At 32.2% G+C, this 576,716-nt stretch overlaps 3 protein-coding genes and 1 non-coding gene across 10 annotated transcripts in view; 2 read left to right on the top strand and 2 right to left on the bottom strand.

Annotated features, from left to right (window-relative positions):
- LOC118188103 (PH and SEC7 domain-containing protein 3-like) overlaps window positions 1-180,759 on the top strand; it is a 306,258-nt gene extending 125,499 nt beyond the window's left edge. The window contains exons 1-15 of one of the 7 annotated variants that reach the window (XM_085820859.1): window positions 18,875-19,207; window positions 118,246-118,312; window positions 121,342-121,395; window positions 123,748-124,137; window positions 128,923-129,805; window positions 134,187-134,380; window positions 134,756-134,814; window positions 136,423-136,556; window positions 141,670-141,760; window positions 142,963-143,044; window positions 147,873-147,943; window positions 152,416-152,597; window positions 155,374-155,521; window positions 158,206-158,349; window positions 169,198-180,759. In XM_085820859.1, coding sequence (XP_085676985.1) covers window positions 123,780-124,137; window positions 128,923-129,805; window positions 134,187-134,380; window positions 134,756-134,814; window positions 136,423-136,556; window positions 141,670-141,760; window positions 142,963-143,044; window positions 147,873-147,943; window positions 152,416-152,597; window positions 155,374-155,521; window positions 158,206-158,349; window positions 169,198-169,446 — 2,595 coding nt within the window. In that variant the 5' untranslated portion in view covers window positions 18,875-19,207; window positions 118,246-118,312; window positions 121,342-121,395; window positions 123,748-123,779 and the 3' untranslated portion in view covers window positions 169,447-180,759. Of the gene's footprint in view, window positions 1-18,874; window positions 19,208-101,262; window positions 101,603-104,260; window positions 104,323-109,249; window positions 109,416-118,245; window positions 118,313-121,341; window positions 121,396-123,747; window positions 124,138-128,922; window positions 129,806-134,186; window positions 134,381-134,755; window positions 134,815-136,422; window positions 136,557-141,669; window positions 141,761-142,962; window positions 143,045-147,872; window positions 147,944-152,415; window positions 152,598-155,373; window positions 155,522-158,205; window positions 158,350-169,197 lie in introns of those variants that run through there. The other 6 variants (XM_035358460.2, XM_035358461.2, XM_035358459.2 and 3 more) reach the window with 6 other exon arrangements.
- Window positions 180,760-208,784: 28,025 nt separating this feature from the next.
- LOC118188104 (putative G protein-coupled receptor CG31760) lies at window positions 208,785-576,467 on the bottom strand. The gene is made up of 14 exons (XM_085820854.1): window positions 576,137-576,467; window positions 364,682-364,874; window positions 339,038-339,245; window positions 317,567-317,912; window positions 288,216-288,360; window positions 284,734-284,876; window positions 278,531-278,632; window positions 270,828-270,981; window positions 268,166-268,275; window positions 263,026-263,240; window positions 254,330-254,468; window positions 248,222-248,327; window positions 234,187-234,330; window positions 208,785-217,709 (listed from the first exon to the last, which is right to left on the bottom strand). Exons 2-14 carry the CDS (start codon window positions 364,838-364,840, stop codon window positions 217,491-217,493), a joined length of 2,190 nt encoding a protein of 729 aa, XP_085676980.1. The 5' UTR covers window positions 364,841-364,874; window positions 576,137-576,467; the 3' UTR covers window positions 208,785-217,490.
- TRNAT-GGU (transfer RNA threonine (anticodon GGU)) lies at window positions 307,446-307,519 on the bottom strand. Its single transcript has one exon. It is a non-coding gene; the product is annotated as a tRNA-Thr (tRNA).
- Window positions 445,063-459,298, top strand: LOC118192681 (uncharacterized). The gene is made up of 3 exons (XM_035363678.1): window positions 445,063-445,138; window positions 448,409-448,768; window positions 459,032-459,298. The coding sequence occupies exons 2-3, from the start codon at window positions 448,424-448,426 to the stop codon at window positions 459,281-459,283; spliced, it is 597 nt and encodes a 198-aa protein (XP_035219569.1). The 5' UTR covers window positions 445,063-445,138; window positions 448,409-448,423; the 3' UTR covers window positions 459,284-459,298.
- Window positions 576,468-576,716: the final 249 nt, after the last annotated feature.

Genomic DNA, 576,716 nt, shown 5'->3' with positions numbered 1-576,716 from the left:
GACACACTACTGAGTTTGAATTAACTTGTTTGTAGTTAATTGATTCATGCAGTTTTTGTCTTGCTGGCTATATAAACTGTTCATTCTTCGAATGGTCTGGCTGTAAGGAAGTTTTGGTGGATTTTCCTGTTTATAACGGATGCAAGCCAATTTCCCTTAACTCTTTGAAGACCTTATCGGTCCAAACGGCCGAAATTTCGATGTTATTTTCTTCCCTCCCCTAAGGTATACAGTAATCCCCAAATGCATTGTATCAGTTTATTGCAGAAAGCTTGCCCTAGAAGGATTTATCTGTGTTTTCTTATCTCTATTTGTTAAAAGTAGGAAGGGTATGATTTGAAATCTTCACTCTTCTTTGTGCGTTAATGGATGGGGAGGTGGGTGCCGCCTGAGATAACCACTGACCTGACTTTGTTGTAAAAGTCTTACAGTGTTAATAGTCATCCTGGCAGAAGGGAATATTCCTTTCGTGTAAAAATATAGGTATAAATATTACATGAGCATACAAGGCCTGTGTATAAGCATAGATATGTTGATTACAGTAATTGTCTTGTACAAGTTACATATGATAGATACATAAAATCATGACAGCTATGTGTACATTTAAACATTATATGAATTCATATTTACAATACTTTTACTGAGATAATCAAATTAAACTTGTAATTCATTTACACATTGACTGGATTTTCAATATCATTTAAACTGCTTTACAATATTATTTTTATTAAGTACATACAAACTGGATAGTAATATGCTTATATTACAGTAGTTTTGCTCTTACAGTCCTGTTAATTCTTACTGGGTGCATGGAATTTTTTGCAACAGACTGTATATGTTACGGTGAAACACCGAAATCTGGAGAATGTCGACTTTCGCCGGTGAATGTCAACATTCACATATTCTCTTGGTGTATGTCCGAAATATTTTCCAAATACTCTTATTTCTGACTTACACCGGTCAATGTCGACATTCACCGTGTACTAATGGCGAATGTTGAACATTTAACAATATTATATTTTCTTCTCCGTAATTCAGTCGCGAATAAAACGCACTTGAGACTTGAAATAAGAACTTAAGAACATGAGAACCTAAAACACACAATACATTCAAAATGAGAAAGGAAAATAATAGAAGTTAAAAACTTAATTATACAGTACGTTTTAAATGAGAAAATAAAATAACAGTAATAAAAAACTTACTAAATTATGTGATTCAAATCTTATTTATTGCAACAACTTAAACTATTATTGCACTTTATGACCTCTCTTTTCGACTTTCACCAGAGCATATCTGTGATTGTCGACATACACCGGTGAGGGTCCGAATATACAAGAATGTAGTGAAATATTCGGTCTTTCACCGTCGTATTTGGTGAATGTTGATATTCTCCGGTGAAAGTCGACATTCTCCAATTTCGGTCTTTCACGGTAACATATATACAAACTGAAAAGATTACTTTTAAAATGCTCATGAATTTTATGTGCTTTATGTATGATAATCACAGCAAAACTTTTAATGAATTATGTGATTTTTTTTTATTTGGATAATTACGATCCTCAGTCAGCCTAGGTTTCTCTCTACAATAATTTTCACCGCAGTGATAATTCATACAACCGCTTAACATATAACTTCGATATAGTTTTCGAAAAGGCTAAGATGTGTAATAAACATTCTCTGCATTTGATTCAGCCTGATGCGCATTTCCAGAAGCATTTTCAAGCAAATGGGATTCCTAATTTTCTTCTCCGACGTTGTTTGTATAGGAGTTGTAGCCTTCTGGCGCAGTGTCCCTTTGTCTTCTTATTTAGCAGTATTTCGATTTATTTACACCTAGGATCTTAAGGACAAATCGTAATGAGGAATATGGAGTTTATTTGTGTATATATTGCTGTTTAGTACTCAAATTCATCCATTTTCACGTATTGTGGATTGTAGACATGCCAATGTTATCAGGAATTTACAGTCAATACAAGTGTAAAGCATCGCAAATCATTCTGTAGTCCGTGAAGTTTAGCCTTCCAGTTTCAGAAGCTGATGAAAGCGTGAGTTCTATATTTGCTGTTTGTATATAGATGATGCGATGTACCACAGTTTGATTCTGAAGTGTTCCAAACTTTTCCTTTGACATTTGAATTGAGATGCTCTTAAGCAGAAGGGAAAAAAAAAATTTTTTTCCCCTTCTCCCTACTTAAATTAGTATTGCATTATTTATTTAAAATAATTTAAGACTTAATAGTGCTTCTGATATGTTCTTGTATTGCGATAATACATGATTTTAAACTCTGTGACCGCAAAGCAACATAAAAATAGATTTCATTCACTGTATAAGGTATTTTCTGTATATGAGTTTTAAAAAGATACAGTTTTTCTAATAGAATTAAGATTTAATTGCAAGGACAAGTAGCAAACAGGTAAATTTGATTTTCTGAAATAGTGTATAAGGTATTTTTTCTCTCCTTACCGCGTGCCTTTGTAACATTAATGAACAGCAAATCCGGTTAGCAATCGGGAGGTCGGGTTTTCGAATGCCGGCGAGGGCATTGCACATATTTTATATCTCCTGCATCGATATAACTTAATGACTCTATAAAGTATTTCTCCCGCTTTCCTAGCGTCCCTTCGTGATGTAGTGGTTCTACACCCTGGGCCGGTATTCTAGAGGTCCGTGGTTCGATTCCCGGCGAAGGCGTTGCTAATTTTTCATCTTGCCTGCTTCCAAAAAAATGCCTAATGTCTCTACAGCTCTACAACTATGAGTGAAAGTATTTTAAAATACGAAAAACTCCTATATGGGTGTGGGGTTTACACGTTATAAGTTGTTTTAATAAGTTCAAAAATAATGACTGCATATTAAAATAGGCTCACCGATGACCAAGTGGTTAAGTCTTAACATTGATAGTTCGGCTTGAGGCCCACCAGCGGCCGAGCGGTAAAGGCGTTGAAACTATTAGTTAGGTCCGAGGTTCGAATCCCGCGAACGAGCTGGCTGCATGGGTGTTTTCGTGATTTTCCCCATATGTAACGTGTATACGAGCCAGCTTCCCTTACAAAGTTCTTCACGAAGGCATCCGTTCAAGCAGATATCTCTCGAGGCGTTACTTCAATGAAATAAACCAAACCAAACCAGTTGGACTTGACTTTAAGTCTCAGTTGAACGGGCTAGCTGCGTAATTATTTTCGTGGTTTTTTTTTTATGCGTAATATGAATACGAACCGCTTTAAGTTCTTTACGATGGTGTCCCTCCTTTTAGACAGGTTGGTCCAGAATTTCGCCGTTTGATTGTACAGATGCAGTCACACAGCTATAGCTCTACAATTTGGTCTTAGTTTTGATGGAGAGACCTCGGTGGACGGATCCTAAGATCTATTCCTCATCCCCAACCACCAAACCTCTCGTGAGAACTTCCGGCTCGCTAATATTTTAAGTGTTCCCATATCGCAAAGACACTCTACGTTTACCATCATCCATACGTTCTTCGGATTTTGAACCCGGGTTCATTAGTATGGCAACCAACCAACGTTCCTAATAACTATACCGAGTCTACTCATTTGCTACAATTCTCTTACCTCTCCTGTTCGGTGATGACGACCTACATTACGAACATTAATAAGGATCTCTACGAAGGATCCATTTTTAAGTATCAAGCTATAGTTCCTAGTGGATAAGACCGCTAAACATCGGTAATTCGATAAGCTTTCAGATCCCGGGGATTAGGCTGAATTAATGTGCGTTTTCGTGGTTTCCTGAGTGTAACTTGAATACCAGTCCGGTTCTTTAAAAAGTCCTCCATTAAGCTGCTCTCTTCCTAAAGCAGATAATTCTTTCATACTTCGCCATCATTAAGGTATCTTTGTACAGAATTTGGGAATATGTGATACAAGGATCGGAGGAATCGGATGTAAGATTACTTTCACATGGAACCATCGTACATTCGGGACAGTATGTAAAATAATGTAGCAGTCGCTTGAACCTAAACTAGATTATAGATAGCCTACTGCGAAAACGTTTCGTGAACATCGGTGTTTTGGCATCTGCAGCAAATAAAAAGTAAATATATATTAAGAAGCCGTAATACAGAATTTTATATATTTTTTAGCATTGTATATTTTTTGCCGTTGACAAATACAGATGGTTGTCTGAATTTGCAGTCCTTTTATTAAAGATCTGCGCGACGTTTATAGGAAGATTGGGAGTTAATATCTAATTTAATTTCTTCTAAGGCAAGAAAATGGAATTGTTTCATTCGACAAACAGAAAAATAAAAGAAGAGAGAACCTTGGAAGAACTGTATCAGTTGGCCAAGGTCATTCTGAGTTGAAATCACGCGAACGCTTTTTTGGAGAGGGATTGTAAGATTTTCTGAATGTTGTTTTGAATGGAAAGGAATAAAAATGTTTATTAAAAAAATGATTTTTTTGAGTGGTGGGGTAGGTACTGGGTTTGGTTTTTACTTGTATTTAATAGTTCACATGAAAACAACAATACCTGTGTTGTTGTTCTGGATTATATTATAATTTTACTGACATAACCTGTATGCCGTGTTTCAGGCTCATGAAGTTTCATAATAAAATAGATTAACCAAAGTTCCCTTGAAACTTCATTTCTTTCCGAAATCACATGATGTCATTTCGCGGTCGACGTCCTCGACACAGCCAACAATCAGAATAAAAGGGGCATAAAGTGACGTCATTGACATGATGGATTGTTGACTTCATTCGTACTGATGATGAAAATGTATTCTTTATAATGCCTTTTTAAACTTCTTTCTCATAATGAAACATATTCGAGCAAACATTTTCGATTTCTGTTGAATTATCGAGCAAAGTAAAGCTTTCGTCAAGATTTCAGGACAATAATTTCCCGTATGTGGTTGTTAAAATAGTTGGGAAGTCGTAACATTTGCAAAAAATTATAACCTATATTTTTCATTCGTTTAATTCAAGTGACAGCAAATAAGTTATAAGTTCCTGCATAGATTGTAATCATATTTAATTGCATAACATTAGCTGTGAAAATAATTAAATAATTGTTCATGATTTTGTTACTAATTCTTCTGATCTTAACCAGATTAAGTCCACGAATCGCAACAGTAGTCCTTTATAAGCGACCCTAGGAGTTGCTCTTTTCCGTTACAGTTTTGCTCGAGAATGTACGGATCTCTCATCTTCTCTTCCCGTACCATTAACTACTCGATAGGATATTGGGCTCGACAAATTTTAAGTGCCTGTTCCATGCTTAAAAGGCAGTATTAGAAACTTAACAGACATCCTTGCCTTCTTTTTGGTTTTACCCCAGGCACAACAATTTGGCAGCCGGCCTCCCTAACACCATGCCAGATGAATCCTGATAATAATTTATTCCCAAATTCTCAGTCCTTTTTTTTTCCTTCCTTTTTTTCCCTTCTTTCTTTTTATAATGAAAGGTAAATAGGTTTATGACGTGTTATAGGATAGTTTAGGGTCTCTTAAAAACGTGGGACACTAGGTCCGAGTCTTCTTAGGTGACTTCACCAGTGACCGAAAGGTTAGACGGTGTAAATCTATAATGTTTGATACGTGTTTAAAATCGATTTACGCAGTGTAATCGAATCATCATAAAGCGATATAAAATACTGCAAGGCCAATAATATTAATTCTTGGCAAGAGGAATTCTTACAATAGTCCCGCGTTTCTAAAGCTTCGAAATAGCGCAAAGGAAATAAGAAAAGAAAGCGATAAAATATCCAGCTTATTTAGTTGGTTATGTGATCTTTTATAATCCGTTCATGTGAGTGATGGGCACGAACATTTGCCGTATTATGCGAAACCGGTTCGTCCTAAATCCGAAAATCCGATATCCGAAATGCTCCAGAATCGAGCACCGCTATGATGCTGGTGAAATATTGCTGCTGTTCCTTGTCGATGCTGTCACTGAACATAGACTACCTAGTGATCTAATAATTATTATTAGTGTACTAGTTAGTTGGAGTACATTATGCATATATATATTCCCCGTAGATCATTAATAAATCGCGTTTTTTACCATTTACAGCACTTACGTGTGAATGAGTGTACGGAAGCGAGGCATCATTTATGTTCAAGGCTGTATTAGATTATGTGCTACTCTTCTGTTATCAGGGCCAGATTAAAAAATATATGTATGTATGGATGTATGCATGTATTCATATGTATATTTGTGTACATATACGCACATACATACATATACAGAAGCACACGTACGTACATTTCTGAATCCGACCCCGATTACTAAAGTGTACCGACTATACTATTATATGGCAAAGGACTCCAAGGCTTTTTGCCTAAGCTACATTCCTACTTTTGGTCAAGAATTCTGTGGTGGTTGGAGCGAGTACGAAGGTTTCGTGTCTCTCTTTCCATAACACCACAAAAATGTCTGTCTGATTGCAGGTGCTCTCATGCCAAATAGACACTGCAGTTGAGAAATTCGATGCCTAATGGACATTCGAACCCGAAACTATCAGCGTAAGAGTCAGCTTCGGCTGATTATGTTAACGGCAGCTGTCTGGAAATGCTTTGGCTGTCACAAAGGAATACTTCACAAAGGACCTATTAGTCGTCTAAGTTTGTGACTCGTTTTTAATAAGGAAGTGCTTTATTTTCGCAATTACCTCTCTATTAACTACTTGTCTAATTTTTCATCCGGTATGGAATCTGTCCGAAAAGGGGATTGTGGAATTTCTTTCTTTGAATAACGATTTCGAGCATGCGTATTTCAAATAACAAAGTTTTTAAAAGTAAGGTTGCCCACATGTAGCTGAGCAGATAAGATCGCTGAGCACCGGTAATTCGACACTTCAAATCTTGATGAACGAACTGGCTCAACATCCCTAGAACTTAACTCATATTCATTCTAGAGTGTACTGACTGGCTGCGGTGTTTTCCCCCTCGTGTGTAATATTAATATGAGCAGGTTTCCCTTAGAATGATATACACAAAGTATCCCTTTTAGGTTAAACAGTCCTTGATTAGAATGATATACACAAAGTATCCCTTTTAGGTTAAACAGTCCTTGTGTGCTTTACCAATGATTTTGTAATTAACTTTGTGTCGTCTTCAAACAAAATGTATTGTTAGCTCTGGGGGGAATATTCATGAACCAGTTTCTTCATTCCTAGATAAGAATCCTTCGAGTAGCAGTGCAATGACAACATTTGCCTCGCTTATGATGAAAAGGCTTGCCTAACTGGGACCAGGAGTTGGTAAACCTTTAGGAGAGTACTACATGATAAGCCTTTGGGAGAAGAGTTTATGAAGTTCTTAAATTTGGGCTCAGTATTTTTGTCAAAATTTTTTCTTCTTCTCTTCTTATAATTTTATTTTTTCATAACGAATATGAAACTTTCTCAAATTAAAAATTAGATTTCGTTATTTGTCGAAAATTATTTGCCAGAACATAAATATTTTCATCATTTAAAACACTTCTGTAGTAGATGAGTACGACCGACCGTTCGAAAATAAAGTAAGGACTTTCCATCCGGGTAAGGGGTGGGAGTATGTGGGTATGTATGTAAAATATAATAAAATACGATGGCTATGCATCCAAATAACTCGCAACCTCAAAATTGACTATTCTAAATTTGTGTTTTCCCCCCTAAGTTCATCTGTTCTCTCAAATTCGTGACCTTTTTACGTTACATAACAACCTACAATTAAAGTGAACTTACCAATCATATTAAAATTTTATAATATATTTTGGATTATTTATGCTTTGTTATTATTATTGCTCCAGATCGATTTCTTAAGAGGGATATATACGTTTAGTGCTGCTGATTGCAGTAAAAAAAAAAAAAAAAAAAAATGTGCACATCTAGATGTTATAGCAGTCCCATATACAAAATTTCAACGCTTTTACGGTTAATCGTTTTTGAGTTATGTGAGATACGTACATGTGTACGTATGTACGGATGTCACAAAAAATCCATTTTGCAATCTATTTTGAAAAAAAAAGTCGTTTGTTCTGTGCATACGTACAGTCGTCTCGGAAAAAAAAATTCCAAGTAGATTCGGAAATGTTAAAAATGTATATTTTTTTAAAATATGATACCCGAAATATTTCTCATTTAAAATACTTCCTTTACTTCATAATAAGGAAGTAAATATAGATATAGTTATTATTTACTTATATTTAGAATACCGTTTCATCGCCGAAGTTGAATTTATTTTCGTCAAGTTCTCTATCTAAATTCAAGGAACTTTTATTTGGAATCATATCTAGGATCAGAATGTAAGAAAATAATAGTGTAGTTTTTTTCGAATAATTTATGTAAATTGTCATATGCCTGCATCAATTTCGACCATATTTTGCACAGCAGTCTTAATACTTTGTTTCATGTAGCAGCAGTCATAAAAAAATCGCTTTGGTGTAAAAAGTGGTTGCATCATGCTTTAAGACATATATGAAAATAAATAGGTTTAAATTCATTATTAATTTTAATAATGATGGTAAGTTCACTTTAATTTTAGGTTGTTGTTTTACCAAGATTTTTTTTATTAAGTGTATGCCCTAAAAATTAATGTTTTTAGTCACTGTTTATATATTTGTGTATTCTGTTTCTTTGCATAAACTATTTTCATATTTTTTATTTTCAATAAATTATTTCCATTATGAAAAAAGATTTAAAAAATATTTTAGAATTAATGTCGTTTTTGATAAGTTTTCGCATGTGTTGCCATAATCGAATATACAAACAAAGACTAGATTTAGAATTACTGCATATTTTTATAGAAATATATGAAATTTTCTTTCTATGTAGAAAATCAATAATCTTTTCAGCATTTTTAATAACACGTCATTATGATTAAAGTATACGAAACGTAGTCCATTTCCTTTCTTATTAAGACAGTTCCAAACATAGGTCTTGAAATTAATTTTCAGGTATTTACCCAGTAATTTCCTATGCTCAGAATTATTAGATTCCCTATCCCGGGGAAATTAAAGAATGGCGAAGCGCATACAATTAGGAATTCTTTGTGTGGCAGCACTGGTTCGCAGACTATTATTTCCGGAGCAAAGTTTCTTCTCTTAAATTTCCATTCTTTTTGTTGCATGTTTATCTGAGGAACAAAGGAGAGGAAAAAAGGAAATGTTTGCACCAACAAACATAGCAAATAAGTCATTATAGTGCTATTTTTAGATTCGCAGAGTGTATGGGTGGGAAAAAAGTGTTTCCTCCCTCCCTTTCAGCAGTTGCATGTGTATTTGCGTTTTGACCAACTGCGCTTAGAATGAAATTTTGTTATGGTTATCCCTCCTTTTAACTATGTACACATATAGCTTCATGTGTGCAGTAGTAATGGTAAAAAAAATGAATGTATTTAAAATCGGAATATTATGTTCCATAAAGCATTTATATAATTTAAATAATACTCTTTTTTACACTGCTGGAAATTAAGTTGGCATTTAAAATTACATAAGTAGGGGCCCATTTGCGTATATGTGAAGAGGAATTATAATTTAAGATTCTTGAACTTGTATTAAATCAAATTAAATTATCAACTATTTTTTATGTCAATAAAATATATGGAAGCTAGATAATTTTATCTGAAATTTTAAATTATGAAAAATCAATCCTTAATCTTCCATCATTGGTTACTGCTAGTCCCTTAATCACTTTTTTTTGGTCCTGCTAAAATTTCTCTCCCCCCCCCCCCAATTTTTTTTCCAGTTAATGCAGTAGAGTTATTATTTTTTTATTATCTATTATTAATTATCAGCTATTTTTATGTGCTTTATGTATTTGTTTCGAGAGTTTTTATAATTTCTTCTTACGATAGTAATGTAATGTGGGTATTTCTTTAATGCATGTACATTTGAAATTTAACCAAATTTAACCTGATGGTAGTTGTACACTTTATCTGGAATTAGGGGGTTTTGCAGGACTTGACGGGCTGATAAGCATATCGCAATCATCTTCAAGGGACAATATATTTTGTGTCTTTTTTCTGGAAATATGTGAATTAAATAGGGAAAGTGAAAAATTTCCGGAAACTTTCTCTCAATGAGGATATGGAATAATCAGTCATTTAAAAATATATGTGTTATTCTGATTCTTTCACAGCTGGATTTTGGACTTATGTGATGAGTGTGCAGCTTGAAAATAGCGTCAGAACTGCAAAATTCGTCCTAGGATCCGCCTTCACACGTTCGCATTTGTTAATTGCGTGTTACATTTGGTTGGCTCAATGTTGTATCGTTCAGCGTTTTAACATTAACATTTTTTCAATAACTGAGAAAAAAATTTCGGAGAAATTTTACCAAGGAAGGGGAGAAAAGAAAAGAAAAAGAGATTGGCAGTAATCAATGATGGGAGGTTAATGATTGGTTTTCCATAATTTAAAATTTCAGATAAAAATACCTGTCTTTCATGCATTTTCGCAACTTAAAGTGAGATGCTAACTGTGTGCTTATAGAGATTTTATTTTCAGCGGCATTAGTATCGAATGCTTGAATGTGCAAAGATACTTACTGTATACACATATATTTGTTAGCTGTATTTCTTAATTTTTTGTTTCTTCTGTTTGAATGGATTATGGTAAAGGCCACATGTGCTATCTGCCTAAAGGGATAAATGTTTTCGTGAATGATTTTATTAGCGATCTTGGCTTGTGTATTCACATTATACATACATAGCTTTTGTGTGGAGTGACTTTAAGGTTTGCCGTTATATTTAAGAAGCACAGGAAAAAGAAATCATTGGTAGTGTGTTATATATATCAAAGCGGTAGTAAGTAATGAATTTTGAATCCAGTTCGGCTATATCACATAAACAAAACAAAAAATTTTAGAATAGCTTGCAAAATTCGATATTTAAAAAATAAAAAGATGTGAGGAATGGAAAAAAAATTAAGGATTCTTAAAGTAAGTTTATACTTTTTATTATTAACAGTCTCGAACTATCAAATATAATTTTAACGTTCTAATCCATAATAATATTTCTTATAACATTCTAATATTGATGTTAATGTAGAAATTTTAAGCAAAATAAATTTCTAATGCACGAGATCAAACATCAAAACAAATTGCTCAGAAAATTTACTATTGGAAACAAGAAAAGTATTTTACTTAGAAACTTTGATGTAGTAGTATCTCAGTTCTTCTTCATACAATTAAATTAACAGGATATAAATACTTACACTAAATTTAAAGGTGATGTTAAATTTACATTATAATTAATAGATTGTAAAGTATCTTTTTGTTTTTTGTTCATATAAACTAAATTCAGTGGCATAACAGCCCTAATAGGCCAAGGCCTGCAGTGCCCGAAATCTGCTTTCTTGACCGTGGGCCCCGAGGTGCGTAAGTGGTCAGCTTGTCGCAGGACCCCCAGTGTTTAGTCCCCAAACGAACTTGGTACTCATTTTATCGACCCAAGTGATGGAAATCAAGGGATGAAAGGATTGCCCACCAGCGGCCAAGCGGTAAAGACGCTGAACACTGGTAGTTCGGTCTGAGGTTCGAATCCCGCGAACGGGCTGGCTGCATGGGCGTTTTCGTGGTTTTCCCCATGTGTAACGTGTATACGATCCAGTTTCCCTTAGAAAGTCCTCCACGAAAGGCATCCCTCCCTTTAGGCAGATAGCCCTCGTGTGCTTTGCCATAACTGAATAATCCAATCCAATCCAATCAAGGGATGAAAGGCTGAGTCGACCTTGCCCAGCCCGGGAATCAAACCCTGGACCTGTGGTGACGTGATGAGCTAGCCACTGCGCCACCGGGCCTTTTCTTTCTTTTATATACAATCGCAGATTGATTAAAATTTAAACTTCTCTTTGTTTTCAATGCAGTCGAGTCTATTCGCTGCTTAAATGTTACAACAATGTTAAATGATCTTAAAATCCCTGGAAATAAATAGTTTTGTACAGAATTATAAAAATTACTCATTAATTCGTGGCTTTTAATCATTTTCGCAACATGATTTTTCTGAGAACCTTAAGAAACTTCATCATTAGGTCCGAGACTATATATTTTTTTGTAGTAAAAAATGATAGTGTCAATATAAAATAATTTGCTACATTAGATTTTTTTTTCTGACTGGTATTGGAGTACTTTCCAGTTCCATTTAAATTGGAAAACTGTGGCTTTCTAGTTTCTGTTCAGTTTTATAACCTACAGGACTCGTGGTAATAAAGCTTTATTGGACGATTGCAAAATTTCATAACCGAATTTCACAGGTGAAAGAAACACAACCGCAGGACATATTGGTACTTATTTTCATGGTCATAAGGTATACCATTGGATAGATAAGAGCATGATGAGTCATTTCAGAGGTAGGCATCGTTGACTGAAGTTGATCTAAACGTGAGAAGACTATCAAAATAAAGAATGAAAAATTACATTTGTAACTTTTCTGGTAAGTTTCAGAAAAAAGCAGGGTTAGGAGACATACAAAACACATGTGAGACGTATACACTGGCAACACATTGCTTTTAGATGGTGCATTTTATTAATAGATATTATACTGATTAAATGTAAAGGAAAATTACACTTTGCGGAATTGAGAATTCATTATGCACGAAGCTACGTGGACGATTAATTAGTCTCATGATTCGAGCACTAGCAACACTAACCGTAGGCTGCTTCTGCATCTTTCGCGTGTACACAGAAAGAGAAAAACGCTATCCCAAAATTAGGTGAAACAATAACCTTATTTTGGCATAGATTTTGAGGAAAACTCTATCGATTTCGAGGGCGGTGAAAAACGTGTCTCTCATCTTCAAGTGAGAGGAGGGGGGGAGTTGTTCTTTTTATTTGTCAGTACGTATTTTATTTTCCAGGATATGACTTTATATATTGATCGAAAACAATACACTTGACTTCGAAAGTTTAATCATGTTTTTTTATGAAAAACATTTAGTTGTGCTTATGTACAGTGAACCTTGATATATGTCATTAATCCGTTCCAGATCCTGGGACAAATACCAAACAAACGTTTTTAGTAACAATTAAAGAGAAAATAATTAAGCTGGTCTTATAAAAATCCTGTTGTTGTTATTATTATAACACTGTTTAATACTAAAATACAAATGCAGTTCATGAAATGTGTACTGTACATAAATGAGGCAATCAATGCCCATGATATTCTGCGTCAATTTCTTTTGCCATTCAGATTCCAAGCAATTTATCAACAGGATATAAAGTGTAAGGATTATCCTAAGTTTTTAACAGTTATTTTTAGTTAAAGCCACTTTCCTGTCCCTTCTAATCTCAGCTTACAAGTTTCCCGCCAGAGTGTGTTTTTAGAATCGCGGTTAATGCAAGTGAAGGAAAAGCAGTATTTAAGTCGAAGTTCCACTGACTTCGTTAGAGAGCCAGAGATTCTGACTAGAGCGCGTTTGCCTTTTGGCTAGACTCTGTCTAAGCTATTACTACGCTTGGACGTATTTCAGGCCCTTGCTAGCTTCATCGTTTAGTTAGCATTTAGGGGCCAACTCCTTTAGAATTTTGATAGCTTCGGCTATATCTTTTTAGTTAAGCTTGAGTTAAGTTTGATTTCCTAGTAAAGCTCATGCGAAGGCTTTTCTGTACGTTCTAAGACAATAGCCGTCTGTAAATTCTTATTTTGAGAAATAAAGGGTAATTAACCCGTCTTGAGTTTTACGTTTCTGTTTCCTGAGCGATTATTCGCTTACCAGTTCGTTCTACACACATAGCTATAATCTCTTATAGCTATGTGTGTTAGCTATTAGAGGTTGGAGACCTATAAGGTAATTACATAAATTAATTTTTTTTAACTGCTATATGTAATATTGTTTCAAAAGAGGTAAACAAGTGTAGTGCGGGCTCTCGTGAATCGTCGAATTCGAATCGTCATGTACCAGAGAAAATTTTCGTGTCGGAAAAGGACGTATTCCAAATTTTACATATTTCAAAGCGGACGTATAGCGAAGCTGACGTAAAGATGCTATTATGTATGGAATGTGCTAATATGTACCAGTGTGAAATATGTTAATATGTGCCACTATATGTGGAATATGGTAACATGTTCAAAAAGGACGGATTCCGAATTTTACATTTTTCAAAGCGGTCATATAGCGGAGCGGACGTTAAGTTACCACCACATGTCAGATGTTCTAATATGTTTTTTCTCTTAGTGTAGAAAAATTGGTCTGACAATTCCGAAACAGTAACTTTTAAATTGTGTGATAAACCTTACTTGAGGCAATCTTCCGGTTGGTTACGTGAAACCTGTATTGCACTTCATTCCGCCATTTGCCATATTTACAAACTGTACTAAAATTTTTATATCATAAATAAAAATTAACAAAAATTGCACGTTTCCAAAATTTTAATCATATTTTTATGACTGTTATTTAATCCTGTGTCAGTTTTTTGTTTTGTTTTTTGTCAATATGATCTATATCGAGGTTGTGCTGTGTGAATATGTTTGCGGGTTGTAAAATAATAGGAAAATACTGTTTATAAAATTGCTATGGATTTTACTTTCAAATAAACGAAATCTTTGCATGTATTTTGTTCATTTATATTGTATAAACGTATATTTTATTAAAAGTTCTTTTTTTCCTTTTCAGGTAAGAAATTTGATCTTTTTGTGGTGGTATAGAAATATGAAGATGTTTAAGTTTTCCTTTTTCCTTTCTGAAAGTAATGTATAAAATTTCTATCCAAAATGTGAATATTCATATGCAACATCCTTTTAAAAGTGATTGATGTTCAGGACATAAATATCCAAATGTTAACAATTCTTATCTGAATGAAAATGCATTAATACAATCCAACGTCCTTTTACGGTCACTTGTCATTTACGAACAATTCCTGAATCCCCGCATCTTCAAAATAGGAAGTCAGCGTGTTTCCATTTAAAGGACATTGCCAGAAGCCTTCATAGTGTGAATTTGTGCGCACGTGGGGTCCATTGAATTGGGGGTCGGGCTTTGCGTATTTTTCGTTACTGTTTAGTTTTTGTAAGCTGTCAAATGTGGGAAAACTAAAATCTTTGAATTAAAAAGGAACCTTTACTTTGCAGGGAATAAATGCAATATTTTTGGGGAAAAAAAAAAAAAAAATTAACTTATGAGTAATTAAACGGAACAACTTAGACAAAATTAATACATTGATTAAGAGTCTTATGAACCTATGAATATAACGGGTGTAGGAATAAACTAAACTGCAGCTGTATTGGTTGAAATGTAAAATGTGTGGAAATATGTGGTATAAGATACAAAGCATTTTCTAACTTGTACGATACAATAACTCTATCCTTGCCGACGAAAATTAGGTGTTCAAATTTGAGGGATTATGGAAAACAAACATTCAAACATGAGTAAATGTTGTAAATCAGTTCGTAAATAACAGGAAAATGAGATTATTATTTTAAAATATATCTATCTTAAAATTTTACCTTTTATATTATAAGGTATTTCTCTCGCCTTCCTAGCGTGCCTTCGTGGTGTAGTGGTTCTGCACCCTGGGCCGGTATTCTAGAGGTTCGTGGTTCGATTCCCGGCGAAGGCGTTTGCTCATTTTTCATCTTTCCTGCTTCCAAAAAATACCTAATGTCACTACAGTGGCGCCCGAACTAAAAAGGGCGTTGGATGATGATTCTCCTCATCCCGGATTTGGCGATTGGGTTCCCTAAAACCCCAGTCACCCTTTAAAAGGGGGAGTATATAAGGTATTTCTCCCACCTTCTTCGCGTGCCTTCGTGGTGTAGTGGTTCTACACGCTGCGCCGGTATTCCAGAGGTCCCTGGTTCGATTCTCCGCGAATGCATTTGCTCATTTTTCATCTTTCCTGCTTCCAAAAATACCTAATGTCTCTACAATATTATAAATGTAAAACTGATACTATTTTTTAAGTATATACAGTGGTGCCTCGATATACAACTATTGTGAAATACATCCAACTTCGTATACCTCCTGTTTGGACGCGAAACGTTTTGTTTGATATACGGTGTTTTGGAATATGACTCTAGTTCCATGAGTCACGCCTGTATGCATTATACTTGTTTACCTCTTCCGAGACAATGCTACGACTGCCTCTGAGCCAGTTACTACTGTCCAGTACGTTGCCCGCGGTATAAGGCTGAATTTTCAATTATCTTCTGTTTTTTTCGCTTAAAGGTTTTGTTAATTCATTAACAATAAGGTTTACGAAAGTTAATGAAGAAAGTCAAGCAACGAAGAAAATGGTTAGGCTCACCTTGGAGGTGAAAAAGAGATCGTTGAAATATATATATAAAGATGGCTTGCGTATCCTGGACTTGGCTATTGCATGCCGTATACCTAGCATGATCTTGTCTACTATTGTGAAAAACAAAGACGCTATTAATTCAGCTAACATTGTGAAAGTGGTGAAATTGGTTACCAAACAAAGATCAGAGACTTTGAAAAATTGCTTTTGATCTGGATAGCAGAAAAGTATTTATGTACAGAAGTAAAGTATTTCTAACTATTAAATTCAAAAATTAAAACCTCAACATCATGGTTTGAGTTTTTTCTCTAACACTCGTAAATTTATGTGATCTGAGCTTTGTTCAAAAGTGGTGATGGTAGTATTACTTTGTAGTGGTAGTACTAAATGTTTTCAATTTTTGTTTAGGTGGTACGCGTTAGTCAAAAAAGGTTCAGAACCGCTGATGTACAGTGTTTCATTTATATACTGTATATATTTCGCTCACTGCAAATGTGTTTTAGTATTAAATAGTATTATAATCGAGTCTTTTTATAAGATCGGATTAATTGTTTTCTCTTCGTTTCTGACTGGAAAAGTTCATTTGGTGAAAGTGCAACGGGTTAAATGATGTATACCCGAGGTACCACTACATATATATGTGTTTAACTACATCGGGGCTTATTTTTTAATATGAATTGTACTTAACATTAATTATGTGTTTAAACAACTGATTTTTAATTACGCATTTATACAATAAGATTGGAGGCTTCTTTACGCGTGGACGGGATTTTGTCGTATTTCCATTCATTATAACCAAACATGTATTTATGTAACATAAAAATTTTATTTCTTAAAAATCTCTTTGGTTCTAAATTTTTCCAAGAATTTCCCTTTTCCTTATTATATAGTAGTTATTTATATAAATTGTTTTTTTAATTACTTGTTTTCAAATTTTTTTACGTATCGGTTGGTAAGACTGCTGAATACTGGTACCCGGGTTAGTATCAAGGTGAAGAGATAAAATTATTAGAATATGGTAAAGCATACCAGGGCTATCTACCTAAAGGAAAGGATGCTATCGAGGAGGGCTTACTAAATGAAAGTGACTCGTATTCACGTTACTTCAAGGTAAAAACTACTAAAACTAGCATGTAGCCAGCCCGTTCGCCTGGGATCGAACCCAAGTAAAATTACAAGCGTTCAGCGGTTTTTAATCACGAGCATTTTTAATCACGAGCCAATTTGGTGTAAAGGATAGTCCAGGAAGGCATCTATTAAATTCAAAAGGGCAGAGAGCACTTGTGTGCTCTGTCGCAATCCATATAGTCTATTCCGAATTAATTAAATGAAAAAAAAATTTTTTTTTTTGGAAGTTTCAGTGTTGTTTAATTTGGTTATGCTCATCATCAGTCAAGGTATGTCATCAGTCAAGGAACAAAGCTCCATGGATCTTTGTTCTGTCTTTTTACGGAACATCAGTTGACTTTGTCTTCTTTTTCACTTCAACTCTTTTATCGAAATCTTTAAAAGCAATAGTTGTTAAGTAAAATTTTTATTCTCTAACAACAGAAAATTCATGAAACGATCTCTCCCTTTAGGCAGATAGTGTTCAACTGCTTTGCCATAAATAATTAACAATCAGTAACTATGTACTAATATCAACATAATATGAGAATTAAACAAACGTTCTTGGTTAAATAGGGTGTTTCTAAACTTCTAAGAACTAAGCTCTAATTCAAGTTTTAGAACTTAAGGCAACGATATCCATCAGACACAAGTCGTAACGTGTTTTTGCAGTTATCCTGTGCAATACTGTTTAGTCCTGTCGTTCAGTTGTTTAACTGATGCAGGCACATTTTTGTGTCACTATTTTTGCAATCATGGAAAATGTCAAGGTTAATCATTTTCTTTTTATGCAAAGAGTGTTTGAAAACTTTAGAAACTGTACATCGTCTGCAGGTTTTTTGTTTCCATATCTGTTCCTATATTTTGGGGAGGGGGGGGGGAACACTTTTGACGAGTCTTTCGATTTGAAAGTTTAACAATGCCATAAAGAGGTGGATTGAGGAGACACCGAAAAAGTTTTTTGAGAACGGCTTCAAAAAATTAAGTTTAGAGTTAGTTAAAAAAGTAAGTTTAGGTGAGTGTATTTATTTAAATGGGGATTATGATGAAAAACTGCATTGTAATAATGATGAAAATTGACGAAATAGAAACATTATGCCTAAATTTCTAGAACTTTGAGAACAGTCTTTGTACTAATGTATTACCATAATATAACAGGTAAAAAAAATGTAGTTCTTGATTAAATACTTAGCAGATAAAAGTTGAAAGAAAAACCAAAACAATCTTGTTTTTTTGATTTTAAAAAAATCAACTTTCTTATACTACTTTATTGTCGTAGTTTTTTTTATACACGCTACTTTTTCTTTATCAGTTGGAATGTTAAAATGAATAAATAATCGAAAAAACTACCCGGTTTTCTATCGCGTTATCGAATTCTAAATTTCCCACAATTGCGCAAACTAGTTTGCATTTTTGTTTTTCTCTTTTTTTTTTTTTTTTTTTTTCCCACCAAGAATGACCTTTTTCCTGACGTCAGCTCCCGATCGTGACGTCGCCGCTTTCCTTGGCGAGGTCCCCATGTTCGATTTGTGGCAACCCTGAACCTCGGCGGAGTTGAGATCTGTCGGTCTGCTCCTTCCCCGACCTAGTGCTGTCCCATCGTTGGGAAAACGCGCGTTTGACCTTTAACAACCAGCCGTACCACTTTGTTTTGTAAACTTTACCCTGCGTGACTTCACTCCTGATTCCTTCAACCGATTAAAATTTTCAAGGATGTCGTTGAGTAAAAGAATTGTTATTACCTTTGCTCCTGGATAGCTGGCTTTCTCGCCTTCTTCGTGCGGGCATTGGCCCCTGTAGAATTTAGTGAAACTGAGTACTAAGTCCTGTGAATACGTGAACCAAAGATTGTTATATATTTTGTAGTGTGTCTGTTGTGAAGCGGTGTCATTCGGAGCTGGTTACTTTTCGTTCATTTGCTTCCAGGTATGCAAATAATTAATGTATTTAATTTATTGTATATAATTTTTATCATGAGCTGTGGAAAGTAATGGAGAACTCTTACGTAATGTTCAATTCCAAGTGTGCGAATGTGTGTATTCAGTAGCGTTTGAATAACGACTCAGAAAACGTCATAAAAAAAAAAAAAACCTGTTTTTGGTGAGTTTGCCATGTTCATTTTTCCAAGTTTATTCTTTATATTGTTAATTCAAAGGGAGCGTTATTTTTAGCAAAATTTCCAGTGTGATTTGAAATTATTTTACTGCATTAATATGTGAATCGAGTAAAAATATTGGGAATTTGATCTGCAGTTTAGCTTATATAAGAAATATCTGAGAACTTTTATGTGAGCTGTGTTTAAATTTTTAAAATACAATGTAAGTATCCTTTTTTACTGGAAAGATATTTAAATAAAATAGATATTATATAATAAGGGTAATTTAAAAAATTCAGTGGAAAAGTTAAAAAAAATTGAAAGATTTTTGAAGTAAAGTATGTGTTGAGAACTGTTGAGATAAATTTTATTATTTATTTTTGAGACAAATTTCATTTATTTTTATTAAATGTTATTATTTATAAAATTTATTACTGTAAACTGATATTCATTTCTAATTGCTAAACTTCGTGTATAAAATATTTTCATGCCTTGGAAAATTTATTGCATTTGAAAGCACAGCCCTAAATTTACGGAATTTAAAGATTAAAATTGGAAAGAGTTTGCTGTTTTTGGCCTTTTACTTCTTGTAATTTAATATTTTGCTAATTCAGACAAGTTAAATGTAAAATGTTATATTTCATTTGTTTTGTAAATATTTTTAATTTTGTAACTTAAAGAATTTGTTTTTAGTTTTGGTAAGAAATGGTGTTTCGCAGAATAGCATGCGTTTCACAAATTATTTTTGATGTTTGAAAAGATTTAGCAATCTTTTATCGCGTTTTAACAAACTAGGAAAAGATTTGTTTCATTTTTCCAATCTGATCATCATACGTTGATTATTTTTAAAGTTTAAAAAATATTTTTTGGACAAATTTACAAACATTTTATCACGCAAAAGAGAATATATTTTTAATATTCTACTCAACTAACCCGTCAAAATGTGAAGCGAAGACAGGTGCAACAGAACTTTTGCTCTCCAAATGTGAGTACTTTTTTTAAAAACGAGAAAAAAATAGTATCTAAAAATTCCATGTGTGGCGTTATTTATTCAATTTACTGACATAATTTTATTACCAGCTTCCAATTAAATTTAATGAATTTTCTAAGCTAAGTAATTTTAAGGGATATTTGTTTTGGTAATATTTCTCTGTTATTTAATATGACACACTTTATCGCATTCAGAAGTAAAACATTTTCGAAGAGAAGTTCACGTGAATATAAAATCTAAATAAATTTATGCGATATTGAATAGTTATTTCCCCCTCCCCTTATCTCTTTCTCTTTTGTTTTGTTTTGTTTACAGTTTTTATGCACGACGGATATTTCAAATTTTTCAGGCAAGAACAGCGAGTTTTTATAAATAGAAGCACACAGACATTTTCAGCTCCATTACATCGCTTTGACGAAATGTGTTCTTTTTGGATACGAGTATATGTTTACTTTCTGCTTTGTAATTGCAATACTGAACCAAAAATACATTACCGGTCGGCGCTTATTGTTTTCCCGTGGAGTTGCACGCCCTAATATTGTATCTCTGTTTAATTGCTTTCGTTTGCTCTCACTGAAGCGCATTTTATTTTGTTATTTTTGTGGCGACTAATTGATTTCCAGCAGTTAGAAAGTCGTTAATCTTCACACTTTTTTTGAATGAATATTAGAAATAAGAATAAATCCCCTTCCGTATTTGGGAGGTTCAAATCCCGCGAACGGGCTGGCAGCATGGGCGTTTTCGTAGTTTTCCCCACGTGTAACGTATATACGAGCCAGTTTTCCTTAGAAAGTCCTCCACGAAGGCATCCCTCCCTTTAGGCAGGTAGCCCTGGTGTGCTTTGCCATAATTGAATAACTCTAACCCCCTTTCTGTATTTGGCTTCTTTAGATGAAGTGATTTTTCTCAACGGGAAGGGAAAAAGGTAAATTTTTTTATGGGGGTAGCTAAAAGAATTCTCATGAAGATTTCTTACTTCCCCATAAAGATTTCTTATGGGATGGTGTGCTGTTAAATAAATTTGACATACGAGAATTCTTTGTATTGGTGCGGTATGAATAAAATCTTTTTGGAGTTGACCTATCCAGCTGCAGACTTATGTGTGGCCCTCGTGTGCACCTAAATAAAACCGTGGTTCATTAGAGATTGCAGTATGATACCACTCAACGATGTTCAATGCACCATTGCAGTAGCAAATTACTGAGGTGTTAAAAATAACCAAAGAGCGACTGATGATTCCGCATTAAGGAACGTATTACATGTTTACGTACAGTGGCTGATGACAGTGGCGAATGTGTTACCTTTTGACATTGTTGCACCAAAACTCTTGATGACGCAGGAAGCTCAGGCAAAGACATGCTGAAGAAATGAGGATCCCTTTCGGTGTTGTCTGTGTCCCAAACTCGACTTCTTCGAACCAATCTCTGTAAACTCTTTCAACTACAAGAACACTTCTCATCTATTTTCTGGCAATGCCATTAAACGAAAATCGAGTTCTCCATACAAATAATACGTTCTACGACAACTTCGCTGATGTGATAATAGAGTTATCTAATTGGGTTATCACATCTAACGACGCTTGAGCTAGAAGAAAATTTTCCGAAAAAATACCTTGTCCGTCTCCTGTCATTGGAGAATTCATAGCCGAAAGATGTTTCTTTGAAATCTGTGTCCTGCCTAGTTACTTTCTGAAAACTGATCTGAAAATGTTTTGTTTGAAGCTCTGTCTCTCGTACAGTTTCTGCAAAGAACTGGCTTTCGTTTAAGACGACCGATCAGATATCCCGAAAACAAAAATTCTGGGAAATGTCTTTTTCGACGCACTGGTGAGAGTAGCTTGTAGAAGTGATACTTTTACTCGGCGTAGAGTCTTCCTTGTGTGTTGCTGAATAACGAAACTGAACTTCCTATTCAGCCGCGACTTAAAATCAGCGCTAATTTATATTCTGGATACGTCTTTAACTGCCATTTACATAGCTTTGAATTTACGGAATAGGGAAGCTGAAATACAAATCATTTGTTCTACGTCTCCTACTCGACAGATCTGGAGGAGCAGAAGTTATAACAGTACTCTTTCTCTGTTTTCTTTCTTTTTTCAGAGCAATAGTGTCGCAGATTGTTTATTTAAGCGCTTGAATACCTTTACAGATAAAAAAACGAGATAAAAATCAAATATTTTATCTAATCAAATAAAGTCAAACCCCGCTGTAGCGAACCAGGGGTATAACGAAACTTCAGATATAAAGAACAAACTTTTTGATCTCGTCCAGTTACCTGTATGTATTTTATACGGCTAGGAAACATCTAAATGTACAAAAATTTGATGTAACTAACTTTATGGACATCTGAACTCAAAATAACTAAATTAAATCATCCTTGTTAAGTAAATAAATATTCTTAAAATCATCCTTGTTTAGGCTATTAGAAAACCGAAATACACTTTTAGGTTAGTGTTCTTTCATCTTCACCTTCATCTTTTTCTGTGTTCTGAGAAAAAGTCTATGCGAGGCTGGTGTGGCATTCCATTTTCCGAAAAGCAGCGTCTCTCACTGAGCGATTAAATCATTGAGACGAAGAGCTTGAATCGAATATCTGATTTATTCGTATTCTCTAGCTGAACTTTCAGACAGCGCTCTGTTAAAGGCTGATGTTTATTCATAGTTGTAAATGCGTATTTTAGAAGAAAATGTGTTTTTGGAACAGGTATAAACTATTTAAAGTAATTTTTCTTGCAAAATTATTAACGTATGATGAAACTGAAAAACAACGGAAAAGAAATTTAATAATTGCCGTAATATTAAGTGTAATTTATTTTTTAGGATATATGACAGTGCTAATCACTTTCACTGTGTGATGACTCATCGATCAATTTTCTCACTACTTTGTGGGATGATGCACTTTTTTCTTTTTTGGTCACCAAATCGGATATGTCGAACCATTGAATGTAGCAAACCAAACTTTTTCTCTTGTGGAGTTCTTTATAGTGGGGTTCAACCATATGTCTAAAATTAGATACGCACTGATTTATTGAAACATGTGATTGCATTATTCTTCACAAGCGCTGCATATTCTAATACTGGGAGCACTCTTAATAGAAAATGTTTTACCTTATACTGATTTGGCCATTATTATTATTATTATTTTGGTACGTTTGATCTACGTTTGTAGGTGACGAATTTTGTGGCGTTCTGAGATTTCATTTTAATGAATATTTTTGTCCTGATTTCAATTTGTCTTTTATGATAATGCATTCCAGTATGCTTTATCCGAAACAAATAACGTAACTCTAAGCCTAAAAAAATTATAAAATGGCATTTCAAACGATTATTTGAGGAATTTATAAAAGATTTTTTGAGATACGAAAAGATAGCGAAATCATATTTTCGAGAGTTATTAAGAGCTTTACGAATGCTTCTCATGTGAAAAGAGAAAAGTCACAGAGTATTGCACTTTTCACATGAACAATAAGAGCGTCAAGTATTTTCAGTCTGAGTGCAAATTGATAATGCTTTTAGTTGAAAACGAGAGTTTACATCAAAAAGTGATGAAGTCGTATAAATATTTTATGAATCTGGCAACAGCATTTTAGGAAATTCGACAAAAACTTCAAGTATAACATTCTCTTAAAGTAAAAGAAAAGGAAATACCATACTATTTTTGTCCGGATTTTCTCTAAAGAAGAATTATTTATATAAAATTTCGATTTGTTAGAAATAAAATAAAGAGGACAATATATGAATTCAAGTATGTGGGAGAAGTGCATGTTTTAGTTATAGAGTATTTGTGAAAGATGGCAAAACTTAAAAGTACTACTTGAAATAATGCAATAATGTTATAAATTCTAAATAAATATCTGGAAATGGAAATTTATTTGTTTTCTCTTTTGAGTTCTTCACATAATTATCATTTTTTAATAAATAACGTGATTCAAAATGCATTAATTATTATTTTTGTACGAATAGAGTTGTATGAGGAATGTTATTTTATATATGTTGTTATTATTCTAAATATTAGTCAAACATACGTAACAAAATTAACGAAAAGTATTTGCGTGATTTTTTAAAGTGAAAAATGAGATACGAATTAAGTGTTTTATTATAGCAAAGTGTGGAAGGAACAATTTATTTGCTTCGGGAAGTTTGCCTGCATGGAGCAGTTGCTGAGCTCAACTGCTTTACATTTATGTTGCACATCCAGTGGTTACAAAATCACATGTACGACTTGCTCTTTTTTCTGGATATTGCCCTGGGTCGAAACATGGAATTACCTATCCTACCCTAAACTATTAAAAAAGAAAAGGGAAAAAAAAAAAAAACTGGTTAAATGTAAATGACTTGACTTTCCCCAAATTTATAGTATCCCTGATATTTGTTATGTGTAAATTTATTTATCGAGAGAAATGCGGCAGTTACTCTTTAAACCCAATTAATATGTAAATTGGTGTATAAATCAGTTTACATATATTACATACACATAAAACGATGAATCTATTAATCGTTTGCTTTGTTGCCAAATAGTAATTTCATAGTTTTATGTACATTAATGCAAGAAAATATTAGATCATAGTATCGTTTTCGGGCAGTTACAGAATTGATGAAGTTCGTAATAAAAAATTAAATATAAAATATCTTGTTCGAATGTATATAGTTTCATAAAAACTAATTCTCTTAGTGCTGTATTTTTTACAGTTTTTTTGTCTATTAGTGCGTAAAGTTTTATAGTAAAATTTTATTTTGTCTCGTATAGCTGCAAATTTCGGTATCTGCCATGCTTATATAGACAATCTTCTGAAAACTGAACAGTCGAGGTTGTTAAAATTCTGATTAGTTCTGCTTTACTTGCAATGTGCTTGATCGAAAAAAAAAAATGTATTACATTCTCGGAGACTTATCAGGAGGCTTATTTACTGATCACTGTGGCATTATTATTATTATTTTGTTTAATTGGAGTCAATAAAGATAAAAGATTCAACAATGGTTTGCATACAGTGTTTAACAATTATTAGATTGTTGCCTATTAAATTTTGGGACTAAATGACTTTTATAACATAAAAAAAACTTTTTCTTATTGTTGAAAATTTAGATATACTTTTTTGCGAGTTCTTGAATTATATTTATTGGACTGTAAAATCATGGACATGAGGTAAAAATATATAGTTTTTCATTCTGAGTTTAATTTTTGGCACACCGCTGCGGTTTCAGCCAGAAGTATTCTCATAATGTTTGGAGTTGACACCGTTACACAAGAATCTTAGGGCGGTATCTAGAAAAACTTCTTGTAATATGATCGTTGAAAGTAAACAGCATGGATACTTAGCAGCTGCCATCAACAATGATGAAATGCGAACATTAGTGAAGTCTGAACTTTGGCAGACTTAAGGAACACGATAAAGAAACTGAAGCTGCACTCTTCGGGAGTTTCCGATCACTTGCAAGGACTTTGGAATGACAAAAAGTTTAATAAATAAATGGATTCTTCACAGAGTCACTGGGGGGTGGGACTTGTAGTTCGGTAGTTTCTACTGCTCGGTTTTTCTGGATACAAATTTTCCACTCTGCATGATAACATTGAATATGTGGTGAAAAATGAATGTTATATGGGAATCATTGCCTATCTCACCAGTACCTAGATGCTGATAAGATTCCAAAACACAAACTTAAATAAAAGTTTTTTCTTTGATGAAGAGAATAGTGACTGTTTGATGATGTCTTTATTCCTTCTTAAAATATAGTGAAGCAATTAATGCTGAGATGTAGTAAACGCACTCCGCCTTAAGTGGACTGGATTCCCCCATCAGCAGAGGTAGTATACTTGCGTTAACTCCCAACAACAGTCCACAAACGCACTGCCTAGCGGTTTGAGACTTTTCCCCATTCACTGTACGTACCAGAACTGATCAAGCCCTTATTGCTGTTTTAAACATTTGATAGCGATTCAGTCATGATGCGATTGTAAGAAATGCTTTGAAGTGGGTTTTTCGAATCCAGAGCATTGATGAATCCATGAAATCTGATGAATCCATGAAATCATCCATGAAACTGGCATGAATCGATCCATTGGTCGAAGTGTATTTTTATTGGTGCATAACAGTGTAACCATTGTTTGAAGTTTTTCTATGTGATCCGTCATTTCAATGCAGCAAGTTGATATTGCGCAGGCAAACGAAACTGTACAAAGAATTTGTATATTGCTTAAAATTAATTCTTAAGTCTTTTTGCAATTACTATAAACGAGGAAATTTCTTCTAAATTAAGAAATTGCTGTTATCATTTGAAAGAAGGAAGATAAATAGGAGACTTGTTTTCGTAATTTATGTTCCGCGTTTGTCGCCGTAATCTCGAATGGCATTGGGGGGGGGGGAATCGTTGCATGTAAAGGGTGTTTCTCTGCGCCCGTACCAGTTATGCAGTGAAACAAAACGCTAAGGCAGGCTCTCAAGAAAATGAATTGCGAATTAAGTGTCAATGTAATCAATGGTCTTCATGATTTTTGATGTATTTAATGCTTATAATTCATTTATATAATGTAAAACTAATCTATTGGACAAAAAATTGTGTTTTCCGAAAGCTCAGACAAATTAGTTTCTGGATAAAATATACTTAAAACACATAGCCTAAATTAGCATGTATTTTAAAACAATGTTTATGTCACAAAGTTATAAAAATTAATAAATGGTTACGTTATGATTTTATTCTGCAGTGTGTTCAAACTATTAATAATTTACAAGATTTATCTACTTTATAGATGCGTACTTAAAAGGGTTAATGTATATTTTATTTTGCATACATATATGAATATTGTTATAGCATTTTATGCATTATTTAACAAAATTAATTCCAAGTGAAAGTAAGTTACGAATTTCTTCATTTTGTTTCGTAGAATATCATAGCGTAACAAATTGTATTAGCGGCGAGATACATTTCGAAAGACAAAAAGAGAAATAATGACTTTGTGTGTTTAGCTATGCATAAGTCACGTGATCTGTAAGGTATATCATTGGTGAGAATAGCGTACCGAGTTGTGAAAAATTTTGAAATCTTCTTTTTAATATTATTATTCTGATCCTCATGAAAAGAATAAAACTTTTGCTTTAAAGTGTCCACGCTCACTTCCATCAATAATATAGTAGGTACGGATATATCAGCGTATCTGCCATAGTAAAATGGGGAGGGGGTGACAGATTATTAGTTTACGTTTTTATAACTAGTGTTTAAAAACATTTGAAAAATATTGTTCTGTTTAAGTGAGTAATCGTTGGTCCTGTTTTGAAAATTTTGCAGACAGTGCCCTCTTGTACTAAAGGTAGCTGTAGCTTCTGGCTGTATTAATTTTAGTTTGTTTTCAAAATGTTATCCATTCCATGAAGTTGGTAGGAATCTTCGGTGATTCTTTATATATTTTGTTTTGGGGAAGAGATTTATAAAATTATTATTTTTGCCACACTTTTATTAGATAAGGCAATAAACCATTTAACATAAGCATGTAAAACTGTGTTTTCATCCAAAGTTTCGAATGAAAATGGGTTAAAATGCTTCAAGTTTTATTCGATAGTAAAAGGAGAGACTGGTTATAGCTTTCAAAATTAGTTACGAAGTAATGTGAATTGAATGGAGTCGGATGATTTTTATGAAATATTGTCTTTGTGAATTATATCTAAAATTACTGAGACTGGATTTCACTGCAAAATAATTTAATAGCTGGTAGAATTCTCTTTTATATCATTCGTGAAGTTAAAAAATTCAATGCATTTTGAGGAAAGAAAAATTTCTCGATCAATTTTGTCTGGCGTTTCGTAAATTATCGCCGCAGAATGGGCTATGAATAAAAGAAATTACGTCATTTTCTTTTGAATTTTATTGAATAAAATTAAAGTTCATCTGCGTTTATCATTGCAAGCAATTTTGTGCTTGTGCTGAGAATTGAACGCTAATCATACACGCCATTTTGTTCAGTCTTCTGTTGCAAGATTCTATTTAGTTCACTTATAGTGTTTTCCATTGGTACAAAATTTGCCATCAATTTTTAAACCTACTTCCTGACAAGCTATATAGTTCAAAATTTGTGCACATTTGTTTGTGGGTGATTGAAGCGATTTTATAAAAATTCAATTTAAGTTATTTTTTTAAAATTTAATGTTTAAGTGATTTTTTACACATATATTGGTTTAACGAATAAATTAAAATGCCAAATAAAAATACCAGAATTTTACTGTTTTCACCATCGAGTAATGCGGAAAAAAGTGTTTGAAATGAAATTTATAAGAAAACTGTAAGATAATTTCTAAAGTTTAGGCGAGTTTTTGAAAATCTCTCGAAATTTTCAATTATTTTATGTGCATTTTTCGATTATTTTACGTACGATTTTTAAGATTTCAACATCTTAAAATGTTCATGTAGAGTTTTGAAATTTTCGCAAATTATATAACAAATTCTTCGCTTTCTTTTAAATATATTGCAGTTTGAAGAAGGGGGAAATCTGTTCTTTCTTGCCTTTATAACTTCGAGGTTATGACGCAATTGTATCATACTGTTCTTTTTACTAATTCCTGATAAGATACTGAATTAAAACTTTATGTACGCATTGTTTGTGGATGACAAATACAATGTAGTGAAGCGATTTTTTTCAGAATTCGATTTGCATTTTTTAAAAATTTAACCTCCAAACGAGTTATTTTCCATTAGTGAACAAACCATTAGTGATCTAAGAATTTTAACTGTTTGAAACATCCAACAGGGCGGGAAAAAAGTCTTTTAATGAAATTTATACTAGACATAACATAATTTCTGATTTTTTTTCCTCTTAATTTCAAAGGCGCAATTTGCCCAGAAGGGTTATGAAATTCATTTTGGCATTTTGCGTAGATTTACCATAAATGGCGAATCACTTTTTAAATTGTTGCCACAAAATATTAGATCCCTGTATTATATTTAAAGAAATTAAATAATGAAGAATTTGCATAAATATATGTATGTTTCTCGCATTGTGAGAAAACAACGGTACCTAGAGCCATCAAATTTTGAATAACGTAATCTTCCACCGAATATGGGCATCTGGAAGCCCAAATTTGGAATTTGTTTTATTGTCTATTTCATATTTTGTAAAGCATTTATGAGTTTTTGATTAAGAAACTCAACGATTTCAAAGCGAGCAATGGCAACAGTGTACGGGGTGAGAGTTTTTATCTCCAGCGTCGCGAGACTGTGTATCAGAAATTCTAAAGGTACGCTCTTTTAAATATTTTATGATATTGCTGTTGAATTGAATTGTATGGTTTAAGTGCGAAGAACATGATATTTAATAAATAAAAGTAACACACAAAACGTTAAAAGATGCCCCTTTAAGGCGTTATATAAAATCTGAAAGCTTTCAGATTTTTTTTTTTCCCCAAAATAACTGGATTTTCCTATCATTCCACGTAGCGGAATTATTAGAAGTAAAAAAGGTATTATTTATAGTTGAAAAATTATTTTAAAGAGCATGTGTTATCGAGACTAAAAGGAAATGAAAATAAGAAATATGCAAAAAATTTATAAAATAAACTTTTATTTAAAAAAAATTAAATAACTAAAATTACAAAAAATCATTTTTTATTTTACAGTTTAAGAACAAAAGGGTTGTGTAATTCTCTTTACAAGATTTATCTACAATTTTAGATTACGAATAATAAAAGCGTGATGCACTTTTGCTAAATTTATAAAGTTAAAGCTAAATTTATAAATTTATAAAGTTTATCTTTAACAATGTAATTTCACTATTAGATTTTGTTATTTAGGTGCCCAAAGCTTCATATTTCTATTTTTCGTATGTTAGTTTTTTTTTAAATAAAAATGTATTTTATAAAAACCTTTTATTAATTTTTTTTAATTTGACAATCATAAGATATTTAAATCATAAAATTCTTTTTAGAAGCAAACAACAAATCTTTTCGAAAATTCTGACAAACTCGTTTCAGAACTAGTAGTAAATCCCTTGAAAACTAGATGCAAACGAAATACCCTTTTCTAATACTTGTCAATTTTTAAAATGAATGTTATTTAGCGTTTGGCAACGCTCCAATCTCTTCTCCTTTATTCCACAAACCCCGAGGCTAATAAAAAAATAATGTATCTGTCTTTTAATCCTCCTAAAAGAAAACAGATTGCAGCGGTGGCTTAATAGCACGATACTGTTTATCTTTCTGTTGGAGATGCCTGAATACTTGATTTCGGGAACGAGACGCGAGAATATCAAGTGATTTAGGTAGTGCAGCTCATGGAGATTCCTTTTAAGAATGGTGGACACCTTTTCACATCTCCAAGTGTGTGAGCACGTCGGGAAGTTCTTTTTTGGAGGCTATATTCTTTCTGTCTTTGTTTCCCAAAGTATTTTATTCATAAATAGAATTAAATAATGTTATATAAACGTGACATAAATGTATTTCAGTGGCATTTAATATCATGTCCATTAAAATCATATCTCCCCTTTTTGTCAGCTAATTCCATACCATTCCCCTACAAAACATCCCCTCTGCAAAGCAGATACCCAGTCTCACATTAAACTGAATAGATAATTTCTTACATATTGCACATATTTATGTTATTAAATCTGAATAATGCCCACTGCGAAGAAGAAGAAGGAAAAAAGAAGACAGTTCTGTATCTCCCTTTCTACTGGGCCAATTGACGAAATTCAAATTGCGTTACATAACTATTTTGACACAAAATCGGACTTTTTCTAAAATGACATGCCAGTTTTTTTCATATTTCGATTTTACGACTCAATGCCTAAATATTACATTTTTTAAAATTTGGTGTAAAAATTACGGAGAAACTCAAAATTTTATTTTGTTGCATTTTTTTTTTTTTTTTTTCAGTTTTCGCCAGGAATAATTTACTTGGCAAACTTCTTAATTTACAGTAACGTATTTTCCTTTTCTTTTTTTCATTGTAGACGAGCGGCAAAAAAGCCACCGTTCATTCTTTCAAACAATTTTTCACAAAGTGCGTAATTATTATCGCGTATAATAAATACGCCAAATTTAAAAACACGCTAAAATATAAATTCACGTATATCTTAGGAATTTTTGAATAAAAAATGAATTCTAATTTTGAATAATAAATTTTATGCAGGTATGCTTAGAAATACATCTACTTTTAGATAATAGTAAAAATTGTATAGGTTATAATTCAAAATTTATAAAAAATATTTAAAAATACAGATTTTAAAAGTAAATCATAAAAATGGGCGAATGTTGTTTAGAATGAAACTAAATTTCGAAATATGAAAGGAAGACCGGATTTTTCCGGATTATAGATCATCAATTTAAATCTGGTAAGATGGCATGCAGAAATTATAAAATTAAAAATATGAAACCGTAATTTATGAAATAAAGAGCAATTGTGATCTAAAGAGTATCAAAATTTACAAAAAAAAAAAAAAAAAAAAAAAAAAAAAACCTTAATATTATTTGTTTACTTTATTAAACATTTCTTTCAATATAAATTGTTTAAGTTGCTTCTTTTTATGTGCTAATGCTTGCTCTTTAATTCTATAAACAGACATAATTTCTTGTTCAGTTACAAAGTCCTGTAATTGCTGTGTCGAGAATACCGACTAAATTGTCGATCGAAATTTTTTCGTTTTCACTAACCTCTCTGTCATTTTCTTCATGCCTTTATCCATTTTTTGCAGCAATTCCACTTTTTGTTTGATTGACATCGAAACATGCTTCCGCTTTGTAGATCCTTTGGCAGCTCCAGAATCGAGAACTCTTTTTGACATAATCGAAAGTTCAAGCTTACTTTTTATAAAATTGCTGTAACAGTCTGCAAAAAAAAAATAAGCCAGATCCAATTAGAAGATTAAGGAACGCAATCTGCAACATTAACTGAAATAGATAATTAGATAATTTAATTAATTAAACGTATTATGCGCGTGCGTAAATGGTACGCATGCGCAGAAAGTTTGTAGCTTTGAGGTCCGGATTTTAGATCATTCCGGATTGTGGACGTCCGGATTAAAGACTTTGTACTGTATTTCTTTTTTTCTTTAGGAAAGCTCGAGCTATATTATGTTGTATTATCTCAGGAGATTATCTTTCAAAGAACTTATGAAATCTTCCCGCTTCCATATCGATGCAGAGTTATGCTTGTATGTAGTAATATATACGGTCCTCAGGTTTTTAAGATTTACTGGTCTTCTCGCAAATACAGGAAAAGAGGGCGCCTCACAGATTTTTCTATAATGTAGTAACTAAAAGAGATTTAAATATTTAGAACTGTTGTTTCTTTTTAATAATTTTCCCTCATGACTGTTATGAAATCGGAATTTAGCCATTAGTTTGATATTTTTGGCAAACATGATAAGAACAGTACCATTTTTGGCAAGTTTGAATTAGAATTTTTGACTTTTGCTTCATATCGTTAGTTGGCTGCAGTACTGGCACATCTCGGAAAATGAAGTTTTGTGATAAACGTACTTTAAGCTTTCTTTGGGCTTTAAATGCATGAATTAGGCGCTTAAATGCTAGATTAAAGAATACGTATTCAATGGCTTCTAAGGAGTTTTGTTAATAAAAATAATTAAAAATGTTATAAAATTGATATGTTGTTTTAGATTCTGTTGCATTGTAACCTAGAGACAAGAAATGAATTTTTATTAATAAGATTATTTCTCCCGCCTTCTTTGCATGCCTTCGTGTTGTAGTGGTGTGCACTTTGGGTGCGTATTCCAGAGGTCCGTGGTTCCATTCTCAGCGAAGGCGTTGCGCAGTTTTCATCTTTCCTGCTTCCAAAATACCTGACGTCTCTACAGTGGTGCCCGAACTAAAAGGATGATGGATGATGATTTTTCACACCCAGGATTTGGCGATTGAGTCCCCTAAAATCTCCAGACTTTTGTGGTGTGGTTCGAGCGTATTGCTCCAACACACCACACGTTGCTCATTTTTCATCATTCCTGCTTCCAAAATACCTAATGTCTCTACAAGGTTACCAGGTTATGTCGTACAAAAATATCAAATGGCATTCTTAATGTTTTCGTGCAGCATCGTCAATTGAAATACAAAAGAAAGTGACCAATTTCCCGAGAATAACCTACATTTACAGAAGTTTCAAAATTGAACCTATTTTTAGATTGCTGTAAAATATTGAATAACAGCTGGGTATTGAATTCCTCCGAAGCAACTTTGTACATCGTTAAATTTCTTTTCAGGTGCTTTTCAGTTTTTTTAAATGTTGCTCTCTAGAAGGACAATTGAACCTATTTTTATAGTTTAAATATTAGATTGCTGTAAAATATTGAAGAACAGCTTGGTATTGTATTCTTAGCGAATAAACTCAAATTTCTTTTCAGGTGCTGCGAGATGTTTTCTCTAAGTTCTGTAAGATTTTTTCAATGTTGCTGCCTAGAAAGACTGCAAACATTCCTGCGTCTGGAGGCTTTAGCATTAACAGATTTAAAATCCGCTTCTTTAAAAAAGAATCTGTTTCCTTACAGAAAAAAGTGATCCAATGATTGTTTTCCTACTTTCAGTGCAAAAATATCATTGAAGTGTACAGTGTCATTTTTAGTATTTTCAATAAAATTTTAACATGTCTGATCCGCGAGTCCTGTGCATCCAGTACAGTCGTCAGTATATATCAATGTGAATGTGAATCAGCATCAGTATCAGTGTGAATCATCAGTATTTCTAAATTTTTTTTATTATACATATATATATATGCAACAGCAACATACATTCCCTGAAAGGTCCTGAAAAGTGAGTAGTACCTCAGTTTAATTAGGTAACTGTTTTAATCTAAGGAGGGAACTAAGATACTTTTATCGCCTGGTGTTCCTAATGCACCGTGATAAGGTGAGCTATCATCTGTGCAAGAGGATCCGTATATATTCTGTTAGCTCGAATTTTGTGGAAGCTAAAAAAAAGCGTAAATTACAAAGTGGTAGCAAGTTATCAGCTTGTGCAAAATGCTCTACTGCAAGGGGGGTCAGAAGTAAGAAATTTTAAATTATTGAAAATATAAAACTGTAAGATATTAAAATAATTACAATCTATAACGTATTAAAAAACCCATTAAAAATCTAAACGGTTTTTACATTACTTTTTATCGCAGTTGTTTCCATCTCGAGATACCACAAGGATACTGGTGTGTTGTATCTTCAGCGTTTAGTTCAAGAAGAATTTTAAAAAATTTTACTCTCATGTTTGGAGGATGCGCATAATAGAAATGTTTGATCAGTGGTCAGTGAATGTCGGTATCACAGATTTATTTCCTGAAATACAGTTATGTGACATCTATCACATTTTAGTATGCAGGTAATAAATATCGGATTTCAACAAGTGAAATTGCGGCGTTAATTTACACTTTTTCCCGTAGCATCTCCCGGTCGCTTCAATTCAGTAATGAAGCACTAAGCATTTGAAAGTTAGATTGATGATTTTCGATATTTCTATGTGCTCTTAAAGCTATACTTGAAACCCTTTTTCATATTTAAGATGAAAAAAAAAGTGCGCCCCGAAGATATAATTTTGAAAAAATTAGTTTGTTCGGATACCTATAATGTATTTAATTTATTTAAATATGTAAAGTTACATAAAATATTAATTAAAAAATATAATGATTAATATTAAATATCAATATATTGAAATTATATAAAAGTGCTTTTAGCCTTTCATACTAAATGACACTCTTACCAGTGAATTAAATATCGTTTTCATAGGCTGTAAAGTCGTCTGTGTCATAGCAAAATACGGATTCTAACTTGTTACAGCTTAAGACACAATAACACGCCGAATAAATACTCAGAAGTCAAACAACAAAAATCAGCGTTATACGTACAAAATTACAGCTTACTTCTCTGGAAAGTGCTTAGTGATGATTTGAAAAAGCGTTTGTATCTACGTCAGGCTTTTCTGATGTACTGGAATCATTTACTTCGTACAGAGCGTTTGCAATGCATCAAAGTTTTAATGCCAGTTTTGGTCAAACGTTTTGGTCTTGGGTTACAAAAAGAACTTTTACGCAATTCAAATGAATCCTCTGGTTTTGCAAGTCCTGCTAAGAAAACTGGAAGTGAAATATTTGACGAGCGGACTTTTGTACCCTCGGTTTCTTATTTTATCTCAATTTTTTTAAATCGTACGAGTTATGTGCAATTAAAAATACTGATGTGTTATATATATATATATGAATTTTATATATCTGCTTTTATCGGAAAATAATAACATAAACATATTAGAAAATCAGATGTTGTTGTGTCCATATTACATAGAATAATGGTTGCCAGAGCCTATTTTTAAAATTAATTAATGATTACTGTGAATTAATTAAAAGTAATGAAGTAATTCATCAGCTAATTAATAAAATAAACCTTGATTATTTTGTTAGATTTTTAACTATAATGTATTTAAAAACTTCGCAATGTTTATTTCGGATTTTTCCTTCGTTACCAACGATTTAACTTTAGAGACATTAGGTATGTACCTTTTATCGGGTATTCGTTTGTAGTCTTCTTTCCATGTAGAAGTAATGATTGACGGTTTTTCCTTTTCCGACTAATAATGTTGCTTATTTTGCACTTAAAAATTTTAATACCATAGGAATATCTCACTTCGGAAAGCGCAAAAACATATCCTTCCCACAGCTTGTTTACATGTACATTTTCAGAGGTGAATAAATTTTAAAGTAGCAGACGATATTTCTCATTTCAAATAATAATCTGGTGCCAGAAATTTTTATTCAAAACATATGCCCTTTTTTTTTTTTTTTTTTTTTTTTTTTTTGAAGTTCTTTGCGAAAATTATTCTAAAAGCGCGCCTTCTGTGCTTCTGCGCTCTTCTCTAAACATTCTGTGCTTTTCAAAATACGTGGCTAATCAATGTGAAAAGTGTAGCCATCTAAAAAATAAAACAGACAATTTATAATAATATTATCAACGTTTTGGGTAATCTTATAAATAATGAAGCATATTTCTAATGTATTATATTTTGTACTTCTATAATAAAAATCTGATGTGGCCACCACATGACTTCCCTGTATGGCTTATTAAATTGAACATTTTTTTTCCTGCATTTTTATTTTAGCTTATTTCCTAGAATTTCATTGAAGATATATTTCTTATTCAATTAAATCAATTCTCACTTCGCGGCAAAGCAAAAATTCATAAAAACTCAAAACATCTTCATTAAAAATTGCAGATGCAGAAAAACATAAAACACCAAATACAGTTAAAATAGTTATTATTGTTATTTTTTTACAATTTAAATTAGAGTTTAAGAAGGCAGATTTTTCGGTGCACAAAACTGAACCTTTACTTTTGGTCTCACTCGGCAAAAAGACATTGAATGCGCGGCAACTAACTTTGAAATTGTTGATAATTCTACTAATATTGCATGCAGATTAACTAAAGGCATAAAAACCTTAACCGGAACATAAAAAAAAATTCATTCATTTTTAATGCCAATGCTCAATTTACCAACATATAAGAATACAGAAACTAAGCTAACCGAGCCAAGTAAGTGGGAGTATATATATGTACGATTGGTGTAGCCGTTTGCAACGGAGAAAAGAGATGCACAACTACATGTTATAGCAGCCCCATCTATAATATTCACCAAAAGTATATTGGCTGATTTCAACCAATATACTTTTGGTGATGCTGATTGCAAACAAAAAGGAAGGGCATAGCTACACGTTATAGGAGTCCCTATCTACAAACGTTTAACGTTCTGAGGCTACTCGTTCCCGAGTTATGCGAGATATATTCATACGTACGTACAGACGTCAAGGGGAAAAAATCTCTTCTGAATCCATTTTAAATTTATTTTACAATCCGTTTTGGCAAAAACAGTCCTGCATTCTGTCCGTACATACAGGTATTACGCAAAAACATCGTTTAAATGGTTTCGAGAGCGGTTGAAATGGATATTTTCGTTTAAAATATGATATTTCAAATTTTTCACGATTACAGTACTTCCTTTACTTCACACCAGGAATTAAAAATTGAGCTTTAGAGTTCGAGTGAGGTGTGAACTGGCAATAAATTATGATTAATTTTGCTAGAAATAATGTCATACGAAACGTAAATTGTATTACCATTGCTAAGTGAAGTTTTTATCTAAATCTTTGCGTTTTTCGATGTGTAACCTGTATACGAATTACACCAAACCATTGTTTTGCGATATTAGTTGCATTTTCCCCTTTCTTTCTTTCTTTCTTCGTTTTTTTTTTTTTTTTCTTGTTAATACCAGAAGAGATATTAGTCTGGAAACTAATTTTTTTGTCCGAATAACGTTTCAGATTGTTGTCACCAAATGTTATCGCGGTATTTTATTTAAAAAAAAGATATTAGTCTGAAAACAAATTTTTTTTCCGAATAACGTTTCAGATTGTTGTCACCAAATGTTATCGCGATATTTTATTTAAAAAAGTAAATAATGAAGAATATCTATGTATCTATTGAATATGATGTACGCATGTATGTTCATTGCATTGTGGAAAAACGACTCCTCAGTATTTTACATACGCGTAGTCTCCCCTCCAAACATGACCTTTTCAAAGCCTGAGTGTCCAATTTGTTTTTGATTTATTTCATATTTTGTGCAAATTTAACGAACTCGGTGAGACTCAGAGCGACAGACAACATTTTTCGAAGTAAAACCTTTTTACTCCAGTGCTCCAGACTCTCGTTATTCGGCGAAGTGCATCTCCCAGTTTTAATTCGCAAATTCGATTATTTAAAAGCAATGTGTTGCCAATGCCTCGAATAGAATACTTATTACATGCACGCATTAGCGTGCAGCCTTTCAATAAAGTGCCAGATATTTTAATTTCAGATTTAATCTTTCTATAGATGACAAGCAAACCAAGTGATTGAAAAGGAATAAACGCAGGTCTGAGAAATATTTTTGTGTCTTTTAATCTGATTCAATTTCAGTAAAAATGCACTTAAATCATAAGATATAGCTAATTAGAAATATTAAATATTTTTATGAAACGACACTAGCTGGGCCCTTAAAATTACTTTATTTTTTTATGATATCTCTTTTAAGCGGCTAATTTACAAAGAAATATTGTATCAGGTATACTTAAAAAATGTATAGCAACCCCTAGCACTTTATCGGGAATTCTAAAGTTATGCTGTTTTTAAATATTTTGTGATTTTGCTTTTGAATGTGGCATCAGTGTTTAATAATAAAGCTAAAAAGACAAATAAAATCGTGTTAGAAAGAGTGAGTCCAAGAGCAGACGGTAACCTGCGATGCGCAACGAGAACATAAAAAAGTTTGACAAATACTCAGGTGTGACATTAAAATCTGAATCGTTTCAAATTTTCTTTTCTTCTTTTTTATCTTAAAGAACTTTATAATAAGAGCAATATCAGATGAACGAAGTGAGTTAAACACAATAAGCTATTAAAATATCTTTTATATTCGAAAGTTTCTATGGAAATGCTAACTTGTCTTTGATTTTTATTGTACCTGACAGTCAACTCCATTGAGAGCAAAGATAAAAATAATCAACAGTTTAACTCTTTTTCAGCTCACGATAAATCTTCCCGTTTCAGAGCAAAAATGGTCTATGAAACTTGGATAACTTCATTTGGACGCCAAACGGCGTATCTACTTTTTAATTATACTATCTAAAGAAATTATTTTTTTTCAACGTAACAAATTTATGGAAAATATCTCCAGGTTTGCTAGAATAATAAATAATAATAGTAATTATATATTTTTGAATGTGTTTTTTAAAGTTTATTTTTGGGCAGCTTATTCTTTATGTGGTTTTTCTTTCCAGTGCAGTTGCCTAACGCTTGGCGAACGCAAATAAGTCAAATGTGTGTATATACGCCTTATCTTAATTGTTGCTATTTAATTTTCCCGTTATGAATTTATGTATCCTTTTGATATGCTCGTATGAATTGCCTATGAATGTCACTCACTCAATGTTCATTTATCAATATTGAGTGCGTCCTTGCATCAGCTCTAGCTAGAAGTTATCAGAAATTTTAAAGAACTTCCGTCGATTGCAAGTGAAGGCAAAGAAATTGTATAAATTGCAAAAGCAATTGGCTGTGAAGGATTTTCAGATATGGAAGAAGGATGAGTGAAAGACTTTATCAAAAATTGACGGATGAAGAATTGGTTATTTTTTACATTAACCTAAAAGAAGAATATAAAATGTCTTCATTGTTAAATCAAAAAAGGGCACAAGAACGATCTGATTTTATATAGAGATTTAACCCAAATGAAGGAAAAAGACCGCATTTTATGAGCGACATTGGAAAAATTCTGTGTTCTGTACCGCCAAATTCTTATTGAGCTGCGTCAGTCATTGTCCCACACAAAAATCACAAATTAAAATAATAATAATAAAAAGTCTGGAAAAAATCTGAAAGCTTTCAGATTTTATATTACGGTCAAACGGGCGTTTTTTTTTTTTTTTTTTTTTTTTTTTTTTTCCCATTTACAGACACATACACGTTTGGAGAGCATTTGGGATAACGCCACATTAGGCTAAAAGTACTTTTAAACAGCTTATCTCTAAAATTTCCGATAGACAGTCTCGCGCGCTGAGGATAAAACTGTTTTATTCCTTACAGTGTTGCCACTTGTCGCTTTGAAATTGCTGAATTTTTTAATCAAAAATTCATTAAAGTTTTACAAAATATGAAACAGACAATAAAACAAATTTCAAATTCGCGTTTCCAGGTGCACATGTTCGGGTGAAGGACTGTTATTCTAAATTTGATGACTGTAGGTACCGTTTTTCACATTGCGAGAAACATTCATGTAGATTCTTCATTATTTAGTTTCTTTAAATATAATACAGGACGGTAATATTTGGGAGCAACAATTTGAAAAGTGATTCGACGCAAAATGTCGTTTCGAGACCTTCTGCGTTAATGGGCCCGACGGAAGTCTTTTAACTACTTTATTTTAACTTAACACGCATTTGGGTTAAGAAAAGTAGTTTTATGTATTTACTAAGCAGTAAAAGAAATCCTTCCAATTAACATTCGTTTCTTCCCCTCCTTTTAATTGCAATAATACTTAGGTTTGCTGAAATTCTGCATAATTTTAAGTCGTATTTATACGCAACACAATTTCTTCCCGTAGAAAGTTAACTTTGCAGAACGCGATTTTGCCGTACGCGCAATGTGTTAATGATGTAAACTGCAAGCAGTTAAATACCTGCACCAACAAGCAATTTATATTCATGAGACGTTCACCTGTTTGTCATTTTGGTTTTGGTAAGGGACTTGCTTGTATTAGTGTTTAAACCCAAAAGGTGCGGATAATTAGAGCGGTGTAATTTAGAAAATGAATTAATTTTTTGTATTGTACATATTTAAGCATCTGTGTTCCTAAGACCTCACTAATAGCGGTGAGTAAGTTTTTAAACTTTTAGTTATAATAATAAGAAGTTTATTGATGACAGTCCTTTAGTTAAAGGCGCTACTAGTGGTAAAGTGGTAAAAAACTACTGAATACTGTTAGTTTGACTTGAGTTCGAATCTAGGCGAGACGGGTTGACTACAGGGCGGGTTTCGTGGTTTTTCCCATGTGTAATGTGAATACAAACCAGTTTTCTTTAGAGAATCTTCCACGAAGGCGTCCAGTTGGTAGCTCTCGTGTGCTTTGAGATATTCAAATAATCATAGCCATAACCATTAATTAAGTTTATTCTAGATGAATACGGAAACAGGAATTTGTCATCGGCACATAACGGTTAAGCAGGTTGTAAAATTTGCATAAATTCAGAATCAAACTATTGAAGCTGAAATCACCCGACAGACTTTTGTATAGGGATTGTATAGGAAATTCTAAAGGATATGCTCAGTTTAAAATGATTTTGCGATATTGCTCTTGAACTGAATTTTATGGTTTAAGTGTGAAGAACATGATATTTAATAAATAAAGGAAACACACAAAATGTTAAAAAAACGCCCCTTTGGGCATAATTTAAAAATCTACCTTTCAGATTTTTTTTCCCCTTAAAGTTTTATTTCATTCGACACCGGAGAAAAATAATTAAGTATAAAATGATAGACGATTAGCTTGCCATCTTGACTATCCACATATCGAAAAATGCTACGGTGAGATTTGTCTGTAATAATACGCAATTTATACATTTTCGGAGATCTTAGGCATTTTTCTACTGATATAGCCCATATAGCTACTAATATGTTAATAAGGCTATGAAAACTAGAGAATGTCTTTTGAAGTGTAACTGCAGTCTGCCGTTATCAGTTGAATTCTGAATCCATTGGAATTGGGCTGAGTTATCTCATGTGAATGAGGCTGTCTTCTTCTTAAGGGTTTTAGTTCTCTAAGAGCTGAAACATGCAAACAAACTTACCTAATAAATTTGCAGAATATAATATACAAATTTCTGAATATTTATAAAATGGCATTTTTGTTTCTTTTGATGACTTTTAAATTATTTACTTTAAGTTTTCCTTTTTAATAATTATTCTTAACCTTGAGGTCGTTGAGAAGTTCTACTGTTGCCATCTGTTAAAATAAAATCTTTACTATTTAATTATTTTTAGGAAACATATAATTGTTGTGTTTATATTTATTAAATAATTTTATTTTTATGAGGATTGTTGTTAATGCAGACAGAATTATACTCTGGTAGAAGAATAACAGATAAAGGATGATGCTAAGACACATAATATACAAGAAACACCTTTAATTAGTTAAAATAATGGTGCTTTTAATGGTAATTAAACACGTAGTACATCTTTAATTAAGTAAACTAGTGGTGCTGTAAATGGTAATTAAAGGGATGATATATCGTTGGTTATTTAAGCTAACGGTTATTTTTATTATTTCGTTTGAAAATAATAATGCTGTTGTTGTGTAGAAGCCGCGGTTGCAGTAGCAAATATTCTACTAATAATATTATTTGCATTAAAAATAGAAAATATCTAAAAGTAAACTTTGTTTTTGAATATCAAGATCCCTCCCCTCATAACTGATGACCATTATATTGTTAGAATTTGGTAGACAAATGAAAAGCCGTATAGCCGTTTGATTGACGGTCCCTTTCTTTTCACCATTTTTTTTTTTTTTTTTTTTAAGATGAAAGGGTTTTGTTTATTTGCTAAAAAGAAAAGCATCTCTTTCAGTTATTAATAATTAAGTACAGTGTGACTACCTTTCTGTATTTGAAACTAAAACAAAACTCCAGTTAACTGTTGACAAAAAGTGCAGTTTTTATTGTAGTCAGTCACATTAGTAAATTTGTTATATGAAGAAACAAAGATTTATAAAAAAATAGCGAATTATGTTAGCGAGTAATCTCAATATGCCTTCTCATTAATCACGTTGTGTTGCTCATTTTCGTGGCGCAAATCATTTATTTAATCCATTCTTTTTTATATGTTTTCCTTCATGGTGGGTTTCCTCGAATGATCGATCCTATCTTACTCTCTGTTCTTATTCGAAGGAATGCTGCTGAAATTTCTCCATTGTGAAGGGAAAGTACATGTGAGTTTCGGAAGTTTTTTTTTTGTTGTGTCGATGTTTATCTACTCATCTAGTGATTGATGCTAACGTTATGTTTTGTTTGATGATTAAGTTTCATGACAACTGTGAGAGCATTTTTAATACATCGATATCGTGTATAGCCTTATCTGTATATTTTGTCTTATTCAACGTGCTGGCTCGTGAAATGTATTGTGCGACTTGGCATAATGGACGGTTTGAAATTTATTATTGCTAAAATTTTTCATATTAATACAGTTATATAATTATGACAATTCTTGTATTATGTGTCAAACTAAAGGTGCTTTTCGTGGAAGATTTTCTAAGAAATTTGTGCACGTGTTTTGTTATGCATGAGAAGTTCTTGTAAAATTAAATTTAAAAAGCCGTTTATGAGGGAAAGAGTTTGAATATTTAACATATTTAATCATTCAACCTCTAAGATTATATTACTAATATATGTACTGTGTAATTAAAAAATATCTGCCAAAAATGTAATGGCAGGTACAGGTAGAAGTTAGGCCAACACCTCTGTAATACCATAAGTGATATATGTATTGCTGTAGAAAACTGTTAAGCTTCCACCGTATTTTTGAGGGAGAACATCCTAGGAGGCTGTCCTAGGATTTTTCTTCCCTCTTTCCCTACAGGAGAAAAGGCCGACAGAAAGACTGTCGGCCTGAAGTACACGGCGAGCCGACAGTCTTTCGGGCTTGCCCTTGCCGCAGAGACACTATACGCTTGCAAACATCCAGGCCTTCTCCGGGATTCGAACCCGGGCCTCTCGGTACGGCAGTAGCGTTACTAAGCATTGTACCGGCTGGTCGGCAAAATGTAATGGCAAGTGGAGGAGACCGAAATAAGCAGATTTAGTTGTGCAATTGTGTGCGGAAATGGGTCGACGCGGTAATACAAAGCGCTGTTGAGCGCATAATAAAAAAGTTATGCTATTAGAAATCGTCATTCTTTTCGAGAATTTCGAGCGTTATGCACTGTTACATGAACACATAGCCCACCAGTACGCATTTAATTAATGGGTTGTGGACGAAAACGGAGCAGCTGCTGAAAGAAAGTACTAGGGAATCGTTTTCTGTGCCACCTTTGAGTAGCTGCTCTATTTTATCCACACCCCCATGTTTAAAATACATGATGGTGACTTCCGCGTTCGTATAGCGTTGGATGGATTAAAATTCCCTCCTGGAATGAAGACTTACGCTTTTACCTAGCATTCTGTACCATCCAAACACGCCATTTGTACACACATATTGCATTATAAGATCTGCTCTGTTAGGTGTTCCGTCTAGCTTTACATTTTTGCCAGAAATTTCTCAATAACCTATGTGTTTAATTGAAGCTGCTTATCTCAGAAGAAAGCTTGCTAAAAATATGTGAACACGCAGCGAGTGTATCCCGTCGATGTATGAATCAATATGAATTTTAATACAGAGCAGCTGCTTCATGAAGGTAAAAAGATCAAGAAGTAGGGTAAAGCTGCACATTTTTCAAGTGAATGTCTTACGGTCATTTCAAGCGTAATAATATATTTTTGAAAGTTATTTAGCTTTAAGCTTACAATGGTAGACATAGTGCAATGTTTGCCAGAGAAACCTGAAGATTTACGCGTTTTTGTTTTAGTTTGCTAAAATATGGAACTGCCTAACCGTTGTTGTGGTATTAGTGCACATTTTGAATTGAAGATGGTCACCAAAATTTAAAATATATTAGAAATTAAAGGAAAACGAAAATAAACAACAAAACTAGCGAAAATTCAAATAAATAAGTAAATAAATAAAAGACCCGACATTTCAAATTTGCTGAACATTTGAGAGAGGATTAAGGAGTGTATAAAGCTACTGTTATTGTTTTAGACAGCAGTGCTTTATATGATACTCCTCAGATCTTTTGTATTGTGATTCATTCTTGATATGTGTTCAAGTACTGTCGTGACTAGCAAAATGTAGGAGTTTGTACCTATTGCCTACGATCTCATTAAATTAGGGATGTAACAAGTTTAGTATTATTGCTAAAATTTTTCATTTCCTTTCGAGGTTATTAATTCCTCAGAACGTACATGTGTATGACGTAGACTGTAAACAATGCCCATAGAATGTAAACACATTGCATTCCGCAATGCTGCTTTCATTAACGATCGCGCCACTGCGATCATTGAGGCTCGATTTTATTTCATTCATCTGCTGAATATTGTTATGATTGTAAACTAAATATATTTATAGTTACACACCCCATTTAATTTTCTGTCGCTAGGCCGTCTATTGCAGTTTCGATACCGAGTATAGTATTTATAGTATTGAACTTTGCTGTGTGAAAAATTCAGATTGTAAACATAAAGAGACATAACCATGATTCTGAGATCTTTAAGAAAATTCCTCCTTAAAAAAAAAAAAAAAAAAAACCCGAAAGGTTTCAGTTTTAAATTACAAAGGAGCGTTTTTTTTAACGTTTTGTGTGTTACCTTTATTTATGAAATATCATGTTCTACGTGAAAGAGTCTGACGCGCTGGAGATAACAATGTTTTTTTTCGTACAGTGTTACCATTGCTCGCTTTGAAATCGTCTAGTTTTTTAAATCAAAAATTCGTTGAAGTGTTACAAAATCTGAAATCGATAATAAAACGAATTTCGAATTCAAATTAGGGCTTCCACATGCCCATATTCTATGGAAGATTATGTTATTCAAATTTTGATGGCTCTAGGTACCATTGTGTGTTATTACAATGCTCTAGGTGTGTTATTACAATGCGAGAAACATACATACATTTATGCAGATTCGTCATTTTTTAGTTTCTTTAAATGTAAGACAGGGCAATAATATATAGTGGCAACGATTTGAAAAGTGATACAGCCTTTTAAAGTTTTCGACACAAAATGCCAAAACGAAATAAATAGTCCTTCAGGGTAAATTGCCCTTTTGGATTTAAAAAAAAAAAAAAAAAAAAAAAGATTTTGTTCTTAGATAGGTAATTTTAGTAGAATTATAAGTAAAATTGATGAATTTTTCTGTGTAATGTAGCGCAAAATAAATTTTTATGAGAAAGCTATGCCGAAAAAGTAAGAATACTGGGGAAGTGCATTTAACATTGAAGTAAATGGGTATCTCGGTAATTTCGCGAGAAATCGCTAAAAGTCGCCAAATTTGGCGGCATTTTTCCGATTCCTGTATCACCGTAATATGCATTGAAATGGAATAAATGTAATTGACCACTGTGTTAGTTGTATCCGTAATCCCAAACTCTTATTGCTTTCCAGGAATTTCGAGAAGAAGGAAGTGCTAGAACTCTCTCAGCGGCAGGTTTAAAACTATAAAAGGCCAAAGAGAGAGTAGCTACTTTCAATTGCTTGGTTATTGTTGTTGCAAGTTGCTGTTTCCGTGGGAACTGAGATATCCGAGTTAGCTTTCTCTTTTTCTTTGCATTGCCCTGTGTTTAACGTTTTTAGTAGTTCGATATGTAACTACTGATTATACTGTGAACACTTATACGAATATTTCTGTGGAAAATTCGAGAATTCTGAAATATTTCTCTTGATAAAAATAAATTTTTATTAACCTATTATCGAACTTGTGCATTCAGTCTATTATAAACTCGTATGCACGCAACAATATTTACAGTTACGCATACCATTTAATTCTTTGTCGCTAAGCCATCTGTTGCAGTTTCAATTCCGAATATAGAATTTAAACTTTGTTGTGTGTAAAGATTGTAAGCATACAGAGGCATGATCGTGATTCTGAGGTCTTTCAAGAAATTGGTCTTTTTCAAGAAAATTCTCCTTTTCTTAAATTTGAATTGCCTGTGATCTTAATCTTTAATTTTACATTCATATTTAATATTGCTATTTTTTGAGCAAAGGAATTCTTATATTTTATTCTTTACTTACTTTATTTTACTGTGTTTTCGTTAAATATACATGAACACTTTTCAAGAATGATCGATCTCAGAATCTCTAAATTTCTTTTGTTTCTAACTTATTGAATTTCTAACTTATTGGAGCCTAAATTAACATAGTTTGTGTTTACGTAATACAGAAGCTATAGTTCAAAATGTTTTTCATCACAGGAATATTTTTTTCCGTTCGAGTAAGGGAATCTTATCATTCATTTTCTAGCATTATAAGCTATTACTGCTTGCATCTTTGTAAGTTTTTTTATGTATTATATAATGCACTTTCTTTTTTAATTCTGTCTTTTCCTGGAATGTACTGGTAGGAAATTAAAATTATCATATTAATGGAAACATTTTAAACTTCAAATGAAGATTTTTTTTATTAAGTTTCAGATTTCGAGTAAAAATTAAATTTCCCTTAGAATTTGCTTTCTGCTTAAATGTAAATTATAGGTTGTAAGTATTCATTTTTTCGATTATTCTGTTGCTTTAATTTGAATGCTTTTAAATGAATAAAAGGAAACATTTTCAATAAAATTTAAGCTGGCAGTAATTTTTTACAGAAAACGTTTTTTAATGTATTTCATAATTTTTTTTCACTTGCATGAAGTTTCAATTTTTTTTTTAATATTGGAATAGTTTTTTTAGTTTATTTAGCAAGGTGATTTGAAAATAAAGTTGATATGTTGCTTATTTATATGATTATTGCGAATTAAAACTTATTAAATGTTTTAGTCATACGAAAACTAGAATTTCCAACTTTTTATTAGTTAATATGTAAAACTGATAAAAATTTTATTTCTTAGCTCTTAGTTACTATTTATAATTAAGTAGTATTTAAAACTTGCTGATCTTCTTACGAGTTGTGATTTATTCTTCATTAAACATGCTACGAATTTTTACATGTTTAAATCTAGCCCAAAGATGGAATATTTTTAAAAAATATTTTCAGTTTTTGGGTATATGCCCGTACTTAAACCAGCCAAGTATTGTATTAAAATTATTTTTATATTTTATAATTTGTATCGAGTTTTAGAAGTCCGTGAATCTCTAAGTATCGAATTTTAAAAGTGCTTTTTTGAATATGCGGTAATACAATTTAAAGGCCTTTTTAATAGGTGCTGTGTCATTTAAGATGTCTTAGAAGCTTAAATTTAATAAACTTCCTCTTATTTCGCTAATGGAATTTGGCAACGTTTTTTTTTTTTTGGAGGTTGACTAAATTCTACGAAATCTCTTGAAATCAAAGTAGCAAGAATGCCCCGAAGTATATTTGATTTCATACATCATATACTCTGGTTTAAAATTAAAATATCCAAAAGGAGTTTTTTAAATCTAAAAATATTCAAAGGCTGTTTCAGGTTAATACGCGAGATAATATTTTCAGAAGTTGTGGTATTAACAGCTTTCTAACTTTAATGAATAAATACACAGGAAATTCTAGAATTCTTTCATTTGAAGTTAGTTTAATTCCCAAAGAAAGACAGTTTTATTAAATATTCTGTTATGGTAAAAATGATATGTATATTGGAAAGCAGAATACAAATTGAATAAATGTTTGGTACGAGTGGTATTGAAATAAAATATGGGAATAAAAGCTTAATTTACTGCGAAAAATATCGATCTGTTTCCTTAAGGATTTAAAGTTGTATAATTTTCTGCGCATTTCGGGACAATTTATTTGTCGGATTTAACATGAATTTATGAGAAAATGTAAGTAGGGCAAATATTAGCTTATGTTCTCCAGGAATCTTACAAGGAAGTCGCACGCATGATAAAGTTACTAAAAAATTCCGGCTATACATCTTCAACGTATGCCTTATTGATTTAAATCGTAAATTCTGTATTAGAGCTTTTTAATACGTGTGACGTTATAATTACCAATAATTAATTAAACTTATGGTACTGTCTCATAGAATGTTTACTTATAAACATCTGTGTTAGCTATAAATATTATTGATCTATATGTTTTAATTATGAATTCTTGAAAAGTCCAATTTATGGCGACTAACGGCCCGGCTAATTAGGGTTTTTATTCTTTTTTTCTTATGTAACATGAATCTAGGCCATTCGAACAGATTTTGTATGTACTACCATGCACCAATATGTGTGGTAGAGTTATTGTGTAATAAACTTCCAAAACCTGTGTGTGTGTGTAGGAGGGAGAATTAGCTTTATCAACAGCGCCTAATCAACAGACTCTGGGCAGCCAGATTCCTCGCTTGAAATACATAAAAAATGTCCAAAGAACTGTACCCTGTATGATCCATAATTTCCGAGATAAGTACGAAAAAAAAGGTGCATCATATCCGGTGCAAGGAAAAAAAACTATTGGAAACATGAACATCGTTATTTGCATAGGTTTACATAAGATATTAATGGGCTATACCTATTTCGTTACACAACCGTGCAAGGTCTACATCCAAATCACTTTCAGCGGTGCACTGACTTTTATGAATGACTATTGCAACAACATAAAACCGATAATGCTTTTACTCCACATACCTTGTGGATGGATGAAGCATACTTCACACATGATGCGATCTTAACAGTCACAACAGTCTTACGTGGTCAGAATCTAATTCTCATCCACAGAGACATCAGTTCCGCTGGTTAGGAAATGTGTAGGCTGGCATACTAAGCAGCAACCGCGTGATTGGACCATAGCTGCTTGTCTGAACGGCTCACGGAACGTTCGTACTTGGGATATCTCCGTGAACATTAACCGATTAGAGGTAATATATGGCCTATGCTTTCAGCATGATGGAGCTTCGGCGCATTTCAGCGCTTCTGTACGTGATTGGCTGAGTATGGAATACTCAGATAGTTGGGTTGGACACGGGAATCCGGTTTTATGGCGCCGTGATCGCCAGATCTGTAACCTTTGGATTTCTTCCTATGGACCATCTGAAAAAATTGGTCTTGAGACCAATTTTTTCAGATGGTCCATAGGAAGAAAATACTGGGTAGATAGAAGGAAATAATAGGAAGATAGGAAGAAAATACTGGTCCATAGATGGTCCATAGGAAGAATTTATACTACAGGTTGGTACAAGTAAAAGTATGGGGAACACCAGCGATGTAACATAGGTCAACAGGTAAAGCCTTCCCAATCTAGCTAACCCTGAAAAAATTGCAAGCTTTGTAAAGAAAGGTTGAGGAAATTAGCAACTGAAGCTTTCCTAGAGTTTACCTATTGTGGTACATTGTGCATTTCCACCGTACACCTCGCATCCATTATGTATAAAAAAATAATGATTTAGGACATAAAGGCAATACAATACAGTTTCAATACGCTTTGAAATTCACAAATTAAATTGAAAACATCTGCTTTGATTTAACAAAAATAACAGATAAACATAATAAGTATAATATTATACTTGTTGTTGAGTTGAGTGTAATAAGTACTGGGAACGCAAAATTTAATGAACTGTAGTAATAATACTAAAGAGGTGTCCACGGGGTAAAACCATTAGAGAATAGTATCAAAAATAACTATGAGTAAGAATCTGAGAACTCGGGATAAAATGCAAAAATTAGGAATACAGAAAATAACTTAATTACAATAAATAAAATAAACAATAAAATAAAATAATATATTAATAATAATAAATAACTAAAATAAATAATAAATAACAGAAAATAACTTAATTATAATAATAATAAAGAAACCAACACAATCAAAAAATACTTGAAATGATATGCTGGAGCAGACTTACTTAAAATGCAATACTTAAAATGATATGGTGGAGTTTCTGAAGTTCACAAGTGAATTTTTGTTCTTGTTTATTTGTTTCGTTTTGTTTTGTGGAAAGAGGGTGTGAAAACGTCTGAAATTGTTCAACGTCTGCGAGGAGTATTTTACTCCCACATTTGAAACACCTTAACGGGGTGTTCGATTTGAGAGTGCAACCATGCGATAGCTATTTATGGATTTAGAAGACGCTAGAGAAGTTCTTTGAGGAGGGCTCAAAAAATTAGTTTATCTTTGGGATAAATATATTAAATTAAATGGGGATTATGTGGAAAAAATGCATTGTAATGTTGATGAAAATTGGGGGAATAAAATATATATATATGCGACTTATTTCCCAGAACTTTAGATACATCCCTTTTATAAAAACTAAATTCCTAGCAGCTGATAAAGTACAAGAAACAGAAAATAATTTTATACTTCGTTCGATTTTTGGTAGAATTTAGTGAATGATACATAGAGTTTCTTACGTTTTTGTAAGTGTATGCTTTTAATTCCTCTAACATAGGTATCCACGGACAGAATCACCCTAAATGAAATATTCCTTTTTTCCTTTTGCTATCGATGAGAAAATCAACTAATGGACAATTTATTAACGGCCATCCTATTTGCATGCCAGTAGGAGAACAGACTTCCATGGTCTTAGTTCAAGTTCGAATCCCGAGACGCATGCATATTTTGTTTGTGTTTATTCCTCTTCTGAGAAGGGAACTGTAGTTTCGTTTTACTTATTCTGCTGCACCTAGGGAATGCTCTCGTTGATGAAATGGCTAAATGATAGATCGGTTCGACCAATGCTGACAAGAGCTTGTATGGCAAGTGTCCGCCCATTTTTGGTTGAGAACAATTCTTTTAGCCAAATTGTGTTTGGTTGAGAACACTTTTTTAAAAATTATTTTATCGTTATAAATGGAAAGTGAAAAGTGATTTATTAGCGTAAAGGGCTTTAGCCCAAAAGGGCTATTAATTTCGTTTTTGCATTTCGCGTCGATTCACTTTTTGCATTGATTCACTTTTTAAACTGTTGCCACCAAATATTACGGTCTTATATTTAAAGAAATATAATAATGAAGAATCTGAATAAATGTATGTATGTTTCTCGCATTGTAATAAAGCAACGTTACCCAGAACCATCAAAATTTGAATAATGTAATCAATCCTCCAGCGAATATGGGCATATGGAAGCCCTAATTTAGAATTTATTTTATTATCTTCTTCATATTTTGTTAGACGTTAAAGAATTTTTGATTAACAAACTCAACGACTTCAAAGCGAGAAAATGGCAACACTGTACAAAAAATAAAACATTTTTATCTCCTGCACGAGAGACTGCATATCGGAAATTCTAAAGTATGCTCATTTTAAAATTATTTTGTGATATTACTGTTGTACTGAATTTTATCGTTTAAGTGCGAAGAACATGATAGTTAATAAAGAAAGGTAACACAAAAAACGTTAAAAAATTCCCCTTTGGGCGTAATGTAAAATCGGAAAGGTTTTCAGATATTTTTTGTTTTGTTTTAGTCTTTATTAAATTTTTCCCGAAACATATTAATTCTGCTCTGAAAAAAAAAAAAATGCTGTACATATACATTTTCTTCTTAACGACCGAAATGTTCTACAACGGAGAAATATATATTCTGCCATTACATGACTATATACCATACTTTTCTCACTTCTCGACACATTTTACTTATTTTCTTGATTCTGTCTTCAGAGAACTGTGTTATCTCATTTTTTCATTCTCACTATCTTGTCTGCACGCTATTTCATGATTACGCTATTCTATGGCCTCGGAGTATCATTTTACGCTAATATTAAGTTTCATTTATAAAATGGATGCTAAATTTTATATTAAATTATCTCGCTATCTCAATTTTTTAAAAAATTAGTTTTTCAGCATTATAAAAATGTATTAGCTTAAATTTTATTTTTTGTAAATTTGGAAATGCTACACTGATTGGAACAAGAATTTTTAATTTCCGAAATGTGAGAATTATACTACGCGTTTTATCTATTATAGATCGGTATTTGCTCCAGTTGATTCATGAATTTAATTGTATGCAAGAATTAATTTCTGAATTATATAGAAAAGTGCGCTGAAGTTGTACGTAGAAGCGAGTAAGCAATAGTTATGACTTGTGAAAGAATTTCTCAGGAAAGCTGGCTTATCTTATATTAGAAGACTTGAAAAAGATCACGGGAATCTCAAGCAAAGCCAGCCTGTGAGGTTACTCTGTTAGCATCACTAACAAAAAAGCATTTTTTTTAATTGCTGTGCATTACGTTTTTACGAAACATTTTGCATAAAAATTAAGAATAAATATTGAATGGATAGAAAATAATATTAAAAATCATTAATGCGTTTTCGGATATATGAGTAAACATTTCCAAAGATGGTAAAAAAATGAAAAATATTTGTACTATAGGGTAATGAGTATTTTCAGTGTTGCAAGCGTCTTTAAGCATCGTTCTTCCAAATTTTACATTACTTTACGCTTTGCTGTTAAGTTATGCTATCAGGTTCAATGTTCCGTCTTACTTTCTTCGGGAACATGCAAGGACCTGACTCGGAACAGAGAGCTTACTAAAGCTATGTTCAATAACTGTGGGAAGTAGACAGGATACACAAGAAGGGTATACAAAACCCTTTATTTTTCTCTATTTACAATAACTTCCGTACTTCAGAATACAAAGACCCACTACTTGTGGTCTAAACGTAAAAATATAAAAATAAAACTAAACTCTAATTTAACTTTAAAATAATAAACGTGGAAGATTGGCCTTATATTAACAGGAAGCCGTATGTAGTACAGAGAACTGTGAACACTACAATACGTTTAAAGTTATCAAGAGGATTAAACCTCTGGCCTGGAAGGCAACCAGTAACTGAGTAAAACTTCTAAGGTAAGCGGCCTGCTTCGACTAACTGCTTCCTCTCTCTCGCTTGGCAAAAAGCCACAACTTAAGTACTTGGCGTTCGCCAGACAAATTTTGCATAAATAAGTTAACGCTTTTAATTCTGGCCGGAAGTAGAAAATAAGAAGTGATAGTAAAGATTTAAAATAAAATAAACGTTAGTAAAACTTAAGATCCTTACATACTTCCCGCCAGAGTTAATTAGTTTGAAACTGAGGTCTAAAACGATCTTGTTGAAAACTTTTAGCTCTAGAATCTAACGCGAGGCCAATCTTTTACAAACATTTCTGACTAGAAACTAGAAATTTAAAAAAAAAAAGAAATTTGTTTTTACAATAGCAGCTCCAAGGACACGCAATTTTTCATCTGTACTGCATCTAAACAGGAGCTTTTATTCAAATCTGGTTCCTTCCAGAGATCTGGAAGGAAAACTAGTTTAATGAAATGTTACACAATGAAATGGCAGGTAACATACATATTTATATTTCTCTTAACATTCTTATTTCATTCATGACTATTTTAATTATCTCTCCCCGTGCTCTCTGACATGTGTTGTAAAAGAACACCAAACACGAATGTGTTTATGTATACGTGTTCAACACTTCCTCCTACAATCAAAACAGTAACGTGTTAAAATTCAACATACCAAGACCTCGTAACACACCCTAACTTCAACTCCAAACCCTGAGGTACTATTCTGAAAGTGGCTAACTCTGAAGTGTAGCGTCAGAGAGCCTAACTACATTCATTCAACCTTTAGCACATATTCACCATGATTCGGTCTTTTTACAGTCACACGAATAAAAAAAAATTTTTAACATTACTTTCACTTTTACCATATCACGGTATTTCTTAACATTTAAAATAACAGTTCACATTGTATATAAGAACATATTAACATGCCGTTAATTTTATCCATTTGAAAACATACATTAGTAGTACATTGTTAACTTCTATTCTTTTCTAAGCAAGTGCCAATTCTTCTACATTGAAATAATACATTTCAAAAAGTCTTTCAGACTAAAACTTCTTTCTTGCCAGAATGTTTTAAATAAAATTTATACAATAACTTTTACAATATTTAAGTATTTACACATTGCTATTATACATCAACTTTAGTTTTACGCGCGAGTAATTGAAAAACATAATACCAAAATCGGTAACAACTCATTTCTCGCCCTTTTGGCGATAAAGGTAGACCTCACATGAGGTAAAACTTCTTGAAATCTGCCACTTGCAGTAAGAATGAAAGATTAACTTAAGTTTGCAAAGTAACATAAAATTTTACTTATCTTTGTGATATTCGGACATTCTTTTCTGAGCCCAGTCTTGGAAGGTAGCACAGATTCTCGTTTGATTTATCCTCCTTCTTGTGCGGGCTCGCCCTTCAGTGCCTTCCTCTAGAAGCTTTCTTTTTCTCCAGTTCGGTCACCCTTGAATACCTTCTTTTTCGCCTCTGCCTGTGGTCTTGGCCGTTTGATGGCAGCTGGTCTTGGCGGAACCGGGAAATTTCTTTCGCGTTCCTGCTTGGACCTCGTTGCTGGCCGTTCAAATTTTCCTTGTAACTTTTCCTCCGCCGCTGGTGGCCCTTCCGCAGTTCGGCGACATTTGCTGCGGAGAGTCCTGTCGGATGAGTAGATCTTCCGTTTTAGAGCCGGGTTATAGTTGCCGTCATTTCTCCTGGCTCTCTTTGCATACGTCGTCCTTCTCCCTTCTTCATTCTGGGGGTGTTCGTTAGCTCTCTTTTCTGGACGGTGGAACGGCTTCTTTTTCTTGTTACCTTCAATTTTCCCGCGGGGAAACTTTCTTTTCACTTGCTCCTGCCTCTTAATGGCTTGCCCTTGTACTTGTCGTTGTTCCAACTCTGGAGCTTGTGCCTGCCGTGTCTGCCGTGCCGGATCCTGCAAAAGATCTTTGAAAATTTGCATTTTATTACGATCATAGTAGGGTTTGATTTGATCAATGTTTGCGGAGCAGGTTTCCCCATTCCTGGCTTTTAACACTACTACAGCGTGAGTTATTTTTTCTATGACATATGGTCCTTCAAATCGTGGAAAAAATTTGGCAGTTTTATCTTCTGGTGCTGAAGAAAGTGAATGCTTAATTTTTAAAACTTCATCCCCTACTTTATAAGTTACTCCCCGTCGTTTCATATCATAATAGAGCTTCTGTTTTCTTTGTGCTACTTCGGGGTTCTTTTTTGCTTCTTTAATTAATTTTTCTATATCGCCCATTTTAAATTCTGGGGCTCTTTGTTGAACATAAAATAATTTATCTAACGGCGTTATAATCTTTCTGCCTAAAAATAACTCAGCAGGAGTTTTGCCCGTTGTATCATGTTTTGCGGTCCTAAGGGCGAAAGCAAATTCATTGACATAGTTACCCCAGCTTTTATGAAAATTTTTAACATAACTACGGATAATTTTCACTATATTTCTATTGACCCGTTCCGCTATATTTGATTGCGGCCGATACGGGACCATTTTTAAATGACGTATGCCCAGTTTTTGGCACATGTCTTCAAATACATTACTTACAAATTGAGGACCATTATCCGATATAACTTTTAGGGGCGCCCCGTATTTTAAAATATATTTATTTAGAATAGAATCAGTAACTAATTTCGCGGAGGCTCGTTTTAAGGGAACAATTTCGGTCCACTTACTAAAATGATCAACTATAACAAGGAGATAGCGACTTTTGTTTAACTGACTTTTTGGGAAAGGGCCCAATAAATCGATGCCGATTATTTCATTTGGAAATTCGGATTTAATACTATTTAGAAACCCGGCCGGGCGGAAATTAATATAATTAACTGCTTGACATGTTGGGCAGGACTGGACATACGCCCTTGTTAACTTTTGCAGTTCAGGAAAATAGACTGCCTCGCGTACGCGTTGGATAGTTTTTCGAATACCAGCACGAGAAGCTAAAGGGCTGTCATATGGAGCTCCTGCAGGATATTTAATCTAAGACTAGCTGGGATAACAGGTCGAAATTCGTTGTTGGAATTCGTAGTTTTTGTATAGAATAATAGACCATCTATTAGTTCGTAATGGGCCGCCCTATTTCTTATCGCCACAATATCTTGGTGGCTAAAATTTTCAGGATCCTTTAAATACTCATAAATGCTTCCAAACTCAGGATCCTTACCCAGTTCGGTTATTACAGTTTCTCGGGAATTTATTGTACATGCTGTGAGCATTGGCACCTTTACGGTATTACCTTCTTCATCTATTTTAATTCTGGATAGGGCATCTGCTACGATAATTTGCTTTCCGTGGGTATGCTTGATTACCAGATTATATTCTTGTAGCTTGAGTGCCCATCTTATTAACCTTGGGGATAAGTTTTTTCCTGAGTACAATCTAGTTACCGCCGCATGATCAGAGTACACTGTTATTGGCGCCTTTCCAAAATAGACTCGGAACTTTTGCACTGCTAACAGAACTGCAAGTGCCTCTCTCTCGGTCGCGGAATAGTTTCTTTGTGTTTGATTTAAAGTTCGGCTAAAAAATGCCACGGGCTGCTGATTTTGCGAAAGTACCGCTCCTACCGCATAATCCGAAGCATCCGCTGAAATTTCTAAATTCTCATCCTTTTCAGGAAATTTCAACACAGGGGCTTGCGTTAATGCTTGTTTTAATTTTTCGAAAGCACTATTGGCTTCGGCCGTCCACGAGAATCTTGCCTTTTTCCTTTTTAATTTTAACAATGGCTCAACAATAGCTGTAAAATCTTTTATAAAGGACCTATAATATGAATAAAGTCCTAGAAAAGAAGAGAGCTTCTTTGCCGTGTTCGGAGTCGGATACTTTTGTACAGCGATTATTTTTGATTCGTCTGTCTCGATTCCTTTCTGAGATATTTTGTAACCTAAATATTTTAATTCAGGGGCTGGAAATTTGCACTTTTCGACATTAACTTTTAGACCGGCCTCATTTAATAAAGCAAACACCTGTCTTAAATCCTGTACATGTTGGTCGAGATTATCACTAGTAATAATGATATCGTCTAAATAGATAAATGTGGACTTTCCAAGAACAGGCCTTAACACAATGTCCATACATCGCTGAAATGTTGCCGGTGCCCCTAAAAGGCCAAACGGCATACGCAAAAATGCATAAGTGCCAGACTTGGTTATAAAAGCAGTCTTAGGCACGTCCTCAGGCCTAACCCCTATTTGAAAATAACCAGTCGTTAAGTCTAAAGTCGTCATATATTTGGTGGATGTTATGTTCCTTAGAATTTCTTCAATAATAGGTAACGGATATACCGGATATTTAGTTATGGAGTTTAATTTACGGTAGTCAATTGCGAATCTCCACCTTTTTGGATGTGTCAAAGGATAGTCATTATTTTTCTTACATAAAACCACGGGGCTAGCATAACTACTTGAGATGGGCGTTATGATCTTTTTACGTAGCATATCGGTGATATGCCATTCTATAATTTTTTCCTTATTCTTATCATACCGGTATGCTTTGTGGAGAACTGGCATTGAATCTCCGGTGTCAATACTATGGTTAGTAACCTGAGTAAATCCTGGAATATCACTAAATAACGAAGCAAATTCACTTACCATTTGTCGGATTCTTCGTTGCTCGTCATTAGGCAGGTGGTCAAGATTTAACATCGGCGGTTCAGCCTTTTCTCCACGAACTGGTTTCATCGTGAGCTTAAGGGACGCTTCATTAAAATCCAGCGTTGCTTGTGCCTCTGAAAGAAAATCTATTCCTAAAATAATATGTGCTTGCAGATTCTTTACTATGAAAAACATAACCTTTACTTGTTCGTCCTTGATACGGACATACAGCGGTAATTTACCTATACACTTACATTTTTCTCCTTGCGCCGCTAACACTGTCTTATTATCCGAATTATATATGCGGTATTTCCGAAAATACTTCCTAAAAAAATCTTCTGCCACACAGGAACACTGCGCGCCTGTATCCAGGAGTGCGGTGGCTGGGATATTATTCACCAACACTTCAATCTTCGGAAGAGTCAAATTTTTCACCATTACTGTATTTAACTTGAAGGAAGAGGGGTTTTCGTGGCCTTCGGATTTCTGCACCCTCCCGTCAGCAGAAATCCGTTTTAGTTTAAATTATTTTTCATTTCCGTGCTTTCCTTCTTTTTCCACTGGCCTTGAGACTTTTTTCCTGGATTGCTATTGAACTGTCGACGTTCGCCGGCTGTTTTTGAATGCTCGGGTTTCCTTGCCCACTGATTCGCTTTGCTTCCGTAGCCGTGTGCTTGAGTTTGCTGTAGTCTTGGCGCACCAAATTGGTTTCGCTGTTGATATTGGCGTCTTCTTTCAATGTCCGCCGTTCTTCTACTTTCAAACTGGATTGCTAGCTCAAATAACTTTTCCAGTGTAGTCGGATTTCTTAATTCAATAAAGTCTTGCACTTGGGGCAGTAACCTCGGCAAAATCACTTGAATTATCTCAGGATCCGGACGGTTTCCATACAAGAGTTTGAAGACGTGAATTTTTCTTAAAATAAAGCTTGAGAGATTTTCGATTCTTTGCTGATATATACTAAAAAGTTCCGTTTCTAATTTCGCACGATCCCTTACAACAGGGAAGGCTTTTACTAGGGTCTTGAAATTCTCGTAAGTATAGGTGGGACTTCCTGCTTGACCCAAGAGACTTCTGCCTATACACTTGAACCAGTTAAGCGCTTGGCCCCTCAAAGCGCTGGTAGTTAAGGTAACTTTTTGAAATTCGTGCACGGGGTAGAGCATGAAGTGGTCATCCAAGTTTTCCAAAAAACTGGTTACCGGTGAGTTTCCATTAAATGTTGCTTCTGGTTTCATCGAAGCGCGCATGGTCTGGACGATGTAACCAAATCCTTCCAGGGCGGCAGCTGGCATTTCTGGATTCTGAGCCGCTTCTGCAGGCAGCACAGGTTCTTCTTGAAACTCGGCCATGGTTATTCTTCTTCGTTGGGCGCCACTATCAGGTTCAATGTTCCGTCTTACTTTCTTCGGGAACATGCAAGGACCTGACTCGGAACAGAGAGCTTACTAAAGCTATGTTCAATAACTGTGGGAAGTAGACAGGATACACAAGAAGGGTATACAAAACCCTTTATTTTTCTCTATTTACAATAACTTCCGTACTTCGGAATACAAAGACCCACTACTTGTGGTCTAAACGTAAAAATATAAAAATAAAACTAACTCTAATTTAACTTTAAAATAATAAACGTGGAAGATTGGCCTTATATTAACAGGAAGCCGTATGTAGTACAGAGAACTGCGAACACTACAATACGTTTAAAGTTATCAAGAGGATTAAACCTCTGGCCTGAAAGGCAACCAGCAACTGAGTAAAACTTCTAAGGTAAGCGGCTTCGACTAACTGCTTCCTCTCTCTCGCTTGGCAAAAAGCCACAACTTAAGTACTTGGCGTTCGCCAGACAAATTTTGCATAAATAAGTTAACGCTTTTTATTCTGGCCGGAAGTAGAAAATAAGAAGTGATAGTAAAGATTTAAAATAAAATAAACGTTAGTAAAACTTAAGATCCTTACAGTGCAACCACGTATACTGTATCATCCACTGACTTTATTAAGTGTTATCACTGCGCTAAATGTAAAAATCTGTAATTTATATGTTCCACACTTCCTCTCACGTCTGTTTTCTCACAACTGGCATTTGGCAAAACGTAAAATGTTTCATTTTCAAATTTAGGTCGATATATAATTGATTCAAATTTAGTGATTTGTAAGCTTTAAATGCCCTTCTTAGTAATTTTAATTTTTATTTCGCTTTTTAGTAATAAATTTTATCGATATGAATTAAAGCGCATTTAATTTATAAATCATTGAGCAGGAAATTTTTAATAGCATTTCCAACTTTACTATAATTAAGACATATATTACCAGTGCCATGTATTAATAATGTAAAAGAACACCTTTTGTCTTCTTATTTCCTTGTATGAAGTTAAGGATGTATTGTAGTCGCGAAAAATTTCGGGTGTCATATTTCAAAGGAAATATTCATTTTTACCATTCCCGAATCCATTTGGAAGATTCGTGTGTGTGATGCCTGTACGTACGGACAGCATAAAGTACAGTTTTTTCCAAAGCGGATTGCAAATTGTATTTAAAAATGGATTTTTTCGTGACGTTTATACGTACGTTTGTATCTGTTATAACGCAAAAACGCTTAGCCATAAGAACGTAAAAAGTTTATACTTGGTATTGCTATAACATCTAATTGCTAAAACTTCTTATCGCGTCCTACAGCTCTTTTGTTGTGGACTTTTGTTGATATTAACTATTTGAGGAAAGAACTTTTAGCTCTATGTATGTGCTGTCAGATGTTTCGTAGTGCGCTCGCATATTTTGTAGTGGGTTTCGGAAGTATGTCGAAAAAGTAAGTCCTGTTTTTGAAAATCTATCAGCAACCTTCCTCCTGCTCTCCTGGCTCCCGTTGACCTTTTGTGGCATTGGTTTGGCGAGGAATCGATTTTCCGCTTTGGCGACTTCCCGCCCTCACGTTCCGCATCCCTCTTCGCCCATAATCGATGACTTTTCTTCACTTGCGGCGATGAAGCGTTGATTTAGACGATGATCATGTTAATGAAATGATGACTAGGAGAGTTTTCGGGGGTATCTCTGATGGATACTGTCGATATGCCGTTTGCTGGTGTTTTAGTTTTTGTTCTCGAACAGCAACGTTTGATGGCGGTGTGTTGAAATCTCTGAATGTCACTTCACGTGGAAGCGTAAAAGATTGCTTCTACTTATGCAAGACATTAATTTAACATGCTGTGTTATGTGTTTGCACCGTGCCCATAAAAGTCACTACCCAGCCTTTATTTTCGCAACCGTTGGTTTTAGACATACACTTTCAGTTGCAAAAATATTTTAAACGATGCAAAGATTCACATTTTGTTATTTTGAAATTTAAAGAAATATTTTTTTTTTTTTTTAAATGAGGAAATCTAAAGTTTGACTCCCGTACCAAATTGACCGAGATAAATAATTTCAAAATTCGAAATATTTCATGTCATTTATAATTTGCGTTGAAAGGTTGGTTAATAGTAAGTTAGAATAATGTGAAACTGTTTTCGTCTCCATAAAATGCCCACCAGCGGCCGAGCGGTAAAGTCGCTGAACACTGGTAGCTCGGTCCGAGGTTCGAATCCCGCGAACGGGCTGGCTGCATGGGTGTTTTCGTGGTTTTCCCCATGTGTAACGTGTATACGAGCCAGTTTCCCTTAGAAAGTCCTCCACGAAAGGCATCCCTCCCCTTTGGCAGATAGCCCTAGTGTGCTTTGCCGTAATTAAATACACCACCACACCACGTCTCCATAAAATACTTCAGTAATATTCTTTTGTGATTTATTAACGTCTTCCTTTATAACATACATTTAATATGGCGGATTGAATTTCATAGAAATAATTTATACATTTTCAAAGTTAAAATACATTATTAATATTATTATTTATGGTTTGAATATAATAATTATGAAGTTTTATTATTTTGGAATGACAATCTGGTAATCCTTAAAGCTTTCAGTAACGTCCACATATTTTCCGTTTTTAATAAATGGAAATAATTTTACGAGTTGGCTACATGCCAATGTGTTGTCGTCAGTGTTTTCCAGATAACGAATTCTCTAAGATTATGCAAATTTGATTTCCGTTTTGAGAAAAATGTATATTGATCAATATTGTTCACAATAATTTACATAGAAGGACTTGTAACTTAATCTCTTAACATCAGAAACTTTTTTCTAAACGATATTTTACTTTCAATTACGTATAAATGCAAACATTTCGCTGTTCAATTTGTGTACGGTCTTTGAATATGATTTCTGATTTTAATATAAAGTATTTCGGTCAGTTTTTATTGTTATAGGTATCAAACGTTTTTTGCTTTACCTTTTGCATTGCAAAATTAGCATGTATATAAGTTTAGGGATTAAAGGAAGTTTTCAGTTAGATTCATTTTGATATCGTAGTTTTTACAAAATGTGTTTCTTTATATTTAAAAAAACCAAAATGTCTGGTAAAGACTTAAGATATGATGTGTATGCATTAATGTAACTAGTTTCTTTTGTTCTGTTCATTGAAAAATGCAGTTGTAATATTGATGTTATTTTGGATGTCTTTCTGTGTAATTCTGAAATTAGAATTTCACAGATTTCGACAAATTTTGTAGCATTTGTGCCACTCAGTCATTCTGTTATAATTTCATTATCTCCACCACTCTTTTTCCTAAATTGAAACGAAATTTCTTCCGACTAACCTAAGCGCCATTCATTAGGTTTCTGGTGTTCTGCATTTGTTCTCAACTAGATTTTTATAAATTTTGAAATTGTATTTTAAGTTTATGTTTCTTTCTAAAAATTTCGTAATTCGGTTATTTGATAGATAACTGCCTTTTTTTTTGTCACAGAGATTTTTTCCTTATATAATGATTTTAATATATTTAAAAACTTTCTTTATGTAATAATTTTCTTAACAAATATATTTTGTAATATGTTAGCTGAGCAAAGGAAATTTTCTGTTTGTTTTAAATCAAGTTGCATTTGCATTTATAAAACAGCTACTTATTAATCACTTGCTTTGCTTTTAAATTCAAATTTGTTTATAAGAGGTCAATTTAATTGGAGCATAGATCAGAATATTCTCAGCTGAGTTTCTGGTTAACCAGCTGACTGCATAGATGCTTCTCCGTGTATAATGTGGATATTAAACAGTTTCGTTTAGATAGCCATCTGGACTACGCATGCTTTATTGTATGGGAGCATTTTCACGCTGGTCTAGTCGTCATTATTGCCATAGTACTAAAGCAGCTATTAAATCAGCTCACACCTTTCAAAGAGGCTCTCAGCCGTAGCCGATCAAGGAAGATAATGTTGCGCATGCGTAAATGTGTAGCTGATTCAGCGACATTGTCGACCCAATATCAGCTTGTGTTTGCGTCAGTGTGATTGGTTGCTTTTTAAGTAGGTTATCATAAAATAGAAGAGTTGGAAGTTTTAGGCAAAATCCTTATACCAGTTTCTGAGACACGGCAAGTTCTGGTTGCCTAGCAACGAAGTTTTATGTCGCTGATGACCACAAAGCCCTCCTATGAAGTATGACACGGGAATAAGCAAACAAATGCGTGCTTTGCGCAGCGGATGACGAAGTGACGAAGAGCATCTCCTGCTATTGAAACGGCTGAGCACGCTTCTGCCTTGATGAACCAGAGTAGTTTAGTTAAAAAAAAATAATACGAATCAAAAAATAATAAAAAATCTGAAAGCTCTCAGATTTTATATTACACCAAAGGGTCGTTTTTTTGACGTTTTGTGTATTACCTTTATTTATTAAATATCATGTTCTTCGCACTCAAACCACACAAAATTCAATTCAACAGCAATGTCACTAAATATTTAAAAACAGCATATTTTTAGAATTTCCGATACACAATCTTGCGTGCTGAAGATAATAATCTTTTTTTTTTTTTTTTTTTTTTTTTCCGTAACAATGTTGCCATTGCTCGCTTTGAAACCGTTGAGTTTGTTAATCAAAAAATCGTTAAAGTTTTACAGAATATGAAATAGATATAAAAACAAATTCCGAATTAGGGCTTCCAGGTGCCCATGTTCGATAGGAAGATTACGTTATTGAAAATTTGATGATCCTAGGTACCGTAGTTTTTGCACAATACGAAAAACATACACACATTCATACAGATTCTTCATTATGTAATTTCTTTAAATATAATACAGGACAATAGTATTTGGTGGCAACTTCCTTTTTGGTAGTCTGATCTCGAGAATCTTGAAATTTGCGTGTTATTTTTATGTAAAGAATTTTTTAGAAAAGAAACTTCGCAAATGATTCAAAATTTGATGTGTCTTTTACTTGGATTCAACTTTTATTTTCTTTTACCTCTTTTACCCTTCAGTTGATATTTGAAAGTTCAGAATCGAAGTAGAAAAGTTTTAAATCTCCTTTCCAATTTGCAGTTAAATTTGAGTAAAAAAATTCTAAAAGTTGAGTAAAATGATATTTCTCTTCTTTTACCACGTAAAACAAAAATTGTCGGCTCTATATTGACTATCTACCTCAGTAACATAAAATCGTACGTTTTATTTTACAACTTATTACTATTAAACAAACATTTTGTTTTACCTTGTTTCAAAAAATAAACACTCCGACTTCTTCATCCTTGCTCTTTTCTTGTTTACTTCTTTCTCATTTCCGCACGTGATTCATTCCTTAAGTGTCTTTACAGCTTGGGTTTTGTATGTGTTTTCTTTCTTTCGCTGGAATGATTTGGAAGAGCTTTCGTGCTGCCTCATTTGTTGAAAGGGAATGTCATAATGCCTTTCTAAAGTTTGGAAAAAACTTCGCTTTCAGTATAAATATAATCGTGTTTTTGAAACATGCTCACGGAAGGGTGAATTTTCTGAAATAGTTTAACTTATTTTTGTTTTTTTCTTGCTTAAAGGAAGTTCATTTGTATTTCTTCTCTAAAGTTATTCGTATAATTGAGTTGTCTTTTATTACAAATCGTTGTTGTTTTCAAACATCAAGATGTGTGTTGGCTTAGATGATTTTCGGCCTTCGCAACGTAATATTTTTCATTCAGAAAAACTGTTTTTTTCCCTCCTGCTAAAGCGATATCTCTATAAAGAAATAATGTAAACTTCCGTCTCAGATTACAAAATGTGCAATGTAAAAGTGCTTTGATGTTACGGAGGAATTCCTTTACCAGTAACAGAGAGGGCAAGGGGAGGGAGATACAGTTTGCAAGGACATTATGTCCAGTTTTTCTTGCTGCTAAATTTTTTAAAATGCTAAAATTACAGTTCGTTCTCTGGCTTATTTATGCATTTTAGGGTAGTTGTTGTGTTATGGCTTCTCTACTGGTGCTGAATAGGTTAGTTTTTTTGGGTTCAGTTTTTAATACTTCAAGTCATTTTTCATTCATGCGGTTTTCACGAAGCGAAACTCGCTAAATGAAAACGAAATGGGGAAGAAACAATTAAGAGACTCGAGCGACTGCTGAGGCTATCGTTACCATGGTTATGAAGCAAGGACAAGGAAAAATGACTCTAAAGATCTTTATTGTCGAACTGCATATTATTATAAATGTTCAATGAATTATTATTAAAGAAATAGATTTTTCTTTGGTTTTAAATCCGAAAAGTCTTTCATTAGAATAAGAAAAGGGGTGACAGTTACCTACTTTTCTAATTACTAAATTATGAAAGAAAAATATTGCTTTTTTCCCCGAGGGGGGGGGCGCAAATTCGATAGTAGTCGCTCAAGTAACAACAACATTAAAGCGTTTATCCTCCATCTAGTAATCTAAAACTGGAAAGTGCTAAATATATATATTACTTTTACATGCAAAATACACTTGGGTTTCAGTTATATTATTATTGTTGAAATTTCTTTCTCTAGTCGATTTGATAGAGCGCATAAAGTTCCCTAATTTTTTTTTCAGACTTTATAAGGGATAGTATGCTTTTCTACAGGGTGATTTGCTACCAGACCGACCAACTTGCAGATTGTGTAGGAGGTGCAAGACGACTCGGAATCACATAGAAATGCTTAGTCACAAATGCCGTAGTTGCGAGCTGTGGTGCAAAGAACAATAACAGCAACGCATTAATGGGACAGAAAATATTTTATTGCAAGGTTGTACTACAACAGATGTTCGAAAATACGACCAGAAGTCGTTTGGTAGGCCTGACAGCGGCGCTGCTTGGAAATCCTTACGTTCTGGAAGATTCCTGCCTTGTAAAATATTCTCCCGGCAGATATTCGAGCGACGAGGTCTTCAATTGAAGGAAAGGGCGTCTCGTACACCAAACTCTTCACGTGATCGCAGAGAAGAACTCCATGCATGGGTCCGAGAATCTGGCAGGCCAATGAACCGGGCCACCATGGCCTATCCAGCCCTGTCCAAAGGTTACGTCGATGTGTCGGTGGACGTCAATCGTATAATGTACTGTTATTAGGTGGAGCGGCGCAACTACGAACATTGCTGCGTCAAGAAGTTCGGACAGGATTTGTTGCATGAAGATCAGGTATGTCCCACCGTCCAAAGGACTGGACAGAAAGTGCGGTCCAATAAGGTAGTCTCTAAGAATGTCAGCCCAAAGATTGGCCGAGAAACGCTGTTCAGTTGCACGTGATTGCGCATGATGAGGGTTATCCAAAGCACACACATGGGCGTTATGCTGAATGAAGGCACCTTGATGTGTGAAGTATGGATAATTCTCAGGCTGTAATAATTGGACGCCATGAATATGGTATGCGCTCATTTGGTTTGCTGCGAGTATCCTCCAGACAATTGATTGAGATAAACTCACTTGTTGGGCTATCGCTCGAGTACTCGTACTTGGACTGTCTTCTGCCAGACGGAAGAAGACACGCCAGACGGAAGAAGACTTCTCATTGCCAAGTGTTCTTGTCGTTCGTTGTCGATTAATTGTAGCTCTCGATAAACAACCAGTCTCATGTAGAATTCTGTTTACACCTTGAACACTTCATGTCCAAACTGTTACACTCAAGGTCGTGTGATGTGGAGCAAGAATAAACTTAAGAATAAACTGAAGCAGAACAAGAAATAATTTTCATTATAAGAGTATTAGATTGACAAAAGTAAAGAACATAATCTCACAATTAGCAATTTTTTATAGATAAGGTCATGCAGTTACGTAGCTTCCTTTTTCTAAACTTTTTTAGATTATACTTTTAATGAAAAATTACCAGTAAAAACTTCATAAAAAATGATTTATTAATGACCTTTGATAGTTAACTATGTCAGTTTAAAATTCTGTTAAGTGCTATAAAGTTGCCTTAATATTGTATGCTTAAATTTCCTTCTTACGTTTTCAGCAAAAATTTATTATAGTTAATAAAAAATATGAAAATAAAGATTATTCTTCTTTCCATCTTGCGCTCACAAATCATTATGGAAATCTCCATTTACAATTATTAAAGCCTGAAAAAAGCGTGTTTGCGATGTTATCGTCATGCGATGATTTGTAGATACTTTATTTTTACCAAGATATTTTCGACGACAATGTTGTTAAACTGCGAAATTTTTGAACCGCTTTATTTTGGACGACGATATTTTGTATCACGATGTTTTAGAACTGCGATGTTTTGTATCATGACGTTTTCGCCTTGCATTGTTTTCTCCGTGACGTTTTCGTCCACGATATTTTTGCCGCGATGTTTTCGGCTTCACGCAACCTTCCGTTCAGCGCCATCTACCACAAGACTGTCGGGAGGAATCTTCCCGAGCGTAAGGAATTAATTCCATGCAGCGCCGCTGTCAGGTCTGCCTGATGATTTCTGGTCGTAATTTCGAGCACCTGTTGTAGTGATAACCTTGCAATAAAATGTTTTCTGTCTCATTAATGTGTTGCAGTTTCTGTTTGTAAGGATTATGTTAATTTTATTAACAGTTAAATTTTAAGTGAAACTTCTTTCCTATCAAATTCCTAACTTCAACTTACTACTTCCGGTCAGAACGTAGTTTTCGAATCACGTCTGAATATATAATGAGGAGGACCGGTATTTAACCGCGAAGTTCTACTTCTGTGTTAGAGAGAATCAGAGTTTCTGATTAGCGCGCGTCCGCCCTTTTGGCTACTCTTTCTCAAAGCTGTTATAACGCTCGGCCGTACTCAGACCCTTGATAGCTTCGCAGTCATCGCGTGTTTAAGGGGCCAACTCCATTAAAACTTTGATAGCTTCGGCTGTATCTCTTTAGTTTAGATTAGTTTTAGTTTACTTCTTAGCCTCTTAATTCAAGCGCAAGTATCGGCTTTTATTGTACACTCCAAGACAGAGTTCTGTTAAATCTTATTTGAATAATAAAGGATCAACAAGTGGGTTTATTGTAAATAACGTGTTCGTACGTAACGTTCGTAACTTAAATGATGTGTTCGTTAACGGAAATAATACTTGTTTATAACGTAAATGATGTGTAAACAAATCGTTCAAGCATTAAATTAAAAAAATAATCTAAATCGAACTTTAAAAAGTCACTTCCAGCTTGTTGTTTCTTGTCACACAAAATTATTCGCTTATCAGTTCTTAAGGTTCTTCATGTTCAACAATAACTTAGCATTTACAAAGTGAGGAACTCTACATGTTCTTTCTCTCTGCTTCTTTGCACCATAGCTCGCAACTACGGCATTTGCGACTTTGCATTCCTTTGCGATTACGAGTCGCCTCTGTACTCCCAACACAGACTGCAAGTTTGTCAGTCTGGTAGCGAATGACCCTGTATAGTATTTTCTAAGGTATTATATTCAAATAGCGCTTGGAAAAATCTATGAAAATTTATGTAAGACAGATCACACGCCAGGATTAATTAAATAAGACATTTGATGTGGACACCGCATGACTTCCCTGTAGGCCTATTAAATAACACAATTTTTTTGTTGCACTTTACTTTTTTCCTCAATTTATTCGAAGTTAAGTAACCGATCCCTCAAGATAAGTTGAAAATGACATCAAAAGTTGCAGATTTTAAAATTAAACATCCCGGTCAATTTCTTCGTTCGAGAGTCAAACTTCTTGATTTTTTTTTTTTTTTTTTTTTTTTTTTTTTTTTATAACGACTATGAAACTTTCCCGAATATAAGTATAGGAGCCAGGAGACGGCGTGTAAAGTTGGATTCCTTTTTTGTCCAAAGTTGTTATTATTTTTTAATTTCAAAATACCAAAACATGAATATTTTGGACACTTAAAACACTTCTGTAATTGGAAATTTTTGTCTGCGACCAACGAGTGAAAACTCAGGCCGGATAAGGGCTTTTAAGCAGGGTAATGGGATATATATTCAATTTTTAAAAAAAAAAAAAATCTGAAATGTTTCAGATTTTAAATTACGTCCACAGGGGCGTTTTTTAACATTTTGTGTGTTACCTTTCTTTATTAAATATCATGTTCCTCGCACTTAAACCATAAGATCCAGTGCAAGAGCAATATCGCAAAATAGTTTTAAAACGAGCATATCTTTAGAATTTCCGATACAGAGACTCACGCGCTGGAGATAAAAATGTTTTTTCTGCACAATGTTGCCATTGCTCGCTTTGAAATCCTTGAGTTTGTTAATCAAAAATTCGTCAAAGTTTTAAAAAATAGGAAATCGATCATAAAACAAATTTCAAATTTCAAATTTGGTCTTCCACATGCTCATATTCGTTGGAGGATTACGTTATTCAAAATTCGATGACTCTATGTACCGTTATTTTATGACAATGTGAGAAATATACATACATTTACGCAGATTTTCATTATTTAATTTCTTCAAATATAATGCAGGACTCTAACATTTTATGGCAACAGTTTGAAAAGTGAACCGACATTTATCCTTCCGACGCAAAATGCCAAAACGAAACTAATAGTCCTTTGGGATTCAAATCTCTTTGGACAAATGGTGTGCAACTAGGTCTCATAGAAGTCCCATATACAAAATTTCAATGTTCTTCGGCTAATTGTTGTGAGTCAAAGAAGATTGTTTTTGAGTTAATGTTATTTTGAGTTATCCGAGATATATACTTACATAGGTACGTACAGACATCACGAATAAATCCATTTTGAAATCAGTTTTGGAATAAAGAATCCTTTATTCTGTCTTTACAGACGTCACGCAAAAAATGGTCAAAATATGTATTTCCGTTGAAATCTGAAAAGCGAAATTTTTCACTATTACAGTACTTCCATTAATTTGCACATGGAAGTAAAAATCAGATCAAACCATGCAAGATAAAAACTTAGAATCCTTTCTCTGTACGGTTTGGAAGGAGGGAGAACAATAACAAACATAATAATCTCTGAAGAGTCCGAAATGAACAATTTCAAATATATAATATTCGTTAGCACTTTTGTGAATAAAATAAGATCGTAGCTCCCGATTTATTTAAATATTAGTACTATAACCTGTGTCTATGACTCTGGCAGTCTAAAATTAGAGGATTTCGTTGTCCTTTCACAGAGAAAAAATTCTATCGTTGTTGAAACATGAATACACAAACATGAATACAATTCTATTCCATTTTAACATTCTTGTGTTGTTTCGTTCCATCCAAAATTACTGAACCATATCTATTTTTATACCTCCTTATCAGTTACTTCTTCGTTTCAGCATTTTTTGACTGCTTCATAAATGTGGTTGGTGGTTTTTTGCGACATAAAACCGTTTTATCGTTCTCTCAAATCTATGCTTTTATCATACTCGTTGAAAAGAATGATCTTTCAAACTATTTTTCTTTGGAAATCGTTTTGCGTTTTCCATCTATAGTCGTAGAGCCATGTCGTCAGTAAACTGCTGAATGCTATATAAACTGAAGTAATTTTATTTTGAAATGTATTCTAAAGCAGTTTCAAGATCTTCAAATTTATTTTACTACAACCGCCACAACCGAAAATATTTTGTAAACTTTCTTTGATTCTAATGGCTTTATTTCTTTCCAGAAGTTTAAATTGTTATGGCTGCATTATTATTAGCTCTTTATTTGCCTAGTATTCCTTTGCATTTCTTCGATGAAAATGAAAAGAGAAAACGTAATTGCATTTATCACTCCCCTTCTTGTCCTATGAAGTCTAATATATAGAGATTTTTTTTCTTCCAATTTTTTGCTAAATTTCAGAAATTTTTAGGTGTTTTCCAATAAATAAATTAAATTAAACTGCGGAAGAGTTTTTTCCTCTTAATTCTTTTATTTATAAGTGTATCTGTACTGTGTTTACCGCTGATGTTATAATGTTGCATTTATACTCAGATTTTTCTAAATTATGTGTTGTTTCCTCATGATTCTAAACGTTAATCACAGCATAAACATATAAAATTATTGATGGATTTTCTAAAGAGAGTTATTTAATCTCTTGTTCCTGTGAAACTATGTGATAAATTATTTTTTATCTTTTAATTCATTAAGTATTTAAATTATGTATTGTTTTCTCATGGTTTTAGACGTTAACCGCATTTTAAACATGTAAAATTGTGGATGGATTTTTTAAAGAGAATTATTTAATCTTTTGTTAATATGAAACTATGTGATAAATTATTTTTCATCTTTTGATTCATTAATTTTGTTATGAATTTTAATAAAAGCTTATTTTATAACTTTTTACCTTATTTTATTTTTGTCTTTTTAGTCACAATGACACATTTCCAATTAAATTATTCTGTTGAAAAATCGTTTTTAACAATAACAAATCACTGTTTTACTACATACAAGCATTCTGTTGCATCAAATGGTCGATAAAATCGAGCAATTTCGGAAAATTTTTCCAAAAAATTAGAAAACACGGTCAAAATTGATATAAATATTATTTAAATTTTTTTCCTCGTTAACGTAATTCGTAAATAATTTTTCGTACGTAACTTTCGTAACTTAAATAATGTGTTCGTTAACGTAAAAAATACCTTTTTAACGTAAATGATGTGTTAAACAAATCTTTCAAGCATTAAATTAAAAAGATAATCTAAATCGAATTTAAAAAAAAGTCACTTCACAACACTGGTCATCTCCAAACAGCGTGTGTATAAAATTTGAATTCGATAGCTTATCAGTTAAAAATCAGTCAATCGAATAAAGTGTGATTCTTGGAATAATATGAGAAAACTTCTTTGAACTAAGAAGAAACAAATGATAGCTACTGAAAAAGGCGTTTTATCTGATAAAAAATGAGCAGAATCAGAGTCAAACAAATAAATATACGTTCGTCATTGTTTAAAAATAAAATAAATTCTGACACTGATAATATAATTCCCTTCCTTTTACACTTTAGATCCGACGCAAAATAAGTAAAAAAAAAAAAAAAAAAAAAAAAAAAACTCAACATTGAGATTTAGGAAGGAGATTGAATAGGAGTTCTAAGTAACAACAATGGGGATGGGGAAGAATTTTAAATATAGTTTTATCTATCTTCATTAACTGATTGATCCTATCATTTTAACTACGCTCATGCAGTTGCTTTTTTATTCATTCAACCTTCTAAAAACTTTTATTGTTAAATATTTCGCAGGAGTAGCTTATAACTCTGTTTCGAGCTTAAGGAAGATTAATTGCTGCTTCCTTAATGTTCACTGATTAATTAAAAATAAAAATCGCAAAGTGTAGTTATAGTTTAATGTAGCTCAAATAATTTTCATTTTATACCACTTTCGAAATTCCTATTATTAGTTTTCTTCCTCCCCCCTCGCAAACTTCATTAGATAAAAACTATGGTCTGTGATATATATTAGCTTAAGTTTTAAGAGCTTAAATTTATTTATAAAGCATAACTTTAGAGGATGTGCCCTCGCGCATTAAAAACATTTTTAATGCAGCTTGTAATGGAGTTATATTTTAGGTAGCATCCTTGTTAACGCCGATAGAGTTTTTCTTTTTTGAAGGTTAATTTAGTCTGGTGTATAATTAATGGAATGAGTTCTGTAGACAGGGGATGTATATGCTTAAAATCAAAGTGCTGTTTCTGTGTAAAATTTATTTAAAAATACCCATTTATGTATGGGTATTTTTAAATAAAGCTTGGGCACTTGAAAATTGTTAATCATGAACTTATTTTGGAATCATTGACTCATTAAGTTCTCCAAATAAAATTCTTATATAAAATTGTTAAATAAATAAATTTTATATTTATAATTATTGTTAAATAAGTATTATGTCGTATAAATATGTTGTTAAATGAAACTGTCATTAAATAAAATATCATTATGTATAGTTATTAAATGAAGTTCAATATGGTCATTATTGTGCCTTGTCATTTGTTTTGCTTTTGAGTTAGTTCCTTATTTGGACTCGAGAAAAAAGTGTAATTATTAATAATCGTTTATTTTAACGTTATTGTGAATTTATGTTTTTGATGTGCAAATAAGTTTTTAGTGTCGTGTTCTCTTTGCTATCATAAAATGTACTCGATGAACACTGTTTGGTGAATTATCACCAAATCCTTTAAAGTACTACAAAGTCAGGAGAATGATGTAAAGGATGTAATACTTTATTAACTCAAATAAAGTTTACATCTGCACAAACTAAGTACGAGTTGGGCCGACTGTAAACGAACACTTTTGGCTTAACTCAAAAGGTAATGAATAACTTAAAAATTAATGAAGTTCAGCTTCACAAGGAAACTATCGCGGAAGCTGTCTCTGATTCTAATCGCTAGAGACTCAAAGTTAGCAACGTGGCCTTCAAGCAGGCAGAAGAGGCCCTGAGTTCACTTTCGAAAACCTTCCTTTTAATACTATCTTCCTTCTACCTAATTTGAATATCGCACATGCTGCAGATTTGCATTCTGGTAGTGAATTAAAAGAGACTTGAAAGGAAAGATACTTAATATAACGGGGTTAGAAAATTAAACGATGCTCTACAAATTTATTTCCGAAGTCAGTCAGTTGCAACAACCTAATTGCTATCATTCATCGATCAAAATACTGGCATCAGTAAATCTGGTTGTCGATGGTTCTGTTGATCTGGAATGTTGTCATAAGCTCTATTGAACTGGAGTGCTGTTATCATTGATATGCAGCTCTTTGATGGATTTCTGTTTATGCAATTTTACGTTTGTCGATGACTCGCCAAATTATTTCAACTGCATTGATTTGCAATCCTGATAGAGACTAGCAAGTTATAAGTTGTGATTGATGTATGGAGATTAACTATTCAACTTGATTACCAGCCGTCAGTTGTGTGAGTCAGATACCTTCTACGTAAAGTTATAAGATGTGATTGATGTATGAAGATCAATTACTCGACTTAATTGCCAGCCGTCAGTTCTGTGAATCAAATACCTTCTATTTAAAATGTTTTTGTTGCTTCAACTAAATTTATTTTATGTGAATTATTCAGTTGAATTCACGAAACTGATGTATACGCGTTTAAAATACCTATTATTCTGCTTTCAGATATTTTGCCGACTTTTTATTTGTAATAATGTTTTTTATGTTTTATTTACAAATTTGTAGGCATTGACTATTTGCTTAGCTTCAATTTCGGGAAAACTTATTTTCGCTTCATACTTACGGACTATAATAACAGATCACCATCTTATTAATAGTTGCCAGTTTGATGAACTTGTCACCGTGAATAGCTACGATTAAGAAGTCAGCAGCTATCAAATTAGAAATTATTTTATGGACATTGAATGTGCTTTCCATTATTGACTTTCAAATATGTGTTTGGATCTTAGTTTTAAAGTTACTGGGCGCAAAAGTCAGAAGCACACATTGGCATCGCTACCAAGGGAGGACTTCCAGAGTTGACCAATGAGCTCTCAGCAGATGTTCTTGTTGTACCATGTGACTTTTGCCGCTTTTCGTGAAATCGTGAAATTTTACCGTCCAATTTTTTCTCTACAAAGTAATTAAAACATTGTGGGTTTCTTGCGAAAATTTCATATCCGAAATTAGGTCAGATATAAATTATTTTAAAATCTGGTTGAAAAATTAAAAAAAAAAAAAAATACAAACATATGCACCATACTGCGAAACAGATGCGAAATAAAATGTGAACAACATTTTTGAAAGATTCAACATGACAAAAACAGTAAAAGACCATTGGCCCTAACTTGCAGTCGCTCCCTTGGTGGGATACTAATGTGCATTTAAGATTAATGAGAATTAACTTTAAAGAGTTCTTTTTGTTCTTCATTCCGAAAACTATGTAACTATTTGTAGGGTGGTCTCTCATTTGGTTGCTACCGCATGAATCGACCTATGATAATAATTTCTTCAAGGTCCTTTGAGTAGCTTTCAGTTTGACTGAAAACGTTTCGCCATCAAACTGCAAATAGAATGGTATGCATTTAATTTTGAAAATTAAGTTATCAGTATTTAATTAACAGCTTTAAATTGGCAAATGACTAGTAGTTTTATAACTGCAATTTAGTTAATGTTGAAGACAAATGGTAGATAGACTGAATTTTGATGTTAATTTTTTGTGGTAGAAGTGCTGTAAAAGATCATTGCTACAGGAAAAAAGAACTGTCGATAATGTAATATGTTTTATTATTTATTTGCGTATCATGAAAAAAACCTTGTGATTGACTTTTTTGAAGGAAAGGGCGGCATCATAATGAAACTCTTGGCTACCCCCTCCCTTCCGATATTAACTACTCCGAGATTTTTGTCAGCTGAATTCCAGACTGTGTAAGGCAAGGTTTCTCAAAATATGGTACATGTACCCCTAATGGTACATAACATTATTTTTGGCGATGCAATGTTTACACGAAAATTTTAAATGTAAACGGCTCCGCTTTTGGTAAATGATGGTAAGTGATTGTGCGTATATTTTGGATCCATTCTTAAGTGGTAAAATATTTGAAATATAACCTTTGCTATAAGGAATTATCGGTTTCTCCTATGCGTGCTGTCGTGGTGTAACTGTTAGCACGTCCAGTTAACAATTGGAAGATCCGAAGCTCGAATCCTGGAAATTGAAGAATTCGTTTCTAACTGTTCTGTGGCTGCTCATATTTATCTGTACAGTGGCGTACATTAGCGGCTGACTAAGATAAGGTAGACGGTAATTCGTTATCTTATCACATACATTTGTCAGACTACGTTTCGTTCCTCTATCCCAGACGACATTTAAGTGGAGGAAATATAAAGAATTACCCTTTACCCTCATTCATGCTGTCGTGGTGTGATTGTTAGACCGTGCAAGTAGCAGTTGAAAGATTCGTGGCTCAAACCCCGGGAAAACCACAGCTGATTTTCTCACGTTTCTCGCTTTGAAAATTCTAATGTTTTTAAGATACTGGTGCTATTAAAGGCACCGATGGCTTTTTTGAATCTATCGTGAAGCATACAAAGCCACAGCTTTAAAGAATTAACTGAAACTGTTGTTTTATTTTGCAGTCACTTACCTAACTTATTTTTCTACCTTTGTATTTTTATTTTAAACTTTTGAAAGAAGAAATTATCACCTGTATGTTCTGAAGAATTAAATAAAATAATTTTCCAGACATCTCTATAACTGTGTATAATAATAGCCATCTGCTAATTTCTAAATCAAATTACAGTATCATTTCGACATTTTGAACTCGTACTAAAAGCCTCTTCGATTTCTTTAAATTAAGTTAGGAGAAAAATAGGAGACTTGTGTTAGTATATTTTGATGTGTAACTATAGCTAAAGCTGAGTCGTGATGAAGTAATAAACGAAATTAATGTAAGAAAGAAAAAATATTTTAAGCTAAGCGAAATACTAATGAATATTTTGAAATTCTAATCATAATTCTAATTAACTATTGCATCTGAAGCGAACCTAATAAACTAGGACAGATAATTTTTAAATTACTTTCCTCTCTTGATATGCACATCACATTAAAAAATACGGAAAATTATATAAATTGCAGTAATCCTTATTGTAATGAACACATCTCATTTCCCTGTCGATGCTTATCAAATTTTTTCAATCGAAAAATGTAAACTGCTTTTTAGTATATAAAGCCAAAGAAAATTGCTCTGCATAATTGATGAACAGAATTAATTAAATGTGGAGAACAAGTAACGTTATTTCAGAAGTGATAATATTTTATGATTATTTATTTTATTTTAGTCCTAGAAAATGCTTTTGATGTTATACCCTCTGGATACTGTTACAAATTAGATTAAAAAATGCATTATTAACTATAATATGTTTTAAAAGATTCATAGGATTAAAATATTAGAAGTTTTTCTTCTTTTTGCAAGTTGAGTCTGGGTCACGGGGAGTTATTTCATCTGAAGGGAGTAAATAAAATTGACTTCAATGAACAGCGCCTGTAGAGACATTAAGCTTTTTTTTTGAAGCAGGAGACATGAAAAATGAGCAATGTCCTCGCCGGGACTCGACCCTGGACCTCTCGAATACGCACTGATACCGTTACACCACGAAGGCATGCAGAAAGGAGGGAGACAGAGAAAAATACTCTAGGGAAGACGTAGGAATTACCAGCCTCATCTTTGATTGTTTCCTTGCAAGTAAAATGCATTGACTAATGCATTGATGATGTGATGTTCTTTTGCTACATTGACGAAGCTATCTTCTCTGAAGAATGTGTTTTTCGCTGACGATTGTATACGAGGTATTACCTAACGTTTTCTGTAGGTGGGTAAATTGAAAACACTGAATGAATGTATAGTAGAATCGGGTGCTCCTTCGATTAGCGACAAATTTATTTAAGTTTTGGCAATGAAACCACATTTCTAGTTATCATGATAGTTATGACTTAAGACAGTGCGAAAAGTCTAGTTTGTGCAATCCTCTGATGTTTTTTTATTTTTTTAAGTGAAAATAGATCGATGTGTACATGGACATCGAGTTTGTGCAATTCTTCGACTTTTGTATAGCAGCCATCTTGAAATTATGCTTTCCTAGCCCCAATCTTGACGTCAAAAAAGAATCTCCAAAACACAAGGGGCACACAATTGGAAACTTTTACTCGAATGTATGTACTTATTTATCTACGGGCAATGAATTGACTTTAGCTTATATAGGTGTAAAGCCGTCTTAATCTGTATAGTTGCCGTATCTTCGGTCTCGGGTTTGAATCCCGTTAAATGTTTGGATGTTTGTGAATATGTAGTTATCTGCTTAGCATGGGGGCACTTAAAATGCTGCTTAAATGAAAGCTTTCTCGAAGTTTGATTTTAGGAAAAAGAGATGGTAGATTCTGAGATCTGTTCTTCGGTGTGTTCTGCCTCAAAACTGGGACGGAGATTTCTCGTGCGTGAAAATCCATTGCCACCTTGGGCAACGTTCTTGGTTATGAGACAGCTAATGACGATTGGCTGTTGGCCATACCTGACGAATATATTAAGTTGCAAGTCATTTAAAAAAGAGAACACTGTTGTTTTATTATGCTCTAAAATTAAACAAGGTTTTCTTTTTCGACTTATAAAACATGCATAGTTAAATGTTTCCAATTTATTTAGCTCTCCAAGCTCATTTAGCTCATTGATGTAAAATATTAACAATAATCTATATCAAAATAAAAACAATGTCATGTATATTTTCTAAACTAGTTTAATGGTTCTTCTAAGAGAAACATACTGTATTTCATTGTCTTTTTATTATATTTAATAATCATAAAATTAAAAAATTATTAATTCAGTAATAAACTTAATTATTTTTGTCTTGGAACGAAACACAAACTATTCGGATAATGTACTGGGTTTCCGGATATCGGAACTTAAATAACTGGAGTTTGATTTTACTTTATTTTCAGGTTTTTTGAAAATGTGTTAAATTACTGAAAATGTATTTCTGTATTTTTCACTTTTTTCTTAATTTCGTATTTGAATTTATACTACTGCCCAAATAACTTATGTCCACTTTCCTTTTATCATATCGAAATCCATCATTATGTGTAATTCCTTTTAGTGTATCGAAATCCATCATTATGATGCGCCTATGTATTTAGAAAGGTGTGCCAGCTGCTATCTAGGCGGTGGAATGAAAAAAAAAAAAAAAAAAAAATCCTAATAATTCTTTTCTTTGGTTCTCTGTCGTTTATTTTTAATAGATAATTATCCAACCCATACGATTTGAAAGAAGAAATAGTGCTCCATCCTTTTAAAACTGTAGTAGCACTTGTTTATCGAAAATCCACTGAAATCTAAATACTCTAATTGCGACAACTTTCTATTGAATTGGGTTATCGGTCTCGAGAAAAAATCAGCTTAAAGTCTTCGATTCATTTGTTCCTATCGTTTCCAGATACTATACAAAATCTGTACTGAAGAAAAAGAATCTTTACATCCATGATAAACTTTGGATTGCGGTCATTTCTGTTTTGTATTCTTGTAGAGGAACTTGAATGCAACATGCAATGAATGTTTTTCTGCATTGATAGAAATGATGCACGAAAACGAGTTTTACAGGAGTTTAGATTTGACAAAAGTGTCTCACGTCTGAATATACTTAGGTGAATGTCAAAGAAATTCGTATTGTATATTTTATCGAAACTAGTATTTATTACAAAATCCTCTCGAAATTACTCCTTTTTAATGACTTACAGTTTCTACTTCTTTCAAATTATGTGTTAAATATTGCTTGTCTGTCTTCGGTTTGAATATTGTCCATAAATTACATGATGGCTGGTTTTTTTATATGACTCAAACTTCTGTTCCCGAATATCTTAAGTAGCTTTTATAAATAATGGGAAAGAACATAGAATGAAATCTGAATTTTTACGAAGACGCTCAACATTGGTTATACTCGAAATCGGTTATGCTCTTCGGGTTCTTCAAATGTATTCTTGAAGAATTGTGAAATCTATGACACAACCCTTTTCATTTTATATGATTTAACCCCAAATAGAAGCAATCTGGGGATCTTATAAAACTGAAATTTTTCAATACAAAAAAGTTGAATTTTTGTGTTTTCACAAATGATAATTTGAAACCACAGTCGAACCCCACTATAACGAATTTGAAGGGATGGAAAGCTTGGTTCGCTATATCCGATCTAATGAGAAAGAAATGGATCATGTCATCAACGAGTGATTGAGAAATGACGCAGAAAATGCGGTGTTGTCACATGTCCCAAATTATGTTAATAATAACATTAGCTTTCAAAAGGCATGTCGAAGGTTTATTAAAATTATTATTACGAGCACCTACTAAATTTCTTCTTCGTTCACCAATTTCAGTTTCACCATACTTTAATAATTTTACCAGAAAAATTGCTAAGTACAAAATATATAATTTAGACCCCGTCCTTTAATTACAGATTTCCAACTAAATTACGCATTTACAATTATGAATTAGCATTAGAGTTGAACAGAGTGCTGTAGAACTTGAATGGAATCAAAGAACCGATTCAACTCTTTGTCTAAATGGGTCAATGTTCCTTTGGCTGTATGCGTATCATAATAGGATCTGCTAAAGCTATGTTTATTATTGAGTGCTACACGTATCTCGCATAACATTATTATTATTTTTTTTAAAGAACGCAAGGAAAGGTGGAGGTGAAAATGAAAAAAGAGTTGAATAAGATTAATTTAAAGGCCAGTAATTTTTCAGTTGAAAGTTTCAGAAATTCCGAACCCTCTCCCCCGAAAAAAAAAAAAAAAACTTTCACATTTTATATTACGCCCAAAGGGACTTTTTTTCCTTTCTCTCCCCCCATTTGCACGCACATGCCCATCTCGAGAGCATTTGGGCTTAAAATATTAAAAAAGACATCTTTAGAATTTCTGATGGAGTCTCGTGCCGCTTGAGCTAAAAATGGTTTTTTTCCTTTCTTTTTTTTTCTTTTCCCCATGCATTGTTGCCATTGCTCGCTTTGAAATCGTTGAGTTTGTTAATCAAAAATACGTTAAATTTTACAAAATACGAAATGGGCAGTAAAACAGATTCCAAATTCGGGCAAATATTAAGGTTGAGGACTACGTTATTCGGAATTTGATGGCTGTAGGTGCCCGTTATTTTTTCACTATGCGAGAAACATAACCATACCTTCAAGCAGATTCTTCATTATTTAATTTCTTTAACCGTAATACAGGAGAGTGATATTTAGTAGCAACAATTTGAAAAGTGAAACGGCCGTTTATAGTGAACTGACGCAAAATGCTGTTTCGAGATTAATAGCCTTTCTGGGCTAATGTCGCTTTGGCCTTTAAATAAAAAAGGGTTCAACATATCGACAAGCTTTGTTATATCCGATTTTTATGAATTTGAAAGTTCCACATAGCTGTATAAAATAATATTAAGCGTATAAGAAGCTATGTGGGACGAAAACGTTTTTTCATTATAAACAGGGTTCGTTGTAGCGGGTTTTGAGTGTAATGCTTTTAAATTAATATTTTTCATGCGCAGAAATTATATTTGCGCACGTTCATAACTGAACGTACGCAAATATCTCTAGTAGTTAGTGGCTAAGTGAAAATCAGCGGCAGGGGTTAATAAAATCCATTATACTTTATGGGATCGCCCTTACCACTAATTAGCACAGTTTGACAGGGAATTGTGCCATCTGTGCATATCGTAGTTCTTTTGCATCTGTAATATATGTGGAATGAAATTATTTATCTTTTTGATGTGAATGTCACCCGCCTTTTGGCTATTAGGTATGTAATGTTAATCTTAATTCACAAGTATTGTGTGTGTTCAAATATGCTGTATAATCGTGCTGTTTCATCTATTTCCGCTAAAATATGTAAATAAAAGGGATTTTAAGTAGGAGTACAAGTCTAAGTGAAAAGAATAAATTTTGCCATCTCTAGTGGCTTTAAAGCAATTTCTCTTTCTACCTAAATGCATGCAGTAATTCTCTCAGCTAGTGAGCTTCGCGTTTGCTATTTGTTGCATATTAGGTAATAAGTTCGTGAAAATTCCGTAGCGAGGTGCTAATGGGAACTTAACCTGCGAACTGTATGTAATTTTCATATTGTTTGTTATTTCCGGGAGAAGAGGAAATAAATTTGTATTCATCAGTTTTAGTTTCACATTTCAAGTTGAAAGCGCAAATAAATTTTAATTGTCACTTTCTGCTGTAATCAGTTAATGTTTTAAAACGATTGCAAAAGCCAGAACGAAAATCTTTTTTTAGGCTCTAAGGCGTGAATACGAACTCGTTTTAGTCTAAGGAAAAGCGTGTTAAACCATATACATAATGCGTGACACATTTTTGTAGCGTAAGAAATAAACAACTCTCCGAGTATGTATGTGAGCTAATTCTTTTGAAAACGCTCGAATTGTTTCATGTCTGTCCCTTATGTTGATGTGATGATCATTTAGGAAATAAAAATAAATACACGTAATGTTATTTATAAATAATAAAGAAACCGTTGTTCAAACGATGATCAAAATAATATTAATAAGAGTACTGTCTTGCAATTTTACTAAACGTCGTGTTATTAGTTTGAAAGATTCAAAGATACTTGGTAGTTTGCAGTGAATTAAAGCTATCAGATGCCAAATAAAGCTACCATGCCGATTTTAAGTATTTTACATATACATAAGATATAACTATCTTTCCTTCCGCCGATAGCCTAACAGCTGGATCCGCCGAAGCAGTTAGCATATCGGCTAGGTACCCCGCTGACGGAACTATCTTTGCTTCAAAACTGCTTGGATTGTTAAGGCCGCCCCTGAGCTGTTTTTGGTGAAAAGGCAAATAGACTGATGTGTTCCGGTTCTTTTCAAAAGTCGAAGCTCGAAGGAGGCATTAAAAGTTCTGAACGAATGAGTGTTTGAAGGATGAATGAAGGATTGTTATGAAGTACAGATGAAGAGAACATTTGCTGTTTCTACATTTTGTTGGGCTGTCGCTCACAGGTTGCGTGAGCAACACTGGAACTAAAGATGGACTGAAAAAGCTGAAATATTTTTAATGGGCCTCCACAACGTGAACGACTATTAGTTCAATAGATATACATACAAAATACATTTACGAGGTGTGACCAGTAGCATGAATAGGCATAGCATAATCAGTTAAATAGTACAAAATTAAGTCATTAATAGTAAATTAAGCGTGTTAATAAGTAGTTAGCAGAGTTACTGATAAAAAATTAAATATTACATTAAGTAAAGCAATAATTTGAAACTAACTGAAAATACACATAATTTAAAAAAATCTGTAAAAATCTAAAGTACATTAATTTGAACGAAATACAGTTATTGCAAATTCTTAGATCAATATGAGAATGTAAGGTGTGTACAGGACATACAGGTGATGTGATGTAGCAATATTTGGTGCAAACTGATTGTTATTCTAGCCTTCTTAATGTCATGTGTGATACTGATATAATCGCATATACGCTTCAGAACAAAATAATCTTTCAAAGTGTTTTCAATCCATACACGTTCACTGGTAGCTGGCGAAGGTGATTTTTCCAGTCAATCTGTAATTGAACAGATAGTGATTCGGGTTCCCTGACACCCCGCATGAGCATTGATCATTTTCATGTCGTCTAAAGCGATGAAAATTAACTCATGAAGAACCCCTACCATTTTAAATACTGAGTAAGGCGAGGCAAGCTGAGCTGCGCCATTTCTTAGAACTCCTATTTTGAGAGAAGTTGTATAGACTTTCTACTTGTAATCTGTTTCCCATAGATGATGCCAAAGTTTTAGTAATTCTATCTTGAGCTCACCTTTTAAGATCGAACCCGGGAAGGGCATTTCAAGTACGCGTACATGGGATTTAGCCTTAGGCCTCTTGACACTTGCCTCTGGCTTGTTATCCAGTATTTCGGTGGGAGTAGGTACTCATTGGAGGTTGAGTCCAAGGTTACTGTACTAAAAATTTTGCTTTTTCCTGCGCAGAAATCTTTGACGTCACGTTTTATGGCTCATCGTTTACCCCAAAACTGTGTTCTCATTTCTCCCACTTCTGTAAGTGAAGTGACGTCACTGAACTCCAGAGTTGGGAAGAGCCTAACCTTGTCTTTTAGTGACTTTGGTTTGACCTATGGTTATTCATTGGGCTAATCTAAAGTTTTCATACGCTTCTGACGAGTAAATTTGTGCAGTTAATGCCTTAGATTGCCTAAAGGCTAGAGGCATAAACTGTATCTATGATGAGATACACGTTAGCCAAGGCATAGGCAAGTGCAGTTTTTAATGCAACTAACTCAGCCTGTAGGACTAAGTTGTGTTGCCTAAGCTTTCATTTCCAGGTCATTATGATCTAGCATCCACTTAATATGCAGTATCTACTGCCAATGCTCTTTTTGACCCATCACTGTAGATTGTGGTAGGCGTTGAACCGCGCCGACGAGTTACAGCTAGTCAAAATATTGGATTGATATCATTACTGGTCACTTTCAGAGATGGATCTTTTCGAGGGGTTGGGGGGAAGAGAAGAAGGAGAAGCAAAGGGAATTTAGACTAATGTAACAAAATGATCAATTTATATTGTATTTTTTTCCTTAAAAACGCAATTATATTTTTACACTGAAGTTCCATTTTTCTTCTTCAAAAATAGCATCAGACAATCTCTGTACTCAGCTTTCGGTGGTGCTTGAGTTTTGCATTGCTATAATTGCATTTGCATTGTTATTTGTCATTACTTGCTTGTTATGATGAAGAAAATTGGTTAAAATATTCGAACCTCTTTTACCTTTTAAATTAACTGCAAAGTAAAATAAATTTCAAGGTATTCTAATATTTTTCTTAAGCGGATAGATATTTTATTAAAGTTAGTTTAAATTTATTTTTCATATATATATATATAGATTAAACGTATTTGGTTTCTATCCCTTTGGTTTGGAAAACAATCCAGTAAACAAGTAGATTGAAACTGTCCTTAATGTAGGCTGAATGGAAGCATAGGTAATAATTTTCATTAAATTTTCTTCCAAAAATAACATAAGTGAAACATCATTCAGATGATTACGTAAACTTTGAAAACTGTGTAATGGGAAAATTAATCAATACGCATTAGTCTTGTAAAATAAACTTTTACCATCATGCGTTATTATTCTAACTTTTAAATTGTTTCGTTGGTTATAAACCGTTGCATGAAATGAACACGCTATTATTTTTCTGTCTCTTTCATCATAAATAATTTTTGTATAATGCAGCCAATTGGATAAAGAAGCAGTAAGAGATAACGGTCTGAAAAAAACGATGCCAGATTGCAAATTCACATAAATAGTCTGTATCAAAAAGTCAGGAAAATAAGGAAATTAAATGAAATCCGAAATGATTCAGAAAGTAATTTAATACCAGAAATATTATAATGCACTTTCTTTATTTCACTTGAAAAATGCTATGATCTAACGATATGTATCTTATCAAGGAAATGAAAAATGATTTTTCAAGTTTCTTTTTAAATCGGAAATGGGAGAGGAATTGTTTCCGCTGCATTGAATCAATTGACGGTATGAATTGTAATAACTGTCTAATAAAAAATCTTTACTAATCTATTTCTGTATCTTTTCTATACTTGGCAAGAGCTATAAAGTGCAGGGAAATGTGCCTGCTTCATTAAGACGAATGACTTTTTTTTTTTCTTGCTGGCTTTTTATGCTTTTAGCTGCTTCTGCAGATTTCTTTGTTCGGAGGTTGGGTACAAAGCTGAACGTGTGGGATGTGACCAATGCCTGAAGTCATGATTAGAATCTGAAAAGAAGTTTGATTTGGTATTCGTTATAGTTTGTAGAGTTTCTGTTTGTTGAACTCTAGGAAAGCTTTCATGATAATATTTATTCTGAACTCTTATATTCTCTTTTAATATTAAGAAGTATTTTTATTGCACTTCTTATTTGTAATGCGAAAGCTTTTTTTATTTGAATGAAAATTCGTTCATACGTTGTCACTTCAAAAATGAATTATTTTATTAATTAAAATTTAGACTTAAAGATTTAAATCGTCATCAATTCATAATCTTACGGATTAAATTTCTCATTTTATAGCTAACATACCCATATATTAGAACTAGATACACTTTAACCCCTTCAGCTCTGGATTTTTCAGACGCGGGGAAATAAAAAAATTTAAAAAATATATAATAATAATAATAATAATAATCCAAATTCAGATATTATATTACGCCTAAAGGTGGTTTTTTCCCCATTTACATCACATGCATGTTTCGAAAATATCTGGGCTAATGTTCCTAAATTAAAAAGAGTCTGAATACTAAAATAATGACTAAAATACTTAAAAATAACGTTTCTTTAGAATTTCTGATAGACAGTCTCGTGCGCTGGAGATAGAAATGCTATCTATATATATTCCTGGAAAAGGAGATCTTGTTCACAGAATCTTATAGAATTCTTGTTTAGTATTGTCTCGTAATATTATTTGCATTAATAAAAATTAAAAAATTTGTATTTAATGAATTTTTTATGATTAATGATCCTTTGATAAAGCTTCATGATAATTAACAATGTAACTTTAAAAACTTAAGAATTTCTTGTGTGAAATATAAATTGAAAATATCAGAAATAGATCAGATTTTGAAATTAAATATCTGGATCAGTTTTTCTTTTCCCTCACGGTAGTTAAACCTTTTGTGTGTGTGTGTGTGTTTTGATAAAGAGTACAAAATTTTCCTAATATAAGTATAAGAACCCGGAGGTTATTTATAAAAAGTTGAATTTTGTAATATTTACAAAATTGATTTTTGCAAGTGTAAAAATGCCAAAACCTAACCTTTGTGTCATTTAAGATACTTTGATAATTAGGAGTATATGTTTACGATCACTGGAAAAAAATTTGGTAGTTAGGAAAGATATTTTGTGGGCACGGTGTGTATTTTTAACAGGGGAAAGCATTTTCTGTTTTTATAGCTGGAGTAAATATGACTTCGATGAAGCCGTTATGTTGATTACAGAGCAGAATTTCAGACATAGGGAATGAAGACATCGGGTAGGAAAAGTGTAGCAGTACTTACACGGACATAAACTGCCAAAATATATTTATATAGAAACGAGTTGGAAAAAAAATGTATTTTCAAAGTAAAAAAAATAAAGATAAAAATTCCTTGTGACAGCTGATCAGGCTTTGTAGTGGGAAAGGTCGGCGTACGAGGTGGATAATTGTGAAGAGAGATACTCTGTTCTGGCAACTCTGTTCGCCTTGTTGTTGAAGGCTGAGGGTTGTCCGGGCCGTTTGATTACCACATTATTGTGAGCGGCAGCTCTCAAACATTTTTACAATAGACTGTGAGATTATACGCCTTTATTGTCGTAGTTAGCCTTGTTGTAACACATATCGAAATTAATACGTCTGCTTCACATTTTCAAACTGTAGCATAATGCATGGGAGATTAAAAGCCTCGTTTAAACTCTTTGTTGAAAATGTTTTCACGTCTTAAACTGGCGGGACAATCGACGTAGTATTTTCAGTTTCTTAAGGGTAAATAAACATTGAACAATAAAAGTGATAAACAAATGGCTAACCATAACGCACGTCGTGTATAAGACGAATTATTTGCCGAATCCTTTTTTCTAATTAGTTGGTTTCAGCGTAAATCTTACTCATTTTGCGCACTAAAACCGGTATCGCATCTACAACTTACCTCCAACAGCGTGTCGAAAGAAACATTTTCGTAATTTTTCATTTTGGGGATATCTGTTTGGTTGACTGTTTGTTTGAAAACCAGCTCTATGGGGTAAAAGCTACTAGTATACAGTTTTAAACTAGACACTTTCATCACTTTTGTAAAAATGTCCCGCGTAACTAGCTGGGATTATCGGTTCCTGTGTAATTTGTTTCTTTTAGGAATCCTGCAATGGTAGCTCCAATGGTTTCTCCTAGCTTCCTTCGTCGTTAAATCTGATTACTCCTTTACGTAACTGCGAATTTAAGTCGTGTCTTACGTAAATCGGAGTTGGTTGCTGTATTCCTGTAGATCGTTCTTAAGAATTTGTTTTTGTGCCTTGATATTTACAGTATTGATGAAGGATAATGGAAAACAAGCAAGAACATTTGTTTTTAAAACTGAGCTTAAAAGTTACTTATATGTTAAAAACATTATGTTTTAATTATGTTCCGCTTTTGCCAATAATTCCATTGAATAATGGCTAGTTATAAATATTACGGGAAAATCTGTTTGAACGTATTATTTCTGTTCCATTTTTAGCTTGTAGGGGTTTATTTAAATTTTATAATAGTTATTTTTAATTTTAAAACAACTTTTCTATATTATCTCATTTCCCCGCCAAGGTGAGTTTTCAGAAATCGTTTTATGTAAATGAGGTAGAACCAGTATTTAATGAACCAGATCAGCCACTTCCACAGAAGAGCTCAGAAGTTTTCAGTAGAGCGTGTTCTGCCTTGTGAGCACGTCGTCACTTTAAGCCAATCCTACTACGTTCGGCCGTATCCTGACGTGCCTGTTTAGTATTCGCCGGTGAGGTTTAATAAAGGGTCAACTCGTTTAATTATTTCTGTACAGTTTCGACTAAATTTTAGTTACAATTAGTTTATTTGCTTATTTTCTATCTTGAGTTAAAGCCCAAATGGAGGCTTTCTTGTAAATATTTTTGAGCTAAATAAAAGGGTATTTTAATCCTTATTGGGACTTTGTTTCTGCAGTTGTAAGAACAGCGAAGAGTCGTTATACTCTTCTGGAGTTTTAGTTGCCAAGGACATATAATTTAACTAGAACCATTAATTAATTAACCAAGCTAATTCAGTGTACAAATCTTAGGTATACTATTTGCATTTTGTGATTAATGTATGTAAAAGAGGTAATTTAAGCAGAAAATCAATCAAAATTCAAATCAGTGAGTTAATTGTCTAAAAAAAATAATAAAGGAGACAACCAAGACAAAATTTCAAAAATGTGTAATAAAATCTATAAATACCGATATGTATAATAAGTTTTTCTAAATCTTCATTTCTTATAGCCATAGCTTATAAATTTATATAATTCTTCATTTAGCAATGAAAATATACGGCTGAGATAAAGGCAAACGTGTTTAGATATATTTCTTCTTCTAATATCAAGTACACATTTTTAAGTTAGAAGGCGTTACTTTTTTTCAGCCGTTTAAATCTTTCTTTTCCTTATGTACCGGGAATTATTCAGTATAGTTTAGCTGGCGGGCAGTAAAGGTTGACATAATTGTTGTAGACTGGAAGAAAACTTTCGTAAACCTTTTTTCTAGCTTTTTAGAAATACTTTTATATCATTTTATACTTTTCATGACCTGTTCACTTTCTTTTGCGCTAATCCGCATTCCCGGCGGAGTTATGGCAGGAATTTACAACGGAATGTGGCGTCCAACATAACCGATGAGTTCGTCAACCGACTGCCCTTTAGATTAAGGAAGAGGCAGAGAGTATTGCGTTGCAAGGACGTATGTTGTAGTTTCCTCTTTTCCTCCTCAGCTTACTTATGCCCTCTTGTCCTTATCGATCCCCTTGCATTCTTTCTGTTTAATCAAAAAGTTGGGCTGCCTATAGCTTGCATAAAATGCCGCCAAGTTTTGGCGGTGCTGGCGAAATCGATTAATTTTAAATCAGGTATTACGTAACTATAATGTAATTGTTGCTGCAATAAATTGTAGTAGTGACTTGCTTGTAGCCAACAGTAACAAAAGTGATGTGAATTTCTAGAGACTTTGCAGGTATTCTAAGTTTGAAGTCATCTTTCTGTGTCATCTAATAATTTTAATCGAATTAATTTACTAATTCAGTGCATCTGTAGTGTGATTAAATGACACGAAAAACTTGTTTTGCTAGTGTAATCTCTGTTGTTAAGTAAAGAAGAATCCGTGTGTATATATGTACGTATGTATTTATGTATCTTCTCGCATTGTGCAAAAATGGCGGCCCCTAAATCCAGCACCTTCCCTGTGGAACGGTGCTTGCAACAACAGGGGTGCCTGAGCCTAGGCTCTACCCCTTGTAAAATATTTGGCTGTTTAGAAAGTTGATATGAGGTTAACCAATCAATTAAGGATATAATTATTTTTATTTTTATTATTATTATTAATTTAAAATTTGTTAATGATAATAATTAATGATTGTTAATATTAATGATTAAAGAATCTAACTTAAATATGATCAAATGCGAATTAAATACTAGCAGATACGCAGAATGAAGCTGGGATATTGATAAGCAGTTAATTAGGTAAGGTACAGATGCGGTCGAGCTGATGAGACTGAATGAAATTACGTGGTAAATAAACACAAGTACTAATAGCCTGAATCTATAGAAAAGAAAGCACAAGCATGCAAGCACACACAGTTACAAGGTGAATTAAAGCGAATGAATATTAAGATTACATATATACAAACACAGTTACATGCGTATAATACAAGGGTATATAAGAGTGATAGTACTTAGCAGCTGTGGGAAAGGGAAAAAGTAAGGTTTACATTATCATAGTATTTTAACTGGGCTACAGGCATATCCATATTATTTAAATCATTATAATCGTAGTTACAAATTTTAATACTGAAGTTGTCAATGAGTTGTTGCCTTGCATGAAAGCTTTTAGCCAGTTTGTAGTAATATGATTTGAGCAACTCCATACCAAGTTCCTCATGGATCCTATTATTTCTTATATACCATTCTGCGTTCATTATTTGCCTTAGAACATTATTCTGACATACTTGCAGTTTTTGCGTGTTAGTTTTTCGTGTATGGGCCCAAATTGAACTTGCATAACACAAGAATGGCCTGAGAATGAATGAACTTGTAAATAAATAACTTACTATCTATAGATAGTACACTGTTCCGAGCAGTTAAGGGGTAGAGTTGCGCCCTTACGCTAGAAATTTTAGACATGTGAAACTGAGGAAGTAATTTCTTGTACATATGCATTAGGCTTAAACGCTATAGAATGTTTCTTGCTCCACTTTTGTGTTTGGTTCTTAATCGTGTCATTGTAATGGCCAAGGTTTCGGGAAGAGTGCCAGAAAAGTTCGATTTCCATTTTAGAGAAGAAAGGAATGTTTCACTTCTAAAATAAGAATTTATGTTTTATATTATTAATGGCGTTTAGATTATATAATTTCGTAACTTTTTGAACGTTTTTTATTACAGAATATTTTTTTTAGTTTTATGTAGAAAGCAGGTTTTATGAATCTTACAAATACAATTGAAACAAACAAGTTTAGACAGCGTTTCAATTGAGTCGTATCTTCCGGTCCCATTCCTCGTTCGGTTCTTTTCACTATTTGCTGCACCGCTGATGATTTACTTATGATTCCCGATCTTATTCATCAAGACTGCTGTTAATGAGCTGTGAATCGTAAAAAAGAGCCGATTCAGATTAGTAATCTTTGAAAGGCTTTGATCTGATCTTATAAAAGAGCGTTAATCTAGCTAGTTATGTCTAGCCGATCTCTGTCTAGTTCCTTTCCAGCTGTAGTCTGTCCACCCGAGAAGAGACTTGGCCATGGCTACATCATGTGTAATCGGACGATCCCATTATTTTACTTTAGGTAAACTGGAACTAATTGCCCGTGCTCTATGACAGTGGAGTTCGAATTTACTCATTTGCAACCTCGGATGACTTCTCTGCGCCTCTTCAGCAGTGATACGAACTCCCCGACTAACAGGCAAGGCCAGGTCTCTTCTTATAGTGGACGGACTACAGCAATTTTAGGATCCATGTTTCGAGTTCCCGCAAGGATGTAGCTGATATTTTACATTTGTGATTTCTAATATTGCTTGCAGTGGCACCTGACTTATAAAAATGTTGTAAACGATAACTCGCCACTACTCTCGGAATTGGTCGACCATCTCCTGCCTCTTCGTACTTGAATTTTAAGTGCGGGGGAATTGTACGAAATTTTCTCATTCCTTTATGTGTATGCTATCTGGGTGTAAGTTATAGTTGTTAACTTTTCAGTTTTTTGTTACAACTTCCGATCTCCGCGGAGATCGCTGAATCTCTCGACTTTTAGTTTTTTTTTAGTCTTTACGGAAAATATTTCCCAGCAATAAATACAATTTATTGAAAATTAAGCTGTGCAAATTTCATTCCCCAACTCCTAATAGTTTTCAGCGTAATTTTCGGTATTAAATTTTAATTTTGATTTGAAATGTCTTAATTTCACTTTTGGTATCGGAACTTTTAATGATGATTCAGCAAATGTTGAATCGGTTAATATTTGTGTTTACATCAATAATGCTACATTCGAGACAGTGATATGTAAATCAATTATTAATTTTATTTCCATCTTAATTAAAAAGAAACGTGTGCATGAAATCTTCACAAAAGAATGAAAAAAATATTCAAATGTTTTGCTCGAAGTTTTTGTTATTATGAAAACTCTTGAGAATTATTTAATTAGGAAATGTGTACTATTACTATTATGAAATATATACGTATTAAGGTAAGAAATAATTTATATCATTTACCAATCCCCACCTTTCTTTTTCTTTCCCTTTGTTTTTGTAATTTTATCACAGGGACTCTATATTGTGCTACATTTGTTTATGATATCTTTACATATTTTAGGTCTATTTAAATAGTAATTGCTTTTCATACATATTCTTATTACTTAAGTGGCAATTCTATCACTCTTGTAATTCTTAGAAATGCTGTTGTCATTTGTTTGCTCTAATTTCTGTTCTAAAATTTTTCTTATTTATATTATTATTATTTATTATATTAACAGCATTATTGTAGTTAAAGAAGATACAATGAAAATTTAAAACAAATTAGGAACGAAGATCTTCTTTAGTGGCAGAACAGTTTGAAGAAACGAGTGATTACGGATTTGAGACCAAGGTGTAGAAATTAATTACACTGTATCTGGTAATTATATCTGATAACAGGCATTAGTGTTCAAAGAAAAGTAAAAATTAAATTAATAATATTTCATCTATTAGCTAAATAGAATTGCAGTATGTTGTGTGTGCTTCATGTAACGTGTGTCGGTAAGTTTCAATGAACATCTCTGACTCTTCCTGGGATTTTTAAATTAGGCAACGTGTTAGTCTGCACCGTAGTTTGGCAGTAATTTCAAATGAAACTGCATGCATTTGAAGGGATAACTTTACGGTCTCCTTTTATTAGGCGCAAGAGTCTGTCAATTTTACCACCAATGTTTTTAGAGTTTAATCTTTATATCGTGTGATTTAATGTTTATATACGAGTATTTATTGAATGATAAAACAAAATTGTTTAAACAGTGTAGAATGCACTTTCTTTAGGATTTTAAGTTTTACGAGTAAAATCATTGATTGCAATATGTGTGTGCGTTCAAAAAAAAAAAAAAAAATGACGTTAGCAGTCCGACTAGAATTGGGATTAGCTGAAACTAAATTACGTCAGATTATAAGCAGTTCAAGTTTCAAGACTCAAAGTGGTGCCCTCTAGTGAGGAGAAAAAAGATGAAATATTTTTTTTTATGTTAAAAGCATAACATGCATTTATTTCTCAATATATAAGAACACATACAATTTTTTAAGGTAAAAGATATATTTCTTAGAAGTTTTAGTAACTTAACTGCTATGTTTAAAAGGCGAAAATATTTGTAGAGATATTTATAAATTACAAAATTACAATTGATAATAATAATAATAATAATAATAATAATAATAATAAAACCTACTTCATTAAAAATAATGTTAAAAACAGTACTTTACGTTACGTGTTAAATTATTGGGCAGTATGAGATTATTTATCAATCACGTGGTGTTTACAAACCACTGAGAAGTATTGCGAGTCTATTTAGCATAAGATCTTTAGTTTATCTATCAACTTTCTTAACACGTTCGTTGCCGTGCAACGTTTTCAAAAACTGTTCCACCACGCCAACAAATTTTAATTAATTCATTTTAAAATAAAAATATAAAACGCGTATTTATGGGAAAGATATTGAATTTAGATAATTTTTGATTGCTTTATTAATTATACGAGTTATATCGTAGTCGGTTTTTGCGATAAAATGTTTTATGAAAACGCCAACTACGAGTGTACTCACAACGAGTATATTCGTAGTTGGCTGTTGCTTATAACAAAGATTGATTATTTTTACAACAATTATTAGAAAAAAGGTTATTATAAACTGCTTGATTATTTTTACAGTTCCTGTGTTATATTAATTACAATAAATCTCTTGAATTGCGCCAAATTGTGTTTTTTTCTAATCCCCAAATACCGTCAAAGAACATGAAAATACTACGAGTTTGATCGTATGTGATGTAAGTAAAACAAAATCGTTCTACAAATTAACTCGTAGCTGGCGCCTAAACATAAACTTCGACTTACGAAATAACTCGTGGTTGGAAGTGAACGTGTTAACTAATTAACTGATTCAAAAGTGTTATGTACTTTTTAGTACCTTATTTTGTCATCTTGCAGTACTGGCGTCTGGACTGAGACAAAATGATCCAGAAGTTTGTAGAAAATTTTATGTTTCAGAGACCCATCAAATATATGTATATATCTATATCTATATATATATATTAGTAGCACAATTTTTTATTAGAAAACGAAACTATCCCAAGTTATTTCCGCGCAATTTTATTTTACGAATTTATAGGAAAGTTTGAAATTTACTGGTATTGATTCTTCTTCTTTTACTAGTACTCAATCTCACTTCTTTCGGGTCTTTGTTGAATTGGTTCAGATTTCTTACTTTTAGTCTATACTGATTTATGCATACCACATTTACTCGCACATTCACCCCCCCCACACACACACATGTTTCAGCTTATAAACTTCTGATTTATGAATAATAGCAATGTAAAATGTATGCACGAATTTTGGTTGCGTAAAATAGCATTACTGAAATTGTTAAGTCTTTTGAAAGACATTGTATAGTTTCAGTATATTAATTTGTCTTTATGTATGCTTTTTGATGTGCTGTGTTTATCATTAAAGGCGTCTCTTCAGAAATGGCATAAAACGCATATTTTCCTGTTCCGTTTTTCAGGCGGTAAAATTAGCCGGAAAAGGAGGAAAAATACGCAAGCAAATACGGTATATAAAACATTTTTACATGAAGTATGAGAGTAGGCTACTGGTACAAAAAGAATAAAAGCCAAGTAAGGTTATAAGTATAGTTTTTATGTATGTTTATTTAAAACACATACATATACAATTTTAGAAGAACTTTATTCCACCCGCGGCAACACAAGTCTTGCATGGATCAGTGATCATCTTCAAAAATACCAGGACCACCGTCTTTTACGATGAGGTCTTAGTAACGGAATACTGTCGGGCTTTATTTTTGTATTCATCAGCTTAACAGCCAATAATCATCTTCGGTCGCCGGCAGAGCAGTATTGGTCACAACGTACAGAAAAACTCTTTCAAAGTGCCAAGATTCGAAGGAAGTGGAAATTGTCAACTATCGTGCGGTACAGTATACCTCAGTCAACAGAACGAATATAATTGCAATATAATAGAATGGAATAGGCAATATAATGTAGTACCTTATGAGCTCAAAATGTATGAGGACTATTTGTAAAGTAAGGGACTTCTATTAAAAACTTCATATGGACTTTTAAACTTCATATGGCATTTAAACTTCATATGGACAAAATGTCTAGTCGCACATGTATACGAACTGCTGCTTATTTAGGGGAAAAAAAAAAAAAAAAAAAGGAATAAATGCATGCATAATTCCCTGACGCTTCTCCTATGGACTTTTGCGCTTTTGGTTTGTTAAATCAAAGCTTAACAAACAGCCTTTTTTTTTTTTTTTTTTTTTTTTTTTTTTGCAAGAAAGCCTAAACAACCTTTTTATTTCAAACTAATCTAGGAAAACGATACCCTAAAACACAGAACGGATTTTGGAAAATAACTGCAAAGGAGTGAGATAAAATTGACATGACGATGCTAAGAAAAATTTGCTTTCATGGAAAATTTGAGCTTCAGTTAAGAATCAAGACTCTAGCAGATCACAGCAAGAAACACGCATTTTATGCATAAAAGGCAAACGACCGTCTATATAATATTTTTTTCTATTTCTGTATTTAATGAAACAAATCGATCTAAAATTATTTAAAGAAATAATCAAGTTTTAGAATTAAAGTATCTTTTGTAAAATTGTCTTATTCATTGCAGCTGTTCATAATTCTTCTTCTTTATTCGATGCTTAGAGCTTCCACCACTTCCATTAAAATATTTCCGTCTGCGCCACCTTAATTCAAGCAACTAAATTAACAAGCGACGAAAATTATGAAGAAGCGCGGAAATTAGCGCGTAATCGTTTTGGAATGGAAACGGAAAGTGCTACAGCTACCGTGGATAAATAATTAATTCAAATTGCTTTAAATTGAGAATCATCTAACGGTTGGAGAGAAGTTTTAGGCACTTATGTCAAATTAGTATTTAGTTATTTCAGAAATTCGCAAGGAGCCTTTAAGTGGGTGGATTGCAGTATTTTAATTTATCTCCCGTTTAGAAAAGTAGATTCTGAAATTTTTCTTTGGTATACATTGTTTTAACCTTTCAGGAAGTTCTATTCCTTTCTCGAGAATGGAATGTCAATGTTGGTAATGTTAAATTTAAATAATTAGCGTTATCGTTAGAATATATCTCTTTAAAAATGTCCCCGCCAGTGATACAGTGCATAAGTAAAAGCATCTTTCGAACATTTGGTGCAATGTTTGAGCAAAATGTGTTTGAGAAAAGAAGCTTGATATTCTCGTTTAGAAACAGATCCCTGTTGGGACATCATTATTTTATTAATCAAATTTCTGTATTCCGCATCCCAATGTTATGAAGATATATTTTTTTTTTTTTTAATTCAATCTGCTTACAACGGTACATCAACAAACATTTCACCAATGCTTCCAAAAAACATCAGGTGTTGTAGTAAGTGTTTGGTCCGAAAACAGTTTACTTTCAATGCTCCTTTCGAATAAACGCAAAAACCTTTAAAACATATCTCAACACTTCGTGAAACTGCATAGTCGAATAAAACGCGTATTATCTCTCCTTTCCTCACAGTCCAAGCATTACCACCTTCAACTATTATGCAGATTATTAGGTGATTATGAAGATTGTAGGCGACAAATTTCATCTGCTGATCATTACTTTAGTAGCTGTGCATGAAGTGACAATGTACGAAGGGTTGCATAAAATGGCCGTATTTATTTTTAAGCAATTATATTATATTAACTTATATATTTTAGCTTTTTCAGAGTGTTCCCTACCACCGTTGTTACTCTTTTTTCCAATGTTTTTCCCACTGTTGGAAACTTGGAAATAATTCTGAAACTCTTAACACAAAACGCTATTCAAAGCAAGCAATATATTTTATTGCATCTTATCCATACGTCTGAAAGATTATATGTAGAAATAGAAAAAAGTCCTTTTGAACAAAAAGAACAACAGTTCAGTAGCGTCAGTGAAACAAAAGTACCATATTGATCGTCACAAAAAGTTATCGAATAGGGAAAAGTTTCTCCAGAAATCTGACATTCTGCATTAGTAGTCTTTTCTCAGTGTTTTCCGCATTTCCATTCGTCAGTGTATAACGAAGTCAGCAGTCTATATTTGACTTAACGCTATTTTTTAGTATGAAAAATCATTTGTACACATATGATTTAATCAGAACATCATCTTTAGAGGCTTGCCAGAGCATAACAACGTTCTCAGCTGCATTTCTCCTTAATGAAAAATAAAATTTCACTCATACTATTTGTTCTTTATAGTCGCACATTGTCAAAATTCCAGAACATTGCAAGCAAGACCACGCACCAGTCAGCATCGAGAACGAACCTCTGTACTCAGTTTAGTGCAACTTAGCAGATAGGAGCGGGAAAAGCTAGGCTAACAAGGCAAGTGACGCGGTCCATAATTATAAAATGCACTATAGTCATTCCGGTTATTTTTGGGTATCGCTACGTGTTAGTGTTAATGTACCATATTTAATTGAATAGCTAGAATTATGTAGTTTAAAATACTTCCAATCAGTGACAAACAAGAAGTTACCCATTTTAGGTTCTGTTATAAGGTATTTTCTCCCTCCTCTCTGCATGCCTTCGTGGTGTAATGGTTAGCACACTCGGTGCGTATTCGAGAGGTCCACGTTCTAGCCCCGGCGAGGACATTACTCATTTTTCATATCTCTTTCTTCAAAATTAACCTAATAACTTTATACCAGTGGTACGCATAACACTCTTGTTAACTTTTGGCTGAATCGAAAAAATAATTTAAAGGAATTTCAAATAAAGCCATTAAATTTTTATTGCTTTTTTGCAAAACCTGTTCGTGTGAACAGGTATTTTCTTTCATGTTATATTTGAAAAATAAATACAGAACAAAATTTAAAATGCATCCTAATTTACGTTTAAAGCTAAGTGAAAAAGACCGGATATAAAGAAACTGATCTCTTTTAAATTGATCTTAGGCCCACATTTCATACTAAATTTTAGAATTAAAGTATTATAACAAATTTTTCTAATCAAAATGGAAACCAGTTTTTAATCAAATATTTATGGGTGCGTATTTATTTATATTATTATTATGTGTATTTAATACAAATAGCCAATAGGTTGCTCAAATGGCAAAATATATATTTTTTTAATATTTCTGTTGAGAAATTGAAAAGTAATCATTGTAAAATGTAGTGGCGGTACTAAAGTTTTTCAATTTTTGTTTAGGTTTAAGTGGTGCGCGTTAGTCAAAAGGTTGAGAACCAGTGCTGTACGCTGTAACCCTACTCAAAGTCACGTATGATTCTACGAAAAATTTCTTTTTGGATTTTGTCAATTGAAGCTTTTTAAACATTTAAAAATTAAAAATTAAACTTTTTAAAAATTAACCAATGGTAATGTGTATAAAACCGGCTGAGTGAATATTTTGTAACGTGCAAATTTGTTTCCTCAAATTTTGGTTTTTTAAACTGGAAATTCACATGCAGTACTAGAGACAATTTTTGCTTGGATAACCAGCGAAAGAGGGTCTGGTAAATAAATGTAAATCATCCAGGTTCTTTTTACGCATTTTTACATTTCCTTTTTATGGTCATTTGAAATGTGAATAACGTAGTTTTGAGAATGGAAGACACTTCTAATATAAAAATGTGAAATCGTTACGCGGCAACTTTGCATCTTACCCCTTGTTGCACAAGTATTGCGAATTAGAGAAGTAAGATTACTGAGCTTTCTTCTTCTGAAGACATTTTCTTCTGCATACGTCCTTTATTGCTGCTGCTTATGTTGTAGCATTTTCTGGTTGAGCTCTAGTAATTTCTTCATGTCTCCATTGTGAACTTTGTACCCTTGCTTAATCTTAGAGATTCAGTGTCATGGATTAATTTTTTGTTCAGATAATTTGTTCTTGAAGTAAGGAGTTCGTGATCCGAAATTCCTCTGTTGACGGGTTGCAATTCTGTGTTCTAAAAGAAATGTACTTCCAATAGGAAAACTATTCATATCATGGGAAAATGTTTTTTTTTATATACGTTTCTGAAACATAAATTTTACTCGTATTCTTATCTCACCGCAGTGTGACTTTATTTTTTAGATCCGTTTGTGACACAGTACACTTTAAATGATTCATTACCTTCCAAAACTCTTTATACTGATTTTTCCATTTCCTGGCTGCGCTGACTAATATGATAGATTGCTGACGAGAGTTACCGACGTCAATAAAAGATTGATTTCAAGAACATTTGTAACGTTGACGAGCTGAGTCTTTGTTATCGCTCCTAATAAATCAATGACATTCAAAGTTCAGATGCGGATAGCATAAAGAAGTAAAACAGAGGGTTGTGTCGTAGTCACTGTTTTAAGGGGGGATGCTGCTACTAATAAAAATGCATTGCAGCCGGGAAGTTTAATAAATATCAATGTGTCTTAAGCTGATATTACAATGGTACATAGGCAAAAATCCTGGATGACGGGTTAATTTTTCTGTAAATGCTTGGTTGTAGTTAAGGAAATAACACGATATTTAATCTACTTAAACTGTTGTAGAAGAAAGTGGACTACCAAAGGTCAGAAAAAATTTAATCAACATTTGCAATTCTACTTTTTTAAGCTCACAGCCTTTCGTGCTCAAAATATATTTTTTCTTTCTTTGTTTATACATTTCCGTATCATTATATGAACAAAAAGAAAGGAAATATTAAGAAAGGAGCATTTCTTCTTCAAAATGTAATTAAAATCCCATTTTTCTATCTGAAATTTGTATCATTAACAACGCCTTTAATATCCTTTTAAATTGTATGATATTTAATGGGAAGAAGGTGAGGTTAGGTTATATGGATACGACAAAGTCGCTCCTTAGAGGAGAGATGCCTTCGTGGAGGATTTTAATGGGGAGGAAGAGATTTGATATTAACTACTGATATATCCTGTAGAACTTCTTTTCTTTTTGGGGGGGGGGCGAGAGGAAGACTGTAAAGCAATGTGTTCGAAACAGGCAACATGTTTGATGGTCAGAAACACGGAATATCTAATTTCAGTGTAAATGCAGAATACAACAACATAAGAAGATAGGAATGAGAATTCTAAGGACTTTTTATTTTGCTTGTTAATATTTGCATGAATATCATAGCTTGGTAAAAGGCTTCTTTTAAAAAATAATATGTGATTGTTACCAAGATTTTATGGATGGCTACTTTTCATTTGTTATGTTCTTACTGCAACCGCGTTCTTCGAAATTTAAATTACTCGCATAATTTTTCTATTAATTAGTAAATAAAAGGGGGGAAATAAGGGAAGAAATATAGTAATAGCAAAGGAGTTCGTAAGAAATAATCTAAGAAAAGAATAAGTCTTTGGGCCATTATTTAAATTTGAAGAGATGTAAATGGATGCAATTACATGGAAATGCCACTTCTTTCAGTTCCAAGTGTTGCTTGCAAAGCCAAGAAATAAGTCTTAATTTGTTTCTTCCTTAGATGACTGTACGTGCATGTCTATGTCCTATATTGCATTGTTTGGAAAAGGATGCTTAGCTTATTTAGAACATGAACTTACATTTGGCTAGCAAATGTATTAAAACTCTTATTCCGTATGTCTTTCTGGTATAATAGCCAGTACCCATAGCTAATTTTATTCCCTTTTCGATTCTGGACTATAGCAAATTATTTTTGTGCTAACCAATCGTCTTCTCTCCATAGTTTTTTTTTTTTTATAAAGGGAGGGGGGGTTGTAGACGGTTTCACGCACTTCGAATTTTGAGTAACGTTATTTGACAATGCACGTTTAATAGGCCTCGAGATAGTGATTACAGGTTTGCAATAATGGCAATAAAAAGAAGGTGTTTTCCCTCTTTCTTTTCATTTCCTGCCACATTTTCCTGGTTTGCCTCTATTATCTTTTCGCTCGGACACCCACGCGGAGATTTTAATTACTTTGGCTTTCCGCCAGAACTCTTCCTTTTGCACGTCAGAGTAATTGTTACGCCCGGTCTCTGCGTAATAACAACACCGTAATAATTGCATTAATAAACTTAGCAGACTGATTTCGTTATTTAAATGTCGGCCCTTCAGGATGAGGGTGCCTTTAGACTGCCTGATTTTACCCGTTTGCTCACTTAGCAACAGGTTTTTAATGTTATCTACTCAGTCATTCCTCACTCCACGACAAGCGGTTGCAGTTACGATGCTTCTTACGAGTGATAGATTTACTTCTTTTTTATTTGTATTTGTCTTTTTAAATAGAACGAATATTATTTTCGGATGTAGCTAGTTTCGGTTGTGACTATCCTCGTTATCGCTTATGGTCAATAATCGAATGCAAAAAAAAGCTGTTAAAAATTTAGAAAGATGAATTCGATGAGAGGTGCACGAAGTTCCGCTGTCTTCTGAGCATTACGTAATCGTTCAGCATCCATGCGAAATTTCTGACATTTAGCTGGGAAAACTGGTAAGTTTTTCAGTGTGTTGTATCAATATCCCATGCGTTTGATTATACAGTCAACTTATCGTCAACTGGGTCTAAATTTTTTTTATTACTAAACGGTGAAAAATTCCTGTCACAAACCGTTGAAAGTAAAATAAAATTATCATTAGGTTATTTTGAAGCACGAGATGTGAGAAATAAGCAATGCCCTCGCCGGGACTCAAACCACGGACCTCTCGAATACGCGTCGAGTGTGCTGACCACTACACCACGAAGGCATGCTAAGAAGGCGGGAGAAATACTTTATATGCATTATTCGAGTATTCTTTAATAATAATTTAATAATATTATTAAAGAATATTATAATAATATAATAGATAATTGTAATAGATAATAATTATTTTCTATTATAATAGATAATAATATAATATTTGTAATTTAGATTCTTCATTTCTAATGTTGTTTATTCTTCCATAATATATCCCCCCTTTTTGCTTTTTGTCCCTTCTGAATTCTAATTTTATTTATTGGTGAAAATGAACTTATTCTCTACATTAAGCTATAAATATAAATTTTCTGTAAAACTGCAAGTAAAATGTTTATAGCTGTTTTCTGTGAATTACATAGGTTATTCTCCACCCCCCCCGTGATTTTTGAGTTAATCGGGAACTTTGTACCCGGCATTATTACGGTTAATCGGTTATTGGTTGTAGATTCATTTAAATTATTTTTAAGATTGCGAAAAAGCTCTTTACTTGGCTTTTAAATTTTAAATACATGTTTTCATCATATGGGAAGAAACTTCAGGTTTAACACAGCTGACTGGTCAGGTTTCAACTTTATCACTGAACTTTATTTATATTTTCCACTTTTACGTAATTGAAGTATCACTGTTATCCTTCATATATAAAGTAAATGTTACTATAATTTCGGTATTGTTGGTACAACGAGTCTATAACACACTAAGCGTTTTTACTCGTACGTGCCGGAGGCCACTGGTAATGTTAACAATAAAGCACGAGGATGCGCCGACCGTAGGCGTGGAGTGGAAAGCTGAACTCTGAGCGAGTGTAGATATTCAGAGAGTGAATCTTAAAAACAGGGTCCTAAAATAAAGGAAGCAAAGTCCGGTTTTTACAGATAAAAAATAAATAAAGTGAGAATCCGGAAAATAGTCAAGTGTAAATACGAGGACGACTAGCATTTGGCATTATAATGCATCATTCTTAGTCTGTTGACAATGCAGTCTATTGCAGGATCATGCTTTGCAATTGCAGCGATTTCAGGATAGAGGGAGGTGGGCATATTATCACAGAATAGTGAAACCCCATTAAAATATAATCACCAGTATTTGGTACATTGATGTCCTGGTGGATAACAGAATTTCCAATAAACCAAAGAGCCTTCACCATAGTGCCTAGTATTTTATTCTATGTGTTACTATAATAGTACTCGTAAGCGACCGCAAAAAGGGTTGTAAGTGGTTTAAATTAAGAAGCAATGATGTTAACAAGTACTGACTTGTTTGCAGAACGGGTTACATATAAGTTCTAGTTTCGAAAGTTAAGATACCTGTTCAGTAACTGCAGAGATAAAAATGCTCATGTGTATTCGTGTCGTGAAATGTGTTATTAGCTAATATTTCCATTAGAAAATATATGTGTGTGTAACATATTATATGGCAAATATCGATTTCAGCTGCATATTTCTTGGCTAGAAAGTATAGGGAATAGTACAATTTTAACGGGAGTTTGTCTACTGCTCTAATTTGCCGCGTTCTTTCACAAATGTATCGCTTTTATGTTAACTAAAAACATGGTAAATTAATACTTTTCTATTTATCTTATCAAAAGCCTCGTAAATTAAAGGAAAAGACTTGCGTTCAAACGACCCAGTCCTCTTAGATTACTGGTGAAAAAAGACTCTGATGATGGAAAATCTATAAATGCTAAAATGTGTTAAGTTTCGAATGAGTATTTTCATTCTGTTTCACCACAATTAAAAATATGACAGGAAGTATTACGGAAAAGTTAATCATCACTCTTAAAATATATAGACACACATATATTTTATATATGATTTACAGTAATTTTTGAAGTGGTGATATTTAGTTATAAAAGCAAATAAAATTATTTCTGATATGGAACTTTAATTTTAAAACACTCGGAAATAGTGAAGTGTTTGTCTTGCGGCTTATAATAGCTATACAAAAATGGAAAAGGACTTCCCTGATTAAATTTTCTATTTATTTTAGTTTTAAAGTAGGTGATTTGCGTGAAGAGTGTTAAAAAAATTAAAACTGTTTTAAGTGTGAAATAACCTATTTTAAAAAAGAAATTTATCTTTGAACTGTATACACACAATGAAGGATATAGTTTTTATTTAAAAATTAGAAGAAAGTGTGTAATTATTGTTTTTTGAAATACGCAGAGCCTGTTAATTTGACATTTCTTTTGAGTTTTGTCTGCTTTTAAAATTCGAAATTGTTATTGAAATTTGTGAAAAAGGGTTAAGAAATGTATTATCTCCTTAGACTTTTGTTAAAACGTTTATCATATTCTCACATAACTTCATACAGCATTAAATCTACCTTACTTTCATATTCACCCACTTCAGTTTTAGATTAGATAAAACGGTAAAGCGGATATAATCTGTCTCTCCTTGCTTTAGATAAGAACTGAATTAGACTTCGTTGCAACGTTTTTACTGTTTAAATAGAACTATCATCTTTTCAGCATGTAACGGTCTGTATATAATTATTTTTAATACATGAACAAAACTCAAAATGAAGTTTTTTTTTATTTAGTAATATCTTTGAAAAAGTACATCTTGATTTTTTTACGGGACGGAACTATTATATGATCAGCAATAGGCTTCTGAGAATTGTTTTGAAAAGTTTTGTGTTATCAGTAAAGCGACCATATTTAAAACATTTGAAGCATTTTAAAGCTATATGGGATTTGTTGTTTATTACTGGAATCATAAATTTAACTTTTTGCGAAATATTTTGGGAATTTTCTTGTAGCATTTTATTATAATTATGACATGGCTGAAGAAAAAAAGTATTAAATAAATTTCTTTAATATTTGTAGTCATTCAGATTGTATTTGAAGCAGCAAGTTGGAGCCTTTTAAGAATTTGAGAAGCGCAAAATGTCTGTGCGTATTTTGTCTTTATATTACTTTTTTTTTTAATTTGATAGTCCGGTCCATAACTCATTTAGATTAATGAAACTGTTATTTGTTTAAACTTTGTATTTATTTTCCATTCAAATTATTAATCCTTGAATGGAGAATAATTTAACTGATTTTTTTAAGGATTTAAAATGTGTAGTTTTCGAATTATAGGCCATTTTTGGCACTAGCCATGAAAAGTAAAGTAATTTGTTTTTGTGACAAAGCATTGTTTTACGATTTCTTTTAATTTCCCTCCTTTCCCCGAGGGGAGGCCAAAGATTGTTAACTTTCCTCAGTGTAAGAATTAGAATTAGAATTTTCATAGAAATTTAATGATTGTTTATTTGATTAAGACCCAGCATGCGAAAACTCTTTTTCATAAAGATATAACTTTCAATAATATTATATATAATGAAAGTTTTTTTCATAATGCCGGTGATTTAGTTGTTACAATTAATAAAAGAGTCACTCGGTAAAAATGTGTTATAAATTTAATTAAAGGATGCATAAACTGCAGCAACAGCTGGTTTCATGATATTCCTGTGAAAGTTAACAAAGAACGACTCTAATGGAATGGAACTTTTCATAAATATAGAAAATAACTTGAGTAATATTACATACATAAAGATGGACTGAAAAAGCACTTTCTTTTTCTTTCGCGATACTCCGGAAAAAATGCCTATCGCCTAGATGAGCAAAAGGAAAATAATAATAATTTTCAAATGAAACTATATCTTCCGTTCGTGCATCGCACTGAAAGTTGTGAAATTTTGATGTTTTCCGCCAAATTCTTATGTACCAAACTCGCTATTATCGAAACGCTGTAGTCCTAATGTGAATTTTGGGACACAAGGACCACGAAAAATTCAAAACCTGTAATTTCAAATTGCGTATTATTTGTGCGAATAACTCAAACGGCACGAGTTTTTGTTAAAATAACAACATTTCGCAAATTTTGCTACACACCATTTTCAGTGGTGACTATAATTAACTGTTATGTAACTATAATTATGTAATTGTAAATATTGTGTATTTTGTCAATATTATGTAACTCTGTATGTGATACGCCACCGGCTAAAGTCGCTGAACACTGATAGTACGGTCTAGAGTTCGAATTCCGGTGAACGGGCTTCTTCGTGGGTTTCTGTACGCGTAGCGTGTATACGAGCCAGTTCCTCTTCCACGAAGGCATCCCTCCCGTTAGGCAAATAGCCCTGGAAAGCTTTGTCGTAAATGTGATAATTGATTCATACAATTCTCATATCACTGACAAAAACAAAATGAAAAGAGGAAAAACTCGTGATAACACTAACAGTTGGCAGAATCAATTTATTAGGGAAATACTACGTGGTTTGATTGAAGATAAGACGACGCAATGGTAATTAAAAAAAATTAATTCAAAGCGTTTTCGAAGAACTAAAAAATGAAGACCGTTTATTTCCTCATAAAAAAACCAGGATCAGAAGATACCAGCCATGCTTCTCCCTCTCCTGGACTTGATAAATGTAAAGCTTTTACCACATTTTCTCTTTTGACTATTGACATATATATGAGATTTCCTTTAAAGAACTTGATTTGATAGGGAGCGATGAAACTGTAATTAACACTGGTTGGAAAAATGGTGTTATCCACCCGATCGAATTACGTGTTGAGAGATTACTGCAGGGGGCTATATGTCTCTTACACTTCAGTGAACTGTAGTTCAGTTCCCTGTTTCATCACTTGGATGGTGTTACCACAGGGCCCAAATCCTTCATTGATGCGATCGGGAAAAAACTCTTTGGCTGTGAAAAACTACCACTGATTCTCTTTGTAATTTGTTGAATTTTCCATTCAAGTTGACTGAAAACTGTTGAGCTAGGATCAGTTATATTTACTTGATATTTCTGCTGCCGTAAAGTTAGATGTAGTTTTACAGGATTTAGCAGCTCATGATTCTGGTCCGCTTTCACACTCAAGACGACAGCAAATCGAGTGCTCTGTTATGTGAATCCTCAGTTCTAGTTACGGAAGTTAAAAAAACGTACTGATGAAATTAAGCAGCTGATAAATTTTCCTTTGCATTGTTTTATGCTTCTCTCTTCAAAATCAAAACCAATAAAATTTTCACAGAACACGTCCACAGAGGTACTGTTTGAAACCATATCAGAACATCACGATGTCTAACTCGAAATTTACTGCAAGTCATTATTAACCCATTAGTTCAGCGGAATGTTTTCTTTGTGCATCCCGAAAATTTTATCTTTGCAGTGATTATGAACGAAAGAGGACTTGAAGACGTATTAGAGAACTTGAGCTGCATCGATTGTTGAAACCTGAATCACTTTCCAAGGGAAAGACTATTCGAAACTTCACTCCGCCGAAACTCAACGAAGCAAGATACTATTTCATCATGATTTGGTCGGAAAACTGCAATATCTCTTCTTCTCCGCTATTAAGGAACATTGTAGATGAGGACATGAAAATCCTATTAAAGGTTGTGGATTTCCCGTGTCACACAAGGCTGTAGAACGGTGTGTAAAACCTGTGACCCAAACAGTTAGAAAGGTGTATGGCACTTACGGAAGAGACGACCTTGATCACCAGGACCTCCTATCAAAATGAATTATGTCAGAATTTTCACAAAAAAACTAACTTGAAGGTGCACTCTTTTGAATAAATTAAAAATGATAAATATATTCACCGTTTGTTTCCTAAAAATCAAAAACAAAATTATCAAAAATCATGAAATATTGCAATTTTTACAAAAAATTAATTTTGAACATTTTTGCTCAAACAATAATTTGTAATTACAGGTTTTAAACATTTTTTCATGTTCTTCTTACCCTTGATCAACATTAGGAACAATTACATTTCGTTAGTAGTGAGCTTAATAATTTTTAAAAAGTGACGAAAAACAACAAAATTTGTGCGGTGCTCGAAAGGAAGTTAGTTATATTTTTATATAAAAACTTTTTTTTTCTTTTTCATTTTGCGTAGTTAGGCGATAGGCAACTTTTCTGGGGTATAGCGACAGAAGAAAAAAAAAAAAAAAAAAAAAAAAAAAACTTTTTTTCGGCTCACCTTAGTATATGTACATAAAACACACATATACCTGTACTACTACAAATAATAATAACATGTGACAATTCAGTTGCAATTTATGCTATTATCTTCAAAAACTGTTTGGGGTAAGATGGAGATGAGTTTTTCCCATGCAGAACGGATTTCTATAATTGAGCATTACTTCGCAACGCATAAATTTGATTGCGATGCCATTTTTTCCTGGTGATTGCAACATTTTAGTCCCCTTTTTGTCCACTTCTCCCAAACTCTAAAGAAACGGGCTCCCACTTCATTTCATATAGTGAACGCTTCCAGTTTTTCGAAGTCAGGTTACCAAGCGGAAAATATTGTCTTGTTAGGTTTACGAATATTTGAAAAGCCTCTTTAAGTGTTTCAAGAATTTACTCTGAGAATGCTTTGCGAAATAATTTAGTCATAAAAATTGTTTCAAAAAACTCATTCCATATTGTATCAAAAAACGTTTTTTTTTTTTTTTTTTTTTTTTAATTTAACACAATTTATTGCAACTGAAATTTCAAGTGATGTATTACGTGTAACAGTGTACAGATGTCGCCCATTTAAATCATTTCCTATTAACCACTTTACCTTTTTCCCGAGACAGATTCGTTGATTTGAAAAGTGTGCTCTGGGGTCAGCAACAGAACAAACTCGTCGGGGTTAAGTATGGGTTTGATCGTTACCACACATAGAAACTGGTCACTTCGTATTTTCCATCCACTCAGAATGCAGTGAAAATGAAACCATATAAGATTGGTGTCTCAATAAGTCAATTCTCTCCAAAGCGGATTTGTTGCAGCATCATACAAATGAAACCCTACATAAAAAGAATATGGAAAATGGGAAATAGGAATGCACTTCTGAAAGACGGTTGGTGAAAGGGGAAAAGAAACATTTCTACGTCCATTTTCAGATGCAAAAAATATACCTTTGGAGGGGGGGGGGGAAACAAATATTTAAGCTTTCTATGACGGTGAAATAGAATATCCATTTTAGAATTCTACAGGTTTTGAAAGTTAGATGGGCGCAAGCTTTGTACCATACGGCATATATATTTTAGTACTATTATATATATAATATATATAATATATATATATATAATTGAATATATATATATATATATATATATATAATTATTTTGTATGGAAAACTCATTTAATTAAACTTTAGTAGATTAAATTACTCATTTTTTCTTTCTGTCTCTACGTTTTGATAAGTTTATTATGTTTGTGAAAACTATCATCTGATAATATCATTACAAACGTCATAATGGATGGAGAAATATATATTTCAACAGTTTCCTGATATTTTTAATCTCTGCAGCTGGCAGTTTCGGTTATTTATATTTTGATAAAGATACTACTGAGACATATCAGGTACTAGGGAAAATCCGCTCTTTCTTTACTTCTTGCGTTTCATGATATTGATATTTTAGTTTCGAGATATATGATATAATATTGTATGAGGAAAATCGCATATTCGTGGCTAAATTAAATGATGTATAACGGCATCACGTTGATGGGATATGAAACAATATTGGACGAGTTGGATGTCCGTGCTGGGAATTGTAACTTAACTGATTTTTTTAGCCTTTTTCGGTAAGAGTGTTGTTTTTTATATTTACCGTGAGAATATTTGTTTGAAAATAGTTTTGCATTTATCTGAATCATAAATTGATAAATCTAGACCAGTGTTTCCCAAATTGTGTTCTCTGGAACACAGTTGTGTTCTACAAGTAGTCTGTTAAGTGTTCCGTGAACAATTATGAAAGCGAGGTTAGAGAACAATGAAACGCATTTGCTTTTATGTATTTAATATAAAATTTAAAACAGCTCTTGAAAGAAATTTTAAAAGTAAACATAAAAAAAAGGGTTTAAATCCCGCACGTAATAAATTTAGTAATGCAAAACGATTTTAGATGGTTTACGTTGCCAACGAAATACATGCTGCTTGAATTTATGTAAATATTCCTGTTCTATTGGAATCGCTGAATTACGAATTATATATAACGAAAGCTGATGTTCTGAATTTCTTCATTAGAATGGAATAAATTTAACTATTTTCGTACCTTAGATGACGTTTTAAATGAATGAAGTTTATAAAATAAATAGTAAAGTTTGCAATGCAAAATTACAACATTTGCATGACTCCCTGGTCAACCAGTATCTCCCACAATGCTAGAAAGACAGTTCTTGAACTCGAAATCCTTTGTTGACGACAGCTAAACCGGCAAGTTTTCCTGCAGCTGATTTCAAAAAATTAATTGATGTCACAACTCATTCCTGTATGAAACAAAACGAACTGTCTTTAAACGAATTTTCGACAGGTCTGGCAGAAAAATATCCGAACTTATCGAAAAGAGCTACTTATATTTCACTTTTGCGATTTTCCTCTGATGTTAAGATTTTTATTTTTTATTACCATCTGTTCAGAACTTATTTATCTGACGAAGCCGTGTGCTCACCCTCCATGTGGTCTAAAGCTGACGCTGTATCACATGATATCAATGTCGCACCTTTTATTTTTATGAAATCATTATTAGTCCAAAGAGGCTTTGTCCCTGAGGGATAATTGTTTTCGTTTCGCCATTTTGCGTCGAACCACTCTGAATGTTTCTTTCACTTTTCAAACTGTTGCCACCAAATGTTATCGCCCTGTATTATATTTGAAGAAATTAAATAATGAAGAATCTGCATAAATGTATGTATGTTTCTCGCATCGTGATAAAACAGCGGTAGCTAGAGCCATCGACTACTGAATGACATAAATCCTGCTTCGAATATGGGCATCTGGAAGCCCAAATTTGGAATTTCTTTTATTATCGATTTCATATTTTGTAAAACTTTAATGAATTTTTGATTAACACACTCAATTTCAAAGCGTATATACTAAACAAACCTTTCTAGTAAGAAATAAACGGAAAATAATTAACCCATTCTTATGAAAAAATTCTATTGTTATTATTCTAACACTGTTCAGTATTAAAATACGAATCCAGTGGATGAAATATGTACTATACATAGATCATTTCCTGCTATCTAGATCAAAAGAAATTTATCAACATGCTCTAAGTCTCTGATCTTTGTTTTGTTTGGTAATCTGTTTCACCACCTTCGCAACGTTTCGCGTGCTGTATGCAATAGCCAAGTCCCTGATAGGCATGCCATCTTCCATTCTTTTCACCGGTCTCTTTCTTCATGTTCATGGTGATGCTAATAATTTTCTTCGTTACATGAATCTTCTCATTAACTTTACTAACATTTATTGATGGCAAATTTACAAAACATTTATGTGAAGAAACGTAAAATTCAAAGTTATAATTCGTTTGTTTACTGAATAATAGCAAAAGGCATACGGACGCTCGGGCATACGTGGGGGGGGGATAAATTTATTTTGCTAGCATTTAATAACTGATATTTGCAGATAAAACTGGAGAACATAAATGTTCTAAAACAACTGTGAGCCACTTTATGTATATTCTAAGCATACAGATATTTTAGATTTGAACTATAATGTGTTAGTATTGCTATATACTAATAAATTCTATAATGTATTGATCTTCGAACTTTTGCAGTATTGTATTCTTAATCCATCATAAATTCAGTTTCGTACCTTTTTTTTAAGAATAAAATATTTGAAAATTCATTTTTAATTCATCTCTTAAGAACATTATTTGCTAGATACAAATTATATGTTTTATCTTATTTTTATTGTTACTTCACGTTTAATTAACAATATTTTCGCAAGTTGAATATTTTAAAACAATAGGTGAGTATTCATTTTAAATCTTCTATCTATTGTAATTCAAAATCCAGTTTACGCAGTAAGAAATTCCAATAAATTTTGTTTCAAGAATGATCATAGAAGAATAAATTAAACAAAAGTCTTCAGAAGTTTTTGGTTATTTAAGAAGTAATTTCCAATATTCTCATTTATTAAAATTGTGATAAAAATTAGTCCGTTTAATGAAGTAATATCATATTCCTGTGCCTTGTGTTTATTTGCGAAAGAAGCTCCGATATCGCATTCCATTTATTCTGCCAAAATTATTGAACCTGCGTTCAAAATCTCATTGTATTCGAAATGGAAATAGCAGACGATAGGATATTTTCTTGTTGGGGAATTGTTCCATTTCAGCTTACGAATTGGATTTTCTCAGTCGAATACAATTTCCTGAATGTGTCTGCTTATTCAGTAGTTGTACGATTTGTTGATGAAATTGCATTTATTGCATTTCATGTTATTTACGTACTAATAAGACTGAATATGCGTTGCTTTTATATATAGAAATGTGATTAATAATGGTTGGAAACAATTTTCTGTCACTGCTCGAAATCCTTCATGATGATGCCCATTGTGTTTGTCGTTAGAATGGAATTATGCAATTAAAGTCATTAACTGGGAATTACTTTTTTTCTTTTTATTGTTACAATATTAGAAACTAAGCATGTTTTGTTCTGTTCAATTGTGAATCATTGTAGAGTATGTTATGATCTTCGGATATGTTCTGCGATGACGAATATACTTAAACAAAGTTTGAAGTATTTAAAATAATGAGTAAATAAGGAAAATACGAACAAAAATTTTACATTTCATGTTTTCAGTTACTTAATGAATCCCTTGCATTATGAAGTTACGGCTTGTGAAACAGCATTAGTTTTTTTTCTTCAGATTCTTGAGTCACCTCCCGTGACGTAGTATGAATACTGAACCCTTCTTAGGTCTTTTACTATTAAGTTATGAAATACCATTCTCACCATAACTGCTAGCTGGACAGTGTCTGATATATCTGTAGACTGGCAAATTGTAGTGAGATCCAGTGACATATTTCCGAATCTGACAGCTGCATGTCTATAATTGCTGACAATTATTTTACGTTTATTAGAAAATCCTTCAAATAAGCGATCGTCAGCAAATTGCAAATGCTTTTGTTTTACAGTTCACCGTTCTGAAAAAGTTCTTTCCTCTTTGCGAGCATGTGCGAAATTTTGAAAGAAGCTCTACAGCTTCTTCTTTCTTGGCATTTTTACAGTTTACCACAGGCTTCATTGACTATTCGGTAAACAGGTTTGATTTTTGCTAATATGTTTTCTTCTTTCTAACTTTAGATTTTAAGTAAGTAGGTCATTTTAAAAGTGGCATGAATTGTCTGAAAGTGATGTTCAACATTGTGTTTTATCGGCACTGCAATATTTCTACCTCAAACCAAACAAGCATGTTTATCTTTAACATTAATGAAACAATATGATTCTTCCCAGTCATTTTTAAAATTACACGTCATTTGTCTTTTACTTGAGTCGCTCATTTTGGGATTAAAATAACAAAGTATATAAACAATATGAAGTAGAAGACTTCAACAACAAAATTGAAGACAGTGTACATTAAAAATATGAGCATATAACTTGTAATAAATATAACATAGCATTTAGGAGAATACTCATTAAAAGCGGATTCCGTTTCGTACAGAACATACAGTGCAACCCCCCCACACACACACACAGTGCAGAACATATTACTCGCTGCGTATGACGCTACTACGAGCAATTTATACAGCACAGTAGTAGAGGGAAGCATAAAAAAATGTTTTTTAATAGACTGACCGACACCATACCTTCAAACTATGACAATCCTGGTCAAACAGGGGTGTTCGACAAGTTCATTAAAAATTATAAACATATCATGATAAACAAAACATTTTTCAAATAAGTAAAGCTTATATTCTTCTAATTAAAAATTAAATATAAAACATTTTACATATAATTTGAAAAACAAAATATTTTTTATCGTGGTCGCACAGCAGCGGGCATATGTAAAACTGTCGGCGCAGCAATGCCTCCGGGCATAAGGTTCAGGGATTCTGGGTTAATGTATCCAAGTATAGTCTGTTATTTTAAAATAGGCATTTCAAGGCCATTGTCAGCCCTTCCTCCCGATTTGGATTTTAAATCGTGACATCATCACCGCACAGCAATTAGTTTCTCCACATCATTTGAGAATGTAGTTCAAGTCAGCTTTAATTCGCGTACTTTTCATGAGCAGAACACGCTAAATGGAACTGAAGTGGAAGAAAAAATTTAGCGAATTGACCTTTTTTGTGCAGCTGTTGTTATCATGGTTATAAGTTCAAATCGGGCGCCGAAAAATAACCTTGAATTTCCTGTTCTAAAATAACAAACAATGGGAATTGTAAGATCCCTGGTTTGATTCTCAGCAAGAATGCTACTGATTCTTCACAATTCCTGTTCCAAATACAATCTGTTGTACAATCCTGTACAATTTCTTGCAATTAAAAAAAAAAAAAAAAAAAAAAAAAAAAAAACTGAAAATGAGGCGTATGAAAGTCACTCTTGTACTAGAACAAGATTGGTAAACTTGTAATAGCTTTTCTATCTTATAAAATTTTTGGATCCAATAGATTATTTTCTTTTCAAATTAGTAGATAGTTAGGTAGAAGATACTAGAAATTCACGATTGATATAGTACCGCAGTACTAACTGTTTAGCTCCAATTTTGATGGAGGTAAAGGATGTCCCACTCCTCTTCTCCGATCACCACCTTTCGAGAGGACTTTCGGCTCTCCGTGTATTACCTCTTTGCCACTTAGAATTATATGCACTTACAAACATCCATCCATGCAGGGCCGGATAAAGATTTTTAGAGACCCCAAGCATTTAAAAGATTTGAAATGCCATGTTTACGCCAGTTTTTTCTTAATTCCTTTTCTCTCTTTCGGTTATGGTTTAGCTTTACCGTGCGTTCCACGTTAAAACCGGCATTGGAAATTTTTTGGATCCCCCTTTCCTGTGAAGCCCTAAGCACATGCTTATATTGCCCTTAATAGTTAATTCAGCCCTGCATCCATGCCTTCTCCGTATTCGAACCTGGCCCATCGGCCCGGCAGTCAGGGTCACTGACCATACCCGCTGGGCTGCAGTATGTAAGGCACATAATCATTTTTTTTAATCAATGATATTAGTATTTTAGATCGAATAGTTTCATATAGTGCATCAATATAGTCATCAATACATTCATATAGTGTCAAAAAACAAATGTGGCACCTTCCAAAAAGTATCGCTATATAAATTTATTTTATTTCTGAATAAATATTTTGATTGCCATCTTAAATTGAAATAATTTCTTGAATCATTTGCTTCATTAACGTAGAGAACAGGAAAATTAAAATTATTATTTGCGTGCTCGGTAGAGAAGTTAGAAAATAACTTCTCTACCGAGCACGCAACTATTTAAATCTGTTGACATGAGTTCTGTATTATTGCTAACTCATTTTGCATTTCGGAATCGATATTAAATCTTTATCGAAATTCATACGATGGATGGGCCTTTGTTTTTTTTAGTTATTCGATATCATTAAATTAATTGCTAACGTACCAAAATACAAAATTGCGTTGCGCGGATCAACATTCAAATGTTTTGCGTATTTCACGTTCTTCTTACATAATGTTGTTTATTTGCTAATGTTTAAAAATTCATCTTTTCTGGCTGTAGCAGTAATATTTATGATGAGACGTCATTGTAGATGCGATAGTGGTAGGCACGTTGCTCTTCATCATGATAAGGGAAAAAGAAATTGTGTTCGCGCTGCTCAAAAGCTGATTGTATATATTCAAAACACGAAAAGCAATTTCTGACTTTAAGTGCTTCTGCCCCTCCCCCGTTAAGAGGAAAAAGTGCTTTCCTTGTCCTTTGAAGAACATATCGATTGCCTTGCCTAAGGTAGTGCTGTTTTCCATTCTCAAATCATCAGACTTTTTAAGGAATTTCCTTCGTAGTGTGTTTAAATATAGTAGTAATGAAATTGGATTGTATTTTTATGCAGCTTATAACGTTACCATATTTCAATTTCTAAGTTTATTAGAATGCCATTTGGATGATAAGCTGCTATCTCATCTATGCAAAAAGTGGAAAAGAGCTTCTTTCTTCCATCCTTTTTTTTCTCTTTAGAAGATCACAGTGGAGGAAAAAATGAAACTATGAATGTTGCTACAATTTTTTGAAAATCGAATGCTTATTTTGTCTTTCTTAAGATTATGTGTATTTAGTGGTATTTTTCATCACTCAATTCCTGTGTAATAAGGTAAATATTTTTTTTATTTAGTTATTAGTTGTGTTTGAGCTTTATTGCCATAAATTTACTCAGTATTATTATTCAGAATCAGAGCAAATAAAGAGCTTCTTAATGACGATGCATTTTGCCTTAAATTGGACATAAATTAGATGTTATCATGATTAAATCTCGCTAGTTAATAAAACTGCTTCTTCTAGGTTATTTGCTCCTTTTTTGCTCTAAAAGTTTAGTTAATTTTCAGATAAGATATAGGGCTAGCCTTTAGCTATATCTGGAATTAATCCTAGTATGCGGTACACACGGGATTTGGCGGCTTTTGCTGACACTATGATGAGTAGTAAACGCGGTATTTATAATGAGCAGTAAATGAGTTATTTTTATGTCGGCGACAATTTTCAAAATCGCGCTAAGGCCGTACCGTATACTAGGATTTTACCAATACCTAGACTTCTAGTTCTTTCCTTTTTCTTTGGGAGGGGGATGGACAGAGGAGATACATCTTTTTAGTCCAAAGGGGCTTTGTCCCTGAAGGACTATTTGTTTTGCGATTTTGCATCGAATTACTCTGAATGTGCGTTTCACTTTTCAAACTCTTGCCACCAAATATTATCGCCCTCTATTATATTTGAAGAAATTAAATAATGAAGAATCTGCATAAATGTATATATGTTTCTCGCATTTTGATGAAACAACGGTACCTAGAGTCGTCAAATTTTGAATGATGTAATCCTACTGCGAATATGGGCATGTGGAAGCACAAAGTTGAAATTTGGAATTTGTTTTATTATCGATTTCATATTTTGTAAATCTTTAACGAATTTTTTGATTAACAAACTCAAGGATTTCGAAGCGAACTATGGCAACGTTGTACAGACAAAACATTTTTATATCTAGCGCGTGGGACTGTTTATCGGAAATTCTAAAGGTACACTCAATTTAAAATTATTTTGCGATATTGCTTTTGAATGAATTTTATGGTTTAAGTGTGAAGAACATGTATTTAATAAATAAAGGTAACACACAAAATGTTAAAAAAAAAAAAAAAAAAAAAAACGGCCCCTTTAAACGTAATTTAAAATCTGAAAACTTTAAAAACTTAACTAATAAAATTTGTTCGAAAAATTTATAAAAAATATTTAAAAATTCAAATTTTAAAAATAAATCATAAAAAATGCGCGAATTATATTTGGATTAAGCCTAAATTTTGATTTCTGGAAGAAGAAATCAAGTAAGTTTATTAAAAAAACAGAGATTAATAAATATATATCAAATTCAATTAACAATGAGGAACTAAAATTTTGAGAGCTAATTTTTTATTAACTACTCGTGCGATTTTTATACTCGTGCGAGTCGTAGAATCGAAATGTGGGAAAAAATTAGCATGTCATTTCAGAAAAAGTTCTATTTTGTGACAAAATACCTATGTTAGAATGACGCTATATGTAAATCTGATATATATCCTAAGTCGCGCTTTCGAGACATGAAAAGAGCAAGTTGAATTTCGTCAATCGGGCCTGTTTCCCTTTTTTTCTTTTTTGCGCAGTGTAGTGCGCAATGGAATAGGAATAGTAGTATGAGAATATCAAACTGTCTTTTTTTTTTATTTTTTTTCCCCCGCAGTGTACATTAATTATTAATTTAGTTCTCATCGTATTTAAAAGTAGTGTAAGCGAAAGATTTCTAATCCTAATCCTAATAGTCTCTGGTATACTGGTACTCAATCACATTAGGATTTTAACCAGTTCGGTATTCATATGCTTGAGGCCAATTGCGTGTGCAAATAAATCAAGGTGCGAACGCACCCACCCGAAGGCAAAGATACTGCGGCCGTGGAAAGGGGAGTCAGGGTTTTGTGAAAATAATTTAAGTTGTATGAGTTGAAAGCTTTCATTTATACAACTTTTTATACTGTATGGTGACAGAATTCTGTCTCCACACAGTATAAAAGTATGAGAAAATGACGAAATGAAATTAACCGAAGAGCATAAAATTTAGAATATCTAATTAAATATTAATATATTTTGCATCAAAATCATATTATAAATGGTTTAATAACTTGAATTTTGCATTATAAAGTCGATTTAAATCAATTTAGATTTCTTTAAAAATTGCGTTGCCGCCCCTTTCGCTTTTTGGTACTTTAGGTTTGGCAGCTAGTATACAGTTTGATCAGACTGTCAATACTAAACTAGCTAAACTGTCAGCTGTGGAACTACTAGTCTTAACCACTCAATCTCTAACGGGACATTGTATATCCTATTCAATTAACTGTCTTGTATATTTTAAAATGACTTCTGTGCAAAAAATTCCTTAAATTTAATGAGCTTTTTTTTCTTTTTCAGTTAGAAGCCGGTGATGTTATTTTGGAAGTCAATGATAAAAAAGTCGTCTCTTTGACAACAAAAGAAGGTATGAAATGCATTCAAAAAATTGATCTGTATAATTTCCTATACCATATTTTTCATTAATATTAAGAGAATGAATTTCATAATATAAATTTTATGACTGTTATCTTTTAACACTTGAGCAAAAATTAATTTCGTGACAAAGCTGAGATGTTTCATGTAATTCAGATAAAAATCCATATTTTAGGGAACTTTGATATTTGAGTGTAGAGTTGATAAGTGGCTTAAGGAGAAAATGTGATATACTTTTCGGTTATCAGAACTGTATTCAGAAATGTATATAAGTATGCATGTGTGTGTGTGTGTATACACATACATTCATACATTTCTGAATTCAGCCGTGCTAACAGAAAAGTATCGAAAATATTTTCAGTCAAGATACTTACATATTTTTTATTTATGAGCAATATATAGTACAAGAAAAAAATTGCATGCTGATCTGATTTTATTTTCATTCATTTTTTTACTTTTCATTGAAATTTTCTTTTTATTAATGCATGAATTAAGTTTTTATTAACAATAAATATATGCTTGCACTTTCTCATCTTTGTTGCTATTAATCTCTATCTAGTATTGTTCAATTTACATCTTTTTCTAGAGTTTGATTTTCAGAAATTGCATTAATTTTCTATTCTATATTTTCCAACATCATCTTACACTTTTTAGCTGCTGTGGATTTTTAAAATTCTTTCTGTAGACTACTTATTATCTCCTTTTTATCTTTATCGCCTTAACTCTTTTTACATCTCTTTTGTATGTGCTTTTCTCTTTTTATATCCATTTTTGGTTATGCTGTTTCAAAGGTTCTGTTCATGTAATATATCATGTATCTATTGATAAAAGTGTCATCTGTTATAAAATTAGAGAAGTATTAGCTCAAAATATTTATTTTAAAACTTATTTGAAGATGTAGCAGATTAATAACTATTTGAATGCATCATATGCTTTAATATTTTTAGAAATAGAAAATACAAGATTCATTTGAACTAAGAAAAATAGAGAGTCTGAGATGTTCTAGTTCACAAGAATAACCCTTATTTAAGTAAAACTGATAGATTTAAATTCATTTAAACTTGCATTAATATGTAAGTAATTAAAATTTTAAACATTTCAGGCAGAAACAGATTTTAATTAGTAATGCTATTGATAAAAAATTATTCATTTATTCATATTTATTATGAATATCCAATTTTATTTGTATTTACTTTGTTTCTTATATTGTAACAATCCTGCTATTCAACAAATTTTGTATTTGAATATTGCTTTTCATTTTAAAATTTGTTACATTGACTACAAGTATAAAAAATAATGAGCAGTATTTTTTCTATGATAGAACTCTTTCTTAGTTTATACATTTGTCATTTGATAAATCAAAAATTTAAATCTGTTTCTTTTCCTATATACTAATCTCTTGCAGTTCATAGACAATTGCATTTGACTGTTGATTAGTTATGTTTAGTGGTCAGTTCAACATAAGGAACTCATGTCAAGCTTTGGAAAAAAATTTAAATGCATATTAATAACTAATAGGAAATACAGTAATAGTTTTTTATGTGTAATTGTTTCTATTCCTTTAAAGTTTAAAAAACATAAATTTCAATCATATGATTGATCTCTTGCTGTCTGGTGATAAATTTTTTTTTTAAAGCTGTGATGTGAAATCAAGCTAATTTTTAAACTGTTATGTAAATTATTAAATTACATGACCGACCAGAAGATTAAATGTTTGGAAGATTTTGTGAGGACCTCCATTTGATATAGCTAATATAGACTGGACAGAAATATCTTCTTTATATCAGTTATTTAGTCTGATAAACCTGTTTAAATATATATGTATTAATGCATACTGCAATCTTCATATATCTGACTACTGAATCCTGCATCACAAAAATTGCTAGTATTGTAGTCGGTTATACACATTATGTACAGGAGGTATTTTCTACAATAAATCAACTCATCGAAATCAAAAACATTTGCTTAATGTATTTTAGATCACTCGAAAATACTGTTTTTTTCTTTAACTAGAGTTGTCTGTTTTAATGCTCCCAGAGTTACCTCTAAGTGATTTACCAACTATTATATTTCTTTAATAAATTTTCCTTTTTCATAATTCTTTTCACTTTAGAAGTTCCTAATTATTTGACCATTGGCTTACATGTAGAGTAAAACATGAGTCAAATTTTCTTATGTCACTGTATGATATATTTATCCTAAAAATTCGTTGTTGTGGCTAATCTTATTTGGCATACCTGATCAGAACAGGCCCATTAATTTTATCATGCTGTAAGACTGCCTCTGTTGTTGGCATGAGCCTTGAATATCATGTAAGTGACAGTGGGATTTTCCCCAGTTCCATCTGAATTCTAAAGGAGACACCCCAGGTATGAACCCGAGGGTATCCCACTCCTCTTTCTGAGCCACCAAACCACTTGAGAAGTCTATCGACTTGCCATATATTTTAAGTGCTGCCATGTCACACAGACACTCTACATTTACAAGCATTCATGCCTTATCTGAGATTTGAACCCAGGCCTGTTTGATAATCACATTTTTTATGCTAGCAAATACATTAATTATATTTTAAATTATGTATTTGTAAAATTTTATCAAATCCTTTTTAGTGTCTTCTATTTTTCTTCTGGTTCCTGAAACTGAGTAGAATTTTAATTTGACTGGAATTTAGTGCACTAAATTAGGGTTTTTATAAAATGATGCAGCTATGAAATTTTTTTGACATCTCCAAATTTTATAGCGGGTTTTTTTTTTTTTTTTTTTTTTTTTTTTTTTTAAATATTAAGAGATTATTTGTATTCTGAATACTTTTTGTGAGAAATCATGGTTTATTTTTTTCACACATGGTGCTCCATTTGGATTATAAATGTATTTTAAAGATCAGTGCTTCATTTTCTTTTGACTTATTTTCATGCATGCATTTTTATTTTTATTTTTATTCTGTTTTCAATCTTTTTTTTAAATATGTGTGAGCTTTTAATTACATATTATTTTTTGTTTAATAATTCATATACATTTTAGTGCTCAAGTGCCTGAGGTTATCCAATGATGTAGTGACACTGAAGGTGAAGAAAGGTATGATTTTACTGGAGTGCAACATTTTATTGCATCCTTTTATGAGATTTACTTTATTTACCTTTGTATCCACACATATTCTTTATCAAAGTAATGTTTCACTTTCTTTCATTTTAATACAGTTTTTTTTCTTATTTTACTTATGATTATAGTACTTTATATGCATTAATTTTTTGTTTGATATTTTATAACCAAATAGTTAAAAAAGATCAAATTATGTTTTCAGCAGTTTCATTGATGTACATTCTTAAGTCATGCTCTTTATAACTAAATAATTTTTCTTGCAGTTATGATGCTTTTAAATTCTCTTTGCTCAAAGAGTGTGTTATTATGTGAGAAATAAAAAATATATTGTATAGTCATTAAATTTACTCCATTTCTTTCTTTTTTCTTATAGTTTTCTCCCAGTTAATAAATAATTAGTGTATCATGATACAGTAATAGTCTATTTTAAAGTAATTAGTTAACGTAACATCACTTATGAAATTTAGTCTATTCTTTAACAGTTCAAAGTAAAGTTTAATCTGTTATAACTAGCTGTTTTTCTATATAGTTACTTATTCTCAATATTTGAAGATCTATATATCACATAAAATTTTATACAGAGTTGTTTTTCAACACGGAGAACAAATAATTTCACTATAAGAAAATTTATAAGGAATTTTTAAGAAGTCTGAGATCTCGTACTCGTCGGGATTTGGCAATTCCAAATATTAGATCATCAGTTTAAATCTGGTAAGATGACATGTAAAAATTATAAGATTAAAAACATGAAATAGTGGCATATAAAATAAAAAAAAGCATTTATGACCTTACAGATTTCACCCCCTCCCAAAAAAAATCAACATTTGTGTCTTTCATTAACTATTTCTTTAATTATAGGACATTTTAAGGTGCTCTGGGCTAATACTCTTTCTTTAATGTTATAGACAGACATAATTTTGTGTTCAGCTACAGAATTGCATCGTTCAAGTCCTGTAATTTTGTCTAAAATTCCCTCTAAATTATTGATCGAATTTTTTTTGTTCTCAACACCACTCTGTCACTCTCTTCACTATCAGTAGCGATACTTTATATCTGTAGAACCATATTTCGCTGTCTGTTAGTTGATTGATAATCAGGGCATTGCCATCTCAGTGGAAAATATTTTGTTATATCATCTTCATTTATTAAAACTTCTCCACAAATTCATTACTTGCAAAATTTATTAGCATTTGTTTTCTGTATTTGAAAAAATTCAGAATCTTGGCTGTCATCTTAAAGCTTAGCTAGTGTCTGCTATACACTATTGGCAATATTGTATAAGAGATTGGTGACTAAAGAAATGTTTTTCTTCTAAATTTTGACTTCCTTCTATGTCACGCTGACGAAGTTAAGCCTGAATTATATTAGTCCAGTTATTTATTTTACCTACGCCTATCTACCACACATGCTTAAGAATTATATGAGTTCTAAATAAATAAATTTTCCTAAATACTTATCCTATGTCGGTAGTAGACATTTTGTGACTTGGTGCAGTCTCTGCAGATCCTAAATCTGCTGCCAAGCACTTCCCTAATTTAGATTAAAATTTTTGCTGCCTGTAAATCTTGCATCTCAGTCCCTTCCCTAGTTTCTAAAGATTTTGCCACCCTTAATTTTGTTGCTTGGTATTTCTCTAAATTTTGCTACTCTGCATGGCCGTACCAGCTCTGGCGCTGATCCCTGCCTCATCTGAATAACAAATCAGCTGTTTAAATTCAGAATGATTCAGAATTCAAACAGAACTGCACAATTTTTTGTCTTGTGAGTATCATTTACAAATTTATTTTTCTGAATATGGAATGAAATTTCTGTTTAATTTCTTCTCAACACATTCGAAATTTCATGATGCAATTAACTGAAGTAGTCTGTAATTAATGCCAAGTGTAATGCCAACATAGAAAGATACCATGTTGTTTGGTATTCAATTACAAATGTTTAAAAAAATATTAAGCCATGTTTCAATGTAGGATGTTTCAATCTGAGATGTGTGCCAAACAAAAAGATGGCTACATAGCCGAATTATTAATTTTTCAGATTTTTGCAAATAAATTATAGTTTCTTCAATATGGAGGTAGTTTATTTGGTGTTGAAGTGAAATTAAGAATCGAGATTTTCCACATATTTTACTATGAAAGACTATTAAATGCACGTGGCTAAAAACGTACAAAAAAATCTGAAAAAAAAGGGCTAATAGTCTGGATTTTGGATAATTTCGGATTTGACTTTGTACTGTAGAAGATTAGTTTATAATTTCCATCTTAAAAAATTTATATATTTTAAATTAAAAAAATTTTTTTTTTCATTTTAATGTTAATATATTTTTTCTAGACGCCTCAATCAAAGAGCGGGTTCACAATCACATGGCGGCATCGAGTGAACTGGAAGCATTGAGAAGATCCTATGTCAAAGAAAATTCTAATTCTTCCAGCAACGGTCACATAGATGCACAACACAAGCTCAATTCCTGTGAAAAGTTTGAATCAAATGGTGATACGAGAGAAAATGGTGAGAACATTCCCCCATCCCCCACACAGCCCACAAAGTCTCATGTGAGACAACCGCCTCAGCCAAAATTTGAAACTTTTATGATGACAGGTGATCTCATCATTAAAACTAAAAGCAGTAATGCAGGACTTATTTTACCAAAAAATAATATCAAGCAACCTGAAGGACTTATACAATATGCACAAGAAACCATTTGTTCAAATCATGAAAATGGTAAGCAAATGTATTACATTAATTTGGATTTGAAGTAATGGTATGACTAGCTATCGGTTCAAGTATTAATGGAGCATGTAATTTTTTTAACAAATCCTTTTAGTGACAATGATAATTATTGTTTGTTTATTTTTATTTAAGGCCATATAATAATACAAAATGGTTTTAAAAGTTTAAATAACACACTGCATATAATTACAAATTTTGAAACATTGATTTTGCAATCTTCTAAATAAGCACTTGGGCTCTTTCTAAGTGGTGGAAAATGTCTCGTTCTTAAAAGATTTTGTAATATATGTAAATCATTAAATATGAATATAAATTTATGTTTTATATATGTTTAAATAAAATTTTGAATGAAAGGAACATGAAGGCAGTGGCTGTCTAAATTTTGCTGCGTAATTTTCACTATCTTATTTTATTAGTGGTTACTTAAATTTTATATTTGATGCAGACAGCAATTACAGTGAAGTCCTGTAGACTTGTGTAAAATATCACATTAGAAACCATATTTTGTCAGTCATACTTAAAACGTGGCTAATAAAATATGAAGCCATATGTCATTGAGACACGTATGTCATTTTATAAACAGCTTATTTTGTTACTTTTATAAATAAGGCATTATTTTAGACTGGGAAGATAAATGAAAGATTTAAGAAGTTTTATCTGTATTTTTTGGCAGTAGTTTTTTAACTAATTCTGAAACATATTTTGTGCAGAATTAAAACATTTGCACTTAGAAGGTTCCCACACTCTCATAAAAATGTTTATTTGCATTAACTTATGCCAGACAAGCTTGAAATAATATAGATATTTGAGAAATCAATAATTAGCATAGGATATTTAACCTTTTGAGGCCGGGGCTTTGGTAGCAGTAAAAGCTACCAAAGGACAGGGAATCCTGAACCAAATGCTTTCCACCCTTTAAGAACTCACCTCCTATTTGCAACAAAGATTCTTGCGTGTAGTTTAATGGATTCTCAGAGGGGTGCATCTATGTCGCAAAAGGAAGACCTTTGAAAGAGATAAGTGGTTAAAACCCTAGGAACGTCAAATTTGACATCTCACCCCACCTTTCAGCCTGGAAAATGGGGGAAAAAGACATGGCCACTAAAGTGGACAACCCCATCTTTTCAAAGAGAGAACTCTATGGCCACTATAATGGCCATCATGTCTTCAAAAGGTTAATGCAATTTTTTATTATCATACTTGTTTGCTAGTTGTATGAACTACGGTGTAGTATCGTTTATAAAGTTCTGTCAAGGCAATTGAAACAAAAACTGGAAAAATGTATAATTTAAGTTAAACCATAGAAAAGGCAGTAAATAATATTTCTAAATAAAAACATATGGGGATAAACAAGTAAGAAAGTTGTTGCCATTCAAGAAGAGTGTTTAATTTTTTATTCACGTACTTTCATATTTATAAATTTCTCAGAATCTATAATGCAAGAATTATTTATTTTAAAAAAAACTATGACTTTAATCACAATATGAACAAAATTATATTTAATATCTTAGCTAATTATTTTTAAAAACTGAAATAATTTATACATTTATTGCTTTTCAGATAGTTTATGTTAGTTTCTTGGAGTTTTCTTGAGTGTACAGATTTTGATTTTCATTAGTATTAGGACTATCAGTTGTGTTCTTATTCAAATTCTTCATTATTAAACATCATGTTACAGTGTTTAAGACTAATGTCATTAAAAATGAACTGCAACTCTAATTTTTTTTTTTAATTAAGCGTTTCCAATTTTTTTTTCAACCCCACATTGTTTTATCTGCATTTAATAGTAATGATGTGAAGTGATATAAATCTTTTTGTACATGTTTTTCATGCATGGCCACTTCATCGTATGATTCAAAATTCATTCAGCAGTAACAGAATCAAAAATAGCAGTGTTACTATGAGAAGTTACTCATTTAAACTGAGAAACATATTGCATGTTCAAAATTTCTAATAATTTCAAGTAACACCCTTTACTATGAAATTCATAGCTTGTAAAATATTAGCTTTTATTCTTCGTTTGTCCCTGATATAGATTATTGTGCATAAAATAATGTTGACAGCTGTGTTGATTTTACCAGAGGTTCTTGGTTTTTCACACATCTTTCACTCTCCTTGTATATCATCAAATCTCCCGGTCTTTTATTTTGAGATTCTGCTGAAGAAAATAACTAAAGAAAATGTTCCCTACAATAAATAAAATTTATTGAATTAATGAAACTTAATTTACTTTACATCACAATCATGTTATAAATAGTTCAATAACCTGAATCGTATATTTTGAATTTAAGTCTATTTGGAGTTCTTTTGAAATGCTGCTGCTGGGTATCAGTAAATCTCTTAGGAAATTCTTGGTTTTCATGCACGGATTTCATGTTTGAGATTTTGTATTTTCATATTTAAAGGGTGGTACTATGCATAATAACTACAGTAAATGTTTCATGTAAAATTCTTTCATGTTCATTATTTTAGCTAATTCTAACAGCTGTAATGTACTTGTAAAATCTGCAGGAAAGAAACTGATTCATATATTTTGAAAGAATTTCAGTTTCAGGAGGGTGATCTGGACACTTGTTAATAAACAGTGGTGTGCTTGTTTTTTTATCATCTATATTTTATCTAAGTTTTACCCTGCCAAAAAATAAGGTATAGTCAACTTGCCCTAACCATTTTGAAAGATGGTTAAAAAGTGCAATATATGGCTTCATGCAGTTGATTTTTGATAAATTATTACCCTTCTAAGATTTGATTCTAAGAAAACAGTGCACAATTTCCATCAGACAAAATGGCGAATCTGCTAGGAGATGGAATTTTTTTTCTCTTTTACCCAAGCATGAAAAATGCACGTTGAGTTGGTTTTAATAGTATATAATTGAAACTATTTTCAATTGTAGCATCTCAGAGATTTAGAAATAAGTTATAATTAAGACACATATGAATCGTATTCTGCTGTGTTTGCTTTTATGATTAATAACTGAAATCTTGCTGCAGTATAATGCACCTGTTAGTGTAACAAGATATTAAAAAAGTGTAAAGAAGTGAAGTATTTAAAGAATATATAATTCCCATAAATTATAGTTTAATTAAAATAAAGAACATTTCAAGTTCTGTAATTTAATAAGATTTATTTAGTTATTATGCAAATATTATTATATTCTTCATTAGTTTTTCAAATTGTGTATTATAAGTTTTACTACTGTAATATTATTATTTTTAGCTGTGGTTGTTTGCTGTAGTTTGATGATGCTTTAAAGAATGCTCTATTTAACTTGACACTTCTTAATTCAAATTTATATATATATATTGACTAGATATTATTTCATTTAATTTTTTAAGAGGTGATTGAATTTGTGAATAATTCTTTTCATCTTTTATCTTCAGATACATTATAGAATTAAACAGTGAAACAAAGAACTTTTGATTTTATATTTAATTCAGTGTATTATTATTATTATTATTGGGAAGACAATTATTATTTAACTATTGCTTTTTTAATCTTGTTTATTGTGAATATTTATATCATAAGATTATGTTATAGTTTATATTAATTTGTTAAATTTTTCTTGAAAATATCTGACTTGTATTTGTAAAGTTTTATTTGTTAGATTATTCTTAATATTGTACAATAAGTGTATGCATTATTTAACGTCTTTTTAGAAAATGTTATTATGCATTACAAAAAAGTTTTTATTTAAAAATGTGTAGAGATTTTATGATATTGTGAATCAGTGAAATATTAGTGATATATAAGGTTTGAAACATAGTTCATGTTTTGATCAAATTTTTTGTTTTGCAAGTATATAAATGTCATTATTTTTTAGACAGCAAATAATTGTTAATCTGAGCTAACTCCCCCCACCCATAATACCATAGGAATATATTAATTTTATCCTGGTTAAACCTAAAAACATTTGACCAAAATTACAGAAATTACAAGTAGTGTATTTAAACATATTTTAATAGAAAGATTTAGTGTCTAAAAATTGTTTAAAAACTGTTTGTAGATGAAAGAAAAAATTTTGTGGGTAAAGCAATGCATAAACGTCTGAGTTAATTCATGTGGGGATTTAAAACAGAGTCCAAAAATAAGTTTATTTTTGAAGCTGATTCATTTCCTGGTTAATCTGGAGGGGTCACTGTTTTACTTTTTCTTTATAAACTCAAATTTTTCTCTTAAATTTTAAATGATAAACTCTTCTGTTAACAAAACAGCTGTCTAATTTTGCTTTGTTGATCCATTTAAGCTGAAGCAAAGTGTAAAAATGATGTATTCATATGGCATGTGGATTAATACTTTCTAACTACAAATAACTGGGAAAAATTTAGTTGGTTTTAAAATGATAAACAAAATGTGCTGCAAGTTTTATGCTAAAAGAATACAGCAATTAAATGCAATACATCATTTTCTATAAAACGTCTTTACTGTGGAGAAATACATGCAGAGAAAATGCAAATCAATTGCTCCATCTCTCTTGGTGGTTTCATCTAACTTTATTTTGACTATAATTATTTGTAGGTAAATTAAATGATATTTGATAGTATTAAAATCATAGCATGTAATTTAAAGAAAGGAAAAGATAAAGATTCCTGAAGTAATATTTTTCCCCTGTTGATGGTATAATATTATTAAAACTTAGTATCCACTTAAGTATCCATGAAACCATATGCAAATATGTTTACCTATTTCATTCTTAGATGTTACTTTATATCATTTTAATTAGTCTAAAGTGTTTGTTATTATTTATTATTAGATCTAATTTCAATGTATCATTTTAGTTGAAAGTGATTTAAATAATAGAGGAAAGACAACAAAAAGAGAAGCTTCTGACTCTCACAGTCCTGTTGTAGAAAAAAAAGGTAGTTTTAGTTACGGTGGAAATTTTGTTCGGACTTCTCGAAGTGAAGATTTCCTTCAAAAATCCTCAGTAGCTACTGTGAACATTGATATTGAGGATGACATAGCCACATCACTCAATAATTTATTAGACGCAAATAAAGAAAATACTTCATCTGATCGTATTGTTTGGACTTACAATGCTCCTGTAAGTGCAACTGGCTCTAAGTCTGTTACTAGTCCATCCCCAAACAGTGACAGCTCAGAAAATTTACCAAGACATGAAATAAGAGATGAAAGGACTGGGCAGTTCATACAGATTTCTGGTATGAACACTGTAGAGCAGAACTTTAATGCTAATGGTGAAAAACTAGTCAATGATAATATAAAGAACATGATTGCTACATCAAATCGACAGCGGTATGCTCCGCGTAGCATTCAGCCAAAGCAAGATGGTATTACCAATATCATGATTGATGAAAACAAAATTTATGTGAAAGTGCTGCCTGATCAGACTAAATCAAATGAACATGCCATATCTTTGTCAACAAATAATAAAGGACATCTTAATTCCACAAGCAATTCACCAAAAAATTTGAAACATTCAGAAAATGTTGAAGAGTCTCGTAATGATGAGAACTCTAACACCGGTGATGAACATAAACGTTCTTACTCACCGGAAGATGAGTCAGATGTAGAAAGTCTAAGCAGTTTTCATTATAGTCCTAAAGCTATTGATATGCCTTCAGCTTCCAGGCTTGCAAAACGTCTCTTTCACCTAGAAGGTTTTAAAAAATCAGATGTGTCTAGGCATCTTTGTAAAAAGTAAGTAGCACTTCTTTTTATCTATTACTTATCTTACTAGAAAATTAATATTCAGTTATTCTGTATTTACTCACTTAATTTTCTTTCCAGACATTTTAGTATATGAATTAAAAACTTTTGCTTTAGTGATTTTAAGCTTTCTCCCTGGATTCAACAAATGGCCACTTTGTTTGTTCTGCATTTAATAAGTTCATTGTTATAGGCCTTAATCAGAGCCTCCAAATTTTAGCAATGCAGGTGAATGAAACATTTTATTGATAGTGCATGTAGTTTACATTTAGGTAGTAGTATACTAATGTAAGCAGAATTGCAGACAACTTAAGTAATGTGAAAAGAATTGAAGGTAATAACTGTACCTTTAAAAGTTCTTTAAAATGTCCAGTGAAGTACCAAAATAATCTGTATGCCAGCCTAATGGTTAATATGTTTTTCATGGAAGAACTCAGATTAGTGTTTTACTCATAACTTGGTCTCTCCTATTTTTGTGACTGCAACCTATTAGAAGAGGTTTGTTTATTCCTATTAGAAGAGGTCTATTGGAAGTTTGTTTGCATAATGTGTATTTGAAGCATTCTTAGAGGTTTCAGAAGTTCTACTGAAACATCAGCTAAACAAACCCTATGCCATTAGGGTGCCACCACAGCCTGAACAGTCTTTTGTTGAAATGTGAAATCTATTTATTTGTGGAATTTTCTCTGCCTTCCATTCTTTCATTTGCAAGGAATAGTGGGAAATGAAACTTGCCAGAACGGACTACTTATATTCACTCATCAAGTGTCCAGTACCCAAATTGTGAAGCCCAGCTCAGCTATATAGTTTTGTGCATCCACCACAGTTTCTCGAATTAGTTCTTTTTAACCCAAGAGGGTGCAGTTTGTCCAGAAGGGCTATTAATTTCATTGTGGCATTTTGCATTGGTTCACTATAAATGGCATATCACTTTTCAAATTGTTGCTGCCAAATATTAGAGCCCAGCATTATATTTAAAGAAATTAAAATAATGAAGAATTTGCATGAATGTATGCTTGTTTGACACACTGTGAAAAACAGCAGTACCTAGGCACATCAAATTTTTAATAACTTGGTCCTCCAGTCAAATATGAGCATCTAGAAACCCAAATTTGGAATCTGTTTAATTAATTTATTATTATTATTCATTAAACTCCATATAATGAAGGAAACATTCCGCAGTCTTCATGCTGTTGTTTGTTGAGGCTACAATATGAATGTTGTGCTTCTCCAAACAAAAAGTATATCCATAATGTTTTGGCCCATCTGGTAAGCTCTAACTATTAGATTAAAAATTACTTAAATATTAAAAACCTTGCCATTCTAAGGAAGAAAACATTTCTAGAAGGTTTCATAGATATCTATCATTTTGTATGTATACTGGTAGGTTGAAGCTGTAATTTGCATGGGTAGTTTTACTAAATATTCTGCATATAGTCACTTATGCATAATACATAGATTTTTTTTGAATTTAATGTATATAGTAATATTAGTATACATACTTCTCAATCTTTTTTTTTTTTAATCTGCTGAATTTTTCCTCTAGATCCTTTTCTGAGAAATGGTATAAATGTATATTTTTTGTGCTTCATATTTCATAAGTATATTGTATTAAAGGCTGGATGATAATGTAATGTAATAAAATAATTCTTTTTTAGGTTTTTATTTAAGTAATAAATATTATATTCTGCCTGTAACCTGTAAAAGCTAAACAATTAAATTCCAGTTATTTAAATAACTTGTTGTTCTTTTTAGGCTAAGTAAAATTAGGCTTCGTGTTAATACCTATTTTTTACTTCTTAAAATTTTTCTTTGATATAGTAATGCAAAAAGAAAACAAATTTCAGTAAATATATTATATTACAAGAAGCTATGAAATTACTTGAGTGTGTATAATTAATGGATTGACATACAATGTTTGTCAAATTTGTATTGTATAATTATGTAACAATAGTATTCTTCTGAGGCAGAATGAACTGATGTACACTGATATGAGCTATGTGCACAGGCTTGTTTTTCTTTATTTACTACTTTCTTTATTTATCAGTTCTTTGCTCAAGTACAAGATCACAGACTATTTAGCTCATTAGTAACTAAATGGTTAAAAAAAATTGGAAAAATACTGGTAGTTTATTTTGTGTTATATTCCGCTTAGTTAAATATGATTTCATTTTCCCATATATGGCACAAGAGAATTATTTAAATTTAATTTAACTTTACTATTTATTCTTTTGAAACTACTTGTATAATATGTATGCAACTCAGTTTCCTTTTCAGAGTCTTCTGTGAAGTTATCTTTTCTTTTTTTAGGCAGATAGTTGTCATAAGCTTTGCTGTAATCCTATATTAATTCAATTCAGGAACTTAGCCATTACATTGTCAAGCCATGGCAAATGCTTGTATTCTCAAAATAAGCTTAACAAATGTGGTATTTAGATCAGCTTCCTTTTCATATAATCAATTAATTTTCTTATTCATATTATAATTAATGTGCATAGAAAATATCTTGGGAAAATGTAAACATATTTTCTATTGGAAGTGTGCCCCAAAGGCATTTTGAAGTGCTAAAGGACACTGTTGAGTGGGAGCTAAAAGCATTCTCCTATAAATTGTCACTTTGTATACAAATATTCAGTGGTATGCATTGTTATCTGAAAGTGGAGCTCCCCCACATGCCTTTTATCTGTAGAGCTGCAGATAGAACTGGAATAGGTGCTCAAAGTAAGTAAATGGGAATAGTCATTTTTATCTCTTTTTAATAGCTGCTGTGTTTTAATCATAATTCCAGAGATGAAATGCATGTCGGTGAGCTCTGTGTTCACGTAGCTTTACATACCATTAAAATCTGCATGGAGAATAATAATTTGTGCCATTTGAAAGCTTTTATCTTCTGCTTAATAGCCACACTCTACCACCTCAGTGCATCATTTTGGCATGCACATTCCATTATGAAATCTTGTTCAGTCTATTATGTTTCTCTTTATATTTTTGCTAGATAGTTCCCAAGCACCCTGTATATGTTGCTTATAGAAAAGAACAGGGAAGGGTGTGGGGAGGAAATGTACTTTCATTTGGTCTTTCCAGACACTGGAAGAGATTGATTTTTGTAAGTTTAGATATTTGGAATTGTACTATTTTTAATGAGAAATTTTAATTTCTCATCTATAAGGCTAACCATGCCAGCTAAATTGCCATGTTTATCCTGTCTTCCTTTTTACATATTAAGTTACTCAGCCATGAAAGTGGGGATTGCAAAATTCTGAAATAATTAAATGTTTTTACCTATAATTATCATTTCCTTTGATTAATATCACTATGTGGTTAGTGTATGTTTAATGTCAGTACAGTCTTCTGTAGCTGTCATAATGTAGTTGACATGTATAATTTCAGATTCTGTAACTTAGGTTGTAAGTTAAGAAAGTTTCATAAACTATAGCAGTATGTTATCATTTTATGTTTGTGTGCAACTTTTCAGTGTTCGAGTTTGATACGTATTATATATCTTTTTCTTTTCCATTTGCAGACGTTTCTGTAGCTTTTGTTTGTTATCTTTTTCCCCCTTGCCCCCCCCCAAATGGTGGGCCTTTAGCCGACTTCAGTTTGGCCACTCTTAAGGCCAGAAGTGGTGGTCATTTTATTATGGAGGCACCTAATAGGTGGACCACCTTTGCCTTCTATGCAGGGATGGATAGTTATGACCATGCCTTTCCGGGATTTGAATCCAGGTACCGCAGTCGACTCCCCTAACCACTATACCATCTGAGCTGCTTGTTATCTTTAATGATCTGTAATCTACATTATATAGCTTGCCATTATTTTGTTAAATATTTAAAAAAGAAATACAGTAAATTTGATACTTTTCTATATCAGGACTGGATTTAGAAATGTATGTATACGTGCATGTAAGTAATTTCTGTATCGGGTCCCAATAACAGAAAAGCGCAGTAATTTTTATAAGTATCATAAATTTTTCATAATTTAAATAAAAAATGAAAAGAATAACAGGTAATAAAAATGCATTATTTTAGTGAAAATACCCAGAATTCCAATCATGTTATTTCTAATTTATTCAGCATTATGCAATTATTAAATCTTATCGTTTTTATGTTATTTAGAATGTGTAAATTATTTTTTAATAGCTAAGGCTTATATGCATATATTTATTATGTAATGTTAAATTTTTAATTATTAAATGTTTTCTTGGCTATGGTACTCTTAAATCATGTAAAAAAGAATGTGTTTTAAATTTCTGATATTTAATCTTAATAAATTATTAATTAATGAGTATTTTTGCAAATTTCATTCTTTTTCAATTGGCTGCCAGATATATTTGGTATTCCTGAGACATTTTTATCATCCCCTTTTTTAACAGTAATGATTTTAGTAGAGTGGTAGCGGAAGAGTACTTGAAATTCTTTGATTTCCACGGAGAGACATTGGATGTTGCTTTACGGAAGTTCTTAAAGCAGTTTTGCCTTATTGGAGAAACACAGGAAAGAGAACGTGTTTTAGTTCATTTTTCAAAACGATATCTTGATTGCAACCCTGGAGCTTTTAAGTCACAAGGTAAGCATTCTGTTTCTGTTTTCAAGTTAAAAGTATTATGTTACTTGCATTTCTGAATAACATTTTAGTTTCTTCCTTCAGGAAGTGTTTTTAATTTTTGGTCATAAGAATGTTTTATCATAGTAAATCTTAGTTTGCATCTATTGCTTAATTTTTGAGCCACCATTTAACATGAAAAGGCCATTATTTTTCTGTTTCTTTTTCTGTTGATATTTACATCAATTTATAAGTATTTCTTTTTATTAGTTGCATTATTTTTCAGTTTTTAACAAAATATAAAAATTTATTCTTTCTCTTTTTTTTGGGGGGGGGGCTGACTTAATTAATTAATGTAAAAGAAATAAAAGTGAAGCTGAATTCTGTATTTTATTTTAGATGCTGTTCACACTCTTACTTGTGCCCTAATGCTCCTAAATACTGACTTGCATGGAGAAGTAAGCTTTAGATACTATAATTGAGTTTCTTTGTATTTTAATAAAAATATTTGTCAGCTCTAATTTTATATCTAATGTAAAGAAGCAAACAAGCACTTGCTCAATTATGAAAATTGTGTTTATAGTTTAATAAGTTAGTTAATTTGCATACAAGTGATTTGCATAATTAAGTTAGACTAATTAATTTGCATACACACATCATTTCTGTTTGGCAGATAAAAAATTCAAAACCATTTTAAGAAGTACATGTATATAAAATTAGGGGGGAAGAGGTTTTTGTGCTTTTATCATGGTATGGATAATATGTTTTTTGGAAAAGGTCATTTTTCATGATTTAATGCATTTTGCACAGCAAGAAATTTAATAAATGTGTATATTTCTTGCATTAATCAGCTATAAATATTTATGACATGGAAATGATTTGCCTGTTTTATGTTTTGCTATAGTTTAAGTACAGACAATATTGAATAGTAATTGTTTTTTACAAATTGGTATATAATATTTAAGAGTAATGAAATGTAGTTATTTTTAATGAAGTCATTAATTCTAAATGTGAAAATATTTCTGAGGTGTAGTAGTGAACAGAGTTATTGTAAAATCTGAGTTCCATAGCTGTGGTTGGTGAAAAATATGTTCCAAAGCATTATATTTTTTGATACTTTCTGATTATCCACATCCCTACAAAAAGTCATCAACTGATTTTGGCAAGAAACATTTGTTTGGGTATTTTTACATCTATTTCAATGATGTATTCAATGCTACTTTTTTAGATTGACTGTAATAAGTGTGTTATGAAGTACAAATTTGGTTTTTTAAATTTTAATATTTCATATTTAATTTATTAATTTATGTGTTTCTTCATATAGTTTATCCTCTATCCCAATTAAACTGAAGCTCTAGACAGTCAAAATTCGTAAATTTTTGCTATAAAACAATTTATCGATGCAAATGCGATGCAATTATTTTTTTCTTAATCTCTTCATTCATGATGTTAAGATTTTAGGAATAATTTAGCTGGATTATCATAACCTTTACAAACTTAAGACTTTTCTTTATATATGTCTTGCCTTGTTTATTAGCTATATTTTTTATATATTTCTCTTATATTTTTTATATATTTTAAAGACATTTCAAATTAAATGAATCCTAAATACAATTTTTTAGTATTATTATTTTAAGAAAACAAGTACTTATGTTTTTAAATAAAAATAGAAAAAGTCTGTAAACATTGTTATTATTACTCTGTTCAGGTTAGTGGTTAGTTGCGTTGAAGTTAGGCTTGCATTTTAATCTTGGAGGAAACATAAATATTTGTAATTGTCTGCGCCTTAGCCATGGGCATATATTGATCTGTCCCCTAATGTGTGCCACACAGTGTGTTCGGATTAAATGACCATTAAGTTCTGCCATTCTGAACAAATGTTTAACTGGCAAATGTCTAGCCTTTCAGAAAAATGTGCATAAAACTGTTCAGTTTATTAATATGAAACTAAAAAATTATGTTAACTAATCTAAATAATATAGAAATGAAAGTATACTAACAAAGTTTCTACATGTGGTTTGTATAGAAATTATGTATGTAATTAATTTTATTTATTTATTTTGTAGAATGTCGGAAGGCGAATGACATGTGCTGAGTTTATTGAGAATTTAGCAGAATTAAATGAAGGAGAAAATTTCTCTAAAGAAGTTCTGAAAGCACTGTATCATTCCATTAAAACAGCTGCTTTAGAGTGGGCAGTGTAAGAAAATATTTCTTTTTATTTTGAATTGAATAATTCATATTACTTATTAATAAAAGTTAATTTAGGGGAATTTCTCACATATTAAATTGTATTTCAAATTTTATCCTTTGTTTCAAAAGGTTTAAATGTGATAATATTTTAATGAAATAATATTTTATAAAACTTTTAAATTATCCTTGACTAATTATAATTTTATTTTTATCTTTGTGTTAGGGCCAATCTCTAGTAATGAATGTTCACAGGTATTATTCCTGAATGATATACGAGGGCTATCCAGAAAGTAGATTACGTTTTGGAATAAAAAAATAAACAAAGTATAGGAAACAAATTTTATTATATACAGATGAAAGCCACACTCAAATACTACTTTTCTACATAGTCACCATACAAATTAAGGCATTTATCGTAGAGATGTACGAGCTTGGAAATTCCTTCGTCGAAAAATTCGGCCGCCTGCGCCTTCAACCATTTCGTTACCTCTTCTTGCAGCTGTGCGTCGTCATCAAAACGCTGCATAGCCAGACACTTCTTCATTGCTGGGAATAGGTGGAAGTCGCTCGGTGCCAGGTCGGGACTGTACGGCGGATGAGGAAACAACTCCCACTTAAAAGATTCAAGAACTTTACGAGTGACATTTGCCGTGTGGGGCCGGGCGTTGTCGTGAATCAACAAGATCTTAGAGCTCAACATTCCTCTGCGCTTGTTTTGAATTGCTCTTCTGAGTTTTTGGAGAGTTTGGCAATACCTTTGAGAGTTTATTGTAGTGCCTCTTTCCAGGAAGTCCACCAAAATTACACCTTTTCTGTCCCAAAAAACAGTCGCCATCATCTTCCTTGCCGACATTGTTTGCATGCATTTCTTGGGTTTTTGGGGAGAACTTGTGTGCCCCCACTGCATTGATTGCAATTTCGTTTCACAGTTCACATGTTTCACCCATGTTTCGTCACCAGTAACGATGCGATCGAGTAAAGAGTCACCATCCTTATGGTAAGCGTCCAAAAAGTTCAACGCTGCAGCCATTCGCTGATTTTTGTGGTCCTCTGTCAAGATTTTTGGAATCCATCTTGCACAAAACTTGTGGTAACCAAGCTTTTCGCTGATGATTTCGTGCAACAAACTTCGCGAAATTTGTGGAAAACTCAAAGAAAGTTCCATTATTGTGAAATTTCGATTTTCACGGACTTTAGCATCGACTTTTTCGAGAAGTTCGGCGGTCACTATGCTGGGTCTCCCACTTCGATCTTCGTTGTGAACATTGGTTCGGCCATTTTGAAATCTTATGACCCACTGACGCACTCCACCTTCAGTGATAATGTTGTCCCCATACACTTCACGAAGCTGCCGATAGATTTCTATCGGTTTACAGTTTTTTGCAGTCAGAAACCTTATTACTGAGCGCACCTCGCAGCTCGCGGGATTTTCAATTAACGCAGACATTTCAAACCGTCACAGTATCTGAACGGAGCACAGCACGAACCTCTCACTAGCACGGCTAGATGCAGACTGAGCTGCGTAACGCTCTGACCCCAAGATGGCCGCGCTAGCCCCGCCCCTAGCGGACACAGACGGAAACGTAATCTACTTCCTGGATGGCCCTCGTATAAATTTAGAAAAGAAAAAAAATATAATCTTATGTTTTTTTAATGATTTCTTTCTTTTCTCTTTTTTTTTTTTTTTTTTTCTTAAATGGATAAAACATTAATCAAAAGATGTGATAAGGATGCCTTATTTTGCTTAAAAAAATCAGTATAATTTTCTTGAACTCTTTTTATAACTTTTGATTGAGGGCTTGCAGTTGTCTTGTAGTGGACTATTAATTAATCATGCTATCTTCATTGTGTTCCTTTACATTATGCTGTATTTCTTATCTCAGTTATTAAATATTTTTAGTATGTAAGAAACATTCGTTAAATTCCGCAGGGTCTCTTTTTAATTTAGAAGGAAATTACAACCTGTAAATTTCTGTTATGGCAGTTGATGTGTTTAAGCATTTTGTTGAATGTTTATCAATTTAAAGCTACATATTGCAAACTACAATAGGAGCTTAAATGTTATTTTTCTATAAAATCCAAGGAAAGTATTCAAATAAAAAGATAATTTTTTATAAAAAATTTACTTTTCTAAATTAAATAAAAAAATCAGTGAATATGTTAATGAAATGGAAGATTTGATTGTTTGGCAATGAAGATGCATACCAGACGAATGGAATTACTAGGATACAGCAGTTATTAATTAAGTTCCTATTTCATCCTTCTCTTGCCTTTTTAAGCCTTATCAATTATTGAGTGATTACTGGCAGTTATTTCATCTTGGATTTGAATTTGTGAGCAGCCTGTTCCACAGGGTTTTTGTGGATTTTTCCATCTATAATATGGATTCCTGTCAGATTCCCTAAAGAAGTCATCCCTACCCATAGGCAAATAGCCTGATGTGCATTGTCATCATCGGCTAACCAATAAACCTCTGTATTTTATAGTTTTACACTGCAAAAGACAATAGTAAGTTTCATTTCTTTGAAATTTATAGTTATAAATTTTTTATAACAATTTTCGCTTGATGCAAAAATAATCTTTTATATAAAACAGGGCTTTATTTGTCTGTACACATATCTTCATAGACATATTCAGCTGGTAAATTGCAAGTAGTGTGTTCTGAAAATTGCTTCTAAAATAAAATAAATATAACAGTTCCCTGGTCCGTATGTAACATATTGCAAGGCTTACCACAAATATGCAAAACTATGAATAATTATTATTGCTGTATAAAGCAAGATATTCCTGTAACATACATGATTAAATTTTGGAAAAGATTGGGAATTAGGTATGAATCAAGAACATACTGAGGATGGAATGGAGAGTAGAAAAAATCAAGCAAGCAGTGGGATAAGGAACTGTTAGAAAGATAGATTGAAGTGCAAAAAGAATGGAACAAGCAATGGGTGTAGAAGAATCAATTAAATCAAACATTAAGTCTCTGGATTGATTTTTTTTCACCTGTTATTCTGAAATCTTCTTTCTGCATAAAATTAACATTAAATTGGGAAATGATAAAATTTAAAATCCCTTTTAATAGAGGATAAAAGACTCCTTTTTTTTTTTTTTTTTTCCCCCCACTCCCTAAAATGGAAATCAAAATTTCCTAGCATACAAGAGAGCTTTGTGGGTGAACTCTAAAGAGCTAGTACTCTTTTTTTCATGAATTAGATATTTGCTCACTCAGAGATAAAAAAGTAATCAGCCTTTTTAATCATCAGTTCATAAATTCATTGCACATATCACGGTAAGGAATTCTTACGTTTTCATTTAATCCACAAAAAGATGAGAAGAAATATAATGTTTTATAGCCTATTATATTATTTCAAGGGAGGGAGAAATAAGCATTATTCATTTTCTTAATATTAATAGCACATTAGCAGTTTCTAAACACTTTTCACATAACTGATGTTTTGGGCCCCAATTGTGAGCAAAACTATATTATTAATAATGGTATAATATTTTATTAATGTGAATTTCACATGTCTGATTTTAATTATATGTATATTAACACAGAAAGCGGTTTTTCATGGGATTGAAACTTATATTAACGAGCAAAAATTAATATAATATTTGACCATCTTAATAGCCAAACAGTCTTTTTTAATTCTTCGCTCTTTTTCTTTTTTTAAATTTCACGCATTGTCTGCAAGAAAATAATGTTAATCTCAGTATTGCTGTTGCCACACAGATACTATATATATTTGAAGAACTGCAATTTCCACATTAATTAGAATAAGGTGAATGTTAGAAGCAGGAGTGGAAGGTAGTTCAAAAACAGAAGTATGGGTTTGAAAATCAAGATAAGTTAAATACTGTCTGCCCACTAATAGTTGAGATTTCCTGCCAGCATTTTGGGATATGAGCTTAGAGTTTAAAGAATTCCCTGTGACATGAGAATTTTATATAAAGCATTTTCAAAATTAGTTTTATTCACCCCAGATAACTATGTTAGAAGACTATATTGGATGTGTCTCTCATCTACTTGTCTTTTGAAACTTACACTATCCAAAACTTGAGGCAGTTTTTTCCCATTTCTGTGCCATTCTGAACCAAAGGTATTGGAATACAACTCTCGTGGCTCCAAGGCAGGAATTTTTTAGTTCTGATTATTTCCTTTGAGATGATGAAGGTAGTGTCCCCATATTCTTTATTTGATAAATATTGTTCATATATTTTTAATCTGTTAAAACTGTGTGTCTGTCTAATGCCATGTAAATGAGGAAAATGTATTTTTTAATGAATTAAGCTATGAACATAATAATTTACTTTACTTTTCCAAAATTTTCTAAAATTATAACAATTATCTGCAAGGGACGATAAAAGAAGAATGAACTTAATCTTATATAAATTGCAACAAAATCAAATTTGTTTGCAGCATTATTTCAACTTTCTTACATATCAACTTGAAATCATTTTGAAAATATTTTATTATCTGCAACTGTAATAAATGCATATTTATGTTTTATTAGTTTTTACTTATGTCTTCTGTTTACAGTTTATGGTATTAGTTTCTTTAATTTCGCTTACGTTAACAAAATTTCTCTTCATGTTTTTGGTGCAATTTACTGTGAGTATATATGAACATTGTTGTAAGATTTATAGTCTAAATTTCTGTATAGGTTAAGTAAGTTTAAAATTATGTCTCTTAAATTTTTAATTAATTTGATTTTTATATGATTTTCTTATATCAATTCACACTTTCCTATATTAATTATGCTAAATGAGTATTTTTTCCTATATAAACAGTAAGAATTTGTTTTTTTTTTTATGAAGTAAAATATAATTATTTCAGTTTAAAAAAAAATGTATAAATTTTCAGATTGATCTTGACGTTTATAAGCTGTATAATGTTTTTACAATCAACATAAGTAAATACTATTAACTGCATGCATTAGGTTTTTAATTTTTCTCAAAATTATTGTAAATTATCTTAAATATATGTATGAACTGGTAAGTACTAATAAATTGCTACAAGTGAAGAAAAACTTCCTTCAACAAGTAAATTCTAATTAGATATATTTATTATATCCATTATTATTTAATTTCATGTTCTAATTTAACTTCTTCTTATGTAGGGATGATGAAGAAGAAGTATTAACAACTGATGACCATACACCTAATACAGATCAAAGACAAAGTTTTATTGGGCATAACCCATTTCTTGAGGTGAGTAGACTATCTGAAAATGTTAAGTAAAATGTATTATTTTCTTTCATCTGTCTGTATAAATGTGAGTGTAGTTTCTGTTAAAAGTTATGTTTGTGAGGATTACTTTTAATTAGTCAAAATAACTATATATTTATCCATTTCTCAAGTTAATATGTGGATGAAGTATAAAAATCCATGTGCCTAATTTAATATTATAGGAAAACTTGAATTAAACTGCCAAAATAAAAATACTTCTATATATGGTTTAAAATTTATGTATTAAATTATCCTGCAAGATATCCTGTAATTAATATTTGGTTTTTCTCTGTGGCTTTGTTGAGTAATATAATTGTTATTGTTTTAAATAGGATTATCAATGGATGATTACAAAAAGTATTGGACAGTGATATTTTATAGAGTTTAATTTTCCACAACAAAATAGGCTAACTTCATGTGTGTTTAGTGGTTTTTATGTATGGCACAGTTATGCTCAAAATATCTCACAGAAACAGATAATCTTGTGTTGCTTTGCTGTAACTAAACAACTACTACTTGTGTGTTTTCATAAATAGCAATCAATTTTTGAGTCAAAAATAGATTTAATTCAGCTAGGTGTTAAATAAATGTTGCATCTTTTATCTGCATGCAGAGGTCAAAGCACAAAGGCCTTCGCTTGCAAATAAAACATCCATGACTTCTTGACTGAAATCAACCTAAAATTTGGGCGGAGTTATACGAAGTACCGTATCATTTTAAGATATTTTGAAACATTTTGGACAGCTTTGTTTGTGTAAAAAAAAAAGAAGTATATTAGGAGAAGTGGAAAACAGTGAAATGAATGTATATTTAAAAAGAAAGGAGAAACAACAAAAGTTTGAAAGGAGCAATTTTTTTAAAGGGAAATGTCAATTATATAACTTTGTAGGGCACTTTTTATCTCTGGCTATCAAGGGGATCATAAAATTTATTGCCTGCTTTCTTAAAATGTATGAAATTTCTTAAAATGTATGAATGTAAATGTAATGTAATGTATAATTTATGTATTAAAATGTATGAATGTATAAATTCTTAAATGTATGAAATTTAATGTTTACTAAATTTACTCCGTTCTGAGGGAAAACAATGACTGTGTATTTCTATATATGTTATGTAGTAGTAATTTTTATTTAAATAATAAAACTGGTTCATTCAGTGTTACTTTTTTTGATTGCATTATACAGGTGCCAAATCCTAACTTTGCCACTGAATACAAAAAGGGCTATGTAATGAGGAAGTGCTGTGTTGATCCAAATGGAAAGAAAAGTATGCTATTTACTTTTGATATTACACAACTGTAATGGTATTTGGGATTTTTTATGCAAAAAATAAATTAAGTTTTTTTTTAATTAAAAAAAATTTAAAACATATCTTTTGATTAAAATCAATATATTCTTAAAAGAATGTAACTACTACTTACCTTTTATCTGTTATTAAATCTAATTTTGCTACACATAATTGAATATAATATCATATGGATTGCATTAATTTTACATTTTTGCATAATTTAGCATTTTCAAATCTCCATCCCAGTTGCCTTTTTCTCATTTTTTTTTTTAAAGTGAAAGTTAAGTAGATGTTAATGTAGTGTTAAGTGTGCATTTTTGCTTAAAACTCTGTACATGTTTGTATGTAACTGGATGGATAGGATATGCGTAAAAAATCTGTGAATGTGAAAGTTTCTTAATTTTTCATGATTCTTAAATGGTAATAAAATGGACAAAATTTGGCTATATAGTCATACTAACATTAATAAATCACTGTACATTTTCAAAAAGTGTCTTGCATCAAATTCTGAAAAATGTGCATGTGGTTTTTAAATAAATATTACCAGTCTAAAGATAAATTTTGCGTTATTTTAAAGTTTATTTGCATCTTTACATTTATTATTCTTTAGTAATATGTATGCTATTGGACAAATATTAATGTACATATTTTTTAATCTCAAAATTCTTTCAAGACTAAGAATTTTCTTTTAGATGTTTTATTGTTTTAATCTGGATGAATTATTAGGGCATTCTCTAAGATCTATGCCTAAAATGAGCTAAAATATTTTTCAATTTGACATTGGATTCTACTGCTGCACCATATGGAAAAAAATTATATGTAAATTTTTTAAAGCATTTAGAAATGTCTCAAAGATTATACTTTGATTGAAAAATTTCATTGATCTGTGCATGATAATTCTTCTGAAGTTGGTTACTCTTTCTCCTAAAAATGTTGCAGAAAATTTTATTTCTTGAGTATGATTGATCAGGTTACCAAAATAGTAGCTATTTAAGTTGTAGAGCTGGCAAGAAAGACTGTTATATATTTTTTGCATTAAGAAACATTAATTGTAATATTTGTTTAATCAGTTATCTACTTATATTGGAGTTCCAGTATATGTTATTCAATGATTCTAAATATCATTTGGTATTAAGAAATCTTTGTGCTTCTTGTAAAACATAACAAAGTGATGATCCTAATTTGGAAATTAAACTCTTGCTGGTATGTTTGTATGAATATATAGCTAGCAGGAGGAAAATGTTATATTTCCTAAAGTCATTTATGTTTTTACACCCAATTATTTGATAGTAGACCATTTGAGTAGAATTTTGGCTCTGATATGATAAACATAGTATTGTAATGTGAAGGATGCTTATGATTTAGCTTGAAGAATTGTAAGTTCTTAATTGAACACGCATAAAACTGCTATTGTGAAACATTGCATTAAGCAGAATTCCCTCTTACCTGTAAAATCAGGGAAATGAAAAAGTAATTATGAAACATATAACCTTTGTCTCAAAATGTCAGGGTTACAATTTGTAAAAAATTATTAAGGAGGCTTTAAAAAAGGTATATATGAGTCTATTAAAATAAAAAAAAAAGTTCATCTTTTAATACAGTGCTGGCCATTAAAATTGCGACACCATGAAGGAAAGCAAGTACAAAAAAGATATTTATTGCACGTAAGCAGTATGGCAAGAGGACAAAATGATTAAATTTGTAAAAATTTTGAAGGTTTACAGGGGTGTGAAATTAATAAAAACAGCTGTCACCCCTGGCATCTAAAATGACCCTTTAGGACACAACCGCTGGTCATAAGATGTAAAAAATCTGTGTTCAAATTACCGTCGATTCAAACTAGAAATGTGCATGCCATATATCCAATGGCTGCTCAAACTATCACACCAGGTGAAGGGCCCCCTATGCCAATATTGAATTCAAGCAAGTGATGTGAGGTCTCTTCGGACACTCCAGACACGTAAACGCTATCAGAATACTGCATGTAGAACCGGGACTTGTTTGAAAAGGTGACATTGTGCCATTCCTGTACCCAGCTTTGTTATTTGCCACACCAGAGTCACTGTCTCTTCCTATGCTGTATTGTTAAGAGAAGCTGAAGTAATGGTCAGTTCATGCTTCTGCAAACGTCAATGCACTTTACGAGCTGGCCCATTTCCTGACTAATGGTTCATGATGTGGTCATGCAGTTTTGCAGAGCTGACTTCATAACATGCCTGTCCTTTCTGGCATTAGTCATGGGAGGGTGTTGAAATGATCCTGTATGCCATTCGGTATGACCCTCAGCAATCCATTAATTCCATATTCGCATGACAGTGCTTGGATGTCGACCAGTGCAACTGGCAATATCACAGAACGATAATCTACACTTTTGATACATGGCAACTTTCATGCCTCTATTGAATTTCAAAACTTGCTGGTAAGCATTTACTCTTCTTATTCGAGGTATTGAGAAATCCACTAGGTAACTTTTCTTTTATGCAGTGCTTCAGATGTTGTTCCTCCTTTCTGCATCATCTAAATGTGCTGAAATACTAATCATTTGCATATCCCAACTTCTTCTTTCTGTCATGTGATTTTGATGTTATTCAGATCATTCCTTCCTGCTTTTGCAATTTTAATAGTATAAACCACCAAACAAAATTTGCCTTTCTTAAAAATAAAGCAAAACCCACTGTGGTAATTGATAAAAAAATGCCATTTTTTAAAACTTAAGAGCAATTATTTGGAGAAGAAAAGCCCACAATAAAGTGTGTATTCTAGAACTCATCATATTATTATATGTTACAACAAATAACTATTTCAAACGCTTTTCAATTCCATGTAAATTTTAGTTCATATTAAAACACCGCAGGAATGATAATTATTATGAATGATTTACTTTCATAAATTTCTTTTATGGAATGAATAATTTTATCTCAATTTGAAATTTCTTTTTAAGAACCTTATTTTTCTTTAATTTATCTTTTTACTGCTTTTTCTGAACGATTTAATACATGTTTTCTGTATGCATTTTATTCATTTGCTTCACAATAATGAATGAATAAATTAAATTTTTATAACATTTAATTCTTTCATTGCATTTTGTAGTAGTGAAGTTCTTCAGTAACTTAAAATGAATTTGTGTAAAAGTTCATTCTACTTTATCAAGGAAATTCTTTAGTTTAGTAGGGAAAAATTAGAATTAAGATTTAAATTTCCAGGGGAATTCTGCTACAAAAATTTTATGTCCCATTCATTGGTTGTTATGAAAGAAATCCATATTACATTCTTAAACTCTTTTAAATATAACATAAATAAATGTAAATAAATAAATAAATAAATGTTTCATAAATGCAAATACCAAAGATGCTGTTCAAAATGGTCATCAGCTGTTTGTTATCAAATCTGTGGCATCTTGCAGCTTTTATGCCTCTGTATCCATATTCTGTTGTAGTTTGTTATAGATAGCCTGCTTAAAAAAAAAAAAAAAATCTGTAAGATTTCAGATTTTAAATTACATCCAAAGGGGTGTTTTTCAAGCATTTTGTGTGTTACCGTATTTATTAAATATCGTATTCTACATACTCAAACTATAAAATTCATTTCAATGGCAATATCGCAAATTACTTTTAAAATGAGCATGTCTTTAGAATTTCCGTTACAGAGTCTTGCATGCTGGAAATAAAAAATGTTTTTTTTTCGTACAGTGTTGCAATTGCTCACTTTGAAATCATTTATTTTTTTAAACAAAAATTCATTGAATTGTTACAAAATATAAAATCAATAATAAAACAAATTCCAAATTCAAATTAGGGGCTTCCACATGCCCATATTCTATGGAAGATTACATTATTCAAATTTGATGGCTCTAGTTACCGTTGTTTTATCACAGTGTGAGAAACATACATACATTTATACAGATTCTTCATTATTTAATTTCTTTAAATATAAAACAGGGCAATAATATATGGGGACAACAATTTGAAAAGTGATACAGCCTTTTAAAGTTTTCGGCGCAAAATGCCAAAATGAAATTAATAGTCCTTCAGGGCAAATTGTCCCTTTGGACTAAAAAAAAAAAACGTGCAACAATCATAACACTATTGAAAATTTATAGGAGTTGGAATATGGTAGTTAGGAAATCTATTGGAAGTCAACAAAATTTGTATTTTAACTCTAAAACTCTCTTCTCTATTATTTTTATATCATATTGGTGAAAATTTGTTAATGCAAAAATCCTGATTTTATGCCAAAATTCTGTAACATATAAGTGCTGATATTAAGTTTGTGTTGCTTGATTACTGATGTTATATTTAAAGTTCTATAATAAGTGTTGCTGTTATATTTGAATTCATTTTTTTAAGTACAGTACAAAGTCTGTAATCTGGACGTCCATTATCCGGAATGATCTATAATCTGGACCTCAAAGCCACAAACTTTTTTTTGTATGCTTTACGCATGCCCGTTTAATGCTATGCATGTGTGTTTAATGTTTATGCATGCCCGTTTATCACAAAAAAACAAAGTAACTTAAACAACTTACATTAAAAGAAATGTTTAATAAAGTAAACCAATAAATATTAAGCTTTTTTTTGTAAATTTTGAGACCCTTTATATCATAATTGCTCTTTATTTCATAAATTATGGTTTCATATTTTTAATTGTATAATTTCTGCATGCCATCTTACCAGATTTAAATTGATGGTTTATAATCCGGAATTGCCGAGTCCTGACGAGTCCGGATTACAGACTTTGTGCTGTATTGTTGTTGTATGAATTCATTTTAATACTTTTTTTAATAAATTGCTTCATTTTTGTAATTTAGCTCCGATTGGAAAGCGTGGCTGGAAAATGTTTTATGCCGATTTGCGAGATTTGGTTTTATATCTTCACAAAGTAAGAATTCATTTATGCTTTTGATGAGATTATTGATCAATATGATTATTTCTTAGAAATAAGAAATCAAAGTGTTAGAATTTGGTATTACTCTTGCAATGATTAAGGTTGTCTAAATAATAATTGAAAAAAACTATACTTTAAAAATGTGCACAGTATTTAAATTTTAGGTTATCATTTATGTCTCTAAAAACCCAATTTTGCAATTCAGTGAATTAATATGCATTTGTAGGTTATCCTGTATGTGTGGAGAATGAAAATTCATTTTCTGGCAGATATAGTTTAACATGTATTTTTAGTTCACATAAATAATTAAATTTGATAAATATGATATTAATTAGAATAGAAATGATATGAAAATGTAAGCCATTTTCTGTCAAAGTTTCTATGCATATCTTTGAATAACCCCTTGAGCGGTGCAGATTTTTGGATCTGTCATGAAGACCTGTATTTAAACAGCGTTTATTGCCTAAATTTGCAATTTAGTCTCTATTTTCATAAACTTACACTCACTAAGATCACATTTACAGTATTATAAAGAAAATAAAACAGTAAAATATCTTAAATTATAAGCTAATATATGCCAAGTGACAAAAAAGCTTGTGCCCAGATAAATCCAGTCATGGTGTTCAGAGGGCTAATATTGTGTGCTGTGTAATTTAAGAATAATAATGTCATGAACAATGTTTGATGTTAAAATAAAATTGAGACTATTCTATATATCAAATATAAATTTTTATTGCATAGCTTAGAAAACTTAAAATTATGTGGTTACGTTACAGTTCATGTAGATAACATAATATTTCCCCACTTCATTCATTCTGTACAAATTCTGTTGTAATCGTAAGCACTTTCTAAAATAGTCACAGCAGATAGGGAGAATATAGGCAAGTAAACAAGTCATTTTACTATTTTATGCATTACCCAGGTTTGGTTGATTCTCTATTTTTGAACTGAAGTTTATTTTCATTTACTCAAGTTGGAATATGATTCAAGTTTTATTACTAATGATCTCACTTGTGTATAATTTTGAAATAAATAATATTACTCATACTGCTTTCAATTTAGTCTCTATTTTCAGTAATTTCAGTAATTTACAGTAATTTACAGCATTTACAGAGATATGTAGGTGGTTTTAAACTATGTGAAGACTATCTGAAAATATTGTTGATTTCTCTCTCATAACAAAAGAATTCTCTTAAAATAGTTTCTATAAATCCCATAGATACAAAAAAATTGTTGCTTGAAATGCTCGCTTTTTTTAATGAACTCTTTAGATTTACAAATGAATCTTGTATAACATGAGAGCATTATATTTTCAACATCAGATTAATTTTTGTTTATTTTTAAACTATTTTCTTTAAGTTCAGTGTGCAAAAATGAGAGTGACATAGGTCTTCACATGTATCACTGCATAGCATTATTCCAAACTGTTTCTAAGCATGCCATAACATTTTTTAGATTTAAGACTATTGGAAATGTGAAACATTGACTAAGAAAGGAATCTAAAGGATGCTAGGAATTTTTATTCAGAAATGAGTTCCAAACACAAGAAGACATAACTGATACTTGATCACTTGCGCTAAAAAGACATACCACACACGTCAAGATGCTTTTGTCTCAAACCACGAGCGACATGAACACTACGTCGATAGGCATTTATCGCAAAAATGAAAATAACGGGGTGCACACGTCGCCTAAGAACAAGATTGTTTATGTCTCGAGTTACAGCTTTGGATTGCATTCACAGACGCGGAGCGGCGTAAATGAGACAGCGGTAGCTTGTTATATTGTAGTGCACTGCACCACAACCGTGAAGTTTAGTCGTAGCGCAAGAGGTTAACAAGCAGCAGTCATGAAACTAGTCCTCAGTTTCCAAAAACATCCAATAGGAGTTCGATTGGATTTAGCAGTTGAATACTGTGATCCGTGGGAGGTCACGCAGCCAGTCCATGCAGTAAATATTTTTACTTTCCAAAGAGCTTAGCAGCAGTTCCTGTACAAAGATGTGTAATGTCGTATATAACTCACAAAAAGAAAGTTAAGGCCAACAGCACCTCAGGAATTCACTAAAGTAAGAAAGAATGCATTAAAGTAAGGAAAAGAAGCATTTCTACAAAAATCATTAAACTGAGGATAAGATTGCCCTTAGAAACAAAGTTTATTCTAAAAATGACACACTTTTAAATTCTATTTTAATATTAATTTGAATTTTCAGTTTTGACTTTTGCATTCATTTTTTCCTCCAGTTTCGAGTAGCTTTAATGCTCTTAATATGCTTTGAATTACTTATACATCATTATTAAATTTGTGCTTTGAATTAAATCGATATCCAGAACTTTAAGTACATTTCATCTCAGAATCAAAGGATATTCTACTAATCAAAAGATACTGTCACTTACTAAAAAATAATTAAAAACAATTTATACAAAAGCATTATTTAACATATGTTTGCCAGTTTATTAATCTCAAAATTTTGCACTTAAATGCATTTATGGAAATTTAGAAATTATAAAAAAAATTATATCCCCTGTTTACAACAAATTATTCTTTTATATGGTATACAGTCACCTTTAACAGAAATGTGAACCGTAGATCTTGATTTTATAGAATTTACAGCTTTTCATCAAGTCTTGTAGATCTGCACATCACGTTTCTGAAAATGCACTTTTCAGATCTCTGAAGGTCTGAGAAGACATTTGATGCATTGCAAATTGGCTGCCTGAATCATCCTATACATACTGAATTGGGTTCAAGGTCTGGTGTGTAACTGCCGATTCCATTCAAGAGATATCTTTCAGATATTTTGACATCAGAAATGCTTGGTTGACAAGCACTATCATCCATTATCAAGAAATATGTGCCAACAGTGCTGCCCAGACAATATAGTGATTAAGGGAGAGCCTATTGCGGTACTGAAGGGCAGGTCCCCCCCAGAGTGCTCTGCATCAAAATTGGGTTCAGAACTGAGCTAAATCAAACTCTCATTTGAATGGTGCTCAAGGCTGTTGCCAACGGCAGGAATAATCAAGCGCTCCTTGCCATGAGGAATTTCATGGGCTTGGGCTGATTATGTCAGACAAGGGAGCATAAGCAACAACAACAACAGAGCAAGAGTTTGAATCCTGGAGAAGGCATTGATGTTTGTAAATGTAATAGTGTCTTTGCAACATGGAGGCACTCTAAATACATGGCGAGCCAAAAGCCTTCTTATGTGGGTCATGTGGAGAGAGGGGTGAGAGACCCCCGACCCCCCGCCAGGGTGCTCTCCCACAAAATAAGTTGGAAAATAGAAGTCCAATGTCCTTGAGGCTCTGGCAAGCATTCTTCCATGAAATTACATAGACAACTACAGCATGTGCCAACAGTAATTCAGAAAGCCTCATATGACCTCCAAGACTTTGACCGTATATTTCTTACTTGCTACAGAACCTCCATCAAAAATACACAGATCAGTGTAGCCATTTTTAATGATTAGTCCCCCCAAACCAGGAAACTGCTTTTGTGGAAATAGGATCTTTCATTAATAACAGAAGGGCAAGTCATGTGTTCCATGCTCCCTCCAGAACAAAACTCACCTAAAATCAAAGTAAAACTATATCTTGACTCATCTGTAAAGAGTACATGGTCACATTCTGGGTTCTCTAGAACAAGATGATGACAACATGTTAAAGGGACCAGTCTGGACCAGTCCGGAAGTTGAAGTGAGTAGGACACAAGCCATTGATTTTTTTTCTTATGGCATTCAACCTTGTGAAGTTTTCATGCAGTTATAGAACGTCCAGTTCAAGCTCTGGCGGGAGCCAGAAGGTCTAAAACTAACTTTCTTGTACTCGCTTCATGGTTTCTTCTAACTGAGAACTCAGGCCCAATGATATGGCAAACAGCATTGCTAGCACTATACCGATCAGAGTGGAGTCTTTGGATTTAGTTGGTTCTCATAGTTGCCTTTTACCAAGCTGTCTGCTAACTCATTCATTGCTTAAAGTGTGGTTCCAAGTTGTTGATGAAAGGATATTTAGATCTTGGGCAAATTTCATTTATATTCCCTCCCTTGAATCCACCAGTCAACCATCACTTTTGCCCCTTGCTTAAATGGTGCCTTTGAATCACAGCTGATGAATATTTGTTACTCCGTGAAAGTGCATTAAATAATTCTACACAGGTGAAGTCCAAACATATATGTCCATTGCATAACCCATTGTCAGTCAACTAATTTGCATATTTCCTGCACTAACCTATGTGCCGAAGTCTAGTTTTGTTTTCAGTTGCAGATAATTAATATAAATAATTACACCATTGGGCACTTGTTGAAAACTTAAGTTATTGAATTTATTTTTACAAATCATTCATTAATTTTGATGCACAGTCTAGTACAATAAAGTAGTTAATCATTTTATATCTACTTGATGTTTAGCAATGAATATTTATTGTGATAGTCACTCATTCTTTTAATTGTATATATTTTTCAGGATGAAAATGGATTTAGAAAGAACCAGTTGTATGATAGTCTTCATAATTCTATTCGCATTCATCATGCATTAGCAACCAGAGCCACTGACTATACTAAAAAACAGCATGTGTTCCGACTCCAGACTGCAGATCAAGCTGTATATCTCTTTCAAACAAGGTACCATAAGGATTCTAACCAAGAGTACGTTTTTTTAATGATGAGCAATGAAGTAATGGTGGAGGTGGTGAAGTAACTTGAGAGTATTTTCCAAATATTATACAGCAAATCATAGCTTTTTGTTTTGTTTGGTTCTGTACTTTATTAATGTAATTACCATTCTAATTAGTATAAATATTAAGATACACCTATTGAGTTCATATTATCAAATTATGCAGAGATTCTTGTTTTGTTTTTCTAATTAAGGGTTATTATATTTCTATAATTTCATAATTTCACTTTGTTTTATTTTTATTTAAATCAATAAAATAATCTTTTAATAGATGTGTTCCCCCTTTTTTTCTCTTATAAAACAAAATTCTTTAAATAAAAATTTGAATGTTGATAGCACATAGACAAAGAATGACATGTTGAGTAAAACTGGTGCTAAGTTTAGTGTTATTATTGTGGGTTTTCTTAGTGTCCATTAGATAGTGAAAGTTAGAAATAAAAATAATTGCAACATTGTAGACCTGTATGTCTGTAGCAAATTATTGACTTGACTAAAACTTGTTTTGACTGGGTAAGAATAATTGATGTTGATTTAGTAACAAGTTTAATTTTGGGATATTTCACTTCCAAAACTTAGCATACCCATGTGTTTTGAATAAGACTTGTGCTTGAGCATCTTTATTCAATGAAATCAATTCATCCAGCATAATAGTTTTAATAAATTTTTGCATATTTATTTATTTTATGTGATTTCTTTCTTACTGTATTAAGTTAATATCAATAATTAATTATCAACATATTTAACTCTTGAGTCCTTGATTATCATTAATCTCCTTTAAAACTGCATTAATCCCCAGACAGTCAATACCATCCCTGTTCAGGATCTCTGAGCTGAATGATTAAATCCATACTGTGTGCACAGAGCATAAGTTTAAACAACCAAGTTAAATTCAGACACTGTATCTTGCAGAAAAGTTCTGTGAAACTGAAGTATCTGGCACTTACAGTTTTTATGAAAGTATATTTTTAATACCCACAGTATTCATGTATGGATCTGATGGATCTGTGTCAATCTGTACACTGCTTGGCAGCATTCCTACTTGTTCCCACTAAATACATAGGTAGTCATCATTCAGCTTGTATCTTTTATTGGAACATCTCGATGGGAAAACATACTTTATTTTCCTTTAACAGTTCTTGCTGAGTTGATTGTCCATTAAAGTTTGTCTATTAGTTTTGAAAAACTCTGTGTTTATTATATTATGGAAACATTTATGGGCCATATGTGTCCTTGAATTGGTGTGGTATTAAATTCTGATATTTAGAAAAACATCTCCTTATTACATACATTTTTTAGTATAATGATTAATGCAAATCTAATGTTAACACATTTTGTCATCCTTAATTTGGAAGCAAATTTATTAATTGGGTAGCAAAAATATAAGGAGTAACTTTATTTCATCATAAATAAATATGTGAATGAAAATAAATAAAATATGTGTGTCTAATTGCAGTATTAAAAACAGTATTATTCAATATTATGCAAATGGTAAAATTACTGTCAGTTTTAAGTTTAAATGATTATGTTTTTGACATATAATTAAATTTTTGTGAAAGAAATAATACCATAGTACCTCTTGTTTTTATTTATATTGACTGCATCTATGTATTTTCGGATTATCTCAAAAAAGTGTATGAAATTGTTTGCTTATTTGAAAATTTACTTTCTTGATTCAGAAATGTAGTTAACGCCTTTCCAAACAAATATGTTTTATTAAATTATCTCATTCAAAACATTTAATATAAAACTTCTTTCTGAGAATCACATTTATAATTATTTGAGTATAAATTTTATGTAAATAACACTTTATTTAAAATCCATTTTGAAGTTATTAATGCATATTCAATTTTAAGTGTGTAAAAATTTATATAGCTAAATAACTAAGTTTTGTTGTGTGCTGTTTTTAATATCTTGCCAAAATATATGCTAATCAAGATTTTAAAGTTTTTTATTGAGATAATCCTTTTTATAAACAAATTAGAGTAATAAAAAATACCTGTTTTATTACTGAAAGGAATTTTTAATCCATATTTTTATTTTCCTTGTGCATTTTTCTTTTAAATAAAATAACATATAAACCTATGAAAATACATTGTTAGATATTTGATGAAACTGCCAAATTAATGATTTTTTATAAATTAAATTAAAATATTTATTGAACGAAGTATCATGTTCAACATAAGTTGATAAGTATAAATTGTCAGCATCAATTTTAAACAAAGTTTAAAATTTATTTAAATTAAAAAACATTCTGTCCCATTGATTTTGATTTGACTTCTGACTTGAAATCAGTTAGTCATTATTTTAAGTATTCCCCCCTTTATTATTTCTCTTTTAATATTAGTGAAGTGCTTCAACTCTTTGTGTCGTTCAGACTATTTCTTTATTAAAAAGAAATGGAAAACTCTGAATAAAGTACAGAATAATTATGAACATTTTATCTTGGAAGAAATGTATTTATTATGTTTGCACATTTTTGCTCATGCTCTTTCATTCGCTATCATTTAATATTGCAATATATTATGATGATTAAAAATATAGTTATAAAATTAGTTAAAAACATTCATGTTTTTGCAATGTGGATCAAACAATTGTATTCTTATAATGTATTTTAAGAACTGGAAAGGCTATAAGGCATCATTTGCTTACTTAACATTTTTGGGTATTTATTTTTTTGTGGTTTAAATTCATGCTTTGTATTTAAATACTCTGATATTTGTATGTGTGATAAATATTAAATTATTACAGTGATTCAAAGGAGCTGCAAAGTTGGATTGATACCATAAATTATGTTGCTGCATGCCTTTCCGCCCCTTCCCTTTCAGGAGCAGTGGGTTCTTCACAAAAGAAATTTCAGAGGCCATTGTTACCTGTTGCGCCTACAAAGTTGAATTTTGTAAGTTTGTCTATAAAACAGTATTGAAAGAGTTTGAGTCAGTTGTGCAGAAAAGAGGTTTACAATATATTTTATTGTTCTTGTAAATGGATTTAAATTTACGTTAATGAGATAACTTTAAGGAAAGTTTCAATTCTTAAATAGTTTTAAAAATAAGAGTACTTAAAAAAGAAGAAGTTTTTAAAAGATTTTCGAAGTTTTGTGTCATTTACAAAATCAATGACTAGATGCTTCAAGAAAAAATAAATGCAACTCGTATAAATCTTACATCTTGCTCAGATTTTGTTTCTACAGAAATCTTATCTTGTGGTATACAGAACTCTATGTAGGAGTTACATCAGTGATTTTAAATTTTAATTTCCAGCATTATATAAAAGTCATATGATAGCTATTAATTTTGAAATGATGCAGTTTAAAGAGATTCATTATAAGGAGTTACTGTAGAGTCCCTCCAACTCCCAATATCTCAACATTCTGTATAACTCGACAGTTTTTTAAGATCTTTTATAGATATCTCTAGGCCAAACAGAGCAAATGTTACATTGAGTACATATAATTATTATTTATGCATATGTCTTTCCTATTCTTTTCAAAGATTTGAGTGTTTTTTTTTTTTCTGTAATTTTTGTCGTTTTTGCATAGTGTCATTAATCCTTGAAACAGCCTAACAAATTTCAAGATATGTTGTAATATTATGTAAGTTTTGTGCCTGCATCTTATTGCAAACTAGTTCATTGCAGGTTTTGTTCATCAATTCACATCCATGCATATAAGTGTTAATGTATTTTTGGAAACTTTTGATTTTGATTTTTTGTTAAGTGAAAATGCTATTAAAAAAGAAAAGAAAACAAACTAATGCCTTAAAGAGACTGGACAAAGGGGAAAGCGTAAACAAAATTACCATGGATTTAGGTGTTGGACGGACTACTTTGATAGGGTGGAAAAAGAAGAGGTCCAAAATCGTGTCTTGGGGTGTGAAAAGAGCATGTATGGATAGTTTAAAGGGGGGAAAAAAGTATGAAAGGTGGTGAATATGAAAAAGTGAGTGAGGCACTTTTTTTGTGGTTCAGACAGCAAAGGGAACCTCTTTTTCAGGACCAGTTTTACCAGAGGAAACTAATTTTGTGATGGATTTCAAGAATGAGAACCTAGATTTACTGTTAGTGTTGGCTGGCTCGACAAATGGGAAAAGCGGTATGTCATCAGGCAGTTAAACATTTGTGGGGAAAAGCTATTTGCTAACTTCGAAAATGCTGCAATATTCAAGAATAATTTCTGCAAACTAATTGAAAAGGAGGCTATATCTGGAGATAAGTTTATAACTGTGATGAGACTGGTTTGAATTCATGAATGCTACCTTTGAAAACGCTGGCGTCCAGGGGAGAACAATTGGCACCTGGATACAAAAGAAGCAAGGAGAAAGTCACAATTTTGGCATGCAGCAAGCAGCCATAAGCTCAAACCAGCGCTTATAGGTAAATCAAAAATTCCCCGCATATTTAAAAATGTAAAAAAGTTCAGTAATGGGACCGAAACCAACTATGATCTTCCTGTTTGGTGCCAGAATCAGTCAAATGCATGGATGATTTTAGCAATATTTAATGACTGATTTCATCAGCAAACTGGTGGAAAAGTTTTTAATATAAAAAAATCTACTAAGGAAGGCGATTGTCATTCCGAACAATGCCTCATCCCATCCTGATGCAGAACAGTTACAAGACAGATATAAGAGCAATCTTTCTCCCTCCTAACATAACTTCATTGTGTCAGCCGATGGACCAGGGCGTTTTAGAGGCATTGAAGAAAACATACAGTCATAAACTTCTTTAATTTTTTGTCCTAGTCGTGGAGGAAGGGTGTGATGTGATCGAGAAACTGAAGAAAATAGATACGTTGGATGTTGTTGGATTGATAGCTTATTCTTGGAGTGAAATCAAGCAGATAAGCCTCAGTCTTTCCTGGAGAAAGTTGCTTGATCATTCAGGAAATGATTTCATGAAAGCAGAGAAGAGACAGAAAGTTGTGAAATTGATGACTTATTTAAAAAAATTCCAGTCTGCAAAGAAGTTATTGAGGGTGATGTTGAAGAATGAATGGGATAAGATGAAAATTGTGAAATTTTAGAACATGCAGAAACAGTTGTACCGGTGAAAGATAGTGTGGATAAAAATGAAAAGATTGAAGACAGTGGAAAAGCTAAAATGGTGGCCCATAGTGAAGGACTGAAGGCCGCTGAAGGAATGTTCCTTTGTGTGGAGGAGCAAGGTGCATCTGGTATGGACATTTTGTTCCTCCGTCATGTACGGGATCAAGCTGCACGATGACTCCTGTTTTGCTAGACTGTGACATAAAAAATCAACATTAATTTAGTTATATGCTGTACATTTCCTTGTCCAATATTGTACTGCAAATGTGTAGAGTAATTTACAGTTAAATATTGAGAGTTCTGAAAAACCCACCCCTTACTCCATAAAACTCGACTTTCCAGAAACTCGACAGTCTCTTAGTCCACATTGGGTCAAGTTTGTGGAACTGTGCTGTTCTATTTTTAAAACAGAAGGAAATTTCAAAATAAAAATGCAAATTAAAGTTAGAATTTTGTATTGTATGATTTTTATTTTATATATTCATTTTTCTGAATGAGTTATATGAATAAATTTGATATTTAAATTTCTTTTCTATAGCGTGAGCAGCTATTAGAACTAGAAAGCAAAGTCATGAAATTAGAGAAAGAGATAGAAGAACATTTATCACATCCTCCTGACCGAAGTGCCAAATCTAGATTTGTTAACGAGTATGTGGAGAAAGAGCAGTTCTTGCAGTATGAGGTAGGTAAATCAACTGTTCGTATTAAATAAATATTGGCATTAAATAATTGATCCTTAAATAATTAATCATTTAATTTTTCTTTACATGTATCATTAAATAACATTTTTTATTTTCCTTCTTTTTGTAATTTTATTTTATTTATTAAAATTTACTGCATCTGTTAGTAAAAATATACAAAATTTAATAATTTTTGTTTTAGAGAATTATCTTAGAATGAATATTTATGCATTGGTTACATTTATGTAAATGTATAAATTTTTACATTTTTATTTTTCTAATTTCTTTTACAGTTGAAGAAAGAGTTGACTATACATAGAAAATATAAATCTCATTACATTATACTGTGCTAGATAAATGTCTTAATGAGTCATGTTTGGATATGCTCAAATAATTCAAAACTTTGAGATGTAGGATTCATGCATTATTAACTATAGAAGGAAATATTAATAATTATGGGTGGCTGAGTGTTTAATAATAGCTAAATGTAGATATCATTTAACTATTTGATTAGTATATTAATTATCTATTAGAAAATTCTGACTGAAGGCAAAATTTAAAATGGTAGTTGAAAGTAGGCTAATGGCTAATTTGTTGTATCAATATAATTAATTGGGTGCAGATATGTTTTCAGAATAATTTGTAGTATTAAACTTTATTTATCTGAATTATATTTTTTCTTATTACATTTCATTGATCTTTGGCTTATTAAATTTCATTTCATCTTAGTTAAATATATCAACTAGGGATATTTGCAGATATTTTATGAAGATTCAAACAATGTTTAATCAGTTAATAGTTGTGCTTAATCTTTTTACTTCAGTATATGGTACATCACTAAGTTTATCTACACAAATACTATTAATACATTAATTATTAATTTTATATTCGTCATATTTGAAAGTGCTTTCATAAACAAAAGCTTTTCCTCACTACTCAAGCTTCTCAGTGTAAAAGTATAAGAAAATTAAAAAATGAAATTGGGCAAAGAACATAAAATTTAGAATATCCAGTTAGTAAATGCTAATATATTTTACATCAAAATTGAATCACTAACAATTAGTTAATCTGAACCAGGTATTATAAAGTGAATTAAAATTAGTTTGGTGTTCCTTTGAAATGGCATTGCTACACAACATGAAAGACCTTTCAGTGTAACACAAAAAAGGCAATCCTTTTAAAAATCTGGCCAACCAGTGGCCTAGTGGTAAAAGTTGCTGAACACTGATAGTTCTTACCTGCATTTGATTCAGGGCGAATGGATTGGCTGCATGGGTGTTTTTATGGTGCTCACCATGTGTAATGTGTATATGAGCCAGCTTCCCTTAAAAAGTCTTCCATGAAAGCATCCCTTCCCTTAGGCAGATACCCCTTGTGTGCTTTGCCACAATTAACCTGTTAACTGGGGAATAAGCTTTCAGTAAAATCGTTTCACAATGGGGACTTTTCCCCTTGCAGTAATTTCAGCACATCGCAAGAAATAAATAAAAGAAAATCATTTTAAAATATTTAATGATATTAAATATTAAAATTAAACATTTTTAATCTGGAAAAACAAATTAATTGAACGAATTTAAACAATTATTTCATATGATATTCCCTAAAGGAATGCGGCATACACAAAACAACACTGCAGTCGGGACACCAAAATCTCGATTCTTTCCCAAGACCTTTGGAATAGCATAGTTTGCATCTCCTCATTACATTTACTCTTGAAGAGTTGGATGGTATATAGTCTGCAAAATGTCTTTCAAAAAGTCAAAGTTTTGGTGTCAAAGATGATCGTCCTGTACTAGTAGATGGCAACTGCGATCCGTCTCTATATTTTTCAACACCTTTTTCTACACTTTCGATAAGGAAATGAAACCTATCTAGGTGACCGCCATCTTTCTTGTATAAAAGATATGCATTCAAACACACCATGTCTAGTGCATGTTAAAATATCTTATAGTAATATTTTTTTACTTGGTTTCTAGCGATTTCATAAGTTTTCATTTGTCCGTCAGCAAGATCAACTCTTCCCATATTTTTGTTGTAGTCAGCGATAACTTCCGGTTTTGATATCGTTTTCCGTCGTTTTTCTATTTCTACAAATTTATTGTCGTGGATAGTACACAATATAATTACATTCTTTTTGTCTTTCCACTTCATAATCATTATTTTGTCTCTGTACCTAGCAGATGTTCATCTTTTTTCAAAACACAATTTTTGATATCAGATGGTATTCCCTTTCTATTTTTTCGCATAGTTCCTACAACATCGGTTTTTCTTCTGCACATCTTCTCAGCTAGATCAGTATTAGTATACCAATTATTGAGATATAGCGTATATCCCTTATCCAATAAATCGTGGCACAATTCAAGAACAATAAGATTTGGTCCCTGTTCTTCTGGATAGTTCGAACCATACTGCGTGTCTTTACCTGTGTATATAATGAAATCACTTATGTATCCGGATTTACTTTCACGTATTTTATACAATTTAACACCAAATCGACTTCTTTTCAGTGGAATGTACTGTTTCCAAGACAGTCTTCCTTTCCATAGCAAAAGAGACTCATCTACAGATATTTCCTTATCTGGTACATATAACACCTTGAATTTGTTTCTCAAATAGCTCAAAATGGAATTGATTTTGTAGGTTTTTTTGTTGCACACTTTTAGATTGAAAGCATTGTTATCACTAAAATGTAAAAATTTTACTAACAGTTAAAATCTTTTCTCTGATATAATTTTATAAAAAAATGGAGTCTCCAGACTTTCTCGCTTTGTGAAATAAAGCTAAGAAGGTTTTCCTATTATTCCTTGCAAAATTGGTAAAAAAATAAATACTCTCATCTCTCGGTCATCTGTGTCAACCCACGAGAGACATCTTGAACGCGGTTTCATGGAAGTATTTTTTTCAAAAAACTGTCCAGCATATTTGTTTGATTGTTCCACAATAAGTTCTGCAAAATTCTCATTGATAAATTTCTTGAAATAAAAAAGGCAATCCTTTTCTTCAGGTCCTTCAAATGTAAGTCTAGATTGAGATAAAAACGGGAAAGGCGATCGCAATATTCTTTCACATTTCCATTCAGCTGATGTCGGTATTGAGTATTTTGGCCTATAACATCATCATCCTTTGATTCAATGTTCGGACCATCAGTAAAGAAGTCGTTATCGCTTTCTTCCGAATTGGTACTTATTCTTAGAATTCGACGTCGTTTACCAAACCTCCTGGGCAATATTTCATCGTCACTTTCAGACAATTCAAAAATATTTTCTGCTTCACAATAATTTTTAGCCATATTTATAAAAAACTAACAATTACTCAAATCAACAAGTTATTACTAATATGTAAAATACTGAAATGCAGACTAAAATGAAATTAAGTTGTGCAAATTAGGAGTGTTATCACAATTCATGAGCGGACAAGTGTTTCCATTGATCGATTTTTCTTGAACAACGGTCAAGTGACAGATTGCAAAAAAATGTAAGAAAAATTTCGTCATGCCCATTGAAATAGTCTTCCCAGCATGACAAAAAATTTCATCGTACCCAGTTAACAGATTAAATAAACCAAGCTTTGTTGCAAAAATCTCCCAATTTTGAAGACTTCAAGATTGACACCTATGGTGTATGTATCTTTACATATAATAAAAGAAAGAATCTGTCTGTGTGTGTGTGTCTGTGTGTCTTTCGTTCGCGCTGCGCGTAAGCTAATAGACCCACGGATACGAAATTTGGTACATGCATCTAGACAAGAGCCAGTGTACCTCGAAGCGATTTGTTTCGAAATTCGAATTCGAATTTTTTTTATTTTATGTTTTGTGATGAAATCGTGTCATTTTGAGACATAATGGGCTATAGGAAAGCGAGATTTTACTCTACACACTCCATTTTCACATCGTCGTGAAACGTAGGCACTTAGCTATTTTACGAACGTAAAATAAATTTTGTGTTTCAATAAATTGATTAAATATGAATTTATTTAACAAAGTGAGCTTAACACCTTTTCAACGGGATTTTTTCTAAAAACGTTTATTTTGTAAAATATACAGTTTATTTTTATTTGATTTTGGACACGTTAAACTTTCATCCTTGTGACTGCTTTTACAAAAAGAATTTTGGAAAAATGATAATATTTTGTATTTAAAAAATTTTTTTTTAAATGAAGCTTCCGAGTACACTTCTTACATCTCACATCTTTAAAAATGTGATTTTGGCAACGATTTTCCTTTCTTATTGTTGTTGATAGATTTTTTGTTGAAATTGCATCATTTTGAATAGTTTCTCTTAGAAATATGTGTTTGGCAACAATTTTTCATCATATTTCTTATGTCACTGTTTTTAAGAGATTGGCATATTTCATTGTCATTTTTTATGTATATAATACATTTTTATTGATTTTGTTTGATAAAGTTATTCTGCAGAGTAAAATTCTGCACGGATTTTTTTTTTGTTTTTTGAGTTTCTTTCATGTTATTTTTTGCTTCACTGTTTGTAAGATATTGAAAAGTTTTGCATGATTTTGTTTCTTTCAACGGAAAGTTGGTTAATTTTTTTATTAAATGTTCTGTTATGTTAAATTGCTGCGATGTGACTGCTGACACATTTTCTCAGAAGATTTCTAAATTATCATAACATTTCAATATTTCAGAAAAAGAATCATTCAAACTATCGAGTAAGAAACTGTTTAAAAAATTTTAATTTTATTGTAGATTTTTGATATAATTTTTATGTAGTTATGGTGGTGGTTAAGAACAGGGTATAAATTATGCTTTAACAAATGTTTAGTGCACATCTCATGCAATCAATTTGCTCAAAATTCAAGATGTATATGTTTTTCTGAAGATACATCAAGGCCGTATGCAAGGGAGGGTTGGAATCTTAACAAAGAGAAAAAAGTTGGAAGAACTTACGCGGCCATTGGTCCCAGGTGTGTCTTTTAAGCATTTTTCCGGTACGTTTAAAAGCCAGACGAAGGCTGGCCGCATAGCGACTAGTATATATATTAAATGTGTGTGTGTGTGTGTAAGGTATAAAAGTTTAATGGAAAAATTATTGACAAATTAAATTTAATTGGAACAAATTTCTATCTTATTGGCAATAGCCCATTTAAATATAGATGCATTCCTCATCAAGCATAGGTATTGCACCATTTGTGTCATCATTTTTCTCTGCAAAGTGAAAGCTCTTGCCTATATCAGATTATTATATTATTTATCTGATATAGGCAAAAGTATTGCTCAGAGTTAAAACAAAGTACAGTAAGACCCCGCTTAACGCGGGGGATACGTTCCATCAAAGTAGAGCGTAATGCGAAACAGCGCTAAACGAGGCTATCTTTACATGTAAATATTGGGATTAGGGGAAGATGGCTAGGAAATTGGTTAGGTATTAAATTTAAAAAGTATGTTTTTTTAATAAAAATAAAACCAAACATTTATTTTTTATAGCCCAAATTAATACCCCATTATTATTTCTTGCAAAAATAAAAACAAAATATAAATAACAAAACGAATATTCTTAAAATAAAAACAAATAAAATTCTCAGTCAGTCATATTTAGTTAGCCTTCCGCGTTTTCAGTGTTCTGCCTTTTTGTGACAAAAGCATCCAATGTTGTTTGCCTTTTTCTTTTGCATTGTTCTCTTAAAAGTTCTTCATAAACGGATAGAGCATCTCTAACACCACGCCTTATTTTTGAGCTCCTGTCAAAATTCGGATCATTTTCAATGAATTGATCTATTATTTCAGTTATGGTAGACAAACTCCTTTTTACAAACGCCATCGAAAGTTCTTTTTGCTCTTCTTCTGAATCACTGCTGTCAACATTTTTGTTTTCTTCTTGTTCAGTTAATTCCTTGAGCTCATCATTAGAAAGACTAGCCGTTGCTTCTTGAATTATTTCTTCGACATCTTCCACATTTACCCCTTCAAAATATGTCTGTACAATACCGCACCAAACAAGAAATACAAGTACACTCTTTCGGATATGTATTTGAAACCTATTGCTGCATAATATTTCGGGGAATCCCCGTATGCTGCGAGCAATTTCGTGGAATCCCCGGGTTGAAATAAAAGAGCGCTAAACCGAAACAGCGCTAACCGAAACAGCGTTAAGCGGGGTCTTACTGTAATTAACCTTATTTATGAGCCCTCGTACTTCGTATATTTTTACTTTCTCCCCTGTTCGTGCCAGATGAGCATGTAACTGACCACTCTGCAAACTTTTATCACTGCTAACAATGTAATGTGTGTATATAAAATTGTAGGGTGCAAATTGCGCTCATTGTGTCGAGTAAATTTTACAGTATGCTGCTAAAGTATTATTCATGTTCAGAAATAAAATGTGTTCAACAATCAAACTAGTTTTGATTTTTCCTTTAATCATCTACTATAAGGCAGTTTCTAGCTATATGCTATCACCATCCTTGCCATTGCAGCCATGATTGTTGGTTAATGGGTATTCTTCTGTTATCATACCATCAAAATTATTACATATGTATATATATAATATATTTATATATAGTTATATATATATGTAATAATATATTATATTATTTATTTTATAATATATTACTATATTTGTGCTTATTGAAGAACATTTACATTTTTGGTACTGTTGTGATAGGAAGAAAAGCAGCATGCCAACATCTTAAACATACACAAAAATGCACAGTTATCCAACATGGAAACTCACAAAGAGAAAGGTTTCAGTTTTCAAAATTTTGAGATCCAAGTTCTGAATTATTTACGTCATCAGCATTATGCAAGTCATATGATATGGATTGATATATAAATTATGAGCAAATGCTTTTATTTGTAAATGTATTTTTAATCTCAAAGATAATTTAGGGAAATCTAATAATGATTAAATATCACTTTTATAGATATGCAGTCATTTGGTTTGTGGTGACAGGTTAAGTTACCAAACAAAGCAGCAATGATTGCGTGTTCCTAGATTTTTAGAAGTGGGACATCTGTAGAGACATTACAGCTATAGAAAGACAGTAGTTGATAGAATTCTAAAATGCCTATTCTTGAATTTAAGCCCACCAGCGGCCGATCAATAAAGTCTCTGAACAGTGGTAGTTCAGTCCGAGGCTCAAATCCCACAAACTGGCTGGCTGCATGAGTATTTTCATGGTTTTCCCCATGTGTCACGTGCATACAAGCCAGTTTCCCTTAGAGAGTCCTCCACAAAGGCATCTCTTCCCTTAGGCAGGTAGCTCGAGGCTTTGTCAAAACCACAAAAACCAACCGTTTGGAATTTAAAGTATTTTTATGTCTCTTTTCCAGATGAATTTAATCTTTCTCTGATAATGAAGAGTTTGTCTTTGATACTTCATTTAGTATGGAGGTATCATCTAGTATTCAATTTTATTAATCATAATATAGTATTTAATTTATTATTTGAAAATTGTGATAATTCTATGATAGCATAAAATGAAATGTATGTCTGAAATCTGCTTTGGTCAAAGCAAAAACAAATTTCCTAAAATCATGTATTTTATAAATGATTTTGTGTGTAATTTATGTAACTTAAAATTAATGTAGTTGGGTGTGCTTAATGTTTCCATCTTTTTTAGATGAAACTTCCAAATGTATATGTGTATTTTGCTTTTCTGTTCAATTCAATGAAACTTTGTTGGAATATTTTAAATCAGAACTTCATTTTGGCAAAAAATAATTTGGGTGAGGGTGCCTTTTTAATACATATTTTCATACTATTTTAGAGATAGGGATTTAGTTTAACTTAATTTTGATATCATTTTAGTATTTTGCTTAAACACATGAGATGTATTAACCCTGAAGAAAAATTAGTAGTTTGTGCCTAGTAACTGTTATGTCAACCCCATACTAGTATGGAGAATCTTTGTAGTTTGGCATATGTTTTGTACTACAAACATATGTATTGCTCTGCCAAACGATGTTGGCAGTATATAAATGCATATGTAGAATAAATAATGATGAATAATTTAGTTCTTTTCTCATCTAGCATTTATTGATGTAAAATAAATCAGTTGTATTTTATGAACAAAGTTAATGATAAGTACGTAAAGTTTTTCTAGTTTTTAGATGATATGATATGCATAAGTGTATAGCAGGTGAATTAGTAAAATATACGTTTTTCATTCACTTTTGCAAGAATGAGCATTCCAAGACCATGCATTAAATGCTTGATAAAAATCAAATAAGAAAAACTCTGTAGGGGGCCGTACATATATGTATTTGGGAGGGGTACTTGTCAATTTATTACAGTTTCTCTGATTGCCAGCTTTATTGTGTATAACAGGAATTGTTTAAATTCTACATGCTGTATTAATAATTTTAAAATTGCTGAAAAATAAATGATAAATGTGATTATTAATAACAAATACAAATAGCAAAAAGGATTCCATGTTTTAATATCAAATATAATTTAAATATAATCATACACTAAAAGCTAATATTTTAAAAATATATGGAACGTACGTTGTAAGGTATTTCTCCCACTTTCCTAGCGTGCCTTTGTGGTGTAGTGGTTCTGCACGCTGGCCCGGTATTTCAGAGGTCCATCGTTCTATTCCCGGCGAAGGCGGTTGCTAATTTTTCATCTTGCCTTCCTCCAAATAATCCTAATGTCTCTACAACCTTATGCATAGTCAATCAGTTTTAAGTATTGGATAGTTTATAGTTTCATTGGAGCTGCAGGCTTATTATTAATGTTAGTAAAGCTAAATTTGATTTTTTTTTTTTTTAAATTGACACAGGAAACTGTAGCATTTCAGGCCAATAATCAAAACAGAGAATTTGATTATATTTTGTGATTTAAAATATATATGCAGTAAAATATTTTGTATGTAATTTTATTAACAAATTAAAGTTTCTTGAACTTTTTGATGATCTTCTTGAGAACATGAATCTGTAGTATTATGTTTTCTTTACCCACGTGTGCATGCAGGCGCTCATTCAATATGCCAAAATGCTGGAGCAGAAAAGTTGTTTGATTTTTATTTCAAAAATACATTATTATATATATTAGTTTAAAAGAATGCAAGGAGATATTATAGTTTGCTAAAATTATTCAATTCTAATAATTGGAAAAATTCCGCCTTTATTTTGCATTAATGATAGTTTTAAAGCTCATTGCCTTTTGAAAGAAAAAATAATATATTTTCTTCTTAAGGAATAATAATTGAATCATTTATTTAATTATAAACTTAGCGTTTATGCAGTTATTGAGAACTATCTGCTTCTGAATATCAAAGACTTCTAATCTACCTCTTGAAACACATTTTGTATTTCATTTGTGTTGGTGCCAAATGAAGTAATTATTTTCAGTCATTAATTTTCAAATTGTTGTGGTTCCCCCCCCCATATCTAGTATTATTATCAGGTTTGCTACCACCTCTGATACTACCATCACTAGTCACAGTTTGTCTGCATTAAATCATTATAGCTTTCTTTGTGGTGTTTTACATCTTTCCTTTCCAGTTATGTAAACAAATTCTAAATAATGAATTTCATCAACAATGTACATTTTATTTTGCTCTGTGTATACCAGATATAGTATAATCACTCCAGAATCAATCCTTATTATTCAAGCAATGATGCAAGAATATTCTAAACAAAAAGTGCCTCAGTTGGAGTCCATGTCCTTAATAAAAACATTTGTTAATTTTCTGTTGCTAGTATCCGCTTATTCTAATCTGAGTTGCTGTTGAATTATTTTTTCTGGGGTAATTTATTAATTTTGTGGCATAATATATTATGATATATTAAGTATAAAAAGATTTGTTTAAAGTAATTCACATAAGTAAATTCAAAGGCATGGGAAACCTTTATGAAAAAGTGAAAATATAAAAAATGGTTATTGCCATGTTATAAAGAATGGTATTTGTGCACACAGTCCTGATTTATCTGTAGAATCTTTGCATTTATAAATTGTGTTGCTTTCTTCCACTTTGTGCAAAAGCAACATTTTTATTTTATTAATTTATTTTTTTGTAATATTTTAATATTATCTTGAATTTTCTTTTATAAAAAAAATACAATGCTTTTGATCCAAAGATTGACCTGACAAGGCATTAGATGTTTTATGTATTAGCAAAAGATAAGTTATAACTACTATTACAAAGTATCATGAAATCGTGTTAGATGCCGTGTCTGTAACTCTTCTAATGTACTAAAGCAGTTATTAAATGAAAGAAATGGCCCTGAATAGAGCCACTCAGACATGCACATTATGCCACATGATTTGATCAGAAATTGTTGTTAATATGAAATTGATTTCTATGTTGTTTATTGGAATATTTAATTCAGGCTTCATTAAATCTATGGTTACAATGTTGAAGTTTATCTTAGAGCTGTTGGGTGTAATAAAAGTTATTAAATTAAAATCAACCAGTTGTTTCAGCTTCAATTATCCAATTTTAATCTGATATTTTTTTATTTATTTATTTTTTGTAAGCTTTTTACGAGCTATAGTTATGATTTTTATAACTTTTTGCATTGCTTGTTTTAGATTCACTAGAAAGCTGAAGTAAAATTTTTCAGTTAAAGAGACATTAAAGTTATTATGCTTTTAATCTGAGCAAAAAGTAACATTCAAACTACTGAGTCTTGACTTTAATTAAGAATTCTATATGCTGCATAGTACATGTATTCAGCTTTTCAGTAAAGTTAATTAAACAATTTATTACAATGTCATAACACTCAGCCAAATATATTATTGAAAATAAAGAATATTTTTATTTAATTATTTATTAATTTCTCTATTTTTTAAAAATTCTGTTAGTCTTTAAGTCTTGTGCATTTTTGGTGAATGAACTTTTAAAATTTTTCTATAATATATTTTAATTTATGATTTTTTTCCCTCCAGCTGAAACGCTACAGGACATATATTTATCTCCTTCGATCTAAAATTGCACAATTTCCAGAGTTAGAACCACCTTTAGTGGAGACATCTATTGGTGAAGTTGATGAGTTATTGGAAAAAAATGATCAACCTCAGATAACTTCTATTGCACCATCCTCAGACATTTCTGGCTCAGTGAAACGAAGTCTTTCGGATCGTTTCAGTTATAGGGCAGCGATTTATAAAACTGGTGCTTCGGATGATGGTGTCTAATAACCAAAGATGTCTCTTCTTCCATGATTAAGTGGTGCTTATAGCCAAACTCTCAGGCCCAAAACTTTTTTTCTCAAACCGTCTAAACTAAGATGTTTAGCAATCAAAAATGATGCTGAATTAACTTACAGAAATTCACAGAATTGTGTAATATGCCACTATACATAGATTCCTTTTCAATATTGGATATGCTCTAAGTTAGGATATTCAACAAGAACTATTCTGTGCATTTTATACATCAGAAACAATTTAAATATGCCATGTTATATTTATTTTATAGAGAAGAATGTATATTTATACCACATAATGTGGAAGCTTTGTGTCTTTTTTTAATGCTTCAGTGTTTACCAATGGCAGAGCTGCATATGCTTTCAATAGAAAACCTTTTTAAAATTTTTGTCCTAACTGCAAAGTTATACCTTCCTATCTTTTTCTTTAACAGAGCGGTTTAAGTATGGAATATAATTGATGCATTGAAGTTATAGCATATTGTGCTTTTTAGTATATCTGTGCTTTTAGTGATCTTGAGTTCTGTTTTTAGCTTTTCATAAAAGTAATTTTTTAAATGCATTATTACTCTCTCTGGTATCCACAGGAGAATTTTTCTGAATGTGTTTCTGTTTTTGTTTGTTTGTTTCTTTTTTAATTTAAGATATAGGAATATGACCAAGTTTAACAGAAGTAGGGAAAATCAAGAACTTTAAAATCAAGAATTTATGGAATAAAAGAGTTGATTTGAGACATTTTATTGTTATTAAATATGGCAGGTTGGATTATTATAGCTTTCTTTGTGGTGTTTTACATCTTTCCTTTCCAGTTATGTAAACAAATTCTAAATAATGAATTTCATCAGCAATGTACATTTTATTTTGCTCTGTGTATACCAGATGTAGTATAATCACTCCAGAATCAATCCTTGTTATTCAAGCAATGATGCAAGACTATTCTATAAAGATATATGTAACATTTTCAGGCCTCTTTTTTTTTTTTTTTTTTTTTTGTTGTTGTTGTTAGGCAGCTTTGTTATTGTATATATGACACAAGAAGCAAATTTTTTTCTTTAAATAATTATATGTAGGAAATTTGTGCAATTCTTTCCCATGTTTTATGGATCAAATGAATATGTTCTGTTCAAATTGTGTATGGCATGTTTTGTTAATATTTGGTTGTATAATATTGTAAATATTGATTTTTCTGAATTTCTGTGTAATTTAATTTTATCGATCTTCAGAATATATGTACTCATTTTTTAAGTCAGAGATAATAAAAATTTGTATGTTTAATTTTTTAAAGTGTTTAAAAGTTTCCTTTTTCATCTTCTCCCTTTCCCGATATATATTTACATGCTTGCAAGATTTAATGCCACAGCTAGTGGAATTTAACATTTAAATATATTCTTACATTAGAAACTTTGCTTATTACGTGTGTGTTAAAAATTCGTATATCGTATCTTAACTTATTCTGTATTAAATAAATCTTATCTTTTGGTAATATGTGTGGAATAATCATTTTAATAATAGTGGATATCCGAGTTCGATATGTTTATAATGTGATTCAGTGTAATGTAGAATAAGTTATAAAGGAAGAAGATTCATACTTCTAGGTTAAAAAATATTTATTTGTAGGTTGTACATGCAAATTATCATGAATGAATTTTAATGGGAATGTATATAATATGCATTGAAATCTGCAAGCATGTAAACTGGCTTTAATAAATTATTAAAGTTTTTAATTGTCAGTATATTTGTATTAAAATATTAAGGAACTTTAATTTCAGATTATGTTTCCCATCTTTTAACTAAACATAATATATTAATGTAAACTTGTAATTTCTCACACTTTAAATTTATTTTATATTTTGATATAGTTATTCAAATATGTTAGAATATTTGGTCATTTGTGTTAGATATTTGTTTTATTTTCTTCAGTGTTTGAAGCACTGAGCAAATAATTTGCAGTTTATTAGAATTTAATGATGGTATTTTTTAGATTTGTGAAAAATAGTTTTGACAGTTTTTATATTGTAATATAAAACTAGAAGCGGAAAAAAACTAGAAAATAGTTATAATAATATGTGAATTTTTGCTGTTTATTTAATTTTTCCTCGAACACATGGTAGTTTTCTGGATTTTTGGGAAGAATAATTTTGCAAATATTTTTATGCAATCTTTTTTAAAGCTTTACATTTATGCATTTGACTTTAATAAGAACATATAACAGAAAGATTACTTTATTTTGCCTTTCATCCTTTTTGTTTCATAATCTTAATATTTCTTTCTATTTTATACATTTTAATGTAAAAAATATTTTTACTTGTTTTTCACAGCATATTTCTAAGCAAGAACTTGGTTAGAAAATGCAAGAGTAGTAGCATGCAAAATATAAAATTTTTATTCAAATGCTTAAAATATAAGTATTTTATGTACAAAGTACCTTGTGTAAAATTAGGCTAAAATGAACTTTAGATTGACGTTGTTTTTATAGAGAAAATCTATCACTTTCAAGGGGAGGACACAGGTTCCTTTTTCTTCAAAAGAGCCAAACTATTCTACACTATAGGCCTGAAATGCATCATTTTAATAGGTGAAATAAAAGAATAAAGAGAAAAAACCGCTTCTTGAAGGAAAGTTAAGCCGATTATTGTCTCCCTCGAAATCAACAGCTTTTCTAAAAAACAGTGTCGGTCTAAACTGAGTTTTTGTCAAATTTTATATTTGATATTGGCATGCTTCTTTTCTGTAGAAATTCCTTGCATTTAAACTTGACGTAAATGATGCTTAAGTTCATTTATTGATAGCTTAAAATATTATAATTAAATTTGTGTCAGTTTTATGTGAATGTATTTAGCTAAATTTCATATAGTATTTATTATATTGTCAATATAAAACTGAACATTTCATACATATAATGTGGTTTCATCTAGTTTTGAATAGTAAAAACATATCTGCTATTTGAAATGGGAAAACATCTTTTAAATTAGAAGAATGCTGTACACAGTGTTAATTAATTTCATATAACAGGAATGTTTATATATAAGTTTTCATAACAGGAATGCAGCAATATGTTTAATATCATTCAGAGAATAACTTTTTGAATACCTTTGGTAGATTATTAGTTTCTATTTAATAAGAGTTGTTAAATTTTTTAATTATTTTTTCCTTCCATAGATTAGGTTAAGGAAGTAGTACAAGAAAAACTTAAATTATTAAACATGGTTATGGGTTTTTAATATCTGTAGAGGAATTTATGCTCAATACTTGAATCATCTTTTTGAAATCCATAATTCAAAATTTCAACATTTTTAAGTACTCTTAGAAAATGCAAGAAGTTCTTATAATGCTGAAAATATGTATCGTGTAAAGTTTTTGTGGCACTAGGAAATGAATGAAGTTATTCCATTCAGTAACTATCATTTTAATTACTGTCCTACTTTTTTATGCTTCATAATTTTTCAAAATTGATCAAATAACATTTTAAAAATAATTTCAAATTTCTCTCAATCTTATGTGATTAAAAGTGGAAGAATTTATATTTTTCACGTGATGTATAAAGTTTGTGAAAAATTATGTACATTTGTAAATTTATAGAGGAGGTTTATTGACAGAGTAATTATTCATGAATAATCCTGTTAAAATGTCATTTGAGAATTGCTCAAAGCTTGAATTTTACGTGTAGTTGTAAGCTTTTTTTTTTTTCTCTTTTTTTTTTTCTTTTTTTTTTAAGCCTTTTCTATTTTTAAAAATCTATACTTGGCGGTTTTGGCGATTATTAGGTTTTTCATTGTTTCTAACTACGTACTTACGTGCTCCAAGGTTGTGTGATGAAAGAATTTGTTTAAACTTGTAAAATTGAAAATTATATAAGTTTATGCATGCTTCTGATAATATGATACATAATGCATGAATGAATAAATTAATTATTCATACATATATATGCATATTATATTCATATATATGCAAATTAATTAAAAAAATTGTTGCTTAATGTTTTAATGATATCCAAAATGTTTGGCTTTAGTATTATTTTCTTTAAGATTTACATGAAGTATCTTGATCAGGAGCAGATGTGGGTTTGAAAACAAAAATAAATAAAAAGTTTATCTGCAAAAAAAAGTGTGCATCGTAAAGAAATCAAATCATGAATTTATAGTCTTTAAATTGGTATGTTAAGGATATGATTCCTAAAAATATCTTGAGCAAAATATCATCAAAGCATTTAATTATCATTTATATTGTAAATAATAATAGAACTCACTAGCTGCAAAATTAGGTGGGGCTTTTAAGTTGCAATACTTTGTATTAAATTCAATTTTGAAGGAAAAAAAATTGTAAGTTGTTTACATTTAAGTCTCTTTATATGCAGACAGTTGTAGGTTTCGTATGATACATTAAGTGAATCATTATGGAAAATTAAAAATCAAAATTCTAATATAACAAAGAGTAAAAGCATATTTTGATAAGTTTTTAGTCATTTTTCAGATAATAAATGAAAAGTTAATTAATAATTTGGCATCATAGGAAATTATTCTTTCTTAACTTATTTTTTATTAATGTATTATCACATCATCCTCAGGCATAGAAAATGAGGGTAAAAAAAAAAGGTACATTTCACTTTTTGTTTGACATATGCAAAAAATTATTTCTCATTGAAAGAACATGAGATTTACATGAACATGTGCAAATTTATCTAGAATGACCTTTATACCATTAGTTGAAAACCTAAAGAGAGGGACATTTTTTCCCTATAATTTTCTGACATAAAAATAGTAATTTCCACTGATTGTAAAAATCAGAAATATATTCTGTGACCTAAAGAATGCATCTTCAGTAACAGTTTTAATTTGACAAGTTTTTCTGCGGTTATATTTTCGGTAATTTTATACTGTTAATAATAAGATAATTATGAATATACCATAATTACTTGCATTTTGTATATTTTATGATAAACAACATATGTCTTTCATAAAAATTCTTTTGAGTGAAAAGCAGAAAAATATTCAAAATGCCTGTTTTGAGAAATCTTTATTAGCCTTTGAGTGTTTCTGAGGAAGACGAGTTGAATCAAACCATTATCTTGGAAATACGTTTCTAGTTGAAAAATTTTTTATTTTTCTATTCAACTATTGTAATTTTTTTTTTCAAGTCAATGTAAAAATATGTTATGGAAAGTCAACAATTGTAGTTAATATTTGTATTTAATTTTATATCATAATAGGTAGATTGCTAAGCTTATCCACACAATACTTTTATTACATTAATGGATATTAATTTTATTTTCATCATATTAAAAACTGATAAATAAATTACTTTTCTTCCATACTCAGGTTTTTCTCAGTATAAATAATTTATAGATATTTAAATTTTTAATAATTTATAGTTATATTTTTAGCATAATTTACAAAATGGAATTAGCTGAAGAACATTTAATGAAATATTAATGTATTTTAGATAAGAATCACATTATAAATAGTTCAGTAACTTGAATAATACATTATAAAGCAAATTTAAATCAATTTGAAGTTCTTCTGAAGTGACTTCACCATGCAACATGAAAATTTCCTGAAAACTCTTATTTTTCACATAAAAACATTTCACTTTTTCATATGAATTCTGCTTATAAAAGTGAATATTCTTTCTTTTCATTTATATTTATATAAAAGTATAGACTATAATTATGTTAATGTTAAAAAGCAAAAATTAATTTGTATATTCTAAATTTATCAATAATATAATTTTGATTTATTTTAATATTGGGGATTTTCTAGAATCATACAGAAAAGTTACATAAATTATTATTAAGTGTTCATAATTTTCACAAAGATGTTAAAGTAACATGTAACCATAAAACGGATACATTTCAGAAGAGGTGTAATCGTACAGAAAGAATTTTCACACACATACACACACCAGAAAATAAATAAATGAAGTGAAATTAAAGTCAAATGATGCAGTTTTTCTAAATTGAAAATTGAATCAAACTATTTAATGTATCATATTAAAAAGTGAGTTCATATCGGAGTTAAAATCATGATGAATGCTAAATTGAAAGACTTCATTCATTTCAATGGAAGTTTAAATCATAGTTTTGAAGAAAACAATGAAAGGATACTTCAGAATTGTCTGCCATAATTATTGTCTACAATATAAATCTATGTTAACCTAATAATATATAAAATATTTTTACTTAGCTATTTTTAAATACTAATAGATCTGTGAAGAAAATTTTAAATATTTATTTATTGTCTTTTTAGCAGTTATAGTATTTAATATTTCTTATGATTTGAAAAACTTCTTAGTTACAAGTTGTAAAATATTTTTGAAGAAGTTATTTTGTAATTTTAAAAAGAGATGTTATACCATGTATAGATGTATAATGATGTAAATTTTGTATAAATGTGGAAGTGTATGATGAATTTAACAGTAATACCTGGTAAGAATTGAATATGCATTTTTGATAATTAAATGTATATTGTGAAAAGTCATGTGAACTTGAAAAGTTTTACATATAATAAACAAAGCATGTATATGTATAATTTTATTTTTTGGAATGAACAGGCAGCTTTTTTTTCCCACTATGCTATAACTTTTTTAAAAACTATACATTAATTATTCATAATGCTGTGTGCAAAATCTGTGTTAAATTTCATTGCATACTAGTCATTAAAATAAATGATATGGCCAAAAGCAGCATACTTAGTAGCACTGTTTTGCTATAACCAAATTTTCTGATTGTCTAGTTTTTCATTTATTTTTCCTGTATTTTAATTATTTAAAGATTTAAAATCAAGAGTTGCTTTTGGCTGACAAATGTATCATTTTCTCTTTTCATATTTATAATACTTATCTATTTTAATATGCATGTTGATTTTCAGATTTTTTAATAAAGTTTTTAGGCAGTGACTAAATTTGTGTAATATAAATATATTTTCTGTTTTTGATAAATAATTGTTATAACAATTATTCACAGCAATAAGATAAAAGCACATACTTTTATATATAGAATGATATAAGATATGTTTTATATTGTCATTTATTTTCTTTTTAAAATTACATAGGTTAATATTGCGCTGATACTGTTTATGCTTTTTAAATTATAAAATCTTCTTTGAAGGTAATGTATTATAAAATAAGTAGTTTCAAATTCCTTTTTAAGGCAATATAATAGTTAATAAATTTTAAACTCTTTGAAGTACAAGGAATTTAATTGCTTATTTATTCTTTAAATATTCAAGTAATTGTTCCATAAAGTTTATATCTGTATAAACTTTTAATTATTTAAAATAGTTCTGTAATTAAAAGTTTTTTCAGCATAAGAATGATTTTGCATAACAGTATTCTATGAGCAGAAACTGAAATTATGTTTAAAAAAATGATTTAAACAGTTTTAGAGAAAATAATTAAATGTTCATTTTATTGTTTAAAACTGTTGATGGTTTTGAAGAATTCATAAATTTTTAGCGCTTTATGTCCTAATCAATTTGTAACTTTTCGGGGCCACATTCTAATAATCTTGCTAGGCTATATTATGCACTGCATGTATAACTTTGGGTTCTTCAAATCAGATAATTTTTCAGATTTGAAAGATGTTTTGCAGTATCCATTTTATTTTCTATCTTCAAATAAATAAAAGTGAAAAAAGGCAAACAAATAATTTGTATATTTTTTAAACAGAATTTTCAATGAAATGAGTACAATTAGAGGGACTCTCTGGCTTATTATTGTAAACGATTTTAAATTTAAAGTGTGGAAGATTTTAATATTTTGAATAAAGGCAACTTTCTGTGTGTTTTGAAATGATAAAATCTGGACATAATTTTTATATTATCAGTATTTACTACAATTTTCATGTTTGAAGATGTAAGGTATATCAAAAATCTTTATTACTGTCATTTTTTAAATAATTTTTCTTCATGTTTCTCAAGTTTGTAATGTTATTTATAATTCATAAAACAATATCAAGTAATTTCTTTCCTGTCTGACATTTATGTAATCTTACTTTACATCTTAAGTAACTTATTCCTCATGTGTCCCTCCCTTTTTTTGTTAAATGTTACTTATGAAAGAAGGGAGGGATATTGATAGAGTGTGTTTGAATTGCACATTTTTCATATTCATCATATTTATCCTTTTTTTGTATTTCCTGGGTTATTTTTTTATATTTTCATTATAATGCGGTGTATTAATCATACTTTCACATAAAATTTAATTTTTAACAGATAACAAGCAGTAGAAAGCAATGTCTACTACAAGCTTTATTTTAAGAATAAAAGATTGTAATTTTAATGAAATAATTTGCAGTAATTTAGGCAGTTCATTATTCATTACTCATGAATTTATGCATGGGACCACTTTCTTCTTAAATATTTTGCAGTTTTTAACAGTTCAAGCATATTATTTCATTCCATTTTATCTTTGGTTTTGCAGAAATATATATTTTTATTGATTCTAGGTTTTTTTGCCATTTTAGTTTTTGATGTGTATTCTTACGTTTTATTTTTAGAAAAAAGAAATCAGGACAAAATGAAACTTTTATAAATTGTTTTAAAAAAAAAAGCTTATGTCGGCATTTTTTTTTTTGGTTATAAATAGTAATGTGTCTCCCCCCTTTATATCTGTGTGCTGTTTTATTTTCTCTTATGCTTTTTAATATAAAAACATAACTTTAAACATATGAAAATAGTCATATATTATAATGCCATATTATTTCCTATAGTTTAAAGTAAAAGCATAATATGAAAATTATCGTAGATTTCTTTGTTAGTAGCAATAAAATGTGTAAGATAATGATATTTTATGTAAGAAGATGCTAAAGTAGTGAAACACAAATTTAATATTGTTAATGGCTTTTGTAATATGATCTATGAAGAGATATCTTAAGAAAGCAATGAAAAGAAAATTCTAACAAAAGGGCAATTTTTCCTCAGATAGTTGTTTTTGAATTAGTAAGCTTTAAAAAAAAAAAAGAGCTCTTACGTTTAAGAAGTAAAATATAAATTTTAATACTCCTTCCATTAAATTAATAAAGTAAAATTTTGCCTGGCAAGTACTTACTGTTCTTCATGCTTCTTTCTCTAATCACATATTGACAAACCTTTCTAAATGAATTTTGATATACTGTTAATTTACACTGTAATTCATGAACAAATGCTTAAAAAGAGAATAAATAGTGTATATTCACAGTTTGAATAGTGGAAGAACTATTACGTTTTGACCAAAAATGTAAGAAGTATCTCCGTTTCTGAAATTAATATATCTGTTTTGTAACCTATGCTCTATGAATTATTTTATGCAGTTTTTCCTCATAACCATGGCAAAAACAATTACTTGTACTCTTATGGAATATATAGTGTATATATACATCATGAAAAATAAACTTAGCAACTAAATTCTTGATAAATTGATCTTTAATATTTCTGATTCATTTCATGTTTTATTATTTTTGGGAAGCTGTAGAAATGTTTAGAGCAATATAACATAGTCTGGGCTTTTTTTAACGCCAAAGTTGTACATAAAAATGTAATCTAATTGTATAATAAACTTTCTCTTTGTAATTATATGAAAACATATTTGTAATAAATCAACTGTCAGAATTTCTGAGCGTTGACTCTATTGTAACATATTTTTAAATAACCTATGAATAGATTTCTGGAAGAAGAATGTAATGTATTTTTCCTCCAGATTTTCTTTCTCCATTTATTTCATATTAAAAAATCAGCCCTTATTAAATCTATCTTTTATGCATTCATGAAGTTAGGGCGCTCATAAGTAAATGCTGGCATGAAATTTAATTCAACGAAATAAAGTATTTTCATGCATTTTTTTTTTTTTTTTCCTTTTCTTCCCCCGCCCTCCCCTAAATTTTTCGCTCAATATGCAATTTTTATAGAAATAAAATTATAGAATATGTAATTTTTTGTATATATCCTTTAAAAGTTTTTAAATGTGCCATTTATAATTTGGTTCCTAACTTGTTATGATGCTGATCTGTTTTCTTTGGGTTAAGTTGCATCGTTAAAGATTTTTTTGCAGCTGTTTTATAGTGTAGTTTATTTATTACTATAATAAAGATAATACTGAATGCATAAGTAAAGTTTTCATTAGAAAAAATTGAACTTTGTAGTATATAATATAATATAATAGATTTTTTTAAAGTCTTTTACTGTGTACATGATTGAAATATATTGACAATAAATGCATTTCGTGTTATCTTTTTTTAGTGTTGTCTTTTATATCCCAAGCAAGCTGTATTAAGTGCATAAGGTTAACATAAATATATATATATATATGATTAAGTTTCATGCTGCTAAATAATTACTTTTTATATTATGGATATGTTTGCTGTATAAATTGATGAGAAAGAGAAATCATTTGTTGTTACTACATTTTCTGTTACTGCTTTTGGAACCTAGTTTTCATGTATGACGTAAGACTCTTTTGCTTAAGACAAGAAAAATATATGACACAGAAATTCTGGACAACCAAATATTTCGTGCAGCCCTGTCCCTGGGTTTGAAACATTTACATCTGCCATCCTGCAAAAGGAAAAAACTGAGATTTGGGAATTGGGAAAATTTTTCAACCAGTCAAGATTTTAAAAAATTCCATTTTGTTAACTTTTACAGAAATGTTAATAACACAGTTTTTTCAAACTGTTCAAGGACTTGAAAATAATTAGAAGGATTTTTTTAATTAAATTTTTCGTATCATATTTTCTGTAAACAAAAACATAATTTAAATTTTTATAAAATGTGTGTATGTTACTCAACCAAAAGAAAGCTCTAATTATTTGGATATCATTTATTTTAATTTAAATATTTATAAAATTTGCATATGCTGCTCAAGCAAATAAAGCTCTTATTATTTTGATAGCATTTATTTTATTTTTGTGTTAATGATTTCTCTTCCTCTGTTTTGCTCCATACAATATTGTAATGTTTTTCCAAATTACTAATTTTCTTAATCTGCATCCATATGTATATAATTGTTATAGTAACTGCTTCTCTTTTTCTCTCATATATGTATACACTAATTTAATTTTTTTTTTGATGTTCTATGTATAACTATTGCCATGAAAAGAATCAAAAGTATATTTCTTTAAATATGGTATTGAATTGCCAAATGAAATGCTTGCACAGCAAGGAAATGTGCTGTTCTATTTTTGGTGTCTGAGAACTGTGTGGAGTTTCATATGAAGAGTAATATTTAGTCAGCTGTACTTCTTACTGATCTAAAAATTGTTTGTAAATAATACTTATGTAGGAAAAAAGTGTGATTTTCATGAAAATGTGGCAAATAAATGCTGCTATGAATTTTTCTTGTTTTTATTTATTCTTTTGATATGAAATTCACTTTGTTGTAATTTACTTTTTTATTTTGTAGATAATTTTCTGAGCAAATGATTTTAAAATCTAAAGGTCAATAATAATTCAGTCAGTAATGATTGAACATGTTAAGTGTGCAGTAAGATGCTTAATTATATCTCCATTTGTATGCGCTTATTAGCCCAAAGGAACGTTAACTCGGAAGGTCTATAACTCTCAAAAGAGCATTTTGCATCGAATCACTAAAAGTGTTTAACCACTTTTCAGATCCTTGCCACCAAATATTATCACTCAGTATTATATTTAAAGAAATTAAATAATGAAGAATCTGCATGGAAGTATATATGTTTCTTGCATTATGAAAAAACAATGATATCTAGAAGCATCAAATTTTGAATAACATTGTCCTGCACTTGAATATGAGCACCCTACAATGTGACCCGTTGTCGAATTTGTTTTATTATCTATTTCATATTTTGTAAAACTTTAACGAATTTTTTATTAGCAAATTCAACGATTTCAAAGCAACGGTAAAAAACATTGTTACCTCCAGCGGGTGAAACTGTCTATTCTAAGATACATTGATTCTAAAGATACGTTGTTTTCGATTATTAGCGCAAAGGAACATTAATCCAGATGCTCTCAAAAGGTGTATGTGTGTGTAAATGAAAAAAGTCCCTTTGAGCGTAATATAAAATTTGAAGACTTTCAGATTTTTTTTTTCATAATCTCTATTTTAAGTAAAATTTATAAGAACTTGGATATTGTTTTACTTAGTCACCTGTCGTATACAAACGTCTATCCAAGACTACCTCATTCCTAGAAAAATAGGAAACTATTGCCCGTTAACGTATGATTTTGTTGTAACTTATATTTCAAGATGGCGCCACTATCCAAGATACGTAAAATGCATTTCGAGAGGTGGCGTTGGAGAGAAGAGGTAACTATGAAAGAACAATTCTTTGAATTGAATATGAAAGCAAGAGAGCAAGCGACATTTACGGGATGTATGGTTTAAAGATTTTAGAAGTTATAGTATTCATCCGTGTTTAAATCCTTGAACATCTAATTAAGTATTCATCACAAACTCCCTACAATGTGACCCGTTGTTTATTTAGAAATTAAACTTTCAAATGAGTAATTATTTCCGAAAAATCATCGAACATTAAATTATCAAGTGTACATAGACCTTAATGCAGGCTCACGCTGCACACGTGTTAAGATCCCAACTTACAATTTTACATAGCCAACTTTATCGTTTGCTATGTGTGAATCAGCTTTTGAACTAGGGATATCCGATTAGAATTCGCAATTAGAAATTAAAGTCAATTGCATCTTCCGCCTGAAACTGCTATAATTATTCGAGACGTTATCACTAATTCTGATTCGACAGATGAATAAACTGATTAACATGAATGAGCTCTTCACATGAAGAATGGACTTATGAATTGCAGCAGCGAATCAAAGCACCAAAAAATTAAGAAACTTGTAGTGGGTACCTAGCTTGGAAATCGACGACTTAAGCGAGCTTTGGGCCGTGATCCGCTGAAGATCACCTACTTGTAGAAAGCGAAAAATCTAATCTTAGAATCAATGAACCTTTTCTCTGTGACAGCTACAATCGCTATCAAACGAATTTGGTGATAATGTTGGAAAATTTGGCATACCATATAAATTTACGGGAAAAAAAAAAAAAAAAAAAAAAAAAAAAAAAAAAAAAAACAGGAGAAGGACCCAAAATATTTACGGCGGAGCCACTCTAGTAAATTTGAGTTACAATTCTTGAAATCATCATATGGAGCGCTACTGCGACAATTAGTCGAACATTGCATTGAAAGACTCAAATTGTCCTTGAAGTTTCTTAAGAATGCGAGACTCTCACATTTCCTTTCAAATTCAATCCATACGTGTTACCAGGAGCAAGCCTCCGCTAATATAGCAAAGCATGGAACAAGTGCGAGCGCGTTCCTGCCACTTCCAAAAGGGCGTAAAAACTGTCAAACTACGTCACTCGCGCCACTGATGGTCCGTCACTCCACAAATGTTCAACGAACACAACTAGCTACGCCCAAGGAACGGAGCTGAACAACAGCCAACCTACGCGACGACCAACCACATCAACGCAGTGGGCTTAAAACAAATCCCGACAACGAGTTGTCATTTGCATAACAGATGTTCGTGGAGAGTCTGCGGAGTCACTCGATGCTCCAAATTTGAAAGAGTTTAAGTCTTCGAATCGTCACATGAGAGCTCTTTTGGGACGATTGGTACACCATTGCACTGTTATGACACAAACTCAAATTCTGTCTTCTATTGTTCCCAAAGAGCTAACAATATTGCACCAAAGCAATACACAATTGTGAGGCATAAATCAACAATCACTCTGCGGTCTCCGCATATTCTTTACGGAATAGGCAAACTTCTTTCGGCGTTTTCCAATAATTGATAAATCAAGTAACTTCTCATGCAAATTCATAATGTTTTTGAAATCCATTCAGCCAAATACTTTAGAAACTGACAATTGTTAAAGGTAGGGTATAAACATGATCTACATTCGCTTTCTCGCTTTTGCAGAATTTTTTGCTCCTGATGAAGGGGGACCCGTTTTGCCCTCGAAATCGATTGGGATTTTACAAAATCTACGCCTAATACAAGATTGTCAACTTGCCTGTTTTATTAGCTAACTAATCAGTTAGAGCTATAAAGTTAAAACTTAATCTTTGTCCTGAACTTGAATTTTGTATAAATATGAAGCATGATACTACATCACTCATACGAAAAAATATGAATACGCTTTTAACTTAAAACATAAAGTTGAATTATTTCTCGTAGAATATAATTTAGTTTCTAATCAGTTATTTTATGTTAAACCGCTTTCCTATCTCCCTCATTCCCATTTTCTTGCCAGAATGCAATTTCTAGCTCGTGCGATATTCAAACGAGGTAGAAAGAAAAGAGTATTTAAAGGAAGGCTTGAGAGGGTAGAATCAGAGCGTGTTCTTCCTGCTGAAGGCCACGTTCTAAATTGATTTCCTTGCTCATCAGATGGATTGATTGAATAGTATTCTGCGGCGTTGCGTTATTCTTGCCATTAGGCTTGTTATATCGACCTTAGGTCAAAGCCAACTTGCGCGTCATTGAAATTGTGAAAACATTAGACTAAATTTCATTAATTTTAGTTGATCCGCTATCTTTAAGTTAAGCCATAACTGTCGGCTTCTGTAAGCAAGAGTGGTTTCGTCTCTTAACTTTTATTTGAATCAAATCAAGGGGCCTTTACACCCTTTCTCTGCCTCTGTGGTACTTACAGGTCGTAGTAATAATTCAACAATAGTCTCTACAACGTTTAGTACATTATATGTTAGCCGAGAAAGCGAAACGACACAAACTCACGAAAATTTAATTTTTACGTACTGTTATTTTTCATTGCTTAGGCAGAATTCATTAGCTGTGCTACTTAGGAGAGGTGTTCGAAAAAAATGCAACTACGAGGTTTATTTCTTTAAAAATTGATTCATGACATGTCCAATCAATTACAAAGCTTCTAAAAGAGAGCACATAATTTCATACAAACGCTTTTCTGAAATGGGAATAGAAGGGCTCAGTAAATACACTGCTGTCCATTAAAATCCAGGAAAGAAAGCAAATAGCATGATTTTATAAATTGTACGTATACAGTATAACAGAAGGAAGATATGTTTAAATTTCCAGGTGGCCTGTCTCTATCGTGCAGAATTCAGTACACAGAACATCTCTTCTAGCAGCAACCCCGGCTGGGCATCGAGTTGAACTGAGCTTGGGTGTACTCAAATTACCATCTGATTTTATCGGTTTTAGTTCTATGCCAGACTTTATCAGTCGTAGTAGCTTGCAAGTGGTGATGTGCCAGTCTCTCGGCAACTCATGTAATGGGCGGGAGATCTGATAAATGTGCAGATCAGGGTGCCATCATCCTCTGCATCGAGGAAAATCAGAACAGCATGGAGTAACATATGGTAGAGCATTATCTTGCTGAAAGATAGCGTTATGCAGCCTTCGAAGATAAAGCACAACCACAGGCCTTTAACATATAAATTTAACACTGGCTGCCCGCATTGTCTGTTATGAGAACGAGAAGTGACCAACACATGTACTTAGTGGCACTCCATAACAGCACACCAAGTACTGCGCTCGAATGAAGATGTCGAATTCAAGCTGGTACCGTTGGTTTTTCTCGGTGCCTCTATGCACTTGAAAGGCACTACCTGCTGGGAGGAGGTCGTGCCTTTTATGCAAATTTGGCGTCTGTTGCATGATGCCTTCATGATGTAGTAATTTTAATGGCCAGCAGAGTACAGTGATTTTTAATATAGTACTTGTGGATCAATAAGTTCAACCTGTAAATTAAATAGAGTATCTTAGGACAGAACCCTGAGATTCATGAGCTAATTTTTTTCATATTTAAAGTGATTGTTCAAGCTTTACTTCAAAAACTTCCTTTCATGCAAATAATTGCTTATTAGTTAATTAACGCTAACGGGAAAAAACAGAGAAAAAGTTTGTATATATGTCGGCTTCAAGTTTTCCAGGTATGCAGAAACCATGTGGCTTTTTACTTTTTTTCTTTTGAAGTATATTACAATATACGTAGTGAAAAATATGGTGTATTGACATGACGGGTAAAAATCTTGAATTAAAGAAGCTAAAGTATGAAAAACATGCGTAGGGGAGAGACCATCGTGATGTCAGTGAAGGGGAAAAGATGCTGGCCTCATTTTTTGGAAACGGATCGATGGCACGGGATTCACGAATTAGCCGAAGAGATAGTATTATAATCCAAGATTGTGTTTTCGCCCTGAACATGAGACTCATCATAACGGGTTCTTCATCATTTGATGTAACTGAAGGAATGGCTGGTACGCTGCTTAAAATCACTTTCAACGAATATGAGCACGATGGGCTTTCTTATGCCGTATTATTATGCTGTATGAGGCACATACCAGGTCGTAGGGTACAAAACTGAAACCCCAGTCGAGCAAATGGTATCATTTACAAATCATCACGAAAATCTTACTTTAAAAAAATTCAAGCTCAAAGTCATGATCATTCTTGCGTGCGATTATAATGGCATTACCCTAACGCATACCGTATACCCAGCACAGAAAGTCATTGCGCAGTTTTACAGTTCAGTTTTAGAATGTAACTTGGGACTAACGTTTCGGAGAAGAAAGCAGTTATACTTTCTGGAGAATCTTCCGATCATTTTGCAGATAATCGCTAGGCACGTGCAACAAAACCTGCGTTTGATCCGTTCTGTCGATAGGACTGAAAATAAATCCATCATATTCCTTATACTCAATCTTTTGTGTCTACGATTTGATTACTAACATGACGGATCCACTTCAAGATATTAAATTCCGAATCATACTAAAGATTACATCCGAATCCACTAACGAATCTTCTGGAATCGCTAGATCCTTCCATTCCAATTAGAAAGAAATTATGCACTGTTATCGGTATATTACAAGCTCCACATCTCTGGCAAAGAGTTGTGCATAAAGATGGAGACAATGTCAGAAGAAAGCCAAAGTTTATATCAGTTGTGAATAAATAATTACAGCTAATTAAAATTCAGACTCTTTTTTTTTTAGAGATCAGTCGTGACGCACGTAATGAAAATACTTGTTACTCATTCTCATGAGAAAAGAAACGCAGAAATTTCCATTTAATTGTTTATTCACCTCTGCAGTATTAGAAATCTTAATTTATTTATTTAATATATGAGAACGTAATGCAGGTACGTAGTTTTCTGCACTACCAAAGCGATAGCCAAATTCGAAATGTATAAATAAAATATTATTGTTATGATGCGATTCAGTTTGTTGCTATTAAACATTTATAGTTTTCATTACATTATTAGAAATCTGCTTATAAATTATGATAATAATATATGAACGCCTTCTTCAAAATGTTACTAAGAACCAGGAATTGATTTTGAGGAAAAAAAATTATCCGAAGGTTCATTTTGTTACTTAGACAAGACTTATGTTGTACGGAATGTGAGCGAAAAGATGTTACACATTTCAATTAGCAATAGGTTAGCTTTTTGGATTTCGGACATAACAGAAAAAAATCGCAATCTTGAATCAGCGATTTTTTCCCCGAACACAAGATTCCCTTAGCAAATTCTTCTAGGTGTTTTAGTAATTACCACAAGAGTTTTATATATTTCCTATGACCCTAGAAAACATATATTTGTGAGACCAATGTTGTTGGGAAAATATATACACATAAATTAATATATATATATATATATATATATATATATATATGTGTGTGTGTGTGTGTGTGTGTGTGTGTGTGTGTGTGTGTATTACAGATTAGAAACTTAGAAAATTAATGAATATTGTTGTTAATGCTGTTTAATGATAACGATATTATTGTATTAATATATATTTATGTTATAGAGAGATACATTAGGTATTTTTGAAAGCAGGCAGGATGAAAAATTAGCAACTTCTTCACCAGGAATCGAACCGCGGATCTCTAAATCACGCACTGAGCGTGCAGATCACTACACCACGAAGGTATGCCAAGAAGGCTGGAGAAATACTTTATATACTCCCTCTTTTAAAGGGCGACTGGGGTTTTTAGGAAACCCAATCGCCAAATCCTGGGTGAGGAGAATCATCACCAACACCCTTTTAGCTCGGGCGCCACTGTAGAGACATTAGCTAATTTTTGGAAGCAGGCAAGATAAAAAATGAGTAACCCCTTTGCCGGCAATCGAACAGCGAACCTCTCAATTACGCGCTAAGCCTGCAGACCACCATACCACGAAGGTGGGAGAAATACCTTATAATGTTACTTTGCTTTGTTTCTGTTTCATTTTCGCATTTTCCTCTTCCCGTTAGCTACTGTAATAAAGTTTTAAAGAAATCACGCCATTTTTCGAACGAACAGCTTCCCTCAAGGCGAACTTTTCGAAGAAAAGTTTTTCTTAATACATTATTATTATTATTTTACAAAAGAAGGATGTTCAAGCATATCTGTAACAAAATGAATTAGATACCTGACCAAATAAGGGGAGCCCACCAGTGGTCGAGCGGTAAAGTCGCTGAACAATGGTAGTTCGGTCCGAGGTTCGAATCCCGCGAACGGGCTGGCTGCATGGGCGTTTTCGTGGTTTTCCCCATGTGTAACGTGTATACGAGCCAATTTCCCTTAGAAAGTCCTCCACGAAGGCATCCCTCCCCTTAGGCAGATAGCCCTCGAGGCTTTGCAATAATCACACTCACACACATGACCAAATATGTTTAAGTGCTTTTAAAGAAGCATTATAAATAAACATATAAAATCTAATATTCTAATATTGCAAAAATTTAAACAACGGAGTTTAAACTTCCTAGAATGTATATTTTTAGTTGCGATATGTTTACAACGCCTTAAACTGTCAGCATTTTGATGGTGTTTCTCCTTTCTACGCGCAACTTCATAGTTAAAAGGTTGTAAAATCAAAGCTCATCGTAATAGTCTAGGATTAGTCCGAGGGTTTTTATCCCACCATACTAGAGATTTATGATTAGTCTGAATGATGAACTTATGAGGTCCATCTAGGTTAGAATTTCAACTTTTATATTGCGAAGACAATGGCAGCACACTCCCTTTCGATTGTACTGTACTTCTGTTCAGTAGGTGAAAACATTTTGCTAAGAAATATTATTGGATGTTCTTCGCCTTTTAGCATTTATCTGTCATAATACAACGCCAATACCAATATTCGAAGCGTCGCACTGACCGATAAATAGCTGAGAAAAGTTCGGACTGTATAAGACAGTATTTTGTGTTAATCGTTTCTTGAGTTCATCAAAAGAGTTTTGGCAGTCATCAATCCAATTTATGGTTGATTTGCAACATTTTCCTTTTAACAAATCTGTCAGTGGTGCAGAAATCACAGAAAACTGAGAAATATATCTTCGATAGTACGACGCAAGTCCTAAAAATGACCGGACATGTGTTTTCGTAATAGGTTTAAGGAAGTCCTTTATGGTTTGGATTTTTATTTCTGCTCCTCTTCTTTGACCTTGTCCTACTACATGTCCTAGATATTTGACGGTCGTATGAGCAAACTGACATTTTGAAGGCTTAATGTGCAGTTTAGCAATTTTCATCTTCTCCAAAATAATTTCGAAGTGCTTCAAATGTTCTTCCCAGGTTTGCGAGAATACTGCAACATCGTCAATATAGGGTACAGCAAATTCCTCACAGTTTGTTAATAATCCTGCCATCAAGTGGCTAAAATCATATGCTGCATTTTTTAGCCCGAATGGTAACATTAAGGGTTTAAATGTTCCAAAACTTGTCACAAAAGCAGCGTAACGCTAAGCTCTTTAGTTAGTGGGATCTGCCAGTAACCTCGAGTAAGATCTAGAACAGTTATATATCTGGCAGATGACACTTTTTCCACTAAATGTTCAATGTTTGGCAAGGGAAAATATTGTGTCATAGTTGCCTTGTTCAAGCGATGGTAATCGATGCATGGCCTTGCCTCTTTTCCAGGAACTTCAACCAGTATGAGTGCTGAGGTAAAATCCAATTCACCTACTTCTATTAATTTGATATTTATCATCTTTTCTACTTTCGTTTTTAAAATCTCGGTTTGTCTGGCAGACATCTCATAAGGTTTTGTGCATATTGGTCTTTCTGCTTTTAATTCTATATCATGTTCGGTTTAAGGTCAGTACATTCTGGTTCATTAGAGATAATACAAGAATACTTGTATATCAACTGCTTTAAATTTTTTCGTTGGTCTTCAGATAATAGTGAATTCAACTTGATGCCTTGCAAAATTTCAGGTATTTCAGTATCTGCGCTATAATTTAGACTCGGTATTTCATCATAGCCGTTTGTCCTGTCTTCTAAACGTAGCAAGTTCATATTTTCTGCTCGTTGAAAATACGGTTTCAGCATATTAATGTGGTACATCTGAGTTTTATTTTTCTCGGGAAACTCGACTACATAATTTATCTCTGATAATTCTTGAATTATTTTTCTGGGACCTACCCATTTAACTGATAGTTTGTTTGGCTTCGATAGAGCTACAACTAGAACTAAGTCTCCTTCTTGAAATTTTCGTTCTTCGGCTGTGCGATCATACCAGAGTTTTTGCCTTTCTTTTGCTTCTTCCATATGCTTGACAGCTAGTTCTTGACATTTCCTCATTCGATTCATTAGTTCAAAAATATGGTCCACTACTGTATTTTCTTCCTCTTCTTTATCAGATAATTTTTCATACAATAGTATAATTGGAGTTCTTAAGTTTCTACCATGAACTAATCCTGCGGGCGAGAAACCGGTACTGTAGTGAATAGTGGTTGGAAGAGCAAATAAAGCCTGAGGTAAGATTTTATCCCAGTCCAGACCTCGTTCTAGACATAGGACTCGAAGAATTCTTTTTAAAGTTCTATGCATCCTCTCTGCAGGATTGCTTTGTGGGTGGTAAACAGAACTTCGTACAACTTTAATTCTGAGTTTTTCTATGAAATTCGATGTGGCTTGATCGGTTTGGACCTCCTTTGGAAATCCCATTCGACTAAAAATTTGAAGGAAAACGTCAACAGTTGTGGTTGAACAAAGATTTGCGACAGGAACTGCATCCGGATATTTTGAAGACATGCAGATTGCAGTTATAAGATACTTACTTCCTGAAGGTGGAGATAAAAATGCTTTATTTCTAAAAGTGTTACTACTTGTCGCTTTTAAACCGTAGATTTTGTTATTAAAACCGTAGAGTTTGTTAATTAATTTCAAAGTGTAGAGTTTGTAAGTTTTACAAAATCTCTCTCTATATATAAATAAGAATGTCTGTTTGTGTGTTTGTTTGCTTGCGTTATTGATTTCTGATCAATTATGATCAATTTTTGCCACATTTAATCCACTAAAATTGAATATAGGTGAAATATTGGAGGGAACGTGAGCTTTTACCGCCGTCTGATTAGACGAAAATCACTAAAAACTGCGTGATATTGTTGCTGATATAATGAGAGAGAATTAGTTTATTTACACTCATGTCCATAAATTAAGGATAATGCAAAATCAGGCAAAGGAAGAGTTAGAAGCAAAACAAATTTGACTTATTTGTAAAGCTTATTTATTAAACAAAAGGTAAAGAGCAAAAAAAGATGCTATATGTTTGATATTAGTAAAAAAATTAGCGATTTTTTCTCCCTGGAGCAAATTACAAAAAAAAACCTATTTACAAAAAACCAATATTACATGGTTGGTATGATTGTTAATACATTGTATGTCTCCTAGACGATGCAATACAGTCCGTACAACGCCTAAGCATGCTGAGTATCAAATTATCGATCTGATCTTGGGGATATTACACCACTCAAAAAGCAATGCTCTCCGAAGTTCCGATAGACATGTAGGAGGAGGTTGACGGGCTGCAACTCGTCGGCCAAGCATGTCCCACACGTGCTCTACTAAATTCAAGTCCGGTGAGAATGCTGGCCCGTCCATACGGGTGATATCCTCCGATTGAAGGCATTCGCTTACGATGTTTGCACGGTGAGGACGGGCGTTGTCACCCACAAACACAAATTGTGCGCCCATGGCGCCCCGAAACAAACGTACATGTTGTTCCAGAATGACGTCCCAATAGATTTGGCTTGTCATGGTTCCAATTTGAACATGCGGGTCAGTTCTGGAACCCAGAATAATTCCACCCCAAACAAGCACTCCTGCACCACCGTAACGATGTCGTTCAATGATGTTTTCTTGTTGGTAACGGGTACCTGGAGCTCTCCATGTGAACGTCCGGCGAGAATCAGACTGAAAGCTAAACCTGGACTCGTCGGAAAACATCACACAAGCACACTGTTGAGGTGTCCTCAATGCATGCTCTCTACTCCAGGCTAACCGCAGGCTACAGTGAATTGCAGTAAGTGGAACGCATCTTACAGGTCTACGAGCATATAGACAAATCTGCCATAAGCGTCTGTACACGGTCTGCCTTAAAAATTGTCGTACCAGTGGCTGAAGAGAGCTAACGAGACAGGTCTGAGGCTGTACTCCGCCTGTTTCTTTTGGCAGTAACTGCCAAATACCGGTCCTCACTCGGCGTCGTAACTCTGGGGCGACCTGTACCGTAGCGTCTACTCACATTACCATCATCTTGAAATCGTTGCCAAAGCCTGGAGGTGACACTCTGGGCAATTCCAAGTTCGTCTGATACTTCCAGTTGGGTACGCCCACATTCCAGACGGCCGATAATTCTACCACGTAAAAAATCATCCAAATGCGTCCTTTGTGTCATAACTATTCGGTTATTGCACTGAAATGCTTATAAAGCGCCTGCGAACAATTTTACTTCTTTGCCTGTATTCCTTATATATCACTCTCTTACACTCTCGTCATTGTGACGTACCATCGGTGTCACCTGGTTACTTCCTGAAATTTGCATATGATTCTTGAAGATGAGTGTAGTGATTTTACAGGTGATATATTTATTTTAGAGTTCGATTTCCGCGTGACTCCGAATTATCCTTAATTTATGGACATGAGTGTATTTATCGAAATTGAATAAGCTTTAAGGCATAAGTTGCCTACTTTACTTCTGTTTAGATTAGTTATTATTTCCAGCATATTGGCAGAGTTTTACGCGTTCACTTATTCGGTTCGTTACAGAAACGGGACCTTACTGGTAGTATTCCAATACACATGGTCACGCTAATGAAACGGGAGAAATATTTTCATCATTTTTTTAACTTGAATATTCATAATATAAATCAGAAGAAAAGAACTGAAATAAGATGCAGAATCTTTCCAGTCCACTCTCAGTTTGGTATGAGCTAGTGGGACTTTTCATTATAGATATCTTATAGAACATGACTCTGGACAGATTGCATGCAGCTTCTAATCAGTGGTTTTCATTTGGCGTTCAACAAACTAGTCACTCTTATTATTTTATGTCCAGTCACGAAAGATTTCGACACGCACATAAAATGATTTGAAGGAAGTGTAACCCGATGTAAAGGCAACATGTTAATACAAAACTGAGTAATTTTCAGAAAGAATTTATTTCGCGTGAATCTGATTTTACAATTTTGTAACATAAATTTGTTTTTCTGGATAAAAGGAACAAAAACGAAAATAATTCGGGCTGTTCATCATTTCATAATGTTCTAAGTGTGGTATACATGCAGTACGTCGTATGCATTAAGTTTCTGATCAATAGCTATAATCCATACAATAACGTATGCATATGTACGCTGTTTGACGATTCTGAGAAACAAAGAGATTTTTAAGAATAATTAATGATAAATATTGATTGAAGAAATGAAACTTCGCGTATAATAAGCAGAGATACTATACATTCTTTGTAATGCAAAGTAATGCACTTCGTCACATAAAAAATAATTCATAATAAAGGGGAATCTTTGGAGCAGTTTCAAGCAGTTACTTAAAATGTTTCTTCTCGCTGGATATAACAGTATGAATAGAACGTACGACTTCATCAGACACAAACATACTTTGTGCATCAGTTATATATACATTCTTTAAACTAAACTGTTGAGAGGAATTTGGAGGACAATATACCATTTGTCTTTCATGACGACTTTGAATTTCTTCACGTTTGTAAATCAGTGATTTCTTCGTGCAACACTTCAACCGAGATTATGTACTTTAAACAAATCTTCCGCTGCACTTTCTGCCACTGGCATAATTGTCTTCCTGACAGAAATGACTTATTGGTCATAACGATCAGTAACATGGATATTTTTTTGTCAGTTCTTTCGAATTTAATAAAAATCATTGATTTAAAAAAAGTGTTGCCCCTGTCCAAATTAAAATGTTTTTCAGTGGTTATCATTCAACAAAGAGTAAGATATTTAATTTTTCTTTCGAATTTATTCTGTTATTAAACAACAAATTAAGCAAATTAAAAGTAATGAGTACATATTCATTTCATTTTCATTTATTCATTCATATTCACTTCAAGTAATATTAGTTACTGTGGCCCGTGAAATTACACTAGTTGAATTCATTAAAATAATTCATATATTTAAAGAAGGGTGTCCGTTTGATTGTTTTTGTGTAATTCATACAAATCAAAATTTATTCCAATCTTGATGAAATCTTGTACAAATCAAGAGGAAGGCCACTGTTCTGCATAAGGTTTCGAAAATCCACCTCCATGGGTACTGCACTCCGAAAGTTGATATCAGAACATTGCGCTTGAAATATTCATCTTACAAACACGTTATTCACATTAAGTGCACATGGCTTTCTTTGTGTTCCCGCTATCAGTGGATATATATTAATCAAGGAATTTATTATTTTTATTATCATTTACAAAATGTAGCTATAAACATTTTTACAAAATTTTACTTTTGGAATCACCTCCCCCATATTAGAATCACGTCACCGTTGTTACGTTCTCTCTATCAATTCTTACTAAAACTGTTAGAAGGCGCAGTCTTCGTTTACTCTTCGAAACATTGTAGAACTTTTCAGAGCAGTGTAGAACCTTTTTAAGCCTAATTTAAGTGTTCTATCAATTTTTCGAAAAAATTGTCCTCATCCCTTCAAATGAAGCCTCTTCAGTCTGCATACAACCCGAACAAAGCCTCTTCAGTCTGCATACAACCCGAACAAAGCCTCTTCAGTCTGCATACAACCCGAACAAAGCCTCTTCAGTCTGCATACAACCCGAACAAAGCCTCTTCAGTCTGCATACAACCCGAACAAAGCCTCTTCAGTCTGCATACAACCCGAACAAAGCCTCTTCAGTCTGCATACAACCCGAACAAAGCCTCTTCAGTCTGCATACAACTCGAACAAAGCCTCTTCAGTCTGCATACAACCCGAACAAAGCCTCTTCAGTCTGCATACAACCCGAACAAAGCCTCTTCAGTCTGCATACAACCCGAACAAAGCCTCTTCAGTCTGCATACAACCCGAACAAAGCCTCTTCAGTCTGCATACAACCCGAACAAAGCCTCTTCAGTCTGCATACAACCCGAACAAAGCCTCTTCAGTCTGCATACAACCCGAACAAAGCCTCTTCAGTCTGCATACAACCCGAACAAAGCCTCTTCAGTCTGCATACAACCCGAACAAAGCCTCTTCAGTCTGCATACAACCCGAACAAAGCCTCTTCAGTCTGCATACAACCCGAACAAAGCCTCTTCAGTCTGCATACAACCCGAACAAAGCCTCTTCAGTCTGCATACAACCCGAACAAAGCCTCTTCAGTCTGCATACAACCCGAACAAAGCTAGATACTTCAGCTAGTCTCATAATTAACTATAAGAATTCTTTACTAATTCAATATTTTGTGTGCAATTTAACGGTAATTTTATTGATGGAAAAATTTATATTTAATTACCGTTTATAATGATTAAACACTGTTTTGCAACTTAACGTTTTTTAGGAAGAATATTTTTTTTCCCAATCTTAGAAACTTTCAAGACAAATGAGAAACCTCCATTTACGAATGAAAATGAAAAATTTGGCATTTTGGTTATGTGATTTGGATATGTGGTTTGGTCAGGTTTGGTTATGTGATTTGGATATTTTGGTTATGTAGTTTTGGATTTGGCATTTTGGTTGCTATTAGAAAAGTCGAAGGGAAAAAAATGTGAGTGGCGGGGACGCATTCAGCTGGTTGATGGTTATTAATAGTTAACAATATTTAACAATATTTTTAAACGTAACTTTGTACATAGGGAAGTTTTTGATTAATTTTATGATTTATTTTGTTACCTTTACTACTCATTGTTACACAAAGTTTGAGTTATGTTGCAAAATAAAATCATAAAATAGTTGACCCATCTTTGTTTAACCTTTATTTAATGTTTTTTTATTTATTATTTAATTTTATTTAACTTTATCGTAAAAATGTATATACCACTTTAAAATTGAATTTAATCTCTACTTTTTAAATCTCTCATTTTCATTCCCTTGCAATTCATGCGTTAGTGAGACCCATGCGATCGCTTTTTCGATTCTTTAGAGAACTGGGACTACTTTATTCCCCGTACAACGCCATATTATCGTTTTGGTTTCTTTATTATACTGATTCTTTTATTTTAAAAACAGCTTTTGACACAATTAAGAAAGTTGTCATATTATTCCTTTTTAGTATCTAATTTATTATTATTTGTAACGCTGTAATATTACAATAATTAATTACATTTGTCCCCATTATATTTTAATCTATAATTCGAAGCTATATATTTGAAATTTGCCATAATTTACTCAAACAAGATCCTGAAAAAGGGGAAGTCCCTAGGAGAAAAAATGATAATGGTTTCCCTACTTAGAATCATGACTTAACCAATTCGTAATACAGACAAAGAAATGCAACTTTCACCTTTTCTAACATTTCAAACAAATTACTGCTTGGATTTGCTTCCCCAAAAATCTGCTGAAGAATTACTCTTTCAGAGCAGATTTTTCTAGAACAAAGACTCCTTTGTTCTCTTCGAATACATTTCTCCTCGACAAAGCTTTAAAGGTTTGAATTGTTACAGCTTTTCTCGCAAGCATAATGGGATAAAGAAGATAAGAAAGCTCTGATGAGATGTGACATTATTTGATACGAGAGAGAAAACTATATCTCTGTTTAGCGCATTTTTGATTTTCTAACAGGCGTTTTAGTTACTTATGAAAATTCCTTATTCTGTATCTACTGAGTTTAATTTAAAAATTTTAATCATATTAAATTAAATCAAACTTAAATTATGCTAAAAAGGTATTTCATTTAGTTTTGTTCCCTATATATTTTATTTACTTGTTTTTTGATATAAGGAACATTCTGAGCGGAGCCATTCCAAAATTATTGGATCGTTACTTTCCATTAAATTAAGCTGCAATGAATCCTTTGGCTCTGATAAGGGTTGCCACTGTGTAAAACAATCTTTAGTTTAATTCAATGTGGCCTGATGTTTAACCAGATCTTAGAATACTGCCATTCGAAAAACACCAAACATTTAATCCCTTAAATTTCGAATATAATAAATTACTCAACAAGCTAAGTACTATATAGTAATAAGAATATTTCTTAATATTCTATATTTTAGTTTTAGTAACATATTTGTTGTGTTGATGGGTCAAATGTTGCGGTGAAAGTTATGTTTGGTACATAAGTTAAAATTTTCAAGATTAATTATTCAATGACGATTACTGAGTGTACCGAAAAAGCAAGTGAATTTCATACATCTATTGCTTTGTTTATGCAATACTCCAATTATTAAAAATCCTCGAACTATCCTTCATATGACTTATATATTAATATATCATCACTCGATGATATCAAAGCAATTTTACTTACTTTTAATTTGCATAGTGCCAGTCGATTTTCACCTATGATCACAGAATAAATACAATTTACACATTTGCTCATTTTATTTTATTAGTGACTACTAAGTCATTTCACTCCTCCACAATTACGCAAAATTTTGACTTCAATATTTTGACCATTCTTTACATTTCTAGCCCAGCACCATTATAGATTGAAACACGTGCAACACCAGTAAATCATGTTTCATCTTCATAATGAATTACATCGGAACAATGTAGACACGGCAAAATTACAGCGAAGTGCTTTTTTTTATAAACCACATAGAATATTTTCTACAAGCATGCAGAAGTTGCTCGATATCACGCCTGAAACATTCTACACATGACACATGAGGACAAGTAGACAATGCCGGTCGACCACGTCCTTTGGAACACATTGTTTTCCCATGAATGAAGCTATGTTTTTTGGTATGTAGTTAATCGCTGATAGTTCTGTACGGTTTTTAATTTTACACCTTATTGCATCGAAAGTTGCAGGATAATTTTGCAGAAAAAATTGGAATTCGAAGATTTTCGACGGCACTTTTACTGCTTACAAAGTGTGAAGAAGAACTGGCAGCGGGAACGAGACGAGAAGCCTCACCCCTTGCAACGGCCCATGGAATAGCTGCGAAAACCTGGTTTTGTCAGATAAAAGAGAGGCATTGGGAATGATTTACAGGAAAAACCGCGCAGTCTGCGAACAGAATATTTCAAAGGCTAAACTAGAATGTTGGCAGAAATATTGTACGAACGTAACAGAAAAATTTGGTAGACTATTCAAAGCTGCTACGTCAATCTGTCAGAATGCCAACACTAGTTCCCAGATAGTGACACATATACTGGAAACGATTTTTCAGCATGATGATCCCTATAAAGATACTACAGCGCGGAAGGAAATACGAATTAGTATTGAACAATATTATACTTCGTCGATTGCTGATTCTGATCCTCTTCCAACAAGCAAGGAACTGAATGACGTTATCAGAAGCTTAATCCAAGTAAAGCTCCAGGTCCGGATGGGCTTGATAACGGCATTCTCAGAACTATGCATAACACGCATCCGGCAATACTTTTCTCCTATTTACAGGCTTGCTGGAGAATTCGTCACTTTCCAGAAGGCACAAAAATAGCAGAAGTTGCCCTCTTCCTAAAGGTAAATAAAGATCCAAACGAGGCTGCTTCTTATAGGCCTATCTGCCTGCTTCCAGCCATGGGAAAAATCCTCGAAAGAATAATATTTCAAAGACTGAATTTTTACATTCATGCTAATAAACTCATAAATACTAGGCAATATGGCTTTATAGCAGTGGATCACGCACTGAATCACCTACGGAACACAGTATTTAGAAACAAGCAGAATAAACTGCATACTGTTGTCATCAGTATAGACATTCAAGGTGTCTTCGATTCATTGTGGTGGCAAGATGTTTCGAAATGTCTCAAAGATATCAATTGTTCCAAAACTTTATTTGATTTGATCTACAGCTACCTGAGTAAAAGACGAACTGAAGCAACAACGGACGGAGGCGTCCACATGCAAAAAGTGACGAAAGGCTGCTCGCAGGGCTCCTGCCTAGGTCCACTTCTGTGGAACCTGGTAGCAGACACCGCGCTCGACCTGTTTGATGATGATGAAACATCAGAAATAATAGCGTATGCTGACGACTTCTTGCTAATTTCAAACGGTCACAGCCGTAACAATTACGAGGTAAATTCCCAAAAAGCGTTAGACAAAATAGCCCGCTGGGCCAGTGAACACAAGCTCACAATTTCAAGAGCACAAACAAAAGGAATGCTAATTAGCCGATAAAAAAGGCACGAGCGTACCCCGTGCGTAAACCTCCATGGCAGAAAGATACAATTCGTGAGACATTTCCGTTACTTGCGTGTGATTATAGACGACAGATTCTCCTGGCTCCCTCACATCAAGAATCTTAAAAAAAGGCTGCATAAATTGTCTAATACAACGAGGAGAACAGCTGCTGCTAACTGGGATGTCTCCTCACAGATGCTCAAAATATGGTATGCCACAGTAACTGAGCGCATAGCTCTTCATGGCGTTTCCATATGGGGTTATGTATCCTCGGACTAAGAGAATCACATTGTCCACTCTCCATGCCACCCTGCAGACTTCGATATAGAAGCAAACTGTAATCCTCCAAGTGCATTACAATCCTTAGCCGTATATACTGATGGCTCCAAAGGAGAACTCGGGACTGGCAGTGCCTGGTGTGCAATGGAGGGTGACTACATAATCCATTCCTGGGCTAAGAAGCTTCATCCCAGTAACTCAGTGTTTCAGGCAGAACTTACAGCCCTAAAGGCAGCTCTGGACTTTACTGCTAACAATGGCAGGTATAAAAAAATTTACACAGACTCAATGTCAAGCTTACAGGCCATGCAGGGCGGCCGCAGTAGACATCCCATTGTCAGAGACATACAAAAACTATTAATTTCGATTCCTGCAAGTCTGAGGCGCCAGCTACAATGGGTTCCAGCCCATACGGGGATTAAAGGAAATGAAGCAGCGGATATGATTGCGAAAGGCGCAGCCAATGAACCCCACGTGAGTAGAATTTGTGTGCCCCTTCCGCACTCGTATCTGAAAACTGCTGTCAAATATGAACTAATGATGCAGTGTCAAATCTACTGGGAGACAAGCACCACAGGCAGAAGACTGTATGATTTCCAACCAAACGTTAACCACAATTTAAATAGCAGTTCTTCGCACCTCACGCGGTATCTGACAGGGCATGGCCCATATATGTCCTATCTTCACAGATTTCGCTGAAGAGACAGTGACCAATGTATTTGTGGCAGTACTGGTGACCCAGATTACTATCTGTTTGACTGCTCGCACACAGGGAATTCCCATTTAAAAAGACCAACTGCAATCAATATGCCAGCATGGTTCAAGAACACAATTAAGAATAAATATGCGCTCAGCCGCATTAGAGACTGCACTACCATTGCTATAAGCATTGCTGACAACCTGGAGTGACTACTTTCCTTGGACACCGTGCCGTCAGCAGCCTGCTCTGTACATATATTAATTTACTTAATGTCTTGTGTTTTTTTTTATTTTTGCTGTTTTTAATTATATTTAATATTATGATTAATCCAGAACTCATTTAATGTATTCTACAATTTGTAATGTATTTGGTCATCTTTACATCTGTACTTGATTTTTATAGCACATCCTTAATATAACTGTATGCCTAACATGTACGATAATAGTGAAAAGTGTTCCGCTTAGTCTCAGCAGTCCCCACCATGAACCTTCTTTCCATGTTCTGGTCCTTATTTCAATGTTCCTCGTTTCGTGGTCAATCCCCGGAGGACACAGTACTAAGCTTTTTAATTATGTTTATTCATGTATTTATTTTTAATTCCATCGACGGGATCCAACAGGCTGAAAAGCACCTAACCCAGTGGGCCAGCCGTTTCGTCGATGGTGAAAAGAAAGAAAGACGTTGTGCACTCGCGCTGAGCGATGAAGATTATTTCATGGAAGTTGCAGCGTAAAAGCTTGCTTTTACAATATCTAATTGAACTAAGCTAAAGTATATGCAGCTTTATTGTAATTTCAAAAAGAAAGTTTATAATTCCACATATTAATGCCTTGCAAATAATCTTTAGGTTTGAATATCACTATAGATATTTTGGGTTCATTTTAATTTTGCGGGAGCTCTATTTTATACCATTTTGAATCGAGAAATTAATTATCTTATTTCCTGGATTAATTTTGGTTTTCTTAGCAAGTTCCGGGAGTTCGACTTCCGACAATCTCCTAGCCTCCTTTTCCTTCCACGAACCTCTCGAGAGGACTTTCGTCTCGCCGTGCAATTTGAGTATCGTTAGCCGCACAGACACATCCCTTCTCCCGTTTACAAACACCCCGGATTATAGCCCGGGCCCATCGGTAAGGAAATCAGGGTCATTAGCCAGTATACCGGCTGGGCTCCTAAATAAATGTTCAATTAAATGGAACCCAGTTAACATTTAATGCATTCTTAAGTAGTTATAATTCGAAAACTTAACGAGCCCGTTAACATTAAATGTGGGGTTATGTATTACTTATTGACAGAAGTGAAGTAAGTTATTGTAATTTACAAATTCGCTGAAATGAATTCTGTCAAATGTGGCGATTATTATTGGTCATGGAGCAAGAAGGCACCGCTTCCTCAATGGTGTTGAAAGATTGTAAAGCCGGTTGGATAGTTAACGAGGGGAAAAAAAAAATGCTTAAAATAACTCCCGGGCCGGGGTTCCCAGATGCATCTGTAATACTTACAAAGAATCTTCGCCTTCTTCATTGCATGCTGGCATGGCGCAATTCGTAGCACGTCCGGCTAGAAGAGGGAAAATCCATGTTTCGAGTCCCAATGATGGTATATTGAATTTTCAAAATATTCGCTCCAAAACCTGATATTTATTCTCCGTGCACTCATCAGCTAAAGATAAAAAATGCTCCATGGTGCCATCTGATGGGCGAATGCAAATTTTTACTAAAGTTGAGCAGTATGATAATTAAGAAATTAACATGATATTGTAATTTTAATGCAATACCTGAAAATAAAATATGTTGTGTAAGCAGTTCTATTTCTCCTTCAGTCATGTTTTTCTTAGATGCATATCTGAATCCCATAATACATTTTTAAAACCTGCGATTCCTAAGTTTCATGGAACTATATATTCTGTGGAAAAAGATAATATCTATGTTTTACCATGCCCTCTATCTCAAAGTTAGATTAATCTAAAGTAAATACTATTTAAAAAACAAAACTAATAAAACTTCCTTTTATAAAAACATGTGAGAAAGACGCTTTCTTTCTAAATGGGCACATCCAAAAAAAGAAAAAATTTAAAATAAAAATAAAAGTGAATGAGATTAAAAAGAGCACAAGAAAATAGGAAAACAATAAATGCAAATATGAAACCGCTAAGAATAACAAATGAAGGCAATTAAGGAAGTATGAAAACAATAAAGCAAAAGTAAATGAAGCTCTGGAAAGATAAAATTGTTTCATTGCTAGTTTTACTATGGTGAATTGTTATTTTTACGAACAATATCATAAAATGAATGTACGATCTCATCTTCTAGAAAAATAATAATCATTATGATTGTTTATGAGCAATCTCATCTTACGCTCCAGTTGATGATAGTCCAATTAAATATAGTACTAAAGCTCATGGTGAGTTGTGTATATTTTTATAGAAATAAGACATGTTCATGATCAATTTTATTGTGTGCTTAAATTTTATTATACAGTACCTCTAATTATATGGGTTGGAACTTTAATGAGGAAAATACTCAGTACTCAGGCATAAGCACTACTGAAAAGGAATAAATACTTTTCATTTAAGCACGCGTTAACTTGAAACCTAAACTACCTAACAATAAAGGATTCCTTTTCCCAACACTATATGCTTAAATTATGATGAAAAAATTGAATCTTGTATGAGTTTGCAGCCCAGCATTGTGCAGTTGTTGTTGGAAATACAGAAACGGTTGGGATGAAATGTTTCTCAAGCTCACTTTGAAGGTTACAAAGAGAAAGAGGGGCTTTCTTATGCTTCATCACTAAGTGGATGTGACATTGATCACATCATACGAGCCAAAGCTGAAACGATAGTTGAAAAGTAGACATTATTACGGGTCACCTTAAAAATAAAAGATTAATCAAAAACACAGAAATTTGAATGTTAGGTCATAAATGATTCTCATGCCGATTGAGTGTGGCGTTATCCTGATGTATACCATATCTCAAGGCCATGTAGTCAATGTGTAGTATTAGGTTTCATATTTGGAATTTAGTTTGCCACCAATTTTCAGATGAAGTATCTATATATTCTTCAGAAGCTGCCATTATTTTACAGAACATCCTACCATCATTTTGTATACAACGAAATTTGTGGCGTATTTGTTCGTTCGGTTGGGCTGAGAAACACTAACAACTATGATATTCCTCTGACCTACACTGAGGTGAAAAAAATTGGCAACAGATCACTCCATTTAAACTAGAAATAGATGAAGCGTTGTTACAGGTGCACCGCGTTATCCACTTAGCTGGCAGTGGATTGTACATCATTAAGCATTGCACCAGACTGAGGTCTGCTAATGAATTCGCTGTTATTCATCAATCGATTTGGTGATCTAAGCTATTCTTATTATCTTCTAAGTGAAGCCACCATCACATCATGCCTCCGTGGCGTCTCTGACCATTATACCCAATTCAGCGTCTACTCAAATCCATTTGAGCGTCGGCATGGTTTACACTTACGTCAATACCGCGTAAAATGGCGAATCTATAGTAATATTATTGTTAAATCTAGAAATGAATGCAAGGAACGAGGCAGAATTATTTACTTTTGCAGATTTATATACACTTTTCATGCAAATCATGAAAAAGTAACTTAGCAACGTCTTGCTATAATATCTAGGATTTATTGTACATCCCCAATTTATAGTTTATTATTGGACATTACGATCTTTCTTTCCCCACGCCAGCCTTCAGCCATGGTAAATAATTCTTGCTGCCTTCGTCGTAATCAATTCCTATTTAAGCTTTACCATTAGTGGTAAATAGTTTGTAAACAAGAAAATATAAAAATGGATCAAATAGTGTTTGCTTTTGTCTTTTATTGCTTTACTGGGATGTGATATCCCGCTCGTCAAATTGAAAAATTCAGAAGATTCTGTTTTAACACATTCTTTGTTGTAATGTTTAAAATTTTCTCATTCTGATATTAATACCTAAAATAAATTAATTCATACCTATTCATTTCGTTTATTAAATTTGTATTTAACATATGGTTTCTCTTCACGTCTACATTATGTGCTCTGTTTTTAAATAAAGAGAACTTTTTTTAAGATTATTTAACAGAGAGAAACGAAAAACAATTGCACATAAACTTTAGATTTATCAGCAAGAAATTAAAAGTTTTACATGAATCAGAAGTCAAGACGTCTTATGTAAAATTTAGATTCGTTATTTTAAATTTATACAACATTAGTTTTGTTAGTCATAGACTACAAAAGACTACTATTGATTTCATTAAAAGTGATAGACTAATTAAAAGTCATAGACTACTTCGCTAGTCAGAAAATACCGAATTTTATTTCAAATTCACATTCATCTCTGAAACATTACAATTTATTTTAACATGTTTATAATTAATTATTTGTACGTAAATAATAAAAATAACATATTATCAAAGGAAAAATAGTGTTAAAATTAAGGAAAACGCCCATCAGCATTTCTGAATTGTAGAATATTTACTTAATTTGTATTTTTTAAAATTAAACGTACTTTCTTTCTATTTCATTAAGCCATTCAATTATTCTACCATTATTACCAACACTGTTTCGTACCTATGATCATTTTTATTTTACCTTGATTATTATTTTTGCGAACAATATATCTTTGCTATGATTATAAGGCTATATAGTATCGTTAAGAATTTATATAACAAAAAATCGAAGCGGCAAGAAGGAATCATCCAATTGCTTTGAAATTTCGTATGTTTTGACCAAATATGCAAATGATTAAAATTTGGTGTCCAATGAAGGAATAGCGCGATCTCCAGCGCACCCGAACTGCGCATCCAGCAGATCCAGTAGATAAGGTATTTCTCCCGTCTTCTTAGCATACCTTCGTGGTGTAGTGGTCAGCACACGCGGTGCATATTCGAGCGGTCCGAGGTCGAGGCAGTGCTTATTTTTCATGTTTCATGCTTCAAAATAACCTAATGTCTTTGCCTTTAAGCTGATGTGGGTTTCGGGAGTGTTTTCGTATTTATTACTTCGTTAGACTAGAAACCACGATATCTCTTTCTATGTAAGGCATTGAAAACTGTCTTCGTTATTGTACATGCTTAAATATTTCTGTTCCTATTACCCCAAAAATAGTTATGGCTGTTTTCAGGGGATTGAATGAGCAAAACGTATTTGTGAGCATGTGAGGAGAAACAATAAACAGAAGAAGCGTATAATTAATTATGTAAATAGCAGTCAAGAATTCACTTGGCATCCTATGCGATTAATTCCTAACTTCATGGGTGAAGAAACCGTTTATAGAAGGAGAATTAGTGAAATCGGGTATAATTAAATGCCAAAATGTTTAATGTTAAAAATTTATATTTCTAACAGTTTCACCATAATGTTCCATTAAAAACTGAAGATATCGTTTTACGTTTGTTTTACCACTTGAAGTCTTTAATTAACAATACATGTTTTTATGAAACTTCGATGAAATTATAAACTTTACGAAAAATAATCAGTTCCCCTTTTTTGTTAATTCAGAAATATGTTATATATTTTAGAAGAATTATTGAAAGTTTAACTAATAAACTATTCCTGCTACTAGAAAAGTAAAGAGGGAAAAGAAGGATATGAAGAGCTTTCTGCTATTACGTATTCGCTATAGAGTTTGGAATGGTTCGTCAATTGATTTAGCTGCATTTATAAAGTAAAATAAAAAGTGACGCATATGGTTAGATCGCACAATTTACGAAGAAAGATTATGTACACTGTTCATCAAGTTAGTTGAAGCCATAGTTACCGAGACTAAATTAACAAATTTGATGAAAGATGAAAGCAACTCTTCTACACACAGGAAGTTATTTGCTATTTTGGACGTGAATTATAGCCGCGACGTTTTTTGGTTACATATTGAAGTAAGGCAGCTGAGTCGGAAGAAATGTTTAATCATATAGATTTTTTCCTAATTAAACAAGGAAATGTTTGTCCTCTTACGGTGCAGTGTGCTGTGTTTGCTTTTGATCTTCAAACTGAACTTAAGAATATTAATTTTACTCCTGCCCTGTTGTTTCTTATATACATTACCTAGCATTTATATTTTCTAGGAAGAAGCAGTCAGTTTTCAAGTCATGAGATACATATTGTTGTTTTAAAAAAAGCTCAACTGATTTGTATTGAGATTAAAAGAAAAGTAGTCTCCTTTATTTTCTACACTGCAAGGAGGTTTCAGAAAAATGTGAAACTTCATAAAATATTCAGAGTATATTTAAGAGTTGATTTCTGAAGTTAACTGTTGATTTCAAACAAATAGTAGAATTTTTAGTAACCCATTCAAACATAATGTGAAATGTCAACGTGATAAAGTTATACACAGTTTGGTTTCGATTGTGATAACTGTTCCTGTAAGAACGATGAGATATTTATATTATCATAATCATGCAATAATCCCTTTTTAACGTTTCTCTCTCTCTCTCTCTCTTTTTTTTTTTCTTCATCATAGCAGTCTTATCACTAAGTTAATATTTAGTTAAAATAATACAAAATCACCTATTTATTTTGTTTGTTTGTTTTCTGGTTTTTAAAAAAGGTATTGAAAATGACATCAACTATAGCATTGAAAAAAATATTTCATTTAATGGAAAGAAAAATTAAAAATATTTATAACTTGAATGAATGATATCTTATTTATTCTTTTAGAAAATTTAAAAGTCTTTATAATTTATTTTTGATTTATTTACTTTATGAGGTATTTCTACCACTTCCCTAGCGTGCACCGGTGTAACGGTAGCACGCTGGGCCGGTATTCCAGAGGTCCGTGGTTCGATTCCCGGCGAAGGCGGTTGCATATTTTTCATCTTTTCTGCTTTTAATTAACCTAATGACTCTACAACTTCAAGGTATTTTTATCTTCTATATTTCTAAGTCCTTTAGATAACATGCGACACGGATAATCACCATATTTCAATTACAACAGTTCACATAATTTTGTCGTAAATGGGAAAGATAATTATACTACGTAATTATGAGTTCATAGCCCTACTGCTATTTTCTTTTTTAAGTTGCAGGGTATTAATTATTTCCGTTTTGAAAAAAAAATTTAAATAATCCGATAGATTTTCGAAAGAGGGAAACAGTGTGAAAAGCTTTGTTTTCGTGTTCTGTTCCTGCCAAGAGTACCCTATGTATAATCTTCTTTCTGGAAGTCCTTTTTTTTATTGGACTTCGTAATATTGGGAGTCAGAATTATGCTAAGTTTCCGTATTGAGACTGAAGTGTTAGTTATCGAATCGCTTTAGTAAAAGACTTAACCCTGGAAACAGACAAATTTAAGAAGGAATCTAATCAAAATTTACACTGTTTTGATTGTACATCTGTTCCGGAGAAGATGAACCAATTACATTTTTCAAGTGGCTTAGTATGTGATATATTTCTGAAGCGATACCTTTTCTTATTTAAGGGCAAAACATTTAAGTTATGTTTGAGAAAATAATAGCTCGTACAAAACGAAAGATAATTGTAAAATTATATCTATAATTATCGTCAAGTATATTTTTAAATTATTATCATATTTGCCATTTTACATATAGTATAACTGTTTCATTGAATCATTTCATGTAATGCTTTATTTGCTGTAATGTTTGTAAGATATGTGTAGAGTAAGTAGGGCATTGTTTTAAAACAACTAATGCAATCACCTAACGCAATGTATTATTGCATTTTGGTTCACTCATATATCACCTATTTACATCATTCTTAAATAACTATTTATGTGTTATAAAACGCTTTGCATTAGTACAGTTATTATGTCAAACAACATAAATTTAATGTGTCACATTTCACATTTAGTTTTATCTAACTTATAGTATTATTCGTACTTTATCAGAGCTCTATCTCATAATATTTATGTATCTTATTACTAAATGCACTATAATATTATACACTGACGTTTTGCTTATTGCCATATGTAGCATCTTATGCAAGATGTCCTGCAATCATTTTTGTAGAGTACTTTTCTGTGACATTCCTGATTAAGAGCAATTAATGACACTTGGTCTTTCAGCCATTGCCTTGTTGTGGTGGCTACTTGTTGTTTTTCCCACTGATCAGGCATCCGTTCTGTTTTACCTTAGGTCGAAAGCCTGCTCAGTGGCGCATAACCATAACCTATAATTATAAAAATATCTTGTAGAGACATTAGGTTAATTGGAAAAGTGGGAGAGGAAAAAAATTAACAACGCCTTCGTCGGGAATCGAGCTTAGCGTGCAGAACCCACGCCAAGGAGGTGGGAGAAATACCCTATAGTCTTAAAAATTAATATTTATAAGAAACCCTCATTACTGCAATTTTCGTTTAAGGCATTTCGTTAAATCATAACTGCAATTTTCGTTTAAGGCATGACTCACATAGAATCAAGGACCAAGGATTTTTAACTTAGCAGTAAGAAAACTTAAGCTAAAATTGCAATATTTATTTACTCGCATTTTCAGTTTTTCCTTCGAAGATGAATTAGGGAAGATTCGAATAAAATAAAGCAGCAGCCGCTGCTGTTAGTAGATATGAGGATGATACGTCACTACATCTGCCATATAATTTTCTAGAATCTTGTATTATTCCAAATTTCATCTTCGTATTTATCTTACATATTTATTTCATTTTTCGTTTTACTTTCCCGAAGTTAAGGCTCTCCTATTAATTTTTCCATAGTGAAAATCACATCTGAGGTTTCTTCATCGTCACTTTCGAAATTGGTAAAGTTTGTCGTTTTCGAAATCGGTAAAGTTTAATTCAAAATCTATGCCAATTTAAATTTACTTTTTTTTGCTTAATTTTGAATTAATTTTTCTTCTAATTAAAATATTTCTTTCGTTAGAGTAAAGTGCTTCATCTTTTCTGAGATTTGAATTCAATAAGGAAGTCTGAAATATCAATTTAAATAATCTTTATTCTGCCTTAGAAAAATCAATACGTTTAATCTGTTGCTTTATAATCACCCCAAAAAAGTCATGCATTGATGAAGTTTGACTACAAACCTCAACAATGTATCTTCAAACATTATATTTGTAAAAAATGAGAAATTTAAATTATATAACTTTAAGTTATGTACCTTGTATTTTGAACATTATGCTTTCCGAATAGCATAATTATTAGAACAGTTAGTTCCATGTCCTTTTATTTTCCATTAGAATAGACGTCCCTTAATGTAATAGCTGTTCTGATATTGTTATCAATCTGCCGAAGTCTAGACCATTCGTATATGAAAAAAGGTGGAATATACATTCCTTATTGTGTTCACGAAGCCTGGTAATATGATCAAAATAATATGGAAAAGTTTGAACTAAAATAAAGTCGCCAATCAATTCAAAATTGATTACAAGAATTGCGAAGTGGCCAAGTAAGGCATTAAGTCGCCAAACAGCTTGGTTTCAATTTTAGCGAACTAGGCCTAGTTAAAACTAGGCCAGAAAAATCTCTTAGTTTGAGGTAGATATTTAATAAGTGTACCGATTTTGAACGCATTCAGAAGCAAGTCCCTCTTCTTCAGAAGCAAAAATATTTTTGGAAAATTATTTTTTTCTTCTTGAAAATAAAATTCTTCCCAAACATCCCTCCTGAACTAAAGTTGCTTTTTTTGTCTAATTTTAAATTTGCCACTACCATGTTTTCTTCTACTGAAAGGACACCTTCATAATAACGTTTTTGCATTTTTTTTATCTAAAATTTTATGAAAGTGCTTATTTATGTGTTTCTAGTTACATTTATATTAGATAATTAAAATTTCATTTCTATTTTGAAGGATATTTATTCCCGTCATTTAATGTTATCAAAATAGCTGTCGACAAACGTGATTAAATTTTGACTTATTTAATAAATAACTTAGTTAAAAGTATTTCTGTAAAAATTCTGACGTTTGATTAAAAAGTCAAATAATAATAATTAGTTTGAGAAGAGGGGCTGAAATGTTGCTAAAATTTAGATGGCAATCAAGTTTTATTGATTAGTCCAGATTTTCAGGGATGACTAACAGCTAAATATTAAAACAAATTTCTCTACACAACAGGTGAACATGCCATGTACTAATAAAATATGCCACAACATCAATCTGCATAAAAATACAATATGAATAACAATTATATGAGTATACTCAACAAATTCCATAATTTGTACGACTTTGCACAAATTATTAACAAAATTATATTATATATCCATGTTTTAATTCGTTCGATTTTATTTATCTAATATGGAGAAATATTTTATTATATTTCTCACTATCAATTTTTCAAATACTGCACATTTCACGTTTGTTTACATTTTGATTGTCCATATTTCATACTGGCGCCATTTCTTACCATATTATTAAATAGGACTATTCCATTCGAAAGAGATAGGACATTGATATGCATACTAATATATAAAAAGGTTTGGCACACAGTGGAGGATCCAGGAGAGGAGTTATAGGGCTACAGTCCCCCAAAGCTAAACCAGAATTCTTGATTTTTAAAAAATCACTACACCTATTTTTTCTCAATCTCCTCCTTCTTAAAAAATATGGCAAAACTATTTTCTGGCTAGACAGGTCGAAACATTTTCCCGCTTTTGTTGTCATTCCACTCGTAGCGTTGACGCAACCGAAAACATTTCTTTCGCTGGTTAATAGTGTTTTCATTAAATTATCGAAAATATTGTAGGGTCCTTTGTGATTCTTGTTGTAAAGTGAATAAAGTCTGTAATATAAAAATGTCTTGATTTACATAAGCTATTAGTTTTGATATTCAATAATTTTGGCATTAATAATTAATGTGCCATTAGTGATTAGTCATATTTAATATTAGTGAAAATAAAATGTTTTTGTACTGAGCATGAATTTTATGAGACTTTATGTATGTTATTACAAATAAATTATTGTGAGTACCTGTGTCCCAAATAATTAAATTTTTCATTTTGTTATAATTAAATTACAACATGAGGTATTATATTAGCATATGGCTGCCTCAATATTAATGCCATTCTAAATCTCCTTCATAAAAAAAGCAAACTTCTTTGTTGAGTTTTTTCAAGCCAAGAAAAGCAAAAACTATTATGGTGGAGACTGAAGTAATTGACAGTATTGGTAATCGTTATCATAATAGTTTCTTACTGGTAGTAGTTCTTATTGGGTTTCAGTGATGGGTAATGTCATATCTAGTTCCTGTTTCTGTGGTAGTTGTAGTACTAATAATAATGAGAATGATTAGGAGAATTTGTTGTGCTCTCAGAATTGAAATGTAGATGATAATGACGTCATGTTGTTTAAAAGAAAATCTTGCAACAAGCTCAGATTTTTTTTGGAGTTTTTGAAACTTAGATGGAAGCCGTCCGAAAATTTCGAGTTCCCGTCAAGTGGCGCAACAAGCGAAATGTTCTCCAGAAAATTTTAGTATGCAGGGTTCAGACAGTATCCCTTAAGCAAAAAATGCAGCTTATTGCAAGTATTGTGTATTTTACATGCATGCATTATGCTATATCTTCGCGGCCTGTGGGCCATTCGGTATAGGAAGGATTTAGGAGAAGGAAACGTTTCTTACAATATTTCAATAATCTCCGCCCAGACGGTATAGTGGTTAGGGGAGCCTAACTACTATACCAAAGAGCCCGGCTTCGAATCCCGGAGAAGGCATGGATGTAAAACTGTCTATCCCTTCATAGGAGGTAATGGTGGCCGCCTATTAGGTGCCTCCATAAGTAAAATGGCTACCACTTCTGGCCATAGTAGTGGCCAATGCCTTTATAGGCAAATGCCACCATTTAGTATATAAAAAAAAATCAATAATCATAATGCCTTCAAGGACAATGTTACAATGGCGCTCTTGTTATGAACGGATAATTTAATGCGATGCAAGCATGTATTGCCGAACATTAGCCTAAAGTCATTTATGGCATTGTCTGTCACACTGCTTACACTTTGCAATCTCAGATTCTTGACATGTCCAAGATATCAAAATTTGTTTTGGGATAAATGAAAAGACACATTCATTGCTTCACACATAAAAAAGACAAGATGTTTTAGCAAAGATGCTTGATGAGTTTTTATTCGAATTAAAAAAAAATTGCATTTAAAGAAACTGTGCCCCACAAGAAGGGTGGAGAGGCATGACTCTATAATAATTTGCGTTGACCTTTTGGATGCTGCATGCGAAGGTTTGGATAAAGTTTGTTATTGCACCAACTCGACGCATCGACTGGTGCCATTGGATTAATCAACTTCATGCGCACTGTGAAATTTATGGTTTTCCTTTTCGTCAGCGAATTAGTATTTATTAGATATATTTTATTAAGTAGATGCCTATACAAAGAAGATATGGATTTGGCTGCTACGATAAAATACACCCAAATGCTTCAAGATCAATTGATGGACATTAGCAAAAATACAGATGATCAATTTGAGACATTTGTTTCTAAAGCAAGAGCAATGTGTGAGAAACGAAGGATGATAAACATTATTCAGAGAACAAATAAACGATAAATCGAACTGTACAACGTAGATATTATTTCCAGCTTTCTCCCATTTTTGGATGCCTTGATTAAAGTAATTCTGAATAAGATTTTAGTTCATAAAGATATTCTATAATCATTTTGCTGTTTGGTATCTAACTTAGCAAACCTCGCCGATTTCTATATATTGGTCAGATTTTATGATTTTGACCTGCTTAAAAATGGTGCGTTCAACACCAAGCACCTGCTGAATATTTACTAATGGCAAATGAATGAATTTCCAGACACCAAATCTTCCTTTACCGAAATGATAAAAAGATGTGAAAAGGGGATTTTTCCCAACATACGCGTGTTTTTTAGTTGCAGCAATGGTAACAACAACAACTCCAGAGGGAAGCTACAATACCTTAACAAGATTAATTATTTAAAAAAATACAACAGAGGGAAAATAAACTTACCGCCCTGCCAATTATCAGAATATCATATATAATATCATATCATAATATAAACATAAATGTTAATAAACTGCTCAATAAGTTAGGCCAAATGAGCCATAATATGAATATTACCTTAAGTTTGCTGCCATTTTCTAACTTGTTCAGTTTAATGTTTGATATAAATGTATTTTTTTGTAACGTTTAATAATAAACAAAAACTGATACTATTTTTATATCTATGCTATTATTATCAGGTCTTTAAAATATCACTTAAATTTTCAGTTAGCTTAAGCACCTGATATATGAATTTATAATACAGAATTCATGATAATAGATTAAGAAAACACCTTCCTTAACTCCAGTAAAATTTGGAAATTTCACGTCTATATAAAAGTTTTATGATCTCAACTATCTTGACCAAAATCCTGGATTCGCCACTGTTTGGTAATCATGTAATATGCGAACTACCACTTTTAGTTCATTATTTATTTTCTAGATGGCACCACTAAAACACTATTTTTAAACTCGAACGTGGAATAAAATGGCGGGGAAATGATTAAAACAACAAACAAAAAGTGTTGCTATATAAAATATAAATAAGAAACTAAAAGCGGTAAAACGTATAATACAAGATTATTAAAAATTTATATATTTACAATATTTAGAAAACAGATTGGTTCGAATAATGGTGCTACTTAAAATTTTGAATAAAATAATGAAAATGTATGATAATATAATTTGCAGGAAAACTAAGCAAGTAAATGATAAAAATAAATTGAAAATGCCAAATCGAAATTTCTGTTTAACTCAGTTAAAAACGTTTAATAATATCTCAGATGTTTCGGAATATTTACGTATTACTCAATATTAAAATAAATCAAGAAAAGAATAATTTTGACCACCTTTGATCCAAAGCCTGGAAATGTACAACATTACAAACATTATATTTTATTGAATGTAGGTATACGGAAGACAAAAGTACAACGATATTTGTATTTTTGTGATAATGCTTTTCAATAAACATGCACTAATATACCTACAAACAGGCAGGAGAGATTCGATACTAACTTCATACTTAAAATACATAACTTTTTCTTCTTCCTTCTTGTATACGCACATATGTGTTCATAAATATATATACAAGTTTTTCAGCTTTATTTGACATCTCGTATATTCAAAAACTTTACATATATATATTCACAGTACATCAACTTTCATGCTCGCTTAAACATTTACATTCATATCATTTGTAAAAATATTGCGAACATTACATTTGTAGTAGTAACGGTTTTGTAGCTCTTCATTCCAGCTGGCATAAATAGATACACCTAATATCGAGAAATATCTAACTAATACGCAACTATCATGCTTTTGAATTTGAAAAATACATCAGTAAATTCTCGCTAATACATCACTTGGGTGAGTAAAGTGAATATTTTTTATTATCGGTTTTAAATAAAATATAAAATGGTGATATATTTAAAACTTAAAAAATGATAAGAAATAATTTTTTAAAATGAACAATGGTGTATATATGTATGTGTGTGTGTATAGTATAAAAATTCAGAATGTAAAAGAATAATTCATTATAATGTTTTATTATTATGGGTAAGAGGTAGTGCTGTAGTTTTTGTGCTTTTGTAATTTTTATTAGAATTATCTGAAATAAATGACAGAATGAAAATTTAATATTTAGGTTTGAATTACAAAAGGTAACCTACAAAACTGTCTTGCAGGTATCAAAATTCAGATTTCAGATAGAAAATAATAATTTGAATTTTCCCCCTCACGTTGTCATTATTATCATTTATGCATGTTTTGGTAAATATTTAGTCAGCCAAATTTTTAATTTCGATAAAATATTCTTTTAGTTTGGTGACAAGAAATGTTTATTATGTGAAAAAAATATTCTGTGCCGTCAGGTGTTTCTATATCATGCTTTCAGCCGGCATGTAATTTGAGTTTGAGACCACTGCTGTATAGCGATGACAACCAAGAAATTTATAAAACAAATTAATATTTAGCACTACAAATTTAACCAAAAGCGTAATCAGATCAAAAGATCTTGCAATAAAAATAAAACTGTGAAGTTGGAGACCAAATTAGTTGTAAATTTATAATGAAACACAGTTGTTCTTCCATGAATGCATCTCATCTAAAACTCTTAAAGCGAAATAATTACCTATTTACTCTAGTCGTAAATATTTCGGAAATTCAGTGTGAGAGTTTATGAGGCACATTTCTCAACAGGAGTAATGAGTCCTGTGACTAGATTTTATTTAAATAAAATAATTGCAATGGCGTGCCTCTGCTATTTCTGAATTCCATCGACTTTTTAAAAATTTGGATCCTAAAATCACGGACTGCTCTGAAAGAGTTCTATAAGGATAATTTAATTAAGGAATGGTTTAATACTTTTAGGAAATATAATCATAATAAAATAAAATAGTGATGTGTTAACGAGATTTTACTACATTTAAATTACACTTTACCTGAACAGTAATTTTATCCACTTGAAATCACAAAACGTTACGAATAGATTACATTATACACAAAAGAATTTAATACACATATCATCGAATACAAAATACTCCTTCGGCGATATAAAACCTATAGATCCATAAATGTACATAATTTACAGCAATCAAGAGTCAAATTTATGAATGGATGATTTACGGGATTGTTCAAAATTATCATAAAAGTTGTTTAAATTATAAACAACGTTTTGAAATCTACGGTATATTACATTTCCGCAATTATGATATCTGAATTAAAATTTCTAGCTTATCTTATATGTCTGAACATTATCACAGAGAAAACTTTATACATTAAAGATTGAGATTTTTAATTACAAAAATTGAACAAAAATCTCTCACTTACACAAAATTATTGCTCCAAAAATATTAGGTTTACTCCAGTTTATGTAATTATTTAAATATTTATCAAAATAAGTAGTTATAAAGTATATTTTTACTTTGTTTACTGTGGAATAAATTTGTTTCATGTTTAATCAAAACTTTTACAGTATTCACAGTTTTCTTTTAACAAATTTGTACGAATAACTTTATGAAATATTAATAAAAATTTTAAAATTTCAGAAATTTTAATCTGCAAAGTTAAATATTATATAAACTTCAAAATGAAATAAAACGAAAACCCTGCTTAACAGAAAATATATAATTCAGGTATTTACATAAATTTATGTTTTAATTTTGAAACCAAATTTCCTTAAACTTTTGCATAGTCAAAATTTTTAAATTTTACTATGAACACAATTTAATAACTATATGGTTTATGATTGCAACTTTTGTAATAACTGTATGGTTTATAATTACAAATCAGGCAGCATATGAAACAATTACTCTATTCTTATACTATCAGAAACTTACTGCAAAACATATATAAACATTTACTCTAAATATTGATTAGAACGTACTTAAACGTTTATAATTTTTATAAAACATTACAATTTGAAGAGTTTAATTATTTCACAATTACTAACTGAAATGCATGAAAATATTATTTACAAAGTAATGTCTAAGAAAGATTACATAAAAAACTCTACCAAATATAACGTTTTTAATAATACTTCGAAAAACTCAATCTAAATAATTATTTATTTTGTCAAATAAATGTAACTAACTAGAATAACTCGCGTAGGAGTTCGTTGTAAAATTTATAGTTTTATCAAATAATTTTATTTGAAAATTATCTGTAAAAATCTTAGATGCTTTTTCCTTTAGATTAATAATATTTAATATGATTAATGAAATTTATGCTAAATGCTTAAATACATTCTTATTTATATTAAAAGTTTTTATTAACCATTGATTGATACTAGAAACAGGATTTAGTAAGTTTTGTAATAATTATGCAATAGTAGATTACAGTCCGCACTTCTAAAGAATGAAAACTATTGTGTATATATGTATACATATAAATTTAAAAGTTACTTTGAATTATTAATACAATACTAATAAAATCTGAATATCAAATTGAATCACATGCATTATAGTATTTTAATGAATATTATATAATATCAGAAAAATGAGTTGCAAATATCGTTTGTCAAAATTTATTTTTAAAAAAGAAGATAAAATACGTCATTTGTTAAATAACTATTGCTTGGTAGAAGAAGTTAAAATATTTATTTAATGGCAGCTTTGATATATATATGATAACTTTACATTATTTTGAATAGTATGTTCAAGATTTATTTTATTTAAACTAATACTTCTCTCCGAAACAAAATAAAACGCTTCTGATAATTAATGTGTATAACTTACTGGAATTTAACTGCTCTTTAAAGCGAGTTATAGTCTCCGAATCAACATAGATGGACGCTAACACACCAGAGATAGGATTATATGAAGTGATGTTATATTGACATTTACATGATAAGAATGTTTTTCAGTGTTTCGCCTAATAGAGAATTCTTATAGTCGGAAACTACTTCTTTCTGTCGCTCAACGGAAACAGGCATGCTTTCTCAACAGCGAGATGTATTTTGTGGCAGAATATTCTTCAAAAAGTTGTTCCATTGTCGATTATGCTTCCCTTCAAAATGACCACCTTTTCGAAAATCCTCATTTAAAATGCCTCATCCTCTCGAAAATGGCTGTTCTCGGAGCTAAGACAACAGGAAGAAGAATCCACAATTCTTGCTTCCAGGTGAAATTTCTTTTAGATTTATTGTTTTCATTTGGTCTCGGTTGGGAATTTTCATACCTTTTCGCTAACGAGTTCGGCTGCTGGAGATATACGCGATCCAGGAGAATCTGTGCTCTCGAATTTCATGTAGATATTCTTAATGACAGGACTTTGGTTACTGGTCGACTGGCTGAAGAATCCACCATGTTTTGGCTTCAGGTGTCGATTATTCACTTCCATGTGTACTATTTTCATGAATTCAATTTGGGAAGCTAATTTTTGTACTTCTTCCTAACATAAAAGAAACAAAAATATAAAATTATTATTTCTGCTTGCATTCAGAACCATCAGAGCGTGTTCAAGCAATGGCATAGCTGTAACAACTTGTATAAACCAAACTGCTGTTCTTAGGCAACAAAAATTCGGTTTACATATATGCTTAAGCCATGGAATCTGATAAAAGTTTTGTCTATTGTTTTAATTATCGATCTAATTATTCTATCTGCTGAACTGCCAATAATAAGTTATAATAAGCTACTAATCCCAGATAAATGAATGTGAATTAACATCAGGTCTACGATTTTGCTGAGTAGATTTTACTTCATTACCTCCCTTGACTGGCTACGGCTTAAATCTAGCACCCCGCCTTATGATTATGACGGTGGCGACACCTATTACACAATTTGAAAGTTATCTTATACTAAAATGACTCGAAAACTATGCGCTGCTAACATTTCTTGAAAGGCTGCTTATATTCATGGTTGATGATTGATTTTGTTAGCCAAGTTAAAATTTGTCAAGCTAGGTAATGGAATATATATTTTTATCATAAGACATGACAGAAATAAAGTTTTTTAAATTCCTGACCCAAGGAAAATTTTATTCTCATAGCTCACTAATAAAGCGTAAAAATGTTCAAATTCGAAAATTAATTTGATTTATTAAAATATTCGGAAAGATTTTCCATTAAAAAAGAGAGTTTCTATTATATTTCTGGTGTAAATTGATATTTTGTTTTACGCATCATTTATATTTCTCCATAAATGTTTCGATTAACTTAATATAACATAAGGCACTTTTGCCTTATGTTTTTATTAACATCTTTCTGCGATACGTAATTTAGCTTGATTATCTGTATAGAGGGAAAATATGCTTTATACTAAATAAAAGAAGTAGAAATGGATGTTGAAGGAGAATATAATATGTGAAAATGATTAGCTAATTCAGTCTGACTTGTCCAACAAAATAAAATACGATTTTCTTAATAGGATAGAGAACATTATTTCCTGATATGTTGAGTTGTTATTGAATTATTGTGTTATTTTTGAATAACTTTAAATTCTCAAATTCTGGTAATAAATGCTTTCGTATTATCTTCAACAATTTTCCTACCCTTTTTTTTTTACACTGATTATAGCATAACAGAATTATTTCTACAGTTTTCACGCACATTTTCATTAAATGCACACTACTACGAAAAAAAAAAGCCATCCTTATTATACATATAACTTATGATACAAAAGTTACTATGATACAAAAGTTTGCTATAAGTTTAAAATTGCCACTCATACCGATGTCCGAAATGTAAAGAAGTCAGTAGCTCATATAGCTACAATGTGTATTGTGTGAAAAATGGTTCCGCAAAGATGAGACAATAGGTATACACTTCCATGCGAATTCAACATGCTTCCAATATATCTACTCAGTTCCGGATGGTCTGTGATGTGCCAGCCAGTATGTTCTCATGAACTGCAAGTGCTTAGTAAATAACACATGCAGTAAACTCGAGATCAAAGAAGAAAGGGTACATGATGGTCGTTCAGGAATTATCAGCTAGTGTATGCTACATGCAATCACTCATTGTCTTGTTGGTTACTGCCTAAGGCTCTGAAGGTTATAGTAACAGCTCCAACACCTTAGATATGTAACGGTGGCTGTTAAATGTCACAAGAATACACATTGGACACAAATGGAATTGGATTACAAAGACATTCCGTTTCCAGTACTACAGGTACTGAATCGGTATAGATATGGGTAATGCAAGATTCATTCAGTCTGTCGAAATGGTACCCTCAAATAGGAATAAGACCATCATAGTTTACAGAAGAATAGAAAAAGTTGTTTGAGAAGACGGTTTCATGTTGAGTAGACAGTTTCGCGATGTTCTTGACACCTTTGCAGAACGAAGACGCCTATGACAATCAAAACAATGGGCGTGTTGCAGAATTCTTGTATGTTGTAGATGATGTCTAAACTTCTATCTAAAGACTGGATACAATACAATGCACCCAAATCCTTGAACTAGATTTCGTGGTATGGATATAAAATCAGTAAAATCCGTGCGTGCAAAATGTTTGTCTTTTTGTCAAGATAGCTAAATCCTTGACATCAGTGAATTTCTTCCTCGACTATGATATTATATTCACATCAGTGTGGCCGTATTTCGTCCAAACCCACCACCAGTTTCCCAGAAGAGTAATTAACTGTCTTGGTATGTCACCATTTTCTCGAAATGAAATTAAAAAATCTGCAATACCAGTCTATTTCTGGTCCAAGAATACTTGAGCTAGAAATAACTTGAAACTCCTCTACCACTGAAAACCAAGAGAATTCCAGCATTTAATAATAGATCTCTGTTCTCCTTTCTTAACCGCTTCCCTTACAAATTTTTTGAAAAAAATTGCAAAAAATCATCACTTTTTTTATTCTATTATTAAATGCAACAAAACGAAACAAATTAAAATATGTAGGTTTTAAGTTGAATTTTTAATTTTTTGAAGGTGTAAAAGCATTTATTTTTAATATTAGTTTACTATCCCGAGCTATCTCGGGCAAACGAAAATAGTTAAATATTAATCTTTGTATGATTGTTTTTGAAACAAGGGACAACACAGAGTGATACCTGACGTTCTACACTGGTATCTGGTCTCTTTTCTTACTGGCTTACCACATGAATCTCTTTCACGGGAGCACAGAGTACACTGTCTCGTTGGATTTGATTTTTTTTCCCTCACCTCTTCATAATCACTATCTGAAAAATCATCGCTTTCGCTATCTTGCATCATCGACATTATTTTATTTTTTCCCAACGCATGCATCCTTCTTTATACATTACTAATCTACAAGCCAACGTATACTATACAATAGGGAAACACGCGACCAGTCCCTCCAAAAGAACCGCGCAACCAACAAAATTTGGCAAACTGCCAATCAAAGCTGAATATTTCCTTTCATTTTGTTGTATCATAAATTATAATACGACGTTTAGCTTAAGAGAGCTTCTCCTGACGCATGCGCCGTTCGCGTTTATCCGCGCGGTGATGAATGATGACGTAACTGTTTATTACGTATGTATGTATATGTATACCATTCTTACTTCTTCGCCTTTTTGCTCTGCTGTACGCAACTATGTTTAATTTCTGTCATTAAAAATGTTCATTGATATTACAATCTATTTAGGCTTATTTATTTCTTCAATGGTTATGGGCCCAGGAACGTTTCAACTGTGCTTAATTAACAAAATACCTATTTTAAAATGAACATTTTGAAGTTTTCGAGCATTGAACTCTTAAGCCTAATTCTGTGCAAGAACTGTTACGTCTAATCAACGGTAAGAACTGATCAGCGTTCAGTTAAGCCTATTTTTATAGCGCTCAATCTTGGTTTTTGGCTGTGAGAGACTGTATTGCATTATGTCGCATTTGACTACTATAGAAAAGCTCGGAAAAGATAATTTTGACAGTTGGAAATTACAAATAGAAGCAGTATTGATTAAAAACGACCATTGGGATTATGTAACCGGTAAAGTGCTAAAACCTGCTGAAGGAACCGAAGACGAAAAGAAATGGCTCCAAGCTGATCAAAAAGCTCGCGCAGATATAATTCTTGCTATTAATCCTAGTGAACTGTGTCATATAAAGCATTGTGTGACATCAAATGTTGTGTGGAATAAACTCAAAGCCGTATATGAATCGAAAGGACCTGCGAAGAAGGCTACATTATTGAAACAGCTTTTATTTAGAAAAATGGTGGAAAGCGAAACGATGTCTGAACATTTGAATAATTTCTTCGAAATAGTTGATAAGCTTAAACAAATGGAAATTGACATAGCTGATGATTTATTATCGATTCTTCTGCTCTATAGTATTCCAGAAAATTTTGAAAATTTTAGATGCGCCATCGAATCAAGAGATCAGTTACCTAGTCCCGAATCTTTGAAAATCAAAATGTTAGAAGAATGGGAAGCAAGAAAAGGGAAAACATCTCAAGATTCACAGAATGCATACTATACTGATTATAAAAGAAGAAATCAAGAACAGAAGAAAAATGAAAAATGGAAGGTAAATTCAAACAAAAATTTTCCAGCTGAAAGAAATTTTCGAAACTTGAAGTGTAATTACTGCTCGAAAATTGGGCACAAGGCATCTGAATGCAGAAAGAAAATAGCTGATAGAAAATATGCACAATCAAATAGGGGAAATCAAGGTTCTATGATGGCTTCTAATTATGAAGAGCAGATTAGTTTAGCAGTAAACAATGCTTATCAGAAGACCTCCTCATGGTGCTTAGATAGTGGCTGTACATCTCACATGTGCAATGACAGAAGGTTATTTTCAGAATTTCACCCTCAAACGAATTCAACCATAAAGTTAGCAGTTGACAAAACAGCAAAAATTACAGGAATTGGAACTGTCCTTATAACAGTACCTAACGGAAATAAGACAATTAAACTTACGCTCAAAAATGTGTTATGTGTTCCGGAATTAAAATGTAATTTGCTGTCAACATCTAAAGCTACTACAAATAATCGTTCAGTGATTTTTACAGAACGACATGCTAGAATAATAGAACCAAATGGATCTATACTAGTGCAGGCTATTCGTCATGGTGATCTTTATTATATACATCCAAGCACTGAAACAGCTGCAATAGCACAGGTAAGTGATTTTGTAAAGTGGCATCTTAAATTAGGTCATTTAAATGAGTCTGATTTGAAAAGACTTAAGTCTGATAACATGGTTAGAAATTTAAATTTTAATAACACTGAATCTCTAAAAGACTGCAAAGTCTGTATCCGAGGTAAACAAACTGTGCAACCTTTTCAAAAAGAATCAAAATTTCAAAGTGATGAATTACTGAACTTGATTCACTCAGATTTGTGTGGACCTATGAGAGTCCCATCCCATGCTGGTTCGCGTTATTTTGTTACTTTCATAGACGACAAATCGCGTTATGTCGAAGTCAGTTTTCTTAAAACTAAAGATGAAGTGAAAAATGCATTCATTAAATACAAAGCTGCGGTCGAAAATCGTCTAGGAAAGAAAATAAAAATCCTTCGGACTGATAACGGTCTCGAATATCGCGGAGAAGAATTTAATAAATATATTCAAGAATGCGGAATTAAACGAGAATTCTCTGCACCAATGACTCATCAACAGAATTCGAGAGCTGAACGCATGAACCGCACTTTAACTGAAATGGCCAGATGTTTGTTACTACAAAGTAATCTTCCTCAATCCTTTTGGGCTGAAGCCTTGAACTGTGCTGTTTATATTCGTAATCGTTGCCCAAATCGAAGCCTGGGAGTAAACAAAACACCTTATGAGTTATTTTTTGGCATCAAGCCAACTGTATCTCACTTCAAAGTATTCGGACAAAAATGTTTTGTACTTAATAAAAGGTCTAAAGGGAAATTCGATCCTCGATCAGAAGAACATATATTTGTAGGATACTCAAATGAATCGAAAGCATACAGGCTGTGGAATAAAAATTCCAGAAAAATCGTTATAAGCCGAGATGTTAGATTCATTGATGAATTTGAAAACTCGACTAATTATGATAAAGATTTAGAAGTTTTATTTCTCGAAAATATTCCTGATAAAAAGAAGAAAGAACCTCTGAATGTAAATCAAATATCGGCTGATGAAATAACAGAAGACCCCAAAAATATGGCAAAAGCATCTGCTGAATCATCTGATAATGAAGATTCTGATTCCGAAGCACTACCTGAAATGCAGATTAAAAGGGGGGCAGGTCGTCCAAAGAAAGTCAAGACTGGGAAGCCAGGAAGACCAAAAAAGGAGTACCACAAGATAAACATAGGAAGAAGCACAAATTGCTGAAGAAGATACAAATCCGACGTTAGAAGAAGCATTAAGTGGAAGTTATGCTGAAGAATGGCATAAGGCTATGCAAAGTGAGTATGAAGCACTTGTTAAAAATGGTGCATGGAAATTAGTAAAGCGACCACACAACAAAAAGGTAATAGGATGTCGCTGGGTTCTTAGAACGAAATATTATGCAGATGGAACAGTTCAAAAGAGAAAAGCTCGATTGGTTGCTAGAGGATTTGCACAGGAACCTGGAATTGATTTTAATGAAACATTTGCTCCAGTAGCCAGAGCAAGCTCTATAAGAACTGTGATTGCATACAGTGCTGAACAAGACCTTATGTTATATCAACTATATTTTGTTATGGCTTATGTTAACGGAGATTTAAAAGAAGAAATTTTCATGGAACAAGCTAAAGGTTTTGAAGACCAAAATAATCCTGATTATGTTTATGCTTTGCAAAAGTCTCTTTATGGTTTGAAACAAAGTGGAAGACAGTGGTATGAAAAATTAGACAAAAAACTCAAAAACTTTGGATTACAACCATTACAATCAGATAAGTGTGTATACAGGATGAAAACATCTCAAGGTGTGTTAATTCTAATTTTATATGTGGATGACTTAATAATAGCAACAAATAGCTGTGATTTATATACTGAACTTAAAGGTTATCTTTCTAAAGAATTTCATGTTAAAGATTTAGGCAAACTTCATTATTGTCTTGGAATAGAATTTAATCAAGATGTAAATAATAATTCTATTAATTTATCTCAGCAGAAATATGTTGATAATATTCTACGAAGGTTTAATATGCAAGATGCAAAACCAGTAGCAACTCCTTTAGATCCTAGTGTAAAATTAAGTAAAGAAATGTGTCCTTCTGAAACTGAAAAGGAAGAAATGAACAATGTACCTTATCGCCGTCTAATTGGTTCGCTTATGTATCTTTCTGTGTTTACTAGGCCGGATATTACATATGCCGTCAGTCACCTGAGCCAATTTAGTAACAATCCTGGAAAATTACACTGGTTGGCTGCAAAGCGCGTTCTTCGATACTTAAAAGGAACTAAAAATTATTGTTTAAAATTTCGAAAGACTGGAAAAGCACTTATTGGATATACCGATGCCGACTGGGCGTCTGATGTTAATACTAGAAAATCATATACAGGTTACCTATTCAAGCTTGCTGGAAATCCGATAACATGGGAATCACGAAAGCAACAAAATGTCGCATTATCAAGTACTGAGGCAGAGTACATCAGTCTTTCAGAAAGTGCCAAAGAAGCAGTTTATTTACGTCGTTTCCTTAAAGAATTAAATTTTACTGCTGATTATCCAACCATTATATATTGTGATAATCAAGGTGCACAGAAGCTTATGAAAAATGCTGTTTATCACTCACGCACTAAACACATACATATTAGACATCATTTCATTCGTGAAATTTATGAAAGAAATGAAATAGACGTTAACTATGTGCCAACAGAGAAAATGCCTGCTGATGTACTGACAAAAACACTGACTGCTTCGAAACATTCTAAGTGCTGTAAATTAATTGGAATAACTGTAAATGATTAATGTTTATTTTTTTTTCAGCCGCCAAACGTCGAAAGGGGGATTGTTGTATCATAAATTATAATACGACGTTTAGCTTAAGAGAGCTTCTCCTGACGCATGCGCCGTTCGCGTTTATCCGCGCGGTGATGAATGATGACGTAACTGTTTATTACGTATGTATGTATATGTATACCATTCTTACTTCTTCGCCTTTTTGCTCTGCTGTACGCAACTATGTTTAATTTCTGTCATTAAAAATGTTCATTGATATTACAATCTATTTAGGCTTATTTATTTCTTCACATTTCCTCCAGACCGAGTAAAACCGTGATAAAAGAAATCGTACTAACAAATTCTCGTGATAAAAGAAATCGTACTAACAAATTCTGCTTCGCCCGAGTTTTCTCGGGATAATAATTAACTGCAATATATACGAACCCGAGATAACTCGGGATAATCAGGCAAGCGGTTAAACCGCTTCTAGGTTTATGTAGAATTCATGCAATTTTGGGCCCTCTGAATGCATTTTCCCTTGCGATGCAATTTTAATGACCACCAGTCTGTCAATTGGTAATTTGTTGTCGGGATAAAGACATGTTGATTCCCTGAAGTTTTGCATTTTGGTAATAGTTGATGCAGCTTCAGTTGGTTCAAAGATTGATTATTGGAGCCGAAAGAATCCCAAGGTATTGCAAATAAAATATTACACATAACTCAGGTCGTAAAGCCTTCTTATTTGAAAGCACGATCAGAGTTTGATTTTAACTATTTTTAAGTTTTTCGTGTCTTGCCTATATTAGTGCTTCACTTGCGTGTCTTACTTAAATTTGAAAATTATACCTTGAAAACTAGAGAGCATAAATTCTAGAAAGGGTATAAAACGACAAAAAATATGAAATAATCCAAAAGATTAATAAAGGAAGAGGAGATTGAATGTCTAAGATAAATTCCCAGGTAATCAGACCGTAATATATATTTTTCGAAGAGTTTCAGAATTAGTATTTCTCAAACTTTTTCGAATTCGCTATATTTCTACCCCTCAAAGGTTTTCGTGTTACCTGTAGCATAATGTATCTCGAAACGGATGAGAAAATGGCTAATACAACATGCTTTCCTTTCGCCACTATTTGTGTACGACATACATTCAGGAAAATGTAAAAATTATGAATATATTCATATCTGTAAAGGAAGCATAATCCGTTTAAACACTTTCCCGAACATCACATTGATTGAGTAGGATAGAAGAAAATTTCTTTTCAGATAGTCCCGTTTTCAATTGAAATATCTTCCAGATTAGAAGAATGCTAAATCATTCTCTGAGAAAAATTACATGCACTCATAGCTATAAATTGATTAGTTTTTCAGAGATTCATTATTGGAGGACAAAGTACTGAAAGGAAATGTTGACTTTTCTGTTTTGAACAGATTAATTTTTGTCTCATTTTTATTTATTTTACTACTTGCTCCACCATTAGGCACTACACTGATTAATTCTTGTCATAATCGATTTTTATTACTGTTGTCTTAACTCTTTACATTCTTTCCCATTTCGACATTTTTCTCTGTATCTGATATATGAATGCTTGCTTTTAACTAACTAAAAGATCTTATCACCTACAAAGTCGCAGAGCTTTACATTCTTTTTTGAAAGGCATTAAGGGTCTGCTCAGATTTAATAACTATTTGTTTAATAACTATTTGTTAACAAAACTTTAATTGTATTTTAATTTATTTTATCGATATGTATAACAGTTTATAACTTTCAACTATCTCTCGAGAATTTTCTTGGATTTCTTTAGACATGGTTTTGTTACTACCAAGAAATTAACTTTAAATCCTCCTCTACGATGCAGTATAACAAAAACCTATCCGATAATCACAACGATATTCTCATGATAATCATTGAGGTTAGCTGAGGCGCGTTGTCATGTCCATAGTCGCATGTAAAACACGCAAGCCTTTCTTTTATTCCAACCACTTACTTATAAACAGAATGTAAAGATAATAAAAACTAAATTGATTCTAAATTTTCTGTTGTGGAAGTGCTTCTTATTTATTAAAAAGGTCATCGCACATATTTATTTTTTGTAAAATAAAGCTTACTAATCATATTGGGAAAATACATTCAAACATCCTATAAATGTCGACATTTGATAAAATGGCCAAGGTTTTTGTGTCCAGAAAAATGGATTCAAGTTTGAAGTAAACAGACAACAGATCTTTTATCCCGGAATGACGCCCTTTACTCAAATTCTTCTTTACCCCACTGGGAAATAATCGATGATTTTTAGATATGTTCAGAAAATAGCGTCATCTTTCCTCTCCTTTTGGAATCAGAGCTTGGTAAGGATGCACATCGTTTATTTCCCCAAAAGATGTTCTCATCGCAAATATTGAGGTAAAGAATACGTTATTTGTAAAGTTCTCATTTTCACTATTTTTGCTCTAAGTACCCGTTTCTATTCTTTTTAGCTCTTCCATTTCATGTAGACTCTAATTAATTAAGCATCCATCATTTGTTTCTCTTCAAGAATAATTTTTGCTCAGAAAAAGTAAACTTTCAGTTTACTTCAACTAAGGACTATTTGATTCGTTAGACATTTAATCCGTCCATAAAATACGTCTGTTAGCACCAGAGATGCTTTTAGTCTTAAAAAGCACTTTTTTATGCGAATCACCTTCCATCAAATATTATCATCATGTATTATTTTTAAAGCAATTAAGTAACGAAGAATCTCTATGTATGTTCCTTGCACTGTGGAAAAACGACGGTACCTAGAGCCAACAAATATTGAATACACGTAGTTCTGCACCTGAACATATGAGTCTGGAAACCTGAATTTTGAATTTTTATTACTTATATCATATTTAATGAATTTTGATTAACATATAAGGCATTTATCCCGCCTTATTAGCATGCCTTCGTGGTGTAATGGTCAGCACGCTTGGCGCGTATTCGAGAGGTCCGAGTTTCACTTGTCCTGTCTGGGATTATGCCTGTGTTATTTCTATAAAGAAAATGTAAACTTCGCAAAATATTGTACAAGCGGTGGGTTGTCGCTGGTTTATTAGAAACTCGGCAATTCACCACAAATATAAAATACCTGAACTCTATGCTTATACAGCTAAATTAGTAGAAAAATTCTTTGTAAATATCCCTAAGGTCCAAAATCCCACAATCCCTATTCTTAACTATGATTATAATAGCCATGTAAACAGTAAAAGGCTATTAGGGATACTTAGGCACTTTCCCTAGCTTCCTGACTTTCACTTTGTATATATTCGTATTTGTATGTACTTGTATTTCCATGTGTATATGTATATGCCATATATGTATGTCTCAAAAAATTATGAATATATATATATATATATATATATATACAAGAAATTACCTCCAAAAATTTTACAACTTAAAATTAAAAAATAATAATAATAATGTGTTTAATTCTTTTATGTGTGCATTATGATTGGCCATATGCAACTTTTTAAACCCCACTGTGTAACCAGATATTTCGGTGATAATGGACTTTAAATATGCTATTTATTTACATTTTGTTGCAAGAACTGTTTTGCAATTCTGGCACTTCTTTTTACATCATGCGTACTTACCCTTGCTCATAGTTCATCTCCACCTTCGAGGCTACTGGTAGTTCGGCCTAGCTCAGTCTCTATCGGCTTTTCATCTTTTCGATGTTCTTGCACCTGATATGAACTCTTGTCAGTAGTTGCTTATCCTCAGTCACGACTTAGCCATTGAATCTTATTCTGTGTACTATATGTATTCGAAAATCGGCGACATGGTCTACTGAGATAGCGCTGTCCACAAGGGAACCCCATATATAAACATCGTTTCGCATCAGCGAGTCTCGGCGAGGGCATTGCTCATTTTTCATGTCTCCTGCTTCGAAATAATCTAATAGCTCTACAAAAAAAACTCAAAGATTTGAAAGAGAGCAGTGGCAACACTGTTCCAAATAAAACATTGCTATCTTCAGCGGGAGAGACTATTGCCATAAGATAAAATGTAACATATTTATCTTTCAATTTTAATTAACAAACTCGGCTATTTAAAAGCAATATGTTGCCATTGCCGAAAATGATGTATTTCTATTTTTCATGCGTCAACGTGTTGTCATTCGGTAATGTCTAATTTAACTTTCAAATTTAATCTAGAAGGGTAGTGAGTAACAAACTAAGAATTTTAAAAGACATAAACGCAATTCTTAAGAATAGTTTTCTTCTTTTTAATACAGGACTAATGACTGCATGACTGATTTAAATAAAAATACACTAAATACAGAAACTGTCTAATTCGAAATATTAAATATTTTTATAAACTACACTATTTGGACTCGTTGAAATTGTTGTATACTTTTTCTTTTTTATAATAGCTGTTTTAGATTTTTAAAGAAATAATAGGGCAAAAGAGGCAACACTTAACACTGTATTGGGAAGTCTAAAGTTATGCTGTTTTCAAATATTACTCACATATAATCATATATTATATGCGATTTTGCTATTGAATTTTATGCGGTGCAAGTGTGAAGAACGTGATATTTAATAAATAATGTCCAAAAGAATAACAGTTAATAATAAAAGTGCAAATCAAATTTTTGTAAGCCATTTTACTATGACTTAAACAAAAAAGAATAGAAACGTGTACTCCAACACTTAATACTGTATCGGTAATTCTGAAGATATACTGCTTTTAAAGCTTTTGTTATTTTGCTGCTGAAATGCAACTGGCGTAACTGTGAAGAAAGCAATGCTTAATAAAGATAAAAAGACAAAAAGAACTGTGTTCGCAGGAGTAGAGTAGATTAATAACCTGCGATACTTAGAGCATAAAAAAGCTTGGCAAAAATCCTGTGGTGTGACTTTAAAATCTGAATCATTTCAGAATTTCTTTCTTTTTTTAATTACTGTTGGGTCCATCCAAAACTATATGCTAATAAGTCACTCATACACGTCTTTGAAACTCTGAGTTTTTGATTTTGAATGGCAGCTTGCAATTCCAACGTCTTCAAAACACTTCAGTTAAACATCTTATCTTGCCGTAAGGAGATACTTGAAGCAGAAAATAACTTTCAGAATTTCAGCTTCAAATGCTTTCGGCTTCAATGCCAAACTTTGAAAATTTCTCTTAAATAACCTCTTTATTTTTTGAATTAATGTTTTTGGATTAAGAAAATTCAAGGTTTTTTTTATATACAGATTATTAAGTAAAAACTTAGTTTTAAATTTTAAAATTCTTATAAAGGCTTCACCTTTTTTAAGAACCTTTTGTCTTATCTTTAAAGATCGCATATTTTTCATCTTTTACTAGCATTATATTCAAGAAAATATAACAAATCTAAATATTAAAAACACTTCAAAAATGCGAGTATCAATGAAAATATTTAGGCTAAAAAAAGCGGTGAACAAACAACATTAGAAGAAACATCTAAATATGTATAAGACGAAAGAATGTTTCATATCTTTCTGTAAAAAATCTCAAAATTATCATATTGGAAAGAATTGAGGATTTTCTTTTAAATTTATTATTCTCCTTTGAAATATTAAAACATAATTGTCGAACTACACGCCTACACACATACATCGAGAGAGAGAGAGTGTGTCCCCCCCCGAAAAAAAGATGATGCGTTAATTATAGTTAAACACTAATAGTAAGCATTCAAATCGTCAACGATTGATATCAGTGCATCGCTCGATTATGGATTATCTGACGCATCTTATCCAGGCAGCTTTCGAATATTGTTGAATGAGCGTAACGAGTTCATTTGTAATGTTCAAGGAGTTTTGCCTCACAGTTTTGCTCACGTCGTCATAAGAGGAAATTTCTAAGTTTCAAATTCAGTAATCTCTAGACACTGGTCACGGGCTACCCAATGAGACAGTAGTAAGGGTATTTGACTACTGTTCCGAAGGCATGGTTCGAATCCCGGAGACGTTTTGGATACTATATATATAATTTCTTTGGGGCATGGAAGCACTCTAAATATACGGCGAGATAAAGTCCTTTCCTGTGATTTGGTATTAGGGGAAGAGAGTGACCCTCCGATCCCTCTCCAGGGATACTTCCTTTTTGAATTGGGACAGAACTGAACAAAACTCGTGCTGTCACCCGTAAGAGACTCAAGGCTCATGAAAAACGACAGACGCAAAAAAAGAAAGGAAAAAAAAATCTGAAATGTTCCAGATTTTAAATTACATCCAAGGGGCGTTTTTTAACGTTTTGTGTGTTACCTTTATTTATTAAATATCATGTTCTTTTCACTTAAACCATAAAATTTAGTTCAATAGCAATGTCGCAAAATAATTTTAAAATGAACATATCTTCAGAATTTCCGACACACAGTTCGACGCTCTGAAGATAAAAAGGTTTTTCCCCCGTAGAGTGTTGGCATTGCTCGCTTTTAAATCGTTGAGTTTGTTATTCAAAAATTCGTTAAAGCTTTAATGAAATCGATAATAAAACAAATTCCAAATTTCAAATTTGGGATTTCAGGTGCCCATATTCGCAATAGGATTACGTCCTTCAAAATTATATGGCTCTAGATACCGTTGTTTTATCACAATGCGAGAAATATACATAAATTTATGCAAATTGTTCATTATTTAATTTCTTCGAATATAATGAAGGACTCTAACATTTTGTGGCAACAGTTTGAAAAGTGAACCGTCATTTATAGAAGGCCGACGCAAAATGCCGAAACGAAAGTAATAGTCTTTCGGGACTCAAACCCCTTTGGACTAAAAATTACACTCCTTGCTATGATAGCATTAATGAGTTTCTTCTGAATATGACAGACAGATGAGGTACAACAACAATAACTCACATATATTCTTTAAATTCAGCCAATCGGAAGTGATACCAGGTAGTTTGAAATAGCACGATATCTTGAAAACCATTACAAAGGCATTATATTTGTTCTAACGTGCCGAATTATGACGTGTAAAGCTGCCACAGTTTACTTGGGACCTATCGCAATTTAAGGGCTAAAGAAAAAGATTTTTTTAAAAAACATGTAAGCTCACATAAACGTTTAAATCTATCTAAACGGTACGAAACATTTGTTCTGAAGCTGTCAAATTTATCTAATAGACTGATGAAATTTGATAGCTCTTAGAAAAGATAACAAGAAAACACAAAGTATTCGAAATGCGCCAAAAATGAGGGTCGAAAATCTATTTTGATTACAGTTAATATAATCCTATAGATAACACTCCCAATGTAAATACCAAAAATTTACGATAACACAAGACAGCATGAGGCTCCGGAAAATGTGTGAAGAGTAAAAAGCTTCATAGATATTGACTTTTAAGCAATGAGACGACTGAACTGTGAAAATAGCGAAAGATCAGCAGGCAATAAAGGAAAAAAATAATTGTAAAGTTGAGGAAAAACTGCATCCTACAGAGAGACATTTAAATTGTTTTAAATATCTCCATATTTGTTATTAAGAACACCATCCGCGTGGGCAGCGACCGATAAACTGGCTGCACGATAGATATCATTTCGGATACGTAATGCTTCTGAGCACTCAGTATACCAAAATTATTCCGATAGACCCAGAACCTCAGATAACCGTAGAGCCAAACATATATCAGTGTTAAATCAAGGAAGTGTAAATGTGAAGACGACAGAAAATTATAATCTTAAACCAGACATTTTACAGCCATGGTAACATATAATAATGCATCATCCCTCAGCCAAATTACAAAGCTGTTGCATGCTCAGAACTCTGAAATCATATGCATGGACAATATTGATGCTCATTTGTAGCTGTTACACTACGTGCGTATATTACGTAAGCATTTTTCAAAAAATCATGGATCCGTGAGGAAATCATTCATCTCTCTGATTCATACAGACAACTTCGACATTATGCAAAGGCTCCTACACTAAGTCATGGGAATAAATGTTGGGCGGTTAAACAAAGCTCTTATTCAGTTACTGAGTTTATGGTGAAATATGATTTTCTGTCCAGGGAATTCGTGACAGGAAGTTTTTATCCTCTGCGGATTCGAGAGTTCTTGGGAGAAGACATGCTGCGATGTGTGTTTCTATTCTGCATGATATTTGTATCATTCGAACCAAATGAAAGCAAATATGCATAGCGTTGATCAAAGAAAAATACAAATTATTAATCTAAGAGAAATACAAAATGTTGATCAAAGAACTTTTAACATAGTTATCCTTGATTGAGATTGTTTGTAACTCATCGGCGCTACCCCCGCATGTTTCATTATATAATGACTTGATAAATATCCGTGAATAAATATCTGTAACAATTACTGACGGGAGACCACATTACCCTAAGCCGCATATGAAATCAGTATTCTAATATTTGCCGATTAAATCGTGCACAGCTAACCCTGAACACAAACTTAACGTAAAAAGTAGGTCTGACGAAATTGGCGTGATGCACAATGTTACAGTACTCAATCGAATGCAGGGCTTAGATTGTTTTTCTAACACACCTTAAAAACTCACAACGTTGTTTCTGCAGAAGTTCTCATTTCTATTTTTTCCCCGGTGAATATGTAATCAATTAAAAAAAAACGCCTAGGAGAGAAAATGCGCGCTTTGTTCCACTCGATAAATGTTTTTAAGTACTAGCTGTGGTGTTACCACATCATATGGAAACATGTACGTGTATTATATTGTGAGTATTTCTTAACACGACTGAAACAATGGTATCTCTGTTACTTTCTATGTTGCATACTCTTTCAACATGTGTTGGTCTGTGTCTTTTGGAATCTCGTGCTATTGTGAAATCTGGAATACTGGAAAATTTTGCAATACGGATACTTAACTGTAATCATGCATTATAATCCTGTACCTTTATTTTCATTTATTGAGAGCGCATATCAATCTGCACTTAATTTGTAAAATCATAGAAGATTCTTCGCTCTGCGAGTTCCACGAATTACCGCTAGTTGGTAAAGTTACTTAATAGACGCTCCATACATAAAATATCATTAATTTTAAAGCAAGTAAAAAATACAGAATACCATATGTGCAAGTATTTATGCTATATTATATGCAATAAGAAAAATTTGTAATGAGATATATGCTGCCATAAAAAATATTTACCTTGAGTTCTTCGTTTTCTTGATAGAGATCTTGAGGTTCTTCATACACGGGGCCCACTCCGTTGAGCGAGAAAGAAGCTGTGACGCCCCGGGCTCTTGCCCTATTATCCCAGACATCGCCCTGACCTTTAATAACTCTGTAAAACTGTAAGAAGAAAGAAATTTGTGACTTGAACTAGTATGTAATAATTTTGACGCTAGAAGTTAGAAGAATCTATAGCCAAGTCCAATGATAGTGAATTTATGATACACGTGTTTACAAGGATATGAGTTCAGAGTTCAGAGTGATGCGCATGCCCTTGTCATCAGTGAAGGTTTTCTCTGTTTCAGATTTTGCATTTATTTCAGCAAGTTGAATTATATCATAATTATTTTATATCTTTTTAACTAATTTCATCCCCTTTAATAGGCTTGTGGTTTTACGAACAATTTTTACCCTCTTGCGAACTTTTGCGAGACGTTACTGTGGGTTTTAAGGGATTAAGCGTCACCGAAACTGACAGAAGAAATCGATTGATGGATGAAACTGGTGTTGCTTACTTGAGGTTGAAGTGCCACAAAGCAATCTAGCTTCAGTTTCAGAAATAATGATTAAAAAATTCATTAAATGAAGTTTTCAATATATTGTATAACCTTTTTTTAATTAAATTCAAAAGTATTATTGAAAACAGAGTATTTTTTGTTTCTTTAATTTCGTTATCAAATGTGCATAACGTTTGTTTGTATTGTATGGTTTATGAATGGTTCTTTTTTTGCTTTTTGTTACTTCCCTATATATTTTTTTTTTTTTTTTGTTTACTATACTGTATGAAATTGTTTGGAATAATGAATATTTTTTCTAACATCATCTACACTATTTTACATATATCTGAGATCACATTATTCATTTTTCAATTTTTCGAAGTTTCTATTTATTCTAAATACAGTTTTATGCATGATATGACCGTTTCTTGAATAAACGGCTATACTTAATAACAAATCAAATTAAACTTAAATGTTATTGCCAATCTGTATTGTACAGATATTTGGCGCTTCTAATCGACAGTAAACAAGTGAATGAAGCACCCATGAGGATCAGAACTTTGACCTCCATGGGCGCATTAGCACAGTGCCTGTCAAAAACCTGTCAAAAAATGTCGATCACTATCCGAAACGAAACTTGTTTACTAATGCGATGCGATATCATTTGATCAAATGCTAACTAAAGAACTGCCCAGGCGATCTAGTTGTTACCTGACTACCGTTATTGATTGGTTCGTTTGGAATCCCGGAGGAGACATGGATGTTTGTATCTGAACGGCAAGGGGAAACTCAAAATACATAGCAAGCCGAAAGTTCTCTCGAAAGGCTGGTGGAAGGGAAAGAAGGAAGGGGTGTTCTTCAAAACTGGGGTAAAAGCTTAAGAATTAGCAAGCCTTGGCGATAACATAACATATAAATTTAGGGGTACAGAGGGGCCAATCCACATATACTAATTAAAGAGTAAATCGAAAGACCTGTGCTACAGGCTTCAGCATACTGGTTCACAGAGTGATTTATATTTCAATTACAGCAGCACAATAGTTGTACAATATTCAGCGATTTAAGAAAAAATATATGCACTTTGTAACATTTACGTACAATATTCGCTGTTCTAAACATTTACAGTATTAATTATAATCAATAAAATACTTTTATAAACTTTATTATAATTATATTTTTTTTCCTTTATAAACATATGAAAACTCTTTTGGGAAATGAGGATGGAAAATAAATTTGTCTTACAAATATCTCCTTAAAAATCTATTTGCTGAAGTTTACGTAACCTAAAGAATATGCAGTCTGATTCTACCTCAGAGGATTGCAGGTTTCGAATCTCGTTATCGACGATGGCTTGCTTATTACTTTCATATTATTTCATCTGGTTTATCAAAGAAAAGTTAGTCGCATAGTTCTTTATTTAATTTGTAAAACATAATAATTTCTACTGTTCAGTTTCAACCATAAGATTATATTTACCTAAGCATATTAGTCATACATCGAAGGCACCTAAAGTTAGAAACCTAAATCGATAACCATTGCCATGTTTATATCAATGGAAATGATCAATTCTGTTAAGTCGAGCACACGCGATAATAAATAGTTTCCAGTTTTCAAATACTTTTTTTTTACGGTTTAAATCTCTGCTGCTTCTTCTGGGATTGGATTACTTTAATTACGACAAAGTCTATTAGAGCTATGTCCCTATGACGTATATCTACTCCTGACTTCACTCAGACTTTCGGATTGAAACTGACTGATGTATGTAAAGGGTCTCACAATAAAAATGCTACGATTTTAAAAAGTAATAAAATGAAAACTATTTCAGAAAAAGTAAACTTTCAATATTATTTTGAAGAACAATTTATGACATTATGTTCGAAATGAAATATAATGTGTCTACCTCGACTTGTTGCACACGAGCAAATTTGATGAAACCAATTTTCAATGAGTGTGTGCAAACATTCAAGCTTAATGCAGAGTTCGATGTGCATTTTCAATGCTTCAAGGGTTTTTAGTTTGTTCGCATAGGCTACTGATTTCAAATATCCTCTCAAAATGAGTAAAGTGGTCTAAAAGATTTAAATAACTTCTGGGAGGCCAGTTGCATTTAGCGAAATTATCCTTCCATCAAACAGTTTTTGCAATACATCGATAGTGGCGTTTGCAATGGGACATGCTGCACCGTCTTATTGGAACTGCATGTCCACGGAATCAATGGCTTCTAAATTCCCCCCCCCCCCAATTTATTATCATAAATCGGTATTGCTTGCCAGTCATAGTAAATATATATCCTCCCCCCGTTTTGGAAACAAACTGGTCCGATGATGCTTACTGTGCCATAAACCAAACCATACAGTGACTTTGGTGAATACAATGGCTTCTTATGAATCTCTTGTGGATTATTTTCACACCAAATTCTGCACTTTTGCTTGTTAACATATCCATTCAAGCAGAAAGGAGATTTATCTGTGATGATAATGTTTGGATAGTAACCAAACGTTTTGAAGCATGTAATTATCCATCATAAATTTTCAGAGCATACACTAAAAACAAATAAAATTTAATGATAGTGATAATTGTTTACACATTGTTACCATTTTTTTTTAAAAATCATATAATACTTATTGGAATGTCTTTTACTTCACATGTGGAGAGCTCGAAAAATCTCTTGTATCTAACCTGTTGAAGTTTTGTCATTCGGATATGCCATTTGTGTCTGTATTCTGCATTTAAACCTTTGATACTTGATTTCAGAAAATGCATATGGGAGTTCGAGTCACATTACAGCCCAGCAATAATAGCAATTTCAATTTCCCTCAAGGTTTCAACATTTATTACTGTTTATTAAAGTAATTGGTTTAATATTTTAAGAAAGAAAGAATTTTATAAGGTAGTTGTAAATTTAGAGAAATTAAAGAGAATATTTCTCTGCTTTCATGTGATTATAGCTGTCCTTTTTGAGAAATTATATTCCTAAATGCTTTATTTTTTTATTTACGTACGCGTAGAATAGCCATTGTGTTTTGCATATTAGGTTCAGATAATATTTTATATTGAAAATTTAGTAGGAATTTAGAGACTTAATATATCTTTATATACACATAGTATCATTTCGAAATTATTTATCGTTAGTTTGGAGTTTATTTATATTTCTGAATTTTAATTTGCAGTTTGTTATTTTTAATTCATGCACAATTGGTAAAAGTGTTGTAAAATGAGGGCACTTGACGTTTTATTTCAATTTTACACTTTACTAAAACGCCTATCTTAAAAGAATCCGTGTACCTTAAAAAAAATGCTTGATCATAGCAAAAAGCGACATAGACTTGAAGGCGACAATGATAAAAAATTATTGAAAGATAACAATAAACGCATTTATTGAGCAAATGTAAATGTGTTTATTGTTGTCTTTCAATCAGTTTACTTATTAATATGACGTACAGCTGCTTTTGGCAGGAAATGCATAAAGCTATTCAGTCTGAAAAGGATATTATTGTCGAAGCTGTCCAACAGAATCTGCTGTCAAATATTCTGTAACCGCTTAGCAGATTTATGTACGGATTACGTGAGAGGATTGTAACCGGCATGTACCATTTGTGTTTGACTACGGAAAGCTCTGGAAATCTTATAGGCTAAGGAAAGATCAATTGAGTTTTTGTACTCACTTCTGCAAATGAATGGAGCTATGAGGGCCATCTTTTTATTTTAGCCCCCTTATTAGGCGGAAGGCACAGTTCGACCGGAAATGCTTCACTTCACAGCTATTAAAAATTATCCGAGGTCTTTGCCTTTCTACTACTTAGTCCTGAGGCGATATATAAACATACCACGTAGAATTTGGAGACTAATGGCAAAAGGCGAATCATGCTTCTGACTAGGATAAATGATGAGTAATAACTCATCATTTATTACCCAAAGCCTCGTGTATTTTATAATCCCAAAGCCGAAACTGTCAGAATACAGATTTCAGACAGTGCAGTAAATGATCTCGGGGTAAGAATGCCAAGGAAAATGTAACACTCTGCAGACATCTTTGCAGTGTTTTCACTATGAAGAGACATGTTGAGAAATCATTCTTGATTGGTATGATAACACTGGCAATGCAAGGAATATCGAAGACATATCTTGCGACTGACAGATGGCCGCGTAGAATAATTAAAAAGTAAGTGATATCATAGGTAATGGCTACGCCAAAAATTACACCAGGTTTGAAAAGTCAAACAACAAGAAACAGATTAATATTTGTAAATTTCGCAGAACTAGTTTCGATGGTCTAACTGCAGAACCAATTTCCTCAGCTGCCAAAGTGCAAATGAACGAGATAAGATATGGTGAAGATAAGATAAGAATGATTGAAAAAACGTTAAGCTACTGGCCTTGATGAGACAAGAAAACTAAAAAATTTCCTTAAAGGCTGAAGGTAAAGATGGATTGGAATTAGGATCATTAACTAAAAAAGAAAGATTTTTTTGAATGTAAAATGCCCCTAGAAAATCTAATTCACCAATGAAAGATGTTTTCCGAATAATTTTGGCTGCAGAAAAATGGAACGTGTGATTTTTTGACCAACAGGATTGGGCACCAGACGATTTCTGTGTTTGCTTTTTCCTAACATATGCCTCATGTTTTTAACACGAAATTTCAAGGCTGCCTTAGTTTGACTAGTGTAACCACATTGGCAAGGAATCCTATGAATACTTCAGGAATTCATATCTAGAACGGAGTCCTTAGGTATGGAACTGGAAATTTTATTGATAGGAGATAAAAACGACTCGAAAGCTAAATTTCTGCAAAATACGTGCAATTTTACAGTTAATCGATAGAAAGAAAGAAATGACAACAGAATTCGTATAATCTTCTAAAACGAGAATGTGTCTTTGCTCGCACTTCTGTCTTTGCTCGCAGGTAGCTGAGGAAGATGGCTCTGTAGTTATACCACCGAAACTAGTCCAACAAAATTTACAAATATTAAACTGATTCTTGTTGTTTGACTTCTCCAATAATCATTATTCGGCGTGTTATTTTAACCTAAGCAATACCCATTTCATCTTTCTATTAGTTATGAAATTGCTTGGATTCTCCAGAAGTTTAATTTTCAAGTCAATTTCTCGCAATGGTTAAAATTCCATTTCTGACTTAACTTCTTGAGAAATTTATAGCATATCGTAGCCAGTGTAATTGAGATACATCAGCAAAATTATAGAGCGTTAAAGATTCCTATCAAGGAACATGAATCTTATCTCCAAAAAGGCGAAATTAACAAGTTTTCGATAGCTAATCATTGTTTGAAAATTAATCGGAATTTTGACATTGGGTCTGCAAAAATTATTCAAAAAGCTTCTCCAATTGCTGAATTGGATTTTCCTGAAGCGTTTCACATTTACAAAGATTGAAAATTAATCAGAAGATTTGAAAATTAATCAGAATTTTGACTTTGGGTCTGCAAAAATTATTCAAAAAGCTGCTCCAATTGCTGAATTGGAGTTTCCTGAAGCCTTTCACATTTACAAAGATTTATCATTTTAGTTAATGACTTGTCCAATCCAGTCCTTCCTAACGCTTTTAAAATTCCATTAAGTTAATTTTTCGATTTCATTAGTATTTTTGATGACAGATGACACTACCTTCTCGGTCGCTTAACTTTAGAGTATAGAGACGACCGTTGCGTCCACTGCTTTTGAGTCTTGGAGATTCTTTCGCTCCTGATGAAGAGGGATTTGCACCCATGTGCCCTCGAAATTGAGATATTGTCTAAATCTACACCAAACTCAAGGTTGTTTGTTGCGTTACAAATTTTATGTATTTGCATTTTAAGATTAGAGATCCTGGATGATTTTTCTAAGTACCAGATTGTAAGCATAGAATACATTTTAATATAATATTCATTATATCAAAATACATTAAAATATGTTCTGTCGGAATTTAAATTTTTAATTTGAGTTCACGTACTTTCTGGAACGAGTTATGTTAACAAATTCAAATGTGAAATAGGGAATAGGGAAGTTTATTTTTATTCCTTTCGCTAGACTTTTACTATGGAACAGGCGTTGCCTAGCAACACCATCATCCACCTTTATTTTAACTCCGTTGTTTTAATCTTCCCTAGAAGATCGATTTGTTGGCTACCGAGTTGAACTCTTATTCTATTATTCTGGGTTACTGGAGAGATTCGTCAAAGCACAGATGTATATACCATTATAAAAAAGTGTGAAACATGTTTTTTACAGGACAAAAAATTTTACAGGACAACTTGAACATTCCCTTTAAGCTTAAAATATTTATAATAATATGCAGCTTAATTTTATGCATAGCTGTAAAAAGACATTGAAATTTAGAGTGTAGGTAAAATTTATTGCGCATTCTAATACGCACAAGATGTTTAAAAATGCTTATTATTTTAGCAGTAGAATTATAGTCTTATTCTATTAATTTCATCAGCGAGGTACTATTTTGCGTATTGATTTATAGTTAAATAATAAAAAAAGGAAACAGGAAGAAAAAATTTCGGATGCATGCATTATCATTAATAATCAGGATCACAGAAGAACACTGTCTGATAACATTTTGTTACGTTCCACTCATAAAAGAAAGGCAATCTTGAAGCCGTCATATAATGGAAAATGGGGAAGGAAAGAAAGAAATCAAGCAGAAAAATACAAATGAGGCGTAAAAAAAATCCTACAAGAACTGAGCAATATAAGAACACTTTACAAATAAGAAAGCCGACAGGAAGGTAAGTTCAAGAAAACTGAAAGAAAAAAAATAGGCTAACTGTAAAGAACTCACTAAAAATCTATAAATAACGAGAAACATTAAAAATTTGCTGTATATATTAGAAATCTATTTCAAAGTAATCGAAAAGGAAAAGCAGCCAGAAAAAATTATACCATTCAGTATGAATCCGAAAATATTTATAGCTTTAAGGAACTCTCGAAAACTAGGATATTGAAGTAATCTTTTTAAAGGAAATTCCGATTCTTCTTATACGGTTTCATAAATCCTTTCTTCTGGCCTAAGCAGTGCATATAGCAATCTACATATAGAATATGGTTATTAACGATACTACTCTCTTCAAAGTAGGATACTCAATTCTCGATCCAGGATCATTGTTAATAAGGACTTAACAATCCCTGTTTAACTATAATTGGTATTATAATTGAATAACATAGTTAATTAGGATTTAACAATGTAAACATTATTTAAGAGAGTATATGAGTTTATGCGAAGTATCGCTATTAAGCGAACATACGATTTTGATAAAAGATAAAATAACTTAGACTGAATCAGATACAATAAACTTAAGAATAAAATGTGAAGAAATGAGCTTTTTGAACTATTTTTGAAATTAAAGCACATACTGGTGCAATTAAATTCAGAAATGAAGAATGGAGATTGCAAATTCGTTCCTGAAATCGGAGCTTGCAGCTGAAGTTTTATAATGTGTAAAATGGTTAGACAGGATGTTTAGATACCTGTCCAAAGGTTCAGAACTTCTGTGATAATCAGAAGACTCCAATGGAAGACTGTAAGTTTTCCTCAAACTTCGACTAATATCTTTTTCAGATGCAGAGGCAGAGACTTAACGATCAGATGAGCAACTAGGAACTGTTTGATTCAAATAGTTTGCTAATTCTTACAGGCCTTGAACTGAAGAAATTATAACTTCTGTCTTAAAAAATATATATAAGAAAACCGAAAAGCTTCAGTTACAATATTTTAGAATAAAGCTTAGTTTCAACATAATACATGAGACTGAATGCACACGTAATCGATAGTATCTTAACAAAATTTACTTCCAAATGAAACAATTTACAGTTCTTGAACTTTCTACAAAAATACTCTTACAGCTATTCTCAGTATCACAGAATATACTCAGTAGTTACAATCCAAACTAAAACGAACGTTAAACACAGCGCAGTGCAATGCGCATCTAATAAGGCAAAGCTTCTACGGAGATCTCTCAATACTCCGAACTCATGCTGAACTCAACACAATACACAAATGATGCTCTCTCCGGTCTTATACAGTTTTCTCCTGGCCACCAAGAATTCTCCAGTATCTTCTATTCTTCGAAATTACTGGATGGCATATGAGGAGCCCTATACGGTTAAAGTTTCAGATAGGGATCAACTACAGCTATTCAATTACAATACCAATTATATTTATACAAGGACTGGACCAAAACATGCCAAATATTTGTCAAGAGTAGCAACGTTTGGCGATAAAACGTAATCACCAAAATAATCGCCAGTTTGGCGATTTTTCGACAATTTCGTGAAATAGCCATTTACCCAATAGTTAGTTATGTTAAAATGTAAAATGGATTTGCCCCTGTAATCGTATTTTTCCAGCAGAGATTCGAATTTCATGTTACATTGAACAAAAAATATTACAACTTTACGTATAATTACACTAAAATTATTTATATATACAAAATTCGTAACACTGCTCGCTTCCCAAGGACTGCACGTCCCGGACGCTACAGTCCCTGGACAGGATGAAGTCATACTTACAACTAAAGAAAATTCATTAATATAGATCCCGTTAATGTAGATAGACACTGCAAAATAAATAAGTAGTTATATATTATTGGAATCCCAAAATAAGAATAAACTGGAAAGAAAAATTATTTAGTGATTTCTTGGCAGAATGAAAGGCTTCAAAACTTTAGGGGAGAACAGAATTTATTGCATCACTGATTTAATTTATATACTGTTAGAACAACGAGTTCAGTCATAAGTTTTAAGGACTTTAGTACTTCTTAAGTTTTAAGTACTTCTGCATTTTAGTGCTTCTTACACTTTAAGATGCACTGAAGAAAGGGATTGATGAGGAAGCTTCTTTATTCATCATTTAAATTATTATAGAAAGCTTTAAAAGGAGTTAATTTATTATTATAGAAATAGCGTTAATTTTTTATTATAGAAATAGAGTTAATTTATTATTATAGAAATAAAGTTAATTTATTATTATAGAAATAAAGTTAATTTATTATTATAGAAATAAAGTTAATTTATTATTATAGAAATAGAGTTAATTTATTATATAGAAAGATTTTAAACTTACGTTATTACTGAAGTTGATAACGAATAAAACGGTAATAAGAGATGTGTCATGAAACAAAACTTGGAAAGGAATGGAAATTTTGTTTGTTAAAAGAAATTCCGCAAAAATTTCTAAAAACTAAAACAGATTATTCGTCTAAAAAAAAAATAACAAAACCGCAAACTTCGAACCTGTATCTAATCAAAGTAAGACTCCCATAATAGCACAACTAATAGTAACAGGAAAAATGGTCGCGATTAAATTTTCCTCTATAATGTAAGTGGATATTTTGATATACCGCAAGCATCATATCCAAAGACAGCAGATTGTAAAAGAAATCCTCTGAGACCAAAAGATAATGGATTTATCTTTTAGGGCATCTCGACAGGCTGAGAATTTTCAGCTGTTACTAGAGTCAGTGAGAAATATATTGATTGAATGAGGTTAGCGCATTCTAAAGAAAAAAAATCTTGCTTTTTGCTTTCGTTGCAGCACGTTCGTGTCCAATAACAAAATATTTCACCACGTCAATTAGGGTATGTGTACTTTAAGCAGGCATAAAAAATGAAAAGCAACTTAGAATCCTATTAAAATGCTGTAAACTATTATGTAAGCTTAAATTAAAACAACTCAAATGCATTTAACAAACAAATGAGTTCCAGGCAGCAAATTTTATTGGATACAGAAATTCGATTTTCAAGCAGGGAAATAGAACAACTCATTATAACTTTCCAATTTCTGAAGCAAACATTGTTTGACGGATATTGTTATAATTATATGCAACCAAATGGACACTATTTTAAATTTTTGGAAATAATTACTAGATTTGACGTTGTTTGGAAAACTTAATAAATTTGTCGTTAGTTAATGAGATTTGCCTTTGTATCGAAGCAGTATTATTTTTCAACATCATTAAATAAATTGGCGTTAAAAACGAACTGAATTTGCTTCGAGGTTACAAAAAGAAAAATGTTTCTGCAGTATTTAAACCTAAGTATTATAGCATAATTGCATTGGGGAAGTAAAGTATTTTTTTATTCTGTGCCATCTGCACTCTTTTGAATTGATTAGCTACAAGATATTTTGCGCAGAAATGTTTTCTTTTAAAACACTTTCAAAGTTTATTGTATTTTTCTCTGAATCAAAGGCATTTTGAAATTTTCGAAAAAGTACTTTTCAGCACTAACTTCTAAGTTTCAAAGTACTACACTGATGGTCATTAAAATTGCTATACCATGGAAAACGCGCGCGACAAATGTTAAAGTCGAATCCAGCGTACTATATGCTGGGTTATGCAATTGATCAGCATTCCAGAGTGGGCGAATAAAGCAAGTATGAGTAACATCTTCTAAATTTTATATAAATCGGAAAATTGCACAACGGATTTCTCATTTGAAAATCGTATTTAAATGTTGGTTGCTTACTTAAAGGTCGTGTTATGCGTCGTATAAGAATAAGAAAGTCTTACCAGCACGTCTCAAAATCCGACAATGGCACAGTCCCAGTGGACTGTGGTTTATCATTCCGCGACATTGTTGTTCTTGTTGGTACATAAGTTCCCATGGGTGCCAGAGGAAATGGAATCGATAGGTCCAAGAGAACCATACTGAACGCTAGTTATTGAACCATATTGAACGCTAGTTCAGTATGGTTCCAGTGGGATCGCATAATATTACTGGATTCCTCTCGGCATTGGGTTCGAATAACCACGTCAGATACCCTGAATTATACTACTTGGCCTAATACCACTTGGCTTTTGGGCAGGAATACAAATGGCCGACGTCTAGAATGCCTAGACGTCTGTAGTACCACAGCCTGTCAACACATAGACCATTGTTGCGGCTTCGCTTGACGTTGTAGCAGAGACAGGCGTGCCTTCAGTGTTGTGACTAACGAAGACACTGGACGGAGGAGTGGTATCACTTCGTCTTTTCAGAGGAATCCCGATTCTGTATGATGGACATGAGAATCAGGATAAGCGTGTACATGTCTGGATGCAGCGAAGAAAACGAATGTTGCCAGTTTCCGTTCATCATCGTCATATCGGCTAAGCACATGGCGTACTACGACGGGTGCCGTTGAATAGATATCCTGGTCACCTATTGTTCGCATAGATGATAATATGGACAATCGCGTTTACATTTCTGCCATGTTAAATTTCTGTCATTCGGGGCCTGCGTGATAAGATAATGCATTGCCGAATATTGCCCCTGCTGTCCTGACCTTTCTCGATACAGGGGTTGTTCGACTGTTCACCTGGCCAACAGGTTCTTTAGATCTCTGACCCATTGAAAACATATGGTGATGCGCTGCCAAGAGATTGGCACGCTCCCACTCACCACCTGGTATCATTGTTGCTGCTAGAGTTGGAAGCTATCGACTGACTTTCCTGCTAAAGTTGGAAGCTGAGTACCCCCAAACCATCCGCATGTTTAATCATGTTTTTCTCCCATTATATTGTTTTCTTCCCTGGTGAAGCAATTTTAATGACCAGTAGTATAGAATTGAAGCTATGTAAGGGTACACGTAATTCTGTGAAACACTTTAGAAATTCATAAGAAATATTACTGTGCAACAGATACTAAATTTTATTATGTTGAAATAGAGATAAACTCTATTTCTGAAGTATTTTTACATATTTCACAAACGCTCGGTATGTTCATCTTAGCTGACACTATAAACATATTTGATTCTCTAAAATAATTAGCTCTGACTTATACTGGAAAGCTGGTAGAAAGTCAATTTATTGAAAACGGTAATGATCATCTTTTATGATAACATCCAGCTCATAATAAAAGACATCAGTTATCAGACAAAGTGCTTTAATAAAAATCTGCCGTAAAGCTGAAAATCATTTGTGAAGTTATATTAAGCAAACTTCCCCATTAAGATGGATACGATGTATCAGACAAGGAGATGATATGCCAATGCAGTGACCATCATTGCCTTCGTATTTACATTAATACTTTTTATATGGGGATTTGTAAAGATCGTTGAGCCTCCATTCCTCACTCATCTATAGGCTAGTCACAATGGTATCACTTAAATACACTGTAGCTCTGCAAAATTATGATATGCTATAATTAAGAGATAGCTGTGTTTTTTCAACAAAGGTGGACGCAAGCTTGGTTAAATATGTAAAAAAAAAAAAAGGAAAAAAAAAAAAAAAAAAACATACGTCAAATGTAGTTGCATGGTATCAGGTTATTCCAGAAGAAATGTACCAAAAGCAAATTCATATCAAAGAATGAATGCTAATTAATTTTCAATTTATCTTCATCAGACATGAATGCAATTTAATTAGAGACATATAAACTGTCAACAACGCTCAACCGTTTCGTATTTTTAAGGTTTAAAGCAATGTGTATCATATAAGAAACATTACCGCAATGCAATTTATACCACAAGAACACGCATTGCGCCGTGCGTGTTCTTATGGTATAAATGGTTAACACATCTAGCTGGCACTGGAAGATAAGTGGTTCGAATCGAGGCGAAGGCTCATTTGATTGCTTTATGCATCGTAATCTGAAAATTCTAAATAACCTATATATATTACATTTCGTTTAAACTTTATATCCAAATAGAAACTTTAGACATAAAAAAAATTCATTATTAACAACGATTAAAAATGGAGCTTTGGGATATTTGATACAACTTTTGACAGACAAAATATAGCTTTTATGCTATCTTTCTCAAGAAGAAAAAAACAAATTGAACCTTAAATTGTGTTGTGATGTTTAAATGTGAAATTTACCTTTAATATTTCTTAAAATTATACATAATTCTGTTTTGATACTACATTTTGATATTCTATTCAGCTTATCAAAATTTTGATTCGTAAAAGTTGATTGATTTGAAGTTCTAATATCTGTAAAATTTGACCTTAATTAAAATTTTATTCTATTATTAAACACGTACATATTCATAGGATATCTGAAGGAAAAGTATACAAAATATCGAAATTAAGTCTTGAACAACTGACTTCAACAATACTATAGGAAGACTGAGAAAATGTTTTGTTTCATTGCAAATTGTTGCACTAAAATTTAATACGGATACTGGTATTCAGGCATTTTCTGTGTTAAAAATTTTCTCCCATAACGCGTAACTATACCACCAATAGATCTTATTCCGGCTAGTCACAATACATATGCAAGTTTCACTTGCCGTGTTTACTTAGTTCGTTCTTTGAGCAAAATTATTGAGCTTGTAAGATACGTATATGAATGCGAGCTAGTACAAGCCGCCTCATATTCTTAACAATCTTAACATTAACGAATCTCTAAAATACTCCTTCTGTCATGGTGTGAACAAGAATAGGCACGATTAATATTTGCGAGTCAAGTTTAGATATCACTGCTTATAATGTAGCATATAATTTTTTGTACTTTTTTATAATTTTCGTGAGAAGCCTTTAAATGTAATTATGGTATTTCAGTAGTAATGTAATAACGATAATGATTTACCTTGGGTCCAAAGATGAGTATAACAGTGATTGTTGTGCTGAGTTGAGTTCGTATGAAACCAAAAAGATATTTGATGTCCGGGCCTGCATTGGGAAAGATGACAAGACTAGAAAAAAGCGAAAGAATCTTTCAATTAGTTCAAGAAAAATATAACAATTTCATACTGAAATGTTTATTTGTAAAAAAGGTAAAAATCGATGATATGAAAATCTGTAAAAACAATGCAAAAACATTAAGTGTATCCTTTTCCTAATGTAAGAGAATTGTATAAACAATAATTAATGCAGTGTATAAAAACCGATGTCGATATTCTCGGTGAACGTCAGCATTCACATAATCGTTGGGTGAATGTCCAAAATATTTGCTAAGTATGATTATTTCTCGCTTACACCTGAAAATACTGACATTCATCATGCAGTGATGAAGAATGCTGAATAAAAAGTATTTTTGTTACTTTAATACAAAAATGCAACTTTAAAAATCACATTTTAATATTAAAACTTATTATGGTACATGTGAAATATTAGAAAGCCTAAGTAACATGTAAATAAAACTATTGAACCTAAAACGAACAATATATTCTAATTAAAAAAAAAAGAAAATAATACCAATAATCAACTTACACAAAAATTATGCCATTAACGTTATACAAACTTATTTGCACAAACAACTTAAACTATTACGACACTTTGAATTGCACAAGAGTCCCTTACTTTTACAAACACAACTGTTCGTGAATCACTTCTTTTTTTTACAATTACAGCATATATAACATTGCCTTACCCTTCTCGAATTATTTGCTGCTGCCTATGCCGTCATGTGCCTATGCCCCCATGAATTATTTGCTGCGGCATTCTTGAGAAAAAATTTCATCTAGGCTTGTCGTTCCAACTCCCACCGGAGCTTATGTGTATTTGTTGACATATACCGGCGACGATCGGAATGTATAAAAATATAACCAAGTATTCCGTCTTTCACCGATGTGTTTGGTATATGTGTCGATATTCATCGGAGAATACTGACATTCTCTTAAGTTCTATGTATACAGGGTAACACCAGTGTTAGGTAACATATACAGGGTGGCGCGCAGGACTAAGAGATTCTGAATCCCGTAGAGCACGATCATTGTTAAATATAGGAATACTGTGAGGCCATGATAATGTAGCATATAGAATGCCATTTCAGTTCTGAAGAAATCGGTTGGAACATTTGAAGAAACGGGGTCAATATTGAACTTGAGACATGTAGGACCAAGAAAAACGGTACGAACTCCTAAGACTATCCAAGCAGTAAATGCAGCGTTTGAGCAAAATATGCAAGGTTTTGCAGGACGACATACCAAGTCACTAAAATTAACAGGTCGGAGTTTTACTCGCAGGTTTGAAACTGCATCCACATGAGCTTGAGGTAATCCATGCATTGCAGGAAGGCGATCTCAACAATCAGGAAATTTTTGGTTTTAGCCAAGTGTAACGATTATCCAAACTTCCTTGAAAATTTGTGGATGTCTCAAAGATGAAATGTCTAATGAACTCAAAGCTGCGACATGTGAAGAGATTTGACCCGTTACTGTGGAAGTACTGCAGAAACTTACAAGGAATGTCCATTCACGAATGTATGAATATTATCTTAGAAAGGGACACCATTTAGAGGATGTTATTTTCAAAATGTTAGTTCCTTGTCCATTTTTGTATCCATGTTGTTAACGTCAGAGTACATGTAATACTAGTGTTCATTTCTGCATTTTGAAAATTTCCCACTTCCGAGTGCTATGTTATTTCAAATTATTTGCACAGTCCATGAGATTTCTCCTAACATTCCGCTTCCTTTCTGATCTTTTATTATCTTTCAAGATAAGTAAGTCACATTACATATTACAGAGAGGCAAAGCTACTTTATTACGCATGTAAATGACACATGTAGAAGCTGGTTATGTTATATAAATGCTAAGGTAATAGAACAATGAAAGAGGGCATAAATGATACATTATTAAAACATGATATGCTCAGAATACTTTTTATTTTAAATTAAAGATGTATGTGCTTTGTGTTCATAAGTTTAAATAATTCTTGTATAATTCACTAAAAATTTTACTCTAATGAAACTTATAAGGGATTTCGCCCGCCTTCCTAGCATGCCTTCGTGGTGTGGTGATCTCCACGCTGGGCGCGTATTCCAGGTCCGCGGTTCGATTCCAGGCGAAGGCATTGCTTATTTTTCATCACTCCCGCTTCCAATCAACCTAATGTCCCTACAGTGGCGCCTGAACTAAAAGGGTGGTAGATGATGATTCTCCACACCCAGGATTTGCAGATTAGGTCCCCTAAAAACTCCAGTCGCCCTTTGAAAGGGTATATATATAAGGTAGTTTTCCCGCCTTCTTAGCGTTCCTTCGTGATGTGGTGGTCTGCAGGCGGGCGCATATTCCAGAGGTCTGTGGTTCGATTCCCGGCGAAGGCGTTGCTCATTTTTCACTTCTCTTGCTTCCAAAAAAAAAATCCTAATGGCTCTACAAACTTGAAACTAATGTATAATAAATTATACATAAAATCAATTTAAAAAATTTAAATGACCAATTTAATATTCAAAATTACTTATATTCAGATTTTTTTTTTCAGATGAAAGAATTTAACGAAGTACAAATCAAATGAAAGAAAAGAAACAAGCTTGCAATTAAGAATACAAAAATAAAAAAAAAAAAAAAAAAATTATTCCTAATACGAAGAAAAGTCCTTTAAATAAAATAAGCAACATAATAAATAAATAGATGAAATAAAACTACAGTGTTTAAATATTTTTAGAACGATTTCGATAAAGAATTAAAAAATCGAATTTTTTAGAATAAAACCTTCTGGCAACAGCTTATTATACGAAATGAGAAATATCACATGCTGCTTTTAAATTTACCTTTCTTTCAAAATGTGGCAATTAAAGAAACTGTGGACTGACGAATTCGTTTTTGCATTTTACGAATAAAAAATGCTCCTATTCCATGATTCAAAATCATAGTGAAATGCATAATATTAAAATTTCTGAGCGCAAAATAAGCAAATTTATCAATCGGAAAGGGAAAAGCCGTCAATCGTTACTGCAAATGAATTCCCGAAAATGTTATGTACTGTTTCTAGTGTTTCTAAATTTGATTCGTTGTTAACAACATAAAATCCGAAGATGCAGAAATCGATTGAAAGATATTTAAATAGTTTTACATACGTAGTAAATATTAAGTAAACAGCGAATCAAAATTTACAGTTCACCCCCTTGACACTTTTAATTGTTATTATTTCTGCTCATTTTCCTTTTTAACTTGGCGCCCCCCTGGAAAAGTCATAAAATCAAATCGATTAGGTGGATGGGGGGCTGCGCCTTTTTCTGTACCCCCTTAACATTATGACGTCCAGGAGATGTCATTGATTTCATGTGCCATTGTAGACTCTGACGTCTCCGAGACGTCAAGAACTGTCTTCGGCGAACGCCGCGCAGTATATTATTATTGTTATATAAAAATGCAAATTTGAAAATAAAATGTTTTGTTTCTAAGCTTGGACGTGAGTGTCCAAATTAAATGGCATTCTTCGGACGCGTATTTTATTTGTATGTCAAGGGGTTAAAAAAAGGCTAAAAAAAACATAATATTTACCAGGTTTTGCCGAAGCATGTGACGCCCCGCAGAACAATTTCAAGAAACCTGTATGGAAATTATTTAGCAGAAGATAAATGGAAATATGCTGATACGCTTGGTTTACTAAATGACTGCAACAACAACAACAAAATAGTCTATTTATTATCGAAAACGAAGAAAAAGGTATATAAACCTGGTTTCGCCACTGCAAAGAAAGTTTCAGTCAGGCGTTTATGGTTTTCGAAGGATTACCTTACAAAGAGAAATTAAAAAAAAGAAGAATGAGAAAAAATGTTAAAATCAACACTACTATCAAGTACTACAAAGAGAAAGTATGACATCCGATATTTACAGAAGGAATAAATACTCCCAATGACTTTCAAAAAGTGGAACTTCATCAAGATAGAGCAAGAAGTCATATTACGAAAAGTACCACTTCATTCCTTGGAAAAATGAAGGCTGATACAGGCATAGCATATAACATTTCCAACGTACTCTTGCAAAGTCTCACCCATGGACTATTATGACTACCTATAGAATTTCTTGAAAAGAACTCTTTCTAAGCGCAAACCCATCACAATTGATGGACACTGGAAAGTAGCGGAAGAGGAATGAAAATCAGTATCCCTGGTAATTTTACGGAACACCATTTTATCATCGAAATCACGGTGCAGACTTATAGTCCAGAAAAAAAAAACGCTATCAGATTGAAAATAAAATAAAAATCTACATTCTGAACATTAATTAAATGGCCCCGAAATCGTTATAAAAATATGTTATTTTCTCTATAAAATAATGAAATCCGATGTGGACACCACGTGGCTTTCTGTTACGGCATTTTAAATTATACTTATTTTTTGGTTCATTTGATTTAAACCTTTTTCCTAGATTTCTTCTAACTTAATTAAACGATTCTTGAAGAAAAGCTGAAAATGATAAAACTGTAAATTTTGTAAATAAATAGCTGAGTTAATTTTTCTTGTACAGGAGTCAAACTTCTTGCATTTTTATTTATTCTAAACGAACGTGGAAATTTCACAAATAGAAGTAGCGGAATCTGAAGACTGTATTAAAAGTGTGTTACTTGTCCAAAATTAATTTCTTTAAAAATTTGAAATTTCTAGACCATGGATATTTTAGCCATTTAAAATACATCTGTAACAAGGTGTGTGTGTACTTGATATGTATGTATTTGATGTGTATTTGGTAATATCGATTGTAATAAACAAGGCAGGTGCACAACTAGAAATTATGGCATTCCTATATACTGAATTCCAATGTTCTACGGCTAATCTTTTTTGAGTTTTGTCAGATATATACATATATATATGTATGGAGAGATGAAAACGGAAACATCCATTTTACAATCTGTTTTTGGATAAACAGTCCATTATTCTGTCATTAAGTACAGACATCACGCAAAAAATAATCAAAATGGACTCAGAACTGTCAAACTGGATATTTCCTTTGAAATTTGATAACCGAAAGTTTTCGCAATTACAATACTTCTTTTTCTTCGCACAAGGAAGTAAAAAGGTAAATATGAAATAAGCCTATACGAACTCAAACACATTGACTTTTAAGATATTTTCTCTTTTTTATCATTTATTTTTTATAGCACCCTTCGAATTATTTAGGAAAAGTTAGCTCGAAGAACAATATTGTACCTGTTGTATTTCAAATAATACTGCTACTATGAAAATGTCTTACAATTTTTAGTAAAATTTATTAAGGTTTTTTTCTTTTTAAATTTATGAAGTTAATGTGTTCGAGCCTTTCACTAAGGAAAACTCACGGGATCAAGGCCTATGTCTGTTATTAATAGTCGCCTTTAAATGGAAGCCCACCGTTTGGGTTCGAATCGCTGCGAACGGGCTGGTTGCATGGGCAGTTTCGTAGTTTTTTCCCATGTGTAACGTGTATAAGAGTCAGTTTCCCTTAGAAAGTCCTCCACGAAGTCATTCCTTCCCTTAGGCAGATAGCCCTCCAGTGTTTTGCCGTAATTAAATAAACCAAACCAAACCAGCCTTTAAATGAGAGTTTATTTGCCTCCTATAGAAATTTGACTCTATTTAGATACGCATTTCTTATCGTGTCAGAATTGAAATCTGTCATATCTTAACTACGACTATTTAATCCCAATTGGAGATTTGATTATTTTGCTTTTAAAATTCCTAATAAAAATTTAGTATTGCTGAAGTTAAATATTGCTGAAATTAAATATTGCTGAAATATTCTTATTATTTCAAATTACAACTGTTTTCTTGTCCTTATAGTTTTCATATTTTTAATAAGGTATGTACAAAAGCATAATTATGAACATAAAAAATTATCGGATATTATTACTTAATTATTAGATAAATTTATTGAGACGTCAAATTTCTACAGAACATGAATTCTAAATGTTTTTTTCTAATTTCCTAATGCACGGGAAGTACAAATATTGTCGTTTAAATATCAGATGTAATAGATAACTTTATACTTACTGTATCATGACCATAATGATATTAACAATCGTAATACTGTGAACAGCCCAGCTAATGTGCTTCGCTTCGTTGAACACGGATTCGGCGTTCCGAACGTTGTAACACACTCGGATGCCCCACAAAAGAAAGAGAAATTCACCTATAAAAAGAAATTTTACTTGTAAAATGTAACAGTGTATCGAATCGCATGCTTTAGATTATTTTCTACATAAATTTTACTCAAAGCATATCAGTGAGAAAAATCAGAAAACCTTCGTATTTTATTTCAGTTTTCAGGTTTACTTCCAAAGGGGCGTTTATTTCATTCACATACACGATTCGAGAGCATTTGGGCTAAAAATATTTAAAAATAGTATATCTTTAGGATTCCGGTGAGCGCGCTGCCAGTCTAGCGCGCTGGAGATAGAAACGTTTTATTCCATGCAATGTTGTCACTGCTCACATTCAGATCGTGAAGTTTTTAATAAACAATTGGTTAAAGTTTTACAAAATATGAAATAAATAGTAAAACAAATACAAAATTCAAAATTCAGGCTTCCAGTGCCCCATATGTTCGGTTCGGGTAGAGAACATTAAAAATATTTGAATTTGAATATTAATTTTCTTTTTATGAAATGATCATTTCTAATAATGTTAAAGGATTTCTATAAAATTCGTTCTATGGAATAATGCAAATTTTAAGGAAAAGTGCAAATTTATGGAACTTTACCATGTTAGGCCCATTTTTGTCACAATCGTATTTTGTTATATTGCCAATTTTAAAGAAAAAAAAATTACTTAATAGTTTATAAGATTAGGATTAGTGTTTTAAAATTTAGCTTAAGGAAAAAGTGCAGCTCTATTGAATGGTTTATAATGTCAAAATCTATTTAGAAATGTCGATTTTATAGAAAAAGCCTATTCTTGTCAAAAGAAGAAAAGTTTTACTAGTAAGTTACATTATGTTGGATAGTAATTTTTATCGCAGCAAAAAACAGAACACAAATTGTGTAGATGAGTGAATTCGTGAAAAACTTGAGAAAATTTAGCAGTCTGTGCTTACAATAACCATTTCACGAAGGATTTTACAGTTGAGAAGTTTGACAACTATTTAAAAATGTAAGTTTTAGATAGCTAGTCTGATAGTGAACAACATATTACACATTTTAAAATTAAAACCTACATATATAAAGCCGATAAAATTTTGGTATTGCATTGGACGCCGTGGTATTAGTATTAGACTAAACCTACCATTAAAATGGACGATATTTTCGTTCAATACAATGTACATAAATAGATTTGTTTTCATTAAGTAGTTTGATTTTAAATTTAAACAAAGATCCTTCGGTATCGGACTGTTTAATCGGCATGGACATATAACACATTATTGTTCTATGTAATTAATAAAAAGACATTTTCTAGTACACTAGGCTGCTGCACATAATGTGGTCACTTTTATCTATGGTTATTTTGATAACATTAACCAAATTATAAAATTAAAAAACAAGAAAAATAACCTTCAAAATAGCAGTGGTAACTAATTTAATATAAATAGAACAAGAAATATATAAATAGGTACTTTCCCAACATTTGAATTAGGAAAATGCAGAATTTTGTTTGTGAATTGTTTATAATGTTTTTAATGTTTATAATCTTTAATGTAAAAATCTGATAGTAAATTTTCGGTGAATAAGATTGACTTTGGGTCTACACAATATGCTTTTGCTATTTTTAAAAGGATATCTGTCTGTCTACGTATATGCGTGCAGCGACTTTTTGACCGTCATTAACCTCACTCTTTCACTAATTCCTGTGTTCAAGCTTTCTGCATTCATATAAACAGTTGATTAGATATGGGATAAAAGTGAACAACAAAAAATGTGGTTCTTGAAGGACCATAATAGTTTTAATGGACAATCAGACGCAGTATTTTACTTGAAGCCCATAAGTTTTGATGCAATCGACCATAACATATTGTTGGATATATAAACTAAACATACTGTTGCAGCTTAACGAGCATTGTTTACTGATATTTAAATATCGTGGGGATATACCCACAGATCAAAATGAATTTGGATTTATTGTTATTATGGAAATAACATAGATAGAAATTCAGTTATGATTTTCAATTCAAAGTGTTTATTTTAAATATAATATAAACACTTAATTTCTTTAAAAACAATTTAAGTTACACGTTATTCAACTTACCAATAAAATGTAATTTTTAATTGAAAAATAAATGCGTAAACATTTGATTATGTTAGCATAAATTAAAAAAACAGTTCTAATGGCCAATCATAACTAATAAAATATAATTAAAAATTTTTGTTCATTAGAACGACAAACAGATTTCGTTTACAAACGACTAACCGGAAGTGATACGTTCCTTAAAATTAATAACTTTCAAATACCTACTATAAATTAATAATTGTATATAATTTAAATCAACGCTAAATCTAAAAGCATGCGATTAAATTGGAAGTAATATTTTGGTCCAAAGAGAAAGACTAATCGATGTGGATAATTAAACTTCTACCTTATTTGCAATTTATCCGAAGTAAATGACTCTAGTAATGACCTTAGATATCGCTTTTAATGATTTGCCACTCTGGTGACAAAATTTGTCCTTGGCGATATCTCTTAGGTTTCCAAAACTTAGATCAGCTAATGAATATACTATACAGAGTCTCCGAACTCTGATTTTCTGAACAGTCTAATTTCCGGTTGCGGTATGTTGAAGCTGAGCATTAGTTCACTTTTCGCCTTTACTGGAAGCTTAATCTCGTGTTTCCAAAAAGATCCTCTAAAGGGATTTTCAACGATGGTTAAAAGCATAGCTGTCTTGGTATACGTATATTAAGAAAAGAATAGTAAACCCAAAACTACTGGATAATTTTTTAACATATGCATTCTGACAACCTAATAGTGTTGAGGTTTTTAATGCTTCAAAAAATACCCATAATTTCAATTTTACTAGAGCATTAGGACACTGTTACTTCTTGTTTATTATGGTTTATAGAAATATTTTTTGAGGGAAGATAATGAGGGATTTTGATTGTTGTTTGCTTCATTATTTGGAAAAAATTACTAGCTTAAACTTTTATGTGCCAATTCATTACTGCAATGATATGCAACAATAAATTGTGATATAAAAGCATGCATATTTAGAGAACATAGCTGTGAATAAAATTCAACATTTATTTATCTCAATATACTTACAGATATCTCAATATACTTGTATTTTGAAATACGTCCGACATGGTATACGCTCTGTTTGTGTGAGAAAGCTTTTGTGTGCTAAATAAGATTTATTTGGAATACAACTCGAGTTCGAAGAGTCATGATTGGGCTTACTACACTCAAAATTCAGAGCCAATAAAAAGATCACTAACCAGTTTGAAACTTATGTTGTTTTGGAGTAGTGTAATCTTACTCGTGTTATCTATCATGTTATCATGAACAGTTTCGCTTATCTTCGAGCATGAGTACCTAAAACTATTCTACATTAATAGGTACCTCGGAAAAAAAAACTTTATAATTCTCGCGTCGCAGATATAAATTTTCTATGGAGACAAAAGCATGTCATAACATATTTAAGAATTTCATATATTCCTTTTAGTCCCGACTCCTATTGATATAATTTATTAGTGCAGTGGAACCTTAGATCACAACAAAATGTTTCATTAAACAATTTCCGAACGAAAAATGTTCTGGATGACGAAGGATGTCAGGAAATACGAACAAATCAACAGGCAACAAATGACACTGAAAAATACAGTTAACGCAATGGAGGAAATTACTTGAAAAGGAGGAGAAGGCAGATGGGAAAATATGTTACTAGTTATCTGATCTGCAAAATATGTGCCAAATAAAGAATACAAAATAAGAAGTGTGCCAAATACCAGTAAGGTGGAAAGGTTCACAGAATATTATTGCCCTGATAAAGCAGTAGTAAGCAGCAGCATAAATATTTGCAACTGGCAATGTCATATCTTGTGTTAGAAAAGTTTGAAACGTAGAGGGAAGTAAATCATAGTGTGAAAATGTTTAATGGAACAGATGCTTAGACTCAAGTAGATGCGATCGGTGTTAAGAGAAAGAGGAAAAACATCAGAAATGCAATAGCTACTTGGTATGCTTACGAAATAGGATTCCCTTTTCAAACAAAAAAGCATTTTGCACCTTTAGCGTTTTCATAGTTTTTTTTTTTTTTTTTTTTTTTTTTACGCCGTCAACTTTCCTTCATAGAGATAAAGTGAAATTTACTTCTTCAAGTTTTTTTATATATTTTTATCATTGCGTTAAATGCTGTGTACATGTTAGTATCATGCATGTAAAGTGTGGGCCATCTAAAGTTTGGAATTTGAATCGTCTATAAAAAACTAATGAATATTTTTTTTAAAACTATGAATTTATTAGAAAGATTGCACTGAAACACATCATTCAAATGACTGCCAAGGCTGGCTTAACAGCCAATTTTTCAGTACATTTTCGATTGTTTGGGCTCCAGTCGCATGAATGGCAATTTCGATTTCGTGTTTCAAGGAATCAATCGTCTGTGGGTGGTTTTAGCGTAGCACTTATCGTTAAGGGTTCCCCCAAAAAAAAGTACAACGGAGCCAAGTCACAGCTCCGAGGCGGCCAACTGATATCAGAATTTCGGCTTTATTACTCGATTTCTAAAAGCAGTGTGCAAAAGATCGATGGTTACGTTGGCTGTGTGGAAAGTGACCCTATCCTGTCGAAGCCAAATGTCCCCATGTTATTCTCTTCAATTTTCGGAAACAACGATTCGTTGCATGGCACGGTAACGTTCGTTATTGACGGTAACAGCGACTCCTTGCTCATTTTCGAAGAAAAATGGCCCAATGATGCCGCTGCACCAAAAACCATTTTAACCCCTTTGGATTTTTTTTTTTGTTTTTGTGGGGAACCCTTAAGGATAATTATTACTCTAAACCACCCAGAGACAAATGATGCCTTGAAATACGAAATCGAAGTTGCCATTTATGCGGTTGGAGTAAAAACAATCGAAAATGTATTGAAAAATTGGGCTGATCAGATGGGGTACTGTCAAGCCAGCCCTGACAGTCATTTCAATGATGTTGTGTTTCATTCTTAAATAAAAATCTCCAATTTTTCTAATAAACCCTTAATTTTGAAAAAAACATTCGTTAGTTTCTTTTATAGCCGATTAAAATTCCAAAAGTTAAATGGCCCACCTATATTAGACTTAATGATTTCCGTTGGTTTTGCATTTCAAACATAATACAAAGTATTCTATGTTAAGCAATCATTTAAGTTTTGGGAATGCATGAATTCATTTTGCATTAAATTCTATGGGGAAAATTATTTTGGTTTTATAAAATTTCCGATGACGAACTATCTCTAGGAGCGAATTAAGTTTGTGAACTAAGGTTTCACTGTAGTAGTTTTCGCATCCCTTATTAGTAGGTGTTTTGATTACCCCACATAAGTTATTAGTATGAACCACGGCGTCAAATCGATTCCAAATAGATGTACGATGTTAATGCAAAGAATTCATAATTAATGGAATGCTAATCAATAGGTATTATTAATCGCGATTTAATGGTACAAAGAAGCAACATAGTAAAGTAAAAAATTGCATTTTAGAGAGAACATGCTAAATTGCTAGATAATGTTAATTTTTTTTTTAACTTTCAAAACAACTAAAACATTTCATATCAGCACACTTAACTAATGTAAAAGAGGCGTGTTTAGTTTCATGCATAAGTATGCCAAGGTCAGAAAATTCTAGTTTGCGTTCTAGCAGTAATGAAATTTTTCCAACATCCTAATTTTAATGAGGTAAATGTATTTCGGAGACCGTACATTTGCGTCGTAGAACCACATTTAACGACACGAGTAATGGATGTTTTATCGATCTAAGTTTCTCTGTCGTAACTTTAATGGCTCCTTTATAGGCATCACTATAAGTAGAAAGCATTTTAGTGCACGATTCTTTGTTTTTTGAAGAAAACAGCTGAGGACACCGCAACAAAATAGCAAAAGGCATATATTATCTGAGGACATATTTATTAATTTTAACTAAAAATTTTTTTTTTATTTTTAGGCAACTCATTTTTTTAAAAAAGTGCGGTAACATTTTTGTGGTTATGTTACATTCTTTTCCCCTGTAAGCAAGAAAATTCTCAAATTACAGACTATGAAATTCTTAGACTTAATGGAATCTAAGTATAGTATCTTGTAAAAAAAAAAAATTTTTTTTCGTGTGTGTGGGGGGGGGGCATGTGGTGGAAGAAATAGCGAAAATCATACACTTCCTCGCTGCGTTACGAACCATGAAACTTCCGATTATCTGCTGGATGTGTCACCAGTTACACTACAAGAGACCAATTGCATAGGGAACAAAAATAATTCTTAGAAAAAAATTCATGAAAGTATATAGGGCGCTTTTTTATATAAATTAAACATAGAATATCCGGGTACGAAAAATACGACAGTGATTTCTAAAGACAAATATCTCATATTTTAGTTTGAAATCTCAAGCATTCCTTTTGTATTTATAATTAAGGTAACATGCGCGCACTTTTAAAGAAATTATTCGCTGTTAATTAATTAATAGAATACAATAATTAATTGTTTATATCGAATGTTAACTTTTCGTATTGGAAAGGATCGAATTAGCATTGTAGCATTCGTATCGAATTGCATGTTAATTAATTTTTGGTGTCGAATGGTTAATTATTCTTATTGAATGGATTCAGTAGAATATCAAAAATTGTTTTTATACTATAAATATTTAATAAGCCGTTACTTGCACTTTATAAAAATTCTTAGGTGACTTACCGTTTTTATAATTTTACTTATCGTCATGCGTTACAGGCTGTTAAAGATGTCAATCGTCTGCTCTTAATGGATAGTTTTGTCATTTGAGAGCAGACACGAAAGCGAAATGCGAAATCCTTGGCAGAAATGAAAATTTATTGGGCTCTTGATATATAATCACAATAGTGCATTGAAAATAATATGAATTTGGAGGAGATTGTCGTCCAGTCTTTTTCATTGGTCCAGCATCCATTCCTCGCAGACCTGAAGTACAAAAATGTTACGCTTATCCATATTAACAAGTCTAATTATTCGGAGGCGACTTGACAAACTTTGACAACAAATTGAATTGGAAATTTCATGCATAATAAATTGCAACTCGCTTTTTGAACACAGATACTGCTTTAAAGCGACCAGCTGGACCTTTTGGGGATGTGATAGCTCAACGTAAACACTACTTACAAGATTTTTAACTTCCCTTTAACTACTTACTCATGTGAACCACTTATTTCGGCAGGTGAATACTTTTTAAGAAAACTGGAACTTTAACAGAATCAGGCTCTTAGGCCCATTAATGAGGTCGCCAATTCAGCATCGATTGATGCTATGCTTCTGCTGACAAACAACAAACCCATTAAAGTTATCACTGAAGAAAAAGCTTTGATTCTTTTAGATCTGGATTGATTATCCAATTAACACAAGAAATTAAAAAACTCAAAACAGTTTTGCTAAGTTTGCCCGGGATGTCAAACAAACTTTGAGATTTTGAGTTCTCGGATAATACTCAAAGGTTTACAAAACAGATTGAACCAAATTTATGCCTTTCTCTCTCTCTAGAGTTAGTTTCTTTTGAAACAGGCCAGGAAATCTCCTAATGTCTGCATTATTTACGGGGGTGGGATGGCTTTAAAAATGAAATGTATAGTCTTTCAGTGGATACCTAGCCATTGTGGCAGTTTTGAGAATGAGTAGGCCGAGTACCTCCCAGAAGGGGGCTCGAGTGTACTATAAACAAAATTTTTGACATTATCCTTCCATTCTATAAAGCTTTATATCAAGCAAATAATGGAAAATGGAATAAATTGCAAATTCAAGATAGGATATGTAGAGACATTAGGTAATCTTAGGAAGCAGGCAAGATGAAAAATATGTAACGCTATCGCCGGGAATCCAACCACGGACCTCTGGAATACCGGCCCAGCGTGCAGAACCACTACATCACGAAGGCACGCTAGGGAAAAATACCTTAGAGATAAACTTAAAGCATTGGAGAACCGAGAATCTCTTTGTAAACCCCAGCAGTCCATAATAGAAGGATGGTGCCCAGTTCCGGCTCCTGACTGAAAATGACTGCTTGGAAGAGAACCTCCATCGCATAGGAAGCTTTTCAAACCCTGGCTAAATTACCCTGGCCAAATTACCCTGGCTCTCGGTAATTTGGCAGATCTAATGAATAGAGATCACCGATGTCGATGTGCGTGACCTTTCAGCGACTCTGAAATGGCGCTTTGCTGACTGTACTAGAGAACTTTTGAGGTAATTACTTCGCTCACTTTTATGTGCATATTTTATTGTATGTTTGTACTTTTGTATTTGCCTTGTCATCGGAAATAAAGAAAATAAAAGGAAACTTATCCTTAAATTTTGAAATAAATATTTTACTGAAAGTGTATACGATATAGACAACGTAGTTATCTCTCCTGTCATGATCAAAGTAACAGAATTTTTGGTACTTCCTACAAGAGCTAGAAAGTGCTGTCTCATAAGGTACTGTTTAGTGCAATTTATTTAAACGCGTGTTGCGGGGTATTAATAATATCAAACGATTTCTTAAAGGATATGTGGCCACTGTTATCACACACTCAACCTGTCTTTCAATCATTCGTTCATTGAATCTTCAATCTCACCAATGGCCAGGCTATGGTCCCACCAGTTGTAATCGCATTGCTTGAACTTCAGGTTGTCCCAGTCTTTGATATAGACTGCTTCTGGGGGTGAAGATATCGTCCATGTTCCCAGGTAGATCGCCATCACTAGGAGAATGGGAAAAAGCCATTGCAGAAGCTGTTTGTCTGTGAGCTTCAGTTTGTGCGCTGATTTTACCCGGTATGTCAAGGAAACCCTGAAATCAGAAATTCATTTTGATTTCAAATATGAATTGAAAACAAACAGTACATTATTTGATTTCAAGTTTTTTCCTTATTTTCTAAATACATTGTTTCATTTTTGCTTGTATATGGATATTGAACGAAAAAGGAAACTTCGCCCGTAATTGATTGATTCAATAAATAATTGTGTTTTGTGTTTATTTTTATCAACAATAATGGTCCACTTTCAATTTAGTAAATTAATAGAAAATTGGCCCGGCAAATTTTAATTATTTTTTCATTAATGGATTAAATTGTTAATGATTTAATTTTTCTACATTAGTGAAATTTTCTGACTTTTGTGAATGAACACTAACTAAATTAGTAGTATTAGTTAAAATAGCATTTTAAATTATTCACTTAAAATGTACATTGAACAAATAACAGAAATAATTAACAAAACTTTTATAAACTGACTTTGTGGGATTTATTTAAAAAAATATTAAGTTTAATAAAATTCAGAAGTATTTATTAATCAACAGTAAAATACAAAGTTCTAAGCGAAAATTAAGCTTTACTGCATTTAAAAATATCTCCAAACTGAAATTCGTTTATCAGTTAGAAGCTTTCGTTTTTTTGTTTTTCTCAAACAAAGAATGTCTAATAAAATTCAAAGGTGAAAGCAAGATAAATTTCCTTCCCCTATTTTTTTCTTTTTTTCCCCCATTACCTAAATAGACTTAAAATGTTTAGCAAAGCTATCTTTCATATTCATAGTAATAATATGAGATGTATAGTCATTGTGACAGTATGAGGTGATGAGATATACAAAAACAAGATAAAGTAAAAAATGATTTTTTAAATAAAATTATTTGTGGATAAAAATTCTAACTTTACCTTTTGAGTAATATATGTCCTTTCTTTTTTTTTTAAAGCACGAAAGTGAAACTAATATGTTTCTTTTAACGTATTTAAGCTGAAATATACGAGTACAACGAACCCACGAACGGCCAAGCTATAAAGTTGTTAACACTAGTAGCTGCACATGGTAATCATAGTAAACTGACTGGTTGCATGCGTTTTTCATGGCTTTCTCAGGTGTAATGTGTGTACGAGTCCTTTACCTTAGGAAGCCCTTAGAAAGCATTCTTTTAGGTAGATAGCTCTCGAATACTTTGCATAATCAAATAAACTAAATAAGTAAAATAAATAAAACCTATCAGCAGGAACTCAGAATTAGTTTTCCTTTTTTGTATTTTATTTCCTTCCCAGAAACTTTAGAGACTTCTTGAGAAATTTCAGTTACTCCCAATGGTTTTCAAAAGAACAACAGAAACATGAAGTCATGGAAGGAATATTGTCGAATATTTATGATTTCATCTTTATGATTATGACATGAAGTAACAATGATAAGCAGTGCTGTTATTCTATATATTCTTTCTCAGATCAAATGAGATGAGAATAAATGGAAAGAAAATTTCTGTTCTGTTATGCAATTTTTATACAATTATTTAAAAAACCTAGAATATTTGTCGGCCTTAATTTATTTTCGAGTACTGCAATGTTGATGAAGAAGAAATAGTTTTTTTTCACTTACTTCAAATACAACGACTAAGAATTCTTTTGCATTCTGAAGAAAAGGTTTCGAAATAATGACTTTATTTACATAAAGGAAAGAAATTCATTCCCTAACATTATTTATCAAGAAAAGAGTAAAAATTCAAAAGCGGTAATTGAGTTTCTTTTGTTTTGTTTTTTTTGAATTAGGAAGTCAGCTTCATTTCCATTTTAATTTAAGTCGCTTTTAGAACTATTGATTAGTAATAAAAAACAGCCTCTTTAGTTAATTACTTTAAAGTGAATTTCTCAAAATGGTAAAAATAAATAAACAGCAACTAAAATTAAAATGAAATGTCATGAAATAAGTAATAATTTTAGCATTAAATGCCATGAACGTTCGCAAACAAAACTACAAATCAGCATATTTCTTAATAAAGAAAAGAGTAATAAATAGTAATAAAAGCTAGTTTACGTAGAAAGAAACAAGATAGCAATACTATTTTACGTATGGGTATCCTAAGCAAAGTACATAATATACAGAATACGTATAAAATATTACAATATGTAACTATTTACATCATTTCCTTTTCGTAGCTTTTATAACATATAAGCCAATTCATATTTTCTGCAGTACACAATACATGTAGGAGGAACTATAAATAGAAATATTGAGAATATGACACCAGGCGATCGAAAAGTAACACAGAATTTCGGTTTGTCTAAATTAAAGTGCACAGAAGTGTTCTAAAATGATTTTTTAATCAAAATTTTATCTTGATACTGTGACATTTTTATTTCGATAGTGTGATATTTTATCTTAAAACTGTGAAATTTTTATCTTGATAGCGTAACATTTTTGTCTTGATTCTATGACATTCTTTTCTACTGGGTTATTTCATTAACATTTTATGGCCAAATAATTAAAAGCTGCATATTTTTCATATCGTGCGCTATGAAATTCGCTTGCTTGGAAATGCTGCATCAGTCAGTCGGAAGATTTTGTTTCACTGTACCCAGGAGATATCAGTGAATGTTAACGTCAAGAGTGGTTTAAGAAAATCCGGCGATGAAATTTTAAACTGGAACACGAGTCTGAAATTGAGTGATATTCAGCAGGATAATGATAAACCAAATACTTACTGAAAGCATAACTTGAGAAAATTTAATGGTAAATTCTTACTCATTTGAATAAGAGTTTAAATATTGATGTCTCTAATTGTTACCTGTTTTAATCACTGCAGCATTTCCCATTTAGTAAAACCTATACAGAAGTTGAATATTTAATAAATATATATTTTACGTAAAAATAAAAATAATTTTTATTGTTCAAAAACAGGATTGAAAAGTTGCCTGAAAGATGAACAGAGGTCGTAGAAAGTAATGGATATTATATTAATAATAAAATTTATCCGACAGGAATTTATTTTTCCATTTGAAGTTGTCTGTCTCAATCTTGGAGAGCTTACCAATCAACCTAATGTAATGGAAATTTTCAAAATTGTGAAAGTAATGAAAGTTCAGTTTCGATGTCTAGTTTAATTAATTTATTTTTCAATTAATGTTTGACTACTATTTATTAATCAGATTTCATAAAGTAAAAAAATTATGCAGATCAAAAATTGAAGATGATTCTTATATTTAAATGTCTCTGATTAAAAATAATATCAACTATACAAATATTTTACTATTAAATATCTGTCTATTTTCTGTTCTTAAATATGGAAATCCTTTATGAACAAAATGCTTTTAATAATAGAGATATAAAAAATGATGGATAGAATTTCACAAAGATAATTTAAGCTTAGTGCAGCTCTCAGAAACTTTGTAGAGACATTAGGTATTTTTTTTTTGGAAGCAGGGAAGATGAAAAATTAACAACGCTTTCGTTGGAATTCGAAAAGCGGACCTCTAGAATACCGGCCCAGTGTGCGGATCACTACACCACGAAGCCACGCAAGGAAGGCGGAGAAATACCTTATATACTCCCCCCTTTTAAAGGGCTACCGTGGTTTTTAGGGGATTCAATCTCATATCCTGGGAGAGGAGAATCATCATCCAATACCCTTTTAGTTCGGGCGCCACTGTAGAGACATTAGGATTTTTTGAAGGACGGAGAGTTGAAAAATTATCAATTGCCTTCGCCGGGAATCGAACCCCGGACCTCTGGAATACCGGCCCAGTGTGCAAACAACTACACCACGAAGGCACGCTAGACGGCGGGAGAAATACTTTATAACTTAAATATTAAGAGTAATGCATTTTCATATAATATAAATAACATTGTTTTAAAATCTTGTTTTTCTCTTTAAATGCTTTTGAAGTCGTTAATGTACTATGACCAAATCCTGAAATTAATGAAACTAATGAAATTGATACATTCGGACGTAACAACATTCCCAGAAATAAAGAAAAACGTACTTATCCTTTTGCATGTTTAAACGACTGCACAGCTAAATAAAGAACTAAGAATTTGTACAGATAATATTTTACCGTACTTCCTCGTGTATATTGTCTGCTCGCATATTTCTTCTTCAGCCTTTTAGAGGTAGGTTCTGAAAATTTTTAAATATTCGCCTAATTTTCCTGTTCCTCTCTTATATATAGGTTTTTTTTCTATCTGGAGCTAGTTTATTGGTAAATTGTATTCCCTTCATTATTTTCATTATTGTTCTGTGTACTCAATTTGTATTTGATTTTTTTATTAGCATTTCATCTATTTTATTTCCCCTTGCATTTATTATTTGAAAAACATTTTGTGCAGATTCTTTGTTAAGATACCCGGACATCGCAGTTGTTCTCACACGTAAGAAATTTTTCAAATATGTGATTTGACGTACTCTTGTTATTTATATACCAGCTTCTTGTAGGCTCAACTGCTGATGTGTTCCATCAGCAGTCTTTTGTTCTCCCCCTTCTCCTTCGTTCCGTCGATGTCCGTTTTGGAAATTGAGATCGAGACTCATTCATCTCAAGTGTCCCTGGGCTTTACATGGTAACTGAGCCGGATTGCAGTATGTCTCATTCAAGATCCGTCAGATATTGTTATGTCATCCGTCATGTTATTCATCATCCTTCAGATATTGTTATGTCAGTATTACTATGTATTCTTATTGGAATGTAGGGGTTTCTTTAAAGAAATAACATTGTGATAGTTACCAGTAGTTTATTCATGACTACTTTTCATTTGTTATGTTCTTACTGTAACCGCTTTCTTCGAAAATTAAATAGCTCGCATAATTTTCCTCTCTGGATTTTCGGACGATAAAAGCAGCTAAAAAAAGGACGATAAAAGCAGTTACGCGAGAAAACACGGTGTTTAAAGAAGCATCTCGGTCCAGTTATAGTGCTTTATATTTACAAGCAAATATAGATTAAGGATACTGTCATGAGAGCAGCATACCTCCAAGTCTTGAGAAGCAGAGCACTGTATGTGAGACAGAATCCCATATGACGGGTCCATTTAGTTGCTATGCAGCTGTACATTGATAAAACAGGGAATATGGCAGCCATCTGTAATACAGAGATAGTGTAAAATTATGCATTCCAGAAGTAACTTTTCAGGTTAATTTACATTTAATAATTCAAGAAAGGAAAAAACAACCAAACTTCTAAGTACCAGGGAATATAAGTTACATATTTTATTTGCCTACCTTAAAGGTTTAGCAAACAAAAAGTAAACAAAACAGGATTATCGGTTCTCGTGATTATCAGATTACGGATCATCAGAAAACGCTTTCTCATGATCATCAGGAGGATCAGAATTATCAGAAAATGCTTGTCATGATCATGCACATCATGTGGGTTTTACAATCAGGTAATTCTTCATTTAAACTTTAACGTTAACCTTTACATCTGGAAGGTAATTAAAATCCATCTATAACATGCGCACCGAGGTGTTATACATTTATCGCTTTCCTTTAAACGATAACATAATTTATAAGTTATTTATTCAATAACAACGAATCTATTACACATGTGCTTCTAGTTGCACCACGAAAAGACATGTTCAGAAAGGAGAAAAACCTTACACTCTTCTCCACTTTAAACGGCGATTGGGTTGGAGGAAAGCCATTCAACACTCGCAAATCATTAGAATGCTTTCAACAATCACAATAATCTTAGTCACAATCAACTAACCGTAGAGGTACTCGTATTAGAAAACGGTAGATTTTAAATTAAATTTTTCGAGAAAAATTTTAAGCAAACAGAATGTAATCATGATACATATATACAACAATTCTATAATGTCTTATCTGTCGTTCTTTGAAATTCTATTAATATTCTATTAAAATTCGTATATGAGCACCTCATAAATTTATTTTTGTTCATGTATGATGAAGATTATTATGACAGCTGATAATTACTATTTTTTTAACTTTATAACACATTTAATACAACCTTGTATCTTAGAAATATTTTCACATATTTAATTTTATACCTTTTTAATCCATAAAATGGAAAAAAGTACTAAAGAGAGAAAATCACGGCTTCTAACTGAGAAATGAGCATAGCAACGATTAACATGCGATTTTATTGTTTTTCAAGTTCTTACTGCATAACTTCGCGTTCAGTTCATTTAAATTCCTGTTTGATCTAAAATCCTCTCCATTTAAATTCATTGGCCTAATAATAGTGAAATTTAAATCTTTTTCATTTAAAAATTCGCTATTTAAAAAAATATATTGTAAGTAAAAGCTCCAACGATTATCAAGTCAGTAAATATCATTAGAAATTTTGAAAAATGTTCGCTTGAAATATTTTACCTATGTGATAATATTAAAATTAAAATTCTACGACGATTACTTTTTCCATTATTTAAAGATCTCTAAAGCATTCAACATTAAATAAAAGAATTATATATCAGATTGTGAAAATAATGCATGGCAAATACGTATGTATGAAAATGTTTTAAAAATTCCTGTTGGTAGAAGTAAGTCAAATACTGATTTGAAGATATAGTTTAAATTATCACACAGGGAAGCCAAGTTATGTAAAACTACATAGAAAGCAGAAATGTTATATTTGCTCACAAACTGATTCAAAGAACCTATTCACTTTACCGAGAGAGCAATTGGTGAATCATCAAAAACAGAGCGGTATGTTGCTTAGATGTCGCCTACGGAAAGTTGCTGGAAGCGGTCAGGAAAGTTCGATTCCAATTTAAGATTAGAAGGCTCAGGTGCTAGGCACTTCTACAGGCTCCTAGGCTGGGCTCCAGGCTCCTAGGCTACACACTCCACATCCTGTGTGTAGCGTCGCGAGGAAAAGTATATCTTTCCTGGCATAACATAGTGAATAGAGCATGACTATCTTAATTATGGAACTTGGCTTTCGCCAGACATTAGAGTTTTTGCCGCATGACGCGGCGGACGATACACAACGGTACCTGAGGGTTACTATTGAACAGCCTTTAAGATTAGAAATGAATGTTTATCTTTTCATGGTAAAAGTGAGTTTAATTTTTATCATTTCCAAATCATTTGAAAATTTTTTATAGTAGAATTTTATTCTTGGTTCTATGTAGAAAGGATATTTTAGGGAAAACAGTTAGCAGTTCCTCTGAGTCGACTTTTCCAATCACACTGCTAGTTCGATACTTTCCACTCTAAATTTTATTCTCGCTAGCGATTTTTAATTCAATCCCGTTCCCGATCTTATTCTTTAAGATTATTGTTAGTGACTGGTGAGCCATAAAAATTAACAGATTCAGTTTAGTGAGCGAACGTTTCTGATCTGATTTCAGAATGCGATATTCTCACATCTAAAATACTAAGAAAAATATATTCAATTTTTCTGCAAGTAGGCCCTGTAGGTTAAGTGTTTTCACAAGGTCTTCAACAATTCAGTTAAAAATTTGCTATAAAATCCTTATCAATATTTCAAAGAAACACAGCTATGAAATAAATGTTTAATGAGATTTAATCCACGAGAAACAAGAAAGCATGAATTTCAAGCCTAACTACTAAGTGATACTTTTAAGAGAGATCATTTATGACGGAAAATTAAGTCCTAACATTAAAATCTGTAGTATTAACAAAGATTTCAAAGAGACTTATTCTTACCTCACAATACATGATAACACAACCCAATAGCGTTATGCAGAGGAAAATGGGACTGGCTACGTTAATTACTTTGAGTTTCCTGTATCGATAGACATAAAAGGCCAACACTGAAGTCAAGAAGATACAAATCACAGAAATTGTCAGCAAAGATATCCTGTAAATATAACAGATAATTATTTGGCTAAAAATATTGTTCAACAATCAAGAACATTTTATGCTGATTATGAAAATTTAACTAATTTTTTAAATAAGTAATTGGAATTTGGGAAAAAAGATTTATATTATAGATTGTTCTCTAAGATCATGGGTTCTCAACCGGTGGTAAAGAGAAAAATAGGTGGTACGAAAGAAGCAAGATATTTTTAACTATTAAATTCAAAAATTAAAACCCCAACATCCTGATTGGGTAATTTACGCGATTTGAGTTTTGTTCAAGAGTGTTGGGGGTAGTAGTATTTTGTAGTGGTGGTACTGAAGGTTTTCAATTTTTGTTTAGATGGTACGTGTTAGTCAAAAGGTTGAGAACCGCTGCTCTAAGACTAAAATCAATATTTGTAGGAAAGTTTTTTAAAATAAGATTTTTATACAGTGATAGGATTTTATGAAGGAAAAAAATACAAAAAGAAATGCTCTAGAATCACGAAATATTAGTGTTAATAATTAAGCTTGCTTGATGTGTCCACCACTGATAACAAGACACATCCTTATTCTTACTAGAATTTCTTGTTGGGTGTTCTGCAGCATTTCAGGTGCTAACGTTACTGTACGATCAGATAACACGGTTCGCAGATCTTAAACATAACGACGGATAGATGAATTATTATAGATATAGATGAATTATACATTGAACGTATAAGAGTTTTATACGAAAGTTACTCAAGGTTTTTTAATTTATTGTGTAATACGTGTTTTATTTAAGAAAAATGGGAAATGTACGATAAAAATGAAAACTGTATGAGACTGGTAGCAATGAAAAAAAGAATAAACAAACAGGACATAGATTTTAAATACAATTTTAACGGGTCATGAACGTTTTCCTGAGAAATTTTAAAGATTTAATCTTCAAAACTTCGACCTTTGCGACAGCTGTGATGAAATTGGAGATGCTAAACAATTTGTGGATATAAGGAAAGATTTTTATCTTAAATGAACCTTTTAGCGTGAAATGGATTTTGTCAGATTTTGACAAGGCAAGAAGTCTGTAAAGAAAGAGTATACTTATATCAATAATAATCTTTCAGTGTGTGAATTCTACTTTAGTGTGTGTGCTGTGTTAATACCAATAACTGGGACAACCTAATTAAGCCATAGGGTCACTTTGTAGTGGTAAGGCACCATAGTCAGGTAAGTGGGGTGCTTCTCGCAAACAAGCAGTCAACTTAAATGTGAAAAACCATTAGAATTTGATCCTCAGTTTCAAATAAAATCTTATGGAAAACGTATCGTTTGCTCTTAGAGGGTTCTGATGATGATCTGAAGTAAAAAGGGAAATATTTTTCAGTTTCTAGCATAGATTCTGCCACATAAGTAGGTTGATTCATTATTTTAAATAATTTCTGTGATATTTTATAATTTATTTATTATGTTTTAAAATCTTTATATACACTCTTTTGAAAAAAAAAAAAAAAAAAAAAAAAAAAAAAAAAAAAAAGGAAGCACCATGAAGAAAGTGGTTGTTTTTGATGAAATTGAATATGTGTATAGCTCATACACAAGTAATAAAATGACTAAAAAATCAAGGTCATAGTACCTGTTCACGGTTCACAATCACCCATTGAGTGTTCAAATTAGTAGTTGGTCGAATCACCCCTGGCTGCAATGCATGCTTGAATCCGTCGAGGCAAAGAGTGGTAGAGGTTCATAATGCCATCCTTCAATACATTCTGCCAGTCATTCATCAGGTGTCGCTCCAGATCTGCGATATTTTGTGGTGCTCGAATCTGGCGGCCTGCCATGTCCCAGACATGCTCGATTGGTGAAAGGTCTGGTGACCTTGCTAGCCAAGGAAGAGTATCAACCGCACGGAGACAGTTCATAGATATCGGAGCGGTATGTGGCCTTGCATTATCTTGTTGTAAAATTGCCCCGGATGACGTGTCATGAAGAGTAATGCAACCGGCCGCAGGATAGTATCAACATATCGTTGAACTGTTAAAGATGTACGGAGGATGAGTAAAGATGACCTGCTGTCATAAGAAATAGCGCCCCAGCCATGAGGATCGGCTGCGACAGCACTCCAGACGACTTCGCCGATGTTGTGGGGAAAACGTTTTAAAAGCCTCTGTGAGCGTAACCTCAGATAAGCGCCGTGAGATGGTGGACGGTACCACGGGAGGTATAGACTATGCAACACACTACAGGTGCGTCGACAATGATACCGTTGGAGTCAATGATATGGTTGGGTCGACAATGATACCGTTGGGGCGGTTCGGCCTTGACGAACAATCATCCTATCTTGCCTCGCATTTGTTCTCCTTGGCCTTCCAGAGCCTTCATTTCGTCGGCAATTTCCTTGTAGCAACCATTCCTGCCAACATCTTTGCACAGCAGTGTCTGTACGCTGCAGTTGGCCGCCTATTTCTCGGTATGACCACCCAGCTTCACGCAACCCTACAATGCGACTAAGTTCCAAGTCGTTTAGCTGTAAGGTCTTCGATATCGTCGTAATGGCATCTTTAGTTGCTTCTTTACGGAATTACAATAGCAGAAACAAAAAAGATAAATTTTTCGCCTTTGTTACTGGTTTTATATTTTGCGAATTGCGCACTAGAAATGTGCGCTATGATCGCAGTTCCTGTTTATTTGCCTTGAAACTTTGATCATTTGCATGTTTCATCATGATGTTTTTGCGTATCAAATTTCGTCACGATCGCAAACGTCCTTCTTGGTGCTTCGATTGTTTTTGCAAAAGAGTGTATATAACGATTATAAATGTTTTCTTGTTCATGCACAATTATTTGCTTTTTCAGCTTTTGTAAAAAGTAAAATATTTCATAAGAATTTAATATTTTTGTATAATATTATAAATTGCTTTAGTTTAAAGTTGCCTTTATAGTAAAGTTACCTTTGTTACAATTTTCACTGGAAATAATCGTAATACAATTAACTGTACAATTTGCTGGTAAGTTACAAAGTTACGTGTAGAAATAACAAGACAAAATCTCGAATCATACCTCTCGTTATGCAAAACTTTATGCAGAAGACGAAACAAAAGATTTTATTTTTAGCCTCCGGATGCTATTCCAATGGACTTTCATAGGTTAGATCTTTTGCAACAAATTCAGTTCGTTGCAAAGCTCGTTATAACGAAATTAAGAGGCATAGTTAAAATCAAAGGAAGATCATAGAAAATTATCAATATCAGCAACGTGGTCGTTTCTAAACAAATTTAACCTGCGTAGCGCATTACAAGAAACATAAATTAACATTCAATACGTTAGTTCCAAGAATAAATTTTAATGTTAGAAAACATTTCGCACAATACTTTTAAACCTCAGCTTTTTGAAAATAAATTAATGTTATTAATTCTCTTAGCTCAACTAAGCTGTTTAAATGTAATAGAAGCCATGGTATGATAAAATATGTATAAAATAAGTTTGATTGTGATAAAGAAATAAAACAAGCAGTCAACTTGTACTCAAATAATTTTGCTGCTTATAAATTAACACTGTGCTGCGTCAATCGTAAACTGACAGGCGCCATTCTAACAAAGAAACGAAATTGAAAGAAGATTAACGAAAACTCAAACGGTCCGTCATACAAGCACAAAAAAGAAAAAAGAAAAGAATTCTTTAAGAGAAGTTTCCTGACGTTTTATAGCTAATTTTGGTTTTTCTTCTAGTCCTTCGCCTGAAGCATGCCTCAAATGCCTCATCCTTGTCAAGACTCTGTATATAGAGTGAAGAAAGAAATTTATAAGAAAACTGAATAAAATTTACAGTTACGCCACTGAGCAATAAAAGATTCAAAACTATTAAAATATATAAATTAATAAAAGTATAAATAACAATAGTATAAATTTATTATTTTTAAGCTAAATTCAAAAATGAAATCTAAGATGTCAATTTCGTAACAATATAAGCCATGCAGTCAAACAAACTAACCCGGAAGGGTATAAATTTATGAAATGTAACATAAATATACAAAATGTAGTATAGGAAAGAAAGTGAAGTGTAGGAAAATAATACAAACTGAAAATATTACTGCAAAGATAAAGTATTCTTATGAGGTTTACTTGAAAAAGTAAAACCCATAGGTGAGTAATGAGAGAATAGAATCAGTAATCAGTGCTCAACTACAAAATGAGTAGAATCAGTGACGAACAAAAAAAAAAAAAAAAAAAAAAAAAAAAAAAGGAAAGAATTTTTTTAAAAGGGTATCTGTTTTTGGCTTATAAAAGAAAATATCAAATTATAATTAAATGTTTTAGTTTTTAACAAAACAAACCAACAAAAACAAAACAAAAAAAAAAAACTTAAATAATTGTGCATGAACAAGAAAACTTTCCAAAATAAAAAAAAAAGAAATTTCAAATTAATAAAATAATAAAGATCACAAAATATGCCGGAAATTACATAGAATAACGCTTAAATTTAACTATATAGACAGAATTTATGTTAGAAGTTGCTCCATGCTAGTTTATTATCCTTTCAGATCTTTTAAGAGCTTCTAGCCTGAAGTGATGAATTTTTAAAATTATATTTACATAAGGTCCTGGAGTAAATTTTCTTAGAAGTTTCCCATTTTAAGGCATTTTAATTAAATGGAAAATATATTATACTATCAAGGAAGATTTTATTGTAGAAACATTGTTCTTCAATCTCTTCAGCTCTATTAATAACGGTACTCTTCATAGTATCTTCAACTTCTCCTAGATAATAGAAATTCTATTATGCAATTTTCCTGTAACAGCCATCTCAGAGGAATTTCGGATAATGTTCATCTATATTTTACGTTTAATACGAAATACCTCACAAGTTTATTTATACGTAGTAAAAAAATATCGACTAAAATTGAATGATTCAATTTTATGTCGATTGCTAGCACCAGCCAATCAGCTTTTAACCGCTTCCTGCGTCATTCAATTCGTATTCAGTAAACTCAACTTAAGTTTTAAAATAATATAGTGATAACTTACATATTGATTTTCTTTAACGGAAAACTAAACAACGGGACTTCCTCCCATCGTTTCGATGTTAAACAAATTTGATGCCGAACAATAAATTTATTTTAAACAGATGGAATTTTCTAGCACATATTTAAATTTTAGGTGACCAACAAGCGTTTAATCGACCGTGAACGAAACCAGATGAGATACTAATTCTCAAAAAGATGAAGACCAACGTAAGTAAAAGTATGGTTATGACATGTAAGGCAAATGTTTTTTCTGCAGTAAATAAACAAGCAAACAAAAAACAGAAACAGAGGCTGGCAGTTAGAGAAAAATGTAATAAAGGACTTAATGCCCTCTAAAACCTATCTAAAGAGCCCCTTAAACCTCGCAATTAAGTATAATTCAGATACAATAAATTCGAAATCAAATCTATTTTCTTCTTTTTTCTTTAACCTTACGTGATTATTCATATATAGTGAGCTCTCTCGAGCCATTAATTTTCACGATTGAAGGCAACAGAAGAGAAGCTAGGATAATAGGTTAAAACGTTTATTTTATGCAAACTTTGCAAAGCTTAAAAATGAAGGGACTATTGGGGAAGGGATGTTTTTTCGAAGAAATTTGTAGGAAGTTTCAGAGAACTTTCTAATATAGTATAGTGCTATTTTATTGATTAAATTAAAAATGTTTATTGCTTTTATTGATTAGCGCTTTATATTGGTTAAATGTTCGATTCAAAGAAACGTATCTGGAACTCACTATATATAAATGTTCCTTGTTTAACGGAAGTTTGTTTTATGCAACTTTTACGAACACCTGCATCACCACGATTTCGGCTTATGAAATAAATAAATCAGAAAATGTTCCTTTTACAAAAAGAAAGATGAAAAACAAAAAATGTCATTCAATGAATATTTTATGCAATGATCAAGTAAAACGTATCTTAAACTTTATGAAAGGAAGTTAAAATGCGAGTTTTGAAAGCTTTTTTGATTGAATGCCCAAAACCAGAAACGATTGAGTCAATCTAAGTACCCTGTTTAGTAATCCTTTAGTAGATTCTTTTTTCATATGCGTGATTATGATAAAATACCTACGGAAAGCTGAAAATGCGTGCGTACTAACAAATGGCTAAATGTAACATTTCTCTGAAACTGTTATCAGCCGAATGCTGATTTTTGTCAGTTGTTAAATTACATTTCCAATTATTAATATTGAAAATAAACTTTTAACTTTCCATTTGCATTATGAAAATACCAATCACCAGAAATAATTTCAATAAGATCCAATGCTGTTATTTTCCTTTATGATATCAAAGAAGTTTTTTTAAAAATCCGACACGAATTAATTTCGAGCTTTCAAGTATACTGTTGAATTTAAAGCTTTTCAGTCTCAGAAAACAAAGATTTCGACTTTCGATAATAGGGCAGACAGACAAAGAAACTAAAAGCATAATAACATGATTGATTGCATCCATCATTGTCTTGCACAGTTTAATCTTCAATAATTCAACTGACACATCATTGTCATTGCAATGAACTCTGAAGCTTACACTTACACTATATACATTATTTCTCCATATTCCAGCTGTATGTTCATACGAGTTTTGCCTCTAGTGTTACATTTAAAGTACGATTCGTTATAATTTGATATATCCCAGGAATATTTAAAAAGGATTCAATATAATAGTGGAAATTAACAATAAGTTTCTTCTCTGTATTTCGTTTCGGTATTTACTTTATTTATGTGGGAGAAACGTGTTTAGATAAAAAAATACCAAAATTTTCCCATTTCTAAAGAAACATCTATTAGAACCTTAAGAAGTAAATGGCTGAAATAGTGATACATTTAATTCTGAATTAAAATAATGTAATCTTTTAAAATATAGAGGTATTAAACCACGTAATTTAAAATTTTACGTTTTACGTATATTATAGGCTTTCTTCAAAAAATGCTTGACTTAAAACCCATTATGGCAGATACTTTTGTGAAGGGGTAAAAAAGAGAAAATAGCAAAAATCGGTGAATCACTGATAACTACGAGGCGCCTTTAATGTATCTTTCATATTGTAGTAATTTACCAACCCAAAATAGCAGTTTTGTTTCTTAGTAATGTTTTGATACTTCTAATTAGCATCAAGCCCGTTAACAAAATATTTCCAGTTTTAACAACAGTTTTAACGACATGAGTTATGAATATTAAAAGATGCATTTGACATTTTATTCTTCAAAGGCTTTCTTTCACGTATAAGTAGAAGAAAAGAAATGATATTTGCGATGATGGCGAAACTTTTATTAGTAGCTAGAGACCAAAAATCCCCTAAATTTTTTATACAACTTTATATGCTTATGTGTACATATTATACACACTCATTTATACATTGTCAAACATACATATACACATATATATACATGTTGAAGAATTCGTATCATATTTCTGTTAAGAAAATACAAGTAAATTAAATATGTAAATATTCAGGTAAACTGATGCTGTATTTAAGTATAACTTCCTAAATATTAGAATATCCTCAATCTGAAAGAAAAGGTTTGATATACAGGTTAAATGCATAAATAACGTAACATCGCTAACCTGAAAGCCCAGTTGTAATTGGCAAGGCAAGGTGAGTCGTCATCACATACATCACAGCCTGGTTGACATCGTTTACATATATAAAGCATATCATAGGTAGGGCTGTAAAAAGCAAAACCACAACGTCAATAAAAAGGACATTCATTGTTGAATTGAGTGTTAATTATTAGGTTCAAGTGTTTCTTTTAATATTTGTAAGTAAATGAATATTAATGGCATCCGCAGTTGACATGTAATAAACCTTTGCCGAACGTGGATTTGCATAACGCGCTTTCACATATTCGCATTATCTTCGTTGTTACCATTTAATTTGTCCAACATTAGAATTTTATTCAGTTCAACGTTCATTCATCAGTTCTGCTTGATTTCAGTCAAGTTACTATGGTGTAATCTTAATTGTGAAATAACTATTGAATGTAAATAATGTATCATAAATGTTTCAACAATATCATAAGTCCGAACATAAGACAGGACAATTGATGTAACCTCCAGCGGTGGCAATGATGTAACTTGTTACGTTGATGTAACTTGTTACGTGTGCACCAGACAATAGTAGCATTTCGGCACCAGAACAGCACCGTGGGCCCCATGAAGGCATTGTTAATCAGAATCGCTAGTGTAAGGGGCCTTTACTTACTGATAGTAAATACCTACTTACTCAGGCCCTATACTTATACATAACCTAACCTAACATTGAATGCTTGTTGGCATCAGATGTGGCCAGAAATTATCAACAGTTTTAAGGGATTTTTAGTTAAAAGGACTCAAAGAAATCGAACAACGTTTGTGATGAAGAATTTGAGACATGAAAGACTGAGAAGTCAAAGACTTAATCGAGAAATGACAAATGAAGAACTGGGTAATCCCAAGCAGACAGTGAAAGTCGTGATAAATAAGAAGATGAAGAGTCTTTAAACGTACAAAAAGTTAAATGAATTGTTAGCAAAAGAACAAGTGTTTTATTTTGCAATGGACATTGCAGATAATGAAACAGTATATAGGAGAGATTGAAAAATTCTGCGCCTTTTGCCGCGAAACTTTTAAAGAGCTGCGTCAGACATTGCCCAAGCAAAAATCAGCAGTTTTTTAAATAAATAACTGTATCACATTATAATTATATGAAAGGAGTTTTATTAACTTGAAACAGTAATAAAAATCGTTTAAGTTAACATTTGCTTCATTTTTCCTCTTAATTGCAGCAATATTTAGTTTGTTTAATTATACATACTTTCTTAATCTGAATTATATCTAATATATTTTTCCATAGAAAGTTAAGTTTGCGAAAAAGATTTAGCAACACGCACAATGTATTTGCAGACTATCGTATGTTGATTAAAAATTATTAGAATTTTAGTCTTTACAGTAACTTCTCCTCACCGTATTTCTCACCAGAGTTATTAGTTGATTGTGTATTTAAGCTGATGTTTTTGGTTCTTCAGAAAAAATTACATTTCTCGCATTGCGCGCTAGCGGTTAGATTCTGCCAGCTCTAGTTAGATGTAATGATCTCGGCTTTGCGACTTTTTCGGACGATAGTTTAAACTGACGTGTTGTTAATTTATTCAGCTTATAGCTTAGTATTTAATGTGTAGACTACTGATCTACGTTTAATTTGAATTGAATATTCTTAGTTAGATTGCACTGCAACGAGTTATGGTTATTTGTAGCACAAAGTCGTGCCTTTATGTTCAAATGAAATTATAAATGAAGAACTGGAAACTGGATAATCACAACCCGAAGTTCTGTTTAAATAAAAATGTTTTTTTTTTTTTTATGTCCTTTCCAAGACAATGTAGTTCTCTTTCAGATATAGAGACGACTCCAGATACAGCGACAAATGATTCATGTTTTGTGTCTGTTAGTGTTGCAGTAGTAGTACTCGATGAAATGACTCGAACCAAGAATCTCTTAATGCCAGCTGGATGGGCTAATCACTTACAAGACGGGACAAGGAAGGGAAAGTGGCGATAATTCGATACATTTTAACTCACTAAAAAGCAACAGAAAAGAAGAAACGGACCCAGTTGACAATGACGAATTATAGTCCACTAAATTTTAATTCAGGCATCGTTAGTAAAGATTATAAGGTATTTCTCCCACTTCCCTGGCGTGCCTTCGTGGTGTAACGGTAGCACGCTGGGCCGGTATTCCAGAGGTCCGTGGTTTGATTCCCGGCGAAGGCGGTTGCATATTTTGCATCGTTTTTGGCTTCCAATTAACCTAATGACTCTACAAGATTATCTTTCTGGAGCCCGAAGTGTGAGACTTCAATTGTGTCTTTGCTCAGCTTCGAACCATAACTTGTCCAACTGAGAGTTATACTTTCTTCACCATGAAAGACCACGCGGGGGCACGTAATATTTCTTTACAAGGGAGGATCACAGTTTTGTAATGTAATGTATATTTAATATTGCAGCCTACTCATATTACTTTGAATAACATTCATTTCATAGAAAATTTTAAATATGGGGAAATCAGACATATAACTAGTGGTTTGCAATAGTTCTATCTCATGGTTTCCAACCAGCGTATCAAGAAACCTCATTAAGTGTATCGTGAAAGTTTCGAATTTAAAAGCACATTTGAAAATATTTTATTTTGTTCAGCGTTACACTTTAGCTACGCTAAATCTAGTTTAGGATTCCTCAGGTTAACAAAAAGTATCAAAAACTTTTATAAATATTAAATTTCATTTAAATTTTGCATAGTCTTCATTTCTATACCACTTTTGTTTACTGCTCAAATCTGTGAACAAAAACAGGATTCATGTTAGAAATACTTTTTATTTGAATTAAAATATAGTTTTATAGATGATGCATTTACATTACTAGTCGTATTTGCAAATAGTTGTAAATTTAGAACGAATCTCGTTTAATTCTTCGGCTGTTGACAAAAATTTTGTATTCTCTTTCAATTCTAAACTATTTTGCACAAAGGCAAGATCGTATTTAAACTTCAAGATCTATGATATATAATGCATCAGATGAAGAAAGGGTTTTCAAGAAAAGATGTAAAAAATCGTATTTTATATTTCAAGTTCATTTAACATCCCGGAATTTACTGAATTATCAGTTAATATTGTAATAAAATACGATTTTCAATGCAAAATATGACATTATTTTTTACCATATGCTAAAATAACATTTGCATAGGATTATGTATAGAGTACAAAATGTTTCGCACTTACGTATGCGAAATATATTCAGTATTTATAAACATACATTTAAATTTTAATTTAAGGATTACAATAATTTCGTGGCCTTTCATTTAAAGGCCGTTCAATTTATAATTTTGGGCCAGTTCAGTTTAAAGATCAAAATAATTTTATGTATATCTAAATATATAATCTATAATTTTATGTATATCTATGATATACAGTGGAACCTCGAGATACGAGTTTAATTCGTTCCAGCATTGAGCTCTCGTATCTAGGAACACATTTCCCCATTGAAAGTAACGGAAATCCAGTTAATCCGTTTCGCAAACCCAAAAATATAAAAATAAACTTTTCTAATGAATGACGCTGGTAAATAATATAACCATAGTTTACCTTTATGATAGCTTCCGACACCCACAACAGCTTCTAGGAGTTTTGGACGGTGTTTGAAAGTAACGGTAATGCCTTTGCCTACATCAAGTATCTTAATTTCTTCCTTCTTCTTCAGAATAGTACAGATCATCGATGTGGAAAGGCCTTAAGTCATTCGCCAGTTCCGTCACTATTACACCACGCTAGTTTATCTAGGATTTCTTTCTTAATTTCAACGGCCACGGCTTTCTTCTTTTTCTTTGCAGCACTATCTGAGGCAACAATCTTCTTGGGAGACATCGTGAAATAATTATTTTCAAGTTAAATGTAATAAACAATTAACTTAAAAGCGCACAGACACGTAGATTAAAGAACACTGAGTGATCTGACGAGGGGATGCCCCGAGTCGAGCCGGATCAGGAAATGGAGCCACGCATAATCTGGCTCATTGCTCGTTACTCGAGTCAATGCTCGTTATTTAGAGACAAATGTTTACCTCATAATTTCCTCGTATCTCGAATTTCTCGTACACAAAGGTGCTCGTATCTCGAGGTTTCATTGTACATAAAACTGATATAATTTTGAATAAAGATGAATTGATGAATAAAGAGTTCTGGCATCGCCAACGTCGGAGCTATTTATCGATAGAATTAAAAGTACTAAAATAAGAATATCAGAATAGTCGTAAGAGCTTCAAGGTACATACAAAATACCTACGTTTCTTTATAGTTCGCAAGATCAAAGCATTTTCTTCTGATATGAAGCAAACCAAATTTAAGAAACTATTCTAGTAATGTAGTCGAACAGGAGATGATCAGAACGACGTACTCTCGGCATATGTGTGTAGATCATTGTACATAACATCCATAACAGAATTCTCAAACATGGCAGAATTATTTAAGTGTTAAATATTTAGTTTTAGTTTATGAATATAAAAAACTACTTTTATTCAAGTTTCAGTTTTTATCTACATTTTCTCTACTTTTTGTCGTTTAATTTATATAAACATATTAAAAAAATAATTTATTTAAGTCTGAATAAATGTATATGTTTGAGTTTTGTAAAGTATGAGGCTTCTAGCAATGGTGAAAAGGGTATAATGAACAAAACACTGTTCTATTGTTCTGTACCTATAATTGTTTTATAGTTATGTGTTATGTAACTATAACTGTTCTATATTTAGTTTATAGTTACTTTAGTTCTTCTATGTGTGCTGTAAACTGTGTGTGCTGTGAACTAAACTGTACTGTGTACATTCTATGTGTACTGTAACCCAATAAACTATAATTAGGTAGTTCATTTACGGTAGAGTTAGTTTATTTACGGAAATTTCAAATTAATTTCTTCACATGCTAAGAGCATCTGCACGCAGCTTTGAGCACCATTTTCGTGGAACTCAAATGATAATGCTCGAAATAGTGTTTTGGGTTTGTCAGTTAATCGTTATAAATTTCTATATAGTAGAAAGCTATATAGAATTATTCTTAGTATAAAGCTTATTTTGATACACTTGTGTTAAAAAGGTTTGAAAATAAAAAGCTATTTAAAAATACAAAAATAATTTCTGATGCTTTAAAACTAATTTTAGAATATAATAGGAGTTAAGATTAATAGCAATGGTAAAACATTTGCTTTAAAAGCATAAACATATTATTTGTTTTAAAAGCATAAACATATTATTTGTTTTAAAAGCATAAACATATTATTTGTTTTAAAAGCATAAACATATTATTTTAAAAGCATAAACATTTGTTTTAAAAGCATAAATTTATAAGTATCAAAAGTTTCTGTTTTAATGTATGTTTCATCACTAACGGATGTCATTTCAAAGAAGCAGAAAATTATTAGAAGGTAAACGAAGGCATTAAAAATAAATAATTATTTATTCGAGTTATTATTGTAGCGAAAGGCGCTTTAGGAATATTATATGGATAACGAAGTTGAAGAAAGAGAAAGTAAAATAAAGAACGGAATAAAACGGCCAGAAAGAGATTAAAAATTAACTAATTTCTTATAATCCGCGAAAAGTAAACGTAACAGGTGTTTCTATACATATAATTAAACTAATTTTAACTTCATGTATGTAAAATACGCTACAATTGCGAAAATAGTATGTTCTGAGTCGCTTTATTAAGAAAAATATAAAAACTCGTTTCCAAAAATTTTAAGCAATTGTTTGAAGACCTATGTAAGAAATATTTACCATAGCAATAGCAGATAGAATTACAGAAGACTTCCACTACGTCAGTGTTTCAACTACGTCAGATTAATATTAATTTGAATGAGATTTAAAATTATCTTACAATTTTTTTCCCAGTAAGAATCTGATGCTGAAGATTGTTCACATTTATTACTATTGTGTATTTCGAAGGAAAAAATATTTTATTTGGAATTAAGCTGATGAAATACATTTAATCTAAATATTTATTTATGAAATCCCTTTCAACAGCATATAGTTTTAACATAACTAAAACGTTTAGTATAACCATTAACCTGATAGTAAGAGTGAAAAGAGATATCTTAAAAATTAAACTCCCCTTTCCAAAAGAAAACTGTGAATAAATTACTTCCCCAAAGCTAGTTTTTATAATAAATATAGAGGTTATAAAGCAGGAAAATCAACATTATTCAGAAGCAAGTAGAGATAAAATAATGTATTCATATAATGTTTCACCTATTCAGGGTTATCTTGTCTTTGTATGCGGATTCAACTAGGGATCCATTAAAGATGGGTTTTCCCGTAGCTGAATAGAAACCATCTCTGCACTGGCACTTATAAGAACCACGCATCCAGCCGAAACCAGGCGTGAAAACACACTGCAAAAAGATAAAATTGTCAACATTTTATGCATTATTTTCTATAATTACAACTACTGTTAAATAAAGTGTTTGTAATATTAATCTAAAAGTTTTTCATATTTGCATGAAGTATTATCTCAAGTTGGTAAAGATATAACATCAGTAACACGGTTATTTTTATTTTCTATTACGTTATGGAATGTTATTGGCTGTAAGCATAAATTTGCAATAAACACATAAAGTATTATTCTAGTAGTGTTTGCCAAATATATTTCTAAATACTCCAGTGCTCAAATCATTCTCGAAGAATACTTGGAAGCCAATTTTATTTGAAATTTAAAAAATTGCCATCTAATCATCTTTGTAATACTCTTTACAGCAGTATATCATAACTGCTACAGTGTTCTTGACATTACTAGAGAAATTAGAATAAAGCTTATTTTGATATTTATCCCACGTTGGCCGTCGTATCGTTTTGGATTGATAGCGTTATTTGAAAAGGATGACCCAAGCAGAACCATCTAGAAAAGAGTGAAAGGGTGAGAAATCTCACATTCTTTGAGTGCAGTTTTGATACATCAGAACAAATAAGGATATTGAGGCATATCGAGAATGCAATCAAACAGTTACAAGGATCTTTATTGAAACGTCCTTTGCTCAAAATAAAATATCCCGCCGAATGGTCGAATGATGCCTTAATTCTGTTTGCACAATACAAACTGTGTTTTCTAGTTTTATTCTGCAGTGAGTATGCTAACGTTCTTTCACAGCAGGATTAATCAGCAAAACCGTCTGAATTTCTGGTGCCTCGTCCACCTTTTTGCTATCCTGTCCTTTAATGGCCAAATTCAAGTACTGCACATGTGAACTAAATTTCCGCGAACTTGTTGAGTAGAAGGGTAAACTCTCAGTGAAATCAGGGAAGATTTGTAAACAATATCAAAGAGTTTAAAGAAAATTACACTTAAAGAAAACGAAGATTACGGTTCTGTACTGGTAGCAATGGACAAAATACAGTAAATTATCGGTAACTGAAAAATGGTTGGTATTCTGTTAATTTGTATGAAAGCTGAAATCCGGAAAAACGTAGCAAATAATAAAATTATTTTCGGTATGTATCCGTTAATTTAAACTTTGAATAATTTGAGCAGATTTGCCAGCCCTACGAATCCGGATTACACGAGCCTACTGTAATAATAATTACAGCTAAAATTAATGAGTTAAGAAACAAGAAAGGAGATAGCACCTTCCCAAGAAAGAGTTGTGAACTGAATAAAATCAAAAAGAAAACTTACACAATTTGGTACGCAGTTTTACTTTTTAAACTCGTTTCTAGTGTGTTATTTGAAAGTACTAAAAGCCGGTGTTTATTTCTGAAATTTTACTTAAAACTCTTCTTCAACCAATTTTATATCCTTGCGTCTTTTGGGAAAATATTTATAATTCTGCCTATTGCAACGTACCTGCATACTTCTAGCTAATGGTATTTCGAATGCATTATTAGAATTCAGTGGTGAGGAAATTAGTCATTTATCTTGCGTAGAAGAGCTTTTTCTTTTGTGATCTTTTTTATACGAAAGATAAGGTTAGTGAAACAGGAGATAGTAATGACAGCCTTTTTTATGTATGTAGGGAATTTACATGACGAATTGACGTTTTGAATGTCAAAAGGTTAAAACACTAATAAAATATTGTTTATGTTCATTATTTCTCTACATTTAAGTACTCAGCAGGTTATTAATGGATAGGAGAGCGAAAAGTGTATAATTGGAAGCTATGTCGCTAGCTGTGCAGGCATTGGAATTGCTTACTGTATTAGGTTTCAGACAAACTGTTTAAAATACAAAATAATTTGCCCTTTTAATTTTTTTTCATTTAAATGCATATGAAATATTTTTTATTCTCTATCGTTAATGCTACGTTGGAAGTAGAGACGTACAGGAAATATTAAATGAAACTAATTTTAATTCAAATAATAAGAAATGAACCAGATGTGAAGAGATAAAATTAGATTAATCAAATATATAAGTCAAATAGTTATAAAGGCTATTCCAATAAGAATGAAATGATTTTAAAACAAAATAGAAACAAGGTTTAAAATGTTATCACTATTGATAATTATAATTTGTACTTAGTATGCTCTCACAATTCATCATGACATCATGACACGTTTCAAGACCATTAATTTTGAGAAAACAATTACGTTATCAGATAAAGCTAATTTCTGTTTAAATGGATATATTAACAAGCAAAGTTGTTATTTTTTGGTGGGAAAATAATACGCAAGAGATGTACGAGAAGCCCTTGCATTCGCAAACGTTCACTATATTGTGGGGTTTATGGCATAGTGGCATAACCAGATCAATTTGTTTCCAAAACGAGGGAGAAGATTCTGTTAAAATGACCAGTAGATAATAGCGATTAATGATAATGAGTATTTTGTGCCAAACTAAGAGAACACTGATATGAAGGACACATGACTTCAACAAGGTGGTGCCATATGTCCCATTGCTAAAGGCACTATCGAAGAATTGCGAAAAGGCTCGGTGAAAGAACTGTAGATTCATTAGAATTTTTCGTAGTTGGGAATGTGAGGAAACCCACAATGCCTTCTCCTGGATTCGAACTTCGGAGCTTCCAGTTACACCACGAATGTATACGGAAACGAGGGGAAAAGCGCATTACAGGATTCTTTTACAAAATGCAACTGTTAGTTGACCTCCAAAAACTGCGATTAATCGCCTTTAGATTATGTTTTTGAACACTTATTTGGAATAAAGGTCTATGCAAACCAACCACGAAAACTTGAAGCATTAAGAGTAAGCATCAAACGCTGCAATCAACATTAAACCCAGATTATCGCACAGAGTCATCGAAAATTGGGTTCATTGAATTCGCTAACGTGTATTAAGTCAGTGTGAATTGTTTTAATGATACTTTATTCAAAATCTAATATAATAATGTTTGTTAATAATAATATAAAATGCTTGTTTGTATCTGACATAGTTTTTATTTTATTTTATTTTAATATCATATCATTCTTACTGGAGCACCCTTTATTAAAATGTCAGTAATTAAATATTGCAACAAGACTCATAAAAATTAATACAAAAGGCTGAAACAATATTTAAATACCATTTGTTGTACCATATATAAAATTAAAATGACTTTCATTCCTTTTGAAACACAATCATGAACCCTACATATCACTTTCTTTTTTACGTTACCTTTATTAACCATATATCTACAATTAGGTGAATGCGAACATAGAAAAGTATATAACAAAAATAAACATCACTCGGACTAAACTGTAATGCATCATAAAAACAAAACCAGTTTAACGATCAGAAAGCTAACCTTGCTTGTTCGATTATGACACTTGTGTGTTCCTAGGAAGGCTTCCATCTGCCACATGGATACGTTCTCCCCCACTGACAGCTGGTCGCATTGATTAATGTCCATGTCAGTGACATCGACATCGACGCTCATTACACCCACAAGCCTGAAAAAGAAAGAAATCCGATTGCATTTGTTTTATGTCTGTGGTTACTCTTGGAAAAGTCATTACTAAATCCAATACTCTTCCCGCGAAAATAAGACAGATTTTCTAAATGGGTTTCTTCTAAATATTTCCTTTTCAGTTACATTAACCTACTTCTAAAACTATTATTTTTAAAGAATTAGAAGTTATTTATTGCACTAAACAGTTAATATTTAAATGATGCACAGCAACACTACAAATAATACTAGCCGCCTTGTGTGGCCAGTCGCTTAAAACAGTTATTATAAAAAAGAAAATGTATAATGATTTTAATAAGTCCACCTAGTGTAATTTCTAGAAAATATTCTCTATTTCTGATTAGACATCTTATGATTAAAATGCATTGTTATTCAAATCAATCAGAGTAGAATTAAACATTTATTCTTAAGAACTGAGTTAATTGCTTTTAAATTATTTTGTTATATTACAGCAGATATATTAAATTTGAGAGTTAAGTATCTCAAACTTTACTAAATAGCAACGCACTGGCAAGTGGAAGATAAAAATATTTTATTTCAGGCAGTAGTAACACATTACTTTTAAATAAAAGTTTTACAAATACCTATTACTCTATACTTTCAGAACTTAAATGATAAGAAACTGATTGCAAAAGAGCTTTTAACTAAAATTAATATGATAACTAACGCACTCAAAGAAGAAAAATAATTCATCTTATACTTTAAGGGGAATAACGTAAGTCTATTTACGGAATTTATCTACAATTTTACATTTCGAATAATAAAAACATTAGGTGCCCATGATAAATTAAAAAATATATGGTCACCACACGACTTCCTTGTGCGCCTGTTAAATTATACAAATTTTTTTGCTGCACTTTATATTTAAGTGTTTTTCCTCGAATTACTCTAACTTATCGATCTCTCAAGACAAGTTGAAAATGACATGAAAAGCTACAAATTCTGAAATTAACCATCTCGATCAATTTTTGTCGTAAATGAATCAAGTTCTTGTATTTTTATTTTTCATAACGAGTATAAAACTTTCTTAAATATAAATATGAGAACTGGGAAACAGCATTAAAAGTTAGAATTCGTTATTTATCCCAAATTGATTCTCTTTAAAACTGAAATCGCCAAAAAATGAATATTTTTATCATTTGAAACAGTTTTGTAATTGGAAGTATGTGTCTACGACCAATGATGACAAAAATAAAAGCCGGGAAAAGACTTAAAGCGGATATGTTGCGTGGGTATATCTGTATCTATTTATTTATATAAAAGTAAATATAAAAGAATAAATTCAAAGTAAAAAACAGTTCCAAATTTAATCCAAATACGAGCTGATAGCCGCAACATGTGGAGGTAATAATATGCAATATAAAATCAAATAAAAACACGTTTAAATTCCTCTCATATTCAGTTCAGAATAAACCACATGCAAAAAGTGTAAAACAGAAGCATCGTGGGCAAATTGCAAGAAATAAGGAAAAAATATGTCAAAACTCAAAATGAAAATGAAATTTACATCTTTAGCTGTGTCGTCATTAGGGGGGTTGGTGCAACGAAAGAATTAAATAATAACAAAAGGGCAGAATTATATGTTATGGCAGTCTCATATACAAAATGTCAACGTCTTAAGGATACGCACCTACAGACGACACGAAAAAATCTAATTTTAATGCGTTTTATAAGCCGTTTTGGAATAAAGAGTCCTCTTTTCTGTCATTACGTACAGATATTACGAAAAAGCATAGTTAAAATAAATTCAGAAACGGTCAAAATGGATATTTCAGTTGTGTGAAAAACCGAAATTTTTCACCATTACAATACTTCCTTCGCTTTGTACAAGGAAATGAAAAGATATTGGTTTATGATTTGACAATGCAATAAAATAGATTAAGTAGATTAACAGATTTTTTCTTTTCATCATTATTTTGAAATGAAAGATTTGAGACATTTCTGATTAAAAAAATTCCAGATATCAAAGAGTACGTTTTAAGACTGGGATTGGAGAAAAATTTAACATTCGCCTCTTTTCCAAAATGTAAACATTTGGCAATATTAAGTTGCACGTCATGAAAAAAATGTATTGTCTATCTGCTTGCAATCAATCTCAGAGAAACAGTTTTTGTACAAAAATTTACTACATATATTGCATAACGTTTCTCTTTAAAATGTAACACAAATCGGTTATCTTTCTGCTATCTTTGCTTTAATCTACCTCTCAGGCACTTATCAACATGGAGTATATGTCATGTTTTCTTTAAAATTTTCTCTTTTGATTATAATCCTGCGAAAGCTGATTTCTTCCTGTTGAATGAAAAAGGTATCTCTGCTGCCACAAAAACTAAACGAAAAATATTTTTATACAATTCTGTTGACATAAAATAACTCATGCGTATATAATATATATCATAAATAGACTCTGCAAACATTTCCCACAAATGAAATTTCCGACTGTGTAAGAATAAGATTTTCGATGCATGAATAAGACTTCTCTGGTTCATATTTCGTTTCTGTAAATATTAATCTTAATATCATATTAGGTTGCCCAAAAAGTTTCATTTTAAAAGTATGTAAAGAATGCATGCCATTTTATGTTCTGCATTTTATTACTGGATTATGTATAGTCCATTCTAATCTGTTATCATCCTTCATCTTTTTCTGAAAACTTCATAATACCATTCTGATCTTTGTGATTTTTTCATCAATATACTGTTGGAAGTTCATTTAATGTCACTTTTTGAACTAAATCTTTTGGTGAAAGAGTTTTTTTAATGAAAAAAATAGGTAATTACCCCGTGCTGCAATATCATGTTATCATCAGGATATAGGGCCTCTCAATCGAATGTTAACTATTTGTTTCCAATATCTCAGGGTACATTGGATCGGGCGTTATTGTACTGGTCAATGACGTGTCCTCTATTTGTTAATGCTTGCGGTTTCTTATCGATTGCTTCTATCAGTCTGGTTTCTTTGAATTAATTGTTTCCTCTTGTGGAAGCAGTTCGCAATAAATGATGCGCTTTCAATCCCATCAAATTAAAAGTCAAACCTTCTGTGGGTGATGACAGGACTTTGCTACCATTAAAGGCTTATTACAGCTGCATCAAGAATGTTTATGGCTGCACTTTAATCAAGATCTCAACTTTCACTCCTAGTAGTTAATCTCTTGAAAAATGGATCTCTCTTATTTCGTTGAAGAAGAAAACCATGCATCGAAATGCGGCTAAGGAGGGTGCTCTCTGCTAACTAATGCAAAAACCATGCTTCTGAAAAACTGATATAGTCAAACTTTATGAAGTGCTTGTATAACATAGATTGCTTAGGTAGTTGTTGCATGAAGAGTATATCGCGGGGTTTCATCAACTAAGAGGTTTTGATGAGATATGAATCTGTAGTGGATGGGCGATCGCTGCAAACTTCTTCCAGATTATACTTACAAGCTCAGTATTTTCAAAACCAGACGCGAACTCTCTGAACCATTGCAGCATTACTCAGCAGTAAAAATCTAGTTTACACAGTCCTTAGCAATAGCAATAGCTATAACAATAAAGATAAGGTTGTAAGTTTATATAAATTACCAAGCAAAGTAATACTCTTCCCGCGAAAATAAGACAGATTTTCTAAATGGGTTTCTTCTAAATATTTCCTTTTCAGTTACATTAACCTACTTCTAAAACTATTATTTCATGCAATCACAAAAGAAACAATTTAGATAACTTTTAAAATTATGTAAATAAAATACAGTAAACCATTTTTCCTCAAATAAAACACTTTTAAACATTATTTCATTCAGACAAATTGAGGTAACTCTTGAAAATGTGCATGCTTTTTACATTCTAAAAAATACAATATTATTTTTAAGTCCAGTTTCATTGGTTATTCTTGATCTGATTGTGCTTGGAAATACAGTGCGTACTATAGAATATTCGTAAACTCTACAGAAAAGAAAATATACCAAATAGTACAGTGGGGGCCAAAATTGTGGACACTTTTGGAAATTTTTATGTTTTTGAACTTTGTATGCTTATAGAAAACGTTACGTTTCACAAAATGCAAACTTGTATATATCATTTTAAAGAGAATTTATTAATGAATTCATCACAAAACACAAAATTCAATTATTTGCAATACAAAAAAAAGTTAAACGATAATAGTTATCGATATACATTAGATAGCGATGATTGCAGTGAGTTATCAGTACTTAGTAGGGTACCCTTTATTTTTGATTACAGCTTCACATCAACGTTTCATTGAGCTGACAAGAGTTTTAAGCTCTTCTTTCGTTATTACATGATGACATGATGCCAAGAAACAATTATAGCCTCAATTAGTTCCCTTTTATTTGATGGGCGCCTCATTCGGACACGAGTTTTCAAACGGTGCCACAAATTTTCGATAGGATTGAGGTCAGGACTGTTTCCTGGCCATGACAACAATTTAATGCTCTTTGTACGAAACCACTCTTTCGATATTTTGGCCGTGTGGCAAGGAGCAGAATCCTGCTGAAAAATAAACGAAGCATTGTTGGGAAAAAGATCGCTGATGCAAGGTAGAAGTTTTGGTTCTAGAATAGTGTCAATGTATTTTCTGGCATTCAGTGTCCCATCGATGACATGAAGGCGACCAATACCATCTGCTGACAAGCATGACCAAATCATAACACTAACTGGGTTCTTCACAGTTGCTTGAATGCAGTCAGGATGTCAGGACGTAGCTCTTCTCCTATTCTACGTCTTACATATTTTCGCCCATCACTACCGAATAACGATATCTTAGTTTCATAACTCCATATAACTTGTGACCACTGATCATCTGTCCAATTAATGTGTTCCTTTGCCCACTGTAGTCTTTTTTTTTTCGTTGCTGAAAATTAGGATAAGGCTTTTTTCGTGGAATTCTACCTCTCAGTCCAACATCTGTTAATCTTCTCGTGATTGTTCTTGAACTGACAGAAACACCAGCATCATTCAGATCACTTGTGATGGCCGCTTTTTCTATCTTGGAGACATAGTCTTTTTATTCTTCTGTCTTCAATAGATGTGGTGCATCTTTTTAGGCCTTTTCCTTCTTTGGTTTTATTGAATTTGTCTCCTGATATCGTAAAGAAAACTTTCGGACTTCAGATATAGTCACTGAACCACCCACCTGTCTTGCAATTTCAGCATAGGAAAGACCACTTTATCGTAACACAATAATATTACATCTCTTTCAAGGTGTCCAATCTACTCTTTTACTTGATGTCATTGCTTCTTGACTAAATATTAAAAATTTTTGCAAAAATTTCTACTTGTAATTGCAGTGTATAAGAAATAGGTCCTCCTTCTACAGAACAAACCAAAATAATGAATTGTTTCAAGTGTAAACATGATGTCAGCTTCTACTGGCAGTTACTAACTTTTGATTGGTTCTCAGAACAAGAACAGTGATTGGCCAGAAAAGCTAGACATTACAAACCACATCATAACTGTGTTTTTTATTTATATTAAAGTACATATAACTTTTTTTTGCATTGCAAATAATTGAATTTTGTGTTTTGTATTGAATTCAGTAATAAATTCTCTTTAAAATGATATATAGAAGTTTGCATTTTGCGAAACGTAACATTTTCTATAAGCATACAAATTTCAAAAACATAAAAATTTCCAAAAGTGTCCACAATTTTGGCCACAACTCTACATAATATACTAATGAACTGTTTTTACAAAAGCAAATTATGAACACACATGGAATAAGTATAATTAGAGGAATCAAAATGGTTAATGTATGAAAACGACAACTCTCAAAACTCTGAAATATGCAAAAAAATATATTACAAGCTGAACGCTGTTCATTACAAACTGTGGTTGAAGAATAAAGATTAAGATCTTGCCAAACATATCACCTATTTTATCTCTCGAAACGTTTATTAAAGTGATGGGGAAAAAATACAAATATTAAAATGGTAATCGTTTTGGTTTTTGATTTCTTCGCGACTTCAAAAAGACAATTACCACTTGAACTTTCTAGTGGCTTTTAAGAAGAATAATGACCCATTAGAAGAAATCTTGAAACATTCATTTTCGTTTATTTAAGTGAGCTTTCTATCGCAAGTAGCAAAATTTTCTTTATTCTCTTTGTTTATTCCTGCCTTTAGGGCTAAAATTAATCCAAACGTGCGTTTCTAGGAGAAGACCTTGTGCTAATTTTATAGAGCTCAGGAATGATTTCTTAGACATTCATATTTAATATTTTGGAAAAAAATATTCCAATAAAATTTTCAAATCCTATATTAAATAAAGGATCGTGATCGTTTTGTGCCCATGCTAATGGATAAAAATCCGAAAATATAGAAATTTAGAATCTTCCATTTAATCAAACCGTAGAGTTCAAGAAGAATTTTCAAAAAATTGGAATATTATATATTTTAATGAATATTTATTTTCAGCACTGTGAAATAAAAGCTTTTAAAAGCATACGTGGAATGTCAAGATTTAAAAATTACATTTAAAAATTACTTTCTACTTTTTATTTCATCAGGGGACTATTATAAAGCTAATCATTTTGGACATTAAAATTTAGTGATGATGACAAAAAAAAAATAAGTAATGATGACAAAAAGGATAATGTTCAGAAATGACAACATATTTGAACTGCTTAAACCATTTCTTCTTAAATATTTGCATCGATAATGATAACTTTTGTAATTAACATATCTTTAGGACTTTAGGAATTTTCTAATTTATGCACTTTCTAATGCACTAGAAACATTACAAATTACGACATCTTGCATATTCGAATGCTATTCACAGCGCAATTTGAATCTCATTAACTCCATTTTTAAAAAGTAAACTAATTAAAAATTTTAAAATATTACACTTCTGGGTGCAATTCATAGTGGATCATTGTAACAACAAACGTCCTATGACTTTTACCCATTTATGATTTTTGGAAAGGATTCTTTTCGTCATAGCGTTTAAAGTTGATATTTTAAATCCTTAAAGCTTTTGAATTATTTGCGAAACTGTTGTTCAAAATTGCATGCTATTAATTTTTTAGAAATGGCGATATCTTTTTGAATAAGCCTGTATGTTCAAGACTTGTGTTTATTGTAAAGTTTTTTACATTTAGATACATCTGTAAAGTAAACGTGAGGAAAAAATCAATGTCTGAGTTTAGATATATCTTTAAATTTATTATAGCTATTATGCCATAATTTAGATTGAAGGATAACCTTAAGATTTAGTATAATAAACCAACCATGTACAACAATCTTTACATTTATTACAATCACTATGGCGCTTATTGGGAAGCTTTGTGAACTTATTCTAAGACTAACAATCATATGAATATTGACACTAAATTTATTTCATTCTAGCCAGTCATTATTAAGCCTTATAAACTATAATTCGGCAACTCAGGTTTCTTTAGAACCAACATTTTTAATTGTATATATCATAAAATTAACAGATATGATTTATACTAAAAGCAGACTTTTACCTAATAAATACGACATAAATACTACCATAAAAAGCCTAAATTTAATTACTTAAAATTATTGCTAATTACTTAAAATAAAATTTAAATAAAAGGATTACAGTATTGAATGATTTGCAAAAGTAAAAAATTTAGAGCTATTGAAAATGATCTGGAAAAATATTTAATACATATTGAACATTTTAAAGTAAGCGGAATTTTGAATGTGATAAATGTACATCATTTCGAAAATACAAGGAATTCGGAACCATTTGCAGGCTTAAAAATTAATTTTTTAAAGTGACACAAATTAGAATGCTTTTTGAGAAGTCTATGCACCCCGTGTTACTACAAAGCTTTATATAATTTGATAAGAGTTTCTTTAAGGAGCCAGATACTTTTAACTAACTTCTACTCAAAAATCGACGTTATTTTAGGTTATGTTAAAACTTGATTTCTTTTAAACAGTTTGAACTAACCCCACTTAAGAAATTCTTTCTAGAACCAATGCTGTGATAAAAAAGAATTCTAAGCTTTAGCAGTTTAAAGGGCCAGATGATATGATTTACATTTGCATTTCAGCAAATTCCTCTCATTAAATTCCCTTAACTACGCATAAAATATTTCTGTGTACAATTTTATACTTACGCTTGATAGAAAAGTTAACGTATCAGCATATATATCTGAGTTTTTAAGGCTTTTCTCTCTCTTTACCACATGTCTTTGAGGTGTAACTGGAAAGCATGTCCACATAGCAATCGGATATCCAGAATATGCGTCTCGGGGGCATATAGACATTCTGCACCGCGCCACGCACATAGGGAAATATTCCTCCTCGTGAGTGGATATGGCTTCTGATGACATCACTTCCTCTACACTTAGGAACGCCTTGATTTTGCTTGGGCTCGAGGGTACACCTCCATGCCGTTTGTTTACATGTTGAAAGAAGTACCGAAACGATTATTACGTGCTTTTCATTTTTATTGCTCTTTACAACAGTTGCAGTGTAGTGAATTTAATATAAAAAGTGTACTTAGAAATGACATGGGCATTAACATACAAATAACATAGCATTTTACGAGGAAATATTTTCTGCAATGTGAAAGGAATAGAATGCAACAAAATTGCAATAATAATAATATACTTACTAGCACATAGTGCCTTTATAGTTGGATCGAGATTGCCCTGTTTTGGTTTTTACACTAAATTCACGAACTCATCTATTTATATAATCTAAACGCTTAAGATTGCTTCTGATGTTAACAGCATCTTTGAAAGATTTTACAATTTTATAATTCCATGAAACAGGAAGTCATCTGTAGAAAGCTACAGCTAAATCTTTTCGTTTAAAAGAAAACAAACGATACTTTTCACGCTTCCGTATCGCCCATGCGCGTCATTCGTCGAAAACAAAATCGTAAGAATTCCATCTAAGTGTCATTACGCCAAGAGAAAATGATGTTATCGAAAAATGTGTCCACTCACAAGTACGGATTTTCCCCTATGTGCGTGGCGCGGTACAGAATGCTTATATGCGCCCCGGAGAGGATCGGGGACATATTTTATATCTCTTTGCCCGAAATAAAATATCTGATGTCCCCACAAATTTATGAATTTTCAGAAAGTAATACGCTTACAAGACATTAACATACTTCATTCCTCCATTAAAATTTCAGAGAAAGAGAATTTTCCAACTTGCACGAATGATTTCTATGATGTGAATAATTAAAATTTAAAGAAAGTTTGCTTAATTGTTCAAACACTATATATTTATAAAGAACTCATTACTGTGGTTATGACATGAGAACTTTTAGAACTATAATTAGATTTGAAAATAGGAAAATTTTAATTCGTCACTTTTCATTGACTGATTTAAAATTTTGATGAGTATGTATGCAGTAGTGTTTAAATAAACATTTATGCATACTTAAAATATTTACTTATAAATACATTTTATATTTCTTTATTAATATTAAAATATCATATTCTCGTACAAATTTAAAAGTAATTATTTCTTTAATTTAAGCTTCCTCAAACCTATAATTTTCCTGTTTGCGTGCATGATTTCTCTGAAATCATTGGTCAGAAGTTTGAGAAATTTTGATCAATTGTATAAATTCTACGTGAACAGAAAATTTATCTAAACTTGAAATTACTTTTAATTTTATATTGAGAAATTGTAGAGACATTAGAATTTTTTGTAAGCAGGAAAGATGAAAAATGAGCAACGCCTTCCCCTGGAATCGAACCACGGACCTCTGGAATACGCACCCAGTGTGCAGACCACTACACCACGAAGGCACGCTAAGAAAGCGTGAGAAATACCTTATAAAATAACTGATTTTGGGGTTTTAAAAATAAAAATAAAAATGTTAAATTTAAACAAATGTTATTTTATTGAAATAAGTCACTTGAATTATACATTATTTTAATTCGGATAAATTCTGCTAAAAATAGTAATTTGTTTATCCATAATATTATATGCAGTAAGTACTACAGTTTTATGTGAAGGATGAAGAAAATACGCTTATTTTATTTAAAATATTTTAATATTGGTAAAAATATCGAAATAAGTATACACAATTTCATAATTTTGTTAAATCGTAAAATTATTCATTTTGAAAAATGTTACAGTTATTTTGAAAGTTATTGAACTCTAAAATTGATTACATCTTGGGCATATATTTGACATTTTAAAGGAAAACTAACCCTTTAAAAGGATGGTAGATGAAATATATTGCAGGGAATCTGAATGTGAATATAATATCGAATATCATCGAATGTCAATATACTAAATTTTCGAAATGACATTGGGTTACTGTGAATTTCATAAGTAGTGAACCTTCAGTCTTACATGGATTTCGCGCATAATTAATCATCTTGTTGTCTCTTTGCAACGGTAGGCTTCTTTCATTCTTTTGACATCGCACTTGCAACTCAATCATCAATAACATAACAGCGCTGAAGCGATTCAAATACTTTTATCTAATATTTCGCTGATAAAACATCTGCCACTGAATACGCTTTACCATGATAATGATTACTGATAAAAAATATCGAATTACTCTCTCAGCTGTCTTCGCATAACCTGATCACACACGATCTTGCATTGCTAATTGTCAGAAGAAACGTACCAGCTTATTCTGAGGTAATTGCATTGACAGACGGCTCTTATTCTCTGCAACTCGGGATATTTATCATTATTACCAAAGACAGACATAAGATGACGAATAGACCATACTAATATAATGTAATGGAAAAGCAAGAATACCCTCAGTAAGGTACAAAAGGAAATATAGTCATGGAAACATAAGTCTGTTATCCATCATCAACAAAAATAAAAATGTAATATTCGCCACTTAGTTTCTACAATAACTTTACATTAGAAAAATCTAATAAATCTAATATTACGGTTTCTTACAATACCTTTGAAAAACATTTACAATAAAAATGATTTAGAAGTATTAAATGGATATGATATGTGTAATTGAATTTAGTTTACACACTGGAATTGATTTAAAATAATTAACAAGTGACATTTCTCTTCTAAAATGTTTAAAAAAAATTCTGTATTTATTGACTTTATATATTAGTATGATTAAACACAAACACATGAAAGTTCGTGAAACAAATTTAAATAAAAGGTAAAGTGTTTATGAACGAACAATTCCACTACAAATGATAGTTTAATGATATATTAGATTTCTAATTAATCGGCCTGTTTGGGGCCGGACCAGCCAGATAAACTAATCCTTCGTTTAGACGAAAAAATACACAAAATTGCTTTTACAGATAATAAATAAAAAAGCAAAAGTAAAATGTATTCTGCAAATAAGCAGTAATAAAAATTACGTATGCTATAAAAAACATTTAGTTAGGTAAAAGATAAACAATTTTCATTTGCTTTTATTGATCTTCATTTTCTTCAAATGCAAAATCGTTCTCATCCGCTGCCGAGTGTAAGATCACAGAACATCGATGAAGGTTCGACGCAGTGGACCGACAGAGAAGCTGGCTGTATGTGGTTTTCATGGTTCGTTCTATGTGAAACATAAACGAAAATGTGTTTCCCTTAGAAATTCCTCAACAAAGGCATACTCCACTATATGCATGTAACACTTCTGGGCTTGCCTCAATTAATTAACTTGAGAAGTAAAATCACTGTTCTGTATCATACACATCTATATCAGTGACAATGGTGGTTTGGTTATATGTTTATAACACATCTCTATTAACTTCACTCTTTTATCATTTTCCTGATATAAGTTCTTGAGATTGCAATGTCGCTAGGTTTATCGAAGCAGAAGACATGAAAAATGTGCAATGCCCTAACCAGGACTCGAGTTCTGGGCCTTGCGAATACCAGCCGGACGTGCTTACCACGAAGGTACGGTGTGAGGAGGAAGAAGATATTTTACATTCTCTTCCACTTAAAGGGTTACTGAGGAGAAGAAAACTCATTCTCAAATCCTGGTGGTGACAAATTTTAGTTAATTTGCAAAGTCACATTTTTATCGTCATTTTGAACTCAGGAACTATGAAAAATCAGCTATGCCCTCATAAGGATTCGAACTCCTGGACGTCCGGAATACTTGCTGGATGTGCTTCAATTGCACTACAAAGGCAGGCGATAAGGAGAGAGAAAATACATTACAAGATCACTTTTAGTAGCTCCATTTCTTTACTTCGTCTCCTTATTACGAGTCTTCTTGTTCCTTTTGGGAGCATAACGCCCTACTGAAAGATGAAGTAGCGAATTCTCCTATGTCTTGAACGAACAGGTAACTACAAACGAAGGTTATAACAACCTTTATATTTTAACTAAACGGAGCAGAATATGCACTCACTCGGTGCTCACAATTTAACCACCACTTGTGGATAAGTAACGTGAACACAAAATAGTCTGTACAATCAACAATTAATTAAATTTTAGCTACACAACTGGCTCCTATTCAATCTAAACCACACACAAAAAACCTGAGCCTAGAATATCAATATAAATTAAAGTAAGTGGCTAGCACCAAATGTTCAGCTACAGAGTTACTTTCAAGCACGCGGCATAAATTCGAAACTAACTCCTCTACTGCGAAAAGAAGTAGTACTCGACTTCTACTTCTTAAATTCTGCTGTTTAAATACTATCTCCGAACTCATTTAGATTTACACATACATCATTTAAATTTGCATTCTGGCAGAAAACTGAAATCAGAAGCGAAAGGAAAGTTTCTTAAAATAAAAATAATTGTTTAGAACAAAATGAGGTTTTTACAACTTCGCCAATCATTTCATCGCACTTTTGCTGCAGTCACATAATCATGCATCCAGTTCATGTCATCAAATGACCAGTTCATAGGTTTAGCAATGCAAATACATTTCATAAATTCTGTTTTCATTTCAATAGTTAAGGCTATGTATTTCCATTAGTTAAATGGTTGCAAGAGGCTCTAATAGGTAGGCCTTCTGCTTCCATCTCAATTTTGAAGGACAGAGCTCCAAGGATCCACCCCTCTCTCCTATCACCAAACCACACCAGTGGACCTCCAGCTCGCCGTATATTTGGAGTGCCCGCATGGCACAAAAGCACTACACATTTATAAACATCCAGGCCTTCTCCGGGGTAGAGCCCGGGCAGCATATAATCATTCTGTACCGCGCCACGCGCGTAGGAAAAACATTCGTGCTTGCGATTGGACATACTTTCCTATGACATCGTTTTTTCTTGGCGTATTGACATTTAGGAGGCACTTTTACGGTTTTTTTTTTCGTTGAAGGACGCACATGAGTGACACGGAAATGTTAAAATTATCATTTGTTTTTCTTTTAACAATAATGCCAGACGAAAAGATTTATTTGCAGCGTTCTTCAGATGGCTTTCTGTTTTATGGAATAATAAAATTACAAATCCTTTAACCTCTTCGTCGTCCGTAACGCGTCTAGCGCCTTCAAATGAAACTTCCGCAGAGCAGCCGTAATGCGCCTCAAGCGTTCTTCTATATTTTAAAACCTTTAAACGTTTAAAACGCTTTCTAAATGTTTATTTGTTTGAGTTTTTATTTTTGTTTGTTCTAATACCTTCTAGAGGGTAGCACTAATCAGGCAATCTATTTATAATTGAATATGCCCCGGGTTTTATGAATGTTCGAGCCATTTTACATAAGATACATGACAGTGAGAGATGGCTTCAACGTCTACTCAGCAGAAAAAGAGAAAAAATAAGGTTGTGAATTGGAAAGACAAGTAGGATATACGTTTGATGAGTACAGTCCATAATAAATCGATGATTGATTTTGGAACACGGAAAAGAACTATAAAAAACCAATAATTGTAAAAGATTACAACAGCAAAATGGGAGGAGTGGACCGCCTGGATCAGATGTTATCAAATTATCCTGCTGTTAGAAATAAGCAGAGATATTATTATTTTTCCATTATGCTTTACTTCCTTATAATTTTACTTAATATTCATTGACATTCATTTACTACGAAAGTAATGTATGGAAAGTTATGATGTACAGAGAAAACAACATTACACGCTACGAAAAACAAACGGCCGCTGGGAAGAAATTTTCGCGTACAGGAGAGGACGGCAAAAGGGTTAAAGATGGTTTTAGTACCAGACGCAAACTTAAGCGCTTAGATTATATAAATGGGAAGTTCTAGAATTTAGTAAAATAAGCAAAACGCTTAGTAAAATAAGCGTTATCCAACGAATTTCGACCCAACTGTAAAGGGAGTGTGTACTCGTAAGTATATTATTATTGCAATTTTGTTGCGTTCGTTTCCTTTCACACTGTAATTTCACATTTGCAAAAGAAAATATTTCTTTTACAAATGCATATGGTTATTTCCATGTTAATATTCATGCCTTTCCCATTTCTAATATTCTGTTGCCTTAAATGCAATAAAAATGTATTTTCAGTATTGTCGCTGAATTTAATACACGTGTATAAGGAAAGGAACTTGCTTATCTGATAAACACCGTTTCCACAGAAAGGTACGAAAGATATTACACATTAAAAATGGGCAGTATTCATAAAGTAATATTATACAATATAAACATACGTATTTCTCTAATGCAAATCTATATTAGTCTAACTTCAAAAATAAATTTTACTCATCCTGACTAACTAGAAATATATTGAATTTACTGTGTATTATGTTAACTCAACATTTTTGGCATCTGCGAAAACTGATTTGTCTCATTATTTCGGAGATTGCATCTGCAATGAATGGATATATAATGAACATGAAATAATAAATTAATAATCACCATACCTTTACTATGAACAGTTTTAAATTAAGAATACATTTATTAAAAATCTCTGCACCGAATATTAATACATATTTACTGGTTAGCACACTAGAAGAAATAATACTTTTTCTCTCTAGGGAAAAAATTCACGACAATTTTTAAATTTAATTCACCACACTACAGTGCCATAAGAAGTGTAATCTCATGGCACCAAAAATATAGCGCACGTCAATGACAGTAATAATCTTTTCGATACTGCTATCAAAATGTAAAAAATTGGTATGGAGGTGTACGCTCGAGCCTAAGGAGTGCGTGGTGCGGTACAGAATGCTTATATGCACCCGGGCACTTCGGTATAATAGTCAGAGTCATTAACCACTATCCCGTCTAGGCGGCAGACAATAAACGTAAATAAGATAAAAGGTGCTTTACAACATGACAGATCCAAATGCAGAAAACAATTAAATACATCTGAGACGTGAACACGTATTTAATAAACACTAATACCGCAACATCAAAGCAATAAATATATAGAAAAGATTTAGTTCAGCGTGTTTAACATATAGAAAATCTTAAGAAACAAATATATTAGATTCGAAAGACACAAATAAAGCCATGAACTGAAGTGTAAACTTGAGAGTCTGGTAAACGGTAATCAGCCAATATTCTTATCTAATTCAACTTCATCATCTGGACGAAATAATGTGTGGCTAGGAGCACAGTGCACAAAATGTTTTCCTAAATCCTGAACATGGCAAAAGAAGTTTAATTTCCGGAAAGAAAAAGATGTTCATGCCGAAAATATAGACGTTTGAAGTATAAAACCTATAATAGGTTAATTATTTTGATTTTTATAACTGGAACCTCGTGTTTCAACGATTATAAACTGTAAATAGGAGAAAAATTGAACATTTTTTTACAAGAAATTTCATGCAAATGGTAGTTTTTAATATAGAAAGATAACTAGTTTAGAGCAGGAAATAGGCTAACTGGAACAAAAATTTTTTAACATTTATCAAAATATCTTTATATCTAATAGTTTTAAAAGTATGCCATTGAGCAGACAGCTGTTCTTTGACATACTGAATGCACCTGGCAGTCATGCGATTCCGGTAAGCGCTATTTAATACCTAATAGGAAAATATCCTATTATTTTATACCGCAGACTACACCAAAAAGGAAAACTCAAGTGAGTTGGAATGATAATCTCAGCTTCTTGCTACACAAACTCAGTGGCTATAAGGTAGCATCTTCATTTGAACTGGATGTTGTATCTTCAAGAGCTGTTTCATGAATGTTTATGTTCAAGAGCTGAGGTTCACTACCTTTACTTCACAATTTCGGCAAATTTTGTTTTTGCTTCAGACGACCTTGATTTTGTTAGAAATTGCAACCTCTTAATGGTTTTCATCCGTCTAATAATAGCTCTAAACGAATAAATTCAGTACTTTCATTTGGGAGATAAAATAATGAAAAACGCAATACTATGTACAAAAGTCTGAAGAAAATTACATTCAAAGAAAGAAACATGTACTTCAGAATCTCTTCTCAGCTAAGACGTACAGCACTTTTTCTTTTTCCTCGCATTTAGCCTGGGGGTACGTTTCGGCCAGGCCCATTAGGTCATCTAATCTAATCTACATTTTGAACTACCGCTCCTATCAATAAACAACACATCGGGGACACAATTTTAAATTCAGTGCCGAAACAATTGTGATCAGGCATATGGTCAGCATACGTAGCCATAAGGCTAAGAGCAAAAACATTAACCACGCTCTGAATTAAGAACTGTAGGGTTAAGAATAATTATTTAAAAATTGTAGGTTAGAGATTATTATGTAGTTGATTTTTAGGAATGAATACTCAAAGTCATTGTGATTTAACTTATAAAGTCTTTCTCTCGCTTTCTTAGCATGCCTTCATGGTGTAATTGTCAACTCACTCGGCGCGTATTCGAAAGATTCGAGGTTCCAGTCCCGAAGAGGGCATTACTCATTTTTTATGCCTCCTGCTTAAAAAAAAAAAAAAAAAAAAAAAAAAAAAAACTAATGACTCTACATCCTCATAAATTACTGATTTTTGTAAATATAGCATCTTCACGGAATATGGCACTTAATAGTTACCAAACCATATGGAGAGTTTATTATTAGAGGTAGGTGGATGAGATCATAAAATTCGATCTCTGGTGCTACTAAAATTAGACTGAAGGCTTTCTACCTAATTAAGTACCTCTACCAAACACTAGTCCTCAAACATTTCCCTTATTGTGATGGCAAGTTATCATTCCTAGTTTAAACTGCCTATGGAAGCAACAGAACCACAAAATATAATATAGCAGATTAACTTTATTTTCTCACCGCTGGTGAGTTAATTTGAAAGTAATAAAAACTCCAAATTTAAGTCTCCTTCACTTACTGACGGAAAAGTACAGCAATTTTACTGGCTACCACACAATGCTCTTGTTCTAAACTACAATTTTCAACTGGATCGTACAACGTACTTTACTTAAGCTCACATTTACGCTTCCGAATGCCCGGTCATCACTTTTAATCTAACTGCGTCACCCACTAGGCAAGGCAGATGGCGGTAGCAACAGTTAAGAGTCTGCTACAAGTCGACCGGTTGCTGGTTAAGTTTCTTCCTTGTAGTTTAAACTATGGCGCTCTAATGAATTCGTAGACTGAGCAAGCACGTGAAAAACCAAAGCATAAAAAATCTGATGCCACCATATGATTTCATGTGACTATTAAATTATACACAATTTTCTTGCTGCACTTCATTTAAACTTATTTCCCGGAATTATACTAACTTACTGATCTAAGTAACCGACTAACTAATCGATTCACAGAATTCTAACTAACCGATCTCTCAATACAAATTGAAAATGACATCGAAAATTGCAAACTTTTAAATTAAAACAATTCTGGTCAATTTTTTTCTCAAGGAAGTCAAATTTCTTCCAATTTTGTTTTCTCATAACGAGTGTAAAACGTTCCCAAATAAAATTATAGGAAGCAGGAGACCGCGTTAAAGTTACGTTTTGAAAAACCAAAACAATCCTGTATTCTGTTCATAAATACAGAGTCAGGAAAATATAGTCCAAATTTATTCAGGAACGGTCAAAATAGATATTTATAATGAAATATAATACCCGAAATTTTTCTCAATTCCGATACTTTCTTTACTTAGTGCAAGGAAGTAAAAGAAAGAAGGCCTCGAAAAAAATCTGTGACCATTAATTAAATAAATGAAATGTGATAGTGTGTAACTGGATTTAAATCAGGATAAAGAAGGAAAGGAACTCTTGTATGCTTGTTTTAATTAAATTACTTAATCGATTCCAATTTTGCAACAATCAATCAAGAACAGTTCGATGATAGCAACCAAAACTCTATTACAGTACTTCTTATTCTTCAAACGCCCAGATAAAAGGTTCACAGAGGAATATTGCTCTTATTTCATGTAGACAAGAAACCACAAATATTTAAACCCGACAACGATTCGATGTCAGATAAAGCCAGGAAATAGGATTTCATGAGGTTCTTAACGGCTTCATTCTAATCATCCCATTAACCAAGTGGCTTTAACAAGTAGCTTTAATCAAGTGGCCTTTTTTGTTACTGACCATGGTATCTTTTTATTTTTTATTAGTATTAGTCCAAAGGCGCAATTTGCCTAGAAGCACTATTAATTTCGTTTTGGCATCTTGAGATGGTTCACGATAAATGTCGGTTCACTTTTCAAATTGTTCCCACCAAATATTAGAGCCCTGCGTTCTATTTAAAAAATTAAATAATGAAGAATCTGCATAGATGTATGTATGTTTCTCCCACTGTGATAAAACAAAAAGCCTACCTAGAGCCATCAAAGTTTTTGAATAATGTACGTTTCCACCCGAATATGGGCATCTGGGAACCCAGATTTGAAATCTGGATTTTGTTTCATTATCTGTTTTACATTATGTAAAACTTTAACGAATTGTTCATTAATTCACAAACTCAACGATTTCAACGCGAGCAATGGCAACACTGTACGAAAAAAAAATTATCTTTAACGCGTGAGACTGTGTATCGGAAATTCTAAAGATATGCTCATTTTAAAATTATTCCGCGATATTGCTGTTGAACTGAATTTTATGATTTAGATGTGAAGAACATAATATTTAATAAATAAAGGTAACACACAAATAGTTAAAAAACGCCGGACGTAATGTAAAATCTGAAAGCTTTCAGATTTTATTTTTATTTTATTGTTTTGGCATTGTGTTCAATGCAACAACAGACACTCTTCTTTTCACTGTAATAAGCAATATTTTTTTTTTCAACTTATAGAGACATTAGGTTAATTGGAAAAGCAGGAGAGATGAAAAATTAGCAAACGCCTTCGCCGGGAATCGAACCACGGACCTCTGGAATACCAGTCCAGCGTGCAGAACCACTACACCACGAAGGCACGCTAGGAAGGAGGGAGAAATACCTTATATACTCCCCTTTTTAAAAGGTGACTGGGGCTTTTAGGGGACCCAATCGCCAAATCCTGGGTGAGGAGAATCATCATCCAACATCCTTTTAGTTCGGGCGCCAGTGTAGAGACATTAGGATTTTTTTGGAAGCGGGAGAGATGACGCATTGTAAATTTTCAAAAGATTTAATAAAGGGTACTTTTCTATAGTTTCCCGCTACTCCAATTTCAGATAGAAGTTCAACCACCTGGACTCTACAAACTAAAAGAAATCGCAATAATTTTATTAATTCTTTTCCTCTCCATCCTTTTTAGTTAAAACATTTCCCGGATTCGCTCTAAATTAATATTCTATATTATTTTCTCTTATATTAAAATTAATTCACAGCCCAGTTAGGAAGATCCTACGTCAAACCTGAGGTTGCGGAAGCTTAACGTATATCTGGTAAGTAGAGTTTATCGCTGACAAGATACAGTTTAAACTAAATTAGGAGGGCTGTAAATTTTGGAGCTAATATATCATAAATCTGTCTTACGTAAGAAATGGAGAAATCAGATAATTTGCAATTCCTATTAACTGCTGCCCATTAACAATTTAAAAAAAAAGAATTATTTGCTAAAAACATTATCCTAAGAGCTGCCGCAGTTTTTGAAGTAGATCTTTCCGAAGTTTTTGTTCGAAGTTCAATAAATCTGTCAATTTTACTTACATATTTTAAGTAGAAAAAGTAAATTGACTCCCATTTTTACTGTTCGAATGTATTTCAATACTGTTTTCAGGTTGTAGAGACATTAGGCTATTTCGAAGCAGGAGATGTGAAAAGTGAGCCATGTCCTCGCCTGACTCGAACCACGGACCTCTCGAATACGCGTCAAGAGTGCTGAAAGACTACACCACGAAGGTACGCTAAGAAAAGGCGGGAGAAATACCTTATATATTTCCCCTTTTAAAGGGCGACTGGGGATTAGGGAACCCTATCGTCAAATCGTGGTGGTGAAGAATCATTTTCCACCACCTTTTTTAGTACAGGCGCCTCTGTAGAGACATTAGGTATTTTTTAAAGCAGGAGAGATGAAGAAATAAGCAATACCCTCGCCGGGACTCGAACCACTTACCTCTCGAATACGCGCCGAGCTTGCTGACCACTACACTACGAAGGCGGCAGAAATACCTTATAAGGTACCATTTCTTCCATTTCTACCATTTCTTCTAACACTTTTTGTTAACTTCTCTTTTTTTTGTTCACTACAAAGCTCTAAATATCCATGGTATTTACAATGATTTACATTTTTTCAATAAGCAATATGCTCCTGCAGAACATGGAACCATTTCTTGTTCGTCGAAATGCAATCAGTGTTTGCAATAGAAATAAATGCAAATACAGGCTACTTTTTTAGATTTTAACATTCAAGATGAGTGCAGCTAATACATTTATTAAGGCTATGGACTCACGTATTTTTAGGAAGCATAAACTAACGTGCTCTATAAAGTGTGCATAAAGAATTATCCTCAGGTCTAACCAGACATAAACTTTTGAACTTTTGACTTTTCTGATCTAAACAACCAGAAAAGTCAAAAGAAGAATATAAAGGACACTTTATTCGACCGCATATAGTTGAATAAATGGCCTCACTTGGGCTTACGTAAAGCCAACACTTCAGGTTTAACTCAAACAGGTAACATTGAACTGAAAATAAAATGTATTAATTTAGCCTAACGGCTCACAGGAAACAAGCCTAATGGTTAGAAGCACTCAATGTCACAGAATCAAATGGCTAAGTAATTCAAAGTAACAACGTGGTCTTCAAGCAGGCATAACACGCTCTAAAAACACCTTCGCTTAAACAGCACAGAACCACTCGATCAAATCCAGGTGATGAAGAATTATTACACATTACATTTTAGTTAATGCTTGCTACCATACAAATTATAAAGATTTCTGAAACGTGAAACATGAAAAATCAGCTGTGTCTTCGTAAAGATTTGAACCACGGAACTTGTACTTGCTAGCTGGACGTGCTAACCTCTTACAGCACTAGATAACGCATGGGGCAGAGAGATAATTAATTGCAAATTACTTTCAAATAAGCTTGTCTCTCTGTCAATAAAACGTTTTATCTGAAAAATGTGTAAAACTTGATTAATATTTAAATATATGAATTGATAACAAAAATCGAAATAAAGAAGAAACATCAACTGTGTGCGACTAAGAGGTACTAATAACACTTTTTGCTTAGATATGAAATCTACTAAGTTAAGGGATTTAAATATTTTTATCTTATTTTAAAAATAAAAAGAACGTATATGTTTCTACAATTTCTTTTTTAATAAAAATGTCTTCGAGTTCAAAATGGTAAAAATGCCACTTTAATTAAAAAAATTAAAAATGCGTATAAAATATGACAGTAAAATTATTACGTAAAATTCCAGAATTAAATTTGAATTAATTCAATTCTGAAAATTCGTTTAAATTTATTTAAAAACCCCATTTTGGAAAGAAAATTTTCATTAATCTAAGAATTAAACTTAATAATTCTTTGATTTCAAATGACACAAAAAGAAGGCGATACATAATTAAATTACTACATACTAAAACTCATTAAGATTGAAGAAAAAGGGAATAAAAGTGAGGTTTAAAAAGGTTTTTAACATAGAAATGGCGATCTAAGACTGCTAGCCCAGAATACTTCATCTTGAATAATTAAAAGATTTTTAAATTAAATTAATTTAATAGTTTATGTGCTCTCGAATATCACATCATATTTAATTCAATAAAGATTAGGAAACTGACTTTTCCTCAAAACGAAAAATGTGTCTTATATTGCTCAGTAAACTTTACATCTGAGTCACGTGTCTTGAACTTTTACTTGATTTATTCTTTGTATACAGTCTGAAAATGGTAATTTTCTGTTGTTCACACAATGCTTATATTTTTTAACACTCAGCATAATTTAACATTCAGTAAAAGTGTGAAGTAAGAATCGACCATTTATTCAAGCAAATTGTCAACTAGTGTTTCAGTGAGAGCTTAAACTTATTGAAACATTTATTGGCAGTCTGCTTGACTGAAACTGTCAATGAGTGTTTCAGCAAGAACTCCATTAGGGGGCTTGGTTGTATATATATATATATGTATGTTCCTTGTTTTTCTCTGTCTCTTCTCGTATGCGGTAGCTTCCTAAGAAAACGCAGATATATTCGGATATTCTATGAATGCTTAAGATGCAAAAGTCCGGCTAATTAGAAAATTTCAATTACGAGCTTAAACTGGCTTTTATTGCTTGCTATTGGTCATTCCATTTAAAATTATGAAATGATTAATTATTACAGATAAATAGAAATTAAATGTAAAGATTTTAAAATGCAATTAAGAAATTACTAGAGATACATTTAGAATGCAAGACAATCCCTCATATAACTCTGCAAAAAAATCTTTTATGTTTTTAAATGTCTGTATAGTTAAATATGTTTTTTCACAGCTGAGTATTTTCCGAGACTTTTTTTATTACTGTCCATTGCTTCAGAAACAGTCATCGCTCAACATACCTTATTTAACATCACTTCATTTCTTTAAGATTCGATTGATAAAATTCTGAGTAAACTGTAAAGTATCCTTATGTTAATTAACTAGTTATTATGATTTAGTCTTTACTATAACTTCTCCTTTCCGTATTCCTCACTAGAATGCAAATTAGGCTGAAGGACTTAAATGTTTAGATTAGAGGTTTTGATAATCCCATTTTGCTGTTAATATTTTCCTCCAGTTTCGCTTATAGGTAATTTTTTTGGCTTGAGCGTTCTCTCTAGCCGATATTAAAATACGCGCCCTATAAAATAGCTGAGCCAGCCTATTTTTAGTCTATTTAATGTGTAATTTCAGACTAAGTTATCAAAGTTTAGTTTGAACTCTATGTTATGTTAGCCTAAATACCCACAAGTAATGGAACATTTGTCTGTAGTGTAAGTTATACCTTTTCGATTATATTAAGATAAAATGAAAAGGTTATTTTAGCCTTCTTTTATATTTTGTGAGTTGCTAAAAACGTAGCTATAACTCGCTATTTGGCTAAAAGGTTCTGAAGGACTTTACCTTTCAGTTACAACATTAACCCTAAAACTCCATTATCGATGCTTCCTATGGCTACTGAAAAGTAGATTGTTCAATAAACAAGGATGTTGGCCTGCTATACAGTGTAACCTCGAGCGAACCATCTGGCTAACGAACGAATTATATGAATGAAAATAGCCTCGAATGACCGAAAGTGTGTCGAGTTACGAACAATCATGTCGGCAGAGTATGATTTTTAAAGGTGTTTTGAAGTAACCTTTGACTCATAATTAACATGCACGGACTTTCAGAAACATCTTTTTAATATTTTCGTTAGCTTAACTCTCGTTAACAAAGCCTGGCAACAAGTGACTTACAGGAGCATAAATTCGGCCCGGACGATATCATAGGTTGCAAGTACAAGGCGCTGAGCATTTTTGTTGACACTAAGTCTTTGTTACCTATGATACTGTGTTTTTATGCAAACCCTGAGCTAAGAAGTTAAGAAAGAGTAAACGTAGAGAAGCTAGGTTAAGAAAGAGAATAGAGGATTATAAAATGAGGTCAACAAGAAAGAATGATAACAACTTCAGAAGCAGCAACAGAAAGCGATTGTGGAAGATATGTCTTCAGAAGAAGAGGAAGAAAGAAAAATTATCCTTATCTTTAATGTACAAAATTAGTAAAAAAGGGTACAATGCAAAGTTTACAGGTGACTGCATCACTGTGATAAAACAGTAGAAAGTTACAGCATAAGTATTTCCAATGACAATGTTGTCTCATTTTGGAAACATTTTAAAAGGTATGTAGCAGCAAATCGCATTGCACTAATTTTGAGTGAAACGGAGGCTCATTGAGTCTCACACAGAGTCAAATGATGCTTTAAGATTGAGAAGACAACAATTGTATTATATTTTTATCGAAGGGTATCCTTAACACCTTGACATACAAATAAGAGAGGGGGATAACATACGAAACAGAATATTTGTCTGTTAAGAGGGGGAAAACATACAAAACAGGATCAAGGCACGACTGGTTCTTGCCGTCTCGAAGACCTCAAAGTTTACAATGAGATATGAAATGACGTCTCCCAGACGTCATTGTATGTCAAGGGGTTAAGCAAAATTTTTCTCATCACCTTCTCATTTATACATCCACTCTTCCTCGTACAGATGCAGTAAAAATAAATTAAGTTTTCTCTGTTTTATCTGTGTAATATTGTATTTGCGATGTTTGTTCTATGTTTAATAATTACCATTGGTTGGGGGTTAAGAACTTATGCATAAAATAATGATGTAAAATTTATATAAGCAATCTTTAGTGATCCAGGAACGAATTAATTAATTTTATATTAACTCCTATGGGAAAAGTTATTTCGGGTTTTAAAACATTTCGGTTGACGATTCGTTTTCAGGAACAAACAAAAATTGTGAACCGAGGTTTCTCTGTATACAGAAAGAAAACATTTGCAATATTAGAAATATTCGATTCAATTCTTTAAGTTAGACAAAGCACACCAAAAAAATCTGCCAAAGCTCCATTATAATTCTGATCGGGAATCCTCAAGGAATGTAATCCAAGGCTTCTCCTCCTTCGACTTCTCAGTATATTTGACCTTCTCTTACTCGCAGTATTTTCGGCTTGACAGATTTTAAGTAGCCCTATGCATCTCATATACACCACATTTACAAATGTCCATGGCTTCGAGACTTGCACTAGGACTCGGAATCAGTCAGCCTGAACTGATCACCTAGCTTTCTAGAGTGGTATCTTATGTCGTGGATCAAACATATCAGGCTTAAAACAGTATTTCTTCTAAACCTTTCTTGAGAATGCAAGGAAAATCTCCTTTCTAGGCAGCACATCTGTTATCAGTATTCATAAAGCACTGAATTAGCTTTTGTTAAAGGACTTTTTGTTTTGTAAAACATCCATAAGATTCATTAAGAATCATTATAACGGCATTTTACTTCTTGCTGAAATTGAGCGATAATTTTTGCTTTAAATCCCTTCGAAAAGTGAGAGGTATGTATGTATACGCAACGCTATACTAAAAGTGTTCTTCTTGGACTCAATGAATTAGCACACAAATTTAAAGTACTTTCTAGAAATACTGATTTATAAGGTACTTTAAGGGAATGATGATCATTAAGAAGATGACTGGGAAGTACTTTCTATCAAATTCCAGTCTGTCAATCTAGTGAGTTTTGCACTTATGAAATTTTTTTATGAAGATCGGAAATATATTTAATATCTGGTTTGGAAAATAAGTTTCAGGATATTTACTTTGCCCATTGTTATACCTAAGCTTGTTCTCCTAATGCCAACAATAAAAATCTTCCTACCAACGTTTTGAAAATAGACGTGTCAAAGGTGAGTTAAAACGAAGCACAATCTAATTCGGAACAAATACTCAGCTAAAATCCTAACTTTATGACTAACTTCTGAATCGATGTAAATCTCCGCAGTATAATAAGCAATAAAGCATAATTATTGTCTGGCTAATCTACTTACACTAATTGCAATCACTTGGCAACATGAAGCTAATATAAGATAATGTACGTAATTTAGGTTGAAAGAAAATAAAAATTAGAAACTTTATAGTAATAAACTAACATAAAAGTAGATAAACTTCGATAGTAAGTATACAGAATTCATATATTAAATACTAAATTAATAAACAAGAATTCATTTTGGATTACATTGGTACATTTGCATAAGAATGAAGGCTATATGATATATAAGAATGAAGGCATTATTCTTTAAAAACGTTATCGTAGGAAAATGAGAAGTTTAAAATAAAAAAATTGCAATTTCAACTTAAAATACAGTAAACACGTTCTAAGAACACCGTTAAGTTCCAGATGATTCTGGTCTCCTGTAGAAGCGGCTGTCTTCGACAGGTGATGTTTGTTATTTAAGTTTAGCTGAGAAATACTAATGTGTTTTATTTTCAAAGATGGTCGTCTTAGAGAGATAGTCTCTTACTAAATTGCTTAACCAAATTCGAGTTGCTATTCCAGATTGTCCCTCGTATCTGTATGTTTCCATTATTGCTCTAATTTACACCTTATTTTAGCACTATTTTAGCATAATGTAAACATTATTTTTGTAGTGATATATATATCTTACGTAATTTTTTAGTTTTACTTCAATAGCATTTATTTTATTTTATACCCCCTATAGGGTTATGCTGTCAACATATAAAGCAAACGCAAGGTACGTCTTTGTTTCCGAACTTAATTAATAAATTTAATCAAATTGAGAATAACCATTTGTAAACAACAGAATTAAAAAATATGATTAAGATCATATTCAGAAAGGGTATTTCTCAAATCTTTAGCTTTTAAAATTGGACGCCTCGTGACATTTCAATTGAGTGCATATTGGTCACTTATCCGACATAACATCACATAAAACCCGTAATAAAGTAAACCTAAGCAGCATATATAATAAGAGGCCTATATTGTCCCTTATTACCAAACAGGGGCCATGTTAGAGACAAGCCGTCATATCTGCTTGTGTTATCTCTTTTTCCAAAATAAGGCCTTAATGGAAGTAAAATCCAAACCATAGTGACATTTAAGCTCCGGACTGTTCTACGAAAAGTTCATAAAAAAAAAAAAAAAAAGAAAAAAAAAAAAAAAAAAAAAACTGATATGGACACCAAATGCCTGTCTTCCACAGCCAAGTTATGCGTAATTATTGTTGCAATTCATTTAAGCTTATTTCTTTGAATTATTCTAACTTAATTAACATATCCCTCAAGTAAAGTTGAAAATTACTCCCAAAATTAAAATTTTAGAGCTAAATATCCCGGTCAGATTTTTAATTCCGTATGGGAGTTAGTATTTTCTTTTAAATTTTCCCAAATATAAGTATAGGAATCGGCAGATCGAATTAAAAGTTAGATTTCATTATTTGTAAAAAATAAATTTCCTTTAAAAATTTGACATTGCCCAAATACTAATATTTTTATTATTTAAAACACTACTATATTTGTAAGTATATGACTACGAACAACGATAGCGAAAATAAAGGACGAGTAAAGACTTTTAAGCCGGATAAGGGTTAAAGTACATATACAGGTTTGGTACTGCCGATTGAAAAAAAAATGCACAACCAGATGCTATGGCAGTTCCATATACAAAATTTCAACGTTTTACGGCTAATCGTTTTTGAGTTAATCGAGATATATGCATACATACGTCATAGCTACAGACGTCTCCAAGTGACCCTTTTGAAACCATTTTAAATCAATTTTACTATCTGTTTTGGAAAAAAAAGTGTCCTTTATTCTGTCTGGACGTACAGATGACATGCAAAGTAATAGTTCAAATGGATTCGAGAACGGTCAAAATGTACATTTCCGTTGAAATATGATATCCAAAATTTTTCATGATTACAATTCTTCCCTCATGTCGTACAAGGAAGTAAAAAGGCAAGAAATACCTATATGCAAAATGTAAAACTTGAAGATATGTAGCAGTATGACTACTGAACATAGGATGCAGGAACAAAGAACGCATATTATGAGTATATGAGATTACAAACTATGAAGGGCCAGATGTAAAATAAAGAAACGGATGAGATTGAAGATCATGTATTATTGCATACATACAAGCAAAAGAGATAATTGCAAGTACCTTAATTTTATACCAATTTGTATTATTCATCTCTCTTCCAGACTGCCAATTTCAGGATATAATGTGTCCAAGTTATTACCTCCGCCTTATTTCTGCTATGTTACCTGATAAAAAGAGCTGTCGGCAAGAATATTACAATTAAAGAATTTTCACTCGGAATGTCCTTGACGTCATTGGAGATTTGAAACTATATTCAACATAACTGGTGTAAAATAAAAGAACTTATTATTAAACCTGGCTATTGAGAGACACAACCTCTATTAAAAGTAGCTGAATATTAAGGAACAGATTTTATTATGCATGAAATTTATTCACACATACGAAGCTGTAAACGATTATTCACTTGCATAGTTCATAATTTATCGAACTTCTGTTACTGAGGACATATAAGGCATCTTCACATATGGATAAATTTTATAATTTAGTTTATATTTTGATGAATATGATGTTATCAACGAGATGTGATCATAATTGCAACATATTTTCAACACAACTGAACTATTACAACGAATACAAAGAACTGAACTAATACAATGAATACAATAAACTGAACTAATATAACGAACAACAACGAACTGAACAAATACAAAGAGCATCAACCAATACAATGAACTGAACTAATATAACGAACAACAACGAACTGAACTAATACAACGAACAACAACGAATACAATGAACTGAACTAATATAACGAACTAAACTAATACAACGAACAACGACGAATATAACGAATTGAACTAATTTTAAGCGTATTTTAAAACCTTAGTTTCGACACCATTGCATTTATAAGCTTCTCAGCATCACTTTGCGTTTCATACGAGGCTTATACCCGAGTATTAATTTGAAGAATAATGCTGAATGAAACAAATATTTCTAAAAGTCAAAGAGTGAAAAAGTATTTCTAATCAGCTTTATCCAGTTAAATTAATATTAAAAAAATTTATCTTTCGTTTGGATTGAATTTCAGTTAAAATGGATTAAATGGTTAAAATGGTTACGCATTTCGACAGACAAGAGTAATCTTCCTTTTTAAGTGTATATTAGTTTTCGCAAGGGCTTCTACTGTTAACGTTGTCGTTAAGACGTGAAGTTAAGAGTTAATTTATTTTGATGCTTCTACATTTAACAAAAGTTTAAGAGCCTCGTTTTGCAGACTCATTGTATTAAGGGTAAGGGAATAAATAAGTATGATTCTCATCGGGTGTAAAATAATTTTCTCTTCAGAGATTAGGTTAGGTTATTTCAATATGGCAAAACCACGAGGGCATTTGACTAAGAAGGCCTACAATAATAATGTCATGCAAAAATCAAAAGTTTTGTAATTAAATATTATTCATACACACCTTTCACCATACTGATTCTTTTCCTTCATACCACTAACTACCATTTTCGTATAGGATATAAGCCACTTTTTCTCCTCACAATAAAAGTAAGGGCTAGTCCAATTCGACCTGCAGCTACTGTTCAGGATCTCTGGATGGTCCATAGCAGAAATTTTCCATTGGACCTGGTCCCCGAGTACGAAGTTGTAAACCTTGGTCAGAAGGGTAGTTTTCTTCTCGATGTTGTTTTTAACCTGCACATAAAAGTCCGGCTGCTGAAGTGTGCCGTTACCCAACCAAAGCAGCCGGCCGGATGGTGTGTAGTCCTCGGATTGAACTGTCTCCTCGATGACAGTTTCCAACATTTCTGTAAATAAATTTACAATAATAAATACCTTACATAAATGCTAAAGATAAATAAAAAGTATTTTTCAGAGGAAGTTAAGTATCCTTAAAGTGTTCTTTTATAAAATAACAATTATGGACAAATAACAACAACTAATATTCACTACAATAGTTAAAATTCACTTTAATAATGAACTCTTAGCTAAAGCCAAAAATACGTATTAGAAGATAAGTTAACGAGACGAATACGGATTGATATTGTTTTATATACCTTTTTTTCATCAATAAACAAGAATATTAAAAGATAAAACGTTATTTATTAGAAGTAATACAATCTGAGGAATAAAATTGTTACCTCAAGAAGACGGAAGAATTTTAATATATTATCAAAATTTTTAAATTAATTTACTCGGTCAAATTTTACCATATGAGGTTTAAGTTCTTTTTAAATTTTTCTAATAGTATACGGTTTTCGTAAGGATCTGATGACCATTTCAAAACCCAGATCTCGTAGACCGTATGAAAAGGTATCTGCACATATATGTTGCATCAATACTTGGTATAACATAACATTTAATATACACTGTAGTATTTACTATACACTATGTCCAGAAAGATCCTTACCTGAACATTATTTTTTGATTGTTAATAATATAGATATACTTAATACGAAAATGTTTTTAATGGCGGACTCATGTTATATGTATAAATAGGAAACGTTTTACACATTATGAAAATGGAAAACAAGAAGTTAGATCCCCATACAGAGAAAATTGACAGAAATATTTAACTTCAGAATTTTTGACGTCATTTTAAACTTGCCTCTAGGGGTAGGTTCTAAAATAAATTAGAATAATTCGATGTTCATTTTCTCTTTAAATGTACTTTAATGATATTCTTTTGTGATTTAGCGATAAAAAATATATTAAAGAAATTCCACACAAATAATTTTTAAGTTTTCAAACGCTTAAAGTAAGTTATTAGTATTCTCATAAAATTTTATATTTTTAGACAGGTAATCATACAAAAAATCATTAAACTAAAATTATTTTTTGTTTTTTAATTTATGCAAATAATGTTACGAGTTGGCTATGTATCACTACTACACCTGCTAGTGTTTTCTAGAATACGGATTTTACAAAATTCTGTGAATAAGATCTCCTTTTCGAAAAAAAGTCCTTCGCTTGATTAAGCGATGTATTTCTGCACAAATCGTTGTGAAAACTATTGATCCATGCAATCTGGAAACCAAAATCCGAATTATCAGAAACAAGATAATCAGACAATCAGAATAACAGATAATTAACATGAGAAGTCTTTTTCTAAACCGATACTTTATTTTTAGTTACGAGAAAATGCAAGAATTTCGCTTTTTAATTTGTATACGGCATCTGAATATGATTTACAACTTTAATATAAAATATCTTGGCCAATTTTTGTCAGACTCGAGTCGGTTTTTTATCTATTTTACAAATTCTATTTATTCGTTTTTATGCAAAAATGATTAAAATGTGCTCAAACATGAAAATTGATGTCATTTAAGATAATATTGTAACTGGAAATATACCTATGTCTATGACCAACAGTTTCAAAAATAATGATCGATGAGAACTTTTGTTGATGCCGTGTATATTCAAAAGTAATAAAATGAAGCATTTTTTTAAACTGTTTAACAGTTTCGAAAAATAAAGATGATGATATTTGTTCACGCCGTGTATATTCAACAGTAATAAAATTTAACATTTTTATTTCTCAAAACAGACACAGAATACTTTTCAAGCCCTGTATTGGTATTTTGTTTAGCAATATACTAACGCTTTTGTCAGTACATGAATTACTTTTATTGTCTCTGTTACAATAATTTCACATAATTATTTTCTATACCAAGACGTGTTTAAGAATCACTGCAGGCTTAACCTTAAAATTGAAATATATTGTTACAAAATGTACAGGCGCGATAAGATGGCTTCCTCGCAAAGCAGTTTTAGGGTTGCCATAAAATGGCAAGGGACGACAGGGTTGCCACATTTGGCGACAAATCGCCCATTTGACGATAAAATTGACGATGTACGATGGACGGATGGAGAACCTTCTGGAGCGAAATCTTACCGGTCTAGCCCAGAATGTTCTCCAACACAAGCCGAAAGCTATATAAACCCTGCTGGTCCGCAATCAGTATCGAGTTGGCGTCTTGTCTAGCGAGTCAATTGCTGCGGAGTCGATTGAGTTGACAGCGGGGCAGCGAGTGCCGAGTGGGTCGTCGAGTTTACCGAAGGTGTCTCTTATTTGTATCACGGTTAGTGCATCGTCGAGAGAGAGTGTTGAGCTCCGGAAACGGCTGAACCGAAGAGTCGGGAGCCGTGCTCTGTGTGTCGTCGAATGCATCGCAAGTTTTAGCGTGAAGAGTCTCGAGAGTACGTGGAGTTCCGAGAACGACCGAGCAGAGTCAGGAGCACTATAAGAGCTTTGCAGTGAAGCTCTCTCCACCGTTATTGCCTGATAGTGTGAAGGCTGTGTCACTGAGCGTGTCAGCGTGTTTATGACAGTCCGACGACTGTAAAAAGTGACTTTGGAGCTGTCCTGAAAAGTATTGGCTAAATAAATTGTGTTTCGATACTTCATCAAGTAGTGTCGTCATTATTCACTCCAAATCCATAAGAACCCCGTACGAACGTGAAGGAAGAAAATAACGTAACACCTGGTGTCAGAAAAAAAGAACGTAAGAATATTAAATGTTAAACTCCGGTGTTAACTTTAGAATATGCGTCCTCAACCAGAGGGAATCCCCGCCCATGGGGAGGAAATTTTATACTTTCAGGGATGGGGGATGCAGTCAGCTTTCAATTTACCTCTTAAAATTTTAGTCTTAGTTTCTGAATATAAGGAACTACTTTTATTCTTTTTATTATTTAGCATTCCTATTCTTGCTTAATTTATAAAACTCATTAAAGTAATCTAAGTATAAATAAATGTACATGTATTTTTCGAGTTTTGGAAAGAAGGGGAGAAGAGTGAACGTCTAGCAATGGTAAATGAGGTGTATGAGGCATTAAAGGTTGAGAAACAGTGCTTGAAAGGCTTTATGCATTTATATTTTGAGAAAAACTGATAATTTCTTGACTTCCATTAATAAGATTCGTAAAGTTATCAAAGTATTCATAAAACTTCAATCCGTAAAAAATGCTGAATAGCGTCCAGGAGTTCTCAACAGAATCGATATTAACGCTCTGGCGGTTGATGAAAACATGTCTGTGATGATCAAGAGGCTAGTAGCCGAATATGCACCGACAACTGATTGGCAAAATCAAGATCACATTCATTATAAAACAAATTAATAATAAAACTGATAATTAATTGTTTTTTGGTACAATGTTGTATTATATAGTAAGGAAAGAAATCCCAAAGAATAAATAGCAAGTGAATGGGAAAATAGGCTTAAATAACAACAGAGGGTCATTTCTTCAATTTTATTTAGTTTCTCGTGTTCTCTTATTCAGTTTTGGTTTTACAACTTCATTATATTTCAGCAAATTAACTTTCTGTTAATTTCGTATTTTTGTAGTTTTGCTGCCTTTTCTTCCTTTTAATTCTAAAATATTCATCTCAGATTAAATGCAGGTAAGTCACAACATAATATAATTTCAAAAGTTTAATGTTATTAAATTTATTTAATTCAAAATGCGCGTCTTTAAATTCCGAACTTAAACAATTTTTAACTTATCTTTTGTTATTTTGCATATGTACTAGCAGAAATTAAAAAGAAAATTTTAAAACGTTGATTAATTTACAAAAGATATTTAATAATATTTTTCCTTCACCTGCAAAGGCGATTTCACTCCCAGTACCCGATACGTTGATAAAACACAAGGAAAAAAGTGAACTAAAATTATTTAATATATTTTAGAAATCGATAATATGGTTTTTTACATATATCAGTTTTTTTATGCAGTTAAGTGCAATATAAGAAATTAAAATGCAAAAATGCTAGGAAACACGATAAAAAAATAACAAAGAACGCAAATATGCAATACAAAATAAGAACCAGGTTAAATAATTTTGAGCAAAGAATTAAAGTAAGCACTTTTAAAACATATAATTGAAAAAACGTTCATCAATGCATCAAGCGGATTAGTTAAAATCTAACTTTTGCACAATTAGAATCTGTGATTTTGTTTCTGAAAAAATCCATTTACATTTTTAAAATTAAAAAAAATGATAATAATACAAAAAAAAAAAAAAAAAAAAAAGTAAAGAAAAATTTGAAAAACTTCAGATTTTACATTACGCCCAAAGAGTTTCTTTAACGTTTTGTGGGCTACCTTTATTTATTAAATATCATGTTCTCCGCACTTAAACCATAAAATTCAATTCAACAGCAATATCGCAAAATAATTTTAAAATGAGCATATCCTTAGAATTTCCGATACACAGTCTCGCGCGCTGGAGATAATTCCCCTCCCCGGAGATAATTCCCCTCCCCCCCTCGTAGAGTGTTATCATTCCTCGCTTTGAAATCGTTGGGTTTATTAATCAAAGATACTTTATTGTCTGACAAAATATGAAATCGATAATAAAGCAAATTCCAAATTAGAGCTGACAGATGCCTATATTCGGTGGAGAATTACGTTATTCAAAATTCGATGGCTCTAGGTACCGTCGTTTTATCACAATGCGTGAAAAGAGTCAAAAGGAGTCAATCTCCTTTGAAAGGAGTCAATGCAAGACCAAGTTTGCATAGCGAAGTTTAACGCACAACTGCCTAATGAGTAGAGCTTTAAAAATAGCACTGAAGAACACAAATCTCATGATTAATGATCCTCGACCTCTATTGATTGCTGATACCATCCAAAAAGCTTCTTTAGTTGGTAAATTAGATATCCTTTGAGCCTTTTTTTATCATCAAACTTGAATTAATGTTCTTAATTCCTGCCTTGTGCTTCTAATAGCATTTAAAAGCCTTTTCTTACGAATCTTTTGACTTCTTTTCTTTAAATTTTATTTAACAGGTAAATATATTTGTTGTTTTTTAAATCCGCTGGTTTTGCTGATTTAATGGAAATCTGACATAGTATGGGTATGCTTTTGGAACATTTAAAAAAAGTTTTTTTAATCTTTGTCAAGTTCTTTTGAAATATCAGAAGTATTTAACAAAGCTGACAAAAACCATTACTATCCTGATTTCTTTCCCTAGTCATATATTTTCTTAAATTTAAGTATATAAAATTTGTGTTCTTTTAAATAATGTTTTAGTTTTATGCTTTCTTATAGTTATCTTAAACTCAGTGCAAATCTTTAATGCATAATATTTTGATAATAACTGCAAAAATTTCATATGTCTTACAAAATATTAGAATCTTTCATAAATCGCGTTTTATAGCTTTTCAAATTAAGTATAATTTGAGAAAAATAATAAAAAAAATAAAAAAAAAATAAAACATCTGAAAGTTTCCAGATTTTCTATTACGCTCAAAGGGTTATTTTTTCCCCCAATTCACGCACACAAGCACGCTTCGACAGCATTTGGACTCATGTCCCTTTGGGCTAAATGTATTTAAAAACAGCATATTTTTAGAATTTTTCAAGGTCGAAATCTACCAATCTGCTGTTATATTCACTCCTGCTAATCCATTTCTTTTGCCTTTTTAGCTTTATTATTAAGCATGTTTTTTTTTTTTTTTGCATTTGCGCCATATATAATTCAACCGCAGACCTACATAAAATTTAGCAGCAATATACATTTAGATTTCCGGATGTAGAGTTAAGTATTGACATATATTTTTCTGTTTTTTGTTTTAAGTCTAAGTTCATCATATCAATGTTCAGTTTTCTTACGGAGGTGGCATACAAAACTCTTGTTTGGCTTTTTATTATTAACTTTTTTTGCATTTATTTTATTTATTAAATATCATCTTCTTGGCGATTACGCCACATAAAATTCGATTCAACAGGAAAATCACGAAATATTTAAAAAGATCGTATCTTCACAATTTCCAATAGACAATCTCGTTACAGTATTTCCATTGCTCGCTTTGAAATCGTTGAGTTTGTTCATCAAAAATTTGTTAAAGTTTAATGAAGCATGAACTAGATAATAAAACTAATTTCAAACTCCGGCATCCAGGTGCGCAAGACTGCGTTATTCAAAATTTGATGGCTCTAGGTATTGTTGTTTTCCACAGTTCGAGAAACATACATATATTCATGCGTATTCCTCATTATTTAATTCATTTAACTATAATACAAGGCGATAATATTTGTTGGTAAAAATTTGAAAAGTGAGACGGGATTTAGGGTAAACCGACTAATATCCCTTTTGAGATAATAATAAGAGAGTATGTTGGGGTATGGCAGTGTATATATGCTTTTTGTTATGGCGGTTACTAGCTATTTTAAGCTTTCCCCAGTATTAATACCAGAAATGGGGGTCATTTTTATTATGGTGAACCTAATAGGCGTTTAACATTACGGTTCTATGAAGGGACAGACAATTTACATCTATGACTTGCATCACGATTCGAACCCGGGCTCTTCAGTAGGGCAGTCAGAGTCACTAACCACTTTCCGGTCTGGATAGCGAGTGTGTAATTCATATGGAATTATGTGACAGTAGTAAAATTTATAGGCATTTTTATATATACCATTCAAAAGCGTTAGTGTCTTCGAATTTAATTGTGCCGGCTCCTGAAATTAGATTTTCTGCACTCTAATTTAAGAACACATTTTTAGAAAACTGAATAGTTTCGATGCAATTAAGAACTCCATTCATATTATAAGGATTAAATTTTTTAATTTAATTTTCATTTGTTTGTTAAGTCTAGTATCGCAGAGCACCCAGGAAGCTAGTACCTGTCCAATGGAAGATCCCTAATTCATTATCTTAAAATCAAAGTTTTTTAAAAGCCTCACACATAAATAATTCTTCAAAAATAAAAAACATGGGGAGGGAAGGGATGCTAGTACAAAAAACATTCATGATTGAAGCGTTAGTTTCTTGCAAACAATTAAATATGCATGCAGCACTCTCTATAATATTTATATCTATAGCATTAAAAAATTTGTTAAACCAGTATTCCTTTCTAATGCTAATTTTGTAGAGACGTTAGGTATTTTTTGAAACCAGACGATGTGAAGAATGAGCAACGCCCTGGCCGGGAATCGAACCACGGATCTCTGGAATACGCCCCCACCGTGCTGACCACTACACTACGAAGGCATGCTGAGAAGGATGGAGAAATACCTTATAACTTCATGAAGTCTTTTAAATTTAGGATGGGACATGTAAAATCTCGAATTCCACGAATCTTGCAAAAGATTTTAGATTAGAAAACTAGAGCATTTGCGCCTTTTTCGTCATTCGATTCTTTCGAATGCTAACCTAAAAATAAGCTTCAGGTAGATATTTCAAATGATAAAGTACGAAGTGTAACATTAACTCAATTAAAAATATAAGATTAACTTCATTAACGTCCTGTTAAAGCGCACTTATAGTAAAAAACGCGATTTTTTACGATTAGAGTGGACCTGAATTACTAGCATAGCTCGTGCTCCCTCAAGTGCAATACACTTAATTCTCTGGAGAAAATTCAGTGCTCCATGTTTAACATTTATCGTTATGAATTCTCAAAATAATTCTGTATACTTCCTTTGATTTAAAAAAGATTCTAGATATTTCTCATTCTGCAAATAATTGCTCGAATGTTTTTTGCTAAACAACTTTGACAAAATGGACATGAGATTTAAGAATTTTACTAAACTATTTCATTTACAAAATTTTATTCAGTTTTTAATCTATTTATTCAATTTCTAAGAACAGTTTTATTAATTATTTTTAATTAAAAGAAAATGCATTAATTTAGCATTAAAAGAAAATGCATTAATGCAGATTTTGCATTAATTTAAAACTTTTAATGCTAGTAACATCCTTCATTATTTTTATTCTTACGTAAAAGATTCGAAAAATCGTGAAATGTTTAGGTTTTTGTGTTTGGAAAAAAAAAAAAATAAAATCTGAAAGCTATTAAATTTTATATTACGCAAAACGGGGCATCTTTTTAACATTTTGTATGCTACATTTATGTATTAAATATGTTATTCGCCCTTAAATCATAAAATTCAATTCAACAGCAATATCACATCTTTAGAATTTCCGATACACAGTCTCGCGCGCTGGAGATAATTTTTTTTTTCATACGGTGTTGCCATTGCTCGCTTTGAAATCGTTGAGTTTGTTAATCAAAAATTCATTAAAGGTTTACAAAATATGAAATCGATAATAAAACAAATTTCAAATTCCATATTCGAGCTTCCAGATGTCCATATTCAGTGGAAGATTACATTATTCAAAATTGAATGGCTCTAGATACTGTAGTTTTACCACAATGCTAGAAACATACATACATTTGCGCAGATTTTTCATTATTTAATTTCTTTAAATATAACACAGTGCTCTAATACTTGGTGGCAACAATTTGAAAAGTGAACCAATATTCATATCGAACCAACGCAAAGTGCCAAAACGAAATTAGTAGCTCTTCTGGGTTAACGCCCCTTGGGTTAAAACCTAAAATGGGCTACATCTCTCCTTTCAACTTGTAGGAATCAAATTTCAGACAAGCTAAACCTTAATGTATTTTTCGTTTCATTTTTAACCGTGAAGTAAATATTTCAGCTGGCACTTAGAAAATTAAGTTAACGAACAGGGCACAGTGTACGCTGGGGTTAAATAGTACAAATAAACTTACGTATGTCACAGAACGATACCGTGTATAAGAAGCTGTCTTAAAAGTAATTAAAGTGTAAAATCTAGAAATTCAGTAAATCTAGCAATTCAATTATGAAATCATAGATTTCTTAATTGAAATCGGCGTCACAAGACACAGAAGAATCACTGAAATATGTTTATGTAATAAAACTATTCGGAAAATAAACATCATAAATAACTCGAAAATAATTATTATTATCATAATTAATTAGAAAAAATGGGGAACAAATTAAAATTTGACAAAAATCATTTTCTTGTCTAATTCTATAATCAGTTTATTACTAATCAGTCTAATTTGAATCCATTTGTTAAAACTGATGTTCAAGGTAATTCTCATTACGTTTAAAATTTCAAAGAAGCGAGAAAACAAACACATTTTTAATCAAGAAACTAATCTGCATTTTAATTAGAATGAATAAGAAACAAATTTACAAACTCAGTTTTATTTCGTTTGTGAAGAGAATTCAAGAAACAGGGAACTGTAAATGAATTGAGCAAATAAATTTTGCATCATATAATTACATTCGTGTATTGTTTAAATAAGAATGAAAAAACTAGATTAACGGGGATAAATTAGACTATTTTAATCTTAACTTCAATAGCAATACTGATTGATCACCATCTTGATTGTTTACGTATGTCTGTTTGCTAAATTAAACACGTGTTTTTATTCGTCAAACAAGTTGTCCGTACATGTTGAGTACAATAAAACTACAAAAATTAAAAAAAAAAAAAAAAAAAAAAAAAAAAAAAAACTGAATAGTTTCAGATTTTAAATTACGTCCAAAGGGGTGTTTTTTTTAACGATTTTGTGTTACCTTTATTTATTAAATATCATGTTTTTCGCACTTAAACCATAAATTTCAGTTCAATAGCAATGTCGCAGAATTAAAATTAAATGAATTTTAAAATGAGCCTATTTTTAGAATTTCCGATACACAGTTCCGCGCGCTGGAGATAAAAATCCCCCCGTAGATTGTTGCCATTGCTCGCTTTCAAATCGTTACTCAAAAATTGGTTAAAGTTTTACAAAATAGGAAATCTATTATACAACAAATTCCAAATTTCAAATTTGGGCTTCCCACATGCCCATATTAGCAGTAGGATTACGTCATTCAAAATTATATGGCTCTAGGTACCGTTATTTTATCACAATGCGAGAAATATACATGCATCTATGCAGATTTTTCATTATTTAATTGCTTCAAATATAATGCAAGACTCTAACATTTGAACAGTTTAAATAGTGAAACGGACATTTATAGTGATTCAAGGCAAAATCGCAAAACGAAAACAATACGGTCTTTAGCAAAGAATGTAATTCGTGAACCAAGGTTTCACTCTACTTCAGTTCTCTTAATTTTCAGTTGGATTTCAAATTATTCCTAATACAGCTATTTAAAAATTATTTAATACATTAATTAAAAATCTTAAAAATTATTAAATACATTAAATTAAAAAAATACTAAAAATTATTAAATATACTAAAATCCTTCAAAAAGGAGAGAGAACCAGAGCTTTTGACATCCAGCTCAACATAGGTTTCAGCAACGTCCGGAATTTGATTTCCGGTGTTTTTTTAAATATTTTTTTCTTTTAAAGCATTATAAAAGTTTTTAGAGTATTTTGAAGGCCTTTTTAGGGCATGTTTTGGGCATTTAAAAGCATTTTCAAGCATTTTCTATTAATGAAACTGAAAAATAAAGGCACCCTTTAAATAAAACTGTCTCAATTTCCAATGAACTTATTTTTATTAGGCAGGCATTTCCTAACCACAGAAAACTGATTATGCAATCTGTTAGTCCTATCTATCACAACAGCTCTTTTACACAAGCTAGGAAAGTTACTTTAAAAAATTTTTCCGTACCGACATTTCATTGCTCTTTAAGACATTTAGTGCCGTTCCTTTCCATAGGAAACGATTTTCTACCTCCATAAAATAATTTTTTTTGCTTATGTGGTATAGACCGTTAGCGGTATGTTGGCAAATAACATGGATTTTTTATCATTTTTGAAAAGAGACTGTCATATTAGGAACACCATGAATGCAAAAAGAACTTTCGGCGACAGCACCATTCGTGTGAAAAAAACAAAATTCAAGTGTCATGCATATGTAATTGTTTGAATTTTAATACGATTATCAATGCTTGTCGATTGTACCATTTTTGTGCTATTATTTTTATTTTGGGTGGACGTTCCTTACTTTTTAAACGTAATTTGTTTCTTTTTAGTGCCTTTTTCAGCGAATTTTTAGGTGATCAAAATCCGGGCTCTGATTATCAGTTACAGCAAGACTTTTCAATTAAAAGTTTAATTTTGAGAATAAGACTATATTATTTTCGGTAAAGCCATAAGTTCATTTTAAAATATGCTCATGTGAGATTTATAAAATACATTAAAATAATTTGTCATTCGCCAATTTTTAGTTTTTAAGCTTAAATGCTCATCTACTTAGCTCTGTCTTGAGATAAGTTGTCATAATATATAGAAATGTATTTACGTTTCTCGTAATATCCTTTACATAATAAAAACATTATATGTGTGACTACCTTATATTCGGACTAACACAGGTCTTTAGGATAAATATGTTTCAAAGCTATTTTATTAAAAGCAAATTTATAAAAGGTTAAAGGAAAGTGTATTCGAAAAAATGCTAAAAGAATTCAAAATAATTTTATCCTAATTTTTTAATATATACAAATACCTCTTTTAAGGAACTTAATGAATCAGAAGACCGGTTCGTAAATGAGTGGTGAGGCTAATTTTTACCGAAAAGTATTTGTCTCTTTTCCTTGTTTTTATTCCTACGGTAAACAGTACACCACTTCCTACTCATTAATCAATGTCAATACCTCCTGAGATAAAAGTTTTATTAGACTGCTTTTTCGCATAAGTAAGGCCCTGCACAATCACGTTAAATATTGGTTATACCTTATAATGGAAAGGGAGTGCAATTTCAGAATGTGTTTTTGAAAATTCTTAAGATTTAATTAGCTAGCTGATAATGTCAAGGCGTGCTAGGGCTATCTTCCTTAGGACGGGTGACTTCAGTGAAAACTGGGAACAGAAAATTGGCTCATTTTCACACTAAACCAAGCTAAAACTCGAAAAATCCCATTTAATCAGCCGTGAATTGAAACTGTGACAAACTGAGAGTATTCAGCGATCCCCAATTATTTTGCTGCTGGTGAGCCAAATATTATTAAAGGCTAAATAATCTGAAATATTGATTGAAAATAACTTTTTGATATTAATGCATAAAACAATTTACAAAATGCTTTTTTTAATGGATACCTGCCCTGGTTAAGCATATAATTAAAAAAAATTATTGTTTTCTTTTGACTGCTTTATATGGCATTCGAAGTGGCGATGAGGCTTATCAGGAGTTTCGAGGAAAGGAAAACCCTTTCTTTGATATCTGCTCATCAAATTCTACGTAAATATTTTAATAGCATTTGTATCTTTCATTTTGAATCCTTCGAAACAGTGTGCTATTTCTATTTTGTGTAATAACACACATTTGTTTTCTCTTCGCAATGTTGTATATTTTATTCTTCGTGATAATTATTTACTCTTTGTAAATGTGCAGTGATTGAAAATAATAAAAGTTAACAACATAATGTATTGTGCTATTAGTAATATAATTCAAATTAGTAATTTATTATAATTATAAATTACATAATTATGGATGCTTTTATTATAAAATTTATAAATACTCTTTTTCTTATGATTAATCAGTAGTATTCATGAATATTTTCTATAGGTCCATCAGATCTGCCATAAATGCATTTAGTAAACTTGTATTTTCTTTTTCTTTTTATGATAATAATGTTTAGCTGATTTATAATTATTTACAATATCTTCTTATGACTGTTAAGACCTACCTCTTTGAAATATTTTTACCAATTAAACAAAGCATTTTCCGCTACCTATCGAATTTCCTAAACGTGTTTTAACACATTTATATTGCAAATATTTGTGTTTCATTTTCCTTTTTATTCTTTGTAAGATTAAAATTAAGTTTTTTATAATATCTGGAAAATTTTTCTTTTTTTTTTATACATAAAGCTAAATCTATCCTCCTATATAGCTGAAACTATCCTCTCTAACAGCTTTTTCTCTCCCACAATCTGTATACATATATAGGAGGACTGTACTTATAGGTATAAGCTGTACGCAACTTAAATGTAAGGTAGGTAATGTTTGCGGTGGAAAACTTTTATAGTGAGGTTTCAGTGAAGAATACAAATTAGGGTCCCCACACCCAATGATGTATCTCTATCTGTGCTCATGTATGTGCTGATTTTTGGTCCACAAAGATAATATAAATCTTTCCAAAATTTATGTTTTTAAGCTTTCAGCATTCATACAAAGAATTGATTGAATTTTGGGTAAAACTGGACTATTGAAAGTGGTAATTGAAGCTATGACAAGTTTTAACGTACAACCGGAAGTGGCGCTTTACTAGAAACCCATAATAGTTTTGCAGCAATTATAGCATATATAAACCATAACATATTATTGTTTATCACACCATATCATATTATTGCAGTTGAACGAGCATTCAATACTGATACCTAAATATCTTGGGGATATACTTGAAGATAAACATAAATAAATTTAGATTTCTTGATACTATAGAAATAATATAGAAAAAGATTAAATTATAGTATTGTTGCGTGCGTACGGGTTCGTTATGAAATGAATGCACAAGTCCGATGAAAAATGAACATAAATTTATTATTATCACAACAAAAATGCTTAAATTTTCTCAAATTATCATGCAGTATTACAATATCTCACAGTAGTTATCTTTTAACTACTCAAATGTCCAATAGAACGTAATTCAAAACAGCTAAAGAACGCTAATCTGCGAACTCGCTACAATCAACAACAGTAGTTTTCTAAACAACAACAAACTAAAACAACTACTACAAACTGAGATGTTTTCCTCCTTTTATAAGATTTTAAAATCACGCGCTAGAATTTTCCAGCACTTTCTCGAAATCAAAAAGAGATATTTATTTATTTAACGCACGCGCTCTTGTATTTTTAATTTTTCCGGCTTAGCTTTCTTTTAATATTCGTCACGCGCTGCACTGCGCGAGAAATAAAAACATTTAATTTATAATTGAACTAACATTAGCTTTTTAAATACCAAATTCGTAACACTGCCCCCTTCCCAAGGACTGCACGTCCCGGGCAGTACAATCCCTGGACAGGAAGCTAAACTTACAACTGTGGCATAAATGCAACTGAGGCATAAACATTACATTACAATATCAAACAATATAAACAATAAATGCAATAACTAACTTAAACAAATCAAATGCTATCAAATACTAAATACAAAACAAATACTAAATACAAATCAAATACTAAATACAAATCAAATACTGAATGCAAATCAAATACTAAATACAAATCAAATCAAATACACATTTATAAACAAAAAGGACCATGGTCTGATACTATTTACAATTATTTACATTACGTACTATGGCCATAGTAATGAGCTAACCTGTCGTAATGAACGACTTTAGGTTTAGAGTTCGAAGACTTACGAATCCGAACCACGACGTCATTCAGCCTTTTTAGGACTGTATACGGGCCATCCCAAGGTGACTATAATTTCGGACAAAGTCCTTTCCGTCGAGTCGGATTCCACAACCACACCTTGTCTCCTTCGTGGAACTGATGTTCAGTAGCTCTTGTGTCGTAGCGGGTCTTCATCTTCTCCGTCGCCAAGTTGACTCGCTCTCGTGCAAAGTTGTGCATCACTTCAAACCGGGCCTGGAGATCTTGAATATATTCCTCAGACGATGAAGGAGCATCTGGAGGGCGGCCAAACAATAGATCACAAGGCAGACGAAGGTCACGACCGAATAGCATCTGTGATGGAGAATAGCCGGTAGTCTCGTGGACAGCACTGCGGTAAGCCAGTAAAAACAGCGATAATTTCTTGTCCCAGTCCTGCTGGTTTCTGGAAACCACTAATGAGAGGTTATTAAGGATGGTTCGATTGAACCTCTCTACCATGCCGTCCGACTGGGGATGTAATGGCGTCGTTTGGTTCTTGTCAATGCCGAGTAGTTTGCATAGTTCTTTGATTACTACCGAGGTAAAATTCCTTCCCTGATCGGAATGTAACTGAAGAGGCACTCCGAACCTGGAAATCCAGTGCTGTATCATTACCTCAGCTACTGTGACAGCCTCTTGATCAGGAATAGGATAAGCTTCAGGCCACTTGGTGAAGTAATCAACGACAACGAGTATGTATTTGTTGCCATCAGCAGTTCGTGGCAGAGGTCCCAGGATGTCAAAGGCGATTCGTTCAAAAGGCGCCCCTACGTTGTAACGTTGCAGCTTGCCTCGGCTGCGTCTCTTAGGTCCTTTCCTACCTGCACAGGCATCGCAAGATCGGCACCACTTTTGCACGTCATCCTTTGCATTATTCCAGTAAAAGCGTTGTTACTGGAGTACATGCTGCAACCACTTCACCTTTCTTAATAATTCTCCCCTTCTCAGTTACATTGGCGACTCTCACCGGGATAACCGTTCTGGATAGGTCGACGAGTGTTGAGGCTACTAGTACTCCTTTTGGGCTATTACAGTTATTGGGATATTCTATGATGCCGTAGCGGAAATTTCTGTTTTCGGCTATGGATCCAGGAAGTAAAATTTCTGTTCTTGCCGGTATTGTGATATTGTCTTGTGCTATGATTTTATGGACAGATTTAACTTCATCATTGACTCCAAATAACGCTATGTCCTCAGATGTAGAATGCAATTCGTTATTTTTAAAGTCCAAGGAAAAATTGTATTTGCTTAGAAAGTCCAATCCGAGTATGCAAGAATCAGTGATCTCTGCTACATATGCCGTGTGATGGTAAGCGGCACTTCCAAACGTGATGTTAGCATTTACTTTTCCATCGATGTTGATCTTCTCACCGGACACAGTCTGTAGGGTAACGCAGGGCGGCGTCCAGATAAGTTTGCTTCCCAGTTGTTGAGCCAAATCTTTTCGGATGATGGTAACGTTGGCTCCTGTATCTATCGTCATATTGCAGGGAACTCCATTAATATGTCCTATTATGAAAAGTCCATTACTGCCGCCTCTCACTGCAGAAATCTGAAGCGCTTTAAACTGGGGCTTTTCATGATCTGGCAACCTCCGCCCCGCGAGATGGCCACTAATTAGTTTCCCTGCTGTTTGTTAGGAGCGGTCTTAGCATCCGTGCCCTGGGGTGTTCTGCAGTTTCGTCGGATGTGTCCTTCAGCACCGCAGTTCCAGCACTTTACGGTCGGTTTCTTGTCACCAATATTCTGTCTCAAGGCGTTCAGTTGTCTAGTTAAATCGTCTAGACGAGCAGTGACGTGATCCCCTGGCTCCTGGACTTGAGCAGCTCTGACTGGATGGCGGTCTCGACGGGTGGCTTGTTGGGCTGCCTCAAATTTCATGGCATACACTAAAGCGCTTTTCAGATCTTTAACATCCGCCATTCGCAGTGCTTTCTGTATTTCAGGGTCCCGGATGCCATCGATGAAATATTGTAGGGACAGGATTTCCCTTGTTTCTGTCGGGCACTCCGAAAAGGCGTGATGTGACAGCCTTTCAACATCCGTGGCGAGCTCCTGAAGCGTTTCGGTGAGCTTCTGTTGACGAGATTTTAATTGGAGCCTGCTGTAGTCTTTTAAACATTTCTCGCCGAAGCGCAGCTCCAAAGCGCCGGATAGAGCTTTGAAATCTAGCCTTTGATTTTCGGGAAGCGTCTGCAGGATATCCGCTGCGTCTGCTCTCAGAGAAGCGGCGAGATGACAGGCCTTAGCTTGGGAATCCCATCCATTCGCATGCGCAACGATAGAAAATTGTGTCCTATACACCTGCCAGGAGGTCTTCCCATCATATGTAGATAGTTTCAGAACGGAACGAGCAGGCATCGATAAAAATATAAAACCTTCAGAATTGTTTCCTACCGTCGCTATGCACTTCTTTAGGCTGTCAACTTCTTTGGCGACGGCAGCAGAAACCCTATCATCAATTTGCTGTTCGACGGCAGAAACTCTCTCTTCTATATGTTCTTTTACAGAAGAAATTCTTTCTTCTACTTGTTCTTTTACCGAAGAAACTCTTTCTTCTATTTGTCCAACTTTAGTTTCAACCGCGTCTATTCTGCCTTCCATAGCCTCAAATTTATTTTCTATTACGCAGGTAATTTCTCTTTTCATTTCGTCCTGACCTGCTTTCATCTCGTCTTTAAGGGATTTCATCTCTTCCTTAACGCATTCCTGGCCCAATTTCATTTCTTCCTTAACGGATATTTGACCAGCATCCATTTTCTCTTGTACAGCTTTTATATCTTCCTTAACGGAGTTGACGGCTCCTTCCATCTTTTCTTGGAAAGCAGCAAATGCAGTCATCATTTGCCTGAATTGTTTTTCCATCGCTCTTGTTATTGGCATTCAAATCCCACTTCTGACACCAAAAATTGTTGCGTGCGTACGGGTTCGTTATGAAATGAACGCACAAGTCCGATGAAAAATGAACAAAAATTTATTATTATCACAACAAAAATGCTTAAATTTTCTCAAATTATCATGCAGTATTACAATATCTCACAGTAGTTATCTTTTAACTACTCAAATGTCCAATAGAACGTAATTCAAAACAGCTAAAGAACGCTAATCCGCGAATTCGCTACAATCAACAACAGTAGTTTTCTAAACAACAACAAACTAAAACAACTACTACAAACTGAGATGTTTTCCTCCTTTTATAAGATTTTAAAATCACGCGCTAGAATTTTCCAGCACTTTCTCGAAATCAAAAAGAGATATTTATTTATTTAACGCACGCGCTCTTGTATTTTTAATTTTTCCGGCTTAGCTTTCTTTTAATATTCGTCACGCGCTGCACTGCGCGAGAAATAAAACCATTTAATTTATAATTGAACTAACATTAGCTTTTTAAATACCAAATTCGTAACAGTATTCTTTAAAATAATTTAGTTTAAATGTGTACTTAACATTTAAATTTATTTAATTAAAAAGTAACTACATTATTTATTTTCTTCAATTAAAAACTAGTTAAATTATATGCTACACAGCTGTCCAATAATATACAACTTTAACGAAAAAAAGAAATCGGCTAAAGGCTTGATTATGTTGGCATAAATTTAAAAACTGGTTTTTATACCTGCATAATGTAGCTAATAATATATAATCCAAAATTTCGTATTACAGGCTTTTCTGTTTATCGGAGCATTAGATTAGATTTTGTTTACAAACGATCATCTAGAAGAGATACTTTACTTGAGGCTGGTTACTATTTGAAACATTGAATTAGCTGCGAGAGGTCATATGCTGGCAACATCAGATTCTGTTTCTTCATAAGGTTTAGTTAAAGGAATTTAATAACTTTTCAAATCCAGTTGATATTGTTCAATAAAATGCATCTGAATAACTTTTTATATCCAAGTTACCACTGACTTATAATAGAGTAAATGTTCTCTGTAAACTCAGAATCACAATGCATAAACCATAAACTAAAATACTCATTCACTTCAGTTAAAGTCTTGACAGGATCTCTTTAATAACCCCAGGTCACAAATACCCATCTTCCGAAGTAACTTTATATTTCTGCTACAAATTTTAATATTCCATAGAAATTTGTGACTTGGCCTAGCGACAACAGAATGCTTCACCACTTGAGTACAAAGGCTGATAATCATATAACAGGCGATACAGCAACTCAACTGGTGATAAGTAAGTAAGTAATTAAGTAATAACTTTCAAACTGGTAAAATTTGCAATTAGTGGAAGGTCATCTTTTGGCCACATAAGATTTTTTTCAAATTGCTTTGCATTACAAGCGTGTAAAACCGTTCTTTTAAACTGGTTAGTTCTGAAAATATTTATTAACAGAGCACAGGAACAGTTACAGAAAATATGCATCAGAATAGAACATATACTAAACCGAAACACATAAAAGAGTTAAAACTGACGTTAGAATTACGAAGACATAATAATGAAGAACTTATCCCCATCTCAGCTGGAGGCAACTGACTGTAAGTTGTTCTCGCGGCCACTAGAAGGCGTTCTATTATAAAAGTTCTGTTACAAATGTACTTTAAGTTTTCAGTCGTACATTTTTAGTAACATCAAATACTTTTCATGCATTAGTATGTAAAAAGTTTCTAAGAAATTTCAAAGTGTTCAAAAACATAGAACTTTGATGATCAGTAGTGTTCTGGATAGCGAGTAATCTAAGAAATTCTTCTTAATAGCACAGGAATCTGTATTAGTTTTTGTAACTATGATTATTAAGCATATAAATAAATAATACCTTTTATCACAGGATTTATAAATCCACCATTAAAAGAACTGCGTGGAACCTGCACAATTGTTTGGAATTATATTCATATAATGACTAGGACTTAATAGAAATAATTTCTTTCTCAAAGCATTTTGTTCCTTATTTTACTTAAATGAATAGCATAATTAAATGTTACTTTCCAATCAAACTTTTGTATTTGTAATATTGTTAATGTATTACGAAACATACAAAGAAGGTGATAATAAATAAGACTTTAACTAAAAGTGAATTATTTATAGATACGTAGCTAAGGCGATAAAAGCGATTTGAAGGAAACATAATTTTTTCAAAATTTTTATATCTTATTTTCTTCAAAACGATTATTCAATTTATTCTTAGAAGTTTTTATAGCATGTTGACACAGTAGAGATAAAAATCTTGAGCTCGCAGTTTATTGATTTGATGTAAAAATAAATTCCTGGAAGAAATTGCTTACAGCAGCGACTAAAAATTAGTACTGTTAACATTTCATAAAAACTGAGTAATTTAATAACATAAAAATAATCTAAAAAGTTTTAGACAAAGTAACTTTTTTTAAATACTGAATTTATTTACTTTAGAAGCTATTTGTTCTATGATTACTAATTTCTGTCGGTGTTGAAAAAAGTAAAAGCAATTGAGATGTGTAAGCTACAGGAAGCATCCGTTTCTGTTTTCTAGTCCTCCCGCTTCTCATTTTATTTAACCAAATAGATAGAAAAAGTAGTATTGAAAATTTCTCTTGCATTTGATGCTAATGAAAAAATGTAACTTGCAAATATAATTAATTTTCTTATTTAAAATGAAAAATAGCTTAGATAACATGTTTGGAAAATAATTTATTAATCTTATCATGTCTTACTTGAATCAATTTCCTTTTATAAAATTTCGAAAACTTATAAAATATCTTTAACGCGTTTTTTTGAAAGTTTTGCCTTTGATTAAAACAAACCTTTTTAAGAAGGATGTGCTTTGTAGAATTGATAAATTTTTCAATTATACTTTCCTAGAGGATTTCTTTAGCAATACAACAAGACCCCTCTTAACGCAATGGGGATTTTGATAAGCTCCAGCGCTCGGGGAAATAGCGTTAATCGGGGTCATTGTAATACGTAAACAATAGGGAAAATTGAAACAGAAGGGCGAATTACAAAATTTATCAGTTTTTTTTAAAATTTTGTAACATTTATTGTTGAGTACTATCTTATTATTTAACTATAGACTATTTTTGAAAGAGAATTTTATTCATGGAAACAACAACAAAAAAATCAGATCTAGAAGTTACGTTTGTGATGAGGAAGGTTCTTCCTTTTTTACCTTTCTTTTGTGTGTGCGCTTGAGAAGAAGTTATCTGGTATCGTTTCTTTTCCTGTTTCGTTCAACAATTAGCTGTGGATAACAGAACATCGCATCAGTTACAGTATTCGTCTTGCCTTTGAAAATTTAAATAATTTTGTATAAACTGATACATAATTTTCTTTATAACAGCTAAATGCTTTTTTGCGGAATCCGATGAAAATTCCTTTTGCTCCTCTTCCTCAGAAACGCTAGTTTCATGATCTTCGTGCATTTGTTGACTTCCACCAGTTGTAACTTGCAGCAAAGTCTCTATATTTTGCTCATTTCTGTTTTATTTAGCTAGCTTAATATTTTCGCCGGCATCAACAATGTCGTTATCCTCTTGTGTTAACATCCTTGCTTAGGTTTGGCTATGCACTCTTCCATACTCCATTCAAACATTTCTCGATCATCGCAATCCGGGAAAGATTGATGTTTTATAAGGAATATTTTGATGATTAAAAATGGAGAGCAAATTAAACTGTGTAACTATGAGTTTGACTCTATGTTAGCCACAATAATCGCACAATTTTTTATATCCAATACTTGGAACATAGTAATGTTGTTATTCAGGCGAACCATAAATCGCTTACAACCTGAGAAAGTCACTTTAATTTTAAATTTACCGAATAGTGCATCTGTTCTAAACTGTATTATGTTTTTATTAATTAAAATAATTTAACACCATGCTTACTTTGATCATTATGTGAAGAATACCCCTCTAAAACCCTGGACACGAGGTCCACCTTCTGGACGAGAGAATCAAAAAGGTGCACAGGTAGGTGCACGAGCACTTCTTGGTAACGATTATTATTGTTACAATCGAGGAGACCGTAGCTGCTAGCAGCTTCTATGCTTTCTAGAAGACTTTCTGGAGAGATATCATCTGTATCTTCCGTGGCCTGAAAAAGAGGCATTGCTTGGTATAATAAGAAATTTATATCTTGCTCAAAATAACTTTATATAAAGGCATTTTGCATAAAAGAACGTTGCAGAGAGTAACTTTACATTACGTTAAAGAACTTCACATAAATGAAATTTTAACAAACGATATTATATACAAATAAAATTTCGATAAAGAAACTGAAAAAAATAACTGTACATAGCATAAATTTTTTTCAATAACAAATTTTACATAAAAGAATTTGTGCTTATACGAAAGTAAAATAATGGGTAAGTAAAATAATAATTTTATTGGTAAAATATTGGGTGCTGTTCATAAATATTTTGTAGCAAATGAGTATTTTATTCAAAGTACACATGAATTATCAAATTATCAGAGACGTAATAGAAAGATTTGCAAGTGCAAATTTTTCGAAGTCGAAAGGCACCAGCTTTTCTAAATAATAGTAAATGCGACCAATGTGAAATCGACTCATAAGATGGAACACAAATTATTTAATTTGAGGGTACAGATTTTGTTCCCTAATTTTTAGTATGGTTCAAATTAAAGTCAACTCATTTGGTACTTTCTAAAGAAATGCCCAATGTGTATTTATGACGTCGAAATTGACAAGAAAAAGTTTCAGGTCTTACAGAAAATGTTTACAAAAATTAAAAGCAAAAATAATTGCTAAAATTCTCTTAAGGACCGATAACTGATGAGAAAATAGGGAGTTTGTAAGATGTGAGTGTTGTATGTTAGTTTGCATAACCAAAATAGTCCTTGTTATCAGTTTTTGGTTTCTATTTATAAAGCTTCCTTAAAGGTAGAATGCAGCTGATGTCATTTGCGTATATCTGTGCTTAAGGATTTCCAATAGCTCTGAGATTCCAAAATCAAATCATCAAAATCTAGACCTTTGCGAATCTTTAATACTTCGTCATTTTAAAATAACGAAATTTCTAACCACCAAGATAGGAAAAAAAATGAATGAAAGTGGATAACAGTTCTTCAGCAATTAAGATAAGAGAGCTATAGTTTCATCCAGTTCATATACGATGCATAACTCAACAGTTACAATTACGAGACAATAGTATGGACAGTATGAGAAAGGAATTACATTACTTTCCTTAAAAAATTGCAATTAAGAACAACTGAAACAGGAATAATATCAACCTAGTGAAAGGTTAATAAAGTGATTCTAGAAGCTGTGGAGACAGGTGAAGATTAATGTGGGACATTTTCCTAAGAAATGAGTCTAATTTCATACCAACAGAATCGAAAACGTCCACAGCTGCTCTAACTCGCTACAGAGAAATTTCATTACATTCCAGAACTATAAATGCAGTCATTTAAGGTAATCTAAGACAGTTTATGATTATTAATGAGCATATTAAGATCTAAATCTGATCAAGTAAGTTTCTATTTTCACATTGGCTTTGGTCTGTCATCAGGACATATTAAAAAGAGCTATTGTTCTATATCAACAGTAACATACAGGATATGTGCAAACAAGATTGAAGACTATCCTATACTGGAGATGCTAGTATGCACTTAGTGAATAAAATGTTACTTGAGATGATTTATCTGTCGTTTCCTATACTGTTAAGGTTTCGTTCGTGGTTTAGCAGGGATATGTTAGAGAAAAAAATAAATTAGTGTTAAATTATTAGAATTTAAAATTAATAAATGCAAATTTTGAAAAAAAATTTGAAATTTCGCCGAATTTATTCTCTGTTAAATTTAGCTTACCAGATATTTTCGAACCTATCAAGTTATGAATTCTCTTCCGAGTTTTACTGATTTCTGTGCCAAAATCTAGCGGAATCTAACATATAATGTATTCATAAAGTCCCTGAACATCTTTCACCTATTACTGTGAGCACCCTATAAGAGGTAGTGCTGTTGTTTTTTGTGGTGTTGTTACACGTGTCTCAAAGTTTTTTCCCAAACAATGTTTTCCCGTCGTGTAACAAGAGAGCTTAAGCGGGACAGGTAGAGAGTAAACGTTTGGTGTGGGATGCTGCATAACAAGATTTTAGGACAATTTTTCTTCCATGAACAAACAACAAGAGTCGGAGTTTATCTCAATAAATTGATTAATTAGGTTTGACCACAACCGAGGACCGTAAACTAGAGCAACGAATGGTGCGCATGGTCAAAGATGTGTAGCTTGTATCATTTGTCATAAAAACCTTAAACATTCTTGCGAAAGTGTTACTATCACTGAAGGTATACGTTGTTCCACACTGTATTTCAGTTATATGTGAATTTTTTATCTTCATTTATCAATGTATTTTTTTTCCTTTTTAAACATTTCACATTACTGGCATTACATGGTACATTATATACTAAATGTAGTTGACAAGTAAGAAGATTAGCAGGTTAAGCTAAACACAAAGACTTGTGACATTATACAAGGTCATTTATTGCCCTTTAAGATTACCCGCAAATTCGTAATGAATATAATCTTCAGTTAAAACATAAAATATGTTGGATCTCATTTCGACAATCCAAATTTATTACTCTATCAGCATTATTTTATTAAAATTAACGTTTAGTTAATTTAAGGTTATATGAAAAGAAATATGAAAATCTTTAACAGTTGATGAACATTCAACGAAAAGCTTACATAATTAAAAGCAAAACGTTATTTTTGTGATCATGAATTCATATTAGAAATTTATGGAATGCCACAAGTTATATGGAAATCTAATAAAAATTGAAGATCTCTGTACAAAATATAACGCTAAATAGTTTTATGGTTTAATGCAGGACAACAGCAACTACATTCTTCCTTAGAAAAATTAAGACGTGAACATTATTAAGTAAAACAATAAATCTATAAGCATTTGAAAATATACGGGTACATTATAAATTATAATTATATACTTATAAAATATACTTTTGTAAAAATTTAAAAAAAAACATCAGTGTTCAGAATGAGTCTCAAAATCACGAATGTAAAATTTTTTTAAGAAAAGTGGTGTAGAGAATAAAGGATTACTTTAATTAAAAGAATAAAAAGACAGCAATTTTATCAAAAGAACAGTTTAAGAAATTAAAATTTGAATAAATAGAAACACAGTGAGTCACTAATTATTTAGTCCAATAAAAAGTTTGATAGAGGCTTTCGGTTGTTAATCAATGTCCACTTAAAGCACGATTTTAAACGAGATGGGAATATATAAAGTTATTAAATATTAATACAGAAGAATTTTATAATCATTATAGCTTTTTACATGTTTTTTTCGAAAATAAAAAAAATAATAATGACAGTTACATTCTATTGTTATCTGAAGAATAAGGCAAGAAAATGGAAAATAAAAATTGCTAAGCACAGTTCATGTATTTTTATTTCGCATTATTTAATTCTGCATTTCGGAATACGAAAGTTAAGATTTTCAAAAGGAAAAAAATGATTGTATAAGAAGTTAAAATTGAACAAAACCTGTTATTTAATTTTTCACTTCATTTCAAGAAATTTATTTAACCTTTTTAAAATTATTAATTTTTCAATAATTAATGATATTAATTGCTATATACATTATATTATTTTCCATTTATTCTCAGTTCTTATTAGTTATCTTTAAATAGTTTTAAAATTATATATTTATTTAATTTTCACTTCTTTAAATTTCACATTTTTTAAGAAAAAGCAAATTAAAAAAAGACTACTTATTAATATTTTATTCATGAAATATCATAACCCAAGTAGCAGAACAAAGTCGTTACGACGTTGCAAACTCGTCGCGGATGTCATTGCAAAAACGTTGCAATGTGTCGTCTTTAAGACGCCCAGATGTCCGCGAAACTCCACTGTTTTACAACCGTTGCAAAGACATCTTTATTGTGTTTTGCAGGTGAGATTTTTGTCGCATACACGTCGTTATTGCATCTTTCGCAGGTGATATTTTAGTTGTGAAAGTATCGTATCACGACGTCTTAACGACTCCTAAATGTTCGCAAAATTCCACCTTTTTACAACAGTTGTGAAAATGTCGTTATTATATCCTTGTGTTACATGTTGATTTATGGAGAAAAATAAGCTTAATAATTAATGTACTTTTCTTCTTTTTTAAAATTTTGTATTCCCTGTATTTTTCTAAAGTTTAAATATTTTATCATTTCCTGAAAACCAGAAGATTACACAATTTTTTCTTTTTAGACTAAATATGCATAATTAATAATAGCCTTAATTATTTTCAGTACTTTAAACTATATTTTTTAAATAACTTAAATTCTAAGTTACGATTATTTAAGATTTCATCATTTTTTCCCTTAAGTGAGAGTAATTATGAAAGTAGTTATTATAAAAATATAACAATAATGGTAGGTTTTAAGAAAATAAAACTCAATCAGACATAAATAAAAGTAAAGCTGTGAGTAAAAAAAGAGCGTTTCTGATTATAACAGCATTATCACATTTATTTCTGTTAAATCTCAAAGACATTGAAAATTGCCCCTGTCATGATAAATTAGGAGGCGGTTCTTAAGGTAATTTAATCAGTATTTTACCTGAACTCAAGTATACATTTATTCGCGTTTCATAGCAAAAAATATAACCATTAACTTCTATATCTCCAAGATATGCAATTGAAAGACTGTATAAAGCAGTTAATAAATGTGATCAAAATATTTCATACAAAAATATACCTATCTAATAACCAAAAACAAATTTCCCATATTCATATCTAAAATGAAATAATAACCTAACAAACAACATACATCACAACATGCAGCATACATCACAACAACAACATACAGCACTATTTAAGAAAAAACATGAACTAGTAGTGTTTGAAAGTATAAATATCAGAAGGAAGGTAACAGAACTAAAATTTCCAATTAATAAAAAAAAATTGTGTTTTTTAAATAGTAAGCAATTGAAAGTGCAATAATTATGGATTGCAGTATTTACTAGTAATACTGATTTTCTTAACATCATTTCTTTCGATCATATGTTAATGTATTTACTTATTTTTAGTTTCTACATTTTAGAATAGTGGTAGATTATAATGATTATTTCATGCACTTTTTATAATCAATAACTTTTGTTACTGTACAGAAATAATTTAAATAATGTAGAATATGATAGTAAGCTAAGTACTTTAAATAGCACACGATGAAACTTTTTGTTTCTATTTACTATGAATTTATTTGTTATCACAAGCACATAAAATGTAAGCGAAGAAAATAGAATATACTTAAATTTAATAAAAAATAAAATTTAATTTCCAACATTCATTTATTGAGATAAACTAATAAACATACATAGCGGAAATAGAAAATACTTAAATTTAATAAAAAATAAAACCTAATTTCCAACATTCATTTATTGAGATAATCTAATAAAAATAATATAACGGCAATATTTAAAAAAAAAAAAAAAAGAAAAACGCGAATTACACAGTGCTTGGAAGAATAGATACCAAACGAAAAGTAATAAAACTGCAATTTGCAATCAATAAAAAATATTTAGTGTTTTTTAATATTACACAATTAAATATCACTTAATTATAGATTACAATATTTTATAGAAATGCTAATGTTTCTTTAACACTATTTTTTCGTTCATACATTTCATACACTGTTTAAAATCATTAACCTTTTCTGCATACTATACAAAAGACAACATAGTATAGAATGTGCATTATTATTAATTTTAATGTATTGCTTCTTGCTGTTACATATATCTAATTCATCTTCAGCAATCATATTAAGTACAATAATCCAGTCCAATAATTTCTTTGTATTTTGAAAATAATGAACATATCATAACAGCTTGAATTGTTGTTGCTTCTGCACTGATTGCATTTACAGCAAAACTGGAAAGTACCTTACCGTTGTATGTTATTTTTGGTTTTATATGATCTAATTCTGAGAACAAATCTTTCAATATGAACACAATAATCCATTAATATGCATGATATACGATATAGCACTTAGGACGTTATAACCGAGGCACAAACCACAATATAACTTTTTAATTACCCGCAACACATAAAACACCAAAACAGAACACAATTTCACGAACACTATATTCACGATTAACATTGTAACTCGTTGCATTCAATATTTTTTAAATGATGTATCCAAAATTTTGGTGTCGTTGCATTCAATATTTTTAAATGATGTATCCAAAATTTTGGTGTCTTCTTTTAGAGCACATATTCACAAACAAAATAAACACAAACTTCACATTCTCACGATAATTTTTCAGCAATTCAGAGGCTTCCAAACAGGAGCTCACAGCAATTCTAATTCATTTGCTGAAGGCAGTTGAAGTAAGTAGATAGGGGCAGAACAATGAGAAGATTCATAGTGCGTTCTTTGATTGACAGTGATATTGATATTTACTTTTAATATAAGCAATATTATTTATATCAGTCATTGCTTGATTCAATTTCACACATGAAGTCAGTCTTTTCAAATGCCTTACAGATTGCACCTTTACCAAATTACTTGAAAGAACTGCTGGAATCTTTCCGTTCTGTTTACCGCTGTTCGCCACTCAGCTAGAGAGTCTAGCTTTCAAGTAACTGCGCAGTTAAATTCTTCGAACTTGAACTTCGAATTTGGCAGCTAGCCAAAGCGCGCAAAACCTCGAGACGTTCGTTTATATAAGCATCCAGTAAAGTAAATAATGTACATGGAATGTCACCGGTTGAAGAGCAATTCACAGTTTCTCTAATTTTTATGCCAACATTTATTAGTAATTTATCAAATCCATTAATTTTGTTCTTTTCCATGAAATGTGTTAATATTTCTTTCTCTTTTTCCATTAATTTTTTCGTTCTGTCACCATATTTATTCATTTGCATTGATTTCAGAAACATGATTTTTAAAAATATATAAAATGCATAACTTAATAACTTACTTTATAAATTAGTTTCATTTTTAAATATTTTGCTATAATATTTATAAAAAATATTTTATGTATAAATTATTTTAACAAAATTTTAAACAATAATTTAGCACGTATTTTTAGGACTAATTAAATTTAATAATTTAAAAGTATTTATATTAATTTTATATGTCGTTAGATGAATCTACGTTAGATTAATATGTTTAGATGAAATAAAGTAATGAAACATTGCAAAATACATCTTATGCGGACTTCAGATTCTTGAAAGGGCAGAATTATTCTCTTTTCATTCTAAAAATAACGCTGATGAATTATGAGAAAATTGCTAAAACGACCACGTCTAAAAGCGGTTCTATCATGACGTTTCAGCGACGTCGTCAAATTGCCAAGATGCAACGGCAAATATTTTGCGTCGTCGCAACGTTGTAAAGACGGCGTAGAAGTTACCACGACCACTTCGCAACCTCTCAGACCAGTTTGCAACGTCATGTACTACTTGGGAAATTTGTGCCATTATTCCATATTATTAAAAAGAGAAAATCAAAATCTAAATTCCACATAAAATTTGCAGAATGAGGTACATAATGCTTGAAAGAAAATCTGTATAATGCAACTTGGAAATATAATAAACGCAAATCATAGAAATAATACAAAACATAAATATAAGGCACATATTCTTTTACAACAGATAATAAGAAAAAGGGAAAAATTGAATATAAAACAGCATTTAAATATGAAAAAAAAAAAAACTACGACTTATTTTTTGAAATAATAAAATTCCAAAGTTCACGTTATCTTTACATTTATGTTAACGTTTGTGAAGGAATTAAAATTAATGCACAGAACATAATCTGAGAGTACGATTTACATTTTGCTGAATATTGATTGCTTTCTTAATATTTTAAATAGGACAGTGAAATTGCGCAACCAAAATAATAGTTTTCAAATGCGATTTTCTTCGTTTGCAGTGGACTTGACTACACGAAATCAGAATTCTATGCTCTGACAAGCTTTTTCATAAACACAGAAAACTTTTCCTTCGTGGGATGTACGCTTATGGAAATTTATTTAAGCCTCAATGCAACTGATGGAAAATTTAATTTGACGCTTTCATTATTCAGCAACGTGTCTGACAATTTAATACGTAAAGAATTAAAAGATTAGAGAGTTGATAAGCTTAGAAAGCTTGATAAGCTTGTTTATCTTGTAGGGTATAAAATATTTGAAATAGTTAGAAAAATATAAAGCTTCTTAAAATGCAGTATGAATAATAATTATACAAATTTTTGTTGAGCATATTTTTCTTATATATTAAATATTAATGAGATATTAGGTTTTTTTTTAAACAGAGTGAAACGTTATTGTTTTTCAGTGGTATGGAGTGCAGAACATTGGATACGAAAAAACGATGGATACGAGAAATATGTCTTTTGTTCCATAAATAATCCTTTAGCTTTTGTGATTTAGAACGAGAAATGGACCATACATCTTTTTACATCAGGCATTGTACGATTATTAATAGATTTAATATCAATATTGTATGGATGATAACGTTTGAAGTACTGCAAAAGTAATATTGCTTATGTAAATGCAAAATTTATAGAAATTTTGAATTGTTATTTAAAAAAAAAACACTGAAAGAATTTATTTTAACGTCGCGCCAGAGGATTTGTTAAGGTTTCTTATGCTCTCATTGAACACCAGGTAATCTGTCTGTTCTTGGACTCACTCCTGCTAACACTTTTTTTCCTTTATAACTTTATTAATCAACATGACTTTCTTCACACTTACGCTTAAAAAAATTCAACAGCAAAAGCAGAAACATTTCAATAACAGAATATCTTTAGAATTCTTGATGCATTGTTAAAAGAATTGTTACGCATTTTTTAGGAAAGAAGTACTATTATTCTTGAACCTTATTTTTACGTCGAATAGCTTTTGCTGCCCATTTAACGTTTCAAATAACTAGACACTGGAGCGGTCTGATTCTTAAAATTATTATGAAAAAACAAGAAAATGCACAATATTTGATAAATCCAGCTAAATTAATTTCACCGGTTCAGATGGTGATTATTAAAGGATAAAAACGGCGTTTATTGTTTTTAAGTCGCATACTTTGTTAATCAGTAACAGGCAAATTAAATATAAAAGAAAAGTTAGATATTTTAAGCTTCGACAAATGGCAACCAACTGATATGAGGAAATTAAAAACATTTTAAATCGAATATCTTTAGAATTCCCGATAAAAGGTTATATGTTGATATATATATTTGTAATAATAAAATTCCATAGTCAAGAATACATTTAAAATTCTAACTGTATGTTCTTTTCATTTTTAATGGCGACGGTCTCTTATTTGAAAGTACGTCGAATTAAATCCACAGCCCAGTAGTCAAGTTGTTTTTCCCGCCTTTTCTACACATGCAGTTTTAGAATGTTCTGGAAATATTTAAAGCGAACTGGATTGGCTGACGAGGCTGACGTCATTTCTTGGAAGCTCCACCTTTCCAGAGGCTATAAAAGGACTCGCAATAGAATATCGGGGCTTTTTCTTAAATGTCACGATGCAGTAAACTTCATATAAAAAGTTATTAGTAATTCTTTTTACTTACACCGGATATCTGATTTTGTAACTGCTATTTCTCCTGAATAATGATAAATGGATCCTGTTTTCTAAACTTATCGTCTGATAATTTAAGCTACGACTACATTTATAATTCTTCAGCAATCTATTTATTTCGGACAAAAGCCTGTACATCACATATGTATATATATATATATATATATATTGTTACGTTTTTCTCTAATTCTTCTGACACCAGTTGTTACGTTATTTTCTTCCTTTACGTTCGTACGGGGTTCGTGTGGATTTGGAGTGAATAACGACGACACTTGATGAAGTAACGAAACACATTTTATTTATCAATATTCTCAGGATAGCTCCAAAACACATTTTACAGTCGTTGATGAAGTACTATAAACCCGCTGACGCTATCAGCGACACAGCCTTCAGGTTATCAGGCTATCACGGTGGAGACAGCTTCCTGCAAAGCAGCCGACTCTGCTTTCCGGAGTACAGCTGCCGACTCTGCTTGGTCGTTCTCGGAACCCCACGTACTCTCGAGAATCTTCACGCTACAACTCGCGATGCAATCGACGACACACGAGCACAGCTTCCGACTCTTCGGTTGAGTCGGAGCTCAACACGCTCTCTCGACGATGCACTAACCACGATACACTAAGAGACTCCTTCGATGCACTCGACGACCCACTCGGCACTCGCTGCCCGGCTGTCAACTCCATCGACTCCGCAGGGACTGACTCTCTAGACGAGACACCAACTCGATACTGACCAACTCGCACTCTAGACGAGGCACACACACGCACTGACTGCGAACCAGTAGGGTTTATATAGCTTTCGGCTTGTGTTCGAGAACATTCTGGGCGAAACCGGTAAGAATTCGTTCCAGAAGTTTCTCCACCCGTCCATTGTATATCCCCAATTTTGTCGCCAAATGGGCGATTTTCGCCAAATGTGGCAACCCTGCTTTCCCTTGCCATTTTATGACAACTCTAAAACTGCTTTGCAGGGAAGCTATCTTATCGCGCCTGTACATTTCGTAACAATATATATTATTGCATTTTTAAAAAATAATATATGGCTATAATATTGGGGGGTTTGCAGCATCTTTTTACTTGTGTTATTATAGCTTGTTTTATATTCACTATATTAGTGGTTCTCCATCTTTTTTGTCCCATACATCTCTTTCACCGTTACGGAACATTTTCTTCCTTTCCAAACTTGGAAAACACATATATACATATATTTAGATTTAATATATTATATATTAGATTTTGTATATATACACATATATACATGTATTTAAATTAGATTGTTATTATTCAACGTGTTCTATAAATTAAACAACACAAAGTATAGGAAATGTTGGCAAATAATTAAAGTTGAATAAAAGTTCTTTTTTTATTTTCGTAAATTTAAACTAAATAATTAATAACTAAATAAAAGATTGACCGCATATCCCCCCTTGAAACTGTGAAATTCCCCCTAGGGGCAATTTCCCACTGGTTGAGAATCCCAGCGCTATATTATTTCTTTAATATTAATACATAATGATAACATTTGGTGCATCATCCTTTCATTTGTGCTGCCATATGTTTCTTATATTGTTATATTATTTCTTTAAAAATAATACATTGCAATAACACTTGTGGCAACATTTGAAAAATGATACGGACGTGAGATTTGAAACAAACACCACCTCTTGCGCTGATAAGTACCCAAGTTATGCATAAGCTACATAAGCTATAGCTTATGGCCCCGCTTTTTTAGGGGCCCCCCGGAAATCATATTTGGGACTGACATTTAATATCAGGACTTATTTAATATCAGGACTTATAAAGGGCCCCATATCTCAAATAGCTTAGGGCCTTATCAAGTCTATATCCGATCTTGTGCACTTCGACCATTTGATTCTATATAATTACTCATAATAACTACTAATATATATTCTATATAATGATTATATATTTCATAGAATGAGTAAGGTATTTTCTTCCTCTTTTCCGCGTGCGTTCGTGGTGTAATTGGAAGCACGTTCGAAGCGTTATCTTGAGTTCCGCAACTTCAGTCCCGGTGAGCACACTGCACATTTTTCACGTCTCCTGCATGGATGAGCCTAATGACTTTACGATGGCAAGCATCAGACTATTTTTTTTTTATTAAAGAAACACAATAAGTTCCCCATGTACCACATAGTATCCCATAGGGCTTACAGAAGTAAGTATGAAACACAATACAAAATAAACAGAGGAAAAAACTGGCTTAAAATTAAGGATGATTCCAAAGTTTCATAATGAATTGACAAAAAGTGTTAAAAGCACTTCTCTCGGAAAGAAACTGGTAAAATTCTGGAGGCCAGTTAATATTGAAATTTTTCAGTTCCAGTTTCAAGTCTTTTCTTTCGTTCTTATATTTAGGACATAGAAGAAGGACATGTTCAACATTCTCCTCTCCACCGAGGCTACAATCACATACAGACTCGGAGCTAAACTTAAATCTGTTCAAATAACTTTTGAAATTTCCATGACCAGTAAGAAATTGGGTTAATTTATAGTTCGTGAAGAAGTGATGACATGACAATCTCATCTTGCTAGAAGGGAAAAATCTCTTAGTTAAGCTCCTTTTATTTGAATTAATGAATTCGTGGTTCCACGACTCCACAATACTTTCATACATGACCTTCTTGTAAAAGGAATTAGGGATATTGACAAAAGTGTCAATTTCCAGCTTAGTCGCAGCCTTAGCAAGGAAATCGGCTCGTTTGTTCCCAACAACACCTGTATGACCACTACGAACAAATGAAAATGCAACCGAAATATTTTTGTCGTTTAGGGTTTTCAGTTTTTTTTTTTAAATTTCGACTATTGTTATCTGCTTTAGAAAATATTTCATCTTTGGATTTTTTTGTACATATATTTTTAATATATTGCATATTCTAGTCTACATTTAGGAAATTCACAAGGGCGAAGCCTTTAGGAATTTAACTCAATCGTTCCTGCTATACTATGATCGGATTCGGATTCTCTTACGCTTTCTGTTGGGACAACGACTGTGCTCGTCGGAAATTTGGTGAAATTTAATCATTCATCAAACTGTGGAAAATTTCTTCCTTCTGTGTCAAACGTGTGACGCTGGAAGGCAAAGTAATAACAAAAAGAAAAAAAATCCAATCAGGTTAAAAAAAAACTTAGACAGCGAGAGAATATATAATTTTAGTTCGTAAATCGGAGTAAAATCAGCCTATTCGCAAATAGGAGAGTTATAAATGTGCCGGTTCACGGTAATCGGAATCGCGTTGCTATGAATAAATAAAAGATTTGCTCCGCAGTTATCGATTTTAAATTTAAGATCAGACTCGCGTTATTGATTTCCGCATGTACTTAATTGCTATATTTTTTATTCATTGGGACTTTTTTTCCTCTTGGTTTTTCTCAATGTTTGCACTTTTAAAAGTATTTGCTGAGTTTGTTTTATTGAAATGACATTAATAAAAATAGTAGTTTATTTCAGTGTTTCAGTGAATTTAGGTTTATTTAATTCATTAAGCAAAGAAATTGGGAGTTGAGTTTGTCTTTTAAATAAATTTAGAAACCATCTGTGAGGCATATACTCGTATTTTTTTTTAATAAAATACACTTTTCTTTATATTAAAGACAATTTAGTGCAAATTTCGGACTAATTAAAATACTCTTGGGCAGAAAAGAAATGTTAACGAGTATAATAAACTCGTAACGAGTATAACAAAGTCAAATTTAGCACCAGTAAAATAATTCTAACGAATACTGACAATCATAATGAAGAGAATGCGAAGACATTCTCCCATTGTGAGTTTTAAATTGTTTTATTAAATCTGGATTTACGATATTTTTAATTAAGGAATAAATGTAGAGTTTTCTTTTATTTAAATATTTATTTACTTAAAAGAATTAGTAAGACAAGTATTGAGAACGTTCGCGTAGTGCTTGTAGGGTACTCCTTTTGGAAACGTGAAAGCCTAGCATTATTGCCTAACGATCATCGAAGTAACATCCATCGGAAGACACACACCTCCTCCGTTATTCCTATTATTCTCGGAAGCCGGCCTGATGGATATAGTGTTTAGTACTCTTGGCTGTTGTATCGTTTTTTGACTCAGGCTCGAATCCCAGAGAAGGCACGAGTACTTTTAAGTGTACAGTGATTGTGTTGCAGGGAGCACCCAAAATATAAGGCGAAAGAGCCTAGTAGAATTTCATAGTGTCCCTTGGATGTTCTCGATCAGAATTCGGGCGGATATTAACAATTAGTGCAGCAGAACTACACATGCACGACCAGTGTTCAATTTCTTGTTTTCCGATCCTCTTATACATGTACACTGCGGGGGAAAAAAGGGGGACAGCGGTTGCAATTCTATATATCCCGTTCTACTAGGTCGATGGACAAAATTCAAATTGCGTTTTTCATGTCTCGAAAGCGCGATTTAAGATATATATTAGATTTATATATAGCATTGTTCTAACATAGCTATTTTGACACAAAATTGGACTTTTTCTGAAATAACATACCACAGTTTTTCCATATTTCGATTCTATGACTCAAATTATGCCTAAATATTAAATTTTGAAAACTTTGCGAAATTTACGAAGAAATTCAAAAATATATCTTGGCGCTTTTTTTTTCACTTTGAGCCAAGAATAGTTCACTTGGTGAACTTCTTAATATGCAGCAAACTATTTTCCTTTCCTTTCCATTATGCAGGAGCGGGAAAAAAGGCACATCTTTCCTACTTTCAAATAATTTTAACAAAGTGCCTAAACCACATTTGGTGTTATTATCGCTTTCAACAAATATGACAAATTTCAAAATGCGCCAATATATAAATTCACGTATATCTTCGGAAATTTTGAATAAAAAACTGTAATGTTTTGCAAGTATGCTTAAAAATATATCTACTTAAAGACTATGGAAAAATTTTATAGGTTGTAATTCAACATTTTTTTTTTCGAAAAATTAATAGAAATTATTTACAAATACAAATTTTAAAAATAAATCACAAACAAAGTGGCGAATTTTATTTGGAATGAACCTAAATTTTGAACTGTGAAAGGAAGAATCAAATAAGATAAAACAAATAATACAAAAAGAGAGAATAAGAAATGTATACCAATTCAATTAACATTGAGAAGATAAAATTTTGAAAGCTAATTTTTGAAGAACTACTCGTGCGATTTTTACAAAATTTGTCAGTTTGGCATAATTTAAGTCGTAAAATCGAAATATGGAAAAACAATGGCATGTTATTTCAGAAAAAGTCGGATTTTGTGTTAAAATACCTATATTAGAACAATGCTATATATAAATCTAATACATATCCTAAGTCGCGCTTTTGAGACATGGAAAACGCAAGTTGAATTTCGTCAATCGGGTTAGTTGAACGGGAGATATGGAACTGTCCCATTTTTTTTTCGCAGTATATCCGTCATTCCCGTAGTGACATGTCAGTGAGACAGTGACCTATTTCAGGTCAAAGAAATCCAAGCACCTTTGCTCAAAAGCTCTTTGTTCAAAATGGACAGAAAGAACGAATCGTACTCCGTTTATGAAGAAAAGCCTAAAATTTCTATAATGAATTCATTGGAATCTTTTCACCATGCATGACGAATACAGGTCTGATGAATCTGATTGCTTCAGTAGAGTTTCAGAACAGGAGCATTATGCTGTGGTCTCTCCATCTTCTTCCCCAGACTCTTCTTCCTTATTCTAAATGCATGAAGCTGGGACCGTAGTATGACTCTCAGAATTCGCGACGAAGTTTTGTAGACTAAAAAAGAGACGAAAGAGCCCTAGGTCTAACTTACTCTTCAGAAATAATTCCCATTATCACGATTAGTCGCGCAAATTGTGTCATTTTTCCCATCGTTCATGTGCGCCGTTGTGCTTTAAATGAATGTTCTAGATTCAGCTTTATCTCATTATATCGAGCTAGAAATATTAAGCGGATCAAATAAAGACTTACTCTACTATCATATTTAAACAGCATTCTTTCATTGTTAGTGCTAGATATTGACGAACTTTTGAAATTCTATTATTGCGATGCGAAACCGCATGGTTTCATAACTTGTAGAGACATTAGGTATTTTTTTGGAAGCAATCAAGATGACAAGTTAGCAACGCCTTGGCCGGGAATCGAACCACGGACCTCCGGAATACCGGCCCAGCGTGCAGAGCCATTGCACCACGAAGGCACGCTAGGAAGGCAAGTGAAATACATTATAAACTAACGAGGGCTTTTATAACAGAAAGCTACGAAACAATTATCAAAAGGCGTGTTGCATCTTCCCATGGGATTCATTTGTAATCTTCAGTACCAATTTCGGTATAGTTTCAGCTGTGCTACAGATTGTAATCACCGTGATGTTATTTCTGAAAGTTAATTTCAATCGTGAATATAAGCTCACTATGCGTATTATTTGCATATATATATATATTCATATATTTCAGGAGAATGTTCTGTATACAGTTATTTATTTAATCAAGATTCAATAATTATTAAATTATATTAATTAATAAAGCTGCAGCTATGTATATTATCATTGTATTATTTAATGTAGGCAATAATATTCTGCAATGGGTAAGTTAAAATCATCAGAATTGAATCTATTTTTTACCCTAACCACTGGACCAGCGGTTTCCAACCTTTCTTCTTTCACATACCTTTTAAGAAGATTTTATAATTACAAAGCAGTACTCATTTTTTCAGTAGCTATGATCCTCATTTCCTTTCAGTATCCCACACTATATCTTACTACTTGTACACAGTACATTATTTTAACACCACAAATTTATTGGCAACAACTAATTAGGTGAGAAAAATATTATGAAAGAAAGATAATAATATAAGATAAGATAATAAGATTCTTGCATTATTTATTTCAAAATAAGCACGGTGATAACACATATTTTAAAATCAAAACATCGCGTTATTTACGTATATAGCAATTAATTTCTGTATAAGCTTTTACAGAAAGGAAAGTGAAAAATAAGTAAATTGCCGAACTTACTGACTACACCTATACAAAAATTGCTAAGTATTCTCGATATAACATTTAATCACACTAAAATATTAAACTTATGATAAGTAAATTGAAATAGAGCATCGACCATACTAAACTAAAGAATAAGACTCGATCTGTAAGATTATGCTGACAGTTGGTATATTTGAATTTAAAATCAATAATACTATACCGTATTACATACCTTAAGCGCTTATTGCTGAGCACAATGTTTTGAAATCAGAATCAAATATGAAAAGGTAAAGACTTAATCCTGTTTTTTTAGTTAAAGCATACGTTTAAATTTCAAAATGTTTTTTCCCACAAGTTCAGTGTTTGTAAACGACAGAAAAATATTTTAATGATTTGTCAGTCATGTTCATACAATATTCTCTTGTTGAAATCCAAAAGGAATCTGATCTTTTTTGAGGATGGTCTTCAAAGATAAAACAAAACTGTTTTAAGAATAAAAGGGAAAATTATTTCCACCTTTATTCAATGAGAAATTTAACCTCTCTTGATAATTTGCTTTTCTAGCAGCATTTATTATAATTCTTTGTTGTTTTCGCCATTGCTGGTGCACCTTTCGCGTGCACCTGAGAAATCTGTCACACTAAACCAAGGGTACTCTTACCACAGGTTGCGTAATGCAGCACGAGACAATAAATTATTGTACTTTTTAATTTCACATTAAGCGTGAATATTTAATAAACGTACTATTTTCTATTTTCTAGCAATTCAGTTAGGAAATCCCTTATGTACTATACTCCTTGTTCCAACTTAATATTCCTAATTTATTACATGGTAACCGGACATATTATTTAATCTAAATAATAATATTCTTCCTAACATGCAAACTACATTGGTCTGTATAATTTTACTTCATCTGCGTAGAGTAAGCTAATACCGTTTAAACACTAGGAACAGATTCCAGCTATCCATTTCGCACTGTAAGAGATTTCTCTCTAGGATTCAAAGTATCTGGTTCGACATAAAAAAAGCGTATATTTATGTCAATAATGTCTAGGCTTACAATAATACATTTTGCTCATACAGGGAGGATTTTCAGAAAATTCTCGCAACAGGAAATAAAACCTACTACGTATGATAAGTACCACTGAATAAAATATCTAAATTAAGAAGTTCTCAATAAAAAACAAAAGTGAGTTAAAAGAAATTTTTAATAACTCGACTAAACATTATAAGGTATTTCTCCCGCCTTCTTAGCCTGCCTTCGTGGTGTAATGGTCAGCACGCTCGGCGCGTATTCGAGAGGTCTGAGGTTCGAGTGCCGGCGAGGGCACTGTACATTTTTCATATCTCCTGCTTTCGAAATAACGTAATATCTCTGCAACATATCTTATTACTAAGAAGTTATTAGTATTCATCACTAGAGCGAACTTTCTTAAAACATTCTTTGTTATTTTTTGTGGCATTGAAAAATGCACTATAATTCAGTTCGGTGTTAATTTTACACCGAACATTGTAACATTTTTACAGTTTATTTAGCTGTTCTTCCTCTTTGTTCAGATCATCTGATATTCATTACTCTGAATATTTTTTATTTACTGGCGCCGATGTGCACCACTCCAATGGAAAAACTGTATTCTGTTATTTGAGAAATACTGGACAATGAAATGGTTTTTATTTTAAACGACTGAAAAGTTGTATATGTTTTTCTTCACAACTTTTATTTTTTCGTATTTGATAATTAACTGACCAAACATACTTGCTATCAGTACTGGATCAAAAGGTTGATTTATGTTTATTGTATTATTTGCGACAGTTTCATAAAGTATTTCACCAGAAACTTCAATTTCAGACCACATTAGTCGCAGTTGCCTATAAAAGATTCTTCTCCACAGAAATCTTTTCCCGTAGTTCAATGCAAGAAAGACATGTGCCATCAAAGAATTTCAGTTTAATATTACTGACTAGAGAGCACTGCAGGACAATAGTAGGCCTAAATTAAATAACTCATGAATGTTTAATGAGAATGTATGGTTGCAGTTTTTGGAAGTTTACTTCTTTTGAGTTTAATTTATGATAATTTCAGGTGAGTGTCTGATTCCGCATTTAGCATCTTTAGTACTTTGATTTGGTACTTGGGTAGACGGAAACTCCCATTTCACGAAGCTATGTAAATGAGAAAGGCAGCATTCTAGCTTTGCTTTTCAGATAAGATTTTGAATGCATCTTGCAAATCCAGCCTGAAATCCACTAGACTAAAGTTTTGAGAGTCAATTTTTAGTTATCTGTGAGATTTCAAATTGTGTAATACCTCGTATTCTACTGAATTTAAGCTAGATAGTTTTTTTGTAGACTTTGAATACATTCAGAACTCATTTAAAGTCCTCAGATTCTTTCTCTTGTGTTATCGGAATAGGATAGCCAAACAAATATTTCAAACTTCGAAATGTTTGTAAATATTTCTATGTACGTTTTCTTAAATTTTGATATTATTTTCATTAAAGAAGTTCCTTATAAGACGGAAGCAATTGATATCTTTCTTTCCCATGCACTCCAAATTAATACATAAGCTTTCTTTTAAAAGGAAACGCTTAAACGTTTGATTTTTGTGTCAAGAACTGTGGCACTTTTGTTGCTTTGCAATGATAGTATGGATGTGATTAAAAGTTTAGCCAAATACGCCAGTTTACATGCCAGGCTTCATTATTCACAAGCTCAAGGAGAGACTTATGGTCCATCAAAATGCAGCTGCACATAGTTTAATCAGGCGTGTCAACACTTTTCCTCGAGACAACCACCTTACTTCAGCGTGTGGCAGGAGGAATGGTGAATTCCCGATGCGCTGGACTTCAGCATTGTGACCCACTGAGTACACATATCTGCACATTTTCCCCATGATATTTCAACTGACAAGAGAAATGCATCCAAAAGATTAACTATTTCACCTGATGCTTTTGCTAAGCGGTAGTAGTCTACGGAAAAGAAATACCTCTTGATAGCTTTGTAGCCCAAGCATACAGAAACCTTAAAACTACTAACTCGACAACATCAATCGATTCATCCATTTGCACTACGAATTTCCTACACTTGATTCTACTGTTAACTGTGTCTTCATGTCATTAGTTATAGCTCTGATTCACCGAGTAAGGGTGTTATTTGTCAAGCGTGGTTAACGTGTGTAGAATATGGTACAAATTACCCAGTTGTACAATGGATACTTTCTCAAAATTTGCTGAGTTCAATTTTCAGACCATTTCATACAAGTATTATCATAGTCTGAAAATAACTTTGTGAATGTTTTAAAATTAATTGGTTCTTTTAGGATAATGGAAAAAAGCTCTTAAAATGCTTTCATCATTTTAATTGCCCATATCGTACCTAAGTCTATCAACAATTAATCCAATTTTTCTTTTAACAACTTTCAGATGTTTTTGTTTGCAGACCTACCTTTTTATTGTCTCCTCGGATTTTCTTCTCTTTTTCTGATATGACATTTTCTGCCAAAGTGTTAGCAGGTAGCAGACATTCAAAACAGTGCATCCCTCAAGATAACACTAATAATCCAAAATACAAACTTTCGTTTTTTTATTTCTCTGTTTATGATTTTGCCAATAGAAATAAACTCATTTATTTTTCCTCCAGAAATATATGGCATTACTGTATTGGTGTTAGAAATACATACCTTATCATTTATCAGTCAAAACCTAAATTATGACATTGAAACCAAACTGTTATAACGTAAAACACCGTTACGTAAATGTTTTATTTCTTTATCTTTCTACTTTTTAACTTTACAGAACTTCATTATTAAATGCCTATAGTCCAAATTATTCTAGAATTACTGCTGTCAGGGTGTCAGATTAAATTAGACGTTGGATTCTATAAACACAGCTGAATAGCTGGATTTATATATAAACGCTACTTGTTTATAAGAAAACCTTGAGTCATTAATTTGAGATTAAAGAGTACTTTTTTCCAAGACTAAAACTTTTGACTAAGTGAAGTTACAAAACTTTTCTGAACAATAATAAATCGTTCAGTAGTACGAAGAAAAAAAAACAAAAACAAATGTCTTATTTCTGTGATAAATATTCATTAGTATTATTATGTGGTCAGTACTGCCTTATCTGAGAAAAATTTCGTTTTTCTTTGTTCTCACTATTTATGAAGAAAATTCTAAAACTGCAAATTTTAGCCACTACACTTAAACCGTTTATTAATCTATAAGAAATATTACAAATTTATTAAAACATACATCTCGTACTTGACCTATCCATGACAAATAGTCAAATTAATCAAGGTAAAAAAAATCAGATCACACATCAACCTACGAAAGCATCGGCTTAAAATTCAAGCTGAGCAGGTAAAGGCAGAATTGGGCGGAATACCAGAATTTCACTAATGGTCATATAAATAAAGTCCAACCAATTCTCTGATCATATTATGATCGACAGAAACTCAGGGGGTAGATTCAAGGAATTTCTATCCCACTTTCCCTAAAATGCAACCTCTCGAAAGGACTTGCGGATATTTTAAGTACTCCCATGCTAAACATACTCTGTAACTTAAAAACATCCATAGTTTTCCAGGATTGAGTAATTTCTGACTATTTTACAAATCAGGATGATCGCAACAGCTAACGATCGCACAGATGGCTATTTCATTTATGCTATTTAAGGCGTAGGTAATTTGAAAGCGTTATGGTATTCAAAACATTTCGTTCCGTATGTTTTGTTTTATAAACATTACACTTACATCGCGCTATCACTAGAAAACGACGCTTGATCTGTTAGAGAAGAGGCGAAATTGAATTTCGCAAATTCTCGCTCAGAATGCAATTTCTAGTTTTTTCCCCTTTTTATTAACATTTTTAGCCCAGAATGACTATTAATTTCGTTTTGGCATTTTGTGCGTATCGCTGTAAACGGCGTTTCACTTTTCAAATTGTTACCACCAAATATTATCGCCCTCTATTACATTTAAAGAAATTAAATAATGAAGAATCTGAATAAAAGTGTGTATGTTTCTCGCACTATAATAAAACAACGGTACCTAGAGAAATCAAATTTTGAATAACATACATTTCCATCCGAATATCGGCATCTGGAAGCCCAAATTTGGAACTTTTTTAATATCTTTTTCATATTTTGTAAAGCATACATGAGTTTTTGATTAAAAAACTGAACGATTTCAAAGGAAGCAATGGCAACACTGTACGAAAAAAAAAAACATTTTAATCTCCAGCACGCGATACTGTTTATCGGAAATTTGAAAGATTTGCTCTTTTAAAATTATTTTGTGATATTTCTGTTGAATTGAATAAAGTGCGAAAAACGTGATATTTAATAAATAAAGGTAACAAACAAAACGTTAAAAAAACCCCATTGGTTGTAATATAAAATCCCGAAGCATTCAGATTTCTTGTTTTTATGCTTTAATTTTGTCAATTTTCTTTATTTTATTTTGCTGTAGCAACCCATTCACCTTTATGAAGTGTAGTCGATGTTTTTATGAAGTGTAGTCGGAACTGATGTGAAGCCCAGTTTCGGAACTGCTGCCGTAATGTGTAAAGTTTTTTTTATTTAAAGAACTGGCTTCGCGGAGCTTGGAATTCAAAGGTAGATAGTTCAGTTTCAGCGGAAAACTGTATGAATTTTCGGAATGCATCTAACAAATGTATTCATTCAAATGTAAAAAATTAATGTATTCATTAATTTTTTATCGCAGATAATATGCTATGTAAATTTTAATGCACAGTTAGAGATAATATATTTTTATAAAAATGCAATACATAATTATTAAAGTGAATGAGGAATTATTCATTGTAAAAAAAGATTTTTCAATTAAATAATTTGATTGCTAACGTGTAATTGAGACTAAAAAGAATAAGTAAAAAGCCAATTTTTTATAAAATAAGCTTTTATTTAAAATGGATTAAAACTAGAAAAATAATTTATCATATTGTTTAATAGGGACACTGCATTAAGTATTCTCTTTACAAAATTTAGTAAGAAAAGGGACAAAGGCGAACGGGTAGAATTGATAACAATACACAAATACTTGTTTATTACAATGATATTTTAAAGCTAATTTAATGCACTCTGAACATTTTAAAACAACTTAACCAAGTTTGATCTATCAAAACTATTTGTTTGCTTGTATTCCGCTGCTTTGAAATTTTCTGACAGAAATGAATTCAAGTAAATACAGATTACATTTAAAAAAGCAAAAACCATTGGGTATTTGCACTAAATTTTTAAAGATAATAGCCTATACTTTTGTAAATGCAATTCAATTACTAGATTTTACCATTTAGGCGCGCCTAACTACATTATTTATGATATAACATAGTAGATGCCTTGCATAAAGAGAATTACTTAATCTATTGTTTCCATTAAACTATACGATAAATTATTTTTCTATTTTCAAGTCATTAGTCATTTTGTACGTATTAAATAAAACTATTTTTTAAAGCTTTTTTGTTTTCTTATTTACTACGTTTTCGTCACAATTTTTAATAAAAAGCCTTTTTTAACAGTGAATAATCACTCTTTTTATTTCCAACAAATCTGTTATTTTGTCACATTACAGTAAAATATATAATTTCTTATTTTATATTAACATTAATGTTTAGTATCCTAATAAAAAAATCTATTCATATTAGACTAACTGGTATGGCATGGTATCCAGGCACTAACTGGTATCCAGGCAGTTTTATGCCTCCCAGCGTTTGAAATTTAAAGTTCTTTCAGCAAATTTACTTTGTTAGGAGCAGTATATGCTTGACTTTCTGCGAATATTTTTTTCCTCAAGCAAATTCCCATATCTGGCATGTATTCGGTCTGGAGAGTTATGCATGCGTGTCTGATGACTAGCCGTCCAAGAGTCTAATATAAAAAAATGTAAAAATATGAAATCTTTCAGATTTTACATTACGCTCAAAAGAGCCGTTTTTTGACGTTTTGTCTGTTATCTTTCTTTATTAAATATTATGTTCTTCGCACTTAAAATTCAATTCGACAGGAATATCGCAAAATAATTTTAAAATGAGCATGTCTTTATAATTTCCGATACAAAGTGTCGTGCGCTGGAGATAAAAATTTTTCCCCCGTACAGTGTTTGAAATCGTAGAGTGTTTGAAATTGTTTTGAAATCGTTGAGTTTCTTAATCAAATGTTTGTTTAAAGTTTTGCAAAATATGAAATCGATAATAAAACAAATTCCAAATTAGGGCTTCCAGATGCCCGTATTTGGAATACATTATTGAAAATTCGATGTTTCTAGGTACAGTTGTTTTATCACAATACGAGAAACAGAGATACGTTTATATAGATTCTTCATTATTTAATTTCTTTTAATATAATACAGGACAATAACATTCGGTGGCAACAATTTGAAGAGTGAAACCGACATTTAAAGGTTTCGACGCAAAATGCTAAAGCGAAATTAATTCTTCTGTGCTAATGCCCTTTGGGATAAAAATTCTAGAAAATCATCCGATAAATATTCTTTTAACATTCTTAAGAGGATGGTGAATTTGTTTCATAACAGATCATAATTTTAAATCTGTATAACAGATAAAATTTGGGGGTGTTAGAATTTTAAAATACTCCAAAAGAATAGATCATTTATCGAAATAAATTTTGAAAACCCAACTTTAGAGATTAAATGCTCAGAAAATTTAGACGGGAAAATTTACAAATAAAACAGTAGATCTTATTGAAAATAACTGTAAACTTTAGTCAATTTTTAAACACATCTCTTTTACACAGATCTAAAAAGAAAAATAGGATTAATAATATGAATGAATAGTAAATGTAAAATCTCTGTTTAAAAATAGCATTAATAAAGCACTAGAAGCCTTCTATCGCAATTTACAAGTAACTCTTTCCCGCAAGGAAAAAAATAAACAGACAAATAAAATCAGCATGAGAGAATTCCATACAGAAGAAAGAAAAGTAGTACAACATATAATGTAATCATAGCCTCGAAGCACATGTGATGCCCAAGAAAGAAAGAAAATTCTGCCTCTTCTTAAAGCAAAACTGAAAACTATTTTTAAAAATAATCTACATCCCTCAATTAAAATCATTTTAACATTCTTGTTTTAAAAAACGGCGAAGAGTTTGTTTTATAATCTGAGAAAATTTCAATTTTTAATTAATGTAAAGATCAAATCAAATAAAATACAATGTATTTTCCATGTATTTAATTATTGCTTATAATTACATTTTAGTAGACCGAAAGCTATCGAATGATTTGTAAATCTTTTTTAATTCGTATAAAAATCGACCCAGAACTTCAGTCGTCATAATTTTTTTTAAAACTAAACGGCTTACATTTTGAGACTAAGAACTTCAAATCTAACGCCTTCTTTAATTCGTTGATTATCGCGATATTTAAATAAAAATGTAACACTGGTAAATTTTAACCCTGCTGCGTATTTTCCAAAATAAAAGAAATCTTAGTTAAACATTTTGTAAAATACGCATAAGTGTTTATCAATGCTATTATTCTTATTTCAAATATAAACATTTATTATTGCTTACAAATGCCAATATTCTTATTTCGAATATAAAGAATTATTATTGCCTACAAAGCAAGTAATTCGATTCTGTCCGTTCTCAAATATTTGAGAGCATTTGCTTTTGGAGTGGCAATATAATTTATTTATGTCATACGAAATATTAAAATTTCAACTAAACATTTTCATTTGAAATAAAAAAGCATTTTTCACGTTCCAAAATGAATTTATAATTAATCGGTTAGAAGAGATTACTGCAGCACTTGTAAGTTTAATGTGAAGTACTAACGGAAGTTGTTCGATTAAGGAAATATTTAAAGTTACCATGATACTATATACCTACATGATAGTGTCATATAATAGCTTTAAACAGAAATCACTTTTGTAATATTAAGTTTATAATACACGGTATTTATCTCTTTGAAAAATATATTTAACTTTCAGAAAAATCAAACTATGTAGTTAATATGAAGGTACTTACTATGATATAATCGGTTCTAGAACTTGGCGATAAAACGTAAACTTTTGGCGGCTTTTGCTTGCAATGCAAGCATCCTTCCGCCGCCAAAGCAACAGCGGCCGTCCATATGGCCAGGCACATCAGCGGTATCCTATTTGTGAAATCACACCACGTGATCATCACGTCACCAAAAGGAATGGCAACATGGATGTCGCTATAAAGAGAAAATAAAAAGCACTTAGTGCACAACAAGTAACATTTAAAGCAACTATTAAATACAGTCAAGTCGCCATTAATAGACTTTATCGGGCGCTGCCCATTAATGATCAGTTCTTGAATCCCCGAACCATTGAAGCAAAAGAACAATGTACTTCTAGTTGACGGATCCTCCCTGGTAATATAAGAAAATCTTGGTTTCCCTAAGCGTGCTAATGGAGAGGGATTCAATTGTATTTATCTTGTTTATTTACAAACATTAAATGTTTGTTTGTTTTATGTGATGTGATATGTGAAAGAAATAAATACTAGTTTAACTTAAATTAATAGAAATGCGTTTAGTTAGCATGGATAGCACGTAAAATGCATATTTACAAAAAAAGTTAATTGATTTGTTTTTATTGAAAGAAGAAATTAATGATTTGCAGAATAATAGTGTCCGTTTCGTCTAATAATGTTTATACATTTGTTATTAAAATAAACAGAAATTTTGATTTTCTAAAGCAAATGTACTAACACAGAACGACATTTAATGCACATATATCCACTTCATCCTCTACGTAGAGAAATATTTTTTTATTAGATTGATGTCGGTAAGAAAAAAAGCGATTATATGTACTTGAAAAGAATGTGAAAGAATTTATTATTTACAAGGCGAAAATTATTTCAATTATTATTCTGTGTCAATGCTGCCAAACCATTTAACTTAATGTAAAATAAAAAGCAATAACGCCATCTATCGAGTAAATTGAAGTAATTATGAGAAACAGCAAGCATTTTAATTCATGAGATAGAGCTTTTAGTGTTTCTGAGAGGTTTCACCAGGACTTAATTCTGTTAACTCAAATTGTCAGATTTTGATGAATATGGAAAGTTTCAAGGACATATAATTCACAAATTGAAGCTTTTCCGAAAATTTTAATGGAAGAAAATTTTTTTTTAAATGATCCCCAAATTGATAGGATTAACAATAAAAGGTTTTTACGAAATCATACAAAATCAGCTATAAGCTGCTTTTAGCTTCAGTCGGAGCTCATGACTGATTTTTGCACAGTTTGGTGTTTAACATTGCCATTGCATCTTTTATAGGTTTCGCAAAGTAAATTTATAAAAATTCACATAGTTTTACTAACCAGTTATTTTATGTTAAAGTGCTTTGCTGTCTTTCTCGTTTACTATTTTTCTACCAAAATGTAAATTTCTAGCTCGTGCGTATTCAAATGAGGTAGTAAGGAGATAGTATTTAAAGGAAGATTTTATAGGGTAGAATCAGATCGTGTTGAGCCTGCTGAAGGCCACGTTTACTAATTGTTCCTCGTTCTTTGTCTGTGTAATCGTTGGTCTGACATTTACTTAGTCAAATTTATTATTTTTGATTTACGCCATAAATGCTGGCTATTCTGTAAACACGAGTAGTGCCATCTGTTAACTTTTACCTGAGTTCAATAAAATGGTCTTTTACACCCTTTCTCACTCTCTGTGGTACTTTACAAGACATAATGATATTTCACTGTAGTTTTTGAGGTTCTAGTCTATGCTACCAAAGAAAACGAGTCTCTACAAATTTCTTCGTCTCTGTGTACAATTCATGTTCCTGAAGATAAACTTAATGGAAGCACATTGGAAATGGGCATAGAATTGAACCATTCTAGAAATCAAGTTTCGATATCTTCGCACTTAGCACTGCGAAATAGCTACCTAGAGTTAATGTGAGTTTACTAAGCTACTTAGTTTAGCTGTCGCTTCCAAAGTTGCCAGAGTGCCATCTACAGGTTTGTCAAACAGTGCAGCTAGAAATCTTGGAGAATACGGATATGTTGGCGCACGTTGAAAATTTATTTGTAAATAAACTACAGTCGAGTTAATATATATAGATATTTTATTGTAAATGCAATTCATCTAAATTTCAACTGAAATTTTTCATTTAGTATACCGTGCCTTAGTGAGTTTTAGGAAAAAGAGTAAATTGCCCTGATGACCACTGGAAGAAGAAGACAGGTAAGTAAATTTTTCTGATTAATTCAGAATTGTTCAAGATTTAACATTAGTTGTACCTGATAACTTTAAAAGAATAAACAAGTAATATAAAAATTCTTTTTAAATTCCTACTTCGGTTAACAAAGAAAAATTTTATTTTAGTTACTTTTTATTAATATTATTAACATTTTTTCGTTTCTAATTTATGAAGCTGATGGTTGTTTATAATTTCTCATTCTATCCATCTTTTGTAATACTTCATTATTGCAAGGAACCTTTCCAGTGAGTTTTCGAGCACTCCAGTTCCTCAATTAATATTCCATCTAAAGATTTCGCACAAATCATGACGACATATGCTTAACCTGCTGCGAAAAGGTTTTGTCCTAGATATATTATTATCACGTTGACATAGAAATATAGGGGGAATTCTTGCTACATAAAGGGACATTGCATCCGCTTCATCCAACTCTATAAAACTACAACTCCTTAATTCCATATACTTTAAAAATCTTTAGAACTCTGTTTTACTGTTGCCACTTAATTATGTTAAATATTACAATCCCATTTATCACAGTCACGTACTATTATTTATAAGTTGTTATAAAATTAATTTTTACAGCACGTGAGAATTCCTAATAATAAACGGTCATTATTTGAAAGTCTTCTCTACATATAATAAAAGAAAGTCTTTCGTTTGTGCTGCGCGTAAACTAATAGACCCAATACTACGAAATTAGATATATAGATGTATCTAGACAAGAGTCAGTGCATCTCGAAGCGAGTTTTTCAAAATTCGAATAAGATTTTTTTAAAATTTTAACTTTCCGATTTCATCGCATCATTTTGAATAGTTTCATTCTTTTAGAAATGTAGTTTTAGCAACAGTTGTTCATTCAATTGTATATTAGACTGCTGATTGTTGGAAACCAGCACTGTTGCCACTTGGAAAAATGAGGGCGACAATTCTGTGCAGTTTTTAAATTTAATGTTTCTTATGGATACTAGATGTTTGTGAAAGAGATGGCAATGGGAAGTTCGTTAATTTATTTTTTAGGATAATTAATATTTGTATTAAGAGATATTGCTTATTTCATTGTAATGTTTTTAAATGTAATAAATTTTTTTTTTGATGAAATTGTTTTGCAGAGTAAAATTCTGGGCAGTTTTTAAATTTAACGTTTGGTGTTTCCTTCAGGCATTTTTCCGGTACATTTAGAAGCCAGGCGAAGGCTGGCAGCATAACTGCTAGTATAATATATTTAAAAAAAACAGCATATCTTTAGTTTTGATAAACACGAATAAATAAGTAGGAATTAACTTTAATATGTGAAAACACACAAATCTCTATAGCGCAATGGTTGACGCACTGTTCGATTGGGCCTTTTAAGTTCGTCGTCAACCTCGTCATTATCGTAATCTTCTGTATTTCTGGAAATGACAGCCTTCGAAGATTTGTTTTTAGCAAGTGAATCAGCTTGGTGGGGCTTTCGACAACCCATTTTTGAACTGTAAGGTGGACAAGATCTAGAACCTTGACCGCGTGGCTTCTGTTCTTCGTCATTTCAGTATCCTTACTAGTTGCTTCTCCTTCCATTCTACTTTGACTGCATTCAGTGTCATTCCTATGATAGTGGGTTTTGCTATTAAAGCACTTTTTATAAAATCGTCTAGGATTCCAGTGATTGTCCTCCTGACTTCCACCTCCTGAAACTCTTTCTTCGTGTTTTCTTTCATTTTGTTCATCTTCACTTCCATCACGTCCAACGTTTCGTGGAAGTCCTATGGATAGATAACTACAATATTGCTTGAAGTAAGGATGACGTAATTGCCTTCGTATGGGCCTTTGAGGTTGTAGTTGTTGCTTATCATCCACATTCTCTTGGCTCTGACTACCATCACTTTCGTCATTCTGTAATTACCTTTTAATTAATTGGACCGCGGACAGACCTTGGTATGAAATGGTGTTTAGAAAACAGTTGGCCATAGTGTCGGTTTCTATTTGCAGCATAAGGACTATTTTTTACCGAAGTGCGATTCAGTCCAATCAGATTTGCAGCTTCATTCCCCTTCTCTCGAACAACTTCACATGCACCTAATTCATCATCTCTTACACTTCGAACAACACTTTTTGTATTGCTTTTCTGTACTGCAGTTTGATGAATGAATATATCTTCTTTAGGGTCCATTTTTATGAGATCAGTGCACCCGAGTTCTGAAATACTCGGTGCGAAGTAATCCCTGTATTCATTTGAAAAACGCAATAACTCTTGCTGGTGATCAACGTCGAGATCCGAGCCAATTTTAACTTGGCTTAAATTTATAGGAACTTTTATGTTGTTAATATTTTCCGTTTTTGCTAAGTTCGAGCTCAATTCAGAAATTTCAGTATTTAAACATAGTTCAACTTCTGCTCTCCCAACGCATTGATCTTTTTGGAGCTTAATACTTCTATCGCTAACGTTAATCACTGGTATACAAGTTTCGCCTCTTTTAATTTCTAATAAACAGCCGATACCTTCGGAAGGATTTTCTATCATAATTAATCCATTATCTACAGAATCTGTTTGAGAACTGACAAGACTGATCGTATTTTTCTCTAATTCATTTTCCTCAAGAGCTTTAAGGCAGAGTCGATTTATGTTTTCATCAATTTGGAGGTTACTAAATAGTTCATCTTCCCTATACCCGAAGTGAAATCCTTTTCCTATTCTGACATAAGCGATGTCAGGGAGATCAAGCCATGTCCGTCCCGATGATTAGATCAACTGGCTGTGCATTATTAGGAACAATGTATATGTTTATGCCTTGGCCGTTTACATTATCAACTTCAATATCAGCTTTAACCATTCCTATAGAAGTCACTGCAGGCACCCTTTGATTTCCAAAACCATACAATTCATTCATAGCAGGTTCGGGTTTCACTTTAAGTTTCTGAGCAACTGAAGTCCTTAAGAGACAACAAGAACTCCCCGTATCAATTAAAGCCTGTACTTCTTCAGAATTAGTCAGTTGTGCTTTCTTCAAATATGAATTGCTCTCTTCTGAATTTTCGCCAACTTGCTCAACAGAATAATTTTTATCATTTGAATGATTATTTTCAGCCTTAGTAACTTAATTTTTAGCTTTATGACCTGTTTTATAACATTTTCGGCATGTTACTACTGGTTTGGACCGCGGACAGTCCCTTGAGATGTGTCCAAAATTATTACAGCTGAAGCATTTTGGTTCACCTTTTTCATTATGTGTGACACCGTAGAGTTTTTTCTTTTCGTTAATTTTAACAACTGGACCATCTTTAAAGGAGTTTCGTTTGTCGTAAGACCCTTCTTTACGCGGTTGTTTATTGTTGAAAGTTGACTTCAAGGTATCATAATCATCTAGTTTTTCAACTAAATCAATTGGTGAAATCAACTCAGACCATACGTCAATAAAATGATCTTTTACTTCTGGAGACACTTTACGTTTTATCTGATCCGCTACAATAAGGTCGCTAAGTTTCTCAAAAGTATCTACTTTAATTCCACTTATCCATTCATTAAAAAAATTCCTTAACTCATACGCAAAATTCTTCCATGTGTTTCCTACACTCTTATTGTGCGTAAAAAATTTTTGGCGAAATTTTTCAGGTGTCATCTTGTACCGTTTTAATAAGATCCTTTTAACTTCTTTATAATCGTTTGCAATCTCATCGGTTTTTCTGGCGATTAACTGAGGAATATCATACGTCAATAAGCCAAACAAATGAGTAACCCATGTATTTTCTCGTATTTCAACTTGTTTAGCCAAAAGTTCAAACATGATTAAATATAAACTGATATCATTCTCGTCAGGTTAAAATTTTTGCATCAAACGATGAAGCTCTAACATTGGATTCATTTGTGCACCACTAGCATTTTCATTGGTGCCAGAATTTTCAGATCTACATTCTGCTTCAATGCGTAGTTTTTGCAGTTCAAATTCCATTTCATACTTTCGTTTTCGTTCCTCATATTTTTCTCTTCGCCTACGTTCATCATCTTGACGTTTTCGTTCTTCAATTTCTTCTTTTCGCTTACGTTCTTCAATTTCTTCTTTTCGCCTACGTTCTTCAATTTCTTCTTGACGTTTTCGTTCTACAATTTCTTCTTTTTCTTTCATTTATTACAATGTTTAACCATTCTTTGGCGCATTCTTCATCGTACTCTTTGCTAGCCAAAATTATCTTTTTTAAATCGCTCATTTTATGACTCTCATTTACATCTTCTCCCAATTCTTCAGCTAATATTCTTAAATCGCATTTCTTTGCCTTACCGAAAATAGACATTTTCGTACTTATTAAAATGCAAATATATATATATATATATATATATATATATATATATGAAATGTAATTTCTCATACATTATTTTTGTGCAGCCGGGGCAACAGGAATGAGACAAATTTTGGAATATAAAGTGGTAGGTTTATTTTAGCATCCATCTCGTAAGCGTTCTCCTCGTACCTTGAGCAGAAGCCCTACTTATACATATGTGTACGTCACGAGGCTCCTCCAATCAGCGATATTAATTGAAATCACAAGGTGACGCTATCTTCTCATCAGGAGTGTTCTTAAGTACTTTATGTAATATGACAGATTTATGAGTTTGGCGATTTGGCGGGCGCCAACAGGTTAATATATTTTATACTAAAGAAAGGATTTCGCCAAAATTTAGGAACAGGGATGCAATTTAGGTAGAGAATCGCCAACACATTATTAAGCAATATTAATAGAATTTAATTTAATCAATTGCTTTAAAAATATCATTACAGATTATCCCCCCCATCTGAAAAGGCTTGCAGTCGCGGCCGTCGACACAAGACAGTCCAGATAGTGAAAGCAGAAAATTTAGTTATTAGGAAATTAAGTGAGTAGGAAAACTGATTGGATTTACCTCACAAAATGTTATATAAAATATGACATAAAATATTTGAATATACATAAAATATTTGAATTTTAATACGGTATATAAATATAATGAATGATTAATGAAATTATTAATACAGTATAAAATATAATAAATGATTAATGAAATTATAATATAGTAACTAAATATAATAAATGATTAATGAAATTATTAATACAGTATAAAATATAATAAATGATTAATGAAATTATAATATAGTAACTAAGTGCAGAACAAATAAAGCACTAATAACATATTGCTGGTTAGCTACGCGGTAATAGGAACTAGTAATATAACTGAATTTGTAAGTTTATATCTTAGGGCATGCCATTCACAGTTTGCGTATGAGTCCGTACAATCATTAGAGTTGTCATTCAGGCTCATCTTCAGTCTTTTACTGGTCTTTGGAGATCTCCGGATCATTTAATTAGCGCTAGAATTATGGATCAGCATTGTCACTGAAAACATCTGAGTTTTTATGTCACGATACTAGAGCTCTTATACTCTTGTTGAAAATACACATTTTGCTAGGTTTTTAACATATTTTGTCACTCTATTTTTCTCTTAATAATGATAACAAAACAAAATTTAACTTCCAACATCCATACCAGTTTTTTGTACACGATGCTGCAGAAACATAAAATGAAATTCAGAAATTTCAACAACTGAAATTTAACTTTTTCAACTGTTGTTACAATTTATAACACAAACATAGGAAAACATGAGCTCAAGGAAATGTGAAAGTATAGTACTCTACTTGTAGTATAGCCTCAATTGAGTGTTTCCCACACGGAAAGTGCATTGAACCTGAAACTCAAGTTTGAAGGAGCCCAGTAAAAGAAAAGGGCAGACAAACTTTTCAGACACTGAGAGATAAATCAATTATTACAATTATTGGACAACAGGATGAAAACTAAAAGAAGGGTTATGGATAGTTTATTGATTTATAAATTTTGATTTATTCATGATGTAATTTAAAGTTCTCGGGTGGATAATAGAACCTTAATTTTAACGCATGTACAATCTCAGTTGGTTTCTTCGTGTGAAAATTTTCCCTGTCGATTTCATAATTAACTTCAGATAATTTATTCATAATCCGATAAGGGCCTGAATAGGGTGAAGTCAATTTTCTAGTATTTGGGTATTCGAATTCCTCGTAAAGGACAAAATCTCCAGGCTGAAATTTAGATTCTACAAATCTGATGTCATATCTAGTTTTATTCTTTCGGTGGTATTCGATAGTTCTTTTCTTTGCTAAAGCCCTTGCTTCATTTAAGGAAGGGTATTTATTTTGATCAATTGGAGATTCAAAAGGGAGGTTACCAAATAGTAAGTATGCTGGGGTGAACTTAGTTACCGTATGAGGGGAGTTGTTATATTCGATAACAACTTGCTCTAGCACTTTAGTCCACGGTACGTTTTTAGAAGAAGAATTTACTTTACATTTTAGTCGACTTACTATTGATCGATTTACTCTTTCTACTTTACCATTTGTCTGGGGATGGTGAGATGAAGTTAAAAGTTGTTTAACATTATGCTTTTTAAGAAATTTTTTGAATCTAGAGGAAGTGAAGGCTGCACTCCTGTCACTCAGAATTTTTTCGGGGACTTGTATTTGAAATATTTGTTTTAGACAATTGGCATAGGTTTCTGAAGTTACACTTTTAGAGGGAAAAGCCCAGACATATCTTGTTGCATGGTCAATAACTATATGTAAATATTTTTTTGTAGTATTATAATAATTAAATCCTCCCACAGTGTCAATAGAGAGACATTCGAAAGGTTTGTCGGTTGGGGGTACGTCTTGCATAAGACCAAATTTTTTCTGTTTTTTCTTTTTATTAAGTTGACAAGTATGACAATGTTTAACAAAATTTCCGATATCTTCGCTAATATGAGGCCAATAATATTGAGGGGTGATTAAGTTAAGCATAATTTGAACTCCCGGGTGACCAAAATTTTCATGGGTTTTATTCAACAATTTTAATCTTAAAGATTTAGGTACTACAATTTTATAAAAATTCTTTTTCTTAATTACCATCATATCATTTATCTCTTGGTAATTTTTTCCGCAGACATTATCAGTTTTTTGTTGTTGGATTATTTCATTTCTATCAAGTAAATGTACATAATGTTGGAGGTGCTGTGAAACAGGATGTCTAGAAAGCATGTCAGCTTCAATATTGGTAGAGCCCTTCTGAAAGGACAAACCTGAAACCAGTGAAAAGCATTTGGGATTCCGTTCCGGGTGCAAAGTCTACAGGGACTAGGTGGCAATGGCAATCTATTTTGAGAATTATAATTATGATGGCTTGTAAATCCTGGACCACTGAACCGATTATAAAAATTACTTGGTCTCTGAAAACGTTGGAAATTGTTGGGTCTAGGAGAATTTTGTCTCACAGTAGCTGAAATTCTACTTCTATTAAATCGATTGTAATCTTGGGGACTGTTCTCAATCGGAGTAACAAATCTGGGAGGTGCACTTTTGATTTGTTGATTTTCTCTAATCTTAATAAGCTTATGGACATGAGTAAGCCAAGAGATGGGGTCAGAGGGTGCGTTGATCGTCATTAAGGATTTTAATTCTGTAGGAAGGCCATCCGTCAGACCCTCCAAGATCATTTCATGAGTTAGATTCAATTTTTTACCAATATCTAATTTTTTGCGAAAATATTGCGTTATGTCCTCTTTATGATTGTACTTGTAATTGGCAAAATCACCAAACGTAGTTAAAGTGGGGTCGAAAAAATTTTCCTTTAAAATTTGGACTAATTCCACATATTTAGTAATTTTATGGCAGTTTTTGACATATACGCTAAGTGCATTACCTTTTAGATATCGAGCTACATTATTAAGCTTCCACGTTTCATCTTTATCTAAATGAGTTTTGTTAAAGTACTCAAGCCATGAATTTATATCCATATCATTCTGCGCGTCAAAGGGAATTATACTTGTTTCAGGTTCAGCGCTAGCTGCCCTTAATGAATCATCAGGATCAGAGAGGTTTTCATTAGCCATTATTCTTTTAATAATACTTTCATAAATAAAACTAATAATACTTTATAAATAAAACTAATAATACTTTATAAATAAAACTAATTCAAAAATAATACTCTTTAAATTTCCCCAAAACAATATTAAAACCAAAATACATTTATACCAAAATAATACTTTTTAAAATTTTCAAAATAAAAACACTATTATTAAATCAGTAATTATAACTCAATAATAATAATATCATTTGCATCGCCAATCTTTTTACTAATTGCTTCTGTTTGACTTATTGTGACGAGAATACGAGTGATGAAATCGACACGAAAATACACATTTTTGTGCACTCTTGATTAGATTTTCGCAAAACACGATCAATCACCACACAAGCACAAAGCTCTCGAGAGCAACACAGAACGGCGTAGACGTAGGGAAAGATTTCCATCCTCAAAAGTAGGTCAACGGTAAGAGGTAAGAGCACATTTGATGAACGACGAACTTTCGATGGAAACACAAATCACACATCACAGGGGGCAGAAGGATGCTTCTCTGGACGTAAAATAATCTGCAGAATACCAGAATACAGGTAACAGAAGGATGATTCTCTTGAAGCAAGAACGCCTAGCGAAAAATGTAGAAACATAGAAGTCGCACAGCGGCAAATTCATCTAAAGTGCGTAACATTTTATCCGTATAATCCTTGGGGTATTTTCTTTTTTAGATAATCCCTTTGAAGGTGGTATCCTACCGGCTTTCTGAAATGTAATTTCTCATACATTATTTGTTTTGTGCAGCCGGGACAACAGGAATGAGACAAACTTTGGAATATAAAGTGGTAGGTTTATTTTAGCATCCATCTCGTAAGCGTTCTCCTCGTACCTTGAGCAGAAGCCCTACTTATACATATGTGTACGTCACGAGGCTCCTCCAATCAGCGATATTAATTGAAATCACAAGGTGACGCTATCTTCTCATCAGGAGTGTTCTTAAGTACTTTATGTAATATGACAGATTTATGAGTTTGGCGATTTGGCGGGCGCCAACAGGTTAATATATTTTATACTAAAGAAAGGATTTCGCCAAAATTTAGGAACAGGGATGCAATTTAGGTAGAGAATCGCCAACACATTATTAAGCAATATTAATAGAATTTAATTTAATCAATTGCTTTAAAAATATCATTACATATATATATATTATTATTAACTTCCAATTAGACAACTTAGTCGAACACAGTTATTGGTATTTTATAAGTTTGTTTGAAGTTATAAATAAATTTCAAAATTTGAAGAAATGAAAAAAAAATAAACTCTCTTTCGAAAATGATAAAAAAAATAACAAAATTAAATTCTATAATAAATATGCTACATCAATCAATGCACATACCTTGAAATTCAAATTCCTTTCGATTTATTTACGTATAGCAAATTCTTGTAGCTTTAGGCTTAGGTTTCAGAATAATCCCGCTTCTGATTTATGTTAACTTGCTTTGGTAGTTAAATTAATCACTCGTAAAATGGTTGTAAAAGACAAACATTTATTTAAAGATAAATCTTAATAACTTACACGTAACGTATTCGTAAACGTACATAACATAACAAATGTACTTACTGCATCGTACCATTAAACATTTCAAGCGTACATCATCTAAATGTATATTTTTTAAAATTATAAATAGAACGACATCCAGAAATTAGCTGTTGCCATTTTCTGAATAGATATTTTGCCTAATAACAATTAAATAATTTACAATCGTGCTTACACATCCACTACAATTTTAAAAAAATGTATTTGAACTTGAGTAGATGAATAGAAAGTATTTTATTAACAATTGTAAATTTGAGCATGATATAGGAAGAGTGTGAGCTAATAGTAGGAATTTAAAAAAGAATATTTGAACACAGAATTGTGATTGTTGATTGAAGCTCGTCGTTGACGTGATGATCACGATTGTCGAGCAAGGTTATTTGTGCTGGCTATGTTTTAAAGAATACAGTGTACTGTAATATACTGGATGTTTTCAATTAAACGGAACGGAAATTTGGGAATGCAGCCTTGGCAGAGAATTAACGGGAAAAAATATGAAAAAGTTGAAAGTTCGTGTTAAATGATGAAATCTAATGATTCAACGGAGTAAGAAACAGTTCGTAGCTAGTGCTAACCGATAAAACCTCTTATAAAGTCATATGCCTCGCTGAGACTGAAATTTTTTTCATGTTAACCGAGTGTTCGCCTTAAGCGAGCTCGTGTTAAGGGGTATAATGTATCTATTATATTCCTTGTATTTTTTAATCTGTGTGAAGTAGCATTTTATTTGTGTTTTAGTTTTTGTACTATAGATATGTATTTCCGATTAGTATTACTCAAATAAAAACTTGATTATTTAACCATACACACATACATTTGCGATGAATTGTTTACAATATACTGATGAAAATATGGCTGAATTTTCGTGTAAAATGCTAGTAGTACAGAAAGGTATATACAGTGGTGTGCAGAAATGAAAAAAAAAAGAATGAATGTTTACCAACTCAGTGCACTTAAAATAAATTTAATAACGTCCTCTAGAGTGAAAGTGAACATATACTTCGGAAAATTTAGATCAGCGAAACTCGCAAGATGCATGGAATCATTTGTAAATGTCTCTGTAGTAAGATTTGTGATCAGCAAATAGTCATAGTGATCTTAAGCTGAAAGCTGATTTTGGATATCTTATTAGTTCGGAGAGATTCAAATCTTTCTCATCAGAGGACTTTATTGTCGCCTTTGAACTCCTCGTTATTCAAGAACTAATCGATAAATGCGATTGAGTAGAAACTTAAATCCATTTAATCGAATTTATAAACTCCGCATTTCCATGAATGTAGTACAGGCATCTGTTTTATATCAAAATTTCGAAGAAACGTAACAGCAGCCAGTAAAAAAAAGTATAATATTTCAATTATTTCAGCTTTTTAAAAAATAAATTATTCCGTCTCGTAACAAAAAGAGAGAGCCTGCAACTGAAAAGACTTGAAAAAATAATAGTTTGTAAGCAAGTTTGTTTGTATGAAAGCAAACAGCTAGCGGCGTATGATGACATTTGCGGTCATGGGTTGCTATACAATAATCAATTCTTTTGAAATGCTCGATCTGCCCTTAACGTATACCAATATTTGTGCAACACCAATATTTGTGGGATAACTATAGATTTATAGTAATGATCATCCAAGAAATAAATTCTTTGATATTTACAATCGTTTTCATTATGCTCAACGGTCGATAATTGCTAGTTAAGCATTCGTCAGGAATGGCTGATCGTGTTTATTTATTCGTCTTATCACCATAAACATATTCAGAGTACACTATATTGGATGACCAGTGCAAATTCTTTGATAGCTACAATAGTTTTTATTATATCCAACGGCCTGTAATTTCTAATTAAGCATTCTTCAGAAATGGCTGATCATAGCCATTTATCTGTCTTATTACCAGAAATATACCCAGAGCGCACTATAGGGGACGCCCATTGCAAGAAGTAGTATTATGCGTCTTAAAAGAAAAATGATTTCTCCAGGATTCGTATTCGGGCCCAATCATATGTGAACTGTCTCCGCTAACTGCTTAGTCGATAATACATATGGAAATCCGTGCTTCTAGCTGAAAATAATGACCGCTTATTTCAGCATTTGGAACACTAGTATCACAATTAAATTTTCTAAAAGGGTATTAAGTCAAAATAGAGACAAATGTTTGAATGTAGATGTGCACTTTCATAATATGGTTCAAACCCAAAACCAAGTAAAACAAAAAGAAATTGAAATCATTTTATTCATTCACCATCTCCATTTCTGTCTTCCTGGACTTCCTGTCAAGCATTCAGCCTACCTCAAGCGCCCGTGGCAACAACTTCATGTGATAGCCGGAAAACAACATGTCGTTTTATGTGTTATTCGCGGTAAACGGAGCATGGAATTTGTTCATTCATAAGAAATCTTTTATTTCTCTCCTCCCAGATTTAAAATGATGAGAACTTTACCATTCAAGTAAAAATAAAGTTATTGTATTCTTTTAAGAAAAGGACATTTTATCTTCCACTTGAAATTGTAGAATGAAGTATTATACCACCATGTAAGCCATATGAAGATGCAATGTAAAACCTTGCAGAAAACGACATCGGAAACTTTTCGCTGCCTCAAAAATTATATTCATAGCAACGATAAGCTGCTATTGTTGATTTATGGCCACCATAAAATTGATTTTTTGGAGCATTTTTGGAAATAAATTAAAATAAGTTACTAATTTTTATATATTTCTGATAAAATTTCATTAGTAAAAAACCTTTTTGTTTTTGGTCGAATGAACTTTCTTTTAGCTGTTTAGTCGCCTTTTAACTAACAATTAAATCAGTTTTCATGCTTTTGTTTATTTGTGCACTTTAACATTTTGCAAACCCTTTTCATATTTTCTTCTCATATTAAACAAATAACTTATAAAAATATATTCTTTTTTAATACTTCTTTTGAAATAATGTCAATAATACTTCTTTTGAAATAATGCCAAAACAAATTTTATTCTTTAAATGAAAGACATTTTTTGATAATTTTAATTTTCTTTCTATTTCAGAAAATCTTTCATAATAAAATCAAGATAAAGACTAATAAGAATGTTTAAATTAATGAAAATATAAACTGACCTTTTTTTGTAATCGCTTTTGATAAAAAGAAAATTTTATATTTTTAGTATTATAAGGAATTAAAAAAAATTTTAAATTCTTAACTAAACTTCCAGGAATAGGAATTCGATTATGGAACAGATTTTTTATTCTTTTCTATTATTTATATAAAATATAAACACTTATGGTATCATCCTCGTTATGAACAATATTATTTCATATAAGACATTATGAAAAGGAAGAAAAAAATGTTGTCATATGCATAAACATTATTTTACTTCCGCTACTCAGCATTCTGGGTATAAGAATTTTAAATTATTTCTTTACATTCCCAGTACTTAACAGCACGTAACAGAAAGATAGGGGAAGATAAGGGATTATTTTATTAATATACACATTGACCTGAAATATTTTTATCATAAGGTTCTAAAACTAAATAAATATAAGATCTTGCACAGTAAGAAATATTTCTATTTAATTTAATATAATCATATTCTCAGACTCTACGAAGTTCAAATTCTGTGAAGAACTATCTTTTCCGCTTAGCTTCCTCAACGAATGTAATACAAAGATGAGAGAAAGCAAATAGGAAAACGTAAGAAGTTTTCTTATGTGTTTAAATATATAAACGCCATCTTTCGAAACTGAAATCCGGGAATATTCGAACGATAAAATGTCCTCGCCTGTCAGGGGAATCGATTTCTGTTACTGTATCGATTAGGGGACGGGTCCACTGCTGTGAGATTCAGGGAATCACAGTGGAACACTATATACTAAAAAAGAACTTCCCCTCTATTGCTTTATGCGGAGCGGAAGTATATAAATTGACCTCATTTGATTCTCGTGCGGAAGCTCCGAAGAACTCTCCAAGCACGTACGATAGTTTGTAACCATTTTTCTTTAACTGTTCAAATGTGACAACCGTCATTTTTCTTTCGTAATTCTCTAAAATAAGAATCAACAAAGCATCTTAGAGGGTTATATTTTGCATAATTTCTTTAAACTGTTGCTAGTTGTCTTACCAAATAAGCTTTACTAAATATTAATGATACAGTTATAGTATTTCCTCGTTTTAGTGACTGTGGCGAATTAAGGTTTAGTTTATTTAAATATTGCAAAGCACTCCAGGGCTATCTGCCTAAGGGAAGTGATGTCTTCTTGGAGGACTTTTCTATTGAAAACTAGCTCGTATACACATCAAACATAGGGGAAACCAATAAAACGCCCATGCATCCAGTCCGATCGCCCGGATTCGAATCCCGGATAGAACTACCAGTGTTCAACCGCTTTACCGGTTGGCTACTGGTTGACTTTGCAAGAATTAAGCCCATTTTATATGGCTACTAGCGTTATAACGAAAAGGAACTTTCCTCAATGATGTCATGTAATATTGTCAGAAAATGAAAAAAAATTCTACTCGGAAATTTAATATCAAACTTTACAACCAATTTTATAAAGATTACATTCATATATCATCAAAGACCATTTTGAGCAGATTGCTTAATTAAAAAAAAAAAAAAGGAAGAAAAACAAAATGCTACAAAATACTGTAGACGTTACACAGAGCGTAAACACATATACCTACGTAAAATAGTCATTGTATGCATGCTTTATGAATTATTTTAAAAATATTTCGAAATTCTGAACTGTTTTTCAACTGATTATATCTTTTTATGAAATTAAAATTTTCTCAGCCGGTTATTGTTCTTGAGCATGAAATATTCAAATTCTCGAGTCTCGAGACCCCAAAGTTCGGAGCTGATATTATTATTATTATTATTATTATTTGTCATTTGAAACCATAAAATCCTAAAAATTCGTTAAATCTTTTAACTACGAAGGCTGCTATTTATACTTCTGACTTTGGCAACAGTAAGTTTTGCTAAGCGATCGCAGACGATTCCAATCGAAAATGTGATATTTTTATCCATAAAGTCTTCAGAAAGTTTTGCCATTTTAGCGTGATTTGTATTGTTGACACTAAACTGAAAAAATCATCTCGGGCAAAAAAAGGAATTGACTAGTGGATATTTTCATGCGATTATTTTTCATATCTTTCGATGTGGATTATCAAGACAAGAGTGCTTCGATGAACTTAATTCTTCATACAGCGATAAAACACAATCCTACAGCACTGTAAAAAAGTGGTCTAACGAATTCAATCGACGTTCGCTCTATTCAATCTGTTGTTGTGCCAGAAAATGCCGATGCTGTGTGTGAACTGATAACGCAAGATCGTTAATCGCTTATTTTTAGTCCTTCAATTAGTAAAAGAGACTAAGTTGGGGGAAATTTAAAAGTTGTAAGTGCACTCTCTAATATTTCTGAATTTTGTGATTCTATAGTTCTGTGAATTCCAAATAACGTTTAAATTTCATTATTTTACTATTCGTTCAGCTTACCTAAGTATCGTTTCAAATAATGAAAGAAAGAACAGTAAGGGCAGTTTAGGACTTCTCATTTGTACGTCTTTTACATTTATACATCATTTCATCTCTATTTTGACTCACACCTATGCGTACTAACTGTAAACTTTTCCATTTCTGTAATCCATAACTTATTATATACGAGGTTATACGAGGATATTGTCTTAATTTATTTACTTACTTCTTTTTACACAGCTCAGATAAAGTTTAGTAAAGTTATTTTTTATGTAGCAACATTTTAAAGTTATACATTGAATTACGGGGATAAAGAAAAAAAAAATTCCCACTCTGGATGAGAACGATGTATCACAGCTCCGGCTTCATTTAATTTTGCATCAGATTTTTATTGAAATATATAATTATTTTATTTGAAAGCAAAAATCAGAATTATATATTATTTGAAATTAGCAAAGGAAGGAAGTCAGTTACAATTAAAAAGTTATCAGAATCTTTTTATCCCAAATAAATTAAATCTTGTTTTAAATCCAAATCAGTGGTATATTTGTTTTTAAAAGAAAGCGTGAAAAAAAGCTTAACCTGCAATGTTTCATTTTAATTCGATTAAACTTTTCTCTGCGGTAAAGAATTTTTTTTAAAAAGAAAGAAATAGAAGAAGAAGGGAAAAAACGAAGTAACACTCTAACATAATTACTTATTTCTTTCAATAATTGGATTCTTGTTGCATTTGCGGAATATTTCTATGTTGAATTAATCACAGCTTCTTACTATGTTGCTCGTTTATTTTTTGAATACTTGGGAAAGTTATATAGAGTAATTATATGATATGTTATTATTTTTTTAGTCTTTTCAGAGAATTAGATTAAAATGTCAAAATACCACAGGTGTTCACAAAGTTCCCAAAGATCTTTTAGCGCTGTGTTGTTTGAGAGTGGCGCAACTTATACCTTTGTTACTGGTGTCATTTTTCACAAGCAAGGTTCGAAGTTTTTGTGACAAGTGACACAAGTTGCACAACATCGACATGCAACAAAATCACCTTTGATTGACGGCCATAAAACTGTGGGCAATTGAAAGTAATCGATGTATCGAAGTGAACTACTTCGGGTGTTATTGCCTTTTTACTGAAAAAAAAGTAGTCCTAAAATCTTGTCATGCATCATCCCACACCAAACACTTACTTTTGGGCTGTCCCTTTTCAACTCCCTTATAATATCAGGATTATCGAATCCACAAATCTACACATTATGTGTAAAGTAAACCAAAACAAATTGTTAGGAAAAAAATTATACACAGTGTACTCTCAATTATCTGGTTCCTGTGTGTGGCGGTATCTGGTTCCTGTGTGTAAGTATCTGGTTCCTGTGTGTGGCGGTGCCCACGTGCGTACGCTTAACGCTATGTACAAGTACTTCACATAAGCGATGAGCGAGAGTGTGTGAAAATCAAATACGCACTATGCCGAGCATCCTATAATAGCCACTGTATTGCACTTTTAGGTTTAGTTCCAATGATTAACTCGTCTTCTCAAAATCCTTACTATGGAAGATTGTGATTTAATGTAGATCTGGAAAATGTTGATTATATTCGAAGTCTTATACGGAGCAGAAAAATTTTCGCGGATAACAAAACCATTAAAACTTGTTTTACCATAGAGAATATTAGGAATCAGAGATTTATCTAATTGTGAAGGAGTCGAGACGATAATTGAATTTGATCACCAAAAAAAAAAAAAAAAAAAAAAAAAAAAAAAAAAAATGAAAATATAAAATTCTTCGAAAATACAGACTGGGAAAACATTGAGGAATGGTTCATTGACGATTTAACTGAGACGGGCTTTTCGTGTTTGAGTGATGAGAATATCAATTCAAATGCCACAAGAATAGAATAGGTAGTGAGAAATGTTTAAATTACAAACAAAGAAGATATTAACAATTTCAACAGTTCCGAGACAGCAATGACTTATGGTGAAATTGTTGGGGTTCGTCCAATAAAGCGGATTCAATTACAATGATAAAATAGCACTTCGAAATATACGTAGTGAAATTCGACAAATATTTCAGCGTTCTCAAAAACAAACTTTCCTGGCATCAGTCCGGATAACCGAGAACACAATCTACCTGATGTAACACCACAAAAATTTACATTACCTTTTACAGGGGGCTCACAATTATAGCGTAAAGTTGTTCATAGGCTTTATGTGCACCTTATATCCTCAAAGGAGAGAAAAAACGTAAGCGATAAGTATGCAATGTTGCATATAGTTCTTTTCTTATTATGTTATTTAAGGTCAGTAATATTTTAATGTGCAAAATTTGTCAATTTATCATTAACATAAGTATGTATGTATGCATGCTATGTTAATTTAATATTCTGCAAAAAGAATTGCCAATGTAATAAAAAACCACGTAAAAATTGTTTTAGGATGCAGAAGCATTTAAATGTTTCATTTTTGACAATAATTATGTAACTTTAATAATATTGCACATTTATTCTGGTAATCTAATTTTGCAAAGGATCTGAAGGCTATTCGTGTTTTTATGTTCTTCTTCGCTACATGTAAATAAGTTCTTCTTCTCAAAACGTATTTATTTAATTTTAGTAAAACGTAAATATTAACAATACTGTATATTTTAATAAAAATTCATTGTTTACACACTCAAAAGTCATGAATATCTTATTTAATCAAAAGCGACTGCGAGTGAAAAAGAATTGCAAATGGCCTGATAAATTAATAATATTTTTCAGTTCTACGGATACGAAGGAGCTCTTGTACAATACTTGAATTTGTAAAAAAAAAGTTGTTTTATTAATTAAAAATTTAATTTAATTTGCTTTCATGAATTTAATATAATATAAATGCAGTAAATACATTTGAGTAATCTCCATTGAAATGATCTTCATTATATCTCTAGCTTTGTGGAATTAAAAGTATATATACATATATATAAGGCTTTGCAGAATGAGTCTCGTTAGAAATAATAATTTATTTCTAAAATTCATTAAATACTGCATACGAGAAAGTTAATGACGGACAGAGCTGTATTTACTGCATTACGCATGGAGGGAAAGCACAAAACTAGCCGCGCAACAGTTCGTTAGAAGGAATTCGGGGAGGAGTTATATTAGGATACACAAAGCATTTCACGCATTTTGGAAGCTAAATCAATCATTAATTAATTAATATATTAAAATAATGATTATTAAAGTATGTATATTATGCAGAAATTACGGATAATGCAGAAAATATGGGGGAAACTCCTCACGCTGATACTGTCTTCAACTGTTAATAATCTAAGTGCATTTCTTAAAATTGGTTTATCATCGTCTCAATAAATAAACAATAATTTAGGATATTAGTTAGGAAATGTTAGATAAACTTTCTCCTTTTAAATTTTTATTCATGTTATTGAAAGATTAAGCTATAATTTTCGAAACGTTCTAGGAATTATTCTTTGTAAAGTGGACCTGAAATCAAAATTCTTTCCTGCAGTCATAAAAAAAAGCACACACATTTTTGGATGTAAATATATCTTTGAAATATTTTAATTATTCCAATAATTCTTAAATATTTAAAAACAGTACACCTCAAAACCGCTTATTGTTTTCCTTTCCCGAAATGCTTAACAGACGCTCGATAATTTAATTCTTTTATTATTTTAAGGAAATTTCTATATTAATTGATTATAATGATTTATTCAGGTAATAAAAGTAATTTAGGCTACTGTTTAGTTAACTTGACTTTCCCCTTTTCTTTTAAAAGCGTATGGAGTACATTGGTTACTAGCGTCTGTAAACTAACTTTAAAAATTTAGCTACTTTCACCATCTGTTTCTGGATCCAAATGTATATTAGAATGTACAGTGAAAGATAATTGAGTTCAATATTTAATTCATTTTGAAGAGCTCTGCTCCTTGATAGCTGTTCCAGGATTAAGAAAATTATAGTTTACTTCTAGTGGCTGAATGCAGTTTCTTTCAGTCAGTGGCCTTGTGTGCTCTGCAGCAACGATTAAACATGTTCCCACTAATTTTGCGCTCTGCAGGAATCTGAATGAAATGCATTTTTTAACATTCTCTTTTACTCCAGCAACAAAGTTTCAACTGCTCTGTTGGGGATGCTGAAGCGGATATTTTTTCATTTCCCGACAAGTGCTACAAAAATCAATTATAGTGAAAACATACAACCAAGCATTATTTTTCGATAAAAATTATTTCTGTACATCCGGATTTTATGCTTTATACACGTTTTTCTTTGTAGCATTTTATTTATATTGATTCCTTGCAATTTCAGTAAAAATTAGAGTAGCTATTCTAAACATGAGACTTCTTATATCCTTTTCCTATTCTTTTCTCTAATAATTTTTCTACCTTTATTACTGCTACTATTATATAAGTATCATTGTCATATGTAAGGCTATAATTAATCTTAATTAGTATGTGATTTCAGCAGCATGACGTAGAATGATATACGCCTTCAAGACAACAAGACAAATAAATTTCAATGACAATTACATAATTTATCAGTGTACGAAATGCAAAATATAAAAGAAATTTAAGTTGAACCCATCCTAGTCGTTCTCAAGATGTAATAAAAGCATTCAGTGCGAACTTAAAGCATTTAAAATGTTGCAGAAAATGTTACTCAGTGACTAACACAATGAGCGCTCTTATATAAAAACGTTGTTTTCTGCAGCTATCATTTTTTGATGAATGTATTAATGTATCATAAATGTTTTTAAGGTCATGCAATGAATTTGTAAAACATAATATTATGTATCTGCATTACTATTTATTTGGATACATAAGGTCTATTGGACAAATGTAGCTTCTTGAATACAGACATGTGAACTTGTCATTAGAATGTGCATTTAGTAATGATATGGCTGTACAATTTACTTAATGTCGTAGTCACAAGGAGTTTTGGCTTACTGTACTTAAATTTAATTATTAAATAAATTTTGAGAGTACTGGTAATATTTTGTATGAAAGACAAAAATTAAGGAAACTGATAAAACGAGGACAACTAATGAAATTATGGACAGCACTCTATCCAAAGAGCAACAATCTTTACCAAAGAGTAATCCAAAGAGGAAGATAACTTATTTATGGATTTTTTCAGTGAAGGAGAGTCTAAACTTGAAATAAGTGCTTAATCTCTGAGTGACACTTTTGATTCAGATAGGCTCGCTCCCCCCCCAAAAGAAAGAAAGAAACGCTGTGCAGCGTAAATGGCGAATTCCATCAATAACAAAGCAATGTAGCAATTTCTTCTTTATTTATCAGTGACGCGAAAGACAATTACTAGCCTCCACAGTTTTATGTACTATTCGGTCACCTAAAACCATTACTTTCTAGAGATCATTAGGAATTTTATTTAGCAGCAGGGCACATGACAAATGTGTAGTATCCTAGTCAAAATTCAGAATTCCGGATTCTCCGACTGCTAGCCGGATGTGCTTTCCAATCACGCCAGGAAGTCACTCAATGAAGAGGGAGAAAAACGTTGAAGCTTCACTCAGTTATACATTGAAATTAAATATGTAAAAATTATTCCACAGATGGAAATTGTAGAATCATGTGTTATTTTGAAGAAGAAGACATGAAAAATTATCATCGTCCTTGGCAGGACTCGAACCTGGACCTCTCGAATACGCGTCGAGTCTGCTACCTTTACAACTCGAACGCGAACCGAAAATTCATTTGAGAGGACTGTGGCATTTTTGCACTAACCACTTCTTATTTAGGTTAAATTTTCGATATGTATATATTTTAAATTTGTGCTGGAACTTTGATTAGATTGTTCGATCTGTATATGATGTGTTTAGTTTATAATGTGCTGAATATTTTATTATGTGCCCTATATTTTCGTAACTGTCTGTGGTTGAATTCTTTTTATCTTCGTCACGTGTCATCAGCTCGATTATTATGACGTTTCCCTGGGCATTTTAAGTAAATGTTTCTTCATTTTTTGGACTTACACTCACCTTTAGAACCTTTAAATTCAGTTAATGTTGATATATTCGAAAATAATTATTTCTCGACGGAGGTAAGTTCACAGTACATAGGTACTTCGGTGATGCACCATTCTCCTCAGGAGGGTACTGTATCAGAGGAAGAGGGATGGAACACACTCGGACTGCCTCTCGAGGCATTATTCCTCAAAACTGGGGCAGACATAGTTAATATAATGGATAATTGTAGAATTTCTGAAGAAATTCTGATGTCACCTATACATGTTCCTGTAACGAACACAAAATTTGAGTACAGAGGCCAGAGGAACTTGGAAAATATCATATATTGTGTACATAGTTAATTGCTTTTTAATTTAGAAAATAGGAAAACTTGAAATGTATGTGTCATATTAAAGAACTTTTGCATTTGGAAGTATATGCTTATGAACGCTGATTGCGAAAATAAATTCCGGGTAAGGAATTTAGTAGACATGGTGTATAAAATATAATTTTTAAATAAAATTATAATATAATAATATGATATTATAGCAAATATTTATTATATTTATATTTTAATATTATTTATTATCAGTTTTTAATCAGTAGTGTTTTCACCATAAACGTTAATTTTATATGTTAGGCTAATTTTACAAATACTTTACACTGACGCAAGTCATGTCTCCTTTACGACTTTATTTCGACTATTATCAAGTTTTAATATGATCTTTTAGAAGACTTTGAATATACATCTATAAAATATACAGCTACAGCCCCCAACGTCGTACTTCCTTGTATCTGCATATTTGGCACAACAATCAGAGATTCAAGAAATACAGCTCTTTTGACTTGGCAGAGACTCAGAACCTGATCTCTGGAGAAGTTGCACCTCTATCTCTAAGATCCTGTATATTGATCCTTCAGTGGAACTAATGAGAGTTTTCTTCCGCTTTGATCTGAAACCCACTGCAAGCAAGCAAATGCACCATGAACACTATCTTAGGCAGATGTCTCTGGAAAGTATTAGTTGCAGTCCTAAAGATACAGAGCTGGTCTATACTGACGGTAGTCGTAGAAAAGATCGTACAGGAATCGGTATTTTTATTAGAACGCCCCATCTTGAGACTACAGTAAAACAATGTAACCCCGACACTTGCTCTATCTTCATGATCGAGTTAATTGCGATTAATGTAAGGCTTAATGCTATCATATCTTATGATTGTGATTTTGGGTAACTATGCCAATTTATCAGATAGCCGCAGTTTACTACCACATCTTAGTGGCTGGTCTTCAGCAAACGATGAAACCAACGTTTCTATTCTGCTCAAACTGAGGAGGACCTCTCAGACCCACGAAGTTCACCTCGATTGGATCCTGTCACATGTTAACATTGGCGATAATAGGTCGCTGATAGACTAGCCCAAGAGAGTCGTATGAATGAAACTGCATTGGATCTTCGCTTACTTATCAAGAACTATGCTCAAAATGAAAGATCTAAACTCTATTTAATATGGAGTATTTCGCCTACGCACCAATGGTACACAAGAACATTCCCTGGCTGTCTGCTGGAAATAAAATGTGACCATGGCTCCAGGATTGCTCTGGCTAGAATAACAAGCGGCCACCTTAAATGTCTTTCTTTTGATAGCGGCAAAAAAATCTTTTCGACTTGTAAAACGTGCTGCGACCATCCAGCTTTACCGGATCACATTCTGAGCTGCATTGGACTTTCTAAGGGGGACTTAACATCCGATTCGCTTATTATTATAGATTTGTGGCGATCAACAATCTTCTGGAGCTGATCTGACATATGTCAGATTTTTCGAGGATAAGCAACAACAACAGCAACAACAGAAGAATTTTAGAAGTGATATCCTTTGCCAATGCTTAGTTTGCGTAGTAGTGCAAGCTGAATTACGTAACCTTTCGGCACATTAGTAGCACGATGTCGCATTTTGGCCAAACGATGTCTGTGGAGATATGGTTGGGTTTCTTCAGTCAAAAATTGATTCATCTCCCCGCAAAAATATTATTACTCAGATCTGTGATCTTTTGACCTTGCTGTTTTCTCTTTTCAACATAGTTCTGCAGGGTCGACTTTTATATCTAGTTGAAACTATCCACAAAGAAGAGACAGCCATTCCATCACATATTTCAGAAGCGCTGTAGAAAATGTATGATATCAGATGGATATTACTAATTTCAGGCTCACTTCACAATCATATTTTACACTTAAAAAAAACTACTCTGGAGCAATTTCAATGAACTTATTGAATACAAGAGTATATGTCTGAATTTTAAAAGGAAATGAATTACTTTAGAAAATTTGACTTTTAAATTAGATATTATGATTGTGTACACTACTTTCAATATTGTATTTACTAAATAATTCCTTCAAAAACTTTCTTCTCTGTGTGGTTGTCTAATTCTCGAACCGGTTATTACTTTAGACAATAAAATTTTCTACCTTCTATAAATTTCAAGTAGTCAGCAAGTCTTGGAATTTTGATCTCTAATAAAAAGAGAAAAAATATTTTTATGTCTTTCACGTCAAGTACGTTTTACTTTTGTTCTATCAAACTTTTATCACAGACTAAAAATCCTATCTTTTTTCTTTTAAGAGAAGAAATAAATAAAAACCCAAATCTTTCAATTTCTGTCTTTCGAAAGAACCTATCTCGAGTTTATACATCGAAACTCAATAAAACCAACTATCACACATCAGAGTTTTATTTTTTATTTGTTTATATCCTCAGTCGTTGCCAATAAAAAAGTCTTAAACACAAAAACGTGTCAGAAATGAAATCGATAATGTTCCTCAATGTAACGATTACATAAAATGGGGATAACGCTGTTGAATCTGTAAGGAAAATATATCGATTGGTGTATCATTCCTCAAAAACATGCTAGCAATAAGAAAATGAGGCATGGCTTGGTTGGATACAGCTTTTATTTATACTAACGTCATTGCCGTCGTCATCATCATCATCATCATTTCAGCCCAACTGGGACATCATGTACGAAGAAGAGGGTTATATATATCTATGTGATAGTAACTGAAGCATGCACAGAAGAGATAAGAATAAAAAAGATCAATTGTTGCTAGTGTTTATGGGGATTACATACTTATCAAAAATGTTTGTATGGGAATATATCACTTCGCTTGCGTCTATATCAACATTTCTAACGGAATTCATATGTCTCTTATGTGTGGCAGATAAATTCAAAGAACGTCAGCGCAACAATGGTTAAAAAACTTCATCTTATGTCAAACAGAAACAAAAAATGCAAACAAAAAAATTTAAATAAATTTTATAAGGTATTTTCTCCCTCCTTTCTGCATGCCTTCGTGGTGTAATGGTAGCAGACTTGGCGGGTAATCGAGAGGTCCACATTCGAATCCCGGCGAGGTAATACTCATTTTTCATGTTTCTAACATCGAAAATTCTAATGGCTTAACCTGTAAAGTCATTCTACTAAGCAAACCTCACTTACTCTATATGTATGCTGCCTGTCCCTATATGTAAATATAATTTTATATGTCTTCCAGCAATTTCGAGAAATCGAAGGTGCTGAATATTTAGTGGCGACATAGGGAAAACTCTGGGAGACAGCATCTTTTGTTCAGAATCTCAGTCTTTAGCTCAGAATTGAGTTCGGAGTACTCAGAAGTTTCCGTGCGAACTTTGCTCTTTAGGCGCGCTTTGCATTGCGTTATATTTATCGTCTTGAGAAGTTTGAAGTCGTAATTACTGATTGTGCTTTGTCATACTGAGAAGAACTGTACGAGTACTTTTGTGAAACGTTCCAGAACTATGAAGTGTTTTCATTTGGAAAGCAAATTTTAACAGTTTGTCATTGGTTCTGTGTGTATTCAATCCATTACAAAGACGTATGCACGTAACCGTATTTTCTGTTTATACTGCAGTTTAGTTAGACAGAAAAGTAATGAAGCGCATTTTATTTTGAGCTCCGACTCACTCAATTAGAACTACGATTTTGCTCAAATAATAAGTTTCAGTTCCAGCTGGATTTATTGACCAGATTCACTTTCAGCTGAATTTAGTTACCGACGCAGATTCGAAATTATGTTTTTTTAGCTCTTTCTAGAGATAGCTGCTCAAACCAGAAAAATATACCATTCTTTTCGGCACCTAGGCAGAAATTTAGCTTGCTATAGAACCTTCTAACTGATTAATTTACATAGTTAACAATAAACTAACAAACTAATTATCTCTATGCTAACTAATCTTTAAATAAAGCAAATAATTAACTAATGCAGTGTCACGGAAATGTTGTACATTAAATAAGAAACTTAGAAATATTACAACTGTATTTATAGATTATTTCAAGAGAAGGAAATATTGTTCGATCACAAATTTCCCAATATATCCATTAACATAAGAACAGAAATCAATAGACATTGAATTATTTATTAAAGCAATAAATTTGTGAAATTTTATGAATTTATAAAAACCTCTGTGACATATTAACCCGCGGGAAAGCGCGTGGGGGGTATCATACCCCACCCTACATAAAAGTGGAATATTCCTAACTTGTGAAACTGAAATTCTGTGCTGCTTTCAGTAGGTGAGTTTCTAGTTGTGGTTGACGTTCAGAACCGCTTTTTCTTTGCCTGTGTGTTTCAGAAAAAGATTTATCGGTATTTTGTTGGAACTGGGGTATGACACACCCCACGCGCCTCTCCGTAAGTGTTTTTCTGACTGAATATTTAGTTCAGAAATTTATTTCTAGAGTGTAACAGTAAATATTTCTACTTGCAAGTGATTTTAAAGTACTTGATATAAAATTCTTAAAAATTTCTAACTGCATTATGGTAAAAAGAATGAGTCCCTATGAGCTGGAGATGCAACGCATGTGAGATTTATTAGAAAAATTTGAAAGCGATGAAGATTGCATTTCGGAAACTGAAGATGAAACTAAGAATATTTTCTACAATGTTTTGGTTTCGAAAAAGATAAAACATTAATTCCTGGTGTTCCTAAAAAAGGAAAAATCTGTTCTTATGCTTTCAACATTATATAACGATCATGCTATAGATGATACTATTAAAGAAAATAAAATGTCAGGAATTATATGTTTTAATAATATGACTAAAGGAGCAATGTATATTGGGATGAAATGTCAGCCAATTATTCAATTGCCAGAATAACAAGGAGGTGGCCAATGGTAATTTTCTTTCCTGCACTGAATGTTGCTGTAACAAATGCTTGAATTATATTACATTCAAATGCTAATCCACCAATTAGAAACAGAAGTCTGTTTTTGAAGGACTTAGCATTACAATTAATGAAAAAAAGTACTGAACAAAGAATCAGAGATTAATACTTTTCCAAGAAATTGACGTACTGCGTGCAAAACAAAAGCAGAAGTTTCGACGAAGAATTAAAACGAATACATGAAATTAGAAACAACTAAGTATGAAAGATGTGATACGTTTTTTGCTCTCGCGCCAAGGACAGAAGAACGTAAATGCAATGTTTAAAATGTGAAAACATTCTGTGCCAAGAACACATGAATGTATTTCGTTCAAAGTGTGAAGAAATAAAATCAGCATGGTGTATTAGAGATGCAATGAAACTTAGAGGCATGATGTTTATTTTTTTATTATTTTCATTTATCTTAATTTTAACTCTAAGATTACTTCGGAAATTAATTTTTTGAAACCCAATTATTATTCACTTATTTACAATACACGAGAACAAAAAAAAAAAAAAAAAAAAAAAAAAAAAAGTTTTAAAACTAAATAATACTATTTTTATTGTATTTGAAATATTGGGGTATGTGATACCCCACGCGCCCACTCTAGTAACCTTTCTTGGTGCGACTTCCGCCGGGTTAACAATTGCTTTTCAGTTTACATAATAACCTAAGGAAATGAATATCTTGTTTTCACAAATATTTGTTTTCACAAGTATGACAGATTTAGTATGAAGTGATTCATATTTAAATATGCTTATAACAAATTCCTGTCTGATGAAAAACCTACTTTGTTTCTCTTAAGCATCGGTAATAATTTTTTCATTTGTTTCAGTGAGAATGAATTTACGTAAGTACTTTGCAAGATAAATTCTAATCAAAATTTATCCCATCACAGAAGTTTACGTAGCGATCAGCAATTAGAGTGACAAGATTCTTAAAAAAATCTGGAAATAAAACAGCAGCTGCGTACTATTGCAGGAATGAATACATTTAATTATGTATTGCTTCACATATAATGAATTATTATTATTCAAATTCAAAGAATAGTTTTATTAATGAAAGCTAATTACGTCTAAAATGAAGTCATATTCGCATATGTCTTACGCATTATATGACCAGATCTTAGCTTTTATTATAAAATAAGTTTTTATATTTTTTTAGTACAATGGTATGCAAAAGTACGTAAACAAATATAATTATTAGTATTTGTTTAGGATAAAGAATAATAGCATTTATGAACACAAAATTCTAACCAAGTAGTATTGGTTATAAAAGCTTAGAAGACATCACTTAAGCGTTTCAATCATTTACATATTATGAAACTTATGATATTAAAAATAAACAAATATGGTATAAAATACTTACAGATCTCTAAAATATTAAGTTTTTATTACAGTTCCTAAGAAGTATTGTTGAAACGAGGAGTTATGAAAGGTGCTCATTTCATCTAGAAAACTGCAAATTATTTTCAGATATATCAGTAAGTTTTATTCCCCCCCCCCAATTAAAACTTGTTGTGGTTTCTGAAGTACTTGTACCAAGAATGTCGTCTGAATGCGCAAAACGTGTATGAAAAAGCATTGAAAATAAATGATTATAAAAAGGATATCTTAAGGCTGGAGTTTTACATTGAGATATCTCACCAATTAACAGCCTAGATGTTTAAACATTTTACATCTTATCGTTAAGTTTCGCATTATCCAAATTAAATTCTGTCACTAAATGTACTTAAATTCCGATAATGATACCTCCTCTTAAATGCAGGTCCTTATAACACTCAATCGCACTTTCAAATGTTTCTGATCATATTCTGTCTTAACACAAATCGCATATTACCTGTAACATGCTGTCTTATTCTCATTGCTTACAGAAAACACATCAAATCTTTTTGTCTTTCCTTAGAAGGTGTATTAACCACATATACCGTTTCCACTCTAGACTGCTCTATTGTATTTTAAAGTAGCTAGATATCTCAGCTAATATTTCGTCTTGTATTTACCTTAAACAGTGATTTATTGGAGCATGTTTCAGCAAATCATAAGCTTTTATTTTCTATTTTAGATCATTTCAAACATCTCCTTAGCCTTGCGTGTCATATTTTCAAAAGTCCCTCTGCCGTTAAAACACATATTTGTTTCGTCTTATGGTTTGTATGTCTCTTTTGCTTCTTTCATAGAAAATACGCATACCGAGAAAGCGGGTAGATGAAAATTTTAAAAATCAGTCTTATAATACAAGGAAACATTTGCTCGCCTCAGAGAAGAACTTTTGAAGGTGACCGTTACGTAAGGCAACAATATCTGCATTGTAATCGCAGTTTGATTACACCGATTATGTTTTGCTGTAACAAGATAAATAGTATTAAATTTAAAATTAGTTTAATGTTAGAACTAGGTTCTTGAAAAATATGATTTACAGAAAGTTAATTCCAAATCAAGTAATTTATTTTTATCATTTAGTTAAAATGGAATGAATTTCTTTACTATTAAATTATTCTCTATACATATTTTACCATCAATTACATAATAATTATTTGTATATCACTTTATTCATTACAATAACGTCAATAATTGTCAATTGTACATCACTACAATGATTAAAGATCAAACATTGCTTAAGAGTTCTTTTTCAATAGTTATCTAACAACTAAATGCCGATAAACCTAGTGAACAGCTAAGCGAATAATCGTTTTAGTTCAGAAACTGAGACGTAAAATTTGAGAAGAGTAAACTAACCTTTATTGCTCAAAATAAGAGTTTAACAAATGGCCTTTTTCTCAGGGCGTACAGCAAAGCTTCCACTTAGGCTTGAACTCAAAATCTCTGACACTATTTCTTCACTAGTTAAATAATTTATCGGTTTTGCTTTTTTAAATGTGAGTTATGATGTAGAATAAACCTGAAAACAAGATAAATAGTCTTAAATTTATCTTGTTTCCCACACAATTTAAGAACTGTTGCCTGTTTTGGGAGGAAAATCATATTAATTTGGAGCAGAATCCCATAGATAAAATGTTAATTTTCACTTTTGACGGGCTAACTAAATTTATATATTTTAAAATCTCACTTCCTCTGTTACTCTGTTTCTTTCCAAAGATCCGAAACTCGGAAGGAAAGAAAATGAAATTTTCCTAAGTTCAGTCGTGAAACTTTGAAAAGCTGGTTATGAAGGATAAAATGTACCAACCTAGTTGGTAGGATTAAAGATTTGTTTCCGTAGGGGACATATGACAAAAATTTTCAAATATTCAAATTTTCAACTTTGGGCTAAAAAAATAAAGTAGCCTGGGAGAATTTCAAAAATATATAATTTATCCATGTTTAGAAATTTTAAGACTGAAATCTTTCATTAAAAATGTAAACAAGCGCTAGCAAGCCCATCAGTTGAGAACGAACACATGTCTGGTGTGGCAACAATAAAAGCCATATCAGCTGGTAAAAACTATGTTCATAAACATTCTTTGTTAGAAACCTTTTTTATTAGCTGAGAAGAAGTCGTTAGAAGTCTCTCTGCCAAAATACTACTGTCAAATTACATTCATGGAAGAAGTTAAAACCCACCGCTCAAACGGTATAGTGGTTAGCTACGCTAGCTGCCGTGCCGAAGGGCCCGAATTCGAATCTTGGAGAAGGCATTGATGTTTGTAAATGTATAGTGCCCGTGCGGCATGGAAGCACCCGAAATATGTGTCGAGCCGAAAGTCCACTCGAGAGGTGGATGGTAGGGGAAGAAGGGTGGAAACCTTCTATCCCGTCCCTCCTGGGGGCGTCCCTCCATCAAAATTGAGGGTGGAACTGAGCTAAATCGCTCTGTCACCTGTACGGTGCTCAAGGCTTTTGGCAAAGACAGGTGCTCCTTGGGCTACTATGTGTCAGCCAAATGAACAGTAACAACTCAAAACCCGAATGAAGTTTTAATAATTGCATCTGGACACGCATACAAAAAAACTGTTGGTGAGTGTCATTACATTAAAATTAGGTTTACTAGATACGGCAATATGTTTAAATGATGGTGTACAAAGTCGCAATAAATAATGGAATTATTGGGAATACAACCAGGGTTTTATACGGTAAAATTTCTGTGCGAATATAGATTGCGATAGAATTCGTGAGGCCCATCTCGCTTACCAAAAGCTTTCTAAAATAGCCGCAAAGAAAATAAGATAATAAAACAAAAACAACTAGATGAAGATATACCAGTTCAAGATGATTATGGTACAGGAAAATGTTAAAATGATTTTTTTAATAAATTATTAGTGTTAAAACTGTTTTTTCAGTTTTTCTCAAAACTTTTTTTTTTTTTTTTTAACTTTCAGTACACTTTTCTTGAAAACTATTCAGCCTTGAAGGTTTAAATTTTTCACAGTTGTTTATCTTAACTATTTCTTTGAAACTACGCAGGATATAAAATTTATGATCATTAGTTTTGGATGTATTAAAAATTTAATACCTTTTTTATTCTATGCTTTTCAAAACATTTTACTAATTTATTTTAAATATTTTTTCTTTTTAATTAAAATGTAAAATACTGCTTATTATTCTTAAATCATATATTTTTAACCATCATGCAAAATATGAAGGAGTTTGGCGAATTATATTTTAAAAAAGTGTACCAAACTAGCACACTGTCACAAAAGATTCGTCAAAGGTAAGAGAAATTAAACAACTGGTTTTTAAAAACATTAAGCTTTAAATTTATATTTTATGTGCTTTATATAATCTACAAGCTGTTTATTTTAAATGAAAAAAAGAATTTAGAGTATACGTTTATTTTGAGAAAAGTAACCGTAATAAACTTAGTCCCGAAATAGTTGCATTTCGCGAGTCGATATGTCACATGTTCCCTTAAATAATTTATCTGTTTTGCTTTCTTAAATATGAGTTATGATGTAGAACGCATTTCCCACACATTTTAAGTCTGTTGTCTGTTTGGGGGAAAATCATATTAATTTGAAACAGAATCCCATAGAAAAAATTTTAATTTTAACTTTTTTGACGGGCTAACTAAATTTATATGTTTTACAATCTCAATTCCTCTGTTACTGTGCTTCTCTCCAAAGATCCGAAACTCGGAAGAAAAGAAAATGAAATTCCTCTGAGTCTTGAAACTTTGAGAAGCTGTTTATGAAGGACAAAATATCCAACCCTTTAGATCTTCATAGTTGGTAAGATTAAAAGTTTGCTTCCGTAATAAAAAAATTACAAACGTTTTGTAAGCAAAAGAATTTGTTTTCCTCTACACAACGAAGTACAAATAGTTAGTACAAATACTGGAGAGTTCGGTAATTTGTAAAAGCATTGGCATCTTTTACGATAAGTTAACTTCAACTTCAGCATTTTACATTTATGCCAGTGAAGTTTAACGCATGCGTACACTATTTTTTTCCACATGAAATTTCGATTTCCTAGCTATATGAAAATATATTTATCATTGAAACGTTAGAAAAACTTTAAAAAATAGAATGCTTGTATCTTTACTGTGGTTGAAATCATAAAAAATACAGGATTTCAAAGAATTCACAGGAGACTATTATCAGAGGTAAACAAAATATTGTTGTTGATGGCGATACTAGCGGCGAAGTCGTGCTTTCTTGAAAATATTTCGAAGAAGAAAAATTTCCGAGAAGAAAAAAACGTCAATTGCTGGATTGGGGATGGAGGGAAGAGCAGAAGAGGAATATCTCCCTTGTTGGAAAATTCCTAATAGAAAAAGCAGAATTTTTTACCTCAAAGACGGATTTGAAAGATTTCAGAAGATCAGATGCTCGTCCTAAACATTCAAGTTTTGATAGAGCGTAGATTTCCGCAAAATTTCCAGAGAAATCTCAGGAAGAATAACCATTGCCGTCGTTCACTAAAAGGGTGGCTAAAATCTCTGTTTTCTGAATATTTTCCAATAGATAATTTAAATGTGGAGGAGAGTAGTTTCCTCCTTCCCCAATGTTTATCAGGAAAAAAATTATTTTTAGCGGTGAAAAATCAGTAGTAGGAAAAGAGTAAAGCAAAGAATTTATGTGTATTTGAAATCAACACGATGAATTCAGAGAAGTTGCCACGTTTATTTACGGATAAGATCAAAACGATAAGATGATTTAAATATGGATGACAGTGTTTTTTTTCGTCGAATGTTTATTATAAAATTTAATATCTTTTAAAGGTGATAAGTGTAATACTAATTTTTTTAAAGAAGAAAAATGCAGCTGTGGGAAAAGAGTTAAACAAAGAATTTCACTTGTATTTGAATACAACGCAATGGGTTCAGAAATATTCCCATATTTATGTATCATACTCGTAAAGAACAAAAAGCCAAGATTATTTAAGAAAGTGAAGAAATTTTACTCTGCTTTATTGTTCGCATATTTCGCAAATAATAAAGCATGATTGACTGTAGGATATATGGAAGGTGTTAGAGAAATTTCGATTAAGTGTTTTCAGGAAAATTATTGAAAAACTTTCTTTATGATTATTTACGTTCATGTAAATGTTATCCCACTTCAAGTAATTCGGGATGAATTTCTGCTACAGAACACAGTTTACAAGTGCGTTTTAGTAACCAGTAAGAAGTAAATTTCCTTGAAAAGGTAAGTAATGCTAAACTTACTTTTTCTCCTATTAAGGTGCTTTCCTTTTTTATTGTCTATACTTGCCTTTGATGAATATTAAAATTAGCTTCGATTTTAAAATATAATTATTAATTATAAATTTAAAATTTTCTATAATGAAATACATCATTGCATTTCCATCTCACTGACATAACTTTAAAAAATAATTTAGTTATATTTGAATGTGATATCATTTTTATTTTGCGATAAAAAGATTAATATTTTATTTTTGAACGGATTTATTATCAATATTCATTCATTTCTGTCGTTTTTCGTGCCGAAAACTGTAAAATAATGGATGTCGTAAAAAATACGACGCGCGCGTGCTCATCTAAAATTGCGAAGCGCGCGTGCTGGAAGGTTAAGGAATTTACAACGATTACTGTTCGCATTATACTATATGATGCACTTGAATAATAATATTTGTGAAAATTTACATCATTACTGCAATTAACAATTTACTTTTCTAACATTATATAGTACATATCGATACAACATAATTATTTCCACGCAGCCTAACAATAAATATTTAATGGACTGATTTTGCTTCGTAAACTAAAAGCAAAAATACTTGTGGGCTTTTATTTAATTTTAATTATAGTTAATTTTAGTTTAGAAGCTATCTTTCCTATCAACTGTTGTTTTCAACCCACGCTTTCTTGCCAGAATGAGATTTTAGTTTCTCACATTATGCAAAATACGGTAAAAAGCTACTTAAGACGGTCTCTAAGTTACTTCAGACAGAGCGTGTTGAGAGATTCTTGATAGAGTTTTCTGTTTTTTGTCCACGTTGCTTCTCTGCTAGTTAAGCTTGCTATCTTACGGTCTTGCATATTAACTGCTAATCTCAGTGGTAGTCAAGAGCCGACTACGCATTAAATTATCTCTATGCAGCTTCGGCTGATTATTTAAGCGTCCAAAAATATTGAAGAGACCCAAGAGTGTCATCTGTTCATATTATACATGAGTTGAAATAAAAGTGTCCTTTCACCCATCTTATGTATTGCTACTGATACCAGTTGTATTTAGCAAATATTCTCATTGCATTTCAAATAAGTTCTAGCCTTCCAAGTAATTTTAAATTAGCCAGAATCTTATGTACTTATATCAATAAATAAAGGGAAAGTATTTGATTAGATAATTAACCGCAAGTTATTAGCTTTTATTAGAGCTCTTATTAGTCAGCTTATCTCGTAGAAAGTGTATTGCATACAATGTAAATACTAGACTTATGTATATCAGTTTAGAAATAGAAACACTTTGTGAAAACAGACACGTTGTAAGCATTTTATACAAACTCAAAAATAGGTATTCTTGTATATATATAAATAATTTTGGTCAAATTATATGAAACTTATAGTATCTCTGTAATGTAACATAAAAGTCTGAAGAGGCGATTTTTTAATATTTATTTATTTTTTTGGCAAAATAGAGTTTTGCTAAAAAAATAATAATGCAGGTGCAAGCCTATTTAACACTGAGTAAATGGCTATCTCAATAAATCGGCGAGATATTTCCAAGCTGTTGATGGTTTTGCAGACTAATCTATGTGACTAAATTTGGTCAGAAACCCCCAAAAGTCGCCAAACTTGGAGACATTTGTGTCCGGTCCATATGTAACTGTAACTTGTATTGTGACTGGATAAAAGTAATTAATCTATATATATAACCTTAAAACCGTATCTGGCTCTCATATATGCCTTCCAGTAAAGTACTAGCGATTTCTCGGTGGCCAGAGAAAAACTATATAAGAAAGACCTCAGAAAGCATCAGTTTCTGAGTTCAGAGCTGAATGCTGAGTTATCAGCGTGAGTTTCGCCTTTTAGATGAGGTTTGCATTCCTTTGTGTTTAACGTTCTTAGTACTTTGAAGTGTAACTACTGACTGTGCTCTGTGATTTTCAGAATAGCTGTACGAGTATTTTTGTTAAAGTTCCAAAACTCTGAAGCGTTTCTTTTCAGAAAATAAATTTTATCAGTCTATCAATGGTTCTGAGTTCTTTTAATCTATTACGAACCCGTACGCACGCAACAGTATGAATGAAACTATTATAGCAAAATATCTTAACTTATTTCTTAGCTTATGTTACGATGTGGTCCTTTCAATATTTCACAGGAAAGAAATTAAAAATAAGTTTATTTTTTATCAATAGTGAAGTATATAATACATAGGAAGAAACAGATCGTTTATATTTTAATTTTAGGTAGTTTGTATTTAAACAGGGGTTTCGATATGTTACCATATTGTTAATTTTATTGCGTTTTAGGCTTAAATGTTTGCGTAACATGATTCGAATAATAGTAAGTACTTAATTTAAATCAATGAAAATAATTATGCGATGGATGAGCATTGATAAAACAGTATTTTCTGAAAGTTCGGTTATTTCCCAAAATATGAAAGTGAATTGCCATTAGATTTCTGCAAAAAAAAACATATTTACAAGTCAACAAATAAAATATGAAGGCACAAATTATTAAGTTAAAATTACTTTAGATATATTAATTGCTAATCATTAGAAATTGTTTACAGCTGGAAACTTATCAAACTTTCTTTCAAGAATTGAGGGATGTGTCATTTAACATTCTTACTAGCTGCCTTCATATACAGGAAGTGCAACATGTTAAAAATGTTCAGATTTTAGGCTTAAAAACCCGCATATCAATTAGCTGTATTTTTAATAATGCTAAATATTGCCACACATTTCAAAATCCTTCTGGTCAGTGTCACCATATCCATATATCTGCTCGAGACAAATTTAGTTACAAAGTTTATGTTGTAAAAGTTAATGCACGAGATATCCATTATGAAAAACACAAACAAATCGTTATATACTTCAAGCGAAACAAATATTATTTTCATTTATAATTTTTATTAAGATTAATCTTTAATTTTCCATGAGTGTTTTTTCCCTGATGAATTTTTATCCGTTATGTAATTTAAACGCATCGAATTACTACCTGCTTTAATAAAGAATAAATTATAAAAATTTATTTTTCTACAAAATATCTGAAGGCTTTCAAAAAGATTAGAATTACATTTTTTAGACACATATAAGAAGTGTAAGCGACAAAAAATGTATATACGGAGCAAAAAGTCTTTGCACTCAGAGAAATAACTTAGAAACCAAAGAATAAACGAAAAATAGTTGTAAAATAATTCAAAAGAAATTAAGAAATTTGATTTAAGCATTTTAAAGATTAAAAACCGTTTTTTTACATAAGTTTTGTTCGTAAACGAGAAATGGAAAGGAAAAAGGAAAACAAAAACTGAAACAAAAGCAAAAAATCTTATTCTTGTCAAGGATTTATTGTTTTGAAACTACGTTCTAATTAATATTATTAATATTTCTGTTATTTATGGAAGAAAATGAATAAAAGAATAAATTAGTAAATGGAAACATTTTGTAAGCGATTATTATATAATTAGTTACATTCAAATTTAAATTACTTGTCAAATTTATTTAAACCCGCATATCAATTAGCTGCCTTCATATACTCTCGTATACCTGTTGAAATACATCTCGTATACTTGTTGAAATGGGAATGTCTGAGCTTAAATGTTTTGAGGAATGTAAACTTTTTGCATCTTAAGTATTATATTAAGCTTTGCTTCATTTATAATATTTTAATAAGTGATGAATCAAAATAAACTTTGAAACATATTTAAAAATGTAACAAATGTTGTAAAATAAAACAAAACTGTATCATTAATAGCAGGCCAATTTCAAATTTTTATTCTAAGATGATTTTCAAATAAAACTCTCATACTCAATGAGTTTCAGGGGCAAAATGTTTTGCAAAAGTAACCTAGTTGACTTGGGCCCTCTTGCACTGCATACAAAGGACATTCTTTCACCCATCTAGAACGTTCGATATTTAAGAAATGTTTTTATTATTACCTAAAATGTTTTCTTCTTCCTCTATAGAGGAACGCACGAGAGAAGGAACTTTCCTTTAAATATAATTTGGCGTCTCTTGACGCGTTACTTTGCATTGCCTTGTTAGAAGAGGCCATATCTACCAGAATGAACACAATGCATGATTTGATGTAATTGGGCAGATACGATGAGCATAATTTGAACTGTCAAAGATGTTCATAGACATGCAAGTGGTTTCACTGAATGCCTGCTAAACAAACCTTAGCTCCCACAGTCTGTAAAGTCTTTCGTGGACCCGTGGAGTCCATAGACAGACGGCGTTTGGCTCCACATATAAATTCTTCCGTCTATCTGAAGGGGTCAGAAATGCAATTGGTTAGACCAGGATAATTGTTCCCAGTCGCCAAGCATCCAGTGCCCAAATTACTATTGTCCAAATTGTTCAGTGCCCAAATCCAATGGTAAACCATATACCTATGTGCTGTGCATTTATAGGGATACGCTGGTGTTTATAGAGAAACCTATATCATTCAGGAAAATTCCAGGATCGTCACATGGATATTTATTTGCTGATACCCGAGGATAGAATTCAGATAATATTTCAGACAGATTTGTACATCTCGCTATTTAAATATTTCTTACCAGCTGATGCCGATCATGTTCATCAAGGATGTTTTTCCATTCCCGTTGTTGTGATAAGTTTAAATTTTTACAGTCACGAAAAACTTTTGAAACTGTTATATGTGAAAAAATAAACTTTAACTTTCGATATGATATAGCAGATATCATAATGTCTATTCACTTTACATACGCTCCCATTAATGCTTATTCACTTTACATACGCTCCCATTAATGTCTATTCACTTTACATACGCAACTTACCTATAAATAACATCGATTTGTATTCAGCACAGTCTCGTCTGTACCTACGTGTTTTAGGCACTCTTACATTCTCGTATACTGTGAAAGGCAAAAACTGAGTAAAATTAGAGCTGATTCGAAACACACACACACCTTGTAAGCTTGAATGTTTATAAATATGCGAAACATTTATTTTTGTTTAAAGATGAATAAATATAACATTTTCTCCAGAGTAAAAAAATATTTTTCTATACATAAGTACATAATTATATGCATGTGTGTGTGTGTGTGATGATATAGTGCTAAATGAGAGAAGACACCCATTATTTTTTTAAACATGGGCAAAATAATGATAAACATGACAGATATACAGACTGCGTGTTAGATCACTGGTTCGGAAAGCATAACTATCTTGATAATCAAAACATCACTTGATTTTTTGACGAATAATTTCTTCGACATATGTTAAGACCTGTCTTCTTGTTTGACACAACACTATGGGTGCTATAAAAGCCCCATAACTTTACATTTAGCCAAGCTTATTCATAAGGTGGGATATCCTTTGTTTAGGTTCTGAACCGTTATCGAACAAGAGCTCTACGGCATGTGGATCATTGCAGATGTATATGATGCAGTACAGGTTATTTAAAGGGACGTAGTCGAATCAAAAACATCCTTGATGAACATGATCAGCACCAGCTGGCAAGAAATATTTCAGTAGCGAGATGTACAACTCTGTCTGAAATATTATCTGAATTTTATCCTCAGGCATCAACAAATAAATATCCATGTGATGATCCTGGAATTTCCTGAATAATATGGGTTCCTCTAATAACACCAGCATATCCCTATAAATGAACAGCACATAGGTATAGGTTTGCCATTGGATTCGGGCACTGAACAATTTGGGCAATAGTAATTTGGGCACTGGGTGCTTGGCGACTGGAAACAATTAGCCTGGTCTAACCAATTGCATTTCTGACCCCTTCAGATAGACGGAAGAATTTATATGTGGAGCCAAACGCCGTCTGTCTATGGAATTCACGGGTCCGCGAAAGACTTTACAGACTATGAGAGCTACGGTTTTTAAACTTGAAATCAGATTATTTTACCTTATATATATATATATATATATATATATATATATAATATGCTTAAATATACGATATATATATATATATCGTATATTTAAGCATATTTTATTTAACAGCGTATATGAAATTTTACCTAATATTTGTAGCTATACTGATGCAAAATGTGTGTTCTACCTATTGAATTTAGTTTCACGATTTTTAAGATAATTTGAGTTTTTAAAAGTACGATTAAGAAAGCGCACAAATATAAGACGGCCTTACATGTTTAAAAAAAAAAAAAAAAAAAAAAAACTGCGGTTTAAAAGTTTTTTAAACAGGAAAAATACTGCTTACAAGGCATTTTTGTATATCTGAAGCTAGGACATACTGGTTTGGGTGGATTCTGAACTGTCCACAATAACGTGTATATTAGGGATAACGATTTCCAACACAGGAAATATCAGCGATGCATCGATTCACACAGCCCGAGTCAAGATTTGACAGTTCCCAGAGAGCCAAGTCTGTTTAATCTGATATTCCCAGAGAGCCGATTTTCTCTAGATACAGGTTCTAGTCAGGTTGGCGAGGAGTTGGCTCCTCCCTGTAGCCGCACCAGAGATAAAGCCACAGTTTGGAGTTTCCTCCGGTCGGCCCCTGAGGGGTGGTCGGCAGGGCACAGTCAGCCCAGGCAAGCCTGGTTCCCAGAGGGACCACGAGGAGGCCTCTTCACGTGCATGAAGCCGAAAAATAATTAAATAATCTAAGTGCCATAAATTGAATTCAAACAAATTAAAATCTGTTCCTTTTTATTTCCCGCTAGCCTCTATACATTGGTAAGCGAGGCAAAGTTTTCAATCCCGAAATTCGATAGTGAGTTTTCAGTCTAAAAAGAACGAACTGAGGTCCCCATAGCACATTTTTACAATGTTACGTCTCTGTCTACATATTTGTATGTCTACGAAAATTTTTCCATTTGCGATAACTCTAATATTAAATTTACAAAAAATTTCATTTCATGCTTCTAGCGTTCATATATAAAGTTGATTACGTTTTGCGTAAAACTGGGCAACCGTAACTGGTGCTTTACATATAGCGTATAAGATTTTTTAATGAAACATTCTGTGAAATTATACTCTAAAAATTTTCGTTTTTAAGCATTTAAGACTTTTATATCAATGGATACAACATATTTGATTTTATCGTTAGCTGAAAAACAAGAAGTGATATTTTGCTTACAGTTCTGAACAGAGTTTCTTGAAAAAACATGCTATGAAATAATCCAAAACTTCAAAAATTTGGTAAACGCGGCCATGATTTGTTGTTCCTCAAAGCGTAAGATATATAAATTTTCTTTGAAATTTATTAATTAATCAACTTCTATATTTAAAAACAGTAAACGTAGATTCATTTCAATTATAATAAGTAACTTATTGGAAGCTGGAAATTCCATTAGTTAGATTCATTACTATCATCCATATTGTATTGAGTTGAAACATAAGTCATGGCCCTTTTTTATAATTTAAAAATTTTTAGTTTAAAAAAAAAAAAAAAAAAAAAAACAATAAATTGGTCAATAATATTTCAATTGTGGACTTTCCCCATAGACCCAAGATGTCGAACTATAATCATTTGGCTACAGCCCATTCGTTCGGCTAATTCTCGAATGGTTTGACGTCCATCTTCGTGCAAAAGTTAATACAAACGCTCTTCATCAAATTCATTTAGTCGTCCGGGGAACGAGCAGCGTCTTCGAGGTCGAAATTTCCATTTATGAATTTGGCAAACCAATTTCTTGGAGTTCGTTCAGGCATTGCACCTTCTCCATACACTTCACAAATCTCTCAGGCAGCTTCTGCAGCACTGGCTCCTCGATTAAACGCAAAAAGAAGGTGTCGAAAATGCTTATTTTTGTCGAATTGACACACCCATTTAATGATTTGTAAAGTATCAAAAATTAAATAAAAAAAAAATCAAATACACCATCTTGTAGAGGGAAAGATTCTCTTTCAAATAACAAAAATATTATGTCAAAACATTTTTACCGCATAATTTTAAACACAACATAAACGGCCATTACTTACGTTTCAACCCATTATACACTGACTACCAATAAGTATTTGGACACCTATGCAAATGACGATATCTGTGGTCCTAAGGTACGTCACGGACTTCGCCGGTATATATCGTGTAGGAAACAGCATCGGCTTTAGTCGCATGCAAGATGCCTCGCAGTTCGGAGCTCTCTGATTTCGAGAAAGGTATAATTATCGGGTACCACAAATGTGGCCGATACTTAAGGGACATATCTAGCGATCTGAAGTACCCAAAATCGACAGTGGCCTATGTGATTAAGGAGTGGAAGGTGAGCGGTGATTGTCGGAATGTGCCCCGAGTCGGCAGATTAACGAAACTGGGAGATAGAGACCGACGAGTGCTGTCCAGAGAAATTCGGAAGAACCGCACCCATTCGATAACCCTCATCCGCAAGGAGTTTCAACAGGCATCCGGGAGTATTGTTTCAATGAATACCATCCGTAAGGAAGCACATCTGCTTGGTTTTCATGGTCGTGCTGCTGCCCATAAGCCTTTGATCACAAAGTCCAACCGCGCTGCTCGTTAGTGTGGTTCAAAGCACATCGAAATTGGACCGTAGATCAGTGGAAACGGGTTCCTTGGAGTGACGAATCAAGGTTCACCCTTTACCGTTCGGATGGCAGGGTCTGGGTCTGACGTCTACCTGGAGAACGTCTCCTGCCAGAATGCATTGTGCCAACAGTCTAGTTCGGCGGAGGTGGAATTATGGTCTGGGGATGTTTCTCCTGGTATGGGCTAGGACCCTTGCTGGCCTGCCCAGAGTTCAGACCTGAACCCTATCGAGAACCTCTGGGACGAGTTGCATCGCAGAATTCAGGGCTGCACTACCCATGCAAAATCGGTGAAGGAACATAAAATCTTTAGTTTTATTACAGTCCTGAAGAAATTCTTCGCACTTGACCTTCAAAACAAGAGAAAGGTCACTGTCTACATAAGACTTTGAAAGCCCATCCCATGAGATCCCCACTCAGGGCGTTTATATTAGAATGTTGCACTCAGTCCACTCATCTTAAGTTTACGGCTGTGTTTTCGCGTTCCCACTATCAGTGAAAATAACACATCCTAAGCAAAGACTTTAAAAAATAATTATTAATATTTCTACATGGCTTCAATTTTGAAATCACTTGTCCCGTCTTAGGTTTACGTCGCTTTTGTTGCGATCCCGCTGTTAGTTCTAACTAAAGTCGTTAGATGGCGTCGTGTTCATTTAAGCTTTAGAACAGTATAGAACCTGTAAGGGAAAATACTTTTTGTGAATATTCGAAAAATAGTGAAGAAATCGGTAGATTTTCTGAAAGTTCATTTCTGAAAAAAGACGTAATGGATAACAAAATAAGTGCCAGTTTTTAATAAAAACGTCAGAAGACGCGCTAATTTACACTGCTCTATAATTTTATGCTAGCTTAGTAAATGTTTTTATTCAAATTTGGTAAAATTTATCTTGAAGCAAAGTATCAAACTTAAACAAAAACTGTCTATTCGAGATTTTGAAAAAATGACCTATATCTAAATGAAGCCTTTTTTCTTTGCGTAAAGACCTAGCAATACCGTGTACTTTAACGAATAGTTCCCTTGAACATTTAATTCATGACATTTCGGATAATTTTGATGCAAAGGAACTGCTAAGTATACTTATCAACCATGTATTATAAACTATGTTCGTTAATCAGACTGCTCTATAAACTCAAACTGATAAAACGAATAGAAAATAATAATTATTTTATGAAGAAAAGCTTCAAAAATATGTAAAAAAATTTTACTTCAAAAATACGCAAACGGAAAGAAAGAAAAAAAAAAGAGCACGAAAGAATAAACGCCTCGAACTATTTTTAATTTTGCCCAGTTTCTTTAAAAGAACTAAAAACACTTTAAAGGAAGAAGATTTTTTTTTATTGTCAGAATATCCTTACATCGCACTGAAACCCTCTTGGCAAAAATAACCAAATAAACTGTTTTAATTTAGATAAATGATTTACGGAATTTTTAGTTTAAAAATAGCGCTTTATCATTTGATAATGATTTAGCTGTTTAAAAACAAAATCAGCTTCATTTTTTTGTGGTTTACCGTTTTAAAAGAATTATTTAAGAACAAGGCTGCATAAGTATAAAGCAGTGACTTCCTCATCAGAAAATTATAAATATATGTGTTTTATTAGGCTATCACTATATAATATTTCTAAAATATTCGTGGTGTTATTGGTCGAATTAAATGTGAATGAAATATTTTTTTATTTTTCCAGTGACATGTATTAGAAGACGTATTCTTAAAATATGGTACTTTATGCAGATTTTGTGCAACAAAATCCTAAAGAGTTTCATCTGAAAAAGTTTAAATTTCAGTTCTATGTATTTATTCCGGAATACAAGAAATGTCCGTTTAAATTTATAACTGCACAGTTACCTGACTCAGGTAAAAATATATATCATGCACAATGTATTTGTTCACACGCTGAAACTTTTGAGAAACTGCAAGTTAAAACTATTAATTAAAAAACATTTAGTGTAACAAACATCGAAACAGTTGTATTAAAATATGCTAACTTCGTATAAGTTTGAAATAATAGCATTAAAGAAGTTTGACATCTTTGAATCAAGTAGTTTGAATCAAAAAAAAGGATAAAAATTACAAATTGGTCGTTTTGATGTTCGGTAAATTGCAATGTTTATTGAATTTAATAACTAGAAGCTTCAACACACTGAAAATAGATTAAAGAAAAGTGAGTTGAGAAGATACAACTATCAATCAAATTTTTAAGAGTATCTTCAGCTCCCTGAATGCTAATTTTCCTAATTTAAGTAAATTAGATTACACTTTTACCTCAGCTAAATTAGTTATTGTAACATTTTCCAAAATTTCAATATGTAATTTTTTAAAAAAAATCTTGAATATGCAATACAAAATGGCGCCAAGTTATAATAATTAATATGATAAGTTTTATTCATTTCATGACAAAAATTGTAAAGGCAATAGAATGAATAATAAAAATGCAGGGTGATCTAAAATAAAAAGAACCTGAAGCAAGGGAGAAATACATAAACGTTAAGGCGATATTATATAAGGCCCATTATAAACCGAAATGACCACAGGAGACTTCACTTTCTTTGATTTCAGTAAAATCTTGGACCACCCGATATTTTGGTAACGATGAAATAAATCTTCATATTATAAAAATAGTGCTTTCAGTAATAAAGTTTGTAAATTTCCTGGTGTCTTAAGCATTCGTAGATTTTAAAAATAAGAAAATATAAATAGATATTTCAGCCATACAAATACCATAAAGCAGACTCTTAAAATATATTTATGAGATTTTTCTATATAATTCGCCATTTATTTAACTCAGATCGACATTAGTTTTATAGACCGAAAATTCCAAACAATATAAAATAGGCTCATCATCATTAAAGGGTAAAAACAGTTTGCGATATTTCCTTGTAACTACGACTGTGATTAAAAGTATTATGAATTATTTGATGAAAAACAAGATTTCAGTTTATTAGCCAATGTTTTTTACCGCTTTTCAAAGCAATCCTCTCACGCTGCAATGTATGTTTGGCAATCCAATCTTCGAAAGGTATTTTAAATTCTTTTAGGAATCGCAGGGAATTTCCTTTATTTCATTTCATCAGACTTCAAAACAGTTACTATGAAGCGTCAATACGATCCTCAGGAATAAGAGAAACAAAATCCACGCTATGCCATGTGAGGTGAATATGGAGCCTGGAGAGTGTTACTTGTTCAATTTTTGGCCAAAAGGAACATTATGAGCAGATGTGTTACTAAATCAGTAAGTTATCTCGAAACAATTGAAGCCATCATCTATGAAATATTTTCATTAAATGCCGCCAAACACTTTAATGATATGCTCTTTTAATAGTTTGCAAAGTTATTAGAAATTCAAGATCGTAGTAAAAAAATAAATGAACGATACTATGACTTTTAATTGTCTTTAAGATGGTCTTGCTTCAACTTTCGAGCGCCATTTAAGTGACGGCTGAGCTATTTTTATATCAAATGTTTAGATTCACATTTCATCGGTGGTAATACTGTATTTTAAGACGGACTCGCAATCAAAAATAATCTTGACTACTTAATCTCGTTGTTGTTTTAGTAAAAATTCAACTCGTGCATTATATTATATTTGTGCCGTATTCTCAAATGATCTTTCAGAATTGCTTGACTAGATCCAAATGATTGGACACGATTGGCAATGCACAATATGTTGCTCATTAATTTAATTGGATAATATACCAAAGATTTGTTCATCTTCGAAATGTTCTTGCCTTCCTTAAGTATCTTATACCAATAAAAATGTCTGGGTTTTGATAAACGTTTGTCCTCAGAATCTTTTTGGTATTTTCTTCTTCCTTTCTGCATACCATCGTAGTGTAAAGGTAGCACACTCGGCACTATTCGAGAGGTTGTGGTTCGAGTACTGGCGAGGGCATTGCTAATTTTTTTACGTTTTCTGTTTCGAAATAACCTAATGTTTCTATAGTGGTGTCCGAACTAAAAGGTGGTGGATGATGATTCTTCACCACCAGGATTTGACGTCCCCTATTCCACAGTCGCTCTTTAAAATGGAGAATAAATAAAGTATTTTCTCCCTCCTTTGTGCATTCCTTCCTGGTATAACGGTAGCACGCGTATTCGAGAGGTCCAGGTTCGATTTCGGGCTGGGGCAATGCTCATTTTTGACGTTTTCCTGCTTTAAAATAAACTAATGACTCTACAACCTTTTTAAAAATCTTTTTGCTGCAGAAATTCTATTGTGAAAACAAAATTTAAAGGCCTTTTTCTTTATTCAGTTACATCTTCAGTTTTTCGGAAACCGCCAAAATAAGAATTCTTAAATAATTAGAAACGAATTTATTTGCAAATGGCAAACAATAATAAAATATAGACCATTGCTATATTTCAATAAAAGTCGTAACAAAAATCAAGCTATTTGCCACGTATGTATTTTGAATGAATCTTTCTCGTTACTTTTCAGTACATTAGTAAGTTCCATAGGTAAAACGAAGAAACCCATCTATAATAAAAAGAGAAAAAACAAAAGCTGTCTCTCATGGTCAGTTGCATGTTTTTTAAATATAATATTCAATTTCAACTCAATCAAGCGTCCTGTAAAAAGTCCTCCTAAAGATTCTTTCCGAAATTTGAAGGCTGTTATAAATATTAGTATAATTACGCGATGAGAAATAACGAGAAGCGACAAAAACGCTCTCCCCACCCATACCTTTTACTCGTTCTTTTCTCACTATAAGAAACTGCCAATACAGGAAGCTTTCCTTACGGTAAAAAAAAAAAAAAAAAAAAAAAAAAAAAAAAAAATGACGATAAAACATTGCCGACGAACTCAAAATGTGAGGCTTGTCCACACAATAAATTACTCTTATCATGATATAGACAGAGAAATTCAAACTTCAAAGTTCAGTTAATTTCATATGGAAAATTGCAATGATTTTCGAAACATACTTATTATCTAAAACGAATTATTCTGAGTATATACATTAGTTTCATCAACCTGAACACAACATACCTGAACACAAAATCTATCTGTTTCAACCTGAACACAAAATACTATCTGTTTAAACGTAATTAAGGGAAATATAATCAAAGTTAAATTTACCACTTAAGGTGCATTAATAGAGACCATTAAAAATATTGGAGATCGAAACATAAAATGCTAAAGATGCCTTTGCTGGGACTCGAACTGCGATCTTGTACTTGCTAGCTGGATATGGTAACCATTACACTACGCCACAACCGGAGAATCGAAAAATCCCTTATATTCCCTCCTTTTTAAATGCGATTGGAGAGAAAGACGAGATTTCGGTCTACCAATTTCAGTCTACCAATTCTAATGAATTATCGTTCTCTATATTATTGTTCAGGGGCCTTGTTGAGATTACTTATTTACTCGTAGCGAGAAATTTGAACAGTCAAGCGCGCCATCGCCGGGATTTGAACCACAAAGTTTCCATTTGCTAGCTGGACGCCCTAACAATTTACACCACAAGAACTCATGCGGGGGGGGGGGAGAAACGTCAATTTTTTGTATACAAATATCTCAATTCATGCCTGAATCCTGAGTGTCATCGTTTTTACTTATATCAACTTACTTATACTTGTAATTACGCATTAAATATAAAAATGTTTATATATATTTATTTTATTAAGCATTTATTAAACATACTATAAAGACATATTTAGACGGAAATTGAAGAGCGCTATAGGTTAATTTTTTTATCATAAAGTGCCACTACAAATTGCTCGAATTCAGAACTTAGATAACACAACTTTTACGCGAAACTTCTTAACTGAAGAGCGTGAACAAGCAAAAAAAAATAAACCCTTCGCTACTTGAAGACTAAACCTGCTCGATAAAAATCGATACGCATTTCACCTTATAGCTCCAGCGGTGCTATGACGACAAAAATACCGCTGTTGCCAAACTTTGAAGCAAAAGTTCGAGAGGGCTGCATTGATTCCTTGCCGAGATTGCTGTTGTTATTTTTTCTTAGCTTTTTCTTACATTAATGAATTGAAGGAGAGTACGAGGGAGGGGAAGATGATGAGTTACGGGTAATTTGACAAGGGCTTAAAAAACAGTTTTTGGTAATTTATTTAAAACTAAGCTTATATGCAATGGAATTATACGAAATAAATAAATTACGTAACATTACATCAGACTGCTTGCTGAGACGTCTTTTGAATTAATAATACAGCTCTGTTGCAGAGAAGTATGAAAAGTATAATGCAACTATTAATCGAATAACTTTGAAATCAGTTGGATTATTTACACTTTAAGCTTAATTAAAAGCCCTATTAATTTTATATTACCTTATTATTTAAAATTTATTTTAAGCAGATAACTAATATTTTTTAATATATTAATTTTTTCTTACTTAAAACACTTTCAGATTGAGATCAACTACAGTTTGTTCTGTAGTAGGGCACATTTAAAATCTCATACAAAATCAACAAATCGGCAATTCGAAGTTCAGTTTTCACTTCTGTTTGGTGATTTCTAACACCGACGCACATGTAACACCGGCAGAGATTTTCAGGCATAAAATACACATTGATTCAAAATTTCACCGACAGTTGGCGAAATTAGATCCAGAAATAAAAATAAAATTTTCGCCATCAATAAAAAGACTTGAAAGACATAATAAAAACACCAACAATAAAAAGATTTTATATTACGCCGAAAGAGGCTTTTTCTTCAGTCACGCAAACATACACGTTTCGACAGCATTTGGTTCAATATCTCTTTGAGCTAAAAATATTTAAAAATAGCATATCGTTAGAATTTCCAATATACAGTCTCGCACGGTGAAGATTACAATTTTTTTTTCCGGAAGCTGTTGCCACTGCTTGCTTTGAAATTGTTGAGTTTTTAATCAAAGATTCGTTAAAGTTTTACAAAATATGAAATAGACAACAAAACAAATTCCAAAATGTAACATAGGTAAAAAAGGTTTTTGTCTATTATTTAGGTTAATTTTTATTTGCTTCTTAGACTAATTTATATGAGAATTGTAAAGCGAAAATAGGATTTTTATAGACTTGTTTCTGCTGTTCTGCTTCTAAATGGATCTATTGATAAACCATTTCCATCACTCGTAGTATTTGAGTAATCACTCGCATGAGAGTTTTATAGTTAAGTTATAGAATTTTATAGTTTTATAGTTAATTAGTTTTAAATTACGGGTAGACTTTGGGTAGTAGAAGAAAACTTTTGTATTCAGCGTATGAATCAACATAATGCACTAGCAAAACGTTATTGATTAATGCAATTAGCACCAACACGAACAATCTACATTTTCGAGTATATCTAGATATCCTGGATGATCTACTCTGAATTCAAAAAATCGATTTATTCCTATTACCTGAGACTGAGCCATATATTATACTTAAGTCGCAAATTTTACTCTTTGGATTGTTCGACAGGATTTTAATACCCCATTTATTAGCGTTAAGCAAATTCCAATCCTATTCTGGTCGTAAGAAAAGTGGATTTTCATAAATCTATATCATAACCTTAAAAGTTATTTCACTTACACAGCGCACTGTCTACCTTTTTAAAGGAAACTGAACTTCGTCAATTCTAAATTACATTACATGCTTCATAAAAGCTCATAAACAATATATTGATGCATAGCTTTCTTATTTTTTCATTCCACTTCTAACAGCGGAACAAGAATGATCTATTAAATAAATCAGAGGTTTGTTGTGCCTCTGAATAAATAAATCAACAATATATATTTTTGTGCCTCTGATTCCAACATGAAGAAATTAGACAAAGGTCAATTAAGTGTAACTCGTATTATTACTGGGTTGAGTTATAGCTGCCCTACGGAAATACTCCTTTTTAAGGCCTATATGCTAATTCTTCAGACTAGAAGACTAGCTGGCCTTGTTAAATACTTTAACAAGCTCTAAAGTTACGGCCAATACAATAGAACTTCATTGTACCTAAATAAGTGAAAACACCGACAAAGACTACAGATAAACAGCCTTTTTGGCCTAGTTGACTCTCAGAACCTTATGTTTATGCAGTCTTGAGCTCCACCCAATACAATGTTATTTGAATCCATAGGAGGGACTCACTAAGGTTTACTTTCACTATAACTTTACCATTTACTAATTTACTTGTGTAAATAAGAAGGGTTTTATCATTGGATTCCTAAAATAGTTGGTTTTGGAGGTAACAAGCACCATTCCCAAAAATGCTATTAAGATCTTCATAGATGGCAGCGAAATTGCTGACCATATAGGTAATGGCATTTATATTGAGACCCCGCAGAAAAAATGACTCTCTCTCTCATCGTAATCCAAATCACTATTCTGTCTACAGAAGTTAACTGATAGCAGTAAATTTTTGGTTCGAAGCTGTACTAAGAGAAAAGAACTTTGAGGATCTGTAGATTTTACCTGATAGCCATAGCTTACTACAACATCTTGATAATTGTATTTCTGTAGGCAACAGAATCAGTGTTTCTATCCTACAAAACCTACAGCTAATTTCCCAGCACTATGATACCAATTTACAGTGGATCCCTTTTCATGTGGATCTTTATGGCGATGAAATGGCTGACAAATTAGCAAGGAAGGGCTGTATTACTTTATCTCCCTGCCTCACCTATCTGAATATATGCTCGTAAAATAAAAAATCACAAATCATGGCGGAATGGCTTATGCCCCCACGCATAACTGTTACTTAGTTACAATGTTAGGGGGAAGATGATGAGTTACGGGTAATTTGATACTACTTGTTACGGGTACTAAGCGTGGTTAGACTCTAAACCTTGAATATGACTGGAGCTTATGTATTGCCAGTGGTCGCATTAAGTGCCTCTCTTTCAAGAAGGGCATAATTTTTTTTCCACATTCATAAAGTGCCAAGAACATCAGGCTTGTGCCGAACATATTTTGGTCTTATTACCTTATGTCGTATTATCTTATGTCTAGCGAGGATATTTGTACCAATATCCACCTTCTGCTCGAATTTCTTTCAACGGTCAGGTTCTTTCAACGGAAAGTCAACGGTCTTTTGCACCTTGACTGAATCCGTCATAATCCAGACGGAAAGCACCAATAACTATAACATTAAATAAATCCCTCTGTTTACAGTGGTTTCAGTCTTTCTACTGTGTGCCAATCCATATGCATGCCAATTTTTGTTACACATTGAGAATGGCTTGCACTTCAGTTTCGTCTCTTACGTAGTCTTTATTCATTAAATAAATAAAGACAGATTTCAGTTATGATTTATTTTTTAACTATGAGGTAATTACTGAAGATCTTGTGGATTATGAAGAGCTGAGATATTCCTTTTGAGTAATTTTGTGATGCAATGGCAAATGTATTGATCCAGTTCTCTGTAGGTACCTTGTTTGTTTCCGTTCTATGAGCAATGTTTATTCTCAACTATTGAGTGCTCTCCTTACCCTTCTTCTTTGCATCTGTTGGATATTATTCGTCATCAGCGAGTAATCGTTACAATGATTAATTGTGCAGGATTTATTATAATTTTGTGAAGAGTTTTAAAAAATTACAACAAGTAAACTACGCAAAATATATTAAATTTTACCATACTGAAACAAAAATAAAATCTTTAAGACATTTTTATATATTTTTTAAAATGTTCATTGCGTCTTGCTACACGTGCCTCATTGAAAGTAGTTACTCGTATACATAGAAAAGTTAGCTAACATCACAGTTAAATGCAAATATGATGCTTCATTCAGCAACATAATTATTTGGCTTTTTATCACACAAGCCAGTATCAAAACTTTAAAGAGTGTCTCAGTTGTTTCCCACGTAGACCAAGACAATACTTGAGAGTAACTTAATTAAGTTCGTCCCAGAGTTCATACAACGATGTGGGAGTGACTTGATTAAAGTTCGTCCCAAAGCGCATACAACGAGGATATGATGTCTAAATTTGCTGGTCATTGTATTTAATACTATATATGTTTTTTTTCTTGCAGAAGCTGACCAAGAAGTACTGTCTTTAAATCGTTACCTCCCGCTACTGTCTAGGATCTTGATAAACGTGTCCTTCAAATGCTATGGCTCTGGTCACCGTAATATACTGACACATATTGGAGACGAAATGGATTATTGCATTTCTGCTCTAACAATGTATGCGAATATAGTGGGAATTTCTGTAATCTGTAAAAAGCTTTGTTAAAGTTGCCTCTGTTTTAAAGCCATAAATTTTGATATCAGTTGAATAGTTAATCTATTATAACCTTTAAAAATGTTTCATTGAATTATGAATAACTCTGTAAGTGAAAAAATAAATTTGTCCAGCGTATGTGGTCTGAATAACTTACGATTTCTCATACAGGCAAGTATGCAAATATTTATATAAAAGATAATAAAATACACTGATTTTGAATAACTTCTATGTCAACATTTGAATTTTACCGAAACGCTGAAAACAGAAATATTCAGTATTCCCTGAGCAAACCTCTAAATATTACAGACATTCTAAAGCTTTCATTGTTGAGATCCTATGCAATTACAACACATATGTCTAAACCCAAATATTCAAATACCTTTCCATGCACAACAAAAGCTGGTAACATAATTATTCCTCCAGGAAAAACGAACTCTGTAAATATAAGGATTTAATTAATCACAATAAATTCCTTCGCAAGAAGATAGGGCTAGCCGTAAAAATCAATCCGCTTATTCAAGGACTTCTCCACTCGTCTCTACCTGACAGGCAATTACGGAATTGGGAAATGCGTCTCCTCGTTGCTGCCATTCCGATTCTAGAAATTCCATTAAAACAGCTGCCCACCTCATTTTCTAAACCCGAGCGTCGCCAGAAATCATTGGAGCTTGTTTTCGATCTTCGCTTTGACCGCTGAATTTTATTAATTAACATCTGGATGGCTCGTAGATATTATACTGGATAACTGTATATAATATTCTATCTTACTTGCATATGTATAAGGAGAAATGGGTGCTGCAATTCACAAGAGGTTTAACGGTTTTAAACTTACGTTTGCGTGTGGTTAAACGTGGCAAAGAACGCTAAATAATTTCAATTATAGTTTTCGGATAAGGAGTACGTTTTTAACATTTCTTAATATAATTTAAAGAATTTTTTAACCACATGCATTGAAATTATTGCATTATTGCATTGATTTCATTGAAAGTTATTTTGTGATATATTTCTGTCATATTTTTAAAGTTGTGACACTTATTTAAGCATATTCCATTACTAAAATGTTTTATTTTTATCTTACTTGCATCACCATAACTTCAGTTTCCCTTTTATGTATTAAAATATCAGGTGTAAGCATAAGCCAGGTAGAAAACGTATCTATTGCATATAAATTTTAATTATAGCAATGCATTCTAAATTATTATTAATATCATCATTCAAATCTCCCAAATCTCACCAGGCGCCTTATAAAAGAAAATAAAGAGAAAAAATGTTTGGGGGTGGATGTATTCAGCTCTTAATGTAATTAATGTTTGACAATGTTCAACAGCATTTTTACTTGATACAATGAAATATTTAATTAATTTCATGAGATTATTTATTTTTTTTAATTTATTGCTCATTGTTCCGCAAAGTTTGAGTTATATTAGGAAATAAAACAAAATAATCTATTCATCATTTTCGTTTAATCTTTATTTAATAATATTTAATTTTGTTTATGTTATTGCATTTAATCTTTGTTTAATCTTATTCCTAAGTCTCAAAATATACATACAAATTTAAAGTTGGGTTTATTCTCTACTTTTTAATTATTAATTGTCTACTTTTAAATTCTCTAATTTTTAATTACATTCTCATTCCCATGGATTTCATATATTAGCGAATTTTACATCTTCGCTTATTTGATTCGTTAAAGAATTGGAGGTTTATTTAGTAATACACAAATTTTTATTGAGTATTGCTAAATAAATTATAGTGAAATCAAGCCAAAACGATGATGTTAATTTCTGAGACCTGCTTATACTTTATAAGATACTTCTTCCGCCTTCTTAGCGTGCCTTCATGGTGTGGTGGTCTGCACGCTAAGTGCGTATTCCAGAGATCCGTGGTTCGATTCCCAACGAAGGCGTTGCTCATTTTTCATCACTTCTGCTTTCGAAAAATACCTAATGTCTCTAAAGTAGCGCCCGAACTAAAAGGCTGGTGGATGATTATTCTTCACACTCAGGATTTGGGCGATTGGGTCCCCTAAAAATCTCTCAGTCGCCCTTTAAAAGGGGAAATATATAAGGTGTTTCTTAGCGTGCCTCCGTGGTGTGGTGGTCTGGACGCTGGGCGCGTATTCTAGAGGTCCGTGGCTCGATTCCCGACGAAGGCGTTGCTCATTTTTCATCACTCCTGTTTTCAAAAATTACCTAATGTCTCAGCAGCTTAATAAATGGTAAAGAATTAGAATAATCGTTGATTTTCCGCTTTACGCAGAAAAATGATAGACCAGTTGCGCAAACAATATTCTTATTGAGCCCAATCAATTCGGGATCATCGAAGATCTAAAAACAGACACTAAAGCAAGAAAAATGTGATACAACAATAATATACTTAAACTGATAATGCGAATTTAAATTTTAATTCAAAATCATAATTCAGTACCCTCAAATCAGTAACACGATTTGGGAATGGAAGAAGAGCTAATTTGCGGAATGCATAAATTTTGATTATAAAATATTCATTTAGTTTGTCTTTGCAGCATCTAATACATATGAAAACTCTGATGTGGGCACCGCATCAGACTTCCTCATACAGGCTATTTAATTATAAACATTTTTTACTGCACTTCATTTAAATTTATTTCCTCGAATTATTATAAATTAATTAATCGGTTTGTGAAGGCAAGTTGAAAATGACATCAATAATTGAAATTTGGATTTAAATATCCCGGGAAATTACTTTTGTATGGGTGTCAAATTTCTTATAATTTTATTTTCTCAGAACAATTGTAAAATTTCCCAAATTTAAGTATAGGAACCGGGAGATCGCATCTTCGAAAAAAGGTCCATGGGTTCATTTCTTCCATGGGGTATCCCCCCTATTCCGTGTAGTGCCTAAAGGCGGAGCAAGTAATAAGTTAAAAACATATTGTTGAGATAATTTTAAAAAAGATAGAAATAACAGAACAAAGATAGTCTTTCACATGAATAAAAAAAGACAGCGTTTTCGCAATAATAAAACAAAAATAGTTTTTCTCAATGATAAAAGGTACTTTTAGTCTATCTTCTAGCTATCTATGACTGTTTTCCATCATGGAGTACGAAATATCTTCAACTGCCCAATTAGACTACTTTTTACCATATACAAAGTCAAAGGGTTTGAAGTTAAGGAATTATAGTGTACATGGCAGATATTTAAGTTCACTTTTGTGTTCTTCAAACCCACTACTTCAGTGTTGAGAATTGGTGCTGTGCCTTCCTGATACAAGTATATTGATTTAGTACGCAATTTTTCAACAAATAGGTGGACTTTGTCCTTTAGAATATATAGATAATCCCTAGCAATTGTATGACCATCAAGGATTATTATTGCTGTAGATTTCCCTGCCTGCTACCCCAGCTGCAACAAGTCCACCTCCGTGTTTTACCTGAGCATGAGACAATCCGGATCATACGTTTTGAGGGAAAGCCCCGTAAGTAAATTCACCCAATGAAGATGGATTGTTAGCTGAGTAATATTTTCATTACTATTCAAGTTTTATTTTTCTGACATCAATGAAATAAGCGTTCAGTATGGGCTAATTTTTATCAGAAACTAATCGTAAACATTAACCTTGTAAAACTTCAACAAACAAATTTTGTAGAAATCCATCAGTTTAGGTGCATGTTGAGTTTTGCCATAATATGAAAGCTTTATATTCGTTGAATGTACTTTTATAACATGTAGGATTTCTCTCCCTTTGTTTAAGATGAACTTCCAGGAACCTAGTGAATTATGTAGCGACTTATCTCGGAGTTCAAAACAAACAAGACGTAGACTCAGGAAGGATTAAATTACTCTTTTATTCACTCAAATAAGAATAACACTCAACCCCTTCTCGGGCTTACAGGAAAGCCTCTACTCGGGCTTTAACTCAGAATAAGAAAATAAGAAAATAAACTATAATTAACTAAACGAGACTCATCCGAAGATAGACACAATTATCTAACGTAGTTGGCCCTTAAATTAAACTAGCCAGCCAATATCAATAGACACGTATAATACGTCCGAACGCAACAGCTTCAAGAGTGACTTAGCCAGACGGCTGAATTTAGCCTTGCATTCTTTATCGAAGCAAGTTAAATATTTCTTCTAACTCATTTTCATTCAACGCGAGTCTAAAAGCGCATTCTCGTGGGGAGTTGTAAGTGTAAACTACAATTGATAAGAAAGGGTTTCAAAATTAAAATAACTGTTATAAAATAAAAATATACCTTACAAACACTGTAACATCCTTTTTATACGATTTCCTCTTACTTCGGCAGTTACTTTCACCAAAAAAAAAAAAAAAAAAAAAAAAAAAAAAAAAAAAAAAAAGTTCTTTAATATACACACATGACCCTGAATAGTGTGGCCTTCTATATATCAAAGATTTGTTGTCTGGGTTATACCAGCCATACATATACCAGCCAGACAAGCAACAATAATTTATCCTCTTGTGAACCTTATCATAACTGCCGTTTATATCATATAATTCGCAGTGGTTTAAGTCAATATCTTTAATATTCTTCAAATTCAATCTTAACATTTTTCTGATGTTAATAAATTCAGAATTAAAGAGGGTTCTCAATTGAAAGTTTATACAATGGCTTGAGATGGGGAGTGCTATATTCGCTAACTGTTTCGGCTTCATTATTCAATTCCTGAACATGTGCCTTAAAGAACTACTGTATATATTACCATAGCTTGGCAAATATACCTCAAAACAAATTGTTCCAAAGAGCTAATAGTATTTGTACACATAATACCACTATTCCTGTAGTCAACGGAAATAATTTCTCCATTCATGCTAAACGTCCTAAATAAATTCAATATAATGCATGTACTTGAATAAATACCAGGAACACTGAATTACAACTAACGGAACTGAATTCTTGCTTTTCTTTACTATTGTCTAAAGCCTATAAAATATGCATCGACAGTCACCAGAGTAATATCCAATGCATCTCGGAGAAAGAAATAGTTGTATATTTAATGAGATGTTTTGATTGCAACTTCCCACCGCAAAGTTTGTTCGCTTAATTGCGTTCACTTTGTTTCAGACAAGATCTTTTATGTATTACTTTTAAACTGTTTTTTCTATTTAGTTGAATTTTTTTTCTTTGAAATTGTTTCACATTCTTCACAGTGATTTTTTGAGGGGTAAGAATATTTTATGAAAGATATTTTTTGTATTCTTTGCTTTAGCAAAAGAATTATTTAACGAGCTTTTCAATTTTTCGGGGAGCGGTTACAAATGAATTTCAATGGATTTGATTAAAGTCGTTCGTTTTATTCTATTTTGGTTTTCCAGTAGTACACTGCCAAGTGTTAGAATTAATTGTAAATATACAATGGCTTTTTATGTATGTACGAGTATATAATATGCACTGGAAATGCGGTTATTAACTGCAATTTATATTATGTCTCTTACTTTGAATTTCCTTTTCGTAATGATGGTTTTTATTTGCATGCGCAGAAGGCAAAATTCTTAAATGCACATTTGTATCGCAACTATGGGAGAAGCTTGTTTAAAAGGCACATGGACTTCTCATACTATTTTTTGTTGTCACGTGACTTTTAAAGCACTTAAAGCAAACTTGTTGAAAGTGTTTTTCCGCACAGTGTGCTCTGTAGCATAACAAATGACATATTTCTTCCGAAACCTTTTCACACAAAATTAAATCAGATAAACGTGATTGTGAAGATTTAATTATTGATTCAAAATATTTTAAAGGAATGATCATATTTGTTAATTAATTAAAGAGCGCATACTGCCGAGAAAAAAATACGGAATAACGTAAACAATGGTTTTCAAGGATTCCATGTCTCAAGAGCATTTCATCTTTATTCGAAACCCCTCCCTTGGTTGGAATACCAAGAATTATGCGATCACAGGGCATTGCACCACAGATTATTAATTTTATGATACATTAACATATAAGAAACGTCTGGAATCTATTGATAAGAATTAAATGAAGAGTAAGCAGGTTATACGATAGTTGGAGATGACTTGTATTAGGAACTCGACAAGCATCCTTCGGAAGTCCATCAGAATCATTTTTGAATCGCAAAAGAAACCATTACATTGTCTTAAAATATACATGTATTTTATATAAATATAAAATTAAATGCTTTTAGTATCTATATTCTGGTAATATTTTTTGTGAATACGAAAAATATTTTTTCAATCTCTGTTTAATGTGAGTAATTAGTAAATCTTATTATCATTCTTCAGTAAGTTAATACAAAATATCCTATACTTTTAAGTTCAAAGGACTTCAAACATTTAGCAGTAAATAATTAAAGGAAGCAATATGCAAAATTAATAAACTTTACAGAGACATTAATAGTTAAACAAAGGAAACTCTAACTTGTAGTTTATTTATTAACTAGCAGAAGTACCCGATATCAGTTATGTTAAATTGAGAGTAATGCATCTAACAGAGAGAAGGATACCGCTGTAATCCTTTTCTAATAACGATGCAAAATATACGATTCATAGTCATACCTTTTTCAGTCTGATGCGATATGGATCCCACATAAAAAATTTCTATTAATATTAAAATAAGCTAATTCTCTCTTATTATATAAGCAACAATGGCAAGCAGTTTTTAATGATTTTCGTCTTTCTATTCAGATGGTCGTAAAATCCCAAATCCAACTATATTCAATCTATATTCAATTTAAGTAGATTAAATGTGGCAAAACCTTTATCATAATTGATCAGAAATCAATAAGCTTATAATTAATATTTCGGCTGATTAAAGTCCTACGAAAATGTGAACATTTGAAATAGCTTCTCACGATTTTTTGGAATTGGGAATAATGTATTTAATATTTGGCAATGCTATTTTTATTTCATCCCAAAACTCAGAATTTTTTTGTTAACCATCTATAGGATTTGAAAGCGAGCAGTGACAATAATTTTCGAAATAAAGCAGATTTTCATCTCCAGCTTGCGAGACTGATGCCACTCGGAAAAATTAGGGCGAAAATGATCGTTTTCCAAATTTTTAATTAATAGTAGCTTTGATTTTAGCTACTTTTTTATGGAAAAAAGTGGATGTCGACATTTTCCAGGACCCAGAAAAGAATTGTAGGAAGTTTGGTGACGATAGCTGTAGTAGTGAGTGAGTTATTAACGAAGAAACACATAGGCCGTTTTCTTTATATATATATATATAGATTCTGCGAAAATGTGTCTAATAATAGGAATTGAAACGTATCTAAGTCAGTAACTATGTTTTCGAATATTTCTGAGAAATTTAAATATAAAGGTATAATTTTTTTCATTTAAGTTATTAAATCGGTGACGAATATTTTTCCAATTGGACCTTTTAATTACAGGGTTCGTATAAAAGTTTGATTTCGTGTTCAGAAATCTTCCAAACCCGGACCTGAACCTCTTGTCATGAAACAGTAATTCTTATTTTAGTTGAAAGTTCACAACTATGTTCAGTGTTTAAGAAAATAATATGAGACGCCTTCTTTATCAAACACTTATGAACATTTAAGGTAAAGAACGTTGCTGCTGTAACAATACAGAATCATTTCAGGACATTTTCAAGAATGTGCAAAATATAAGAAATGCAAAAATAAATAATGTGCAAATTTCAATAATAAAAAAACTCTTGTTTATCCTCCAAAACGAAATAATGTTGCAACAACTGTATGGAACTATTTCTACTTCAAGTTTTAATTTCCATCACTGTAACTTGAACTTGAAAGCTAATTAGTGGATTAGCACTGATAGTTTAACTAAATGGTGATATTGTGTTTCAGGAAACTTGCTCTTGAAATTCAGGTTATTATTAAGACCTTGCAAGACCTTAATATCGACATTCAGTTTGCTTACATTCGTGGACACTGTCAAAATTTTGGAAATGAGAGAGCTGATGCTCTAGCAAAGCCAGTCACGAATCATTTAAACCTCCGTGTTCTCTTACAGTTTTTTAAGGAAAAAAGGTTGTCCAATTTTAAAATTATTTTAAAGTAATTCATGGCAATTTTAAAAGCTATTTAAAGCGATCTGGACTTGCTTCAAGTGCTTTATGCAGACTCGGTACCGTCGATGAGGATATTGAACATAGTGAGTGCATTTATCATGTTCAGCAGAAAAAGATATTTCAGGCAGCTTTGAATTACCTGTTTGTATCCTGGCCACCAATTTTTTCTGAAATTTTTCGGACTAGAGGGAAAATTTCTATTTTCCGAAGGAAAGAAAAAAAAAAAAAAAAGGTAAAATCAAACGAAAGCAAATATCTAACTTTTAGCTTAAATTAATATACCTCACAATTTGTTAGGAATAGAATGAAATAATATAAAACAAAATTACTAGTTGTTTTGACTTGGCAATGAAGCAAAATTAATTTAACAGTTGCATTTAAAATTCTAAATACGTAAACTTGGATAAAAGTTATAAATCGACTACTAATAGCTAGGTCAAAATCTTAACGTACCAACTAAGTTAAATTGTCTTGAGATTTTAATTTCCTCTCGAGCAGGGACCGGCTTCCGATAAGAGGCACACGTTCTAGAGATCAACCGAAATTTTGTCTAAATACTGTTACGTTTACGAGCTATTTCTCTAATTGCACTACATATTTGTCCGTCGAATCTCCATAATTCTCTAGAACGAGCGAGATCGCGATGAAATGAGGCACACAGGAATGATGTAAATTAATTTAAATTTGGTAGGGAAATTTCAAATATAATGCGAAAATGTAAGAATTATTATTAAATATTATGTATAATAACCGCTGCCATCATTTCAATCTATTTTATGAGGTCCTTTCGTAGTAAATGAAACTTAATCATCATTTTCATGCGAAGAAAGCTACTTTTTTCTCATGGAAATAAAATATTGATAGTTTTTACAATTTTGGAATCGTTAGCAAGTAATATTAATTAATTATAAAAAATAATCTTAAAAAAACTTACTACACTACAAATTATTTTTCCATCATGTTAAAATTCCACATTTAAATTATTGCTATTTCATATGAATTTTCTTAACAATTGCCTCGTGTTTTAAATGGACAATAACAATTTATATCTTAAAATACTGCAAGTTACGGTTTTATGTTCGTAAGCTGTCACATCATTTTGATCGTGTCTTACAATATTCGTCTAATAAATCATATTCAATTAATCGTCTGTTTAAATATTTTTATTCTTAAACCAATTAATTCTGATTGCTTTAAATAATAACGTTGCGCGCATACCGGTTAGCAATGGATTAAATGCACATAGAACCGATGATAGCTTGATAAAAATTTATTTTCACAAAAGTAACCTTTTATAGTTCTAGACCTGTTTACAAAAGTAATCGTATAACTCTTATTAGTATGACAGAGCACAGTAAGTAGTTATCACTTTAAATTACTGAGAAAGTGAAACAGAACACACTGCAAAGCGCATGTAAGCGTATATAACTCTGAACTAAAACTCACAAACAGATGCTCTATATGGTCTTACATAAACATTTCCCGTGTTTTCCTTTTCTCGAAATAAGCGTAAGGCATATACGGTTACAGTTACATACAATAACTTGTTGAGACATTAGGTTAATTGGTAAAATCAGAAAGATGAAAAATTAGTAACCTTCTCCGCCGGGAATCTAACGACGGACCTCTAGAATACCGGCCCAGCGTGCAGAAGCACTACACGAAGGTACGCTAGGCAAGAGGGAGGAATACCTTATATACTCCCCTTTTTAATGGGCAACTTGGATTTTTAGGGGACCCAAACGCCAAATCCTGGGTGTGGAGAATCCTCATCCAACAATCTTTTAGTTCGGGCGCTACTGTAGAGACATTAGGTATTTTTTAAAACAGGTAAGATGAAAAATTAAGAAAGCCTTCTCTGGGAATTGAACCATGGACCTCTGAATACCGGTCCAGCGTGCAGAACTACTACACGACAAAGGCACGCTAGGAAAGAGGGAGGAATACCTTACAGACTGAATACAGTTATACTTACATATAGGAATCAATTACAGTTATACAGTGACCTCTCCAAATGATCGCCCAGTTTTTTTGACGTTTGACAATTTCTTCCCAAATTTAGTGGCGAAGATTAGTTACCTGAACCATCGCTAGCTTGGCGATATTTCACCAGTGTAGAGAAATAGACATCTACCTCGATGTTACATAGAATTTTCCCTATAGCCTTATTGCCCTGTAGCCTTATTTTTCCTTCAGAGCTTCACTATTTGAAGTATTTCATGTTACATTATACAAAAAATACTACAATTTCCCATATGCTTTCACTAAAATTATTTAAGTATATAAAACAACTCATAACAATAATTTAATTACAAAAAATTTTCCATATTTTTAGTGAGCAAAACTGTCAGTACAATATAGCCGTAATATTTTCAGGTGGAGAAAAAATTAAGTTTCAAATAATTTTCATTCATTTATTTATTTATTTTTGTATAAAATTTGCATGTTGCGGATAATTACCCTTATTTTACCTTCAAAATCGGTCGGTTTCTTCTCCAAAGCAGTCGTTGTAAACACACATTTTTCTATATTCGTGCACATAAATAGAAAAAAGGTAGATGAAAAAAAAGAGGGAAGGGGAAACAAATCCCTATGAGAAAAGCATTCCGCAGAAAAACGAAATCAAAAAGTGGAATAAAATTTTATTTCTTTTTTTTTTCCTAGTTATGTTTTTAAAAAATGAGTATTTTCCCCCAACGCTGTTTTATGAGGTTAGTTTTCTGATGTGGGAGAGAAAGAAGGTTCTCTAAGAGCGTTCATGTAACACAATAGCGTCTCTTTCTGATGCAATTCTTTTGAAGGAAGTTATAATCTGGAAAATATTACCTGACATGAAAATAACTATGATCTCGACTGAATTGATTTTAACATCACTTACAAATAATAAATAATTTAAGAAGTTTCAGTCAGGTACCATTAGACTTCACTTTTAAGGCATGTAAGGAAATTAAATTCAGTATTCTCAACTTTTCTGTGTAAATATAAAAAGATTCAGATGTAAGTGATGATATTTGTACTTAGTACAATTGGCAAAACTTTGATTTTAGCTTGAAATTGATTTTAAAGGAAGCACCTCGGGGAAGTTCTTGAAACAAATTTATATCGGTTTTGAAATGCGCTCATTTAAAATATTAGCAAGTTAAGCTTAAATTTTAAAGCTTCTGATTATAATAAAGTGAATTTATTTTCATTTATCACTGACAACATTTTAAATTAGAAACGGGTTAATTGTATAATTTTCTTAGAAATATCCTTGGATTACTTAGAATAATTGTTTTCATAATTAGGCTAATGTCACTATGATTTTTCTTTCTAGCATTCTTATGTACAATAAAATTCACTAATGCTAATTAAAGAAATTAATAACGTTCATGAATAGTAAAATGGAGATAAATCAGTGTCGGAAGCAAACTTTTTTTATACTATAACTGAATAAATACTTATTATACACTAACTATGATTATTATTCATTTAAAGCTATTATATTTTCGCTTAACAAATTTTAAACTTTTTTATTCAGAGAGTTGAACATAACGCAAGTTACTTTCAACAAAAAATGTAAAATTTTCATAGATATGGGGCTTAATATATATTTAACAGTTTTAGAAGAAAATTTAAGCAAGACCAATAAATTTCATTGATCAGCAAAATAAACATAAGTTATCTTTACATAGAACAAACATACTAATTTTGAAAACAATATCTCGTTCTATTTAAATTACTTTGTGAAATTAATTAAAGCAAATCATTTGGAACGAAATTAAATGAAACAATGTAATTTATAGCATTCATTAAAAATAAGCAAAAACAATAAAAGCGATTAATACAAACTAAATAAGAAAAGTAATAGAAAGCAGCAAAACAATAAAAAGAATTTGAACTACAGACGTTTGATATCTAGACGTTATTGAATCCAAACATATTCTGTTTCTCAAAAATTACGAATTTCATTCTTCCAATTCTTAATGACTTAAAATCATTTGGGTTTTAAATTGCTTTTGTATATTAAATTATCACGATTTTCCTTTCGGATGCCATGCATTAAAGCGTATGAAAATTATTACGCATATTTCTTAACTTTTTTCCAGTGCAAATTAACACATTGGTGAACAAATATTTTCTCCACAGACTAAGAAAGTCTTGATTTCTAAATATTTGAGTAAATTTATTTAAAATATATAATCACCTGTCTCGTATGATCATAGCTTTTAACTATGCTAATTTCTGAGATCTACTGGTAATTCTCAATTTTATTTTATGACTGTATGGGTATATTGTAGTTGAACTATATGCAGATACAGAGAAATTTAAATTAACGTAAATAATATTGGTTCTTATATCTTACTTCCAACTCTTATGTTCTTTTTAAGCATATAACTAATTACGAAACAAGCTGCAGTTCTTGATAACTGAACATCAGCATGAAAGAAGCTTACGAAAATTTTTAAATCCTCTTACAGCAGATCTAGTACGTGAACAATGCTAATGCTCTCTTATAAAAATAATAGTTTCACGATTACCAAATAATCGCTATTCTTCTTGGACTTCAACTAGGCTACACAAAATACAACCTTTCTATCTGCGAATGGGATAGCGGCGACAGTAAAATTTATTTCAGTTGAAAATAATAGTCAGAGCGCTAACCTTAGGTTTTAATGTCATCAATTAAAATATTAGGTAATCGTGAAACTATTATTATCTCCCTCTTCTAGATTATAAGCTGGGAGTTTTTAATAGGATGGATGTAAGTGATTAGGTTTAATATATCCCAGAAATCAATTTACTACTCTAAAGGATAATAAAATCCGGAAAGGTATTTTTGGAGCAAAACATTTAAGAAATTAGTTTTGGTATCAGAAATTGCCCCAGCTGTTGAATATAACTGAAAAATGGCTTGTCAGTCTTTCATCTAAATTTTCAAAATTTCTTGGTACGTCTAAGGCAGTGAATATTAACAAAAGTTTAATGATTTATTTGAAACCATTCAAATCTTGATATTGTCACATGATACACTTCTTCTGCAATGCCGGTTAAATTTCTGCTCTTGAAGTAGTGAAGAATAAGTTGAACATTGTCAGAAGGAAATTTGTGACACTGAAAAATTATATCAAGAACTGTGTCATCTTAATACATTTAATGACTTCTGATAGTCTCCTAAGCAATATATTCTTTTAAAAATGTACAGAAAATTTTCGTGTACTTCCAAATCAAATTCAAGAACAGAATTAAGCTATATTACTGAAAATCTGGAAATATATTTTCTTCTAGACGATGAAATCATAAAGTAAGCATACTGTAGAAGAGAAACACAGATAATTGCAACCAAGTTGTACTACTAAGTGTCAGAAATCAGTTTGGAGAAATTCAGTTCATAGTCTTGTAATTTATTTACTTTTGATCCGAAGAGTCAATCGAATTCTGTCCCTCCTGCGCCCCAAAAAAGGCTGGCTATGGTGGGTTAAAATTGCATTAAATCTTACCTTAGAAAGATATGCGTTACTTACATGAAGGGAACTACACTACAAAGGTAGGGGAACCCAAAAAATATCCTTGAAGTTGGACAAGAATTTTTTGATAGAGAAAAAATAATGCAATCGTCACTTCTGCTGCATTGTGTTCTCTGCAGTATTTGTCGAGAACCGAAAGAAATTGTCCTCGTTACCGTTCCTAAACAGCAGCCGTAACTCTGTTACACATAACCTGAGAAAACACGGAGGAAGGGACAGGAATTTATTCGAGTAGTTAGATAGTATACGAGATTACTTAAATGGAGAAAGCTGGTTTCATCTACTACAGGGTACATTATAAATATAATTTTGTTCATTCGAAAAGCGGAACCCACACTAAAGAAATGGAATATTATGGCTGGCTCTGCGAAACGGCGTAATAAAAGGCAGCAGGCCCTTATCTTCCATCATACCTAACATTTGGTTTCAGAGGCAAGCGATAAAAGCTAGGAAATACTTTGAAGCTATTTTACAGGCGTTGGAAAGGCAGTGCTCATGATGACGTGGAATTTACCTTGTTGTTAGCAAAAGCGCTTAAGACCAGTTATATAACAGTAAACATTTTCAGTAATAATAGCATGTAAATTCAGCGTTACGTTTTCCTAAAATTTTTAATTCCAGTTATTGTGTTCTCATTAATAGCGTTAATGAGTATACTAGCTGCATTTAGTATTTTTGCATTTGTATGCTTGCATTAGTATTCTTGCACTTAGTATTCTTGCATGACAAAATAAAATCCAGGAATTATATTAAATCTAAATTTCCGATAACCAAATAATACACGACAGTTTTTGAACATGACTGCTGTTAAGGCAGAGGTGCAGTGACGCCAAGATCTAATAAGAATACTGTTTAACTAGAGTGATCTGGCAAGAACGAGTGAAAAGAAACAACGTGGAAAGATTGTGTGATGATGCTATTGATTGTGTGATGGTAGCTCGGGTTGGTGAAATGTATATTAAGGAGGACGGTAAGTGTCCATCCGAGTAAGAATTCGTAAATTCTTATACACTTGTGTGTAATATCTTTTAACAGATGTAATATTAAAATTTTCTACAGTCTACTGTGAGTTTAGTGAATATTTGTGTGATTAACTTCTATTGTAGAATAACTACAATTTCTGAGAACATAAACAGAAACTAGTATTAACATTCCTTCATAAGAGGACCACGTCTGAAGACAATTATTTCTAATTGCAAGTGGTCCTCTTAGAGAGCGAATGCACTGCATGTGGATCTAGTATAGGCTCATTTATTCGTATATTTTGATTTTGCTGTAATCTAATTTCAGAAACAATGCTATTTTATTACATTTTAATAAAAAAAGTGCAACACTTTACGTTCTAAATAGTGGACTAAACATTAATACCACAGAAGGAAACAATTAAACATTTTGCACCACGTAAAGGTTGCAGGGTTTCATTTTATTTTCCTCATAGTTAATTTTTAGTTCGGAAACAGCCTTTCCTTGCACCCTCATTTTCCCCCGTACGATTTCCTGCTAGAATGAGTTTTCAGTTTTACGCTTTGTGGAAAGTGGATTAGAAACTACTGTTTAAGCTGAGGCCTGAGCTACTTCAGGTAGATCGTATTTTACCTTTCGGCCACGTTGTTGGTAATAGTCCAAGCCTGAGATTTTATGGCCGTGCGTATTTACTGCCTTTTAATCTGCATCCGTGATATTAACCAAAGAGCCAACTACGTTTTAAATATCTTGGCTTATTATTCAACTTAGAATTAGTTTAGTTTCACGTTTTCTGCTTTTAAGTTAAAGCCATAAGTAAGTTTAAGTTAAAGCCACTTAAAAAAGTGACAAGAACAACAGCTCAGCATCAGTGACAATGGGAATGGGACACTACCAAACAAAGCAGGAGGACCAGACCATTACTTGACCCAATGTCCTCTAACCGCACAGTGGCATGTGCAGCTTCCGGAACAGGCAGTTTCTCATAGGCGTTATCTGATCAAACAGCCAGCATTTCGCTGCAAAATATGCAAGATAATGCAGAAACTGGTGGAACTGGGAACAGACTTGTGCAGTGCGGAATAGATCCCAGACAATCTCTCTTCTTTTTTTCCTTACAGATTTAGTAGAGATCAAAAGCGCGTAATTACTGTATATAATGAAACATGTATGTATTACGGCCAATGAAAATTATTATGAACTATGTAAGCATGTATTATGTAACAAGCTCAATGTATTATGAACTATGTCTATTATGAACTATGCAAGCATGTGTATGTATGAACTATGTAAGCATATATTATGATACAGGATCAATGTATGCCCTTATGGGGCCCACTAGGTGTTGTCCCGGATAGTTGCGGAGCCTGGACTAGACCCGAATAGTCTAAGTAAGCCACACGGGTGTCCAGACTTTGCTCTCAACTGTCAACTGTTGTTGTTACTCACCCAGCAGAACTTAGCGAATAGTCGCTTTACAGTTCTAAGAGGTTCTAACATTCAAGTAACTTTAGCTAGAACTCTATAAGGTAAAAGGAAATTAAAATATATCGTTTACTTGCCCTCCTACGGAAACTACATACCATGAAATCTTGAATGTGAAATGAGGCCATCCTAGATTACCGGGTTAGCAAAAGTCCTTACCCGATATTTATTTTTTCAACTGTTAATCTTAGATATATACTTCCCACTTCAGAAACGTTTTAAATGAAGCAAGGATTCTTGTTTTGGCATTTGCAAATTTAAAGACATCAATTTTGAAAGAGTTACGAAATGTAATTTTTTGTACGTTGTTGCAGTTCCTATACTTATCTTTAGAAGAAAATACACGTTTTATAAAAAACAAAACACCAGTGGTTTGACTTTCGCACGACAAAAACTGACTACGATATTTAATTTCAAAATTTGCCCTTTCTGATGTCATTTTTCAGTTTTGAATTTATAGGTTGTTTGATAAATAAATTAGAATAATTCTATGCTTTTTACCTTAAATGCATTTGAAAGCTACTTTTGTGATTTAGCAATGTCTTTGTATGTGATCTATTTGTAATTATATTAGGTATGGCGAAAGAATTTTCGCATGAGTAATTTGTAAGATTTCAAGAGTCCAAAAATACGTTATTAATATTCTCATGATGTTTTAATACCATAGAATCATAATCTAGTAATCAATGTATTAAACTACAAATATGTTCCCTGTTTAATTAATACAAATAATTTTACGAGTTGTCTACAAGCTAATACTAAAGCTTTCCAGTGTTTTCTAGCACAAATTCTTTAAGAAACTGTGAATAAGATCTCAATTAAAAAAATTATATTACTTAATATATTTCACAATACTCGTCATTTAATTCTGAACATCATAATCCTTTTTCTAAACTGATACTTTAATTTTAGATAAATACAAATGCCAGCATTTAGCTCTTCAATTAGTGTACCTGCCTTAAATAGGATGTTCGACTTTAATATTGAATATCTCGGTCGTTTTTTGTAATATTGGTAACAAAAACCTCTTTTTTTTTTAATGATAGAATAAAATTACAAATTTTTCCTAAAAATGAGTACAGGGATAGGATGAACTTTAAGAAGTTGGATTTCATAACTTTTATAAAACTGATTTATTTAAATTTAAAGCTAAAATCTTTGTTTTACTTAAAATATTTTGTAGTGTATATCTGTGGCTAAAGTTTGAGGAAATAAAAGGCCGGCTAAAGGCTTTTATAGACACTGTATAAAATTAATTATAATCTCAATATTAATTTTTAAAGATGACATTATTAGCGTAATTACTTTACAAGAATTTACAAATGAAACTATAATTAACCTATAACTCTTATTATTTCATTAGTCAAAGCGTTCATTAGGAATTAATGTATAAAAATGATGTAGAATTAATACATTTTTCATTAGGTAACTTAATAAAATACGCTCATTAAAATTTCACGGCTTCTAATTAATAACTATCAATGCTCTTTTCTGTGTTGCTGAAAATGTTTAACGGAGCAGCTCATGGTAAAAATTCAATTAAGAGATTTCGATTAATTATAAATTTAATATCAGATGCTATATCTTATCTTCGTGAATATATACACTCGACAATCAAACTTTATTAACATTAAATATTATTACTGCATGAAACACAAAATTTTTTAAATGATTATAAATTCAGCAATCTCATTTATTTTTAACAAGTAATAAAAATATAATGCATAATAGGAGCTGAAAGTTTTGATCTCATAATTGCTCTTCCAACTTACGGAAGCAACATTTATTCGTGTTGCATTAAATATTTAATGAAACAATTGGCAAAAGCCTCAAATATATGATAGCCTCAAATACGTGATTATTAGAAAGCACCTGCAGATATGAAAGTTGCCGAAACAGACATTCTTATATAAAAAATTACAATATAATCATACTTTATGTGGAGGAACAAAAGAACGCTTTGAAATAATTGATTTTGTTGGAATCTGGGGTTCCGGTTTCGCTTTTAAAACAAATGATATAAATATCCCCACTTCTAAAAGAAAACTTTTCCTTGACTTTCAACCAAACCATGGTAACTGACAGTTGTTTAGGAACAATTAAGTTTACTTATTTTATGAAAGACATTGATAAGTGCTTTCATAGGAAGATAATTACGGTTGCGGCTAAAAGCAAACGTTATGATGGTAATAAACAAATTCTATTAGATTATAAGTGAATTTAGACTGCATTTTCATTTGGCCGCAAGTTAATGGAATGCATTTTGATGAGTTTAAATGCGTGCTTTAGATTATATAAAACATTAAGGTTATGAATAATGCCAGAGATTCATTTGGTGATTTCCAATGTTCTAGGAAATTTTAACCGGTTAAATTCAAGTTAGATTATTAGTGTTAAGCTGTAATTATAATAAAATAGTGTTAATAAATGTACCAATGTAGGAATTCTAAAGCCATCTTCAAATGGGAAACAGCTAATGTCTATTGGCTACGAACTGCAAAATGAATTAAAAAACTTGGCGCGGAGACAACTAAATAGTTTTAATAATGCATTAAATGTTTCCAGTGATTAGTCGTCCTTGAGAGCTTGCAGAAATATTTCGAGAAATACAAAAATTGTCAAAATAGTATGCAACTCCATCTATTACCAAAATTGAAGGACGAAACGTATAACAACGTTTGTTAAGAATAAAAACAATGCTAGAATGTTTGATGCAAATCATGCTGAGAATGCTTGAGATTGGAATTTAAAATTGAATTCGAATTAAGAATTCATTCTGTAAAATTTAAAATTCGAATTGTCTTTTGAAAAAACAATTAAGTTTTGATTTAAAAAGATAAAAACATTTTGGGTTGGAAAATTTCAAAGAAATCTATCTCACCAAATTAGAAATATTGAAGTAAATTTACCAAAATGAAATACGTAATTTATCAACGATGAACAACAAAAAATTGGTCTCTTTTTCGGTTTTGCATTTCCTTTGATATCGATGATCATAATCAGAAAGAAAATATTTTTGTTGTTTACTGTACGTAAAGAAATTTTGAGAAATATCGAATAACTAAATATATATTGCATGAATATTTTTCAATTATTACAAAGCATGATAGTACTTCTAAATGTCTCATAAATATTTAAAGATATTTGAACAAAATATTTTTAAACCAGTTCTCAAGAAAAGAAATATAACGATTTGTTGCACGTATAAAATCACGATGTAATTACATTTTAGTTTGAAAATATTGACATGATATATCCAAAAATGCGTACTTTTCAATTTATTGATAAATTGACTAAAATTATATTAACCATTTTAAACAATGCTTTTGGTCCAATATAGTCACATACGTAATAACCTCAGTCAGATACTTCAAACGCAAAGATCTTCTCCTAGCACAACATAACCGTTTAGTAGGTTTTCTAAATTTCCATTATCTAAGTACTGAATATTCGTTTTTTCAGTGAAGTTTGTTATTTAAATGTAATACAAAGTTGTTGAAATTTTTAGAACGTAATTAGTACACCCGAGAATAATATTCCAAATATATATAACTTAATAGGAATGAATTATCTCGTGTTATGTACCTTATGTGATACATCATACGTTCTTTATGGCTTGTGTCTATAACCGTGATTACTATATATAATAATATGTGTATGATTACTATATACCGTGATTACTATATATAATAATATGTGTATGATTACTATATACCGTGATTACTATATATAATAATATTTACTATATATAATAATATGTGTTTGCATGAAGATTTGAAAAGTATTTCAGCAGCAATATTTGAAGTTATATAAAAATGTTGTATTATATAAAATGAGTACCAAGTTCGCTTGAAGACTAAACACTGGGGCTCCTGCGACAAGCGGACCACTTGGTTCAGGGCATATGCTTAGGCACCTCGGGGACACCGGTCAAGAAAGCAAATTTTCGACACTACAGGCCTTGGCCCGTTAGGGCTATTACGTCACTGAGTTAATACTGAATGACAGGAAAGTGTTGTTTAACGATTTATTTGTATATTTTGCAACTATTAATGCTTCCGCTGAATACAAGTTAGTTTATTTTTTTTGTGCCACCCAATTCTTCTGATTCTTTATCAATAAGAATCGACACGGCAATTAAACGGAACTGTTTATACGAGGCGTACTCATTACAGGGAGATATTTCTAGGATAACATTTCAGAAACATTGACTTAATTGACTTAATTTTAAAGAGACTTATTGGTGCAAAATGCTTAATTTAGTGGTGGAAACTGTCGAAGAAACCTTTGCTCTATCAATCAAGAGTCCTTAGCATTATCAGCGATCTGGAAGAATGCCGTAAAAAAAAGTTTAGAAAACCCGGGTGTAAACTTCATTTAAATCTAAGCATTGTAACTTGGGATTATCACATATGTTCGCAATGAACACTGTACAAAGCAGTGAAATAACAAAGTAATGTATTCCCTTTATCAATGTACGTACCTACTGTATTAAAATTGCTTAAAGTTAATTGTAATTCTTAAAAATGAGCTTCGCGGTAATGGCCAGCGAGTCAGACTCAAAAACCGTGAAACATAAATTTTGAGAGATACTCTCAATAGATTTGGTATTAGGGCAAAAGGGGTGAAAACTATTGGATCCTTTCCCTGGAATGATTTCCATCACAACTGGGACAGAACTTCCTTTTTCTGGCGGATGCAAAATCGGTGGCATCCCTTGGACAAAGCTGCTGGTGCTTGAGACGGCTATTTGGCCAATGGATATTCATCATTCCCCCACGAATGAATTAAGTTAAAAATGTCTGGCCATTTTAAATAATAACGAGAGTAGTGGTGGTTTCAGGTATAATAAGTAACTAGAAATACTTTTCAGCTCTAATTTCCTTCTTATGTCCCGAAATTTGCATTTTAATCATGCACAAAAATATATCTACCCGTGTTGAAAACGTTATTATTTATTTTACTATTACAACAGGAAATTCTTTTTTGTTTTTTCAAAGTCTTCTAGTTCCCTACATCTGTTTGTACGATCATTTTAGCTTTTCCAAATAGTACCTACGTTAAAAAGAATACTAACATATACTTGTAAATGACAAATTTCAATCGATATTCGGTGTTGAACCTGAATTAACTGAAATGGCTAAATGCATTTAAAGAACTAAACGACCTACCCTTTCAGAATAAATGTTTTGCAGAATCACTTGCTTACTCATGTATGCAAAGTGAACTTCCATGTTAGCGTTTAAGATTTTTTCTCTACAACAGAAGAAGCACTCTTAAAGAATAGTATTATCAGATGTCTCTTGCATTAACTTTCATGTAAAGCACTTCTCATAGATTCAGTTAAAAATCAATGTGTAATTCTATACGTTAGAGAAAAAAAAGAGGCTGCCTAGAGGATTTCCAAAAACATGCCTAGAAGATAAACTATAACACCAAGTAACTTTGATGAAACTTGAGCAGAGGTGGAGGAGAAAGCGCTGTATGCAAGATAAAAAACATACACTAAATGGAAATTTATGTAAAACTGAAACATTTCACACAAAGAAATTGTTTTTGGGAACAATAATTTCATCTTGTAGTAGAAGAATATTTTCTGTGTTCTGTGGTACACCAGACATAAAATTGTTGTTCTACTCATCTATTGAATAAAATAATTATTTTTAATTAGTTAGAAGAAAAATTATCGGATAACATGTATAACAAACTCTTTAAAAGTAGGAAAGGAAGAAATCTTAAAAAAGCCAAGAATGTTCTTATAAATTTGTTTCCTTTTCCTTTTTTCCTACCTTGCTTAATAAAAGGCAATATACACTTTATAACAGAAACATCGACGCACCAAGGAGTTGTCCGATGGAGACAAAAATCGGCATATAGGAAGATTATATACAGAACAGAAAATGATTAAAATTTCAGACCAATTGAATTATCATCAACATTCCCTGGTAGATGCAGTCGCCTTCCCATCGTATCTCAGATATGCTCGATGGGAGAGAGACCTGGCTAGCCAAGGAAGTATTTGCCAAACTGTAAGACAGTTCATAGCAACACGTGCCGTATGTGGCCTGGCATTATCTTGCTGAAAAATAAGGCTAGAGTGCTTCAAAAGGAACGGCAGCAAAACAGGTCTCAGAATGTCCTTGATGTACTGCTGTGCTATACGGGTGCCTATAATGACGACCAAATGGCTTCGGCTGTCAAAGCAAATGGCACCCCAGATAATAATTCCTGGTTGAGGACCTGTGTGGCGTGTAATAGTGAAAGCAGGATCGGCACGCTGCTCTAAGCGTCTCGAGACATGTCTTCGATGATCGCCATGATACAGATGGAAGCGGGATTCGTCCTTAAAGACTATACGTCCCCAGTCAGCATTATTCCAACCTGATCAAGCCAAGCTCTAATGTAATCTGGCTCGACAGTGTGCAGACGTGAGTGGCAAGTTGCAAAACGGTCGGTACAAGCCTAGATTTCGCTCTATCAGCCGTCTGTAAATGGTCATGGTGGACACTCGTGCGCGGGTCGCACGTCTGGTGGTTGATAGCGATGAATCAGGAGATGTGACAGCTGATTTTATAATCAGTCTGCCCTCCCAATTTGTTCTGGCTCTAGATCGACCGCTACCATCATGAGGCTGGAATCTGCCATTGTCTAGCCCCCGTGCTTTCCAGCCTCTTCTAATCACCGCATTGCTTCAACTTATATGACGAGCAATTCTCCGATTTGCCCAATCTGCCTCTTTCAATCCAATGATATGACCTCTTTCAAACTCTGACAATTGCTCGTAATGAGCTCGAATCCTGCGGTGAGGCATTTTTTCAGTCCTTGAAAGGTTTCCTAAATCGCAATTCAACAGGAATTTTTAACAACAGTTCAAGAACAGCTCTTTATATACATCTGTTGGATTCGCAGTTCCAGTGCGCTGGAGATCGTAGTATTCATTCATTGGACAACAAATTTTAATCATTTGCATATTTGGTCAATACATTTATGATTACGAAATTTCAAAGCAATCGTATGATTCCTTCTTGGTGCCTTTTTTTTTTTTTTTTTTTTTTTGTTATAGAGTGTATATAAGGCACTAATATGTACCTGGAATAGGTGACATCTGAAAGTATAAATAGCTTATCATTAGAATAATTTTCAAACAATATCATAACAAAATAATTTTTTTAACTTAGTGCAAACTGTTATATATATTTCTAATATAATGCTTTAGACAGGCAGATAATTCTAATACACGGCAATCAGCTGACCTTACATATCTTGGTAAACATTATCCTTATAAGTGAAACACTGGCTATAACAGAAGATGCACTTAAGTAGCTTAACTCACTGTATCTTTGATTCTTAATGACGAACTGATTTGGGAAGTTTAAAAGCTACAAGAGAATGTGAGGTGCATATAGCTTACTGTCATCTGTATTTACGATTCTAGCTCGCCTAAATCCGAAGAAAGATTAGTATTGTTTATTATCTTGTGTTATTCCTTTATTTAATCAAAGAAGAAGATTATTAACATTTGTTTTGTAACTTCGAGTTAAAGAATAATAACGTATTTTTTGCATTCTAAAGTCTGACTTTCAGTTGGGGTTCGAACCTATGAAAAATTATTAACGCGAAAGAAAAATTACTGAAAACATAAAATACCTAATAGAAAAAAGACAAAAACATTTCGAAGTCATTTCACATTTAAATATCTCCTGAACAGCTTATCATAAATATTATTCACCAATTTAAGAAATAATTCAAACAAAACGTGCTTTCGTATTAGAGTAAGTTTAGTTGGGTGAAAATTTTAGTACAATTATACCAAATTAATATTTTTAGGCAGGCTCTCAATAAAGTTCTAATTATAAGCTGCTGTTTTTCATTTATACTATAGGTATTCCTGAGAAAAAGATCAATTCTGTAACATGCGAAATGCATCTTCAATTATTTTTCGTCGATGAAAAAATTGTAGAGACATAAGGTATTTTTTTTTTCGAGAGATAAAAAATGAGCAACACTCTCGCCAGGAATCAAACCACGGAACTTTGGAATACCGGCCCAGCATGCAGCACCACGAAGGCACGCTAGGAAAGCCGGAAAAATACCTGATATACTCCCCCTTTCAAAGGGCGACTGGGGTTTAGGGGACCCATTCGCCAAATCCTGGGTGTGGGGAGTCATCATTCACCATTCTTTTAGTTTGGGCACCACTGTAGGGATATTAGGTATTTTTTTGGAAGCAGGAGAGATGAAAAATGAGCAACGCCCTCGCCAGGAATCGAACCACGGCATCTAAAGTAATGTGTTGACAACTACACTACGAAGTCATGCTATAAAGGCGGGAGAAATGCCTTATAAAATAAACTTGAAATGTCGATTTCAAGAGCCATGTGAATGAAATTTCGGTACTTAAAAAAATGAAAGATGAAGTATTTGAGACGCTTGCTTCGTCATTAACATTATTCTTATATAAAAGCTATGTTTTAGAAATTTTCATTCGAAAACTGAATTTGATTATATAATCAATAATTTTTGTAAACTCCCCAGACATTTTAATAAATAACACCTTGAGTAATTCTAATTGAAAGAAAATGGATTTTTTTGTTTTTCAAACTCGAATATATATAACATTCTCATCTCTCATATTGATTTTTTAAGGGACAAAAAAGGTATTTTAAGTTTTGGACATTCTTGCGCGAAAAGAACACGTGATTAATATTGTTGCAGTTTGATGATTTATATTGTTTTATCCATTTTGAAACTGGTTCCTTAAATAAATAACCAATCGTTCAAAAGATATTTAATAATGTGATTCTATTTGAAGCAATCATATTGTTCAGATACTAACAGCTTAGCATGTTGCATTTTAGTGATCACAATTTACGATGATGACACTGTAAGCGTAAGCTGGGTAAGAAATCCACAGACTGCCATATTAAATTTAAGAAACATGGCAACGAGTAAAACAAAACAAAAGGTAAAATAAATGCGCGAGTGAAAATTTCGAATCGCGGTCTAAATCTGTGAAAAATTAATCACTAAATTTTTGAAAAGCAAGAAAAAATCCATAATTTTTTTTAAATATAAAATTTTAAAGGAATTAGAATCTGATATTGATGTGCATATTTTAAATTAATATTTAAAACGCTAATTGGTTCTGATAGAAGTACTAGTTTAAGAATTATTTACCTTAAAGGAAAGACTATAGAATAGCATATTTAAAAAAGAGCTGTTAATGTCAAAGGCAATGAACGTTTCATAAAGCGTCTTACACCTATTTAATAAAGAAAAGACTTACTTATTCAATACTTAACTATGCAATTAGTTGATCGGTTATGCATACAGTTTATACCGTCTAGTAATCAATTCAGTTGCATTCTTACGAGTGGATACTGACTCGACTGCAAATTTTGAAAAGCTAATATGCAGAACTACTAGAAAAATATCGGCGAAAGAGATGTAAGAAAATGGTTTGTAATAGTTATATGATCACGTAATTTCTTAGGCTCCAGAAAAACTTTGAAAAAGATAACAGGAGATTACTATACGTCTAGGTTTGCATCAAAAGAAGGAAGTAACTGTGAAGTTTGAAAATGCAGAAAATTTTCTATCTGTTTGAAAAAGCGAAAGCTCTAAGAACTTTGATATTTTGATGCATTTTTTATGTACGTCGTCCCTACACAATTGATACTTAAAAGTTATATAAAATTCAAAATCTTAAAAAACAGCTAATCCGATTTGCCAGGATCTTATAAAACAAAATTTATGAAAAAAAAAGAGTTCAACAATTGTTGAATGAAAAAGAAGTACAGGATAATAATTCTCTTCCGGATGCAGACATTTTACAATCTTTTTTACCTGAACTGGAAGGAATTCAATGGATAAAATCTGAGTTCATAAAAATATAATGTAATAGAAAAGAAAAAAAAGAAAAGGAAGAAAAGAAAGGAAAACGTAGCACAGAATTTTCTCATATCTACATAACCAGAATACCTTCATCTCTTACGGTCAGTAAACTGCTATTTCTGGGCCTTTAAATACTGTTCAATTTAGTGCAAGGGTTTAATTTTATCTTTCATGTAAATAATACAAACAAATAACATAATAAACTGAATATTTAAAAAAACTCTTAATAAATTAAAATGGTATATACACGATGATTGTGTGTGTATTGATAATACGGCAAAGCACACTAGGGCTATCTGCCTAAGGGGAGGGATGCCTTTCGTGGAGGACTTTCTAAGGGAAACTGGCTCGTATACACGTTACACATGAGGAAAACCACGAAAACGCCCATGCAACCACCCCGTTCGCGGGATTCGAACCTTGTACCGAACTACCAGTGTTCAGCGATTTTACCGCTCGGCCGCTGGAGGGCTATACACGATGAAGTTTATATTGTAATTTTAGTAAAAATTTATTAATTATTATTTTTTAATACTTGTAATTATTAAAAATATTAACTAAAGTTTTATTAAACGTTAATTAAACTGCCGGACATCCAAAAGGCGACTCCGTGAAGGAAAGATGCACCATGTATGTATACCAAAAAGGAGTAACTAATTTTTTTTTCGATAGCACTTAAATTTATTTTCCTTTTTTACGTAAATAATCAAGTTTCTCGACACAGAATTACATTTATAAATTTAGTTTGATAATTTTACGCTATATAACATTTTGATAATACATAAAACTTCATGATCTTTCTGTATGTAAATATAAATCGTATTTTCCTAACTTCATTTTGCAAGAATGCTGTGAGTTTATTTTGATGATGAAAGAACTTCAATACATAGCTTTTGAAGCTTTTAATAATAAAAATACAAGAGAGAGAGAACCGTTTATGGAAACAAATAATAACCATACCGTGTAGCATCTTTCACGTGCATCCTATCATCTTAAATGTGGCAACATTATTCAAATCCATAAAAACACTAGCCAAAAAAAAGTTATCATATTCAAATTCGTGTTCAAATTCAATTTATATGGCCTCGTAATTTCAAGTAAGTACATACATATTTTGAATTAAATTAATTTATTTACTGTTTATAAAAATTAAAAGGGAAGTTTTAATATTCAATTTTCAATATACAGTTTAATATTTTCAATATTTAATAACCCTAAATATTAATATTTTCAATTCAGTATCATTATTTTCAATTACTTAAATGTGAAAATAACATATAGCAACCAAAACTGAGAATATTTTGAAATTTTGTTTAATATGCTATATTTTAAATAGTTGAATTTATATAATAATAAATAACTGATCATTACACCAAAAGCAGAAACAATAGTTAGAATTAGGTTGTAGCTATGATTACATCAATAATATATTATAATTTTTTAATATTTCTAAAACTTCTCTAACAGCATTACGGAAACATTTCACTATGTGGAACATCCTAAGGATTTACTTATTAGAAACTTAAAAAAAATTACTTGTACTTGAAATCGAACCTATCTATTAAAAAGCGGTACTCTTTTGTTATCGGAACCAGATTCAGATATGTATGTATGCAAGGATGGACGTATGTGTTCATGTGTTCGTGTATATATGCAAGTACTGTGCATATATGAGTACTATGTATGCGTACTATGTGTATATGTACGTGTACACACACATATGTGTACATACATACATACATTCATATATTTTTGAATCCGGTCCCGATTACAGAAGAGTACCAAAAAGACATTTATTTTGACATTAATATTAGCGATTGCTAGATGTTCACCAAAATAACATAAATAAAACATTAAAATTTCACGTTTTTCGGAACAGCTGACGTAGAAAACATTGATAATAGCCCTAAGTCCGCTAGTATTAAATTTCCTAAGTAGATACTCTGATACTTTGATTTTCCTAAGGATGATAAAAGCTTCAAATTATCGATTAATTGTGAGTTAGATGTAAGAACTTGGCGACTTTTAACGAAATTTATTTAATGATAATTTGGAAGGCAATAATTAATTAAATGTGATAGGTTGCTTCAATATCAAAAAAAGAAACGCTTTGATGATAATATTCAGATGTCAGTATCAATTATTAAAAACAAACCCATTATTCTCAATTGTAAATTGTCCAAGAGAAGTCATGGATTTAGTTTCCCATAAGGATATTTTATGATTAAATACGTAAATTAGAAATTCAGGAACTAGTTTTTTTGGCGCATGTAAACAGGCCTCACCAGCGGCTGAGTGTTAAAAAGCTGTAAAAATGCCTGTTCGACCTGTTTGGGTTCGAACCCAGGTTTTTGTTGATTTTCGTGGTTTTTCCTGTGGGCAACAGGAACACGAGCCTGTATCCTCCTGACAGTCCTTCATGAAACGAATCCCTCACCTTAGGCAGGCAGCCCTCGTAGCTTTCCATATTCAAATGTACTAGCCGTATATGTAAACAAGTTCTCATGAGCACGCGATGCGACGACGCAAGCATCTAGCCTACAATATCAGTCTTTGTGCACATGGTCGCTTCTGCATAGCTTCACTGTCGTTTGAAAACTGTTTGAAGTTTCGAAAGTTTAATTTATCATTTAGATCCAAGTGAATCCAGTTATGATTCTGCACCGTCCAACATTTCTCGTGACTTTTCAATACCATTTTTACGACAAAGAGAATCAGGTTCTAATTTTCAACCATCATGTTTCGATTATTGATAATCTTACTTCTCGCAATAGATATGTTTTACTTTTTGGTAATAAGACATGGAGAAAACATTAGATTATTATCAATTATATTATTGTCTTTAATTGTTCCTTTTTTTCTAAAAGTTTTGTGTAAGTTTCTTTTTGGGCGCAGTCTGAATTAAAAGAACGATCAGAAGATAGCACTTAAAATTTAATATTAAAGATTATATTAATTATTATTTTGTATTACTGTTAATAATACAGAACAAGATTTATCATTAACATATTGAGATTCTATATTATTCTTATTGTTATTATAAACATCACGGTACATTCGCTTTTCATTGCGAGTCAGTGCTACATACAAATCTGAATTAAAAGTTTTAATAGCAATGCATCTTTTTCCGTATGCGAGCTAAGTTGGAGCGAATTACTACAGTTTATTTTACAATTCTGATCACTAATCTACTAGCTCATCAATATAAGTACACATATAAAACGCATATTACATGAATACATGTTATGCTCATATTATGCAAATACATATGTGAAATTAAGTTCATATTATACGAATACAAAAGTGACGTTATGCCTGATACTACATGAAACTATACTCGCATACGAATACAAATCAAAATCATACACAAAATTATGTTGCTATAAAAATACACAGAAACTGTATATGTAAAACCTCGCTGATGTATTCGCTAATATGATAACCTCACTGATATAAATACATTTACAAAACTTGTGTATTGCTCTTATATATTTATTAAATTAAACTTTACTCAAGTATGAATTTAGATATAAAACTCATATATAAAATTAGACTCTGGTATTTGTAACACAATGCTCATACAAAGATGAAACTTCACTATTATGTTCAAAAACTCGCAACTCAAACTCAAACTCAAAAACTGTTTGATCGAAATCAGAAATGAGTTAATATATGTAAACATTTGTAAATTAATATAGTTTTAACGCCAAATCGGAAATGAGAATTCTACATTCTTATAAATGACAAATGCATTACTCTTTAATATAACGCCTATTTTTAATGCCTATCAAAATTCTTATCGATGAAAATATTGCGCAGAACTAACTTACTAAAATTTTAAGTTTTCAATTAAAACCTACACCAGTGCGAATATGTTCCTAAAATATAACGAAAATGTACATTAAAATGTTTATTCGTACAACTACTACACAGTTCGATGAAAGAAATGTTCTTTAAACGAAGATAAAATTTTAAATCATTTGCAGCTGTGAAACTAAAGCTGAAATTATCCTCAAGGTGCCAATATTGGAAGTCATATTTTCTTCCTGTTCAATTCAGTTACTGGCAATTTAGTGTTATATAAATTTTCCACTGACAAACATTTGAAGACATAAACAGATTTTCAGATTTCAAAAAATCAGGCAAGTCTCTTCTTTTGCCCTTTGATGAATAGAAACCTGTGTCAGATTTTTTTTGAAACACATATAACATTCTTAGCAATCATCATCAATATATGTTTCAGGTTTCCTTAATTTTTACAACAAGAGTGTTTTGCTTTCATGTACCTTTAAAAAATTACTAGAAATGTGCACAGCTGTTATTTCTAGTCCATAGGTAATATATTGTCATCGTTATTTTATTTTTAGATCAAAATTACTGATATGTCAAAAACGCCACAAAGTCTCTCTTCTTTATCAGAAAACAGTGCTGTAGTTGTAGTCAAGGATGTCCTAGATAGACTAGTCATTGTAGTTGACTCTCTATTAAACAACACATCGGAAGGAGTTGTTGGAAAAACTCAGTCTGATAGTTGCCTCTCGAATGCTGTTCAGAATGTCGAAGAAAATATTGCTGAACAAGATGATATTGAAATGCAAACCAGTGAATATTGGGATGCAATGGATGCAATAGAGTTTGAAGATAATGCAATAATAAACAATAATCATGAAGACGATAGAATTGGCGCTCAGCTAACTTCACAACCAGATGTTATAGACGATTTAGAGGTGATATTTAATATTATTTTGTTAAAATTATCTCAATATCTTGAATATTTTGATTAAACTAAAACTGTTTTTGGATAGATCCATTAAGGTGATTTTCTGCGTAAATAGTTGACTTGTTGGTTTACTACCATGTTCATGAAAATCAACTGCCAATGTGCTACATCTTCATGAAGAAATATCTATGAGAAGTTTTTTTACATGCGAACACAGGATGTTAACAGCCAAATTTAACCATCTTTACCTGGTACTGATAATAAAATCTGACTATGTAAAATTATTATTTCTGTTAATGTTAAATAATATGCCCAAAGTGTCATTAAAGATAGTCTTTTATTTGAGTTTAAAACAGTAATCGGTTAAAAACGTTGGTTGGCAGCGTTAAATCGTGTTTTAACTCTTTCAAAGAAATATTTTTATTTATTCTTATCTCTAGGGTTTAAGCATTCTTATAACATATTCATTCACCAAAATAAAGGTCATTTAATCATGTATGTGTGCATATGAAAAAATTCGAAACTTCTTCGTGAAGATTAATAGTTAATCTTCGATAACATGATTTTAACTGTCATATCCAAGAGGAACCCATTCAATCAGTCAGCAAATCACCTAGTGGATCTATTCAGAGATCAAAGCACTTATTTGCATTTCAACCTGCAGGATCCAGCTTCAGTATCCACCAAAACACTTAATTTTTAATCAATTCTGGAACTAATGTAATAAGAGTAGTGTATGAAGTCGTATCAAAGTTAGTTCAAAGAATTAATGTTAAATAATCCATTAATAACTTTACGCTAGAAATCTAGGGCAACGTTTTTATACTTTAGTATGTATTCAAACACTTAATATTTGGATCAACTCTTGAGCTAATTAACAAGAGTAGTAAATGAAATCATATTAATCAAGTTAATTCAACAGAATCAATGTTAAATAATTAATTAATAACTTTCTGTTTAATTTAGAAATCTAGTTTCTACACGCGCCATTCCGCAAACTCTAATATTTCTCCAGAAACAGCTTAATAGAAAAATAAACTAAAATTACATTACGAACAGACATTCTTCTTTTCCCCTTAAGCAAGTTAATAGGAGCTTACTAACTTATTTAATTTAATTATATTACTTGTAAGTTTTTTTTAAAATTTATGAAGCGCAAAGAGAGAGAATGTTTTGGGGAAAGGAAAAGTAAGATTAATCAAGTTTTTTCAGAAAACTATTAATTGGAGGCAAGCTAAGGAATCATTTTAAATTTTAGATGACGGTGAAAACAATTCTTTACATAGTAGTAAGCTTCCGAGTTTCTACAACAATCGAACAAAAAATATGTAAGGTTTAAAAACTGAAATTGTTTGAGTGCTCATTGATCTCTTTCAGATTGTTTTTGATTACTTTCATTTTCGAAACCATTACTTATAGACATTGATTAGCAGAGAGCTTGATTTTTATTATTTCGATTTTCGAAAGCATTACTTATAAACATACACATTGATCAGATGAGTGCTTTCGCGCCGTACGCATTTTCTCTATTCACTCTTCTTTTTTCTTTGCCATTTTTTTGCTTCGACATTCTAAATCATATTAACCAAGATGCTGATATCATTGCTACGGCTGGAAATAAGAACTAAAGTGACAATAAATAATAACTATAGTAGGCAACTCATGCCTTAAAGCTCATTTGTCTTATAACATCTAAAAGCTACATTAAAAAGTTTCGCTGAATGCAGATACTAAATTTAGATTACAATAATCAGGCTTAAAATATCCTATTGATTCTATTGTGGGAATCTCAAAATCAGATTTTAACTGTATAAAAATAACATCTTACTTGTTTTCCAAAATTAAACTAGGGCTTCCATTTTAAATTGCTTTACAAATAGTTACCAACTTCAGAGTTGCATTACACATTTTGATATTTTTCATTGTTTTCAAATACTTAATTAATATTTTCGTCCATTAGTAATTTGCATAAACTTTGTAAATGAACATGCCAGAAGAGCAAGAAAATCAACCAAAAGCTTTAAACATTTTTACAGTTTTTACAGCTCCAAGTAATAACAGTTTTTCAGGTGAAGATATCCGGATAGTTTCATCAATTTAAATCCCAAATATAAATAGTGTCTGTAATATAAAAAAAGTAGGGCAACACAAAAGACTCTGTAAAGGTAAATGTTGATGAGATGAGTGCGTCCACGCCAGCCAGAATTTTTGTTCTCTTCGTCTGTTCTAATATAAGATTCTGCAATTTATTATTAACGATTATAAATCGTCGATACTACGTAATGATAAAATCAGCTGATTTAAGTTATGAGTTTTCGAACTTAAGGAGTTTATCATGATTGAACGTAAATTTAAGATACCCAATAGATTAAGATAATTTTGCACTTATTTCTGGGAACACAGCTCAACTTTAAGGCTGATGGTAATTATTATTATTTAATAGGCTACATCTCTATTATATTCAGATAATAATCTCTGCTGTTATGCATAAATTTAAAGGATATTCATGCTATACATCAGGAAAACGAAAAAAATTAGTAAGGAGTGAACCCCTGCAAGAGGGAAAAGTCAACTTCGAATGAATCAGGAATTTTCAGTAAATCGTTTCAATATTTGGCATGCTTGTGTACGGTTTGCTAATTTGGAAATGCTCACTGATACACTCTGCGTATAGCACAGCCCGCTTAATACAATTATGCATAATATATAGCACAGGGCATATAAAACAAGAGTTGGTGTGAAAATGTACTCATGTATACTTCTACTGCATCATTACAGGCACTTCGTTGCTTATGGAATCTCTAAGAAGCGTTTGAATTAAGTGAGTCGTCAGTTGATGATTTTGGTAATTTTGTAGAGTCATTAGGATATTTTGGAAGCCAGAGAGATGAAAAATTAGCAACCGCCTTCGCCGGGAATCGAACCACGGACCTCTGGAATACCGGCCCAGCGTGCTACCGTTACACCACTAAAGCACGCTAGGGAAGTAGGAGAAATACCTTATATACTCCCCTTTTTAAAGGGCGACTAGGGTTTTAGGGGACCTAGTAGCCAAATCCTGGGTGAGGAGAATCATCATCCACAACCCATTTTTTTTTTATTTCGGGCGCCACTTGTAGAGTCATTAGGATATTTTGTAAGCCAGAGAGATGAAAAATTAGCAACCGCTTCGCCAGGAATCGAACAGCGGATCTCTGGAATACCGGCTCAGGGTGCTACTGTTACACCACGAAGGCACGCTAGGGAAGTGGGAGAAATACCTTATAATTTAATACCGGGGTATTATATTCTTCCTCATATATAAAAAGTTATGTTAACAATATTTAATTTTAGTTTCATTATATACTGATGGTGCTTTATTTAGTTTGAATAACAGTTAAATTTTATTTAAAGCAACTTTCCTTTTAGTCTCGTTTTCACCCGTTTTCCTACCATAATGTTAATAAGGTAAAGTACGTGTATTCAAATTGAGGTATAAAGAAGTGCTATCGAAGCGAAGATTTCGGAAGGTCTTTTTAGAGCGTGTTATACCTGCTTGAAGACCACGTTGTTATTTTGAATTACTAGCGATTTAATTCTATGGCGCTGAGTGCTTCTAGCCATATTAATGACTAGAAGCACTCAGCGCCATATTAGTGGCTAGCCATATTAATGGCTTGTTTCAGCCGCCTTCTACGAGTCAGAGCCTTCTGGCTCGTTAAATTATTCTGGGAGCTCTTCGGATAAATTGAACACATTTTAAATTCAATGTTATCTGTTTGAGTTAAGCCAGAAGTGTTGGCTTTATGGAAGCTCAAGTAGGGTAATCTGTGCAACTATATTTGATTGAATAAAGGGTTCTTTATAACCTTCTTCTGACTTTTCTGTTGTACTAAAGACTTGGGGATAATTCCTCATACTATCTTTTAAATCTCGTTAGTTTATGCTACTAAAAAGAATGACTCTATATACTAAATGCTATTGACTAAAGCTACATGAATCGTTTGTTAATTTTAATTGTTAAACCTGACTAATACTGCCGAATAAAAAAAATCACATTTAATTACACATATTTAATAAACATTTGTAATAGCTTTTTTGTTTATGTGGAAGTACAAAGTTTCTAAAATAAAATAATAATTAAACAGAAGGTATTCGTAAAACAGTTTATGATTAGTAACTTAATCTGCAGAAAAACTTTACTTCCGATTTTTCGCTATTGCTCTGTATTACCACATGATGAAAATGCGAACATAAACGAAAGAATGTGGATCTATTATTGAAGTTAAAATTTCATTTACATTTTCCACGAACTTCAATTATCCAACAATTCCAAACATTTCAATTTAACCCAACAATTCACACCATTGTATAATTTCACTAGGAAAAGACTTGCCATCGATCAGCTAGACTGTCACATTAATACTTTACTTTGTATTTTGTTAGAACGAAATGTTCACAAATTCAGAAGACACAATTCTTTGTGATGTTTATAATTAAAATGATTACTTCTTAAGATTTTCGGGAGTGGACACATCCATTTTATCGGGAGTTGATAAATGCTGTTTTCGTGGTCTCTATCTGATATTTTGTAGTTGATTGAATTTATTCCTTTAAGGAATGTTCAAGTGATCATTTTATGAACGCTGTTAATGGTTTACAGTACATTTGCTTCACGTCTAGACGTAAACCACTTAATCTGCCATTTGAAAGATTAAGTGTAGCAATAAACAGAGAAGACGATTACATGCATTGTTGTTTTAATTACAGTAAATAGGATTGCGTATTTCTTGTATTTATCGCAGTTCATGTACAGACAAAAAAAAATCATTTTGATGGGTAAAATTCCGTATTCAGAAAAGTATGTTTAATATATTAAATTGTTTTATACCAAAGTAAAGTTTTCTTATGTATGATTTATAGTTTTGAGTTGTTAAAATTTAAATTCTGAGTTTTGCCTTCATAATTTATATGTATTATAGTGGTCTTATATCCCTACTCAAGAGATTTTATGTACTAGCGAGTTTGACGGTCAAACTTCTAAATAGCTATTATTGAGAAAAAAAAAAAAAAAAAATCTATGATGGTTTTAATATGTTCAGTTAGAGTAATTTCGTTCGGTCCAGCATCGTAAGTTCAAAACGTACTTAATGATTTTAATAGTAAACCAAATGTATACGTTCCGTGATCACATAAATTTATATTAATCGTTCCAGTTCAACGATTCTAGACATTAGGCGCAATAGAAATTTTACAAAAAGCTGTAAGGGATACCGTAGCTCACTTTAGAATTCTTTAATGAGATAATGTCTTTTAATTATGTTCCAAAAATACTTGGTATAAAGACAAATATTTTAAAACATTTTATTTTTCAGCGAGGGAAAAGTATTTTATTATTAACAATTAAATACGGAATATAATAATGTAGGTCAGACAAATTTTTTTCTTAAGACCTTCCCAACTATACTTACTTATCTCAACTATACTTACACTATCTGGTATACTATTCAATATATAGTGCTATCAGCGATATTAGCTAAAATATCAGTTGTTTTATTTTAATTTGCTTTTCTTGAATAATTTGGTGATATGGGATTGAATGGTCGTTCTATGACAATCATATACATTGTTACGAAATATACAGGCGCGGTGAGATAACTTCCTCGCAAAGCAGTTTTAGGGTTGCCATAAATGGCAAAAGAAGGCATGGTTGCCACATTTGGCGAGAAATCGCCCATTTGGCGACAAACTTGGCGATATGCCATGGACGGATGGAAAACCTTCTGGAACGATTTCTTACCGGTTTAGTCCAGAAAATTCTCGAACACAAGCCGAAAGCTATATAAACCCTCCTGGTCCGAAGTCAGTATTAGTGTCTCTCATCTAGTTAGTCCGTGTGGAGACGATCGATTTGACAGTCGGCCAGCGAGTACCGAATGGGTCGTCGAGTGCATCAAAGAGTCTCTTAGTGTATCGCGGTTATTGCATCGTTGTGAGAGCGGGCCTCGTCTAACGAGCTGATAGTCCTTTATTGAGCGAATGTCTCGAAGTCTAACGCCGAGTTGGTTGTGGAGTGCATCGAAAGAGTCTCTTCGTGTATCGCGGTTAGTGCATCATTGAGAGAGTGTGTTGAGCTCTCGGAACGACTGAACCGAAGAGTCATGAGCTGTGCTCTGCGTGTCGTCGAGTGCATCGCGAGTTGTAGCGTGGAGAGTCTCAAGAGTACGTGGAGTTCCGAGAACGACCAAGCAGAGTCGGGAGCTGTACTCTGGTGCTTTGCAGCGAAGCTGTCTAGGCCATTATAGCCTGATAGTGTGAAGGCTGTGTCGCTGATTGTGTAAGCGTGTTTATAGTAGTTCTTCCACCACTGTAAAACGTGATTTTGGAGCTGTCTTGATTAATATTAGCTAAATAAAGTGTGTTTCTATGCTTCATCAAGTGTTGTCGTTATTCACTCCAAATCTATGAACCTCGTACGAACGTGAAGGAAGATAATAACGCAAAAACTGGTGTCAGAAAAAAACGCAACAATATATTCATATATTTCTTATATATATATATATATATCTGTATTTCTTCTGTAGTAAAATTCCCTTTTTCTGTTCACTCGTACAATGAAACATTGCAAATCTTTCTCAGGAAACTTAAAAAAAGATCACGAAAGGTGCTTAGTGATAATATTCTAAGTTATAGATTAAACTGAATGGACTAAATGTAAGGAATACTGAATATTTTCTTTAGGAATTATGAGCACGGGTCTAACCAGCAAGAAAGACAATTGCATCTAAAGTCTTGGTTGCAATATAACACCTCGACAAAGGATTTGACTTTAAAAATGAAAAAATGCCATATGAAAAGTATTCTGTATTAGTTACGTATGTACCCTGTTGCATAAGAAAAATCGTTTAGAAATTGAAAAACAGAAAAGCTTCAAATGTTCATAAAATTTATTATTTAGATATGTCATAAAATAAATGCATTTTCATTTAAAAGTATCAGATTAAAAGTTCAAATAAGCCTTGAGTTTACAGATGTAAATTGCTTAATATCATTAACAAACAGATAAATTTTGGAGGTTAAATTAAATATCGCCCGCATTCCTAAAGGGCAACAAACTGGCCCAGAGGGTAAAAGAATTTTTTGTGGCGTGCTGTGGCAGCTCATTGTTTCTAAATTGCCAAGTGTTTTTAGATTAAAACTGAAGGATAAATATATAATGCTTTACTAAAAGGAATCATACTGGCGCGTGGAATTTAGCAGTATTTTATTTAGGAAATGACAACAGGTTGCTTTTAAATCGTTCAGTTTGTGAACCAGAAATTCTTTAAATTTGCTCAAAACCTGAAATAAGCATGAAAACAAATTCGAAGTTCAAAATTCACTCTGCGAGATGCACATACTTAGTATGTGTAGGTATATTAAAAATTCTCTCTCTTTAAGTGTTATTATCTTTATATAATTCCATGCACCAAAATTGTTCCATGCACCAATCTTCATAATGTAATAAGAAGGATGACTGGCTATATCACCTCGCTTAAAGTTACATAGCATACTCTCAGCAAAGCTAAGGATCATATAAGAAAAGCAATTATTTACAAATGCATGTTGTGTTAGTCTCCCTGACATCATATTGGGTTAGTCAGAGTTACTAGACACTCTATGTCAGATTTTTATACAAGTATACAAAGTCTCACAAACGGATCACCCCAGAATTATGCACATAGTTCTAATAATATGAATTTTACAAGTTTGTTACTTTTAGAATATTCATACATCCTTATAAATTTCGCCAGTTTTAAATTATACTAATTCTTTTCTTTAAAATTCTTTTCGATTCTTACGATTGTCACTCAGTGTTTTAATAGTCTATTCGTCCAACTATAGAAAAGACGTATTATGTGATTTTACTGTCTTGCAGCTATAGTTTAGCCGAACTCACGCTTCGCTAAATTTTGCATTTACTTGCTACCTAATTGTTCGGTTGAAACGCCATTCGACGGAACAATCTGAAATTAACTAAAATTTCAGATTGTTCCGTTGAATGGCATTTCCGGGATTGAGTAATAAACATCTACACGGTATTTTATACATTGGTTTGGCACTAAAATCTGACAGAAATAAGTTTTTTAATTTCAAAACTAGCAAATAAGACAAGTTCAATTACAGTTTGAAAAAATTCGGCAACTTTCTCGAAGCATCACGAAATTTTAAATGTCACCTTTTTGAGGAATAGAAAAGTAGTAAAAAGTGTGAATATCCTAATATTTACATTCTCCACCTAATATTTACATAAGAAAATGTGAATTCTAGAATATTCCAGAACTATGCGGAACCATTTAAGGCTCCGCATAGTTCTGGAATAAATCGTTGCAAACTGACTTGTATCGCATTTCTGTGATCATCGTTGATGTCATAAGCTGTTACTTTTTTGGCAATTAAATAATACTAACGTTCCATCCTCATACCTCTTTTTATGATAAAACATGAAAACAATTTTCTTTCTTTTTTCATTTTTTTTTCTTTTTTTTTTTCTTCTTTTTTTTCTTTTTTTCTTTTTTTTTTTTTTTTGGCAGCGTTTTGCATATATCATCTCTATTCAAGTTCTTCCATTCCTCTTCTCTTTCTTTTAATGATTCTCAAGAACAAGCTATCTACAGTCAAATATTATGTTGAAAAGACGAATTATGATTTACATCCTTCCCTCATATTTTTATTTTATCCTGATCCTCAAAGTGAAAGTATCATTTTACCTGCATTTAAAATTTCCATTTTAACTGCCAAATCATTATAAAGTAAACGTATTTAAAGCAAGGTGCTTTATTCAACGTTAAGTTTCTTTTACAATATATTTTTCCGTGGAATTTTTGATTTACAGAATCATTTTAGAAATAAAAATTGAATTTGGCATTGTTTTTGTTTACAGACAACGTTCTATCGATTATCATTATGACTTGAGTTATTTTGAACGCTTCTGTGCTGATTCCCTTGATGAAACATTTTAAAGGCTCAATTTAACTTTCTGCAGTCAACATAAAGTCGAAATGTACATTCGTATGATAATGTAAGAGCGTCTCGAGAAAATAACAATACTAACGATATTCAAAAATATATATCTTCTGCGTGATATATATTTCATAAACAGCTTACATGATAAGAGTATACGAATGTATTCTTAATAACTGTATTAAATAAGAATCGTGAAAAAGCGTTCGTTAACTTGTTGTTGATAGCTCATTTAGATTGCTATATCTAAAAATTTTCAGTTTTTCGAAAGTGCAGTCTGTTTCAAGATATCTCTGTTTTAGTTACAGTTTCTTTCTGCATATCATATCCATTCTGACGACGCAATGCAAAACGTTTTCGCCCGTACGATTTGTAAAATATACGATTCGATCGCCAGGTATGACTACTCACTTTTTATTTATTCAAATCACTATTCGTTAATTGGCAATAAATAGCAACATTTTAATTTGGCTCTAGCAAATACTCACGATTTTAAAAAATGTAGTTTTGCAACATATTTTGTGCTACACAATGCAATATGTAATCTCCTTTTGAAGACTGCTGGCGTTGCTTTCAAAGCTATTCAAAGTTATCTAAAATGACTATTAAGTGTTTGCTCTTCTTTTATAGTTTCTCATTAAATCGAATTATTGCGATTGTTTTTATTCGTGTCTTCACTAGAGACACATTCCGCACAAACATGAAACACTGAAAATGAATAATGAATCTATGACAATAGCTTAGCCAAAGTAATCCGATACAGGCTTATGCTGATCGCCTATTCATGAACAAACAGTAAGCAGAATATTGTTCTGAACTTTCAGCAATTTCTCATCGCTTGCTGTCACCACCAACAGTAAGATTTATTTTTATAGTGCTGTCAAATGCAAGTCTTCCTTTTTATTTTTCTGCCTCACAAATTCCGCCATAAATTTTCCCGGAAGTCAGTTGCAGTATGACGTCAAAGCAAGCAATTTACTGATTGGCTGGAACGCATCGTATTGCACTTTAATCCTCTCAGTACACACGGAACATCATTAAAAAGAAACTTCGTTAGGAAGAATACATGTACGAAAAAAAATGTTTGGGAAAGTCTGGATTTAAATCCAAGTTTCGAACATTATTTGTTTTCTTTTTAAGAGTTTTTCTATCTTCTGTGTTTTGTTATTTGGGTCTGAATTTCAAATACTTTGCTTTACTGAAGTTTATCTAGGAAAAAGATATCCCAATACCATTAAATTTCTGTGATCTCATTTTCGTTTTTTCTTTTCTTTTCCTGCTTGGACAGAATGAAGATGTACCAATGGTCATCGACGAAACAGAGTTCGACATGATAAGATTCAGTGATGAGCGTGTTCCAGATGATGAAGGGTTTGAAGCGCCTTTGGTATCATCAGATGATTTCGAAGAAGGAGAAGAACTCGTCAACATAGATGATATGGACTTCATCGAAAGAGTTCTTCTGTATTTTAGGGATACAGACGTACTGTTGGGCAATCAGCATGGTAGCGGAGATCATCCCCCTCAATTAGATGAATAAATAAATAATAAATACTTCTCCGATTCTTCCATTATATATACCACTCTCATTCACAAAACGTGATGCGTATTAAATTCAAATTAATGCAGTTGTTACACAGTGGGGTAGCGAGCATAACTGGCTCCTGGGGCAAAATAACTTTTTGGCGCCCCTCCCGAAAAAAACACAATGATATGATAAAATCTTGTTTGGAGACCATTTGATCACACACCCCCTCGCTACGCCACTGTATCTACATAGCTTCAATTTTTTTCCGTGTGACTCCTCACTATTTCAAGTCTTGGACTATTTGAATGGACACTGTTTAAATTTAATTTCACGAACTACAATTTTTTATTTATTTATTTATTTTTTTTGGTCGAGGGTGCGAAAAAATCGATATCTGTATTATGACGATGTATCTAACTCTAGCATTATTTATAAAAATTGTAAATTATAGTTTATTGCATTCTAGTAACACAAATGGAAAATTCGTGATACCTTAATGGAAGAAACTACCCGATTAATGCGGCAAGTTCCATTTCAAAGCATGATTGACGAATTTTTGCGTTGGTAATGTGTGAGTTGCGTTAAAGACTACTATAACACCGAACTGAATTTTGCACGTTTAAGTTTTGAATTCTTCTGCGCTTAAAGCTGTAGCTACGTTAAACGTGCGCGTCATTTCGCACTGTAGTATGGTTGCGAAGTTTAGAGAATTTAATGTTTCTTAGAATTAGTTGGCGGAAGATTTTCCGAAATCTTACAGAGACTCTTTGATTGAGTAATGGAATGCCGTAAATATTTCTCAAAGAAGAAAAAGTGAACTGCCCCTTCCATGTAATGGTCATGATTTCTCAAAAAGAACAGCTCAAAAAAATAATGGCGGAAAAAAATTGCTGTCAGATGGCGGTAGGAAAGTAAGACACCAGCCGTCAAACTGGTGGAGACAATAGAGTAGTGAAGAGTAAATATATCATAAAATTAGTCGACGGATGCGTTTTGCATGTTTCAAGCAAATAATTACTCTTTAGTTGGAACTCATAGTTCTTTGCTCCGCTTAGAAGAGGATTATTAACTGCTTCTCAATCAAACCCACAATCATCATTATATGGTGCCTGTTTACAAATGAAACTTGAGTGATTTGATACAAACTGGTGGTTTTGATTTTGGATTTGACTCGGGCTTAATGTAATTTGCCTATGTAATCCTGCGCACCTCCCTCGGTGTGATATGAGTCCCAGCATGTGCGAGTGCCTGAAACTTCAGAACACCTTTAGTCGGTTACTATAGTAAAGGCCTAAGATCTGGCTAATACGTGAATGAGGGTTTTCTTCTCTTCGCTAAAATATGCTCATAAAATATAGGTCAGCAACAAGTTAGGATACCTTCTTAATCTCCCATTACATCAGTCTAACATTAATAATAAAAATAAACTTCAAGCGTTTTACAGTATGCGTATGGTTATTTACTTTTATTTAGTAATACATTTTACTATCCGAAATTTTATTGCGTTTTAAGCTTTCTTCGTGACGTCATTTTTGTGATGCGCCTTTGCAGAGCAGAAAATATATGACACCGGAAAACGTTTCTGCTGTTATTATTATATTTACAAAAGCTGCTAAACCTGATGATATCTGAAAGTCTGATCTAATGCAAAAAGTATCATTAGTATCATTAGTATGTAATAAGCTCACGGGTGGAAATGCGCAGACATTATTATGCTTTATCACCGCGTTAAATGAAATGATAATTTTGATGTATAGTATACAATTAAATTCTAATTGTTAAATGTACATCACACTTAAATCCTGTAATTAGAACAGCTTACGCGCATTATTTTGATATCAACAATACAAGCTATTGGGTTCCACATTTCCGCTTAATTTAGCTTCGAGAGAACATCGATTCTTTTCGCCTATTCGATTATCTAAATAGAGTTTAGCGATTAAGTAGTAGAGTGAAATATCGAATGATTTATAGCAATTAAAGAAATTATGCTACGAAATAAAGTATGCGCAATATCCCTACACCGATTCTTCAATCAAATCTTTACCTCACAGTGATGTGTTTTTTGTGTAAACACTAGGTAAATAGGAATGCATTTCACCAAATAGTTACGAATGACGAGGATTCATCAAATGTTTAGGAAAAGACAAGCATTATAATCTGCCTCTAGAGGAAAACGTCTTTCACGATTTCAGATTAATTAAAAAATAAAAATGTTTCAAATTTTTTATTGTAACGAGTCAGGAGTTGAATTGATTGCATAATAATGTACGTATTTCCATACATTACAATGGACTCAAAGAGTTTGTTTTTATAAAAAACTATAGAAGAACATGCTTATGTAAAGACATTTTTAGTCTGATGCCATACTTAAATCTGCATCCTATAGTCCTAAGTCTGATGCCACACTTAAGTCTTCATCCTGGACTGGAATGCATACCAAAGGAATTGCGACTACGTATTGATGCTTTGAACGTGAGTTTAGAAGCGATGTTTCTACATGTTAGACTGTTTCTACCATTTTGTATCAAACGAGGTTTAAAGAAAACGTTTGGGTGAGCTTTGAAGTGGCACGTATTTAGTTTCATCCGAGATGTCTTCTACTTTATAGCATTTGTTAATATATCTTGACCAAAAATTTTCTAATCAAAAGTCACATTTTAAGAATCGCAAACTAATAAATTACTTTATGTACTTCAACTTCATTTAGGAGGCTGGTCGCTCTTCCAATTAATATACAATTGAAAGTGCAGTGATAATATTAATCTAGAAATCAAAATGAGACTCTACGTTTATACTGTGCCCTCAAGAGCCTCTCTCGAAGAGGCGGAGGACGACAACAGCCAGCAAATGGATTCAGACCTCAGCAAGATTGTTTCCCTCTGAGCCTACGCTGTAAACGCGTTAATTAAGATAGACAGAAATTGCTTTCACGATATTCCTATCTCTGTCATTCGGAGGGCAGTCCAACGAGGGATGAACCGTAATGGTGCTGTCATGTTTGAATTCGGATTGTGTGTACCGCTAAATGTTACTAATTTACCCCAAGTGCTGCAATTCATTTAATATATATTTCATTTGACACAGTAGCGGTAACGTCCTAGGTTAATGTACGTTTGTGCAACTTTGTTATGCGTCACCCGCAGAGGATTTGTTTATTAGTGAGCTTGTGAGGACTAATGGCGTATTTCATATGCTATTGAGCTTTACTGTTTGAGAGGTCCTATCCAAGGTATTCCAGCATATGGAAGGTGATTTTCTTAAATGATACTGACCCCTGTGAGGTCAATTGTTTTAAGTAGTGATTATAGTCTCCTGTGTTGTTACAATGGCGTGCATTATGATCTTTCAGAAGGCAAATGTTAACCTTTATTTCACATCAACATACGTTATCAACCAATGGTATAAGGTATGATAGCTCATAAGATATGATAAAGATGATATTTTGTTTCTGATTTTTAACCAAAACTAATACTCGAGAATTCTTGGAAAAACATGTTCTTTTATGTCCAGCAGCTTGACCTAGAAATGTAATGGAAACTATTTTTACTTCCCTCGAATTTGGACTCAAACCCAGTGGCACGTTAGCTACCACCCATAATTACCATGATGATAAAACGGCATCTCTCTGTTATAAAAGTCAGTATTACATGCAGAATTACTTTTAATTGTACTATTACTCAGTATTACTTTTAATATGTATTTAGTATTACTTTTAATTGTACTATTTTTTTAATTCTTATTGTTTTGCTCTATCTAGGTAGGCTTCGAAGTACATTGTCACTAATATGCGCCCCCACATGGTTACAATGAAGATTAAAATTCAGAATGTAGATAATACTTTTATTTATACTGTAATGTTATTTAATTCTTACATTTCTGCCAAATTTAAGCTTTTAAGTACCTTGTCGCTGATATCTGCCTCCATAAACTGTTATGGAGATTAAAATGCAATATGTAGATTATACTTTTATTTTTTATGCTATTATTTAATTCTTACATATTTGCTATATGGAAGGAGGCTTTTAAGTACTACCTTGTCAATAATAAATAATATGCGACTCCAAATGGTTACAATAAAGATTAAAAATCCAAAATGTAGATAATACTTTTATTTGTACTGTCATTTAATTCTTATATTTTTGCTATATGCAAATAGGCTTCCACGTACATTGTCGCTGATATCTGCCCCACAAAATTGCAATGAAGATTAAAATTCAGAATGTAGATTATGCTTTTGTTTGTACCATTATTTAATTCTTAAATTTTTAATAAATGCAAGTAGGGAACAAAATCCCGATCACTTAGATGAGCCCTACATGGTTACAATGATGATTAAAATTCAGAATGTAGATAATACTTTTATTTATATTGTTATTTAATTCTCATACTTTTACTAAATGCAAGCAAGGTTCCAAGTAACTTGTCGCTAATATCTGAAATAAAATAATTCAGAAATAATAAAGTGTAAAAGCAATATAAAGAAGTAAGAAATTAATAAACTAACTAGTTGTGCACTCGAGTATATACACAAAAACAGAATATAAGCATTTGAAGCATTAAATCAAGAAAGTTATATTAAAAGTTAAAAATAAATACTAACCATAAAAATTACTGAATAGGAAGAGTATACCCATTTGCTTAGAGACTCAGCAGTATAAAAATCTTTTAAGGAATACTTACGGCAAAGCTTTACATTAAGAATTGAAAAGAAAGAGAAGTTATACCGAGTAATGCCAGCGCCGCAAAAATATTCGCTTGCTGAGAATAAATTTATCTGAGAGAGTGGCTGCCAAAATGGTAGTTAACGTTATTTTTTCCCCTCGTGCCTAGTCTTTTATAATCTAGGTGCTCTGAGACTTCGATCGCATTTTTGAAGAGTTAGCAGCTGCTCTTGAATAATAATTAGAATTTAAAGTGGTGAACGTGTTTATGGAGAAATACCTGGAAGGAAAAATGTTTTATGGCTTCCTGTATTGAGCTCATACTGGCTCTAAAATCAAATGAAGCAATATGGAGAATTTTATGGAATAGCGTAATGGGAATGTAAGAATTATTTATCGCACTGCACTCCGTTTCGTTCGATTTATGTCTTACTTCGTTCTGAATTGTGAAAACAGATAATAGGTTTGCTTTTAATAAGTTTTTGTTTCTCAAAAATAGCATTTAAGAACACTTTTGAAACAAAAATAGTGAAAAAAATGCATTTATTAAATGTTTCAGAAACAATTTTAAGTTTAAAAAAAGTATTGGAAAATAAAAATCTGAAAGCTTTCAGACTTTATATTACGCCCAAAGGAGCGCCTTTTTAACGTTTTGTGTGCTTCCTTTATTAAATTATATATCATGTTAATCGCACTTTACAATTCAACATCAATAGTATGAAATATTTAAAAACAGCATATCTTTAGAATTTCTGATAGACAGTTTTGCGCGCTGGAGATAAAAAGGTTTTTTTTTCTCGCACTTTATGCCACTGGCCACTTTAAATGTTTATCAAAAATTCCTTAAAGGTTTACAATACATGAAATAGATAATAAAAAAAATTAAATTCAAAATTATGGCTCCCAGGTATCCGTATTCGCGTGGAGGATTACTTTATTCAAAATTTTATGGCTCTGGGTACCGTCGGTTTTACACAGTGCGAGAAACATAATGCATTTATGTAGATTCTTTATTATTTAATTTCTTTAAATATAGTACAGGTTATTTTATTTGGTTCCACAATTTAAAAAGCTATTCGCCGTTTATAGAGAAAATCCACAAAATGCAGTTTTGAGGGTAATAATCCTTTTGGGCTGACATCTCTTTGGAGGAAAGATAGAAAAAAATGTGAAATTATGAGCAATGAATGGTCATAACAATTCATTTTTTTATGCTAACTCAGTGTCTTCATTCGAAAGTACTGAGTGAGTTTCCAAAGTAGTAAACAACAGCTTCCCTTCTTCAGAAACGAATCATTGTATGACAGGGTATCAACTTATATTGCTCAAAAATGCAGCTAGCCTTTAACATCTTTTATTTAAATTAGACAAGGGAACAGATGTGAAAATATGTAATTTTATGCAGGTAAAGGGGATAAATGTATTATGTGTGCAAGAAAATTTGCTTTTGAATATAAAAAACGCTATCTTTCTTTTCTATCAAAGCCAAAATTCAGTCAAGTATTAAAAAAAAATCTTATTTACTTTGAATATGACTGAAATTTGGTGTTAGTGTATTTAATTATGGCAAAGCACACGAGGGCTATCTGCCTAAGGGGAGGGATGCCTTTCGTGGAGGACTTTCTAAGGGAAACTGGCTCGTATACACGTTACACATGGGGAAAACCACGAAAACGCCCATACAGCCAGCCCGTTCGCGGGATTCGAACCTCGGACCGAACTACCAGCGTTCAGCGACTTTACCGCTCGGTCGCTGGTGGGCCGACTGAAATTTGATCGATCAGGTTTAAAAATTAGATATTCAGAGAAATAACACTTAAAACTTTAAAAAAAAAACACATCTTTTTAAAAAATTAAGAATCATATGTGTGCTTAGAAATCACTACAATATCGTATGAACTTTCAAAATGTAAGGTTCCGTTGAACTAATGACATTTTACTCATATTTAGGTAATACCTACTAAGGATTTATTAATTCCTATATCATCCCCATTTTTAAAATCGCTATCAGACCGGAAGAAAAATTCCCTCAACGTCTCGTGGAACGGAACTTTTAAAAGAATCTTTGTTTCTAGGAGTTTTACGTACTGAAGTTCATTATCCTTTGTTTGTTCTCTACCCTAAAATCAGCACAGAATTTAATTTTTTCCCATCGTCATTAGAGTTGGATCATTCGTTCCGTAACAAAATCGAAGAGCCGAATTACTTTACTGGGCGCATTTCGCTTCCAGAAAATGGAGTGGTAGCTCTTTTACAGTTCTAGGAGAGCTCTTGTTGGAAGCCTTCCAAGAGTGGAGATTCCTGCCATTCTTTCACAAACTAATTCATTTTACCAAGCGAGCGGGATTTTGATTTGCGAAAAAAACCGAGCCAAACTATTTTAGAGCACACGGCTATTGTTGGAAGCGCGGCAGAAATTTCAGTTGCCATTTTAGGGAAGAAAAGAAAGTTTATCTTCTTATGCTAAATCTGAAGTGAACCTTTATCATTTCCCAGCTTTTTGGAAAAAAATTATTCTTAAATTTTATTGTTAGTTTTTATATTGAAAGGAGGCTTTAGGGAATCTCAAAACTACAGCTGAAAACAGTCATTTTGTTATTCGATCTAAACTCGCTAACCAGACTAGAATCCCACAGTTCTTTCCATTCTATCCGCTCTCTCACTCCATCCTCGTTAACTACTTTTGATTCACACCTCGTTCCCAATTTATTTTACCAAGGTTATTGTTAGTGGACGGCAAGTTATTAGAAAAAAAATCTGATGTGTACCCCACATGACTTCCTTGTACGGAATATTAAATTATACGCATTTTTTCTTGCATTTTGTTTAAACTTATTGGACTTAATTATATCTACTTCGCCGTCAGCGCATAAACCACAATAGAATAGGTGCATTCTTTAAAATTCACTCTATTTGTTTACCATAGCGAAAGTTTGGCGCTAGGTTCACTTAACAGTATTATATTTCGTTCATATTATAACTCAGAATGCACAAAATTTGTATCATTTAAAGAATTATCTAATCGTTGCCACATGTTCTATTCAAGTACTACAATAAAGCTAGAACGATGTATAAAAGAAATTAAGCAAACAAAACAAAAAAGAAACAGTTTTTCACAGACGATTGAGTATTTCTCATTCAATTAATTCAGTTCTCACTTCTCGACAAGGCAAACTACACAAAATATCTCTACTAAAAATTACTAATTATTAAAAATTAAATTATTAATTATTAAAAATTAAATTATTAAAAATTAAGTAAATCTTAAACACTTATTTCCTGGAAAAAATTCCCGAAAGGATTAAGCATGATTTAAATCGCAGTAATAAATGAAGACGTTTATCTTTGTTGTTGCGAAGCTACGTTTTTCTAGACTGGCAACAAATTCACTACTCAGCTGTTTCAAATGTAAACAAGCAATGGCCGCCAGCAAAAAAGGCTTAGCGGCACTTAAACAACTTTTAAATTGTTGATAATTCTAAAAATATTGCATACAGATTTACTAAAGGCATAAAACTCTTAAGCGGAAGATAAAAACAACATAATTCAATCATTTTTAAAGAAAAAAATGTACAATTTACAACCATATAAGAGTAAAGAAACTGAGATCACTGAGGCGGGTAACAGAGTGGATATATTTATAATAAATATATTCATATAAGTTTGGCGCCGCCGATTGAAACCAAAATACGAGGTGCACATCTACATGTTATAGTAGTCCTATATACAGAATTTCAACGTTCTGATGCTACTCGGTTTTGAGTTATGCGAGATACGTACTTTCGTACGTTAGTACGTACATACGTTCGTACAGACGCCACGAAAAAGTCTCTTCAGAATTCATTTTAAAGCAGTTTTTTAGTTTTTTTGGAGGAAAAGAATCTTTTATTCTGTTCTTATGTACAGATATCTCGCAAAAACATCGTTAAATTGCATTCGAAAGCGGTCAAAGTGGATATTTTCGTTGAAATATGCTGCCTGAAGCTTTTCGCGATTACAATACTTCCTTTTTACTTCATGCAAGGAAGTAAAAATAAAAAAAAAACTAATTCATTTCATAAACGAAAGGTTCTGATCTGATCCCATTAAGAAGCGGTTTTGACCATTTCTAATTGTCAGGAAATGTTTCGTATAGAAAGCTACCATTCAATATTAGATCTAGAAAAACTCGTTTCTGGGAAAAGTTGTTTCCCTTACTTATGTGTAGTATGAATTTAAGATGTTTTTGAAAGCGGTTTAGACTAAATATCAAAATCTTAAATTTTCAACGATAGTGTTTAATGATTCTGCACTGGCACAGATCACTTTTGGATTAGAATTTTAAAGGTAATTAGGGGCATAGAGATTAAAATCATAAAACTACAGAAAATGTGTAATGATAAATTTCAGTGGTTCGAATCAAGGCAGCTTACACGATCTACTTTAATTATCAGCAACAACTAATTCATGGTATTGTAGAGATGAATATTTGGAAAAATAAGAAAAGTAACAGAATAATTATTTTTTAGAGATTATCAGATATTTAGACCCAGAAACGTGAACATTCAGCTGTGCCCTTTCCGGGATTCAGAGCTCTCATATTGCACTTGCTAACCGGAATGCTAAACTTAAAGAACAAGAGCCAGTACGGAAGTATGCGATAAGTTCTTACATTCTCCCCCTCACTAAAAACGAGTAGGAAGTTGCACGAGACCCAGTCAATCAAATGCAAGAGATAACCAATAGTATTTCAAGACATTTTAGTTCAAATGCTGCAATAAATGCTAGGCGTTTTATTTTCGAACAGGAATCCTGAAAAATGAAATGTCATATTTGATTTTACCGGATACAAACCATCTGAACTCAAAACTAGCTAGGCGGACGTGCTAACAGTTACACCACGAGTGTAAATACGGTGGGAAAAAATTAATTCGTTAGCAACTTTTCCTACTTAGAAAGCAACAGAAAGAAGACAGGAAATTCACACGCTGCCATCCACCACATTTTTAACTCGGACGTTGTATGGAGACCAAAAAACATTTCGCACTATGAAAAATCAATATTAAATCAAATTCCTCCAATACTTGATCTTTCATTTACTAGCTAGACGTGCTAACTTCAAACACTACGAAATCACGCAAGGGGAGATGCTAGAATTCCTTACATTCCTCTCCACTAAAAGTGCGATTCGGAGAAGACACAAAGTGCAATCGACCGAATCCTAGTGGTATAGAGTTACCGTCTATTCTATTTTCAATTTGACAGCAGAACACACATTGTTAGGGTTTAGCAAGTTAAAAAAGTTATCTGAATCTGCAAAGCATATTAAAGCTATCTAACTACAGACTATTTGAATTTTTCAAAGGAGAAAACTTGACAACACTTCCCTCGCCAGGATTCAAACTACGGATGTCTTATTTATTATTAGGACATATTATTATAACCACTTACACAACAAGCGCACGCATGGGGAGTACGATATTTTCTTATACCTTTCCCCCCACATTGACACATTTAAAATGCGGTTGGTGAAAACAAGATATCCAGTCTATGAAACGAAGTAAGGGGGGATTTACCATCCAATATATTTTCAGTTCGGACGTTAACCATTCCCGACTAAAACGTGAAAAATCGTCTTTGCCATTGCAATGCTTCCAATCAAGGATCTTCTCCTTCTATTTCCAACTGATACGTTACCCTCTCACACTGCGAGAGCACACATTGTGTCATCCAGTAACTCGTCCCAAATAAAACTTTATTCTTAGAAAAAAGTGAATAGAATTTTACAATTTGAAAGATAAAACACATTTTTAAACACGGTTTTTACCTTTCTATCTGTATTTGTGTGTTGACGTCTATATGTATATTAAATATTAAATGCCGGTTTTGATAAGCATAGAAGTTGTATATGAAATTATCAAAAGAAAGCAAGTTGCTGATTATATGTATCTGTAATGGAAAAAAACAGTAGACATTAAAATTTGAAAGTAAATTTTTAATTTACTTTAATGTTCATAGGAAGAAAACGCTTATAACACATAGACATAAGCAACTCGTAATGTAAAGTATGTGGACAAAACCTATTCTTAAGTAATACGCTTAATTATAATTAAGTATCATTGTAGCATCGAATTCATTGCGCAGTACCTTGATACTTGCGCATATTTTAGCACATTAATTTCCAAGTTGCAAATCTATTGATTGTCTGAATAAATTAATTATGGAATTAGGTTACTTCTCTTCTCATTTCTTGGAATTGCAATCGCCTTCAGCCATTTTCCTATATTCCTTTTATCATTATATAATTTGTTATGCTTTGTTTCAATTTCATTACCTAAAATTTCTCATTCTGTTGACCTTTTTTTTTTTGTGTGCGTGCTGGCTTTTTAGAAATCGACGATCTTATTTAATACTAACTGTTACCGGGCATGCGCTGCAATGCCACTCAAAGGAAAGAAAGTGTTTGCGTTTTAATTCCTAAATTATCTTAATAAAGTCTTGCTTTTCGTTGCTCGTCTGTTTCAGACGAACAGGCTTGAGCAGTGCGTACTATGACGTTTTCCAGTCTTGCTTCGCGTTCCTCATCTGTTTCAGACAAACGGGCTTGAGTGTGTATTCGAATGTTTCCAAGTCTTGCTTCCCTGTGGTCGTATGTTCCTGAGGCTTGTGATGCCTTTTTCTTTCTTGCTTGAGGTGTAGATCAGGAAATTGATTTTCGTTTTTGTGGCATAATTAATATCACAGCGAAAGTAATGCTTCGTGACGACTATTTCAAACTCACTTCCAAAAAGCAAACACGCATGTTAATACGTGCGTGTATTAATGAGTGAAAAATTAAATATTTTACGCTTTGTTGAACGATGAAACACATTAAAATATTTTTAATTTGGGCAGTGGGAGCATATTTCTCTTAAATAGCTGAGTTTGTTCATTAAATTAGAGAAAAAGTAATATTATTGCTTTTTCCCGAGAGGCAACACAATTTTTTTATATCGCCGAGTTTTCTGATTAAATTCGAAATATATATATTTTACGCTTTGCAGAGTGGCAACGACGGAAAGCTTTTAAATCGCTGAGTTTTAAATCAGAAATTCGTTAAATTAGCATAAAATTATAAGTATATAAAGAGTGCCGTCCCCATGGGCTGCTCTTTGAGAAATCTTATGTAGAGAGTCATTTTCCTCTTGTTTTGAAGGTTGAGAGTATCAAGTTTCATGGAGATCGGCATTAAACTGTATATTTGTATAAAAGACAAACGAAAAAGCCAACATTCATTTTTATATATACAGATTTGGTAACAATGATAAATTTAATAGTTTCAGCTTAATTTTGTTGATACCTCTGGGTTAATTCTAAGAAAGAAATATTTCCTTTTTCTTTTAACTGATTACCTATTGTATCTGCATGTATAGTTTATTACGGTTAATAATGATAATGTAAATTAATAAAATTTATTTATTATGGGAATGCAAAATACAGTTTCACTTAATTTGAAAGTATTATGAATATTGAACAGTTCTTTATTTAATTAAATTGAATATTTAAAAACTTACTCGCAGTTATTATTTTTAATACTATTGCACTGGATGCGGAAAAAATATATAAAGGAGAACATTCATGTTGTAAACAATTTATGTTTTATAATTTAAAACATTGTAACATTTTAGAGATACCATTTGTTACCAGAAGGATTTTATGAATGCAGTATAAATTCTTTATTTTCTATGCATTTAGAAACGTTTTAAAATAAATTTGCCATTATATTCTTTATGTTTATTTGAGTTTGAAAACGCATAATAAATGTTTCATGAAAATACCGAACCTTAAATGTTTGCTATTTTTACTGCATTCTCCAGAAGTATTTATTTCACTAAGATGCATAAAACATTTTCTAAGGCAAACTCAGAGCAAGAAATCTTTCAAAAGCGTTTCTCCAAAGAGAACAAAACCAGGACAGGAAAAATACTGAAAAAATGGGGCTTTGTAGAATAAAAGTCTAATGCAGTCATCGGAAGTTTTCTTTTATTCATATTAAACAAACAAAATACTGAAATTTACTGTTTTAAAAAAGTGGAAATAGTACACAGAGAAATGCCGAACATAAGCAGAAAATATCATTTATGTAACTGCTTCAAATAAGTGAAAAACATGATGTTCTTAGCAAATGAAGAAATCAAAAAATTGAGAGACTACAAAAGAATAACATAGTACAAATATTATTAGCCTAAAACATCTGAAGCATTCAGAATCCAACCCTAACTGTATAATTGTATTGCTATTTTATGGTGTAAAAAACCAAAAGCACAAAATTAAATACGTACTTTACGTCAATATACTGTCGTAAATGTTGCACGAAGAACGTGATTTACGATAAACAAATACAGTAATAACATAGTTTATGGAACGATGTATGAGGAAATATCGATTGCATAGCTTGTGATACGATACTGGTTATGAATTGTGTATTTACAGTGGTACATTTCAAACAGGCCCGCTTTGAAATGCATTCAATTTGGCATAGCTCCTGTTTAGATGCGAAAACTTTTATTTGGTACACGGTATTTATGTGTCATAAGATTTGAGGTCGATCAGTCACGTCTGCGGTCACTACACATATTTATATCTTTCGAAACAATGTTAGGATTGCCTATGAGCTTCAGTACACCTCTTCAGAACTCTTGCTATGTCAATATGACTATTACTACTATTCCATAATACCGAAGTTTCAAGTAATTTCGTATTTTTATTCGTGAATTCGTTAACAATTGGAAAATATAATGAGAAGAATCAATCAACGAAGAAAATTGTTAGGATCACCGAGAAGATGAAAAAAAGACGAGATCATTGAAGAGTATGAAAATGGCATGCATATCCAGGACTTCATTGTTGCATATTGCATGCCCAGTACGATGGTGTCTGCAACTGTGGAGAAAAAAGACGCAATTCAATTGTCTAGTGTTGTAAAGGTATGATAAATTAATAACCAAAGGTCCGAGATGCTAGATCATGTTGAAAGGCAACTTTGAATATGAGCGGAAAACCATTCATGTATAGTATATATTTCCTCCATTGCAGTTGTATTTTATTACTAAATTATGTTAGAATAATAACTATAGAATTTTTTAATAAGAACGGATAATTATTTTCCCTTTATTTCTCACTGGAAAAGTTCGTTTGGTATACGTTCAAGGTACTCGAAAAGATTAATGACGTAACTCGAAGTAGCACTGTGTTTCGATTCAGATATATTCTTTCATTAAACTTTTTAACTTTTAAATTAGTTATTTACCTTTAATTTTGTCCTTCCTAGTCGTAATTATTTAATAAACCGTATATACTTCTAAAAGAAAAATCATTAAACATAAGATTGTGCATTTTGTTAACATGAATTATTTTCAGACTACGCATTTTTGATATAAATTTAATTTTTATAAAAATATCTTTTTTCAAATGCATGCTTTTGAAAATTATTGCATTTTATATCATTTACCTTAAAAAAATTCGACAACAGACCTTTTCATCTTTTCCAGATTTCTCGGAAACGTTAGTAAGACATTATATTAATTACCATGAGCTAAAGCTTAATATTAAAATTTAAATTACATATCTGCTAATATAGAAATAAATTTTAAAGCTAATTTGAACAAAGAATATGTTTATGTATTTTAATATATTTTGTGCAACTTAGAAACGAACTTATTTAATCCTCAACAAGAAATGTCCTGGCGTTTACGATTATTAATGACTTATCCAAAAGAATGGCCAGGTAAGAATAGCTTAAGATAAATACGATTCGATTTGATACGATATTATACTTTGTTTACGAGTCTCTTAAACTTAAGAGAATCCTGAACATAAGATTATATCTTTCAAAGAATTACCGCTTTTATTGCAATCGAAAATAAATGCGAAATGCCACCAATCGTGTAGTCCAAAATGAAGATTTAATCATTTATATTTTCGATGTTTTTTTTTTTTTTTTTTTTTTTTTTTTTATCTTACCACTGATGAAAGAGAAAATAATGCAATTTAGGGTTTTGGATAAAGTAAGTTTCAACATTTTTTGTTTCTAACTTCGCACATGATACCGTTGCTTTACGTAATTAAGCCTAAGTGTCTTATCACATTTTCCCGCTATTTTCAGTGCTAATGAGGCGTGGATTGCGTTAAGTGTGACAGGTTCTCATGCAAAATTTAAATAACTTTTTAACTAACATTGCTTGCAGGAAAGTTAATTAATGCTCGGAATTTTTTTGAGACTATTTTCCTTTCTTTACTTCCCATTAAAGTTAGAAACTTAAGACCTCTTGAATAATTTACTACTAAATTTTGGAAGAATTTTTTGCCGATAGACTTGTAGTTTAAAAAGGCGCACGGAAATGTAAATAACATTTTTTAATAAACAAATATTTTTATCTGTGGTTTATATTGTACAATGAATAATCTTCAAAATATAATTCAAAAAAACTCATTTTATGTATAATTTAATTTTTTTTAATGGAGGTCAGAATTACGTCCAGGGATTCTTCACTCACTGATTGTAACAGCGTTGACTTAGAGTTGAACACTCTCGTAATAGTCAAGCTTGTAACTTTTGTAAAAAACATATAATGTGTATTTTGTACTTTATTTTTAAATTAATTTTTTAGCATTCGTTTTATGTGATAATTTGATGTACATTTTAAAGTATTACTTTTTATATTGTTTAAAATGCGGTTATAAGGTGTCAATATTTTCTCCCTCCTTTCCGCATGCTTTCGTGGTGTAACGGCAGCGCACTCGGCGTGTATTTGAGAGGTCCAGGTTCGAATCCCGGTGAGGGCCCTGCATATTTTTTATGTTTCCTGCTTCAAAAAAGACCCTAGACTCTATACGGTTATAAATTGTACCACAACAGGTGCTAATATTTTTGGAATCAGAATTAATCCGAATTTTTCCTGTATATAACGCAACCCACTAGAGCATGCAGATTCAGTAGATATGTTCCTTTTCCCCACCGCATTGGGCCAATAGACAAACCAGATTAGATTCCTTGCAAGGCAAGAGTTCAGTGACGTCACTTGACTTAGAGAAGGGGAGAAACGAAGGCGTTATGATATTTAGTTTCCCAAGAGAAGAGTTGCTTTCGAGCAGGCTATGAGTCAGTGATTTCACACTGTCGAAGATTTTCGGTCAGGAAGAGCAAACCTTGTAGTACAGTTAAGTTGAGAATTTCAGCCAGAATGAGCCTACGTCTGAGAACCATCGACTTAGATAGTAGCAGAAATGATCGGAAATTCATTACTTTCAGTTTTAATACTTAGATTTTAACTACGTGCCAAAAATACACTTACAGTTAAAAAACACCATACCAAGAACTGGAGAATAATATGATAACATGCTTTCGTAAAATTATCTTCAATGTAAATAATGATTTTTATCACAGAGATGCTGTATCTGAATATTACCCGCAAAATATGCGCTACATTTCCATATAATATATACGTCTACGCCTTGCAAATAAAATAATCTCGTATATTTTCAAGGCAAATGCAACAGCTCAAACGTTTCCTTAAAATGAAATGTCAGACCGCAAAGTAGTATATACTGAACCTAGTTTCGGAAAGATTACTTTTCAGTGCAAACAATTTAATCGTCACTATAATAACGTGGATATGAACCTTAGCAAATAATATTCTAGCATATCCAAGAAGAATGATGTTCCCGCTAATCTCGATTAATAGTACAGATAGTACAGATTTGTAGAGGGCTAAATGCTATACCAGAGTAATTGATCAGACATATGCGTCATATTAAGCTCAGTAAATCTCGTCTGTTAGAGCTATTCTCTTTCAAGTATATATTTAGATGTGGGGAATATTAAATAGACTTCAAAACGTACTTAACCTGTCCTTTGCTATGTTTCATGTACGTTATTGGTATTTGGAGTGTTATCATGAATCAGTTATTCTGTGAAAATCTACTATGAGGCTGAATTTATAATTGATTATGAATTGCATTTTCGCAGCATTACTATTACTCTTAGTTCCCTTAATTCAAATCATTCTAAGCTGATAGATTCTGAGTTATACCAGTTAGGTATTTCTTTGCTGGCATTATTTTCTATCAACTATTTGGCTATGTCAAATACGCTAAGTAAGCTATGTTAAATACAGCGACCGGAAAAATGCCCACAGGAAAACAGCCCACAGGAAAAATGCTCACAGAATAATGCTCACAGGTATAAATGCTCACAGGAAAAAGCCCACACAGAAATGTGCCCACATAGAAAAATATTCACATGGAAAAAAGCTCACATAGATATATGCTCATATGGAAATAAGCCCACTGATAAATAAAATACGTAGAAATATCCTTAAATTAATCACTAAATAATTAATCGATTTGAACATCGTACACCTCGTATGTGTAGATTTAGTTTCTATATAAGATTAACAAATGGGCTGTTTTGAATTAGGGAAAAGCGAGGAGGAAGGAAAATGGAACAGAATATACAGCGAAAAATTATTACAATTTTAAATGTTAAAAAAAATTAAAAAATAGTAAGTATAAGTTACACATTTTATAAGATAAACATTTAGAAGAATAAACAAATAAAAATAATTATTTTATTTAATTTACATAAACTACCTTGTTATATATAAATCATGTATATTTCACATAAATTTATAAGGTATTGCTTCAGCCTTTCTAGCATGTCTTCGTGGTGTGGTGGTCTGCACTCTGGGCGCGAATTCCAGAGGTCTGTCTTTCGGTTCCCGACGAAGGCTTTGCTCCTTTTTCTCATCTCCTGCTTCCAAAATACCTAATGTCTCTACAGACGTGCTGAATATTAGCTAATATATCTGAATATCTAATTTTGTAATCGATTTCATCAAAGTTTCTAACATGATTTGCGATTACCAAATGTAAGTTTTCATATTTTCTTTTCTTTTTTTATTTCAGTACGCCCTGTATTTACAATAGCTAGTAATAAACGTTGACAGGCTAAATCTTTTTTCAGTCCGTCAAACAAATACCACATACTAGGATGGCTACAATTAAATAATGAATTTCGTACGTTATGAAAGTTTTCGTAATAATTTGTTGTTTTAGATTGTTGCTTTAGGAGATTTTTCGAAGGCTACTTCATAATGATTCCACACTTCGATTGGAAACTGTGGTCTTCTAGAATTGTTTTGGCTCCAAACTTAAATAACTACATTCAAACATCAATTTCTATAGATACACATCAAAAGCATGCAAAAATAGAGTAAATAAAAAACAAAAATAAACTATTGGCAGTTACAGGGAAAACAATGTCTTACAGGGGGCAGTGGTATAAAATATTATAGTACATGCAAATTTTTACTATATTTTCCATTCTTTTATATACCGCCCCCGAAAAAGTTAATATGAGCATTTGTCGGAATTTTCTTTGAATAGATCAACTAATTTTTCTTAAAAAATTATATTGTTTATTATTTGATTAATGTAAGGATATTTCTACGTATTTTATTTATCAGTGGGCTTATTTCCATGTGAGCATATATCTGCGTGAGCTTTTTTTCCTGTGAGCCTAAGTGAGCATTTTTCCATGTGAGTCTTTTTCTATGTGGGCATATTTCTGTGTGGGCGTTTTTCCTGTGAGCATTTATACCTGTGAGCATTATTCCTGCGGGTTTTTTTTTCCTGTGGGTTTTTCCGTAGAACCGTTAAATACGCTGTGTTATTTGGCTGTTTTAGCTTTGTTAATATGTTTTTATAGCATTGTTTCCATTGTTTATTTGAGTCCAATAGCAGATGACTGCAAAAATGCTAAACGCTAGTAAATTCCCATCTGGGTTCAGTTGCCTGTGAATGGATTGGTTACATGCGAAGTTTCATGATTTTCTTATGCGTAACGTGAATACAATCCAGATAACTCTAGCGTAGTTTGCCATATTCCGTTCCTGTTCATTACACTTTGATTTTTAAACATACACAAATTTTCTGTCATTTGAAGATTAAGAGATAACCACTGATTCTCATTTCTTGCAATACTAAACTTGTTCAGGTTTAGTTCCTTCGAATGCTGTTGAAAAAGAGATATCGGATATTTCATATTGGCAACTAAAAAATAAAAAAGTTCAATTTAACTTTTGAAACTACAGTGTTGCATATCTGCTTATATTACAGCCATATATATCGCGAAATGTAAAATTTATTTGAATTTTTTTAAAAGATAAGATTTTATTGCTTAAAAGTATTCTTAGCATTTTGATAAAATTTCACATTTCACCTCCTTTTTTTCGTAGATTTGCATTTTTATGTTTTAATTTATACATTAAACAAAAATGAATACGTTTCAAGTTTTAAATATCCTCTTTACGCACGTATTTTTCCTCATAGCCCTTTTAGCGTAAGGTTCTGAAATGTTTTTAAGCATTCAAGTTATCTTTCCCATTCTCAAAGCCTTCAGAAAGCAATTTTCCCTGAATTTTAAAATATATTCGTTCACATAGTGATCGTTTCTGACTTAAAATTAGTTTTCTTGTGGATTTTGGGTATACAGACTCTGATTGCTGAAACAATAATAGTGAAAAGCTTCAAGAAAACGGGGATATATTATGCTCCTAATGGTTCTGAAGACCACTGCACGTTGGAAGTTATGCAGAACGGCGACAATGGCGACAGCTTGTAAAGACACAAACAGGAGGCACAGACAGCCAGTTCCAGCAATATTATTGGAAGTCTATAGATGTAATAGCATTGGACAACAATAACAGACAGAAAATACTGTAGGAGATGCTCTGTTACGAATTAAAATAGATGATAAGGGGAAGGAAGTTAAATGTGCCATGTTAACTTTTAAACTTTTAGATTCACGAAAACCTCGTTCTCGGAATTACAAACAGACCTAGAATTAAAGAATATCTACGCATATTTGAAAAATTCCGATCATTTTGGACACCATGATACAACAGGAATTAGGAACACAGCTGCAAATTACCAAATTATTAAAAAATGTTATTCTACACTAAGGCAACAAGTAATAATAATAAATTAAGACCGGTATCCCAGCGAATTTAAGATACGTATTTTACAGGAATTCAATGATCCGCCAACATCGTATCATTTCTGAACAAGAAAAACAGTCCGGAGAGTAAGGGAAGCTGTTTATTTTCCATAACTACAAAACTTTATACCTAAATATATCAAGTCCTGTAAAATTTCTTAGTTAATGATGTTAATTAAAGCTCGGCTGCTTACGTAAATGGAATAATCTCTTTTCTCTGAACGAAATAACAGGAATTGAGCTGTTATGTTTTTACTCACGCAGGAACATATATAAAAACAGATATTTGCTCGTGATCTCTGATCATTTCTCGAAGTGGTCGAAATAGTTCTCGCCAAAAGAGATTCCTCTAAAATTATTGCAGACATTTTTCTAAATAAATTTGTACTAAAGTATGGAGCTCCAGTTAAATAACCTCGGAAAACGGAAAGCAACATGTTATTTACATTTTTGAGGAAATGTGTACAGGTCTTGGAAAAGAAACTTTTAAAATTTTTCCTTATCGATCATAATCGAATATTGCAGAGCGAGGAAACATAAATGTAGTTGAAATTATCTGTAGCTTTGTAAGAAGTTATCACCAGTACTGGGATAACTGCATCAATGAACTGGCACTTGAATCAAGAAGGTCCAAACACGATACGATTGGGAACACATCTTCTGAATTATTTCATGACAGGAAATGTATTACGCACTTGATAAACTGTTTTTAGTGGAAAAAAGGTTTGCAGAATTTAAGATGGCATACATTCCGAAATTAGTGAATGAGGTAAACAGAGATTTGGATATGGGCCGTGCGAAACAAAATTATGTTGTGACAAGAAAAGGCGAGAAGCTAATTTTAAGGTGGAAGATAAAGGCTTTAAAAATTAAGCATTCTCTTTTATGCGGACCAAAAGAAAAGGGGGATTTTGTAATAAGTTCGAAAGCCACTATTTAGTTGAGAAAATTATTGAAACGATGGCGTTTTTGAAAGGACAAAATGGTGGATGTGGACCATATTAAGCGTTATTATGAGAGCTCTTATGTGCCCCTATTAAGAGAAGCATTAAAAGAATCACCTAGTTTGAGAAATAAAGGGCTATTGAGGAATGTGGTGGATACAGCATCGTCGTCTGTAGTACAAGATACGCAATAAAAAGAAAGTATTCTGAAAAAGCTGAGAAAGAAAAGCCAAAGCTGAGGTGTCAAGAAGAAAAGCTACAGAGAACGGAGAGCTAAGGAGAAAGAATTTATCCAAGGGTTAAAAGAAAAGTTCAAAGATCTGTGAGAAGTGGCTACCAACTATAAGGCCTAAACAATGACAGGTGAAAAATCATAGGAAACAAAGTAGCGGTAGAGAAAGCCAGCAGCAGTCTTATAGAAACGACAAAATGACGAGTCAACCTAGCCGAAATCTACACTTCCGGAGGCTGGAAGACGAACCAGGTAAACGTCGAAATTCAAAAAGATGGAATAAGAGCGAAAATCATCCATCAACAAAGCGGCCCGCTACACCGGAATCTCCGTAAGGCCAGAGAAAATATATACCATGCGCAGAAACGTAAGCGACCAGCAGAAGACTAGGGAAGACATTGGCCTCACAGGAAAATCTGAATTCACCCCAACAGTGCTTGCACGGTCTGCAAGAAATTTATTCAAAAATAAATAGGAGAATTCCATAGAAGCGAAAGATACGTGAAACATTGCTTTATTTTTCATGTATTCGTTTTATTTTATATCTTATATCTTAGTGTAACAGTCGCTACTTTATATTGAATTTTCCGTCAAGCTGGGATATCCTACTTTTTTTCAGCAAAGAAGCGTTTTCTTTTAATATTTGCATTTATTTTGAAGGATTTTTATTTTGGGTGTTAAAATTCTATTTTGTAAGTTGAGTCCAAAAAGACTGTAATGAGTAAAGTTTTGGCGCCATTGCAAAGTAGAAGTTAGCAACTTCTGTACATATGATGTAAAGTTCAAACTAAGTAGTATTTTCAACTATATGAATAAATTTTAATATTTTATATTCCATGGATTATATTATGATAACTGTATTGTGAAAGCCATAAGTATTGTGATGATATTTATTAAAATTTTAAAGTAAACGCTGTACAAACATTATGTTATTTTGAAGCAGGAAAGATGAAATATGAGCAACGCCCTCGCCGGGTATCGAACCACGGACCCTCTCAAATACGCGTCGAGCGTGCTGGCCACTGCACCACGAGGACATGCTAAGAAGGCGGGAGAAGTACATTATAATGCTAATAAATGAATTGATTTGATGCAAAAGCTAGCATAGTGCAATAGCGGTTAGTTAATAGTTAGGCTGTTCTGCAACCACTTACAAAAAATAAATGAAATTTAAGCTTAAGATGTAAGGTACAGATGCTTGAAATAGGGTTTTTCTGAGATGTAATGTGTCTAAGCTTTATAAAGTGTAGGACTGTGGTTAGTAGTTAGTTGTTGAAACTTTCACAACTGAAACAAACATTCACGCATTCCAGTGCTGGAAGGAGGGCGCTGAGAAAATTGAATTTAGATAAAAAGCAAAGTGCTAAGGGTTCTACGAAATTGTGAATGGCAAACTGAAAAGTTTCAGATTGATATTTAAAATTAATTACAATTAATCGCCATTAATATTTCTTTGTCTAAACTATTTTCCCTTCTATATTTCGAAAGTAGATTAGAGATTATGTGAATGAAGATGTGATTTTCTACGAAAACAAACATTTTTGTACCAACTTGATTAATTTGGTAACTTTGATTACTTAAATTGTGGTGGGGTAAAAATAAGATTCTTACGTTAAATTAACCAGTTATTATGGTTTTGAGCTTTACTTTAACTTTTTCCTTCCGTATCACTCGCAGAATGTAAACTGGTTTCTAGCGTATGAACGTTGAAGGCTTTTGGATGTCAGTCAGAGAGAGAGAGAGAGATTCTGGCACTCGCACTGCGCTATTAGAATTTTGGTAGCTCTATCTAAACTTTATTATTTAGGGTTTGCGTTCTCTCGCAACCGATTACTTTAACAGATGGCATGCAAAAACATCGTTAAATTGCATTCGATAGCGGTCAAAATGGATATTTTCTTTGATACCAGAAATTTTTCGCGATTACAATACTTCTTTTTACTTCGTGGAAGGAAGTAAAAAATCTGATGTGTACAGCACATGACTTCCTTGTACGGAATATTAAAGTATACGCGTTTTTTCTTGCATTTCATTTAAACTTATTGGATTAAATTAAATCTACTTCGTCGATAGAACATAAACCACAATAAAATAAATGCACTCTTTAAAATTCACTACATTTGTTTACCATAGCAACACTCTGGCCCTAGGTTTACTTAACAGCGTTATATTTCGTTCATATTATAAGGAATCTAGGAATCGTGTCTACTACTAAAGAGTTTTTACCATTCTTTCAAATAGTGCCAATGGCGGTCCGCGGTTGTTTAATAAATCAGTGGTGCGTAGAGCACCGTGCCCGCAGGCGAAATTCTGATCAAAGGTGGCAAGTCTTAGGAAAGTTACAAATCGTAAATGTCATTCATGAGTTCAAGTCATAAGCTATTAAATGTGCATAAATCAGGCCGTATTTAAAGCTAGAGTAGGTGCTAGCTGGTGAGTAGCAGTTTTGACGTGCAGAGTAGCTGAAAGTTCTAATCAGACTGGGATGAGCAGAGATAATATAAGATTACTGAGCCGTATTACGTGACTTAATAAAGCATTGTGATTGGAGCGAAAGTCTATAAGCAGTGCAATCAAAAATACAATAAATTCTTTTAAGGATGAGTTCACTGAAGTAGAGAAACTTCATAACAATCCTAATCGTTGCCACATGTTCTATTCAAATACTATAATAAATCTAGAACGATGTATAAGAGACATTAAGCAAACAAAACAAAAAAGAAACAGTTTTTCACAGACGATTCAGTATTTCTCTTTCTGAAATGCAAGAAAAAATGCGTATAATTAAATATTCCGTACAAGGAAGTCATGTGGTGTACAAATCAGATTTTTTTTTAAAGAGTGGACATCGACCTTTTCCGGGACCCAGAAAAGAGTTGTACAAAATTTGGTTACGATAGCTATAGTAGTGAACTGAGTTATTAGCGAACAAACACACAGACTTTATATATATAGAGAGAGAGAGATAGGTACAGGTAAATTTGTTTAAGATGAGTTACGTCACGAAGTTCTTTCATATGCGACGTCTAACGATTCAACTGTCGTCCTCAGCACCATACATATTTCTGCTTGTCTTACATAATTTCTCTATAATATCGTCCTAGATATAAATAACCATTACAATTTTCATAGATAATTTCTTTAAGGTTTTCGGGAAAGTGCGTTCATTCGCAAATGCAGTTCTACATAAGTGTTGTAAGTTTATCACGAGTAGCTTTCTTATCATCACAGAGACATACAGTATATTTAAGTGGCTGGCATTAAAGATCGCAAGTTTTTCTTTTATTCAATATCGATATATTATTGTTGCGAATTACATCTTTATCACCATTATCATCATCAATTGCTTTAACAAAATAATGGAAATCTGATGGAATATCGTTTTTAAGTCCTTTCTTCTGATTTCCATTATTTTCTTTCTTTATTAGTGAAGTTAGAGCATGTAACAGTAAAGTTACAATTTCCTGCTCCAAAGAGTCCTAACTCCTTCCGAGGCCCGATCAGTTTGTTAAAGCTATGTAAACCCTACCCTTTAATGCTGAAAATGACCACACTCGGTCTAGCTGAGTGTAAGGTGACCTTTGACATAAAGGAGGCATTTCCGGAATTTTGCTTTATTCTGTTCGGACAAAAAGCCATTTTTCGGGTCGCTTAGGCCCGGGGCGAGTAAACGTGTTTCTAATTTCAAGTTTGAAGTGCACTGAGTTCGTAGCACAATATGGCTCGCAGATTAACATATGATTAAGAAATGGAACGATTACATAATTTGCTAGATGAAGTATCGACTGATGACGAATCTATCGAAGGTGATGATTTATTGTCTGATTGCAATGAAGATGAAAGGTGTAGTGAGCATAATACGTCGTCTGAAGAAGAAATCGAGTCTGAGGAAGAGGACGCCACTGATTCTAATTCAGTTGATTGTTTTATTGGAAAAGATGGAAAGACTATTTGGAAGAAAACAAAAATTTTATCACAATGTTCGAACTTTATTGCGAAATATTATTTCAAAGTTGCCTGGAAATGTTGGAGCGGCAAAAAACGTAACTTCTCATTTTGAGTCTTGGAGTTTATTACTGGATGAAAATATCTTGAATACAATTGTCACCTGTATAAATATATATATTGACACTATCAGTGACAACTTTCAGAGAGAACGCGATGCTAAAAAAACGAAACTCTCCGAAATTAAAGCTTTTATTGGATTACTATATTTATGTGGTATACATAAATCATCCCATGTGCATATGAGAGCTTTATAGCGCACTGATGATCAGTATCTTCTTCAGAAAAACAGTACTCTAGTGGGAACCATAAGAAAGAACAAGAGGGAACTACCGGAAGAGTTTGTGAACAATAAAAATCGTAAGGTGCATTCATCCTTGTTTGCATTCCAGAAAGACATGACTTTAGTGTTGTATGTTTCTAAAAAAAAAACAAATTTGCTAACCTCTTATCTACAATGCATAACGACGAAGCTATTGACCAAACAACAGGTGAGGCAAAAAAACCTGAAATAATAAAATTTTATAATTTGACGAAAGGAGCAGCTGATGTGGTGGACCAAATGTCAGCAGCGTATTGAGCAGCAAGAATCAGCAAAAGATGGCCGATGTTTCTGTTCTTTACACTGCTAAATACTGCTGCAATCAATGCTCGAGTATTACTCCAATGCTCAAAATATCCATCCTTGCAGCACACGAAGCGGAGTCAGTTTTTGAGAGATCTTGCAACATATTTGCTGAAAGACTACACAGCGGAGAGGTGCACTGTACCATGTCTCCCTCGACATTTGCAAGAAAAACTCTATCCCAAGAGCAAAGAACCTACTGCTAAAAAACAGAAAGTAATTGAGAGTAAAAGTTGCTATATTTACCCAAGTTCAAAGGACCCAAAATCTAAGATAATATGTACAAAATGTGAAAGAAATGTCTGTGCAGATCATTCTGTTTTAACATGTACCAATTGTGCATAATGGGGTGTTTAATGACCTGCATAAAATATAAATCCATAAACGGGCCTCGCAGGCCCGGCGCGAGAACTTGCGCACGTACGATTAGCGCGATACATGAGATTTAACTTCAAGTTCGTAATTGATTTTTTTCAAAATGTGCGTAATTATGAATTTAATATTCTGCTGTTTCAAATGTAAACAAATATGTCCGCAATGTTATTTCAAAATTAGGCTTAACCGCACTTAAAACAGGTTTTAAATTGTTGATAATTCTACAAATATTGCTTGCAGATTTCCTAAATTTATAAAAACCTTAACCGGAAGATGAAAACAACCTTGCACAATTTGCAAATATATAAGAGTAAAGAAACTGAGATCACTGAGCCGGGTAACAGAGTAGATATATATAAATATATTTATATACGTTCGAAGCGGTCGATTGCAACCAAAATACGACGTGCACATCTATATGCTATAGCAGTCCTATATACAAAATTTCAAGGTTCTGAGTCTACTCGTTTTTGAGTTATGCGAGATACATATGTATGTACGTACAGACACCATGAAAAATTCTCTTCAGAATTCATTTTAAAGTAGTTTTATAATTTTTTTGGAGGAAGAGAGTCCTTTATTTTGTCCTTAAGTACAGATGTCAAGCAAAAACATCGTTAAATTGCTTTCGATAGCGGTCAAAATTTATATATATTCGTTGAAATACGCTGCCTGAAACTTTTCGCGATTACAATACTTCCTTTTTACTTCGTACAAGGAAGTAAAAAGGACCAAGACCGTAACTAAAATTAGAGTATTATAATTCTGGTTCTTTTCTTTCATTAACAAGCTGATGTTTTATTTTGAAATGACCCCTGAAGCTAATATTTTGGAAGGCTTTTAATTTTACTATCTACATTTTTCGTAACTTTTGGGCAGAATTTAAATTTTAAACATTTATTTTTCATTTTAACGACATTTTAGTTTCTTCGCGAACTTCTTCCTTTATGGTAACTCTAATTCTCACCTTTTGGTCAGTGAATTTGCGTCTGAGAAATCCTCAGTCTTCTTACTTTTTCCGTTACATTTCGCGCCTTTATCAATTTTTCGATAACCTCGGCACAGGAACAGGAATTTTGTGGATATTTTGTCTTCTGGTGTTTTGGCTTTTAATTGACTGATAATTCTTCCTTTTATGATTTCAATAGTAAAATGGGAATGCATTTTTAGCAATAAAGTTTCCTATTATAATACCAACAAACATAACTTCAATGTAGTGTTAGTTTTAAGGAGAAAAGTGAAACATTTAAGAAGCTTTTCGATACATGAGAAATGAAATTCTCAATTTGACGTAATATCTGGATTTTGAAACGCACTTCCACTAGAGCATTTATCAAACATGATTTTACACCGAAAGAAACTATGACGAAATTTCTAGGAGAAATACTTTTTAAAGTTATTTATAAAGTGTATTGAATTTTTTTATTTTGTAAGTATTGTTATTTAAAAGTCAAAAATCTAGAAACGAAATATATTTTTACCACTGATAACAGTAAATTTTCATTTGTGTGGAAAAGACATAATTCAAAATACAATTTAAAAATGAAAAGTCATCCGTATTAATTTCTAAGTGAACCCTTTATGCCAGACATGGTCAAAGGTTTTCACCACATTCAGTATTATGCACAAATTATGCAGCATTATGCAGAGATTATGTCGATTATTCAGAGCCGTTACAGTAATCTGTATGAATGGCACGGATGTTTTGGCAGTAGAAAGATTTTTTCCTAGATTCAAACTCTTCAGTTGGTCGGAGTTCTAAATATGATGATGCATTCTATAAATGAATTAATTCATTCCAAAATTGTTCCTAAGCTTGATAGCAGGTTGATTGGTCTATATCCATCCGATTTCGTCGAATCTTAGGGAGGTTTAGGGAAAAGTAAAATCTTCGTTGTAGAATGACCTCCAACCTGTAATTTTTGTGGTATTTTCTTTTGTTTTAGTGTTTTCAAATGTTACTAAAATTGGAATACGATCTGAAGATTTTTCATGTATGAGATCTAGTCCTATATTAATTGAGGTGGTGATAAGAAATATGTCCATTACATTAATACGCTGTAGTCTATTCGGTAGAATATTATATTCAGTAAGCGCTAGGAGTACAGACTGGTGGTTCACAATATAGTCATGTAGGAATTTTTCCTTATTATTTGTGTGGTGGCACCCCCTCAGTCAGAGTCCTTTGCGTTAAGGTTACCTGGTAAGATTATAGGCTGTCCATCCGTGAGAAAATCTGAGAAAAATTCTTTAAATAGCGGAATGTTCATAGCGGTGAAGTGTGTGATACCACAGAAAAGGCAAAATGACGGATACATTAATCAGTTGAAATCCCAGTCAGTATTGCAACCAATACAGTCAAGTTTACAAAGACTTATTTAGCTTCATTTAGAACTTCTGAGTTAAGTCCAGTTGTAATAGGTTGCGTGTAAAAGTTGCTTACAACTCGAATTGTATTCAGTTTAAATTTCATTTCTTTTTTCTTAGAGAATTTATCACAATCCTTGCAATGTTATCATTGTCAGAGTTCCATCATAACCAACAAGGCAGCAACTATAAACCTAAATTTGTAAGATGTGGTCATTAATATATATATCCCACATGGAAACTATATCCTACATAGAAAACTATATCCTACATGGAAAAAAGCAGTAACCACAGGTATAGCAAAATCAGTGGGTGGAGCGAAGAGAAAGCAAAGATAGCGCCAACTGAAGGAAACGATCAAAAAAAAAAAAAAAAAAAAACTAAGATATTAGAATTTCGGGATCATTTTGGGAAGAAAAAAATGGAAATTAATGTCATCAACTAAAGCAGGTTAATTTTTGAGAGGGAATTATTTCTACAAGTTTTGAAATAGAACATTCAAGAACATCTACAAGTATGATCGCACATATACATTCGTAAGACCTCACACATGCGTTAGTTTGACCACACATGCATTAGTGAGTAGTTGAAAAAATCGTTAAATTTTATGCGTGATATGTTTATAAAGTTATGGATAAGTTTTGGATAGTTCTTTTTTAAAATTTGATACAAATTATTTATCAAAACGTAGTTAGATTTTTGAAGTATGAATTAAAATTTTTATATTAAAATCAAATAATTGATAATAATATTAATCAAATCTTTGATTAAAAAATACAAAAGCATGAAAAACTTCTTCTTTTCCTGTCATCAAAGATTGCATTGATGACTGTTGTAAAGGGAAGGCATCGAGATTTGTTTCGCAAAACCGGATAATTTTGCTTTCATCTAAGAATTCTGCACTTATAAACTTTTGTTCACCAGTATTAATCAGCAAGAGAATGAATAGGTGGTAGAACTCACATTATTAGAGTTTATATTCTTATCAGAAATTTCACTGTAATTCCATGTTTAACTTCTCTCATATTCTGTGTTTTTTCCCCTCAAACAATGATTTCTTAGATCGCGAAGAACTTTCCTTTTCCATAAGGTGACTACGATAAACACTCCATCTCTTCATCATTTCTCCGATTCCATGACAACGGTTGCTATAACGACGGAAAAAAGGGCATTAACTAGATTCAACTGCAACCTCCGGAGATAGGTTAGAAGCCGGGCTTAGTTATTTGGAGGGAAATACCTGCTGAAATGGCGAAAGATTTGATGAGATGGAAAAGGCAGGATTGTATGAAAGTATTTTCTGCTGATGTTATATGATTTCGCTACAAGTAGAATGCTAAAATTAAATTTCAAGGAGATATGAAATTCTTGAGCGAATTACGTTTTGAATATCACGTAATGTGAAAAATTGATTCAGCTGCGATTCGGTAAAACATTTGCTTTGGGCAATATATATAGACTTGCTGAAATTGATGAAGAAAGACAATTGGGTGCAATCAAAGAAAAAAATTAGGTAAAATGCAATATTAAAATTATATTATCATGCATATTAAAAATTGATGAAATTATCATTTTTTCTGTTAAAAATTTTTTTAAAGTTTTTAAAATTTTGTGAACTTGGTAAGCTTTCTAATAAAAAGATAATAGTGATTAACCCTCTGCTGCTCAATTTGTGGACCGAAATCGCTTCAAAAATTGTGTATTTTTTTTTTTTTTTTTTTTTTTTTGTATACATTAAATCTATATATATTGGAGAATTTAAAAATGCATTTTTCCTTTCTAGAAAATATTTTTTTATATAAATTTTTATCATGAGAAACTAAGTTGCCAGAAAAAACAATTTCCGATGATATCATCCACCCCCAAAAATTTTTTTTAAATAAATTTCAGTCGTACTACAGTTAAATTCTATTTATTGCATAATATAAAAAATATGATGTGTACACCTCATGACTTCTTTGTACGGAATATTAAATTATACGCATTTTTTCTTGCATTTCATTTAAACTTATTAGATTGAATTAAACCTACTTCGCCGACAGCGCATAAACCACAATAGAATAAATGCATTCTTTAAAATTCACTTTGTTTACCATAGCGAAACTCTGGCGCTACGTTTACTTAACAGTATTATATTTCGTTCATATTATAACTCAGAATGCACAAAATTTATATCATTTAAAGAATTATCTAATCGTTGCCACATGTTCTATTCAAATACTATAATAAAGCTAGAACGATGTATAAAAGAAATTAAGCAAACAAAACAAAAAAGAAACAGTTTTTCACAGACGATTGAGTATTTCTCAGTCAATTAATTCAGTTTTCACTTCGCGATAAGGCAAAAATGCATAAAAACTCAAAATATCTGTATTAAAAATTACGAAGTAAATCTTAAACGCTTATTTCCTCGAAACAATTCCAGAAAGGATTAAGCATGATTTAAATAATAAATGAAGGCGTTATCTTTGTTGTTGCGAAGCTAAGTTTCTCTAGATTGGCAACAAATCCGCTACTCAGCTGTTTCAAATGTAAACCAGAGCAATGGCCGCCATCAAGTTAGGCTTAGCGGCACTTAAACAATTTTAAAATTGTTGATAATTCTAAAAATATTGCATACAGATTTACTAAAGTCATAAAACCCTTAACCGGAAGATAAAAACAGCATAATTCAATCATATTTAAAGCAAAAAATGTGCAATTTACAAACCTATAAGAATAAAGAAACTGAGATCACTGAGCCGGCTAACAGAGTGGATATATTTATAAATATATTTATATACATTTGGCGCGGCCGATTGAAACCAAAATACGAGGTGCATATCTACATGTTATAGTAGTCTTATATACAAAATTTCAACGCTCTGAGGCTACTCGTTTTTGAGTTATGCGAGATACGTACGTACGTACAGATGCCACGAAAAATTCTCTTCAGAATTCATTTTAAAGCAGTTTTTTAGTTTTTTTTTTTTTTTTTTTTTTTTAGGGAAAAGAGTCTTTTATTTTGTCCATACCTACAGATATTACACAAAAACATCGTTAAATTGCATTCGAAAGCGGTTGCATTCGAAAGCAAAGTGGATATTTTCGTTGAAATATGCTGCCTGAAGCTTTCCGCGATTACAGTACTTCCTTTTTACTTCGTACAAGGAAGTAAAAAGTAAAATAGTACATAAAATTTAAGATAATATAAAACACTGAGGAAAAAATATCTTAGAAATGCAGTTTAATATGATAGATTTCAAAACAGGGTTCAAGGCAAAGTCCAACTTCACAGTCTTCGCACCAGATTCAATAAATCTAATTAATGATCAATCTAATTGTTAATATATTTAATAAATCTAAATACTAATTCAATTAAATAATTAAGATAATCGTCGAATGTTTTCTAGCAGGCATTTCTGTAAGAAAAAAGTGGCAAGAAGTGGAGTGTGAGCGGTAATAACACGTGCCTTCAAACGCCGCAATTTAGTGGACAACTAACGATATCTTTTAGCCAAAGCGTAAACTAAGCGTCTAATGTATATAATTTATTTCAGTGGTTAAAGGGGGAAAAACTGGATGCGCTCCTCAGTAAAGGAAGAAAAACACGTGCCCGCGAAAATCGCGGCATGAGCAGATTTTGCTACATTTGAGTTGCCTGTGGAAATCGCGGGATGAGCAGCCAGAGGGTTAATTTCGTTTCATCACGCCTTGTTACATACAAAATTATGTAACTAAACGTGACTTACAGAAATAGACTATAGATTACGTAGTCTCAAAATTTATTTTCAGCTTTCAGTGTTCTAACATAGAACTGTTAAATTTCAATTTCATGTTTCTAAATTGCAAATTCACTTAATTTAAGGAATCAGTTTTGAAGCCAAATTTGGTAGTCATCTAATCAAAGGAATTTTCTGACGGATAAATTAGTTCTTGTATAAGTAGATAATTAACAAACGATTCATCATATATTAAATGATTAAAATTTGAAACAAAAATGTCAGTAATATACACTTTAGGCAAGTTTATGACCACGTGACTACCAAATTATACCCTTTTTTACTTTGGTTTCTCTTATACTCATTTTGAAAGTAAATTGAGAAGAATATCTTCTTTTGAATAACATAATAAACTTTGCATCTTGACGTTGTGTTTCTGTAAAGATGTTTCTTTTATTACATAGTACTTATATGGGGTTTCGTACATGATTTCAATAAAGTATGTGCTACAAATGAAAGAGGCTAATTATCACTAACATTACACAGATGGAAAGCTGCGTTTCAAATGCAATAATATTAAACCATACAAAGGTTTTGTTTCCAGTCACTTTAGGAACATATTATTTAATTCTATTTTGCATGCAGTATGACAATATGTCATCTTTCAAATTGAAGACATTCACAAAATCACTCGCTCAAGTGTCCCACTGAAAAGTTTCAATATTTATGTTCGTATGTCTCGAAGTTCACAACTGTTACACCTCCCCCCTGCAATGCGGAAATGATCAGATTTAGGCCTTACTTATGCTGAAAAGTAGTAGTAGTTCGGCAATACTTTATTTCCAAAATATTTCATTAATTATCGTTGGCCTCTTCTTTAGGCCTACATGGTGTGGTTTGTTTCGTGTGAAAATCATTCAGCAATTGTAAATCAGATTTCGAACGAGATTACACAAATGATCCTTTTCCACCTACTAAAAGAGTGTATCCTGTGTAAATTTACAATTATTAGCCAAATGAAAGACTAGTGACTGAATGCTGTAAATGATCGCAATGTATCCCTCCTTATGTGATTATATCAAGTATTGTTTGGAACTGATAAAAAATCAGTGCCCTTAATATCAGCAACTTTTGTCTATGCAACTGTCAGTTTTCCTCTGCTCTTCGTGCGTTACCTGCATAAAAAGTATGGAGTTCATCAAAATGTATATAGTTTGTTTTCGATATCACAATTAAAGTTATTCTACCATTTAAAAAATGGCTCATTCCTCGTTTAATGGTTGGTTTTTCAGGTTACATATTCACAGCGGAGAGGTAAGGATTATCAACATCTTTTTCAAGTTCTCATTAATTTACCAGGGATGATATTACTGATTATTTGCTTTTGAAAGGTAATAGAAGAAGTGCAAAGACCTTGAATGTCCTTGAATATTCACGGATTATTAAAAACTCTAAACCTTTAATGAAACATACAGCCGTATTGAGTTAAGGTTGCATGCTTTAAACTCGTTGCGTGTGCTATGTCGTGAACATCAGTATTGAAATATAGCATACTAAGTCTGCCTATTGCTAATCTATTATAAATAACTATTACTAATCTGCGAAAAGCTTAGTAATTTTTAATAACATTGCGAAGAATACCAATTACATAAATTACAAATCAAATGCTAAATGCTTTAAAGGAATAATGAGTTAGCCAGTAGGTTTTTGAAGGTTAGTATAGTTAATTGTCTTCAGTGTCTGAAAAAGTAGCAGAACTAGAAACATATTTCTAGCAGTAGATTTTCGATACTGCTGTATATTGAGTGTCAGAGCTTTCTGTGGACTTACTCAGTCTGGTGCATTCTGCTGATTGAACTAATCATGCCCCTTTAATTTTTCTTTGCTATATTGTTTCTGAAGATATATATTTCAAGGAGGAGTTCTGAGGAGTATATTGTAAGTCATTTCTCCAAGATCTCTTGAAATCGAGTTGTTTCGGTGGCAGACGTGCTACAGGTGACCTGTGACATCAGACATAAAGTTACGAATTTGCAATGTCAGGTAAAGACGTTACTAAGGAAATTATTACATATGTGTTATCAGAGCATGTCATGAATTAATCTTGCTCCCTTAATATTTCCGCGATATATTATCAGCCCTCTAAAAGAATATATTGTGGCTTTTAAAAAAATATATTGTAAGTGTTCTGAAGGAGAGTATTGTAAGTAATCTGAAGCTATATTATAAATCCTCCGAAGGTCATTATGGCTGGAGACAATATTAGAGAAGTATCAGAACTATGGATTCATGATCGTCTGTAATCGAACTGTTTCGATGATAATATGTTACAGGGCTTTGAACTTCTTCCACTGGTCTCAAAGTCAGGAATTTTTTGAGTCAAATGTCAAATGAAGCCATAATTGAGAATTTATTACGTTTGTAATGTCAGAGCTTAACATTTCTAATCACTTAATACCTCAGATACTTAACGCCAGTCTTTACATTGTAATTCGTGTGAAGAAAGCTAAACGAAGTTTTTTTACCTTCATGTGGTTCGCCACAGTCATAAGCCGTACAATATCATAAGTACAACTCGTAGTATAATAGTTTTTGTTTCTTCATTTTCCTAAAAATATATGACTAGATAATTTAAATTTACATTAAATTATGTAATCATTATTCTAATTAAATTACCGAGTCATTATTATAATTAAGTAGTCTAGGGCTATAATAAAGCCCATATAACGCTTTGAAAATGGCAAATGATTTTTTTTTGCTTTCCTCCTTTAACTAAAAAAAGCGACTTTCATTCATTCCTTTTCGAAATAAAATCCTTTTATTTATTATGCAGACACAGCAAGAAATCTATTATTTTTTTCTACGAAACATCATCAAAATTAATTTTGTTTGTTTAATAAAATACTTATAATAAAAGCTGTTAGTGAGAGGAATTTTGCGGATAACTATGTATCATATAATTTAGATCATTTCTGAATTTTCTCATCCCTTTTTCGTAATTTCTAGAAATAATATTCATAATTCTCGTGCCAAATAATTTATTTGAAAATTCATATAAAGAATAAGTTTCTTCTTAAAGAACGAATAATTCAGAAAAGATTATGCAATATAAGTATTATAAAGAATAATTACAAATTGAAAGATAAGTAAATAAATATACTAACATCAAAATTAATATTTTCATAAAATTTGTGAATAATCCTTATTAAAATTTGCTAAGCACATTATAACGTTTTCGCAATTTATGTGATAAAAATGTTTAGTATATTATATTAAAATTTTTGTATCATTTATATTAAATTTTCTTATTATCTAAACTCTTTTTAAGGCTATTTTGTAGATTTGAAATGTCAGAAATTTTGCAACAAGCTTTAAATTTTGGGCAAATTTGACTTTCATCTTTCAAATGGTTACGATAATATTTAAGGATACGCGATTAGGAAATTAAAATTTCATCACCTTTCATTACAAATCATAAAAATTGGGCTTTTATATGTCTATTCGTAAAAATAATAAATTCTTAAAAGCAGAAATCGTACGTTCATTTGCCTTTTCTTATTAGAAGTTGTGAGGGCTTTTATTCTCATGTGAATATAATTCAAATGCAGAAGCGTGTATTTTGAGATTAAATGAGTAGAGGTACCAATTCCCGAAATAAGGATTTTTATAAGAAGGTTCTATTTAATTTGGTTTCCGTGTACTTCTTCTTTTGGAGCGTAGATTTGGTTTAATTCTAATTTTTTATCCATTCTAGTATCTTTCATGAAACCTTTTGCACACTACTGGTGTTGTTCATCACAAATTAACTGTTGTACAGAAATATATTCAAAATTGGATGTAGATATTTTTTAATCGCTGAATGTTTCTGTCAAATCCTAGTTAAAGTGTTAAATTAATCATCGCAAAATTTTAATCTTTTCATCGTAGAATAACCCAAAACTTTAAGCTTCTAAATAATTCGTATTTTTATTTAAATTTAAAATAAAATTTAAACAGTTTAGCTTTTTTTTTTTTTTGAATTTTTCGTTTTATTATCTAGGCATGCAGTTAATAACAATGATGCATAAATCAAAATATATAATTCTTCATTATCTGCAGTTCTATGATCTTAAGTGATGATGAGAATGGACTCCAAAATCAAATAAGTCTTTAAAATACAAGGTAAATTTATACTAGCTAAATCAGAAAGAAGAAATTTCTTACTTTAAAATGCAGTGATTTTCTTTCTTTATTAATTTTCCGCATTTTAAGAATTTACAATGTATAAAAGGCCTTATTTAAATCCCACAATTATAAAAGACTAATCTCGGGGCTTATAGATATGAAATCTTAGGACTTTCAGACACGGAGTATAATTATTATATTTTTGCTATATTTTTAGTGATACAAAATTAGCTAAAAGTCAGTTATTAATTTTAAGTGCACTTGATTAAAACCAGATATTTTAAACGGGTTTTTTATATACTTGGTTTTCTAAAAGAGTATTCTTTTACTACTTGGTTGGAAAATAATTCTGCATATTAAGACTAATATGCGACTACGTTTTCTAACATAAAAAATACATTTTTAAAATATGTATCACATGCCAAAAATAATAACATAAAAATGTATTTTAATTAATAATATTACCGATATTTAAAGTGGGAAATGACGTTATTTTATCTGAGTATATGTCAGCTAAAGCAAGCTTAAGTTTATATAAAACTTAAGGAATACTTTTTAAGAAGAAATTTCCTTTTCATTAAAACGAAATATTTATTTTATTTCTGCTTGCATTTTCTTTCCTATAAAAACATAATTCCTTAATTTTCTTGTTTTGGTTAATTTTATTAAAAATTGCTACCATTTTCTTCTCTTTCGAATTCTTGGCAATACTTATGATAACACAGAAAATTTCCTTCGAAAGAGAGTTTCTCAGAAATTAAAGTTTTCAGAAATAATATCTGAAGGCAATCTTTTTCCCTTTTACAAACATCTGAGAGTTACGCATAACCTGTTAAGTAATCATGGGAAGAGATGTGAAATGAAAAACTAGGATTTACTCTCATTATTCCTGAAACTTAATTATAGATTAATTACCTCGCATGCTTACAAAAGCCAAAGGTTACATCATGCTTAATGAACCATGTTAGGATGGAATTCTTAAAAATTTTATTTATGTTCTTAAATTTAAACCCAGACATTTCATCACCAGAGAAATATATAAATACAACCAATGTTATCGAAATAATTTCGTCAGCAATGTTTTGTAAATTTATTTAAAATCATTATTATCATTTATTTAAGATTACGATAAATTTTTTTTTCAGTTTTCATCAAAATCAGGATTTAGAAGAACAAGGAATGTTTCTGTATTCTAATAGGTTGAACATAGATAAAAAGGTTTCAAAATTCTGCAATCTGAAACTTCAAATTACAATTTCAACTTTCAGCAAAAGCCTGTCATTAAATTTTTTTAAGTAAAAATAGTTTAGTGTTTAAAAGCATGAAAAAAGATATAAATATTTCTCATCATTTCAATAAAACGAATATTTGCTGGTGTCAGCTCAAGAAAGTAAATCTGTATTGTCGAAAAAAAAAAAAATCATTTCAAAATGAGTTTCACTTTCAAAAGCCGCATGTCTGCATTTCTTTTTTGTTGTAAAAAATGTAAAATGCAAAGAATATTAATATATAAAAAAATAAAAACGCGTATTGCTGTTTCAACAGAATTAAGAACAGAAGTATATAGAAGGATACAGATTCTAGCTCATACGGTCTAGGCATTCATAACAATTTACCATAATGACTCATTTAGATCATAGATGCTGACACTAGTGCACTCAAAGGATGCAATTAGTAATTTGCATGATTAATAAATAAAGTAGGAACAGTTAGAAGTTGTTCCTGCTTCCAACTGTTCCTACTTTATTTATCACGTTCGCATGCATACATGACTCAATAAAATCTGATGTGGACACCACGTGACTTCTGTACGGTCTAATAAACACATTTTTGGCTGCATTTCAGTTAAACACGTTTACTCCAATTTCATTAGAGATACATTTTTCATTCAATTAACTCAGTTCTCACTTCGTGGCAAGGCAAAAATGAATAAAAACTCAAAACATCTTAATTACAAATTGTAAAATACAGAAAGCTATAAAGCAGCAGATACAGTTAAAGCAGTTAAAAAAAAAAAATTCCAATTAAAATTAGAGTTTTTACGCAAAATCAAGCATTTCAGCCCGCAGGCAAGAAGGCTGATTTTTCGGTGCACGAAACTGAAAGTTTACATTTGGTCCCATTCGGCAAAAAGACACTGAAGATGCAGAAACTGACTTAATTCACTATTCTAATAAGAGTTTCAAATGTAAACAAATGTCGGCTTCGTTAATCTTAGTAGCACTTAAACAACTTTTAAGTCGCTGATAATTCTATAACTGTTGCATGCAGATTAACTAAAGGTATAAATGCCTTTATCGAAACATAATAGCAGCATAATTCATTCACTTTTAAAGCAAAAAATGTACAATTTACCAACATATAAGAATATAAAAACTGAACTCACCCAGTCGGGTAACCGAAGGGATATACATATTTTTATATATATACTCTTGGTGCGGCTGATTGAAACCAAAACGCAGGTGCAAATCTGCATGTTATAGCACTCCCATATATAAAATTTCAGGGTTCTGAACCTGCTCGTTTTTGAGTTATGCGAGATACTTACATAAGTACGTACGTACAGACGTCACGAAAAATACTTTTCTGAATCTATTTTAAATTCATTTTTCAATCCGTTTGGGGAAAAGAGTCATTTATTCTAACTGTACGTACAAATGTCACGCAAATACATCGTTCAATGGATTCAGTAGCGATCAAAATGTATATTTTCGTTGAAAGATGATACCGAAATTTTTCGCTATTACAATACTTTTTTTACTTCGTACAAAGAAGTAATAATATAAATCATATAAAATTCATATAAAGTTATATTTGTTTTAAAATATAATAAAAGTTCTAAATAATAAATAAATAAAATATGATTTTAAATGCCATGGGACTGCATTGACCAGCTCATTCTAATGGTATTACAGAGGGGAAAATTTATGCTTTTCAATTGGTGAGTTCGTTGCCAAATTATTTGACAAATAAATTAATTAATTAACTATTTTGTGTTCATTTGTTAATTAGATAACAGATAGCAGTAAATACCTTAAAAACGTTTCCTTTAAGGTGTCATTTTTAAACATCTAAGGCTATTTAAAAATGACATATTTGACAAACAGTATTTTATTACATTTTTGATATATGAAGGTGTGTTCTAAAGTAATGTTCGGAGCTCTTGGACAACTATCTGCATAATGAACATAATTCATTAATACATTAGAATATACCAAGGGAAAAACTGTTCCTTAAATGTAAGAGAACATTTTCTAAATATAAAATATGAAATTTCTTAAGCTTTTAAAAATTTCGTAACACATTATGTTTATACTTTTTTTTTTTCATGAAACAGAAACTGAAATGGGATTTTAACATAACAAATTAAAAGCGTATTTCTGCAACAGATAAATTCATCGGAAGCAACAAAATTTAAGTATTTCAAATTTACTACATTTTAAAAGAGTATTTCTTAAGACAGAGTGTTCACAAAAGTTTGCACTCAAAAGAAATTTTGGTTTATATTTCTGGCCTGCGACTCCTTCTTTAATTTTAACCTTAAATGCAATTTCATTTCTTGTCTCTTGAATCAGCTTTGTGTTTTTTAGTCCACTTTGTTGAGATTTAACGTTACTTGTTTACAGTGATATTTTCTTTTAAGTACTTTTGTTTTGTGTGTCTCTTTTCTTTTAGTGGTATATCAGTATACTTCTGTTCTGAAATATATCCAGTATGGTATACCTGTTTTGAGTGAAATTTGACATTTGTTTGGAATACGACTCGAATACGATGAATCACGACTATGTGCAATACCCTTGTTTACTTGTTTCGAAAACAATCTGCAACTGCATATGAGCATCAGTACATCTCGTGCTATTGTTCAGTACAGAACATTTCTGTAACTCTGAATTGTCACGTAAATTTGTGTTTTTTCGAATAAGTGTTTTGTAAATTTCTTAACTGTGAATTTAAAGAGTCAAGCATCAAAATACAACTTGCTCTATAACTCTGAGTTTTCACGTAATTTTGTGTTTTTTCGCGTAAATGTTTTTTAAATTCGTTAACAAAGAATTTAAAGAAAAATTAATGCAAAGTGGGAAGTATCGAAGAAAGGAAGGAAGATCGCATCATCCATGAAGATGAAAAAAAAAAAAAACGAGATTTTTGAAAACTATGAAGATGATAAGCACATCCTGCATTAAGCTATGTCAAAACGATGATGATTCTATGACTGTAAAAAGCAAAGAGGCTAACAAATTGCTTAACTTTACGAAGGGGTTGAAATGGATTAACAAATATAGATCAGAGACATTAGAGCATACTGAAGAATTACTTTTAATTTTTATAATAAAAAAAACATGAATAGTATTTCATTCATGTATAGATGTAGTAATGAAGCCAAAATGTAATAAAAATATTTGTATGTTAGAAATCGTTAAATATTAGAGCTAGCAATAAATCAAGTTGTAGAGACATTAGGATTTTTTTGAAGGCAGGCAAGATGAAAAATTAGCAACGCCTTCGCCGGGTATCGAACCACGACAGGTGTTGCCCCGGATAGTTGCGGAACCTGGACTAGATCCGAATACTCTAAGTAAGCCGCACGGGTGTTCTCTGCTCTCAACTGTCAACTGGAATAAGCGTCCAGCGTGCAGACAACCACACCACGAAGGCATGTCAAGAAGGCAAGAGAAGTACCTTATAAAGTTGTGCCTGCGTAGTGTCCGTAATAAAACAGGACGGAGGTAGCCAATTTAATTATTAGTCCTATTTCACAGGACCAAAAGAAACTAAATGCGCTTAAACGTGAATTAATTTTTATTTTCTATTTGTAACTACTGTATCCTGAGTAACTAGTACTCATGATAAGGTCGAAACAAAGCAGCTATTTGCTAATTACACAAAAAGTCCCTTATAAGATTATCGCTGTGAATCGTAGTACAAGACGCCAATTGATATCAGCATATGAATAGAATTTCAACTAGAAACATGGAATGCAACTGCTTGTAATTAATATTAAGAGATTTTAACATGGATGATAGATAATGATCAAATATTAATGCTTCATAATCAAATAAAAGATAGTCTCTTGCGTTGTGTCTCGACATCAAGACAAAATGGAGCGAAAACGTGCTTTTTTCATTTTTCTAGTTTTCTAGAAAAGTTTGCCGTTCATAGTAAAGTTTCCATCAGTGGCCAGATTGCAGCTTCATGGAGGATAAGTTTATAGATGATGTTCTCTTACAGGCGTCTTTCAATTTCTTCACCTTTAAAAAAGGGCACGACATTGGAAGAACGTTCAACTGAGACCTCCTCCTGTCTCGTCATTTAAGAGAGGAAAGTTAGACGATATATTTATGCCATTATACCAGCCGTCATTGCAACGAAGAATTGATTGGAATAAATGATCAGTGTAAAATTGTGAGGCTTGCTCTCACAAAAGTATGTACACTGCTGGCCATTAAAATTACAATATGGAGGAAAGCAATCACAATAAAAAAAGATATTTTTTGCATGTAAGCAGTATTTCATGAAGACAAAATAATTAAATTTGTAAGCATTTTGGAGGTTTAGAGGGTTACGAAATTAGTAGAAACAGGTGCCACCCATAGCAGCTAAAATAGTCCTTACCCCATTAGGCATGGAATCAAGCTGGGCTTCGATGACAGATATGGGCAACTCTTTCCATACTGCTTCAAGTCTATGCCACACTTCATCAACCGTATTAACTGGAGAGAGATGATGGGCCAGTCTCTCAGCAACCCATGATCAGGTGATTCCAATGGGTGACACATCTGGAGACCGTGCAGACGAGGGCAGCAAAGAATATTCTGTGTATCGAGGAAGATAAGAACAAGACGTGCAATATGGTGGTCTTGCATTATCTTGTTGGAAGATGGCGTTTGGCATGCCTCAAAGATAGGGCACAAACACTGGACCTAAGATATAAAAAATGTACCGATCTGTGTTCAAATTACTGTCGATCTGAACTACAAATGTGCGTGTCCTGTATTCAATGGCTGGCCAGATCATCATACTAGGTGCAGAGTCCTTATGCTGATATTCAATGCAAGCAAGCGATGTGCCTCCATACTCGATATCCGGCCATCAGAATACTGCACGTAGAACCGGGACTCTGTTTGAAAAGGCGACATTGTGACACTCCTGTATCCAGCTTTGTCGTTTGACGCAGCGGAGTCGCCGTCTCTCTCTATGCTTGCATTGTCGAGGAAAGCCGAATTAATGGTCACCCTGCTGATAATTCACACTGCTGCAAACGTCGATGCACCTTACGAGCTGATACTGGACGTGCTGCAAATATGTCCATTTCCTGACTAATGGCCCGTGATGTGGTCGTAAGGTTTTGCAGGGCCGACCTCACAGTATGTCTGACCTCTCTGTCCTTAGTCATGGGAGGGCGCTGAGATCCTTCATGCCGTTCAGTATGACCCTCAGCAATTCATGATAGTGGTTGGATGTCGACCAATGGCGATATCACGGAACGATAATCTACACTTGCGATAAGCAACGATCCTGCCTCTATCGAATTTCGAAACTTGCTGGTAAGCATTTCCTCTTCTTAGTCGGGGCGTAACACTATATTCTGAGCAAACTCCAACCTTACCAAGCACTTTCGAAATCAACTACACAACGTTTCTTTTATTCAGTGCCTCAGATGTCGTTTCTCCATCCTGCATAGTCTAAATGCGCTGAAATACTAATAATTTGCACATCCCAACTTTTTCTTCCTTTCATGTGATTTTGACATTCGTCAGATCATTCCTTCCTGATGTTGCAATTTTAATGGCCAGCATTGTATTTCACCCAGTGCATAAGTATTTTAATATTTAGCGTTATAATAACAGAAATAAGGTTCTTTTATAAGAATGGATTAATTATTTTCTCTTTATTTTTTGTTGAGAAGTTCGTGTGGTATTAGTCCAATGATCCGGAATGGATTAATATCGTTTACCAAGGTAACGCTGTACTTCACTTCATAACCTCCTCTTTAATGTTGCTTAACACGATCTTCCAAAATGAAATAAGGTTGTCACTTTCCTTATAATTCGCTTAACAATAAATAGTTCATTCCCACGTAAACGAGCAGAAAGCCCTCTGATTCAGCAAGCTCGATACGCTTTGACAAAAGCATCATTCTCTTGAAAATATACATCTGAGAAATGGGGATAGCGTTCTATCTGTGTTACTATTATTTTACTTCATTTATATATTACATGGTTTGGGTAAGTTTTCTCTCAGAAAGAAACTTCAATGTACAAGAAACTTGAAATTACATTTCCAAGCTAAAAGGCATCCCAACGGATATTAGAACTTAATGTTTTTGATGTATTCATGCGATCCTTTCTCTTCTGGATGTATCAACAAAAAGAATACTTTTCATCAGAAGTTTGTGCGTGGTTTTAAATGAGAATAACTCATTGTCCAAACGTTAATAATTTGTGTAAAAAGGAAAAACAAATTTTAAATTAAGGTTAAGCTAAACTTTGGATTTATGATGGATTTAAAGGAAACATTCATTAATTTTAAGGCCCACCAGCGGCAGAATGGTAAAGTCGTTGAACACTGGTAGTTCGGTCAGAGGTTCGAACCCCGCGAACGGGCTGGTTGCATAGGTATTTTCGTGGTTTTCCCCAAGTGTAACGTGTATACGAGCCTGTTTACCTTGGAAAGTCCTCTACGAAGTCATCCCTCCCCTTAGGCAGATAGCCCTCGAGGCTTTGACGTAATTAAATAACCTAACCTAACATTAATTTTAAAGGCAAATCAATGAGGTATTGTAATTGTCCCTTTCGAAACGATTTCTTCTTTAAAAATTCAAAGTTATCCTAGATTACATTTTGCCTTAGTATAAACTATTAGGTTTACTTATTATGAAAGGTATCGAAAAACGTTTTACCAATAGTGACAGAACACTTTAATCCACCTGGCACTATATCATGTCAAGGTATCACAAGGCGGAGGAAAAAACATATATGCTCTTTGACATGCATTGTGAAAGACGCTTTGTCGAAACATGCTATATAATTTAAGTCACAGCTATAAAGTCAAGGAGTTTTTTCATAACATTGTGGGCCATTGTGGATTTAAATTGCTTGGAACTGCAATAATTTATTAGAATAAAGAGCAGGAATGAGTTTCTTGAGTACCTGGTGAGGTGCACTTGCATATTCATAAGCTTTCCTAAGAGAATCACTTCTGTTATAACAAATTCCTTAAATCCTCTGATCTCTATTTCAATTGAGCCTCTTTGATAGAGTTATATAAATTTCTTGAGAAATTGCCTATAATATTACATAAATATTAACCAAATGATTTAACGTATTGAGAATTTTATGTGTACATGTATTTAAATTTACGTCTAAAGATACGTGCACTCTGAAAGCAAAAAAACTTTATTAGGAAAATACAGGTTATCTGATCAAATTTCTTGCTTAAATGAAGATCCCATTTGATGATAAATGCAGGCGAGATTCCATTAGGAAGTGCTCATCCGTAAATAATCTGTTTACAATTCCATTAACTCAGAAGCAAATTATTTAGTTTTTTCATTAAAGTAACAGCATCTCGAATAATCTCGATCTAGGAGCTGAAGGATAAGCTTTTTATTATTCATGTATCGCTGTTCTGTGAGGTTTAATGGAAATATCTCCATTAAAATTACGTAAATCAATTGCCTTTTTCAGTTTATCAATTAATGATTCAGCTATAAATTTTTAACACAGAACATAGGAACACAGCTGGTGGTGGTAGAAATATAACATTCAAACTGTTCCTAAGTTTAAAACAGGCGTAGAAGTGGAAAACATTAAACTATGCATTTTACATTCAAAATTACGGTTTATGTTATTTTGAAAGTCTGCAGCTAACAAGAGCTAACAATTGATATTAATGTTAATAATTCTCAACTAAAAAGAATTAAATTCTTAATTACTCTTGATACTACTCTTCATAGCCAGAGTCGATAATAATATTCTCCCTTTGATGACGCAATTGTGTTGAGACGAGCAGATAGTATCGCATGTTAGCCACTAAAGGAAAAGTTTTAAATTATATAGCTCGCACGCAATAGCGGCAGACACAAAAAGTCATAATGAAAGGCTAAATTTTACGGAATGGTATAAACATTAGAAACACTTGTAAAGCCTATAATTTTATTGAGCAGATAACATGGAAAATGAGCAATGCCCCCGCCGAGATTCGAACTTCAGATCTTCAAATTTCTAGCCGGACGTACTTTCTAATTACACCACGAAGGCAGATGATAACACGGAGAAATACCTTGTATTTGCAAAACCAAACTGTATCATACGTAAATTAAACACAAGCTACACAAAAGCGAGCATCTGCACTCATGAAAATAATAATAATAGACAAAAATGTGCAAACGGGGCAACTTTAATGCGTCTTTGTGGAACGAGTTCTAAGGTAAAATAGTTGGACTACAGTAATCTTAAAGCACAATTTATACTTTGCACCATTAATTGTAAGACTCCCCTAAAAATGCAAATTTGTTGAAACGACTCAGACAAATGGTTATCTGCTGAGAATATAGTTTAACAAAATATACCAAATTGTGGCCTGTGAAATAATCAAAATTTGATCATTTCTGTTCACAAAAGGAATTTTAACGCGATGTAAATATTGATAAAAGTTGAATATAATGATCTGTAAAAATCACTGCTAAAATGATTCATAGAAACTGCAGCCAGCAAGTACAACAATGCTTAAGAAAAATTAAGTATTCATTTGGCAAACAATTTCAGAAAAATCCGGTTACGTCAACTGCTGGGTCGTTAGGTTTAAGAATAAGAAAAGGTTTCTTAGAGTAAACGAAGTTTCCAACATCTATAGCGAAACGCAGTAAACAGAAGTCTGATGTAATATCTGTCTTCGATAACATGAAAAAGATGTTTTCATCGACATTTTATAAGACGAAACGAAATTAAACGTTAAAACCTGATGGCTGAAAGTATATCAAAAGAACACTATCAAAAATGCGAATTCCATCTTCTGCATGACCAACATAAATAGAACTCAACGTGAGAAGTCTATGGAACTGGAAAATCCCCAAAGCCAGGATGTTACAAAATGTGAAAACGTCTTCATCTTTCCATTAAAAGATATAGATTGTGTTGAAACTGTTTGATAAAGAACTGCGTAGAATGAGAAATGGAATACTTTGAAATCAATAGGTTTTCTTCACTTTTCGGCACAAAAGTGAAGGATTCATCTCTATAGATATCTCTATAGATCTATGAGTGACAAAATTCTTCACGTGCTACTGCAGAAAGCACATAATTTGTTCAGCAAATACTGTTGAATAGTAAGGTGATGAAAGCGAACATTTAGGCTATGAAGAGGCTAGAAAAAACATATTATTTTTATATTCTTAGAATGTGATATGCATCTCTTCCAAACATATGATCGCAGTATTGTTTTCTGTAAAAATTCGTGTGAAGGGATTATGGGGAAGAAACTAAACTAAGAAAGGGTGGCATTGAAGAGTTTCATCTAAAATTCTACTTATCTTACATTGATAAAAATGAAACAAATGCATTGTATGGAAATAGAGTGCCTTACTGTTGCGGATTCTAGATCAGTGTTGTGTGTCATGAGTAAATTTATATCACTATTAAATATTTAAACTGAATTAGAAAGGCATTACAGCTTTAGGATAAATGTAAGGATAAAATTTTCCTGATATCTGCGGAAAAAAGAAGATCAATATCAAAAGGGCGAATTCCACCAGTGAAAAGACAGCAAAAATAATTTTACTCAGATACTAAGTAACAAAGTAAAAGTAATTTCATCAGTATTTTGTATTAATCATTTTAAGTCAACTTTAATGTTCAAAATAGTCCTTCATATTTACAAATTTGTACTTGGTACAGAGAAGCATATTTATACGTTAAGACTTATCTTCATCAGAAGACAAAGTTGCTGGCACAATAAAGCTTCAGCAGTTGACTACATATTTAAATTGTCTATAGAAGGCAAGTTTTTTTCAACTTGGTCTGAGCTACTAAGCCAATCAAAGAAGATGACGTGTGTGTATCCAATAGGAGATCTCCAAATGGGAAGTTTTTAGGCCTTTCAGGACTTAATTTTAAAATCAAGTTATAATAATAATAATGATAAAATCAGGAGACCTGATAGCAGACAGAAAGTAAAAGCGATTAAAATTGCCCCCCCCCCAAAAAAAAATGCAAAATAACAAAAATAAACGAAAATTGAAAATTAATTAAGCGGAATTAATTAAACGAAAATTAATTAAACGAAAATTAAAATTGTTTAATGCATTAAGCGGGAAAGCAAGGAAATAAATTATAAATACTATAAATAACGTAAAATTCTAATAATTATATTTATATAATTTATATCAAATTATGTAAATAATTAATTAATTGCTATAAAAATTTTATTTTTCGTATAATATTAAGATAACATTAAATTATTATACGTTATGTGTAAAAATTTACATTTAATTACAAAAGTAATAAAGCATTTGTTTTTGGCGAAAAAATCAGAAAATCGATCACTTGGATACGATGATTGATATTCTGATTTTCACTGATTTCAGGATCACTGATCATAACCTGAGCGTCCATGAAAAATTTAGCACTACGGAAATACACCAAATGTTCGACCTAGTTAGATCTAAATTTAAAAGATGAAAAATCCCAAACTATAAGAAATCAGAAATAGGATCAAATGCAAAAGGGCGGTAATTTAGTTTTCCTTGATTTTTAAACTTTTCAGCATATCATATTGCAACATTGTAGTATAATCATTCTGTAATCCCCTTTAACAGGAAAACATTCTGATGTACAGATCATAGAATTAAATTACGTTTTCGTTCTGTTTTATCTGTCCGATATTATGTCCATTTGTTTAGACTTAGCTTTAATGATTTCCATTGCTTTTGTATTATGATGCTGTATTACAAAGTATTGTTATAAAATTTAACAAGCAGCCATCTATGCTCCAAGAACGGATTATTCTATTATACATTAATTCCTATAAAGAAAACAGATTCGGTTTGCGAATATTTAAAGACCAACGGGCTTCAGGGTTAAAGTGTATTTCTGAATCAAAGCCAATTTTATTGGGCTTTAATATGTATAATCCAAAGTAACCTGAAAGGCTTGATTAACCGGGTTCCAGTTGCCGCAGTTTCTAACCTTATGTACTAAAAAATGCATTCATCAAACCTACATCAGTACACATATGGGCGACTCAGAAATAAACTGCTCTCTGACGCATTTCCAAAGCTCATCCTCCGTCTCTAAACTGTAAATTATTCGTGATTTTATTTGCTATTTACACAAATTGAATTTATTGTGATGGCTGACGAAATAAATAGAAGTTACATGAAACAATTAACAAAAAATTAAAGTAGTAGCTAAAATAAATCTTACAAAAATGTATAATTTCTAAAGCATTTCATGGATGTATATAAAGTACACTCTTTTATTTATCAGAAGATCATTCTTAGCTATTGTGAGAATAGTGGAAAAATTCTGTAGTATATGAAACTATTCTATTCTGTATGTCTGTATTTTCTAGGAAAATAAAGTTTGATACGAAGGGTGGGTAGTTTTGATATCGCGGAATTTCTTTTCGTATTATTGCAGGAAGTTTTATTTGGAAAGTTGGATTACCGGAATCAATTGTATTTCTTTTAAAATCTCCGATTCGATTTTTTTATATTATGTGTTACTTTTCTTTGGGGCGCGGACACTGGATGAAGTAAAAGTACAAAAAATTAATAATAACATCTGTTCGTTTTGATAATGAGATTTATTAGTTTTTATACACTCAAACTTCCGGGTATAACGAACGAGGTTTTTCGCCCCGTTTAATTTCTTATAATTTAATAATTTTATACCGCTAAAGCGAACTTCCAAATGTATAAAAGTCGGTTGTTGTGGATATCTTTAACCAATTTTGTTTTTAGCATTTTTCAAACTTTATAGAATTTCGGTAACTTTCAGCTGAAAAATTACATACTCTGAAAATGATTTTGTTTAAGTTATAAGAATAACAAAAAATACATTTACTGTTCACCTTCACTTTACTGTTATTTTCACCATCCCCTTACTTTTTGTTCTTAAAAAAGGTTATGCGAAGCAGGTACACCACTCAATTCTCGAAAAACCAAAACACGAAATAAACATATCTTAAGCCATCCTACTCTGTCATACAGTGATGCAAAGAATCATTAATTTATTGAGAGAAAGAGTTTAAATTAGTTTTTTTTATTCCATTCCAGTTCTTTGATGGAGCTGTGAGTTCATTAGTGTTTTAATTGCATTCGAGTTCTTTGATGCAGTTATGTGTCCATGGTTGATGCTTATTCATAATGGTTAAATAAATATTTTAGATAGAAATGTGTATCTGGAGAGACCGGTCTAAACTATAACTCTTATATTAGGTATTTACTTTGCGCAAAATTAATCATATCGGATATAGCAAGCCAAACACTCTGTCCATTGACGTTCGTTGAAGTTGGTTTCGATTTTACTGTTAACAATTATAAAAAGTGCTAAACAAAAATGCGAATGTGCTCAGAAGTTCTGTGTACGAACTCCTTTCTTCTTACTTCATGACATATTAGTTCCTTTAAAAGTAAGACTACGGTAAATTACACGAAATTATGACCTTTCTCAGGAATAAGAACGAGTTATATTATTAGCACTGAAGCAAAACTGTTTTAGATTCTTAAATGCTTATTTCATGAGCAAAAGTTTGGATAGCATAAGGCAGAAGAAAATTCGATTACAGTGTCAGGTATAACAGCTTCCTTTGTTTTAAGGTAAGAAAAATATTAAATTGCAGCAGAAAATAGAAGCAAGTATAAAATATTTTTCTATAATATATCATAGCGAAACATATCCTTTCCAAGATAAAAAAATTATATTGCGTGAAACTTTTTGCAATGGAGGGTAAAAAAGGAGGAGTGACCACCAGCACGAGCATCGTTCTTGCAGTTTCATCACGTACCAAAGAAATATTTTCCCACTGAGTAAAGCGTGAATAAAATATCTTTCAGGAAAACTTCGAAAAAATTCTGTCAAAACCGATATCCCATATAAAAGCATGAAAGGCAGCGCATTCTATAAAGACAGGATTATACGTTATTTATTATACTATCATACCCAACTATAGCGAATCCGGCTTATAACGAAGAGCTGGATGTACAACAAACGAACTTTGTCGTCCCATGCAAATCCTTATAGACTTAATAGTGGCTATAGCAAAATTCCAAATGTTTAAAAATCGGGTATAAAGCGCTTTATGGATATCTTGAACTAAACATTTTTTGTACTGCTTTTAACTTTCTCCAGGATTTCTGCAGATTTCATCCGAAAAGTTACAAACCCTTATATTCATTCTGCTTAGGGTTTTAGATTAACAAAAAACATCTTTTGTATTACAGTTCTTCAGATGTAGCATTCAACTGTTCGAAAAGGACACAAAATAAATGTACCTTAGGAGAGCCTTCTATGTCATGCATTGACACATAGAGCCATAGATCCATTTTGACAGAAAGCTTGAATCGATTCTGATTCCTTTCGAGTTCTTTCGGTAAGCTATTGAACAGCACTGCTGAAGGCTGATACTTATTCATAATTGTACATGCTATTTTAGATGAAAAACGTAATTGGAGGGACGGGTCTCAGTCATGAATTTTATGTTGAGTAATTTTTCGTGTAAAATTATAGGTGAAACTGAAAAGAAACGAAAAAGAAAACCTAGTAATTACGTGTAATACTAATTGTAATTAATTTTTATTGTATTTCATAAGAGCAAAATTACTATTCTCATCTTTTAAGAGCTGTTACAGCACAACAATTATTCTTTTTGGTTGATCTATCAATAAATTTTTACATAATTTTGTGAGATAATTCATTTTTTCTTATCAGATCAGATATACCGAATCTCCGTATACAGCGAACCACATCATTTGGTCCCTTGAAGTTCTTTATATCGGGTTTGACTGTACTTACAATTGCGTGTTGGACAATAATGAAAATAATTCCTCAGCGCTATTTGGCTTATAACAAATAAATTCCTTTAGGAAAAGAATAATATTTTTGTTTTCGGACGTTTCTTCTTATTGAAATTTTGCAAATATCTTTCTTGTTAAAGTATTATTTTTTTTAATCTTAAATATACAATGCCAAAACATTTTAAGTATATTATATAGAATACTTTAAAAGTTTTTATTAATGAAATTAAACAAATACTTTGTACTTGCTGTCAATTTAGTTAAAGAATCTGACTAATAACGTATGGTTATACGATTTAAGCCTGAAAAAAATGAAGTTAGTATTCTTAACCTTCTCCCTCCCTAAGTTTGCAATATTTCGATTATCTAACCTATACTTTTAGAAAGTAACTTTAAACGTACAGTTGAATACCGCTATAAAGAACTTCAGTGCACCGAAAACATGGTTCGTTATATACGCTCATATAAGAAAAAAATGGACCATGTCAGAAAACAAAGTAAAAAGTAATTGATTAATTATACAGAAAGGAAAAATAACATTGTCACATCTTCCAAAAGATGTTAATACTCACTTTAATTTTAAAAACACAATAAAAATTATTGTAGTTATTATTATTTTCAATTACTAAATTTCGTTTTCGTCGTCTTAGAACTTCACCATACGTTACTAATTTCACATAAAAAATTACTCATATATAATTTAGTGCTTAGACCCGCCCTTCCAATTACACTTTCTCGTCTAAAATAAAATTATGATTAACATCAGCTTTGAACAATTTGTTGTTTGCTAGCTCATACAAAGAATTCGAATGGAATCCAAGAACATATTCAAGCTATTAGTCTCAATAGATCAGTGGCTCTTTATATAAATGCATGACACAATAATATCTCAAAAGGTTATTTATTGTGTGTTCTCGTTTTCTAATAAATGACTGTACTCTTGCCTGGCCTTGCCATTTGTTTAAAACACAGAGAAGATTGGGCCTGAAGATAAAGTACAGTAACTTAAAGATGCTTTTCTTTCTTCTAATAACGAAACACATCTTTAGATTATCTTCACAACAAACGTAATATCTAAACAGGTTGAATTTAATGATTAATCATTTTTCAATTGAAAGTTGCAGAAATGATAAGGAAAAAGTTATAAAAATATAAAAAACATTCAATGGAGTCAGCATTTAGCAAAATATTTGCTAGTTATTTACTGAAATTTATACCTATATCTTGATGGAGCGCTAGTGACACGGAATCTGCTCCATTCGTAATAGACTATTTATATCACGTCGTCAACAGCTGAGCATTGAATAATATATATATATATATATAATATATATATATATATATATATATATATACAGGGTGATTATAATTAAAGTTTAAGTTTCAAAACGCTATAAAAAAAGAACCACTCATGAAAATGACGTCAAATTTGAAAGGAATGTTATTGAAGAAGGCGGAAAGCGTATGGCAAAAGAAAAAAATTAGTTTCAAAAGTTAGCAACAGATGGCGCTGCAAGCGGAAAAAGACGTAAATTAAAATGTTAGTTAAATTTCAGTGTTATAAAGCCGTCAGGTACCAGGCTGTTCCTCATTTTGCGTCTCAGACGTTCGCCATGGGTGTTTCACTGCAGGACCGCGCTCTGCTGGTAAAGCTGTATTACAAGAATGATGATTGTGCAAGAGTAGCTCTGCAAAAATTCAGGACACTGAAGGGTATAAAAGAAGGCATTGGTCCAATGAGTGTCGTAGGTCTAAAGAAAATGATGCAAAAATTCGAAACGACAGGTTCGTTTGATGTGCAGTCTGGTAGAGGAAGAAAACGAGTGCATTCGACGGTAGTTGAAGAAGTGGCCCCAGCATTACAGGAGGGGTCGGCCGGTGGTGTGCAACCGTGCAGTGCACGAGGAATTGCCCGAACATTGGACAGGCCTACGAGCACGGTGCTGAAAATTGTACGAAACATCCTGCAATGCTATCCGTACAAAATTGGCTATGTGCAGGAGTTGCTTCCGTCTGACCTGACAACTAGGGAGACGTTTGCGTTAGAATTCCTGGCTCGCATGGAAGTGGATAATGAATGGCCGTGGAAAATTTTGTGGACAGATGAAGCCCATTTTTATCTGACACGATACGTGAATACCCAGAATTGTCGAATACGGGCAACAGAAAATCCATTGGCAACGCACCCCGTACCACTTCATTCTGAAAAGCTCACGGTATGGTGTGGCTTTATGGCATCATTCATCCTACAACCATATTTTTTCGAGCAGACGGGTGCTTCCGGTCCTGTTACCGCAACCGTCACTGGTCAGAGGTATGCGTCTCTTTTGCGCAACCACGTGATTCCAGCTCTGCAACAGCATGGATGTGTGGATGAAATCATTTTTATGCAAGATGGTGCTCCTCCGCACATTGCACATCCCGTGAAGCAGCTGCTGAGGCGCCATTTCGGAAAGCTCGAATTATCAGCCGTCATTTCCCTACAGCCTGGCCGTCCCGATCGCCTGATCTTACTCCGTGTGATTTCTGGCTGTGGGGATATCTGAAGGATGTTGTGTTCCGTGCTCCAATTGCAAATTAGCGGAATTAAAGGCACGCATTTCACAACACATTCTGAACATCACCCCGGAGACACTGCGATCCGTTGTGGAACATGCTGTTTGTCGCTTTCAACTTGTTGCACACAATGGTGGACACCATATTGAACATGTTTTGCGCCAGTCTCGCGACAGTTCCGAACTTCTTTGATGAATGGTTCTTATGCGGTACGTCGCCGCAAAACTCTTGAAACCGATTTGTCCCTTTCGATGTGATATGTACAGTCATGCAAATAAAATAATTCAACAATTCTAATTTATCAATACGTTTTAATGTGTAACTTCCACCTTAGCCGTTGTTTTACGAATCATTTCTCGTCGTGATTCTGCCGCTTACAGCGCCATCTGTGGCTAACTTTCAAAACTAAATTTTTTCTTCTGCCATACGCTTTCCGCCTTCTTCAATAACATTCCTTTCAAATTTCACATCATTTTCATCAGTGGTTCTTTTTTATAGCGTTTTTAAACTTAAACTTTAATTATAATCACCCTGTATATATATATATATATATATATATATATAATGTTTAATGTGCGCAGCACTGAAGCTATGCGTGATGCCGAATTTCTTGAATTCTTTCAGGTGTTCAAGCAAAAACAGATCGCTATGTACATGCAGGGAAGAAAAGCATGAAGGGAAAAAAATCATCCTTCCCATGTACACCGCGATCTGTTTTCACTTAAAAAATACCAACGGATTATGCAATTTTGGCGTAATTGCACATTTAACAATGACATTTAACATTGACATAGTTATGCTATATAAAATAGGGGTTCTTGACACGACGATTTATGTATCGTTATAGGTTTACCGTCATGTATTTAGATTCCTCGACAACGTTTATGCATGGCGCAAATGGAGTCTCATTAAACAGAAAAGCATTCTAAAGTGTAATCCCTGAAAGTTATGAATAGAATAAGTGACGATTCCGCGGCATGACGCTTCACTCGTGATTCTCTGTTTCTTGTTGCTTGCTCTTGTCGACATCTGTTAGCACAGCTGGAAAGTACAGCGCACACGTTCCCGATATCCTTGGCGACGTTAAAGGACCTCGGATTCAAATCAAAGATCTCTTACGTCGCAATTAAATACCGTAACGCTATCGCAAAGCTGACCCTGCGTGGTAGATTCTGATATTTGTAGTGCTTCGTGGTGCAAGTGTTTAATTATCTTTCGGGATCGCTACAAACATATATAGGCAATTCAAAAGACTCAGTTTATTTTGCAGATTTATAATAAAATAATAGCTTCTGCAAGCTTCCAGAATGGCGCCAAGCTGGTGAGAAATCGTAAATGTCGCTAAGATCCGGTGCGGTGTTTTCTGCCCTCATCTTCGACTATAGTTAAAATTCCAATATCTATCTGCTAAAAATTTTAAAGATTTCAGTTTTTCCGCATTATGCAAACGTAATAAATGGACACACATAAAATATTAAACGAATTGTATAATACATAAACATTAAATTATTATACAAATGCTCTAAAAAGAAAGAAAAATCTTCACACATAAAACCCACAACAAAACGGAAATGCAAATAAATAAAACTACAGGCATATCACACTACCTACAAAACATTAAGAAACTATAAATGCAAGTAAAGTAAAAAGGAAAAGAAAATGAAAGACTATTCACTCCTCTCATATAAGTAGACATTATAAAGATGAATTGAACAACTAAAAAAACATAAGTCCTGTTACCTTCTGAATGTGGTAAGAACCCAGAAGAACAATTATATAGACAAGAATATAGTCATCGAACACAGAAATTTTGAATTGGACACCTCATCGAATAGAATGTTTGCTAAATCATCTAGCTAAAGTGCGTAAATCTAAAGGACAAATGGCAGTTAAAAGGTATCATGCAAGAATCCCAGCAGTACAATATTTTAATCTAATATACCAAATTATTTCGCAAAATGCTTCTAGCATCACCACAAAAAGAATCCTTATCAATTTTATATAACAAATAAAGTTCATTTGTGTTTGAATTAATGTCGACCCTAAAATGTGTTAATCAAATCTGACCTTCTTCCATCAAAATAATTAAATTTTCCTTTCATGCTATCCTATGAAAAAGAATACAAAAAAGTGATAAAAACATAATTTGATTCCAGATTTAGTCTGCAAGCGTTCATTAACAATTCTACTGAATCTATACTAGAAATTGCAACAGCTCATTTTTGAGGGCAAGCTGCTTCATTTATTATAAAAATATTGATCAAAACTAATTTATGATCATTAATAAATCTATGAAAAACCACTGATGTATCTTAGGTTAATATTTCTTTTTCAAACCTATGGTAATTAGGTAATAACAATTAGCTAAAGGCGCTGGATTAAGTTTATTCAATTAAAGGCTGCAAGTAATATACAAAAGATCAAGCAACATGTTTATTTGATCTTGTAAACGCATTATTTTTTATATATTTTAATTATTTTGATTGCTAACAATACAGTTTTATTTTTAAGGTGATGAATGATGAATGATTTTAAAATAATTTCAGTTTCTTTTAAGATACTTGTAAATTAATTGTAATAATAGATTTATGTAAATTACTATATGATAGAGCTTTTGCTTCAATAACAGTGCTCCTGCTACGTAGAAATGGTATACATTCCTGAGAGAGCAAATTGTTTATCATGTATTTCTCAAAAATAATGGACGTTATACCATTTTAAGACCACTTTTACAGTTAAATTTTACATAAAAATCAGTTTCGTAGGAAATATTTTGCTGCCGATTAGTACAATTGCAAGAAACGAGATAAAAATTTTATGAAAAATTTTCTGAAATTTGAAATTTTACCTCGAATTTCTGTTTTACTTAAAATTTAGAACACTTTTTAACCCAAAGGGACGTTAGCCCAAAAAGAATATTAGTCTCGAAACAGCATTTTGCATCGAATCACGTTTCAAACTACCAGATATTATTTACCAGATCTAGGTATCGCACTGTATTATATGTAAAGAAATACAATAATGAAAGAATCTGAATAAATGTATATATGTTTCTCTCATTGTGAAATAACAACGATACCTAGAGCCATCAAAATTTTAATAATGCAGTCCTCCACACGAATACGCACCTAGAAGCCCGAATTTTGAATTTCGAATTTGTTTTATTATCTATATCATATTTTTTAAATTTTAACGAATTTTTTAGTACGAAACTTAATGATTTCAAAGCGACCGATGGCAACACGCTGTACGGAATAAAATATTTTTATCTTCAGCGAACGAGACTGACTACTGGAAATTCTAAAGCCATGCTTTTTTAAAATATTTTTAGACTAAATGTTCAAAAATGTGTATGTATATGTAAATGAAAAAAAAAAGGCTTCTTTGGGCGTAATTTAAAATCTGAAACTTTCAAATTTTTACTTTCATGTCGCGAAATATTTCAGGTGTCATATTTTAACGAAAATGTCCATTTCGAGAGCTCTTGAAATCATTTGAACAATGGTTTTCCGTGATATCTGCACGTACGGACAGAAAAAAAAGACTTTTTTTGCCTAAACTGATTGTATAGTGGATTTAAAATGGATTCAGAAGACATTTTTTCCTTGACGTCTGAACGTACGTACGTACGTATGTATCTCGCGTAAGTCAAGAACGAGAAACCATAGAACATTGAAATTTGGTATATAGGACTGCTATTAGAAGATGTAGGTGTGCACCTCCCTTTTGCGTTGTAATCGGCTGCCCCCCAATCGTGTATATACATTGCTGTGCAAAAATTAAGGACGAAGTCGAAAAATTAGCATATCAGCTGAACGAAGAGGCAGAGCGGACAGAAAGACCAATCAGGAAATTAAGTAAAGTGATGTACGGTAGCACATGCGCAGCTATGCAGGTAGACGTAATGGGGGAGTGTCTGAGTAGTATAAAGCATGTTGTCGGTGTAAGATCAGTATTTTTCTGGCAAAGAGATTGCACGCCGTATAGCAGTTAAAATCACACCGAGTTGCTGCCCCAGCGAGAAATGGCGAATAATCAATCTGTTAGACGACATCTGGATGCTTTTACCCGAGTTCGAATCATTGGGAAGTTGGAGGAAGGCCGCAGTGTGACAAGTGTGGCTGCAGAGTTCGGAATTGCTCACAGCATCGTTTCACGACTTTGGAGACAATTTCAAACTACAGGAACAGCTATCCGGGGGTTTAGTAGTGGTCGTCCACGAGGAACCACACCCGCAGATGACCGATATATTGCCTTACAGGCCAGAAGAAACAGGCGGCAGACAGCGGGAGAAATCGTTAGACACACGACACAGGCGACTGGACGACCGATATCGCGTTTTACCGTCGCCAGAAGACTGCACGGTGGTGGTCTGTTTGCACGACGCCCTGTACGGTGTGTACCTCTAACGCCTGCCCATCTTTGTGGTGCCGGGAACACCGGAATTGGAGAGACAATGAATGGGGACGAGTACTCTTTACAGATGAGAGCAGATTCAGTCTGAGTAGTGATTCTCATCGCATACTCATCTGGAGAGAGTGGGGAAGCCGCAATCATCCCTCGAACATCATTGAAAGGGACAGGTATGGAGGTGGCGGTGTTCTCGTTTGAGGAACCATCATGCTTGGTAGTCGTACAGACCTTCACATCTTCGACTCAGGTTCAGTCAACGGGACCCGTTATTGTAACGAGATTCTTCTTCCATATGTGCGTCTTTTTAGAGGCGCTATGGGTCGGCAGTTCCTTTTCCTGGACGACAATGCACCATGTCATCGCACAGTAGCTGCCGAACAGCTTTTAGAGAGTCAGGATATTGAACGTATGGATTGGCCGGCACGATCTCCGGATCTCAATCCCATCGAGCATGTATGAGATTTTCTAGCAGACGCTTGGCAGCTCGAACCTTACCACCAGTAACGATTCCGGAGCTTCGAATGGGCAGCAATGCCTCAACAACTCATTGACACCCTCATTCTCAGCATGGGCAGACGCTGTGAAACCTGCCTAGCAGTCAGGGGAGATAATATCCCCTATTAAAGACCGGATGTTTCTTGCTGGACACCCATCACAGTAATGTTTCGGCCTTCAGTCGCATTGCGCTCCATGCTACTTTTTCAATAAAGCTTCTTTTTATCCCTCTGATTTCTCTTTTAGTAAGTGTTGCTTACATTACTCATGTCCTTACGTATGGGGATCTTACGGTATTAAATGTGTTGATTTGGAAAGCTTTTGTACAAAGTTATATTGAAAAAATCGTCTCGTCCTTAATTTTTGCACACTAGTGTATATGTATACTCCCACTCAGTTACCTGGCTTGGTGAGCGTAGTTTTTATATTCTAATATGTTAGAAAGTGTTCATTTTTGGCTTTAAAACTGATTAAATTATGCAGTTTTTATGTTTTCTACGCATTCAATGTCTTTCTGCCGAACGGCGCCTGTGCACCGAAAAATTTGGCTTCTTTCCCGCTGGCCGAATTGCTTCTTTTTGAAGAGAAACTAATTTTAATTGTAAAAATTGTTTTTTAAATTGTATTTGGTGTTTTATGTTTTTCTGTACATGTTGAATGAGACATTTATATCTTATAAAATTCGAGAAAATAAACTTAAATGAAATTCGAGAAAATAACTTATGAAATGCAGCAAAATTTTGGTATAATTTAATAGGTCATACAAGGAAGTCATGTGGTGTTCACATCAGATTTTTATATTCTTATCATAAATAAACGTAGTTCGTAAAAAGCTTTTAAGCGCTGAAGAGAAATAGTAATAAATGAAGTATATGAAACCTTACAAAGCCGCGCACATTCAACCAGAACCTATCCACTGCAGGTAATGCCTTTAATGTTATTTTTCGCTTTCTATATACTTGAAGTGAAACACTTAATACTCTAAATAACAGGCATTTTTCACGTATCACACAATTCCTCTGTCTTATTTAGCTACAATAAAACAAATAACATAGCTGTGATGAGAATCGTACCATCTGGTAAACAGGAAAAGAAAATGCATCAAACTTGCGATTGGTTAGGAAACGTTCATATACGTGCGTAAAAAATTAAGTAATTGCAAACGTGTGAACTGCGACGACACCGGAGGCAAAAGGGGTAAATAGAGATGCGTGACGTGGTTTGGGACTGGCGTGCAAAGACGAGCCACCGTTTTCTTACCTCCCTCCTTCTTATTTCAGACCGCCTTGATCGATTTCCGGCGAATATTTGCTGTCATTTGCTTTAACCTTCAGCAGCTGTGACAGGAATTTTATGCTAAGACATAGATTTAGTTGACATTTGAGACTGAAGGTTTTGTATTAATTAATCTCTTGAGAGAAAGAATAACTCATTGAGATTAGGCAATACAAGATGTGGATTATATATTACAACGAAGCAGGGGATAATACAGTTATTAGTTCCCTTGAACGTCCCACTAAATTTGCTATTTTTAAAAATGAATTTTGCTAACCATGATTTGCAAATTTATACCTAATTAGCTAGTAAACGATATATGTTCAACATTTGTTTAGATGAATCTCCATCCTCGCACTTTCACAAAAAGGAGGCAAAATCTAAGTAAAAATTATAAGGTGTTTTTCCCCAATTCCAGAATGCATCGTGTTGTAACGGTAGCACACTCGGCGCTTATTCGAGAGGTCGAGGTTTGAGTCTCGGCGAGAACATTGCTTGTCTTTTAAAAGGGGGAGTATATAACATATTGTCTCCCTCCTTTCCGCATGCTTTCGTGGTGTAATTGAAGCATACCCGGCGCGTTTTCGAGAGGTGCACGGTTCAAATTCCGGCGAGGACATCGCCCATTTTCATGTCCCCAGTATCAAAAAACTTAATGACTCTACAAATGTTTTACATTTCATCTGGTAGTAGAACTAAAGTTTAACAAAATCTAGCCACAACTACTTTCAAAAATTTAAAAACGTAAAATATCAGAAGGCAATTTTTAACGCCTCATTAACCAGTATCCAATCAGTGCAGCTTCCAGGTCTAGTTGTTAACAAATATAAAAATATAAAAATACTAAAAAAAAAAGGGGAGGAATCTAAGTTTTTTTTTGGGGGGGAATTGAGAGGGCGAAGTATGATACACTGAACTGCAAATCAGCTAGCTATTTAGATTTAATATAACTCGCATTCTGGTGATGGATAACCGAGGAAACAGAATTAGCGAAAACATAGCTTGTTTACTAAAATAAACCTCAGACAAGTTTCCATATCCTCTGCATTGCGCTAAACGCACAAATATTATTTTTATTATTATTATTATTATTTGGATAATTTCACCTAGGAAAGATTTTTGAAGTTATTTTCAATTTTTTACAGTATACCAAAAGAAAAGATGCATTTTCTCCAAGACAAATGTAAAAAATTATTAAATAAAAGGTCATAAAACAATACTCGCAAACATTGCCCAGGATTTCCTATTTTCACGAACATTTTCAGAAGAAAAGATTTTAGAGACTCAGCGTTGTGTTCATTATATGCTTCTTAAAAATACACGATTATTACTTTCTTTACCTCATGCAGAATTTTAATGTCTTTTTTTATTTTTATTTACTTAATTAGCTATTTTTTGCAGAAATCCAAGGAAAAATTATGTAGGAATTTTATGTTAATTAACCAGTTACTACGATGTGAAACTTTACGTTAACTTCGTCTTCCCGTAATTAAGATTTGAATCTTTACGTTAACTTCCTCTTCTTCACCAGAATGTAAATTATATGTAAAAGTATTTAAGCCGAGGTGCTGAATGTTTTAGAGTTAGAGATATTGGCAGCCTCTCTGGAAGTTCACTTGTTATCTCCAGCTCTGCCAAAGTTTATTCCCACTTTAGCCATTTTATTAGCCTACGATAAAAGGGTGACGTTAATTATTTGAGCCAGCCTAATAGAGCATTTTGTGAAGTTTCTGGCTAAGGTACTTGAATTTAATTTTTAAATACTCGCAATTTAGAAAGTTTTATTTTGTAACAACAAGTGATGTCTTCTGTTAAATTTAAAGAGTTAATAAAATAAAGGTTATTTTAACCGCCTAAGCACTTAGTCATTTTTATTCAGACTAGAGTGATAACTCGATTTTCAGTGTAGTAGGGTTTGCGGAACATTGATTTAAACTTTTACGAAACTTGAACCTTTAACTATTTGGATATTTTACTTGAACGTCTTTCCTTACATTATTATAAATATTTTTAAAGCTGATAAATATAAGAAAAGCATGGCGATTTCAGGTAATCGAGCAGAATTCAGAAGCATGAAAACTTGAGCTTAGAATCAGACAAAATTCAGTTTGACACTGGAATTAATTTTAAAGAAATGCTTTATGCATTTCGAAAGAATTTCACAAATGTTTTTTTTCACAAGGTAATAGATTGCTTGATAGACCACAGATACCTTGTTGTTTGAAAAATAAACTCAGTTTTTCTCAGAGTGTTAATAGCTGTTATCTAACATTAACGCCAATCTAAGGTTGAGTGTTAATTAATTAAAAAATATATGTGCAATTTCATTGAAAATGCAATACCAATAATAAGAAGCGCATTAAACTAAACAGTATTTACTCTAATAAAACTAATCCTTTTAATTAAAGCTGAACTCCCATTTTTTTCTTTTTCTTTTTTGGTTAAATAAATATAAATTCAGACAATCTTACAATTTTTATATCAAACACACACACACACACACACACACACACACACATATATATATATATATACCAACTATTCTTAAAATGTTTATTGATTCAATCTAACCATGATTTTTAAATATTAAAGCTGTGAAAGTGTGAGTATAGAATGAAACTTGTCTATCCTAATAGAATATGTCCCGCGCATTATCAGATAATCGATTTTCATTCTTAAAAATACCTTAAGTAAACGTTTTATTTTATACTTACAGTTTATTTTAATTAAATACAAGTCATTTTCTAGCATTAAATATTCCATGTGAACAAAAATTGAATAACCTAAAATGAGTAGGAAGTTATTATACCTATAATCGTTAATTTTTCCACGTTATGAAATTCCAATGTGTATCTTGTTATTTTACCTTGCTTTTAAACCACTGTTAGGGCTAACGATTGTGAAGCTAAAACCGTGTTTCCTTTCAATATAAAGTCCCATTATTATAAATAACATTCTATGAAACATTTTTCACCTAGGTGAAGCGACTGAATAAAAGAACTGAAAGTCTAGAATGAAAGACAAGTGGAGTTACGATGGGATTGTGAATTTAGGAGCTGCCGTTATTAGAATCGCACTGGAGGAAAAAATTAAAGAGCCAACTAAATAATTAATTTAACTTAGATTTTACAAAGAAAAAAAATTAAATCTGAAAACATTTTTATTTTGTCATACCTAACATGTTTTCAAAATGCAGAACTGCCCATTTCTGTAAAAGATAAGATAAAGTTGAATAAGAGTAAAGGAAATGCGATATAATGTGGGATAGGGAAAGGATGCCCATTTTTATAGATGCCTAAGAAACTTGGCAAATGTGTGTGTGTGCACTTCTAACCTACATGCAAGTTTTACAATGGTTTTCCATGTTGTATATTTCCTTGTCCAGGAATTCCTGCGGTAACAAGTGTATACATCCTGAAGATCTTGGCGGGTGCTAGGTAAAGGTTGCAGTAATGCAAACTAGCATTTTAGAGATTCCCACATATATTCCATTGGATTTAAATCCAAAGAATATGGGAATCACTCAGTGTTCTGTTATCTTTCAACACGAAATAATTGGTCACTAATACAACGTGATGCAGACGTATGTTAACGTCCATTAGAAGGGAGTTGCTATCGATTACACCTCCAAATATTTTCACATAAGTATGAAAAGTTTGATCTCAGAATATTTTAGTGTTGACAGTTACACTGGTGAAAATGTGAAGGTTACTGCAGCACACAGAATGATGCCCGCCGTATCATGATTCCATCACTTTAGTAACAATGCCTGTCATGGATATTTTCAGGCTTATTGCATGTGTTTTACTCGCTGCAGATTGTAAAATGTTAGAAATCACTTCCTAAACAAAAAACTAGATTCATCAGTGAAGAGAACTGCTCCCGTCTATCGTAATCTAATCACAAGAATCTCTGCATCACTGACACTTGACACTGAATAATTTTGCAACATGAATCAATCGGACCCAATCATGGTATCTTAAAATACATCTCTTTTATGCAGCCTGACACTCAAAGTACATCTGGATATTCGCATTTCTATACAATGAACTCCCTTGCAATCCAGGCTGACATCAGTTGTCTTTTTATTTTAGTGTTAGTGTTAATAAACTGTCCTGAGATTCTGTTTGACTGCATCATTCGTATATTATGTTGCTTCCAGATTTCGCTATGCACGCCTTTGGATACTTTTAGTTCTTTACAGATCGATTTGTGTCGTCTGTCCTGCTTCCAATTTTCCAGTCAGGCCATTTCTAACGATCTGTCAACTGCCTTCTCAATGGCGAAGCTGCATGAAACTTCTGATCTCGTCGAGCTACCAATCACCTGCATTTTATAGCATTTCACTTAATTAACGTAGAGCATTTTTTATAATCGTTCCTTCAAATTTTCAGAATTCAAACTGAAAAATCAATAAATAAATATTGGGTGTTAGATCAGGATATGCTAAACAGCATAGTTTACCTCAGATTAGAGGTTTTTGTCATTTTAGGTCAATTGAAATATTCACGAAAATCTGTTAAAGTATGTTCAGAAAACGACTAACCATTCCTAGTAAGCTAAGCTCTAGTATATTTAAATGTAACCTAGAAAAGAATTATGCTACAAACTGCATTAAGTATTATCTGTTTCAGATGTTAGCTTATCTATAATGCGTTATCTAATGTAATTAAGTGATATCCAATGTAAATTACATTAAGCGCACGTTTTTAAAAGGAAATTATTCAGAATTGTTTTTTACTATTAATTACTTCAAACATTGTTTATACAAAATATAAAGTATAAATAGTGTCGACAGGGAATAAAAATTTTCAAATAGAAATTATCTCCTTCAGCGTCGTTATTTTTCTTTTCTATAAGTATTCTTCACGTTAACGGTGATGTCAAGAATCATAAAACATTATTTCTTCCACAGAAAAGCACTTTTTATACAGATAGCATTTGTAGAATGGTGTAGAATTGAGGAAAAACACTGGCGAAATCTACTAGAGTTTATAGACGAACAATTCGAAAAATATATTAAATTATTTTATCTAATGAGTATAATTAAAGAGAATATTTTCCGAACAAAATGAACATTTCAAAGCTGATTGTATGTTTCCTATCATTTAGATGTTTCTAACCTTTATATCAATTTCGTATAATGACTTTCTGCTGAATAAAATGCTCCCAGCTCATTTTATTCAGCAGTGAAAAGGGCACAAGTGAGAAAATGTAATATAGGATGTAAAAGTACACAATTTTTTATTTGTATTAAAACTTTTTTTTTGCTCATATATATTCTAGAGTAATTTTTACATCCAATGATTATACATATAGTATAGTGACATTTTTTGGAGCAGGAATTCAAGCCATTAATCTTCTACTTGTCATCTGGATATTTAGCTTCTAGTCACAAAAGCGTGCAAAAGACAATGTGCATGCATTCTATCTCACTTACAGACGACTGGAGAAATGTACGAGATCCAGTTGTCCAGATTCTAGTGGGAAGTGTTACCATACCATTAAATTTTAGTTTGAGCGCTATTCTAAAGATTTTTAGATTTTTCAGAGTAGAACCATGGAAAATTAATTGCATCGTCTCTAGGATTCGAATAGCAAGTTTCCCATTACCAGATGGATACGCTAATAACCCATAACAGAAAAGCGTGTGATAAATGTGTCTGTTTATTGTTCTGTTAGATAAAAAGATGAAGCTCCTCTAGACATTCATTTTTTTTCTAGTTCAACTTCCAAAAGAGGTTCCTCTGAAACTTCAGCAAATTAATTTTTATTTTCAAAGATCTATTTGACAATAATAAAATATTTTTTAATATCTTTCTAAAACGCTTTTCGTTCCGAAATAAAAGTTACTCTCCTAAGCAAAATTTAATAATAAGCAAAGTGTTTACATAATTTGGGAATGCATCTCGCGATTTAATAGCTTTGAGACTTTTAAGATTCTAGATCCATAATTTTGTTGAAAATTTTGTGTTGCAATAATTGTTATGAAACTTCGTAGATGATGCATATTGTAACCTGGGTTAAGACATTTACTTTAATATCCCCCATTTCTTGGTGTAACTTAAAATGCCTTTACCAAATGATTTTATGCATCTCAAATATGAATTTCATTAATGAAAGTTTCGAACAAAATATTTCAGATACAATCTTTCATATCACCCAGATAATTAACAAGTTACTCTTATGAATTATTCACCATTTTCCCACACGAAATTATAAAATGTAACCTTAATATCTTTAATTTATTAAAATTTTGTAAATGTTTGTGATTCTTGCTAAGGCGAGAATGTACTCATTTAAAATTTTCAGGTTTGCCCTATTGTACAACATTTTTACTTTGAAAGGATAGGACCATTTCGTTTAGGTGTTATCTCAAAACCAATTATTTCTTAATACTTAACAAGTAACAACACATATTAAAAATCAAAACACTTAATTAAAACTGCAGAGAGTGTTTTAAAACTAAGCAAATAGGTTTCTTTCAGGTTAAAAATGTTTGGAAATAAACTAAATTAGATATAATAAAATGTAACAGAAAACCTTCACGCCTATAATTATAAAATAAAGAGACCAGCTCTTTTCATTAATTTTGGTTACAAATTTAAATCTTTGATATTTAATTGAATATAAATACACTAAAAATGAGTCGATCTACTTACCTTATATTAATTTCAGTATTTACTAATCCCGAAAGTGATTATCCGAAAGTACACGCAATTTAAAGATGTCTAGATGATACCTAAAGCTGAATCACCCCAACTATTCTTTACTTAGTAGTATTAAACTTTATGAGGTATATTTGGCTCTATTCTTTTCGATAACTTACAGTCACCATTTCATTTATGTATTCTCAGTATAGCTTTGAAATTGCATCTCATTAGACACGTTTTATTGTGTGCAAACTATGTTTAAGACACATCAGCACTATACCTTTTTAAAAGGGTAGAAACATTCAAATGTATCTTTAGAAGAATAGTAAATACTTCGAATTACGAGCACAATAATGTTTGATATCTAGATTCAAACATCAAACCTCTGAGTTTTATTTGCAGGTAAAAAAATCAGTTTCATCCTCTGCTGCAGTCAGTTTCAAGCAAATATTATTTCCATGAGTAATTCTAATTATTTCTCTTACGGACTCTTATGTTAAAATACCTGATAAGACATGCAGCGCAAAGTAAACGATTTTCTCGTCAAATTTTGCAAATTATATTTCCTTTTAACGCGAAAATTTTCTTCAGTAGCTCAAGAGCATGGGCAATGAGTTTCTCGATGGGAACAGAAATTGGGCTTCCAGGACTGTATTTCCTTTCCAGAGTTTCCTTACCATGTCTGAAATTTGCCAACCACTTGATATATCTGTGAGACATAAACATGCGACTGCGTACACCTTCCTCGTCAATTATGAATTCTAAAAGCCACCTTTATCGAGTTTAAGATATAATTTAATATACATTCGCTGTCTGCTCTGTAATTCTACTACGATAAAGCGCTTTCTGTATTTACGCAACATGCTGCATTATTATTCTCAACGCGCACTTAGTGGGACCACGAAATGCAGCTAGACTGCAGATTTTCCCTAAGGGTACACAGAATTTTACCTCAGACAGCGTTTATGTCTTCTTCAGTATAAAATGTGTTTCATTAATTGTCAGATTAAAATCAAACTTCAGTATAGAGAAAACGCTTAAGTACTCAAGATAGATAAATAAATAGTTTTCTTTAGGATTTGTACGAGATAAACAAAATTAATTAAAAAATAAATAAATTGTCTAGATTTTTCTTAAAAATCCCAAACTCTAAAATTTTAGAGCTGATTTATTTAAGTGAAGTAAGACGAACACTTGCGATGGAACTATAAATAAGCAAACCTTGCCATGTAATTTCCATACGTGCATGTTGTTCGTTGTTTCCTGAGAAGAACATAAAACTTCGCGTGCAGTTTTATTTGCACGGAATAAAGCAAATGCAGAGTAATTCATAATGATCGCATGGTAAACAACCGAGTTTTGTTTCACTAGATAATTAACTTTATCTTGCTCAAAGAACTGAGGAGTTTTATTCTGTGCTTTGAAGACATGCAAAGCCGTTCTATCCACTGTGCTGTGGTATTTAAGCTAGATCTATTATTTTCTCTAATGGATCCACAAGAATGTAATGTTTTTTCATTAAGATATCATTACAGCTAATGTTATTTTAACTCCTCTAAGTAGTTTATTTCTTCGAGACACATATTTTTATTTACCAGAAAATAATTCTATTTGTGAAATTAAGTACGGTTTAAGTTTAGAATTATTTTTTAATATCTATACTTTATTTTTGTTTTAAATTAATACCCTTTGGAGCTTCAATAAAAGAACAGAAAATGCTTAGGCTTAGTCTAGAGTAAGCACTTTGATTGAAAATGGAATTCATTCTAGTAAATATATTTATTGAAGTTTAATTTATTTTAGGGAGTTATTGAAAAAAATTTTATAATCAGAATATTGATATTATCTAGCTGAACAGTACGTAAAATCCTTACCTTTTGGATAAAAATTCATAATAGTTATTATTCCTATTATAGAATAAACCCTGGCGTTAGTTTACATAACCTATTCTTGCATATGCATCCAAACTTCGTATTTACTTCTAATCAAGTTATTCAAGAAAGTGATGAAATTTGTCATCAAGGTAACCAACTTTACTAATACTTTTCGGAAAGGATTTTCTGAAACCTGCTGCTAGATTGTTTTAGGGTTTTAAATTTTCATTGTTTTCAAAATTTTCATCAAGTTACTAATGTATATATGCTTATTTATCTATTTTCCGCCAAAAATTATTTAATTTAACAATGTTGCTTGTACTTTCCTAATCTACACTACAGAATTCTTCAAATTAAGTCTCTCAAATGTTTCTAATCTAAAGTTTAATCTCGAGTTTTAATATTTTATTATTTACAGAAATCTCAGATAGCTATATCGATTCGTAGTGTACAGACTACCGCATGAACTTCATGGTGTATCAGAGAGTTGAAATTTCCATAATTGTTAATGTTCATCCTACCCTTTGACTGAATTTTCTCTATCCACATCTGATAAATTTTCGTTCATTAATAAAATAATTGCTCTATCTAATGACTTTACTTCCATCTTTTCCTTTGATCTGAGGAATAATGAAAATAAGGAATGTTATCTAAAGTACATAAAAACATTTATTTCAATTAGGTAAATATAATCTAAATCAAAACAGAAAATTGAGTTGTATTTCTTCTAGATTTTCGAAGCATGTAATAAAGCATGCCTTCGCTGCAACTCGAACCACAAGTGTTCCACTTGCTAACTGCTAACACCTGCTGTGGGCTCCAAATACTTTAGGTAGGTATATGCAATAACAGTACACTATCACCTACAAACATTGCTGTAAATTATAGCCATCAGAATATCTAACTATCAACCAAGCAGACACAGAATTAAAACGCTTCAAGTTTATTCTCCCTGACGCACTGTGAGTGATTCAAGTAAAACATATAAACCTAAAATTCCCAGCCAACCTGGATCTAGTTTCAGCACAAGTTGGTTTTTTATATTTTTTATGAATTCAGTCATTTTAATCTAACCTGGACAGATAATAAAACCTTTGCACAGACCCCCCCCACAGAAATTCAAAAACATATTTACCAAAATAAGATTTAACCTGAATCTATAAAAGTCACAGGAACACCGGCATTAGTGTCTGACTAACACCTAGTCATCAACAGATTTTTTTTTAATCGGCAAGGCAATAAACGGTATGCCCAATTATTACTTTGGGTGCTAATCGTAACAATACTTTAACGTTTTGAAGCTACGAAACCGAAGAAAGAAACAATGCTCTCTCGGAGATTCGAGCTCCAGATATTCCTGTTGCTAGCCGAAAGTACAACTACACTACGAAGGAAAGCGGTAAAGAGGAAGAAACTACCTTGCAAGTGGTCATGCTAAATATTTATACCATGAGAATCTACTTATGCTACACTTTACATTCTCCAATACTTAACAAGATGTAATCGATTACAGGTTGAGATTAATTATCATCCACTATATTTTAGTTCAGAATACACCACACAGACTCATTTTTGGTTTTCGATCAGAATCTGCTATGCTTTTGTCGAAATTCAAGACAGGCATCTTCCGAACGTGTTGAGCACCTACGCTATGGAAACGCGTACCGGTTGGGGGAAGCAATCATACCTTGAACAATAACATAGAAATAAGGATCGTATACATATTACCTCTCATACATAAATATGTACGACTAGTAAATATAAAAGTAGGAATAATATTTAATTATTTCCCTTCAATCATATTTACACTTTGCTTCGTGGTCAATTTACCAAATAGACACTGAGTTCTGTAACATAGGATACTTAGTTGACAAACACAAATAAACCAAAATAACAACAAAAAAGGGCAAAACAGAACCAAAACAAAATTACTGTCATTTGGTTAGTTCCAAGTAAACCCTTCAAGACTCAAAGGTGTAATTAAAAACTCTCATGTAGCCAGTACATGACCAACCGCTACTTCCATGTTTTAAATAACAAGGAAACTTTAAATAAAGTATCAAGTGATATTTACACAGCTCATTGCTATTTTAAACATGGAAACGGTGGATCATTTGCATAAAATCTAATACACTTACAAACTTTTTGCGTCAATATTAAAGGGCTTTGTTAAAGGCCGTTTAAAGTGTTTTCGCAAAAGACTTTGTATTTCAGTTTTCAATATCCATTTTGATCATATCAGAATCCATTTCGGCTACATTTCCAGTGACTACAGTATTTCTACGCTAACAGCATTTATACAACACCATTTATAATGATGCTGTAGAAATACTATTAGCGTAGAATGTTGAGATGTTCACTCATAATAAACAGAAGATATAATTAAGCAGATTAATGATTAGATGCAATAATGTAGGAACGCTGATAGTGTAGATATTGACTCATAATGAACAGCAAATTGGCAGCAGAAGCACATAAAATATTCATATTTTCCAATAAAGATTTTGCGACAACAAATCAATTGAGACACTGATCGTGCCTTTTCAAGAACATTTAAATGTTAGATATTGTTGTCATAATAAAAAAGCAGCGAAGTAGCGCCTTAGCAAAAACAGAGGTAGAAGCAAAGTGTGCATCCAGTATGGCAGCTGATTAAGGGAAAGGCTTCAGGTTTCAGTTCTTGAAATTATGTTATGAAATTAGCTATTTTATCATCGCTGTGTAAGAGTGGAATGATATTAATGATATCGAAATGATGCAATCCTGAAAAAGTTATTATTATTTTTAGAGAGGGGAAGTACCCAAATTAAAATGAGGAATTAAACGGCTAATGCTAATTTATATTATAATTCATATTTATATTATAAAGTATTTCTCCCGCCTTCTTAGCAGGCCTTCGGGGTGTAATGGTCAGCACACTCGACGCGTATTCCAGAGGTACAAGGTTCGAGTCCCAGCGAGGGCATTTCTCATTTTTCATGTCTGCAGCTTCAAAAAAAAATTCTTAATGTCTCTACATCATATCTTTCTCTTACCTCTATCTATATATAAAGACACCTCCCTTACCCGGCCTTTATTTTCGCAATCGTTGCTCTTAGATATGCACTTTCATCTACAAAAGTGATTCGAATGACGAAAATATTCATGTTTGGGCAATTTCAAATTTAGAAAAAAAAAAGTAATTTTGTACAAATAATTAAAGCCCGGGTTTTAATGTTATTTGGAAATAACAATCCAATTATATTTGGAAAAGTTTCATATTCGTTATGAAAAAATAAAAATACAATAAGTTTGACTCCCGTACGACAAATGCAGATAGGGATATTTAATTTCAAAATTTACAAATTTTGATGTCATTTTCAACTTGCCTCAAAGAATCTATTAATTTAGTTAGACTAATTCGGGGAAATAAATTTGAATGAATTTCAGCAAAAAATATGCATAATTTAATATGAGTACAAAGAAGTCATGTGTAGTCCACATCAGACTTTATAACTTTTTCCTCCCATACAATGAAAAATGATGACTATGCGTACTCATGCACATCCGTTCTCAAGCTTTCATGTGAAAGTATAGCATCAATCCTAGTATCTTGTCTTGTTATATACTATTCCGGATTCAAAAATCAACAACCTCAGAAGTTTTAAAAGCAGTATATGAATTCTCGACAGTATGTCAAGGTTTGCGATATATTTTTGTTCAGTTCTTTAACACTTCATCATAGCAATGTCTTATCTCCTTAACAAGATAAAAACGTTTTTATTTCTAATTTTATTTATATTTATTAAACAACTCTTTCTTTGCAGTTACGCCACATAAAATTTAACAATAAAATCGCAAAATCTTTAAAAACAACATATCTTTAGAATTCCTAATTGAAGTGTTAAGTGTTACCTGAAGTGTTAAATGTTACCTGTTATATTTTTTATACTACACTATTTGCATTTTCTATATTATTTCTTTAAAAGTAGCACACAGCAATAATATTTGGCAACAGCATCCTTTTATTTGAGAAGTCATTCGGCATAAGATTTAAACGGACATAAAATTGAGGATTGAGGCTAATACATTTAAGTGTTTAATAATTATTCTCATTGTATTTGGATAATTGCAAGACTACATTTAATACTGCGGATTCTCCGTCACTTAATTCTAGCATTTACATAAATGTGCACATCATATAAACTCAAATTCTTCCTGTTGGAAACGAAGTACTCATGAACTACTTGCACAGCTGAAAAAGGGTACAGTCTCATTGATAAATTAAAATTAACAGTAGCATTTACCTCTATTGCAATCCGAAATTAAATCGCAAGAATCATTTAGTTTATATCGTACATTTATCTCTGCTTTAAGTTTGCATAATACATATTCAGAAGTCGAACAGTTTTACGTATTTTTATAGAATTTATTTATTTATACACTTCTATAACTGTGTTTTTAATTCATACAAATCTACAATTTTATACCAATCTTCATGCCATTTTGCACACTTGGTTTTTAAAACTAGAGGAGGTAACTATCTACATAAGATTTCTCAAAAACTATCCGACGAGGTCTGCAGTCGTTCGATAATTAGATTTTACATGAACTGAAAGTACTTTTGATTAGAAACTCAGTGATTTAAAGATTTGTTTTGCCACTCCTTAAAAATGCATAAAAAATTTACGTTCCGTATTTAATCAGAATATTCTGTTATGTGAAAGAAGTGTTATCGCTACGAAAAAGCAATATATTTGACATTGAATTTAGTAAGAATATTCAGGAATTTATTAAAAAATGTGTTGCCATTTCTCAGATTAAAGTATTCTTATCCATCCTGCGGCAGTGGATTATCATTCATCAAAGCGTAAAACATTACATTTTTCTTTTGAATTTATTCTGCTATTAATTAATAAATTAAACAATTCAAAAACAATAAAGCAGATTAATATCTATGATTATTTTCTACGATACATGAAATTACGTTATATAAATTTCTAAAAATCAGCTATACCTATATATATATGTTCTTTAATTGAGATTGGATTTGAGAGTGTTCTTTGATTGTTTGCGTGGTTAATTCATACAAGTCCTCACTTTTATTCCGATTTTGATGAAACTTTACACAGTTGAGCTTCAAAAGAAGAGGAACATTTATGTCTACGTAAATTAAAACCCTACGGAGCTCTTCACTTAGGGCGTTTATATTATACCGTTGCTCTGGAGATATCTATCTGGCATACACGTTATCCATCTCCAAGTTTACACTGCCTTTACTGTGTCCTTTTCACTAGCGAAATACATGTTAAATAAAAAAACATATATTTTTTATTTATTTTGGTACACAATCAAATATTTATTTTGTACAAAATTTCAATTTTTAAACTACATCGCCGTTTTGTGTTGCTGCCATCAGTTTTTACTAAAACCGCTAGATGGTTCCGCATACATTCAACTTTATAAAACAACTTCCTAGAACAATAGAGAACCTTTAAAGCAGAATTTATGTGCATTCTTCTATCAGAATTTTGCAAATGTTTCGAAAACACTACCCTCAATCCCCGTAAATGAAACCTCCTGATAAACCCGGATAACGCCTGTTATTTCATGTAGTGAATAATTCATAAACAGGTTATTTATATTTTAAGCCCTAAAAGAGAAAAATGGTATACTTAATTGATGCTGCATTGTTATATTTTATTTCTTTGCATGAAAGCCACGAACTGAAACTCACAAAATAACGTTTATCTTCTTTCCTTCATTATTTCCCTAAAGAAGTTTGCTTGAAAATTTAATTGCCGTTATTTTTTTTCTGCATCGCGAGACTTTAAAATAACCTTCCATTTTGTAAATATTTAGAATGCTCTAATAAACACACTTAAAAGTTATTTTTTTAAAAAAATGGAAGATAAAAAACGTTTCTTCTCGGAAACTATGCCTCAATTAGAAGCAACAGCACATCTAAGGAATTTCGCTTTCTGCCAGATTTTTATCTTGAATTTTTCTGTTTTATTTGATAAAATGAGGTATGCTAAGGAGCTATGTTCTTAAGAAAAGTAATTTTTTTAGTGAATATTTTCTCGTTTATATAATGGGCATTTTAACTTTTTATAACAGTGTAATTGCGTTACTTTTATTTTACTTTGTAATAGAAATCTAATTATCCGAAACTCTAGTTGCTCATACACTGGCTCAGTGACCGGAAGAATGTCCACAGGAGAAAAGCCTACAGGAAAAAAGCTCATATAGAATAATGCTGGCAGGTATAAATGCTCACAGTAAAAAAGCCCAAACAGAAATATATGCCCACATAGAAAAAAGCTCACATGGAAAAATGCTCACTTAGAAATATGCTCACACGGAAAAAAACCTCACGTAGATTATATGCTCACATGCAAATAAGGCCACTGATAAATAAAATACGTAGAAATAACCTTACATTATTCAATTAATAATTAATCGATTTGAACATCGTACACCTACTTGAAGTTTTCAAGAAAAATTATTTAAATTACCAAACATCTATGGTATATTATATATATCAAAAACTGTATAACTTATGTGTAGATTTAGTTCTATATAAGATTAACAAATGGGCCGTTTTGAATTAGGAAAAAGAGATGAGGAAGGAAGAAAAATGAAACAGAATATACAGCGAAATATTACTAAAATTTTAATTGTTAAAAAAATAAAATAATAGTAAGTATAAGTTACACATTTTATAATATAAACATTTAGAAGAATAAGAACATATAAATAATTATATTATTTAAATTACGTAAAATACCTTGTTACCTATAAATCATAAGTATATATTTCACATAAACTTAATAAGGTATTTCTCCCGCCTTCTTAGTATGGCTTCGTAGTGTGGTGGTCTGTACGCTGGGCGCGTATTCCAGAGATCTGTGGTTCGATTTCCGGGGAAGGCTTTGATCATTTTTCATATCTCCTGCTTCCAAAATACCTAATTTCTCTACAGTGGCGCCCGAACTAAAAGGGTGGATGATGATTCTTTACACCCAGTATTTGGCGAGTGGATCCCCTAAAGACACCAGTCGCCTTTTATAAAGGAGGGAGTATATAAAGTATTCCTCTAGCCTTCCTAGCATGCCTTCGTGGCGTGGGGGTCTGCACGCTAGGCGCGTATTCCAGTGGTCCGTGGTTCGATTCCCGACGAAGGCTTTGCTCATTTTTACATCTCCTGCTACCAAAATAACTAATGTCTCTACAAATTTACTGAATATTAGCTAATATATGTATAAGGTATTTCTCCCATTTCCCTAGCGTGCCTTCGTGGTGTAGCGGTAGCACGCTGGGCCGGTATTCCAGAGGTCCGTGATTCGATTCCCTTCGAAGGCGGTTGACCATTTTTTATCTTTTCTGCTTCCAAAAAATCCTAATGACACTACATATGTAAATTTCTAATTTTATCATCGATTTCATCATGATTCGCGATTACCAAATGTAAGCTTTTATATTTTCTTTTCTTTTTTTTTTTTTTTCTTTTTTTTCTTCAGTACGTCCTGTATTTACAATTGCTAGTAATAAACGTTGACAAGCTAAATCTTATTTCAGTCCGTCAAACAAAAACCACGTACTGGAATGGCTACAATTAAATAAGAAATTTAGTACCTTATGAAAGCTTTCGTAATAATGTGTTGTTTTAGGAGATTTTTGGAAGGTTGCTTCATAATGATTTCACACTTCGATTGGAAACCGTGGTCTTCTAGAACATTTTTAGGCTCCAAACTTAAATAACTACATTCAAACATCAATTTCTATAGATACACATCAAAAGCATGCAAAAATAGAGTAAATAAAAAACAAGAATAAACTATTGGCAGTTACAGGAAAAAAAATGTCTTACAGGGGGCAGTAGTATAAGATATTACAGTACATGCAAAATTTTACTATAGTTTTATTCTTATATATACCGCTCCTGAAAAGGTTAATATGAGCCTTTGTCCAATAATTTTTTCAAATGATCAAATAATTTTTCTTTAAAAAAATTTAAGTAGGTTTACGATGTTCAAATTTATTAATTATTTATCGATTAATGTAAAGATATTCCTACGTATTTTATATATCAATGGGCTTATTTCCATGTGAGCATATATCTAAGTGACCATTTTTCCGTGTGAGTATTTTTCTATGTGGGCATATTTTTGTGTGGGCTTTTCTCCTGTGAGCATTTATACTTGTGAACATTATTCTGTGAGCATTATTTCTGTGGGCGTTTTTTCTGTGGGGTATTTTTTTCTAGAATCCACTGGCTCATCTTTGTTTTCGGCCACTTGCAGTTTTTAGTTTTATTTGTTAATGTCAATTACTAAATATTAGTGACATGACTAGTTTTCCTTTAATGTGTATTATTGGTTATCTTTTTGTTTTAAATATGCTTCTTTTGGAAAAAGTTACCCGAAATATTTTCAGTTAAAACATAGCTTATTTAAAAAGTTTGAAAATGAACTCATATAAATATTTGCACGGAAGCAATTTCGATTTAATAAAAACATGAAAATAATACTGCTTTAATAATTGCTTTTAATAAAAATTTTAGAACTATAAAAACTATTTTTATTAGAGTTTTCGTAGAAATTTCCAGTATACTTATTTTTTACAACTCCCTACACACATGTCTGATATGATTAAAATCCGAAGAAGAGTTCTGAGAACTTCAGGGCAGCTGCAAAATAAAGACAAACGAACATTCAGAGCTGTATGTTTAGGATCGTAATCTTCGTAAAACTGGAACGTATTTTCGCATTTAACATTTTCTTGCAGATATTTTCAGATTTTTACTAAGAATATTTATATATTTATATTGATCCATTTTATTTTCGATGAAAAGTAAATTTCCAATATATCAGGGGAAGCAAAATGTACTCAAACGTTATGCCTTCACGTTCGTGCTTTATAGCAGACAATAAGGTTTCTGATTCAATTCCTCATTCGGCTTTCATCTGACAAAAATTCGCTCATCGGATGTACTAAATTTCAGCTTGGTTGCAACTATAATTTTATTTCAATATAATACATCGTTGCTTACCACGTATTTTGCGAACCACAGTCAAATTTTCATTCTTGTCTTGCTGATAAAGAATTTGCTTGCTCATCGCCAATTGCTCTAAGTATTCTTCTAACGGTTTCAGGGGAAACTTTTACCCTAAGTCCTTTTTCTGTATCTGCGGCAAGTTTTACGAATTTGATTTTTCGGATTTGATTTTTTCAGGATATATCTCCTATTCCTTTATGTTAGCGTGGAATATGGTCCAGACTTCAGTGCATTTTGTACTGTTTTAATCAATTTCCATTCCTTTATACATGAAAGATAATTAAACGTTTTGCATCAAGGAATTTTCAATGTTTTGAATATTTTTGTCATTAAAACCGTGGACAGCTGTAATTTGTTTTATTTAAAAAAATAATAAATATATATATTATATATATGATAATTTATTTATTAAAGAAATATTGATTATATTATCTCCTAATATAAATTTAGTAGAAGTATCAAAAAAGTGTGAACCCATATGTAGGAAGTTTGATTTCGAAAATTGTGTTTTAAAGTAACTTGAATGTAAATTATTAAAAATGTTTTACAGGGACTTGAATTAAATTGTGAATAACAGTATTTCAAACTTTGGAAAAGAAATTAAATTAAAAGCAAGTCATTATCGCTATTGATCGGAAATTAGTTGACATTTTAAGGGGAACAAACCAACTCCCATTCAATGAACAATAATTAATAAATACGAAGGCGTTTCGTCTTTTACTCAAGTAAGAATGGTTATGCCAAACTGGCAAATTAAGTTAGGACAAATAGTTCTGTGAAGAGATGGGCTTTAGAACTAAAGTAAAGTACCAAAGAATTCATTCTGAAATTAAACATTTTCGCTAATACAAATTTTAAATGAAAAGCAATTTATGTAGTAAAATTTATAAATTACTTGCGTAAATGTCCCCCGACACCTTCGCTTTCGTTTTTATGCTTTTACGTTTAATTTTGTATATCTATGTGTTTCAGTTTATATGTGTGTTTTAGAGTTTTAATGCTATCCTTTATAGCCTTTTGAAGTTACGTTGTTTTATAAACAACGTCCTATGTAAAATCTACTTGACATCTAGCCCCTGTATGGCCATGTAAACTCCCGGTGCAGCCTCACGGGGCTCCAGCGAGTTGTTTCTTCGACATAGTGGAGGACGTGGGACAGATGCCTGTTTACCTATGTTATACGCCAGGCGTCCCCGTCCTCCGTCACCTGTCACCTGCATGTTAATTCAAAACTATTTGCATAAAAATTAAACAGTAGTTCTTAATTGGAATTATGAAATAAAACTCAAAGTAATTCAAATAAACATTACAAACTACTCATGGTTTTAAATTTAATTTCTGTTCCTTGGAGATGGTATATGGAAAGTTTTCTTATTATAAATTATTGGTTTATGTAGATACTAGAAAGCCCGGCGGTCATACGAAATGTCCGCTGTTCTAGATATTATAAATTGTAATTAAAATGATTTGTGCAATGGTGTCTGCTAATTTAAACTGAATTACCCAGGGCAGGCGGCGAGGACACCCCTTTGCTTACTGTCGCACCGGATTTTCCCCTTCTCCTTACTTAATTGCTTAAAGTACAGTGCATTGAAAGTAACCACTGGCGGTACATTTCTTAAGAGCCACTGCTAGCTCAATAGAGGTGATTTAAATAATAAAATGTTAATTCACATGTCAAAGATTTCTTTGTACACAATATTTCTTGTGTAGATCTTTCCATCATTTTTAAGTTGACCGTGTCCAAATGCAGTCTCAGGTAAAAAAATGCCAACACGCTTAAGAGTTTGACCTTGAGACTTATTAATGGTCATACCAATGGCAAGTTTTACAGAAAATTGTCTACGACTCAATTGAAACGGCAACTTCACCCCATTGCATGGTACAATTTCTCAAGCAACCAATAAACTATCGGCTACAAACAGACACTTAAGCCGCATATATATATGGGGTGAATTAACATCACCTCCTCCGAAACGGCTGGCTCACGGGCTTAGCGAAACACACCGTTGGATTTTGCAGGTCCGTGGCACGCCATTTTGACCATTTGTGTTTTCTTGCGACTTTAATTAGCCGATATATGAATTAAAAATTAATTTTGCCCTACGTTTTCCTTTTTCTTTTTTGGGTTTTCCCTATTAGAGGGATTTGGCTACGTGCCAATTTTTTTTTCTCGAATATCTACGGAACGGCGCCGAGCTGAAATTCGAGACGAGTATCCTCGGATTCCAAAAAATTCTCCGAATCCATTGATACCGTTCTCATCTTCGTATGACTTTAATCGGCCGAGATATTAATTAAAAACTGCAGAAACGTTAATTTCCGTTCTCCTTTTTTCGAGTGGCAACAATAAACTATCGGCGACACACACTTTAGCCGCTTATTTATATAAAGATATGTAACAAGAAACATCGTCTTACAAAACATCTCAACAAAATTTAGAGTGTGCGAATTTTTACGTGAGTTACTGATTAACATTTTTAGAATACTAATACTAATACACTTCATTGCTAATCATTTTATGATACCTGTTTTGTAAAAAACAATCAAAAACATGTCTTAATATAAGGTAATATATTAGGCAACAATTTGGACTTTATGTTTCAATATTTAGAGCCAGATGTATGCAAATGGAAACTATATGTGTCCGAAAACAAAAGTAAGCACTGTACACCTTATTTTTCATTTAAGACTAGGTTAGAGCGTAAAAAGGTTTACTTTTAATTCAATTACGCGCTTGCAATATTTAAAGAACGTTTTAATTAAATTTACTAATGTATATTATGATGTTTAATGCATTGTTTTAATTTAGTAAAACATAGAGCCTTAGTTTATTTTCAATTGAATAAAAATACTCTATATGTTTCACACGGTGCAGATAAAAGCAGCTGTCTTTATTTAGCTTTAAAGATTAAAAACAAATACGAAACTATAATTCTACAAAAGTGCAAATCAAGTTCACTATTAAAGCTGAATGGTCTGCTTTGGAATTGATTAAAAAAAGCGATTCACTTTACTGAGCGAATGAACAGTTGATTCTAGAAAACGGAATGGTAGTTCTTTTGGAGTTCAAGAACAGCCATTTGTTGGAAGTGTGTCAGGAATAGTGATATGTGGCGTTCTTTCACGTGTTGATTAATTTTATTGAGAGAGCAAATGCTTGAATAGAGCAGAGCTCGTGTTGGTGCCAGGAAAGTTCAGAAAAAAATGACAGATAAAAAAAATATTTAATTATACTCCCAATTTTTTATTAGATTTTGGCATTTTCTTATAGCCATTTGAAGTATAAGCATATGTTTTTAATTCAGACAAGAGATCTTAGTGTGTTTTAGACAAAAACAGTAAAATGCGAAATCTTTGTATAAGACTTGCAAGTATGCATGTTCAACAATTAAAAATTGGTTTCTTTTAAGAGTTCCTTCAGAGCGGAAACTGAAACATTAATGATTTCAAAAAAGTCACCAAAATTCTGATTTGCTCATCTCAAGTTAAATTTTGTTAGTCTGTGACGCTGCAGTTGATATTAGTAACAGTCTAGGAGAGGTGTTTCGAAACTGGAAACTTATGGTTACGTAATGTGAAGCAGTGAGTATTTTATTTATGCATTTTTTGTTACAAAATGTATTGTTTTATTAAAATTGATTCACGAATTTAAACTACTATGAAAACTCTAATCATAATGTTTTAGAGTTTTATGTGTGGCCTTTATTCAATAGTAAGTATTTTACATTTTATCGAATGACAACACAGTGACGCCCGGAATCTTAAAATGTTATATTTCGAGCAGAAGCAACAAATTTCTTTTAAATCGCTGAGTGTATTGATCAAATATTCATTAAATTCTCACAAAATATGAAATAAATAAACAAACAAATTTGCAATTCAACATACACATATTCGATGGAAGAACTATGAGAGTTCAAATTCTGATGATTCATCTGACTCTAGATGGCGCCGCAATGTAGAAACTGACATATATACCTATATAAATACGTTCATACAAAATAGAGATTCTTAATTATTTAATTAGGGATTTAGGAACGATAATCATAACAAAAATAAATAATTAACAATAGTTTATAATTAAAAATACGTAATATTCCTTTATAGAATTTAAATGGAAATAAAAGGCATAAAAGTTTGGAGTTATGTACTTTACCCAAAATTCATTTAAAAAATAACATAATAGCCGAACAAGATTAAAGGCAACAATAATTGTTTTTGTTAAAATGAGCCTAATCAGGAGTTTTCCAGAAAGGAAAAGACATCAAAAATCTCTTATTTTCTCTAACTTAACTCCAAATTCTGAAAATTCCTTGAATCTCTCTAATCCTTCATAGAAAGAGAAGAAGAAAATGTTAATTAATGGCTAAGAGGTTTTAATTAAATTTGAAGCCTGCGTTTAGTGAAAATCAAATTTTAAAATACAGTTCACGAAAACACGTCTGCATTTATAAAGGAGTTAAAAACTAAATTATCATGAAGTGCGTATTTAATTAAAACCCTTGATGTGTTTTTCAAAAATATGTTTGACAAACATATTTGACAAAATATATTTGAGCGTGTGTAAAATTTCATACACTTCAAAATTTTCACAGCTTCTCAAAATCTTTCTAATCAAGCAGTTTAGAATAGGAGAAGACTATTTCAAGATTTAATATAGATAAACACGAAATATGTGACATTAACTTTTCTTAAAAAATCTGAAAGGGGAGCATTGTTGAATAATTTCTAGTGCCAATGATATGGGATATACAATTTACTTAATTTACCAGAAATTATCTCTCAGCATATAAATAAAGGAGTAAAATTTAACACAAAAGGAAAGAGATTGAAGCAACAAATCTTTATCAAGAAATAATACTGAAGCATTATCAGCTCTTTATCAAAAAATCTTTTAGTGCATTTAGCTAGGGAAAACTATTCATACATTATAAACATATTTTACAACTTCGTACTCACGAACAACATGCGATAGCTAATGAAATGTAATACGTAGCTGTAAAAAAACCAGAGATATCTCATCGCAGCTAGCAGACATTTCCGCCAACAACAGCAGAAATCTAAACCAGAGAGACGGCCAGCCTAAACTAATAAACTCTCTTAACGAATTATAATAACTCGAAGCTTATTTATATTTAAATTAATCTGCATTCTGGTGGAAGCTGGTAAAAGCAGAAGTGAATCTAAATGACAGCTGAATAAAGAAAATATACAGATCTTTAGATAACTGAAATAACTAAAATAAGACTTTATTTTCTAAATAACACGACTAAAAATATAGGAAATATAAAAATATAGGAAGCGAAGAAATCTCTTTAATTTTGGACAAAATCCTACCAAATGCATAACTCCAGCAGAAAGTAACAGATTACTTTTGCATTCAAAATTTAAGTAAGATAAATCAGGAATTTAAGTAAGCTAAATTCTTCAGTATGTGTTATAATTCATTTATAGTTCTTTTGTATTTTCGTGGCTAAAATAATTATTCATAGAATCCATTCTAAAGTAGATGTGTAATGCGGCTTTTTTATTAGAGTTATTATTAATTTCTTTTGGCAGATGTGGCAATGTTAATAATTACACACACACATGTATACTATATACATCAGTAAGTTTTTGCACTTTATTGTCTGATAATTTATCTTTCTTATAGGACGTTGGTATGTGCACGCTTTTTAAAACATTTACATTTAAAAGCATAGTAATGATGTGCATGCGCAATAATATATCTATTTCTCACTTTGTTCATTTCATTGAATATTACATAAAATTTTTAAAATCTGGTTGATTATTTGAATATGACAGATAACATAAGGACTGTCTGCCCAAGAGGAGGTAAGCCTTCGTGGAGGGCTTTCGAAGGAAAACTGGCTTGTACTCTCATTACACTTGGGGAAATCAACAAAAACTAACCACGCACCTATCCCGTTCACCTGGGTCTTTTCTTGAAGCCAGTCGTCTTAGAAATATATTTCATTAATAATTTTGTTTATTTATTCAGGAAAGCTGTTCCCTTTTAAATCTGGTCATTTTGCGGCGGTGGTCTCTTCAAGAGGATTCATTGTGTATATTCTTCTTAACCAAAACAAATAAAAAGCGAAACTTTTTTTTAAATAATTATTCTTATCTAAAATATAAATGTCATAAATCTTTTTTTTCAAGCTATGTAAAATGGTCTCATTCTTACTTGATATGGCATAAAGGAGAAGAATATAAGCGTTTAATGCGGCAGTTGGAATTAACGACATGCGGAAAATCTTTGTAAAAGAAATATAATATAGCACACAGTATTCTTTCTTTAGATCCTATTGTACGAAAGTATATGTTTGAAAAGATCTACGCGAGAATAACGGATTTCCTAAGCGTTACCGAAGCACTGCTTTTTGGTCGAACTCTTTAACGAAACCGCTTCCGCTGAGGAATAAAATAGTCCATTCCATTCAGGAAATAATAACAGCACCATTTATACTTTTGTCTAGAAGATTATTTTTCTTCTTCCTCTCTGCCTCTTATTTTCTCAATAGTCTATTTTATCATATGAAATTCGTGGAATTTTTACCATCGGCAGGGCTTCACGTAAAATAAAAATCCAGTAATTACATTTCCTATAGGCATCATAATCTGAACAATTTGAACTCTAATAATTTTACTGAAAATTTTATATTTATGGATTAAAATCATATAGTATATTATGTCGAGTTTGCCAGATAGATCGATGAAATATATAGTTGAAAGAACATGATATAAATGTTAATGTACAGATGGAGGACAAAATAATACGAACACCTGTAAAATAATGGAAAATCTTTATTAATAGGGGGTTGGACCACCCTTTGACTGAAGTACAGATTGAATGCGAAGTAAGATAGATGCAAAAAGGTCATGGGCAATACTTAAAGGAATATTAAGCCATTCCTCCTGCAGAGCGGTCTCTAATTCCGAAAGTGCGGATGGAGGTGGAAATCAGGAACGAAGTTTGGACTCCAAAATAAACTCATAAATGTTCAATAATATTCAAGTCCGAAGACTGAGGGGGTCAATCGAGATGTTCAAGAGCATCGTCATGCTCTTCAAACCATTCTTGAATACATCTAGCAGTGTGGATAGGGGCGTTGTCGTCTTGAAGAAGCGGTCCCTTCCCAGGGAATGCAGTCTGGACAAAAGGATGGACATGATCTCTAAAATGCTTATATGGTGATTGGATGAGATCCTCCCATGCAAAACAACAAGTGGCCCAAGACCACGCCAAGATATCGCACCCCATGCCATAATGGCGCCACCCACATGCTTAACAGTCGGCAAGAGACAGTCAAAATGAAATGCTTCTTTGGGCGTTCTCCAGACATAAACGCGTCCGGTTTTCTGAAATAGGGTAAATGACGATTCATTTTATCATATTACCTGTTGCCACTGCTGTGGGGACCAGCATTTGTGAACTCTGCACCATCGGCGTCGGTTGAAAACATTAGTTGCTGTCACCAAGGGTTTACGAATTGCCACTCTGCCATAAATGTTCGCAGCATGAAGTTCCCTTTTGGCAGTTTTTGTTGAAACGGGGTTCTGGAGATGACTGTTCATTTCTAATGTTATCTCGGATAACGATTGCTTGTGTTTTCGGGCTACTATGCGCTTCAAGACCCGTCTATCCCCTATCAGCCAGCTTTGACTTTCGGCCACTGTTGTTCTTTGAAGACGTCATCTTACCCCCTTTCGTGTACGCTGTCATAAGAGCTGATACCTTACTCCTTACACACCCGACAAGGTTTGCTGTTTCCATAATCGATGCTCCACTTAAGCACGCTCCAACTATCATTCCTCTTTGGAACTATGACAGCTCTGACATTTCGACTTCTCACAGACAGTTCGATCGAAGTATGCAACGCAGGTGACTCCTGTTGAGAGACTGATACCTTCCTCTTCACGCTGACTAGTTGGCAGACTTATTTGCACATGGCGCGGCTGTACTACAGGTGCAAAATACGTCATACATTTTCACAGGTGTTCACATTATTTTGTCATCCATCTGTATTTCAAAACTCAGCAAAGTGGTTTGGTACTTAACCATATTTAACTTTAGCATGTAGTGCTTTTGGTACTAATCATTCTGATCTGAACTTATTCTAAATTAGATCCATGATTTTATCATGGCCAACAGGGAAGTAGCCCTGCTCTGACCAAGACGCTGGACATCTTAGTGAGAACAGATACAGCTGCAGGTAAACCCCTAGATCACAAGATGTTGTTCCCACTTATTAGCCTTCCTACAGGATGGCCAAGATAAAACTGGGAAACGTGGTTTCAAAGCTTAATGAAAATGTTCTCGGAAAGCAAAGAGTTCTTTGAGTGAGAGAAATAGGTATGTTGGTAAGCAGTTGAAATGAAAGATGCAGAGGTATTTAGTGATCAGTTGAATGCAATACAAAAAAGTGCTAAAGTTAAAATAACGCGTGTTCATTATTGAATGTTATGTGAAGTGCAATTCCTAAAGATACCGAACTGTTTGTGCAGGATTTGAGAGCGGAAGTGTCTTGTCAAACATCCAAATGGCACGAAACGACACGAAACGGACTAAGTGAAGGATAGTTCTGTACATTAGCAAGAGTAAATTTAGTGTCAGAATTATACATATTTTCCGGACCAATTTTACAGTTTATATTGTTCATACTAAATAAAAGCATCTCCAATAAGGAGTGACTGTACCAGAAACTAATCTACTTTTACAGCTCTGTTTGTTGCACGCCACAGAACCAGTTCCTCTATCTTCAGCACTCATCATGCGCATGTTAGGCAACGAAATTCCGGCGTTTCTTTTAATAATTCAATAAAGTAGATGTATTATAAGTAAGATTAGATGTTCAATTAGTTAGAATTGAACTAATTGAATTTATACGAGGTCATCCATCTGTATGCTATCCATCACTTCTATTAACCTATACTATTTATATTTAGGCAATATACTAAATATGCAAGGAATATTCCTTTCTTAACATAATTAAACCAGTTTATCAGTTCTTAACTCCGCTTAATAATAAGCTAGCATATGAATTTGTTCATTTTCGTTTTTGAAGTTTGATGTAGAATATTTCAGAAAGGGATAACATTATCATCTTCCTCTTTAGAAGACTTTCGGCTAAAAGGTATTTTAAGTTTCTCCATGCCATCGACACACTAACCGCTTACAAACATTTATGCCTTTTACGGAATTCGATCCTGGACTCAACGGTATTACAACCGGAATCGGTAATCACATACCAATCAGGGCAGCCGCTTATTAAATGTAATGGGCCATTTTTTAAAGTTTTTGGATTGATTTCTTATGAAAATAGCATGTGAAATAAAAATAGAAACCAACATTATTCTTTTCCAAACGACAGGAATGTCTAGCTTTCTCTCAGTAGGTTTTTTCAGGGAGAAATGTAAAAATTTAATATTTGTATTATGTGCCCTTCTGACGTAATAGTCATAAATCACTGTGCGTATCCGAACAGGGACATATTGAAATTTCCAAGTATCTATATGTAAAATGTAAAAAAAAAAAAATACGATGGCTTTGCTCTTTGCGAACCAGCAACCTTTAATTAATTTTCTGCAATTCAGCATCTCCCCCTTAGACCATTACCTTCTAGAACATTCGCGCCTATTACATAACCTCCTCATATAAATGCTGCGTCATAAGTTTTTCTACATTTTTCTAGAAGCTACTCTGTTACATAACCTTTCATATAAATGCTGCGTCATAAGTTCTCCTAAAGTGCTTCTAAAGTGATTGATTTTAGTGTTCAAATTAATGTGTATGCGAACTCTTAAGTTCAAGATTTTGTGATTGGAATGCTAACACGCTCAAAAACGGCAAAATTGTCAACTGATAAACAAGAATCCGTAGCTATTGTGGATATAGTGAAATTTCAATTCCCTATTTTTGATGGCACAAGTACAAATTTTCCAATAGACAAATATCTTCTATTGTTTGAAGAGAAATGTGCCGCAAAGAACATTCCAGAAAAGGAAAAGAAATTTGTTTTCTCAGAGTGTATTAGAGGAGAGGCTTTAGCCCTCTATTTACGTGATTGTTTAGATAAAGATTGGAACAACATCAAGGATATTTTCGAGACATACTTCACAACATCGGAATATGTTACTTTTAGTGATTTTGTGTCTTTAAAATACGAGAAATTTAATAATATTGATGTTTATTTTCGTAATAAGTTGAAATTAGGAGCCAGCTTGAAACTAACACATTCCACAATGGTGGAAGCACTTACGGAAGGACTTCCTCAGTCTCAAAGAATGCTGTTAACAGTGCAAAAAATAGATACACCGAAAGACTGGATTACTCTTGCAAGGAAGTGCTTTCCAGTTCAGATCTCTCTTGCTTTCCAGTTCAGATGCCGTTGGATGGTCTAGGAAATAGTAATTACCAATTTGTTTCTCCAAGGCAAACTGTTCCGAGGTGCTATTATCCCAGACCAGTGCAAGCCACTCCTTATCAAAGTTTTCGTAGTGTAAGACCTTTTAATTATCAACAAGTGCAATACCGACCTCTACAGTATGCGTATCGGCCAATTCGATATCCACAATTACCTGCTATTAACTATAACACGGTTCCTAAAAGAGAAGTTAAAACATGATATTACTTTAAAGTGAATGTCCATGTTGGACAGGAAAAAATTCCCAGTATTATTGATACGGGATCGCAAATTAACGTTTTACCGTTAAAAATTTTTAACAAAATTGGTGATAAATTTAGAGAAATTTCAGTGAAATCCCATGATAAAATATTTTCAATATCTAGTCAAGTTCATATAGAGAAAATAATCAAAGTGAAGTGTAAAATAGGTAAAATAGAAAAACTTATGACGCAGCATTTATATGAGGAGGTTATGTAATAGGCGCGAATGTTCTAGAAGGTAATGGTCTAAGGGGGAGATGCTGAATTGCAGAAAATTAATTAAAGGTTGCTGGTTCGCAAAGAGCAAAGCCATCGTATTTTTTTTTTTTTACATTTTACATCTTTGACTTTTTCCAGATGAAGTAATCAAATACCTTATTCAGTAATTGAACTATTAGATACGACTGATTTTAAACTTTAATACGTCATAACGTTCTAACAAAGAAAGAGGAGCATAGCGGAAGAGTTAGCAGGACGAAGGCGAGAAGGCATCTGTTTTAAATTGAAATAAAGATATGCTTGCTGTTAAAAGTGAAAAGTCCTGAGTCGTCATTTTTCTCCGGGTTTCAATCACCCCAGCTTCGTCAACCATCTGCCAGAACGTGTAATGGAATAGCCTCACCATTCGCCCACGATGTGTTGGAATAACTGAAAACATTATACATATATATATATTCCAAATAATATATTTCTCATCTACATTTTCCCTGTGTCTACATCAATATTACAAAAAGTTAAAATTCTACAGTTTTGGCTGCGTATACGGTACGCAAGAAGAATATAGAATTTCTTTTCCTAGTCATGGTAATCAATGCTTTGAATTTCATTTTCCTCTTCCTTTCCCAATAATCGATGCAATGTGTTGACTTCTAGTGACTATCCGGATTTTTTTTTAAGTTGTAACTAGATTGATTAGAATAATACATGAATTACGAAAGTATTTCTGAAGCATGTTAGTTGCCTTTGAGAAGAAATATGGTACTAAACTCTTGATTTCACTTCTTGCTAAATATGAGAGCAAATTTCACAAAGGCAAAGCAAATTCACAAAAATATGGCAAAACAAAGTGATATTTTAGATAAAGCTGATTTTTAAATTCAAATTGGTGAAGATAAATTGAAATGATGTGAATGTAACCATTCTTATATATTCTGTCCTATCTTTTTTGCTTTTCTTTGAAATTCTGTCAGTTCCTTAATACATTTTTACTTCCTTTTACGAAGTAAAAAGGAAGTATTGTAATCGCGAAAAGTTTCAGGCAGCATATTTCAACGAAAATATCCATTTTGATAGCTATCGAATGCAATTTAACGATTTTTTTCCTTGATATCTGTACGTAAGACAGAATAAAAGACTCTTTTCCTCCAAAAAAATTATAAAAATGCTTTAAAATAAATTCTGAAGAGAATTTTTCGTGGCGTCTGTACGAACGTATATAAGTACGTATCTCCCATAACTCAAAAACGAGTAGCCTCAGAACGTTGAAATTTTATATATAGGACTGCTATAACATGTAGATGTGTACCTCGTATTTTAGTTGCAATCGGCCGCACCAAACCTATATAAATATATTTATATATATATCCACTCTGTTACCAGGCTCAGTGATCTCAGTTTCTTTACTCTTATATGTTTGTAAATTGTACATTTTTTGCTTTAAAAATGATTGAATTATGTTGTTCTTATCTTCCGGTTAAAGTTTTTATACCTTCAGTAAATCTGTATGCAATATTTTTAGAGTTATCAACAATTTTAAAGTTGTTTAAGTGCCGCTAAGACTAATAATTTTTTTGATGGCTTGTTTACATTTCAAACATCAGGATAGTGGATTTGTTGGCAATCTAGAGAAACTTAGCTTCGCAACAACAAAGATAACGCCTTCATTTATTATTGTGAATTAAATCATGCTTAATCCTTTCTGGAATTTTTTTCGAGGAAATAAGTGTTTAAGATTTACTTCGTAATTTTTAATATAGATATTTTAACCTTTTATGTATTTTTCCTTGTCGCGAAGTAAGAACTGAATTAATTGAAAGAGAAATATTCAATCCGTCTGTGAAAAACTGTTTCTTTTTAGTTTTCTTTGCTAAATTTCTTTTATACATCATTCTAGCTTTATTATAGTATTTGAATAGAACATGTGGCAACGATTAGATAATTCTATTGTTTAAATGATATAAATTTTGTGCATTCTGATCTATAATATGAACGAAATGTAATACTGTTAAGTGAATCTAGTGCCAGAGTATCGCTATGGTAAACAAATACTAGAGTGAATTTTAAAGAATGCATTTATACTATTGTGGTTTATGCGCTGTCGGCGAAGTAGATTTAGTTAAATCCAATAAGTTTAAATGAAATGCAAGAAAAAATGCGTATAATTTAGTATTCCGTACGAGGAAGTCATGTGGTGTACACATGAGATTTTTTATGTAGGAGTCGAATGAATTTATTCCAGTTACAAATATGCACAAAGCAACTAAACTAATACTTTATATTTTTTATAAACTTTTATTTAGTTTATTCATAATATTTCACTCTGGTTGGAATTTTGTAATCGATCTTTAACCTATTTCCTGATATGGAATCGAGTTAAATTTTTTACATGCAGTGTGCTTGTTGATAACAATGTTATGAAATGAAGCTATATTTAAAATTCGATTTAGATGTTTTATTAGATGAGTGTATTCCCATTGTTATAAATTTCAGTAAATATTTAAATTAATTAAATTACATTGTTATTTTTGCTAATTACTGCAATATTTTGTATTGTTTTGTTTAGCTATTTATTCTTTTGTGGCTTTTAGGATGATAATTTTAGAGCCTATTTTGAGTCTAATTGAATTTGTAGCCACATGTTTTGCATATAAGTCTGATTTCTTATATAAGATTATATATCATTCTATTCTGAGTCCAGCAACGTTTAAGTTTTAAAATAAAATCTATTATAAAAACTGCTTTTAAAAAATAAAACTTTAATTAAAAATTTATAAAATAATTGATGATTTCAAAGGGAAAAATAATTTATTAAAATTCTGTTTACAGAATTTGTTTACAATTTCATATCCTGAATCGTAAGAGCATGGAGGGTCTTTGGTAAATTTTTAAACATAACTGCTTATATCTTTGAATATGAATTAAAAACGAAATCTATTAATTTAATTCCATTAATTTATTATATTTTGTTATTTAGGCCTGGCACGTTTTTATTATTCCGGATAAAAATTTTAGATGATTTCTATAAATATCCTTCAAGAGTTACGGACGGACCCTGAAATTTCAAAAGTTCTCGAAATTATCATGAAAAAGGTGGTATTTTCTGTATTATAATGCAAAAATGACCTTTTAACTTTGTACATGGACTGCTTTCTTTCAATATACATGCAATAATACGAAATCGAATTGCGGAAATTTTCATTCTTCGATAAGGAAAGGTCCATAATCTCAGAGGGTTCCTTAGAAGGTTAATTTATTTCCCATTAAACTATATGATACATGGAAAAAATGGTCCACCAGAGACATAGAAATAGATTTAGTGATTACTGTTAGTGCTACCTATATCCAGATCCCGGAGAGCAGGCTAGCTGCATGACAGTTTTTGTAATTACCCCACCCGCCGTGTAAAGAAACTACAAGCCTGTGTTTCTTAAATCAATCATCCTCGATGAAGACATCTTTTACCTCAGTGAGATATTCTTTGAGTGCTTTTCCGTAATCTAAATAATCCAATCAAGTATAAATAATAATAAAAACAAAACCCTCGATGTGCCGAGTTTGAATCCTATTCAAACACATATTTACAATCTTACACAATTTACTTATAGAATAAAATCAATTTTTCATGCATACATATTTGTTTGTAATACATATAAAATTATAGAATAACACCAATATATTTCGTGCTCGGATACTCAGTTTAATCTTGAGCTATTTCCTAGCCAAAAAATAAACAATTAAGTATTATCTTACTTTTTGTGTATTATACTACATATTATTCATCTTTCTTTTTTACCAATTTATGAGATTACCATATGAAATTTAGTTGTTTAGTTTACATATGATAGCTAGAAAGCATATATGATGAAAAAAATTCCAAAAAGCCATTGTATATTTGTAGAAAAACAGAAATGTAAGTCTCAAGAAAGGTCAAAGAAAATCTCCTGCTGCTAATAACGAACGATTGAAAGAATTTTCTATTGGTTGCTGTCGGCAGTATATGTTCTTTCTAGCGTGCCTGACAGCAATTTTTCTCTTGATGCGTGAATTGCCTGATGCAGGTTTCTTAAGTATTTGCTTTTAATAGATTCCCCATACACCATACGTTTCTATTTTATGCAAAATAAAAAAGAACCAATTTTTATGGATTTTTTTCCTGAAAGGATAAACATTAGATTCTTTTCAAACAAGAAGCTCTATGAGGCAGCTGTGTATTTTCATTGGAAAGGCAAAGCAAGCAAAAATCTTTTACGTGAGTAAGTTTTAAATAGCAAATCCTTCTACTGCGCTTCAAAGACTCATTCAAATCCATCTCAGATTTCAAAGACTTTGAAAGTTGTATTAAAATCAGCATTATCTTTATTATTGGACAAAAAATTAAATTAACAAAGTACACAAATATATACTTTTCAATACATGAATGCGGTACTGATGTTTGGATTCATTTATTCGCAGTTGTTAATTACATTAAATTCAATTAACTCAATTTTTTATATAAATTCTCATTTTGATATTAAAGTTTTTTTTTAATTTTAATTAAAATTGATTGCATTACACAGTAATATTATCCAGTCTAGTATTTTTGTTGCTAGTGTTATAAGACATTTTACGTCATTTTTATAATTTGGAATTTTACTATAAGTTTCCCTTTATGTCAGCCTTAACTAGATACAAATAAGTTAGGAATATATAGGGAAATCATAAAAAAAAACGTCCCGGATATGTCATCTCCTAGCGGCCTACTTACTCAAATAATCGTAATAAAATTTCAAATATTATTGTTTGAAGGTATACCCTCTATATTGGAATGTTTTAAAACGATAAACGCTACAAATACAATTAAACTGTTTCGAAATTTTTAATTCGAATTCGTATGGGATGAGGATCAGAGCTGATATCACCTTGCCCCACTGAAAAATTTCGATGTTCCAGGAAAGACTTAGTAATGAGTATCAGTTCACGAGAAATTTGAAGTTTGATGAGTTTGTAAAGCAAACACTCATGCCAGACGCAGTCAAAAGTTTTGCCACAACATGAGGAGTGCAACACTCAGTTTGTTTCGCAAGGCAGACCCAATAAACTCAGAAATCCTGATTAACTGATGCGTCGTAGAAAGACCTTTCCTGAAGCCGTATTGCTCATTTGGGAGAAATCCTAGATGTAGTAGTAGATGAGTTTTCGAGAATATTTCCCAGTGAGGGAAGGAGGCTTATAGGGAGATGACTTGAAGGTTTGTCCGGTGGTGTTTTGGATTTGGGAATGAGAAATACATCAGCGTGCTTCCAGACTGATGGGAAATGCGAGTTAGAAAGACAGGCGGCGTTGTAGATGCTCACAAGCTTGCAGATAGCACTGTGTTGGATGTTTATCAGCAGTTTATTTGTAAGTCTGTAGTTTCCGGGGGCTTTCCTGCTTTTAAAGTTCTTTATAATTCCACAGATTTCTCTGGAAGTGACGTTGTGCGAAGTAGGGGTTGCAATCCAGTCGTTAACGTGACCAGTAATGGCGGTGATCGAGCCTTGATAGGAAGGAGTATCGTTCGGGACGAACTGCTCGGATAAGTGACTCAACTAATTCGGATGGCTTTTGCCCTATGGAAGGCTGAGCATTGTTCGTGATAACACGCTCTGTCGTCATACGTGTATCATTCCAGTGCCATTTATGGCTTTTCAATGCGCTGATCAATATGCGCAGGAAAAAAATGGATTTGCCTTTCGAAAATTTCGAAGTATTTTCACTGTAACCGTAATCCTGAGAGCTCTCTACGGCTTTAAATCATCATAATTTCAAGTACGTACCTTCAGATAAAAATATTTGAAATTTCATTTTGATTAATTCAGCGGATAGGCCGCTAGCGGCTCATATATCGGAGAATTTTTTTATGGCCACACTGTTATCTTAGGCCTAATGAGTTGACGAAATGTTTCTCTTCCATGACACAGTATCTTCACAGAATACAATTTACTTCTTTTTCAGCTGTTGACAAAGAGAATGAAGAAACAGGGAGATAAAAGAAAGTACCTGACACACGCTAAACGTCATAATGGAAAAAAATGACAACGAATAATATAAATATTATTTTTAAATAATAATAATGCTTTGTTTCGTTCTTCCTTTTTTGTTTTTGTTTCTTTATGTAACTGATTAAACATCTCATCAACTATTATACTACAGCTTATAAATATCTATTTCCTGAATTTTATACAATTTTATAGGCATTTTTTATTTTAATATTGTGTAAAATCTGTGGTAATATGCCCGATTATAACTGTTACACATATATTACAATCTATATATGTATATCATTTTAACTTTTATAATTTGCATTCATACCAATTAAAGCAACACCGAGTTTTATTCGTAAAACTGTATAGAGAAAGATTAGTTAAATGAACAAGCAAAAGTTAGCGGAAACATATTTTTAACAATCATCTTTATATCTCGTTTTCCCGAATTACGCAACTGCGCATATTGTACAGAATGTGGAGGTGGTTGCGCAGCGGTTATCGACTTTTACTACTAAACGATATTTCTAGGAATAAGGAGGAAGTAAGAAGTGAAATCGTATTTCGCACTTCCCTTTGTTTAAAATTATATTTTCCAAACAAGTATATTGTCACTGAATCTTCGATTACTTTTATCAAAAGACCTTATTTGGTATTTTGTTGAAACGCAGAATATTAACTTATGTGAACTTCGCAAATTCTAAGCAATTAGAAAATTATGCTGTTCTTTAGTAATCTATAAATATAATTTAGAGTAAAATAACGTATCTATTTTTGAACAAACAGCGTTATCAAAACTGAATAATGGTAGCAGAGTAGGAAATTATTCGAATTTCGAAGACTTGAAATAACATCTTAGAGCAAATACAAAAGGCTTGGATTCAAAGATACTTAACCATCCATAATGCATGCTTTTCCAACTTATTTTTCGTGCTTGCGTGTAAAAATTTCTAACAGTAAAATTTCAGTATTTCTTTCGTTATCAGGCGTCTATCAAGATCCTAATGTACCAAAAATATGCCTGTAATTGTACACATTCATATATATTTAATATATGCCATTCAAATGAACGAAGAACACTGAATTCATTACACAGATGGTATCTCCATAAGTGGCCGAGGGGTAAAATAAATTAATACTGGTAGTTCGACCGGGATTCGAATCTCGACGAACAGGTCTGCATGGACGTTTTTGTGGTTTTCCCCATGTATGGCGTGTATACGAGCCAGTTTTTCTTAAAACGGCATACACGAAGGCACCCCACACTCTTAAGCAGATAGCTCTAGTGTACTTTGCTATAATTAAATAAAACAAATCAAATCAAAACCATATATGTTAATATTTGCTGCTCGAATGAACGAAGACCATGCAGCTCATTACACAGTTAATAGCTCCACCAGTGACGGAATGGTAAAGTTGCTGAGTACTGGTAATTCAACTCTTTCGCCAAATGGACTGACTGCTTGGACATTTTATGGTTAAAATCGTGCATGGACGCTTTTATGGTTTATGGTTTATAAAAGGTATACAAGCCAGTTTACCCTTAAAACGTCATCGACGAAGATATTCTTCCTCTTACGCAAATAGCCCTAGTATGCTATATTATAATTAAATAAAACAAATCAAATCAAAACTATATATATTTAATATTTGCCATTCAAATAAACGAAACCCATTGGCTTCATTACACAGATGGTAGCTCCAGCAGCAGCTGAATGATTACAATCGTTGAATACTGGTAATCTGACCTAGTCTGGGTTCGAGTCCAGGCGAATTGGTTAGCTGTATAATTGGTTTCTCCATGTGTAAAGTGAGTGCTAGGCAATTTCTCCACGAAGCTATCCTTCCTTTTAGGCAGAGTCCACATGTCTTTGTTCTAAAACCTTTGCCATAAATAGACAGAAGAAAAAAGGACACGGAAAACTGGGCGACCTAAAATTTTAATTGTTCATTTAAAAAGTCTTATAATTTGTCACAAGCTCTGTATGTATTTTTCTATGTGTAATGTAAATACCAGCCAATTTCCAGAAAACGTCCACCACGAAGGCATCTCTTCTCTGAGGAAGACAGCCCTCATGACTTTACCATGTTCAAATAACCTAACCTAACGTACACAGATGGAAAGATGGATGAATCAATATTTTAATTGGTTAATCGAAAACTTTTATAATTTTGTCAGAAGCTTAAATGGACAAATATCATTAACCAAATATTTGTATCTCTTTAATTTGGATCTCATTTCTTTCATAAAAATGACATACATTGTTTAATATTTCCACTAAATTTCGAAGATAAACATGTTACAACACAACGAATACTTCTAAAAAATTTATTGATACTACCGATATCAGCAGTAATTCTATTCTTTCTCTGGGTTAGCATAATGACGCTTTTGTACGCATTTCTTTCAATATGAGGAGAGATGTGTTAATGCAGTATATAATACCAGGAACCTCTAATTCCTTCTAAAAGCTTAATTCTTTCTCCTTCTTTCTGAACTTCGTAATCATTCATTTCAATCTGCATTTCTTTCATGTACAATAGTTTATTTCTAGTGTAAAATAGTTTTGATAAGAAAGCAATATATATATGTGTGTATATATATATATATATATATATATATATATATATAGGTAGCCAATGTGATAACCAGTACTTGCAAAAATATATATTGCTTGTTCTAAACAACTAATAAATTTACTTTCCGTAAATCCATTTTTAACAAAGCACATAGAGGGAATTTCGATGAGTTAAAATCTGTAACTTGATTAAATGTCAACTTCCAATAAATTAAGATGATATGGTGTAAATTAACGGAGGGATGCCATTTTTCAAAGAGATTTTTAAAAGATGGCTACAAAGAGACTTAAATTGCTTTTTTTTTTTAAAAAAGGCAATTATAGCCCCTTATAGCCCCCTTTTTTTTTAAAAAAAAAGGGGGCTATAAGGGGCTATAATTAAATAAAACAAATCAAATCAACTTTACCGTTTTTTTTTTAAAAAAAAGAGGCTATAAGGAGATAAATTCATAGGCACGCCTTTTATAATTTGATATCTTAGAAATAAAAGAAAGAATCCGAGAAACAAATTTGAGAAGTTTGAGTTCGAAGAATTTTTCTATAGCGTTCCGCTAGATGCACTCGCAATACATTGCTAACAATATGTTTATAAGCTTAACAATACATTTATCTAAGCATATGCTCCAAAACGTCGAGTGATGGATATAATTACATGCTTTAATGGACTAACTCTAATGAAGTAGTCAAAGTTTTATTCTTTAATCCATGCAGTAACACATCCAAAACGTTTAAAACACTTGTAATATTCTATATTAGAGAAAATTGAAATAATGTTTGAAAGATCAATACGCAAGCAAAAATAGCGCGCTGCGTCCAAAGCAAAATATATAAGTTCTATGTACACCTGAAATGAAAATGATTAAAAGTGTTTCAGTATAAAAGAAAATCAGTTCATTCTTTCCAAGCAACATCCAAATCGTAAATAATTTTTTGTTGCTAAAGCTGGAAACAAAAACTTTTGACACTTCAGGTTAATAATGTATACTATGATGTCATGATTTAAATTTAATGTAATCTAACAACATTTTATCAATATCAATAAAAGAATTAAAGGTCAATTAACATTTCATGTCATTTATACTAACCTGAAACAAAAAAGTTACCAATAGCAGATATTTATTTAACATACTGACATTAACGAATCATTTTCGACATAGAATGACGTCATATGCAATAGTGTGCTTTCTTCAACATCAGAACATCACTTTATATAATATTGTTTGGCAATGTTATTTTTATTTCCTATTTTGTAAAACTTAGAAACATTTTTAATGAAATCTACGATTTGAAAGCGAGCAGTGGCAACACTTTTCGAAATAAAGCATTTTTATCTCCAACGCGCGAGACTGTTGCCATTCAGAAAAATGACTGCGAAAGTTAGCGCTTTTAATATTCCTTATCTAAATTATATTCGGTGATTCTTTTTAAAAGTGTATGAAATAAAAGCAATTTTGAATTGTTAATTTTATTTTAAATACGATATATCTTACGTTTCCAAATTTTACTTCAATAGCAAATACAGCTATAAAGTATTGCATTATACATATTAGAAGGGAAATAGATTTACAAAATTTTCATACTTCGTTTCTAAATAATTATATGCGAAATTTTGTACGTATGATAGGAACTGAAGGCTCTCATTTTAAAACATTTTTTTTTAATTTCCCCCCCTTAAATTTAATGTTGTAAATCATACGTAAGTTCTTTCTTTAAAATAACTCAGATATGTGCTATTCATAAATGAAATATTTTTGCCGAGGGGTAAATTTTCTTGAAAAATAGTAAGCTTGTTTTGAATTTAAATTACTACATTTTTCTCAGTCAAAAATTTCTTACCTGATGCTTACTTTAAATTTTAGAAGTTACCATACCTAAAATAATCACTTGAAACTCCATTAACAGAATGCATTTTGAGTACGGAAGCATTGTGAGGTTACCTATCTTCCATTTATTAGTAAGATACTCAAGCATAATTGTACCAGTTCCAAAGAAGCGCAAGCACTCAGACCTCTTAACCTATACGACATTATATTTCCTCCATAAATCGATGCTGGAATGAAATAGGTTCTTACGTTTTCAGATTGCATTAGAAATGACGTTATGATATCGGAATACATTATCATCAACGAAAGAACTTGTCTGTACATATTAACAGAGAATCTCCGGAGAATTTCCGAACGAAGTATATATTTGCAAGTATTGTGGCTGAAGAATTATTTCAGTGGATGCCAATAACGTGTAGAAAGTATAGTGACCAGGTATCAAGGTACTAAATGTAAAATTCGCAGGCTCATATGACTGTAATTTAATTATTCACTTAAAATAATTTAGGGAACTCATCTGCATGGAAGTTTCCATACTATTTGAGGAACAGTAGAAAAGATGGACATTTATAATGAGGTATCAAATATAGCTGACTGATGCGTTTAATAATTTAACGGTCTTAGACTCATTCGTAGATCCAAAAGACCTGGTTTAATTTCTTATGGAAACGAATTTAGAAAGAGGCTCAAATGCAGTTTTTTTAAGACGAAGCATTTCATGAATGTTTAGATTGGTATTAAGGGCGGAGTCACTCAGTATCGATTTATTATATCGTTATATACTATCGATTTTATTTATTTCGAAAAGCCACAACCACGAAAATGTTTCGTGAGTCTTCAAAAGCAGAATGATTTATGATGTATGATATCTATCAATGTTATCCATTTATAATTTTGCATGGGGAAGTTTTTTTATAAACTTTGTTTTATATTGTTGCTGTTAATAGTTTAACTCCATAGAAAAGTGTAAGATCTTAAGAGCTGAGTACAGCAGTTTGCATACACCTTATAAATGCAGGACCCAGGTTTGAAGGATTTTCTCTGAGGATGTGTCTGCGGAGCAGAGATTGTGAAAAAGATACAAGCTCACGAGGAGTTCTCGGCGATTTGTGTGCTTGTATCCTTCGCGATATTCGCCATGTATTTTGCAAGGGTTCTATAACCGTACGTATAGAGGTCATACAACATACAGTCGAAATGAATTCTTGAATGGTCGAAATGGGCATTTCCGGTGAAATCTAAAACCCGAAATCGTTCACTAATACAATACTTCCTTTAATATTAAGCCATAAAGTTTATTAGACTTATTAGATTGTTTTTTAAAGACAAAGTGTATTAGATTTATAAAACAGTCAACCACTTCCATGTTTTAAATAGCATTGTGCTCTAAGTAAATGCCACTTGATACATTATTTAAAGCTAGTTATCATTTAAAACATGAAAGTAGCGAGACGTCAAGTGCTGCCCACATCAGATTTTTTTAATTAAACCATTGAGTCTTGGAAAGTTTACATGGAAGTAAATAAAAGGCTCTAATTTTTTATTCTATTTTCTCTATTTTGTTGTTATTTTCAGTTACGTACTTTTGTCAATAGATGGATCATATACTACGGAACTTCATCTCTGTTTATTTTACGACGAGACAAAGTTGAAGTATAAATAAAGGAAAATAATTAAAACATTTTATATGATATCAAATAAAATGAGTAGCCACCTAGCTTATGGATGAAGTAATAAGAATTGTCGGTAGACTGAAGGCAGATCAATCAAACAGCAGATGCTACAGAGCTAAATGTAACGCCCGATGTCGTCTGCAATTTGTGTAAACAGTTTCAGAAGATAGGATCCATACTGAGAAGACAAGGTCGATCAAGATCCACAACTATGATCGAAGATCATTATTTGGCACTTTCATAGAGGCGGACAACATGCCCTTTAGGCTAGACTTAAGTAGAGTACCGTGCTTATAGCAGATGAAGTAAGATTCAACGTGGACACTCATTCTCGGCGTACCTGGATCTGCTGAAGATCTGGAACACGATACCATCTCTCCCGCATCAGGAAAAGGATCATTACGGTGGTGGAGGTTGGAGGTGTAATGGTTTGGCAGTCATTATGTAGAGCTGCCTCAAACCGCTGAATGTATTTGACAAGGGCTTCATGACTACTATAAGGTATAGAGAGAAGCTCCTAGAGGCCTGTTTTCGACCTTCCAGAAATGGAGTTGGTTTCCCGTTAGTTGGTGACATAGCTAGTCAACATAGAGCTAATATGGTCGACGATTACCTGTAAAGTGCAGATATTCACGCATGGAGGTGGCCAGTTAGATCTCCTGCCCTTAACCCTGCAGACCATGAACACTTTTGGAAAGGCAATTTAATTTCGCCATCCTCTTCCGAGGACGATCTTGGAACAGCCAAATATCTTACTGCAGTAGTGGTATCGACACCCCAGAGACTCCTAAAGTGCCTCCTTCCAGTATGCCGTCACGCTACGCATCCTGTTCGGTTGAGAGAGAGGATCATATTTCATATTATACTCAGTTCGATAGCCTCATATAGATTTTCTAGATCCCTGCACTATGAGCTTGACTGAAAATCATGCGAACAAAAATGACTTTTGAGTGGTACATCACTTTCTCTGTTATAAATGTATATTCATACCAAAATTCTGAGAAATTCGAGATAATGTGCACATTCATTTAATTTTGCACGAGAGTGTATAAAAAGTGCCAGATCTAATCATAAAATAGATTATGTTTAAAATACTAAAATGTAAAATTACTAATTATATTGCTTTTAATTAGTCTCTTAAATGAAACATTTTTGGAAGATGGATCGTTCAAGATGCTCTCAAAAATTTTGCTCATAAAATGAAAGTCTCATACTCTTTAAAAATACAGTACAGTTTTAATTATCTTTCTTTTGATTATACCGTATACTATGAAAATTTAATCCATAAAAAAAGTAAATTGTTAATTTTACTTCTATTAATGAAGAGTGTGATTTTTCAAGATAATGCGGCGCAAATTGCATTTAAGTGAATCACACGTTTGACAACAGTAACCATGGTCATTATTTTGTAGGCCATTCAATTCCATGACCAGGATTTAAGATACCTTTTTGAAAGTTAATGTAATAATTTTACATTACATTAACTCTTGCTTTATTACAAAGCTAATATATGTGATTCATCGTATTTCAAAACACTGCATCAGCGTATTTTTAAAGTGTTATTCATATAATACATCTTGACACACGAAAAGAACCAGAAGCTTATCATATTTTCTCGTACACTACAAATATTCTGTGTGTGCTCCTTTGGTCACACGATACGCGATGAAGCACATTAGATCAAGAAACTTGGGAGGTCAAGTTAAAAACGTAGAACCGAGCTACTCTATTTATTTGATGCCGGTGGTATGGTTAATCGAGCACACATAAAACATTTGTTCTGTATAACAAATGTTGATGAGTTTCTAACATTTTTCAGATAATTATTATATCTCTGTGCATTTATATTTTAAAATACAGCGTTTTGATATACAGTATGTTGCGATTACGTCTATCGCAACATACTTCTTTTCTGTTATTCTAATATCTTACAAAATGCAATGTATATTAGATTGGATGTAACTTTACTTTGCATCGAAATTTTGTTGTTGTAGGACAAAATATGAAATTCAGATTGATTTTAGACGACTTTTACTACTTTTAATTTCTAGCGAAATGTTATTTTTTATTCATCGAATCTGACTGCCACTAATCTGAATTTGATGTAGTTGTTATGCCACCATTTATCAAGAATCACCATCAGAATCACCATTCATCAAGAATCATCATCACCATCAGAAAAGAATACTTTACATAATCATACTTATGTAAAGATGCTTTTCTGAACCTCAGGCAACGTCAACGAAATTAGTAATGTATGCTAAAGCATAATTTGATCGAAATTGATTGACGCTTTAACAGTATATATTCCAAATAAGCAATTAAAATCATTGACCATTTCTAAATTCGCAATATTATTCTTAATTTATTCTAATTGGGCGGAGGCATTTATTACAGATTCCTTATTTCTGATATGAAATTCATTTATTACAGATTCCTTATTTCTGATATGAAAATTTTTGTTTTCGAAAATCTAACAATTTTCTTGCTTGAAAGCAGAAAAAAAGGAAAAGCTGTACAATCATAATAATTATTGAATCATTGAGTGTTAATCTTCTAAGAAGATATACATGCAATAGTTTCTGAAGCTTGTACATTGCAAAAACAATTCTGTCTGCTTTTCAAGAAATAAAAGACTCCTTTAAAGAATTATCTAAGGAATTTTTTTTTATATTTTTCTAAGGGAAATAATTATCAAGAATAATCACTCCAAAAAATTCTGCTTAGCTGATGAAGGCACTAAACCTAGCAAAACCACTTATGAATTCTTACTATTTAGTAACCAATTGTTCGTATGACTACTTTCCTTTTCATATTTGGGTGATAATTTATGCAGTAACGATAATATAAGCCATAAGAAATTAAGAAGAAAGAGGAGTAATACTTTAAATGAAAGAAACGTTTTAAACTTGCAGTATTTTTTAAATAACGCATCAAGTATATGAAATATTAAATTCTTCAATAATATGTTATTAAATCAAATGTGAACAATCACTTAACACATTTTATTAGCATTAACCATTACTTATAGCAAAATAAGAAACCCAAATTGTCCAAAAGCGACATTTAACATAAATTAACCATGTTTACCAGTTGATTAACCCCAAATTATTGAATTTAAATTCAAACTTAGGAAAATTGTAAAATGATGGAAAATTGATTTCTTCTATTTTGCAGCAAATATTTTTAATATGGTGAATTCACCTCTCTTATGGACATGTATATTTCAAATATTGATTTTATAGAATTTACGAAACAGTTAAATCAAATCTCATGGAGCTGTATGCCACTTTTCTGAAGTATTAGGTCTTGCTAATAAGACAAGAGCCCGCCATTTGATTAAAAAAAAACTTTACAGGTCTTGAATAGACTCAATTGAGAAGTGAAGAATTTTCAAACCACAACTTCCTTGAATTAAAAGCAATGTTCTCTACCTTCGAGAAAATATTTACGGTGTGATATATCAACTAAAATTTTTGGATATACTTTGTACGATGATTCAGAAAGCAAGTCTTACAGCTAGTTCTTAGTTCATCAATTCAGGAATAAAGTCCAGAAAAATGTATTGGCCTCAGAATTCATTTGGCTCAACAGTAGGAAAGATATTTGTGGACACGAACCTTCATTCCTTCCTAAACATCTAAAATCAAACGCATTTCGAAATAAAATGGCGGGAAATTGAAGTACCACCAGAAATATTTTCTGTAATCCATTTCGAACTCATCGGACCACTTCCCTCATCCAAAAGGAATACTTAATGTCTTACTTCCATTGATAGTTTTTCGAACAGAAAGGAAGTAATTTCTTTAGATCTGGGTTCCCAACCAGAGAGGAATTCTTCCCTTGGGAAGGGATTTCATAGATTCAGGGAGATAGGGAGATACGATCAGTCTTTCTTTAGTATCCAGTTTTACTTTATGAATATAAAGATTTATTTTTGAATTTATGAATATAAAGCTTTTTCTGATTTTTGTTTGCATTTTTTCGGTTTCTTTATTTAATTTATAAAACATGTTAAAATTATTTTAATATAAATAAATGCATGTATGTATTTTTCATGGATTGGAAAAGATGATAGAAGATGGTCTTCTAGGAATGATGAAAGGGGTGCATGAGGCCAAAAAAAATAATTGAGAACATTTGTTTAGATAATATTTCAGCTGATACTATGGCAAGCGTCTTTTACAGAAATTGGATTGAACGTTTTGGGAAGCCAGACAAACTCGTTAGCAATCATAGATCTCAGTTAAGAAGTGAAACATTACAAAATTTGTCCAAAATCTGTGATTACAACCAATATACTATGGCCTACTTCACTTCGTGTAATAGAAAACATGAACGCCTCCACATAACGTTAAACGCAGCATTAAAAGCCCAGAACAAGGTCTCGTGGGCTGACTATCTAAGAAGATACCAATTACTCTGCTGCGCAATTAATTTATGGCCGTAGTCTCAGATTTCCTGAAGAGTTTTTCAGCGAGATAAATATCCAGGCAGCCTCGGGAACCTTGGATAGAACCTCCCAAGAGGGATAGAAGTCTTTATACCCAGGCAAATCCATAAAAGCTCAAATCAACAGATATTTCACCATAAAGTTTTAAAAAACTGATTTTATGTTTTTCCGCGAATAGACATGGTAAAAAAGGTCTCTGTAACCTTTCTATGAAGAACCACTTCCTGTTTTTGACCGCAAGAATAAATATTTTGTTGTTAACATAAAATGAAAACATGTCAATGGAAAAATATCATGAAACATGAAAGGTAAACATGTCATGATACCCTCGATCGCTTGAAACTAGCTTATACTTTATTTGGGAAGAAATCTCAGTCGATCACAACAAAACCTGATCACAACAAATTGCAGAAACCGGGCATAAATCGAGATGTAATTCAAACCTACTCTCACATGGGTAGAACTATAGGTTTATCTGTGAGATTCAGACTGTATTTAAATTCTGCAGCTCTTACAATGCCTTAAAACTGCTATGCAATTCATTACTTATTTCCAAACATTCGTAACTTATTTACTGATGCGGGAGTTAGTGGCCCAGTTGTAGAGCGGTAATAATTATTTTTAGTTTTAGTTTAAATTATATGTCGTTCTAAGCTGAAATGAAAGAAGTGAACTTAGTTATTCATTTGTGATTCTTCCTGTTCTTCAGTTGTAATAAAATTTGAATTGCGGTACCAAAAAGATTTTAGATGTGTTAGAGTAAGCCATAATTCAGAAGAAAGATTGCTAAACATAGTTTCATATAAATGATCAATCTGTAAATCTGTAAAAGTTTATGTAAGTTCTTGACAGAAAAATTAGGATGAACATATGGCAGAAAATATCACAGATACTAACTATGTTAAACCATGGCTTATATACATGATTCCAAAATGGAACTTCAGACATTTACTAATAGAAAGAAACTACAAATATCTAAGAAAATAACTTTAAAGTTCTAAATACAATTAATTATGTACTTGAAATATTGCAATGTTCTTGATCCTCTAGTTCCCCATGTTATTGAAGGAATACATATTTTCGCAAAAAAATGGTAATTTACCTGCGTCTTAGTGACAGTGCTATGAGCAGGGTTACTATGATGATTCAACGCCTTTTGAAACACTATCATTTTTAAAGGACTATACAAACGTAACAACTGTTGCATGAGAAGAAACGAAAAACGCAAAATCTTCTTCCCATACGACAAATGTTTTAAGTATTTCCCAGTGGTCGCATGACATATGCCTATTTGGTAATTGAATTAGCATATCATATATTTTTTTAAATTCCGTTATTAATTGTCACTGCGGCAGCACTATTCATTGAATTTTATAAGTGTTTGTGGCAGATCGGTAAGTACAAAAACATCGCTAACACTTTAGTGTCCGAGAAAAATTTGGCGAGTTTCCAGATCTTTTTACGTGTCAGCTGCTGTCGCATTTGTAATACTTTAAGATATACAAAACTTTTATATCCGATGTATCATTTATAATGGCATATATAACATTACTGCGTTTTGTTTAGTGTTCTGATAATCTGCCCTCGTGTGTGCCATAAATTAATTTACCTGGAATTTCATTAAGTGTATTCACTGAACTAACGATGTTTTTAAAACAAAAAAATCGATTTTAATGATGTTATCATAATGCGTTATATCTATATTTAAACCCAAGAGGTAAATAATTACACTTTTATTATTATTAATCTAGCTTCTGAAAACCCTCGTATCTCAGGTCAGTTCTCATATGCTTTTATTTCAAGCTGCACAAACAGTATAGTGAATAGGGGAACCTACTGAAACACCGAAAAGCCCGGGTTCAAATCCCGAAGAAGGCATGGCTGTAATTTCCCATCCCTTCATACCGTTACCATCTAATAGGTAACGATGGCTTACCTATTAGATGATTCTAAAATAGTGACCAACAATTCCGGCCTTAGTAGTGGCCAAGCCTAAGTAAGTTAAGTGCCCACCAATAGTTCCTCATTTTGCTATTCTAAGTAAATGTTAGAAGGGAAGAATTTAAGAACTGATAAGCGAATAATCGCTCAAGTTCGGGTGACAAGAAACAACAAGATAGAAGGGTAACTAACCCTTTATTATTCCAACAAGATTTAACAAAACTCCGCCTGGGAGTGTACAAACAAAGCACTCACTTGAACTTGAACTTAAGGGACTAAGAATTAAACTAAAACTAAAATTAAATAAAGAAATATAGCCGAAGCTATCAAGATTCAAATCGAGTTGGCCCCTTAACGTATTTGACTACGAAGCTTAGCAAGGGCCTGAGTATGGCCGAGTGTATAACAGCTTTGAGAGAGAGAGTGGCCAAAAAGGTAGACTCGCGTAAATCAGAAACTCTGATTCTCTCTCACTTTGTAAGTAACTTCGTGGTTTAAATACTGCTCCTCCTCATTAAATATTCAGCAAGATTCCAAAACTACGTTCTGGCTGGAAGTAGTAAGTTGAAGCTAAGAATTTGACTGGATAGGAACTTTAACTTACAATTTAACTGTTAATAAAATTAACATAATCCTTACAAGCTTGTTATCTCATCTTAATACTTTCTGCTTTTACCTTTTATATTAGTTACACCTAATCTACACTCTAAGAAATTATCACTATATGTTTTTAAATTCAGATCACATAATCATAAATTTTCCTCGTTCCAAATCGTTCAATTAATTTTTTATGAATATTCCTTTAGCCAGAAATTTCTACTTTTCCTTACTTTCTTTCCAGGCTTTAAGAGTTGGCCATCTTTGCTTCATAGTTCTATTTTCGATTTATCTCTCCCTAGAGGTATTTTAGATGCTACTTGGCTCTTTCAGTGCTTTTTTAATTTATACTTGTTTAGTATGAATTTAAAATTTTCCTATTCTGCAACATTATAGCAAAAAAATTAATTCAGTTCCTTTATGATTCCATTCTTCACTTTCAATATTTAAGCAGCATCGTTTTATCTCGCCTTTGGGCAAACTCAGTGCCTAAACTTCCCTTTAATGACAAACTTGAATGTTTAATACGATCATTATTTAAATTAAAATGATATAAATTTACTAAGGTTTAACAAAATGGCGATATAAAATTGCAGAAGATTTAATCTAAAAATATAATGTGCAATTTTTAAGTTTTAATCGGAAATATCCGAATGAATAATTCGAAATTCAGAACCTTTCATTGAATGAGAAAACTAATTCTTCTGAATTAATGAGAAAAGATTTTTTATAAATTTAAATTAACATAAAAAAGCGAAAATGAGTATTATATATAAAAAACATCATAAAAAATATAATTCTGTTATTAATATTGATAGAAATATTTCGAGGAAAATGTACATTCCATTGTAAAGAAGTTTTCTTTGTGAAGTTTTCTCATGTAAAATATAGGTGAAGAGAAATTCGTTATTCAAACATTTTAATCTATTATGGATTTAGAGTTTTTCCGAATCATATTAATCTTCATAATTTAATATATATTCTGAACTGTCTTCTTAGGGTACATATAAAGTGATTCAGTAATGCAAATGAATATTATAAAATAATGTGTTAAAATTATCTTCTGTAGATTTGAGCCTATTTTCGACAACGTCATTTTCATAAAAAGTTTTGAACCAAATTATTATGACACCCAAAATTTGTAAAGATATGAATATTCTCCTCAAACAGATGGTTATCATGAATTATATAGGAACAGTGGATGGGTATTTAAGTTAATCATAACACATAAGAATATAAATTGCAGTGGCTCACATTTGCTTTTATTGTTAACGAAATGAATTGCTAAATTTTATGTGCTAAATGTAGAAACATAGAACTTTTTTCCTAATATATCACTTTTGTCCATTAAATCTTTTTGTATCAAAATAAATATCATCAAAATATTATTTGTATTAATATAATTTATTCAAAAAGTGTTAATTAGTAACTCGTATAATAATTCGGACATTCAAACGTTTTTCAAATGTTTTTGAGACGATGTTTCTTGTTATAATTTTTTATTTTAAGAGAAACTACATCATAAGAACTATCGTCTGTATTTGGAAATTATACTTGTTTACAATTACATTAACTTTACTTGTTACAAAATACATTAACATTAACATTTCTCAAGTGAACATGACAATATATTACAAATTATGTATTCTCTTAGAAATTGAGTTACACACCATTTTAAAGATAGAGAACGTTTTCCAAATATTCAGCTAATGCTTTTGAATCCATGCTTTCAAATATTTCATTTTAAGTTGAAGTTCTTTTCTGTCACTCTCTTTTTCATCCACACTTTTCATGACAGAATGTAAATGAGATAGCAAGCATAAATCCAGATTGAGGAAGAGTTGCTATTTAAGCGAAGGATTCGCAAGTTGATTTTAGATCGTGCTGGGACTACTTGAGACCACGTTATACTGTGACTTAAGAGATTTGATTCTGTAGCGTTGAGTGCTTCTAGTCATTAGACTTGTCTCGCCGGTTTTTTAAAAACCAGAGCCCTTCCTGCGCTTAACTTTACCTTGTGAGCTGTTAAGCTTATCGATTACATTTGGTTTTTTATTTTAGTTCCAAATTACGTATTTAAGTTAAGTCAGAAGTGTTGGTTTGTCTAAACCCAAGTTGGGTCATTGTTACGTCTTTGTGCTAAAATAAAATGGTCTTATACACCCTTCTTCTGACTTTTGTTTCTGTAATCACAAGACGAGATCATGATTCTTTTGTAGTCTTTCTAAAGTCGGTATTTTATGCTTCCTAAAAATAGACTTCCTAAAGTCATTTCGTTAACATTTAGTAACTGATTTTTCAAATAAAAAGGTGTGTCCGAAAACAAATGTGCCCACTGTATAACATTCAGTACAAAGCAATTAATTATATTCTGTTACTATTTCAGTATGTTATAGAAAAAGTTATATTTAATGCATCAAAAAGATTTCATAAGAGAATTTTTAAGAGCTATGAAACTTCGGTATTAACATGTAACTTAATGATGAAGGCGTGATATTTAACTAATAAAATACAAAATATTTTATTTACAGTTGATGTTATTTGATATAAAAAAGTATTCTGATATGCTATTAAAATAATTTTAATATCATTCAGACTTATAATATAAAACGAATCTAAGGATGAAATCTGAAAAGATTACAAAAAGAAATGTTATATTATAAGTAAGTATTGTAACTTCTTATAAAGAGTTAGAAAATGCCAAATATTTAAACGAAGCAGTTAGCAAATAAAGTGTTTACGCATATTCTTACATACAGTGTTTCACAAAAATGATGGGACGCTTGTGCTTTACAAAAGGAAACTGTAGTAAAATAAATTAAAAAAACATGTAAAAATTTTTGTGGGTGTGTTTCATACAATATTTACAATATTTTGTTGGATTTTCTTTTACTTTTAAAACATGATTTAATCTTCTTGGGATGGATTCGACTAATTTTTTTTTTTTTTTTTTTTTTTTTTTTGTGATTTCTGGAGTGATTTTACCCCATTCTTCTAGAAGCACCGATTTTAATTGTTGTTTTGAAGAAATGGTGTGATTGCGAATTCTTGATTTTGATTCTTCCCAAATATTCCTATGGGATTTAAGTCTGGAGTTTGTGGTGGTGTTTTTATTATTTCAGGACAGTTATACAGCAGCCAGAGTCTAACGTTCAAAGCAGTGTGCTTGGGGTCATTGTCCTGGTAGAATTTAAAATCTTTATGAAGGTTCAATTTTCTTGCTGAAGATTTCAAATTTTGATTTAAAATGTCAATATACTTGTACTGATCCATTATACTGTCAATAAAAACAAGATTACCAACTCCAGCGGACGACATACACCCCCATACCATAACTCCTCCTCCACCATGTTGTACTGTTGGCACCAAGTTCTGTTTGCGAAATTCTTCCCTGGAATTTCTTCACATCAAGATTCTACCGTCAGAACCAAATATATTAAATTTACTCTCATCAGCAAATATAATTTCATTCCAGTAATCAGAATTCTTATTTATGTTGGATTTTGCGACCAGTCTGAGTTTTCTATTCTTTTCACTTACGAAGAATTTTTTCCTGGCTGCTCTACCGTGATATCCAGCAGATCGAATTACTCTTCTAATACTCTCAGGATTAACAGTTACTCCATATAATGCTTGTAAATCGGCAGCAAATTTAGAAACACTCATTTTTGGATTTTTTCTAATTATTTCGAATGATAATTCGCTTTATTCCATTGGATAGCTTTGATGGTCGGCCAGGTCTTCTTTTATCCTGAATCATATGAATCTTTTTATATCGTTTAATGATATTGAAAACTGTTGAATTACTCAAGTTAACTGTTTCAACAGTTTCTCTAATAAATTTTCCACGTTTAGTATGCAAATTAATAACTAATTTTCGAATTTCAGGCAAAGTTTCTTTTCGTTTAGCATTCATGGCTGCCCAGAGCTAAAAAACGCAAAAATTCCAAAACAAACTGGAGAGAAATACTGAAGACGATTTTATAAATTATTTCCAATTGCTTTTAAGTAACAATAAAAACCCCAAAAAATATTTTTATTGTAGTACGTAGTAGTATCTAATGGTGTCCCATCACTTATGTGAGCCATTTTTTGCTCCGTTCTAAACAATTGTATTTTTATTAAATTAATATTTTAATATTTTGAGAAAATGTATGTTATGTAATAATTGTTACTAAATTTAAGTATGAAACACACCTACAAAAAGTTTTTACATGTTTTTTTAGTTTATTTTATTACAGTTTCCCTTTGTAAAGCACAAGTGTCCCATCACTTTGTGAGACACTGTATGTGATGGATTAAAAATAAGCTGAAAAAAATGTCCTCAAAATATTTTTAGAATAGTCTTATATTTGTGTTCTCTACAATTATATTGAAAAGATATATTTATAATAAATTCATATTCGAAAGTTGTTAGGGATAAAACATGTGTAAAAGTAGAAGCTAGGCATAAGGGAACAAAACTGATAAAGAAGGGGGAAAGATTTATGTTCTGCTTCAACAACTGCGTGGAGCATATATTAAAATTCCTTTTTAAATCTCGTCGTTGCCCTTCGTCACTGACAAAATTGCAAAATCTTCTTTCTCCCGCTGAATTTTTAAGGTTGCCAAATACCGTTTATTTTAAATTTCAGATGCAATCGTAACTCAAATGGAAAACGCATGCTGCTCTTACGAGTAACGCACAGAAGAACATCACTATAATAAAAAGTGCTTCACTGTAGTGTGTGAGCTTTAAATTCTTATCATTGTTAAAATGCTCATTTGAAGCTTTTATAGTTTTGAAAAAATGATAATGAACTTTTATAATGGTAGCTAATTATTATTACTTTACAAAAAATATTTCTGAAAAGATGCGATTCTGTGCAATTTAAATTTCGTTTGTTCAAAAAACGCACCTTAAAATATTGCAACTCTCATCCTTTTTGAAAATTAAATTATTATTTAATGGAAGGCCACTAGTAACAAGAAATTTTCCTTAACTGAAATAATGTCTTTACCTCCGCCAACATATATCTACACCGAATCAAAAATAAATAAAGAAATAAAAAATACACAAATAAAGGATAGTTTTATACCTTCCGTTCCATTATGTCGATTGACAAAATTCGGTTTGCATTTTGCATGTCTCGAAAGTGCGACTTAGGGTATATATTCGATTTATATATAGCGATTGTTCAGGTATTTTGATACAACATTAGTCTTTTTCTGAAATGACGACCACTTTTTTTATATATTCTGATCCTAAAACTCAAATTATGCCAAAGTACCTAGTTTCGTTATACTCACTCGAATAGTTTTTAAGAAGTTAAATACCAAAGTTTCAGCTTATCTGTGTTCATTCAATTTCGTACATATTTATTTATATTTCTTTTTTTCCGTTATACTTACTTGATTCCTTCTTTTAGAATTCAACATTTAGGTCAATCCAAATGAAATTCGCACATTTTTTTACAATTTATTTTTAAAATAATTCTTATATATTTTTTAAAACATTTTTTTAATCATAAACTATAAAATTATTCATTTGTTACCCATGCGGCTCCACACAGTCTCACACATTTCTCACAAATACTAAAACTGTCTTACGGATATTTGTGAGAAATAACATTAATTAATGTACACGTTCGATTAAAATTATACATAGCTTAAGTAACTGGAGGATTTCAAAACAGTATAAACACTCAGAATGAAAGCGAAGCCCGCCAGCGTAAAATTTAAAAATTATCGAAAAAGCAGTTCCGTTTAGCGAAGATTTTGAATACTACCAAGTCGATTTAAAAAGCTATCAGACAGTGACCACTATTCTTCAGAAACCAAAGAATGATTTCTAAATTTTCTGCTAAAATAGCTTCCGCTGAAAAACTTGGATCAGTGTCTGATCACCTAGGAAATCGATAAAGATTTATTCGCAATCGTACCGAACCAAGGTTGCTTTATTGCCTAATAAAAATACAAACGCTATTTAATTATTCACATTTTTAGTTATATTGTAGAGATATTAGGTCATTTCGAAGCAGGAGACATGAAAAACGAGCAATGCCCTAGCCGGGACTCGAACCACGGACCTGTCAAATACGAGTCGAGCGTGCTGACCACTACACCACGAAGGCATGGTAAGAAGGCTGGAGAAATACATTATAATATATCTAATTTATTTTAACTTAAAGTACATCGTGGTTTTATAAGGTATTTCTCCCGCCTTCGTGGTGTGGTGCTCTGCGCGCTCAGCGCGTAAGTGAGAAGTTCGCCGTTCGATTCCCGGCGAAAGTGTTGCATATTTTTCATCTTTCCCCCTTCCAAAAATACCTACAATTCAATACAAGTAGTAGTTGATAAATTTATGAGCATTATATCGTTTCTATATTTGATAAACTATGTTTATGTATTTTGTGTCTCGGTCCAAAAAATTATCGTTTGCGATACTAAAAGCTAAGCTTTCTTACTACAAGTGAACTCGTAAGGAACTCGGCGTATAACAAGCCCCAGGTATAACAAACCCTCGATATAACGAACAAACCTTTTGCTTCTGTTCAGTTTCTTTTAGACTTAATTGATCTTGTACTGTTAAAACGAACCTCCTATAGTATTAAAACCGAATATAACGAATTGCATGGATATCTACAGATGAAATTGTTTTGCATTTTTCGTATATTTACAGAATTTTCTGCAAGTTTAAATGAAATAATTACTAACCATTAAAATTATCCTCGTTTAGGATATTAGGGTTCCACATTCTACACTCCATTTCTAAAGGAAAACACCTTTATGTTAGTTTTCTTTCAACTCCCCCCCCCTCTTCAATCTGTGTTCTAAACAAAGGCTATGCCAAACAGGTGTGTCATCCAGCTTTAGAAGAACGAGAATATAAAGAAGCATATCTCAGGATTATTTAATCAATAAACACGAGTGGGTTCTCTAAATTCTTTGAGTTGCCCGTCAGAACTCTATTCAGTGCTGATCATATGATGGAAATTTTGAAATTTTCGTTATTCAGGAAAAGAGGAAGTAGTGAGTCTTCTGATCTTGCGGATTTACAGTTGATTCTTCTTTTAGGAAACGATACTTTTTATTCGTAGTTCGTTTTGTTTGAGTATTAATGCTCTTCAAGTTCTATTCTCCGAATATGGGAAAATTTTGAATCTCCGAAAAATTTTGCATTTTTTAGGTCTTTTGTAAGACAGAGGATTTCTTTTATAAACACTTTCGAATCTTGGCGTTACACCCACGTATATTGGGAAAATGATTGCGTACTCACTGGACATTCGATAAGACGCCGTAGATGACGAAATTATCTTCCTTTCTTATCTTTCCCAGAACAGCAGAATTCTCATATATATCTTGACTAAATCCTCTGTCTTTCTGTGTCAAAACTTCGCATGGCGAGCTTTAAAAGATGAGCGTTATTTTAAAAATACAAAACGAGTACAGCCAAATCGATATTTGCCAGAAATACGGTTTCTCTAAATCTGCAGATGATATCATACGTAAAAATCCAAACTTTATAATTTCGTTAAAGGAAAAGAATTATGTATGGGGGAAAAGTTGTAGCACAGGAATGTTGAAGGAACATTACTGAAATGGTTCGTCATTCACAAATGCCATAATACTCCAATATCTGGGAAAATGCTTCTGATAAAAACTAATGAAATTGTCAAACACTTTGCAAAGACTGTAAAGAATGAATATTAAATTTAAAAACTTCGTACAATAATAAATTTAATTCAATTCATAGTATTATTTCTAATTATATTTACTATTCACTTCTTTTGGTAAATGTGACAATGTCAATCTGTTCTCTTTTTCATTCATCGTTTAATTTTGACATGTTTTTGTAATGGAATTCATATTTTCAGTCGGATCGAATATAGCAAACCAAATTTCCCATCCCTTAAAGTTCATTAAAGCGGGATTAGACTATATTTTTTATTAGACATTCAGTATATTCTCATGTTTTTATAAAGTCTTCATTATAATATAAAACTTTTGTTAATTATAAAATAAACCGGTTTAAAATCGGCAGTATATTATATTAATGATAAATCAATATATGTAGATAGCTCTATGCTCCATCATGATCTTAAATCACAGCTCAATTCTGTTTTCAAAGAATGTTTTCATCTCAGTTTTAATATTTTAGTTTTAGGGAAAAGATAAAATAATCCTGAAATTCAATAATTATTAGAAGTAATAACACAGTGTTTAATGAAAAACATTTGACTTTTTTAAGTGACAGTATACGAAATTTCAAAATATCTTTTTACAAGCTCAGAAATAAAGCGAAGTTTCCTTTGACATTACACTACGAGTGCCAATAAAAACCATGCAACCCTTTCCAATTTCTTCAAAGAGTTTGTAATCTTCATTCAATATTCCACTAGTTCCAATATTTCAATTTTTTCAGTATTTTCAATGATATCAGTATTTTAAACAATTGCAATACTTCATTATTTCAATTTTCTTAATATTTTTAATATTTTCAGTATTTTATTCAATATTTTAATGGCAATTTATTTAGTTCTCTTTCAACATTTTAATTGTTCTCAGTTTCTTTTTTGCTTTGACATGCCAATAAATGTGAAATGATAGTAGCTCTTATATTTAAGTTAAAACTTTCAAAAACACTTTTGAAATAATCCCTTTTTTACAAATATTTAAAAGCTTTATAATGACCTTTTTTTTTAAAAAACACGTAAAAAAAGTACAAAATGTTTTATTGTTAACAATTAATTTACAATCATTTACTGTTATGTATAAAAAAAGAAAATATTTTCACTTCTGATGTCCATTCATTAAGTAATTTGTATGCAAATTATATTTATCAATAACTATTTTCAGTAACTTTTATGCAATGTGTGTTTAATGAAGAACGCATTTTAGGAAGCAGAAAAATTACACAAATTTTAATACCATAAGAAAAAATTAGTTTCATATTTTTCCCTTTTTTTGCTGAATTTGTGTAGTTTAAGCTGTACTTAAGAGTAAGATGAAGTTGAGTGGGTTTAGAAGTTTCACTTTAATTGATGATTTCGAGCAAGTGTTTAATCACCAGGGGAAAATCTTAATTGTGAAATTGTTCTTTAAATTTTAATATATGTATATAACATAATAATATACGGTTAAAAGTCATGACACTGAAAGGTATTGTTAATATAGTATATATCTATATGATTATTTTTTAAAACCGGTTATTGTTCAATACTTCATAAATATTTCACTGAGATCAAAGTCTGATAAATGAACTCGTTTATGGAAACTTATAAGAAAAATAAATTAAACTGACTGCATGCTATTAATTTATTTTAAATTAATTGTTTATCATTATCTAAAATATTTTAATTACAAATTGCGTTTTTAAAAATTTCACATTCAGTTATGAAGATTTAAACGTTGTCAGTGTCAAATAATACCTTGAGTACCTTAATATTTGCTGCTTGATAAAATTAAATAAATAAATAGTTAAATACGAGGAAATTAAGAAATTACCTTACCTTAATATGAAAACACCTGAACGCTGATATCCGTTTTTCCATTGGTTTAAGAATTAGCCATTGTCATCTTGAAGTTACACTATTATATAAATAGATTTCAAGTAAATTCACTATTCAGTCCTATCTGAAAACATAGCTAAGTTTCATTTGACAGCATCCAAAAGCATTGCCAACAGTTCAAAAATTAACGGATTCACGGCGCCCGAGCTTCAAAATTTTACTCCGTAAAAAGTCCCAGAGGAGGAGAAAAGGTTAGGGGAATAATTATATAGGATGTCGTGTCGGAGAAAATTTTTTTCTCGCAAAGGTCTAGCTGCATCTCCCGCATCTGGAGCCGGACTCCGAAGCAGCAGCAGCAATGGTTGCCACCCAAAACAAGGGCTCCCGTTCAGTCGCCAAATTGGCGATTTAAAGGCTTTGAAAGAACCTGTAGCTTCAAAAATGGATTTGATTTCGGGTATTTGAATTTGAGTGGCAACTCGGAGAAATATAGTGCGAAGATACTTCAGGCAATTTTACAATCATTTGCGTAATATTTTAGACACATTTCACGCCACTTTTAACATGGCATTATAAAGGC

This window comes from Stegodyphus dumicola, chromosome 7 (genome assembly GCF_044657685.1).
Source record: "Stegodyphus dumicola isolate Sdum_Otavi_A_Nest chromosome 7, ASM4465768v1".
Lineage (NCBI taxonomy): Eukaryota > Metazoa > Arthropoda > Arachnida > Araneae > Eresidae > Stegodyphus > Stegodyphus dumicola.
The sequence above is the reverse complement of the archived record's forward strand: the minus strand, read 5'-3'. Positions and strand labels throughout refer to the sequence as shown.

What these genes read in the sequence shown, in the direction of transcription:
- LOC118188104 (XM_085820854.1), bottom strand. Translation starts at nt 364,840, where the DNA reads ATGATCACGTGGTGTGATTTCACAAATAGGATACCGCTGATGTGCCTG. An exon ending in TTCTTCACATAATGATCAAA is followed by an intron (nt 317,913 to 339,037) that starts GTAAGCATGGTG and finishes ATTTATTTACAG; the next exon opens with AAATGTTGGAAACTGTCATC. An exon ending in GTCATAATCGAACAAGCAAG is followed by an intron (nt 284,877 to 288,215) that starts GTTAGCTTTCTG and finishes ATCTTTTTGCAG; the next exon opens with TGTGTTTTCACGCCTGGTTT.
- LOC118192681 (XM_035363678.1), top strand. Translation starts at nt 448,424, where the DNA reads ATGTCAAAAACGCCACAAAGTCTCTCTTCTTTATCAGAAAACAGTGCT. An exon ending in ATGTTATAGACGATTTAGAG is followed by an intron (nt 448,769 to 459,031) that starts GTGATATTTAAT and finishes CTGCTTGGACAG; the next exon opens with AATGAAGATGTACCAATGGT.